Source organism: Barbus barbus (assembly GCF_936440315.1).
Source record: "Barbus barbus genome assembly, chromosome: 23".
NCBI lineage: Eukaryota > Metazoa > Chordata > Actinopteri > Cypriniformes > Cyprinidae > Barbus > Barbus barbus.
The window spans coordinates 16,163,023-16,729,458 of NC_136751.1; the positions used below are offsets into that span (position 1 = coordinate 16,163,023).

The 566,436-nt window shown below is 37.5% G+C and overlaps 24 protein-coding genes and 1 long non-coding RNA gene across 38 annotated transcripts in view; 10 read left to right on the forward strand and 15 right to left on the reverse strand.

The window, feature by feature from the left end:
* The window catches only part of LOC306843178 (tumor protein p53-inducible protein 11-like), a 60,397-nt gene extending 59,551 nt beyond the window's left edge, over positions 1-846 (reverse strand). Inside the window, exon 1 of one of the 2 annotated variants that reach the window (XM_079374480.1) lies at positions 701-846. The gene's annotated coding sequence lies outside the window, so the exon portion shown is untranslated. The remainder of the gene's footprint in view (positions 1-700) is intronic. The other variant, XM_079374481.1, reaches the window with a different exon arrangement.
* A 14,813-nt stretch (positions 847-15,659) lies between these two features.
* On the reverse strand, positions 15,660-22,878 carry LOC306842984 (tripartite motif-containing protein 14-like). Of its 4 annotated transcripts, none has more exons than XM_079374235.1 (8): positions 22,590-22,878; positions 20,371-21,224; positions 19,848-19,943; positions 18,652-18,900; positions 18,498-18,520; positions 18,273-18,421; positions 17,597-17,708; positions 15,662-16,609 (listed from the first exon to the last, which is right to left on the reverse strand). In XM_079374235.1, the coding sequence occupies exons 1-8, from the start codon at positions 22,813-22,815 to the stop codon at positions 16,546-16,548; spliced, it is 1,773 nt and encodes a 590-aa protein (XP_079230361.1). In that variant the 5' UTR covers positions 22,816-22,878; the 3' UTR covers positions 15,662-16,545. The 4 variants fall into 4 exon arrangements, with proteins under 4 accessions (XP_079230359.1, XP_079230358.1, XP_079230361.1 ...); XM_079374234.1 differs by having other exon boundaries at positions 20,371-21,227; positions 22,590-22,864; XM_079374233.1 differs by having other exon boundaries at positions 15,660-17,708.
* A 902-nt stretch (positions 22,879-23,780) lies between these two features.
* Positions 23,781-37,604, reverse strand: LOC306843360 (CD81 antigen-like). 2 transcript variants are annotated; one of them, XM_079374804.1, is made up of 8 exons: positions 37,464-37,604; positions 35,891-36,005; positions 31,435-31,532; positions 30,400-30,474; positions 30,197-30,310; positions 30,003-30,104; positions 24,560-24,643; positions 23,781-24,476 (listed from the first exon to the last, which is right to left on the reverse strand). In XM_079374804.1, exons 1-8 carry the CDS (start codon positions 37,527-37,529, stop codon positions 24,414-24,416), a joined length of 717 nt encoding a protein of 238 aa, XP_079230930.1. In that variant the 5' UTR covers positions 37,530-37,604; the 3' UTR covers positions 23,781-24,413. The 2 variants fall into 2 exon arrangements, with proteins under 2 accessions (XP_079230930.1, XP_079230929.1); XM_079374803.1 differs by having other exon boundaries at positions 23,794-24,476; positions 29,994-30,104.
* Positions 37,605-38,224: 620 nt separating this feature from the next.
* LOC306842847 (small acidic protein-like) lies at positions 38,225-41,060 on the forward strand. Its single transcript, XM_079373987.1, has 5 exons — positions 38,225-38,368; positions 38,711-38,794; positions 38,900-38,960; positions 39,644-39,753; positions 39,902-41,060. Exons 1-5 carry the CDS (start codon positions 38,312-38,314, stop codon positions 40,103-40,105), a joined length of 516 nt encoding a protein of 171 aa, XP_079230113.1. The 5' UTR covers positions 38,225-38,311; the 3' UTR covers positions 40,106-41,060.
* Positions 40,703-142,772, reverse strand: LOC306842846 (pleckstrin homology domain-containing family A member 7-like). 4 transcript variants are annotated; one of them, XM_079373984.1, is made up of 28 exons: positions 142,618-142,772; positions 142,435-142,511; positions 142,261-142,318; positions 90,078-90,161; positions 81,484-81,601; positions 79,914-80,018; positions 78,806-78,878; positions 76,387-76,487; positions 68,769-68,944; positions 61,004-61,471; positions 59,375-59,906; positions 58,581-58,664; positions 58,187-58,294; positions 51,724-51,777; positions 49,529-49,597; positions 49,356-49,436; positions 49,129-49,278; positions 48,895-48,996; positions 48,518-48,626; positions 48,242-48,405; positions 47,924-48,109; positions 47,523-47,613; positions 47,299-47,384; positions 46,198-46,416; positions 42,384-42,551; positions 41,484-41,617; positions 41,283-41,404; positions 40,703-41,178 (listed from the first exon to the last, which is right to left on the reverse strand). In XM_079373984.1, the coding sequence occupies exons 1-28, from the start codon at positions 142,698-142,700 to the stop codon at positions 41,156-41,158; spliced, it is 3,825 nt and encodes a 1,274-aa protein (XP_079230110.1). In that variant the 5' UTR covers positions 142,701-142,772; the 3' UTR covers positions 40,703-41,155. The 4 variants fall into 4 exon arrangements, 3 of the variants coding, with proteins under 3 accessions (XP_079230110.1, XP_079230112.1, XP_079230111.1); XM_079373986.1 differs by lacking the exon at positions 58,187-58,294 and having other exon boundaries at positions 68,769-68,884; XM_079373985.1 differs by lacking the exon at positions 58,187-58,294.
* On the forward strand, positions 76,676-80,643 carry LOC306842849. The gene is made up of 3 exons (XR_013781789.1): positions 76,676-76,849; positions 78,861-79,025; positions 79,924-80,643. It is a non-coding gene; the product is annotated as an uncharacterized lncRNA (long non-coding RNA).
* A 7,404-nt stretch (positions 142,773-150,176) lies between the features above and the next one.
* Positions 150,177-154,492, reverse strand: LOC306842805 (protein phosphatase 1 regulatory subunit 15B-like). Its single transcript, XM_079373880.1, has 3 exons — positions 154,105-154,492; positions 152,167-153,272; positions 150,177-151,561 (listed from the first exon to the last, which is right to left on the reverse strand). The coding sequence occupies exons 1-3, from the start codon at positions 154,235-154,237 to the stop codon at positions 151,352-151,354; spliced, it is 1,449 nt and encodes a 482-aa protein (XP_079230006.1). The 5' UTR covers positions 154,238-154,492; the 3' UTR covers positions 150,177-151,351.
* A 2,652-nt stretch (positions 154,493-157,144) lies between these two features.
* LOC306842656 (phosphatidylinositol 4-phosphate 3-kinase C2 domain-containing subunit alpha-like) lies at positions 157,145-191,274 on the reverse strand. Of its 2 annotated transcripts, none has more exons than XM_079373623.1 (33): positions 191,202-191,274; positions 185,837-186,988; positions 181,017-181,117; positions 180,386-180,546; positions 177,966-178,086; positions 176,393-176,504; positions 176,193-176,272; positions 176,004-176,067; positions 175,749-175,895; positions 175,105-175,144; positions 174,775-174,994; positions 173,285-173,407; positions 172,994-173,161; positions 172,336-172,441; positions 171,465-171,607; positions 167,774-167,962; positions 167,459-167,552; positions 167,062-167,156; positions 166,584-166,764; positions 164,252-164,356; positions 163,772-163,864; positions 163,281-163,410; positions 162,452-162,588; positions 162,189-162,358; positions 161,951-162,107; positions 161,608-161,717; positions 161,306-161,513; positions 158,895-159,019; positions 158,704-158,821; positions 158,108-158,189; positions 157,887-157,996; positions 157,676-157,801; positions 157,145-157,596 (listed from the first exon to the last, which is right to left on the reverse strand). In XM_079373623.1, exons 2-33 carry the CDS (start codon positions 186,917-186,919, stop codon positions 157,414-157,416), a joined length of 5,082 nt encoding a protein of 1,693 aa, XP_079229749.1. In that variant the 5' UTR covers positions 186,920-186,988; positions 191,202-191,274; the 3' UTR covers positions 157,145-157,413. The 2 variants fall into 2 exon arrangements, with proteins under 2 accessions (XP_079229749.1, XP_079229750.1); XM_079373624.1 differs by lacking the exon at positions 191,202-191,274 and adding an exon at positions 188,305-188,409.
* Positions 191,275-194,881: 3,607 nt separating this feature from the next.
* On the forward strand, positions 194,882-196,208 carry LOC306843006 (reticulocalbin-2-like; the record flags this gene model as incomplete). The annotated part of the gene is made up of 4 exons (XM_079374252.1): positions 194,882-194,977; positions 195,059-195,152; positions 195,830-195,972; positions 196,062-196,208. The coding sequence occupies 4 exons, from the start codon at positions 194,882-194,884 to the stop codon at positions 196,206-196,208; spliced, it is 480 nt and encodes a 159-aa protein (XP_079230378.1).
* Positions 196,209-197,343: 1,135 nt separating this feature from the next.
* On the forward strand, positions 197,344-209,682 carry LOC306842542 (proline-serine-threonine phosphatase-interacting protein 1-like). Of its 2 annotated transcripts, none has more exons than XM_079373473.1 (15): positions 197,344-197,515; positions 198,503-198,603; positions 198,717-198,791; positions 198,913-198,947; positions 199,100-199,206; positions 199,570-199,632; positions 200,836-200,940; positions 202,132-202,177; positions 202,371-202,450; positions 202,852-202,950; positions 204,880-204,976; positions 205,164-205,251; positions 205,562-205,644; positions 206,394-206,506; positions 206,827-209,682. In XM_079373473.1, exons 1-15 carry the CDS (start codon positions 197,483-197,485, stop codon positions 206,956-206,958), a joined length of 1,257 nt encoding a protein of 418 aa, XP_079229599.1. In that variant the 5' UTR covers positions 197,344-197,482; the 3' UTR covers positions 206,959-209,682. The 2 variants fall into 2 exon arrangements, with proteins under 2 accessions (XP_079229599.1, XP_079229600.1); XM_079373474.1 differs by having other exon boundaries at positions 197,457-197,515; positions 198,913-199,014; positions 206,827-207,506.
* Positions 209,683-210,019: 337 nt separating this feature from the next.
* LOC306842544 (tetraspanin-3-like) lies at positions 210,020-217,173 on the reverse strand. Of its 2 annotated transcripts, XR_013781774.1 has the most exons (8): positions 216,956-217,115; positions 214,934-215,125; positions 214,577-214,651; positions 213,698-213,799; positions 213,463-213,615; positions 213,290-213,373; positions 210,772-211,050; positions 210,020-210,379 (listed from the first exon to the last, which is right to left on the reverse strand). XR_013781774.1 is itself a non-coding variant. In XM_079373476.1 (7 exons), the coding sequence occupies exons 1-7, from the start codon at positions 217,019-217,021 to the stop codon at positions 210,958-210,960; spliced, it is 765 nt and encodes a 254-aa protein (XP_079229602.1). In that variant the 5' UTR covers positions 217,022-217,173; the 3' UTR covers positions 210,020-210,957. The 2 variants fall into 2 exon arrangements, 1 of the variants encoding a protein (XP_079229602.1); XM_079373476.1 differs by having other exon boundaries at positions 210,020-211,050; positions 216,956-217,173.
* A 1,252-nt stretch (positions 217,174-218,425) lies between these two features.
* LOC306843007 (cholesterol 25-hydroxylase-like protein 1, member 2) lies at positions 218,426-219,256 on the reverse strand (the record flags this gene model as incomplete). The annotated part of the gene is made up of 1 exon (XM_079374253.1): positions 218,426-219,256. One exon carries the CDS (start codon positions 219,254-219,256, stop codon positions 218,426-218,428), a length of 831 nt encoding a protein of 276 aa, XP_079230379.1.
* A 454-nt stretch (positions 219,257-219,710) lies between these two features.
* Positions 219,711-231,126, forward strand: LOC306843354 (uncharacterized protein). The gene is made up of 12 exons (XM_079374796.1): positions 219,711-220,640; positions 223,625-224,332; positions 226,763-226,822; positions 226,902-226,954; positions 227,039-227,183; positions 227,324-227,688; positions 227,819-228,047; positions 228,248-228,365; positions 228,817-228,928; positions 229,078-229,189; positions 229,974-230,086; positions 230,399-231,126. Exons 1-12 carry the CDS (start codon positions 220,611-220,613, stop codon positions 230,469-230,471), a joined length of 2,118 nt encoding a protein of 705 aa, XP_079230922.1. The 5' UTR covers positions 219,711-220,610; the 3' UTR covers positions 230,472-231,126.
* Positions 231,127-232,254: 1,128 nt separating this feature from the next.
* Positions 232,255-233,094, forward strand: LOC306843008 (cholesterol 25-hydroxylase-like protein 1, member 1; the record flags this gene model as incomplete). The annotated part of the gene is made up of 1 exon (XM_079374254.1): positions 232,255-233,094. The coding sequence occupies one exon, from the start codon at positions 232,255-232,257 to the stop codon at positions 233,092-233,094; it is 840 nt and encodes a 279-aa protein (XP_079230380.1).
* Positions 233,095-235,767: 2,673 nt separating this feature from the next.
* LOC306842937 (protein KTI12 homolog) lies at positions 235,768-240,861 on the reverse strand. Its single transcript, XM_079374153.1, has 9 exons — positions 240,615-240,861; positions 240,266-240,317; positions 239,611-239,663; positions 239,306-239,361; positions 239,141-239,220; positions 237,942-238,101; positions 237,775-237,837; positions 237,544-237,612; positions 235,768-236,203 (listed from the first exon to the last, which is right to left on the reverse strand). Exons 1-9 carry the CDS (start codon positions 240,763-240,765, stop codon positions 236,060-236,062), a joined length of 828 nt encoding a protein of 275 aa, XP_079230279.1. The 5' UTR covers positions 240,766-240,861; the 3' UTR covers positions 235,768-236,059.
* Positions 240,862-243,407: 2,546 nt separating this feature from the next.
* On the reverse strand, positions 243,408-246,756 carry LOC306843057 (signal peptidase complex catalytic subunit SEC11A). The gene is made up of 6 exons (XM_079374292.1): positions 246,338-246,756; positions 245,837-245,946; positions 244,835-244,984; positions 244,345-244,464; positions 243,873-243,930; positions 243,408-243,792 (listed from the first exon to the last, which is right to left on the reverse strand). The coding sequence occupies exons 1-6, from the start codon at positions 246,386-246,388 to the stop codon at positions 243,742-243,744; spliced, it is 540 nt and encodes a 179-aa protein (XP_079230418.1). The 5' UTR covers positions 246,389-246,756; the 3' UTR covers positions 243,408-243,741.
* A 166-nt stretch (positions 246,757-246,922) lies between these two features.
* Positions 246,923-255,579, reverse strand: LOC306843058 (zinc finger protein 592-like). Its single transcript, XM_079374293.1, has 9 exons — positions 254,711-255,579; positions 252,355-254,554; positions 251,553-251,731; positions 251,257-251,430; positions 251,016-251,160; positions 248,896-249,171; positions 248,703-248,815; positions 248,451-248,592; positions 246,923-248,368 (listed from the first exon to the last, which is right to left on the reverse strand). The coding sequence occupies exons 2-9, from the start codon at positions 254,533-254,535 to the stop codon at positions 247,895-247,897; spliced, it is 3,684 nt and encodes a 1,227-aa protein (XP_079230419.1). The 5' UTR covers positions 254,536-254,554; positions 254,711-255,579; the 3' UTR covers positions 246,923-247,894.
* A 2,610-nt stretch (positions 255,580-258,189) lies between these two features.
* On the forward strand, positions 258,190-278,931 carry LOC306843352 (sodium/nucleoside cotransporter 2-like). The gene is made up of 18 exons (XM_079374794.1): positions 258,190-258,242; positions 258,482-258,558; positions 259,900-259,973; positions 260,195-260,286; positions 260,404-260,593; positions 272,499-272,640; positions 272,860-272,973; positions 273,254-273,328; positions 273,407-273,487; positions 273,588-273,668; positions 273,868-273,993; positions 274,112-274,242; positions 274,338-274,506; positions 275,150-275,344; positions 275,458-275,539; positions 275,693-275,791; positions 276,103-276,208; positions 276,916-278,931. The coding sequence occupies exons 1-18, from the start codon at positions 258,239-258,241 to the stop codon at positions 277,025-277,027; spliced, it is 1,950 nt and encodes a 649-aa protein (XP_079230920.1). The 5' UTR covers positions 258,190-258,238; the 3' UTR covers positions 277,028-278,931.
* LOC306843351 (alpha-protein kinase 3-like) lies at positions 277,509-293,850 on the reverse strand. Its single transcript, XM_079374793.1, has 15 exons — positions 293,520-293,850; positions 292,945-293,224; positions 292,283-292,321; positions 291,699-291,820; positions 291,309-291,426; positions 289,792-291,181; positions 282,892-285,367; positions 282,264-282,411; positions 281,027-281,154; positions 280,899-280,934; positions 280,519-280,793; positions 279,995-280,083; positions 279,657-279,874; positions 279,492-279,540; positions 277,509-279,381 (listed from the first exon to the last, which is right to left on the reverse strand). Exons 2-15 carry the CDS (start codon positions 293,079-293,081, stop codon positions 279,039-279,041), a joined length of 5,568 nt encoding a protein of 1,855 aa, XP_079230919.1. The 5' UTR covers positions 293,082-293,224; positions 293,520-293,850; the 3' UTR covers positions 277,509-279,038.
* A 3,488-nt stretch (positions 293,851-297,338) lies between these two features.
* On the forward strand, positions 297,339-313,497 carry LOC306842578 (mucosa-associated lymphoid tissue lymphoma translocation protein 1-like; the record flags this gene model as incomplete). The annotated part of the gene is given in 16 exon segments (XM_079373523.1): positions 297,339-297,377; positions 297,379-297,405; positions 297,407-297,422; positions 297,541-297,665; positions 297,791-297,923; positions 298,113-298,288; positions 298,486-298,582; positions 299,500-299,535; positions 300,094-300,297; positions 302,134-302,311; positions 302,454-302,528; positions 302,623-302,750; positions 309,321-309,470; positions 311,002-311,159; positions 311,915-312,031; positions 312,372-313,497. Coding segments are annotated over 16 exon segments (1,995 nt in total). The 3' UTR covers positions 312,708-313,497.
* A 389-nt stretch (positions 313,498-313,886) lies between these two features.
* LOC306843175 (FERM domain-containing protein 5) lies at positions 313,887-423,354 on the forward strand. Of its 2 annotated transcripts, XM_079374477.1 has the most exons (15): positions 313,906-314,239; positions 391,565-391,669; positions 393,390-393,432; positions 393,812-393,852; positions 394,678-394,756; positions 398,292-398,389; positions 399,124-399,247; positions 401,141-401,228; positions 401,815-401,903; positions 408,029-408,092; positions 408,247-408,338; positions 410,754-410,828; positions 411,952-412,020; positions 412,193-412,299; positions 421,297-423,354. In XM_079374477.1, exons 5-15 carry the CDS (start codon positions 394,695-394,697, stop codon positions 421,887-421,889), a joined length of 1,461 nt encoding a protein of 486 aa, XP_079230603.1. In that variant the 5' UTR covers positions 313,906-314,239; positions 391,565-391,669; positions 393,390-393,432; positions 393,812-393,852; positions 394,678-394,694; the 3' UTR covers positions 421,890-423,354. The 2 variants fall into 2 exon arrangements, with proteins under 2 accessions (XP_079230602.1, XP_079230603.1); XM_079374476.1 differs by lacking the exon at positions 393,812-393,852 and having other exon boundaries at positions 313,887-314,239.
* Positions 423,355-425,926: 2,572 nt separating this feature from the next.
* On the reverse strand, positions 425,927-435,847 carry LOC306843179 (recQ-like DNA helicase BLM). Of its 2 annotated transcripts, XM_079374483.1 has the most exons (22): positions 435,394-435,847; positions 435,141-435,201; positions 434,462-435,050; positions 434,189-434,327; positions 433,991-434,091; positions 433,777-433,897; positions 432,684-433,414; positions 432,397-432,573; positions 431,272-431,390; positions 431,077-431,190; positions 430,891-430,989; positions 430,571-430,719; positions 430,082-430,188; positions 429,829-429,989; positions 429,511-429,706; positions 429,074-429,264; positions 428,697-428,841; positions 428,354-428,553; positions 428,061-428,256; positions 427,496-427,618; positions 426,678-426,879; positions 425,936-426,581 (listed from the first exon to the last, which is right to left on the reverse strand). In XM_079374483.1, the coding sequence occupies exons 1-22, from the start codon at positions 435,486-435,488 to the stop codon at positions 426,389-426,391; spliced, it is 4,209 nt and encodes a 1,402-aa protein (XP_079230609.1). In that variant the 5' UTR covers positions 435,489-435,847; the 3' UTR covers positions 425,936-426,388. The 2 variants fall into 2 exon arrangements, with proteins under 2 accessions (XP_079230608.1, XP_079230609.1); XM_079374482.1 differs by having other exon boundaries at positions 425,927-426,581; positions 434,462-435,201; positions 435,394-435,829.
* Positions 435,848-436,355: 508 nt separating this feature from the next.
* LOC306842933 (pro-cathepsin H-like) lies at positions 436,356-439,100 on the reverse strand. Its single transcript, XM_079374147.1, has 12 exons — positions 438,959-439,100; positions 438,637-438,668; positions 438,417-438,522; positions 438,236-438,306; positions 438,051-438,155; positions 437,873-437,959; positions 437,590-437,645; positions 437,392-437,473; positions 437,239-437,307; positions 437,059-437,165; positions 436,840-436,965; positions 436,356-436,707 (listed from the first exon to the last, which is right to left on the reverse strand). The coding sequence occupies exons 1-12, from the start codon at positions 439,029-439,031 to the stop codon at positions 436,632-436,634; spliced, it is 990 nt and encodes a 329-aa protein (XP_079230273.1). The 5' UTR covers positions 439,032-439,100; the 3' UTR covers positions 436,356-436,631.
* A 1,325-nt stretch (positions 439,101-440,425) lies between these two features.
* LOC306842890 (ras-specific guanine nucleotide-releasing factor 1) lies at positions 440,426-483,453 on the reverse strand. The gene is made up of 27 exons (XM_079374055.1): positions 482,796-483,453; positions 467,090-467,196; positions 464,758-464,905; positions 462,083-462,175; positions 461,214-461,467; positions 459,596-459,675; positions 459,260-459,453; positions 458,743-458,852; positions 457,397-457,515; positions 456,696-456,856; positions 455,541-455,604; positions 455,182-455,324; positions 454,955-455,037; positions 454,623-454,871; positions 449,059-449,429; positions 447,786-447,905; positions 445,320-445,490; positions 445,119-445,225; positions 444,879-444,991; positions 444,651-444,711; positions 443,887-443,990; positions 443,505-443,589; positions 443,180-443,377; positions 442,891-442,970; positions 442,600-442,717; positions 442,442-442,510; positions 440,426-441,628 (listed from the first exon to the last, which is right to left on the reverse strand). Exons 1-27 carry the CDS (start codon positions 483,069-483,071, stop codon positions 441,536-441,538), a joined length of 3,771 nt encoding a protein of 1,256 aa, XP_079230181.1. The 5' UTR covers positions 483,072-483,453; the 3' UTR covers positions 440,426-441,535.
* Positions 483,454-559,675: 76,222 nt separating this feature from the next.
* LOC306843189 (ankyrin repeat domain-containing protein 34C-like) lies at positions 559,676-561,268 on the forward strand (the record flags this gene model as incomplete). The annotated part of the gene is made up of 1 exon (XM_079374504.1): positions 559,676-561,268. The coding sequence occupies one exon, from the start codon at positions 559,676-559,678 to the stop codon at positions 561,266-561,268; it is 1,593 nt and encodes a 530-aa protein (XP_079230630.1).
* Between the last annotated feature and the right edge of the window lie 5,168 nt (positions 561,269-566,436).

Here is a 566,436-nt window from a genome sequence, read left to right on the forward strand (position 1 = left end):
GATTATTATTAAAAACTGATCAAAACACATCTGGTCTAAACTATATCCCAACATAGTTTTTCCCCCCATTTAGTTTGACACGGTCGCTACTTCCTAAAATCTTTAAAGTCACCGTTTCAGCACGAAAAAGATACTTGTTTCGCAGAAAGACCGACCGTAAAGAGAAAAAACATTATTAAAAGCTGTGCGCACTGACAAACTGTGAGGGAATCTCTCACCAACCTCCAGAGCCGCACCGGTAGGTAAGAATGGCAATTATTTATTAACGTTAAATATGTGATTCAAGCCACTCAGTAAGTGGGATATTGCACAACACAAATCTTGCCAATCCAATCTTACGTTTTAAAGGAGGTGCCTCTTAAACAAACGTTTATAGCTGTCAAACCAGTGTGTGTTTTGTGAAACAGTAAGTTGTCGCGTGCTCCAGCGCGTACCCTCAATACTCAAGCTGCTTATTACTTTATAAAACACATGCTGAGCAGCATCAAGCGTGGTCTGCTCAAGAGTGAATTAAAATAAACTTCCTAAAGCAGAAAAGCTCACTCTTTACCATGCCTGCAACACCGCGTCCGATTCACTGTTTAAGTCAAATGAGAATAGCCAGTGCTCCTGTGTATAACTATGTGAGGTTGATAGGTGTAGCGACCGCACAAAGATAATTAATCTCTAATAAGAATCCAAAAATTAATATTTTTCTCACCAGTGTGGTTGAAAGAAGCTTCTGAGGTTTTCTGCGTTTCTGCTGCGGTATTTTCGGTATGCAGTCCGATTATTCTCTTGATAAATTTACATTGCAGTGCTCTTTGGGTTTGCAAACAACCAAGACTCCGACGGATCTATAAATGTACCGTAATGTCACACACACACAATATCAGCGCAGCTCTGTCTACCGTAATAGACACAGCGCGCTCGTGTACACGTGACAGAGATTCACAGAAATACGAATGAATAGAGCCTCTGCTGCTGTAAGACAGTGGCTGAACAGAATACTAGCATTCTATTATTTTTTCTGAAATATATTATATATAATAATAATATAGCAGAAAGAAGATTGTTGTTGACTTTCAAACAAGGATGGTTGAGGGGAAACAAATATTGAAGGATTAAATCATTTAAAACACATTGGTCAACCAGCAATCACAATATTTAGAGGGGAAAGTGTCCCTTTTGATGTCTATAGTAGTTGTAGCACTGCTTCCAAATGCATTTCAGACACCTTCCATATTATGGTACAGAAGTCAAACGTTTAGGCAACAAATAGCTTGCCTACAGCTATTAGAGAGGCAATCATGCAAGCAAAATTGTTTCTTCAAAAATGGCAAAGAGGTGAATGTGGTTAATCTGTACATTTTGATCTGAAGAGAACTGGTTTCAAGTGGTGAGGAGTAGCCTAGGTACCATAAATGATCTGTTCATCTAAATAACCTAAAATACATCAGTCTGATAGCTTACTTGCTATTTGCAAATAAACAAATATGCACATGAGAATTGCTTCAGCTGTTACTCCGTAGTAAGAAAATCTTCCACGGGGGAGTGAAAGCATACATTGCTGTATAGTTTGGACATGAAAGCAGCCCACATAGAATTCTGAAGTAATCTCATGAGACACCAACCCACACACTCTTTAAACAGAAATGTCTTGCCAACATAATGTTTAATATTTAAACGTCAGTAGCAAAAAGGGTACTCACACTCAGGTTTCAATGTCCTCGTTTTCCCAGTGAGGCATGAACTTGAATAATATTATATAAGCATGGCTCTGTCATTGTGAGTTCTGCTGATAAGCATTTGTAAGTTTTTTACCCAAGAATTCTCAGTAGCCCCTCACTGCAGAACAAAGATCCAGGGGGCGGGGTTGGATCCACATCCAAGGGGTGGAGATGGTAGGTTTAGGGGTGGGGATGGGTAGGTTTAGGTATATGTAAGGTGGGAGGAGTTGGATCTAGATCCAACCACACCCCCTGGATCTTGTGTTCTGCAGTGAGGATCATCTCAGAATTCTTGTAAAAATATACTGTTTGCTAGCAAGAGCATGTTGAAAAAAAAAATTATGATATGAAAATAGATATAGTTTACTTAACGGTAAAACGCATTTCCTCCAACTGACCCTAGTGTTTAACTTTTGAATCTATTTAAGGGAAGGAATGAAATGTCCCGCAGCTCATTATTGAAAAAATGTGATCAAAATGCCAAAATCTGTCCTGTGTCTGTCCTGTTTGTAATAAGTGGTCGGCTACATGTTACCCAGTCTCTCTTGGTTTTGATTTCTGTCATAACTAGGGTTTCCGGTCTGTATTGACTCATTCATTACTCAGGGCAATTAAAATGATTATAAGGATCGTAAGACTTTAATGAGAACAGTAATTTGCACATTCAGTTCAGTGTTGTACTTCTTCCCAAGAGCTGGATTACTAAATAGTGCAATGTTGAGGGCCATTACATTTAAATGCCTATTGTTTTGTATTGTGAAAAAAAATGCAGAGACAATTATGAAGTAATTTATTAGACGCCTAAAGGAAGAACATTTTATCAATCTGAGTTGCGAATTTCATGTCAGGATGAATTTTTGCAGCTTTGAGACTAATAAAAGTATTCAGTTTTCAGCCTGCTACTCGAAACAACCGCTTTTTTTTTTTTTTTTTTTACAAAGTACAGTTTAATTTATTTTGTATTTTGATTGACCCATTGAATTTTGCACCAATGTAAATCACGACATTCAGTTTCTAGTCTACTATACTGGAAACCAGACCTTATTTTCATGAAGTACAGTTGAGTTTCTATGATTGTCCTTAAGGCTTATAAAAGCTATGCAAATAGATGTAGCATTCATATACTAATTAAATATGATTCATCAGACCTCTAATAGCAATTTCAAGGCTTTTCACTTCATGCAATTCAACTTTGGGTATACAGTAGTTAATCAGATTGTCAAGATGTCTGTCAGATGGAAAAGAATCAGACATTTTACAGACAGCATATAATTCCACATAATTTTGCAATAGTCTTGGAAAAAAAGGCCTTTGTAAGAAATTATATCAATAGATTCCTTTGATGAAAACTGCTCCAACTAGCTCTGAAAAACTGAAAAAGAGGACAAGTGTTAAATGTGTCGATACTGCGGTTGTTAAAAAGGCACATTACAAATCTGAGTGAAAATAAACAATATTCATTACTCATGCAAAATCTTTGCATCTCTCTATGGATAGAGGCATTTATAAATGTCAGACGCAGGCTTTTGAGAATAAGAGGATGTGAATATCAATGCATTCTCACAGCCCTTCATCACATCTTTGCTGTGTAGCTGCTCCGATGTTGTTTTTTCAAGAGCACTGCATTGCAGCGATTAAATCCTGACTGTTTTATTCTAGCATGCACTGCAATATTCATTCACAATGTTTTATAGTTATAGTTATTCTGTGTGTAAATGGAAAGTACAGAGAGTTGAGTCTTACATTTTTCTGCACACAAAAAACAGGTGAATTTTAGCTTGTGCATGAACAAGAGCTCGTGCACGAAAGGAAAGGAAAACAGAATGATTCGACAGCACTAACAAGACTGCAGAATGCAAACGTTTAATTCTACCACCTACACACATCTGTATGGATTACCCATAGATCTGAGCTCAGAGATGCCAGTTAGATCTATCAGAACATGTTGAGATTGGAGCTTTGTTCATTTTGTTGCTCTGCTTTTAAGGATAGCATTGATCTGAGAGCAGTCATTAGAGGGGAGGGTGTTCCTTTACATTGACTAAACCTGAAAGGGGCTGTGAGATCCCTATATAGCCTCATGGCTTACAAACTTAGTCAACCCAGTCCAAAATTGAACAAACATGACCTAATCATGATCAAATCAATGACACTGGCTGTTATTGTGCACTCTGCTGACCTCCTTTTAAACCCCTTTCAGTTCTCCACTCATCTGGAACTGACTGACTTACAGTAATTCAATATTAACCAGGCCTGAGATGGGCTAATGTTAGCTTTGAGCTTGGTAATAACATTATAAACATTACAAGACCACACTGGGAAAAAAAATAAAAAAAAATCTACTTTTATGAAAGTGAGTAAATGAGTGTTACAGAAGTAGGACTCAGACAGAAAGTTGTACTGAGAACAGGTTTATTTCACAGATAATGGCAGAATGGAAGATGCAGGTAAGTGAAAAGGATAGGAGACTTCAGGAGGGATGGTGACAATATATCTTTTCCCAAATAGGAGACACGGAGCTGGAGTTGCGGCACACCTCACCAATCTTGGGAATGTGGACGAGACTCGAGAACTGGACAGACTTGGGAAGGAACACAACAGGTAATTAATCAAGCTGGTAAGTATCATGCACAGATGTGTGATAGCTGTAGTAATCCTCCGGACACTGGAGTGTTGTGAGGTGTGCGTATATGAGGAGTGCTGGATGATTGCCATGATGACGTGCAGGTGCAGATGATTAGAATTCAGGTGACGGCGTGCGCTGTGATTGACTGGTGATTGAGCCTGGCCGGTCTGTGACAATGAGTAAATTGATAAATGCAATTCCCTGTTTTGTGTTTTGCCGTATGGTTTGATTTTAATTAGTGTATTGAAAATGTAGACAGCCACATTCAAGCTGTGCGAAACTAAGCCATTTATAAACTTGCTTTTAAACTCTGCTCTCCACAAAATTGCTGAGTAAAGCCACTAATGAATTCTTTCTGTCTCCCAGTCAAAAGAAAAAAAAACCTGGTTTGTTATCATAAATTATGACAGTATTATGACAGCACCAGGGCTTTAAAGAAAATTTGTACAGCCTTCATTGTGACAGAAATCATGTTTAAATATTGAAAGAACTTCAAATAGTCTTTGAACAGCATTAGTAGTTTTTCGGGTTCACAAGTGAAAATGAAAAGCTCTAAAGCTTATTGACTACATAACTCAAGATCAAATGGTACAATAAAAAGCACTGAAAGCATTGTGGCAATAAATCAACTTTCGATAAGTCATGAGAGTGCAGCTACTCTCTGCTCCTTCATGCAGTATGTTTAACTCCATGGACTCTTAGGAGTTAAAACTTAAAACCTTTAAGGAATTGTACCTTTAGAAGCACAACAGCTTTTCACTGGGCCAGAGCCATAGATAAGCTAAGATACAGTATTTCTACTCTAATATTATTAAAGTTCATGCCTCACTGGGAAAACGAGAACATTGAAAGCTAAGTGTTTTCCCCCCTTTTATTGACTTTTAAATATTAAACACTATGTTGGCAAGACATTTCTGTTTAAAAAGTGTGTGGGTTGGTGTCTCATGAGATTACTTCAGAATTCGTAGACTGCTTTCATGTCCAAACTATACGCCCAATGCTTTATTCTCCCTTGGAAGATTTTCATACTACAGAGTCAATTGCCTCAGGGTTCTGCCTCAGTGACAAGCTGTTATACCCCAAAGGTACAATGTTTGCACATTTTTTCTGATAGTGTACCAGGTTACATGCAAATACCATGACATTGGCATTTAAATTCCTTTAAGTGTTGTAGGATTTACCTCCTACATCAGTTCATTATTCAGGTCAACCTTGCCAGACAATTATTTTTTACAGTTTGCAAATGCACTGAAGACTTGGGTCAAGGATAAAACTCATTGACATTTCGAGGTGACTAACTGCAGCTATAATAAGGTTGTATTTGAGCATATGCGGTCTCTTTTCTTTGCTAAACTTACACACAATTTATTTTATAATATTGCAGAATTAAATCATTAAACAATTGCGAAGATGGTATTTTAACACAAAATTCTGCATCTTATTTGCTAGCAGAAAAATTGTGCAGAACTGTATTCAAATGAATTCACTGTCAATCTTTTCAGCACAAACACAGCTAATTTATTATGTAAATTTATTTATGTAAATTTAACAGATTACAGTCTGCACCTTAGTCACCAAAATCAGAACTATTTGTCCAGTACAATTAATGTTGTGCTTTTGCCAGCCATGGGAAAGATACATTTAAAATATCAGTGAAAGTAGAGAGATCTCTTTTTTTTGTTTTTGTTTTTTTGTATTATAATGAGTAAAACAAAAAAAACAAAAAAGTAGTTTGTTGATCGGATAGAGACAAATCTGAATATGAGGTTGTAGTCGATGGTAAGTAAGAGGTGGACTTTAAGCAGACGAAATGATTGGAGAAGCCACTGGAAAGAAGATTGTCATTTAACCAGAAGATTGAGTAATGACATTTTTATTAAAAAGTATGAGCTCAAAAAATAAATAAATAAATAAATAATTAAATATATACATGGATGAATTGCTCACAATAAAAAATGCAGACTTTAAAATCTTTTGTGTATTTTGTGTATTATTTATTGATTATGACAGCAGTAATCAATCAAATAATGAGCACAGGATGGAGAAGAATGTTAAAACTGGGCAAATGTCCCATATTTGGGCAATTTTGAAACTAAAAGCAGTAAAAACTTAAAAGAATATTGGTGTGATTTAGCAATGAGGTTTAAAAGGTTTGAAGACATGTGACACTCTCTCCATGCTGTCACTCTTGGATGCAGATACGAAGTCTCACATTAGCCTGAGGGTTAAAATGCCCTGGTGCTCCCGCTCTGTCGAGACGTCCTTACATCTTAATACTCAGGTCACAAATTCATTCAGTCCAAGAAATGTCAGGTTTTTACTGGAAGCCTTTAACACCTGACATTTTTATTGCAGGTAAAAAAGATTCCTCTTAGGCCAGCGTTGAAAAAATCTCTGAAAGCAAACTCAAAAAGGCTAAGAGTGTCAGAGCACAGTGGGGGATACTGAATGTCATTGTCTGCCAGAATCGTCTTGTCCATCAAGTTCTGATGGAACTCAAGCATCATATATTCATTGCTACAGGAATCACTGTCACTTATTACATAGTCGTGATGGTGTTTGACTTTTACAACTTACTTTTGCTCAAAGTTCAATTTATCCGGTTCTGCATTTAGATTGGTGACCCTACAGGCCTGTGAGTGTGTGTACACGTTTATGCTTAAAACTTCTCTACGTTTTCTTTTTAAGTCTAGTAGGATGAAACCAAAGAAATTTACACTGCACACAGGGATAGTTCACCCAAAAATGAACATTTTTGTCATCATTTACTCACCCTCATGTCATTCCAAACCTGTATGAGTTTCTTTCTTATGTAGAACATAAAAGAAGATATTTTGAAGAATGCAGTTGATGCACATTGACTTCCACAGTATATCTTTCCTTACTATGGAAGTCAATGAGGACCTACAAAATTCTTCAAAATATTTTATTTTGTGTTCAAAATAAGAAAGAAACTTATACAGGTTTGGAATGACATGAGGGTGAGTAAATGATGACAGAATTGAAATTTTTGGGTGAATTAAAAATTTAATCACCCCCCCACCACCACCACCATAGGATCCAAAAATTAAAAACGTAGTTGCAACTTTTTATCTTACAAGTTCTTACAAGTTTTTTCTGAACTGTGAGATATAAGGTCGAATATTTCAAAGCTACTGTATCTCACAGACAATTTTTTTATTTTACGAGGTGGCTAATTCGTACAAATTTATTCAACCTCACTCGTATAATTTTGTACGATTTGGGTGAGGGGTAGGTTTAGGGATGGGGTTAGGGGTTGTCATTCATACAAATTCCTACAAATTTGCTAGTTCGTAAAATACGTACAGTTTTTCACAAATCGTACAAATTCATACAAATAAGCCATCTCATCAGAAATGTGCGAATTGCTGTTAGATTGGGTTAAAGTTTTTGAGATTGGAAACAATTGGAAGGAAAAAAAAGTCTGAATTGTGATTAAAAGTAGCAAAAAAGTTGGCAAAATCTGAGTTGTGAGATGTGAGCTCAATGTTCTCTGAAAATAAGTCAGACGTGCGAAATTAAACTCAAAGCTGAGATATATAAACTCAGAATGCAGGAAAGAAAGTCTGAGTTAAGATCCTTTTGCCTGGAGTTTAGAATGACCCAGGATGAGTGAAAGAACTAAAGTGAAATATGAAGATTCAACCCCAAAAAAAGGGGTTGTCGGTCTTCATGACTGAACCCTCCTCTGGTTTAATTGTTCTCATAAATTACGACTGGGATAAAAGTTCCAATTAGAGGGCAATTAAATCAGTAGGTAGTGTGATCTGTGGTGACAAATTGCATTTAGCCCTTGTGCTTCGGTCTAGCAGGTGGCTTCAGTGAGCAGAGTTGTCAGCTCTAATGAGAAACGCTGGATAGATTGGAGGTTTTAAAAATCATCGACCGTGGCGATGCTGCACACAACAGCAGGGGCGCAGGGCTTGCTAGCCATAGCCCCAGGCTCCCTTTCAATACAAAAAGCACTGAGACGTGTGGGAGGAAGAAGGAACAGGAGTGGGAGTATTAACTTTAGACAACAGGGAAAATGAGGACAGCTCTGAAGAGAAGAAGGACAGGAGGAGGGAAAGAGCGAGAGCGAAATTGTAGCTTTCAGGCTGAAACGTACAGTTAATGTTTTGTTCTGCTAAATGAGGCTGAAATTAAAGCAGCCTCTGATGCCAGTTAGAGTGAATGGAAGTATGAATGAGAGAGATCTGTGCAGAGAAAAACAGTCTGGCATGCAACACAACAGCTTAAGATGTACAAATGGAGATGTGGTGGCCAACATGTAATAGATGGAGAGGTAAACACAGCTGACAGGTTGATGTATTAAACCACAGCACAGCTTTTAACTCCTGAACAACAGAGATGTAACTCACCATTACTCAAACAGCCATCATGTGTCCATAACTTAAATCATGTCTTAATTTGTATGCCTCAATTCATTAACAAAACAAATAGCTCACCAAAAAAACATTACATTTTGTCATCATTTACTCATGTCATCCCAAACCTGTATAACTTTCTTTAATCTGTCGATCCAATGGAAGACATTGCACGGAACAGAAAAAAATAATAACTAAATAAATAACGCAACAGAAAAAAATAATAACTAAATAAATAACGCAACAATATTTGGGGTCGGAAAGATAGATCAGATCCATGTCTAGAATAAATCAGGGGCAAAAGGCAAGGTAAAATGAAGCGATGTTGCGTGACACAGGCATTCAGAGCTGCATTTGTGTGGGCATTTGTGTCAGTCGGTTCTGTATGAGACAGGCAAGGTGTATATATATATATATATATATATATATATATATATATATATATATATATATATATATATATATAGAAATACATGTATAGGAGGTACAAAGAATTCTGTGACATCAATTACAAGATGTTTCATTTCATGCAATGGATTGACACATAAAGGAAGGTGACAAAAGTTACTGTTATAAAATCCCTTTGAACAGCAGCAGCAAGACACATGAAAATTATTGTGCTTTTGTTGAGGCTGAATCTCAAAAGAAAGACCTCATGAAATGTCTTGACAAGTGCCTGTATTTGTTATTCAGTCATAATTTTTCTTCTATTGAATCACGTTTTTAGCCTTTTTTAGACTTTTTTTACATAACAGTAGTGAAACTATAAAGAAAAGGAAATTCATGTTCAAGAAAGCATTTGTAAGCACCTAGGAAAATAAAAGAATCAATATTCTCAGTCTGTTTTATCATCTTTTATGATGACATGTTGATGGCTACCTGCTAAAAGACATGGATTAAAAGCCACATCAAATTTCATGAGGCCTGTAAAAAGAAAACGCATTAGGACAGAAGATTTTTCTAAAACTACAAACGTTCATTGCTCTTGAAGGGATAGTTCGCCTAAAAATGAATTTTCTCTCATTATTTACTCACCTCATGTCATTTTAAACTTGTATGATTTTCATTCTTCTGCGAAACGCAAAGGAAAATAAAGTTCCCTTTAATAAGATCTTCACTCCAGTATCTTTTTTGCGTATATTGTTTGCAACACAGTTGGAAAATATTCACCCACACATCATTATAGTGACCTATGTTTAATCATGAGGTGTTTAAACAATTACACGCTCAAGGAAAAACCTCTAGAGCGTGCTTAAGAAGTCATAACCCAGACTCTCAACAACAATTGCTTTGAGACTCCTAGATAATAATAATAATAATAATTTGTTACATTTATATAGCGCTTTTCTGGGTACTCAAAGTGCTGGTGGAGAGGAGACAGAGTGATGAAGTCAATCAATGTATGGGGATGATTAGGAGGCCATGATGGTCAGAGGCCAATGGGGAAATTTGGCCAGGATGCTGGGGTTACACCCCTACTCTTACTAGATCACTAGATGTGAAGCCTCTAATGTGACAGCAATAACGTGATGACGTCACCCAGAGCAAGATTAAGTGGCCAGAGAAAGCTAGCCTGCAGCAGGGAAAAAGTGCACTACCACAAGTCTTTGAAACAGAGTCATATTCCCTTACTGGGAGTTAAATGTCAGTGATGAGCAACACGTTTTCTCAATGCTCCCTTGTCTCTGGGGTAGACGATGACCATGTGATCTTGCAGTGTCGAGCATTTCCCAACAGCCTCAAAGTCTCCAAAGAAATGACACGAATGAGATCAAACTGGATTCTCATGGCAAGTGACTTTTTGGGAGTCACAGAGGATTTATGGGATGAATGCACAGACAGAGATACTTTTTTAGCTGCTTATGCCTCAAGCACCTAATAATGACTATAAATGTGATAATGACTACTACATGGCTACTCGCCCCAAAATAAATATGTGGACATGAAATCATAATGTGACTATTTATAATTTTATAATTTTACCTGTATATATAGTCTTAACCCCCTGGTATTGTTCATTTCCAGTGGCGGTCATTTTTTTGACCACGAACAGTACAAGTGTGACTTTTTATTAAAGACCATTTAGCCTTTCAGTTTCATAACATTCCATTGATGTGAAACATTTTAAAATTGTAATGTTTTTTTTTTGGGGGGGGGCTAAAATGACCAAACAGTATCAAACTGTTAATGCTTCTGCTATATAGAAAAATAGAAAGGCAAGATTAGAGTTTGCAAAAAAGCACAAAGGTGAGCCAGAAGAGTTTTGGACCTGTGTTTATGGACCAATGAGACAAAGATGAACCTTTATCTAAGTGATGGGAAAGCAAAAATGTGGAGAAAAAAGGGAACTGCAAATGATCCCAAGCATACAGCCTCGTCTGTAAAGCATGGTGGAGGTGGTGTCATGGAATGGGCATGCATGGCTGCCTCTGGAAGAGGCCCTCTCTATTTTACTGATGACTTAATGTATGATGACAGTAGCAGAATGAATTCGGAAGGGTACAAAGCCATCTTGCCACCAGATTCACTGGGAAGTGCTTCATATTGCATCAGGACAATGACCCAAAACACCCTGCCAGTTCAGCCAAGGAATTTATAAGGGCAAAGAAATGGAAAGTCTTGGATTGCCCAAGTCAGTCTCCAGATTTAAATCCGATTGAACATGAATTTCTCCAGCTGGAGAGGAGAGTAAAGGCAGAAACTCCCCGAAACAAGCAACAAGTGGAATTGGCTGCATTAAATGCTGGGAAAGTATTTCAAAGGATGAGACCAAGAGTCTGGAGATGTCTATGGGTCACAGACTCACTGCTGTGATTGTGCGCAAGAGATCTGCAACTAAATAATAGCTTTTAATCTTTTATATCTGCCTTATGTTCAACTGTCCCAATAATTATGCTCACATCAATGAGTGGGATGGACTCTAAAAGTGCTGTTCTTTTTATTTGGTAAAACATTTATGTGTTGAAACGGCTAATAATAAAATGTGACATGCTGTAGTTTTGTCTCATATTCATCTTTTAATCATATTTGCAAATGTATTGACTCCACAGCCAATAAAGTAATTTTGTCTTTACTGTTCCAATACTTATGGAGGGCACTGTATATATATATATATATATATATAGTTTATATAGCTGTAGCAATTATATACATATTTTGAATAAATGTTGTTTGTGTGTACGTAGCATAACTCTTAACTAATAGTTGCAGACAGATTTTCTCACAAGTAAGGTGAATTTTAATTGTAAGTGAACATCACTATGAAAAACAAATGGACTTGTGTTTGAATAGACTGCTAATGTCAGTTGACAAAGCTGTGTAAAAAGCTCAGAAAATATTTCCATCTTACTGCCGTCTCAGTAAAACTCCTGCAAGCATCAAACATGCTTAGGAGCTTGTGCTGTATGTAAATTTGTTTTGAGTAGCTGGTTATGTCTATTTCGATTACAATACCCAGAATGTCAGTCTCAACTGAGAGATCTGTTCCATCCATCCTTATTGTGGTCTCACTGAGTGACAGCTTAATTAAAGGACTGACATACTCTGTCAAACCCGTTTAATGAAAATTATGAGGATGAGAGAGGAAACAACATTGTTGTTAGTATGCTTTATATGTTGAATGTGAGTGAATTCCCTCAAGTGAATATTTCAGCTGAAATTAATTTGCTGCCAATGGGAGCTGGTTATGTCACTTTTCATTTTAAGATGGAATTCTTAGACTGAAATTCTTCACGAATCTCAAGTTAAATATACAAGTGTCAGTCATATGAGGTTGATGTCAAAAGTCCTTTGAGTGGTCATACTGAATGCTTTATATTGTATGTAATGTCACTGAATTTACCACCAAATCGCCTTCATCGATGTTTTCATTTTGACCAATTTCTTTTCAGAATTGCCATTTTAACCTTAGAAGTTAAAGGGGTAACACTGATCCAACAGGGTGTGGTTTTTATTTTATTTATTTTATTATTTATTTTTAGTCAATGTTTCTATTTCTGACTGTCAAGCTCATATTTTGTGTTAAAAAAAAAAAAATATATATATATATATATATATCATTTTTTTTTTTTTTACACAAAATATGAGCTTGACAAAAAAATCTCCAATAATTTAGTCGACTTAAACTCTGGCAGTTTCCTTCAAGGTTGCATTCAGATTTGACACTATACAATTAATAACCAAAGGATAAACCAAGTCTCCATCCTACTTTTTTCCCCCTTCAAAAATCAGTTTAATTTGAATGCTTTTTATGTGATGCATTCTAGGGTCAAGTAGGTGGAAAGGCGTTTTAAATACAGTATACACAGTGTTCCGAGTGTCAAGTCACATTGAGGACAGTGTCAAAAGCTTTGTCCTCTGAGAGAGCTCTTTGAATATGTACATTAGCCAGCTGGTCATGTCCTCTGTCCCTGGCCATCTGTGCTAAAGGCTGAAATGAACATCCTCATGGGAGCAACGATAATAAGTGAAGAAAATGATGAGGCAATGTACCCAGAGAATTCAAAGTCAAATCACCAGAAAATAAGATCTGCCTTAATGGCACAGAAAGTCCCAGACAAAAGCTCCTTGCACTCCGGATTGTCGTTAGGTATAATAGTATATTCCGGAATGTTGTTGCCAGGGGAATCATCTATAGATAGTATATAAGGAGATGTTGTATACACACATGATCAACAAAGGGCTTCTTTAGGGTTAAGGAACAGGTCACCAAATATGAATACTTATTGCTGAAAATTATTCACCCTCAGGCCAACTGAGATGTAGTTGAGTTTATTTCTTCATTGGAACAGATTTGGAGAAATTTAGCACTGTAAAAAAATTCAAGCTGCTTCAGCTAATTATTATTTAGTAACTAGTTCCACAGAAATTTTACGTTCAGTCAATTTCTCTCTTCAAGTGTTATCTGAATTGTTATTTTTTAGTTTGCTCAACCTTTACTGAACTAGTTTTATAGTCCATTCAGCCAAAATGTTTTAATTGGTTAAACATTTAGAAAACTACAGCAAGTTACGTCAATTCAAATTTAACCATTTACTTCATGTGTTTTATATGTTACCTCAACTAATATTTGGGCATCATAAGAACTTGCTGTGGAACTATTACATTTTATAGTTTAACAAAATTATTAAACATTATTAACTGGTGTCTTTCAATCATTGAAAACACAATTACAAAACATAATATCCTTTATTTAATAACAATCTGCGTTTATAACATTTTTCATACAGACTAAGCATTACATCACTTGCTCACTAATGGTTCCTCTGCAGTAAATGGGTGCCGTCAGAATGAGAGTGCAAACAGCTGATAACAACATCACAATAATCCACAAGTAATCTATGTGACTCCAGTCCATCAAAAAAAAAAATTAATTAAAAGCTGCATGTTTGTAAGAAACAAATCCATAATTAAGATGTTTTAACGTCGATTCTGGCCAAAATACAAGTTCATAAGACACAAGCATTATTCCGTTAGTGAAAAGGTCCATTTACTTCAAGACGTTAAACGTGATGGTTTGGAGTCATGTGGATTGGTGTGTTTTTATCAGATGTTTGAACTCTCATTCTGACGGCACCCATTCACTTCAGAGGATCGATTGGTGAGCAAGCATAATCAAATTTCTCCAGATCTGTTCCAATGAAGAAGCAACCTCATTGCTTGGATGGCCCATGGGAGTACATTTTCAGCAATTTTTTATGTTGGGGCAAACTATTGCTTAATTAAAGTGCTCTTAAAGACATTACAAGTGAGTGAGATTGTAATGAGTTATCTACATTGCGCTTATTGCATATCCTTATTGAAAGGAAAAAACTTACATTCAGATGCTTTAAACTAATGGGAAAAACATATGTTGCCATGACTTATTGATCATATTTTTTTACAGTGAACCAATTCAGAACATTAAAGTGATTTCTCCAGAGAGAAAGACAAAAGTGCAAATAAGGTCATCCAATACAGCTTTGCTTGTTTCTTACCACCACTTCATAACGATGTGACAAGGTCTATATATAAAAAAGTGTTGATTCTGAATATTGGAATATCAAAAATAATACACATCCAGCATCAAGTGTAGGAAAAAGCCAAGACAAATGAATTTCTCCAGTAAATTAGTTTTATCTCAGCAGGACTGGGTGTCCTCTTCATGTCTCAGCTGCTTTGAACTGTATAAAATCACACTGGGATAGTTACAACAGAGTGACAGAGCGCCTCTGCACCTGTTTTTCAGGCAGCTGGGAGTCAAATGACCCCTGACTAAATGTCTGTACCACTGCGATAGAGCCTGGCTTAGGGCACAGGTTTGTTGCCATGGCAGTGTACCTAGTTTGCCTGAAGAGATGTTCTACCAAAAAAATGTGGAGGTGGAACTTCAGAGTAAATGTTTCAAAAGTGAAATGGAAAGGTTATATTATACCTCTCAAAACCGAAAGAGGTTATATTTCACATCAAAAACGGAAAGAAATCATTTCAGTATTGTGAGATTGTAAGATTTTTAATTGAATATTAGATGACTGAGTATTTAACATTTCAGATAATCGAATGAATTGGATTTACTTGTGATCTAAAAAAATGTGCACTATAAACAAATGAATAATTATCAGCATGGCAGAAGTCGTTTGAATCTGTCAATACAGACATGTATTGACTTGCCAAAAGGGTCTTATCACATCTTCACCATATGTTTTCTTCGCTTTTTATTTGTCTTTATTAACCGGGCAATTTGTATTGATTTGAGATTAATTGAATTGTGTGAGGGTACAGAGAGATCTTGGAACAGATGACTCACTTTGTCTTGCACCTGATGGACTACTCCCACAAATGGCTCGAATGAAAATAAAAGGGCACATCGTTATTTACAAAACACACATAAAAAAGAGAAAAGCTTTTCTGACAATACAGTGCAGTACAGTACAGAAAAAAAGAATAATCAGTCCATTTTTAAGAATTGTCTGCATTTAATCATTAAGCATTGCAGCACAGTTCAAACTTTCTGTTTGATTTCCTCAGTATTGAACAATAATGCCACCTAGAGTTGAAATGGAAGTCATAATATAAACAGGCTGAAATATTACTTTGCCAACAGTAGTTCAACAAAACCTATAAAAAAAGATAACATAGATATGGTAGTTAACATTTCAGAACCATCAGAAAATTGATTGAGATACTAGTAAAAAAATATATACATATACAAATAAACCTGGATAATGAATGTAAATGTAATAATAAAAGTGTTTATTATTACATTTATTCTAGATTGAAATAAGACTATGAGGCTTCAAAAAGTCACTCAGAAAATCTCTGAGCTTCATCTGGAATGTTGAATGGTTGTTGTCTTCAGATTTTACAAATATTTCTCCTGGCCTTCGTTTGATTTCAATGTTTACATGTAAATACAGTGCAATTTTATATTATAAGTTCAATAAAAAAAGTAAAAAGGCTGTGCAAGATTGTTTTGATAAAACACCATTTCCAAATGACATATAAATGGATATATAAAACATATTTGGAATGGAATTAGAGCTTTAAAAGGTCAGATATGTAAATCCTACCCATTAAAAATCAGCAAATACCACCATCATTTAGAAAAAAATAGGCCATTGTTTTCAAGACCTCTTACACTCTTGGGTTCAGCAGTTGCGACCTGGAAATGTTTTGTGGAATGTAAAAGTGATTTGTATTGCTTAAAGGAATAGTTCAATAGTAAATAAAAAAAGCTGTTTATTTACTCACCTTTACTAAACTTTACTAAAGCCATCCAAGGTGACTTTTTTCTCCAGTAGAACATTAAAGATGATTTCTAGCTAAACCCATGGTCTTTGGTGATTCATATAAGCCACTTTGAGAGGAAAAAACTCAATACAAAAACACAAAATGAATCCCAGTGACTCCTGATGATATTTTGAGGTCTTAAGAAGTGAAACGATTAGTCTGTGTAAGAAACTAAACATTATTTTGAACATTATTACCTGTAATTCATAGCCTCAGATAAATGGTCCCGCATTCTCCCTCTTTCTCTCATATGATGTTTGCATGGATGTGAACAGACAATAGCATTATATCTATACTTGTATTGTTCGAAATGGTTCTTTCATTTGATCCTGTTGTAAACCACAATGGCTAATTTCACATCCGGAAAAAATTTAAATAATTTTCAGTTCCTTGCACAGACCGATCGTTTACCTTCATAAGACCTCAATATATCATCAGGAGCCACATGGGTTTATTTTTTATTTTATCTACTTTTTTTTTACTCTCAAAATGATGCTACCTCTTCTTGACTAGCATTTTATAAATCACAAAGGATGATGGGCTCAGCTAAAAATCTGCTACTGTTATATTGGAGAAAGAAAGTCACCTACATCTTGGATGGCCTAAGGGTGAGTAAATTAACAAAACAAAATAAAACCTTTCATAAAAGCACAAACATAGTCTAGTCTGTAGTGGTCTTGGTAAATATATCACAGATGCTGAGCTGCGTTTTAGAAACCGCCAGTGCTGGATAAAGTGGCTCAGTGAAGGTATGCTCAAAACTGTAGAGCAAAGAAAGAGATCCCTCCCTGGCCACGCTATAAAAAGACAAGCGACCCTCACTAAAATTCAGCAGCACCCCGATCTTCCAGAGTTCAGCGGAACACACAGGTGAAGCTACCTTATCGTGTAGGGCTTCCACTTTTCCCTTCTCATAAATTAAACACCAAGAATTAGGGTAGAAACCAATACGGCAGATGTCCTTTTGCCCCTTTCTGCCTATCTGTCCATCACAGACTCCCACCTTCCAGCGGCCCTCATCTAGAGAGACCTCCACTTCCCAGTAGCAGGAGCCTCCGTCTATGGCGTGAGAGCCCAGCACCTGAGGGAAAATGTTGAAGCGTGACTCCTGCTCGGGGTAGTCCTGCTGGGTCTCACTGTACTGCACCGTCCTGTTCTCATTTGACAGCAGCAACTTCGGATGGACAGTATCAGGATCTAGAGTTGGGCTTATCCCATCTGCAGACAGAAACATCAGCTGTCAAACATTATATTTGCATCTGCCAATCAAGTCTTCCTGTGGCCCCAATTACTATAATAGTGTATAATAGTGTTCCTAATAGTGTAATGGAGATATATATACCCTACTCTATGTAGTAGGGTGATTGAGGGCAATTATAATATTTTATGAATTTTCTTTCATAACTCAGAGACTACTAGAAATCCACATTTCATCTTTTGATACTTAAAAAGCCCTGAAAAGCTTCTTATGCTCAGTTCTTATGCTCAACAGTGCTGCATTTATTTGGTAAAAAATAAAAGTAACAAAAAATAATATTGTGAAACATGATTACAATTTAATATATTTTAATAATGTAACTTATTCCTGTGATTTTCAGGAGTCATTAATCAGTGTCACATGATCTTTCAGAAATCATTCTAATATGCTGATTTTGTGCTCAAAAACATCACTGTTGAAAATAGTTAGGACATTTTGAAAATTTGATCTTTTCAAAAAGTAATTTTATATGTTATTCCAGTATGATAGTATGATTTATACTGTGAAGTGTGTAAAAGACTCACACAGAAGTCTAAAAGGGTCTCGATGAGGCAGTGATATTAGCACAGTCTCCAGTCTCCTCTCGGTCCAGTCATTAAGACAGTCCAGCCGGTTATGGTTTATCTCTTCGGGTGTCTCAAGATTTTGGACAGGATCAGACAATTCAGTCAGTCTGGAGGAGGACATCAGTTTTACTTAATACACATAATTATATAATAATCAACAAATATTTGAACCATATTACTTACTGTCCTGCCATCTTGCTGTATTCCTGAAATAAACAGTAAAAATTGCATTACACATTAGCATTTGTAATTGCATTACTAAAATAAAAGCAAAAACAATAATGACATTTTCTATTGAATATTTAGATCAGTTTAAGATCACAGCTGCTTGTCATACCATGATGAAGGCCTGATCCTGGTACTTAGACGCCCTTTCAGCATTGGTCATTCCCTGCAGGGTGTTTAATATACTCTGGCTAGATATCAAGGCAACCTGTAATGTGTCCAGCTGCTTTTCAATCCTTCCCAGCACTCTGTCCTCTTCCTGGGTCACACAGAGTAAAGCCTGCTCCTCCTCTTGCTTCAGAGCTTCCCACAGGGCCTGATACTGCTGTACTACGGCTGCCCGCACGTCCTCCAGCCCTTCCTGCAAGAATCACAAAACGTGAGGGAAGCAAAAATCTCCTGTGCACAGAATTAGCATTTTATTTGATGCTATTGTATGTTAATTTATTACTTTTATTTATAAAGCTTTTAGTACTTCAATAGTACTTTTAGTAGTCATTTTAGACCTTAAACATGTTTTTTTTTTCAGTTACTTGACAGGACAACATTTAAAAAAAAAATTAAGCTCTTTAAGCTTATGTTATTATCTAATACTGATATTTTTTTAAATTTTATTTCAGCTTTATTTCAATTTAAAAAATGACTTTAAATAGTTTTAGTTAATAACAACATTGGACAAAGAGATCATAAACCCATGAACAACTTAAAGGGATAGTTCACCTAAAAATTAAACTTCTGTCATTAATTACTCACCCTCATGTCGTTCCAAACCTGTAAGACCTTCGTTCATCTTCAAAACACAAATTAAGATATTTTCCATGAAATCTGAGAGCTTTCTGACCTTCCATAGGCAGCAATGCAACTGAAACTCTCGTGAATAGCAGCGGAGACTGATAGGGAACAGAAGAAATTGTTGAATAAAGTTGTTGTTTGTTTGTTTTTGTGTGAACAAAACGTATTCTCGTAGCTTCATAAAATTACAGTTGAACCACTGATGTTACATGGACTATTTTAACAATGTCCTTACTACCTTTCTGGGCCTTGAACGTGGTAGTTGCATTGCTGTCTATGCAGGGCCAGAAAGCTCTCGGATTTCATCAGAAATATCTTAATTTGTGTTCTGAAGATGAACGTGGATCTTATGGGTTTGGAACGACATGAGGGTGAGTAATTAATGACATAAGTTTCATTTTTGAATGAACTAACCCATTAAGAAACATTTTAATAACAATAAAAAATAAATAACTTAAACAATAAAAACCTCTGTAAACTGCATCAATTAAATCAACAAAACATTCTCGCACTTACCTGGACACCACGTTTTTTATCACTGAGCTCAGAGAGTTTTTCCTGAATGGACTTTTCCATTTTTTGTATTTTTTGCATCTCATCCTTCAGTGAGCCCTGAGAAATTAATATAGATAAACCAATGAGCAACAACTTTTTTGAAAGAAAGAAATTAATACTCCTATTCAGCAAGTACGCATTAATCAATAGTAAGAGTACAGACATTTATAAAGCTACGAAATATTTCTATTTCAAATAAATGTTGTTCTTCATGTGAACTGCAATTTAAAATTATTTTAAACAGAAGACAGTTAATTTGAATTGTAATATTTCACAATATTACTGTTTTTACTGTATTTAAAAAAAAAATTACTTCAAAAATATTAAATGAATTTTACCAACATTTGACCAATAGTATACTACTATAGATCATATGCCTAAAAACTACAGGTTTAACCAGAATATTGAGCCACATATTAAATCACCAATTAAAAACTATTTTGAAAGGGGAAATGGTGTTTAAAAATGTCCAATAGTCTCTCACCCTGAGCTCCTGTTCTGCCTCTCGGATGCTGATGCACTCGTGCCCCTTGTGCGACCCGACCAGGGAACACACAGTACAAACACACACTGCACATGATCGACAGTAGATCCGGTTCATCTCCTGGTGCTCCTGGCACCTCCACAGAGACACATCCTCCACAGCATTCACCAGCGGGTGGTTCTGGAAAACTGGCTTTTCCAGGTGTGCCCGCAGGTGCTCGGAGCACATGGAGGCCCCACAAACCAGGCAGGTCTTTACCGCCACCTTCTGTTCTGAACTGGGACAGTAATGGCAAGGCACAGAACTGCTCCTGGAAAGTCTGTCTGATGATGATGATGCTGAGATACTGAGGGGCTCTCCTCTGTTAAAATCTGTTTCCTGCCTTCCAGGTGTATGAGAGGTGGCACTGACTGCTGGTGAGGGGGTTTTCTCTCTCTGGGGTGTGTTGCTCGTCCTGGGTGAGCCAGTGTCACTGCAGGACGCCACAGCATGCTGGTCTTGCTGAGGGGAACTTGTGTTCCTCTCAGGAGATAATTCTACATGAGGAGACATCATCTCATCTGTGTCTGGAGGTGTGCGTTGTGAGGATGTGTCATTTGTAGAGGTGGTCCCCCAAACCATTGATGGAGACTGGCTTCCAGAGGTGCATTCTTCTGCTGTGGCCTTTCTTTTCCGTGGTATTGATGTGTCTTCATCAGAGTCAATGATTCTGATTACATCATAGTCACTGACGGTGTTATTAGAAGGGGCTGAGCCCAGTCTGTGTCCACCACTGTGGAATGCTGAACTGAACTTCCTCTTCCCGTGCCATTTCTTCAAGTGCCGGCCATGCAGCTTCTTTCCAAATGGCCAATCTACTTGAAAAGCATAGTATTGCATTAATGTTTTTAATGCGATTTTATGGTGTCTTTGTTACAGTGTAATAGACCTTAGTCAGGTTAGATTTCATATTTAAGATGAATTAAAACTAGGCTGTGAGGGAAAGGCATGCACTGCATGAAAGTTCTAGTTCTAGTGCTATAATCTTCACAATTTAACAATTTTCAAAACTGTCATGTAATTACTGAGTAATATAAATTAACAACACTTATTACTACTTACATACTATAGAGGTTGGATTAGGGTTAGTTACATGTAATAATGCGTATTTTACTGTTATTACTAAAATAAGTACATGTAACAGGGACACTGTAAAATAAAGTTTTACAAGGTTTTCATCAGCTTTGGGCAATTTTAGGTTTTTTTTAGTGGTCGACAGATTTCAACTTTTTATTTTTGCTACATGAATAACAGATTAAAACTGTCTTGGAAACATTTTACCATGCTTTTATTATTCAAGATTTACAATTGCAATAATTTCATAATTTTATTTTTTAAATGGATTTTACTTAGGGTTGTTTTACCCCGTCCTAGACCCTTTCTTCTTCATACTATGAAAATTAAATGTACAATTTTTAAAAACTCTTTGACAATGATTTTGCTCAGTACATTTTTCCAAAATGCAATCTCTCAGTTGTGGCATAATTTCCATCACAAGAAACTATTTTATCCCAAATAATTTTTTATTCAGAACTTGTTTATCAAAGTAACTTTTTGTGAAGAGCTTGAGTTGAATTATCTACTGTATGGTCACGGTAAATATCACTAAATATTATAGCGCAGCAACTGTGCAATTTTGCACAAAGTGTAATATATAAATATATATATATATATATATATATATATATATATATATATATATATATATATATATATCATTCATTAATGTGTTTTAATATACATTCAATAATAGTTATGAAATTAGAAACCAGATATTGTATTGGCATTGTGGTGTAAATAGTCATGCCTGAAAGAACAAAAAGACACAAACACCATAATTCTCCCAACATGTACAGTATGTTGGATATTGTTACCAGACAAATTAAATAAACAAGTAATGTGACTGAGAACCGTTGGTTTTGTTTTGTTTCTCTATGACTTTTAAGACCCATACATGCAGCATCCTATTGACTATTTAAAGCTTAATGCTTGTGACCTGATCGGAGACAGACAACTTATGTAACGTTACTACAACAGATCAATACACAGGAGTAGTTGTGGCCTACTAGGTTACGAGCATAGACTGTGGTCACTAGTACTTACACATGTGCAAAATAATAATAACATACACGTGTTCAAGGTCAACAAAGTCAACATTTATTTTGTGTGAATGAACGTACGTGTGTTTGGTGTGGCTGCAGATGTTGACGCTCCGTCTGTATTGTCCGGTAGATGCTGGTACTCGTACCTACACTCGGGGCAGTAATACGGTCCGGTCTGAGATCCGCTCCACAGCTCTCTGATACAAACCCGACAGAAGCTGTGAGTGCAGGCCAGCGTCACTTGCTCCCGACACTCCTCATAACACAGAGGACATTTCAGAGGTTTGCCATTAGATGCGCCCATCTTTAAAGCGATATTTACAGCAGACGCCACACGATCGAAGAAACGAAACTGACGTAACACAGCGTGGGCGGAGCCTCGCCTTTTGAATCATGCTAACACACTATTTACTCCGCTGCTCTTAAAGCGACAGTGCACAATATTTTCTGTACATGATGGCATCATTTTATCATCTATCTATCTATCTATCTATCTATCTATCTATCTATCTATCTATCTATCTATCTATCTATCTATCTATCTATCTATCTATCTATCTATCTATCTATCTATCTATCTATCTATCTACTCTTAAAGTGACAGTGCACAATATTATATCTTAGTAACACAATATTTACTCCGCTGCTCTTAAAGCGACAGTGCACAATATTTTCTGTACATAATGGCATCATTTTATCTTCTATCTATCTATCTATCTATCTATCTATCTATCTATCTATCTATCTATCTATCTATCTATCTATCTATCTATCTATCTATCTATTCTTAAAGTGACAGTGCACAATATGATATCTTAGTAACACAATATTTACTCCGCTGCTCTTAAAGCGACAGTGCACAATATTTTCTGTACATAATGGCATCATTTTATCATCTATCTATCTATCTATCTATCTATCTATCTATCTATCTATCTATCTATCTATCTATCTATCTATCTATCTATCTATCTATCTATCTATCTATCTACTCTTAAAGTCACAGTGCACAATATTATATCTTAGTAACACAATATTTACTCCGCTGCTCTTAAAGTGACAGTGCACAATATTTTCTGTGCATGATGGCATCATTTTGTCTCTCTCTATCTACTCTTAAAGTGACAGTGCACAATATTATATCTTAGTAACATCCTGTTTCTACAGAATAAAAGTGCATTAATTTGTGTCCTAGACTTTATGCAAATATGCTTCAAATAAGGTAAGATTCAATACATTACTAACACAATATTCATAACACAATAATTTGGCAGATTTGTTTAATTAGAAGGTTTATTAGAAATAAACTGAATGCCCACAAAATAAAAATGCCACAGGCTCATTGGGTAAAGTTTGATTTGTTTCATGTGGGTTATCATTGGATTATCATGACATCATCATTACAGGCTGGTAAAGTCTAATGTACGATATGCATTCTCAGAAGACACAAATTGACTTATTGCATAATGGATTCATAGGTTACGGTTTATCTCTCTATAAACATTACAATGATTTACTTCACAAACAAGCACGCACACATGCTTAAAGAGTATGTTGAAGCACTTTTAATACTAAAAGTTGAACAATAGACCATAAGAGCAAATTTAATAAAACGATTAAATAAAAGTAAAACAATACAACATAAAAGCAAAGTTATCCATATTATTGTCAATCACATTCTTCCTCCTCCCTGATATCGGTTACTGGTTTATTTATAATAGCCCTTGATGTTGTATTCTGATGTATTCACATATAGGAAGTCCTCTCTACAAACACAGGGATCAATGTTCAGTGTGTGGACACTTGAAATTGAAAAGAGAGGAAAGGCAGAAGTGAAATGGCCTCCTGCCCATCACTACCAAAATCAAACATTGTTGATCAGGCTGGTCATCATCCAGCAACTCAATATGCAGGAGCATTGCGGATTGCACAGCAGAGAACCATGGTGAAGATCATCTCAAAAACCTAGACACACAGCAGAGAGAAATTACACACACAGCTGTCTTTAGTTATTCCTAGCACAAATCTGTAATTGTGCATGTTCTCACCATAATGACAGCAATCACTAGGGCGGCCAATCCAATGATATGGAGTTTCTCAGTGAACAGGTCCCTTAGCTTTGTGTGGCAACTCTGAAGCACACAAAAGTATTTTTACTTCATGTGTCATTCAGACGACCTGCCCTCGTTATGTAACTTCAGCTATTATTGAGAAGTTTAAGACTCTATATTCTGAATCTGGTGTTTCTGGTGATCTTGATGGCTCTTGTGATGTAAATACGGCTTTTGATTTATTTAATTCTACATGTTCCTCTAAACGCTATAGCCCGTTAAGGGCTAAGGGTGGCAAGACAAAAGTCGATCCTTGGTTGAATGAGGATACACGAGAGTTGAGACGAGCTTGTAGGAGAGCAGAGCGTAGGTGGAAAAAGGATAAATTACAGGTGTCATTAAAAAATTTTACAGGATGCTTTAATTATCTATCAGAATACTGTAAAAGTGGCTAAAATGAATTATTTTGCTGGAGTAATCTCGAGGTATATTGGGAATTCAAAGGTGTTGTTTAACACGATAAATTCTGCATTAAATCCTTCAGCCACCTGTTCTGCTCTTCCTACTACGGCTTGCGATGATCTCTTAAATTTTTTTGCCCATAAAGTCATCGATATTAGAATGCAGATTGTGCCTGGTCCTCTTACTTTTTCATTTACTAGTTGCATATCTGCGTCATCAATTTTCTCCTCTTTCTCTTCAGTCTTTATCTAAGATAATTGGCCAGTTGAAACCTACAAATTGCTGCCATGATATTATCCCATCAAAAATTATTAAACAGACTTTTGAGGTTATTGGCCCAAGTCTATTGATTTTAGTAAATAAAAGTCTGCAATCAGGGGAATTTCCTGCTAGTTTTAAACATGCTATTGTAGAGCCCCTTTTGAAAAAAACTACTTTAGATCCCAATGTTTTATCAAATTATCGCCCCATTTCTAAATGCCCTTTTATATCTAAGGTCTTAGAAAGGGCTGTTTTAAATCAATTACAGGCCTTTCTGGTCCAAAATGATATATGAAAAGTTTCAATCCGGATTTAAAGTAAATCATAGCACAGAGATGGCCCTGTTAAAAGTATCAAATTATATTTTATCTTCAATCGTGATTTTGATTTTATTGGATCTAAGTGCAGCCTTCGATACTATTGATCACAATATTTTAATCACTCGCTTGGAAAAGATTATGGGTATCCGAGGCACTGCTCTTGAGGGGTTCCGGTCTTTTCTTTCTAACAGATCTTTTTCGATTAATATTAGTCAATCTTATTCTAAATCTGCTCCATTGTACTGTGGTGTTCCCCAAGGTTCAATCCTTGGTCCAATTTTGTTCATATTGTATATGTTGCCCTTGGGTTCTATTTTTAAAAGACATGGAGTTTTTTTTCACTGTTTTGCAGACGATACTCAGGTATACTTTCCTTTGCGGAAGCACGATAAGAGTTCAATTAGTTCGCTACTAAACTTCTTGCATGAAGTCAAATTATGGATGTCAGCAAACATTTTAAGTTTAAATGAAACTAAGACTGAGGTAATCTGGTTCGGAAACTCCGAGTCCCAAGTCTTTTCTGATTTGGGAAACTTGGCTCCTTTCCAGAAATCAGTGGTTAAGAATCTGGGAGTTCAGTTTGATGTCTCTCTGACATTTGATAAACAGATCAAGTCAGTGGTTAAGTCCTGCTTTTTTCACTTAAAATTACTAGCCAAGGTAAAACCGTTTCTGTCACCCAGCAATTTTGAAAAGCTTATTCAAGCTTTTATTTTTGTTAGACTGGATTATTGTAACTCTTTATATGCAGGTGTGAGCAAATCATTGATATCTCGCTTACAGCTAGTGCAGAATGCTGCTGCTAGATTAATGATGGATGTAAAGTAAAAGTCGTGACGTATTGTCAAGTATGGTGACCCATACTCGAAATTGGTGGTCTGCGTTTAACCCATCCAAGTGCACACACACAGCAGTGAGTAGTGAACAAATGCACACACACACACACACACACACCGTGAACACACACCCGGAGCAGTGGGCAGCCATGCTGCGGCGCCCGGGGAGCAATTGGGGGTTCGGTGCTTGCTCAAGGGCACCTCAGTCGTGGTATTGAGGGTGGAGAGAGCGCTGTACATTCACTCCCCCCACCTACAATCCCTGCCGGCCGGGGACTCGAACCCGCAACCTTTCGATTACGAGTCCGACTCTCTAACCATTAGGCCACGACTTCCCCGTAACTCTCTAACCATTAGGCCACGACTTCCCCGATGTCCGTAAACATCAGCATATAACACCTATTTTAGCCACTTTACATTGGTTGCCGGTCCACCACAGGGTCAATTTTAAATTAATTGTTTTAGTATACAAAGTCCTACACAATCTGGCACCCTCTTATTTAACAGATCTCATACTTGTTCATAAACCTCAAAGGAATCTAAGGTTATCTAATCAGATGATCTTGGTTATCCCCAGGTCAAGGTTAAAGCTGTGTGGTGATCAGGCATTCTCAGTGGTGGCTCCAAAGCTTTGGAATAGTTTGCCATTACGTCTTAGACTCCTACCTACAAACCTGATTCCAAAAAAGTTGGGACACTGTACAAATTACGAATAAAAAAGGAATGCAATAATTTACAAATCTCATAAACTTATATATTATTCACAATAAAATATAGATAACCAAATATTCCTCATGCCAAATATTGGCTCATTTTGGATTTCATGAGAGATACACATTCCAAAAAAGTTGGGACAGGTAGCAATAAGAGGCCGGAAAAGTTAAATGTACATATAAGGAACAGCTGGAGGACCAATTTGCAACTTATTAGGTCAATTGGCAACATGATTGGGTATAAAAAGAGCCTCTCAGAGTGGCAGTGTCTCTCAGAAGTCAAGCTGGCAAGAGGATCACCAATTCCCCCAATACTGCGGCGAAAAATAGTGGAGCAATATCAGAAAGGAGTTTCTCAGAGAAAAATTGCAAAGAGTTTGAAGTTATCATCATCTACAGTGCATAATATCATCCAAAGATTCAGAGAATCTGGAACAATCTCTGTGCGTAAGGGTCAAGGCCGGAAAACTATACTGGATGCCCGTGATCTTCGGGCCCTTAGACGGCACTGCATCACATACAGGAATGCTACTGTAATGGAAATCCCAACATGGGCTCAGGAATACTTCCAGAAAACATTGTCGGTGAACACAATCCACCGTGCCATTCGCCGTTACCGGCTAAAACTCTATAGGTCAAAAAAGAAGCCATATCTAAACATGATCCAGAAGCGCAGGCGTTTTCTCTGGGCCAAGGCTTATTTAAAATGGACTGTGGCAAAGTAGAAAACTGTTCTGTGGTCAGACGAATCAAAATTTGAAGTTCTTTTTGGAAAATTGGGACGCCATGTCATCTGGACTAAAGAGGACAAGGACAACCCAAGTTGTTATCAGCGCTCAGTTCAGAAGCCTGCATCTCTGATGGTATGGGGTTGCATGAGTGCGTGTGGCATGGGCAGCTTACACATCTGGAAAGGCACCATCAATGCTGAAAGGTATATCCAAGTTCTAGAACAACATATGCTCCCATCCAGACATTGCCTCTTTCAGGGAAGACCTTGCATTTTCCAACATGACAATGCCAGACCACATACTGCATCAATTACAACATCATGGCTGCGTAGAAGGAGGATCCGGGTACTGAAATGGCCAGCCTGCAGTCCAGATCTTTCACCCATAGAAAACATTTGGCACATCATAAAGAGGAAGATACGACAAAGAAGACCTAAGACAGTTGAGCAACTAGAAGCCTGTATTAGACAAGAATGGGACATTCCTATTCCTAAACTTGAGCAACTTGTCTCCTCAGTCCCCAGACGTTTGCAGACTGTTATAAAAAGAAGAGGGGATGCCACACAGTGGTAAACATGGCCTTGTCCCAACTTTTTTGAGATGTGTTGATGCCATGAAATTTAAAATAAACTTATTTTTCCCTTAAAATTATACATTTTCTCAGTTTAAACATTTGATATGTCATCTATGTTGTATTCTGAATAAAATATTGAAATTGAAACTTCCACATCATTGCATTCTGTTTTTATTCACAATTTGTACAGTGTCCCAACTTTTTTGGAATCGGGTTTGTACATTGGGGTCTTTTAAGAGACATTTGAAACTGTATTTATTAGAACTAGCTTTTGGCTGATCACACTGAGCTTTCAATATTGGGGTTCGTTATTTTATGATGTTTGTTTTACCTGTTTATTTTATTTATTTATTTATTTTTTCTTTTGTCCTATTTGTCTTTCTGTGATATGGTCCTCTTTTTAGTAGTTGTTATTGTACAGCACATTGGTCAACCTTGTGTTGTTTTAATTGTGCTATATAAATAAATAAATAAAACAAACAAACAAACAAAATCAATACATTAGTCTATTTACAATCAAATAGATTGACAGCTGTCAAAATATCCCTTTTTATAAGATTGTTTGTTTTGGTTATAATTTGGTGTAATTCCAACTAAACGCAAACAACATTTAGGCCTAATTTTACATTTATGTATATGAATTACATTAAAAATTTCTATGCATTTGGATTACACAGTTTTAAAATAAACAAACTATAAACTTGTCATGCATACATAAATGAAACTGGTAAGATTTTTGCACTCTTATTATTAACTATTTGCATCTGTTTGACTTCATTTATAGTGTATATTTACAAAATGCATTAAAGGGTTAATTCACTCAAAAATTAAAATTCTGTAATTAATTCTAACATGTCGCTCCAAACCCGTAAGACCTTCGTTCATCTTCAGAACACAAATGAAAATGTTTTTGATGAAATCCGAAAGCTTTCTTTTTTCTTTGTGCACAAAAAGTATTTTTGTAGATTTTTAACGAACTCCTTACAACCTTTCTGCGCCTTGAACGTGGTAGTTCTGTTGCTGTCTATGCAGGGTCAGAAAGCGCTCGGATTTCATAAAAAATATCTTAATTTGTGTTCTGAAGATGAACGAAGGTCTTACGGGTTTGGAACGACATGAGGGTGAGTAATTAATGACAGAATTTTCATTTTTGGGTGAACTATCCCTTTAAGGTTTAAATTGCTTAGAATCACAGTAAATCTGTTAATTGTGAAAACTATTAAGCAAGTGAAAAAAAAAAATAGAAAATTGACAAAATTATATATAAACAACAAAATAAAAACAACATTTACAAAAGATTATTTTAAGACTAAATTTGGCCTTACTTCACTAAGAATCTTTTCATAAGAATCAACTGAAAAGTGAAGAGTACTAGAGGAGTTAAAACCATAACAGTCCTTCAAAATATGCTTTAGAGAAGCTGGAGTCTTTCATAGAAATACAGTATATTGGTTATGTGTTTACATTCTTGCCTCCAGATCAGGCTGAATTGAAATGAGTTCAATTCTATCATGGTCTTAAACAGTAAACATACAGAAGATACCTGGGAGATGAGCGGGTCAAGTGGGAACGTCTTTTTGGGACACAGAGAGGCCTGGACAACTGTGAAAAGTTGATTTTCATCCCCTTTACCACAGCAATCCAGCTAGATATTGAGAGAGAAAAAAATAAGTGATAGGGATTATTAACTGTCCAAAATGAAGGATTTTGATGAAGGAATAGACTTTGGCAACTCACTGATTCATGGAAGACCTCCAGAACTTTGGAAGCTGCCTGTCTGGATGTTGTGTCCACAGGATCCACAGCTTTAATGTATGCAGCATCATAGAAGTTAATGAGCTCAGTGGATATCTGGACAGACAGAAAGTGAGAGACTGACAGTCTTAAAATTACGTCTTAAAGATTTTCTGAGTGTACATGTACAGTATGTTTAGCCTTACCGTGTCCCTGTTAATAAAGCCCCATATTCCTGCTGCCACTTCACAGGCGAAGAGGATCACTAAACATGTGAAGAACTGAGGAAGAAAACATGAAACATCTCTTCAAAAAATCTTTTTACGTTAAACACAGACCTCAGTTTTTATTTTTTAATGGATATTAACTTTAGCGAATTAGCCTTCTGGATTGGACTATAAATTGACATTGTGAGTACCCTTGTGAAAAAAGTGTTCTTATTTGTGTTGAATGTGCAGTTTTAGTGTACTTTAAATCTTTAAAGTAAGTTTTTTTTAAAAGTACTTGCAGATAGTATAATATTAATGAAATAAAAATCCACTTTGAAAGTTAATATACTATTTATAAGTTCAGAAATGTAGAACTTTATCATTGCAAACACAATTTAATACTTGACATACAAGTTTCAATAGAAATTGTAATAAAGTATATTAATACTATTAGTAAAGTATATAGTGTTTACCATAAATACTTCTCAGTACATTCGGCAGTACACTTTAACCATATTTTAAAAACAATTAAAGTGCTTATAAAAAATGTATATAATAATGTACTTAAGTCCTACTTAAGTGGGTCAAAAAAAGAACACATTTTTATTTAATTGCAATTAAAAAGCAGCTAAGTGCCCACATTTAGTTAACAGTTAATTATATTCTTTTAAAGTAAATAATTTCTGTAATAAATGCTTAAAATTATGCTAAAATGTACTTCTTTTTCACAAGGGTATTGCCATCTACTAAGAGAATCTAATGAAATTATTGAACAATTAATGCATAAATCAATGGTTATTCATTGGATGAATTTTAACTTCTGAGGAAATAATACATGCCCGTTTTTAAATAATACATGCCATTATAGTCAAAAACTGCATCATCATCATCATCATCAAATGCTACTGGCTAAAGTAAAACTACACCTTTAATCACAAATAAAGTGTAGTGTAGTTCTTGTAAAGCTCTTTTTAAGTTGAATTGTAAATCTCTTAAAGGCATGCAGCATGAATAGTGTGAGTAAAAACCCACCGTTCCTAAGAGACACTGAGATTCTTGAATAGCTCCGTAACAACCAAGGAACCCCACAAACATCATTATAGCCCCAATCGCTATGAGAACATACACACCTGAAAAAGCAACAGAAACAAATGCATGTATGAGCTTAACATCATAATCAGAAATTCATATTAATTTCCCATGTTCATGCAGTTTCTATAGCACTCATTCCTCATTTTTATGAGCAACTGTTGAGATTTGTAGAAATAACTTACTGTAAGTAACCGCAGTTATTGCAGCATGTTGCCACTAGATGGCATGTGTGCAGCAGTGTTAAACATTATCACACATTTCGAACCCTCTCAGTATATGTTTGTGTATCTGAAACTGCAGTCATCAATCAGTCAAAATGATACATTATTGATAAATGAAATATTGCACTGAATAAATTAGAAATAACTGCTATTTTTTATTTTTTTTTGTTGTTGGCAGTGAAATTCAGACAATACAAATGGGAAAAAGCGAATGTGGGTTTTCCTGTTTGATTTACCATAGCTTTAATTGCTGCAAGAGTCAAAGAGAGAGAGAGAGAGAGAGAGAGAGAGAGAGAGAGAGAGAGAGAGAGCGAGAGAGAGTCTCAGGCTTTAGGTAAAAGAGCACTTCACCATACAAACTATAAACAGGCATGGGAAGATCTAGTCTAAACAGGAACCCTCTACATAACAGAGCCAGATTTGCTCTCTGTTCTCCATCAGACTCCCACAAAAGCATCTGAAAACAAACCCATCTCTAAACACCATCTGCTTTACAGATTCCCTGTAAATGTATTATTATTGTTCATACTAAAGGGTATTTTGTTGTTGTTGTTTGTTAGATTTCTCTAAACCCATAAAGAATCAACTTCGGTTTGTGCTGCAAACATAGTGACTGATAATACTGTATATGCACAAAAAATACCATAAACTTACATTAAGAGAACTGGCTGTTTTTGAACTTCATTCACCCACAACACCCTAGTAACAACTCAGCAGCCACTCTGAACACCCTAACAACCATATAGCAATGCACTAAAATAACAAGTTCTAAAAGAATATTCTAGTAGCTGCACAGCAACACGCATTGGTAACATCCATCCAGACCACTGTTTATAGTTCAAAAGAACACATTTCTGATTTTTAAAAGTACTTATATTATAAACTTTAAAAAAATATGCTGAGGTGCATACTCAATGTAATATTTTCAGACACTTAACTGCAATTTAATGGATATTTATTATAGTTTAAATGTATATTAGGTAGGACTTAAAAGTATAGCTCACCCAAAAATGAAAATTCTGTCATTATTTACTCACCGTCCACTTGTACCAAACCTATTTTCTTCTGATGAACACAAAAGAAGATATTTTTTGAAGAATGGTGGTTGACGGCAGCCATTGACTTCCACAGTAGTTTTTCCATACTATGGAAGTCAATGGTTACTGTCAACTGTCTGGCTACCAACATTTTTTAAAATACCTAATTTTTGTGAGAACTGTTCCTTTAAGATTATTAACTAAAATATATGTCACAGTGACATTTCTATTGAAACTTGTATGTCATGTATTTATATATATATTTTTGTAATTAACTACACATTTGTAATGAAGTTGCAATTAAGTCTATTGAAAATATATTAAATTGAAATGCAAGTGTGCATTCATTGTTTTGCATGGGTTGTGCCAAACTTACTGATGCAACTATGGGGTTACATAAGACAAAGAAATTTAAGTATATAATGTATATACGTGTATCATATATCCTCAAGTATATGATGTATATCCTCTTTCAGATATATGTCTCCTTGCGCAAAATACAGAGCTACCCCTGCTGCACAAGCTCCATTCTCTGTTCAAAACTTATATTTAGGAATCTGTAAGTATTCTTCAGCCAGATTCATCTCTAAGCTATAATGATTTGCTGCAGCGGCCGGGCTTGAACGTATTTTTAGGGTTGTCTAACCAGCACTTGAGCGAGCCCAAGCACTGCTCATTCTAATTTGTGGTGTAACGGGCACATGAGCAGGGCTTTTTCAATTACACGGATGTTCAGTAGTAGTGGGAGGAGAACGCTTCATCTCTCTCTTTTTTCTCTGGGTGGGCCAGACCAACAACCCTAACTTCTTTAATCAGAAAAGGTTGTTGCTGCTATAAAAAGAAACAGGCGGAGCTCTGGTTCCTCCATGTACTTATACCGAGTGGAGAGAGACAACCCAATGCTTTCTACAAAAATGAATGGGCGCTAACTCTACACTATGCCCACAACATGCTGACCTTCTGCCACTGAACTCTCTGCGTACAAGTGTGTAAACCTGAGTGTGTGTGTGTGTGTGCGCACATATGGGTGGAGTATGAACACGCCCTGTGGTAACTTTTAGTCTTTCTCTGGTTCTTTTAAAACACCCTGTGGGAGTGTCTGGAGAATCACTGACTTCATGTGAAAGCTGCAGAATGCAGTGTTATTAAAGAAAATACAAGAACGACAACATGACTCCATCTGACTACTTGACAAACAGGATCAAAGCTCTTATGCAATGATATTGTGCTGCTGCCATCATAGTTGTTTAAATATACTTGTACACACACATATGTTAGGTTTCCATATTTTATGGAGACATTCCATAGGTGTAATGGTTTTTATACTGTACAAACTTTTCTATTTTCTATCCCCTTACTCTAAACCTACCCCTCTGTTTTCCTCATGGGGACCAAAAATCCCCACAATGTACGAAATACCAGGTACACATAAACACACACACACACACACACACACACACACACACACACACACTGGTTTACTGGTACTTGCTATCTAAATGGGGACTCTCCATAGGTGTAATGGTTTTTATACTGTACAAACTGTATATTCGATCGCCCTACAACAACCCTACATCTAAACCTAACCCCATACAGAAAACGTTCTGCATTTTTACAATTTAAAAAAAATTATTCCAGTTTTACAAATGAGAACATCCCCAAAGGGACACACACACACACACACACACACACACAGTGATTTAGTGGCCCTCTCAGAGCCCAGCTTAAACCCAGTTTCCTATTTCCATCTTTTGAGGAGACATTCTCCTCTATTTTAAGAGTAATTGTTTCTCAAAGCTCACTGTGCAAAGGCTTCTTGAGCATGCATATTAACAAACTATTATAACAGCAACAGCATCTAGTACAATATTTTTGCCAATCATTTAGTTTGTTGTTGTTTATTGTTTAAATTATTAGAAAGAATGGGAAAAAAGAAAGAAAAAGAAAATTCTAAATAAAAATCACCACCACCATCACTACTACGAATTATTATTATTAACAATAATAATAATAATAATAAATATAACTAAATGTCTTAATTAATTAATGTGCTAAATTTAATTTAAAAATAAATTAATTCCCTTAAATGTAAGTATTAAATAATAGCAATAATAATAAGACATTGTTATTATTATTTATGCATAAATGTCACAATTTATATATTACATTCAGCATAAAGGTCTTATGTAAATCATTTATGTAAATAACCTGTTCAAGTTAAATTATGAATTATGTATGCTGTATGTCATTCGATTATTCTCTATTTCTCTTTTATAATTTTTTGTAAGCAGAAGTAAAAATACATAATAATTTATAATAATAATAATTAAAAAAAATGTGACCCTGGACCACAAAATCAGTCTTAGCATGGGTAGCAATAGCAATAGCAATAGCCAAATAGCCAAAATACAATGTATGGGTCACAATTGTACATTTTTCTTTTATGCCAAAAAACATTAGGATATTAAGTAAAGATCATGTTCCATTAAGATATTTTGTAATAGTTGTATCTATCAAATATTGTCCTATCCTAACAATCAATGGAAAGCTTATTTATTCAGCTTTCAGGCGATGTATTAATCTCAATTTCAAAAAAATTGACCCTTATGACTGGTTTTGTGGTCCAGGGTCACAAATAATAATTCAAATATTTTTCATTAACAATTTAAAATATTATGCTCATTACTTGAAACAACATCGTACACGATTACATATAATAAAACATACATGAGCAAAGTGTTAAATAAGCCCCAACATGATGACGAACAACTTCCTAAATCTGAAATATTACAATGCACAGTCCAAAGTATCTAAATTATACTTTAAGAGTATATAATTAACAACATCGGGCATAAGTGAGCATTTAGGTTGGAAATGAATGGGTTCGATCATTTTCAGAGGGTTATGATAGTAGGGTTTGGGTGGCTAGTTTAAATAACAAGGTTGGATAATTGGAACTAAAGTAGCTAAAATTTTAAATCTGAACCTATTTGAGGGATGAAGCAGCTGTTGGTTCCATTCTTAAAACTGTTATTATTGAACTTAATATTAATCTTTATACTGAATATATAGAGACCAACTTTGTGATCAGTGGTTTAGTGTTTAGCCCCCTTTAGATTGTGAGTGGCAGTCACTTACTGATATGAAAGGTTCCTGGTGCTTGATTCCCCTCAAACTGCTGCATTAGGAGGTTACTGGTTTGACTGTCATGGCGAAGCCATAAAGCTACACCCAAAATCACACCACCAGCCAGCTAAAAATAAGAGAAGATGAAAAGAAACCCCCCCCCAGAATGTTTACTAGCACTTTTCAGCATAGATACACCATTTAAATACTTTTACTAATTAAGGAGCTGGAATTTAAAATCCCTCAACAGATGTCATCACCTAGAAATGTTTGTTTCAATTCTTTTTCCTGAGGATATTCCAGAGGTCATTTCTTCCTGCATTTGGGGAAGAAACTTCTGACAGGCTTAGTGTTATTCACACACAAAAAAAGGGTGGGGGGTCCACTTCAGCTCTGAGATACCTTTTGTTTATTTATTTTTTTGTAAATCGCAGAACAGGAAGCGGCAGCTTAAGTCACAGAATTGTGGAAGCCAGGCCAATATATTTTTGTGTTGGCAGCGTGTAAAGTACAATGACAGGAAACGATACGTATATCAAGAGGGGTTGGGATTGGCGCTGTGGATATATCACACAACATCATTCTCATGCAAGTTAAAGGCCTTGAATGAAAACACAAATTTAAATTTGTAGGCTTTTATTAAAATGAGTCTGAAAAATGACATGACTTTTATTTTTAGCACTCTGAATTGGTGTAAACATTATTTATTTTCAGTAATGAATGTTATTCCACAATGTGTGTCTTGCTGCTAAATGCTAATTAGACATTCCTCGAAACTCATGATTAGTTTTACTCTGCGCCGTCATTGTTTGAACATCATGTGATGTTTTAGTCAAAATAAGCTCTGGAGAATGGAAAACATTTTATAAAGTGATTGCAGGAGTAATCTTTAATATCTAATTTTACTAAATTTACTCTAACTTTTAAACAACTTGTCCACATGTGATTCTCTCTCTCTGGTCTTTTATGGTGTATTGATGTTATGGTGTCCCTACAGCACATGGACATAATTATAGAGAGTGTAAAAATACAGCAAAGTCACAGCTAACCCTCACTCTATAGGAGGCTCTCTGGAGCCTGAGACACATTTTCTTCATGTCTAGGAATACATTGACAAGAAAAACACTGATTACCATTTAGCTGACTGCGAGACTCAAAAGAAACTTATTGTATGCTTCACTAAATACTTTGCACAGAAACCTCCAATTATCTCTGACATGACATGCTTTTATTCCAGTTCATGTATAGACTGTGTTCTAAATATCCTTAAACTCTAGCTTAACTACATAAACAAATTTTTTTTTTTTTTTTTTTTTTTTTTTTTTTTTTTAAACTTTGAAAAGTATGGTGAGAAAAAATCTGGGGAAAAGCACATCTAACCACTTCAAATGGGACGATTGTTTAAATAGACTCACATAAAGAACTTTCACACTTTTTGTTTCCTGCTCTGAGAACTTCTTTGAATTAAGTCAGGACATTGAGATTCATTTAATTAAAACAATAAAGCATTGCCTCAGAAATTTTCAATTGTAGTACAAGAAACAGTAATTAAATTAAAATAATATTGGTAAAGAAACAAACTCACCCAGAAAATGAAGTTTAAGATGAAGAGCATATATTTGATGCATTGAGAGCAGCCGGTAACAGCCATGGTTTGAGATCGTCAAAGGTGCTGAAATTAGGCTGGTCTGAAGGAAGAAGTCTCCGTTTCCCAGTCCGGTTCTCTGAGAGACTGCCCACGACCTCATGGGTTTATATAAACGCACTGAGCCAGAAAAAGAGAGGGAGAGAGATGTCTGTGTTCTGTGCCAAGCTCTGCCCCACATTTACATTTGGAAAACTTTGTTTGAATTGATTAAACTGCAATGCATGACGAATCTAAATTCACATCAGTCAGTAAAAGACTGCCTCTTTTGTATATAATTTGTTATATTATCATTTAATTTGTTTTTATATAATTCTACTGTTTACAGTTTATAATATCTAGGCTATTCTTCCTAAAAGAAATAGGCTTAGATCATGTTTTGAACGTTTACCACCTATTTCTAAAAACAGTAAAGTTAATTGACTCGTTGACTCAAAATAAGTCAAGCGCACATTTTGAAAACCAAAATCCAGATTTCAATAGTTTTTCTTAAGAATAGGCTAGTTCCAAAAACTGCTGTAGAACAGAACAAAGTGGTTTCTGCCTTTATGTAGGCTATGTAAAATTGCATATATGTATGTAATAGTTTGTTAGCAAAATAAGAAGATTAATTAAAAATATTTTCTGTTGTTAAAAAAGGTTAAAAGTAGAGGAAACTCGATTTCGCGTCGTTGTAACTACAACTCCCATGATGCACCGCGTGGGTCAAGCTAGCTGCTAAGCAAACGTTGGGAGCAGACAGGCGCAAGCGATGTTTATTTGACCATTGTTCAGAATTTTGGAAAATCATGAGTTCTTCAGACGAAACGTGTAAAGGCACGAAACGACCCGCATCTCCAGATAAAGTATGGGGTTTCCATCACCATGCATTTTTATTTAATTTAGCTACTATAACGTTAGCTGATCTGACATTTTGGCGAAGCAGCAGTGCTAGCAGATTGTTAGCAATATGTTGTAACTATTTTTTAAATGCTATTAGTGTGACGAAGATTTGATAATGTATGTTATTAGTGTACTAACTGTCTGTTTGCTACTGTATTGCGTTTTCTGCAATAATAATGTTGCATAATAACTACTGTAACGTTACCAGACAATTCAGTTCCAGGTTATGTCTGTTAAATTTTTTTCTGCATTCCTTTATATATATAATATATATATATATATGTATGTTTTGACCTGTTATGCAGAAAGGAGCCACACAATGGGGAACAGCAGATTTAGGGACAGATGAAAGGAAGCAGAAGTTTTTGAGGCTGATGGGTGCAGGAAAGGTACATTGCTTTCTGTTAAGCCATTTCTTTGTTTCAGACAATTATGTAATTTGAACGTAACAATTATCACCCATTCTTGCTTCAATTGTTTCCATGCACTGACAGAAAGAGCACACTGGACGCCTTGTTATTGGGGATCACAAGTCAACGGCCCATTTTCGCAGCGGTGAGTCTCTAGGGTGGAAGTGAAGGGTTGCTGGATTTGAATGCTTGACAATTTCCTATTGTGTTGGATGAGACACTTCCAAATCCCCGGTTATGTGGACCATCAGATGACATCCTGGACACCACATATCCTTTTCCCTACAGCGATCACTGATCAAAGAATACATGCTCTGACCTTTAAAGCAACCACTGGTAATGTCCTGTGGTTTATTGTGCACGCAGGACCAGGTTACAATGCATTCTACACTTGTAAAATATAAAACAACTACCTTAATCTAGTTTCATACTGATATACAACCATCAGGGAGACATTTTATTGTTATGTGATATTTTGAATGTCTAACGATGCTATATCAGCAACATTGGGATGTTGAAAATGCTGATGGCCTGTAATGATTATCAAGAAAGTGAGGTACAGGAATTTGCAGACAAAATGTCAACTGTGTGTGTATTAAAAGGTGTGGGAAAATATCAATAAAGAGTAAAAATGTTGTGTTTGTGAACATAAAAATCTTTAAAACTTTCCATATATGTATTTTTCTGTTTTCCCCCAAATAAGATTTCATAAAGAAAAATGAAAAGCAGTCAATGTTATACTAGGAAACATGCACTGCATGTCTACAGATATGAAAAGACAATATGCAAATTTAATAATGGTATATCTGGTGTATTGTGTGTCTGTAGGATCAGAGGATCGGAAGATTAATGCTGAGCTTGAGCACCAGTATCAACAGGGTATGGATGGGAAGTTATCTGGAAGGAACAGGAGACACTGTGGCCTGGGCTTTAGTGAGGTCAGAGCTCTCTCTTATAAGCTACGAGTTGACATAATGTTGATAAATTGTTACTAACATACTGTGAAGTACTCCTGGTAAGCTTTGACTGAGATGTGATCAAGTCTCTTGTTGATTTGTGGTGAACTGCTGTGCTTCCTCTTCACAGCCTGACCCACCTGCTGAGAGTGTGAGCGCCGCCGTGCCCGAGGAGTCCGACAGTTCAGAAAAGGCCCCTGAACCACCATCAGAACCACACAAGGACGAGAAAACACATTCATCCGACACAGAGCTCAAGAAACAGGAACTGCACACAGACTCGGAGGAGGACAAGAAAAAGACTTTCAAAATGTCATTTGTAAAATCCAAATAAATGGCATTGTTTTTGTTGTAATTTCTTGATGATCTAAAATGTTCCAGTGAGGTATTGAGAGTGAGAGCACATTTTTATTTCCATTAAAATGGAAAAATTGTGGGTTTCAATTTTAAATGTAATTATGTCTGTCGTCAAGTTATTCGGACTTGCCTGGTCTTGTTGAGAATGGTTTATGCTCTATAAATTAAAGGCATGGTTCATACAAGAAATGAAGATCCGGTCTCCGTACTCAGCCCTTATGATTTCATATAAACATGAGGTTGTGTAGATGACAATTTTTATAGAATTATCAAGAAAGTGAGGTACAGGAATATGCAGACAAAATGTCAACTGTGTGTATTAAAAGGTGTGGGAAAATATCAATAAAGAGTAAAAATTCTGTTTGTGAACATAAAAATCTTTAAAACTTTCCATATATGTATTTTTATCTTTTTCCCCCCAAAAAAAGATTTCATAAAGAAAAATGAAAAGCAGTCAATGTTATACTAGGAAACATGCACTGCATGTCTACAGATATGAAAAGACAATGTGCAAATTTATTAATGGTATATCTGGAACCTCTGTTATGTTTTAATAAGAAGGAAAGAACTTTATATGTAATAACTTTGTGCAAACAAACTTTATTTAGAGTTTGAGCTCTATGTATGTCAATGTATGAAAATTGTGAATTTTTAATGATCAATCTAACAATATGATGACAGTTTTAGTTTTGCTGAAATGAAATGTATTTCAAAATAAAATTTTATATTTTTATACATAATACACAACACTGCAAAAGAATATGTACCTTAATTCACGATTACATGGTGATAAAAAATAATGTCATGCAAAATTACAAAACTCAACTATGTCAGAATTGTAAAACTGAAAGTTTAACAAGTGCTCACCAGTAAAATTAATAAAAACAATCTCGCATATAAAAAGTTCTAAATAAAAGAGAACCTGAATGATTGAATGTGAATTATAAATACGTATTAGATACAAAAAACACACACAAAACAACTTTTGGGAAATCCTTGATCTTTGGGTTTCCCTTCTCAACACGTTTTAGCACCCAGACATGGCTTTGGCTGCAAAACAAAACATTAAAATTCACTTATAAATATCAGGATGACAATGTGTATGATAAAATACTATATTATAATGTTCCCAGAGATGCTGGATAATGTCTCACCTGTGACCTGCTTCCTCTTGATGGAGGCCTCTGTGGCGAGAGCTCGATGAATGCTCATGATTCTCTCCTGCTCTTCATCCAGCTCGCTGAAATCTATCTGCTCTGCATCCATAGACTTCCCACTGAAATATCACAACAGAAGACTCAACATCTAAGTACATCATCCATTTACATCTGTTTAAGTCTTATTTTCCACCATACCTCGACTTAGACAGTAGGCTTTTTATTTTTGCTACGGTGCGAGAACGAGTCTCCTTCTCTTCTGGACTCAGGTCTTCATCTGACTCCACATCCATGAGTCGCTCTGGGATGGACACTTTCTGTGGCGCACACAGCTGACAACAGAGGAATCCCACAATACACTGAATTTAACTCAAATAATACAGAGATCTGTAATAATTGACTATACCTTAACCCTAAAAAGCCAGCTGTGTCGTTCGTGATTTTATTCAAAACCGTCAGAAGTTATCAACATAATCAAAAATCTTTCTTGAAAAATCTGTTGTACATAATCTACTACATACTTTCTGTCATCTGATTGATAGTTTTATATTTCTCAGCAACTGATTCAGGTAATGGTACACGTTTTTGTGGTGAACTACTGATTTTTATAAAGTAAATGTAAGAGGAAGTTTTATATTTATAGAATTTCAAGTTGAACATGTGCTGGACCGAAACAGCTTGGCTTTATTTAATTATCCATACATTACATGACTGATATTTACATGCATTTTTAGTCTGCTATGCTGTTATATATTTACATTATAAGCTATCAGAATTTCATCTTACGTTTTGGTCATGAATACCAGCAACTGCACCAGATTTTATATTTTTGCTTAGTTTGGGCCTCTTGAGTAAATTTTTCCCCTTCTTGAGTATGAGCTCCATATTCTCCTATATAGTACGATATGGGCCATTGAAAGTCATATCAAATATGATACTTGCACAAACTTTTTTCATATTTTGTCTAAAGGTTTTTTAACTTTTAACAAAGTTTATTTTTTGAATATTATTTCATACTTCAGGGTTACAACCTAACTGGTTAGGACTGAATCAGGTGATTTTGGTTTGTAAGCAAATGTCACAAAAATTTGACTTTACCTCTCTGGTAAGATTAAACTCAAAGTTCACAGGCTCCAGCACCGGCTCCAGCTCCTGTGCATTCACTGGCCGGGCCTCAACAGTCAGCCATTCATCTGATCCCGGCCGCTGTGATTCGTCATACAAGGCCTGATTTGGTCGCTCCAAATCAATGACTTTTTCCCATCCCTACTAGGGCGAAGACAACAATATACAGCATTTATGCAACACACACTCCAATTCATCTGGAAATGAGCCTTGATCTTGGATTTGAAACCTCATGGATCAGACACACAATATCTTTGACTGATCTTTAGTCAAGTAACTAAGTCAGCTGTTTTTATGCTTTTGTAATTTCTCCTGCACTTAAAGAAATAGTTCACCAAAAAAAAACAAAAAACAATTTATCTCACCCTCAGACCATCCAAGACTAGTTAATTTGGAGAAATGTATCATTACATCACTTGCTCGCCAATGGATCCTCTGGAGTGAACAGGTGCAGTCAGAATGAGAGTCCAACCAGCTAATAAAAACATCACAATAATTCACTAGGAATCCACATGACTATAATCTTCTACAATAACCAAATGATGCAGCTTTTCACTTCACAAGACATTAACTGATGAAGTTGTGTAAATCGTGTGGCTTACTTGTGGATTATAGTGATGTTTTTATCAGCTGTTTGGACTCTCATTCTGACGGCACCCATTCAACCATTCAGGTTCAGTTTATGAATAAGTGATGCAATAGATATAACAGAAACATACTCATCTACATCTTGGATGGCCTGAGAGTAAGTTTTGAGCAAATCTTAATTTTTGGGTGAACTACTCCTTTAAATTTAAGCCTGGTTTTGTTGACAAATTGGTGAAGAGACAGAAAAAAGTAGAAAAAATACAGACATTAGGCAATCGTGTCACAATTACAAATCACACCCATCACCAAATTACAACATGCTATAGAATTTTGTAGTTAAACACATCTAACCATGCAAAACAGCTTACAATCAGCTTTAACAATTAAAGAACCATGCAAACCTATCCATTCATTCACCCACTCATAGGCATGTATTACTCAGTTGTCAGAGATACATCTACAAGTACAGTCACACTGCAATGAACAAAAGTATTTAGAGAATTCTATTTATTTGTGCCTTTAGTGCAAACCTCAACATTAGAAAATGAAGATAATACAAGGTGACTCGAGTTCAGAGGTTGGTGTATTGATGTACACGACGATATTATATTTGTCTCACAGCTAGTCTGCTATCACAGTTTTGTTAATTAATTATGGTTCTTTTTGTCACTGTATACAGTTCATATAACAATATACAACATCACTGCCTACTGATAAACAGTTTAACAGTGATAAAGGTGCTGGTGTGGTTAAAGACCCCATGAAATGCCTTGACGACTGCGTTTTATTTTTATTTTTTTGTCCTGTGTTGATCTACAGTACTTCTCTTCCAAAATTTCAGGTCAGGAATTTTTTATTTTATTTAAAGACATTTATACTTTTACTCAGCAAGGACACATTCTCAATTGATCAAAAGTGACAGTAAAGACATTTATAATGTTACAAAACAGTAATGGCTACTGAATTTTCCCATCACAGGAACAAATCAAATTTTAAATGACATTTTAAGTTATTTTAAATTGTACTAATATCACTATTTTTACAGTATTTTTGATCAAATAAATGGAGCCTTGGTGAGCATTAGAGACTTCCTTTGCCTAAACTATTCCCTTTTATTTCATGTGAATTGATTTTCTTCTTGCTATTGCTAGTCAGGTGGTACAGTATTAGGTTTGAGGAATATTCTCCCTATAAAGAGAATTTTTTTATATAAAAATCACTAATATAAAACCAGTCATTAATATTTTTGGTCTGTTTTTCCAGAAGTGAAAGTCTATAAATTGTACATTTGACCTGAAAGACAATTTTAAAAGCACGCCAGCATACAGATGGCCTCAAAGCTAACAAACAATTGTAATTCATGGGGTCTTTTGGCCAAAATAGCAGTTAAGAGGAACGTTTGTATCAATTGATAATGATGTCAAGTTTGTCAAATGTTATACCCCTCTGATTGGCAGCTGTTAGTGAAACAACAATAAACCATCAACATGATATTTAGAGAAGTATAAGTGAACTTTTTCAGTTTTCACTGAGTGAGCCAAGCTGATATTGGTGTTAGTAGATTGAATAGATATTTTCCTTAAGATAACTCAAACTAAATTACTGTGAGTAATGTAGTTTTTAACTGCTGTAATGTGAAAATCATTTGCTATTTTTTGCTTTTTTTAGACAGCTGATAGCAGTTATGACTTTCTGATAAAGAATTTACATCTGAGTGGTGTTAATAATCCCATGAATCAAAACAATGGGCAGCATGATTCTGAACTTAGTATTGCATGGGTTTCCAATTGATTTAAGTGCTTGATTGGAAATGTAAGTGCTTGATTGCTAAATGCAATCCTCAACATTGATGTAACCAGTCATTAACTGAGAAGTCAGTGAAAGATGTTCGAGCAAGTGAGCAACACAAGTATCGTTGAGTGCAGCATAATAAAAAAAAAAGACAAAGGCGATTTTAAGCAAAGAAAACCCAAATATCAGGCAGCTCCTGCTGATTACTCTGATTGCAGTAAATTGAAAGGTGGTTAAGGGTTTGATTGGGCCAAACGCTCTTCTTAACCCACCGACTCAGAAATAATGCTTGCTAATCAAGAAACAATGGTCCTGCTCAAATGGTTATTTCCTACCATTAGCAATTGTTTAACAAAGCGATTGTCTAAATGAGCGCAAAGCTCTCGTGGCCACATTAAATGGGCAATAGAGTGCAACAGCTGGGTTCCAAAGTAACAATCCCATTCATTTTCTCCATAAAATAATTGATTTTTAACTATAATTTACAAAGACAGACCTATTGTGATCTAGGGGTTGTTAATCAATGGAATATGCTTTTGTTGAAACCATTTATTTCAACATATTTTTAAATAATCCACATTAACTGCAGAATAATCACCACCATTCAGAGAATTGTGTTATGAGAATGTGTGTATATATATATATATATATATATATATATATATATATATATATATATATATATATATATATATATATATATTGTATATGCATACAATCACTATTGGAAAAATTCATGGTAAAACTACGTCCGGAACCAAAGCTGGTGCACTCCACAGTTTAATTTGAAATCATTCTCAGAGTATTTGAGCTGAAGCAGGATGTTCTGACACTGATGTTCAGGTTAGAATGAAGAGGCACTTCTATAAGAGATGAAGATTAAGAATGATTGCACACAGAAATACCTTCATGCCCAGTTAATTACCAACAATAATTAATTTGTTGTTAATACGAGGCAATAATTTCCACCATATTATGTTCATACAAAATATAGCTTTACAAATTATTTCAGAATATATATATATAGATTATAATAAATAATTTAGTGAATTAACATTTGAGAAAACAGGCATAAAAAAAATGGTTCAAATCCATTGTGAGAGATCAGAAAGGCAGTCAGAGATAGTGTTATCCGTTTCTCTTCACATTCGAATATATTCACAAGTCTGTGCAGGAGAAGCCTGGAGTCCAGTTCAGGACTCTAACTCTCCATGTGTCTGTCCACATTCTGGCCAATCCTTAAACACACCCACAGCACGGCCCTGTCCCACCCATGGCCTGTTAATGTAAAGCTGTGCTTTGTTCATGGGGTAAAAACGGTGTTAGCATGTTAGCTTTGTGTTTTGTGGCTTTATGGTGGAGGGCCATAGCGAGGGTCCCTGTGTTTATTTGGAAGGGAGTAACGTACTGATCCTGGGTCAGAGCTGACGGGTCGAGTGGAGGTGCGGGAGCCCATGGGCTGTCGCTCACCCTGACCCAAGTTACGTTTGCGCTCACGCACTAGAGCTCTCTGGTGCCTTTTCATTCTCTCCAGCTGCTCCTCCACACTCATCCTCCCTCTCTGCAGCGGGTGATCAGGCTGAGACTCTCCTGAGCACAGCCGCTCCAAGGCACTCTTTGGTCTCTCCTACATGGGACAGAAAAAGGATTCAAGATTTTACATGTACTTATTGATGGCTGAAGAATTTCAGCTTTTTAAAAAATATATATTTTTTAAATTTCCACAATGCACAAGGATAACTGTTACACTGTTTACAGGACGACTAAAAATAATTAAATAAAAAAAACTACAATTAAATAAACAGATACGTAGTATAGCATCTATTTATACTTTTATTATGACATAATTTTGAAAATAACAATGATAATATAACATAAATTATAAATGTATAACATTTTAAAATAAAATACATAAAATCTAATATATATATATATATATATATATATATATATATATATATATATATAATAAGAAATAATACATGCTTAATAAAATAGTAAAAAAGCATGATAATATAAAATAATATAAATATATATATATATTACTGTCAAACGATTAATCGTGATTAATCGCATCCAAAAAATAAGTATTTGTTTACATAATATATGTGTGTGTACTGTGTATATTTATTATGTATACATAAATACACACACATGCATGTATATATTTAAGAAAAATTTTAAGTTTATACATTTAAAATGTTCATATATAATATCAATTATATGAATATAAATATATACATGGAAATACATGGAAATAATCTCAAAATATATACTGTATGTGTGTGTATTTTACACTAACTTTACACAAAGTTACACAATTTGTACATAATTTACATAATTTGTGTGTGTATATACACACACACACACACACACACACACACATACATATATATATTCTATATTAATAAATTAAATTTTGTATTAAATGATTGTATAAATTATAAATATATTATCAATTAATAAATAGTTCAATTAAGTGTCAGTTCTACAGTAATCAGGTGCTCACTGTTGGCGATAACGCTGAATCTCCTCTCCCTAGTGAACAGGAAGTCACACCGTACTGGTTTATTCTGGATGAGGAGCCTGACAGACCTAGGTGATCACAAAATTGTTTGTTTTCTTTTTTTTAGGTATACTGGTATTACAACTTGTTAAAAGGCATTTTACCACTAAAAGCATCATGTGTCTTAAAGATAACCTGTATGATCAAAAGCTGTAATAATATTTCACCTCTTCTTTGAAGAGTCAGGTAGCCTGGGTCTACCTGATCTGTTCCGGCTCCAGGAAGCTCTGGTTCACTCAGGTAGGACCGCAGTTCCACCTAAAGCCCAAACATTTTATTTCATCCTAACTGCAGAGTAATCAATCACAATGCAAAGACTAAAATGTTATGGTTACACGGATGGTGTTAAAACTATTATAAATAAATATGTATAATATAATATAAATATTTTATATAAATTAATATAACTATTTATTAAATATATTTATTTTATTTCAGCATTATTTAAAGTACTGAAAAAAATTGTAATAGTTTTAATTTCAGTTAACAATAACAACACTGATATTAACAGTAAAGTTTATTGTTAACTTTACAATATCAATGACCTTCCAGAATGAGTTCAAATTACCCTGTAATCTCCATTCACGTAGCTGCTTTCTCTGTCACGTTTCCTCTCATCAGATTGTCGTTTGAGGCCACGGACAGAAGTGTGTCTGATGACTGACGTTTCTTTAGGTAGGGGCGGGACAACAGGGGGTGTGTCCTCATCATAGAGGAGGGGCAAAGGTGGTCTGGGTGGAGCATCATCCTCTTCCTAAAACCCAATATTATGCACTTAAGTAAAGCATTAAATATTGTTAATTAGTTGTCTTTAGCAAGTGTCTTTTGTATAAAGTACCTTACAGTACAATAATTTTTGGAACAGCACCAGCCAAGTAACACATACCCATTTTGGCACATAGTGAGGATGCTGAAGATCTTCATTGTACATGGGCAGTGATAACGGACTGGACGTAAGACTACATTGGGGTGACCGCACCTCGACCACGGATGGGGTCATGCACCGAGAAGGCACTGTCGACTCGATCCCTGAAGACACAAGTTTTCTCTCTGGACACAAACATTCAGAAGCACAAAAGCAAGAATTATATAGCAATGTTATATTGAAAAGAATAAACTCTGTAGTAGGTTCATTAACCCTATCTAACTATTCCATACTTACCTGGGTTCTTCACTGAGTCTATGGTGATTTTGAAGGTTTCTTTGGATGAGCTGAGTCCTGTCATCACGTCCTCTATCCTCCAGAGCTCCCTCCTCAACTGATTTTTCTCCTGAAAAAAACCCCACACCTATTCAAAAGTCTACATATCGTATTTTTTTTCTTGCCAGGATTATTATAACTAAAACCATATAAAACATTTTCATTACTTGAAATAAAATAAAGGCCTGTTCACACCAAGGACGATCACTACAACGATAAAGATATAGTTTTAAAAATCGATTTAAATTTAAAAGAATAGTGGAGTTCACACCACAACTAACCACTAGTGGCACTTAAAAAAAAAAAAAAACGGATTAAGAAATGGAGAGAAAAAAGACCTGAGGTGATGTGCAGAGATTCATCTGAGTTTGCAGGACGTCCCTCAGCTGTTCCACTGACTGCTCCAGCCTGCTGTAGTCCTCCCACGCTCTCTCCATCTCCTGAACAATACAAATATATGAACAATTAAAGCTTTTTTTACACCAAGTATATTATATTTTGGAAGTATATTATATTATATGGTTGAATGGATATAGGATGCACTGTAGGTCTACATCACATAATATACTCACCGTCGACACTCGAGAAATGTCAGCTCGAATATGCACCAGGTCCTCTTGAAGAAGTCGCTGCTGGTAGGCGATCTTCTCAGCGTGAGCCGGCTGATCCTTATACAGCTCCATCTGCTGGTGGGACACATCCAGAACAGACTCAAGCTTGTCCTAGAAAGAAAGAACAAAGATGCTAACACTGACATACCCAAACAACAAGATCAAAATAAACGTAAAATTTCCCTCACCTTATCATCCTTAAGTCCGCTGAGTCTGAACTCAAGCTCTTGCAGTATTTTGTCTTGTTCACACAATCGACTCAGTGTCACCTGCAGTAGGAAATGGAGCATTTCAGTTCAGACCAGGAAATTGAGCTAAATAAAATAATAAATAAAGACACTGATTTGTCCTCTATACTCACATCTACATCACTTTCCGCCACCTTCACTGGCTTTGCCGGCCATCCTTTCAGAGTTTCTGTCCCACTCACCTATTAGACAGTTCACAGAAAAAGCCTCCTTGTCTTAGTGCTCCAGAGACCGAAACACATCTATTCAACACAAGCGAAGCAAGACCAGCACTATACAATGGCCACTGTACTGAAAGTCACAGTGAGAAGCTTTGAGACAGTATTCTTCATTTCTAACGCACACATGCACAAGCTTTCAGGAAGCACAATGGCAGGATGGTGTCTCACTTGATCTTCATGCCAACAGAATACAGCTGTGGGACATAAATGCAATGTCTAAAATAAAGCCTCCACAGAAAACGCTGCATGGTAAACTCATAAAAGAAACCCAAGCTCTGGACAACGATGAACTAGACAGTGTGGGGAGGAACTAACTAAAAATAGCAAAGCTACAACTTAGCTGGTTTCAAAACAGTGTACTTTTTATTTTCACATTATTTCACACACAGCCTTGGAACCAAGCGAGAAGAGTCAAACTTAAATGTTTCTTTCTATCAAACAGTAACTGGTAGGCCAATTTGAATAATCTGGATGATTCATTTAAATCAAATGACAAAAACAGATTTACAGATGCATATTTAAATAACTTAAATCAGCATTTTATGTCTTCTTTTTGTAGTGATATGCAGTTCCATATTTTTTAGCAATAAAAGGCAAATACCAAAATTTTTGCACTGTTTTTGATTTAGTTACGCTGCTTTTCAAAAGTTTGGAGTCAGTACAAATCTTTTTTTGTTTTATGTTTTTTTATGCTCACAAAGACTGCGTTTATTTGATTAAAATGTAGCCTAATAAAACAGTAATACTGTTAAATATTATTACAATTTATCATTTCATTTAAAAATGTAAATTTACAATTTAAAACTTATTTTTACTTAAAGCTAAATTTTCAGCAGCTATTACTCCAGTTTCACATGATCCTTCAGAAATCATTGTAATATGCTGATTTCTTATTATTTACAATGCTGCAAACATTTCTGCTACTTAATATCTTTGACAGATTTTATTTTTAAAATTCTCAGGATTATTTGATGAATAGAAAATTCAAAAGTAGAGCACTAAGTTGAAATAGAAATCATTTGCAAACACTATAAATGTTTTTACTGTCACTTTTGCACTTTTTACATCTTACTGACCCAAAACTTTTGAATGATAGTGTACAGAAATTACATTGTTGTTTTAAATTAAGTTGGATGCTGTTAGCCTAATTTATATTATTTATTATACTATTATATTACTTATTGATTTTGTGCCAGATTACTCTTGTTCTTTTTAATTATTTCATATTATCTGATAATTATATAATTGAAAACTGCCTCCATCAATGTAGTTAGCTACTTTTTGTTAGCAGTTTGTAGTGAAGCTAGTAAGCTTTCTGAATAATTGTTTCATGAGAAATTAAGAATTTAAGAAGTACTTTCCCCAACACTGATACTGGAGGCCGTAAGGGAACATTCCGAGGAATATTCTACTGCAGATCATCTAGAAAGCTACACATAATTACTAGATATCATATTGATGAGATAAATAGTTTGATAAAGAAAGAAACAGAATGCACTGGAGAATCAGCTGGCTAAATGTGGATCATTCCCTGCACATGCACTGAGCTTGCCCGTCCCATCCAGACCTGCCGTCTCATTGACCCAATCACACATACCCACAGCACAACATTTCACTCACAAAAGGCAGGGAGGATAGGCGTGCAGGTGCCAGGCTTGTGCCAACACAAATCTATGTGCACCGTGTAAAGCAATGGGAATGCAGACACTCTGGATGTCGACAGTGCTTACGTTCCAGAGTGATCTCAAACCCCCCGCAGTGCAGGTTTGTAACACACTGTGAACCATGAGGATCAATGGCTCTAAACTTTTCATCTGTGGCAAACGGATATAGACAGTTACAGTCAAAGGAGGCCCAGCCTTAAATACGCTTCGACTGGATCATTACTATTACCATTAGCATTCTATAATTCCTGATTATGCCACAAAGTTAACATACTAAATATAATCAATTTCTGAAATAAAGCAAATTCTTGATTCCTCGCCCCAAGTGAGCTTTCTGTGCTGTGTTAGTGTGTTAATACAGAAGGTTTAAGAAGGAGGTAAGACAGGAATAAGAAAGAGGAATAAGAAATGGAGAGGTCCCACCTTCAGATCTAAATATTCCAGGTCCTTCTTCAAGTCCATGTATGGGTCATCAGCCTGTAATGGGAAACATTAGCAGGAAACATTTCAACTGACACTCCGCTACTCTTTTTGAGTTAACACTAATGAGTTGTTCTATCTATCCAAAACACACTTCAGTGCAACACTGCACTAGCTTTGAAGCAATAGCTGGCTATGCACCTGGTGTGCCAGCTTTGGGACAAACATCACACTACTGGCTTGATACCACAGACTCCTTTGTTGAACATCGTTAGCATTTACATGCATGTGACAGCTATACACACTACCGCTCAAAAGACTGGGGTTGGTAAGATTTCTTAAATATCAAAATACAGCAAAAACACTAATCATGTGAAATGTTCTTTTTTCAAATTAAAATAACTGAATTTCAAATTAAAAGCAGAATTTTCAGCAGTCACGACTCCAATCATCAGTACCACATGAGCCTTCAGAAATCATTTTAATATGCTGATTCTGTGATTAATTAATTAGTTAATTAATTATTTAGTTTTTAGAAAGCTCAAAACAAAAGTGTTTATTTCTTTTGGAACATTATAAATGTCTATACTCTCACTTTTGATCAATGTAATTAATTTCTTCATCAGCCCCATGCTTTTGAACAGTAGTGTAAATTTACTTGAGAATCAATGCTTTGTAAGATAGTAAGAGAAAACACTGTATATTTCATAGAACATATTTTTAAATAAGCTTTCTCCCTTTGGCAGCAAATAGTGTTTGTTTTAAGCATAAACCTAAAAATAGGTTTTAACCTTTAACCTAAGCATGAAGCAAAGTAAGTCTTAATTAATGTATTATGTAATTTCACTTCTCAAGTAAATTTATGTTTGTTTTAGGGATGTTTATAATTTTTTTACAGGAAAACAAAACAAAAGTATAGATTAAGAAAATAATTTGTTACAGTGTGTGTTACATTGACATTAGGTTGAAAACAAAAGAATATTTGGTAATATTTTACAACAAGGTTTCATTTGTTAACATTAGTTAACCACATTAGATAACATGAACTAACAACAATGAAAATTTTGTCATTAATTACTCACCCTCATGTCATTCCAAATCTGTAAGACCTTCGTTCACCTTCGGAACACACATTAAGATATTTTTGATGAAATCCGAGAGCTTTCTGACCCTGCATAGACAGCAATGCAACTGAAATGTTCAAGGCCCAGAAAGGTAGTAAGGACATTGTTAAAATAATCAATTGCTGGAGGTGGGCCAGTAATATTATGAAGCTACAAGAATACTTTTTGTGCGCAAAGAAAACTAAAATAATGACTTAATTTAACAGTTGCTGTCTATGCAGGGTCAGAAAAAATATCTTAATTTGTCTTGCGAAGATAAACAAAGGTCTTTAGAAGTTTAGAACAACATGAGGGTGAGTATAAATGTGACCCTGGACCACAAAACCAGTCATAAGTGTAAATTTTTCGAAATTTAGATTTCTACATCATCTTAAAGCTGAATAAATACGTTTTCATTGATGTATGGTTTGTTAGGATAGGACAATATTTGGCCGAGATACAACTATTTGAAAATCTGGAATTTCGAGTCTATGCATGCGCTGATTTGTGACTGCGTTTTTTGAGTTTGAGCTCCATCAAATTGATTCTTTATTGTCTATTTTCTATCTTAAAAACAGTTTTATACACTATCATTTTCGTTTCTATAACGTGTGAATATATCCCCTATAGCAATCTAAAACAAAACCAATCAGAGCGCCTTGTTATCACTAGTTTTATTTAGATTTCTCGAGTCTGCTATTAGCTTATAGCCCGTTAGCATCGGCAACGTGGCTGCCGCTAATCTCGCTTGGATTGCTAATACTCTATTCACACACATTACCATTGCTTCACTGTTACTTGCTTAAATGGCGGATTTGTGTCTACCTTTGAGTGCAGGTGAGGACACATTCGAGCTGCATTCGGTGCAGCTGTTGCCGGAGGCCGTGGGGAAGCAGATCCGCGACCTGGTGGAGAAGCAGGCTCAGCTGAGAGAGCGGAGAGCCACGCTGGAAACATCCCGCGCTGACGCTCACAAGTCCGGGGTAAGTATACAGCACGCTGCTAACACTCCCACCACCTCTACTCCGTGTGTTTCTCTGCACAGACCCTGTGCACCCAGGACGCGATCTTCCCAGATGTCCTTCACTCTGGCGCCGGGACGCCACGGACCCTGGGTGCACCAGCAGCGGAAGACGCGAGCCAGGCCCCAGGTAACGGCCTCTCGCCCTCTGCAGCCTCCGGCCCCTCCACGAGACAGAACGCAACGCTGTGATCGCCTGAGACTCCATCGTCCGGCACGTCTGTGCTACTTTAGCTGAAGGTAAAGTGCACACTCACTGTTCGTGTTCGTGTTCTCAATGTTTCCTGCATCGGTGCTGTCGTGCTGCACGCGGGGGTTAACGACACCAAGCTGCAGCAGACGGAGACACTGAAGAAGGACTTCAGGAGCCTGATCGAGACAGTACGCAGCACATCGCCCGCGACGACGATCATTGTGTCAGGACCGTGTAACTCAAATAACTGCTATGATGACTTTTGTTCTACTCACTTAAAAGATAGAAGTACTTGCATTGTCCAGTCTATACAGACTGTGTCTGTTCCCCGAATAGCGAGGTCAAAATATAAATTTAATGCAGGAACTAGAAAAAGTTTGATCATGATTAAACCAGAAAAACGCAAAATAAATGAACAAAAACTATTTTTAAAGCTTGGGCTCCTAAACATTAGATCACTCGCACCCAAAGCAGTTATTGTAAATGAAATGATCACAGATAATAATTTTGATGTACTCTGCCTGACTGAAACCTGTCTTAAACCAAATGAATATTTTGGTCTAAATGAGTCTACTCCACCAAGCTACTGTTATAAACATGAGCCCCGTCAGACTGGTCGTGGCGTCGGTGTTGCAAGAATATATAGTGATATTCTCAATGTTACTCAGAAAACAGGATACAGGAGGTTTAACTCATTCAAAATACTTCTGCTTAATGTTACACTGTTAGATATGCAAAAGAAATCTCTCTTATCTCTTGCTCTGTCTACTGTGTATAGACCGCCAGGGCCATATACAGATTTCCTTAAAGAATTTGCAGATTTCCTCTCAGATATATTGGTCAATGTTGATAAAGTGCTAATTGTCTGAGATTTTAACATTCACGTTGATAATACAAATGATGCGTTAGGACTTGCGTTTACTGACCTAATAAACTCTTTTGGAGTCAAGCAAAACGTCACCGGGCTCACTCATCGTTTTAATCATACGCTAGATTTAATTATAATGGAATTGATCTTACCGATATAGATATCGTACCTCAAAGTGATGGTGTTACTGATCATTTCCTTGTATCGTGCATGCTGCGTATTACTGATATTAGTTATATGGCTCCGCGTTATCGTCCGGGCAGAACTATTGTTCCAGCCACCAAAGACAGATTCACAAATAACATGCCTGATTTATCTCAACTGCTCTGTGTACCCATAAATAAACATGAACTAGACGAAATGACTAGCAACATGGGCACTATCTTCTCTAATACATTAGAAGCTGTTGCCCCCCTCAAATTGAAAAAGGTTAGAGAAAAACGTACTGCGCCATGGTACAACAGTTATACCCATTCTCTCAAGAAAGAAACTTGTAATCTTGCGCACAAATGGAGAAAAACTAACTTGGAAGTTTTTAGAATTGCGTGGAAAAACAGTTTGTCCAGCTATAGACAGGCTCTAAAAGCTGCCAGGGCAGAGCATATCCGCAAACTCATAGATAATGACCAAAACAATCCAAGGTTCTCGTCCTTCTTGCAAAAAAATGATCTCTATGAAGAATTTCAGCCAGGTTTCAGGCCTCACCATAGCACAGAAACTGCACTTGTTAAAATTACAAATGACTTGCTTCTTGCTTCAGACCAAGGCTGCATCTCATTGCTAGTATTACTTGATCTTAGTACTGCGTTCGACACTATTGACCATGACACACTCATAGATCGATTACAAAACTATACTGGTATTCAAGGGCAGGCTTTAAGATTAGGTTTAGATCCTACCTGTCTGATCGCTACCACTTTGTTCATTTAAATGGGGAGTCATCTCAATTGTCACCAGTAAAGTATGGAGTACCACAAGGATCTGTCTTAGGTCCTCTGCTATTTTAAATATACATGTTGCCCCTTGGTAATATTATTAGAAAATATGGGATTAGTTTTCATTGTTATGCTGATGATACTCAACTATGTATCTCAACAAGACCAGATGAAACTTCTAAACTAAGCTAATAGATTGTGTAAAAATGTAAAAGATTGGATGACCAATAATTTCCTCCTATTAAATTCAGATAAGACATAAATATTACATATTGGACCAAAAACAGTACACAACATCTCTTGGATTACAATTTGCAACTAGATGGATGTACTGTTACGTCCTCTAAAGTAAAAAATCTGGGTGTTATATTAGACAGCAACTTGTCCTTTGAAAATCATATTTCCCATGTTACAAAAACAGCATTCTTCCATCTTAGAAACATTGCCAAGCTTCGAAACATGCTACCTGTTTCTGATGCAAAAAAGCTAGTTCATGCATTCATGACCTCTAGACTGGACTATTGTAATGCACTGCTAGGTGGTTGTCCTGCATCTTCAATAAACAAGCTACAGATAGTCCAAAATGCAGCGGCTAGAGTTCTTACCAGGTCAAGAAAATATGATCATATTACCCCAATTTTACAGTCTCTGCACTGGCTACCTATTAAGTTCCGTATCATTTACAAAATATTATTACTTGCCTATAAGGCCCTAAATGGTTTAGCTCCTGCGTACCTAACTTGTCTTCTACCACGCTACAATCCAACCCGCTCCCTAAGGTCGCAAAACTCTTTTTCACATTTGGCTCCCAAACTCTGGAATAGCCTTCCTGATAATGTTCGGGGTTCAGACACACTCTCTCTGTTTAAATCTAGATTAAAGACACATCTCTTTAGCCAAGCATTCACATAATGCATCTTATAATCTTGTACTGCAGTTATATCTGATCAAATGTACATTATTAGTATTCTTTAGCTTGGGTTGAACAAATCATTTTTGCTTAGATGGAACAGCAGCTACGCTAATTATGTCTCTACTTGTTTCTCTGTTTCTGTCACGGGATTAACATCCCATGGTAACTAGGAATTACAGAAGCTTCAGTCTGGATCCAACCCTTAAATGATCTGAGATGACCGAACACCTGAGAAAAGATGATGCCAACCCCTCAGAGGACCTCAGAGGATGCCAATGCTCAGACAACATACAGAATTACCAAATTTTGCCATAATTTAAATATATTAAGGTTCTGCAATATATAAATATATTGTGGAAACTTAATTTCCTGTAGAGCTGCTTTGCAACGATTTGTATCGTAAAAAGCGCTATACAAATAAACTTGAACTTGAACTTACAAAAAAATCTAAATACTGAGAAAATCGGCTTTAAAGTTGTCTAAATGAAGTTCTTAGCTATGCATATTACTGATCAAAAATTAAGTTTTGATATATTTACAGTAGGAAATTCACTAAATATCTTCACGGAACATGATCTTTTCTTAATATCCTAATGATTTTTGGCATAAAAGAAAAATAGATAATTTTGACCCATACAATGTATTTTTGGCTACTGCTATAAAGATACACCAGCGACTTAAGACTGGTTTTGTGCTCTAGGGTCACAAATGTTCTATAGCATTTATTAATCTTTATTAATGTTAATCTCAACATTTACTAATGATCAAATGTTCTATCTGTTAACATTAGTGAATGCACTGTGAACTAACATGAACATTAACATTTTTATGAACTAACACTTCAAAAGGTTAATAAATGCTGTAAAAATATATTGCTCATTGTTAGTTCATGTTACTTAATGCAGTAACAAATAAGACCTTATTGTAAAGTGTTACTGAATATTCATTTAACTTTACCTCAGTTCTTGATGCCAAAGCATTCAGTACAAACCAAAGTAATTACACTTAGAGCAACATACTTCTGCACACATATTATTACTACCAACAACAAAGCAGGTTTATTATGACTTTACTGTTGAAATAAGCTACTCATATCCTACAACCAGATCAAATCAGAACTTCAGATAAAGTTTCATGGGTACACCTACTTTATGCATGCAAACATTTTTGATCTTTGCATTTTCAAACTTTGGAGCAACAGCAAAGCATACTCATGTATGCACAATGCCTCAGACCAGTTGCATATACAATTCATGCCGATGGTGGGACAGCCAGATACAGCCCCTAAGCATGACATGCCATGCTACGCTACAATACAAAGAAGCATCATGTAACAAAGCCAAGGGAGCTATACAGAGAGCCAGGCGGGTAAATAACAGCAGCAGAGGCACGCTAGTAATGAGAGGTGCTAGCTAGGCAGGCCGAGCCCTGACCTTCACCCGAGACAACTGCTGGAGATGGGCCAGCGCATTGTTGCGCACACCTGCCATCATGGCTTGGTGTCTCCGTAACTGGATGAGGAGAAGGGTGAGCTCCTCCGGCTGGACCGCAGGTTGTGAGGGTACGATCAAGGCAGAGAAAGAGTTGTGTGATCAGATTATTTACACAAGTACATGCCCATTAGACCCATGAAAAGACGAGGACTGGCTCCACCAGCATAGGTTTTTTGGGTGTCATTCATTTTATGCCACTTTGATTGCTGATATCTTACAGACTCGTTAATAGCAGCACAAAAGAGATGAACTAAACTGAAAAATGTAATGTAAAAGTATTTGTAATTTCTTAATATTTTTCCAAAGTTGTGTGGGAAAAAAAAAGATGTCTTACTGTTTTTCCATGCAGGCTGGGTGCACTGACTGTATGTGTGATGTAGCTGGATGGAAGCATTGAGCGTCTTTCTATTGTGGCTGACTGCAGAATCAAAGAGATCAACACATTTAAATATACTTAATTAAAAAAAAGAAGTGCTCGTCAACATAGAACACTATAATAATACTATCTACACTACAAAAGTTTGGGGTTGTCTGCATTTATTTATTCAGTAAAGCACAGTAAAAACAGTAATATATTATTAGAATTTAAAATAACTGTTTTCTATTTTAATATATTTTCAAATGTAATTCTGTCCTATGATGGAAATAAATTATACATTTACATTTATTCATTTAGCTGACGCTTTTATCCAAAGCGACTTACAATTGCTATATATGTCAGAGGTCGCACGCCTCTGGAGCAACTAGGGGTTAATTGTCTTGCTCAGGGACACATTGGTGTCTCACAGTGGATTCGAACCCGGGTCTCTCACACCAAAGGCATGTGTCTTATCCACTGCGCCATCACCAAATTATATTTTAGTATGTATTAAAATGAAAAATGATTTAAATTGTAATCATTTTTAACAATATTTTTGCTCTTACTGTAAGTTTGAAAATCAAATACAATCTTTGTGAGCGTAAGATACTTTTTTTTTTAAATACTAAAAATCTTACCGACCCCAAACTTTTGAATAGTACAGTGTACTTAAAAATCCTCCATAATCCCACAGACTTTTTTGTAACTACTACTACTGTGGATTGTGATGTTATGGATAAACAGGGTGGTTGTTCTAGTCACTTACTGACCTTATGGGAGCGTAGACGGTGAGGAGAGTTTGATGGTGGTACCTCCACGGTGGACCTGTCCTCCAGAGGTTTGACTGTAACCCGTTCTGCAGGAGTGTGGAGTCTGCGTGGAGACAGCAGTCTGGGTCCAGGAGGCCCCGGTGGAGGGATGTCTGCCAGGGTCGGAGGTACAGAAATGGAGCGAGCAACATCTGAGTTGACTCTGGTGGAGGATACGGCGGTGGAGTAGTCTGGAGCAGGAGTGTACACAGGGGCGGTGGGGCTGCCGTGGCGATATTGCTGTCTCTGTTGCCATTCGAAGAGCTGCCACACAGTGTTGTCGTGCATCGCAGGGCGCTGGCTGTGGCCGTGGGTCATCTGGAAGTGATTAAGCCGGTCATGGGAATATTTGTACTCACTGGACAACTGATGGTGAGCACTTGGTGGGCTTTGTTGCACGGTCTTTGGTAAAGACTGGTATTTGTCTATTGTGCCGTACTTCGGATGAATGGGAGGGGTCCGACGTGGGATTGTGCCATCAGTAGAAACAAACCTGTGATAACCAAATTATTTGTTATTTTAAAAAAAAATTTAAATGTTTTATTTGGACAAAAAGGATGGATATTCAGGGTCACTAAAGTCGATTTCAAAATTAAAGTGAAATTAAATGAATAAAAATTTAAACATAAATTGAATTTATGCTATGTTTATTATATATATACTATGTACACTACCGTTCAAAAGTTTGGGATTTTTATTCAATGAAGTCTAGTATGCTCACAAAGGCTACAGTTTGTGATTAAAAATACAGTAATAATAGTAAAACTAGAATATTACTACAATTTAAAATAACTGTCTTTTAATTTTAATATATTAAAATAGAAGTGAAAATTAAATGTAATTTATTCCTGTGGTGGCAAAGATAAATTTTTAAACAGCCATTACACCAGTCTTCAGTATCTTTCAACATATAAATAAATAAATCTATCTATCTATCTATCTATCTATCTATCTATCTATCTATCTATCTATCTATCTATCTATCTATCTATCTATCTATCTATCTATCTATCTATCTATCTATGTATCTATCTATCTATCTATCTATCTATCTATCTATCTGACCCATAACTTTTAAATTGCAATGTATTTATTTTATTAAACAATCCTAGTCTTACTGATGGATTGGTTTATTTTATTCTAAAGAACATAAAATGTCTTGTTTCACCAAATGTTTTTTTCCAACTTTCACAATTTTCACAACTCAAGCACATCCTGATGCTTAAAATAAACAAAGTGCAAGACTTGTCTTGAAATTTGATCATAAGTATTTCACATTAGAAAAGTAAAATGAATTGTGAAGGGCATTTCATGTATACTTGAAAAAATGAATATTTGGGTGCTGTTTTCTGTCATGATGAGTTATTAAGATTTCAACCACTTGGGGGCGATACATCCCATGACTCTTCACAGTAACATCTGACTCCTAACTACTCTCTGTACAGTGTGTCTGTGACTGAAGTCGGAGAAGCATACCACCATACTACTATAACTACTTCTGCTATATCATTACATGGCACAAACAGTAAGAAAAATATAATCATTTGAATTTCGCCCGTATAAAAATATGAAACTGATGTAACTACTCACCCCTGGCGTTCTTCCTTCTGTACTTTGACCCAGTTCTCCACCTTCTCCAGTGCACTCCTCCTCTGTACCTGAACAGGAGTTTGAGAAGACGGTGTAGGCCCCCTTTGATACCCAGGCATGCCATTCTGTTCTATGGGCGTACCGTTCCTCAGCACTGGCGGGGTCGAAACGGCCCTGGAAGGAGCTCGAGAGGGAACTTGGGATGCTGGTGTCGGCCCTGGAGCTAAAACCTCCACCTCCACTATCCTGCCTGCTGGAGATTTACCCCTTGCTGGCTCCATCTCTCTTGGAGCAACCTGAATCTCCACTTCTCCAGCAAATCCTTCCTGCTTCTCCTCTAGCAGCCCGTCACTTTGGATGACCTCGGGTTCTGGAATGATGTAGCTGTTGATGTGGTTGGTCTGAGGAACAGCCTGCTGCTTGAGTTTCTCAGAAATGTTCACTTGGTCTGGATGATCCGACTCGTCTCTGTGCGGCAAAAACATGACATGTGCAAAGGTCAGTGAGGTTTTATGAGTCTATTATATGGTGCTGTTATCATGCTGCCAGATCACATGTCAGGTCTGTTAAATTAACACCATTCCACAGCATGGAGTCTGGATCATACAGTAACCCAGCCTTTACACGTGAGGGAATCTGCTCATTAAACTAAAGATATCAATCACTGTAGCAGAAAAAGGCACAGCTTGACCAACCCCACAGTAGTGTTCATTTTGTTAACGAAAACTATGACGAAAAATATTTGTTGATGAGCTTTTTTCCCCCATGGCTAAAACGAGATGACAATAAGGTCAATAAACGATAACTATGACTACATCAACATGCAAAATCGTTGACGATAAAAGACAAGACTACAATGCATTTTTAAAAATAAAACTATGCAAAAATCTCTATTTTCATCAAAAAAAAAAAAAAAAAACGAGACAAAATATTATTATTAAGCACATACAGCAGTATTACACATACTGCTGTATGTGCTTACTATGTGAGCTTTCATGTGTGCAGTTGCCAGATAACAAGATACATTTTCCCTGTGTTTTGCTTAATTTTTGCAATCTGGCAACCATGTGCACGCATTCACTCTTCATCGCAGAAGCACTGACTATGATCTGAAAACACCAAAAAAAAAATATATATATATTAAATAAAACTCAACTGTTGTTTTAATAGAGAAACATGATTGCAATTAGGAATTATTGGAATTACTATTAGGAATATAATATTTTTTGTTCCTTTTAACCAGTTTTTATAATGTAGACAGAGAGAGTGTATATCCAAGCCTTTGATATTAATTTCTATATTAATTAGCCTATAATAAATACACTAGATGAGGTCAAATAAACCATGTGTATAAGTTCACATTCTGTTGGTTTGTGCTTATTGGTGAAAGCAAAATACCTGAAATGTAAAAATAAATATTTCAAATGACAACAATCATTACGATAATAATTTTGAGCAAAAATAATTTTGTATCAGTTTAACCATTATACAGCATGATGAACATGTGACTAAGTTTTCATTGACTAAAACTAGACTAAACAAAAACAGGACAAGGTTGACTAAATATGATAATAGCTAAAAAGTAACACCCTGGCAAGAGCCTACAAGAATATAGCACTGCAGAAGTGAAGTTTGCACAAGCACCACTCACATTTAATGGTTAAATATCAGTTATAAGCAAAGTCTTTCCACTACAATGAGCACTACATAGTCTGTTGAACTTTTCAAATACTAAATGCTTGGTTTCTTCTAACAAGAACTGTGAAATGAAAAATGATTCAGTATCACCAAGTGAAATTAATTCCAGCTTCAAATTGTCCGTATATAGCAGTCTAAACATGACATGATTAAATCAGGCCCTCAGTGAATCTACATTTGGAGAAGACATGGCCGCTGGGAGCTTGGCTATCTACTGGAGCTCACTCTACAGTCAGACTAATAATATCCAAGCTGCACAGACTAAAAAGAAATAGCCTCTAGTGGCTCTTTGCATTCAGACACACTCAAAATCTACAACAGACTCCATCTGCATTTTTACATGAACAGCTGTTCCTTTAGGCCTGATAATATCTACGGTACTTAAGAGATGTAATTGTTTGTTTGTGTACTGATTGAGAAGAGATGCATTTATTCTAATATTTAGATAACATTCAGTCCCTTGTGAGAAAGAAGTATACTTTCCCTAGTGAAAAATACATATGTATATGAAATACATTTACTTCATTCCAAGTATACTACAAATACATTTACATAAATATGTACTTAATAAAAATACCCTGCGATTGTACTTTTACTATACTAAACTGGCATATTTAAAGTCTGCTAAAATGGAACAACTAATTGAATACTTATGCACTTTAATTGTGGGGAAGTAGTGCTGAAGTCCAACTAAAGATATACTGAAAACATGGAACTACTGCAAGTATATTTCAGGTACAATTTAAATATCTTGCATTTAAAGAACGATATTATTCAAAGATCATACAATCCTGATCAATAATGACATTAAAACACATTTCAGGCTAAATATTAAGAGATGTGCATTATGCTCCAACTAAAGTTTAATTATAATTTTTATATCAGCACCCTAGTGAAAAAAAGTATACTATATTGTATTGGTAATATATTCCCTGTTTTAATAATACATTGCAAATATACTAACAAAAAATGTACTCTTTAAATATATAAAAAGTATATTAGCATCATGCTTTTGCCTATTTTCACAATACAACTTTTAACACACTTTAAAATAATTGTAATTTAGTATATTTTCTAAAAACTATGTTTTACAAAAATATACTTGAATTGAAAGTTGTTTATTTTTTATAAGCATATTTATTTGCACTTTCCTTAAATATATTTTATGAATTTTTTTTAACTGTATGCTGTTCTTAACAAAGCACTGAAAGTATACTTTTAAAGTATATTATTAAATAACCTGAAGTTGTAGTTTGGAATTCACTTCATTACTTGCTTTCAGAAAGTAATAAAACAAATAAATAAAGCAAATAAATAGTGAATGCATTATAAAGTGCACAGTCTATACTGCATGGCCAAAAACTGAAGTTCACTCACTCTGCATTAATATTATATCACTGCATTATTATAATATATCATTATAAATTTTATGGAGAAATAAAGCTGAAAAACAACAATTGGCATTGATATCTGTATAACGCTGCAGAAGTCGTTCCCCAAGAGTTTTTGGTCTCTTTCAATATTGCTTGGATTCGGAAGTGGAATGACATACAGTTTGTCCTTAGACCTAATAATTACACATTTCCATTTGAGTGATTGTCGATGGACAGCAAATACATAATGAGACACTATGTAAATGTTCAGGATATATTTACCTCCACGCACTTTAGCTAAAATACAGAATCTGTTTGTGGTGGATGCAGAAGATGCCCCATCCTCACACCTGAAAGCCACCAGGGTCATAATTTTAACAGATTTGTTTCTCTCTTTAAGAGTCATGTTATTACAGGAATTATAAAGGAACACTGCTCACAAAAAAAAAAAAAAAAAGATTTTTGATGCTGTTTACTTTATTTAAACAATTGCTTTTGATTTAACACCATATATCAGGTTTCCTGTTCAAACATGACTGCATTGAACAGACTGGAAACAACCTTTTTCTTTTCTTTTAAATAATGTTTTTGGACAAAATATGTTTATAGAGTATAGGTTATTATAACTATTTAAAAGCTAATCAAATAAATACATAAATAATAGTAAATATAGCCTATTTAATATTTATATATTTATTAATATTTACTATATTTCACTGGGAAAATTATTAACTGGATTTACTACTTTTTTTAAGGTGGTTGCAATCAGTTTATTTTAGCGACATTTAAATAAACTAATTTAGTTGACTCATTTTCAACACTTTGTTATTTAAATGTAGCTAAAATAAATAGTTTGCAACCACTTACCTTAAATTTTTTTTTGTTTTTTTTTCAGTGTACATAAATCTTTCATATTTCGCCTACATTAAGCCTTTTTTAATGTAATAAATGTAATAAATTTTAATGTAATAACGTTTACTTAGGCTATGGCAATATATATATTTTTAGTGAGTTTCCTAAAAAGATTCAAAAACCGCGGCCGTTTTCTAGTCAGTCGCGTGACTTCAGCCCGTCCAATCACAGCTGAGCTGAGCTCACTCAAACTCAAAGAGTCATGAAACAGAAAAGGTAAGCATTTCAAGCTTCTTTATTCCTATTTAAAGCATTTTTGAATGCTTATGATTTATTTTCGTATCCTATTATTTTAACCAGCTCAAACAAGTCCGGTGATCTTTTAAACCAGGAAGACGGCTGACAGATCTAACGTAACCGACACTCGCGCCACTGAAACTAAAGCAACAGGTAAGACAAACCCACAACATTCACTATATTACAGTCAGTTTCATCTAGCATATCCATGTGATGCTAATTAAGTTCGCTAATTAAGTTCACTAAGTAAACAAAGTGGCTCGAGGAGCATTTATGATGGCTGTTTTGCTAACGTTATTTACTATTTCAGACTGATATTTGCTCCTCACATTTTTGAATTGACTAAACTCATAACGTTACTTGCATGTGTTTTTGAAATCAATCTTTTCAGAGCAAAGGCAGCGTGGAGTGCTGGGATATCAAAGTCTTCAGGATAGCTGCAATACTACGGGCCTAAAGTGAAGTAAGTAGAATACACATTGATTTAATTGATGGGTTTTAGTGTTATGCGAGATGTTAACCATCACTTTCTGAAAGTTTTTTTTTAAGTATATTTATTCATTTTTGGATGATTTGCTATTCTTGCAAATGTAGCAGCACAAATGGGTCTTCTGAAGCAGTACACTATTTTAAACTGAAATTTAAATCATTGATCAACTCATGCATACACAGCCCAGACAAACACTGGTTCTTTCACACCACATGAAGGACATCATGATATGCAAGGATCAAGGATGTTAGATGCAATATAGTGTGCCACCATTTTTGATTCAGACTGTATTGGCAGAATGAATAACATTACTGTTATATGTCTGGACTTAGTTTTGTACTTTTCTGGGTTTTCTGTCTGTTCCTGAGTTTCCTTATTTGGTTTTAGTTCCCAGCTTGTTTAATCAGTTACCTCATCAAATCATTATTAGTTAATCCCCGTCACTTACAGCCTATTTAAAGTCCCCATTTGGTTCAGTCGATGTCGGTTATTATTTATGTTACAAGTTCCTAGTTCTATGTTATTAAACCTGTCGTTTTTGATAATCCTGTCTACCCGTGTCTTGTTCTGCCTGCCTGGAGGAAACGTAACAATTACATTTCAGTTTGCCATTTATTCAGAGTCATTATGCTTCACAAGAATAGAGTTGGGTCTTGAAAGTTCTAGTTCTAGTAGGCTTTCTTAATATGGATTACAAAAAAGGTATTGCGTGTTATATTTCCACTTGTACTTATCTTAAAGTTGCTTTGGGTTTGTATAAAGGTGTGTTAATGGAAATAATAAATGTATGTACTTAAGACACACAGTTGCATGTTAATTGCAATTACATGATAATGTATTATAGTTTAAATTTATATTAAATGCAATAAGCTGAACTTTAGAGTGCTTTTAGCCCACTAAAGTAGTACTTAATTACATCTTCTTATTGGACAATTAATTCTATTGTCTTCGAAATATGGTGAAAGTGTACTGGCGAATATGCCAACAAGCATATTTAATTTGACTAAGTACAATACTTTTATAGGTTACACTTTATTTTAAGGTGTCCTTGTTACAGTGTAATTATACATTTAGGTACTGAGTCATATTAATGAACTACATGTACTTAATATATGGTTAGGGTTTGGCTTAGGGTTACTTTCATGTAATTATGCATACTTTATTGTTATTATAATAGTAAGTACATGTAACGTGTAACAAAAACACCTTCAAATATAGTGTTACCCATTTATAAAGTGTGTGAAATTATATTCTGTAAGTACAGTTAAGTGGCCTTTAATTTAATATTACATTATCTAGCAGTACAATATTTTTAAATATACTTCTAAGATTTAAAGTACTGTACAAGTACCCATTTACTTCTACAATTTTAAACTGTTCAGCTATGATTTACCCAAATAAAGGGTACTAAAAGGTTTGTGCAATTGAACAACGTGGGCGTATTGCAGATAATTTACTCAGAGTATTCGCACAAATATGTGCAAATAAGCTGGACCAAAACAAAGCCTACAGAGATATCAGAAAACATGAAACCCACATTCCTACAGTCGGACATGAAACAGCAAGGCGTAAGCATGGCAAAGGAGAAAGGAGAAAGGGAAAACACAAACATAAAGGCATCTATGAGAATGAAAAGCCACTCTATGAGTCTCTACATGAAGTTATGAAAAGAAATGACTCAGAATGGCGTTTTTATCCTGGACTAATTTTCTGCCTCGCTGACTGCCAGCTCAAGCTGATACTAGTCTCATTAGTGTTGGGCTGCTATGACAACTCAAAGTTCCTGCCGTGATCCCAATTTGCTGCCTTGGTTAACGACATCACCAGTGGTGACTATTCAATCTTTTATGGCTGAAATTGGGTGACATGCATGTCAAAGGAGAGTATTGATGGTCTAAATCATACATGTTTATACAGCCTGCATTCACGCTGTATTTAAAAACAGTGTGACTCCAGATTTTTCCTATTTATGTTTATAGTATCTGAACTAAGGATGAGTATTTTGTCATTTTGATTGTTTGAGTACTCAGCCCACATCTGAGCTGAGTTTGGGCCCTGTGACTTTCTCAAGGAAGTGAGGCCGGCCCAGACAACAGAGAGACAGAAAGCTGAGTCACTACTCAGTACCCGTCTAGTTTTCTGTACTGGCAGAGCAAGACACACTGCAGCATCGCTGTCAATCAACAAGACTGACGCCCGGCAAACACTTACAGACTCACAACGTCCCTTGACACAGACTTGTCAAACTGCATTTGACAGTGCATTTTAAACACAAACACACACTTCAGAAAACAGCTGCAAACTAACATTAAATCACACAAAATTCATATTTTTAGCGTAAAATAGATAGAAATTAAGAAAATATTATACCTAAATCAGAACTTTTTGATTTCACTTTGTTTTGACTAGAAGCTATTTTTCTTGTCGGTCATACATAAATGAAACAAGTATGAGTTCTGCACTCAAAAACATCATGGCACAGTTTATTACTATTTGCAACTCTGATTCTATTTATATAATAATTTTTTGGCTTAGAATCAGCATTCAGCATAAATCTGTTCATTGTGAAAACAACTCCAGTTATTCAGTTAAAAGGTATGAACATGGTTAAAATATGGCTAGATGTGGAACAAGCAATCTTCAGTTGTTAGTTCAAATGTATGAGACTGTAACAAACTGGATTTATTGATTATAAATATATAAACCTGATGTGTAATGTAAGTTTTGCAGAAGAGTTTTCCCATACTATTGCAGAAATTGTACCAATTTCAGTTATCTATGCCTAACAAATATGAATCACTTCTAGTTTATTAGATTGTCAAAACTGTGTAATCCACATGGATGGAGATTTTATGTGCAATTCACGTTCATAAATCTTAAATTTAGCTCTAAATGTTATGATGTTATGAGTTATGTTTAAAATATATCTTGGTACAAGACAAATGCTAAAGATACATTCTGTGAAACAATCTGAAGTAAATTCTTGTTTTAATGATGTTTAGATATTTTTCTGGCCTTAAGAAAATGTTTTGGTAAAGTTTTGTGACTCACTGACCTCTTCACTGTATGGGTTTGCATCAGTGCAGCCTGGTTCATGGCCCTGACCCAGCCATTCATGTCCTCCTGTGTGTCCGCACTGAAATAGTACGTCCTCATCCCAGTGTGCTCCGCCTGCGAGCCAATCACAGAGCTCTGTTTGTAAATGTAGGAGCGCATCCCTGTGTGTGTAGCCTGCAAGAGAGAAAGCACTAAAATCAGTCCACCCGGGGAAAAGAAGAAACACTGCATCAGCAGAGAAGTACTGGCCAGAGGAGCATCTGAGATTTCAGCATGATAATTAGAGGCGTGGATGAATGCAACACAGCAGACACACTGATGAGATACAGGAGGAAGTCAGAATGAATAAAGCAGTAAATGCTGATCAAGCCAAAGCCACACTCTGATAAGAAACACATATACACACCGATTAAACATAACTTTTCAGCTATGTAATCAAGGATACAGGAAAAACTATATGGATCAGGACAGACGAAAAGACTAAAGGTCAGATCTGTTACAATAAGCACCACACCACCCAATAAAAGTAAACCAAAGACAGTACACATTTAAGTCAGGTAAAAGTCATACAGTATTAGCAGAGACAAGTTTATTTATATAAAGATTACTGCTGTTATGTTTATATTATCACAGTGTCTGTGTTGCGCAAATTATGTTACTAAAATAAATTGTTAATATAATAAAATATATAATAATACATGGTAAAAATAAAACATATAATAAATAATACATTTTACCCCCATATTTCTTTTAAAGTATATACAATAAAAAGACAACTACTATGAATAAGTTATAATATATATATATATATAAAATATCAGTGTTGCACAAATTGCATGTTATTAAAATGCATTGCTAAAAAAAACTACCATTGCTATATATATTATAATAATTACTAATTACTAATATTATAATATAATATAGGCTCAAGACGCTATATCCCTGTGACCCTACATAGGATAAGCGGTTTGGAAAAAGGACGGATATTATGCTATAATTGAGTAAAAATAAAAAATATAATGATTAAAATCATTATACAATTATCCAATTGTATAATAATTCTACTATATAACTATTATATAATAGTATTATGTAATAGTAATAATAAATATAACACTTATATATATATATATATATATATATATATATATATATATATTATATTATATATTTTGTATTTTTATATTTTTACTTATAACTAAAATAAAATACTCAGGCAAACTGCTGTACAACAAAACAGCACAGACACTGTTGTAATTAACATGAACTCAGCCTGCAATTTCCTCATTAAACATAGATTCAGAGAGAGTAACTTATGCTGCATTCAACTACTGTACATAAAATGAGACAACTATGGTTCATTAAAGACATCCAATCTCATTTCTTCACTAATTAATTTCTTTTCTCTCAAAGTGTGAGCAGAAAGCACAACACAAAATACACAGCGCCGTGAAGACACGCGTGTTTACATGACTAGCTCATTAAAGGCAAGCAGTGAGGTGCTAAGCTGCTGCCTGTGTTTTAATTGTCCACTGAGAGAAAGCTCTGCAATGAGGCTTTAAAACACAGACAGATGGCTGACCGGTTTGAATCATGCAGGGGACCACTACAGATGACTAGATGATAAATACCCAGCCAAAACATCCACTCAAGTAACCCCTATCTAATTTCTTCAGACAAATGAGACACATGTCTCTTCATAGCGTCTTTAGTTATTCCTCTTCATGCCGTTTCAAACCAGTGACTGTCGTTCTTCCACAGAACACACAAAGTGATATTCTGATGCATGTGCTTGCTGCTCTTTTCCTTACAATGGAAGTATACAGTGACCAGGGGCTGTAAAGTACCATAAAGAACATAAATGCACAATAAAACTAGTCCATTCCATGCCTTCTAAAGTCAACAGCTTTATGTGACAAACGGACAGAAATGTACGTTTAAAAAAATCCTGTCATAGCACTCATATTTAATTTATACTTCCATGTATTCAAACTTGCTTACAAGACATGCAATAATCAAATGGCATCTTATGCCATTCACATAGCCAAGGGCAGTTTTCAGTGGATAATTACTTCTTTTCTTTTCCCCAATAACTTCTGAAGACTTGAACTACAGTGCACGTCAAATGGCATATGACAAACTTTATAATGACATTTAGCTTTACAGACTCTAAACATTGTGATTTCACTACATGACAAAGAGCTGTGTGAATAATTATTGAAAACACTTCAATTTGTCTTTCATGAAAGCAATGAGTAAGGTTTGGCCTGATGATGGAAAAGCAGCTAAACTATTTAAGACTGTTTATTGCAAGCAACTTGAAAGTAAACAATAAATATGTGTACATAAATATATGTACAGGATACTTGGAATTTAACTAAGTTTAGTGTGCCAATATTCTATTTTCCATTTATTTCCATGACTTTTCCTGGTCTAATATGCAAATGAATAAGACTCCTCAAATATACTCAAATGGTTATCGTTTTCTGAATAGAATAATTTCACACATCACATCTCAAAAAGAGTAAATAATATCAGTGAGAAAGGTCACAAACATTCCCAAGGAGTTTGCACATGCCAGAGGTTAAGTTAGAGAAACTGTAGAGTTAAAAGTGTACCTATTTATGGATGATGCTGAATGCGTCTCAGAGCCTTTCTGGACTGTCAGTCACTCATCACAGGCAGGAAGCCCACCAATGGGAACAGAAGAAGGACATAGTTCAGCAAATAAAGGACAATGACTGGTCACCTGAACCAACACCTACAAGCTTTTCCTGTTTAGGATATATACTGGGAAATTGTCAGTATAATTTAAGGACTGTCAGCACCATCAAGATAAGAAGGTGACAGAAACAAACAGCAGGAGGGAGGGAAGAGCACAAAACAACACGCCAGACCACAAAACAGCCCGCAACACAAAGCACAAATGCCCAGAGTTAGAAGCCATAACAGAAATACAAAAGCCGAAGTTTGCTGAGCTCAGTAGCCTGGGTCTTTCCCACCTTCGTACCGATATCTAGAAGCTCATCGCAGAATCAGTGAAAAGCGCTCTGACGCTCGGCCGTGTCTTTCTACCAGCATATGGGGTGAGTTTGCTGGCTGAGCATAATTTACCGCGGTAAACTTTCTTTTACATATAGGATTAGTACAGATTACAGACACTCGGCCGCCCATCTGAGTCACTCAATACCAAAAATCTACATCCAGATACCAAAGTAAACATTCTCTCTTGTGTGAGGCTTACGGTAAATGATCCGTAACCCTCTAAAGAGTGTGTGATACAACTACTAGTTTAGTAAGGCACTCCAGGAGAATGATGTGACACCGTAGGCTGTGTAAAACTATCCGTTAAGGAAGGAAAGTGAAAGAGGAGTGCTGCAAAGTGCAAACTGAGATCTACGTGCACTTTAAACCATTAAGATATTCTTCTTGAAAACTGGAATGTTGTCGTCTTCTGCTCCCACGTTGAAAATCTCTCTCCAGCTTTGAGAACAGGGGCAGGAAGGAGTTGAGCAGAGAGAGGTAGACTGGTTATGTAACCTTGCTGCCCTCAGGATAAGCACAGACCCATACATTCACTCTGTGTTATGAACCCCATGAGGACAACAATGAACCACACAAGCTGCAGGGGATAAAAACGCATGAACTAGTCTTCGTCTTCAAAAACACTCGCGCATAGATAAGCACCAAAAAAGAAGAGCTGTATATGTATAAAAACAGTTTGTGTAATTGGTTATATAGAATACAAATTGATGGCCTTTATGGGGAAAATGTATTCCAAATGGTACGAAATTGTTGATAGTGCACTAAATGGTAAATTTCTGTATGCATTCTATTCACAGAGCTGAAGCCATGCAAGACAATGAAGCATGCATATTCATAAGTGCAGGGAGTGACTCAAAGTGACTTTAAAATCAGCAACTGCACATGACAGAACAGAAAGACAAAGCTGGCTGGGGAAGAGGAAGCAGCTAGTGCAAGGAAAATTAGATGAATAAGCATTTACAGTATTTACAGACCGCGGGTAATTAGCACAATATAAATTGTGACAGGGAGTTTAGGACCTGTATTACCCTTAAGGGGTTTATATCTTGATAATTACATACTGTGGTTAATCGGTTGACTAATTATAGAGTCACCTATGAAAATTAAAATCCTGTCATCATTTACTCACACTTATGTTGTTCCCAACTTATACTGATTTTTTCCCATATAAAGAAGAAAAAATGGTTTTGGAGAGAATAGTCAGTTTGTGATCAAATGTCATAAAAAGTACTTTATTCCAAATCCTCATGAGATAATCAATTTTACTCATTTTATTTTTAATTAGTTGCCAAAGCAACATTTTCTAAGTTGTTTTTGTCAGGGTTCTGTCACTTCGATCTAGTTTATTCGTGGTTTTGTGACGGAGCCCTGACACTCCCTTCTTGTCTTGTTTTCTGATGAGCGCGCGGCTTCAAGTGTGCTCGAGCTGCGCGCTCTCTTGTCTGCGTGCTCTGTTTCATGTTGGTACGTGGTGTTCGGATCCCGGCACTCCTGTCTTGTTCAGACTCTGTTCTGGTTTCGTGTCGGGGTTCGGACACTCAGGCTCCAGGTTTGTTCTTGCTGGGGAGCGTGCGATTACGAGTTCGCTCGGGCCGTGCGCTCCTCTGTGTGTGTGTGTTTTGTTCGGCACGCAGTTCGGTTTTGGCCGCGTGCTTTTTCTTGTTTTGTTTTGCTCCGTGTTGCACGCAGCTGGTGTTTTTTCACTGGCTGCGTGCGAGCAAATGCAATGAGTTTGCTTCCTTCTTTTCTGAGAAGATCAATAATATCAGAAAGGAGATTGGCACATCCTCAAGTTATGCAGAGGTCACACAGATTCGACCGCAATTTCAAAAAGAAGTGACTATGTGTGTTTTTAAAAAAATTGATAACAAAATTTTGGAAGAAATAGTACAGCACCTTAAATCTTCAACCTGCTATCTTGACACACTTCCCACATCCTTTTTCAAAAATGTGCTTAACTGTTTAGAAGCTGATCTCTTAGAAGTGGTGAACGCCTCACTTCTTTCTGGGACTTTTCCAAACTCCCTCAAAACTGCAGTTGTTAAGCCCTTTCTGAAAAAGCGCAATCTTGATAACACCATGTTGAGCAACTATAGACCCATATCAAATCTTCCTTTCATAGGTAAGATTATTGAAAAGGTAGTTTTTAATCAGCTGAACAACTACTTAAAGTCAAATGGATACCTGGACAATTTTCAATCTGGTTTCCGAGCACATCACAGCACAGAGACAGCACTCATTAAGATAATAAATGATATTCGCCTCAATTCTGATTCTGGCAAAATATCAGTGCTGGTACTACTAGATCTTAGTGCTGCGTTTGACACTGTCGATCATAACATACTCTTAGAGAGACTGGAAAACTGGGTCGGGGTTTCTGGGATGGCACTCAAATGGTTCAGATCATACTTAGAAGGGAGAGGTTATTATGTGAGTATAGGAGAGCATAAGTCTAAGTGGACGGCCATGACATGTGGAGTCCCACAAGGCTCAATTCTTGCACCGCTCTTGTTTAGCCTATATATGCTCCCACTAAGTCAGATAATGATGAAGAACCCAATTGCCTATCACAGCTATGCTGATGATACCCAGATTTACCTAGCCTTATCTCCAAATGACTATAGCCCCATTGACACCCTCCGCCAATGCATTGATGAAATTAACAGCTGGATGTGCCAGAACTTTCTTCAGTTAAACAAGGAGAAAACTGAAGTCATTGCATTTGGAAACAAAGATGAAGTTCTCAAGGTGAATGCATACCTTGACTCTAGGGGTCAAACAACTAAAAATCAAGTCAGAAATCTTGGGGTGATTCTGGAGACAGACCTTAGTTTCAGTAGTCATGTCAAAGCAGTAACTAAATCAGCATACTATCATCTCAAAAACATTGCAAGAATTAGATGTTTTGTTTCCAGTCAAGACTTGGAGAAACTTGTTCATGCCTTTATCACCAGCAGGGTGGATTACTGTAATGGTCTCCTCACCGGCCTTCCCAAGAAGACCATTAGACAACTGCAGCTCATCCAGAATGCTGCTGCCAGGATTCTGACTAGAACCAGAAAATCTGAGCATATCACACCAGTCCTCAGGTCCTTACACTGGCTTCCAGTTACATTTAGGATTGATTTTAAAGTACTTTTACTTGTTTATAAGTCACTCAATGGCCCAGGACCTAAATATATTGCTGATATGCTCACTGAATATAAACCGAACAGACCACTCAGATCATTAGGATCGAGTCAGTTAGAAATACCAAGGGTTCACACAAAACAAGGGGAGTCTGCTTTTAGCTATTATGCAGCCTGCAGTTGGAACCAGCTTCCAGAAGAGATCAGATGTGCTAAAACATTAGCCACATTTAAATCAAGACTCAAAACTCATCTGTTTAACTGTGCATTTGTTGAATGAGCACTGTGCTATATGTCCGAACTGACTGCAATGAATTTTATGTATAATCATTTTCTTTAAATTCATTTTAAATCAATTTCTATATCATCTTAAATTTCCTTGTTTTTATTATTTTTATTTCCATGTTTTTATTGATTTTTAATGTCTATTTCACTTTCTTTTATGTAAAGCACTTTGAATTACCACTGTGTATGAAATGTGCTATATAAATAAACTTGCCTTGCCTTGCATGTTTGTTTTTTGTGAACACGCGGCTTATGAGTCTTCTCATTAGCTGCGTGTTCCTGTTCTGTTTTGCACATGGCTAGTGATTTGTTTTGCTGGCCATGTGCTTGTGTTTTTGTTTTGTTTGAGCACATGGCTGGTCTTGTTTGGTTCGATGTGCCATGTGCTCTCATGTCAATTGTCTTGACCCCACCCACCTTGTTTCCTGATTATTGGTTAATTTGCCCCACCTGTTACCACATTACCCTCCTCATTTGCTCCCCTTATAATCTCCTTGTGTTTGCAGTCCTGGGCCAGTTCATCGTCAACCTAACCCTTGTGAAGTCCTGTCCCTGTCCCTGTCCCTGTCCCTGTCCCTGTCCCTGTCCCTGTCCCTGTCCCTGTCCCGTCCTGTCCTGTCCTGTCAGTGTGTTTTCCCCTACGGGGTAGTTTTTGTTTGTTTATTTTATAATTAATAAAGCCCCATTTTCCTCCAGCAATTGAGTCCTCGCTCTATCCCTTCACCCACACCTGACAGTTTTTATCTAACATTTATATTGTATTTATTTTAAAGATAACAGATTTAAGAAATGTAGTTTTAGTTAAAACAAGTTTAGTTAATAACAAAGTTGAACAGTTTGTTTTACATCCCAAGCTATCACATGACTACAGAAAAGTCTGGCTACAGTGTGTAAAGAGTCATTTGACCACTTTCATGATTCTTGTATCTTTTAAGAAGCTCCAGTCCTCATTCACTGTAGTTGTATTTAAACAAATGACCACTACAGTAGATTGCTTAAAAATTCTCCTTTAATGATTAAATAATGAAAGAATGTAAATTTTTGGGTGAACTGTCCCTTTAAGTTATACTTCTTAAGTAAACATTGTTGCATAGCATACGGTGTTGCAAATTTAAGGTGGTGAAGTGTGTCGCTATCTGTGTCAAAATGAGATCTTACCTTGAAGGCATATTTCCGGCTAATGTGATCTTCAGGTCCCACAGGAGCGATAGTGTAGCTGGGCAGAGGAATGCTACCCAGCACCGACTCTTCACGACTGTCTGCGGGGTAAAAACAAGCCAATTGAGCAACCAGTCTGGTTTTGACTTTGTGTCTCTCTCTCTCTCTCTCTTCCTTCCTGGCATGCGATACTCTCTGACCTGTGTTTCTCACAACACTATGACAACATCATCACATTTCACACATTTAAGTTTAGCCTTGCTCTGCCTCCTTGTTCCACCCTGACCGCTTCTTTCTAGTGGAACGCTGGTGAGTGAGTGTGTGGGAGTGAGAGTGTGTTTATGTGTGGGTGTGTCTGAAACAGAGATTGAGTGGTGGGTTGACAAGTGATAAGGGTGGCTGGATTAGGACGTAATGGGGTAAAAATACTTCTAGGTTGTTTGAAGGAGAGATTCCAATCCAGGTAGGTCACTCTTTCATTTGTGTGGGCAGAGAGCTAAAGTATAATATATAATTAAAGTATAATATATAACGCTAAGTACACTAAGTATGGTCTTTCTCTGTTATTCCATCCTTTCGCCAACGCCAAAAATGTGCTTGTTTTAGGAAGTTCTCCAGCATATGTTCTAGATGCTGATCTGATAAACGTACACTTTCAAGTTTAGAGTAACAAGTCAACCTTGGGGTGGAATAGTTTAAGGTAAATAATACATGGGTGGAACTGAACTCGATCTTTTTTGTACACAGTGCTATTAACCCACACAGAAAACAGTTCATAGTGTACTAATATACTAAAAAGTGAACTAAAAGTACAGTACTCAGCATAAATGAGCACACCCCCTCTGAAACTTACTTAGAAACTTAGAAGACTTATTAGGGTTTTTAGGAAATATAATGTTGCAGAAAGTCTGTCTGATCAATTACTAAAGAAGCATGTCAAAATTATTTAGGAAAATAAGACTTTTGTATCAAAGTGATTTCTTATCAAAATGTTAAGTGCACCCTCCTAAAAATGACAAAATATAACCGAATAAAAATGTTCTGGTGCAAGTTAAAGGTGTTACATAAAGCTGGCAGCAATGGGAAAACTTTGAAGAGAGCTGTCAGGAGACTTATTCCTTTGCACAAAGTGGACAGTGATACAAGAGGAATACCAAATGATGGTTTTAAAAGAAATTCAAAAATAACGCACTTGTGACAAGGTCCCTGTAATAATCAGGCCTTTACTTTAAGATTTCTTTACATGCTGAGTGTTTTACCAAGCATACCAAGCAAATGTCTCAGAGCCAGAGAAAACTCTAATAAGAGTACACAGTTTGACAACATGGTAAGATGCAACAGCAAAAGTGAAATGCATTGTTGTTTATCCATGCCAAACTACCTACTGTAGCCAAAGCAAAATAAACTCATTTAGCCTTTTCGAAGGCCTGTGGGAAACAATACTCTGGTCTCATGATACCAAGTCAATATAATAACAATTACTTAAACTGATTTAAAATCTTCATAAAAACACAAACAAGGTTTAAGGTTTAAGTCTGAAATAGCAAGTTAGTGTGATCCAAGAAACTGCATAAATATGAGATAGAGCAACCCAAAAACATCTTATTAGTTCGCCTGAGTAAACTACTTTTATAATAATAATAATAATTAATTACATTTATATAGCGCTTTTCTGCTTGTCTAAACACTCTCATTGTGAGGGGTGGTGTCTCCTCGTCCACCACCAGTGTTCAGCATCCACCTGGATGATGCGACGGCAGCCATAGTGCGCCAGAACGCCCACTACACACCAGCTTACTGGTGGAGAGGAGACAGAGTGATGAAGCCAATCAATGTAAGGGGATGATTAGGAGGCCATGATGGTCAGAGACCAATGTGGGGAAATTTGGCCAGGATGCCGAAGTCATACCTCTACTCTTTTCAAAAGACATCCTGGGATTTTTTTTTTTAATGACCACAGAGAGTCAGGACCTCGGTTTAACGTCTCATCCGAAAGACGGTGCTTTTTGACAGTATAGTGTCCCCGTCACTATACTGGGGCGTTAGGACCCACACAGACTGCAGGGTGAGCACCCCATGCTGGCCTCACTAACACCTCTTCCAACAGCAACCTAGTTTTCCCAGGAGGTCTCTCATCCAGGTACTGACCAGGCTCAACTCTGCTTAGCTTCAGTGGGCAACCAGTCTTGGGCTACAGGGTGATATGGCTGTGGCAATTTATAGTTTGGTAAATGTGTCATGTTAGACTCTGGGGACAGTACATAGCTAAAAGACTGAAAGTACAATTAGTAAAAGTAGGACTTAGTGACCAACATGCTATTACAAATCAAATATTGCAAATAATCTTAAAAAGTTAACAGGTACTATAAGTGTCCATGTATAAATGTGATTCTGTTAGATGTTTGGTAGAGCAACCCACCTTTGTAGTAGAAGAGGCAATAATCAGCTAGAACAAACCATTTTCTCTTCCACAGCCGCATCCCTGAGCTGTCCTGAAAGTACAAAGCAACACAAACACTGATGGGAAAACACACACCCTCAGGCAGCTGAAGACATCTGATGGGGAAAGACAGCACTTCAAACAGACTTCAAACAGACAATTCACAGCACTTCCCCTTGACAGCACAACTTCACTTCAAGTTAAAGAGTTTTTTCAGTCTATTATAAAAACTATCCATGTAAATACACTCCTGATGTTTTCACACCATGAAAGACCCATGTGTGTGTCTGAATAACTGACTGGCTGGCTCTCAAAAAGAAAAGCCAAATGAGCTGCCTACCTAGACAGCTTTTAAGCGTTTGAATGCTCAAAATATGCATTTCAGCTGTTCAAAAGTGCCTGTGATTTCCAAAAATGCTGTTGCAAGGCTTTTGCTGTTTAGGGAGACACATTTCCCTTAATATTCAGATCTGTGGTAAGAATTGGTATCAAACTTTTTGGTCCTGCCAAATTAAATGATTTGGTCTAGAATAAAATTCTCAATTAGAATGTCCATAAATGTCCCTGAAGAACCTCCAGGGTATCCGAGGACAAGACATAAAATTGCTTTTTCTTTCTCATTTCTAACTATATCCTTCTAACTGACAAGTCTCTTTTGTGCATCAAGCCTGCAAAAATACAGTAAAAATAGTATTGTGAATTATTATTACAATTGAAATTTATCTTGTTGTTTATAAAATTTAATTTATTGTTGTGATAGCAAAAATGACTCCAGTCTTCAGTGTCACATAATCCTTTAGCAATCTTTCTAATAAGCTGATTTGGTGCTAAAGAAACATTTATTATTACCAATGTTGAAATGGTTGAAATGGAAACCGTGACTTCTTAGTAACAGAATTTGTTTTTTTACTTTTGACCAGTTTAATGCATTCTTGCTGAATAAAGTTATACTGAGACAATCTGGCTTTCTAAACTAAAAGTCTCTGTGTTCATGGGTCTATAAAGGCTGAAAACCTGTCATGTAAAGTATCATTTGAAAGAAAATGTTTGGTTAATCAATAAACAAGCACTGGTCAAATTCTCTTACCTGTTTGTAGATCCATCCACGGACCACCACAGGAACACTGGGATTCCGCTTTATGGCATGATCCCGTTTGCCAAAGCTATGAACCCTTCCACTGGCCTTGGATCCCTATATCACACACCAACACACACACACACACACACACACACACACATTAACTGAAGATGACCAGGGGGATTGAAAGCTCATTCATCAACTATTAGTCTGGACCATCTGCCAGGAGTGCACAGCTGATCTTACACACCATCCACTGGCATTCTGTGGGCAAAGCAACGTAAGCCTACATGCTGCCCACCATTCACACATGCCAGAGCACTCATACAGCTAATACATCACCATCACTGCCAACGACAAGACCTACAAGAACTCATTCGTCTAGAATAGTCCAAACGCAGGCAGGAGATGACACAGGCAGCGTTCCTGCTGCTGCATTCCTCCGCATCTCTTTAATCAAACTATGGCAGTCGGCCGTCACAACATTGCAGTTACTTTTGCACATGCATTCTGAGAGGTAACGTAATGATAAATTATAGTGTTATCAAGACCCCTGTTATAAAACAATAAGTCAGCATCATACAGCTGCTGTTTTTGTATAGAAAAGGTCTAGATACAAGATTGACAAGTTGTTATTCTGTAATTATTCAATCCCTCTCATGCTCTTTCACATCTGTAATGCCCCCTCACATCTGTAATGCTCCAAAAATAAAAACTAAATCATATCCTAAAAAGTATCATAAAGATGGTCCATGTTTTGATTGAGGAACAAGCTAAAATTTAAGTCATTATTCAATTTTAATTCTTCATTTCAATTTATGCTTGTGTATGTGTTGCATTTACAAAAAACACTTTTTTCAAAGCTTGACAGATGTCACTATGATCTGTATGAAAAGTTGTGTAAATATTCTTAAAAAATGTCTACTTTCCACTAAAATTTTCAAATATGGGTTAGGGTTAGGGTAAAAAAAGTTCAGCTAATTCCATTTAATAGAAATATAAACTATAATACATTTTTATTTAATTGTAAATCAAATGCAGTTGAGTGTCTGAAAATATTATATTCAGTTTGCACTTGAGTGTTTTATTTTAAAGTAAATTATTTCCATAATAAGCACTCTTTTTTTTCTTTTACACAAGTTCGGAACTGTCCTTAAAATTATGAATTTGCACTTATTGGGTGGATTATTCTTTTAAATATCTAGGGAAAAAGCATGTTATTTAGCTCATGTGCATCCCAAACAATGCATCCTTACACAGATATGTGCCAAATCACTCACAATAGGAATCACAATCCGTTTCATTGGTCGTCTGTGTCTGCTCAGAGATGGCAGTCAAGGGCTCTGATCACTCTGTGTTTGTCACCAGCACTTGGGAATTGACGCCTCAGCACAGAAGAATAAACACTCTAATTACCAGGACAGATGCTAACCAAGCATAGAGAATGTTTTGCATAAGGAGTCTTGTCAAGCTAGCTTGATCGTCTCCTTCTATATAGTGTCTTCTACTTCTATCTCTAGGTCTATTTTCTTACCATTTGACTAGTTTTGTTGTCCAACAGGATCAGGCTGTTACTGACCTTTGAGCCTGAAGTGGTGTCCAGAGTAGAAGAAGTGACGGCAGTCGAGGCCTCACTAATGGTGCTGGAGGGCCGTGTGGTCAACTGTGGCTGCTGCTTCAGCATGTGTCGGCCAGTCCTGCAGAGGAGAACACGGTGATGGCTTTGTTATACATGGCTCTACATTCATCAAATTTCATTAAAGCTGTGCAACTTAAATCAGAATAAAACTGAAATCCTGATATTGCTTAGTGCGAGTAAAGGCTGCAATTGAATGAAATATTTTTGCTGCATGTTTCAGAATGAAGCGCAGCACTGGGTCTTTTTACACGCGAGCAGCTTATGATTCATTGTTTTCAGTGTCTCAGAGCAGTAACTGTTGCTCCACACGGACAAATATCTCCATCTGCTCTGAGTTTGGAACGCTCCAACCATCTTCACAAACTGGCAAGAAAAAGTGTTTATAAAGAGGTTGTTGTCAACTAGGGATGCACCGATACCGATACTGGTATCGGGTATCGGGTCGATACTGAGCTCATGTACTCGTACTCGTATTCGTTAAAATACCCCGATACTAAACGCCGATACCACGCATGTGATCAGTGCCATATTCAGACAAAGAAACACCAACAACAGAAAAACAGACAGCAGAATGTAGTTATTAGAGATTAAGGATATCTAAAAATGTACATGCAATGAATATAATGTTAAACATTCAGTATTAATGCCTGTATAGCTGATGTGAGCAAGCTGATAAGCAAAACACGCTGAGTGGATCCAGCGCGCGGCGGCGCAGATGCGCGAGCTTGTCGAGTGAATATCCCTTTCTCACAGATATCACTGGAAAGTTTGTACTTCGGTCGGAAATGTCAAAAACGAGTAAGTAAAACAATGCACAAGTTACTTAACAGTAGGAAGAGAGAGATAGAGAGAGCGCGCGCGCACTTCTGTGGTGTGATCTTTATTGATGTTCGCTCAGCACGCATCATTTGAATTAAAACTAAATCGTAAATATATGACAACATATAGGGGCATTCATTCACTTTAAACATCATTTATTTTAACCTTAAGCATTGAACACGAGTGAAACACAAGTGAAACTATCAGCCTGTGTGAAATGCGCTAGGCTGTTCTGTACTTGTCCCTGTCATCTGCTCCGGTACACATAAGTGCGTGCGCTGTGCGTGTTTTCCTTGCTTCATGCGTGTTTCTGCAATTATATGGCTTTGAAATCTAAATCGCAGCATGTTTCAGATGGAAAAAAAAAATTCTATATCTGAAAATGATTGATTTATAACGAGTGGTTCCCTGCATAATTACAGAAAAAAGCGTGGTTACATCAATTTAGCCGCTGCAATGGAGCAGCTCTAATGCCATTTAAGATGATGTACCATAGAGCAAATAAATAAATAAATAAATTAAAAATTAACATTGAAAGTAACAAAAAATTGTAAATTACATTTTAATGGGCATAATTAAGTGTGAAAAATAACCGAAGAATATACAGTCAAACCAAAAATTAACCAGATATAATTTTAGATTTTTTTTTACTAGTGGGTGCAGGACACTATAGTTCATTTAAGTAACTGAGGATAGCAAAATAAAGTAAACTGTGACAAATTATACCCAAAAATTCTTCATAGAGTGGACTACCAGTAAAATTGATACAAAAGTGAGACCAAAAATTATTCAGACCAAGTAATGGAAAAAATTGAAATTCAGGCTTTCATGAACCTGGTTGACAGCATGCCCAGGAGACTACAGGCTGCCATTAAGGCTAAGGATGGCCCGACAAAGTATTGATAGTTGTGTAAATATTGTCATACCAACAGCTGTCTGAATAATTTTGATTGATTGATAGAAAGGTATTATCAAGCTAAATTTGTTCTGACACAGTTTACCTTGGAGTTCTTGTAATATTTTATTAGCATTTTATAGCGAATAAACGATATTAATAATTAATAAACTATTATAGCGAATAAACTATATAAGTATTAATAAACTATTAACTATAGCGAATAAAATGTGAGAAATGTTGAAGGTGTCTGAATAAATTTTGGTTTGACAGTATCCATTTGATAAATGAAGTTAATCAACTAACATTTTACATACTCATTTGTTTTCTTTACCCAATATTTAAAAAATGTACAAATACAATAAAAATATCGGTATCGGTACTCGGTATCGGCAAGTATCAAAAATTAAAGTATCGGTATCGGGTGAGTACTGGGAAAAGTGGTATCGGTGCATCCCTATTGTCAACAATGAATACGTTTTGTTTTTTTTATTAAAATAAAAGAATGGTTTTAGTTTACTATGTAGAGTATAATTTTTTTTAAATCATTTCATATTTCAGAATTCATGAAAAAAACATGAAACCCATTTATTATCATTATTTATGCAATTTTGAATCTAAATATTTCTTTCTAAAGCAATTTGTTTCTGTTTTTTTGTCTATTCAATCATGTTCTCAATTACAACCTGAATTCTGGAAATGTAGGGACGGTTTTTTAAATTTGAATAAAATGAAAACCCTCATGTTGTTCCATCTGTATGACTTTATTATGTAGACCATAAAATAAGATATTTTGAGAAATGTTTTTGTGGTCAACGGTAACCAAAATGTTTGCTTAGAAACATACAAAAAAAATAAAAATAACGGCATGTTGGTGAAGTATGATGACAGAGTTTTCAATTATGTGTCAACTATCCCTTTAAGTCTGCTTTACAAAGTGCTATTAGTGTGCAGCTGCCGATGCAGAACATTTCAAATAAGTCACTTATGAGGTTCCATGACTGTTAGAAATCAGCTGACTATGTAGGCAGTAGGAGTTATAATTTATGTAAAGCTAATGGCTATAGACGGTATATGAAAACAAGCTCCTACCAAAATTGACAACCAGGCACATAGCATTCTAATGCAGTACTGCTCTGCATCTGCTCTGTTCATTACTAATTCACACTAGAGATACATAGTACCTGTTTTTTTTTAATATCACAGTTTCACTTCAAAAAGCTTTTAGTAAATTGCAGTTGCTGTGATGTGTCAAGTATAATTCCCAATGATTAGACAGAGAATGAACTTTCCCTTAAGCGCTCACTGACCTGGATGACAAATGAATTCCCTCAGGCCGTCAACAGGTAGGTTGTATAACTTATGCAAACTGACAAACACCTTTTAAAACATATTTGTGATCAAAATTTAATATTCTCCTTTTTGTCCAATCAGTTAATCAAATCACCTTCTTAAACCAACCTCAAAAAGAAAAGAAACATGGCACAGTTTTGCGTAAAGCTTCAGCATCTTAACAGTAAGGAATACACTAACATTAAAAGTTTGGAATAGGTAAAAAAAAAAATTTCTACATTTTCAGTAGTCTTTACTCCAGTCTTCAGTGTCACATGATCCTTCAGAAATCATTCTCATGTGCTGATTTGGTGCTCAAACATTTCTTATTATAATCGATGTTGAAAACAGTTGTGCTGCTTAATATTTTGTGGAAACCATGATGACCTTTTCCAGGACTCTTTGATAAACAGAAAGTTCAAAAGATCAGCATTTATTTGAAATAAATAAATATTTGCATTTTCTGACACTTTTAATGCATCCTTGCTGAATAAAAGTATACATTTCTTTCCAAAAACATTTTTTTTCCAACTATCAAAACTAAGAAAGAAACTAAGTAAGAAACGCAGAGAGCAAACTAGGACAGAACCACTGGTTTTGGCTCCTCTTGAGTCAGAGAGGAACCAAAAGTGTCCTCTATGAGTGTCAATATTAAAATAATCAGAGCTGACTGAATTTACTGCTGTTAATTTATCTTAAGGCTGGAATACTCTACACAAGATTTGTTCAGGTTTCTGCCTGATTTTCAGTCTGGACAAGTTGACACTAGTTGCCGGAGCCAGTTTGCAGAACTGAGCAGACAGATTTAATAGAAATTTGCTGAAATAGTGCATGATGGTCACAGACTTTTTAGCTTAAGACTATGATTCCATCCAGTCAGAAGACAGAGGAAATCAAACATATTTGATATTTGTGCATGATCCTCAGTCAATTAGTGTGTGATGCCCATTTTTTTCCACTGCAACGGTTTACAAAGTCAAAAAGTGCATGCTGCCTAGTGTTTTAAAATCTGTTCAGATTTTAAAAGTGGTGTAGTGTATTCCAGATTTTAGTCAGCATGTTAAATCGGTTCTCTCTCTTTCTATCCTTTATCACAAAAGCACTGCCCGACTAAAAACTATACACACATTGCAGCTTTTCCTGAGTGTTTATAGATAAAGTGTCTCATCTGATTCCAGCTGGCATAATTACAAAGGAAACTGTCTAGGACCACAACATTTAGTAATTACAATCTACTGCCTACACAACAATACAAGTTGTGCTTTCATTACACTTGAGCACTATGTCAAATCATAAGAACAATATGACAAAATATGCTATTTCTGTCCTCTTCAAACTATTCATATACTATACTCCGTAAACCTCACTACCATAAAATGCCATTATATTCTAGTTAGCCAACCATAAATCAAACCATAAACATAAACCTGTATAGCATATGCTTGTTTTTAATTTTAATCAGATTCTCCTTATATAAGAGGTAGAGTCAGCAGGGAGATGGTTGAGGAAACCTCACAGCACGACCCTCACACTTAGATTCTTAGAACAGATGGCCAGATATACAAAGAGCCAACATACAAAAGCAGCGAATCTGTGGGCTTTGGGCACTCAATCCTCTCTAGCACCTTTTATTCAGTGGCTCTTAGTAAAGGTGTGGAAAGAACCAGCATGGTATAGCAGCATGGCGCAGCACTGACATGAAAGAATCAATATTTCTAAAAGCATTGCTTTTGAACTTTAGAAACCTTTTAGATATGAAAATATTGATGGTTAAAGCTAGCCTAAAATGAGACTAATCTCATGACGAAAACGTACCTGTGGGAACGTTTTTGTAAGATGTGAAATACGTAGCGCCATGTACCTTTCGTGACATATTCGATGTGAAATGTCCACTGAGTGAAGCTAAAAGAGTGTTTGGATTTTTCCCAACATACATATGGTACGTTTTATTTGACGTTGGTTTTGTCACTGCAGTTTTGAATTGTAATGTGCTATAACTCTAATGCTCCGTGACATTTTAAAATAACATACCATCTGCACTACTCCTAAACCTACCCGATAGTACAAACAAAAGTGAATGTGAATGCCGTTTTAGCTTGTTTTTCAATCTCTCATTGTAACAAAGTTCGTAGATTCGGGAAGAAGGAGGCGGGAACCGGCAAACATTTAACGATTTAATAACAACAATAAACAAATGTAAAAGTACAGCGGCAGCCCCTCACGGACGACTGCCGCACACAAAACACAAAATAAAATCCAGGCCTGGTCCTCTCTCGTCTTCCACTGTCGTCACTCCTCCTCTTATCCTTCCGGAGCTCCTCCGTGGGACTCGAGACCGGTGAGTGTCGCAGGTGTCGCTCATTATCATTAACTCCACCGGCCTCGCTCCGTTCCCACGGCTCTCGGCCCCGCCCCACTCACCACACTCATCTTTCAGCTCTTTCATCGCGAGTGTCGTTTTTCACAGGATTGGTACCCAAGGATTCCACATCCCAAGTCCAATTCCAGGCCGGCTGAGCTACCGAGCAAGCTTGTTATAACCGGAAAGCAAAATATATGGAGCTGTAATCATAACGGTGTACAAAATCGATTAAAAGCGCTCAATGTTTGACCGCCTCTAGTGTTCATTTCTGTTGGAAACTGCAGTGATATGTACTTCCCATCCATACCTGAAGATCAGGTTGCCTAAAATATAACTGATGCAATCTGACTGTGACTGAGTCTCTGGCAGTTATGTTATTTTTAATTAAAACTAAAACTATTAATTGTTTTCTGTAATTGAAATAAAGCTGATGTAAAATAAATATAAATATTAGATTTAAAAAAAAATAATTTGAAATGTTGAATTGCCAGAAATAGCCTCAGCAGCTAACTGAAATAAGTAAGTTTAAGCACCAAAATAACCAAAACTGAAATAAAAATATATTAGCTGGAAATAAAAAAAATAAAAAATAAAAATGACATAAGCATATAATAAAATTACTAAAACGTACACTACTAACATAAAAACAGAAAATAAAAAAATAAATGCTAATTCAAAATATTAACTAATACAATACTAGTTCATAACACCAAAATAAAACTGGGATATTCTGATGCTCAGATATGTCAAGGGGCCTCTGGGGCCCCATACAGGGCCTGTGTACCGTCCCAAGCCAAATGAGCCCTCTCCATGTCGCTATGATATATTAGATATGGCTAGGGTCACTAGAGTCTGAACAGTCTGTCAATATAAGAAGTTATTGCATGTTTTCTACCAGAAAACTGCATGATTTCTTAGAAAAGTAATAGCATTCTGTATGTTTGTAGTAAAAATACTGCAAAATGAGTTCTGTTTCCAAAGTCTGTTCACCAAAAAGTTATACCAAAGTTTTAAACTGGATTCAGAATTATAAAATGTGTATAATAAAATGTCAAAAGATTCAAAAGTTCTTCCAGAACAATCTGTCCTCATATTCTGCATATTGTATAGTAGTTTGGTTATCGTATGATCCCTACCGCACATATTAGATCTTTCCAGCATGTGCCTGGTCTGCTTACATACATTAAGAGCCAATGACACATTACTTGCGGTTCTCAGAAAGCCTCATGCACCCACACAGCTGTTAATGAGATGCATCCATTAGGACGTGGAAGCCTCCCTCTCGCAGACAGACGCTAAGAGCAGCCCAGTCTTTGTAATATGAACACTAATATGAGCTGCTTTTAGAGAGATCCAGGTTAAATAAGAGCAGTGGGTAGCTGTTGAAACAATGCTCTAATGGCAGATCCTTCTCTGACTAGAGCTGTTGGATTGTGTAACATTATTATTAGGTTCCCTAACATAACCTGAACGATATTGCTGTATCTCTTAACAACATTTAATGACAGGCCAAAATTTAAGTTTGTCTTTGATAAGGAATACGACTGAATGAATCTCTTGATGAAGAGCATAACAACCCAAGTGCCCTGTGTGCATGTTTGAGAAAACAGACAGCTGTAATATAAGTTACAACTTGACAGCACCAAGAGCGGATCTGAATGAGTGAGACTATTGACAAATGCCAGTGGAGACATGTGATACTTAAGTCAGCTGTATCCTTCCAGCTCTGCATCTGCCAACATATAGATCATGAACATGATATATCATAACCGTATGATAGTACTGATTTTTTAAAATGCCTGAAAAGTATTTTAAGCTCACCAAGTCTGCATTTACTTGATTAAAATATAGTAAAAACAATAATATTGTAAAATGGATTTATTTACTATTTAAGTTGGTTAACTGTTTTCTATTTTAATATTCAGTAGTCAACATTTGAATTAATCAAAGTTGTCCTAAGACAAGAATGCATTTTGGTTTTGATCCACTTCAATGTTGACTAATAGATTTTAAATTATAATCTACTTCCGTGAATTATCAGCAGCCATTACACTTCTCACATGATCATTTAGAGATCATTTTATGCTGATTTGATGTCTAAGAATTGTTGATAACAGTTATGCTAATTAATGAAAAACATGATAGGTTTTATCCAGAAATCTTTGATGAATATAAAGTTAAAAAATAAAAAATTTTGTAACAATGTAAACAATCCTTACTGTCATGTTTGATCAATTTAATGCAGTCCTTGACCCTGACCCCTAGTATTTGAATGTTAGTGTATCAAAATAGGAAATACTCCTAGTTAATTAACAGTGTTGGGGAAAGCAACTTTTAAAAGTAATGCATTACAATATTACGTTACTCCCTAAGTTACAAGTAATGTGTTACGTTACTTCTGCATTACTTTTTCCTCATCTGTGCTGGGCTTACTTTTTTGTTTTTAACATAAAAAGTTATATTTTTGGCAAATGCCCTTTCAGACCAAAAGTGAAGTTAATAAAGCCTCCGTCTGTACAGTAGTGGATTCAGCTTGAACAAACCATTCAGCTGTGCTGCCAGTCAATAAATGGGAAAACAAAGTAACTGGCATTACTTATTTGAAAAAGTAACTTATTTGAAATTTTCTTGTGAATGAATAAGTAATGCATGACTTGTTACTTAAAAAAGTAATCTGATTAACATGGGTTACTTGTAATGCATTACCCCCAACACTGTTAATTACTGATAAACGTCTATTAACTAAATAAGCCAATTATGCAGCATATATTATCAGCTTTTAAATTAATTAATAGTTGGTAATGTTACCATTTAAACCCTCATCAGGTCAAATTTGACAAATGTACCCTGTGATTTATTATTTATAACCATTACAGGGATGCATTTAATCTTTAAACACAGTTTTGAGAGAAAATGCTGCTGGAATTATTTTGGTCCCATATGCAATTCACTAATGCTTAATAAAAGCCCTTATTGAGCATGAGACATGTAGCCTGAGCTTTTCAGCGTATGAAGTCTCATTATTTCATCTAGAAACCAAACTCAAGAACTAGGCTGCTAGTTGAGACAGAACATAAATATAACCAAACAAGAAATGGCCTAGACATGTCAAAAGACAATACTTACTGGTCCTGAAGTCTGAAATCAGAATTCTCTGCAGAGATCTGGCCTGTCACTGGATGTATGAATGTAGTCGTCCTCTGGTTATGGCTACAGATAAGACAAAAACAAAGCGCATTAGCATGACGATTATTACGCTTCCCTGCAGCAAAAACGCAAATCACCCTCTGAACATCGGCATAATCAATGCCTTAGATTTTCTCAGACATGTCCATCACAAAACAAATCACACACACCAGTGATAATCACTGGTGTTTGACTTTTTAATCATGTTGTTTACACAGTAACCAGTGATTAATGCAAAGATACAGTACAGTATATAAGCTAATGTCATCTATAATAATACAAATAGTAAGAAAGAAACGTATAACTAGAAAAGATTTATACTCTAAGTGTAACATAGTCTGAGGTTTGACAACATGTCAGCATGACATGTATTTCCAACATGCCTATTTTAGGAAACTGCATCAACATCAAGAGTGGTCTGTTACATTTGAGGGGGACATGACTGCACAGCAGAAATACGCTGTGCACCATATCAACCGAGGCATTAAAGTGCTTCATGAAATGAACAATAAGAGACTAAATAACTGTGCTTGCATATGTAATCAAAGTTAGGCTACAATCTATGTCTGAGCTGATAAAAAGCACCTTTCAAATTGGTTTAATGGCTGCAGAGTGTTGACGAAAGATGTTGTAACCAGGAACCAGTGACTCTGAACACCGGATGTCTTGTTTAGTCACTGACAGAAAAATTATGCCCTGCTTTATTTCTGACATACCTGATGCAGTTGCGCTACTTCCGACAACAGGACAAATGGATTCAGAACATTAAGTGTAGATAGGCTCAATCTGCTGCCACTTGGCACAGCACAACATGACAACGGTCATACCCGGTGTGGTACACACATACACATATAAGTAGCATTCTGCAAACTCAAACTGTGTGTAACTTCTCAACACACGTCTCAGAACACTAACTGCTTCTATGGCAACTACAATGACTTTAGATGGCCATATGGGTGCAATAGTGCCCGTCCACTTTTTCTACAACTTTGGTTCCTTGGATCTTAGCATTTATCCTAATATTTTTCCTATTAATTAAAAAAAAAGTGTCTCTTATAGAGTTATAAGCAGTGAACGACACCAACCAGCTACGAGGTGAAGCAGAACTGGAATCTATAGTAGACGGAAGCTAAAGCATTCTTTTGATGCAATTTGATTGTCTCGATTCTCTGATTGGTGGAGGTTTATCTGCAGAATCATGGGTAATGTAGTTTTTAACGAGAATTCTCACAGTTAAACATGATTTTTTTTAAAAAAGACAAGAAAAAATAACAGATGAAATAATGCATCTGGTGGCTTCAACAAAAGCATATACCATTTATTAATAACCTTGTTACACTAACCTTGTAGCTCTTTAAAGGTTTCAAAATCAATTCTCCTAAGGAGAAAATTAATGGGATTTTTACTTCCGGAAACACAATGTTTCTTGTATATATAAAATGATATACAGTAAGATTATGAAGGAGCACTGTTCTGTTGTAATAAAGAGCCAAGAAAAATTCAGCCTTGGATATTGTAGTAGTATTTAACATAGCACAGGAAACTCACTGGTCTCTGAGCGATAAAGCATGTGGTGTCAGACATGACTCCACCACCATCAACTCCCACACTATGTCCTGAACGTTTGGCAGACAAACCATGCAGAACAGCAATAGTAAGAGCTCTGAAATTATAATAAATAGCTCACAAAATCAATTAATAAATAAAAATCAAATTTAAATCAAGTACAAGACATGAAATGTAGTTTCTTGGCATTATAAAAATGGGTGTTGATTTATTTTTTTCCCTCAAAATACAAGCTATTTTTTAAATGGATACAAACTGACCTCAAAGCCATGAATGTAATACACTTCCAATCTGAACAGGAATGCTTTGAAGTCATGAGGCATCATTTCAACTGCAGAACACACTGGTGTGCATCTAGAGTGTAAACATGTGAACTTAACACACTTTTACACTTCCACTGAGGCAGAGAGAGGTAAAGGTGATGTCAGAGCGCATTGTTTCCTTTCCAGTCACTCCTATATATTTAAAGACCATAATTCACTGCATGGAAATGCCACACAGGTTGCAGCGACTATACAAGCTTTACGGTTGTTTGTAATGGAGCTCTTTACAATTCTGGTTGATAGCCTGCGGTAAGTAAAGGATTTGTGTGCACAAACATGGTGTGCATCCTTGACAGGAGCCCCCCGGATCTCTATAATCACCACACCTGTTTAGATTCATGTGATCATGTAGAAATACTCGCTATGTCTTGCTGCAAAGCTACATTAGTAGTTCCATCTTATCTTATACATTTAGGTAGGGCTACTCCATTATGCAACCATTATGCTCCATTAACAAACTAAAACTAAATAATTATCCAAACGAAAAGGCTGCGATTTAATTAAATATATGTATGTGCTGCAAGTTTCACTATGAAGTGCAGCTCTATGTTCTTTTACAATTTTTTTATTTTTTTTTATTTTACAGTGAAATATTTTATTTAAATATGATAGTAATCATTTCCTCCAAATTAGATTTTTCCTCAGATTGTGCACATCTACATTTAGGTTTGGTCTCGATATATGTATGATGTTTCATTAACAAGGTTCGGGAGAAGCACGATCAGATAATCAGTCTGGCCCAGGTGGAGCTTGTCAACTAATCACCTTAACAAGCACATCAGGTGTATATATACAGCCAACTCACCTCTGAGACCCTCAAGCAAACTTGGCACAACACAAGCTAAACTGCAAGAGAAAGACAAGGACTATAAATACAAATGCATTAATTTATCTAAGGATGCAAGGCTATATCCAGCTAAGTAGTGCACGTCAGATGACTGCGTAAATGTGAAACAAATTGTTAAAAGGCACCAATCTCTCAACTGAACAGACAACTCGGCCCAAAGTGAAGGATTTATCTATATGTTGCTTGGCACAAGCCAGCTGGTATGTTTTACAGCTGCGAAATGAATTGCCTTGAACCATTATTTGTTCACTGGGTGTGTAAAGGTGGTGTCTATTTAAAAATGTTCAGATGAGCTATGTTTAAACACCGGAAGCAGGTTGAAAAGCATTTTAAATGGCTCTCTCATTGGGACAAGGTCATTCCCATTCACATCACACAGAATGAGGGAGAGAGATGAAATTTACAGAAAGCTCAGATACAAATTTCATCTTCTGACATTTAATGCAGGTCCCCTGATTACAATGAATCACCATATAATCAGTTAGAAATCCCACACACTGACCCAGGGTCAGCATGCAATTTATGCTATATAGTGCAGCCAAAACTGTTTCATATGAAAGCCATTTAATAGAATGTTACAGGCTGATTTATTGAGTAGTTTCATTATTGCATTTGACTAATATTATTAGTGACATTAAAAGCTTTGTTAAACTTAAACTCACATTTCTCAGAAGCACATTAACAGTAAATTAGCTGAAATTAAAATTTAACTAAAGCAAGCCTGAACTCCACACCCTGCAAACCACCTTTAGAAAACATGTTAGTGCAGCTTGTTTACCAGTAAGCTAAAACTGTACTTAAGAGACCCCATTACTCCACTGAGAGCATTTTCACAATGGTGAACATGACCTGGTCTCCACTTACAATCAATAAGCGTCCCTCTGATGCTATATACAGTGTTACAGAACAGCAGCAGGCTTTTGTTTACCTGTCTCTTCACGTCTTAGGCTTCAGCGCTCTGTCTCTGTTGCCGGGGCTTTAAAGTGTCTAGCTCTCTCGTATAGTTGGGAGGGTAAAATGTCAGCGGTGTAGTGGTGTCTTGTGTCAGTGTCAAGGCACTGAGAGAGACGACCCCTGAAAGGAGCCGCTAGAGCTTGCAAAGACTGGGAGGTAATGACCCTTCTGCATGTGTTATTGGTCAAACCTTCATACTTGGAACATACACTAATACCACTCAAAAGATTGGGGTCTGTAAGATTTTTTAAAAACTCTCTTATGCTCACCAATGTTGCACTTATATGATTAAAAAATACAGTAAAAACTGTAATACTGTGAAATATTATTGCAATTTAAAATTACACTTTTCTGTTTTATCATACATTATAATGTAATTTATTTTTGTGATGGCTACACAACAGCCAGTCTGCAGTGTCACATGATCCTTATTATTATTATTATCAATGTAAACAGTTGCTGCTTAATATTTTTGTGGAAACCATAATACCTTTTTTTCAGAATTCTTTGATGAATAAATGTTCAAAAGAACAGCATTCATTTAAAACAGTTCAAGTTTTTTGGGAAAATTATAAATGCTTATTAGCATGCATATGACTAGCATATTGACTATTTATTAGTAGTTACAAAGAACATATTAACGACTTTATACAACAATTTCTTCCCTTCCATGTCAGTCGTCGCAGCATGTTCATGAGTGAAAGGTCTTATGCTTTGGAACGACACGAGGCTGAGTAATTAAAGACAAAATTTTCATTTTTGGGTAAACTATCCCTTTAACAACTACCTTACTATTAATCAGCAATAATCAGGAGTTTATTGGGGCAAAAGTTGTAGTTAATAGTTAGTTAATAGTAAGGGCTGGGCCTTAAAATAAACTGTGACCAAAAAGACTTCGTCTGAACAATAGTCTGTGTATATTAGAGTTTTCTACAGAATACAAAAATGCAAGAATTTCATACTAACTGAGCTTTAATGATAAGAATTTCTCTCAAGCAGAGAGTGCAAAATAGTTTTTAAAAAAAGATAAGATGAAACCTTAAATTTGTCAAATGTGTTTCTTGTTATTGTCTTTATTTCTGGGGATTTTGTTGAAGTGTTGCTACTAGAAAAACAGCCTTATATTTCAGTCCATTTATTTTAGACAGTCTTGTTCATCTGACAACTTAAATGCCTCTAACAACATAATGACAAGCATTGCCACATAAAAAACACAATGAATAATACAACGCATGCATTTGCATGTTGAATGCTCAGTGGCAATGTTTGCCAATGGTTTGCAGTGTTGTGATGGCTTGCTCTCAGTGTTTTCCAAAAATGGGTTTCCTAAAGCACCCGACCACTGTATTCAAAACATGCCAAAACAGTGGTCAATGCAGCAGCAATTCATCGACATATTGAATTTATTCAATGCAGTTAGTACCAAAATGTACCAGTATTTACCAGCAAAATGGTTTGTACACATTTGTTTTTTATGGGAAAATGTCTATTAGGAAATGTAACGTCAAGCTGAACCGTATCTTTTTGTCTAAACTGTTCATCATAACCATAAACCATTCAGTGCCAGCTGTTGCATACCAACTGTTTTATCCCTCAAGAGCAAATTCTCACCAACAGATTACTCATTAAATCTGTCATTGGAAAGGTAATGAAAATGTTGCTGTCAGCACTGTGTATGTAGTAACGGGGGCGAGTGAGAAGAGGCTCTATGAAATGGGACGCCACATTTAGCATCATAATTCTACAACTGTCTTAGATACACTAGACAGCAATCATGTATTTACTAATTGAGTCTAGTCAGGGAAAGGACACAGAAGAGCTACTTAACACTAGAACCGCCACGGGGTAGATTTTACCCGTGGCTGTTTTTCCAATGTACATAACAGATTTTCAACAAAACATTAAAGTCTCCCATTCATTGACTTTTACTAAAATTATGTAATTTACAATCCAACGTTGTTAAAAATGATCTAGATTTAACCAGATCAAAAAACGGAGCATTTATACCTATCACCGCCGTGCGGGTCAAATTTCCCCGATATATAATGCATGTATTTTCGTGCTGTCATTTTCTTGGCACTTATGCTTTAACATTGTACATTTCTAGGCAACACCTTTCACTCACTGATTTAGCAGTTATCAGTTTCAGAAATAAAGTCAAAACGACTAAAAGAGGGCAATTTATGGAAGGTAGGTATTAGAAACACTAAATGCCATGAGTGATGGAGAGTCTGATGGTTATGCGTCCTGGGTCGGCTTAGCATCTGACGGCTCATCTGACAGTGATCCAGACATCATATTTACATGTTTTAGCCTAACGTTACTCATAATTGGTCAAACTTTGGTTTTATTATTTAATTTTTGTCTTGACATATCGTTTATTGTTTGCTACTGTGTTGTTATTTATTCTAGTCTGACCGTTTCTTGAAGAAAAAAAATAACAAATCCGATCTATGATGTAATGAATAAAAAAAAAAAAAATTTATTGATTACCCGAAGTTTATTGGTGTTGTTCTCTTACTCAAATTATAAATGATATAACTAAACAAATTAATAATTGGGCCACCAATTAATAATTGGGTGAAGCTGTGTGCTTTAATTTGTCATAGCATCATCCTATACAGCGTGGTGAATTATAATTGCTCATTATTGTCTATTTTAGTCATTTAAATAACATGGGTTATCCTAATATATTGATCAATGACATTGTATTATAATATTACAACACCCTAATATTTACTACCTTCTAATTTTCGTTGTCAGTGCAGGCTTTTATATTTAAGCTCACTGACCATATGGATTAGTGTAGGCTGCATTAAAAAGTCTTGAACATAAAACAACAGGATAAAAATATAGTTGACAACTAGACATAATCATTTCATGACTCTAGACACTTCTTTGTGAAGACAGTGGCATAATACAGTGAAATAATATGTTCTTTAGCCATATAAAAACAGTTGCCATGTGTGTGGGTAAAATGTACCCGCTGACGCTTTTAGGTATACAGCGACCTCTGGCGGTTCTAGTGTTAAGGTGTGTTGGTAAGGCAGGAGATTTGGTCTATGACCTTACTGACCTTTAGTCTGGTTGGACGATGTAGCTAAACATGTCTTGATATTTTCTTGATACTTGTCATTAATTACGCATGTCATTGCAAACCTGTCAGACCTTAGTTCATCTTCAGAACACAAATTAAGATGTTTGATGAAATCCGAGAGATTTCTGACATTCCATAGACAGCAATGCAACTACCACGTTCAAGGCCCAGAAAGGTAGTAAGATATTGACAGACTATTGAAAATAGTTCATGTGACATCAGTGGTTCAACCATAATTTTATATACTTTAATACTTTCTGTGCACAAAGAAAATAAAAATAACTTTTTTTTAAACAATTTCTTCTCTTCCCTGTCAGTCTTCGACACGCGTTCAGGAGAGTACCACGACGCATGCGTGTGATTCTGCAGATGCAGGAACCGGTGTTTTGATGCAAAGAGAGGGATGTTGAATAAAGTCCTTATTTTTGTTTTCTTTGCGCACAAATTTGAGTGGCATTATTGGAAAGTGGAAGCGTTTAGGAACAGCAACAACACGGAAGACCAGTGTAGCATCTGCTTATGATCCTTGATGGTCATTGTGGCTTTATGTCTTAAGAGACCCCTTTTAGCCTTGGACATTGGCTAAATAATTCACAGACCTGGCCCCACATTCTACATTTATATGGCTGCTTAATTGCCAGTGGTTGTAGAATTGACTATCTGTTCTCTCCATCAGACTTCAAACACATTCCAAGAGAACTAAATGACCCTTGGTACCAGGCCTGGCTGACCAGTGGAATACCTCCACGAGTACAACACACACACAACACACACGCATAGAGAGATTTCCTTTACTTAGACCATAATTATTCAGTTACAAAGGTATCTGGTATAGGCATGTGTTGTTTGTATGTTTCCTTATTATATTAGCCTAGTGACCACTCGTTATTTGTATTAGTAAGCTGTAAACACTAATTTTCAAGTGTATGAATGGATCTCTGGTTTAATATATGTTAAATGTCTCTTTCTTGATATCAGAATGACTATTTAGACGCGCTTCTAGGCTTCGACCCCTTTTGATTAAGGTGATGTAATTCTTTGATGGTTCTAACAGGTTGTGTTTAGCTGATGTGCAAGTCCTGCTATTATGCTCTCTCTCTTGCGCACGAGCGCGCGCTCTCCATGCCTTCCTTGCATTGGCATCTAGGAAGGTATCTTAATGTGTGTATGTTTGTGTTTAGTTCAATGTTACATGTTCCCCTTGTAGTGTAGTTTAATAAACATCCATATGTATTCACACTTGGTTGTCTGTGTCTGCGGCTCACAGAACGAGGTCACTTTAACATTCCGGTTTTGTTACATGCTAATGAGCGATGTACTAATAAGGAAATAATTTTTCGTGACCAGAGAAATAATTTTCCTTAGAGTCAATAGACGATTTAAACTGTCCGTACTGCGGACAAGCAAATCATTTTATTGTACTATTAATGCTACAGTTAATTCCTGAAATTAATATATAATGGATAACAACCCGTTATGATAAATTATGTTCATCTCACTTTGAGCTAATTTGCTACACCAGGTAAAGTTACAGAGCGGAGTCACTGAGTGCTAAGGGGCATGGTGTGTAAAAGTCACCAACGCTCTGCTGATTCCATAGCTTCCACTGACATTAATATCAGCACAAAAACTGTGCTGCAGGAGCTTCATGGAATGGGTTTCCCTGTGTGTAAAGTGGTGTAAAGCACACCACCACTGGACTCTGGAGCAGTGGAAACATGTTCTGTTAAGTGATGAATCGCACTTCTCTGATTGGCAGTCTGATGGGCGAGTCTGGGCTTGGAGGATGGAATCATTTAAAAAGGTGATTATTTTTGCCCCCCCCATGAAAAAGGCATGATCTAATTAGAACAGCTACTTGCTTACTACAAAATCAACTGGGGTTGTCACTAATGATTATTTTGGCAATCTAGTAATCGGCCGATTATTCTGACGATTAATCAAGTAATCTTTTTGTAGTAATAAAAACAGACCCAAGCGAATAACAGATTTTAAAATGATTTAAAATACATATAGCAATGGGGTAATACAATTTTTTTCAAATAAAATATCAAAAGCAAGTAATCATATGGTTTTATTGAACAATAGAGTTAAAATACATAATGATCAACAATCTAATCATAATCGTAATTGAGGCCCCGTCCACACGGAGACCCATTTAGCTGTATACGCAAAAATTTTGTATCGGATTGGCGTTTCGTCCGGAAGGATCCAGCATTTTGGGAGGCTGAAACCTCTATTTTTTGAAACCGGGTCCTAAAGTGGATGAATCTGAAAACTACACTCTTGCATTTCCATGTGTCCAGCCAATACATATATTTTGTGAAACGATGATGTCATCACCCCACGTCTCGCCCCTAGTCAGACACCGCTACGTCACGTAACAGCAACAAAAACATGAACAAACACTGAACGATTGTCTTTTTAATAACTATCATTAACACAGATTACTAAATGTATTGTTTCATGTTCGTTTGTATACCGCGCGCAAGGTTTATGCTCATAGTCCAAGTCTTCTTCTCCATTTTTAGTGCATCTCTGTGGCAGAATTACAGCGCCACATACTGGTCTGGCATGTATACTACATCGTTTTGTGTCGGTTTTGTGGTTTTGTGTATACACAGATGTATTTCTTGAGACGAGGGGAAAAAAAGATTGGATAGGGAAAGCTCTGGCTTCGTGTGGAAGTAGCCTTATGTACATTAAGTATTATATCAATATACAATACAACCAATAGCCTGACGATTGTTTTTACACTTTACAGTGCGATCTAATCCTTGTTTCATATTGACTAAAAAAACATTCAAATATCCACTTAATCTTTATTATTTGGCCAATTCTTTTATGACAGAAATGCTACAGCCACTGTCATTACCGGACATCAAAACATGAAAACTCCGAGCGAGGGTTTAAACATTTATTGTGAAGTCACAATGAACAATTAGCATATTTAGAGAGATAATAATGCATCATGTGTTGGCGTAGTTTTATAAATGTACCTTAGAAATCTGATAGAATGGTGCACAATGTTCCTAGATCAACGTTATATGGAGATGGTTCGTGCATGCAAATGATAACTGAATGTGTTGAGTAGCATTTACTGTGAACGGAGCCACTCTGAGCTTCACATAACCTAGACTACACACATATAAATGGAGTGCATATTAAACCTGTAGAGAATATATTTATTTTATTTAATGACAGTCTTTGTGAATTCACAAAAGCACTATACTTTATTATGACTTTAAATGGTTTTAATATTTCATGCAGCCTTAGAAAACAGTCTAAAAATGCTTTTCATGGATTCTTGTACATGGAATGCGCCACTTCCGGTATTTTGCCGATTAATCGACACAGGCAAAGTGCATTCAAGGGTTAAAAAAATAAAAAAATAAAAATTAAATCAAGGAATTTTAACAGCACTAAAATCACTCATCTAGTGACCACTTACTGTTTTTACCAAAAGAACAAAAGTAACATTTAAAATCATTTATTTAAATGTACCAATATAAACATGACTTCAAAATGATACAAAAAATCCAATCTACCTACAAAAAGTTGAGGTAGTTTCAACAACAAAGGGAGTTCTTTAAAGAATAAAGAAACGCATATAGAAGAAATGGCAGGTCTATTGGTTTTAATTTTAGCCAATGCATTATCCCATCCATTGCTATGGTTATCACTGTCAATTATTGCATTTTTGGATTCAACCCCGCATATAATTACTGTATGTTTGCCAATCCAAAAACTCTGCAATGTAGTTAGGAGCATGAAAACTTTAACTTTTATTGAACTTGTTAATGGGTTACATAGAAAGAGAACCAAGAGCATTCCCTTTACAATCACTGAAGCTGTAACGCAATTGCAGAGCAAGCTCACAGAGTTCTGTGCTTTCCCAAAAACTTTACTTCTAATTAAAGTTGCTGTCTACACTGCAAAATAAATCTCTTATTTACATTGTGTCAACACTTTGATTATAATTAAAGGGTTTGTGATTATGTAGAACTGAGAATACCGCTAGAAACGCAGGAGTTTCACTGACTTGAGTAACTTACCCACCACTGATTGGTCGTTGCGTTCTTGTGTTCAACAGACATGTCTGTGATTGACTACAATGTTTAACACTGCAAAGCACATTATCACAATATTCACGATACTCTCTAATTTAATATCGTCAGCATAATTAACATGCTAATATTCAATGTATCACCCAGCTCTAATTACGTCCAGGCCTAGATTTATACAGTCCCGCTTAAATGTGGCAACATTCAAAATGATGGCAGTCATTAGCATGTGTTGGCGGCTAACACTTCCTCAAATCACAAAATCAGTTTATCAGTCAATTGCCCTAAAGACGACATGGAAAAGCCACTTCAACCATCAGGCCAATGACCTCTCCGAGAGGTATGAGATGAAAAATGTCTCCACCTGTCTTTGAAGACAGATAAAGAGCAATCTGTTCAGTATCTGAAAAAGACAAGTCTTTGAAAACACATCATGAATATGATGACAATCTGAGTGGCTATATGGCACAAATTTATATCTTGACTGGTCAACCCATGACACTTATCTCAGTTAATGTCTACTTTAAATCCTGCCATTTGATACAGAGGCATCACAAACCACTGTCATGAAATGAGCTCATTCATGGATAAATATAGATGGCAATTTGACGTAGTCCATCATGCAACTTGGAGATTTTTTGGCAGCGTGCAATGAGACTTTGAAGGCTGCTTATCTCCGAAATCGATTGCGACAGTCAAAGAGGCAGGACGCTGGAGAGAGAAAAATGCAAGAGGGACCAAAAAGAAGATCAATCAGGCAGGATGAACACAGCTGGAATAAGAAGTCACTTTCACATGCTGTTATTTATGACCTTCTGCTTTAATACTGTGGTCTCATTTAACAACTAGGTATAAGATCAGCTACTTATAAGCCAAAATGAAAGCCAATAATGTATATTAGTGGTACACTCGCCGCTGGTGCGCTCCGCTGTGCGTGCGCTTTGGTCGGCGCAGCAACTAACCGCCCTCGCGCAGCGCAAGCCATTGAAATGAATGGGTTTCATAGCGCAGCGCATGCCGCGTCCTGTGTGAAAGGGCCTTGAAAGGGCCTTTACGCCGTACGAGTCGACGTCCACCAGTGAGTTCTTAAAAATAAAACTACACTTTCCAAATTTTTTTGTATTATGATGTTTTTATTTTTCTGAGAAATTCTTGGTTTTCACCGAACCCGTAGTCATATCGTATCGTATCGATATCGAGATATCTGGCATGAAAATCGAGATATGAAATTTTGTCCATATCGTTCAGCCCTATTAAAGGGGTCATCGGATGCACATTTTACACAAGTTGATATGATTCTTTAGGGTCTTAATGAAAAGTCTAACATACTTTGGGTAAAAATTTCTTAATGGAAGTGTAAAAAAACTTCTCAGAACGCTGATCTAGTCCATGTCGCTTTAAATGCTAGTGAGCTCTGCTGACTCCGCCCCTCTCTTCCGTGGAGTGACGAGCAGACCATAGATATGTGTAGATTCCCTATTCGACTGATCCAGATACGTTGATGCGTCAGCCATCTCGCATTCACCATAATAATCAATGAATATTCAAAGATATACAAGCGTATAAATTGCTGTTGTAGACGCACACAGTTAATGCGCTCAAATATTCATAGACCGTTCCAAAAATGGTGGATGCTTACGTATCACCGGCAAGGGATAGAAGTATCGCTTTTTATTTTAGTTCTTTCATTTATATGTTTATTATTGAAATGTTGTTATATGCATGTGTCAATTTAATTTAATTTATTTATTTTCTTAAATATGTGGGTATATAGTATAAACTTTTAGTTTTAGTTACTTTTTCTTATTTGTAAGTCACTTTGGACAAAAGTGTCTGCTAAATGACAAAAGTAAAGTAAAGTAAGTAAAGTATCGCGGCTCATAGAAACAGTCCATAATGAGGCATCTAGGTATATACACTGAACAAAATTATAAACGCAGCACTTTTGTTTTTGTCCCCATTTTTCATGAGCTGAACTCAAAGATCTAAGACTTTCTATGTACACGAAAGGCCTATTTCTCTCAAATATTGTTCACAAATCTGTCTAAATCTGTGTTAGTGTACACTTCTCCTTTGCCGAGATAATCCATCCACCTCACAGGTGTGGCATATCAAGATGCTGATTAGACAGCATGATTAGTAGGGGGTGTAACCCCGGTGTCCTGGCCAAATTCCCTCTACTGGCCCTTATCAATCATGGCCTCCTAGTAATCCCCATCCACTTGATTGACTCACTCTCTCCTCTCCACCTGTAACTGATGTGTGGTGAGCGCACTGGCGCCGTTGTACTGCGGCTGCCGTCGCATCATCCAAGTGGATGCTGCACACTGGTGGTGGTTGAGGAGAGACCCCCACATGATTGTAAAGTGCTTTGGGTGTACGGCAATACACAATAAAAGCACTATATAAATGCATCATTCATTCATTGCATAGGTGTGCCTTAGGCTGGCCACAATAAAATGTGCAGTTTTACTGTATTGTGGGGGGTTCCGGGGGGGTCCGAAAACCAGTCAGTATCCGATGTGACCACCATTGTCCTTTGATCAAAAGCAAATGAAACAAGCAGATCTTTAAAAGTCCTCCCACTTACAGGTGCATCTCAATAAATCAGAATGTCATGGAAAAGTTAATTTATTTCAGTAATTCAACTCAAATTGTGAAACTTGTGTATTAAATAAATTCAATGCACACAGACTGAAGTAGTTTAAGTCTTTGGTTCTTTTAATTGTGATGATTTAGGCTCACATTTAACAAAAACCCACCAATTCACTCAACAAATTAGAATACTTCATAAGACCAATAATAAAAAAAAAATGTTAATTGTTGGCCTTCTGGAAAGTATGTTCATTTACTGTATATGTACTCAATACTTGGTAGGGGCTCCTTTTGCTTTAATTACTGCCTCAATTCGGCGTGGCATGGAGTTGATCAGTTTGTGGCACTGCTGAGGTGGTATGGAAGCCCAGGTTGCTTTGATAGCGGCCTTCAGGTCATCTGCATTGTTGGGTCTGGTGTCTCTCATCTTCCTCTTGACAAAACCCCGTAGATTCTCTATTTAGTTCAGGTCAGGCGAGTTTGCTGACCAATCAAGCACAGTAACACCATGGTCATTGAACCAGCTTTTGGTACCTTTGGCAGTGTGGGCTGTTGCCAAGTCCTGCTGGAAAATGAAATCAGCATCTCCATAAAGCTTGTAAGCAGAAGGAAGCATGAAGTGCTCTAAACTTTCCTGGTAGATGCGTTGACTGTGGACTTCAGAAAACACAGTGGACCAACACCAGCAGATGACATGGCAGCCCAAATCATCACTGACTGTGGAAACTTCACACTGGACTTCAAGCAACATGGATTTTGTGCCTCTCCACTCTTCCTCCAGACTCTGGGACCTTGATTTCCAAATGAAATGCCAAATTTACTTTCATCTAAAAAGAGGACTTTGGACCACTGGACCCATAGTCCAGTTCTTTTTCTCCACAGCCCAAGTAAGACGCTTCTGACGTTGTCTCTGGTTCAGAAGTGGCTTGGTAGCCCTTTTCCTGAAGACGTTGGAGCTGGGTGACTCTTGATGCACTGACTCCGGCTTCGGTCCACTCCTTGTGAAGCTCTCACAAGTGTTTGAATCAGCTTTGCTTGACAGTATTCTCAAGCTTGCAGTCATCCCTGTTGCTTGTGCACCTTTTCCAACGCAAATTCTTCCTTCCAGTCAACTTTTCATTTAATATGCTTTGATACAGCACTCTGTAAACAGCCACACCTTTCAGTAATGACACTCTGTGACTTACCCTCTTTGTGAAGGGTGTCAATGTTCGTCTTCTGGATCATTGCCAAGTCAGCAGTCTTCTCCATTATTGTGGTTTCAAAGAACAAGAGATACCCAGAATTTATACTGTAGGGATGGTCATTAATTGAAACTCAAATGTAAATATTCTAATATTTTGAGATACCGATTTTTGACTTTCATCAGCTGTAAGCTCTAATCATCAAAATTAAAACAAAAAAACTTTTGAAATGTTTTACTTTACATGCAATGAATCGAAAATATATGAAAGTTTCATTTTTGAAATAACTTACAAGGAAAAAATGAACTTTTTCACGACATTCTAATTTATTGAGATGCACCTGTATATCCACAAAGGTAGAAAAAGATTTCTTTCAATTAGTTTTCCTTTGTAGGATTCCAGCACATGATATCGAATAGAGAGTAAAATAAGGCTCCCGTGGATGAAACAAGGTTCAAAAGGTCTTTTCAATTAACTTTCTAACCCCTCTGTTAAACAAACCGCTGTCTCTCCCTGTCTATAATGTCAAGGATAATAAGACGTATAAGAAGTAATTCACTAGCCTATTTCACCTCAGAACATCAGCAGAAGAGAAACGTCAAGGAATTCAATAGCTCAGATGTCTGGAAAAATGAGATTAACCCACGAGTCCTCTCACGCATCAACAGTGAGCAAAGTGAGCCTTGAAAGTTATTAGAAGAGAAAGTATAAAGATAATCCTTTGTCAATACTTCCGAGAGCAGAATGTCTTGAAAACGATCAGAGACATATAGACTGTATAAATAAATGACTCACTTCAGAATCAGCCAAACAATGCAGCCAAATTCTCACCAATTTTTATCATTAATATACAGTATGCCCTGATGTCACTTTACAGATATGTAGGTGGAACAATGTTAACTAACAAAAAATGACAAGAAAACGACACCATTTATATTGTTACAATAGAGAACATTGGCCATAGGTGCAAAGATGATTGACTTTGGGTGTAAAAAGACAATACCCAATGCCCTTGTCATATTTCTAGTGTGGGAATATCCCTTTCTCTGTCTTTCACTCTAATAGCCTATCAAATTTCTGTGAACCTGACAAGTCATGGGAACATTAAAATATGACCGAAGAGCGGTTGAGTGTAAACAGAACTGCTCTGAAGACACAGTATTCAAATGACATGTAAAGCAACTTTACTCTAACTGAAATGTCTCCCAACTGGACAAACTGGAATGACATGTTACGCTGGTTAACAGATTAAAAAGGATGTTAGTTCTCTTCTGGAACAACGTTTCACCTGTTGTCAATAATTGTTAATACATCTAAACAAAACTCTTATATTTAGTATAGTAATATGTGAATAACTCTATGGGGAAAAAAAACTGTTATCAGAAGGAAAAACTCTAAACATAGATCACATACCTGTCTGCAATTTCTGGGCCAATTTCTAAATTAATTTCTAAGCCAAACTCTATTCCAGAATCTCATTCTCAGCAGTCCATCATCATTTTAAAAATACTGAAATATCTGTCTTGATTGGATATTGCCATTTTCAATCATAATAATGTATGTGACGTGACATCTTCAGAATGAGAAAATAAACTAGATTTTTATATTTTCTGAAGAAAATGTGCCACTTGCAGAGACATACAGTAACTACTGGATTGTTTTGCCCATAAGACATTAGCAAAATTTTGTTTGTCAAAAAATGTCCATTATTCATTGTCAGTAGCGTAGCAATGTATGAAACACAGCTCAGTCGCAGCTTTCTGTTGGTCAATGCAGATAATTCACATGATCACTTGAACCCTATGCAAAATCTGTGTTGGGAAATCTTTTGCCCTCGAGTGAAATTCACGACCCATCGATTTTGACCATAAAAATTCACAAAACAAAGTAAATGTGACCGGAAAGATGATTTTTCCAATGTGTAGCCTCAGAGCAAGCATATGCAAAACAGTGTTTGAAACTTATTAGCATTTATCTCAGAAAAAAAAAAAAACAGTTGGCACTTGTGGCTGCAGATTTGTTAAACCCTGATAAGGAGCCCAGAAGGCGTGAACAGAGTAAAAAAGAAAAAACATACCACATCTAATTGAGCAGCTTTGAGTCTGTTCATATTCCTCTGTGCTTTACTGACGCTGTTGAGCTGCATAAAACTGATACTTGATGTCTGAAGTAAAAGCAGAGGCGGAGGTCCACTGAGACCAGAAGAAACATGGATCTCAGTTTAAAACAGTCTCCAGCTGCCCGAGGCCCAGCGGTGTGGCCCTTCCTCTCTGTGAGAGATGTTGTTTTGTCATTGTGGAGGATGTAAAAAGAATCAAGAGTGCTGCTGCCGTGGCCTACAGAAGGTAAAATGAGGCAGGAAACAGGTAATACGGCTCTTTGATCCATGCCTTTTCCATCTGACCATTTGTTCTGCTAAAATCTATTGTTCCCTCTTGATTCAATCTGCTGCCTGTATGAGTCACTGCACTCATGCCCACACACACACACACACACACACACAAAAATACATGCACCGAGAGAGACATATATACACACACACACACACACACACACACACAGAGGAAGGGCAGATTATGTTCACCCAATGATGTGTGGTATTGTAATATCCCTAATCATTGAATGTTTGTTTACATGATGAGTCATGCAGACCTGACTCTAGGTTTGACTTGCCTAAATTTAGCTTCCCAAAATAGCTTAAAATTCAGGCTGGTTTGAGACTGAAGGTCACAGGTTATTTTTAAGTATTTGTTGGGAAATAATGAGGTCAAAGGTCAAAACTAAAGTATAAACCCAGTAAATCAAGTAAGGTTGGGTGATTTAAATATTTATTTTCGTCAATAAATTTAAATCTGTAAAAAAAACAACTTGATATTTTTCAGGTTTTTGATGCTACAGTATATTACAAATAGACCACTTGCTCGGAGGAAGCATCATGAGTAAAATACAATAAAAACCTAGCTGAATATAATCATGTTTAATAAAAGAACACAAAAATTATATTTAATAAGTTTTACATTTATATGCATAAGGATGTTTAGGGTCAGTAAGATTTCTTTTTTAATGTCTTTTGAAAGTTGCCTATATTTGATCAAAAATAGTTCAAATGTAAAATATTGTGAAAAATTAGCCATTCAGTGTCTTTAATGTCACATGATTTTTCGGAAATCATTCTAATATGTTGATTTGGTGCTCAAGAAATATTTTTTATTATTATCAATGTTGAAAACAGGTGTAATGCTTAATATTGCTTAATAATGCTTATATAATATATGGTGATACATTTTTTTTCAGGATTGTTTAATAAACAGAAAGTTCAAGCATTTATCTTAACAAAATGTTTTTGTTTTTTTTTGTCACTTTTGATCAGTTTATTGAATCCTTGCTGAACAAACGTATCTATTTATTTCCAAAATAAAATAAAAAAAATTGTACTGAATCTAAATTCTGAATGGTACTATATATTTTATATATCTAAAAAAAATAATAATAAAAAATAAATAAATATATAAATACAAATATATTTATATATATAAAAAAAAATTATATATATATATATATATACACACACACACACACACACACACACACACATACATATATACACACACACACACACACACTCTAAAAAATGGAGCTATATAGCACTAAATGTGGCTCTTTGGCTCGTAATCATAGGGGAACCACTTTTGGTGCTGTATAGCACCAAATCTTGGTGCTTCAGTGGTTCTTCAGCGGTTCTATAAGGTGTGATTAAGGTGCTATATAGCACCACTGCTGTACAAAGAACCTGTTAAGCCCCTTTAAAGGTTCTTTACAAGCCAAAGAACCATTGTCGGTGCTGTTTAGCACCATTTTTGTAAATATGTGCAATATGGCACCTCTTATGGTTCTAAATAGCACCATTTGACAAAGGTACCTTTAAAGATATGGTGCTATATAGCACCAAAAGTGGTTCCCCTATGATTACGAGCCAAGAAACTCTTTTAGTGCTATATAGCACCTTTTTTTTTAGAGTGTATATATTACATTTAATACAATAGGCCTACAGTTTCTGAGTAATAACAAATTAACAAATTAAAATTATGAAGTCAAAATTGAAAAGAACAGCTTGAAACATTAAACATTTATATCACAAGTAATGCCCAGCCTCCTGTTGACTAAGATATAAATGAGTGTTAAAAAAAGCTGCACTGATTTTAGTTATCTAATTGTCTCTGCAATAGCTAGTTCAATGATGTGCATAATGAAATTATACAAACACTTTACTGGACAGAGAATGAATTGCTAGGATTATTTTATTTTTATTAAAATACAGGCTTTGAAATATCATATTATTCTGATTAATTCAAGCAAGCAATGGTTTGGTCTGTGTGGGACATATTTTCCCAATCCAGTACCCACCTGCTCCCTCAAGTTTCATTCCCTTCTCCAACAGAATTTTATTCCTGTTCCACCTGCTGCCGACTTGCACACCTAATGATTTTAATAATGTTAGGCCTCGTTCCAGCAATCCAGAATTTGTGAATCTGTTTAAAATCAGATTATTTTTTTTTATCCGTTTAAAAGAAACTGATTTGCAAAAATGTATCAGACTTGCCAATGCTACAGGGAACCGAGAAATGTGCTTCCCAGATGAATTATTTAGAAAAAATAACAAAATAACAGACAGCCTGCTCCAGCCAACAACTTAGTTATACTGCCTGCCCACAACTAAAACATTTTCCTCACACCACAACAAATGTAATCAGGTGTGACCTGAGGAAATTCAGAACTCTAGTGCCATTTCCACAGCAGACCTCAATAACAAGTTCAAGAAAATACCATGGCGGTTCACAGAAAGTCTCCAACAACATAAAGCAACATTATTCTCAAATATACTCTGGAATTTTCACCACCCACCATGACATCTGAAATTATTCAAGACATTTACAACAAGCTCTCCCCCTCCATTTCTCTTGGTCTTCATGAGAGCCCTGTCTTTGTCTGTTTATATTTTCTCTTGAGCATTATATTTGTATTTAGGCAATTCAAGTAGGAGTCTCATCCATGTTCTTGTATATGGCAGAAAGACATTAATTAAAAGACATTAAAGAAATATATTATATCAGCCCCTGAACCCAAACACCTGGTGCTGATCCACACACACACACACACACACACACACACACACACTCTCACACCAATGTTATTTTTAGACCTCTCTCATCCTACAAAGACAGATGATGCTCATTTCATTATTCTGCACAGCTCAATTCACATCAGTGTCAATTGAACTGCTGCTGGCCTTGACTTTTACAATGCCAGATTTACATTCTGTGATTTCGCACAAAGCTAAGAGAGATTATAATGGATCTCTCAATTAAAGATAGAAACATTCCTCAGCTGCAATGAGAGACCTTCATAAACGGCTAACATGAATTAATAATAAAGGTCTTATGCACATACGGTACACACATTGACAGACGGGGCATGTTAGCAAGACCTATGCTGCTGCCCAAGTCCCTTGTTGAAAAGCGACATTTAAATGTCACTTGAGCTGTTTAGACTAAGGCGTGAGAAATTTAGAAAATGAGGAGGTATTTATTTCAGTAAAAATATTTAAACATCCTTAAAGCAAGATCAGTTTACTACCATTCAAAGGTTTGCGGCTGGTAGGATTTTTCAAATGTTTTTGATGTTTTTGAAGATTCTTGTGCTCACCAAGGCTGCATTTCCCATCCCAAGATGGTGAATTAAGAGATCTCTTATGTGACTGTGGATTTTCTAATTTAGCTTTGTAATAGGAGATGTTAGATTAGCAATTTGTACATTTTAAATATTGGTCTATTTTGTTTTAATTGTTTAACTATACACAACAACAGTGTATAGTTCTGGTGTATAGTACCTATACCAGTGTATAGTACCAGTGTATAGTATCTGGTGTATAGACTACTTTTTTCATTGAAAATATATTTTTAATTAACGTTAAGCTAAAATAATAATAACATTATTATTATTAATAATAATAATAATAATAATAATAATCAATAAAAATCCAGGACAAATACTTGCCAGTTGGTAAAGAAAAATGCATTTAAAATAGGGCTGTCAAATCGATTAATCGTGATTAATCGCATGCAACATAAAAGTTAGTGTTTACGCAATATATGGGTGTGTGCTGTACATAAATATATATATGTATGTGTGTGTATTTATATATATACATAAAAATATATACAGTACACACAAACTATTATGTTGGATGCGATTAATCACGATTAATCGTTTGACAGCCCTAATTAAAAATAAACTAATTGAAGAAATAAACTTAGAAATAAAGTGTCCTAATAAAGTATTTTATGTAATTTTGCTTTTTGAGTAAATGTATATTTTTTAATGCTTTGATATTACTGGACAGAACACAAGACAGACATACAGAATGGTGCAGTGCATGCATCTTCCGGTCATGTGATACATGACGTTGCTGCTAAAGTTCCCAATAGGCACATTTCAAACATTAAAACACTCATTTAGTCCTACCTTACATGGTGGTTCAGTCCCAAGCAGTACCGGAAACAGTTGCTTAGCATTTTTTACCCCTTAGTGGATTCAAGACAAAACAAATCCCTTGCTGTAGCATCTAGGGTCCTCACATAGAAATAAAAATGTTCCAGTTCACTGGCTGGATGTCCACTCATCACAGAGAAAGAGACACGAATGAGTCTGAGGCTCTCACAAATCACATATCCACACATCTGGATCATCCCTCTGATCTTTGATCCTCTCAATCTTCTGACAGCGCTGGATAAATCACGGAGCCACGTCAGAACGTAAATTACAAGGCAGGATCCAGCTCAGATGAGCGTGGGACTTTTTTTAGCCCTCTTTTGGGGTCTCAGCGTGGCCTCTCTGGGACCCATGCTGAAATGTGATTGGTTCGTGCCGAGCCTAGAGAAGCAGATGCGCTCCAAGTGCAAATTCTGCTTTTTTGTAAATGGCACAGATAATCACAAAAAGGACACTGCTGTAAGTTTTGTCTCAGATTCAAGATCTTTTCGTGAAGAGCTGCATTTATAATCAGCTCTGATATTACACTGCATAATAGAGGCCTCTGTGTACTGCACGATGAAAATCAAAGAGCAGTCTAGTACACTTAACAGACGGCCTGATTGATTATAAGTGAACGTGTTGGTGTGGTGTGAGGCAAGCAACTAATGAAACTGTCAATCAATTAAAACGTACAGGTAAGTTATGAATCAGGACTTGAATCCAGACAATCTGCTCTTTCACTCTCACCTGCTGTGTGAGCCAATCCAGTCACTGCAATACAGAATAATCACAAGTGCTGCATACATCCATACATGCAAGGATGCATGTGCACTACACATTAAAAATATTACAAGAGCACCTTTTGAAAATCAGGATTTGACTGACATCACACACTACCTTGCATATAGAAAGATAATATGTAAAGCTGTAATTGTCCTGTTTATTATATGGATACTTACCAAAACAATAAATAAATTTTCGTGAAATATTAGTAACACTTTACAATAAGGTACCATTAATTAATGCATTACTAACTGTATTTATTAATCTTTGTTAACTTTAATAAAAATACAATGATCACACTTTTTTAAAGTCCAATTCTTGCTATTTTGCCCCAATAAACTCCCAGTTACTACTTATTAAGGTAGTTGTTAAGTTTAGGTATTGGGTAGGACTAGTAGAATATGGTCCTGCAGAATTCTGAAGTACTAATAAATAGCCAATATGCTCGTAATATGCAAGCTGATATGCAACTATTTAATAGTATGAATTGGTCCTATACTAAAGTGTTACCAATACCGCCTTTCGTTGTTAGTTCATTTTATCCATTAAATAATATTAACAGATACAACTTTTGGTTTTATAATGTATTAGTAAAGGTTAAAATTAGCATTAACATTAACTAAGATTAATAAATGCTTTGGAACTATTTTTCATTGTTAGTTTATGTTAATTAATGTGGTTAACTAATGTTAAGTGTTACCTGAATATTGGGGATAATATTGAGTTAAAATGATTTTATTAAGTTGGGGGGGGACAGACCATGGAGGTTTAAAAGACATGAAATGGAAGACATTGCTTGCCTGGGAAAATGGCCAGTTAAAGGGATAGTTCACCCAAAAATGAAAATTTGATGTTTATCTGCTTACCCACAGGGCATCCAAGATGTAGGTGACTTTGTTTCTTCAGTAGAACACAAACGAAGATTTTTAACAGTATTTATATAATTTTTTACCTTTGATCAGCCGGCTGTTGTGAACGCACTCAGGATAGTTGGACATTGCGGTGGATCAGAGGTAAAAAATTATATAAATACTGTACAGTTTCTTGCACAGACCGATTGTTTCATGTCTTAAGAGCTCAATGTATCGTCACGGGCCGCAGGGTTTAATGTGGTTTTGTCTTTGTGGGTTTTTTTTTTACTCTTGAAGCCGTGGGTCCCATTGACTGCCATTATATGACTGACAGACTGTAACGATTTGAGTTAAAAAGTCACCTACATCTTGGATGCCCTGGGGGTAAGCAGATAAACATTAAAAAAATATATATTTTTGGGTGAACTATCCCTTTAAACAGTTTAGCCACAATTACGCTAAATTAGCTATTCACAGATTTATGCAATTAACCAATCAGAATAAGTATTCCAGTGAAATAATTAATAGCAACAACTGATAATTATTGTTTTTCACATTACAAAGTTTTATCTGCTAAGCCCAGCTAACCTTACCAAAAATCAACTAACTAAAACTCAAACAAATAAAAATAAATTAAACACACAGTGGCTGAATAAGTGGTCATGGTCAGTTCTGGCCTTGTACAGACAGTGGAACCATATGTGGAGCAGATTAAAACACTGTTTATGTATAATCCAGATGATTCAATAACTCCACAACAACATCAAGGTTGACTGAGTGTCCACCTTCCATTGTTGAAGTCAGGCCCAATTCAAAAATGGACAATATTCAAAAATTGAATTTTAAATTGCATGTTGAAGGGAAAACCATGCAATAAAAACTTTATTCCAAGGCCATCCACATCCATTCATTCTCCAAACTGCTTGTCCAGGGATGCTGGAGCCTAAAAGCCTAGAAATACCACTTAACAGAGCAGATCATTATGATATTGATTTTATGAGATTATAAACATAATGCAAACCAAACACAATAATGGATAGTGCATAATGTGTAGCATATTGTTATTCTATTGTTAACTGAGATACATTGCCATTGAGACAAGTCTCATTTTACAATATATCTGCAATTTCAAGCTAGCTAAAATTCACCCATTTTTGAACAGCAAGAATGCATTACAATGTTTTACATGGAAGCCTATTGAGTACAATCACTCAACCAAACGTCACTTTTACCAAGTAGACAGTAAAATTTAACAGATTATTGTGAGAATGAACCGTTACTCAACATCATCACATTTATTAGCTGAATCAAAAGCAGGCCACTCTCATATGTTGGTTTAACAAACGCTAAAGAAGTAGGTCTTAATAGGATTCAGCTTTATAACAGCAAATATAGTTATAGAGTTTTCCAGTAAACAGACAGGGAAAGAAAAAGGAAAACACATGGGCGGTTATTAGAGAAGCAACTCATAATAATGGGTTTGGTATAATTACCTCAATGCAGGAATAATCATAAAACAGACTATAATAAAGCAACCCCTGCTGCGCCTCAGAAAGGACACTAAAATACAAACAAATTAGAGGTAGTATTTCCATTGATTCATGAGAAATGCATCCGAGCCAAGGGCCTGCAATGAGTAAATAATGAAAGAACAATATCTGTCCTTTCTGAGCTATTAGGAAACACTAAGTTATGAGAAAAGTAAACACACTTGCAGAAGTATTTGGCTTCAAGATAGGAATGCTGCAGCTGGTATTCAAGAAATACAAAATCTTCAGTCAGGAGGACAATGAAATATGGAGGCATGCTGTCTGACTGTGAAGCACACTATACAACTTCACACAGAGATAGAAGGAAACTAAAGCAACAGCGAGTGAAGTATTTATGACATGTTTTCATGCATTGCATCTTCACTTCCACAGAACTCGCTCGACTGGCGAGTTCAACAGGACCTGTTGGAATTCCTCAATGTCTTGACATAAATAAAGCAGTAAATTCATTCTCATCTCAACGTAATCCCTGCCACAGACGCACGTGGTTTAGATTTAATCTAGTATTATCCAACGAAAACCTGCCAAACGGTTTCAGCATCAACAGTCAGGCAGATCCATCCTGAAATGACCCCTCGGCAACATTCTGTGGACCTTTCCCCTTTACAGGATGCAAAATCTGTAAACATGGTTTCCAAAATCCTAGCTTCGCAAACTTTATCGTTAACCTCTATTGTGATCTAAAATAAAACAGGAAGGCCAACCCACCTGCAGGACACATGGTAAAAGGGGTGAGCGGGATGAGGTTGGTAATGGTTGGAATATCCTGACTGGCTCCACATGTTTGATCCAAACAGCTCCAAGTGTCAAACTTCCAACTGAATTACTGACACTTACTGAAAGTCCAGTTCTGCTTTCATTTTAATAGATTCTGAGAGGAAAACACTGCAGGAAAGGGAACGAATCAGTCTGAGTAAAAGGAAAGAGTCCCGAAAAGAGCCCTAATGGGATAGTTCCAGAATCTAAATCTCATCCGTTTCTCAAGAGAGAGCAGAGCTCCATGGCCGTCAAAACGCAGAACAGGTACAACCAACGCGTTTCGCCGTTGAAGCGGGCAAAGGCGTAAGCATCGTGATTTTGCTGTCTGTGTGGAGTCTCCTATCTCCGACGCTCCTGTTTCCTCACCGCCTCACACAGTCACCAGCGTACACACACACGCGCGCACACACACACACATACACACCACTCTTCTGCTCTGACGTACCGCTGCACACACTCACAGGGAGGAGGGAGAGAGGAAGGGAGGGGTGAAGAGAGCGAACCTACTCTTTTTGAATCTCTGCCTGCCTCTGTCATAGACAGGATGTGCAGTGTTTTTGGGAGACTAAGCACAAATAGGCTATATCTTATGAATGAGACAAAAATCAAGAGAATGATCTGTAAATTTCATTAATCAGCAAATAAATAAATTGTACAGGTGTTCTTAAAGTCTACTTTAGAGATAAATCCCAGCATTCCAGTCTGAAACTGAAATTGCTTACTTCACAGACAAGATGCTGTTCACTTTGCATTCTGCTTCGCTGCTTTTCCATTTATTTTCCTATGTAAACATACTCTGTCATTTTATCAAAATGTCATAAATCAATCTTGTGGTGAAGCAACAGACAGTATACAACCAAGTCCACTCAATTTTTTTAATAATCTATTTTACTCAGATTTATTTCGAAATGCAAAAATCTTTCACTACCTCCTTTACATTGAGACTTAAAAGGTTTTAATTATAGGAAAAGAAAAGAAAATTATCAGTTAATGAAGCGCGAGGGGCATTGTAATCACAGTTTCAATCTTTATGAGCTCCATGCTGGCACTAGAAAATGATCTCATTTAGGCTTTCACTGGAGTTGAATGTGAATTTAAGTGAATTATGTGAAAACTAAAACTTTGGCTCCACAAAGCAGTGATTAAAATAGGAGAAGACAAGTCATAGTCCGTCTTCTCCAAAGATACGCTTTGTTTTTAGTTGGAGTCAGCACAAAGAAAGCATTAAAATAACTCCACATATTCATTCCTGCTTAGTCTAGTTTTTTAGTTGTCTTAAAGTCACCCTATCCATTCTATAAATGCCTATTAAAAATTGTACTATGAAAGATTCATCCATGTATGTTTCATATTTTACACTTCTTTGACTTTGTAACGTTGAATTAAAATCTCATAACTTTCACCAAATTCGCAAAAAGATATGAAAACCCTGTCACTCAACCAATGTTGTATTCCTAGAATACAAATGCAGATGTTTTGAATACCTTCTTTAAAGAGAGGAGATCACCCTCTTTTCCATGTGCAATTACATGGAAATCCCAGCTTGGGGCATTGAAGGGCTGACAGAGCTTTATTTAAATCAGTGAGTAAGAGTTAGAGTAATGAGCTACATTAAATAAGCCACAGAGGTTAAGCTGGCTAGCCAGTGACTGGCACAATCCTCGATCACTACTGACCAGAGCTGAATATCAGCAAACACCTACACTGTGGTTCAGTAAATATGCAATGCCTCATGATTCAATATATTATGATGCATCATAATATAATTGTAAATGAACCTGGACTACTGTATGTCACGGCTTCTCCTTAAAGCTTTGCACATGTTACTAACAGTTGTGAGATTTTCACGGTCATGAGATTTGAATGTGTGGTCTGGTCAATGTTATCTGCTAAAGGGAAGTGTGTGATTAGTGACGTACATACAGCTTATCAGCAGCACACAGCAGTCTGCAGCACATACAGTCATCAAAGTCATGGGGACATCTTCCCTGATGTTTAAGGATTTGCCCTATAAATCTTACCACCATCCTCTTTCTCTGTATGCCAACACAGAAACCCAAGCTCACAGAGTTATGACCTTGTGTAGACTATTCTGGTACACGGAACGAGTTCAGACTTGCAGGAGATTAATAAAGGGAAGCAATATGCTTGAATAATTCACAAAAATCCCAATTTAAGAGACTTATATACAAAACCAATGCTAGAGAAAAAAGCATTTGTCTATTTGGACCGTTGACTCAAAACCTTGCAACTACTGATACCTTGTGACAATTTCTCCTTACTCACAATAAAAACAATACCACAGGAAGCTGCAAACATAGGCCAACACTAATATTCAAATGTTTTGAGTTGGTAATACCTTTTTAAACCAAGACGCAATAAATTAATAAAATAAGAAAATTAAAGGGGTCATATGATGCTTTTTTAAAGATCATTATTTTGTGTATTTGGTGTAACAGAATATGCTGACATGTTTTATTGTTCAAAAAGCATTATTTTTCAAATACTATACATTATTGTAGGTCCTCTATGCCCCGCCTCTCTCAAACGCTTAATTTTCTACAAAGTTCCTCCTTCCGACAAGTGCAGGCTGCTCTGATAGGCCAGCTGACACGGTGCATTGTGATTAGTCGAACTCTACAAGTTGCGTCGGAAATGTAGCGCCCCTTTCCATAATCGCAAGCTTCAGCTTTCAAAATTATAGTAAAGAAAGACAGTAAATATTGTCCTTAGTTTTACCATCAGCTCAAGCCCGAGAGGGGAACAGAGTCGCATGACAGACACAGTGATGGTCGTAATTGTGTGACCGTTTCTCCCTCTCTCTCACACACACACACACACACACACACACAAACGATGCTGCGCTGTGACTCTCTCTCTCTGTCACACACGCACGATGCACTAAATTCCACATTTAAACAGTCAATAACAAATACTTAAACTTACAACAAAACATAGTCGCTGAATCAGAAGCGCCAGATTGTCATAGCAAAGTCAGAATAATCTCCTCTCCTAGGTTCGTTACCGTTATGTTGCTGTTCTGTTGTAAGTAATCTTAATGATTCCTAAATGTATCTACTTTCGGAAGGCCAAATAAAGTGCTTTTGCTTTCGCACAGAAACACACAGCTTCTCCCTGACATGGCTTCATCAACACTACTGCGGTTACTGAAACCACGCCTTCTTTCTTTGCGTGAACATTTGGGCTACATTATGCAAATATTTCCACATCTTGACGTCAAGATGTGGAGGCGTGTTTGAACGAGCCATTTTAGGGGGGCGTGGCAGAGTCTTAACTTTGATAAAAAAATATCTCTTTGGTTTTGAGATTTTAGTCTTTGCAACTTCAGGGATTTTATCTATGCACAATCAGCTTGTAACACTCCAAAGAGAAAGGAAAACTTGAAATCGCATCATATGACCCCTTTAAGATATTTGTAAAAATAAATTAGATAGATATTTTTAATTTTCTTCAGTGTCACATGATCCTTTAGAAATCTTTCTAATATGCCGATTTGATTCACAAGAAACATTTGTTATCATTGTGAATGTTGAAAAATTATGCTGCACAGCTGTTCTAATCTATGCTTTACTGTATGTATCTTGCTACTGCCATCTCAAGAGCATCTATGAACCAGATATTTTATTCCAGATCTCAGCAGACTCACAGAACTTACTATTAATACATCCAACTACAACATAGCCTGCAGGTCTTAACAACACTATTCCAAAACCAGTAATGTTCGTCAATAGTATAAGACAGAGATTTTATTGGACAGGAATATCAATACCAATAGCAATTTGGAATAAGCTTACAGCTGAGACAAAATGCAAATAAATTAAACAGGTCTTGGTTAATGTATTACAGCAAGTAACAGACATTGAATTTCAAAATCATAATAAGTGAATGAATAATGACTAAGTTTGTAATGTAAATCAAATGTAAATCTACAATTCTTTAAGGAATAGGCCTATATGCAACAGATCAAGACTGCTGTTTCAGAATCAAATGAAGGGCAAGTCTTCAATATTTGAAAACATTCCTTTTGAAAAAAAAACCTTATGATGCTTATGTTTACCCAGTATGGTGCTCAAGACTTGCACCCACAGTGTAAAAGAATGACTCAAGACTAGTTTGTTGGAATGAATATTTTCTTTTGCAGTGCATTCAGAATGCAATATCAGTCAGTGTGTGTGTGCATGTGTGTGTATGCAACGGAGTCAAAGTTTTTCACAATGGCCATGAAAATGGGCCATGAACCAGTCAATCATCTTCTTTCATTAAAGCTCTATTAACTTCCATTACCTCCTTTAACAAACACTCACTGACCTAGTTAAATAAAAGACTTGATATTTCAGTGTAATGGAGGGTCCAGTCAAAACATCAAAGGTTAAATTTGAACCTAAATATGGATGCACTAAATCAAAGTTTTCACAGAGCAGATAAATCCTCCTTTCACAGGCCATGGGCTTCACTGAAAAGCTGAAATTGGGATAATCTCTCCCTTTGAAAGGTGTCTGTGGGGAAGATTTTCTTTTAGTGTGTGATGTAAACAGACCAAATTTCTGCAGGTCACACTTTGGAAAGAAAACAGACATTTGATTCCTAAGCAAAAGAGAGTAAACAACCTTTCAAAACCAATTTATTGGAAGCAGAGCTCAACAAAAAGGACTGCTCAATAGCCCATGTCTAGCAATTAAAGACATTCTGGACAGTGGACAGAACTGGATTTGATGTAAACAGATGAGAAAGAAATCAGATGTTTATCATTATATTGAATTTGTGCATTAGGTCTTAAAGTGACTGCAGTCTAATATAAAATAACTGCTGCTCTCTCTGCCATTTATGTTAATCAAACAATAAATATGTTTACTGTTAGCTGCTCTCACAGCAGCAAAAAAATTGCTAGTCAACCAATGCAATCCTCCTCACACAATGGACAGACGAAACTGGACTGTGTATTTGTTGGACATTATCTGGATGGAACTCTCAACTTCTCGTATACATGGATCTAATGTGAAAACGTACTCGGTTACTGTCGTAACCTCAGTTCCCTGAGATACGGAACGAGTACTGCATCTTGTTAAAGACGCTATGGGAAAAAGCCTTTTTTTCTCCTGAACTGAAGTCTTATTCAATCACGCAGTGAAACTGCACGCCTATTGGTTCGTGCAGTGTGTATAAAACGAACCAATGGTCGGCAGCGGAGCTGCACGAGCCTATGGTGACGAAGCCCGCCAGAATGGGCGGAGCTATCTGGCTATATAAGCGGCTGTTTCGCCATAGGATCCTCAGGTTACTTCGACTGAAGGGACGACTGAGTCGTGCAGCTACCTGGCACGGCAAAGTACGCAATACTCGTTCCGTATCTCAGGGAACTGAGGTTACGACAGTAACGGAGTACGTTCCCTATCGATACTCCACTCGTACTGCGTCTTGTTAAAGATGCTATGGGAACACAATTCAATCATGCCGTGCTAAGGTAGATGTACGACTGTAAATATACCTCCATAAGCATTTAATGCTCATAGGGAAGCACTATAGTGTACTCCGGGCTAAAGCGAGCTAAACTCATAGAGGTCATGCTCGGCCTGGGTGATCGTTCCATGTAACCCTTGCATACTCAGTACATATAGGACCGAAGTATGTAAGGAACCCACCAGAGAGCTTGAGTGCTTTGCACTCAAGAGTTCTTCGTCAGGGTTGTTCCCACACGTATAAGTCATGCTCATCTAAGCAGAGAGGACGTCCAGTTTATAAAACCTTGCTAATGTGGACGGCGAGGCCCAGCCGGCCGCCGCACAAATGTCTGTAATGGACACACCGCTAGACCAGGCCCATGACGAGGCGATGCCTCTAGTCGAATGGGCTCGTACTCCAATGGGGCATTGAAGGCCCAAAGAAGAGTACGCCGTCATAACAGCATCCACTATCCACTTAGAGAGTCTCTGCTTCGTGACCGGGTGCCCTTTGGCGCGGTTACCGAAGCTAACAAAGAGCTGTTCTGTACACCTGAAGGAGGCGGAACGCTCAAAGTAGATCCTCAAAGCTCTAACAGGGCATAACAAAAATAACTCTCGGTCCACCTCAGAGGGAGGGAGCGCGGAGAGTGTAATGACCTGAGCTCTAAACGGAGTCTAAATTACCTTAGCTATGTACCCGTGCCTTGGTTTTAGGACGACCTTGGAGTCGTTAGGCCCAAATTCCAGGCAGGCAGGGCTCACAGAGAGCGCTTGTAGGTCTCCTACTCGCTTGACCGACGCCAGTGCTAATAGCAGAGCAGTCTTCAGCGACAGTGATCGAAGGTTCATGGACTGTAGCGGCTTAAAAGGAGTGGGTAGGTCCCATGTAGGGACGGTAGGGGGCCGAGGCGGATTCAGCCTCCTGGCTCCCCTTAGCCAGGACGCTCGTGATGGAAGGAAGAGGAAATTTACTCGCTTTTCGAGAATGTTTGTGTTTAATTTTGTCCGCTATAACAGCGGATGGTTGCAAGGGCGCTTGGGCCCTGTGTTTGCAAAAGACACAATGTCCTCTGCACCCGGCAATGAACGGGGTGGGAAGAGGCTCAAGAGAGGCTGTTTGGCAGGCGGTCCGGCCGTGGCGGGACTCAGCCCTCTCCTCTTCCTGCCCTGCAGATCAGGAAGACGCCGGAGGCGCAGGGTCCAACACTATCCTGGGTCGGAGGCCCTGGCGCTTCGGAAAGGGGTGGCATCTGGCGGAGCGGGAACGCCCTCGCGTCTGCTGAGTCTTGGCAGGTTGAGGGGCGGAAACAGGAGGTGAAGGCTTCGCAGGCTGCTGAGTCGGCGCAGGTTTAGGGCGACTAACAGCAGCAGTAGAGCTCGAACGCTTGGGCAAGAAGTGTCGCATGGCTTGTGACGCCTTCTGTGCCTCCGTGAAGCGCTCAGCGAATCCTTCTACCGCAGGGCCAAAGAGGCCGATGGGGGAAATCGGGGCATCAAGGAAGGAACCTTGTCTGCATCCTTGATCTCCGTTAACATGAGCCACAGGTGGCGCTCGAGCAACACTAGGCTGGCCATGGACCGTCCTATCACCTGGGCGGTGGTCTTGGTGGCGCACAGAGCCAGGTCTGTTGCACTTCTCAGTTCCCTGAGAGTCGCAGGATCAGGTTCAGACTCGTCCATAGCAGCGAGGAGTTTGGCCTGATAGACCTGTAAAACCACCATAGAGTGAAGCGCCGAAGCCGCCTGTCCAGCTGAAGCGTAGGAGCGTCCAGCGAGCGCTGAAGTGGTCCTGCATGGCTTGGACGGGTGGGCGGCTTTTGCCTTCCAGCCGATGGCAGTGGGTGGGCAGAGGTGCGCAGCCACTGACTCATCCAATGGAGGCATCTTGTCGTACCCTTTTTCTTCAGCGCCGTCAAATGTAGTGAGGGCGGATGAAGCGGAAGTACGAAGGCGGGCGGAGTAGGGGGCGCGCCATGATTTCGTCAGCTCGTCGTGAACTTCAGGGAAGAACGGCGAGGGTCGCTGGCGAGGGGCCTGACGGCGCCCCGGCAGGAACCATTCGTCAAGACGGCTGCGAGAAGGCTCCTCTGGTGGAGACCAATCCAGTCCCAGCTCCTTGACCGCTCTTGAGAGGACACCCGAAGCTGCCAATGACATGCAGTCATCGGCCAGCTCTTCATCACTTCATCACTCTTCATTCAAACCTCTCTCTGTGGCGAGGGCGAGGCACGCGGGACCTGAGCCAGCGTGAGCTCGCGCTCAACCGGCCACTGAGATCCTCTGCCCCGCTGTTTTTTCTTCACAGGTCCCTGCGAGGAAGAAAACAGGAGGGCGCGAGGGGCGGAGTCGCTCTCTGAAAAGAAAGCGATCCGTGAGCGCAGAGAGGCAAGACTGATGTTCTCGCAGTGAGAACAGTCAGAGTCAACGAGCGTGGCATCCGTGTGGGATTTCCCAAGCAGGAAACGCACTCGCTGTGGCCGCCATTGGCGTGCAGGGGAGCCCTGCACGAGCCGCAATAACGGCGAGGCATTTGAAACAACGCCCCAATTTGCTCTTTTAGAGAAGCGTGAGATATCGCCGGATGGCGGCACCGAACGAAACCAGGCTTCTGCGGTGCTGGAGCGCGAGGAAAAGGCGGCGTCAGCTTGCAGGTGAGGTCGCTTGTTCAGCTGCGAGGCGTGTTCAACGGCGAGCAGGCTTCCGGGATCAGCGAGACGAAGTCGTCGTCGCTGAAGCAGAAGAAATCTGAGGATCCTATGGCAAAACGGCCCCTTATATAGCCAGATAGCCCCGCCCATTCTGGCGGGATCTGGCGGGCTTCATCGCCATAGGCTAGTGCAGCTCCGCTGCTGACCATTGGTTCGTTTTATACACACTGCACGAACCAACAGGCATGCAGTTTCACTGTGTGATTGAATAAGACTTCAGGAGAAAAAGGCTTTTTCCCAAAGCGTCTTTAACAAGACGCAGTACGAGTGGAGTATCGATAGGGAACTGTAAATTTATGGCATTCAGCTTTTAATGTTGTGTCATCTTCTCTAAAAATCTTTGTAAACATTATTTTATTGGTATTTATTTAATATTAATTTATTTTTATTATTATTATTATTTTTATTTATTTTTTAAGTCTACCAGGGGTATTGGATCTTATTTGTATCTTTATTCGGTTGTATTTATTAGTGATATTGCTTAGCATTGGTTTATTTGTTCTTATTTTATTACTGACTGTTCACTTATCATCAATAACTTTACATTAGTTAGGCTAGTAGTTTTTTCTGTGGTATCAAGAATTGAGGTAACGAGAATTGTGAAACGTTAATGGTATCTAAAATTTTGGTGTCATAAGCTTATTTTTAGAATACAATGTTAGATGGGTCAAAAGCAATGAAATAACTATTTTAACAATAAAAATAACTATTTGATTGATTGATTGATTGATTGATTGATTGAGGGACAGTAGAAATTTTGCAGGGCAAGAAAAACATTTTAACCACTGTCCAGACTGGGTGAGTAGAAAAAATCCCAGCATTGAGCCCTGGGAAGTGACTTTAATTAATGGGCATGATCTATGCGAACAAACTAAATGGTGTTTTCAGAGCTTCAATTACATAAACATTGAAAGCCCTTTAATTTACCTTTTCAAAAAGTTTGAAAGAGGTTTGTCTGCAGTGGAAACAGGTTGAATTCAATTTAACAGTCTTGCATGCTATAACAATTCACAACATCTCTTACAAATGCCATAAATGGACTTTGACAAAGGCCCTTAAACAAAATCTATCAGAGTCTACAAATATGTAACAATAACATTTATTACACAGACCTGAATGTAAATTTTTAAGGAAAATTATTTAATTGTCAAGTGACCCTGATTTTGACATACTAATAGAAAATACGGATACCTCAAAATTCTGACACCACCTGTTTTCTTCTGCTGCTGCGAGTTTTTAAATCCAGTATTTTTCTGTAGTTTCAATACTTTGCCCTATTATCTGGATCAGTACTGCATACTACCCACCAAGACAGGATTTAATGAATCAGAAACAATGAAACAGCCTGGGCGCTATCAAAGAGACTTCAAACAGAAATCATTATGAATAATTCAAAATGCAGAAAGAACAGACCCCATTTTAGGTTGGATATTCTTCCAGTAGTTTGGTCTTCATACAAAACCTCCCTGTACATGCGCAGATTATACATCCCATGGCAATATTAATGTGCAGTATTTCTACGCTTTACACAACCCTGCTTTCTCAAAGCAAATGTGAACATAACACCAAGAACCAGCAGGCCTCCTTCTGTCCTTATTAATGAGATTTGAGATTTGCAAACAGGACAACAAAATTAGTAAGATCTTTGGCCTCATATTGCTTGATGTTCTAGAAATTATGTACAGATTAATTATAAAAGATGAATTGCAAATTAGTCTTCATTCCTACAACTTTTGCTGTTTTAATTGAATTGTAGCGGTTAATTGGAATAATATAATTCCTACGGCTTTGGAATTACTAAACCTCATTACTACACTGTTTTTACAATCTAAAGAACTGGTACTTTGTCAGCAAGTTGATACCAAAATAAAAAAGTAACAATACCATGTCTTAGTACTGTGTATATTTGTAGAAACTAAGTGACTAAAGGTCTTTTCACATCAAGAATGGCAACTATAAAAATAACTATAGCGCTAACTATATTAGCATCCACACCAACACATTTTAACTGTTTATTATGAGCGCACACTGCAGTTATGCCTGAAATGCTCAAGGTCTTTAAAGTCAGGTGGATTCTGATTGGTTAATATTCTGTGTTGTTATCATTGTAGCTGTGGTGTGGACTTCCCTATTGTCACTAAATTAGAATGACAATTAAATTTTTATGGTTATACCATGCTTGGTGTGAACGGACCATAAATTTGGTACCTGTCACCAGTGTTGGGCAAGTTACTTCCAAAATATATTACTAGTCACTGTCATTTGAAAGTAATTAGTTACATTGCAATATTACTGTCTCTGAATTGTAAGGCATTACATTACTTTTGTGTTACTTTTGAGTTACCGTCACAAAAAAAAAAATATCTAGCAAAAGAAAATAGCTAGATATTAAACTTACACTATGTTTCAATGGGCTAAATTATATTTAGATACCAGTCTATAGGTCTACATTAATGTTACACTGCAGATTTGCTGTTTGTAATAACACGCTAGATAGCATAGTCATGGCCTGGTAATCTATACTGTATATGATTATAGCAATGTTAGTTTGCCTAGTCATTGCTGGTGTTGACAGGGATTTTACTGAGAAGCTTGAAGCCTGTTGACAGAGGCTGCATATCTTCCACAATGTTCTCAGCCAAGAGTCTTTTCACTTCTCAGGGTTCAAGCAGCATGGCAGACCAAGAGAAACTTAATTTCTGTTGCTTTGTCTTGCCTGCGCTCTTGTCCGCCACATTCTTTCTGCAGCTCTCTCTATCTTGGGGTGCTTTCTCACCTGCCTCATTTAGTTCGGTTGAATCGCACTAGAATTCGTTTTCCCTCTTGGTGCGGTTCGTTTGGGCAGGTGAGAAAGCAGCAATCGCACTCGGGTGCGCACCAAAAGCGGACCAAACAAGCGTACCGAGACCTCCTTGAAGAGGTGGTCTCGGCACGCTTTCAAACGAACCCTGGAGCGGTTCGTTTGTGGTGAGAACGCGGTCCAACCTTAAACAGACCCAACTGCAAAAAGAACTGCACATTTTTGGACTAAACCAGCTGCTGTAGTCAGCTGCGCTGTGCATTATAGGATGAGGAAGTGTTTGTTGACAGTTTGCAGTTTAGCATGGTAGGTCGCGGACAAACTTGGAGTTGTGAGGAGGAGCGGAGCCTCAAACTAGCAGTGTGCTGTCTGCTGCACATTACTCCTGAGTCTTTGTTTACTTCCGGGTAGTGTTGTCACGATACTGGAATTTCTAACTTCGATACGATACCTTGAAAAATATCGATATTCGATACCATTTTCGATACCACGGAGAAAAAAACTGCCACAATATTAAGGGAGTAATTTTTTTAATTTAAAGATAAATGTAACAAGTCGAGAACATGCGGTATATTTTACATGAACAAAAAAATGTCTTGAGGTACTGCATTTGTTGATTTATTAATCTTTTATTAATCTTAGTTAAATGTTAATTGAAACTAACGTTTACTAATACATGTACTAATTAAAATCCAAAGTTCTATTTGTTGATATTCTCATTTGCTTCATAACCAAAATATTTCCAGATATAGGGCCCTATGAAATCCCTTTTATTTTTCCCCAAATTCAGTTTTATTTTTTTCTACATTCAATTTTTTCCATTTTATTTTTTCTGGATTCGTTTTTTTTCCGTTAGAATTTTTCTGGACTTTTTAATGGTCAAATTAAATGCTATTAATCTAAAAGCATGTCTAATTCATTAAAATCATGAAAATTATACAATTTAACATTTAATTTATTAAAAGTGTAACAAAAATGACACGTTTAGGGCCGTATGAAATGTTTTATTTTTTTCTCACCTTATGTTTTATTGTTACCAAATTCTGTGTTTTAGCATGTCTATTAGGCTATTTGAATGCATACAAACAATTTTTAGTTATTCTTACAGTAGCGTTATGAAATGTGTTTTCCCCTCAGAAATTCTGTGTTGTGTCTTTAAATTTTACTGGATATCAGATGAAGGCATAAAACAATTTTAATTAATTTTATTTTGACGGGTTGCCGTGAATACTTCTAAAGTTCTGTGTGTGTTTGATATGATGCTAGTTTTACTCAAATTAAATGGTAAAATGCTCGTAAAGTGCCTTTCAGATCAGTTCTGGAGATATTGTTGATGTATTTATGTCCTCATTGAGACGGCAGACGGCAGCCACATTAGTAAACACCCGCACGTGCAGCACATTCACACAGAGACGCGCAGAACATGCAGGATTCATATTTAAATCCACTTTTGCAGCTTAATATTTACAGATACTAGTCCATATCGCGATTTGATTTAAGTGCAATGACCTACTTTTGATTAATTCATCCAAACTTTGACAAATTCCGTGACATTCCACGTTAAACTGTAAATTCCGTGTTTATGACTGGATTCCGTGCGCGTTCTCTGCATCGCGGAGATCATAGATCCCTACAGATAGCGCTCCTGTTGTGTTCTTTGACAACCAGAGCAGTCATCTTTCTATTCACTTCACTTTTGCTATTTAACCAGAGCAAAGGAGACGAGTGCGGTCACGTGTGGTGCTTGTCCACGCGCCTTTGGAGAGAAGTGAAAGTGACAGCTCGCCTAGTATCGGTGTATCGATACTTCGGGAAATTAATATTGGTACCGTTCAGATATTTCAGTATCGATATTTATCGAAATATCGATATTTTTGACAACACTACTTCCGGGAGCACCGTTGGAATTTCCCCGCACACTCTTTCTGACCAATCGAAAAGCAGTTTAGGGAATGCGTTCAAAGACACATCTAGCCAACAAGTGAAGCGGATGTTGTCACGTGACTGCATTTTGGTTCGTTTCAGCTGGTTCGGACCAGAGCAAACAGTGTGGTGTGAAAAGGAACCAAAACGGCTAAAAATAGCTACAATGTATAATTTTTTGCCTTTGGTCCGGACCAAATGAACCGAACTACAGATGTGAAAGCACCCTTAGTGTTAGCATGACACCGACAGGTCCAGGGGTTTCTTCAAGTTACTCATGCTATTTCTCGATGTACAGGGTTCTCTCGGTGTCACACATAGATCGTACTTATTACGCTCCTTTTCTCTGACGAATTAAAAATATTGGGAGTATGTCCATCTCACAAAAGTAGAATCTGTCTCTGCAGTCATCTTAACCATCAAATTCCAGCAACAGGAAATAGACATATTATTTTATCTTTTTTTTTTCTCTGGTGCTGGAATGTCTTGCAGTGTTGGTAAATTCTTAAAAAAAAAAACATACCACATAATTTCAGGTTAAAATGCCTTATTGCCTTATGCGTTATTGAGATTGTAACAGGTAAATTATTACCAAAAAGTTATTAGCAATGCATTATATATGACTACGTTACACCAAAAAGTAATGTATTACTGTAATTGTTACTTTTGTAATGTGCTACTACTCCCAACACTGCCTGTCACATATGGATTTGTTTGCAGTGATGTGTCTGCGCACGTTCAAAATGCTGTTTTGATTAGTTATTATAATGTAAGCACAGGCAGTTTGTTTACTTGAATTCTCGTTAGATACCTGAAAAGCTACTTAAGTTTTTGTATCTGTGTATTGCTGTTTTTTATTCTTTTTATATTTTTAATATTACTTATATATTTCTTCTATTGATTGCATTGAATAATTGCATTTTTCTTTTTTTTAATTCTTAATCAGTCTTTAGTTATACAAATTTTTACATTATATTTGAATGTATATTTTACTACTACTACAACTACTGAAATTTTGGAACTGTAAGAACCATTTTACAATCAAATTTGTGCATGTTAATTTTTTTCTCAAATACCATTGCATTCAACAGTGGAATTCAGTTGTAATATCCAAACAAAACAAGACATCCATCAATATTCACTTATCTGTGTGCACCTGTGACCAGTCATCTCTCTTAACAGCATTTATTAGACGTTGTCCAATCCTGTTTGCCTCCCTAAAAAGTAACTGTAAACAGAATCAGCAGGCTGCAATCCAGCAACCAGTTCACTTCACTAGCACACAGAACCAGATACTGCAAGAACAGTGTTGGTTGTGCTTAAACTTTTTGTATACACAGAATGCAATACTATAGCTTTAAATGATAAACATGAGTGCCAAGCTGCACCTCATCTCCAAAACAGATCAGAACAGTGTTGCAAACAAGTACCTGTCTATCCCCAAGATGACTCTGTCCGTCTTCGGACATGCAAACTTCTGTCTGACCAGCACTGTCTCATGACCAGAGTCCCCTTCACAACCACAGCAGTTCCCCATTCCCGACCCCGTCTCTGTCCGCACTATCTCCTCTCTCTGCCTGTCTTAGTCTGCCAGGACAGGAGACGCGATCTGATGCTGCACTAGGGGTTCAGGAAGCCAACGCCTCCTGTTTTCACAAAGCATGCCTTTAGCTATAGCCTCATCTGCCTCTCAATTTCTCCTTTGTCCCGCCACCTCCAGCTAGTGCTCTGTCCTGCAGATACCACCGCACAGCCCACAGCCACTGATATCCATCACAAGCAGACATGACAGAGAACACTGTTCCATATGAATGCATGCATGCTGTGAGACAAAGACAAACATCAAATCTCAAGTGCATAACAAGCGATACATCACATTTACTCTGACCATGAAAAGAAGGGTTTTTTTGGGGGGGGGGTTTCTCACTGTCTGTCATATTGCACTGCCAAAAGAGAGCCTTTTGTGAAGGTTTTCAATTCAGAAATCACCATCTGTGGTCTGGAAGATAGGGATTCAGGTAAAAGAGAGCAGCATCCTGTGGTGCAGTTTGTGAGTCTGATAATCCAGAGAAGGTGACCTGCTAGATGGTGGTGGAGTGCCCTCTACCAGCATCAGATATGGGACAAGGTTGAAAAGATGAAAAAAAAAAAATCTTCTAATCAGACCCTCTCTCTTTCTTTTTGTGGGTCATTTTAATTGACTTGTCTTGCACAGCTATGTTAGCAGCAAAGAAATTACAATGCAATCAGACAGTCTGGGGGCAATTCTGACAGTATCTTCAATCACAAACAAGCTCATGATACATATTTAGCTCAGTAGAGTTCTTTCTCTGCCCGAGAAAAAAAGATGTCTCTGCGATGCTATCTTTTTGTGGTGTGGAAGTGATTTTTTTGGGATGTCCAGTATTGTTATCTGCAGTCTAAAGTTTTTATATCTAATAAAGGTAACACTTTAGCATAGGGACTAATTCTTACTATTAACTAGTTGCTTATAGCATACATATTACTAGCACATTGGCTGTTTAATAGTTCTTATAAAGCACATATTCTGCATGATCATATTCTACATCCCTAATCCTACCCAATACCTAAACTTAACAACATTACATACTATTAATAAGCAGCAAAAGGTTTCAGGCAAAAGTCATAGTAAATGGTTTGTTAATAGTAAGAATTGGACCAAAAATTAAAGTGTGACCCTAATAAATTTACATTTACATTTAGTCGTTTGGCAGACGCTTCTATCCAAAGCGACTTACAATTGGGGAATACAAAAAGCGAATTCATCTTGAAGAGGCAATCAGACAGAGGAAGTGCTCGTAACACCAAGTCTCAGTCATTGTTCAAATAAGTACAAGCTAGTAAGGGAGGGAGAGAAAGATGGAGGGAAAGAGTGAGTTTTTTTTTTTTAGTTTAGGATGAAGTCAAGTACTGCCGAAAGAGATGAGTTTTCAGTTCTTGCTTGAAGATTGACAGGGATCCGGCATTCCGGATAGGGGTGGGAAGATTATTCCACCAGCCAGGAATGGTGAACGAGAATGTTCTGGAGAGTGATTTCGAGCCTCTCTGTGATGGTACCACAAGGCGTCGCTCACTAACAGATCTCAGACTTCTGGAGGGGATGTAGGTTCGTAATAGTGAGTGGAAGTAGGAAGGTGCTGAGCCTGTGGTAGTTCTATATGCAAGCATCAGTGTCTTGAACTTGATGCGAGCTGCCACTGGTAGCCAGTGCAAGCAGATGAAGAGAGGTGTAACATGCACTCTTTTGGGGTATGTGAAGATCAGTCATGCTGCTGCATTCTGAATCATTTGTAGAGGTTTGATTGTGTTTGATGGCAGACCAGCCAGAAGAGCATTGCAGTAGTCCAGTCTAGAAACGACAAGGGCCTGGACAAGAAGTTGTGCAGCATGCTTTGTCAGAAAGGGCCTGATCTTTCTGATGTTGTGTAGTGCAAATCTGCAGGATCAAGCAGTCTTTGCAATGTGCTCTTTGAAGGTCAGCTGGTCATCAAAGATTACACCAAGATTTCTGACCGAAGTTGATGGGGTAATCATTGATGAGCCTAACTGAATCGTGAAGTCATGCTGTAGAGTCGGAGTGGCAGGGAATACAAGAAGTTCTGTCTTTGCCAGGTGTAGGTGATGTAGGTGATGTTCTTTCAGCCTGAGATCCGTGCAGCTACCGTTGGGTCATCTGGTTGAAAAGAGAGATAGAGCTGTGTGTCATCGGTGTAGCAGTGATAGGAGAAGCCATGTGCATGTATGATGGGACCCAGCGATGTAGTGTATGTGGAGAAGAGGAGGGGTCCAAGAACCGATCCCTGAGGAACTCCAGTGACCAGTTGATGTGGTTTGGATACCTCCCCTCCCCAGGCCACCCTGAAAGATCTACCGGTGAGATAGGATTCAAACCAGCGGAATCCCAGTGATGCCCAGTGATGAGAGGGTAGACAGGAGAATCTGATGATTGACAGTGTCAAAAGCAGCAGAAAGATCCAGCAGAATGAGGACTGATGATTTGGCCTTTGCAATTCGCAGGGCTTCAGTGACAGTAGAGCAGTCTCTGTTGAATGGCCACTCCTGAAACCTGACTGTTTAGCATCCAGTTTGTTGTACTGTGAAAGAAACCGTGAGAGCTGGTTGAAGACAACTCATTTGAGTGTTTTCCCTACAAATGGAAGGAGAGAGACAGGTCTGTAGTTTTCTAAAAGAGAAGTGTTTAATGTAGGTTTTTTGATCAGTGGGGTTACCCGAGCCTGCTTGAATGCTGTGGGGAAGATGCCTGTGAGGAGAGATGTGTTGATAATGTGTGTGAGTGCCGGTAAGAATGTGGGAGAGATTGTTTGGAGAAGGTGTGAGGGGATTGGGTCGAGAGGACATGTTGTAGGATGGCTGGAGAGGAGAAGTTTGGATACGTCTGCCTCAGTGAGGGGACAGAAGGAGAAGATGGGAGTTAGAGCAGTGGATGTGGTTGATTGGAGGTCCTGTGGAGGTGAGAACTGGTTACTGATTGTTCTAGTTTTGTCTGTGAAAAAAGAGGCAAAGTCGTCAGCGGTTAACAAAGTGGTGGGAGGTGGAAGAGGGGGACAGAGGAGGGAATTAAATGTTCTGAAGAGATTACGCATGTCTGGAGCGCTGTTGATCTTGTTGTGGAAATGTGAGGATTTGGTGTGGACTTCAGTAGAGAAAGATGAAAGCAAAGACTGATACCCACTCAGGTCCGACGGATCGTTTGATTTGCGCCATTTTCTCTCTGCCACTCTGAGTTTGGTCCGATTCTCACGAAGAACATCGGATAACCAGGGGTTAGAAGGGGCAGCCCGTGCTGGCCTGGAGGAGAGAGGACAGATGTCGTCTAGACAAGAGGTTAAGGTAGAGCATAAAGTGTCAGTGGCTGCATTCACATCCAGAGAAGAGAAATGGGTAGGCGAGGGAAGAGAGGAGGATACTACAGAGGAAAGAAGGGAGGGGGAAAGGGAGCGTAGGTTGCGTCTGAAAGTAACCGGTAAGGGAGATGGTGGCACCTGGGTAGCAAAATGTAAAGCAAATGTAATGAAGAAATGGTCAGAGATATGTAGTGGTTGTACCAGAATGTTATCTGTAGAACAATTGCGTGTGTAAATTAAGTCGAGTTGGTTGCCTGATTTGTGCGTGCTAGTAGTGGTGAGACGTTTGAGATCAAATGAAGCTAGGAGTGCCTGTCTAGGTGAATGTTGAAATCGCCTAAGACTAAGAGTGGAGTGCCATCCTCCATGAAAGAGGACAGCAGTCCGTCCAGCTCATCTAGGAAGGTTGGTAGAATTTGGCCAGGGGGACGATAGATTACCACAATCTGGGGTCTTATAGGAGCTGTTACAGTAACGGCATGAGATTCAAATGAGTTGAGATTGCCTAGGGGAGAGTGGGTAGAGTATTTCCAATTGTTAGAAATGAGCAAACCAGTGCCCCCACCCCGGCCAACTTGCCTAGGGGTGTGAGAGAAAGAGAGATTGTGAGAGAGAGCAGCTGGGGTTGCCGAGTCTTCTGGACGAATCCAGGTCTCACTCAAGCCCAGGATGCGGAGTGTGGAATGTAAGGAAAAAGCAGAAATGAAGTCGGCTTTGTTGACAGCTGACTGGCAATTCCAAAGACCTACAGAGAAAGAAAGAGGTGCAGTGGAAGATGTAGAGATAGGACGCAGGTTAGCAGGGTTACGTAACCTTCTGTGTGTGTTTTTAGAGCGAGGTTGAGAGAGAACCGGAATGGTTTGGAAACACACAATAGACGTTGAAGGATAGAGGATAGGAAAGTGTGAGGGAAGATAAAAACGATACTTAAGTGTGTGCTCGGTGTCGTTGCTGAAAAGTCGTGCAGGAAAAAGTCGTCTGTCTTTACACTCGTTGGTCTTCACACGAGGAGGCTGAACGCTTCCGCTGACGCAGAAAATACAGACTAAGAAACTAGAGTGAAAACAGCTGTGACCGGCTTCTGATCAGCCCAGCCAATAAGGTAGGACTTCTAATAGCTCAAGACGAAACTAACACTTTGCACAATCACACAGGCTCGTTCTCAGCTGAGGCGCAAATTATTTTAAATGATGTTTTATTAACAAGGTTCGGGAGGAGCGCGTCAGATACTTAGCCTAATTAACACAGGAGGTTCCCACTCCAGTTAATCAATGTCCGGCTATAAATACAGCTGACATACCTCTGTTCGCTCGACGGATAATCAGCATCCCTCCTCCACCCCTTCTCCACTCGAAGGTATCACTAGAGTTCTCACCACACTATGGGGGGGTACTCTGGGTTCGGGCCATTCCTGAGCCCGGAGCCCTTCCCCAGGACAGCACGCCAACTACGCATTACTATACATGCCAAATACGCATTACCTTACTCGTGCTAAATATATGTAAGTGTGAACTCGTGAATTACCAGTAAGTGCAATCAAACATAAAACCCCAACGAAAATGCAGAATAGAAATTAGGGATGCAAATTAGGGATGTATCGGGTCGATACTGAGCTCATGTACTCGTACTCGTTAAAATGCCCCGATACTAAACGCCGATACCACGCATGTGATCAGTGCCATATTCAGACAAAGAAACACCAACAACAGAAAAACAGACAGAATAATGTAGTTATTAGAGATTAAGGATGTCTAAAAATGTACATGCAATGAATATAATGTTAAACATTCAGTATTAATGCCTGTATAGCTGATGTGAGCAAGCTGATAAGCAAAACACGCTGAGTGGATCCAGCGCGCGGCGGCGCAGATGCGCGAGCTTGTCGAGTGAATATCCTTTTCTCACAGATATCACTGGAAAGTTTGTACTTCGGTCGGAAATGTCAAAAACGAGTAAGTAAAACAATGCACAAGTTACTTAACAGTAGGGAGAGAGAGCGATAGAGAGAGCGCGCGCACGCACTTCTGTGGTGTGATCTTTATTGATGTTCGCTCAGCACGCATCATTTGAATTAAAACTAAATCGTAAATATATGACAACATATAGGGGTATTCATTCACTTTAAACATCATTTATTTTTAACCTTAAGCATTGAACACGAGTGAAACACAAGTGAAACTATCAGCCTGTGTGAAATGCGCTAGGCTGTTTTGTACTTGTCCCTGTCATCTGCTCCGGTACACATAAGTGCGCGCGCTGTGCGTGTTTTCCTTGCTTCATGCGTGTTTCTGCAATTATATGGCTTTGAAATCTAAATCGCAGCATGTTTCAGATGAAAAAAAAAATTATATATCTGAAAATGATTGATTTATAACGAGTGGTTCCCTGCATAATTACAGCAAAAAGCGTGGTTACAGCAATGAGCCGCTGCAATGGAGCAGCTCTAATGCCATTTAAGATGATGTACCATAGAGCAAATAAATAAATAAAATATTAACAGAAAGTAACAAAAAATTGTAAATTACATTTTAATGGGCATAATTAAGTGTGAAAAATAACGGAAGGATATACAGTCAAACCAAAAATTATTCAGAGACCAGATATTATTTTTTTATTTATTTTTTTACTAGTGGGTGCAGGACACTATAGTTAATTTAAGTAACTGAGGATAGCAAAATAAAGTAAACTGTGACAAATTATACCCAAAAATTCTTCATACAGTGGACTATCAGTAAAATTGATGCAAAAGTGAGACCAAAAATTATTCAGACCAAATAATGGAAAAAAAATTAAATTCAGGCTTTCATGAACCTGGTTGACAGCATGCCCAGGAGACTACAGGCTGCCATTAAGGCTAAGGGTGGCCCAACAAAGTATTGATAGTTGTGTAAATATTGTCATACCAACAGCTGTCTGAATAATTTTGATTGATTGATAGAAAGGTATTATCAAGCTAAATTTGTTCTGACACAGTTTAACTTGGAGTTCTTGTAATATTTTATTAGCATTTTCTAAACTATAGCGAATAAAATGTGAGAAATGTTGAAGGTGTCTGAATAAATTTTGGTTTGACAGTATCTATTTGATAAATGAAGTTAATCAACTAACATTTTACATACTCATTTGTTTTCTTTACCCAATATTTAAAAAATGTACAAATACAATAAAAGTATCGGTATCGGTACTCGGTATCGGCAAGTACCAAACATTTAGGTATCGTATCGGGCAAGTACTGGAAAAAGTGGTATCGGTGTATCCCTAATAGAAATAGGTAGGAAACGAACTATTCCTTCCTAGAAGCAAGTAAATAATTTAAACAACAGAACTGCAACCAAGTTATTCAAAACACTTACGCGAGCTGCCGTCTGTCTCTTCTGGTGACTAATCGGCTTTCAATTTAAACTAATATCTACTTTTCAAATATGAAATGAATATAAATAATTATGTTATAATTATAAATAAATGCATGAACATTATCAATGAAGTATTATTATGTAATTAAGTACGTGTGAGGACTGTTTATTTACTCAGATTCCCACTTTTCCCTTGCTCCCTAAAGTTCTGATGCCTGATGAATATAATATAAATGTTTTAAAATATATACATCAGGTACATCAGATTTAAAGGTTTTACATCAAAAGATGACAGACAGCAGACTTTTTTGTAGTTTGCGAGTTGGAAGTCGTGGCCTAATGGTTAGAGAGTCGGACTCGTAATCCAAAGGTTGCGGGTTCGAGTCTCGGGCCGGCAGGGATTGTAGGTGGGGGGAGTGAATGTCCAGCGCTCTCTCCACCCTCAATACCACGACTGAGGTGCCCTTGAGCAAGGCATCGAACCCCCAACTGCTCCCCGGGCGCCGCAGCATAAACGGCTGCCCACTGCTCCGGGTGTGTGTGTTCACTACTGTGTGTGTGCACGTTGGATGGGTTAAATGCAGAGCACAAATTCCGAGTATGGGTCACTATACTTGGCAGTATGTCACTTCACTATAAATACTATAAAAATATTTTGTAATATATCTATATATGTTGTTTATTTCTGTGATGGCAAAGCAAAATTTTCAGCAGCTATACAGGATCAAATCCATTAAAAATTTAAATTAATGGTAGTGTAGATAGTCTGGGGATCAGAAAGCCTATATTTTGTTTGCACACTGAGAAAATACATATTTACCAAAGAACATGTATTTACTGCATTCATCCTCAGTATTTGTGTCTGTATGGGACCTACACGTTGTCATAGCCTCAGTGATCTAATACAACAAAAGCTGCAATTTGACAATTATTTGCTTTCTGAAAGACTTTGCGGAAGTAAACACAACTGAATTATCTGAAATGTCTCATTTTCTTCAAAACCACTGAATACAGTATGCTGAATAATTCCTCATACTTATCTCTCAATATCCATCATTTCACTGCTTGCAGTCTAAAAATTCTCTTCATTAAGGTCACAACTTGTCAAACAAGTTTTGAAAAACACTAGGTCCACACAGACTTAAACACAAGTTCAGAATAATAAAAACCAAACGTAACTCTCACACTTCCTGTAGGTGCTGGAGATGTAAGTCAAGTGTAACAGTAAAGACAGGATCTGAGAATCAAGTTACAAAGACAATGTGCTCAGTGGATTTCTCCCACTCTCACAGCCTGGAGGCACATTAATATGTAATAGCTCAGGAAAGCTCACTCATCTTTATCATAAAGAGATTCATTAATATGAACCACACTGGGCCGCTTGGCTCACGCCCACTTTAGGCCAGAGAAACATCCTTGTTTCATATCCTAAGGGTCTAGGCTGTGCATGATTAATCATTTAGTTGCTATGGAGCTTAATTAAATTCAGCCACAAACAGTTCAGAAAAAAATGAAAATAAACTATGTATTTGTGGTAAGCATGTAGGGCCACTCATGGTATACTCTTATACATTTGTACAACTGAAATGGTCTGTATTATCTATAACATTAACATTATGGAGACCTGTTGAAAACCAAAAATGTGACTCATTCCCATACACACCCCCTGCTGACTGTTAGGGTAACTACAGTCCAAATGATGTGTATTGCACACTGGGTATGACTGTGAATGGGTGTTTACCAAAAGACTAAACTAAATGCTTCTGTGGAAGTTTGCAAGGTTCATAGCTTTGTTCAGAGCATTGTTTGAGAACCCTAGTAGCAAACACTTCCTTTAGCACATCTGCACTTCTTCGTAAAGCTGCGCTCCATTTCCCGCCCCTAAAATGAACTGTTGTTGGTCATGAAATGTGTAGTTTTTGGGCAAAATTACAGTGACCTTATCAGGAATTGATCTGTGCAAACTAAAAGTGAAAATGTTGTTTGATTCAAGACAGTTGGCTTTAATCAATTATTGCTTTATTGCATCTCACCCAACTGATAGAACAATGAAGACCAATCCTAATCATTTTTGCATGGAGAAAAGGAAACAGTGCAGATAATGATCATCAGGGGGAAAAAAGAAACTTGCTTTACATCACATACTACCTGATAAAACAGATCAGCGTAAACCAACACCAAGTTGAAAAAAATCAATATAATGCAAAGTAAGCAGTTTCACTGCAAAGGTTCATGTAATAGCAAGAAGGTGTTTTCACTGAATACAATCCCATAATTCTCTGTATCAGACTCTGGGGAAAAAATATAAATCCAAGATGGCAGATGCAGGGAGAGAAAGTACACTAACGTTTCAAAGTTTAGGGTCAGTAATATTCATTCATTTATTTATTTGAAAATGCTTAATTGATTGATGTCATGGAAGTGTACTTTCAGATCATATCACATGAAAGTACTTTACAAAGAAAAGCTGATTTACTAGCCAATCATGATTCTATTGCCAAGGTTTAAATGGTTTTTAAATGGTAATATTATTTCACAATATTACTGTATTTACGATATGTTTTGATTAAATAAATGCAGCTTTGGTGAGCATAAGAATCTTCTTTCAAAAATATAAAAAAAACTTAACCCCATATTTTTAAATGATTTCACCTATAGTATTGTATATTTACATACAGTACATACATATGCAATATCACATTGTAACTAGACCTTAACACACATTTAGGACTCCTATTCCCACAAAGAAAGCTACAACGCTGGATTTATGGCAGTGGTGACGAGGCACAATATGCGTCAGATGTGCTTCATCAAGTGCTGCCAGCATTTTTCACAGCCCATCTCTCAGCCACACACTCCTGCTATAAGCTAATTGGTAATATGTCAGATCCTCCATTATATCCACCTCCAACAATCATTGGTCATCATTCTTCAGCCTCTCCTTCCCTACAGGAGGGAATGGAAAGGCCAGAACAACAATAATCGGTAGATAGGCGGATCGTCAGTAAATACGTCAAACCCTGAGTAAAGACAACATTCCCTTTCAAATATTACAGCTGACTTTCAGGAACTTGTTCAAGTTAATTATTTACTTGATCCCCAGGATCACAAGTTTATTTCCTCTTTATTGCACAGGGTTTTGTTATTGCATGATTGGGCACTCCTATTTCTGGATGCCCGAATGTCATTGGTCGCCTGCATAACTAGTCATAGCTTTTGAAAATATGATCACAACGTCTCAATTATCTGCCATGAACCTGATTCAACCACTGGAATGTTTGTTAGATTAATTTCCTGTTGGGGCCATGAGAGGTTAAAAAATTTAGGATGAAGAAATACTGCCACAACAGATTCTGGTCCTTGCTTGAAAGCTGGGCTCGGGCTGCTGCTCTAGCAGATATTATTCTGTGTGAGCTACTGCCCTGAAACTCATAATAATTTAATCATACCAAATGCTTTCAAATGTTACACAGTTTCATAATTATACAGTTTCCAACCTTCTTAGAATAGATTCATACAACTTCTGAGTAGCCTCCATCTGAATGTTGTCTATCAGATGTTCTCCTATTTCCTTCAGAGATTTTGAAAAAAGAAAAGAAAAAAAAAAAAAAAAAAGGAAAAAATATTATTCAGATTTGTGAATAATATTTGAGAGAAATGGGCCTTTTGTGTACATAGAAAAAGTCTTAGATCTTTGAGTTCAGCTCATGAAAAATGGGGGCACAAACAAAAGTGTTGCGTTTATCATTTTGTTCAGTGTATTTACGGTAGGAAATTTACAAAATATCTTTATGGAACATGATCTTTACTTAATGTCCTAATGATTTTTGGCATAAAAGAAAAATCGATCATTTTGAGTACAATGTATTTTTGGCTATTGGCACAAATATACCCGTGTTCCTTAAGACTGGTTTTGTGCTCCAGGGTCACATATACTGAATGACAACCTAAACAATATATATATATATATAGCGAAAGGATAAACAAAAAATAATCACAACATTTTTTAAGCCAACAAAAATTATATTAACCCCTATAATAATGGGTCCTTGCATTATTTTCTCCAACCCCTGTAACTCTTAGTTTCATTTAGGTTTTTGTTCCCTAATCACACTTCATGTCACACTATACAGATTCAGTCAGGTGAGCTACAGTAGGAAGTCACTACTACATCCTATTTGTCTTTAATCAAACAGGCTCCACCCATGCAAGATCCTCAAACAGACTGGTGTGTGAATGTCATGTGATGCATTTTGGATTTGTCAACAAATAGGCCTATACAGTCATGCAGGTATTATCTGAGTGCCTTCTGCTCTTTCATACTCAAAATCACAGCTCTGACTGCAAGTACAGTATATGATCATCATCTTTGCATCTGTGCTGATCAACCATCTGTAGTGAGTCTAATGCCAGTTTCATCCCCAAATCAGAATTTAATGAGTTAAAAATCTAGACAGCCTGACAGTGACTCCAACTAAGTTTATTCAGAGATTTCTTCTACTCATCCTTAGACCCTGAGCCAACTCTGAGGATCTGAGAAATCACTGGGAGAGACAGAGACTCAAATGTGGGGCACTACAAGCCAGATATGAGATTAAACACACACCTCGCACAGATCCGACTAGGAGATGATACCAATGCAAACATCTTGAAGCAGAACAACAAGGCAACCCCAAAAAAGAAAAGACTATAATTCTACATTGCTATGGCCAAGTCAGTCTATAGCAGAGGTTCTAAAAACAAGCAGCACTGCCATAATTATAGCAGAAATACTGAAGAAACGATCTTACCTTCCATGAGGCGCATTTGAAAATTGTGTTGAACAGTGAGGGGAATTTTCACTGACAAAATCATGTCATTTCAATAGGAATCCACACTAGCAAGAATTCTGCATGAGGACGAAGATTTCCCAACACAAATTTTGCACCGGATTCAGTTGAATCCTAGCTGCTTGGTTTGAAAGTGACTGTGTCTGTGAATTTTTTTTTTAATTTTACTAAAGTGACTGGACCTCAAGAACCACTGATCTATAGTGTATCAGCAAATCTATTCAACTGCATCAAACAAACACCTTCCCCTGCTAAAAAAAAAAAACAATAGAAGCCCAATAGAAACCATCACAGAAATTCCAATGGTTTCCATTAAAATACCATTATAAACCATTAGCTTTTTCCAGTAAAACCATTACAAAATTCCTTTTTGTAGTGTGTTTTGGGCATTTTTCCAATAGGATTTAACATCCCACCAATAGAATCACATACCAGTAGACAACATTATAATTTCCATTAAAACCAATACAATTCCCATTATTACCATTAAATCCATTACATTTCCTATTGTGTTTTGGGCAGGGTTCTATTGTTTTTTTCAGCAAAGGAACCATTGCTGCAAATGCCTTTAGACTTGCAATAGCAGAAGGTCACAATTCTGTAATTTACATATTCATAATGTATGAACATTATAACAAAAATCTTAAATTTAAGATATTTTTAGGCAGCGCACAGGGAATGAGTATTTCAAACTTACTGTGTGTGTATAAAGCATCCTCTAAAAGCTTACAGCTTTATCTAAACAGCATTTTGGGGAATTATGGTACAGTAGTGAGACTGCCAACATGAGACATCAACTGTAAATTGAAAGGGGCGTGTACACCTGTTCTGTAGACTTTGTACTTGAATGCCAGTCTTCAAAGACAATAACTGTGCATGTACTGTAGCTTACCTTTGATACCTCTCGTGCACAATTCTTAATATTCATGTTTTGCTGATGCAGGAGAAAGACTACTAGTACAGCCATATTAAGCCCGCGTATGACCTGTAATTCACCTGACGCACTACAGGACCGCAGTATGCAGTAAGGTGTAATTACTATAAACATATCCACTTACTCAATAAAGAAACTCCCTCCTTCCTTCGTAAACCCTTCCTCCCAACCTGTGGGTAGATCTATGAGGCAAGAAAAATAGCACGTTTGCGAAACTTTTAGCATTCCATTATTCTTTACGCGTATGCAAATAACACTTAAATAAGGAAATGGAAATTAAGTCCAAAATTGCACTTACCGGATCGGATCATGTGTCCAGAATTGACAGGTTGACCGGTGCAGGGATGAAGCCAAGAAGTGTTTCTCGTCTCATCGCTGGCAGGAAAACAAACCACCTGTTAGCGATGCAATTGGCTGGGAAACACTCGAACGGTATGAGAAAGAAATTCTTTCTAATGCAATAGTAAACATATATCCTCACTCTATGAAAAAGACCCTGCCGTCCTTGCACACCCCATAAGAGTAGTTCTCAGGTAATGTGTCCCGCCGGAGCGGCGCCGCCATTATTCCCGTGTAAAGTCCTGTCTACCTCATATTCCCTCCTCGCTGTCCTCCCTTTGTAAGCGATCAGCGCTCGGGCAAAAGGCGATTAAAGGGGAGGGCTAACTTTGCACTTGGTTTTCAGTGAGCAAGGTTGGCCGACAAAAAAGATAAATTCCTTACAATACAGACTATCGTCGTGCATAGTAAGAAAAATCATTGCTCACGCTCTTGAGAAATCATATAATAATAATGTATTTTTTTTTTCAGTTTTAGTCAATTTTATCTGGATGTAGGTTATATTGCATAGTGCTTGGTGTTCCAATAAATGGAATGTATGCATGTTTTCCAAAGCATTGATTGATTGATTTGATTGTCTGCTATTTGTGTGGTCCTTTGTTGCAGACTGAGGGTTGCCAGGTCTGCCTGTGTAGCTAATATAAACGCATATAGCTTCTTTTTCATCAGTTAGGGAACTTTTATTTACACAAATGTAGGTTTGTTAAAGGTTCTGTAAATTTTGTGGCATTTAAAAAATGATTTGATAATTTATTTTAAACAGTAAAGCACTTAAGAGTGCCTTAAAACTCTTTACATAAGGCTAAAAATACAAAATATACTGATTATCTCCCTTAAAATTAATACATTATTTGTGATTTATCTTATGTCTGTGGACATACTAGTTGTAAATTCCCTTATTGTTTCCATAGAAAATAGTAGCCAGAATACCTGGTTCCACTCATCATCTGCAGCACAGACTTGGCAACCTGCCTGTTGGTATTACTCATAGTTGCTTATTACATATTTACAGTCAAATTTATTGTGCAGTTGATAGCCTAAGTTATTTCTTTTTGATCCACTTAAAATTACTTTCATTATTCTAGCTTAGCAGGTTGATTCAGTCATATTAAACATATGTTGATATATTGACCAGTTCATTTAAATTTTACCACATAAAACACACACATAAATAAAAGGGCTTTAAATTCTACTGATATAAAAAGATGCAAAACTATAGGTTCTGCTCTTTTTTAAATTATACAAATTATAAGATACATTTCTTTATTTATTTATTCATTGTCATACAGATGAGAAGACTTGTGTGTGTCCTAAAATAGCTGAATTAAGCTGAAAAAGTAAAATCTAAATAAATAGCTTCAAACACAAAATAATTATTTGGTAACACATTACAATTGAACATTTCTGAGAAAGCAGAAAAACATTTTGTCAGTGTAATAGTGAAAGTCCATAGCCATACTGACATGGACATACTGTAGATCGATTCAAATATATATAAAAAAAATCATTTATATACAGATCACGACACCACTGCTGCTTCAAACATTTCCCTTGTGATCTTCACAGTAGACACTGATCATTTGGCAGTGGCATGAAAAAAATACAAATACTATTTACAAACCCGATTCCAAAAAAGTTGGGACACTGTACAAATTACGAATAAAAAAGGAATGCAATAATTTACAAATCTCATAAACTTATATTTTATTCACAATAGAATATAGATAACATATCAAATGTTGAAAGTGAGACATTTTGAAATGTCATGCCAAATATTGGCTCATTTTGGATTTCATGAGAGCTACACATTCCAAAAAAGTTGGGACAGGTAGCAATAAGAGGCCGGAAAAGTTAAATGTACATATAGGAACAGCTGGAGGACCAATTTGCAACTTATTAGGTCAATTGGCAACATGATTGGGTATAAAAAGAGCCTCTCAGAGTGGCAGTGTCTCTCAGAAGTCAAGATGGCAAGAGGATCACCAATTCCCCCAATGCTGCGGCGAAAAATAGTGGAGCAATATCAGAAAGGAGTTTCTCAGAGAAAAATTGCAAAGAGTTTGAAGTTATCATCATCTACTGTGCATAATATCATCCAAAGATTCAGAGAATCTGGAACAATCTCTGTGCGTAAGGGTCAAGGCCGGAAAACCATACTGGATGCCCGTGATCTTCGGGCCCTTAGACGGCACTGCATCACATACAGGAATGCTACTGTAATGGAAATCCCAACATGGGCTCCGGAATACTTCCAGAAAACATTGTCGGTGAACACAATCCACCGTGCCATTCGGCGTTGCCGGCTAAAACTCTATAGGTCAAAAAAGAAGCCATATCTAAACATGATCCAGAAGCGCAGGCGTTTTCTCTGGGCCAAGGCTTATTTAAAATGGACTGTGGCAAAGTGGAAAACTGTTCTGTGGTCAGACGAATCAAAATTTGAAGTTCTTTTTGGAAAATTGGGATGCCATGTCATCCGGACTAAAGAGGACAAGGACAACCCAAGTTGTTATCAGCGCTCAGTTCAGAAGCCTGCATCTATGATGGTATGGGGTTGCATGAGTGCGTGTGGCATGGGCAGCTTACACATCTGGAAAGGCACCATCAATGCTGAAAGGTATATCCAAGTTCTAGAACAACATATGCTCCCATCCAGACATTGTCTCTTTCAGGGAAGACCTTGCATTTTCCAACATGACAATGCCAGACCACATACTGCATCAATTACAACATCATGGCTGCGTAGAAGGAGGATCCGGGTACTGAAATGGCCAGCCTGCAGTCCAGATCTTTCACCCATAGAAAACATTTGGCGCATCATAAAGAGGAAGATGCGACAAAGAAGACCTAAGACAGTTGAGCAACTAGAAGCCTGTATTAGACAAGAATGGGACATTCCTATTCCTAAACTTGAGCAACTTGTCTCCTCAGTCCCCAGACGTTTGCAGACTGTTATAAAAAGAAGAGGGGATGCCACACAGTGGTAAACATGGCCTTGTCCCAACTTTTTTGAGATGTGTTGATGCCATGAAATTTAAAATAAACTTATTTTTCCCTTAAAATTATACATTTTCTCGGTTTAAATATTTGATGTGTCATCTATGTTGTATTCTGAATAAAATATTGAAATTTGAAAATTCCACATCATTGCATTCTGTTTTTATTCACAATTTGTACAGTGTCCCAACTTTTTTGGAATCGGGTTTGTATTAGGGCTGCAGTACATAAAAGGTTCACTCGATATTCTGATATGATCGTATTGTGACACCTAGTGGCAAGTCAGTAAAAAGCAAATGTTACTGATAACAGTTCTGATTGCTGGGAGTACCACCATCAGTTCCAGTTGGTGAGGGAAATGAGATGGTGGAGAAAAAGATGATGAGGAAGGAGTGTTTTGAGAAGATGAGGACCAAGCTACTTTCAGGGGTGTTGAAATCCTTCCAGCAAACCCCTCCTGGATCAGTCAGTCCAGCTTCAGTTGATAATAACACAGTGACATTACAGTTAAGGGTGAGTTTACATCCAAAACACTGCTGTCAGTGCTTGAAATTTCATGTTAACTAAAATTATTTATCTTTTAGAAGACATCTTGAGCCGGTATGACTTCGGTGAGAGAAGGGAGACACTTGGAGGATGGCCATGAAGTATCATTATTTTACAATATTTAGCTAGCAAATAGTTGTATTTCAGGAATAAATGTTAATTGTTTAATACTACTACTACTAATAATAATAATATTTTTTATTTCACTATGGCAAATTATTTTATCGCCGTCTGTTTAAAATGTGATTGAGCAGCTTATCTCACTAATAAATAATTGTTAATAGCTAAATAGTAACAGTAATAACACTTAATTGTTTTAACTCACTATAGAAATAGTTTTATCTCAATCTCCTGAAGTGAGTGGCCATCCCTCCACACCTTGTCACAATATGCCCAGTCACCGGCCATCGACGTGGTCCCAGAAATTTCTGTGAAAGCTGTTCCAGGCCGCCCAAGAGGTTTCTGTGAAAGCTGTTCCTGCCACAGCAGTCCCAGACGTTCTTGTCTTGGCCTCTCCGTCCTTCAGTCTGGTGAGAGTGGCCTCTCCATCTCTTAGCATCTTGCAAGGATCCCAATCCCTGGTAGCATCTGGCACCTTGGCTTGAGGCACTAATATCTGTGTCTGGCAGTGTTCCTTAAATAATAAATACATTAAAAATCAATTGTTTTTGATTGCTCATATTGTTCATATTCCAATGGTTCATAAAGTTTCTTGTATTTCTTCAGAGGATGAAGTAGCTATGTTGCATATTATTGCATATTGCATATGTTCCATTTTAATAAGATTGGAGGGAAATTTACGTAATAAAATACAGAACATAGACCAACTAGGCCTCCATCCATTTGACCTCATATTTCAAGCTTCTCCATCTTAAATATTTATTTGTATTATAATGTGCAATTTGAATCATTGTCTCTGCTTATTTTTAAAAATCAGTTGCACCAAAACAACATTAGTAGCCTAATGTTAATTCATAGCACAAACCAGACACTAATGGATCATTTGTTACGTTACCATGCAACTTTTTTTTTTTTTTTACCTCATTGCCATTTCCAAATCAACACATCAACATTTCCAACATCTTAAACATCGTTGTTACCGTAACATAAAGAGTTTAGCTCGACTTTAAATCCGCCTATACGTGTATGAAACCTACACTAATGACAGGCCATATATCTACAAATAAATATATTTATTTTACATGTATTTGTTTATTTAAAAAAATAATAGTTTCATATTTTAATTCAGATTATGAAAAAAATATATAATTGTGTTACAGCCTGGAAGCAGAGGTCTTGACTGAATATACCGTAATGAGGAAGGATAGGCTACAACACATGCTCAATGGTGCCGCCATGTGATGGTTGACATGCAGCACATACAGCGAGCTAAGTATTGAAGATAGGTGAACTGTACCAGTCTTTATGGTTAAGCTGTATGCTGTCTTGCTGTGGTTACTTCATTTATGCCACATGAGTTCATGTAACAGCCTGTGTGAACCTAAAGAGCTGCTCGGAATTCGTGCTCTGCATTTAACCCATCCAACGTGCACACACACAGCAGTGAACACACACACACCGTGAACACACACCCGGAGCAGTGGGCAGCCATTTATGCTGCGGCGCCCAGGGAGCAGTTGGGTGTTCGGTGCCTTGCTCAAGGGCACCTCAGTCGTGGTATTGAGGGTGGAGAGAGCGCTGGACATTCACTCCCCCCACCTACAATTCCTGCCGGCCGGAGACTCGAACCTGCAACCTTTGGATTACAAGGCCGACTCTCTAACCATTAGGCCACGACTTCCCCATGTATGCGAGCTACACTGAATTTGCCTATATCATTCATTCTCTGGTAAAAAAATGTTTTTATTGATGAGCAGCTAAAGAATGATTCAAACCCTATTCAAACTCTTTTAACCTGTTAACCTGTGGCAAATTCAAGTGAGACCTCTCAATAAAAGGTCTAACAGATGAAAATGCATTTCAGAGCAAAAACCAAGCCCCGAGGTAAAAATAACAGCCTGTAGAGCTCAAGAGACAGGATTGTGTCAAGCCACAGATCTGGGGAGGATTTCAGAAAAAATTCTGCTCCACTGAAGTTTCACAGTAGCATGTAGTCTCCATTATCCATAATGGAAGACTTTTGGAACAATCAGAACTCTTTCTAGAGCTGGCCTACTGGTCAAGCTGAATGAAGAAGAGCTTTGGTTAGACTGGTGAGCAAGAAGCTGATGGTTAATCTAGTTGAGCTCCATGATCATATATGAAAATAGGAGAAATTTACAGAAGGACAAACATCACTGCAACACTCCACCGGTCTGAAGAACCTCAATTCCAAGCATCATGTATGGTGAAAATCAAGGACTGCTCATCACCTGCACAGTAGCATCAACAGTAAATTGTGCTGGTAGCAGCCTCATGCTATGGTAGTGTTTTTCAGCGGCAGGGACTGGGGGACTCATAAGAGTAGAAGGAAAGCTCAACACACTAAAATATTGAGATGTCCTTAATGAAAACCTAGTCCAGAGCATTCAAAACCTTAGACTGGGAAGAAGGTTCACCTTCGAGCAGGACAATGATCCTCAGCACACAGCAGGAGTGGCAATGGACAATTCTGTGAATGTCCTTGAGTGGCCCAGCCAGAGCCTTGGCATGAACCCATCAAATGTTTTTGGAGAAACCTGAAAATATCTGTTGGCCCCCATCCAAGCTGACAGAGCTTGAAAAGTGAAGAGGTGAGGAGAAGAATGGCAGATAATTGCCAAATGTAGATGTGCAAAACTTGTCGTATCATACCCCAAAAGATTTGCTGTAAAGGTGCTTCGACTAAATACTGTCTTATGGGTATGAATACTTATGCAATGTACTGATTTCAGTTTTTTTTTTTTTATAAATTTGCAAAGTTGTCACACATCTGTTTTTTGCTTTGTCAGTGTAGATTGACGTGAAAAAAGCTTTTTAAAGTAGTTTGACACAAGGCAGCAAAATAAATGGTCTCGAAAAATGATTAATTTGTTATCTCCAAAAAGGGATTCATGTTGCCTCTCACTCACATTCACAAAATGACTCTGTGAAGCTACATCATCTGATTTGAATATTCAAATATTTTTACAGTTAAGCATCACCATTTGTAATGATTCATGTTCATGCTTTTAACCGTTTAATGTACACTGACCGTGCACATTATTGACATTCAGTACTATTTAAAAATGACTATGTAATAACCAATCCAGCGTGAATTTCTCTCTGCAACATGAGATGTGTCTGACTACCTGTGCTTTTTTTTGTCTCACACACTGCGGCTGCTGACTGCTCTATTGCATCAGGCAGTCAGTGCTTTGTAATTGTGACTCCAGAGATCCCCCTTCTCAAGCTTTGGACTCTCCAGGATGAGTAATAGAGGCTGGCTGCCCTCCCACAACACACCAGCCCCTGTTGCAATCATATGCAATCCTCTCATTGCCAAATAGTGCTGTGCTTGGTTGCCTAGAGACCAAGGTCACCTGGGTGAAGGCACCTTAGGAGAGGAAGACACCATAGCAGCGCCACATGCAACTACCATGTATCAATTATGCCATGCATGAGATATCATGCATCCAGCTACCAACCCTTCCTCAAACTGCTCTCAGATCTGTTGCTTTCAAACCGGCACTGTTTCAACAAGCAAAAAGTAAAGCACAACCAGTCAGCTATCGCTAATATAGTGTTAAACACTTTCATAATAACATTTGTCCACATTTACACTATCAATAAATGTCTAAAATGCAGTCTAATTAACTCCAGGACAAAGCACCATTAAATTAGACCTGCAGTCTGTTGTCACAGCATGAAAGATTGCGTAAACGATTGCTTGTCTTTGCACCATGCAAGCTTGTGTTGCAGCTGATGTGTCGAGGGGAGATGCTAATTGATTTCTCCTCAAGGGAGAGAGTTTCATCACGCTTTGTTTTTAACCCTCTCTTACAGGGGCTGCACATGACGGTCTCGCAGGAGTTCTGTACCTCTACAATCAGAGTCTGAGACACAATGAACCAGTAAGATGAACCAAAACAAATGAGCCAGGACACAGTGTGCAAGAAGACAACTGTACATTCAACAAATGCAGGATGTGATAATAGAACATTTGAAGAGTAATAGAGTATAAAAAAGCAACCAAAAATTAGCTGTCATTTAATTTATTCTCACGTACAAACTGTTAAGTCAAAACATAGCATCTGTTTTTGTAGGACATATGGTTTAGGATGTAATTAACATATTCACTACTGCTCAAAAATTCGGAGTCTAAGATTTTTAAATGTTTTTAAAAGAAGTTTCTTATGCTCAACAAGGCTGCATTTTTTTGATCAAAATTCAGTTAAACAGTAATATTGTGAAATATTATATACTCAAGAAACATTTCTTACTATTATCATTGTTGAAAATTGTGCTTCTTAATTTTGAAGAAACTGTGCTGTTTGAATGTGTCATTGCTGAATAAAAGTATTAAAAAGTATAATAGTATGAAAAATCTTACTGACTGCAAACTTTTTAACAGTAGTGTATTTGAACAAATATATATATATATCTATATATAGAAAAATGTAAACATTGAGGTGAATTGTAACTTGGTCTTGTTACTTTTTTTTTTGTTGCTTTTTTGTCAACATGATGAATAATAATAAAAAAGCAGCCTATTTTCACACCATTTAAAACCATTGGAATAAACAAGATATAATTTACCCCAAAATGAAAATTGTTATATTTACTCTTCTTCTCATCTTTCCAAACCTGTGTGACATTGTTTCTTTTGTGAAATACAAGAGGAGATATTTTGAAGAATCATTATTAACTTTTAAAAACTATTTTTATTGAACTATTTTGTCCATACAATGAAAGTCAGTGGGTTCCAAAATAACACTGGACCCTCTGACTTTCATTGTATAGGAAAAAACACCATGCCATTTTTCAAAAAGTCTTATTTTGTGTTTCACGTGAAAAAATAATAAAGTTTTGGAATTGGCAATGGCATGAGGGTAAATGTTGGCAGAATATTTATTTTTAGATGAACTATCACTTTAAATAAAATAACACTCGTCTAGTACTCCAACATATCAACAATTTGTGTTAAAAAATAAATGTGTGTGATCAGTCATAGCAAAAAACAACAACAACAAAAAAACAAATCAGTAGCCACAGCAGTAGAAACATTGAGTAACAGTCAAGGTACAATGTGTGTTGGGACACAGCGGTGAGGTATAAATGTCCATTTAAGTCAATATAACAGTCTAGAGGCTGGCCTGGGAACTATAAGATCAATAATTACAATCAGAAACCAATTTTTGCAGATCAAGGGCTGGTTACTTCTGTACTTTGTCCTTATAGGCCCACAGCTTTTCCCTGTGTGACAAACTAAAGCAGTAGCCAATGGCCTTCTCAGTTTCATTGATTCTCTTTCGGAAACGGTCTCTGTCCCGTGCAAACTCCTCCCACGGTCCCTTGCGAGATGCTTGAAAAGCAAAGGACCAAGCTTGCATCTTGTGGACTTGTACGATAGGAGAAAATTTCACCTGTAAAAACATTAGCAACATACCGTTAGAAAGCAATGACTGACAGTTGACATAAGTGCCATAAAGGTGCAGTCAGATTAGCTCATTTTTGGCAAAATTTTGCAGGCAAAATGGTCAATAGTGGTGTGATTTATGAAGCACAGCTTCATAAAATCACTTTCAAACCAAGCAGCTTTCTGTTGGTCAGCTTGGCAAGTTTGAGTGAGCAACTTGAACCTGTTGCAAAATCTGTAGAGAAATCGAAATTCCCAATTGTGAAAATTCGCTAAACAACAGTGACCGCACCTTAAAGAGATTGTTCTCTAAAAAAATGAACATTTTTGTCATCATTTACTCACCCTCATGTTGTTCCAAACCTGTATGAGTTTCTTGCTTATGCTGAACATAAAAGACATTTTGAAGAATGCAGGTAATCAAACATTTGATGGTCCCCATTGACTTCCTTAGTAATTTTTCCCCTACTATGGAAGTCAATGGGGACCAACAATTGTTTGGTTCTTCAAAATATATTTTTTTGTTCAACAAGAACAAACGACATGAGGGTAATTAAATGATGACAAAATGTTCATTTTTTGGTTAACTTTTCTTTTAAGACCGATAATTACCTTCTTAAAATTGGGATATTTCCTTTGGTTGCCCTGAAGAGCAGCCAGACCAACATGTCTTCTCCATGGCACCACTGATAATGTCTCAACTGGTAATATGTGGCAGCAATGGCGAGCAACTTTACTTGATGGTAACAGCGGCTTTGAGCGCCTTGAAGATTTTAAGAGTCTATCCGTTTTATTTTGTGTGTTGTCACTGGGCGAATCATGTTTTGAAGGTACTGATGTAGCTGGTGAGCTTTGAAGAGGGGCTCTGAAATTCAATGGGTGATATGGGTAATCATTCTGAGAGAGGGATCTCCATAAGGTCTCTTCTTCTTCATCTTCAGAACCTGGTTTGGAAGAGTCTGAGCCTATAGATGCAGTGGACTGTGATACACTGGGACTTTCAGCCTTCAAAACCACCTGCGTTTTGCTTTTTTCAGGAACCGCACTGGACAAACATGCTGTGAAGTGTAGAGGGTGATATGGATCCGTCGAGCTGGTCAGAAGGTCCCAGAGTTTGTCATTCTCCTCTCGTTCTCCTTCAAAACAAGAGCTGTCTGTGCTTCCCCAGCTGAACTCGCTGTCTGAGAATTGACCGACTGACTGCACTTGACATGGAACTTGAACATCCTCTGTAGATGAACTACATGAATCAGGATCACTGATGGGCTTCTGATGCTTTACAAACTCTTTTGCAGAAAACCCAGACACATGTGCAGTTAACGTGCAGGTGTTCTCTCCGCATTTCCTCTCTGATCCTCCTAATATGGTCCAGTCGTATCCATGTTTCCACACGGAGTGATCTCCAATATAGAGGTCTTCAGTGTCATTGAGACACTCTGTTGCGTGGGACACAAGGTCATCCACCAAGGAGCAACAGAGTTCATCGCTGACCAGACTGGAGAGGACAGCTCTGGAGTGGGAGCTCACGTCGAATGGGTCCCTGCCAAATTTTGAAAGTGGATTGGAACCCCCGACCACTATGTTTTTGTTGTTTTCAAACAAGGATGAGAGCAGGAAACTGTCAGAAGGGTCTGCTGACCCACTTGTCATGTGCTGAATGTGTTGCCCTGTCTCGTCTGTAATTCTCAGGTGGACTTCAAACCTGAACATCTGGAAAACTGGGGAACAAACAAGAGTTACTAAAATTACCTTAGGCCATAAATAGAGATCTTTCTCATAATTAATAATAGAAATGTATATTAGGATAGATAGCTAGATAGATAGATAGATAGATAGATAGATAGATAGATAGATAGATAGATGTTTTTTTAATCAATAATACAATTTTAAAATACTGATAGAAAAATAAAATCCATATTATCCATAATATTCAATGTTATGTTTTTGTCCCTTCTCATTATAAAATAAGTAAATAATAATAATAATAAAAGGTATGCGTGTATAATAATAATAATAATAATAATAACAACAACAATGATTTAATAAATAATACAATTAAATATTAATAATAAAAATAGTATAAATATAATATAAATATATTAGCCAGGTAAAATTAAATAAATACTCATAATTATTATAAATATTCATAATTATATTATAATAAACAAAAACTCTGAATCCCTGAGTTTGGTTTAAAATGCAGTATTGTATCACTATTAATTTAGTTTTCTTTCAACTTTTATGTCACTCTTCTCTAAAGAAAATACGTTTCGTTTCGGATTAATGTAAATGAATAAATATGCAAATGTTGTATCAAGTGTGCAAATGCTAATTAATTTACCAACAGCACTTTTTTTTGCACTTTTTCATTTTCTTTTTAGTTTGCACTTGTAATATATAATAATAATAATATATCTATACAGTGATCTACATCATATTTATAACGTTAAGTGCATCTGTAAATAAGATTAGCCTATGTAAATCGGCAATGGCATAGGCTACGGATAGCAAAACATTTTAATGCAAATATATGAATAAAACCAGAATTACCCGAAATCAAAGTGCAGCAGATGACCTGGACCAGCAGTCGCAGGTGCTCCCACAGCACCGTAAGGATCTGTTTAGTCCAGGGCAGAAGCATCATGCCGCTGTCCCCAAACCGCCGCAGCGCGGTCCGCTCCATCCTCAAACAATGCCCTGTCACGTATTCTGATATTCGTCCCTTAGTTTGTCTTCTCTGTCGTAATGTATCGGCTGATTTTTGAAGTTTGCTATCCACATCTTCGCAGATATGTGAGCGTTAACTCCGAGCGAAAGCTGCTGAGGTCCACATGATCACCAAGTCCCGTTTACAGCAGCTCCGAATGATCGTGTGACTGTGTCAAACCACTCCAATTTATGAAAGCACTCCACTATAAACAAATATCTCCAGCGCTGCAACAGTACGACCTTTGATTGGATCGCTTATGTGTCAATCACACTGGCCCCGCCCTCCTTCGCAACAAACCACGCCCACATGCAGTGACGCATGGTTTGTTGTCCCATGTGAAACAGCATGAAGCAACAAGTTTACATTGCTACTATTACATCACGCAGTTACAGTAAGCTTACCATCGTGGAAATATATTTCCGACCCGTAATAATTCATTTATTTATTTTAATGATATAATAATGACTGAATAAAGGAAAAACTAGGTTTACGTCCAGACTGGATGCACCAAGCAGTGAATTCTGCTCTCATCCAAGAGGAAATTTGATATTTTTGTATTATAGAAAAAATTAATTGTGCATTAAAGATGAATTTACATCAGATTATTGCAAATAAAGCCTCACTAAACTCGCTATATATTGCTGAGACACATTTCAAACCTAGTCACTCGGCTTCTTGCGTCATATACATTACACTTTTGTTTTTGAACAATGCTCTACTAGAAGAAATACTGCAATGTCAAGACAATGTCAAGTATAATATTTCAGATGGTCATATATGAATTTAATCTGTAACAGAAGAAAATGCTATTAACCCATTACACAAAATAAAAACTGTTGCACAGATTTAAAATTTAAGTTAAAATTAATTTTTATTCATTTTCCTGTGCATTACTGTGGTACAAACAGACAAAGCGACTAAGTGTATGTATTTTGTGACAATTACAAGTCAAATACACAGAGTAAACCTCACATGCCTAAATGTGATTTTAATGTGTTATTTGAATGGAAGCAGAAATCATTATCATCTCTATCCTTTTGCATTGTTTTTCCAGCAGCCGTGTGTGACTGTCAAGGAGCAAAATCTAGTGTCCAATCATGCATACTTCTTCATCAGTAAGCTCTCACCCCGGTGACAAAGCAAATGTGTGCACTGCTGTTCTCTTTCTCTCCAGATGCTTTCTCACAGCAACAGTCGGTTTAATTAGGTGGCACAGAAACGCTGGCAGATCTTGAGGTCAGGCATTTTAGACCTTTAGAATTTTACTTCCAATGACAAAGCGCACCTGGGCCACACCACAAGAGTCCCTAAGGATCACACCAACACCTCAACAGAAATCATTAGTGTGTGAGGGTCAGAGCTTTAATGGTGTAGACCACCATATCATTTTTAACATTTTGACTTCATTTTCTTCGGTGGAACACGAAAGATATTTAAAAGAATTTTGGGAACTAAATGGATTTACTTAGTCATAGAGGTTTGGATCAACACGCCATGAGTAATTCAACATGACAACAATTAGTTGCACAACATGCCTAAATGATGCCAATTTTCTTTTTTGGGGTAACTATCCCTTTAAGATGTGTTCTTGCACATCTTTAATGGCAGCTTTAGCCACAAATCACCAGTGTTGTTATCTAGAACTATAATCATTTTAATATTTAATTGAAATTAAGCAGAAATAAAATAAGTGTTATAAGAAAAACCTAGTTAACTAAATATAATTTTAAGCTGAAGCACACAAATTACTAAAACAATTAAAAAAAGGTTGAATATAATTAATAATAAAAGCAAATAAAAGTAAAACAAAAACATAAAATTACTAAAACTAAAAAAAAAAAAAAAATTCAAAGCTAATTCAAAATATCAATAATTACTATAATAGTATATAGATGAGACTAAAATAACACTGGAGATCACAGGGCATGAAATTAACTTGTCTTCATCAATGATAATAAGAATATTAAACCTAATTACAGTATATAATAATAAAATAATAAAAGTTCACTGTATAACAATGTAAAATAATATAATTACTCACTGTATAACAAAATGAAAACAGTTTCAACCAAATCTGAAAATATGAAAGTGCAAAAGGAAACAAAACAATCTGTATGTTTCTTGCCTGCCCCCTACTGGTTCAAGTTTTAATCCTCAGAACAAAAATTATACAGAGAGGTGTTCAAAAACATTTAATTTTCCTTAAGAGAGAGACAGAATTACAGCAAACATTGATTCGGTCAGGTTAAGAAAACCAATAAATAACTGGCCATGTTAATATCCATTCAAACTGTATTTTTAACAGTTATAATACAGCGAATCAGATCATTATTTGCAAAGTGAGCGATGACAATCTTGTACATCTTTTTAAAAATGCCTCCTGGTAAACTCACATATTATGATTCAACTGAGCTCTGGCAGTAGCTTTTAGCCACAGGTGCTGTTCCCTTTTTAAAGAGGGTTCATTATACAAATTCATTGGTGGATAAAAAAAAAAAAAAACGCTTGAGCAACTCTGATCACACCATGGGAAGTACATACTACATTATCTTACAAAACAGGGCCTTTTTTTAAACCACAAACAAACGGAGAAGAGTGAAAATGAAAAGAGCGTGTGAAGGCACCCTGTTATTGTTCCCTAAAGGGACGTGGTCATGAGTTTGTTCAGTTCATTTGGCACATTATCAAAAGCACAGTGAACTCTGTGCTGTGCTTGTTTTGATAGCTGAAAACCATACAGACTTTTAAATGTTTCTTATTTGCATATGTAGAAAAGTAAAGCAGTTTTAAAAATACAAGTGTCAATCTCTCTATATATTCTATATATATATATATATATATATATATATATATATATATATATATATATATATATATATATATATATATATGTATATATATATATAAACTCTTAAGTAAGCTGTTTGGTCCTTTTAAGTTCCAAATGTACAGAACACAAATGTTGAATTCACACATCAAGTTAGGTGGATTGATTCTTTCAACAAAGACTCAACCTTGATTAGTGTCATAGAGAGAGAGAGAGAGCGAGAGAGAGAGAGGGATGCTGGGGGAATGTGAAGTGGTCCTCTAAGTCCTTGATGCAGTCACATCACCTTTTGTGGAAGACTGGTGGGGAGGAATCGTTGGATCTAAAAGTAGGGCACCGTTGTGAGCTTGTACCACTTGACAGTCTCTCTGCTCAGGTCAAAGTCTTTAAGGCTGAGGGTGATGCCACCCAAATAGCAGTTCTCTCGCAGAGACTCTGCACTGAGCACGCTCAGTTGAAGTTCCCTTTGTTTCAGGGTTTCCTTACTGTAGCCACTGTACACCAGCTACGAACAAAGAGAGAAGGAAGTTGTTTATCAGCTTTAGAATAAAGCAGGCATGGTTAAATAGGTAGGTTTCAGTTACCATTTCATTAAACGTCGGATTCCTAGTTTTCCTGGCGATCTTTGTTTTGCGTTTGGAGGTTTTGTGGGGGTCTGAGAGAAGGTATGTTTTCACATAAGGGTTTGGGTCTGCACCGTCATTTGATATCTGTGTTTGGGAGGAAAAAAAAAACGATGAGATTTTGGAATGAACAGAAACTGGGATCACTTTGAGGACAGGTGCTTTTACTTACCAGGTCTTTAATGTGCATGACCATGATGAAGAGCGTGCTGTTTCGGTAGGACACTGACAGCTTCACCTCACCCTCCACGAGGCCAGTGGTGGGACTCACTGGAGGCATATCTGCCAAACAGACACCAAATATATGAAAACAATCATGATAATGTGGTGCGTTCAACTCTAATCTTTAAAATACATAAAAAAATGATTCAATTCAAAATATATGACACATACCTGGAATTTTAGAGAGTCCTTCAACCCCCTCGATCTTGTCATCTCTCGCAATAGGGTGGAAGAAAGTGTAGATAAGATCACACTAAGAAAAAAAAATAAAAATCAGTCACATTTATTACACTACTGTTCTAAAGTTTAGGTTCAGTAAGTTTTTTCTGAAATTGATCAAAAGTGACAGCAAAGGCGTGTTATGAGAGGTTTTTATTTCAAATTAACGCTGTAAATTTTTTAATAAAAATTTTACTTTAATCTTGATAATAATGTTTCTTGAGCACCAAATCAGCATGTGAGAATGATTTCTGAAGGATCACGTGACACTGAAGACTGGAGTAATGGCTGCTGAAAATTCATTAAATCAAATAAATTACATTTCAAATACTAAAATAGAATATTATGATCAAAAATGCAGACTTGTAGAACATAAGTCTCTTCAAAAACATAAGAAATTCTGACCGTGTTACTAAAAACCAATGCATACTCATCTGAGTGACAACTGGTTGACTCGTCACTCCCGGAGATTAACGAAAAAACACTACAATTATATTTTATAATATATTAAAGCAACAATTGCGCAAGTAAAATTTCAATTCACCCACCTGGGTGACTTCTGTTGAACTCCTCATCAAATTGTGCACATAGCTGCTTAATTCCACCTTCCTTTTGGATGCCACATCCTTGATGTGTGTACGACCCAGCACCATTTTACTGGGAAATCTATAAACAGGAAAAAGACTCTTAGGAACATAGAAATTTAGAATTTGACAAATCACGAGGTGAACTCATATACCCAGGCAACTTCCACAGGGGAAAAAGGATGGTCAATTTGTTGTGCAGTTCCTGGAACTCATCAAAGGTGCGGAAGACAAACTGCGGCTCATTCTGACCTTCCCTAAGGATCCGTATAGCGTACGTCTGAAAGAGATGAAAAAAATAAATAAAAAATGGTAAAATTAGGGAAAAAAAATTCAATCAGAATCCTTGATTTTGTAATAATTTCAATGAAAATTAAACTATTTTTGTTATTACAAATTATTAATATTACATACAAAGAGGTAATTAAAGGCAACAGAATTTTTAGAGTCCATCCCACTCATTGATGTGAGCATAAGTATTGGGACAGTTGAACATAAGGCAGATATAAAAGATTAAAAGCTATTATTTAGTTGCAGATCCCTTGCGCACAATCACAGCCGTGAGTCTGTGACCCATAGACATCACCAGACTCTTGGTCTCATCCTTTGAAATACTTTTCCCAGCCTTTAATGCAGCCAATTCCACTTGTTGCTTGTTTTGAGTTTCTGCCTTTACTCTCCTCTCCAGCTGGTGAAATTCATGTTCAATCAGATTTAAATCTGGAGATTGACTTGGACAATCTAAGACTTTCCATTTCTTTGCCCTTATAAATTCCTTGACTGAACTGGCAGGGTATTTTGGGTCATTGTCCTGATGCAATATGAAGCACTTCCCAATGAATCTGGTGGCATTTTCTTGAATATTGGTAGGCAAGATGGTTTTGTACCCTTCCAAATTCATTCTGCTACTGTCATCATACATTAAGTCATCAGTAAAGTTGAGAGGGCCTGTTCCAGAGACAGCCATGCATGCCCATGCCACGACATCACCTGCACCATGCTTAACAGATGAGGCTGTATGGTTGGGATCATTTGCAGTTCCCTTTTTTCTCCATATTTTTGCTTTCCCATCAAGTCAAGTCAAGTCACCTTTATTTATATAGCGCTTTTAACAATACAGATTGTGTCAAAGCAGCTTTACAATATTAAATAATAGTGTATCAATAATGCAAAAGGACAATAGTAAATACTCAATTTTTAGTTAATGGCAGCTCATTGAATTGAATTTGAACAAAAAATTGCTATTTTATCGCTTTAGGAAATTTGACACGTTATTAAACATTTCCCCTGTTGAAATAGCAGATTTATAAACGAACAAAAACCAAGATTAAACTGTGACTCGTATTTAATCATATGTCAAAGTTACTGGGCATATTAGCTGATGAGTGGCTAAGTGTGAAAGCTAACATCCTTTCACCAAAAGCCTTTCATGAGCACGTAATCATACACTAAAATTAAAAACAGATTTACAATAATAACACTGTCCATTCGACACCCCAAATCCTTGAATACAAGTCTAAAATACTGATTTATATGCAAATTGTTAGGCTCGATAGGTGTACCGAGGCTGCCACAGTCGGTCAGGTTCTTAAAGGCGGAATGCAGTGCTTTTCCCTAACTTACCATCACTTAGATAAAGGTTTATCTTTGTCTCATCGGTCCATAAACACAGTTCCAAAACTCTTCTGGCTCACCTTTGTGCTTTTTTGCAAACCCTAATCTTGCCTTTCTATTTTTGGTGCTGGTCAGAGGTTTGCATCTTGCTGTGTAGCATCTGTAATTCTGTGTCAAAGTCTCCTGAGGACAGTAAATTGTCAGAGCATCACCCCAGCTTTCTGGAAGTTGTTAGTGATTTTACAGACATGTCACAGCTTTTATGATTTGTCTGTCATCAACTACAGTTGTTTTCTCAGCCGATCAGGTAGTTGTTGGTTGCTGGTGGTTTCCAAACTCTTGATTTCTCCATGCCCTTTGCTTTTGCTATAACTCTAATTGACTTCCTCTTTTCTTTTAGCATCCAAATTGCTTGCTTTTCTCTCAAAGTCAGCTCCCTCAGCTTCATCCTGGTTTGCGTGTGTCATCATCGAATGCAAGATTCAGAAGTAATGGATATAACTGATCCGACACATTTCCTGCTTTTAATATCTGAAGAATTAATGCAACAGGACACAGCTGATCACTTAGAAAGACCTGTGAGGCAACTGTTCCAATACTTATGCTCACATCAGATAGAGGGATGAAACTCTAAAGTGCTGATCTTCTTAGCTGGCAAAACATCTATGTGTTGAATCACCCTATAATAATTCTGATTAATAATTCCTATATATAATTCTGTAGTTTTGTCTCATATTCATCTTTTAATCATTTGTAAATGTCTTGACTCCACAGCCAACAGAGCAATTTTGTCTTTACTGATTCAAGATTCAAGAATCTTGTGGAGTCAAGACATTTACAAATATGATTAAAAGATGAATATGAGACAAAACTACAGAATTATATATAGGAATTATTAATCAGAATTATCACTGTATATATGCATATATGCACGTTATAAAATTAGTCTCACATAGTGCTTGTCTGGATTGTATCTCTTCTGAAATGAAAATACAGAGGTATCTCGAATCCTGCCATCCTGCTTCATAGTGTACGTCCGGGGAGCGAAGGAGAGGATTGGTTCGTCATTGGAGGGAAGCCCAGAGAATCGCAACTGGGCCAGATTATGGATAAAGAAATTAAACTTTGTGGCCACACTGCCCAGACTGGATTCAATCAACCTATAAGAAAAAAGGTGGAGGAAAAGAGACCGGTATTAAAAATGTTATTTAGAGAGCAAAATAAACAAATAAATAAACAAACAATACATTTTACCTTGTGAAGAAAATGGTAGCTTCTGCATCTGTAGTCTGAGGTTGAAGAGCATCATACACATATTTAAGATCTTGGACTCCAGTCAGCTCAAGTAAACCTGACTGTGTCATCTGTGTTGAACAAACAAACAAAAAACTGATCAATAAACAAGTAAACAGCAAAGCAACAAAAGTCCTAAATGAAGAAATTTATGCAAACAGCTTCCTGTTATTAGGGTTGTGCAATTAATGTCACGTATCTAATACTGGCAAAAACATTTACACAGAGCCGTTCTTGATAACACAAGATTATATGGATGACACACAAATGACTGTTTTGTTTGCAGTGCAGTGCTGTATAATACCAGAGACAGCAGGTTGAGGAAGAGGTTGGAGTGTTTGCGTATCAGATTGTAGGCTTGAGAGCAAAGGTCAACGAAAAGCTGGAAGCGGCTAGTGGGTCTCTCGCCTCCATTGATGACGTAAGCCATATCAGAAGTTAAGACAAAAGGTGCTCGGTCCCTGCAGAGAGAAAAAAACAAGTAATAAAACCACACAAAAGCACAAACTAGACAATCTTACATGGCGTCACTCATCATTCACCTTTTAAAACTCCCAATCATTTGTGCGTGACCCAAGAACTTCCCAAAGTCTATGTGGAACATGTGGCCAGTGGAGCGCAACATGATGTTATCGTTGTGACGGTCACAAATGCCTAGGATGTAAGTGGCCACACAGCATCCTGCGCAGGTGTAGATGAAATTCTCTGAGGCCTGACAAGAGACGGTTTCAATTAAGTTCAACAACCTAATGGACCACATGAACTTGGTCTTGACTAAAGCTGCTATTTATAATCATCCAGATACCTTCTCATATTCATCCTCAGCAGGGTTATACTTGCGGAGCCACTCAGCGAGAGGTTTGTCCTTGAAGGAGCCCGTCACTCCGTACTCCACCTGAATCTTCCTCAGTGTTTCAGAAGACGGAACCAATTCTACCATTCCTGTGTAAGCAAACACAAATGTTATAATAGACGCAGACTCTACTGTACACTCACAAAGTCATTTTTAATAAAGTCATATCAAGTTTTTACTGCACAAAAAAGGTCAGAATTTAGTTTTTCATGTCAATTTTCAACATTCTCTCTTATCTGTAGAATTAAATAGGCCATTTTTTTGTACCTACAATAAATAGGCTATTCATTTACTACTGTTCAAAAGTTTGAGGTCAGTAGGTTATTATTATTATTTAAAAAAAAAAAAAAAATCTAAGATTTCAAACAAATGCTGCTCCTTTGAACTTAAAGAATCCACAAAAAATATTAAGCAACAACAATGATCATAAGAAATAATAAATGTTTCTTGAGCAACAAATCAGCATATTAGAATGATTTCTGAAGAATCATGTGACACTGAAGACTGGACTAATGATGGTGAAAATTCAGCTTTTCTATCACAAAAATAAATTACATTGTAAAAGATGATAAAACAGGAAAAAAAATTCACAATATTACTGTTTTACTGTATTTCTTATCAAATAAATGCTACTCTGGTGAAAATAAGAGACCACTATGAAAAAAACTTTTGACCAGTAATGTAAATCATAAGAGTATTTAATTTTTTTTTTTACATATTTAACTACTTTATTCTAGTTGGAAAATAGTTAAATAGGTTTTAAATGTAGGGCAGAATGTACCTTTATCTTTTCCAGTAGAGATGCATTTGAAGTTGACAATACGCAGATCCAGTCCCTCCTGCAGCCAAATCCGATCCATAATTCGAATCATCTGCAGCGCCAACATGTCCTGCCTCAGATCCTCTCCAACCTGAATTACAGTTAAAACAGATAAGCTAAAAAAAAGGGGGTATCTAGAACTCTATGCTTAAATATGCAGGTACAAGACTTTTGTTCTACTACCGATTCTACCACTAGAGGGCATGTTCATGACTGAGATGAGACTTTAAATTTGGTTCTTTGTCTGTGGCACATTTAAGTGAAGTCTAGTTTCCATCAGTCATACATGTTTACAGTTTGAATTCAATGGAAGATCCCACTATTGCAATTAATATAAAAAGAAACCAACTGCTCTGTCTCTACTGTCAAACTAAGGTAATGTAAAACAATAACAAACCTCAGGATCAATACATTCTAACTATGGAGGCCACTTCACTATACTGTACACACACCTTAAACATGACGTTAATCTCGTCTCCCAGCGGGTCTGCGTTAACCAGTGCAATCTTCAGAGGTACAGCGTTGGAATTGAAGAAAGAGCAGGCCTAGTTTCAACAAAAGCAGCACCATGTTACAAAAGCAGCCTCAGGGTTTTAGTTAGATTCTCTTCTTCAACATGGCAACAAAGAGGGTCTTTGAAATGGGGGCAGATCTGACTGGAGGAGAAGAGATGGAGTTCACAACTTTGCTGAGTGTGCAAAACTCTACATCTGAAACAGGAAGAGGGGGGAGTGAGCAAGGATAAGGAAGTGAATCACATGTGAACGCTTCCCAGGAAAACGGAACAAAACCTGGCATGACATGAGAACTGAAGAGATCCGTTCCTTGTCAATGTGGTTTTTGAAGCCTGTACAAAATTGCTGATAAAATGAATTAATCAGATCGAGACTGTAGATTCAACCGGGTCAATTTTGTTGACTTTAAGCACTCACCTTGATATTGAGTTCTTTTGCCACCAGGCTAGGAGTAATAGGGAGTCGACAGCTGTTCTTCTGGAAGAAAGACTGTACCCTCTCTAGACCCTCCAGAAGCACCATCTACAAAGAACAAACATTCAACAGAATTTGACTGATACCAACTACAACCACAGTCTCACGACTTCAACACAAAACTCCTGGTGATACTTTAATATAGGGACCAATTCTCACTATTAACAAGTTGCTTATTAGCATGCCTATTATTAACATATTGGCTGTTTATTAGTACTTATAAAGCACATATTCTGCATGACCATATTCTACATCCCTAATCCTATCCAATACCTAAACTTAACAACTACCTTACCAACTATTAATACGCAGCAAATTAGGAGTTTACGGAGGCAAAAGTCATAGTAAATTGTTTGCGAATAGCGAGAATTGAACCTTAAAATAAAGTGTTACCAAACTCCTAAGCTTCCAAAAACTATTGGAAAATAAATCATTGTTTATTTAAAATCTACAAGTTGGGAAGTTTGAGTTAGAATAGTGTGCAAGTGCCGTTCAATGTCCCTGACAACCTCTGTAGTCCCATTTAGCCACTTGTTAGCAACTTATTAGCAAGACACTGGTGAATTACTCATGTATTTTATGTCGTAGAATAGAATTGCTTGTTAACCACAGACCTTATTTCAGATCTTTAAACAATGACCCATTCAAAAAACCTAATGGCTTCAGAACGATGGAATCGGAAGTACAAAAACGTTAATATGCTTCTAGGTTTTAGGACTCATTCCTGCAGCCCTCTTTTTAGCCAAGACAGATAAAGCCATAACACGATAAAATGTGTTTACAAGTAATAAAGAGCATTGCAAAGAGCTTTCCCCATCTGTATGTATACCACTTGTTCACAAGGGAGATAAAAGATGAGGCACTATATGACCAAAAGTATGTGGACACCCCTTTCTGACAGCATGTTTGGCTAGGCCCTTTAATTCCAGTGAAGACAGATATTAATGCTACAGAATATAATGACACTCTTGAGAATTGTGCGTATCCAACTTTGTGGCAACGCTTTGGGGAGGACCCTTTTCTATTCCAGTATGACAATAACCTTGAGCAAAGTAGGATCCATATAAAAATGATTTAGCCATTGATTAGCCCTTGACTGGCCTGTACAAAACCCAAATCTGACCCCACTGAACACATTTGGAATGAATTTGAACACTGAATGTGAGCCAGACATATCAATATCTGACCTCACCGATGCTATTGTGCCTAAATGGAAGTGCCAGTTTTTAAAATAAATCCTCAACAGGCACTTATGGGTGTGGTGTTTGGTTTTCCATATATTTTTGTCATATTGTGTATCAGTACAAGATAATATATCAGTATTGACTGGATGAGCTGGAGGGATCAAGGGTTCATCCAAATACAATCATCCTTTGATCCAATAATCTGTCACAGGTCATTGTACGTATGAGAAAAATAATTTTAAGTGTTTTGCTAGGATTGAAAGTCAAACAGGGCCTTTGTTCAAACCTAAAACAGAAAAAAAAAAGATTCCTGTTATGTTTATGTACCTCTTCCATTATTTGATGTTTATTCAGATCATGTTTTGAACAGTATTATTAAATTAGATTTTGGAACTGGCAGTTGAACAATTTAGAAATCCTGCACTTGTTTCCCAGAAGCCTTTGGTTTGAAGTCATAGATCCTTACTGGATAAAAGAAAATAAACCTACGACTAAAAAAGGAGCTTAAGATTCTGTTGCTGGCATAGATGTACACTATTCATTACAATAAATGCTTTTATTCAGCAAGTACGCATTAAATTGATCAAAAGTGACAAAACGCTTAAATTCTCAAAAACAAAGGAAAAAAGAAATGTTGAACTTCCTATTAATCAAAGAATTGTGAAAAAATGTAGCACCGTTTCCTCAAAATATTAAGCAGCACAACTGTTTTTAACATTGATAAGAAATGTTTTGAGCACCAAATCAGCATATTAGAATGATTTCTGAAGGATCATGTGATAATGAAAATTCAGCTGTCACAGAAATTATATTATAATATATATATAAAATATAACTGTTTTCATTGTATTTTTGATCAAATAAATACATCCATGGGGGGCATAAAGATGCTTCTTTCAATAATATTAAAAATCTTTCCAACCCCAAACTTTTGAACAGTGGCGTAGCCACATCTATAAACAATGCATGTGTAAAACTTCTAAATGAAAATTTAGATTCAAATATAAAGGAAATGTTATGCAACTTTTGGGATGCATTTTACACAGGTTAAACATCATAAAACATAACCTTTAATCTCAGCCATGGCTTACCTGTCGGGTGGAGCTGCTTGCCTGCCGCACTTTTTCGGCCAGAGCACCCAGCAGCTGCACAAGCCTGGTCTGCTTCTCAAGCTCAGCCCTCAGTCCAGTCCCACACAGACACAGCAGCGCGCCGAGGATGCGGTCATAACGTTGACCAAACGCTGGGTCCTGCACAGCATCCCTCAGCAGCCTATATTCAAACCCAGCAGACTGTATCTAAATCTTAAATTCATTTACGAATTCTACCATATTCTTAAACAGGTAAATAAATAACGACAGAAATTTCATTTTGGGGTGAATTATCCGTTTAAGAAAGAGTGTTTCGGACCTTTCTCCACCAAAGTAACACTGATAGATTGTATTTCCTTTAAAACTAATTATTACTTAAAATATTAGCAAAAATTATGAGATTAATAGAGATTAAATATTTAATGAACTGGCCGCCCTTAAAATTCATTTTGATAAAATTTTTAATAAACAACTTTACCAATAAAGATAATGTGCAATGTTGACATTTCCCAGAGCTCGAGACAGCAGAAATATCACCAAGGCATTGTTGAGGTGACACTCGAACTTCGTTGCCTGCAATTTACCACATATGCTTGTCAGTGCATCAGAGAGTACACTTGAAGCATATTTTAAAGACAACAGTTATGTAAAATACATATAAAGATGTACTTAAGTGGATCAGAAAAGTTTATACAAATAAAAGCATTTAATATAAATTTGAGCTATAATACACTTGAATTTAATTGTAAATTATGTGCAATCCAAAAACATTCTTTAGAAGTATGCAAAGTGTATAACCAAGAAAAAAGCAACAGAAAGCAAGCTGTTTATAGAGGAAAAGATGCATGCATAAACACGTGTGTGTGTGTGTGTACCTGCACCAGCTGAGGGAGATAGTCAGCCAGCTCATCATCACTGCTGCTCTCGATCCAGCTCACGGCCACTTTCCTCACCTCTGTGTCAGCAAACCTGAATATAACACACACAACATTAACCACATGCTCCGCTCCCTCTCCATAAAGCAAGTCATGAGACCAATAAAGTGGTCAAAAATTATCTAAAGTTTGAAAGCAAGACAAAGAAAAATCATAGGACCGAAGTGACACATTAAAAAGGTCATATGGTAAAAATGTGAGAAGGAAAGGAGAAAGTGGGCCATGAAACAGAGAGGGAGTGGAACAGATACATACTTTGAATCAAGGAGCTCCAGGGCTGAAACAGGCGACAGCGGGGGCCAGTGGTGCAGAAGTGAGTGGATCTCACCCATACTGCCCCAGTCCCAGCTGGGTGCACTGGCCAAGATTTTGGGCAGGCTGTATTGATAGTCCCGACAATAGTAGCGCTGGTCCCAGAGCAGCTGCTTGTCTGCTCGTGACAGCCTGGTGGAAAAGAACGCCGGGTAATGTCAAAGTAGACAAAATATTTTCCTGTACCTAACTATAAGTCTGACTGGGCCAAATTGCATTGTTGAGGGGAAAAAAACAAAAACACAGCTAAGTCCCATCGGAATACAAGTCAGAAATAATGTAAAATACAAGTCAATAAAACAAAATGTTGTAAAAATCAAAATTTTACTCTCCTCATTCCACAAAAACTCCTTCAAATTTAAAAGTATTCAGAACAGAACAGGAAAAGAGTACAAAGAAATCTAAGTATAAAACAAATTATAGTGCCCTTCATTCTAGACATTCATTATAAATGTAAAGCCTAAACTAATTTGTTTAAATGAAAGGCAGCATGTGGGAAATGTGCTGCACAAATAAACTTAGACTCAATGTCAGTGAACTCTCTCAATGGACAATTCCAAATACGTCTGCTTTGTGCAAGTTTTGCATGCTCGACGTACAAGTAGCTTTGGAATAAAAGTTGCAGCATGTTTAAGATGATAAAAAAATGCAACTTGCATATTAGAAATTATGGTACTTCCTGTGGGCTTCAAACTAACCCAAGAAGCAGACACTCTAAACCGTTAATCCATGAACCATAAAGTAAGATTTAGTTCTGATCCAGAGATAAGAGGCACAGGAAACAAGTCACACCTCTTAAATGGGTCTGCGAATGGGCAGTCAAGCTGAGAGCCCGGCAGCTGTTGGCACTTGGTGGGCATTCAGAGAGACATGCTCACAAAATGAGCATGGAAAGTTGCCCACCATCTGAGGCTGAGTGTTGTGTGGCTGTTTTAAAGCTGACTGAGCTTTCTGTTTCACATCTGAAAGATGCATTTTCAGCAGAGCATACTAAACAAGGCCTGACAACTGTCTGCTTTTCAGCTGCAATGTCTCCTTATCAATAGAGATTTATTCTGAAGTCACAGACAGTTCAAGTCTGCTTTTATTGCAGAGAATCGCTTTTGCTATCTTTACAAGAAAACCTCTAAAAAGTCATTCATATGAAAAACTAAATGGTTCTCTTAAACAGCGTGACTCACAAACTGTCCTGTACATACAGAAGACGACAGAAGCGAATCAAATAATGAGTGTTTGGAGAAATAGAAGTTAATCCCCTTCTCTAGGCTCAGACTTTAAACACATTGTTTAAGAACTTTCTGTTTTAAATTAATTATGCTCTTTTGAACTTGCATTGAAAGTGGATCATCTGTGTTTTCTACTTGAGCACCAGATTGGCATATCAGAAGAATGATTCCTGAAAGACCATGTGACACTAAAGCCTGGTTTTACTGTATCAAATAAACACAGACTTGGTGAGCATAAGAGATTTCTTCAAAAAACAACAACAAAAAACAACTGCAAACTTCTGAATAGTGCTGTATTTGTCAGCCAAACAGGACTGACTACTGTATTCTGCTGCTGTGTGAACATAATCTTAGTATTCAGTGTGTTGTGAATTGGCTTAATTATGTCCATGACTTTTTAATAGAGGCTACTATACTCTGAGAAGCTCAAAATCACTTCATTCTCAATTCTATTAAAATCCTTAAGTAAGATAAGCAAGCTGAAGGGGATTCATATAATTGGAGTAATTAGGCAGAACTGATTCAATTACATAATGCTCTCAAAGGCTCTTTTATCCTCCGTATCCGAAATCATGTTCAGTTCATATTCTACTCAGGCTTATCATGAAGCGTCTGATGCTCAAACAAGACAGAAAGCACGAGGCACTGTAAGTGTATCAAAGATTCTGATTAGAGATTTAACAAAAGCCAGAATCAAAGCCTACAAACTAATCCTACCTATAGTGCCGTGAAAAGGTTTTTGCCCCCTTGCTGTTTTTTTTTTAATCTTTTGCATATTTGACACACTTAAAAGAGTCAGATCAAACTAATTTTAATATTACCCGATAACCCAAGTAAATACAAAATGCAATTTTGAAATGATTTCATTTATTAAGGGAAAAAAGCTGTCCAAACCTGCCTGGCACTACGTGAAAAAGTAATTGCCCCTAAATCTAATAACTGGTTGTGCCACCCTTTGCAGCAACAACTGCAATCAAGCATTTTCAATAACTGTCTGTGAGTCTTTCACATCGCTGCGGAGGAATTTTGGCCCACTCGTCTTTGCAGAATTGTTTTAATTCAGCCACATTGGAGGGTTTTTCGAGCATGAATGGACTGTTTAAAGTCATGCCACAGCATCTCAATCAGATTTATGTCCAGACTTTGATTTGGCCACTCCAAAACCCTAATTTAGTTTTTTTTAGCCATTCAGAGGTGGACTTGCTGATGTGTTTGGGATCATTGTCCTGCTGCATAACCCAAGTGTGCTTGAGCTTGAGGTCACAAACTGATGGCAGGACATTCTCCTTCAGGATCCTCTGATACGAGTGCAGAATTCATGGTTCCATCAATTATGGCAACTCGTCCAGGTCCATCAGACCATCACACTACCACCACCATGTTTGACTGTTGGTATGATGTTCTTTTTATGAAATCCTGTGTTGGTTTTACGCCAGATGTAACGGGACACACACCTTCCAAAAAGTTAAACTTTTTTTGCATCAGTCCACAGAACGTTTTGGGGATAAGCAAGATATTTTTTGGCAAATGTGAGATGAGATTTTGTGTTCTTTTTGGCCAGCAATGGCTTTTACCTTGGAACTCTCCTATGGCTGCCGTTTTTGCCCAGTCTCTTTCTTATTGTTGAATCATGAACACTGACCTTAATAGAGGCAAATGAGGCCTTCAGTTCTTTAGATGTTGTTCTAGGTTCTTTTATGACCTCCAGGATGAGTCATCATTGTGCTCTTGGAGTAATTTTGGTAGGCCGCCCACTCCTGGGAAGGTTTACCACTGTTACAAGTTTTCTCCATTTGTGGATAATGGCTCTTACAGTGGTTCACTGGAGTCCCAAAGCCTTAGAAATGGCTTTATAACCCATTCCAGGCGGATACATTTCAACTATTTTGTTTCTCATCTGTTCTTGAATTTCTTTAGATCACGGCATGATGTGTTGCTCTTTAACCATGCTTCACTTTGCCAGACAGGTTCTATTTGAGTGATTTCTTGATTCAACGGGTCTGGCAGAAATCAGGCCTGGGTGTGGCTAGTGAAATTTAACTATTATTTTAGCTTTCTAAAATAATGTGATTAATCACAGTTCTTTCATGATTTAACAGGAGGGGGCAATTAATTTTTCACAGGGCCAGGTAGGTTTGGACAGCTTTTTTCCCTTAATAAATGAAATCATCATTTAAAAACTGCATTTTGTATTTACTTTCATTACCTTTGTGGAAAATTAAAATTAGTTTGATGATATGAATCTTTTAAGTGTGAAAAATATGCAAAAAATAAAAAAAAACAGGAAGGGGGCAAAAACCTTTTCACAGCAATATAAAATCTTATCACTACTCTTTAGCAAGCGCTGGTGTTTCCATTATGAAATGCAAATCTATATTATCCCATGAGGTCTTGTGATGCAAACTTACCCAAAAGTAGACGCTTGTGCACACAGCTTTTCTATATCACTTCGATCTCCTGGATCAAGTGGATCTAGAGATTGAGGGTCTGGGCAGCCGTTCTCCTGAGGACCAACATAGAGTACGTCCACCACTGGACTGGGGAAGTCAACCTGTTCATGGTCAGACAATGATATTTAAAGGGGTCATGAACTGAGAAACCAAAATTCCTTGACATATAGGAGGTCATTTTGCTATAAAAACATCCTGTAAGTTTCAAAACTAAAAAATTTCTCATTAGTATAAAAACAGCTAATATTGAAGCCAATCTGCCAAAATGACAGCTTGTCGAATGTGCCATTTTATGACGTAATAGTGTGGATATGCACCGCCTCCGCAGAAGATCAATTCCTGCTTCTACATCACTGCCTGTTTAGCCCCACCATTGATTTGTGCACATAGTAGGTAAATGACAAGATCAGGTCTTTGCAGAAACCAAACAATAAACTTTATTTGATGAATTTTATTTTTAATGAAGTGATCACTATTACTTTGTCTGTCATTACAGATCGTTTGATATGTACCGAGTATTTATACGTTTTTAACCTAAAACACAGCAGCGTCCATCTGTGAAGGATGTAATGTCAAACATACACAACTGTTAGCCAATCATAGCAGGGGGCGTATACTCCTATTCAAACAGAGTGTTCGGATGAGGGGGGTTAAAAACAGGATAGAAAATAGCCTATTAATTACTTGTGTTTTTTTTATATAAAAATCGTGATAACATAAGTGGACCTCAGAGAACGGTACAAAATAAAAAACAAAAAGGTAGTTCATGACCCCTTTAAGTGTCAATCAATGTCAGTGAAGAGATGGAAAAAAGCACAAACAAAAGAACCTGCAGTATGATCCGTTCTGAAGGATTCTTCCCCTTGCCTGCAGCTCCAGGCTGAAGGACTTGAGATGTCCACAAACTTAGCAGCTTGCTACCTCTTGACAGCACCCTAAAAAAAAAAAAAAAAAAAGTAAAAAGCAATCTATATGATGCATTATGTATATTGGTTATTAACTGCTGTCTCAAATTGATTAACTTAGCACAGGCATCCCAATATACCGTGGTCATGTTGTGCTGTCATAAAGCAATTGCTATAATTACAAGAGTCTGACAGTTACATTTTTTGTCAAACTTGTAATTATAAATAGGTTCACTCACTTTGAGAGTGAAACACAATCAAAAATGGCAGTAAATCTGTCATTTTATTATAATTAGTGTTACCTAATATGTTTTCTTTTTTCTTCAAGATTTTTCATAAAGACATAATGAAGCGATTACATACTTTTCAGTCATCAACAATGAAGCTGTTTATGGATCTATTTTAGCATTATGAGCACTGAATAACTGATTTATTACCAAATTATTACTTTTTGGAAAAAAAATTCAAAGAAAAATTGCATACACACTGAAACAAATAAGAAGCCGTCCTGAAAATTCTACAACTTACAATATACTCTCCAAGGTAAATCTATTTTATTTGAGGTATTGTTTTATGACTTGCCTTCTGAAATCAAACAGAGGCATGGACACTTTTCCCAAAAGCTCTGGACCTTTCCGTTGCTTGTTGGAATCTGGAGAGTTGTTCGCATTCTGGTTAAGAACCCCGTAGAGAGAAAGACTCAGCATGGCCTCAAGTGGTAACAGCGCCACTGAAATGGGGAAATTTATCCTAAAGAAACAGAGGCAGTCGTCACCAAAAGCAGAAACTACCAGCAATCCTGCTGATTTCCCTCTAATTCTAGAAATTGCAGGAAGTAGCATGCCAGTGTGTTTAAGGGGCATTGACACTTACAATTCGTCCCATTTGATGTGGTAGAAAAAACTCTTGTATGTTCCCACTTTTTTGGACTGGACAGGCTTGAAGAGATTCCTGTTGTTGTGGGTCAGGGCACACATCAGGTAGTATTTTTCAAAACTGAAAAACAGGAAGGACAAATTACTCTATGGCATGGACAGGGAAGAAAACATTGGCCTGTACTTATCTATTGCCAAAAGCATAATTTGACTGAATAAGATACAAGTTAATCGAGACTACCATACTGTTTGAAAACTAATTTAAAACATCTTTTCCATTTAGTTTTATGCACAATTTACACAAAATGTTTTTGTATATATTCATTCAAATATTTGTTTGAAATATGCTTCAAATGATGGCAAAGTATGCGCTTTCGTTTTTCAACAGAGCCAATCAAAGTTCAAATATTTTTAGGATTATAGATGGCACAAGGATACATATTTTGAATCTCTTTTGGTGTGGTCTAGTAAGAAGCAGTAATATTGTGCAATTTCATAATTTAAAATAGGCCTAATTGTTTTCTATTTTAATATATTTTCAGTTGTAGCATAATTTATTCCTGTGGTGGCAAAGCTGAAAGATTTCAGCAGCCATTACACCAGTCTTCAGTGTTGAATGTTCCTTCAGAAATTCTAAAAGGCTGATTTTGTGCTCTAGAAACATTTATTATTATCAATATTGAAAACAGATATGCTGCTTAATATTTTTGTGGAAACTGTGATACATGATACATATCAGGATTCTTTGATGAATATAAAGCATTTATTTGAAATATAAATATTTTGTAACATTATAAATGTCTTCATCACTTTGTCAATTTAATGCATGCTTGCTAATAAAAGTACTTGTAACTTCTGGAAAAAAAAAAAACTGACCCCAAACTTCTGAACAGAATATACACACTATATATTAAGTTTCATAAATACTGTGTCAATTGACTTGAATCCTTGTCTAATGATTAATGAGTATGAAAACAATGCTATTGGAGTTGGGCATTTTGATTCATTTTTGTGGGAAAAAAAATCAATATTATTGCAACATTTTTCATAGGTGGCCTTAAAAGTTTCAAATACAGTTATTTTTGATTGTAGTGAATGGAAATAATGTGATTCTAAGCTCTCCAAGTTGGGTTAAATGGTCCAGATATAATTTATTGAGGCTGATTGCTCAAAGAGAACACAGACCCTAAATTACTCAAATTATCTAGGAGGAAATGACAGTGTAATGAATATGGACTAAGGCAGTGCTTTGAAAATAGTAGAGAAGTTTACCTTGGCCATGGGTATGGTAAACAGTCATTATCAGTCTGAAGTGAATTAAACAGTGTTTAGCGCTTATTTAGACTGTGGGGCTCGATATGCCAAAACAGGAAGGGTAAATGGATGTCTTTTCAAATCCATTTCTTTATTATGAAAGCATTAAGCTAAAGCTTAGACCAGCTTCAGAAACACTCATGTCACAAGAACTAAAAGGGACACAGTGCTCACCTGCTGACCCAGGCAGCAGGAATGCCATGAACGGCAAACAGAGTGAACTGCAGGTGCTCCGTGGTGCCCGAGGCTTCTTTGCTGTCCCTCCAGTCCTCCATGTGTTCTTCCATCGTGCAGCCCGGAGTAGTTGGACAGAAAGACCTCAGGTAGAGCTTGACGAGCACATACACAGCATCTGTGAGTCCGGCTAAACTCTCCTCCACTGGGCTAGCATAACCTGGGGATCACAAGCAGCAGAGTACAGCATAGGTGAACAAGAAACAGCCATTGAAATGATTTTAGCCACTGAGAAACAGCCATTGAGATGATTTTAGGAGCTGAGCTTACCATTAGCTGAGCCTGTAGAAGCTGAATTGGTGGCGCCAGCCTGCAAAACAAAACAGTGCTCTTTGTATGTACTCAAAAAAAAAAAGATTCATTGAATTTACAATTTTTTTTTTATGGTAAGTGGTTGCAATCAATTTATTTTAGCTACATGTAAATAAATTTAGTTAACATTTATTTAAATGTAGCTAAAATTAATTTATTGCCACCATTTACCTTAAAAAAGTTAGTAATTTCAATTAATCATTTTTGTCAGTGCAGAAAAAAAAAGTGTGACTAAAAATTGCTGTGGTTTTGACACAATATCGGTACCATGTCGGCTATTTTTTTTATTGTTTTTTTTTTTTAACAGTAGCAGACAAATTAAAAACTACTAATAACTGAATTAAACAAGTTTAGATGTATTATTTAATGGATCTCAAAATGAACTTCCATTTTTATACCATATATTATAACATTGTGATGCCTAAACTCAATTTTACTATTTAAAGTAACTGATTTTAGTTTAGTTTAGATCAGAACTGTAATATCAGACAGTTATCAACAATCGGTTATTTTGTCATAACATTCAAATTCTTACTGGGTTATCAGTATCAGCTACAACTTTATTACAGTGCAGAAATACTTCACACTGAATGTTCTCTAACCTCTGGAGAACGTGTTCTAGGAAGGTTGACAGAGCGTTTGAGCTTCTTGATGCCATCACTGATGGCTGGTGTCTCAACTTCATCCAGAGCACAGCACAGATTTTTAACAGACTGAACCACATTGTCCACTGTTTTATACTGGGAGCTCTAATGAGAGAGAGATTGAAAGTGAGAAACACTGAAGTGTCATTTCAAACACTTTTATTTATTTTCATATATAGCATAGCTTGCTGTGTTTGAGAAATAACAAGTTACCTCATTCTGAAGGCAGAGATTGACCTGCTTATGATATCCTTCAAGGTATTCAGCAAGACCCTCTCTAGAGAAGAAAAAACATGCAAAGGAATGAGAGAAATCAACAAGCACAATCAGGGACTTCAAAGGCCACCCATAGCTTTCGTAGCCTTTAGTAGGGGCAGGAGATAAGATGGAGCACGTTCTTACCTTGTGACTGACTCTTTAAACGGCCTCTCCACTAGGCCAAGGTATTTCTCCAAGAGAATTGGGGAAATGTCATCTTCTGCCTGTTAGCATACAAAACATATATTTATCCATTAAATATATCCATTAATAACCTCTTAAGATAGTAATGCGGTGAACAACTAGTTTCTATTTATTTATTCCAGCCTTTGTAAGTGTCTTACCATTCGGGCCAGATCTCTTCTCATTGTGCTAAGAAAAAGGAGCTGTAGTTTGATCTCCGTTTCCCACTTCCTGCAGTTCTGCACGTACTCATGACTGCCCAGACTGTGTTTACTGGAAGATAATGTTAAAGATGCTTCAGACATGGGCCAGAGCCAAAAGCAACAATGAATGAATGAATCACTAAATAATGCTTACATATAACTTTATATAATAAGAATTACAATAATAACTAACATTTTAAAGTTTGGGGTTATTAAGATTTTTTAAAAGAAATTGTTACTTTTATTTAGCAAAGATGCATTCAATTAATCAAAGGTTGCAGTAAAGACATTTATAATGCTGCAAAAAAATATTTCAAATAAATGTTGCTCTTCTCAACTTTCTAATATATCACAGTTTTTACAAAAATATTAAGCAGCGTAACTCATTTCAATGTTACGGGAGTACTAGAATGAATTCTGAATAATCATGTGACTCTAAAGATAGGAGTAATGGCTGCTGAAAATTCAGCTTTACCAATACATGATTAAATTTGTTTTTTTAGTAAATCAGTTTTTCCAAGTTGTTAAAATGTTTCACAATTTTATTCGTCTTTGAATATTTTGGAAGGTGACCAATGATAACTGAATTTAACCGTCGCCTTTAAATGGTGTGGTTAAGTTGACAAAATATAGCAGTGTGTAATAATTTTATTTTTACATAATTGGGTATTTATTTATTGGTACTGGAATATTTTTATTATAAGATTATTTTTTTTTTTTCCCTGAGATGTCTATATGTGTTTTTGTACAAGTACTCGAGGTGTATATGTATTTATGTGTACTATATGTGGGTTTATTTATTCATTTATTTTTTTTCCTTCTATTTGCTGGCATGGGGGTTGGGGGATTATTTTCTAAAATGTGAAAAGCTTTAAATAAAGTATTTAAAATATATATTTCACAATTTTACTGTTTTATTGTCTATGTGATGAATAAATGAAGCCTTGGTGAGAGATATAAGAGACTTCTTTCAAAAACAATTTCTTAGCAACCCCAAACCTGCTTTATGAAAAACAAAAATAAATAACAAGTGTCATTTTTTTGAGAATGCACTCTAAGAACATTCCAGGGTAGGAGATGTGTCCTGGATGACTGTGCTTTGGAAGGCCAGAGCAGGAAAGTTTTTGATAATTACTCGTATCAACTTTCCAAGGTCAACTGAGGACCAGACAGCCAGCAGTGAAGCACAGTGAGTAACTATACCTTAGCATAAGGGAAAACTAACTAAAGGCTTTCAAAACTCTGCATTGAACACGTGAATAACATGGTAACTAAGGCAGGCTGCCTTGCATTACAGAGCTTAAAATGGTTTGTTTTTGCCCATTCCCCCGGTTCCTTATTAGGGCAGGCAAACCTTCCCCTAGAACTGTTGGTTCTGCTCTTCCAATGGTGTGGGTAAAAAGGAAACATTTCCCTAGCACAATTAAAGCAAAATAACCCTGTTTTCAGGGAATGTTGGCAGGGGACTTGTTTATGCAATATGACAGAATGCTTGCAAAAGGGAACGGGAGATGGCAAATGAAGGACTCACTTCTGTAGAACCTCCTCTTGTCCACAGACCTTGAGAACGTAGCTGCTGATGTCCACCTGGTTCAGGTCATCATGGACCCAACACAAAGCCTGAATTATGAGCAGGTCCACCGGAGAACTCACTGGGCAAAGAAACACAGAAAACATGAAGGAGTGAGAAAAGAATGAAGCTAATGAAAAAGTAAACAAGATAATAACTGCATTTTTGTCCATATAATGCAAGCCAGTGGTGTCTAATATTGCCTTGGATTCCACTGACTCTTATTGTCTTATTGACAAAAAACATTCTTCAGAAATGTCAAGGTTTGGAACGACATGAGGGTGAGTAAATGCTGAAAGAATTTTTAGGTAAACTGTCCATTTAAATGACCAGGACTATCCCGAAGGTGTTGTCTGCTTGATGTTGCACAAAAATATAAAATGATGCAGCCAGTATGATGACACACCATTTGGCCAAGCTTGGACTGATGCTGATGAACGGACTATTATCAAACTGTTCATGCGGTACAGTGTTGACTTGCTACAGCAAGGGTTGAGAGTGCCATTTGGAAGAGGACCTATGAACTATTGTGAACCTCTTTTGGTTCATTGAGATAGAAAACCTTAACAAGAAATGGATTTGTCATGAGAAGTTTCACTAGATCGGAGCAAAAATGACACCCAACATATTGTTCATGGTCGCCCCAGGCTGCAGCAATAACAGGTCCCACACCCCTCCTTGGAATGATCCTCTCTACAAGCTCCAAGCCTAGAGCTGGATTACAGTTAGTCAGCTGTGCCTGGCCTGGACTCTTCATGTCTGCCGTGTTTTTCAATCCTAAAGGTCTGATGGTCATGCCTAATTTGTGGTGGATTTGGGGTTGCTTTGAAGTGTTGTGGGATGCCAGTAAAATTCCTCTTCTGCCATCCTCTTTTTCGTGGCACTACAGCAACACACATGGTGGTGGAATGTCAGGAGATTGTGGTTGGTCTAAAATGGCTTGGAAAAAAGCTAAGAGGCAGAAAGGCTAGAGTAGAACATCAGACCATATATGCACAATCCTGAAGTTACTGCTGAATTTGAAAATAAAACTAAACTTTGTCAAATGATGTACCTACATTTGAAAAGGAGAATGGACAAGGTCTGATCCAGGGATCAGAAAACTGACACTCTTAATCTGAGTTTATCCTGGAAAAGCCTTCATATTCCAGAAATTCAAACTCCAGTCGCCTCCTCCGCTTCATTTGCCTTGTCTTTCATGCCAAGTATGTCTGGAATTACTAACTTTACTAACCTTACACACAGCTAAGCATTTTCCTCCACTTAAACAAACTAAGGAAAACCTCAAAAACCTCTTTTTCCTCTTTGAAGATTCAGACAGTCAGCAATGACATGCAAAGAGTTGGTATGTCCATTTAGCTGTATGGTGATTTTCTGCATGGATTAGGAAAGTTAAGTAACAGTAATAGCATTACTTTGTTGACATCTGTTCATGGAATGTAGGAATGTTGTCACAAACCTGACTTTTAGAAGGATCTAAAATCTCTTGATCTAAACACAACAAACAGGGTCAGTTTAAGAGGAAAAACAAGCTAGAACTGTATGAACGTGAGGAAAAGACAGCTAGAACATTACAACCATCCAGCCAGTTATAGCAGTCCCTCCTCAAATATATTAGCGGTCTGTGAAGCAACTTCGGGGCCTGATAGACACTGTACCCCCTTTTTCCTTCCTAAGACCACAGTCTTTGCTGGATTTATCCAGGACAAAAAGAGCAATGGGGCTTAGGCAGTAACAACACAGAAAAATTCTTCAACACAAAAGGCCAGGCTTGATTTCCTGCCAGGAGTGAGGTGGCCAGAGATTCGAGACCCGGCAGTCTTCAGAACACAGTCACTTCACAGGGAACTGAGCCAAGGCCATTACAGCTCAATGAAAAGGACTTTCCGTGCCTGGACCACAGACAGGTTACCCAGTAAAAAACCTTGGCAAGTGACATGCAAGCTGAAAAATGAAAAACACAGGAACCCTGGTCGAAGAATCTGTTGAGCAGACGCACCAAGACAGTTATGTAAAAAAAGAATGTGTCGCAGTGGCCAAGAAATGCTCTCTGGCGTCGTGTCATGACTTCTTCATTTGTCAGCTTCCTTCATAGCAGACATTCGGAGAAGCTTACTATTGACAAATAGTGAGTACATGATTCATCAGATGTGACATTATTAGATATTTATAAGGGATAGTTCACCAAAAAAATGGTAAATTTACTCACCCGTATGACGTTTCAAACCTGTACGACTAACTTTCTTCTGCTAAATTTAAATTTTTGGATGAACTGTTCCTTAACTGCCTTAACTGTTAGCATAACAGTTTTCATAAAACATTTTCACTGTCAAAAGCCCTTTTTATAATGACTAAATTCAGTGTGACAAAGAACTGCTTACCATCACAAGTAAAAGTTACAGGCTGTTGAGAATCAGAAATCTCAATGGATACTTTCACACTGCCCCCATTGTCCCCCCCTGCATCCCTCTGGGTGATCACAGGGCTGAGAACATAGCCAGGATTGGTAGCCAGGTCTTCATGTGGGAACTTTGACCTCAGTCTGCATAAAATAAAAGTACAACACTGTGTTTAAAATGAAGATCTAACGAAGGTAAATATGGTGTACCGCAAGGTTCAGTCTTAAGTCCTTTGTTAATATTCATACACATGCACTCACTGTGTGTTTGTTTGTGTGTGTGTGTGTGTGTGTGAGATATTAGTAGGAAACAAGGTATTAGCTCCCATTGTTACATGGGCTACACACAGCTGTAGACTTCCTGCATTTCACTTGTCAGCAGTCCTTGTCTGAGGTATAAATATGAGGTTTTAAGGCATTTCCCAAATTAGTCCTTCAGGTCCAAATTAGCTTTGCTTTCCCTATAGAATTCAAGATTACAGTGCTGATTCAGGTATCCTGGGACCTTGTGATATCAGATTAACAAGCTGTAGTAGTGGGACCTGCTTTTTTCTGAGGTATCCCTTTCAACAGTCAATTAAATAAAGCAAATAAAAATAAAAAAAACAACTCACTTTGAAATGTCTTCACAGAATGCTACAACTTCTAGATTTTGGGCTTCCTTTTCCTCTAAGATGGAGTACTTTGAGAGTACATTTGTACTTCCTTTATTGACCTGTAAAAAGACAGACATGAAACCATGGATATACTGATGAGCAGACATTTGGCCTATTATCCTATACATTCACTTTCACATGGTGTCCTACACATAGGAAATCACATGTTAGATATATGTTGTAAACAATATATTATGTACAGTCTGTATTATACACATGGGTACCAAATAGAAGAAATAGATGACATTAACATCCCAGTTCAAATGTGGAATGAGTCTCTCTATTTGGTGAGAGGATACTGAGAATGTGAAGAATGTCTGGAATGCCAAAAAAAGAGACTTCCTTCAGGAAGGAAACAGGTCAAAAAAGAACATCAACATGGAATTACAACTAGGAATTAAAGGTACTTTCAGTTCAATAAAAGAAATTAAACAAAAGGGCATTTTCTGTTTTAATTACATTTACCATGCAGACTATATGCATGCAGTCTCAAAAGTAATATTCTTGTGAAATTCTCTTAATATGGTCTCTGATGAGAACATCTGCCTCTGACAATAAAATAAAATAAAATTATTTCTCTGATGAAATAAAAGTAATAAACAATCAAGAGTATCAAATCAAACAAAAAGAGCAGGTCACATGTTTTATTGCGGGTAATACATATATGCATCAGATATGATGATTGTTTCTTTAGCTGTTTACTAGGCCAAAGCTCTAGGCCTAACCTTAGAGAAAAATGAGATGCCATGTGACACACATTCACAAATTATTCATCCGCTTTTGCTTAGAGCTACCGTTTTACAGTTCTGGCTGCCCTACATGCAATCTCTCCCGGTCCAAAGACACCTTTTCCTCAGGTTAAAAGTTTATAAGAGATCTGCCAAGAAACAATTCAAAAAACACTCAGGAATGGGAGGATGGAGGAAGCTGTCTTACATGAGCTTAGTGTTTGATTGAAAATTCATCATCTACGTTTGTGTGTAATGGAATTCACAGCAAATGCAACTTCCTCTCTACTATTGTTGCTAAGAGTACTGATATGCATTAACTGGAACTCTGTTCCCTACTGACCTGATAATACTTCCACTAAATAAATATGACTGAACTTCCGTCGGATGATTTAACATTTCACTGACGACTGAGTGCTTGTTGGTAAACTGTGACTAAGAGCTCTGTTTATGAATCTACTTACTCACATTGACATTAAACAAACTTCATTTCCGCAAGCTGACGGTCAGTTAATGTTTCACATGGAGGAGATTTTCACAGCACATTTATAATATGCACGCACAACAGAAACCACATGTTCGATGTATCAATCAAAAACATCTTATTGATGCATACGAGAGCTACTATGTGGGCTAAGTGACTGTTGTGATACACTATAACAAATGACACCACAATGTCTTTCGGCAGTAACATACTAACTCAATTCAGTGTCCAACTGATGTCTGACCAATATGTGGCTGCTTCTGAACGCTCCCAGGCATATTTGGCACACATTATGTGTGTCAGACAAGTCAAATGTATTGGATCTGTGCATTAGGCCTTACAATGCACTCCTAACAGACCTGCCACATGTCTAATATCAGTATTAATTACACAACTGTTCAAAAGATTAGGGCAAGTAAGATTTCTCTTTTAAAAAAATTTAAGCACAGGCATTTTTTAACATTGATAAGAAATGTTTCTTGAAAACCAAATCAGCATATGAGAATGATTTCTGAAGGATCATGAGACGCTTAAAACTGATTCAGAAAAATTCAGCTTTGCCATCACAGAAATAAACTAGTTTTAAATATATTAAAATAGATTAAGTTCTAATAATATTTTTACAATATTACTGTTTTTCTTGTACGCTGATCAAATAAATGCAGCCCTACTAACATTTTAAACATTTAAAAAATTGACTGACCCCAACCTATTAAACAGCAGTATTACGTGCATATATTAATAATCTACATTATCTACACTATTTACGTGCATATATTAATAATCTACATATTTGATTATTATTATTTTTTTTAACCAATAGTTTTTATTTTTTTTATTAATTGTGTGAATATTAACATAAAATTCCACCTTTGACACCAATACTTTATTTGTTGACATCAGGAGATAATGCATAATCTGGGTTTGCCTTATGAACACAGCGTGATATAAATATGCTATATAAAAAAAACTTCCTCTACTAATCCTAAACTAATCCTAAACACTTTCAACCATACTCGAAAAAGAAACCACTTTTGATAATGTGTTGTAACCCAAACCACAAGTTATGGCTACAGTGAACTTACACTTACACCAAGACTGACAACAAACAGGTCTTTTGGGATGTGAGTGGGATAAGGGCAGAAATATCCAGGGCTTGTGATAAGAGTATCTGGTGTTCCGTGTGGTGAAGCAGAGTAACTGTACACCAAAACCAAAGCTAAGATTAGTTTCGCTGCTCTTTCACACACTCCGAAAGAGAGCTGCCATGGCAACGGGGAGCTGCACGGCCCCGCTGCAGGCATGTCAGGAAAGAACCCATGGGGCAAAAACAGCTAGCTGGGGCTTGTCTGTGCTAATGAGACCAGCAGCAGTCCTCGCTATAGACACACACACAAAGACAGAATACTAGCTAGGACAGTGTTACCTTGAGTATGAACTAGACCTGATGTGTGACTCAGAAATAAAATGATAGTCCTAAAACTTGAAATGAGGAAGTGCAAAGGCTGAACCCTCTGACCCCTCTATTTTATCCTTAGATGAAAGCTGTCCCTGTTGTAGAAGTTACGGTCAGAACTTCTTCAAGTACTGTGGGAAATGTGTGACAACAGCCAATTGTCCTAGTCAGAAACAAACATAATGAAACAGGAAGTCGGATTTCTGGGGAAAAAAACTAAACATTTACACACCCTCCTCATAAGGAATCAAAGTTTTACATTCCTCTCAGGAAGGCGTTCTTTATTTTGGCAATCAGTTACAACGTTTCTAAGGAAAGACCAACGATAAAGCAAGAGGCTTGGATAAAAACGGTGGTAAAATGAAAGCGACTAAGCACCAGCAAATCTTGGCTAGAATATGATAAGAAACAAACCATGAGGAACAAACTAAAAATGAAAGATGCAAATCGCCCCTAGCAGAAAATTTTGCAAAGACATTGGTATGGTATAATAATTAGAAAACCATACGCGAACATTTTTAACTGCTACTTCCTGTCATATGACAGAGCACTGCTGCTTTCTTGTTAAAGTGCTAGAACGTATGTAAGCCTGAGAGACACTTATAAAATACTATGTTGTCGATTAGGGGCGTAGGGACTCAATTAGCGGGGTTAGTTTTTTTAAAGTTTTTATATTTTTAGCATTTTTACTAACACGCTACTTTAGTTGTTTGACTGGTAAGCCTTCTCAGAAAAGTTGAGTCTTTAAATTTTTTATTTTTAAAGCATGACCGCTACTGCCATGGTGCAGTTCACTCTGTGAACTTTCCATTACTTTTCCATTGTTCCTCTATATAAACATGTTACACGGACATCTTGGACTGCTCGCATCTCATGTAGCGTCTTGCGCATGATACAGCATACAACACCATGCTCAAATTAAAATGAGGCCAACTTTTAACAAACTTGTGTGTTTTTGCCATTCCACTGCTTTGAGTTGAGCTTCATTTGGCTGAACGGAACTTATGTTTAAAACTTATGTTTAGGGCCCTATGATTTCCGCGATGTGGAAAACATGGACGGAATCGTGGAATCCGGTCTTAAAAATGGAATTTGCTGTATAACGCAGAATGTCATGGAATTTGCCAAATTTTGGATGGATAAATCAAAGGTAGGTCAGTATAGTTAAATCAAACCAAAATATGGACTAGTGTCTGTGAATATTAAGCCGTAAAAATACTATTTAAATATGAATCCTGCATGTTCTGTGCATCTCTGTGTGAATGGCGCAGACACGCAGTATCATTATATGAGTCTCTACATATGAGCACATGAACATTATCTCTAGAACTGCTCTGAGAGTCACTTCATGAGCATTTTACCATATCTTGAGTAAAACTTGTGTCATATATACAAAAAGAAACTCTTCACTGCAACTAATTCGGTTTGGTTTAACTTGAAGAAACTGTGACAGAAATGTATTACTTAATGTAATGATAGTACTACTAATAAAATTATTATTAAAACATTATTTTTAATGGAATATTTACTAGAAAAATCATTTATTACCAGATTATTTAGCAGAAAACTGTAAATACACAATACAGTATTTCTGAAAAAAATAAATAAAATGAATGGAGGCATTTGATGAAGAATGAAGATCTCTCTTCAACATAATAAATATAATAAATTCAAAAATAAATTATTATTATTATTATAAAATCAATTAGTTAGAGATGCTTTTGATTAATAATATTAGTGCTTTTTGATTAATAAAATTTAATTTAACCATTGAAACAGTCTAGAAAAATTCAAATGGAAAAAAACTGAAGACAGAAAAATTAAAACAGAAAAAAAATGGAATTTGGAAAAAATAAATGGAATACATAGTCGATTTCGAAAATATGTATTGTTGACTACATTGGGAAATGGGATATACATTAAGTTAATCACTATGTGGGCATTAGACACAATGGGTTTGAATTTGATGATACCTGGCTGGGATAATTTCTACTTCCTCCTACAAACCCATTGCAGGTTTTTCTAACTTTACAAGAGGATGGGGTAATCACTTCTAAACAAACAGTGCTGCCAACATGTTCTGGGTCAGCAGAAAGGACGTTCCTCTTACCTGTTTGCCTGAGCTGTGATCCGTTGAGGTTGTAGGTATGTTGAGGGACTGGCTTCTTGTTACAGACGCCCCTATTGATGCTCTTCTGGGTTGGGTGGCTAAAGTCACCTTGCTCTTCATCTGTGCTGAGGGACTGCCATTATCCATGACTTCAGGTTCATCCAGAAGAACCGCATCCCATGGGTCTTTAGCAGTCCCAGACTCCTCTACAAAAGGTCCACTTGATACAGTGGGCGTCTCCTCTACCTCTACCTCCTTGCGCTTGTTGAGTGGGTCCAGGTCCAGCCACTCAAAACGGCTGATGTTGGGAGGTTCTGAGGGTTGAGGCATGGGCTCTAGGGACTTGACACTTCCCGATTCGGTTTCCATGCTGGAGGACCTGCCGTTCTTCAAGTATTCCGAAGTGCTGGCAATCTTGTCAAACAGCTTGGCCATCTCTGGGGTGACGGCAGGCTGTGGGTAGACCAGAGCAGCAGGTGGTTGGATTGGTGTAAAGGAGAGGAAGGGGGTCGGTTGGGCCGGCAGACTAATAAAGGGAGACAAAGCTGGACTAAAACCATTTTGGAAAGAGCATGGAGGCTTCGGGAAGGGAGCAGAGGGGAAGATTGGAGTCTGTGTGTGTGTTGGGGTGGGCGTCCAGTGGAAAGAAGAAGGGCTGAATACATGTCCTCCAGGATAAGACGCGCTGAGATTGCAACCTAGCAAAGAGGAAGGTCTTGTCATTTTGTTGACGCCAAAACTGTCATCCAGAAGCAGCTTTTCCAGCTCCTCCTTGGTCAGCTTCTCTAAATCGATATCCTCAAATTTATCTTTTTGTTCTTTCGTCTGCGTTTCTGATTCAGAGAACACAATGAGGTCTTTCTCTTGCCGGCTAGTGGATGTTTGCGCTGATGGATTGGGAAGGGGATTAACAGAAGGCGCTGTGGCTGGTAGTGTGTGCCTTTTCTCACGCTTGATTTTATCCAAGGCCTCTAACTCCATAAGTAAAGCCTCCTCCTTTCCCACAATCCCTTTGGGCCGGACCACCCCCGGAGAGGCTGGCCTGTCAAACTTAAACCCATTGCCACTGGATATGTGGGCCATGGTGTCAGCTTTGCCTTGTTATGTACATGGGGAGACCACTGGATTCGACAGGAACTTTACAACAGGTGCCTACAGGAGGAAATTGAGAGAATACTACATTTTAGTATCAGGAACTCGTGATTTCAAAAGATGTATTGCATGTTCACCGCCATCTATGATGCACTGGTAGTGCTATTTGTAAAGGCAGCCGTCAATATAAGTCACTCTGGGGGATTTTTAACCATCAAATTTCCTGTTCACAATGGTGTGTTTACAGATATGAGCTTCTTTCACTCACAGTAATGGATCCAGTCCATTATGCACAACACTAGCATGACATTTTTACATGAATCAAATGAATGAATCATTTTTGTTCTTATGTTCAGTATGAAAGGCCTTGCAAAACATGAAAATACGGGTGAATGCAACCCTACACCTTGCAATAGAAAATTGACTCCGCAGCAACTGAAGCCTGACAAAAGACGCACAAGGCTATCATATATTATAGAATCATGGAAAATCTTTCATATTACGATCCAACAATCAAATGTTTTGGATCTGACAAAACCATCATGAATATTTCGGATATGAGAAGTCTTTAGATTACGAAATGCTCCAAAAATTCCAGCTAGATTTAATGGGTGAATGGCAGGCTGTTACAAGCACATACCAGACATTTCCCTGTGCCTTACAGGCCCAAGACATACCAGCTTGCAATTGATACGGAACCAATTAGTTCCAAACTCAGAGTAGGGCTTCAGCTCCTCATTCACAGCTCCATTGATTAGGTGCTAAACCCCACAAAAAAGGACAGGATTTATTTTAATTTACTTAAGTGAGGATAAAACAAAGAGTAATGAAAAAAGTCAAGACAGAGAGTGTCATTTAGGGGTGTTATACACAATGCAATGCAGAGTTTAGTTGATTACAGTTAACAAGCAACTTGATGCATTAGTAAAAAGATTTAGGCCTAACTGACGTTCAGGCGCAACAACAAAAATGTAATAATTAAAAAAATTATTCTTCCAAACAATGTAGTTCTTCAGCAACATTTAGCAGAATGGTTGCTCTGCTAAATGCTGATGATGTAATTGCTGTTGTAATGAGGTCAAAAGTGTGTGTTTACGGAGTATTTTACAATGGTTTTGAGCACGGCTCATAATCTAGAATTGGAATTCATAATAAAGAATTTAACTCATGTACATTTGCAGGTATAAATTCATAGACTATTTTACAAATGCTGCTTATGCAATGAGAATTTATAGTTTGAACTATCCATTTAAAGTGCCCCTTTTACGGGTTATGAAAGGTTCATATTTTGGTTTTGGGAGTCCCAAACAACAGGTTCACATGCATGCAAGGTCAAAAAACACTTTCATTTTCTTATAATATGCATTTATTTTTACCTTATTTGCTCAATAACTTCCAAACGATTCGCTCAACGATTCATTTTTCCAAATCTCTCCTTTGCGCTAATCTGCGGTGATTGGTTGATTTCATTTAAAGCAGCGTTTGTGAGTTTTTACCGCTCCAAAAGCAGCACCTAGTGGCAAAGAATGAATTTGCATTTTCATTCAACAAAGCGAAAATCCAAGTTTTCCCAGGTCTGTGTGCATTGTGCAACACGCTAAAATTTCATGTTGACATCAACCTGAAATGGCTTGGGATTCATTTAAAAAAACTACTTGTTTTAATGATTCAGAGTCGACTCTTTCTTTTGACAGACAATAACTTTATACATGGTGCACTTTCAGATTTAAAACTGCAGGATGTTTTTATTCTTAGAGCTGTGTTACACACTGCATGAAAGGTCATTTTCAAAAATCCATAATAGGGGCAGTTTAATAATATTAATTTCATATTCATATACATTTGCATGACGTGGACGCTATATAATAACTACTGCATTTTTGCACTGTTGCCAATCTTCTTATCTTAAACTGAAAACAATTGCATGAGTGATGTAAAAAATTTACTAAAAAATAACTATCACACTGTTGTTTAATAGCTATATAAATATTTTTTGTTGAATTCCCAGCAATAATAATAAAAGCCTTATTCATATAATTACCATAATATAAAATTACTCATACAGTGATAAAAGATTGATGATACCGCCAACCTCTACCACTAATAATCCAAGAACAACACACCAAGATATGTTGGGAAATGGTTATACAATTTGATTTAGTTTTACAAAGGCAACAATGCTGCCAAGTCTGGCCATCAACACTCCACCAAGGCCATTGTGTACAGTGAGGAATCTAGCATGCAATACAGAGGGGTCCGTCTCTTCTGACCAATGTTCACAGAAGAGACCAAGCATGTCTTATCAGTAAAGCATCAATTGTGCAAAAAGATGATGCTTAAATATTCAATATCCTATATTACGAAATCATGAAGATCTGTGAGCTCAAAACTGCCGAGACTTTGCACTTGTTCTATAAAAAATATATTACACACATATAAAATTTTACATTTTATAGTGTTAAACCTTCTATAAACACAATATTTTGTTGACTTACAACCCAAAAGATCTTTGTTATTCTTGAAGATCTGTTTTTGGTTCAAAATATTCTATGTAAAATGATTGTACAGGGCAAATGGTTAAAACATGTGGAGTGCAACATAGTTACGGTTTCTCCTTATCTTATGCCAGGAGTATAAAAGCAGGTGGCATATTCTGTGCTCTCGAAGTTATCAAATCTTTGCAGCTCAAACCTCCTGGGAACGGTTCTCACCCCTCAGGGTGCATGCCTGACTGCACTGTTTTAAAAATGACAAACATCACTTATTTATGCATTCGAAAAGCCACGAATGGAAAGCCTTTCAAAGGTGGTGTCAAATCATAACTGAAGTCAGCAAAAATCGTTTTGTACTTTACAATAAAATGATTATTCAAGCCTCAGTGGAGCTGTTCAAAGTACAGAAGTCACGCTCAAGACAGAAATGAATAACTAGATAATGCATATGGCTTTTAAATGACAGCGTGTCAGTTTAAGAACATCAGTTCACTTTTATGCCTCAGAAATAGACTGAACACAAAGCATGAGTTTAGTTCGAGATGCTTTTCCAAGCACTTGCAAAACATGTCAAGGGAAGACAAACAGTTCCCAAGACGGTGAGAATGTCCAGAAGGGTAAATGGATGACAGACAAAACAATACAGCATTTGTAATGTGTGAAAGCTGTCATTACACATATTCCGTTTACAGTAAACACAATATAGTGAGTTTACATGACAGAAAACAACTTCAGGACAGACAAAAAATAAGTTACATATACATATTCAGCTAGCATACCCAAGGCACATGATTCATGCATATAAATACAATGACGCAACACTGCAGGAACAGCACGATTACATGCCACCATTACAGTTGAACTTTTAAAGAAGCCATATGTGCTGAATCCACAAAATTACACAAGCCTGTTTCAATTATCCTTGGCAAAAGGAAAAAAACAAGACACAACCTGCTTCTCCAGTCAGTTACCACAATAACATTAACTCCAAGTGGCATATAAAAGAGCTGTTCTTCCTATTAGACACATTCAGAGACTATAATTAATACACATGCTATTTCAAGTCATTGGAAATGAGAAAAAATGTGGAACTGCAGTCCAAGTAAATAATGCATATTTCCTTGCATAAAAACTTATCAGCAATAAGATTTTAACTTTAAAAACAGATGAGCGAATGACAGAATTAATTTAAAATCCTATTGGATAAAGAAGTGTTCTAGGCTTTATCCTTTTAGTGAAGGAGCAGCAGACTTGAGCTCCATCACTGACCTTCATTAACATGTTCAACAAGGAATTTATTGTGTATCATGTGAAATATTGTCCAATTTAAATCATCAAAATAGAAATGCAACCACGACTTACCTGTTTGAAAGACATTTCAAAAATCAAACCCAAGTTTATAAAGTATGCAACAAAATAGATCATTAAAGAAGCCACGTTACCATAACACCAAACTGCCAATAAATGTATATTTCTAATCAAATATTGCTGTCATCCCAGTAAATATTCTGCCACGACACTGTAAAACATCTCATAAACCTGCGCATAAACACTACAACACAAGATCCCTCGTAGAAAGTTGTTTCCGAAACTTTTACGCAACGTTTGTGCAAATTTCGGCGCACTTCACGCGCCAACAAAAGTGAAAACACAAGCAGAAGAAAAACAAACAGCGCAAATACTCAGACAACATACTATACTTCCGGTAGACAGACGAATAGAGCTGGCGGGTAAACTTAAACGAACTGTAAGAGTTAGTATGAATAAAAGACGATTCCTACCTTCAGACTCTCCGATCTTTGACGCTGGACATTTTCCTCCAGCTGGAAAATTTGCTCATGTAGTCGTAGACACAAACGTCAGTTCCTGCTTGAGATCAGAGCGTAAAGATTACAGAGAAACAGCGACATCTGGAGGTCAGAAAACACCAAAACTACAAAAGCCCATCAATGCCACCTACAGAGCTGGGTAGATTACAGGGCTCTGTTTGCAAGTTAAAAGTTAGGTGCACCAGCAGCCCAAATTTAGGTGCATCCAAATGTTCATATAGGCAATATTGACTTGTAAATGATTAACTAAAAATCTGGTCAAAGTTCTTTATTTGAAGCACAATTCTACAATAAAGGTAACTTACTGAAAAAAGTGTTGGTGCTTAAAGTGCTTCACTGAGCTGAAATTTAAACTTAAAACATAAAAGAAAATCTAAATTAAGTGTTTTAAGGGCTTCAAACTGAGCATCTCATGGCTCAATGTCTTATGGACTATCCTCCATTGCAGTCACATGCCCCTCAGATGGCCAACTCCTGTAGTTTGGGTTTCTTGATCTTTGGCCTTGGCTAAACCAGCTGGCCACACTCTCTCTAGCATCAAAATCTTCCAGACTTGGCCCCTCTACACCGATTCTTATCAGCGATCCCACTGTGTCTGAATGAAGGGATGCTCTAGTGTCTGATTTGATCCTCTTCTGTGCAGAGAACCCTCTTTCACAAACTGCAGCTGAGACAGGGAGGACCAGCAGAATGTGTGCAAGGTGCAGGATGTAGCGGCAATTCGGCATTTCAGTCGTTTGTTTTTAGTTCGTTTGAGTTTTCCCTCTTAAATAGCTTGTAAATGCACCATGCGCATTTTACTTTCACTTTTAAATTAGCGGCAATTCGGCATCAATTGCTTGAATTCAATTATTATTAATTATTAACAAAACAAATAAAAATGCACCATGCTATATGCCTAATATAAAATAACAAATAACTTATACATTTTAAATAGGTAGGCCTATACAAAACTGAAATTCGGTAAAGACTGAGGAACAAATAATTATAAAACCTAGAACGTTTATTAGCGATTAAGAATGTTTGGAGGCACGGGCTGCATGTAAAATAATGGGGAAAATATCCGTTTAAATAAAATAAAAATCAGCAAATACTGCGGAACCAAATAAATGAGAAATTTCGATATCACCTTTGATTAAGGTGTGCTTCATTGAGCAGCCGCATTCCGTTTTAATTGTAATGTCTGTTCTCTAACTGAAGTAAATTATTTTAATTACTATTAAAAAAACATCTAAATGACGAGGGACATAAATGGCAAGTGACGTAACCGGTGTTGCGGCTTAAAGGAACACTCCACTTTTTTGGAAATGGGCTCATTTTACAACTTCCCAAGAGATAAACAGTTGAGTTTTACCGTTTTTGAATCCATTCAGACGATCTCCGGGTCTGGAGGTAGCACTTTTAGCTTAGTTTAGCATAGATCATTGAATCGGATTAGACCATTAGCATCTCGCCCAAAAATGACCACAGAGTTTCGATAATATTCCTATTTAAAACTTGACTCTTCTGTAGTTACATCGTGCACTAAGACCGAGGGAAAATGAAAAGTTGCGATTTTCTAGGCTGATATGGCTAGGAACTATACTCTCTTTCCGGCGTAATAATCAAGGAAATTTGCTACCGTTATGTGGGTGCAGCAGGCGCAGTGATATTACGCAGCGCCTGAAAGTAGTCCCCGGCTATATCATAACTGGTTACCTAGCTGGGGACTACTATCAGCACTGCGTGATTGAACTGTGTTCCCATAGCGTCTTTAGACAAGATGCAGTACGAAGTGGAGTATCTCAGGGAACTAAGGTTACGACAGTAACCGAGTATGGTTTCCTTTTTAGAGCTATCCAAAATCAAAGACAAAACAGGTTATATATGAGATTTATTATGGATTTTATTATATACTGAAACATCGGACAGTATCAGCATTGGCTGAGTGACACCCTGGGGCAGTGGAATATTAATCTGAATTGAGACTGGTCTGTGGAAACAGGGAGTTTCCATTTTAGAGCAACCTAAAATCAAAGACAAAACTGGTCATAAATGAGTTTTTGGAGGGCTTCAAGTTTGTAATGCAACATCAGATCGTCTTGAAACTCGTTGAGTGACACACTGGGACAGTGAGCTATTTATCTGAATTGAAACTGGTCTGTGGAAACAGGGAGTTTCCTTTTTAGAGCTACCTAAAATCAAAGACAAAACAGGTAGAATATGAGATTTTGGAGGGCTTTTATTTTGTAATGCAACATCAGATCGTCTTGAAACTCGTTGAGTGACACCCTGGGGCAGTGGACTATTAATCTGAATTGAAATTGTTCTGTGGAAACAGGGAGTTTCATTTTTAGAGCTACCTAAAATCAAAGACAAAACTGGTCATATATGTGTATTTGGAGGGCTTTAATTTTTTAATATAATAATAATAATAATAATAAGTATATCAACTTCAATCCTTTCTTTGCCGAAATGTTTTCTCGACAGTTTGACACAATGATACACTTCAATGACAACGGGACAGCATTGTTGTAATGTGGGAAACACAACTGTTATTGTTTTAAAGTGAAACACAACGTATTTTATTAGTTTTCCATTAGCCTACACAGTAAACAAAACAAAACAAAACAACAACAAAATACATAATAATGACAAAAATAATAATAACTGGGAAACGTAATTTAAATGACAAAATCAAATTTAAAAAGGATTTCAAACTTGTTTTGCACAATTGTAAAGGTAAAAAGGCTATTAGAGCCAATAACATTGGGAGCAAGCATGTTTTTGTTGCATAAAGTTGTTCCCTATTTGCTCTTGTATATTACAGACATAGCCTACTGTGTCTGTATGACATTGTTTCTATATCTGTTGTTCTCATGGCATTTTTAAAACAATATTTTAAAAAATCTGCTTCCTTATTTTACTCCACTTCCACATGAATGAGAATCGCTCAAATTGTACCTCTTCATTTTTGCTTGATCTAATATAAAAATATAAATTTTGCATTTGATATTTAAACTTTGATACTATTTTTTCAAATATTGAATTTGTTTCTTGAGAAAGGCACGAGACTCTTGCTTCTTAAACACGTATGGTGAATTCTTCTTATGGTTGCCTTAAATAAAAAGACAAAAGAGTGTTAGTTTTGAGATGAATTTGCATGTCTCGGCGTTTTGTAGTTGGTTTTTAAACTAAAAACACTTCGCGGTTAGCGACAGGCAAACTAAAATGCGTCCCACAATATTAGATAATCATCTTACCACAAAGTGAGATACTGTGTGGTATGCGTAGGTTTATTTAAACTCATTTTCTGGCTATAGACTGCAATAATTTGAACCAATTTTGTTATACTCTATCATCAAGATGCTTTGATATGGAAATTTGTAGCCCATCCCATCACAAGAGGGCACTCAAGATCTAATTTGTTTGTATTTGTGTGTTTGTTAGGTTTAGAGATTAGATACACAACTCTCCTGTTGCTGGTGGCTTGTTGTGCATCAGGAGCAATTGCAAAACAAATTGTCCAAGAGGATCATTTAGGCAAACATAACCATGAACATAATGCAAATATGCATGGAGCAGTGAGTGAATATATATATATTTTTTTTTTCAATCACACAAGACCTTTCTTTGCTGTTCCACAATATGAAATGTTAATAAATTATGCAACATACAAATCTGAGAGACTCCTCCTCGGGGTCTTCAAGAACAGCATTACTCATCCGTCTGAAGTGGACCACATGGCTGTAATTATAAAATGAAGCTGCAATAAATTAGAGGTGAAACATTCATGTTAACTGTCTGCTTTGTGGTTGCATTTACCCCAGGATTTTGCCATTGAAGGTGTGCTTTCTGAATATGACTTGGATAAAGATGGATTCATCAGCTTGAGTGAATTCATTGGATATCTCAGAGCAAATGGTATGACTATGCTGGGATAAATAACTATCATAATATACTTGTACATACAAAACTGTCTGTTGTAATATACCTGTACATACAATTGTCAATTTGTATATTGTTATTCCCTATTTACTTGTTCTATTTTTTATTCCTCTTTTATTGTCTGTGTTTTTGTTCGGTCACTGTTATTCAGTTATATTAGTGGAAGCTTCTGTCACGAAAACAAATTCCTCGTATGTGTAAACATACCTGGCAATAAGGCTCATTCTGATTCTGATAACAGTATACATTGTCATTACACTAGGGATTATAAAAAAAGTCCATTAACCAATAAATGGGTGAAATTAAATTTCTGCACTATATTGTCTGAATAGTGAAGAAAACTGAAAAATTTAAATGTAGAAATTTTAAATACAGTTGAATTTAGGCATTATAACATTTTAATGTACAGTATGAAAAGTGAATCTTCATTTTGAGATTTGCTAAACATTACATTTGGCAATTGTATTGAATTGTTAGCATTTTTGTAGAATTTAATATTTTTCGGATCTATTGTGCATCAGATATGTTTTGCATTCTTTCATCAATCGCATGCTTTACCATTAGGTTCTTTTGCTATAAAGATTTATGTATGTTAACATCTAGATATTTTCCAGGAGTGTGGTAAATTATTAGTTTGTTTGTCTGTGTTTAAGAGCAGGAAGAGCCCTCGCAGTGGGAGGTTGAGGAAACGGTGCGCTTTAAAGATCTCTACGACCAGGATAAGGATGGAAAACTCAACAGGGATGAACAGCTCCGCTGGGTCGCTCCCAACAGCTATGGCTCGGCACGAGAAGAAGTCAGTCAGTGTGGCATTCTTCTGCTGATGTATTGTTTACATCTTTAACAAGATGTTCTAAATATTTTTTATTCTTGAACGTTGAACAGGCCATTCATCTGATAAAGGAAATGGACCAAGATGGTGATGGAAGACTCTCGGAAGCGGAGATTTTAAAAAACCAAGACACTTTCATGAACAGTGAAGTGACTGATTACGGCAGACAGCTTCATGTGCCACATGATGAACTGTTATAGTTGGAACCTTTTATAAATAGTTCTTATGGCGCCACAAAGAAAGACTACTTAAGTTCATTCTTATTAGATAACGTAACTGGTACACTACTATTACAAATCCCTGCATCTTGATTTGCAAAAATGATATGATGAACTCATAATGATGCTGAGTTCAAAAATATCATAAAAACTTTCCACCATATAGTTTTTTTTTTTTCACAAAATAACATTAGTTTTAATGCACATATCAATAAAAGATCTGCTTTTAATGATAAAAGATTATTCAAAATTAATCATTAAACTTACAGTTTATAAATAAGCTTTTTTGTTTGATAAAAATCTGTAATTTTATGTCACTTCTTTGGATATAGTAAAACGCCCAGAAATGTAGCAGAAAACATCAGGGTCATGTTTGCATTTTCTTCTTTCACAAGCCAATCAGGATTAGGCATAAAACAATGTTTCCAGAATCATTCATACAAGTGAAAATTGGCTGAGAATTGAACAAATAGTTATAATCCAACTCAGAGGAAGATAGGAATCATCTATTCATGTCAGGTTATTTTGTGATTAAAGGATAAGACAATACTCCCTGCAAATGGTCGTCAAAAGCAGAAATGCTATGAAAAGCACATTTTATTAGAAAGTGTGACATGCTAGAGCAAAACAAGCACTATATTTGAAATCAGCATCCCAAAATTCGGAAGAAACACGTAGGATTGGATTTCATTGAGCTAATATGATCAGGGTGGTGGTGTCTAGTGAAATAGATTTTAACTGATGTAATATTTCCTTTTGTTTGAACTAAGCTTTTCTTTTGGCCCTCTCTATATAAAATCCGTAGCTATCACACACAGTTGCTGTGCTGTCGCTTGGAGTCAAAAGATATTCAGGTCTGCGTCTTGATTTAACTGCTACCGCCTCGTTATTTCAGCAGGTATAAAGAAATGACTCAATTGAACTCTGCTTAGATTTCGATGGCTTTGCTTGCTCAAAATCTCTTTGACAACTAAAGACTGCCTCTTTATATTTTCCAAAAGCTCACTGTTTGAGGTGTTCCATCCTATCTAGTATTCAAATGGCTGCTGAATGCATGCGTATTATCTTTCGGCCACGCTCTCTGGTTAATGACATATAGGAGAGAGCTTCCTTATATGAGTCAAACCTGAGCACCACGGGCGTACTGTGAACAGTGGTTTCCTGCGTATGGTATTGTCTGTTCTTTCTTTCATTTTTCTTAATTCCCATTTTGTTTCCTTCTGTGTGCTTGCAACATTCCTAAAACAGCCTTTGAAATGACACCGTTACAATTCAAAGATTCTTTTTGGGTAAGTACACGAGTTGAGCTATTTTGACAGATTCAATTGAATGTTGTTGTCTGTTAGGGCTGACATGCCTGAGGTTAACAATACTGCATATGGTTACATCATATGACAGCGTAGGTTATTAATGTGTCTTTAACTTCCAATAATTCACCAGCATCACAATACCCTTGGACCACTTATCAAATCTTAGTATTTTTTGTGCACTGCCATTCTCGTTCATTTGTATCAGAAATGATGGTTTCTTGAGGGCATTTCAAACTAAGAATGATTTTTTAAAGATTTTGATGTAAGATTTTTAGGAATAGGATTTTTGCCATGGCCTTTTAAATAATAGAAAACTTCTCTACATTTGAGGGTTGAGTGTTTATATTTAGACATCCTCATATTGTGTCATGGAGATGATCTGTGGGCTTCCTGTTGAGCATTTGACTGTGTTCCCGCTCTACCTTCTTTTTAGCTTTGATCTTGTATTGTCAGAGCATCTATCTACAAAGCAGCTTCTGGGTTGATTTGCCTGTCAAACCATGCTAGTGCTGTTCAGTGTTGAGGGTGCATGTAAAATATATTCTATAGTTATGTAACAATAGTACTATTATTTTCTTTCTGTTGCAAATGTAATATCGTTAAGATAAATGAAGGAGCATTCCATGTTAATATTATTAATATTGCATTAATATGTGTTAATATTCCACAGCATTCCATGTCAATAAGCACAGTAAATGATTTAACTGTTTAACCACCTCAGACAGTCTGGTATCACATATTAATTTTGCATAGATACCAACTTTTTCAAATAAGGCCTAATTTTGATTAATACAGTGCAGCAGAAAGAAACTTCCCATGGATTCTGGATTAAAACTGAGATGCACAGTAGAAATACTTCAAAGAGATTTATTGAAATGGAATCTCTTTTTTTCTTTTTCAACCTAATCATGTTATAATAAACAATCCTGTTACTGGAGAAACACAATCTAATCATCATGTTTCCAGGGCCCAGAATTCACCAGTAATACCGGATATGAGACTCTTATCCAGAGGCTATGTGATGGGCGACGAGCTTGCAAAGATATGGAGGAGCTCTTAAGAATGAGGTAACAACTGAAAATTGCGTATTAATATTTATTTCTACAAGATGCACTGTTTAGCATTGGTTAAAAAGTATTGAGCTGTATTGGATAAGATAACAATGCAGTTTTCTACTCAGAGCGATGGCAGAGGAACGGTACGGCAAGGAATTGATTATTATTGCACGCAAGACAGGAGGGCAAAGTGAAATTGGGTAAGAAAATATTATTTCATATATTTATTTAAATATAAATTGGCTTCTGGATTTCAAATTTTGCATACAAATAAAGGTTTATGTCAATTTTATCATCGTTTTTATTGCTTTGGTATTGTAGCACTTTGAAGGCATCATTTGACCAGCTAAAAGCCCGTAAGTAACACTTCAAATATATATTCGCCAAGTGATACATGGAATAAGAAATATATATGTAAAAAAAGTAAGGAATAAACAGTATCAGCTACATCCGCTAACTAAACCCATACCTTCAAGATCACTAATGAGCATGCTGTTTTCTCACCTAGAAATGGAGAGCATCGGAAATTTGCACATTCAGCTCTCTGGGATGTTACGAGAAGAGGTCAAACGAATGGAGCAGTTCAGAGAACGACAAAAGGAGCAGCGAAAAAAGGTTAAATGCCATGTGATGCTTTAATTCATCTACATTTGCAGAACCGCAAACCACTTGCTCATAGTTTATTCTGTGTTTGAGATTGGGCGAACAAAAATGGAGTGCTGTATTTGTGTTCAAACCAAGATGCTTCTTTATACACTCTTTGAAAAAAGCTGGGGGCGGCACAAAAGCTAAAAGGCACATCTTTGTAGCTTTTTTTACCCCTAAATGGTATATTAGTACATATTAGTACTTTAAACGTACATATTAGTTTACATATTAGTACCTTTTAGGTTTTGTACTGCCCCATGACACCAGTGTACCATTGCTTTAATAAAAAAGGTGCAAGCACAAGACTTGAAATTTTTTTACTTTTTACAGTTTGAAGGGGTCATGGAAAAGGTTCAGAAGACCAAAGTTTCATTATATAAGAAAACCATGGAGGTAAGTCTAATTTACTTTAACGTATTAGTCAATTCAGTTTTGTAGGCCACTCAGTTCACCCTGTATTTGCCTAACTGAAAGCAGAATATCAGGAAGAGGAAGGGTGAAAAGAGAGTGATTTAAATCATCAGTGCATACGCTAACCTCTGTGCAGCTAAGTGTGCAGGGCAGAGAGGGGGATGGGACTTTTAAAATGTTGTAACTGTCATCTCAGGAAGTCTCACTTCTACTAGAAGTATATTTCCTTCTCGCCTGCACACTTTTGTTGGCTCCCACTGACACAGCCTCTGTTTTCTCAATGTTAGGTTTTCTTTCTTCCTCATATATTCACAATATCCTGACACCAGACGACTGATGTATTGTTTCTGTTTTTCTTGGTACATCGAAACAAATTCAGAAAGCAAAGGCTGAAAATGAAGTTATCGAAAATTATCGTATAACATTCTGTTTTGATAAACAAAAGAGTTAAATGGAATCTGATCCATTCAGATCAGGAACCGTAAAGGTATTTGTGTGACTTGAGGTAAGGATGAGGGTTATGATTACTGAATGACAGGAAGTTAGTCCAAACCTCAGAACGTATGCTTTATGATCAACCACCATTGTTTATAAGCACACTGGGCCAATGGGACTGTCCCTGTAGTGAAATATATTTTAGATTATTTTAGAAAAAATTATGTAAATGTAATAAAAACTATAGTGAAGTAAATTTTTTATATTATGTTTTAAACATAGACTTAAGGGTAGACAGCATTTTTTAATTTTTCTTTAGAGTTTGTTTTTCAATAGCAAAGCTGAAAAAATAAAAATTAAACCCCAGCTAAATGTATGTATAAATACATGTATAATTAATATTACTACTAATATTTCCATTTAAATTAATGTATTAATTCATTTATTAATGTATTGATTTGGAGCAGGCTGATTGAATATGAGCGTGTTTGAGTGAGTGAAACCAGTTGGGTCAAAAAGAAACAGTTTTCAGATACATTATGAAAGTCTAATCTCACTTTTTCTGTGAATTTTCCTGAGATAAGAGAGTGTAGACTGAGGTTAGAATCAAGTTAAAAGATCAGGGGAAGTTTCGTGCATATTCATTTACATGAGATTAAATACATTTTAGTCATTTGTGGTTAATTTGGCCATCATTCAAGTCTAGGTGAGCAGTGGTATAATAATCCTGTATCTTCCTGCTTTTCCCAGTCTAAAAGGACGTATGAACAGAGGTGTAAAGAGGCGGATGAAGCTGAACTGGTTGCTGAGAGGCTCAACAGTACATCCACTGTCACCCCCAAACAATCTGAAAAGGTAAATTATGGGTAATTATGGGCAGAATTTGTGTGGTTGTCAAATATTACAAGATACACTAGAGTTCAAAGTTAGTTTGGACTTGGTCAGTAAGTTTATTGATTGATTGATTGATTGATTGCCTGGCAGAAATAAATACTTTTATTCATCAAGGATGCATTAAATTGATCAAATGTGACCATAAACATAACATAACAAAAAACATAAATATTTCAAATAAAATGCTGTTTTGCTCTTCTGAACTTTCTATAATCATCAAAGAATATTGAAAACCAGTATCACAGTTTTCACAAAAATAATAAGCAGCACAACTGTTTTTAAACTTTATAATAATAAGAAATCAGCATATGAGGATAATTTCTGAAGGATCGTTTGACACTGAAGAGTAATGACTACTGAACATTTTGCTTTGCCAGGAATGAACTGTAAATATAAAAAAGGAAAACAGTTACTTAAAATTGAAATAATATTTTACAATATTAATGTCTTTACTTGTTGAGCGTAAGAGACATCTTTCAAAAATATTTTTAAAATCCTACTGACCCCAAACTTTTGAACAGTAGTATGATTCTACATAATTTATGAATTGTTTTACATTTGACATAAAGTTTGGTAAAAATGCCAGTGTTTGATGCCATTTCTTTTTTAATTAAACTGTTTCAACTCAACCAGACATGCCTGGCTAAAAAAATTTATTTTAATTTTGAAGGAATACATAAATAAAGAAGAAAGCCAAAATATGAAATGTCATGGATGAATATTTAAATCTACTGGTTTGTAGAGGGTGGTCAAAATGACAATTCTCACCTGAATTATGGGAAGTAGAAATGACGTTAAGTGTCAGCTCTGGAATTGAACCATATACGGCCTTTAAAATGATAAGATATAATTTAAGATATCAAAAGAAAAGTTTGATAACAACCGAAATCTAAAAGGATATTAGGATATCTCTAATATTTCCGGGGGGGGGGGGGAAAAAGTACTTGATATTTTTGAAGTACTTTTTTAAGTACTTTTTTACTTAAAAATGACTTTTTTCTGTATTTGAACTGTCACCTTTGGCATATAATACAAGAAAGCTGGCTAAAGACAACTGATTTTACAAAGAGACCAATCAATTTCTGTGCAAAAATAAAATGATGATACTATCTAAATGAAATAAAATCTATTTTGTGCTCTATGCCATAACAGACACAAAACAAAGCAAAGCAATGCAGGGACGTTGTAACAGATGCAGGTAAGGATAAAAATATGCTTTGTTTTTACACGTAGCAGCGTCTGGCTGCAATGCAAAAATAGCAATCAGTACATCCGAACCAAAAAACAAAACAAAATGCAAGTAATGTTTAACATGCACAATTCAAATAGTTCCAAAAATGATTTTAAATGCTGCAGATGCTACAAGGCTGATGCTTGTTCCCGATTCACAGAGAAACAGTATATGTCAAACATAGAGCAGCTGGATAAGATTCGTCAGGAATGGGAGACCACGCACGAGTGCACGTGTGAGGTATAAAAAAACACTCGCCTATCTGTTTGCTGGCCTTCGGAAATAGCTCTATCTCTCTGCTGAAGCTGTGAACCACATAGAAATACTGAAAATAAACTTCCCTTTTTCTCTATGTTTTACCCATATGTACCACAAACCACAAACACTAAACTCAACTGCAAAAGTACATCCATAACATTAATTCTGATCATTCTATTTGGCTAAATCACCATTTACTGTATTCAGTACCTTGTATGGTGAGTTAGCTCAGCCTGTGTCATCCTACTGATTTCCTTCTGCGTCTGTCCACTGCATAAGAATTAATAATAATAATAAGTTGACTAATTCATGGGGCTTCACATTATGAGCATGTAGATATTTTTATAGCATGATGCTGAGCTGAATTCTGTGAATTTCTTCAGGTTTTCCAGCAGCAGGAAGATGATCGCATTAACATTTTGAGAAATGCTATTTGGGTCCATTGTAACCACTTTTCCATGCAGTGCGTCAAAGATGATGAGGTTAGTATTACTTAATGAAGCTTTTAATAGATCACATTGATGATAGTTATATAGCAGATTACATAGTGGAAAATATGTTGAAGCATTGTTTTTCATGCGGTGGTCAGTTTTTAGATTTTGATTGTGCTTTTTTTAACATGTCGTCTTTCAGAATAGTGGGAAAAAACATCCAAAATTCAAATTTAAGTGTTTATTTTGTTACCTGTAATCTATCAGTATATTTATTAAAAATACACAATATATATTTATAAACTTTCCAGTTATATTTTAGTATATGATAACCTTGATTTTTATATACTAAAATCAGGGTTATTTGAATTAAAACTCAATTTAAAATGAAAATGAATACCATTAGAAAACATTTCCATTATTCAAAATAAAATAAACGTCAGCTTAAAATAAAATATAAAATCCTTTTTATTTCAGCTAGCTGCTGAGGCAATATTTCTTATTTTAATTTAGTGTAACTTAATGGACTAAAAGTACATTTCTAAAAACTATATAGACCGTATGTGTATATATAACAATCAACAAAGTGACTAAAACTAACAATGAAAAACATAATAAAAGCTCAAAATACAAATAAACTATAATGGTACACCTATAATATATTATTTAACTATGATAATATCAGTGATACTTAAATTACACTGATCTGTAATCAATTAAATCTGTAAAAAGTATTCCTAAAATGCATTTTTGTTCATAATATTCAATTATTCAATTACAGTTTCTCTCAATTGTTTAAACACATTTCTTGAAACTATGCCTCGTATTCTCAAAACAGTAAACACGAATCCATAACTTCTAACTCAATTCCCCAAATGTCCTATATCCACTCAAAACAACTCAATATTGCTGAAAAACCAAACTTTGCTCTCAGACATGACACACAAACAGTCAAAAACACTGTTTTTGAGAGAAATTCAAAACAATACTACAAAACCGGTAATAAGTGTTTCTTGTGGTACTCCTCAAATGTTTTATTCCTCAATTTAATGTAGTGTAGAGTACAGTACAATACAGCAAACAACAACAATAATTATTCTGCCCCAGTATCCTATGCTTTCCAATTGAAGGTTCATGAGATGCACCTTTGAGCCATTTCAGAGAACTGGTTTGTCATTGGTTGATGACAAAAGTCAAAGCGTCTGAGAAACACTGTGAGCTGGCTTTGGCCCTTTTATCTCCATCGAAGGTTCTGATTGGTGTGTGATAAATTTTGACTCCTAGTGTTTCCACTTTGGTAATTGTGTGCTAATTGAGCTCAAACTGTGCAGACTCGAGTGAACAATATTGAATGCTAGTGCTTTCTAAATGAGCACATGGTGTAAGCACTGAGAAATGTAGAGTTTTGCAGTAACAGTTCAGCAAATCTGACTCATGTGTTAAAGCAGGGGACTAGTGTTTAAAGTTCAGCAAAATAGGTGTGCTTTTTGAAAAATGGCGTTATGGTTTTGAAATTTTGTTCAAAAGCCTGGTTATAGTGTTTTAGCAACTGAGAAAAACTGTAAAAACCTTTATCTCTAATACAGTATGTCAACTAGAATTTTGTACCTGTACATTATAATAATGCATCATTTGCATATTTAAACAGCATCTGTAGAAAAGTTGTAATGCAAATTAATTGTAATCACAAGTAAGATGATATCTGATATTTTTCTCTTAATGACTTAAAATGACATAAAATAAGTGGGAGGTGTAATTCTTTATATTAATGATATAAATGTAAGCAAACTTGTGTCATTACTCCTGTGAGCTTCGCTTGAAACTTTGATGTTCTGTGGAAAACTATCATGTTTTCCACAAATGCAATTACATTTTGGTATTAAATTATAAAAATGCAAAATAGAAGCATTTCACTTGTGGTCTCTAACTATGAAATAAAGCACTGGCCATATTGTCAAATTACTGGTCATTTTTATGCAGTGTTATGAGGAGGTGAGGAAAGTGCTAGAAATGTGTGACATCACGGAAGACGTCAACAGTTTCATCAAGACGAAAAGCACTGGCACCACTCGTGCAGGTCAGTGCATTTCTGTATTGTTTCCATTGGGTTTTATATTCAACTTTATTTATCAATAATCACAAATATGACTTATCATGCATCATGACGTGGGCTAGTTCAATAACCATATCACGTGATGATGATATTGTTTGAGAAAAGTGCTGTTGTGTCTTTGCTTAATTAAACTGTCTGTCTGTGTCTGTAGCGCCTATTGTGTTTGAAAACTATTATGATAGAGAACCCACAACAGACAGCAATGGCATCGCACGCTTTGGAGGAGGTGTGATTAAGAGGTGTGTTTTCCACTGCTTGGTCTGTATGTTCATGTATATTTGCCGTGCTGACCAGACAGAAATCAATGGAAAATGTAAGCGATACTGCTGCTTAGCAGTAGCTGTTTTAACATGTTTTCTATCAGAAATACTGCTTCATTAGTCTTAAAGGCGTTAGCAGATATATCACACAAATAGACATGCAAGCCGAGCTGTGATATTGAACTTGTGAATTTGTGACTTCATATTAAATGTCTAAAATTTCTTCAATCTTTTAATGTGCTGGTTTTTCCTCCCATTTTATACAATGATTTTTTTTTCTTTTTGGAAGGTTTTCAAATCTCTTGCAAGGCAACTGTGCTGTTGGCTCTAGGACTAATAATGAATGTGTTCAGCCATCAGCACCTCCATCAGGTACCTATTACAATAACATAAGGACCATTTTTGGCCACATCTCTTTCTTTCTTTCTTTCTTTCTTTCTTTCTTTCTTTCTTTCTTTCTTTCTTTCTTTCTTTCTTTCTTTCTTTCTTTCTTTTCTTTCTTCTGTTTTTGCCACCACCAGAGGGCACTTCAGCCCACTGTTTAACTTCATTAAATATTTTCCCTAGTGTAACCACTTAAAAAAAAAAAAAAAATGTATTTGAGTACTAGTGTTACTTTAGCATTATTTTTATACTATTACAGTATTTATTAATATTATGAATTAGCTTTTATTTTTGTTTTCTGTCATTTTTGCTTTAGTAGTGTGTTTACATTACAACTCTTTACAATAAGCTCCCTTTAGATAATGTTAAAATTAACAGAGCAATTCGTTTGTTACCATATTTATTAATCTTAATAAAAATACAGTTTATTGTTAGTTCATGTCAGCTCAGGTCCAGTATTAACAGATACAACTTTAGTTTTTAAATAATGAATTAGTAAACATCGAAAATTATAATTAAGATTGATAAAAGCTTGAGAATTATTTTTGTAAAGTGTTACCAAATATTCCTATCTAGCTTTATTTTTATTTCAGTTTTAGTCATTTTTGTACTTAAACTTATTTTATTTCAGTTAATTGCCTGGGCAAGCTTTCAAATTTTTATTTACACGTTTTAAAGTTTAGTTTAATATATATTATACAGTATATATAATATCATTGATCTATTTTTTTTTTCAGCTGACATCTCAGATGGAGTGTATGCCTCCATTCCTGGATTTCCACAAGCAACTTCAGACAGTGCTGGCTCTCAAAGCGGCACATACCAGGCTCAGTATGACTATGTGGCTCAGGTACAATAGTCTGATTAAATGAAAAAAAAGAGATGGAAATGATTATAATGACTTTACAGGAGAATACTAAGAATATGCATTCACTATAGATAACCTTAAAGATGCACATACAGAATATTTTGAAGGCCAAATTTAGTCATCCCTTTAGAACTCTATATTTTCAAGAAGATTTGCCACTGAAGTGTAAGTCAGTATTAACATGTCTATGTTTATTTAAAATGTCAATCTGGTTTTTACCGCAGCAGAAAGCTGTTTATATCCTTCTTTGGATGTTGCGCAAATGTTTAATGCAGTCTGATGAGAGACTATTGTGTGTGCAGGGCGCTGATGAGCTCTCCATTTCTGTGGGGGAAGTGCTGCTCGTGGTGGAACAGGGAGGAGACGGCTGGTGGACGGTGGAGAGGGACGGCAAGACTGGGCTGGTGCCAGGCTCATACTTGGCCAAGATATGAATCAAGAGTCTAGCGCACACTGGAAAGGCTCCCCATGTCCTTAAACGCCCTCTAATAGCAGAGTTATTAAGGGCACTCCCTATAAACGTGTCTCAGAGGAGGATTTCTGTGTGCTAAATGCATTTAAGCAGTAGCACATCCATACTGAAAATCTGTATGGAACATAGAAACAGGTTAATATGTATATTAAAAACTGATAATTATACGTGACTATCATTATTGCCGAGATAAGAGATTTATATTTATTATAAAAAATATTTATTGTGAATCAAAAACACAATGTATAACACAATGAGTAGCCACTACGGACTTGCCATGAGTTAGTTCATGTGAAGACGATGACAATGCACAGATTTTGGTGTACATATAGATATTTAAACAGAATTCCACATTTCAGCTCTGTTTACTTTTTGGAAAATTGATCAATGAGACAAAAGTAAGGTCATCTACAATTTGAAATATTATATCTATATTAGAGCTCTAGGTTCAGCATCTTTCAGCATTTATCACTTGGAGTGCATAAAATAAAAGCTGTGTAATGATCATTGCATCATGTTGCTGTTGACTGAATGTAAGGGTGTATTCACATCCATCTTGTTTGGTTCAATTGAATCGAACTCACGTTCATTTCCCCCCTAGGTGTGGATCTTATGGGCAGGTATGAATACAGCAATCACACTCAGGTGCGCACCAAACAACCATACCGAGACCCAGCTGAAGAGGTGGTCTCGGTCCGGTTCCAAACAAACTCTGGTATGGTTGAATGGATGAACCAATGAATGGATGACCTTTAACACACGTGTGGCTTTGTTTACAGTTTCTGGTTCACTTGCAAAAAGGGCAGTGTGAAAGCGAACCGCACCAAACCAAACAAATCAACATTGTATTTAGTCCGGACCAAAGCAAGTGAACTAGCGGACTTTCCTGGTGTGAATATACCCTAAGTTGGGTAATGTTTGAACACTGTGGCTGTAATACGTTTTGACTCAGGCGGTTGGTTGAGAGAAACTAACCTGGGACAAACATTTTAAAGTCTAAACAGAACGACTGGCTTTGTCTTGTCCTCACGTATCAATACATATCACGTATTAGGAAGCTTAAAATATGCTACAGTGCAATAGTTTGGAGTCCATACAATTTTTATGTTTTGATAGAAGTTTTTTTTACAATTGCTGATTCACAGTTTACAGTTTATACAAACCTAGCACGGTGAGATATAAACTCAGAATTGAGATTTAAAAGAATAGCTCACATTTTTTATTAGAATAGCTCAATTACATTTTTGTCATCATTTACGTTGAACCAAACCTGTACAAGTCTTTTTCTTATGTTGAACACACACAAAAAAAAGACATTTTGAAGAATCAAACAGTTGTTGGTCCCCATTGACTTCCATAGTAGGGAAAGAAATACTATAGAAGTCAATGGGGACCATCAGCTGTTTGATTACCAGCACTCTTCAAAATATCTTCTTTTGTGTTCAACATAAGAAAGAAACTTATACAGGTTTGGAACGAAAAGAGGGCGAGTAAATGATGACAAAATTTTCATTTTTGGGTGAGCTATCCCTTTAATATGCAATTGTGAGTTGGTAGTATAATCATAGTACTTTCTTTACAGGCATTATTTTCAGTACCTAAATCAGTCAGTAAACCAACACCCTCTGATACTTTATCAGGCATCTTGTTAAAAGGTTTCACATTGCTCTTTTGCACAGATCGTGTTTCAGCACTGTCAGGTCAGTTATAGCAAGTATAACGATAGAGGGGAAACCCACATGACAGGCTCATTAACTGCATTTCAACTTTCTACTATTAATAACCTGCCATCAGAGCTTGCAGTTGTTGTGCTGTTATTAATGGATACAAGAACACAGCGATCTAACTTCCCCCTCTAGATCATGTGTGATGGTATGTTACTAAGCATGACCAACACAGCAAGCAGATGGAACACATCCCCCTCCCTGGGAAAGGACTGGACTTTGACCCTGTTCTATGCTATCAAGTGTTTAGGCCGCCTGACTGAAGAAAGACCCCAGACAAGGCATCTTTGAGGGCCTTGTGCACTATAGAATTGCTCATTCAGTCATGAATGATATGTAACCCTGGAGCACAAAACCAGTCTTAAGTCGCTGGGGTATATTTGTAGCAATAGCCAAAAATACACTGTATGGGTTAAATTATTGATTTTTCTTTTATGCCAAAAATCATTAGGACATTAATTAAAGATCATGTTTCATGAAGATATTTTGTAAATTTCTTACTGTAAATATCAAAACTTTTACTGTATTCAAAACAATGCATATTACTAATAAAACATTTTTGATTAGTAATATGCATTGCTAAGAACTTCATTTGGACTATTTTAAAGGCGATTTTCTCAATATTTAGATTTTTTTTGCCCCCTCAGATTCCAGATTTTCAAATAGTTGTATCTCGACCAAATATTGTTGTATCCTAACAAACCATACATACATGTAAAGTTTATTTATTCTGCTTTCAGATGGTGCTCCAAGATGTTACATTACAGAGTTCCAGACAAAAATAAAAAAAACGACTTTTGTTCAGAAGCACTTCTTTCTTTAGCTTTTAACAACAATTACTGGGTTGCCGGGTGTGCTGTGATGAATGGGCATTTTAGTGTATAAAGTCTAAGGTGATGTTTATACAACTAATCAAAAGTGACAGTGAAGACTTTTTTTTTTTAAATAAATGCTGTATTTTCAACTTTTTGTTCATCTTTCTATTAAAAAAATGCATCTTGGTTTCCACAAAAATAAAGCAGCACAACGGTTTTCAACATTGATAAATAGTGTCTTGGACTGGACTAATGACTGCTAAATGGTTTATCTTTATCAACACAGTAATAAATGATAAATAAAACCTTAAAATAGGAAATAGCATTTGCATTTAAAAATATTACAGTTTTTATTTGTTACATATTACAGTTTTTTAAATACATGAAGCTTTATTTTGGATCTGGTAACCTCTTACCAGATCAAAATCTTGCTTTAAAATACCTGCATAATATAATTCACATCAAAGAAATGAAACAACAGGTGTCAACTTATGAAACATTTATTTTAAGATCGAAATTACAAGCTTGTCACCATTTTTTCTCCCCATGTACATTCCTTTAAAATAATACCCTGTTTGACATACCTACATGTTATCCAAACTAACTTTAAACTCTCTATATTACTAGACTAGTAATGGTCACACTGTAAGCAATGGAAAAAGGAGGAAAAGAAGATAAGTAAATGGTAGGTACTGCATCTAGAGCATCCCCCAAACCTCTTTACACTTAACATGTGAACCCCATTTTGAACATGTAGTTGTACGATTGGACCCACAATGCCAAGCAATCTTGTGTGGTCAATCCAGACCTGTCTCTCACACTGCCACTGTCCCTGAGCAGCGGACTGGTGATGGGTGACATCTGAGACAGCAGTAGCACGAGTCGATCCTCTCGCATCAAAGCATTTTCCCATCCCAACCATTTACCATCTTGGTATTTGTAATATATAACTAAACCGTACACACAGTGCAAACTAACAAATGAGGAAAGCATACATTCCACATATTATTCCATACAATATCTGCATCTTCCACTCCATATAATAGAGACAAGGAAGAGAAAGTGTTAACTTTTATAGTGTTAGAGTCTTCTCAACGGGATTAAAAACTGTCTGTCTGCCATTTTGCAGTCTGGCTCGACGCCTTAGAGAAAAACAAAGGTTTAAATTAAAACGCAGTCATTTTGAGTGATGTGTACTGTATAAATAAATAGTATGCACTGTGTTTCACCCATCACCAGTGCAATGTGTGAGCAAACCCTGTGTAAGGTGTGTAGAAAGAGAGATAAATTAGGGCATATCCAGTGTGCCACCTCGACCGACAGAACCCTGAGCCCAGTGTGTGTGTGTGTGTGTGTGTGTGTGTGTGTGTGTGTGTGTGTGTGTGTGTGCGTGAAAAGAGAGAGTCTGTCTGCTAGGTTTTTTCATGCATACGTCCCTCCGGTGATGAGAAGCTCGTAGGCCGGGTCTCGGCTTCTGCGACACAGCACCACACAAGCGCACAGCATTCCCAGCATCTGGAGGAAAAATAAAGTTCGACTCCATTTAAAACTCACTGATATGATATGATATGACATGTCTACACTGGTACATGTTAAGAGAATAAATACTACAATTCTGGTTGATGATGATAAATTGCTGATATTAAAATTCTACATTATTTCGGTTTAAATAAAGTAGAGAGTAAAAGTAATTTTAGGCTTTGCAACATCACAATAAATAGTATGAAGAATTGAGATTTGCTAAAGATTATATTGACTAGTGTAGTTAAAATACTAGAGTCAGATGGTTGGAAAAATTACATAAACACTACCTTTCAAAGGTTTCTTTAAAAATGCTTTTAAATTAGCACAAATGCATTGAATTAATCAAAATTGACAGTATAGACATTTATACAAAAAAATCCTATTTCAAATAAATGCATTTTTTTTTTTTACTTTCTATTAATCAAATAATCCTGAAAAAAACTATAATGGTTACCACAAAAATATTAAGCATCACAACTGTTTTAAACATTGATAATAATAAGGAATGTTTTTTGAGCATGAAATCAGCAAATTAAAATGATTTCTGAAGGATCATGTGATACAGAAGACTGGAGTAATGGTCCCTGAAAATTCACATTTGCCACAGGAATAAATTACATTTTAAAATGCATTATAAAATTGAAAACATCTATATCAGATATTATTAAATAATAATATTTAACAATATTACTGTTTTATTGTATATAAAAAAAAAAAAAAAAAAAAAAAAAAAAAAAGGAAAATCTCTCCATTTCAATATCTTCAACAGATGATTCAAAAAAGCGGACTGTGGCAGGAAATGCACATTACCGGCATATACAATAGCCGTTATTTCAAATTACCTTTGTGACAACAGTCTACAAAAGAATGAGATGAATTCTTCACACTGGCCCAGACAAATTTAATCAGTAAATTCAGACGATTAAAAAAAAAATGAAAAGAAAAGACATCTGGTGTAATGTATGCAAGTTTGCCAAGAACAACCTAACCTACTGCCCCAGTTCTTGCTTGTTAATTCAGGCAGACTGAGTCAGTAACCATGTGTAAGTCACTGGCATGTGCTGGGCTTGCCAAGACGCTGTCTTATTTGCCTTTACGCCCCAGAGGGTATTTGGAACAGTATGAATGTCAAAGTCTGTGATTCAGCAGCTACAGGGCAACAAAAGCACATACTGACGCTGCCCGAGTGCTGCAGTCCCAGAGCTCTGTCTGACGGGGACAAAAGAGACACGCTGAAGCTGCTGTACAAGCTCTGCACTGTTGATTCATAGTCTAAACAAGGGGTTCCCAAACCTTCTTGTCAGCCGAACCCCAGCCAATGTCAAATATTTACTTAAAAGTACCCCCTGAGAAGTTAAGTTAATATTTCAATAAATTAACAACACATTCTCATGGTTCTCTGATGTTGCTTAATGCTTCCATGACATGCAAGTAAACAAATAAAATATTTAATCTTTTTTTTATGAAACGTTTTAGAAACCCAATCAAATTAAATACTCATAACAACAATAACTTAAAAAAAAAAAAAAAAAAAAAAAAAGGGTATTTTAACTGCAATTACAAAAATGAATGCATACAATATATTACTGTTTTAAATTACTTTTATAAATGTAAAATAAAAGGATATTTGATCGTTTGAATACTTTTATTTTACAGTACTGATTACAATACTAATATTTATGTCTTAAACTCTTCACCTTTAAACATTCAAACCCTCAAGCTTTTAGTTAGATGGAATATTGATGAAATGCTTTAAACTTCTGTCCACAAAAATATTGTAAATTATGCAAATGTGTAAAGAAATTAAATCTGGCACACATTACATTCCCAAATACTTGTTAAATAGTGCACAGCATGCCAAGATGAAGTCAGCTGAATTTACTGGAAACCGAGAAGCACTGAGACACTGAATACTCTGGATCATGAGGTGCTCACGTGAACACAGTGCCACGCTTCCCTCTGAAGCACAGTGCAGCAGACTAAACAATTATTTCACTAAATCGTAGCCTTTTTTTCATAATAGCATTAAGCTATATCACAATTTTCACACAGCACCAGCAATAATTTTTTCATCTATCCAACTCACAAACCCCCGTTTGGGAAACCTTGATTTATTATGCATTTTCATGACTAATAACACTCCACTATGTGAATTTAAAAAAAAAGAAGAAAAAAAAAATTAATTCAGGGGCACTCTGACACTAGAAATGAAAAAATCTAAACAGCATACCTGAATTGCAGCAAACGTCAGAGCAGCCCAGATAACGTACATCATAATCTCTTTCAGCTTCTTCACAACCAGGGCTTCACATCCCTAAGATGATTCAACAGATACATTAACATCACATGCAGGTTTCCTTTGCTTCATCGGCTACATGCGCACATTTCTCAAACGTCTCTCACCTCAGGGTAGAGGTCTCCGGGACGTGAGAGGGAGCCGGTGCAGTTGTTCACGTTGGGTTTGCAGCAGCTCAGTGGCACACTGTTGTTCCTAGACTCCTTAAACCAGCGCGTGTTCTTCCAGTCTGAGTAGTTGGTGATGCCACAGCAATGGAGCTTCAAAGACATTATGGTGATTTTATTATTAGGGTTGGGATATAACAATATAACAACATTCTGTACACTTCATTAGTCTTACCTGTCTCTGCACATAGTCAATAGCGCGGCTGGGAGCATCCGTGTTGGTGCCGTTGTATTCATCATACACTTTCTGGATGGAATGATTGACCTCGTCTTCCACCTACAAACACATCCACCAGTGACACAAATTAGCATGCCATTAAGGGTCAATATTTTCCCCCGTAAATTGATATCAAAGGGCATTTTCAAAGGGCAAATTTCTTTAAAAACGTATCAAATGTATGCACTCTCTTTGAAGTCAGATTCTTATATTTAAACAAGGAATTCAACCAATTCATTCAAACAGCCGATTCACTCAAGAAACAAAAATGTTGCACTTTACGAATTAACTCATTTCTTTAAAATGTGGATTCATTCATTTGTTGCTCTGAGACATGCACCGGTTCTGCTGTAGCTTCATTTGGAACCATTTTCGTTCACGAACTATAGCAAAAACAGACAATGTTGTGCATCTAAAATGTAATTCCCTTAATATTAACTTCTTGTGTGTTGAAATATAAAATCAATATCACATTTGCAATCACATTTAGTGACATTTAAAAAAAAAAAACAAAAAAAAAAAAACAGCACTAATATTGTTTAATTGCATAATAATAGAACTCATAAAAGGACACTTTTGGTTGATATTTTGAATTTTGAGGGGCATTTTTATTCATTTTGTCCTCCATTAATTTCTGACCCTGACATCCATTCTTTATGTAGGAGGAGACATTTTTGTAGTCTAGCACAGTACAATACAAGGCAGGTATTACATTGTTCACCTTTGCACACAACTGAAAGAGCTTGAGAATGTGAGAAGAGCTTTCACATAAAAACAAAAGAGATGCAGGCACTCCAATTTCTATAAATATTGACTTCCTTTCAATGCAGGACTCACCTTGGCTCTGTAAATATAGCCAAGAACCACCACAACCACCTCAGTCACAAACACCAGCATAAGAATGATGACAAACTGCAAAAGAGAGATGCAAGGAAATGCGGTTTTTAGCAGGGCAAGATATAAGAACAATGACAAACTATCCATTTCAAGTTGTTTATTATCAATGTTGAAAACAGCTGTTCTGCTTAACATTCTTGTGGAAACCATCATACATTTTTTTCCATTTGAAATCTTTTGTAACTTTTTAAATGTCTTTACTGTCACTTTTGAGTAATTTAATGCATCCTTGGTGGATAAAAGTATTAATTTGAGGAAAACACTAAGGCAGTGTTGGAAACTTAACAGTTCACTAACCGTGGCAAGACCGCAGCGGCTCTCTCGGATAGTGGCGCAGCATCCAATGAGTCCAATAATGAACAACAGCGTTCCGACTGCGATAATAACGACGGCTGGGATCAGGGTGTACACATCCTCAAAGAAATGGTCATAGTCATCATACGTGATGAACACGTAGGCTCCAACATAACAGAGAATGCCAGCAGCGGCCTATAAGGAGATAACAGAGAGGGTTAGTTATATGAAAGCAGATATGATATGATTCTATGCCAAGAGTTATGTTAATCTCATTAATTAAATTAGATAAGATTATAAATCGGTTACTGGATTTATTTAGTGCAGTCGTTTTCACAGAAAGACAATCAAATTAGAAATTTAGGATAAAGGCAACTGAGGGTAAGTATTTGGAACCAAACACAACTTCATGTCACTTTGACTTTCAAAAGTAAGAATGACTAAGGAGGATATGGAATGCTGACCAATGAGAAAACCATCAGCCAAAATTAAAGGTCAACACACAGAAATGTGGATAATTATCCTCTTATAAGGAAACAAGACAGGAATAAAAAGTGCCCTGCAACCATAAAACCCCCTATGAATCAGTTTAGCACAGCTCTCAGGCTCTGACATGATGAACACAGATTTAATAAAGCAGCCTGATCCCTAAAAAAGAAGAGGATATTGTCATACTACCTTTATCTGTCAGGTGGAGACTTTAAACTTCATTCAGTCCCAGATTAAAGAGATTAAACAAACAAACGAAGACAGGAAAATCCAGCTGATAGGTGGAGTAGTGTTTCTACAGGTCATACAGCTCAGTTTAGGTCTTAAATGTGAAACCTTGCCACCAATGCCCCAGTTCAGTCCAACCCAATGTGCGAACCCCATTTTGTTTTTAACATTGGCTGTGGAAATGTCGCATATTTCAATTTAAACGATTGAAATATGAAAAAAGGGATTAAAAAAAAAAACAAAAAAAAACAAAAACAGCATATTGCTACTAAAATCCTACTCAAACAGACTTTTTTCCCCCTTTTGTAGATCCTCGAAGTGGTTTTTAAATTATATATTAAATATTTAATTTTATATTGTACAATATATCATTGTGATGTCTAAATTCACCTAAATACCTTAACTAATTGGCTATATTGACTTTTATAGATATTTATTTTTTAACTTTAAAGGGTTTTAATCTTTATAACACCTATAAAATCAAAATAATTATATTTATTTGATTTTAGCTAGGATTTTATGAAATCAAATTATAATTACATAAGATCCGCTTAATAAATTGAAAATACTTTTTTATTATTCTTATTTGCCTGGATATTGCCAAACCTTACCAAGTCTTTACCAAACCTTAATTATTATTACTATGATAAACTTGAATGTACTGTATTAAAACAATATTACAGGGCTATTAAAAGGAAATAATTTGTAGAAAATGTAAAATGTTTCACATCTGATCCTACTGCAAAGTCATTGTGAACTGTTTTGTTTTTTTTAAAGGCGTTCTTTGTTGTTTTGTGTAATGATGGAATCGTTTGAGGAAACTGCTATTAGTCTTTATTAGCCTTATCCTTCAGGACTGTTTCCAAAAGAAATTCCCTGAGGAGGAATAGGTTTAACATGTCAAACAATAACGTGAAAACTAAACCTGCTCTGGGGCTATAGGAAACAATGAGGGTGACTTGCCAGTTCACTCACGCATATTCAAGGCTAAAAGACATATAAATATCACTAATCTTATACTGTCAATGTTTATTAGGCTTTACAGTGATCAATGTAGAATTATTAATACTGCAGGAAATATGTAAACAAACACTGCAATACACAGCAACGAGCAGTTTTTAAAATAATGAAGTATAAACACAATAGGCATATCAAATATCGCAACATATGCATGTATTTAGCAGGTTTTATACACGTATTAGTGATTTAAAGGAGTTTGTGTAATAATGCAGCTCCTCGACACCTGACTGTGTCCATCTGACAACACTGACGCACTCCCAAATTCTGCCCCAAACACATCCAACTTACCCAAAATATCAGGTTCAGGAACACCAGAACGGTTTTAGACGACGTAATTCCACACTGACCCATCATTAAAAAATGGAAAAGGCCGTTTAAGTTGCAAATATTACAAACTGGCTGCGGATTATAAGATGGCTGTCTGTTTCCTGGCTGCCATACCACTGCTGTGTTTGATCCGGGAACAGCGCCACCCAGCGGCCAGCTCACGAACTCTCATCGGCACTGGCTCAAAAGCCTTCGATTATGAGGTTTATGTAGGAAATAACGGAGACACAGAAATTTGATGATGTTATATTTTTTATTATAGACTTTTATTAGTAGCGCTGGCTTTAACAATGCCTTAAGCATTACATGTTTTGCACCGGCACGAACCACTCACATTTTCTTCATAAAATACTAAATAATTTTGTATTTTTTTGTAACTGCAAAGAACGACATCTTTTCTTGCTATTCAACTTAGCCTATTTAATATAGAAAGTAAAGGGTTGCATGCAAGATGGGATTTAACTAAGTAATCTCTTTACTGACACCTGCTGTTACATCCTTGAATTGCATAATCACAATTAATCAGATCAATGGTAGGCCTATGCATGCACCCAACACATGGCTGAAGCTCATTAAAGACTGCATAACTATTCCATGAAACAAACAACAAATGTTTAAATATTCAAATTTAGTCTTGAAAAACAACACAAAGAATATTTACAACACAGAGATTCAAACAAGGTTTGAAATGAGAGGTTACTTAATTGCGGTCTATTTTGAGAAATCTGCTTTCCTTATAAAAAAGAAAAAGAAAAAAAACTTCCTCTTGTGAAAATTCGCTTTTGAGTTTGCCATGCTTGGTTGGCGTCTTTCTATTATGTAGGAGGAACAAAAAATTATAATTTAATTTACATATTTTCCATTCCACACCTGTTTCATAGCTTAAGAAAAAAAGATATATATAGTTCTATCTATCTATCTATCTATCTATCTATCTATCTATCTATCTATCTATCTATCTATCTATCTATCTATCTATCTATCTATCTATCCACAGTTTGGACCCAAACAAATAAATCCACAAAACCCACAAAAAATACAAATAAAATCAAAATAAATAAAAGAATACTGTAAAATTTCCTTTGAAACTATTTTCTTTAAGAAATTGCTTGTAAATTTCACAAATAATTACAAAGAAACAGCAAGTAACACTTTGAATTAAACAACATTTTTAAGAAGAACTGAAATGATATTTTCAGCAATTGACTAATTATACCTGTGCTTATGATATGTAAATTATAGCCTGTACTGTCATCTCAATGTATTGTTTTATTTTATTTTATTTATTTTTGGACCAAAATCATGCTTTTCATACTGTTCCTATACAAATAAAGTCAAAGTGAAAACTTATGTTATAAGTTCTGCATTGTTTAAGCTCTGCCTGAAGCAACCAAAACATGCAAATGTAATATTTACATATATGCATGCTCATCACTGAGTTTTAGCAAAACTAAAATCAGCATGAGTGCCGAACAGTTTATCCCAGTGACTAAAATGGGGTGCAAAGTTAGTATTAGGTTTCTGGTGGTGCACATCATGCTTGCTCGGACCTCCATAAACACCAAATGGGATCAGACGAGACGCGGACCAAGGGAAATCATATCCGCAGTGGTCTTCCACCGATACATAGACGTGGACCACCATGAACATCCAGGTGGTGAGCAGATGGCACCTCAGCAGAATGGGGTTGATCGTGGTCCAGAAGCCCACCGTCACCAACTCCCATCCACCAAGGCATTGTGTGGCCAGAGCAAATGGGGCGGAGTAATTATGGTGGATAGCATGGAAAGTCACATACAGCCAGCGGATCTTATGATGCAAAAAGTGCCAGATAAAATACTGTAAGTCAAAAAGAAGAAGGTTTCCAGTCACTCCACCAGCAAGTTCAAGCAATGTAGGTGCTTGTTCAGGAAGGGGAACAGGTGGTCTCCACATCCACTGGGCTACTGCTGCAGGAAACACCAGAAGTATGTGATTATAAAGAGTAACTCCACTGCAGTGAAGGAGCATTGCAGTTGTGGGCATTTTGCCGGGCTGGATCTTGTACCGGTTAATAGCTGGCCACTTCTTTCCCATGATGTCGCAGACTAGGTAGGGTAGGCAAAGAACAAAATACGACGCTACGGTCAGAATCACAGGAAAGAGAGGAGACCGAAGAGTTTCAGAGTGGTTGAGTCGCACGTAGTCCCACATAGGCTGCAAAACTGAGTCTTTTGACTGGAAGCTCTCCCAAATGGTCTCAAACACCTGAACTAGTGTCATTTTCAGTAACTGATTGACTATATTTCAACAAATAGAACTTAAAATAGTTTAGCTTTCTAAATCATCCTCTGTCCTGGCTGTTTCATGTGGCTCAGGTAGCCTACCTGGTATCTAATGACTTTGTACTGAAATATTTATACCTTTATTCGGTTTCTAAATTATTTAGGTGTCTGAGGGGTGTATGTAGACATTAGTTATACAATGTAACACATATATTTATTTACATTCTAGGAGTAAAAGGAGTGTTTAAGACAGTTTGGATGTGAATTTATTGCTTGTCCGGATACGCGCTGTTGTCTTTCCACTCCGTGACGCAAGAGGGCGTCGAAGACGTCTACGTCAAACGATGCGAAAAGAATCAGCAAATAGAATGTGATTGAATGGGCGTGGCTTTGGCCCATACGTTGTCTCTAATTGGTCAGGTATGATTGGTCCAAATATGCAGTTCTTTCCTGTGTATTATGAAATCAATGAATATTAAAATGTCTCACTGATATTATTCCGAAGTAAATTATTTAATAATGAGACCAGGCAGGTGTAGCAATCGTGCCGTCTCTACACTCAGAGGAGGAGATGATGCTATTACAGGATAAAGTGCCGCTTTCTTCATCAGAGAGCTGCAGGCGCAACGAAAGAGAGAGAATAGTACAGTTCACAAAGAGAAAGAAAGAAATGTGGACGGTCGCGCATCAGACCCACACAGCAGCCAGTCTGGTACAGAAGAGCATCCGGCCCCATTCTGCCGCAAAACTACTCCTGTAAAGCAAAAGAGAGCCAGGCGTTCCTGTCGCTACTTCCTGTATCGATTTTGTGCAGTGTAGGACCGCTTTTGGCATCCACAGGACCAGCCTCATAGCCCGAGAGAGAAACGCACCTTTTCCAGAACCATGCGGAAGTGTAGCGCTATTGGTGTCACGTGGTGCGTGTTACTTTCCTCCGCGCTGGTCAGGTTGGACCAATTACAGCGCATCATGATTACATCGTAAAACTTTTTTAAAAAATCATTTAGTACAGGTAGCTTGAGCAGATTTTCATTTCTCTTTTTGGCATGCCAGGTACCAGTTAATAGATTAAAACGATTACACTTTTTGGTGTAGAAATGTCTCCAGTAATGCAAGAATCGTCTTGAGATTTGAAAGCGGATGAATTAAGAATTAGACTTTAAGAGCCAGCAAAGCGCCTCCTGGAGGAAGTAAGCGTCTGGTCTCGTAACATATCTCACGTATGCCTCCCAATCTTTGAAAGGCGCATGTTTATGCTAACATAAACGCAAACGTACTGAGGCAGAGCGACAGCAATAAGTACTGAAGTACTGAACAGTTTACAGTGACTACAAGGTGTGCTATCCGATCTAATGGAGTCAGAAAGTGCGGATGTGGTGCAGGTTAGTGGCGAACGTCTGTTTGGTGACATCCACCAGCAATTTTGATCAGAGTTCTAATTCAGAACATTGTCAGGTCCAGTCCACCTAAACGCACACATAAGTAAACCAAACCAACATGTTAACGTATTTTAAACAGTCGAACTTCAGGTTTAACAGGACTTCCGGATCCCACAGTGCGTGCTAGAAATGTCGATTCGTCAATGACTTGGGAGTCGACTCTTTTCAGTGATCAGTTGGATATTGTTAATTTAAGATGATTTTATTAATAAAGCATAGTTTAAAAACCAAGGTTGTAAAGGAGTTAGTACGTATCAGAATGTACATGAGTGACGAGAGGAAATTAACTTAGACTTCTTGAAATTCTGAATCAACTGAACCAGCTGCTTCGCAAAATGATTCACTGTTTCGAAATCATTTGAGCTCGAAACACCACAGGCTGGCGGCACCTGCTGTTCAAAACGGGGAAAATTCATAAAAAGTGAAATCTATTCAAGTTAATCTACAAATAGTCTATCTGTCTGTCTGTCTGTTTGTTTGTTTGTCTACCTTCCTACCTTTCTGTCTGTCTGTCTGTCTGTCTACCTACCTACCTACCTTTCTGTCTGTCTGTCTGTCTGTCTACCTACCTGTCTGTCTGTCTGTCTGCCTACCTGTCTGTCTGTCTGTCTGCCTACCTGTCTGTCTACCTACCTGTCTGCCTGCCTGCCTACCTACCTGTCTGTCTGACTGTTTACCTACCTGTCTGTCTACCTACCTGTCTATCTGTCTGCCTGTCTACCTACCTACCTACCTGTCTGTCTGTCTGTCTACCTACCTACCTGTCTGTCTACCTACCTGTCTGTCTGCCTACCTGTCTGTCTGTCTACCTACCTACCTGTCTGCCTGCCTGCCTACCTACCTACCTACCTGTCTGTCTGACTGTCTACCTACCTGTCTACCTACCTACCTGTCTGTCTGTCTGCCTGTCTACCTACCTACCTACCTGTCTGTCTGTCTGTCTGTCTACCTACCTGTCTGTCTGACTGTCTGTCTGTCTGTCTACCTGTCTGTCTGACTACCTGTCTGTCTGTCTACCTGTCTGTCTGACTACCTGTCTGACTGTCTACCTGTCTGTCTGACTACCTGTCTGACTGTCTACCTACCTGTCTGTCTGTCTGTCTGTCTACCTACCTACCTGTCTGTCTGTCTGTCTGTCTAAAGTGCTGGGCAATGATTAATCGCATCCAAAATGAAGGTTTTTGTTTATATAATGTGTGTGTGTGTGCACTGTGTACATTTATTATGTATGTAGAAAGACACATACAGTAATATATTTTGGAAGTCTACATCAAGATTTTTTACATCAGTACAAAAAGTTGTTAAAATAAAATATTAATCTCTCACACAAAAATATTAAATTTTATTTTAAATGACAAAAAACATTTCAATTAAGATATACATCATTAAATTCAACAAGTCTGGCTGTGCTTTATGGGTACATTTTTGTACTTTTTAAGCACACCCCTGTTCCCATTAAGCTCACATCATGTTTTATTAAAATGTATTCTTTATTTTAAGGAAAATTTGAAAACAATAATTGTAAAAATGTTTTTTTTGAAGGTACAAAGTCAATCACAAAAACAGATCACTAAAATCAAGCAACAAGGCTTTCAAGTCGATCGGTTATATATTCATAGTGAAGTGTCATCTAAGTACATTGTAGCATCTAGACTAGTCCACGTTCAGCTAAGTAACACATTCAAAAATCAAATAAAACAAACCAATAAAACATTTAATTCCTGAGGATGAACACCGAAACTAGCCTCATTATGAAACCTCTTTTTAAATGAATGTAAACTTATCTAGTCTCTTAAGGCTGGAATACACTACATGATTTTTGCCCCGATTTTAGATTTACAGTCTGGAAAAGTTGATGCTAGTTGCCAAAGGTTAGAGCCAGTCTGCAGATTTGAGTTGACAGAATTCATATGAAATCGATTAATTTAACTTAAAGTGACAAGCATCAGTATATATGTAAAGTCTGTTTATGAAGTATTTACATAGACGTTCAATGTGGAAGAGCTTAAAGAGAGCACTCTGAGCTTAACTGGAGCAGCAACAATTTTTATTACATTTCATGTAACATTTATTAAAATGACAGGATTTTGCTAAATAAATAGTCTAGGTCATGTATTAAGTTCATATATATTTTAATATGAACAACTATTATTAACAATATCTATGAAATTATACTTATTGATGTCACACTGAAGCTGTGTGATTTTCATAGCCATGTACCCTTTAAGCTCACCTTAAAATAATATGAAATTACAGCACTGTAAAACCACAGACCGGCTTTATTAGGATGTTATGTTATGGTCAAATTAGCAAAAGGTTTTGGTCAGCAAAATGGTCAGTTGTCTGTTGTCAAAAGAATCACAGCTTGCACAGAAGTCACTTTCAAACCAGCAGTTTTCTGTTGGTCAACGCTGCAAATTTGCATGAACATGCACCTGATGCACCTTTAGAGAGTTTTAAAAGCTATCAAATCTGTATTGTGAAGGTTTACTGAAACAAACTGTCTAAAAGACAGACTTTTAGTCAGTAGTAGTACATGCTTGTGAGTGTGTTCAATGTTCACTTTTATGTAATAGCATGTTTACAGGGAAACCCGTGGTACTTTAAGGTACAATGTAACATTAATCATGTAAATCAGGTTTTAGGCTAATATTTTCAGCAGATTATTATAGTGGCTCTATACACAAATACACTAGTGTTTTATTGTTGAACGATTACAAAAAAAAATTGTGGGAACATGGTTTTAAGAGACAAGGGCCTCGTTAAATTATCCACAGTTAGGATTTAAACACAAAAGAAGACATTTTTGTGTGAAGTATCGCTTTTAAAAAACGCTGCATCAAACATTGAAATTGCATGTTGTTCATGTGAGGACGTTGTCTTATATAACAGTGTTATATATCAGGCTGTTTTATTTTATTTCACAGTCATTGGCTCCTGGGGATGAACCAGCCTCTTCATCCGTGTCAGCTGACACTGAAAATGACAATTTAAGCCAAAATGCTGAGATTAGCAGTAAGGACACTTCACAGAAGTCCGGTCAGGTGCAGCAATTGTGTCGCTTCTACTCTCAGGGCAGGCGATGCTACTATGGGAAAAGGTGCCGCTTTCTTCATCAAATAGCTGCAAGTGCACAGAAAGACGAAGAGAACGGTACAACTCTCAAAGTGAAAGAAGGAAATTTGGATGGTCACCCATTAAACTCACTGCAGCAGATGAGTGAAAACAGACAGTCTGGTACAGAGGAGCGTCCGCCTTCATCCAGCCACAGAACTGCACCTGTGAAGCAAGAGAGAGCCAGACGACCCTGCCGCTACTTCCTGTCTGGGTTTTGTGCAATGGAGGACCGGTGTCGCTTCTTGCATCCACAGCAATTTCCACCCGTGGAGGACCAGCCTCACGGCCCAAAAGAGAGGAGCAGCTTCAGGCCTTCTGCTCCGGCCAGACGACCAGTTAAAAGTCAAGAGCAGGTCAAACTGCCTGATCTCACTGATGAGGTTTGCAAGCAGCTGAGAGCCACTGAGATCGCTCAGCTCACGAAGAGATTTCCAAAAGACAAACTCATTGTGCAGGAGCGAGAAGATGGACAGCTGACCTACTACAGAGTCACGGTTCAATCCACAGATCCTGACTGGGTAAACACTTATTATATGGACCAGGGGTGTCCAAAGCTGTTCCTGGAGTGCCACTTTCTTGCAGAATTTCTCTCAAACCTTAATTAAACACACTCGAACCAGCAAATTAAGGTCTTCAGACTTACTAGAAAAATCCAGGCAAATGTGTTGGAGATGGTTGGAGCTAAACTCTATGAGACACTTGGCCCTCCAGGATTGGACACCCCTGGTATAGACCACACAGTGTATTAATGTACAAAGTAGCAACCAAAGACCAAACATATGCCAAATGGTAAAGTTCTTGCTAGTATTAATAGGAATTAGAGAGCACTGACATGTTTGCCAATCCTTAATACCAGTAGCATACAGCTGATTGAACAAAACTGAATGAAACATTAAGAATGGATTACTTTCATGTAATGCTTGTTTGCATAACTCATTCAAATGTACTGAATATTACGCAAGTCTGAATGGACTTCAAAGTAGATCAAAGTATATATTTTATGTTCTGTAATCATTTTTAAAGATTTTCAGTTATAAATGCTGAAGATTTTAGTGATGACTGCAAAAAAATCTAATTTGCCATCATAGTAGAAAATAAATTTTAATAATAATAATAGTAATAATACAAATGCATTTAATTTAATGGCGCCTTTCTAAACACCCAAAGTCACATTATAGCAAGCAAAATGGTAAAAAATGAGTAACATTAGACAGATCCTGCCAGCACTACAACATTCAACAGCACAACTGCATACATGCATCATAAATACAGTAGAGGCTTAATAAGAGCAAGTTATAAAAAAGCTTGGGTAAAGAGATGAATCTTAAGACAAGATTTAAAAGTATGCAGACTGTCACTGTTGTGTATATCGGGGGGAGAGAGTTGCATAAGCGAGGGGCCACATAACTAAAAGTTCTTGCTCTCATGGTGCTTAAAGCGTATATGCAGCGACACAAGAGAAATCGAGAGTGAAGACCTGAGAGTGTGTGAAGGAGTATAGATAAGGAGAAGGTCAGTAAGGTACGGTGGAGCAAGGTTGTGAAGTGCCATAAATGTGAGAAGCAAAATTTTAAAATCGATGCGATATTTCACTGGTATCCAGTGTAGACATTGGAGAACTGGAGAATTGTGCAGAATGACACACAGACTCCTGACCTACTGAGAAGGACAAATTGCATTATGATCGATATCCACTGAAAAACAATCACAGTTAGTCAGAGTAGATTTTGTACCAATGAGAAATTCACAGAATTTTAGAAAGTTGGCTAAAAGCCAGTCTTGAATTTCAGCTAAACATCTGGTCAAGAAAGGTGGAGGAAAAGAGCTAGAGGGTTTGAAAGACAGGTAGAGCTGGGTGTCATCAGCATAGCAGTGAAAATGGATACCATATTTCCTGAAAATATGGCCAAGAGTGAGTAAATAGATGATGAATAGCTGTGGATCCAAAACAGAACCCTGAGGGACACCAGTGGTAAATGTAGATGTCTTGATCGAAATTTTTAAAATTTGAATTAATTACAACCAGGACAGGAGGTGCCAGTGATGCTTATGCAAGATGGTATCAAAGGCCGCATTCAGGTCGAGAAGGACAAGTATTGTTGATAAAACAGAATCAGCTGCCAATAACAGATCATTAGTAATTTAACAATAGCAGACTCTGTACTATGGTAGGGATGAAAGCCGGATTGAAATTGCTGAAAAAAATTATTATGGAAGAGATTATTACGAACATTTTTTCCAAGATTTTAGAAATAAATTGCAAATTAGAAATTTAATTTAATAAACTTGTAATTTTCTAAATTTAATGAGTCAGCCCCCGATTTCTTATGCTATAGGGGTAATAATAGCAGTTTTAAGAAAGGAAGGTACAGAGCAAGAAGGGGGGGGGGGGGGGGGGGGGGGTAAATAGTTGTGAGAATAGTGGGAATATAGTTGTACACTTAGAAAACAGTTGTTTGAAATTATATATATATATATATATATATATATATTAGTGCTGTCAAATGATTAATTGCGATTAATCGCATCCAAAATAAAAAAAATTGTTTATATACTATATGTTTGTGTACTGTGTATATTTATTATGTATATATAAAAACACACTCATACATGTATATATTTAAGAAAAATATGCTATGTTTATATATTAAATATATTAATATATATTATAAATATATACATGTAAATATTTTCTAAATATAGACTGTATGTGTGTGTATTTATATATACACAGTACACAGAGATATATTATGTAAATAAAAAACTTTTATTTTGGATGCGATTAATCGTTTGACAGCACTAATATATATATATATTATATAAAAATGTAATTATTCCAAACTTTTGCTGGCATGCTGGATACAATTATGTTACAATTATACTGATGATGTCAACATGACATGAACTACAGTAGTTTCGTAGATATCATTGTTTTTTCTGTTTTGCAGCCATTTGATCTTAATGAAGTGGACATCATGGTCAGCTTTCCTGAGCGTTACCCTCAAGAGGTGTGTATGTTTGAAATGTTTTAAATTTGATGTTAAAACATATGCTATGTTTTTGCTAATGAAAGCTAACGTATCATAGGTTTTCACTGTGGATATCCCTGAAGACCAGGACTTGCCATCAGTCATGGGGCGGTGAGAAGAACTGTTGCTGATTATACACATGCAAATGTGAACTGAAATCAGTAAGTGTATATATTTTATGCTGTGTGAATGCAGACATGTGCAGAAGGCCTCAGAAGAATGGCTGAAGGCTAAACATGCCACTAATCAGCTGATGGGAAGAGTCGAGCTACTCTTTAGGCCATACTTGCGTTGGCTGGACCGTAGTATGGAGAAACTCTTCACTGAGGGAGCCAGGCAGGTGAGACTCACACTTACCTGAGAATATAAGTCAGCCAATCAGATTAGAGCTTGTCCAATCAAATTTGTGTAAAGTATGCATCAGATGGTCAGTGAATGGACTAGATGTAGTATCAGTTACTCTCGAATCTCTCTTCTCAGTTGAAGAAAGATGTTGACCTAGAGAAGGCTGGAATACAGTTTGTCCCCTATGAGCAAATCAAGGTCACCGTTTTTAAGAGCACATCCAGGAAATCGGAAACTCCTGAGCGTATAGTGTCACTCACTGTGGCTTCAAGGGAGGAGGGAGCGGAAGAAGAGCGAGATGAAGCTGGAGTAGAGAATAAGGAGGAAGAGGATGAGACCGCTTTCGGTAGTGATGGAGAAGAAAGCAGCCAGAAGGTGGAGAACATAAAAACAAGAGAGCGACGGAGAGGCACTGAAATCAAACTGCTGGGTCTGAAGCTGGGAGAACAAATAGCTACTGTGGCAGCTAAACAGATCTCAGTGTCCCTGAAGTGCAGCAGGTGAATTTACTAAACTAAAACTAAAACATTTCATTATGATTATTTATCATACTTATTTCTTTAGAGGACTGATTTATCATAAAATGCCCTCAGGCAAGAGTGCAAAGTAACCATGTGCCCCTCCTTGTAGGTGTAAAGTTGATTCTGACCTGACCCTGACGGGGCGTCTGACCTGTACTGCTCAGTGTGAAAATTGTCAAGCAGGGATCAGGGCTGCCTTCAGACCGAGTATGCTGCACCACTACAGTGATGTTTTGGGTTACCTGGACCTTAACGCAATTGCACCTGTTGATCTGGTACTGAAGGACTCTGTGTTCAGTGTGGGTTGCCTTAACTGCAACAAGGAGGACACAATTCAGGTCTGATGAAGATTTACTGGAGATGACAATTGGCATTATACTTCAGATATATTATGATTTAACACATTACTTTGACAGCCATACAATTTGACACTGTCAGATAACCACATCTCATCAGCAATATGTTTTTCTGGAGGATTTAAAGAATGGAAATGCTTATGATATTATTGTCAATTGTTCTCTCTCGCTTTTTTCTCTAGAATCTGACATATGGGCAAAACTGGGAGCAAAACTGCCAACATTGTCATACCAAACTCAGCATTTTTGTGGAGGCGACCCGTTTCCAGTTCATTCAGCCAGAGCCCAGAAATCAGACAGGTCTGAAACCTGTCCTATATCCTCACTGATTCTGTCCAGTTGTTAATTCTTGTGCACTGATGTCCTAGAGTTAGTCTCGCTGTGAGGGATTATTTACCGCCAGCATCAGGTCTCCCACTGAAGCTTAGCGAGGTTAAGTCTGGTCAGATGAGGATGGGAGACCCCCTGGTACAACAAAGGTTGCTGTTGTAATTACATGTTAGTACAGTCAGCAAAGTGGGGGTCCTGTTGCCCCATATAGGGAAAAAGCCACAGTTATTTAGCTTTAGATTGAAGTCCTGACTCTCTGTGGTCATTAAAAGTCCTGAGGTATCTCTCATATCTCCACAGTTATCTGGCATGTTCTGGTGCCTTGAGGTTAAGGAGATTCCCGACCCTCTCTGTAAAGTGAATTTAGTGTGAAAAGCGGCATATAAATGTAACAAATTATTGTTATTTACTGAATTTACAGGTGCATCTGCCCAATATACTCGACGCTACAGAGACCCTGCGGTTCAGCAAGGGAAACCTCTACCCGATAAAGGAGCCTGCAGGCATTTCAGACAAAGTCACCGGTGGCTAAGGTAACTACCAGGAACATTGTCTGAGTCTGTAAGAGGTTTATTTTGTAGCAGAAAGCTTTGTGTATCGCCACGTCCTCTTGTTTGACCTATAAAGTGCCCTTGGCTCATATTTAGGGCAGCCGTCTTGTATTAACTGTCTCTTCTGATAGATTTCCATGCTGTGGTCGGGTGTACCCATGTGACGTGTGCCATGATGAACATCAGGACCACCTGATGGAGCTGGCCACCAGAATGATCTGCGGCTATTGTGCCAAAGAACAGGTCAGCAGGAGAAAAGCTGTCCGGCTGACTGGATGAGGATTATTTTCACCTTAAACCCCCTTAACCCAGATATTGCATTGAAATTAGAGGCAAATTAGACTGGTTTTGTGCTTGTTTAAACCTGTGGTTTTTGGAAATATTACAACACTGTGACTGCAACAAAAAGGATTTGACCCATATTTTGCCAAGACAAACAAGAACGCAGGACATTGGTTCCCAAAACTAGGAGTCAGCAAAGGGTTTTTTCTGGTTTTGCTTCAGGATCTAGGTTTTCCATTGGACATCGAATGATGACACCGTACCAAATTAATGTACTTTTCTTAAAGTATTTAGAATCTAAAACATTTAGAATTAAATAATTTTCCTATTGAACTGAATTGAATATGAAAATATTTTTAATTCTAAATGTTTAAAAAAAAAACAAATCGCTTTGATTCTAAATATTTATAATTTCAGTGATTTCAAGAAAATAATTTACCCCATAAACAAAGTGGTTGGCACAAACTGTTTATGCTTCATGTGAACCTCCATTTGATGTAATGAGAATGAGACATATTGTGCAAACTGTCTGTTCCAAATGATTTTGCACCAAAATATTAGTGGCCTTTGACATTAACAAAAAAAAATATAGGAATGATTGCATTTTGCATTTCCATGTAGTATTGTTTTTGCAATACTTTATCTGAACACATCTTTTGGGTCTTAACTCACCAGTTGAGAACCACTGGTTTCTAATATACTTAGAACTTTTGACTTGTCTTATTGTTTTATTTTCTTCTTCTAGCCATACAACAATGGTAAACCATGCATTAGTTGTGGAGGTATGATGACAAGAGAGGCCTTCACAAGCCACTGGGAGGGCGGACAGGGCTGTAGAAACAAGATAAAGATGAGCAGGTATGTGCTGATTTCCCTATACTTTATAAACCCTGTGGCAGTGAAATATAGCGTAGTATAACATTTACCTTCTGTTATATATGTTGCAATGCCATATATTTTGTTTGATCAATACCTTATGTACAGTGTCACATTTAACCTTAAACTAATAGTTGTTGACAAGCCTAGGATATAGTAGGTTATTTTATTTTTTATTTTTTTTGCACCCATGTGTTCTAAACAAATTGGCCTGATCATGTTTTTTTTTTTTGTCTCTGAACTGTATATGAACTTATCATTTATTATTGTTAATTATCTTATTTTTCTATACAGGAACGACCGGCAAAAATACGCCAATACATGTAAAACGGTGCCAAAGAAAAATAATAAAGAAAAAAGTAATTAAAGATACCAGAGGATCTTATTTTCAGCCAATCATATGATACATGGCCAGGTACTTAAACATGTTTAAGTCATCAAATCACATTTTTAGATTTTCTTTTCAAATGATTTCACAAAAAAATTCTTGCCATGGACGATGAATTTGAAATAAAATACATTCGACAACATGCATATATTCAGCATAACATGGAAACTGTTCACACTTTTTGTACATCTCCTCTCTTTTTGTTTGCTAGTAGAAAAAAAAAACACATTACATGTGCATATATTCAATACATATTTGGTTTTAGATTGCTTACGAATACCTGAAAGGATGCTAATCAAGTCATTTAGACTTCAGAAGTTTGCTAAAGGTTACAATCATTATGATGTGAGATTTTTTTTTTTTACTTAGTCACTGGACATCATCTCTCTCTTTCATTATTATAATTTTTTTTTTCAAAATGCAACCAAGTCAAATTATGGATACTTGTATCCAAAATGTAGTAGTGCAATAACCAAAATATGGAATGCAAAATATTATGTGTATTTTCTATGATTGCAATTGAAATAAAATTGTACAAAAAAATGTTTTGTTGTTGTTATAATTAATATGGAATGGGATATGTAAAATACAGTTGTAGTCATAAGTTTACACACCCTTGAATCTTCAAAATGTTAATAAATAAAAAAAATACTGATATAACAATGTTGGTCTTGGTGGACTAGATCTGCTACAAACACTGCTGCTGCTTTGAACATGTAAGATATGTTACTGTTGTATGAATGGGCATACATAAATTCCATAGAAGATCTAGAAAGGTGGAGCTGGGGGAGGTGGAGGGTTTCAGCGGACCTCATATTGTCCAAAAGACAACATAATAAATGAGTTTACACAAATGACCCAGTTCAAAAGGTTTACTGATTCTTTGAAACAGAATGATTGGTGTAAATTGTCTTCTGGATCATAGACTGTCCTTATTAGGTTATTGTTAATAGCGCAAGTTATATTCAAGCTACTATTTATACTTGCATGATTTTTTAAAATTCATATTTATTCGGTTGTACCAAAGCTGTAGATTCAATAAAGTGGGGAGATTATATATTGTACTGCCCTGAATAAGCTATTTTCACATGAAAGATGTTTACATATACTTCACAAGACAAATTAACTGAATTTACACAATGGTCCAGTTCAAAACTTTACACACTCTTGATTCTTTGAACTGTTTTATTATTTTGTCTTCTGGGTAGTAGAAGGTCCTTGCCATGTTATTGGTAATAGGTAAAGTTACATTTGAACTATTATATAAATCTAAATGCATTTTTGGTTATTATTGGATTATTTGGTTGTATCAAAGCAGGAGAATTGGTGGAAAAAGTTATTTTTTCATCTGGATAGTTGAAGGTCCTTGCAAGGTTTTTGGTGAGTTACATGTAAACGTCTAAGTTAACCTTTTTTATTTATTATTTCTATTTGGTTGTACCAGCTGTAGATTCAGAAAAAATGGACAGAAATGATCCATTCAATAACCCAAACATTAAAGAGACTGAGAGACTTGGGTTTTTGGGAAAGCTTTTCTTTTGCACCAGGATTTGAAGGAAGTAATCCAGCATAACATTTTTTTTTTACTAGCGGTCTTGTTTCATGTCTTGGAAAGGTCGGGTTGGGGGGTATTGGCTGAGAAAACCGAAGAGAAATTGCCCTATCATGGCTTGATAGGAGGTCCAAGTCTGGCTCAGCAGTATAAATAGGGCTGGGCTATTCCAATCAGCATTCACTTGCATTTGCTCAATCTAGCAGCAGGATGTGGAACATCAGTGAAGTTGCTCTTCGGCTCCCAACCTCCACGGCTTCTGACCGTATTCTTCAGCCCCTGTGGGACTACCTGTTGTTCCGGCACTACACCCTGGTCTCGTCTCCATTCTTCCCAGTGCTGCTCGCCTTCTCCTGCTATTTCATCTTCAGCGTCCCCTTCGCCATCCTGGATGTCTTGGGAGAGAGAGCTCCTCTCTTTGAGTACAAGATCCAAAAGCAGCGCCGTCCCACTGTCGGCATGATGCTGAGGACTCTGGGAACGGCGGTGTACAATCATCTAGTGTTTGTGCTTCCAGCTGTGTTGATAACCAATGTAGTGATGCCTGTGCCTCCATTTCCAGCACTTGCTCCAACAGTATGGGAACTGATCTCCGGCACGTTGGGTGTTTTGCTCATCTTTGACACCCAGTACTTCTGCTGGCACTTGGTGCACCACAAAAACACTCACCTGTACAGATGGGTCCACGCCATCCATCACGATTACATCTCACCGTTCTCTTGGTCCACCCAGCACCTCAGCGCTGTGGAGTTGATGACGGTGGGCTTCTGGAGCAACATCAATCCCATCTTGCTCAAGTGCCATCCTCTGACCATATGGACTCTCTCTGTTTTCAGCATTTGGATGTCTGTGGAAGACCATATTGGCTATGACCTGCCTTATTCGCCTGGCCACCTGGTTCCTTTTGGGCTTCTTGGAGGAGCGATGGCCCATGATATACATCACCAGAAACCCAGCAGCAACTTTGCACCTTTCTTTAGTCACTGGGACAGACTCTTTGGCACTGCCATAACAGTGAAACCGACTAAGAAAATTGATGACAAGAAGTAGACGGCTTCTTCTGTTTTAAACCTTTAATCTGTGTAAATATAAAGCATTTCAATTATTGTATAAATATTGTATTTTTCTATTCTTGTATTATTGTCTGCATTCTATATGGTTAAATGAATAAAGAACATTTCTGTATATTTTATTGTGCATGTCTTGCAGTGAAGTTTCAGAAGATTAAATATGCAGTCCATTTTTCTTATAAAAAATAATCTGTTGCCCTATACAGTACATAAGCCACACATTTTACATTTAAACATTTTATCCAAAGCGAATTATAACAATATTGGTAATGTACAATGTCAGGTTTATTAGACAACTAGATTCGGAATCATGCTAGCAAAGAAGAGAAATGTAGAAAATAAATGTTTTTTTTTAAGCACATATAGCAAAATCTCTAAATCTGACATTTATTCCAATAACCAGCAGCCAGAAGGTGGTAGCACATAACAACCCTTGTCTTCACATTAGTTACAACCAATGGTCTTATATTTTACAGCTGTACAGTACTTATGTAAAACAACATAATATCTGGTAACTAACCCGATTACTAAGCCAGTAAGGTTTAAAGAGAAGGGCAGTTTCAATACCCCAAAATCTAGGGTTTTCCTCCAAATCACTACCAAGAGTTTAAATACAGATTAAAAGGTCAAATATTTCTCTACAGGATATGAATTTAGACAGTATTTCCTTGCAAATCTCTTTGAAATTGGGATAAATAAATAAATACAAAGTAAGACTTGTACAATGTGTAAACACTGAATTGCTTTTAGAGAAAAGTTGCTCTAACTGTGCAAGAGAGAAATTTCATGATAGAATGTTTTGTAAAGTTTCATAGCCTAATGAATCAACAGCATTTCATCAAACTGTTGATTACATAATGTTTATTTTGTTTAGTGTGGATTAATGTGCCACTAGATCTTTACAGGAAAAGAGTAAAGAAAACGTAAATATGCAAAGACTTCAAATTAGACTTAAAATTTAAATAATATGCACCATGCACCGTTCAAAAGTTTGGGGTCAGTAAGATGCTCGGCTGCATTTGATGAACAAAAATGCAACAACAACAACAAAAAAAAACTGTGAAATTGTAAAATATTATTCAAATTTAAAGTGCCCCTATTATGGGATATGAAAGGTTCATATTTTGGTTTCGGGAGTCCCCAACAACAGGCTGACATGCATGTAAGGTCAAAAAACACTTTCATTTTCATAATTTTTTTACCTTATTTGCTCAGCGACTCCCAAACGATTCGTTCAACGATTAATTTTTTCCAAATCCCTCCTTTGCATGACGCTAATCTGCGGTGATTGGTTGATTTCATTTAAAGCAGCGTTTGTGAGTTTTTACCGCTCCAAAAGCGGCACCTAGTGGCAAAGAATGAATTTGCATTTTCATTCAGACCAACGCGAAAATCCATGTTTTGCCATGTTTGCGCGCGCAACATGAAACGGCTTGGGATTCGTTTTAAAGCGACTCATTTCAATGATTTAGAATCGACTCTTTCTTTTAAGAGACAATAAATTTATACACGGTGCACTTCAGATTTAAAATTTTGCGGGATGTTTTCATTCACTTAGAGTTGTGCACACTGCATGAAAAGTAAATCCATAATAGGGACACTTTAAAACAACTATTTTTCTTTTATAATGTATTTCTCCAGCAGCTATCTATCACTCTGCAGCTCTCGCCTGGTAACAATGAGCAATTATTATTTTATGTCACATTCCTGATGGCAAAGCTGCATTTTCAGAATCATTACTTCAGTGTCACATGATCCTTCATTCTTATATGCTGATTTAGTGCTTAAGAAACATTTCTTATCAGTTTTGAAAACAGTTGTGCTGCTTAATATTTTTGAGGAAAATTGTGGGATTCTTTGGTGAATGGAATGTTCAAAAGAACTTCATTTATTTGAAATAGCTTTAGCATTATAAATGTTTTTACTCTTACTTTTGAATAATTTAATGCATCCTTGCTGAATAATAAAAAAAAATTATTACAATGAACCTTTGAACTGTTAGTTCAAGATCTCTCAACTAGACCTAGATCTCTCAACTCATATCCTACAACTAATATTTCTGTATTAGTTATTAGGTTTTTATAAAATAGCAGCTTGTTATGTGTATATAATCCCACTGAGAACACATCACAAATTCTGCCGTATAGTTTTGAGTGATGTTTTTAACCAGTAACTAACCAAATTGTGTATATTTTGAATGTGGACTCACAAAAGACTGTAGACTATATAAATCTGTATAAATCTTATATAAATAAAACGCCTGGCAATAGATGTAACCAACATGAACCTATGTTGCTATATTCACCATGCAAACAAGTCTGAGAGGTCATGACAGAAGTCATTGGAGTGCATGTTTTCTTCAAATTATCTTACATCGGATTATAATTTTGTACATAAACAGCTGGCCTGATTCACTAACGGAAGAGTCAATATGGCTCTCCAAACGTTTACATTTGCCCAGAGGCATAAACAAAAGACTTGCATGAAAAACACTAATTGTCAGCGTCTCAATGAGTTTTATGATTCATTTTATCAGCTCTTCCACATCTGAAGCATGACAACATCTGTACGTATGCAATAATGACTTCAATCAAACCTTAACGCTCATTTCAAGGTCTGTGAACCACTAAAGACAAACATCCAGACTACAGGTGAACACTTCCCAGCATGTTTATTGTGACTGAAGAAAATGAGGAGAAAAGAGAACATAACCTCTGAATAAAGTGAACTGTTTTATCTTTAGGGTTGGTAGGTGACAAGTTTTCCTCCTATTTTATCACTTCGCTAGTTGACATAAATATCAAAGATCACACACATCAAAGAATAGAAATAGAAAGACATTAAAAGATTTCACATTTTATTGCACTCAATACATTGTTAAAATGCTTGAAACTTGAAAGCAAATATGACTAAGAACTACAAAAACTAAAAAGAAACAACACCTGTTAGTGCATACTCTTATTAAGATACTGCACAAACATATTGGCAATCTGTCCAATGTTCTCTGTCGGATGCATCTTGGTGTAACTGATGAACTGACGTCTGAGTTTCCTCAACTCCACCATGTTAAGACTTCTTGTGAGTTCAATGTATTGAAGAAGTTAAGAAAACTGGGTAGGTACAATAATGCACATTGCATTAGCAGTGTGTGTGTGTGTGTGTGTGTGGGGGGGGGGGTTGTATTCAGCAAGGACACATTGAATTGAGTGACGTAAATACATTTACAATATATATATAAAAAAAAGATATTTCAAATAAAAACTGTTCTTTTGAACTTTCTAGTCACCCAAGAATCCTGAAAAAAAGTATTTGTAGTAAAAAATACCACAAAAATATTAATCTGCTTTCAACTGATAATTGAGCGTCAAATCAGCACTTTAAAATGTGACACTAAAGTAATGGCTTCTAAACATTAAACTTAGAAATTTTTAAGTTAAAAAAACTTAAAAATTACAATCCACAACTCATTACAAACTACAAAACAAAAATTGTAGTTAGTAATGTAATCTATTAGATTACATTATGTAATGTATTCTAACTACTTTTTGATTACTATACAATTCCATTCTTTGTTATCAACATGAAATGTATTAAACATTAAACTACGCCAGGGTTCTTCAAACTTGGGTTCACTAATAATTAATTACATTCAGAGCATTTTAAAATGTTACATAATCTAATTGAGCATTTAATGTTTGGAATCCAGATTACATGTAATCAGTTACTACCCCGCTCTGGCCATCACAGGACAAAATTACGTATTTATATGGAAATAAAATAAAATAAATTTCACAATATTACTGTTTTTACTGTATTTCCGATCAATTAAATGCAACCTTGGTGAGCATAATAGAATTTGTTCAAAAACAAAAATCTTACTATAACCTCTTACAAAACTTTTGAATGGTAGAATATGCTGGAAACCTAGTTGCAAGACAACAAAGAATGAGTATAAATGAATTTCTAATAATATTCCATTTGAATCATGTATTATTTCAAAGCGCCACCTGCACTGGTCCATCTCTGTACGTGTCTAAATGCTAAAGCATTTACGAACGGCCAGCAAACTGCAACTGCATCAGAAAGAAATGTCATTCTTTGATGTTTGTGTATTCATTACATTCATATATAGGTCCAACTGGACCTGTTTATTACTACAACACATCTTCATTTAACATTAAACGGATCAACTTTCTGACAGGAAGCTGCAGTCGAGCTTATTAAAATTCCAGACTTGATCATGGTTTCATGTTGTAAGCATTTCTAATGCTTTGCCTGTGTATGGCAGGACATTTCTGTGTTCTCACAGTGAGATATATATAAAATAGCCATGATGGGGGGCTCAGCAAAGCAAGACAACAACCCCCCCCCCCCCCAAAAAAAAAGAAAGAAAGAAATTCAAAGCTAAACATGCTAGAATAAAGGATATCTTCTCCGTGGCTCCAGGAATGGAAATGAGATCTCCAGGGACGCTGGTCTTCTGTGACTCAAGAACAGCCTGAGACATAAAACAACCCATATGACGACACATGCTATTGATACTGATGGTCTATGCAAATGCAAACTATAAACACTCACCTGTAGGCAATGAGACAGAAAGAATGACTTTGAATGCTTTCTATTTTTATACCAGAACACCTAAAAGTGATGGAAATCGTACCATTAGGACATCTTGAGTAACTTTGTCCAACTCGTACAGAAAGTTTGTGGATGAGAGCGGTTGCTGTAAAAAGGCAAAGAGAAACAGGTTCTAATATCCATTCAAGGACAATAAAAATACATAATGCTGCTATATACTCATGCATAATGCATTACTAGCACTCTTACGCTCTGTGTGGACTGATTAGGTGGTGGTGCTTTTCGTTTGAAAAGCGCATCGCAGATGGCTTCAAATGGAAGCGAGTCCTCTTGTTGAATAGTAAAGAGTGGACTATCCCATCTATTCCTTGAATCAGGGGCTTCAAAACGCAGTATTAGTGCATCCAGACTGTTGTTTAAAAGAACAGAAGAGATTATTCAATTTAGACATATTTAGCATATTTATTTTATAACATTTTGAACTTTTGAAAATAGACTACCATTTAAAAGTTTGGGGGCTAGTAAGATTTTTTCATTTTGTCTCGTGTGTTCAACAAGGCTGCATGTATTAGAGAAATAAGTAGTAAAAACAATTATTCATTTTTCACCTATCGTGAAATATTACAATTCAGAATAACTTTTCCATTGTAATATATTTTAAAATGTTTTTTTTTTTTTTCCTGTGATAGATAACATCAGATTTCAGCAATGGATTTGGTGAGATTTGTTCTAGAAACATTGATTATTATCAATGCTGAAAACAGTTGAGTTGCCTTTTTTCTTTCTTATACATTTGTTCAGGATTCTTTTATAAAAGTTAATTAAACAGAATTTATTTTAAATAGCAATCTTTGTAACATATCAGACACTTTTGATTAATTTAATGCAGACAAATTTTACTTTTTTTATAAAAAAAAAAATAAAAAAAACTTTGAATGGTAATGTACACTTAATATCAAAAACACACAACTAGAGGAATAGTTAACCAAAAAATTAGCTTTAAATTGACACCATCTTTCTGGATTGCTAGCACACAGGCCATCTTTCATCTAAAAAGATTTGGAGAACTTAGCATTACATCTCTTGCTCACCAATGGATCCTCTGCAGTGAATGGGTGCCGTCAGAATGAGAGTCCAAACAGCTAATAAAACATCACAATAATCCACAAGTTATCATCACAAATTCAGTCGATCAATTAATGTCTTGTGAAGCAAAATGCTGCATGTTTCTGGAAACAAATCCATCTTTATCTGCTGTTTAGACACTCATACTGACGGCACCCATTCACTGCAGATGATCCATTGGTGAGCAAGTGATGTAATGCTGAGCTTCTCCAAATCTGTTCAGATGAAGAAAAATTCCTCTACATGAGAGTGAATACATTTTCAGTAAACTGTCACTATTCCTTTAATATAACTAAACCTGAAACAAAGCAAGAAATGCTTACATATCCTGTGTGTACTGAGAATCAGCCTCTCTGCCTTTATTCCATTCTGAGCTCACGTCAGTTGATGTCAAACAGTACACCTGCATGGGTTATAGAGTTATATGAACTAGTACATATAAAAATAGTTTGAAATGTGTTCGAGATGAGTTTTAGGAGCTCACATACCAAGCAATGGGGTGTTTGTGTATGTTTGATAAGACAGAACAGCTCATATCTGTAGCCTAGAAATGAAACAAAATTAGTCCTCAATCTAATGCCAGACTGAAATCTAGAGTACAACAGCAGCTGTCAGACCAAGCTCTGTTATTATAATGCTGAAATCTGTCACTCAACACAACACTTTAAGAAATGTGTTGTACTCTTGTACAGGATCAATCACTTCTAAAGGTCAAATAAAACTAAACATATAACACTATATTAATATAAAAGGCAAAGATGTATTCATTTTAACAGAGTGAACAGTGATTTACCTTTAATATAATTCAAGGAATCAAGAATCACAACGTCGTCTTTATTTACTTTCCTATATACAAAGAGAGACTAATTATTTCAATCAAAAGTAGCTCAGTGCATAATTACAATTAGTATACAATTATAATTATACAAATGTATTATTAAAAAAATTATACACTTTTATATAACAAATCTAATCATTGGTGCACAATTAATCCCAGCAGGACCTGTAGCAACCTGTTTTGTCTTCATTTTTCTACAACACGTGGCATTTCAACTTTAGACCAAACTGTATATTTGCACATGAACCTTAATTATTTTCTTGGAATCCATAATGTTAAAAATGTAAACAAGATTAGACTTCCTTTCTTTATTACAGAGCTGGTGCTTTTTAGTGCAAAATCAAAAAATACATAATAGGAATATTTTGTTCTGGACAAATGCATTAATTCATAAATCCTAAAATGTTTCGATATTCATGACTCAAAAAAACAACAACATGAATACGTTGTACATACAATTATAAGACTTTGACACGTTTTAAGTTAGATCGTCTTTTTATTATCTTGAACATCCTTATTTGCCATTAACCATTGTCTTTCTTATGTTTGAGTCTGATTCTTTCACATCTTTAAATGACAGCAGAGATATTTTAAGAGAAATAATAATCACCTCTCCACTTCAGCTCTCAGTGCTCCTCTCAGATTCTTCTCTTGCTGTGAATCTGTAGTCAAAATATTGCACTTAGATTCAGATCAATCACAATGAACTGGAAGTATACATTTTTTAAATGTCAAATTTAAAAGTCTGACAAACCAGTTTATACTATACACAGGTGACCAGCAATCATCTTCTCAGGCAGGTTTAAGAGCTTTGGATAGCGCTCGTGCAATACTGTGTTTCAGACTAGGGATGTGTTTCTCAGTAAGATGGACCCTTGGCTTCATTATTGTCCAGACACACACATATATATCAGTGTCTTTAAACCGCGATGCATCATGAACTTCCAGCAGCTTCTCACCTGCATATACAGAGTTCTTGTCAATTCCTTGATCTTCATCTCCGACTATATGAACCTTTCTTTCAGTATTTTGCGTGAAGTATTCTTTCAGTTCATGAGCTCGTCGGGTTTTACCACTGCACGGGTAACCACTCATTACTATTAAAGGCATTTTAACACTATAGTTTGGATGACGGGTGGAAATTCATACTTTTTTCCTAAACTGCATGGGAGATTTTCTTCTTCGCGCTCATGTAGTGTGCTGTATGGTCAATGTATTGCTGCCCTCTACAGGTCAGTGGTCAGAAGGTAAAATGTTGTAATTAAACTGTTTTGAGTTTCCAAAGGTGGGTAAATCATTTAACGGAGATGGGTAAACATATGACCTGCTACTATGTTTTCAGGTTTATTATTGAACATCTAAATGCTTTATCTATTGGCTGTCTCTTTAAGAGAAAATGCTGAGATTTGCAAAATAACCTATGAAAAATACTATTTATTTGTGGGCCCATCCTACATTAGCTGAAAGGAACAATTTTATGAACTGACTTTTCGGAGATATATCAGTAAATAGCCTTGCCGTTTATTAAAACGGTACATTTTACTAGTATGTGTCTTATTTATATTTCATGAATGCAGCATCCATAAATGTACACAAACCCACACATTAAACACTCATTTTATTACAGCTATTATGACTTAAACCTCACAATTGTACATTTATTTATTTGTTGAGATTGCTTACAAGGATATCTCCCTAAATACACACACACACACACACACACACACACACACACACACAGAGTTGCTTTTTAATGTATATCCATGTTAGAAATAATTGTAATACTACTAAATTAATAATAATAAACATTTTGTTCGCAGTGTGCATGACATTTTAATTGTGCATGATGTTGATTTTAATAATATTTTACCACAAAGTGCCCATTGTACCTAACCTAACATTACTATTCAAGAACAGTTTTAAAGATGATCAAGATCTGGATGATAAAAAAAAGAGCATTTCTTACCTCAGTGTACAAATGCTCCAAAGCCCTACATGATTCGGGGAAATCTCAGTGCAAACCCAAAGGGAGGATAAGCTGCTCTCTGTGGGAGCTTTTATACCATAATTAGCATATGATCCTTCAAATGTTGTTTGTTAGTTTCTATGAGATGTCTGCTCAGTCATATATAGCTCATTTGAAAGAAAAATAATAATAAAATCTTAGGTGCAATCGGCATAATTCCAATTTAGTAAAATGAGACTGGCTTGCAGTTTCATATTTGTAAAAAAAAAAAAAAAAAAAAAAAACCTTACCTAACACATTCATTCATTCATTCATCAATCCATCCACCCATTCATTATATATTACAGCAGTTGAATGAATAATACATATTTAGTTATTTAATAAACATATCTACCAAACATTAAAAGCAGACACACATACAGATTTTCTACACAACTGTAAGGTTGTCAAAATAAAATTGTATTACAATTATATTAACAGCGTTGTCACTAGAGGTTCCTTTTTTCAATGTAGTTTTTCAAAAGCTTTACCATGAAGTCCGTATCCTGAAAAAATTAATGCATAAAATGAATAATCACAAAAGCATAAATGTACTTTTTACTTTTTAACTATGTACATTTGGTTGACCAATTCTGTAAATAGCTCTAATCACCTGATTATTAACATCTCGAGTCCTCTTTGGATCTTCAAGCTGAGCAAATCTGAGCACCTCCTGAGAGATCAGCTCCCTCAAATCCTCTGAACTGCCCGATTCTCCCAAAATATTCCTGGGAGGTTTTGAGGAGAATGGAGAGTCCTGGAACTGGCTGTTTGAAATGCTCTTCTTGCCCATGAAATGACCTGCAAGAAGACCATAAATGATGCTGGGAAACGGATTTAGTAGTTGTACTCTAACTGCATAAGCACTAAATACAAGATTAAATGAAAACATACCTGTCGCCCAGAGATTCCCACGTGGATGCACTTTAATTTTGGAAACTTTATTTCGCAGCTCTGTTAAATCGAGACTGACCGCGGTGCTTAACGATATGTTAAAAAGCATAATGAAAGCAAATAGTCTATATTTGCAATGTACATCTTCAGAACTCACAGCCATCTTCTCAAGTAACTGCAGGTGGATTCCTCTGTTCAGATTGAACTGGTCGCGAGCGCTCTTCGTTCTTCTGCAGGCGGTATTTATATTACCAGAGTGGGGTGTGTGGGGTGGGATGCCAAACGCCTTTGAGGTCAGTTTTAGTCACTGAACTCACATAACGACAGCTAACGCTTAGTCTGCATGAATGAGGATGGGAAACACTATGTGACGTGCGTTGGCTGTGCGCATGCAATTGAATTGAATTAATAAAATGGAAAAACGTTCTGAGGCGTTGCGAATTCATAAAGATTACATTTCTAGTTATAATCGCAAGTATGACTATGTCATAAACACAGGATAGTTCTGAGGAACTATATATGATTTTTAAAAAATAGAAACATCTAGTTCATATGAATCGTAGGTTAAAGATGATCTGTACTTATAATGCTTGAATAAAACATAAGCTGCATATTTATAAGAAATGTATTATGCATCTTATATTTAATCTGAATGCATTTATGATATACATCTGGCTGCAGTATGAAGACTGTATTCACTGTAAACATGATTTTGCAAAGTTGCAAATAAAACAAAGCCTACTGTTTACAATAAAATACTATTTCAGTTTTTCTACTTCAAATTTCTTCGTTATTTGTGGAATTTTATAATATAATAAAATAAAACATTTTCATAAGAAATTAAGAGAATAAACGAGAATTAATTAATTTATCAAGCAACACACTTTTAAATTTGGCTCAACATTTTTATTCAATACAAAATTTAGCCTTTAAGAAAGTTAAATCTTGACATATGGTGCAAGTACAACTGTAAAGTCAGATCAAACAAAAACTGAATTTGGTATGACATGGAAAATGAACGAACACAAATTCTTCCAGTAGTTCTTGTGTATGCACTGTCATAACAGAGCAAATGATAATTTGACCTTTGTCTATAAGAGCAAGTGCAGGATGTTTACAAAAAAAAACACCATAAAAACTGGTCACAAGAGGGATGTGTTCCCCGACGGCGTTACTCTTGAAATTCTTCATTCTCGGTGTACCAAAACAAACAGCCCGAGCAAACACAGTACAGCATACTGTCAGGGAACAAAGAACAAGTGTTAGAACAACTGCAATGTAACAACTTATCATCATTTAAACACGATACATTACATACCTTAAATTTGGGGTAGTCATTCATCAAAATTGTGACAATTCCAATGTAAGGCACAAACCTGTCATAGAGGAAGAGTGATTAGAAATACGGTGATGTGCAAAGCAAAGTATGACATGCAACAAATAGAAACTAGTACTAGAGCGCAACAATTGGCTTCTGGAAGTAAAACTACCTCCATAAGGAAATTGTTTTTTAACAATAACTTTTAAAGGCCTTTAAAGGATCATCTGTTGTGAGCTTTTTGTCCGATTTTCAAATACGTTTTTGCTAGTTGGTAATGTTGTGATTCAACTTGCAACTGCTTGGTTTGGTTCATGGCTTATAATATTTTAACAAAGACTTTTTTTAAATCTCTATGGGAAAAAATTAAAGAAAAAAACCTTCCAGATCCAACACAGCTGAAAAATTCAGGCACGAAAGCACACTTAACTAGATCAGATTTGTTTGCTTAAAGGTGACTAGGGATTCTTACCCTCTTGCTCTTCCCACCACGTCTTTCTTCTCCAACCAGTGCTGTCCCTGCTTGTAAAGGCCTCTGTCATCCACAGAATTATTGTCACCTTTCGTCAAGAACTTGATATCACCGTTTTCTCTGAAATCGTTAGGGATCGATGTTATTGGAAAGAACAAAGACAGGCAGTATGATAAGAAAATCTTACTGCTAATACATACTGCCCCAACCCTGATAATCACACCTCTATCCTGATAGCCCCGCCCCCAAATTCACAAACATGCTATATAGCACAGGCATCTCCCCTATCATAATTGGACACGCCCCTTACTGGTGATTAGCTAGAAGTGTGTTTTGATGCTCAGTCCGATCCAATTTCAACAGTGTTTCTCAGAAATTGCTTAGTGCACCTTTAATATTTTCAGCCCAAGCTATGGTGAAAATGTATTGCATGAACACTCTCTCATTCAGGAAAACGTGCATTGTGATCTTGTAAGTATACTGTACTTACTTTTCATGAATTTTTAGGACCCTGTGTACAATGGGAATTTCTCGTCCCTCGATCCTGAACACAACAATCTCTCCCACTCTGATTGGATCTTCAACACGATTTGTGAGAAAGAGAAGGTCTCCTCTGTGAAATGCAGGCTCCATGCTTCCACTACAATAATAATGACATTAATAATTAGTGCTGGGCAACAATTTATTTTATGTATACACACATACAGTATATATTTTGAAAATATGTACATGTATTTACATGTATATATTTATATTGATATAATTTATATATATATATATATATATATATATATATATATATATATATATATATATATATATATTATATAAACATTTTTTTATTAAATATAATTAAATGTGTGTGTATTTATATATACATATTTTTATGTACACAAATACTTATTTTGGATGTGCAGTATTTAAATCATATCTGTCTTTGATCATATGCCTCAATTAACTTTCAAATATCCCAGTGGGTTTTATATTTGGCTTCCTAACAAAAAGCTGGTTTTAAGAAATATATATAAAAAATAAGATTCCTAAACCAATTTCAAAATCAAAAGTCACTCACATTTTAAGCAAAGCCCATAAAAATTAGGGCCCAATGTTAAAATGATGGACGGTGTTTTATCTGTATTTTCAATTATGCATGGCATTATGTTGTATTTTAATTTAAGGAAATATCCATACATTTAACAGATAATGTCCTGGAAGCAACCAGAACTTTTTCTGTTTTCAGTGCACCAATCCATAAAACATCGTCAGGGTTTCCATAGATTTGCATTTGCTTTTCCAGTTTGTTTTGTGATTACTGGATAAGGGCGCTCGCTTCTTCATTCTGACCTGCCCAGCTTCTACAGTTAAAATGAGCTTTAATGGTTCTGTAAATAAAAGTACACTACAACAGTCCTGGAAATCACTCAAGTTAATTTAACAATGGGAACACAGCATGTAAAAGATAAAGCATGCTGCAAAAATATGACCATATTACCTGAGAACAACCACAATCGGGCTTTCACTCCCAGTTACAACCATCAAGCCTTTCCAGATCATCAAGGCTGAAGATACAATCATCCCAAAATTCAGCACCTGATAGTAAAGCTGAAAAACACGAGATGCAAAACATCAGATGGCTCAAAACATCATTTCCTTTGGCTCCCAGTTCGATTAGATTTCCTAGCGAAAGTATGTTGTTGATTGATGGATATTTAAGATCTCTTGCAGGGCAACGGCTTAAAGTGAAAGACACGTTACTGTAATATAGAAGAGCACAGAATAGCAGCTGTTGTAAAAAGCCGCCTTCCTTTTTTCACACCTACTTAACAACTAAATATGTAATCATTTACAGCATATTTAATCTCTACAACTCGCAATAAAGAGAATTAATAGAGCACTAATATGTATAAATCGTTAAAGCCACTTCCATCCAAGCTGACGTGTAGTAAGCAGAGGAAGCGTCGAGCTAACGTTAACTGGCTAAATAAACACACACCTGCCGCTTATTCATTCGCCGGACATCGTCGAGAAAGTCTAATGACAACATTTTGTCTGTCTATTGAATATGTATGACAAAAGTCAATTAGAATAATTGCAAAATTGAGATTTTGTTGAAAACGTTTCGCCGCCACTGCTGTAACGCTAGCTAGCGGATACGCGGCGACTCTTCTGGGTTCCTTACTTCCGGTAAGAAGAGGAAGAATAAACCTATGAAAGGTGATAGGTTGTCGTTTCTTTTTAAAAATTGTAAGAGCTGCGTGTATGGAATAGATGGCTCTTGTATTGTAATAATTTTGGTAATTCTGTTCAACAAACTAATTACAATATTATGACTTTTCTTGTAATAGTCGTTCCGTAAACAAGTGAACACAACAAAACATTCCCTGCTAGTGAGGCATGTTATCAGAAAAGGTCTGTCAGTGTGTTAAATGGACTGTATCTTTCCCAGGCAATTGCAGCCTTTTGTAGCCAAGATGTACCTGTACAGAAACTGACTTAAAAAATACCTATCCAGAGAAATATTCAACTAAATAAGTGTGAGGAGTTTCTCTCACTAAGAAAATCGTCTCATGGCAGATTTAAACGTATCAGACATAAAGGTTTAATCTGAAACATTATCGGTGCATAACGAAGAAATGACCAAAACAATAGTAATCTTTGTAGCTTACATTTTAAAATTCCCCAAAACATCAAACCTCTGCTGACAGCACAACTGTAAAGTTAAGTCTCTGATGTCTTTAATACGTAAATTATTTTTTCCATACAAGCATTTACAAAAGTGCTAAATTTGATTGTAAGAATGGCTCATTGAATATAAATGTAATTGAAACTAGTAATCTACATGGAATGAATATGAAAATATATTTTCTCTTTGAGTGCAGATACCTGGGTTTAAGTGACTACCTTTTAGAATAATGTAATCTCCATAGTAGCAATACGGTTACAGATGTTTAGCTTTGTGATACAAGCAGGCTACCTATACCTAATAAATATAAAATAAACATTAGACATGCCCTTCCTTCAAGACCAGCACAGCATAAGCACCACCAAAGATTGACCATCAAAAGGTACTAAATTCTTCAGCATTTTTGGTGACCCTGAAAACAGCCAAAATATTACATGGCTGTCTCACTTATGGCTACATTAAGTAACATACAAAACATTTCCTGCATTGTAATGTACCCAAGACATGTTTGATGTGGTACATGAACAAAAACATACATTTGCTCTGTAGCGAAACATTGTAACAGTGACAATGCTTTCAATCACACAGAAATAAATTATGATTATCCACATACATAGGATGGACAAATAAGCAGTAAAAAAAGTGACAATTAATTGGCTGAATTTAGCAGTTAATCATAATAAATGCAATAAAACTCTGAATGAGTGTCTGTTTTAAACATTATTTCATATATGTGATACATGAGATAGCATTTTACTGTAAGGCAACATGTTTGCAGTACCACATTTATCAGCTGCGCATATTCAGCAACCATTTGCTTGCGATTAAGTTGATTAGCAGCTTTCCATTTGGAGTCCTTTCTTCTGTTCAGGCCTTTTCTTCCTCAGATCCACTTGTTTCTGATGCCGGTGTGTTGTTGAAAACACTGTCTGTGAGCTCACTGTGGAGTTTGCTTTGCTCCTCCTCTGTGGACAGGTCAGTCTTTTTTGCTGAAAGAGGTGTGGTTTCATCGCTCATGTCTGTTGAGTGTTCTTGCCCTTTCCCTGTGTCCTCTTCGATAAAGTCCTCACGTTCCTCTGGTTCTTTGACCTTATGTACAATAATGAGGTGTCTGCTGAGTGCTAACTGAGAGGTGAAACAAAGGCCGCAGTGCTGGCACTGGGGTGCGTCGCTGTCAGTTCTGTGTTGAGGTATGTGCTCCTGAAACTGGGCCTGGTCTTCAGAGGTAAAGTCACATTTGGCGCAGCGATAAAGTTGCTTAAGTCGCTTGCCAGGGACGCTGCATGATGTTTCCCCATTTCCTGCAACTCCACGAGCCTCCTCTGCTCTTCTTTTCCGTTTCTGAAAGAGAAAAATGCAGTTGCATATGTTGTACTTGAGGTAATTTTTCTGCAAAATAAATAAAAGAAGCATTTTTGATTACCTCGCTTGTGGGTTTGACCACCTCCTGAGATGGTAGCTTTGGCATCTGGCTGAAATCTGGGTTCTTGATTCCATGCATCAAGCTGATGTGGTTCTTGAGCGTAGAGTGTTTAGTGAATGACAACTTCTCAGTTGTGCAGTACCTTCAGGATTTTTAAAGAAACAACACAAAGTTGTACTCTTAAGAAATCTTGATGAAACTTCTTCGAATATCAAATTACTTTTTTAAAATTATATAGTATAGTGATTTTACCAGCATGTGTACACTTTCTTTCTCCCATCATGGTCACTGCGAAGGTGTCGTTTAAGACTCAAGGGTGAATTGAAGGATATTTCACATAGTTGACATGGATGCCTTTTTACCAACTGCAAAACACAGGCACGTTCATGTGTGAAGATTTTGGATCACAGATACAAAATCTTACACGCACTGCAAAGGATCTCACCTTGCCATGGCCGGTCTTCATGTGATTGATGTAGGTCTCTCTGTCGGGAACCCACAGGAGGCATTCTCCACAGGTCCAACCAGCATTCTTCATACTAACTCCAGCACTTGACGTCTGTGCAGCAGAACTCTCTCTTCCCTTCATGCAGGCTTCATTAACTGGTTTGGTCAACCTTGCTTGGAGGTTTTGTGGTGACACTTTATCAGAAAAAGTTGATGTCTCCATCTTTTTGGGGCTTTTTTCTGCTTCACCTCTGAAAACTCCACCATGAACAGTCTGCAGATGAAACCATTTATTTTACTTTTTAAATATGAATCATTTTTTCAATATCTGAGTAATACAATACCACACTTGTTATTTAGGTCAGTAGAATGCAGTACAATGGCTTAGGAAATAGCGGTGGCAGATACAAAAATAAATGACCTGCTCTTTGTTTCCACAATGCAGCCACAAGAAGATGACAAAAATCTCTCCTGGCGCGTTCATTCTGCTACAGTATTATACTACAAAATTCATTTTCTATTTATTTTGTGTTTATCCTGCTCTCTAGACAGACCACATCCAATGTTAATGGACAGTTTTGTTAAAATTTATTGTGATTACTTGACAAATCAAATAGCCCCCCCCCCCCAAAAAAAAACCCCTCTAAGAACCTTGGTGTCACACTGATCAAACACCGGTCATTTGCAAGCACCCCACTGCAAGTGACATACTCTCCTCTTGACTACTACGTGTCTCTCAGCATGCTGTCAAACTCATGCAGCTCATGCAGAATGCATGATTTCAAAATATTTGGGTTAACTTAAAGAATCTAGCATGGGCTTGTTTATTTATACTAGGATTTATTGTACCGTATTTTCCCCAAAAAAAGTCACTCCTGACTATAAGTCGCAACGGGTTAATTTTGCATTGTAAAGAGGAAAAAACACGAGTATAAATCACATTTTGTTATTACATTCAAAATGTTATCAAATTCAGCTTCTGGCAGGTCACTGTCCTGCAGAAGTTAGCTCCAACCCCAATTAAACACACTTGATCCAGCTGGTGTGTTGGAATTGGCTGGAACTAAACTTTGCAGGACAGTGGCCCTCCAAGAGCTGAGTAAATTTAACAGTATTTAGATCCAAACAGGAATGAAAAATGTAAGTATAAAACATTACAGTGGTATTCATTATAAACACGATTTATAAATTTACCAGCATGTGGGAAAAATGCGCTATACAAAAACATTTGAGCTCCAAATGTGTGCTTTGCACGCTAATTGCATTATATAAGATGCTTTGAAATAAAAGTTGCAGCACATTTCAGATGATGAAAAAATGTGACTTATATTCCGGAAAATACCGTATATGTACATTATTAGATTTATCCAGACAGCACTAACTTGCTTATGTACAGGAACTAGTTAATTTAATAATGTTCTTAATTGTATGCTTACCATCTGGTGATCACAACAGTCTCATATGAAGCACTTTTTGTAAGCTGGTAAGGAACATCTGCTAAATGTCTTAAATGTAAATGACTTGTAGTGCCAGACAGAAGCATTATGGATAAAATATATATGGAATGAGCTCACACCTCCTTCTAAACATACTAAATACATTATTCAGTGAAGTTTTCCCTTAATAAGTTTACATGCAGTTATAATCTAGCTACAGAGGGTTTTTGCCGGTCTTTGTCTCTGAAGTATACATGACGACAATGCTTAATCAAATATTTGACGTAATATCACACATTACACAGCACCTTTGTCTTTTGGAGCAAGTGCACAATGCCAGGGCCAGCTGTAGTCTGATTAACATGTACATAGGCCGGACAAAGCTGAGCTACAATAGCATTCTGTAAGAATTTATGTTCTGTTCGTCTGACTTCACAGAAATCTGGCTAACAAAATTGTTTACATGACATCTTAAAAAAAGGACTAGATTTTTGCTTTAGCCCGATTGAAATCAGGATTTTAAAGTGCATGTAAACACAATTTATTAGTCTAAACTAAACTAAAGCTAAAATTACAGTTTAATAAGACTATGTTTACAATCATTTTCCCAATTACACTAGATGACAGAAAGTGTGTCAGTTACACATTGCAATGACCAACAGCACTGCTAGTGGCTACAAACCTTGAAATGTTGCACCAAAAGTAGCTTCTCTGGGAAGAACGAAGTGCACTCTGGACACTTGAACACACATATACGATGATGAAAATGTTGATACAACAACTGCTTCCTCTTAAAGACTGTTTCACAGGAACACTTGTAGATCACCCTGCAGAGAATGAACCAGAAGTAAGTCCTCAGCACAGTTCCAGGAACATTTATTAAGACTGAAATTATGGTGTAACAGATCAATAGATCCACTTACTGATGGTTAGGTTCACTGCCACCATGCTTGTTTTTTACATGCATTAGACAACCTTCAGAAGATTTGAAGGCTACAGGACAGATAGTGCACTTATAGAAGACCTCACAATGCTTCTCCTCAATGTGACTCTTCAAGAGGGACAGGGACATGAAAAGCATTTCACAATGCAGACACCTGAAAGAAATTTGAGCACATCAGAAAGAGGGAGAGGGAGAGAGCGAAAAACAACACAAAAGACATTCATGGTCTCAGAGAGGAAGTTCATTTGTCTAGAGGTCACAGTTCAAGGTACTTACGAGTACCCAATTTTACGGGCATAGTGGAGACAATTCTCTTTCACATGCTTCTGGATGTCCACTGACCGACTGAGTGCCCCACATTCAGGACAGCAATAAGGAGATTTGTGTGAGTGAATGCGCTGATGGGCCCTGTAGCTGCACTTGTTGGGTAGCAGCATTGAGCAAACCTTGCACATCTGCATTTAAAGAAAGCAAACATAAGGGTCAATGACATAGAAGAGTGCCCACAAGAAATGCAAGGAAAAGATTTCTTCATCAAAGGAAAACGTGTCACATGTTCATATAGAACACATCCCAAGTTCTTAGAAATGTACTCTTTGTATTTACATAGATTTCATAGGGTATTGAAAAACACTCACTTTCTCTATACAGTAGAACGACCCATCAAGATAATAACATTTCTTTCTGACATGTTTCATATATATATATATATATATATATATATATATATATATATATATATATATATATATATATATATATATATATATATATATACAAAAGAAATAGTAATAAAAGATTATGCCAAATTACTTTTTTTTTTTAATTCATGTGTTTTTCGCTCCATGTACCCACAAAAATATCTTAATTTAAAACAGAAATTTTAAATATCACAAGTGCCGCAGTCACTGTACATGTGAATTGCATTTTTAATGTATTTAATGTACTCAAAAAGAACATGAAAAAGAACACAACATGACTTGACATATATAAAAAAAATTATAATTTGTTACTTTTGTAATAATTTTACACGATAAATTATGCTTTATGATTCCAGTAGTTCATTGATCTGACTCACCAGACCTTCTGCCTCCACTGATCTCTGATAGTGACCCGCAAGTGCTGTGTAGTCTGACATCTGTTTATTACAGTCCAGACATTTTAATCCATGTTTAATAACTTTGTCAGGATGAAGTGGCAAGACCACTTGGTCTGACTCTGAGGTGGTGTTCCCACAATGTATCTGATTTACAGACTGCTTAGGCTTGGTGGGTGCCAACATCTGGTCAACAGCAATGGGCTTCATAAACAACTGAGTGCACTGCATCACCATGCCTTTGTTTTTGTGATCTCGAGCGTGTGCCAGGAGAGCACATTTGTTAAAAAACACCAACGTTTTGGAGCAGTGGGTACATGCGACTTCAATATGCACACTCCTACGGCTGTAATGGTAAGCAAGACTCTTTTCCAGGCCGAACGAGTCTCCGCATTCTAGGCAGCAATAGCCTTGTGGCGGGAGCTTGATATTGGTGCCTGGTGGTGGATTCAGGTCAGGAACATATGTTGGCACTGGGTTTGAGTAATTCAACAGTCTGTTTAAGGTTCCAGCTGCAGTATTTGGAACAACAGCTCGTGTGTTTGGAGAGACTTTTTTAACTTGATGCACCAATGGTACAGAACTGCACACCATTGACGATGATAACTGAGAAGGCTCCTGTCTATTAGTGGAAGACCTTGCTGTAACCGAGGCAGCTACGCTATGTGGCACAAGATTTAAGTTTGCTAAGTGTAATGCCTTCGGTAGGTAGTTTGTATTAGCAAAAGAACCAATCTGAGCAGAAGCAGCCTTCTTTTGCTTGCTGCCCCCATGCATTGTCTTTAGGGCATGACCATTATTTTGAGTTTGAAGTTTCTTTGAGTTCCTCACTGATTTCATGCTGGATTTGCTCCCCAGTAAAGGTGTCTTTGAGGCTTCCTGCTTTCCATCTCCAAAAATGGCCTCTGAAATAGTATCATTTGAACGATATGAAGGCAATGTTTTTGAGAAGACATCTTCAACTGAGGACTGCGATGGCGATGACCCAAACGGTGATGTAAGATCTTCTGTTTCAGAGTCTGGCAATATGCTTGTGACGGTGCGTTTGATTTCTCCAGATGAGGTTTTGATTGTCTTTATTCTGACTCGTGGGATGGCTGGAGGCGAGCCAGTAGCGACAGCTGGAGATGCTTTACCACTGCTGTCACTGCATATACTCATTGGGCTGTCAGGCTGTTTCGCGAAACGTTTCACCACCTCCAGAGGACTTCTTGGACTCCTTGGCGATATTGGTATTTTTGGACTAATTTTCATGGTCTCTTTTGGGGTAACTGGGAAGTCCTTTGAATTAGTTTGCCCACCTGGATCCTTTTTAGCATTCAGGGCTGCTAATGCATCAAGGCAAGATGACAACCTGGAGCTGTGAGCTTTGATGCATTGGTGGGAAGAAGAAATGTTCATCTCAGGAGTTGGATACGCATTTGTTCCACAATCTTGTATGCTGTCACTTTTAGTCTCAGAAATTTGTTCAACTGTATCATCTTTGAAAGATGAGCCATCACACCCAAGATCATCCAAACCTTTTGAACCAGGATGTCTTTCATTGCACGCCAAGCTGGATGTGTCTGGTTTTCCATGATTGTCTAAAACAGGAAGTGGCGAAGATGTAAAGAGTGAATCAGATGAGAAGTACGAGGCCTCTGCAGATTTTGGACGGTCATCGATTCCATTGCTATGAATGTCTTCAGATTCTGGGCTGGATATAGGGCTAAACTGAGGCATAGACGCTGATAGAGAGGAAACTTTTTCATTTTTGTTGAGGACAGGATTATTTTCCATGGACCGCCTTGAGCAGTCTCCGTTAACAGAACAGCTATCCAGCCTTGGATAGCTGGAGGGATGTGTCTCCACTGAGCCTGCTGAACTCTTGAACCCATTTTGTAAAAGGTGCCCCAAATGAAAACTCTCCTTCTCCACAAGATTTTCATAGGAGTTTTGGCGGCTAGTGTTCTTTACAATAACACTGACAGCAGGGACATCGGTTGTAGGCACTGGGTGAGGGATCAAAACCGTGGAATCCATACACATCCCCGGGTGTTTAAGGTGACCCTCTCCCTCATCTTGATTCCCGTGAATGGTCTCTTTGGCATCCAGACTGGTTGCATCAGGGATGTCAAAGGCAGCCAAGAGATCATCAAAATCAGGGGTCTTCATATCACCCATGATTGGAGGCTTTCAAAACCTGAAGCAATATGTACAGAGAAACGAGTCTAAATATATGCAGGCAACATATACGTAAAAATAATAACTTAATACAAGTATTAACAGGCATAAAACTACATCACAGCTTAAGTTAGCATTCGGGTTCAACAACAACAACAAAATAAATTGTAATCACCATTTGATTCCTGGTTAATTCATCTCAGCAGTTTTTGGTATCCAACAGTTTTTCTGCTGTGCTCCTTCATCTGCATTGCACTGACATTTCCAGGAACTTCCATAGTACTGGTCCAGCCAGCTCAAAGATTTGTTTATGGAAACACTGACTCCATTCTAAGCTTTTTAACATTACAATACTGTATATGGCAACTAAACTCCTGTTTTATTTTTTAGCCAGTCAAATTTACCTTAGTAAAGTTAAGATAGCCTGTCACCCTCGCCTAAATTAGCTTAACATGAAAATTCTCGGAGAATTTGTTTTAGACCGATAGAACACCTTTTTAAAGGCGTTACGTAAAAAAAAAAAAAAAAACATTTATCAAAAGTTATGAGCTTTTTCGTACGAGGATGTTAAAATAGCTAGCGTTAGCTTAAATGCTAACAGATAAAACAAACCTTCGCCAAGCTAACAAACCGCTCTAAAAACATTTCTCACGGTTAAATTAGTACTGCTTCACCCCGTTACACATGACCTGTCATTTTATATAGGTTTTATAATGTTAATACAGATGAGAGTATTTATAAAGAAAGAAAAGCGGTTCGTATTGACAGAAGCATTAGCTGTACAGTCGGGAGCGCGCTTCTCTAGCTGCTGTAAATAACGCAAACCTGCGGTAATAATAGAGCAGTCGGCGGGTATACAGCCAAACGCGGTTTTAAATCATCCTTTCAAAAGCCATGCAAATGGATGAGCAAGTCAACGTAAGGCATGATTGATTTGTGAGGTTTATAAAAGTGAGTTGTTTACAGTTGCCTGCTGTCTGCTAGCTAACAGCTCTCTCCCCTTCCTGTGTGCGAGAGGACCCCACTCAACGCCACACACGGGCCGTGGCTCAAATCCTGAGAAGCTGCCTATATAGACAGCAGCTCGGACGGCATCCCCGACCGTTTAGAAGACGCAGAAGCGCCTACGATGCGCAAAAATGCTGTATAGGCTCAACCACAGACAAATAGAGATGTCTCTTCAAACAACAATAAAAGAACAACTATATTTATATAGCGTGCTATTAAGGGTGTTCGTTTATACCTATTGTATGGAACAACAAACTACATTCTGGAAAAGAGTTTTTTTTATTAGCCTGCAAAGTAAGCCTTTTTAAATTATGCTCTGAAAAAATAGCCAATAGCTAGCTTAGAAAGAAACCAAATAGGACCCTTAGATTATTTAGCCTACCATTGAGATCGTGTCAATAAAGGTTTTGTTTGTTTAAATTGTTACTCAATATTAGCAATCTTAAACTTGAATTTCTGAAGAAACTGCCAAGATAAAGGTAGGTAGGATTGGGGTTAACTTGTGCTGATAACACGTGTAGCCTATTTATTATATCGCCTAATCACTGGAATTATCAAACACCCCTATGAATTCCCTTGCCTTTGAAATAGTAGAAACATAGGTCAAATGATAATAAATTATGATGATTTTTTTAATACACTAACTTCATATTATTTACATTTAGTTATTTAGCAGACACTTTTATCCAAAGCAACTTACAAATGAGGACATACATATATTATAACTATATACAAATATAAATTACATTTTAAAGTTTCCAAAAAGGGGTTTTCTAAAACTTTTTTTTTTTTTTTTTTTTACGTTTAAGATCATCTGAAGAATCTTTTGGACGTTGGAAAGTTAATTGAACCATAGATGCCAATAAAAAACCTTTACTTTGATGAGAATGATTATGCACAAAATTAAAAAACAATACATTCAATTTGTGAAGAGGACACATAAAATGTTCTGAAAGGCTTGGTTGATATTAGTGAATTATGACTGCTTGCTGTAACAAAGCACATAAAATGTCTTAATGAATATCTGTTAATGTGTTTTGTACACACTAGACCTTCAATAAAATGCAGTGATGCTGCGAGTCTGCGTCATCTTGTGTTAACTAAATGGTATTTGGCACCATTTAATTTTATGAGTTTCCATGAAAACAGTCATAGATTCCACATATTGGTTGCATTCAATTCAATAATTCTGCAAGCATTCTAAGGAGATACCATCATAAAACTTCAGTTTAGGGTCAGACAAGCTCAACATTTTACATCATTTTGAAAATCAAATCAAATCCAGTTGATCTAAAGCTGGACATTGTGCAATGACAACCTTATACAGACCATAACTTACAGTCAAATCATGCATTTGAGTAAATGTACTAGAGAGTTTTGAAAAAAAAGAAAGGTTAATAGGAGTAATAGAAATTAATAATTGGAGAATAATAACTCTCCATATATTAATAGGAGTAGCATATGCTGAAATTGCTGTCAGTGTGTTTTATTAATGATGTGTTCTCAATTTAGGAAATAACCGAATCATACTCTAGTCTACAATGTGCAACAGTGGCATCTAGTGTCCTAACTGTGTAAGGATGGAAGTTTTCGTGCACTAATTTTGTTTTAAATTATGTATTTAGAGTTAAATTATATATGTAACTCTGCTTTTTTTTTTTTTTTTTGGTGACCAGGTGTCATTAAAGGCTTCTATGATATACTGTAGATATTTATAAGAACCAGGAGAGGGCCCACTGATAAAAATTGTGTCCATGACCCTATTGGTGCCTGCATTATACTAGACCTACTAATTATGGGAAATCTGAAAATTCTTTTAAAGGACAGGTCTATATGTAACCCTGGACCACAAAACCAGTCATAAGTAGCATGAGTATATTTTGTAGCAATAGCCAACAATACATTGTGTGGGTCAAAATTATAGACTTTTCTTTTATGCCAAAAATCATTAAGATAATATGTAAAGATTATGTTCCATGAAGATATTTTGTAAATTTCCTATTGTAAATATATCAAAACTTAATTTTTGATTAGTAATATGCATAGCTAAGAACTTCATTTGGACAACTTTAAAGGTATTTTCTCAATATTTAGATTTTTTAGCACCCTCAGATTCCAGATTTTCAAATAGTGGTATCTCGGCCAAATATTGTCCTATCCTATCCTGATGTATAAATCTCAATTTCAAAAAATTGACCCTGATGACTGGTTTTGTGGTCCAGAGTCACACATTGTGTTTTTATATCAGCTATCAGGGTTTAATTGGTCATCAGGCTCGATTTGGGCTAGTTTTGTTTGGTCATTGAGCTCTCATTGTCTTATATGGATAGTATGAATGATAATATTGGCTCCTCTCAGGCACCTGTTCAGCATGTGACTCTGCCTCTGGGACGGCCATAGAATTGCAGGCCCTTCATCACGTTTCAATTTTTATTCCTGATAGCTTGTTTTCTTCTACACGTATCTTGTTGTCTCTGGAAATAAGGAGGAGCTTCATTGCAATAAATGATAAAAAGATGCTGTTTCATGACTACTCGGTGTAGTCATCCCTGACTAGCAATCTGATAGCAACGTGCAAGTGTCTTAAATAAAAACACATTAGTATATAGTTAATTAATGATAAGATTTCCAAGTGGGCAGAGTAAATATCCCAGCTCAAGGTTCAAGACCCAGCAGTTGTCACAGAGAACTCAGAATGAGTAAGTCATTTATTTACCTCTCCATTCTTTAGATTTATTCAAACTTCTTTTTGAACAAGTGTTCTTTTTTGCCATGGTTTAAATAAAGGAGGTGTTGGTTTCGTATTTGTGGGTAGTAGTTAATAATTGTTTGGATGAAATGTGGAAACGGACGTGTTTTGAAACCTGCAGCTCCTAAGGAATTGTTGGATCAAGGTTCATTAGAGCTGGTAAAAAGTTTTCTGATATTTTCTTTACAGCGGACAAAGAAGATTTACAGTTGACAACCGTCTCATATGGGAATGAACAAGGTGTGGACAATCCAGCATTTGTGAAGGTAGGCTTGAGGAAGTCCCTTGTGAAAAAGAAGTGCACTTAAGTATACTTTTATACTTATCGCAGAAATAGCATATTTTAAAAGAACACATATAAGTACAAAATGTTATTTTCGACGCTTAAATACAGAGTTTGTAATTAACTTCAAATATATCACATTTTAAAGTGATATTAAATGCAATAAGTTGAACTTTTGAGTGCTTTTTTTAAACCACTTAAGTGGTACTTTTTAGTACATCTTTACATGTACTTTCATAATTGTTTCTAGTGTCTTTAAAATACGGTTAAAATGTACTACCAATGTACTAACAAGCAATTAATGTTAACTAAAATATACTTTAATGTCAGTTAACAATACCCTTAAGCATGAATTAAATGTAATATTTTCGACCACCTAAATGCATGTTATTTGTAATTGATTGCAAATATATTACAGTTTAAAATGACATTAAATGCAATTAGTTTAACTTTTGAGTGATATTTTTGAACCACTTAAGTGGGACTTTAGTATATCTTATATGTACTTTGAAACATGGTAAATATGTACTTCTCAATAAGCAATTAATGTGAACTAAAATATACTTAAATGTACTTTAATGTTATGTATCTCTGGCAATGAAGTTGAAATTTAGTATAGGCTATTTAAAATTTAATTTGAAAAATCTCTTAATGACCTAGTTACAATCAACACAAACACAAAATGAAATCCCACTATATTTATTGACAAAACAATCTCTAAAACAAATACACAAAAATGTGTTTTGCTGATGCACAAGAAAAACCCAAAACTACACACAGTGTCAGTCCTCTGTCGTGCGTGTCATGTGTACACTTTAACTCACTTATTAGAGTCTGGAGAACAATGCAAAATCACTTATATACTTACATACGAAAGTACCTATTTATAGACTAAATACATTTAAAATACATAAACAAATGTAATTTTGAAGAACACACTTAAGTTGTGCTTTAGTATATTGATGAATATATCGAAATAAGTGTACTTATTTAAAACACAATAAAATCATAATTATGTAAAATGTATGTTTAAGTAATACTTAATTAGACATTATTATAAAGTGCATTTTTAAAAAGTGCACTTAAGTATGTTAAGACTTATTGTCATTAAAGTGTACTTTCTTTAAGTACACTTAAGTAGCCTTTAATTTAGATTATATTATCTGCAAGTGCACTTTTTAAAAAGTATACTTTTAATAATTGAAGTACACAAAAAGTGCACTTTTACTGCAATTAAGCACGCTTCTTTTTTCACAAGGGGTGTGAGGAAGTGCTCTATAAAATGTTAATAAGATTAAAATCTTTTTTTTTTTTCTGTTCTTAGGAGGATAAATTAACAGATGACCTGAGTGACAGTGACAAAGAGGAGTCAGAGAAGGAGTCAAAATCATGCCTAAGGTGTGGTTGTGAATCTAATCTGTAATTACAACGTCATTCAGATTTCATTATAACATTATTTGGAAATGAGATTCCTTTGAAATTACATAATGTCATTCTAATTAAGAAATATAGACAAAAATGTAAATGTTTAGATTCTGTTAATCTCAATTCTGTCAATCATGTGCTGTAGGACTTCACATGTGCAATCTTTAGCTATATGTATTCATTGTTCACCACAGCAAAGCATGCATACCCATCACGGCCACAGAGACCTTCTGTAAGACACACTCCAAAATAATCAAATACATTGCTTTGGGAATACTTGCTGCTGGTAACATATTTTCGTCTTCCCAGTTTTATATCTATAATTGTTTTTAATTTAACATGTTGATATGGTGAGTCGCTTCTCAAGTAAAGAATGTTCATATTTTTGTGTTTTAAATTGTAGGTTATGTGGCATACTTCATTGCTGCATGCTATTTAAACTTCCAGAGGGCAATTGCTTTGGTTGTCCTCACTTGTCTGGGAGTGTTTATCATCGTGTGTGAGCTGGTGAATAAGTACAAGGGTGACACCATAAGGAGGTTCTTGAAGCCTGTGCAAAGGTGTTTCAAATCCAATATCAGATGGATAAAGTGGTGAGTTTGACACTTTAATATACTACTGTTCTAGGATTCATGATCTATTTTTAAAGTTTTTGCAAGACATCTCTTATGGACAGCAAAGCTGCACTTTATTTGATCAAAAATACAGTGCTGTAAAAACAGCAATATTGTGTTGTGCTGTGAAATTGGAATATTTTGTAACATTCTAAATGTCACTACTATCATTTTGATCAATGTAGTGCACCCTTGCTATATAAGGAATTATTTTAAAAAAGCCCTACTGACCCCAAATTTTTGAACTGTAGTGTATATAATTAGTTAGTTGGAATGGCTTGGAGGTGACTAAAAAGATCTGTTCAGAAGAGAACTATTCCCTCTGGTATTTTAGAAGAGTGTTTTTGTTAGCCTAGTTGCTACTGTACATCATGGTTACATCATGGTTACAATTAGCACAGCAATGTGAGCTATGTACATAAATAGCTACTTGTTAGCCACCTAAGTTTTTAAAGGTCACAAAACTCATGTTTGATGTTTTGACTGTATGCACTTGTTGTAGAACAAAACAGCAAAATCAGTCTTTGCCTTAGACCTTTCCCCCCTCAGAATTAAAATCATTATTCTAAAAACCCTCAGGAAATTCCTGAGTGATCCCATAGTGAATTAGCCTTCCTGCAAATTGATGTTGTGACTCTAAAACAGTGGTTCTCATCCAGGAGGCTGGAGGACCCGCTAGACAACCCCAGCAAACTTCCAAGTTGGTCTCAAAATTACTAAAAAGTATTTACATAAAAAATACTATTAGTATATTAAAAGAATAAAAATATAATTAATAAATTAAAATGATAAAATATGTAAAGTCAAGCTGTAACATAAAAACTAATTCTAGTAATTATTTCTATAACATAATAAAATAAAAGATGTATTTTTCTCTTCAGGAAATGCTTTTAATTGAAGAACAGTTCTTAAATTCAGAAAAACATTAATTGTGTTTAATTAATTTAAGTTTCTGTTAATAAGAAAGTTTGAAGAAGAAAAAAAGAAATAGCTTTGTCATAATTACAACAGAAATATTGAAAATAACTTATCGGTGAGCCTTTGAGTATTGTGTTGGACAACAGGGGGTCTTCGAAAAGGTCGAGAACCACAGCTCTAAATATAATAAAACTGTTACGGGGCTGACGAGACGTGAGACGTGCGGATCCATATGCAAGGCTTTATTATAGAACATGGTCAGAAACAGGCAGGGTCAGACAGTGGCAAACAGGTATGGCAGAGGCAAGACAGAGCAATCCGGGGCGCAAGCGTGGGTCGATGATCGGCGAACAGTATCCAAAGGGGCAAGGCATAGAGATAATCCAGAGACGAGAGCAATAATCCAAACAGGGAGCGAACAGAGTCCAAACGGCAGAGGCAAAGGGTAAATCCAGGAAACACGGGCAGGGTCAGACACGGCAGGAAAACAAGGCAAGACTAGGACTAGAATAATGGCTCTGTAGAGTTGCTATCGCTGGGTTAGTGATAAACGCTAACAATACTCGGCCCTGAGCAAGAGCAAGTCCCAGGATTATATGGTGTGTGGTGGTGATTGTGAAATGAGCATCAGGTGTGTGATGTGTGAATGGTGACAGCTGTGATCTGTGCAATGCATAGTGGGAAATGGAGTCCAATGTGTTGTGTAGTGTGAAAAGTCCATGTGGTGAACGGGTGACCTCTGGTGGTGAATGAGTGGAAGTGCATGGCCAGGATTCGTGACATAGCCCCCCCCCAAGGAGCGGCTTCCAGACGCTCCTAAACAATCCAGGAGGGCGGTGGCGCGGAGGCGGAGCAGGGGGAGGGACGGAGGGCCAGGTCCCTGAGGAAGAACCGGCAGAGCAGGAAACCAGGGCGGAGCCAGAGGCCAGGTCAGGACCGACAGAGCAGAGGCCCACCAGGGCGGAGCAGACGGCACGGGAGCCCACCAGGGCGGAGCAGACGGGACCGGAGCCCACCAGGGCGGAGCAGACGGGACCGGAGCCCACCAGGGCGGAGCAGACGGGACCGGAGCCCACCAGGGCGGAGCAGACGGGACCAGAGCCCACCAGGGCGGAGCAGACGACCACCAGACCCGAGCAGAAGACCACCACGGCAGGGCAGACGACCACCAGACCCGGGCAGAAGACCCCCATGACGGAGCAGACGACCACCAGACCCGAGCAGAAGACCACCACGGCGGAGCAGACGACCACCAGACCCGAGCAGAAGACCACCACGGCGGAGCAGACGACCACGAGACCCGAGCAGAAGACCACCACGGCAGGGCAGATGACCACCAGACCCGAGCAGAAGACCCTAGCCAGGAAGCAGACTGGGCAGGAAACCATGGCAGAGTCTGAGATCTGGGGGAAACAGAGACAGACAACACAGGGAGAGCAGAGACCGACAACACTGGGAGAGTCTTCGTTGCAGGGCAGGACGGGACCAGAGCCCACCAGTGTGGCGTAGACAGGGCAGAGTATCTCCACGGCAGAGCGGACTGGTCAGGAAGCCATGACAGGATCAGGGATCTGGGGAGAACAGAGACAGACACCACAGAGAGAGTCCCCATGGTCACAGGAGCCGTGACCGAGCAGGTCGAGAGTTCATGGACGGTCTCTATGGCTGTGGCAGGACAGGGCGAGAGCTCACGGACAGCCTCTTTAGCCGTGACAGGACAGGGCGAGAGCTCACAGACGGCCTCTTTAGCCGTGACAGGACAGGGTGAGAGCTCACAGACGGCCTCTTTAGCCGTGACAGGACAGGGCGAGAGCTCACAGACGGCCTCTTTAGCCGTGACAGGACAGGGCGAGAGCTCACAGACGGACTCTTTAGCCGTGACAGGGCAGGGCGAGGATTCGCAGACGGCCTCTTTAGCCGTGACAGGACAGGGCGAGAGCTCACAGACGGCCTCTTTAGCCGTGACAGGACAGGGCGAGGGTTCACAGACGGCCTCTTTAGCCGTGACAGGACAGGGCGTGAGCTCACAGACGGCCTCTTTAGCCGTGACAGGACAGGGCGTGAGCTCACAGACGGCCTCTTTAGCCGTGACAGGACAGGGCGCGAGCTCACAGACGGCCTCTTTGGCCGTGACAGGACAGACAGTGAGTTCAGGGACGGCCTCCATGGCCGTGACAGGGTAGACAGTGAGTTCAGGAACGGCCTCCATGGCCGTGACAGGCCAGACAGTGAGTTCAGGAACGGCCTCCGTGGCCGTGACAGGGCAGACCGTGAGTTCAGGAACGCCCTCCATGGCCGTGACAGGGCAGACAGTGAGTTCAGGAACGGCCTCCATGGCCGTGACAGGGCAGACAGTGAGTTCAGGAACGGCCTCCATGGCCGTGACAGGGCAGACCGTAAGTTCAGGAACGGCCTCCATGGCCGTGACAGGGCAGACCATGAGGTCAGGAACGGCCTCCATGGCCGTGACAAGGCAGACCGTGAGTTCAGGAACAGCCTCCGTGGCCGTGACAGGGTAGACAGTGACGTCAGGAACGGCCTCCATGGCCGTGACAGGGCAGACAGCGAGTTCAGGGACGGGTGCCACCACTTCGGGAGGTTCTGCAGCAGAAGCCGCCACCTCTGGAGGCACTGGAGCAGACTCGTGGACAGGAGAGGCCTCAGGAGCACAGTGTGCAGCCCACACACTCAAAATGGCAACCGCCATAACGGGAAGCACTGAGGTCAGGGGAACAGTCTCTGGAATAGCCAAGGTTGAGGCCCTGGGAATGCCAGCTACTCGCACCGACATCAGTGGTGGGTCCATCACACTGGATATAAGAACTCGAAGGACCGACCTTGAATCCTTGGGTGTGACAGACTCTGGCTGGAGCACTGTGACGTGGTGTGACTCTGGCTTGACAGCGGAGACGTGGTGTGACTCTGGCTTGACAGCGGCGACGTGAGCAGACTCTGGCTTGACAGCGGCGACGTGAGCAGACTCTGGCTTGACAGCGACGACGTGAGCAGACTCTGGCTTGACAGCGACGACGTGAGCAGACTCTGGCTTGACAGCGACGACGTGAGCAGACTCTGGCTTGACAGCGACGACGTGAGCAGACTCTGGCTTGACAGCGACGACGTGAGCAGACTCTGGCTTGACAGCGACGACGTGAGCAGACTCTGGCTTGACAGCGACGACGTGAGCAGACCCTGGCTTGACAGCGACGACGTGAGCAGACCCTGGCTTGACAGCGACGACGTGAGCAGACCCTGGCTTGACAGCGACGACGTGAGCAGACTCTGGCTTGGCAGGCATGACGTGAGCAGACTCTGGCTTGGCAGGAATGACGTGAGGGGGTGCTGTTGCTGCCGCCATTTTGTGAGTGAGTGCGGTGCCGTGTTCCTCCGCGACACCCACAGTGAACGGAGAGCCCACACACAGCAAAGCATAGTCCATAAATTTACTGAGAGATGAACGGGGACCCTCGCGGATTAACTGAGACTTGAGCGGCTGATTAATGCCCTCACAAAAAAAGTCTATTAGTGCATAGTCTGGCAGATCAGAAAAATAGGCGAGGTCTAAGTACTCCTGTATGTATTCCTCGAGCGGTCTCAAACCCTGCTCGAGGGTTAACAACAGTCGTGCAGTGTCCATACCTGGCCAATGTCCTCTGGAAAAGCTGCTGGATCCTTGTGTGGCCGAGTATTCTGTTACGGGGCTGACGAGACGTGAGACGTGCGGATCCATATGCAAGGCTTTATTATAGAACATGGTCAGAAACAGGCAGGGTCAGACAGTGGCAAACAGGTATGGCAGAGGCAAGACAGAGCAATCCGGGGCGCAAGCGTGGGTCGATGATCGGCGAACAGTATCCAAAGGGGCAAGGCATAGAGATAATCCAGAGACGAGAGCAATAATCCAAACAGGGAGCGAACAGAGTCCAAACGGCAGAGGCAAAGGGTAAATCCAGGAAACACGGGCAGGGTCAGACACGGCAGGAAAACAAGGCAAGACTAGGACTAGAATAATGGCTCTGTAGAGTTGCTATCGCTGGGTTAGTGATAAACGCTAACAATACTCGGCCCTGAGCAAGAGCAAGTCCCAGGATTATATGGTGTGTGGTGGTGATTGTGAAATGAGCATCAGGTGTGTGATGTGTGAATGGTGACAGCTGTGATCTGTGCAATGCATAGTGGGAAATGGAGTCCAATGTGTTGTGTAGTGTGAAAAGTCCATGTGGTGAACGGGTGACCTCTGGTGGTGAATGAGTGGAAGTGCATGGCCAGGATTCGTGACAAAAACAGACAATATGTGCTTTTAAAAACATGAACCATAAATGTACACATGTGTCAAGTGTGAAAACTTGAAGTCAAAAAAGGTGAACCCAAATGCAGATAACCAAATCACAGTTCTGGGGGAATATATTAATATCTGTAATTTGATGAAAACGCAAGTCCCAAAACTCCTTAAGATAAATCCAGAAAGTCAGCACAAAATGTTCCAATAGTGCAAAACTGTTTGACGACAGTTCCAAAAAGCAAATCCCAACAGTCCACAAAGTTATTCCAGAAGGCATACAAGAAGTTCACATGAATCCATTCAAAAACAAAAGAAATGTCAATGCTTCCAAAAAGTAAAACCCATAGGTCCACAAAGTAAATCCATAAGGCATTCAAAAAGTTCTCAGGAGTCCATTCAAAAACAAAAGAAATGTCAATGCTTCCAAAAAGTAATTACCATAGGTCCACAAAGTAAATCCAAACGGCATTTAAAAAACAAAAAAAACAAAGAAAATCTGTGAGTGATTTCAAACAATTTCAAAGAGCACGTCAAAAAAACAAAAAAACAAGGAACTATACCAGATACACAAAGTTGTTTAAGGATAAATCCATTAAGCAGGACACGAGACTGACCTAGACTTGGTCATGGCACTGCAAAAATGGAGCAAAGTACTCAGGAGAAGGGTGGCTTAAATACACAACCAGAAACAAGGCACAGGTGACAACTATTAGACATAATGACAGAGACTGAAACCCAACAAAAAGGCAGAGGGGGCCTCTAGTGGCCAGAAATAAGCCCACAACCCTGACAGGACCCCCAATGCAGGGTCAAGGATCTCCATACATGACGAGAGTTCAGTATCCAGTGGACCGTGTAAGCAGGCTGGCCCCCAATGATCTGAGAAGGAAGGAGAGGTCTGACTGGAAAGGAGAAGATACAGCAGGTTTTAGTAAAGACACATGGAAGGTTTGATTAATTTTTAGTGATGTAGACAAGAATAATCTGTTGGTAACTGGATTTACTTTCCTTGAAATATGGAAAGGACTGCTTGTAGGACTCCACATGCAGGCAGATTCTTAGTAGAGAGCCACACCCATTGGCCAGGAAATAAGGCAGGAACAGTTAAACGATGATGATTGGCCTGGCGTTGATACTGCTAAGAGGCCTGCAGAAGCTTGAGCCTAGCCTTCCTCCATTTTAGGAATCAGCATCGAACAAAGCATAGAGCTGATGGAACCCCAACCTCTGCCTCTTGGTCAGGTAACAATGGGACCCAAACTGGCACTCAAAGGGAGACATGCTGATCACGTGACGCTTTCATGAGCCAAACATTAGCTGAGCTCCGTGTATATAACCGTCTTTTACTGTTGTTTGTCTTCTTTTCTTACATTTGGGGTAGTTTTTTTCGTTTGTCATTGGTCTGGAGATGTCACACAGTCAGAAACTCGTTTATCTTTCACCATCATCCTCGCCAAGTAAGAAGAAGACAAACCAGCGGCCGCGGCGGGCCGAGACATGGAAGAATATGGCGGTCACTATAAAGCGATTTGAGGACATTTTGAAGGCTGAATTAGCAGCAATGCACACCGAATTCGCCTCTCACATGACTACAATCCAGAATATATGCTCTAAAGTTGACTTTTTAATAGGGGATCAGAGAGAGCAGAAAAAAGTGATCGGCGAACACACTGGCCATCTGGATGCCCTCGAGCAGCAGGTGACTGATTTACAAGACCGCAGCAGACGCAGTAATCTCCGCCTACTGGGACTACCTGAAGGGGCCGAGAAGGATGACCCGATTGTCTTTCTGAAATGGTCACTGCCGATCTGGATCCCATCACTTGCGGGCAAAAATATCGAGATCGAACGTGCGCATTGAGTTTACTCCAGAGCTTCAATTGATCACTCCAAACCGCGAGTGATTCTATTCAAACTGTTACGTTACAACGACAGGAATTTGATTCTTAATGAAGCAAGACGCCGTGGTCCTGTAAAAGTGTGTGACAGTGCGATGTTGAGCTTTTTCCCCAACTTCTCTCCTGCGACGGCAAAGAAGCGGACTTCCTTCAATACAATACGGAAGGAATTGAAAGAGGCAGGTCTGCAGACCTTTCTTCTGTATCCAGCTACTTTGAAGATCGTCATGAAACACGGTGAGACCAAACTAATGCACTCACTGGATGAAGCACGTCAATTCCTGAGCTCCATTCCTGCTCCTCATTCTCCCGGGATGGATGTGGCATAAAGGTTTGATAATACAGAGTGACTCGAATTCTGATTTACTGATCTAGAACTTCATGTGACAATCGGCTACTGGTAGTTCTTCATGTAAGCTAGGAAACTTGGTATCACTAATGTACAGTTTTCAGTGTACATGATGCAATTATTTATGTTTGTTTCCTCGTTATGGAAAGTATACAGTAAAGTATAAAGTTTTTTTTACCCCACTTTATTACTCGTGTAAATCCGAAGTTATTCTGTTCTCTTATGATAGGGCTAACGGCGGTGTTCTAAAGAATGGTACTGGCTGTCATGTTACTGTCATTGATTAAGACAGGGGAGGGCGGCAGCCTGGGGTTTTCACCCCAGTCTGTAAAAGTTTTATGGGGTGGGTTTTCTTTATGTTAATGGGTTTTTAAAGGCAGTTAATTAATTTGCAGTGGTATAACTTTCTCTCATTTGTTCAGTTCACTTATTTGTTTGATAGTAATGACTGAAATGAATATAATAAGTTGTAATGTCAATGGTTTAAACGGCCCGCGTAAACGTACAAGTTTTTTAGAACTACTGCGATGAAGATTGACATTGCTTTGATCCAGAAAGCTCATTTGTGGAAGGATGATGTTCATAGATGCAATAATAAATATTATGAGGCAGTCTCTTTTGCTGCGACTGACAATAAAACTAAAGGTGCTTTTAATAATTGTTTGAAGAAATTTCAATATTTCCATTTTAGACAGAAATAGTGATAAGGCTGACAGAATAGCCTGTACACCCCTTGTGGAAAGTAATTATCCCCACTGATAATTCTGTTGTTTCTGCTTCAGTTGTTTGCTCTTTTCTCCTCGAACAATCATGCAGACCATTGTCCATAACTAATCTGGTATAAGGATATCAGTGGTGACTTTGTTTTCTGATCGGATTTGGGAGAATCTCATCATCCTCGAAGAGCCCAGATCATCGGATGATCCATTTGTGTGCATTCATCGCCTTTCACAAATTGCAGTTCATGTCCACGGGATGCACTCGGTGCAGATTATATTATTGTTATTATTATAATTTTTTTTTAGTCGTTTGGTTTCTTCTTTTTTATGTGTAGTTTTTGTATCACTGTATGTTTTACATTTTATTTTTCGTGTGTTTGAGTTTGCCTTTAAATAAAATAAAAAATAATTGTTCACAAAAAAGGGAGACATGCTGATTGCTGAGGAATGCAGAGTGTTATGAGCATACTCTGCCCAAATGACAAAAGATGCAAAGGATATTGGGCTGTTAGCTGTCATGAACCTCAGAGTGGTTTCTAGGTCCTGGTTTAGTCTCTCAGAAAGTGCTTGGGACAAATAGACAATTAGCTGGCCCCCCTCCAGGGTCAGGTTCAGGTTCTTGAACTTGGGCCCTCCTCACTGTGGCTTCAATTTCCCATCTAACTGGAGCCAGCACCTTGTTTGTTTGTTTGTGTTTAACACCAATCCAGCTTCTGTGGCTATTTTCATGGCGAGAAATATTATGGCTGTATTATATAATGTTTTAAAATTTATTTTTGCTAAAAACTCCAAAACTATATTTGGCTTAACTCTGTTAAAAATCCCTTCAAAAGAGTTAACTGAATAAAAAAAAAAAAGTTCTCAAAGATTAAAACCAGCATAATCTAATAAAACATGCTTAATGGATAAAGGTATTCAGCAAAGAGAACGTGTTGGAGGATCTTCCCCAAGTATTAAAAACTTGTGTGGAGCCACCACTTTAGTGCTAGGAATGATGAGATCTACTGGCTCCTTTTGACCAGTGGGTGAGAAAACGCGAGACAGGGAGTCTGGTTTCAAATTCTTGGATCCTGGATGATAGGACAGAGTGAAATAAATGGTTGAAAAACAGTGACCATCGAGCCTGGCGAGGATTGAGTTGCTTAGCCTGTTGGATGTATTCCAAATTCTTGTGATCTGTGAGGACTAAGAACTGGTGTTGTGACCCTTCAAGCAGTGCTTCCAAACTTTGACCACCAATAGTTCTCAATCCCCCACATCATAATTTATTTCAGCAGGTGTTAATCGATGTGACAGAAAGGCGCAAAGGTGATGCTTGTTGTCCACCCCTCGCTGTGAGAGAATGGCTCCCTCTCCCACATCCGAGGCATCAACTTTAACTACAAACGGCTTAGGATCAGGGAGAGTCAGAATAGGAACAGTGGTGAAATGGCGCTTTAGTTCCTTGAAGGCCTCCTTGGGGTCAGAGCTCCACAGGAATTTAGAGGTTTACCCTTTGGTGAGGCTGAGAGAGGAGCTGCTACTGCACTGAAGCTCCATACAAACTTGTGATAAAAATTTGCAAATCCCAAAAAACGTTGAACCTCCTTCACATTTGTGGGGGTAGACCAATTGGTGACAGCCTGGATTTTTCTTGGATCCATCTAGATGTTACCTGGGGTAATAATGAATCCCAGGAACTGCACCTCAGATACATGGAATTCACATTTCTCTGGCTTAATGTACAAGTGGTTATCCAGGAGGGGACAGATAACTTTTTGAACATGCTTTGTGTGTTCTTGCAAGGATCCTAAGAAAATCAGAATGCCATCTAGACAGAAAAACACAAACTGGTTTAACATGGCACGAAGGACATAATTGATTAGGGCCTGAAAAACAGCTGGAGAATTAGTGAGTCCAAAGGGCATAACTTGATACTCAGGGGTGTTGAATGCCGCTTTCCACTCATCCCTTTGCCTTATGTGCACCAGATGATATGCGTTGCGCATGTCAAGCTTGGTAAAAACTGAGGCTCCTTGAAGCAACTCAAAGGCAGAGGACATGAGGGGCGGAGGGTAGCGGTTTTGAACAATGATTTTGTTTAGGCCTCTGTAGTAAATGCATGGGCGAAGGCCACTGTCATTTTGGACCACAAAGAAAAACCCTGCCCCAACAGGGGATGTTGAGGGCCGGATGAACCCTGTAGCGAGGGTTTTCTCAATATAACTATCCATAGCTGCCCACTCTAGAGGAGACAATGAAAAAATACTGCCTCTTGGGGGAATAGTGCCTGGATGCAGATCGATGGCACAATCATATGGCCAATGAGGTGGTATTGTGGTGGCCTTGCGCTTGATGAAGGCCTCCTGATAAGGATGATACAAGGGGGGCACTCGAGAGTGGTCGAGGAGAAGCCATGGGAAGCCCAAGATTACTGGGAATGCAGGAGACTGGATGAGATGGAAAGATATCTCCTCTTGTTGTTGAAGAATGGTGAAATGTAGTGGAAGTGTTTGGTGAATGATTTGTCCATGGCCCAAAGGTCTCATATTGGGCTAAGGTGGCCTCCTGATGAGCAACTGCCCCACGAAGGTCCTGGGCAGTGGGCATGGGTCCAATCTGCTGGGTCTATGTCTGGAAATGTGTGGACAGGACTAATGTGAAAATCATGAAAACAATCAAAAGAGGTGAACCCAAATGCAGATAACCAGATCACAGTTCTGAAGGAATGTTTTTATATCTTTAATTTGATGAAAATGCAAGTCCAAAAACTCCACAAGATAAATCCAGAAAGTCAGTTCAAATGTAGTAGTGCCAGTAGTGCAAAAAGGTTTGACAGCAGCTTCAAAAAGTAAATCCCAAGAGTCCACAAAGTTAATCCAGAAGACATACAAAAAGTTCTCAGGAGTCCATTCAAAATCAAAAGAAATGTCAATACTTCCAAAAAGTAATTTCCATAGGTTCACAAAGTAAATCCAAAAGGCATTTAAAAAGTTCACAAAGAAAATCTGTAAGTGACTCCAAACAGTTTCAAAGAGCATTAAAAAATTAAAAACAGAAACTATACCAGATTCAAAAAGTTGTTTAAGGATAAATCCATTAAGCAGAGCTCAATCGGCATCTCTGTGATTTGTCTTATATCAATTTTCAAGGTTTTTGTTTCCTGTGCACCTTTTTATCCATCTTTCACAAAGAATGGAGCTGCGTTGGAGTGTTTGATAGTATTTTGGGTGCTGTCATATCGCTACACCATACAATTTGCAGAAAGAGAAAGCTGAAAAGGTTTAATGTGTTACAAATAAATAAAGCATAAAGCTTGAGATAGTATTTTAACCTGGTGAAATGTAAATGACACGGGGCACAAAACTATATTAGTTTTTTTTTTTTTTTAAATCCATCTAATTGGACCATAGAATGGGACTCTCAAACCTTGACATCTTGGTATCCGGGAGATAAGTCAGTAATTTCGAGTAAAGTCACAGGCTTCGCTTATCCCGTGCGAATGCACCACACGAAATTCAGATGTGGGGGGGTAATTTCAAAATCACACATGGTCCCCAGATAATACTAATCCTGTGTGAATAGGGCTTTAAATACACAACCAGAAACAAGGTACAGGTGACAACTATTAGACATAATAATGACAGAGACTAAAACCCAACAAAAAGGCAGAGGGGGCCTCTTGTGACCAGAAATAAGTCCACAACCCTGACAATGCATCTCTGTATGTATGTTGCAGGGTGTTCATAGTAATTGTGGTGGGACTGCTGGTGGCATGGCTGGCAATCGACACACGAAAGCGCCCAGAGCAGCTCATCTCTTTTGGCGGTGTCTGTCTATTCGTTATTGCCATATTTCTCTTCTCTGCACACAGAACTGCAGTGAGTAATAAAACACACATTCCTGCACACGTTTTATTGAATGTGCTTATCTCAAAATATATATTTTTTAGACTTTGGATTTCCTACAAACCTTATCAGATTGTTGAGGTTACACCTACCTGTATCATTTCCCAAGAATGAGATGTAGATGCTAAAGGAACATTGTTTAAAGTAGTGTGGTTGTTAAAGAAAATGTTGTTTGCATTGAATTCTGATTAGGTGATCTGGAGGACAGTCTTCTGGGGACTCGGTTTACAGTTTGCCATTGGCCTGTTTATCATTAGGACAGAGCCTGGTCTTGTAGCTTTCGAATGGCTTGGAAAGCAAGTTCAGGTATAATATAAAACATCATTATTAAGATTTTTATTAAATTAGAAAAATGCAAAACAGGAGCATTTTCACAGAGATTTGAACACCTCTGGATTGTGTAAAATAATACAATGTCCATCATACTTGAAAGATATCTCTCTAAATGAAGTTAATGTGTTATAATCTATTTTTAACTTATTACGACAAAACAATAATGATTGATTATTTAAAATGCAGGAGAGAAAGAAAAACAGAATTTGATATGGCTACCATGTTCTAAATCATGTCTTTCTTTCTTTTTTAGATATTTCTGGACTACACAAAATATGGTTCATCCTTTGTGTTTGGAGACCTCATTGAGAACATATTTGCTTTCCAGGTTAGTAATGGCACATACTTGACATGAAAAGCATGGATGGGTTTATTTTTACTAGTGAATGTTGCTGAATGCTCACAGGCTCTGCCTATAGTGGTGTTCTTCAGCAGTGTAATGTCAGTGCTGTACTACCTGGGTGTGATGCAATGGATCATCACAAAGGTAAAAGTGAAATGTTCAGTCTTGTATTTATTTAACCCATGAGACTTTCACGATATGTTCTTCAAATGGATGTATTAATAATGTATTTTTCTATGCCAAGATTTCCTGGGTAATGCAAGTAACGATGGGAACCTCCTCTACAGAGACTCTCAGTGTGGCAGGGAACATATTTGTTGGTCAGGTAGTCATCATTCCTATAATGCACAGAATTATTAAAAAATCAAATGTCTTAAAGCATTTCATGACAAATTTATATGTGCATCAGTTTCTTGAAGGACAAGCTACTTTAACACAATTTTGGGACAAAGCATTTATGATTATAGCATTATTCATTGTAGCTCATTTCTGTCATAATTTTGTAATGTTCTGATTTTTTCAAGACCGAGGCGCCGCTCTTGATTCGTCCTTATTTGAAGGACATGACCAAATCTGAGATTCATGCTGTCATGACTGGAGGATTTGCCACCATTGCAGGAAGTGTTATGGGTGCATTCATCTCATTTGGGGTACGACAACATGTACTTCTTTTTATTATGAAATTCTTCTATGAAAAGCTGGAATGTTTAGTTCTTTAGTTTGCAGTTTGTTCATTTCTCTAAGGGATAATAAATCTCCTCTACACAGATTGATGCCTCGTCTCTGATTTCCGCATCAGTGATGGCTGCTCCATGTGCTTTAGCCATCTCCAAATTGTCCTACCCTGAAACTGAAAAGAGCAAGTTCACATCTACAAGTCAGATTAAAGTTGATGGCGGGTGGGTTCTCCTATTGAATATGAACTTTAGGTTTCTAAATATTGTATGTTGCATGTTAAATTTTTTTATTTTTTTTTCTATGTGTGTGTGTTCAGTGGTGAACAGAATGTCTTGGAAGCTGTCAGCAGTGGTGCATCTGCATCAATAGGACTTGTGGCGAACATCGCTGCTAACTTGATTGCTTTCCTTGCTATTTTGGGCTTCATAAATGCTACTCTGGGATGGTTCGGAGGCATGGTGGGATACCCAGATGTCACTTTTGAGGTGTGTATTGCCCAATCCTGTGTGGCTTTTTTGATGTTCAAGATCATTTATATAAATGTAAATATATACATGTGTGTGTGTGTTTGTGTGTGTGTATTACAGTTCAGAAAAGGTTGGGGTCAGTAAGACTTTTTATTGTTTTTGTCTCTTGTGCTTAGTGGGGCTGCATTTATTTGATCAAAAATAGAGTAAAATCAGTAATTTTCTGAAATATTGTTATAATTTAAAATAAATGCTTTCTATTTTAATTTATTTTAAAAAGTCATTTATTCATGTGATGGCAAATCTGAATTTTCAGCAGGCATTACTTCAGTCTTCACAAAACATTGATATTTTTGTGGAATTCGTAATACATTACTTCAGGATTCTTTGATAAATAGAAAGCTAAAAAGAACAGCATTTATTTGAAATATACATATTTTGTAACATCATAAATGTCTTCACTGTCACCTTTGTTTGAATGAATGCATCCTTGCTCGATAAAAATAAATATCTTCAAAAAAAACAAAAAAACCTACTGCCTCAAACCTTTGAATGGTAATGTACTTACATGTTCCATCAAAAGGAAAGAGTCATAATCATCATCCTATAAATCTTTCTATACAAAAGTGTTTTAAAAGTGTTGTTACCTTCAACTCCTCAGTTGATCTGCTCCTACGTGTTTATGCCGGTGGCCTTCATGATGGGAATTCCATACGATGAGTCTTTTACAGTGGCTGAACTTATTGGCACTAAACTCTTCCTCAATGAGTTTGTAGCCTATGAGAAGCTGTCAGAGCTTAAAAACAACAGACTTAATGGCATTTTAGAAGATGGTGTAGATAAAAAATGGATCTCAGTAAGTATTTATGTAATATCTCATCAAATTGTGTATAAATACGCAGTTAATAAACATAATAATAAATAGTCAAATGCATAATCTGAAATGTATGTTGTCCAAACTACTTGCAGGTTCGATCAGAAATCATCTGCACCTATGCACTGTGTGGCTTTGCTAATTTCAGCTCTCTTGGTATTGTGATTGGAGGCCTGTGTGAGTATCAATTCAAAACACTTGTTTGAAGTGTGCTTAAATGATTTTAGTGGTCATAATGTGCCTTATGACTTCTTATCACCATTGTTCAGTATCTCAAATTTTTTATAACATATCATTTACTGATTTTTTTATTTTATTATTATTCCACAGCCTCTATTTGTCCACCAAAGAAGAGTGTCATATCTACTTTAGTGCTCAGAGCCTTGTTCACAGGCACATGTGTTTCCCTGATCAATGCCTGTATTGCTGGTAAGCAATCTGTAATTATTAAAATCTGTTTTAACGTTTTACCAACATCACAGCTTCATCACCACACACATTAGGTTATTTTAGCAGACATTTTTAGTCAAAGCAGCTTACATTGCACATTAAATAGATTGTCTCTATGAGGCCTTGCTCAAAAACAGAACATTGACGGTTTATGAATTTCCGTTTGCCAGGTTCAAACCTTTAACCTAATATCAGTAACCAGCACAGATTAACTACTATGCCACAGCCCCCATCTGGTGGTTTTGATTGAGTACAATCTGATATTGAGTTTTGCATTGTTCTGCCTGTAGGTATACTTTTCATCCCTCCGTTGGACTGTGTGGATCTGCTTCAAAATGCAGACTTCAATACCTCTACAGCTAACATTGACACTTGCTGTTATGATCTTTTCAAAAGGTAAGGAAAGAGAATATCGTTGCATTAATTGTAGTGATCTGAAAGCACTCTGGATTGAAATGTTTAAAGGAATAGTTTACCCAAAAATGAAAATTTGCTGAAAATATACTCATCCTTAGGCCATCCAAGATGTAGATGAGTTTGCTTCTTCATCAGAACAGATTTTGAGGAATTTTAGCATCATAACACTTGCTCATCAATGGACCCTTTGCAGTGAATGGGTGCCGTCAGAATGAGAATCCAAACAGCTAATAAAAACATCACAATAATCCACAAGTAATCAACATGGCTCCAGTCCATCTATTAACATCAGAAGTGAAAAGCTGTGATAACAAATCACATCAAGGCGTTTTAACTTTAAACTGTTGCTTCATACTAAAATACGAGTCCTCTATCATAATATTGCTTTCCTCAGTGAAAAAGTTGTATTGTTTTATTCAGAAGAGAAATATCATCAAGCACTGTTTACACGAGAAAACGGTTCTAAACTAATATGTTGTTGGATTTTGGACCGGAGTCTTGTGGATTACTTGCAGATTATTGTGATGTTTTTATGAGCTATGTACTCTCATTTTGACGGCACCCATTCACTGGCCTAAGGATGAGTACATTTTCAGCAAATTTTCAGTTTTGAGTGAACTTTTCCTTTAATATGGGAAACATTTATTTAGACAGACATCAATATAAATATGTTTGTTTGTCTGCAGCACTGTCAACAATGGAACAATTTCTTTCGAGGGGTCCTGGAGTGGAGTGAAAAATGCAACAATTTATTTTGCAAACTGTTGTGGTCTCTATCAGGAACCTGTTTGCCTGTAGTTTGGCCAACAGATAACACAACAACGCAGAAAACACCTCTGAACTAAATATAATGACATTGTTTATTAAATTCACACATTTTGAAATATATTTTAAGTTAATGTATGTGCAAAGTATGTTCGATTTTATTTGGCCATTTAGCTATTCATACATAATTTCTTTATTGTTGAAAAAAAAAATGTGTTGGCACTATGCATGTGCAAATATTTTTATGTTCTGTAAATGCTGTAAATTTAATTCAATTTGTGTTGTTCTGTCTTATGTAAATGTTATAAGCATTTTTGTAGTTTACACATCTAGTGACATGATTGATCTCAAGACATTGTCCTATTCAGTATTTTATTCTGACAGTTATGCTGTGAAAATTTGCATTACAGGAGTAAAGCATAACCAGTGAGGGCCTAAGGGCAAACAGTTTTTAAGATAAGACGCAATGGACTCTGCCTTTGGGTGCTAAAATAAATCAAAGAAGTTGCTATTTAGACATCTGCTGCTATTTACACATTTATTTTACAAAAACAAATAACACAACCAAAACACATAAAATGCTTATCCCTACAAACATACTGTATATCACCAATCTTCTCTCTCTAATACACTACAATCCATAGTTTTTAACATGTAAACCCTACAACAGACCACAGTACGCCCTATCATATCACGTCTGACCACTATACCAATACTCCATGGACATTAGCATGAGCCTTTTTTGCTAAATAACGATTACTAAATCTTGTGAATGAGGTAAATGTTTAGATAGCTACATTTATTTATCTATTTATTTAGGTTATTTTCAACGATCATACATTTCAAAATATCATAACCTGTAAATATTGAGCATTCAAAGGTTTGGGGTAAGTCAGATTTTTGAATGTTTTTGAAAGTAGTATCTTATGCTCACAAAGGCTTTATTTATTCAAAAATACAGTAAAAACAGTAATATTGTGAAAGAAATAGTTAAAATAACTGTTTTAATGTATTTTAAAATGTATTCCTAGGATGGTAAAGCTGAAGTTTCATCTTGTGCTTCTTAATATTTTTGCGTAATCATTTCATAATCATTGCGTGGTCATTTTTATCAGACTTTTTTGATAAACAGAAAGTTCAAAAGTACAGCATTATCTTTTATAACATTATAAATACCTTTACTGTCACTCTTGGTCGATTTAATGTATCCTTACTAAATAAAACTATTAATATCTGACCCCACACTTTTGAATGTTAGTATAAAATATATACAGTCCATTTGTGTGAAGTTGGAGGGTTCCAGAGATAGATGACGCATGAACAGTCTGAAAGGTCAGTACTAAATGGCTTTACTGTGACAAAGCACATGATTTTCCCTCTTCTAGGAGACACATTTAAGATAAAAACACATCTGCATTGATTATGACACTAATCCTTTGCCCATATACAACCAATATTGGTGCACTGGTGTTGCAGATTAACAGCCATTTCCTTAAAAGCAGAACAATCCACTATAAATAGCACCTCAGCGACAGCTACAGGGAAACAAAAGCTGCATTTCTACACAGCTGAGACACATACATCACAGATGTTTGAGGAATTCTTGAACAGTCCCTCTTTCACGGTTCCTCAGTCATATAAACTTGGCATAGGAAAATTTGAATAAATCATAAAGTTTCTCTGAGTCTATCTGAAAACATTGTTCATCCATCTACAGGCAGCCGGGTTTAGTATTTTCTTCAGTCTTAAAAAGGGGATATCCTTAATTCAGCTCTTAAAAATAAAATTAAGGTTCTCTCAGGAGGTATTGGTGGTGACTTATAGCTGCAAAGCAGTTCACAGTAATATTACAATTGGCCAAACACCTCTGGTCATTCACCCTGTTACCATCCTTGTATCTATATTGCCATTCATATTTGTTGCATTTTAAACACTATGTGCAAAGACAATAGACAGCATCCATTTACAGGAAGCCATTTTTCCTGTACAACAGTAGCTATAGACATTTCTTTGATGTTGTTTCCAAGAGCTCTAATCCTTCTTTCTACCTCATCCTGACAGTTTTTGGGATCTCCACAGCTTTGTGTTTAGTGGTGGAATTGCTCTCTCCAGCTTCACCTGTCTTTTTAACCACTTTGGGGCTAGACGTGCCTTTCCTGGTGGACTGTGGGCTAGTTCCTTTCTTCTGAAGCTGAGGGCTGGATGAGCCTGTTACGCCCCTCCGGGCCAGTAGAGGGCTCCTGGAGGTCTTTATTTTAGGTTGTTGTAGAGACTCTATTGGCTTTAAGGGTCTTAGGCCCAAAAGTCCACAGTAGTAATTACACTGATGTTGAGTAATGAACTGATCGATTATCTTTGGAGATCCTTTATCTGTGAGGCCTTGATACCTGCAGGAGACATGAAATTATTAGTCTGTCCAAGAAAAAAAAACTGAAGAAGAAGTGGAAATATCAGAAAAACGAGTAAACATTATAATCTCATAGTAAAATATACCAACCCTTTAGATTTAGTAACAATTTCAATTCTTGTAATCTTTGTATCGACACCTGAAACACATAAGAGTTTATTTTATACTATTATATTTATATATATTTTGGAATACTTTAAAATATAATACTTAGGAACTTACTCAAAAGTACATGTGAAGTAAATATCTCTTTACCTTCTAACCGGGTAACCAGGATGTTTCCATTGGTCCATTGATGGATCCAGTGCTGGAAAGTGCAACACTTCAGTTCCACCTCAGAGGTGGCTCTGGCTATCAGTCTTCCTGTGCTGTCCATCAGACAGTATTTCACATACACACCATTCAGATCAGTCTCTACTGTTGCATATGGAATTGTATTGGCAGGTCGATACATCAGATGAAGGGGGATGACTCTGAATTTATTCAGAGAAGCAAAGAAGACTGAAATTAGATCATTTTGATATTATCTCTTATTTGTAGCCAAATGCATTAGATAGAAATGCCTTTTAGTCAATATTACTTCATAGACCTACTCTAATGAGAATCCAAAGTTCTCGATCACTCTGGCCTCAGCTGCAAATATTTTGCAGTACTCCCGAACGGTGTTTTGGATTTTACAGTCCTGAGGACAAGAAGAAAAATAAACTTTTACTTGAAATATAAACTGAAAATCACTGTGGTAAAAATACCTGAGTTTCTCTTTTTCCATACAATTATACTACATGATCCAAAAAGACCTTAAAAAACAAGCGCATCAAGAAAATGTATGTATGACTTGTGTGGTAATGATTGAATAATTCAATTATTATTCACAATTAAAGTCAAATCTCATCGGTTCTTGCCACATCATGATCAATCATGTAACGTACAAGTTTAAAAAATAGAAATACGGTTTAGAACTTGACCACCTTTGTACTGACCAATTTTATAATACTTCTTGTGGTCCTTTTTTGGAGCTTGGCAGTATAAATAACCATTTTCCCCAGTGTTTCCTTAGTTTTTTCTGTGTCAGTATAAATTGAATATAATGTAAACTGTGATCCACTAAGACTCTAACCTGTTTGGTGATCTCTAGATTTCTCTCGGCCAGGTTGCTGTCCTCCTTGGCCCCATATGCGATGGGATTTCGTATTTTAGTGATGCATGTGCTGCCTGACTCAAAGACAGGGTCCAAACCATAGATGACCTTTGCCCTGCAGGCCTTGTGTATGCATCCCTCTCCAATCTGAACCTCTGCTGTCATGATGCGACCAAAGAATTTATCACCCCAGTAACCCGAGTCTGCTAGGCCTTTGGTGAACATCATTGGTGTCATCTCAATCTCTTCTCCAACTGAGATGATGGGAATAAAGCATAGAAAATTCAACGTAGGTAAACATCAAAAATCTTGAAGTATAATTTGCAATTGGCACGTTTGATTTCCTCCAGAAGTCTTACCTTCTAAATCCTCCTTTAAGAAAAATTCTGCCAGGACTGCCCAAAAAAGAAACAATAACAAAGCGAATATAATAAATAATACATTAGCAGATTTCTGTTTATTAATGGACCAATGAGTTATTTATTACTGTCTGCGCTGAGTAAGTAATCTGTGACGTCAGTTCCATATTCATTCTTGATTGAGCAGCCATATACTCCACAGTCTCTGCTGGAAGCCTGGACTATGGCCAGGGTCACTGGACTCTCATCCCCAGCACTGAGAGAGAGAGGAAGAGATGTAAATTAAATGTAATCAAAGGCACGTCACAATTATTCAAAATACACTGATATCCTAATACACTTTAAAGCATTAGAGTAAATTACAGAGTAAAAGCATAGTAAATGGACCAAGCATACAAAGTTGAAGTTATTAGTCAAATATACTTATACACATATGTGCATACATATATACATACTGTACACTTTTTTCCAACCCTATTTTATGCTTTATTAATGGAAAGTGGCACAAATTTACAGCCACTTGAGGGCAGTGTGTTACAAACACAAGCACAGATGACGCATTTCAGGGTCTCTGCATGCAAGTACAGTGTCATTGTGCTGATACAGCACTGTGTGAAACAAATTTAGATTTTAATATCCCCTGATGGTGCAATTGAGCAGTGTTGGGTTACATACTCACTGACTAGAGCCTCACCAGTAACAGCTGTGGTGTTCATGCTCAAATACAAATAAGTTGAATGACAAGTCCACAAAGCAGTTAATAATATTGCTAATAACTTTTCAGGTTTACAGCATTAAACACCTTTTATGGTATAATATGCAGTCAAATATGCACACTGTCATAGCGAAATATTTGTTATATATCAACATTTCGGGCATTTGTTGAAATATGTAGAAAAATAACTGTAAGGTACCATATCAATAAACTTTTTCAAGTTGTGTTGGTCTTTTTGTGGGGAAGTGGGGAAGTTGTGTGGGGAAGTCGTGGCCGTGGGGAAGTCGTGGCCTAATGGTTAGAGAATTGGACTCGTAATCGAAAGGTTGCGGGTTCGAGTCCCCGGCCGGCATGGAGTGTGTGTGTGTGTGTGTGTGTGTGTGTGTGTGCATTTGTTCACTACTCACTGCTGTGTGTGTGTGCACTTGGATGGGTTAAACGCAGAGCACCAATTTCGAGTATGGGTCACCATACTTGACAATACGTCACGACTTACTTTACTTTACTTTTTATGTTTTTTCCATATACTGCATTAGCATTTTTCTATCAACAGTTACTTTTACCCGGAAATCTCACTGTCTTTTTTACCCTGTTGTTTTAAGCTTGGTTTAGGTTTTTTGTCTGTGTTGAAAGATTGCAGGGGAATTTACCGTCTTTCCATCTCTACAATTTCCTCTTCGTCTCTGTACCACTTGATGATGGAGTCACTAAGAATGTTAAAAAACTGGCACCACAGTTTCAAGTGGCCTGAGGCATCTGAGAAGGGCTCTCCCCTAATCTTGCGGATAACCTGAGGAGCTGAATGGAAAGAGGATCAGGCGTAATTGACAGAGGCAACAAGGTAAAGTGTAGTGTTTATATGTAGTGTTTACTCTTCACCCATATCAGATGTCCCCCTACGTCTTGGTGTCAATATGATAATGTCTGAACAGTGCAAAATTAGAACACTTGCTTAGAAAGTAGGAGAATAACCAAGGCCTAAATACAAACCAATGTCATGCATACAGATATATACAAATATTTTATTGGCTTCTTATGTTGGTGTCAAACTTCAATAGTGTCAAAAATTGGGGGCTTGTCCGGGATATGAACCTGTCACCTCAGACATATTCGATGTTTTGATATTATCAGTATTGGTCAATAAATATTGGCCAGTTAACAGAAGTGTTAGTTATTTCTTGTGCAGGTTTGACACTCTTTTTAATAGATATGAAATGATCCTGCTGGACAAACTGCAATCAACAACAATCAACCAGTATAAAAATACACATGTGTTACCTTTGAAGGGGTCCAGCTTCTCCTTTTCTACTGGTTTGCTTTCTGTCTTTGTGATGTCTGTCACCTCTGTCATCTCCTCCTTAGCTTTCGGTACCTCCAGCGTGGCCTTGCGTCGGGCCATCAATGGCGAACGTCTTTCTGTGGGTGGTGTTTGCTGCCCACTTTGAAGTTGCAGGAAAGCCGCCCTGCGAGCCTGACTGGGCGACATATACGGACTATCCCTCTTACCCTGAGTGTCAGATCCCTCATCCTCAGACTTGGTTTTGGCGAGGTAGATTTTGCGGCGAGCACCAGAAGCCAGCTCCTCGGGGGTGGCTGAGGGTATTAGGGTTAGACTGTCTCGTCGCTTCATCTTTGGGCTACTCTCACAGGACAAAGTGGATGTGGGTGTACTTCCTCCACTCTCGTCCCCTTTCTTCTCACTTCCATCCACTGATGCAGCTGAGATGGACCCCTGATTCTCTAAGTTTGGGTTATTCTTTGCCATTAGCCGTCGCAAACTGGCAGGACTTAGTGGAGGGAGTGTAGGTCCCACAGGGGTTGTTAGGCTAAGTTTCTCTATGGAAGGTTTGTCTTTTTGAAGTCTGTCAGATTCAGATTCTACTTTTGTGTCTTTCGGCTGGGGAACCTTATCTGGGTCTTGGTTAGTAATACTAGGCAGAGTTTTTGTAGACATATCAGGACTCAGGAGCTGGGACATGAGCTGCTCTCTTGGTTTCTCAGAAGTAGCAACTGGACCATGTTGATTGCTTTCACTTTTCAGCATAGAAACTAAAGTTTCAGAGTAATAATTTTTGTTATCGGTGTGCCTTTCTGCATTTGTGACAGAAATGGGAGGAATATTTTGAGGGATACCTTGTGAGATTACTATGCCAGGAAGTGAGGGGTGGCCGTGAGTTTGCTCTTGTTCAAGAGTGGTTGTGTTGTCATCAGCACATGCTATGTTGATTATAGGGATATTACTGTCATCTTCCCTGCCCCGCCCAGTGTTGATACTTCCTTGTTCATTTCCACTTCTGACTCTCGCTTCTAGATTTTGTGGTTTAATTTCCTGTGTTCTCTCCACAGAAGGTGATGATTGAGTGTTCCTTGCCACACCCAAAAGACCTGGAATAACCAAGGCGCTGTTGGAGGTTGATTCACCTGATGCTCTAGTGACATCATCCATTTGTCTTTCCTTTTCTCGAAATATCTGTGCCACCTCTTGTGTTAAAGGTTGCATAACTCTCTCAGGCTCTAATTTCAGAATTTCACTTCTAGGTGCAATAACAGGTTCTTCACGTTTGACTCTTTCTGGCAATGTGACCTTGATTTCAGGGATGAGTGGCGTAGATCTCTTTTTTGCCACATTCTTGATGACAGTTTCTCTTGTATCAGGGAGTATTATGATTGGTTGGACTGCTGGTTGGTCCTTCTCGGTCAAACGTCTCTCTGCTTGTGCTTTTGTAAGGAGTTTTGGTTTATCTGCTTTGTTTGGCCTTGGTTGAGTTTCTATAACCTCAGTTTCACCTCGTCTTGGACTTTTGGGGATCTCCATCTCTGGAATTAAAACAGATGCTTCTGTCTCTGGAACAGCATTGTTTTGTTTATTGCTTCTCTTAACATCATCTTTCTTTGGTTGACTGGAATAATCCTTTAGTTTTTCAGCATTAACATTGTCTTTTCCCTCAGTGCTTTCCTCAGTCTTTTCTTCACCACTATCTTTTCCCTTTTCTTCAGCACTCCTACCCTGACTTGGAATGCTTTTATTATCCTCCATATTAAAATCATTCACTGTAGCAGAGTCAGCTGCAGCTTCTTTATTCTCTGTTAAACTAACATTTAGGGCTGGTATCGATTTTTCTTCTGGTTTAAAAACAATTTCCATTGCACTCTCAGACACAAGAGCGACAGAATCCCCTTCTTGACTTAGCCCCAAAGCTGGCAACAATGAATTTTGATCATTCATTTCATATTCTGTTTCATTCATTACAACTACAGGAAGGACTGACTCTTTTATGACAAAGTCACTCACCGACTCATTTCCCCGTGCAGTGTAAGATTTCCCTACTATTGCACCATTCATCTCCTCTGTATTTTTCCCTGACAGGGAACCTCCCTCTAGCGTTTTCATAACACTTTCCTCCTCCATATGAGGAATTACTTTCTCATTTGGCTCTTTACTCTCTTCTACCCTCAGCTCCACTGACTGGGACTCAGTGTGCACTTCGGTAGGGACAAAGTCGGCAAGCTGTGAAAGCTGAGACTCTGGCTGGCTCTCACAACACTGCGTGCTTTCCAGGTCTGCCATGATGAGGTCTGTCAGGGGAGCAGCTGAGCCCCCCTGTTCCTCTAAAATATGCATTTCCTCAGCACCTCCCATGACCTCATCCACAGGATAGGTAAATTCCAGCCTTTCAGTCTCTAATGGAGGATTGGCCAAGCCCACAGAGCCAGGAACATCCGTGTCACTAGGTTTAGTATGGTCACCTGTAGCCTTAAGACATAAACAGTTGCTTGTTAATAACATGTTGGCTTCACAACACTGAATTCACTGCACAGATTGTACAGTTATAGATTGTCCGCTTGGCATGCACTGGATCTTAATGTTTATAGAATAGGATATTAATTATGTGATAGTAATAAAAAAGTCAATAAAAAAAGCGTAATTAATCACTTTTATGCTTGGATTGATTTGCTCATAAAATCATAAAATCAATAACTGAGGCAGAAGTTTTTATAAATCTTAGATTTCCTCTGAATTTTGATCATTGATGTATAGTATGTCATGTTTTTTTAAATACAATGTTATATTTATTGAATAAGCATACACCTAACAACTATTTGTTTGTCATTTGGTTTGTTTACTTGTTTTTAAGCTGTTATATTTGAAACTATATATAAATTTGTACACTCAGACTACCTATCTTGTGCAACTTTCCATGTATGTAGAAGGAAAACAACATAGTATGCTGTCAGGTCAACTTGACAACACCCCTGTATGACTAGTGACATATGATATAACTAACACTACGAAACCACATTAGTAAAACACTTAATATTACTGAAGTTTAAGTTAATGATCATTATACACCTAATGCCAATGTTTTGAATTTTCTAATAATATGGGTAACATTCTAGCTTATGAAAAAATTGTGATTTTGCCACGATTCTTTGTTTCATTGTGGGAAGTGATACAGTTGGGCAAAAAAGTATTTAGTCAGCCACCAATTGTGCAAGTTCTCCCACTTAAAAAGATGAGAGAGGCCTGTAATTTTCATCATAGGTACACTTCAACTATGAGAGACAGAATGGGGGGAAAGAATCCAGGAAATCACATTGTAGGATTTTTAAAGAATTTATTTGCAAATTATGGTGGAAGATAAGTATTTGGTCATTAACAAAAGTTAATCTCAATACTTTGTTATATACCCTTTGTTGGCAATGAATGACAGAGGTAAAATGTTTTCTGTAAGTCTTCACAAGGTTTTCACACACTGTTGCTGGTATTTTGGCCCATTCCTCCATGCAGATCTCCTCTAGAGCAGTGATGTTTTGGGGCTGTCGCTGGGCAACACGGACTTTCAACTCCCTCCTAAGATTTTCTATGGGGTTGAGATCTGGAGACTGACTAGGCCACTCCAGGACCATGAAATGCTTCTTACGAAGCCACTCCTTCGTTGCCTGGGTGGTGTGTTTGGGATCATTGTCATGCTGCCACGTTTCATCTTCAATGCCCTTTCTGATGGAAGGAAATTTTCACTCAAAATCTCACGATACATGGCCTCATTCATTCTTTCCTTTACACGGATCAGTCGTCCTGGTCCCTTTGCAGAAAAACAGCCCCAAAGCATGATGTTTCCACCCCCATGCTTCACAGTAGGTATGGTGTTCTTTGGATGTAACTCATCATTCTTTCTCCTCCAAACACGACGAGTTGAGTTTTTACCAAAAAGTTCTATTTTGGTTTCATCTGACCATATGACATTCTCCCAATCCTCTTCTGGATCATCCAAATGCTCTCTAGCAAACTTCAGACTGGCTTAAGCAGGGGGACACGTCTGGCACTGCAGGATTGAGTCCCTGGCGGCGTAGTGTGTTACTGATGGTAGCCTTGAGATCTTGCGTGGAGCCCCAGATCGAGGGAGATTATCAGTGGTCTTGTATGTCTTCCATTTTCTAATAATTGCTCCCACAGTTGATTTCTTCACACCAAGCTGCTTGCCTATTGCAGATTCAGTCTTCCCAGCCTGGTGCAGGTCTACAATTTTGTTTCTGGTGTCCTTGGACACCTCTTTGGTCTTGGCCATAGTGGAGTTTGGAGTGTGACTGTTTGAGGTTGTGGACAGGTGTCTTTTATACTGATAACGAGTTCAAACAGGTGCCATTAATACAGGTAACGAGTGGAGGACAGAGGAGCCTCTTAAAGAAGTTACAGGTCTGTGAGAGCCAGAAATCTTGCTTGTTTGTAGGTGACCAAATACTTATTTTACCGAGGAATTTACCAATTAATTCATTAAAAATCCTACAATGTGATTTCCTGGATTCTTTCCCCCCATTCTGTCTCTCATAGTTGAAGTGTACCTATGATGAAAATTACAGGCCTCTCTCATCTTTTTAAGTGGGAGAACTTGCACAATTGGTGGCTGACTAAATACGTTTTTGCCCAACTGTATGTACTATAGCGGACGTGAATTGTTTACAATATTTTGAAAACATTGTGAATTTTCATTTCATGACAACTATATATATAGTTATAACTATATAAATAACTTTAAACTATATACATGGCACTTTCACTTCACTTTTATAAACATATTACATATTACAACATAATCAGTTTACAGTGTTATAATGTTATGATTATTGAAACATCTAAATGTAAAAAAAAAAAAAAAAAAATGAAAATGGAGTGGCATTTCAGTAGTGACAGAAGTAGCTTGTCACATTTATAGACCGTTCCTACGAGCGTTTTCTTTTAACAGAAGTTCCTCTGTTATGATTCAACAAGCAGAGTTCAGATGAATGTGCAGGGTTCCTCTAACTGACACACCACAACAACTAACATTAACTTCCCACGAGACGCTAGGGTGGTTGCACTTCCACATTACATAGGAAAAAAACAGCTGAATGTGTTACATGCCAGGTGCAACGCTATCACATGTTTGTCCTGTCTGAGACTGTAGAGCACATGTGAATCAATTAAAGGTGACATTCACCATGTTGGCTAACAAACATGAATTCATTATTAGTATTTAGCCGTGTCTGGTTTTAAGCGATGATGCAATCACTGCGGTTCCACACGCCTTTCTAACAGCCTCATTTCTCTCTAATCTTCAGCCATGGCATTTTAAAAATCATGTGAGGGCTAACAGAACCTCTGCCATGTGCACATTCTTGCCAAGAAAGAAGCTCAACTACTGTCTACAGTTGCATGCACAGTAAGTAAACATGTTTGTAATAAAATCTAAAAAATAATAATAAAAAAAATTGAAGAAGAATACGGCATCTTGGGCACTTAGTCATCCATTATACATAGAGAGGCAAAGCTTTTACATGCAAGTGGAAAATCTTCAGCTGACTTTGGCTTCTCTGACATAATGTATGCAAGTTTAGCAGTCAGTGAACTCTCTTTGTATGGTATGGCTTCCCTCTGCACAGATTAGAAACAGGTTTATTTTAAGACACGCGGAACCAAAGAATCTGGAAAATGTGAAGAGGTTTTGTCTTCTTGTCTTAGTGTCCAGCAACTGTCCTTCATCATGTCCTGACCTGCACTATCATTGAAACATTTAAAGTCAACACAAATATGACAATGGATACTAAATTCCCTTTCAGGTTGAATACTAGTTGGTCCCAATGAGTAAATACAATTTCTTCAAAGTGAATTTGTCATGTTTCCTTGTGGCATTCTGTTGTTCTTAAGGTCTGCTGACGTATGAAAACACATTCTCTAACTATTCTAGATAAGATAAAAAAATCCAGCTAGTCTGACTCATGCTCACTCTACCCATTATTGATTGTCTTTTTAAAGGGCCAGTGGCCCTTATTCAAAGTCCTGGAAGAGAGCCGTAAATAAGACAAAAGCAGAGCACAGAAAAAATTTGTGTTATGAGAACTGAAAAGTTAGGTCAGCAAGATTTTTATTTTTACTTTTTAAAGAAATACTTTTAATAAGCATGGTTTAATAAGCATCTCACACTGAAGAAGGAGTAGCGAATTCAGATTTGCCATGACAGGAATAAATATATATATAATAAATATAATAAACATTATTAATTCTGTAATAATATTTCACAGTATTACTGTTTTTATTGTATTTTTTATCAAATAAATGCTGCCTTGGTGAGCATGAGAGACTTCTTTCAAAAACATAAAAAAAATATTTTTAATTGTAGTCTTCATGCAGTGGAGTCCAATATTTTAAGACAACATTGAAAATTTAAATGTAGAATTTAAGTTAAATTGTAAAATTTGTAAATAATAAGTTAAAATTGTAGAATTTAAGTAAAAAAAAACATCATGGCACACACACACACACAGATTTTTCTTAAACTGTTATGCTTATAATATAATATTGTACAATATTGTAATTAAAATGGTAAATAATTAGAAAAAACAAAAACAAAATAGAAACATTTTAACGTGGTTTTGCCAAGAAAATAGTCTATAAGAACAACGCTGACACCTTCAATCCTTACATGAGAAGTCAAAGACCAAATAATCTCAAAGCTGCCTACTGTGTTCTCTTGGGTGTAGTTAGTGTCATCATCTTGGCTATGGACTGGTGTAATTAAACTCAAGTCTTGTCGCACAAATGTGCTGTCTATAAATAACTGCCATGTGCTGTGGTGCAGGAAGCCCTGCACTACAGATGGACAAAACCGGCAGGTTGTAAAGTGAGAAGTGTGATGAATTTACCTTGAGAAGCAGGAATTGATCAATCTGCGGGACTTCCTTTGGACTACTCTCGTCCCTTGGCATCTCATTCTCCCCTACAGAGAGTCTAAGTGTTGCTCCAATGCTCTCAACATGCTCTCTTTCAGGGGTGGGAGACACATCCTCAAGTTTGTTTGCATGACATTCAAAAATATGTTCAGCTGAATTGGAGTTTATGATATCATTAGGGACGATTGAGTCTTGTGTTTGTGGTAAAGGCTTTGTTTTCACTTCCAAATCCACCATTTGAGATGATTCCTGGACCAGCTTTGGTGCCTCAAGCTCGGAGGCCTCACTATAGACCAAAGACTCTTGAGGAGGTGTTTGTGAGGGAGGAAGGTGTTGTGGAATTTCTTTTTCTATGATATCTTCACTAGTTCTCTTTGTGGTTTCTGCTGTCTCTGACTTCTTGCTTTTGCCAAAGAATATGTCCTTTAGGGAGTGAAAAACTGAGGTTAGAGCTGACTTGTGTTGAGGTTCTGGCTCTTTGTGTGATGCAGTTTTGGTTGAAGGCCCAGATGTAGCTCTTTGTTCTTGTTCTGTTTGCCTAATTTTCTCTCGTTCTCTCTCTTTGGATCTCTCTCGTTCCTTCTCCCGCTCAATTTCTCGTGAACGGTTCCTCTCTTCTTTTAATCTTTCCCTTTCTATCTCCAGCTCTCGTTCTTTTTCTTGGACAGGTCTAGCATCGACCTCCATGATCTCCTGTGACTTTGCAGAACTCTGATATTCCTCAGCAGCTTGTGACTGCACTGACTCAGCTAAGTATTTTGCCAGGCTCATTCCTTCATTAGCATCATCTTGTTTTCTGTTGCTCTGGGTGGTTTTAATAACACCCACCTCATCAAATCCATTGGTAATACGCATCTTCTTTTCACCCGGTTTCTCTTTGGCAGACTGCTTTGTGGAGACCACCTCCATTGGATCGAAGATACGGTTGAGTTTCTCATTACCATTCTCTGTTTTCATCTCTGTTATTCCTACAGAAGCCTGTACAGTGATATTATCAGACTTATCATTTATGATTGCAGACTGCTCTTCATCTGTCCCTTGGGAGCTCACGTTCTCCTCTCCATCCTGGGTTGTGGGAGAAGAGCTCAGTGTGTCGTTCCCAGCAGGAATCCTACGCTTCCTTAGTAAGCGTTCCTGGTTAATCACATTTAATTGTTCCTTCTTGATGTTCTCCTTACCCCGACGTCGACTTTCTTCCAGCTCTCGCCGCTTGTTCTCAGCCTTCTGTTTCAATTTGGCGAAGAACCTTTGGTGAATCAGGTACTCGCTCATGGTGCCCACCTCCAGCACCCCAGAACAAGAGACGATACCCTTACTGTTCCTCGCTGAGGCCTGATAAATGGCTGCATCATCTTCTGTACAGCTGCCAAATTAAGAAATGTAGTTAATGGTCATTGTGCAAACAATAAAAGCATTGATCTGGATGTGAATTTATGAAATGTATTTCTTTAGAAATGTGAAGACATGTAGAATAAGCAGTCAGGTCATACTTGTAGATGTGGAGTGTGTGAATTTTTCCATTGCGAAATATTTCATATTTGGGAAGACCACAATATCGATCTAACTCCATGTCATCTTTGTACCAGGTCAACTCAGGAGCCGGGTAACCTGGTGAAAATGTGAGTAAAATTAAGGAAGTTTGCTCTTATTAAATGGAAAAAGTAATGGTATTGTAATACTGAACATTAATTCAACCTAGAAAATCATGATTGTATATTTCGGGGAACAAAACAACATACACACAGACTTTACACACCAAATATGATTATACGTTGTGTATTTTTACAATATTGAAATGTTACAGAACATATATCTATATAGTATGTTTTAAACTTGCGTTCAGTATTTTCATTTATTTTCATAATCATAAAGCAACTTACCTGTGACCACACAAGAGAACTTGACATTGCATGATTCTGACACTGCCTTCGATTTTATGGTGGTCTCAAAACATGGCTGGGTGTCTTCAGTCAATTGAGCCATGACCGTACATAATGTACTCCTGAAAATGGGCGATACAAATTTGACAACTCATTAATCCCCATTTCAGGAAAGCTACATTATTATATAAATCAATAAATTAAAAATCGAAAGCAACAGTTTGCACAGACACGAAAGTGTAGTATTAATATAAGTAGCAAAACGTAAAATTATAATTATTGTTGTCATTGGGAGGAAAGGCTGCAAGGTATTAACAGGGTGAGAGGATATTATTTTAGCCTTATAATATTAACATGTAAAAGCTTGTTTTGGTATCATTTATAGTGTACTTTTTCACATACAATATACAGTGGTTATTTGGGTGGGTCACATATTGATCACGTTGCAATCAAATGCAATCGGCTTTAATTGGGTATTTCTGAAATTGTAAAACAAACCAAGGCAGAAAGGGATTTTGGGGAATAGAAATTGTTATTTGAAGTGTTGTTAGTTTGGGATTGACCTTTTGGGAAGCTTTTATTACCTCGACGGCCTGTAGTTTGAATACCTGTGAGTTGAAAAGCTATTTAGAAAAGAGGCAAATCAAAGGGACACTTATCAGACAAGAACGTCTAAACTAGGGACTAGTCACTGCGTGACCCTGATTTTAATCACAGCCAGGAGCATCTGTAATGCATCATACAGTAAACGCTGTTGCTAATGGGGAGAATGTTGTGGTCTCTTTTGGCATAACTGTAGTTGAGCCAACACAATACCACCAATGTGTTAACCAGAGTTACTTCAGTAACAACAAAAAATCGGATTTAAGTTGATGTGTGCTAAAATGGCATCTCATTTGATAACATAAAGCTTCAGAATAGGAGAATAGGGGATTTTCTTTTTAAACATAAAAACCAATGATCATGTTCTAACCATCAAATGATAAACCATTAATATTACATATAATTTATATACATTTTTGATTATATTTATTTCAAAAATATCAATGATTAGTGAAAAACTGTAGTTGTGTATTTCCAAAACCTTTATTATAAACACAATTCATTTCTTGACCAAAAAAAACATCATAATCCTCAAAATCAACATCCAAACTGGAGGTTTGGATAACTCTGACACAAGCAGACAGGCTTTTCACACTCAAACAAGGCAGAAAAACAACCTCAATCAAATTTGACAAATTTTTACCTGTTTTCAGGCCTAACGTTGGAGAGGTAGTTGCGGCTCTCTGACCTTCCGCTTGCCGATGAAACATCCTCCCCATTTTGGCTTCCCGATCTCCCATTTCCAGAGTAAGAACGGGTCATGGGCCTCCTGGATGTCATTGTCCAAAAGGAATAACTTCAACAGTCCAAAAAACCCACCAGTCTCTGAGGTTACAGTATTTCTGCTGAATATAATTCAGGTCGGTCTCCAGGTGATTGGAACCAAAATGTAAAGTTCCACTTCGTAACTATTTGGAGAACTACTAAAAAGCAAAAAATACAAATCAATCAAACTGAGAAATAAAAACACTGAAAGTAATAACAATATTAATAATATGTAACCGAAATGTTAAAATATAGTTTAAACAGAACCATTCTGTTTTGAGGGCAGCTAGTCTCAACAAGCAAACCATTTGAACAGAGAAGTTATAAATAGGAACTGCTGTCTGCTAATTCCAGTTTGGTCAAACGCAGTAATTAGTATTTGATTTCAAACCAACACATATAGTTTGAACTTTGAATTGCTTGACAAAACAGCATAACACTTAAAGAACTCACCATTAGTATGTTTCTTTGCCTGTTCTTTGGAGCCTGCTGTCCCAGTAGCACTAGAATTGTCAATCACAGCAGAGCATGTGTTGCCAGCAGGACCCTATTTATAGCAGGCCTACAAATAGGCGCAAGAGCACATCACATTTTCCACAACTAGCCATTGCTCTGAAGCCACTTGAAAGCAGCGTCCAATGAAAGCGTCTCATGAAATCCTGTAATTCACTCTTTTACTGACTGATCATGCGGGATAGGGATACTTTAACATACATATAAATGGCGCAATGTGTGTAGAAATTTAGCCAAATGCATCTAGTATGTGATGTGGTGAAAGTGATCTGATGCAAGTGGCCCTTTGATGACAGCACTCCGGACAAGCTCAAACCATGCCCAGGTTTAATTAGGACAGCCCCCTCTATGTCACTCTGTCTGTACAACCTCCCCATAACAGTCAACAACCTTTCCCACCGGTCATATGTCATTGCATCATTTTCCAATCATAAAAGGGCTCTGATTACATGCTGTCAAGCAACCACTCTCACAAACATACCGTGCAGCATTCAAACAACAGATGAAACACATGCTTACAAATAATAATAACACAGATGTAAACTTGAGTGTAACACTCGGACTCAAGTCACACGTAAGTAACAAATCATTCAATTCAAAATTGATATATAATTATTATTGTATAATAAGATTTAAGAATTGCAGAATAAGATTTGCTGAGAACACATAGAAACAGAAAATAAAGCAATTGTTTTAAATCTGTAAGATGTTGTAAAGGGTCAAGCCAGTCTAATGTTTTGAAATATTACATCAACTATATATGACCCTGGGGGCGTATTATAGAAAGTTTCTTATCTTAGGTCTTAACTTAAGATATGATATGTTAAATTGGGATTTTTCACAAATTCGTATTACAGAAGAAAATCTTAACTTGATTTGGGATTCTTATCCTATCTTACAAAATAGTATCTTTTCCCTAGTTAGAAAATCTTAAATGGCATAATCAAGCTCGACAATCCACTCTCAGGTCTGTTACCAAGCAATCAACACTGCTTAGCTGCTGATGAGGTAAACTAAATAATAGAAGCTACTTCACTTTGAAAATTGCCTTTTGCCAAAAAATGTTCCTGCAATTCCTATGCTAACTGTAATATGTTGTGCGGCAGTCTGTAATTGTAAGTGTTTTGTCATCCAAATATAACACATCTTCAGGGTCCTCCAAGAGTCTTCATTCGTTCTTCATTTTCAACTATCAATAAATGTAATACCATTGTCGGACAGCACAGTTGTAAGCGTTCTTTTCAAATAATTTTGAAGTTAGGAAAGCTGTGGGGTTGTCCTAAACTTAAGACGGTTTTTAGGGTTTTTTGTCAAATTAGGAGGTTTCTGTAATACCCCTTTCCTATCTGTAGTTAAGATAAGATAACGCACTTAGGAAATGCTGTTTGTCCTAAATGTGGTCCTACTCCTAACTGAAATTACCATGGTTTTAAAGTTAGGATCTTTCTGTAATACGCCCCCTGGAGCACAAAACCAGTCTTAAGTCGCTAATAGCCAAAAATACATTGTATGGGTCAAAATGATCGATTTTTCTTTTATGCCAAAAATCATTAGGATATTCCATGAAGATATTTTGTAAATTTCCTACCATAAATATATTAAAACTTAATTTTTGATTAGTAATATGCATTGCTAAGAACTTAATTTGGACAACTTTAAAGGCATTTTTTTGCATCCTCAGATTCCATATTTTCAAATAGTTGTTTCTCTGCCAAATATTGTCCTATCCTGACAAACCATACATCAATGGAAAGCTTATTTATTCAGGTTTCAGGTGATGTAGAAATCTCAATTTGGAAAAATTGACGCTTATGACTGGTTTGTGTCACATGTATAATCAATTTGTTCATTGCTGACAGTAAGGCAATACAAAAACAAAAAGAGGATCCATAGAATGGAGCACAACTACAAACAAACAAGAAACAGACAAACAAACAAATAAATAGTGTGACATTCAGTCTCAAGTCACACTTAATTTACAACAAATTACTTGGGAATCGACTTGAATTGGATGCCAAATTAGAAGTTGTATAAGTAATAATAATAACAAGTTTTATTATTATAATATTATTTAATAAGATTGCATTGCAAACCATTTATGTGGCATTTGTATTTTTATGTCACTTTTATAAGCAATGATAAAGTGCTGAGAGCATGGAGACAAGAAAAAAAAAATAGAGAATATTATGCATTCTTTTTGAAAAACAAAAAACTTTGAGGCAGTTTTTTTTTTACTTATGAATAAAAATAATGAAAATAACATTTACCTCAAGTAGAAATATTATTTAATATAAGCTGGTTATGCTATTTCTAGTAAACTCATATAGGCTACCTACCAATAATCAATCGTCTTTCCAGCTCAGGAATGTTAGCTTTCAATATGACTTCAGCCTGTCATTAACCTGACAAAGAAATACAAATATTTTCAGTCTACTGTACCTGCTGCAGTGTGCAGATGTTGAGGGCGCATCTACACCGAGCACAGCGGTAGTGGGAGGGCCAGTATGTCATTATTACGGGAAACCATTCACTTTTTAGCCAAACTCTCTCGCAGCATGTTGAATATCCAGACGTCGGTACAGCTGACGCTCTGTGTTTGTTTGCATGACGGGTTTTAGGAGGGGAGTGTGATATAAGTCGCAGTCAGCCGGCATTCACAGCTCACTGCACACAGCAATGAGCGCTAGGACAGGTGAGTGTAACACCCCTCTACATCTACTGTATACTTCAAGCGAACGACGCCACAAACTAGATGCTGTTACCGTCCGGGACTGGTTGACACACAGGGAAGTTGTTAAAAAGCGTTATGCCTAAGTAATAACAGTAAGGGTTTGCGGCAAAAATTCAAACCCCTAATTAATTTAGTAAATTTCTTTCATCCAAACAAAAATTTCCATATCGTATTTTTTTCTGTAGCTGCTGTGTAAACAATTGACCGCCATAAAAACCACACTGACATTCAGACAGAAACGGTTAAACTTGTGCTTTCACAATTATAAAAATATAACTAGGGGGAAGTTGTTTTAAATGTTACGGTTTGTACAGTTATTAATTACGTTATCTGTTTGCCAAATAATGGGTGCATGTTTTCACAAAAGGTCAAAAAGTCATGTGTTTTTTATGCAACATTTTTCAGTATTTTTTAGCCAATGCCGCATGTGCTTATAGTATGCAGAAATTTAATTTCCAAAATAAACCTATACTTTTTACCTATACCTACAATATACAACTTTCCCTGTCTCCTTATAGTTTACATATTGGAGAATTGCTTTATAATCTTTAAAATTCATAAACTGATATAACTGCTAATACATTATGGTATTTTATTTGATTGAAGTGGTGTGACATTTTAAAGAAAGAGATTTTTAAGTCTTCAGACTGAGAAATTTGAAATGACATTTAAAGCATAAATAGGAATGTTTAAATAAACCTATATTTGTGAAAGAGACTTCTCATTTCCTTGCAAAGTGTTGAAAATTATTTAAGGATAAACAAGATATTATGAACCCAGTCATTTCAAATTTGCTGTCGCTTTTCTATTGAATACTACTTTTGCACAAAATGACTGTACAAACACTGTTGAAATCGTGATCAATTTGCTTCTTTATCTAGCACTATCTGTGCTAACTGTTCCAAACTCTGGATTGCTTAACTTTTCTCCATGTATCATTGTTTTGATTCTGAATGCCACTTTTGTGATTATGTTATACCACTATTCATACTTCTGTTTTCTTTTTACACAGGTGGTAAAATTGTGAAATGACTGACTACCTTAAAAGTGCAGCACTATTGCGGTCTAGGCCCTTACACACTAAAGAGTAGCACTGACAGTCATGAGAACTGGTGTGTAAATTATCCTTATGCATTTTTTCCCCTTTAGAAATTTCTACCTCTATATACATGTATGTATATATAGATAGATAGATTATATAATGTTTTTTTTTTTTTTTTTTGTGGGCAGAAGTTGTTATTCTGCAGCAGCCGATGTCTGTGTGTGTACCACCAAACCATGAGGTGACTATAAGAGTTCAAGCAATAGGCACTGGTGCATTGAAGTATCAGTGGTTTGACAAACAACAGACAGAGGTTTGTAGACTTTTTATATTATATCTTTTATAGCTTAGATTTAAAAAAAAAAAAAAAGTTGATATTAATATTGTGAGGAATAAATACCCAAAAGTATCAAATAACATATTACTTAATCTTTTCAGGTGGCAGGTGGGACAGAGCCCGAGCTCACCGTCTCTCTCCAGAGATCTGGAAAATATGTTTGCCGAGTGAGCGACCTGTACTGTAACTATCAGTTCACAGAATGGGTAAAAGTGAGAATCCTAGATGAACCAGGTACTTTCCGTTGTCTTGTATTGTCATTACATTTTTATTAGCAGCTGCATTAATCATCTGGCCTAAGAGTCCATGAACCCATATTGAGACTGACATTTACTTATCAGTGATTTATTTTGCAAGCTTTTTCTCAATGTGACAGTTTTAAGACTGCAGTATCTGTTAGATAACGTGATGCTTTGTGTTTAGGTGTTTCTCACGCATGGAGAGGGGAACCCCATATAGTCATTCACCCAATAAGGCAAACCGTAAAACCAGGGGAGACTTTCACTCTTAAATGCACAGCATTAGGCAAACCTGCGCCTGCCTACCAGTGGTACAGAAATGGTCGCATCCTTCCTAAACAGACCACAGAAACACTTAGAGTAAGGCAGCTGTACCACTCCTTGTCTCTAGCTGTTTTGTTGTCGTATTGATTCATTTTAATGTGCAAGCTGGGTTCGGGTCATTGTTTTTAAGTGTGAGCGATTTGCTTTGACTGTAATGACTGACTCAGTGGTACACACTGAAGTTGGAAGCTGCCTAAAATAATCATGTTTTGTATTTGGTCTTCTTTGTTTAGATAGAAAATGCCAGTGCAGACACTGTGGGCTCATACCTATGTGCTGTGTCAAATATTTTGGAGGAGAGATGGTCAGAAGCAGCTGAGATTGAGATTGGTAAGAACCGCCAACGGCTGTTTATGTCAAGCTTTTCAAGCCTATCATTGGCCTTCAGTGCACAGCTTCCACTTTGGAGTTGATTTTTGAAGACTTTAGTGGCCGTTCATACAGAATATGTTGATTTTGTATTTTTTTCTGGAGTTGTTGTTGTTTATCAGCATCTCTGCCACATACATTTTTTACATTTTCATGTTTATTTAAACATGAAAAATATTTATCTTTTTTTTTTAATCTTTATTTTACTTTACAATTTTAAAATAGTTAAAGTTAAAGTTCACTCTAAAATGAAAATTTGCTAAAAAATTACATTCGGGCCATCCAAGATGTAGATGAGTTTGTTTCTTCATCGCAACAGATTTGGAGAAATTTAGCATTACATAATTTGCTCACCAATGGATCTTGCATTAAATTTGATAATCCTTTCTCACTTTGTTTGCCATCATGATTCAATTTGACTTGCACATTAACACTGTCAGATCTTCTTAGCAGCTTGCTATGTGATGCAAAGCAGTTTGATGAAAACATTAATAAAGGCAACCATCCAGTCTTTAGCTCTGGGCCATGAATTCTTTGTGCTCTGTGTAGTTCCAGTCTAGTTTCAAATTTCTGGTACTTTCCACAATTTGTAGGAGTTAAGAACAATCAGGAACTGAATTGTATTTTGAGTCTAAACGGGTCCTTAGATACATGAGAGTAAAACTAAAGTTAGACTGAAACCAGCTCAATGAGAACTTCCCTTTTTACTTGTCACATTGTGGAATGCAAGTAATGTTAACCTTCTGAGAGTTTTTTTTCCATAGTGAAACTAGTGGAAGTACACGAGCTATAGGCTTTGGGTGTAGCAGCCAGCAGCATGCTAACATTTCTCATTTCTCAACTTTCACCAAAACATTTTTCCTCTGGTTCCACCACAGCGCCTCCAGATCAACAACCAACGCCCACACTTATGGGTAGGTCACAGACAAAAGCTTTTTTCAGCTCATGTCAGGTTAAAAATAGACTTAGTACCTAGCTGTGGTATACTCCCACCTGAATATTTCCCCTAGAAAACAATCACTGTCATTCATGTAGGATTGTCACAGTTGTGGACAAAGCTTGAAATATCAGGAAGTTTTCAAATAATGACCATTTATTAAAAGTTTGAAAGTTCGCTGAAATGGAAGAAATCCTAGAAAGTCAAATCCTCCATTGAACTGCACTCAAAGCTCATGCAGGACGCCTTATAGAAGACATATGTGTAAAATAATTTTCAAAAACTTTGTTTGTAAATTACTTGTAATACCCAGTAATTAAATTAAATCAATTATTAAAAATATTAATTAAGTGCATTTAAAATTATGCATAAAAATAACATTTTATTTGTTTCTTTACAAAGTCTGTTTGTAAATTACCCATGCAATCAATATAACTTGTATATTTAAAAAATATATAGTAAAATAAAAATATAATTATTTAAAAAATGCCTTTAGAAACAAATTGAATAAAGGAAAACAAATTCTTTCCCTTAGCAACCGACAAAGTGGCATTACTGATTGGGAACCTGAACTACAATTACCATCCTGGTCTGATGGCCCCCACCATGGATGTTCATGAGCTGGCCAATCTTCTGCAACAGCTAGGCTTCAGAGTGGTCTCTCTGCTTGATCTCACCCTTCAGGAAATGCAGGCTGCCATTGACAAGTTCTTGCAGCTCTTGGACCGTGGAGTGTATGGTGAGTCACATGTTGTGGGTTTGCTGGAGGAGCCGGTAGGAAATGCCTGGTGTGTTTCTCATTACTGCTTTAACTAGAATTAATTCTCTCACAGGATGTAGAGTTTGCACTGAAGGCAATGGCTTGTTTGAGGTGAAAGTTTCAGGTTCTCTGACTGCAAAAAAATAGTTATAAATTAGAGTTATATTTTAAAAGATAAATTGCAGCGTGCAACAACATGCTCATTTGAAATAATCCGGATTACTCAGTTTGAAGTTGTGGCTATCAGTGCTATCCATTGTGTTTCCATAGTGTATGTTTTTTGCTGGAAATTGTTGTGACTGATGTTTTTTCCAGTGCTGGACACTACACAATCCATTTGAAATTCTCCTAAAAAATTAATTTTAGTGTTGCTCAATAAACTGGTGTGTCTCCGTGACGAGTCAGAGGAAGTTCCATTTGAGTGAAAAAAAAGTGTTGTTTTCCGGTGATACAGTATCAGTGCATGTCATGGGTCAAAAAAACCACAGCACTTTCAACCAAAGGGCTTTTTTCAGAGTAGCATTGAGGTGCTGTAGTCTGTTGATTGGCTGATAAAAGATGTGTGGGCAGTAGTGTGCCTTGCTGCTTTCATCTCCAGAATCCTATAATGTTTCTAATCAATAGATTCAATAGATTCTAATCAATAGTTGCTTAGCCAACATTGGACTTTCCTTTTTTTAAACTTGTATTGTAAACTTCCTCATAATGAAGATAATTTTGGCACATAGTTTAATCAATGGAAAGTGAAAAATGGAAAGTGTTTAGTCATTACTTTGATTGCCTGTGGGGTAATATGGGGGTAAGTGATTAATGACAAAATTTGCATTTTGGGGTGGAGTATCCCTTTAAGTTTGCTCAACTTTTTTTTTTTTTTTTTACAGTGCTGAAAAAAATCTAAAGTTGAGAATTTAAACTTTTAAGGCAAACAGCTTCAGCAGATTTTTGAGTTTTCTCAACTTTTTGTTTTAAGATTATACAACAAAAAGTTGAGAGAACTCAAAAATCTACAAAAATAAGTTGAGCTGGTTGCCTTAAAAGTTTAAGTTTGCTCAACTTTTTTTTTTACAGTGTGGTTAGTCACAGCATCAACAAAATACAAAACATTATGTAGTTTTCACGTGTTTTATCCCAAAATTACGATTCTGTCATCATTTGTTCACCCTAATGTTTTGCCAAACTTAGCAAATGTCTCTTTTCTTCCTTCTGTGGAGCACAAATTGTACAGTTAAAAATTTCAAGCTTCAAGAAGTACACAAAAGCACTGTAAAAGTCTTATAATGGCTCATGTGGTGTATTCCAAAGCCATACAATTGCTTTGTGTTGTAAACAAGCTGACATTTGAAGTTGTTATTCACTGATAAACTTTGAGTCCAATGCAACCAGATCAACTGGTTCTGGAAGCATGGTTTTGGAATCTAGTGCATGAGTCGAATGAATTACTTTGATGCTTTTATGGTTTAGATATTCTCAAAGAATTCTTCTTTTGTGTTCCTTTGAAAGAATGAATGTCATGCGGGTTTTGGAATGTCATGGGGTGAGTATATGATGACAGAATTTTAATTTTTTTTAGCTTGAGAGATTTTACAGTTACAACAGCAGTTTTCTGTTTCCTAAGATTTGAGTCTCGCTTCCTGTAAACTTTTTTGAACTTATTTTAACAATAAAAGTATGTGTTGATTTCTCTGTAATTCATTTACATTAAATATTTAAAAAAGGCAATGTTGTATATAAAAGGTACTTATCCAGAGACCTGAAACAGAAACATATTGAATATTGTAGACCATTAAAACACACTTTCTCTTTCCCCAATTTCAGCTGTTTTTTACTACGCTGGCCATGGCTATGAGCACTCTGGCAGAAATTACCTGGTGGCCATTGACGCTCCACGACCCTACCGTACAGAAAACTGTGTGTGCGTACAGAGAGTCATGCACAGTATGCAGGAGAGAAAAGCCCAGCTCAATGTCATTCTCCTGGATACCTGTAGGAAATGGTAGGCCTGCGGGAATATGATGATCTTGTGCAACTATTTGTTTGTTAAAACACATCCATTTAGAATTACAGATTCTTGAAATTGTTTGAAATTTTTTATGCTACCACACTGTTCAATGTTTTTGCAATTTTATATCCTCCAGGTACAAACAAAAAGGTCCTCCCTCTGAAATTAAGCCTTTGGCTCCTCTGGGCAACACTGTGTATGGATACGCCACGTAAGTACTGACAATTCTTCTAAGCCTCCAACAAAACTTCTTAAACAACAGTGATTGTGTTCTGTTTGTTTTATCATGGCGTTTGCTCCCACAGGAGTGAAGATGCCGAAGCTTTTGAGGTCCAGGATGGTGGCAAGAGCACAGGGATCTTTACCAAGTATCTGAACAAACATGTCTTAAAGCCAGAGAGGGTGACCCATGTCTTGGAGCAGGTCTCTGAGGGTGAGTGCTGCTACCAATACTCTTCTGTTCCAAAACTTAGAGGGCTGCCTCACTACCTATACTGCCTACAGCTTCCTTCTAAAGGTGCCGTGCTGTCACATTTTCGTGGGTGAAATACAGTCATTTCAATCGGGAATTCACGCGATTGTGAATTTCACATGAAGACAAAAGATAGAATAGAAATTTGCTTAGTTTGAAAGTGACCTCTGTGTGAGCTTTTCTTCATACACCGCTACAATATTTACAATAGACAATGGCCTTTTTGCCCACAAAATTTCATAGCAACTCTCATTTTCAGAGGTCTTAAAATCGTAGGATCTTATGATTTCTGGGATGTGGAAAATGTGGACGTAATTGCAGAATCCAGTCTTAAAAATGAAATTTACTGTATAACGTCATAGAATTTGGCATAATTTGGATGAGCGGTCCACTTAATCAAATTGAATATGGAATAATGTCTGTGAATATTAAACTGCAAAATGTGGTGCAGTTTCATCTACTCAACATACTCAAGCATGCATCTTTTTAGTCAACTGACTTATTATTTGAGGACATGAACACATGCATTTCATCTGCTCAAAGTTTACTTGCAAGATGCAAGATCTCTTGCTAATAAGTCTTTTATTTTAAATGATCTTTCTCTTTCATGAATTAAACTTCTTATTTGTAACTGAGACTTGGCTCAATGTTGGTGAAACGACTACTCTCTCTGAACTTTCTCCTCCTGGTTGAAGTTTTTTTAGTACACCCAGGTCTTTTGGCCGGGGTGGGGGTCTTGCTGTTGCTTTTAAAGACAGGTTCAAATGCAGACTTTTACCTTCTGAGTGTCACAGGGAGGAACGTGGAACACGCAGACGAGGATGTAACTCAAAATAACAGCCTTTACTTCAAAAAAAAAAAAGGCAGGGCAGGGCAAGGCATATACAGACAGGAACGCTGGGGAGTAACAAGTAGACCAGACGAAATCAAACTGAATAGAAAGGACTATAAATACACAGGATAATCATAGATAATTAGACAAACACGGCTGGACAAGAATTAACTAATGATCACATTAAACAAGGACAGGAAACAAACCAAATATGGACACAAGAGGCGGGAACACATGACACACACGACAGAGGACTGACACTCAGTGTACATTTGAAACTCAGTTAATTATGTTGAATTCTTTTAAATCTGTGTTATGTGTTTTGATTTATAGACCCCCAAACATTAATGGGGATTTTATTCAGGAGTTTTCTGAATTTTTATCTGTTATTGTCCTTTCTTTTGACAATATTTAAATTTTGGGGGATTTCAACATACATGTTTGTTGCCCTTCAAAGCTCTTGGTTAGAGAGTTTTTAAATTTATTAGTCATTTCGATTTTTTTACAGTGTGTTTCAGGTCCAACACATGAGCGTGGTCATACTCTTGACCTCATATTATCTTTGGGTTTTTCAGTTAGTAGGGTGAAAATTGAGGACACTGTTTTCTCTGAGCCGTCTTTTTTAGCCCTATTTTCCCACGTAGTACTCAGATTATGAATGTTTCTTCTTCTATTGCTTCTCGTGCTCTTACTCGTTGTACTACTAGTAAATTTTCAGTTTCTCCTTTAATTACATTGATTGAGTCTCCCTCTCCCTGTATTGGACCTGAGGAGTTGGTCAGTCAGATCAACTCTACATGTTCAGATATTTTAGATCTTGTGGCTCCTTCGGAAATTAGGAATAAAAAGGTTAAGACACAGCCCTGGTTGAACAGTAATACCCGTGCTCTTAGGCAAGAGTGCAGGAGGGCTGAACGTAAATGGCTTAAAGATAAACTACAGGTTTCTTATGAGATTTTAAAGAGTTGTTTGAGTGAATACCATAGAGCTGTTAAATTAGTTAGATCTAATTATTTTTCTGATATTATCGAAGAACTGCCATAATCCTAGAGTGCTTTTTTCTACTGTAAATACTGTACTCCATCCTGTTGTAATGCCATTACTCTCTCATTCTGTTGACACATGTGAAAAGTTTGTAAAATTTTTCATTGATAAGACTGCTCAAATTAGACTTGAATTGTGTTACGCCTGTCTCTCTTCCACGGCTCAAAGAAATAATTGCGCATATGACGCCCACTAGGTCTCCCTGTGATGTGATTCCTTCTTTTTTATTTAAAGAGGTGGTTAATTCTATTGGTACATTTGAACTATTATGAATAATAGTTTGAAATTTGGTGTTGTTCTACCTAGTTTTAAACATGCAGTTATCCAGCCCCTTCTTAAAAAATCTGGTTTAGACTCCTCCCTCTGATATGAATAATTTTTGTCCTATTTCAAAATTGCCTTTTATATCAAAGATACTGGAGAAGATTTTGTATGCACAGCTTAATGATTTTTTGGTGAAGAACAACATTTCGGATAAATTTCAGTCAGGGTTTAGAGCCGGCCATAGTACAGAGTCAGCTCTTTTGAGGGTTACTAATGATATTCTACGTGGTGCTGATTCTGGAAGTTATGTTGTTCTGTTACTTTTAGATCTTACCGCAGCATTTGACACAGTTGACCATAAGATACTCATTGATCGCCTTAGAGACCATGTTGGCATTCAGGGTTTAGCCTTAGAATGGTTTTCCTCATACTTAAAAGATAGGACTTGCTCAGTCTAGGGAATTACTCTTCATCTGTTGCCCCTCTCATGTGTGGGGTTCCTCAGGGTTCAATCCTGGGACCTCTTTTGTTCTCCCTTTATATGCTCCCTCTAGGAACAATTTTTGAAAAACATGGCATTCATTATCATTTGTATGCTGATGACTCACAAATTTATTTGCCATTGAAACGCAAGAATAATTTATCCATTCAATCTCTGTATGATTGTTTGGCTGAGGTTAAGTGTTGGTTACCTAACAATTTTCTCCAACTGAATGAGAAGTCTGAGTTTATTTTATTTGGTAAAAAGGGATGTGTGGATGATGTCACTGACTGCCTGGGCTTACTTCCTGGGAAAAATCTTTCTAGAGTGAAAAACCGTGGTGTCATTTTTGACTCTGAGCTCAAATTTTTTTGTCAAATTAATGCCGTAGTTAAAAATATTTTTTTCCATCTTCGATCTATATCTAAGTTGAAGTCTATCCTTTCTTTTGAGGATTTGGAGAAAGTTGTGCATGCTTTTGTGTCATCTCGTTTGGATTATTGCAATGCATTGTATCTGGGCGTGAGTCAGGCCTCTCTCTCTCTCTCGCCTACAGCTTGTTCAGAATTCTGCGGCTAGGCTTTTAACGGGAACCAAGAAGAGAGCGCATATTACTCCTGTGCTTATCAAATTACAATGGCTTCCTGTACGATACAGGATTCATTATAAAGTGCTATTATATGCTTTTAAAGATTTGCATGGTTTAGCACCAGAGTATATTTCTGATTTAATCAGTTTGCATCAATCCTATAGGACAGTCTTTGCGTTCTAATGATCAATTGCATCTGATGGTCCCTCGATCTCGTTTAAAATGCAAAGGTGATCAGGCCTTTTCTGTTGCTGCTCCAAGGCTTTGGAATGATCTTCCTCTGTCTGTAAAATCTTCTCCTACACTTCCTGTATTTCAGAGTGCGCTTAAAACTCATTTGTTTGCATTAGCATTTGAAAATGTTTTGTAATTTGTTCTTTGTTGTTGTTATGGTATATATTTATGATGTTTTATGCTTGTTTTTATTCTTATATTTTTATTTAGTCTTCCTGTACAGCACTTTGGTCTCCACATTGTGGTCTTGAAAGTGCTTTATAACTAAATAAAGTTGAAGTTGAAGTTACTTCATGAGCATTTTATAATTTCATTTGATAAACTTTGGGTAAAAACAAATTGGTTGAATGTACTTTTCAAAGTAATAAAAAATTAAATAATATAATATTACTTAAGGAATATTTTAAAAGATTAGTTGTATGCATTTATTTGATTACCCCCATGTTTAATAATAAACCGCATAAAAGTAATTAATAATAGCTAATAATATAAACTATTATTGTTAAAATTTGAATAAATAATTAAATGTAAAAAATTTATTAGCCTTCTTTTTTTAATATTAAACTTTAATAAACCATTAAAACAGAATTCAGTTATGGAATTTGGGAAAAAAATATTTATTTCACATATTTCCGGATTTCACAGGGCCCTAAAACAGGAGTCACAATACAGTAAAGTCAATATTAAATGTTCATATCAAAGCCTAACCAGAGCAATTTTTGAGCAATTTCAGAACAGTGCTACCTTTTAAGCACAGTAATAACAAGATATTGTCATATTACATTATACTTCACACATGTAGTAAGATGTGGTGAACAAGGTCACAGTGTCTTTCAGAGCTTTTGATCATTAGTGGAGTTATACTTGGAACACTTGTAGCACTTGCAACAACTGGTTGACATCCACTGTATGCCAGACATTGGTTTTCGTACCCTCCACGGCATGATGTGAACGTGGATTTGTGTTTTAATGGTTGAGCAAATCCCCCTCTCCCTGCAGAGAGCTTATTTGGTTGTTTGATTGGTCTCTTTGGTAACAGCACTTGGCTTTTTATATTGTTGCTGCCAAAGCATGTGACCTCATTCTCTGGCTGCTGTGCTCAGGTGGGGAAATTTGAGAGCGCTTAACCTAGGAATGGTTGCAGGGTGCCCCACTTACACCCACCCCTCCTCCTGTCTTGTATGTTTGTTGCTCAGTCTGCACCCTGTTCCACTGCCATTATCACTGTGTTTGTCATGCCCACAAGAACTATACTCATTCCTGTCTCAATAACTGTCTTTGATCATAAATCAATGCCTCAACACTGGTTACTGGTGAAGCACAACTCACTACTCAATCATTTTAGTGTGGCTTTATTCTATATTTTTGACTAGCAGTTTCTTTTTTGGAATAAGTGTTCAATTTATTAGTATTTACACTATTATTCAAGTTTGGAGTCAGTAATTAAAAAAAAAAATTTCTTAAATTCACCAAGACTGCATTTATTTGGTCAAAAATAAAGTAAAAACAGTAATATTGTGTAATATAATTACAATTTAAAATAACTGTTTTATATTTTAAAATGTAATTTATTCCTGTTTATTTATTCCAGCATCTATTACTCCAGTCTTCAGTGTCACCTGCTTCTTCAGAAATCATTATTATATGCTAATCTGGTGCTCAAGAAGCATTACTTATTATTATCAATGTTGAACAATATTTTAATATTTAACATTTTAATAATATTTTTGTGTGAAAACTGTAATGCAAATTCTTTTCAGGATTTTTTTGATGAATAGAAAGTTTGAAGAAGAGCATTTATTTGAAGCAAATCTTTTGCAGCATTATACATGTATTTATGTTCACTTTTGATCAATTTAATTCACTATTATTTAATAATGTTATATTATAAATATTATTCATTTAGCAATAAATTTTACAACTTGTACTGGAAGTAAATATATAATGAATTTAGAGGAGAAAAAAAATGTGTATATATATATATATATTGCCAAATGTATTGGGTCACCCCCTTCTAATGAACATGTTTGACTACTTTAGTAATTTCTATAAGTACAAATCTTAATGTTTAAGCATATAATGATATTCTAGGGAATTGTGTGCTTCTAATTTTCTGCCTCTGTGTATAAGGCACGGTTCAAAAAGACATGATTAATTCAGTCAGTGTGGAAGAACTTGACTGGTCTGCAGAAAGCCAAGTCCTGATCCCAGCTGAACTCCTCTGCTGTGACTTTAAATGCAGACCTTGAGCCAAAAACTCATCACCAAACACCAATGACGTGTATAGTCACTATAATACAGTGGCCGAGAGAGCTCAGCTCGCTGCAAATAGATAAAACACCTGCAAATAAAGAAAACAACTTCCTCAATTTGACAACACACATGCTGCAAATGCTCACAACACAACCAAAAAAAGCACTGCAAATACATTTTTTTTGGTTGTGTTGTGAGCATTTGCACCACCTGCTGTCAAACTGATGAAGATGTTTTCTTGATTTGCTTGTGCTTTGTCTATTTGCATGTGTTTTCTGAAGTTGCAGCGCGTTGAGCTCTCTTGGCCACTGTACTATAAGGACAAAAGTGTTGGGACACAGAGGTGTTCAGCTGGGATTAGGACTTGGCTTTCTGCAGACCAGTCAATTTCTTCCACACTGACTGAATCAATCATGTCTTTTTGAACCATGCCTTATACACAGAGGCACTATCTTTTTTTTTTTTAACAGTGCTTTCGCAATAAAATTTATATTACAATTGTAAAATCCTGTAATTTTTTGCAATGTTTCTGCACTAAAAAAGCAGCACATCTCAATTCAGTTTTTCTTATTTGAGAGCAGAACTTAATATGTGTGAATTGCTATTTTACTTTCTTTTGCAATTAGGGAAGGAACCTTATAGCATGTTCCTCAAAGGTTTTTAACTTCCCAATTATATGGACAATTTGCTGAGTCATGTTTCAGTGTCTGATAATCATGATGAACACCAATTAATCACGTTTCAGCAAAACAGTAATAGTGTAGTGTGTAGAGAACATTTTGTAATAGAGAAAATATTGTTTGGTTTATAATGAACCCTGTCGTTCTCCTTTAGATCTGGGTAAGGACGCACTGGTGCGTGGCAGGCAGGTAGTAGAGATCAGACACACTCTGACAGAGCCACGGGCTTTGACCGATCCTGTGCGAACATCTGGACACACCATGGAGCTCTGCCGGCGGGATGCTTGTTGGAAACAGGCTAATGGTATTTACACAACACCAACTTTATATGTGACCCTGGACCACAAAACCTTGCAGAATATAAGCTTTCCATTGATATATGGTTTGTTATGATAGGACTATATTTGGCCGAGATACAACTATTTGAAATCTGGAATCTGAGGGTGCAAAAAAATTGAAATATTGAGAAAATCACCTTTAAAGTTGTCCAAATGAAGTTCTTAGCAATGCATATTACTAAACAAAAATTAAGTTTTGATATATTTACGGTAGGAAATTTACAAAATATCTTCATGGAACATAATCTTTACATAATATCCTAATGATTTTTGACATAAAAGAAAAATAAATAATTTTGACCCATGCAATGTATTTTTTGCTATTGCTACAAATATACCTGTGCTACTTACGACTGGTTTTGTGCTCCCGGGTCACATATTATGTTATCAGAGGTTCCTTTCTCAAATGCATCCTGTGTAAACAAACAAACAAAAATACCTTCATTAATGGGGTTAATTTATGCCCTATATGTTCTATGTATTCTTTCCACCAGAATTGCACTTACACTACCGGTAAAAATGTGGAATAATTAATATGTTTCTGGAAAAAGTCTCTTATGCTCTTATACAGGGCTCAGGGCTGCAATTATTTAAATACAGTAAACAGCAAGAAGAAGTGTTTTCTATTTTAAAATATTTTTACATTTATTTTTTTGTGAGTAAAGGTCTCTTGTACCAAAGAAATAGAACATAACCAGTTTCATAACCAGTTTCCGTCCTTTTTGACTCTTTGACTTTGAGTTTTTACTGCTGTACTTTTAAGATCTTTATTTAATTGACCTCTTTAAATGTCCCTAACATGAGAAATAATCAGTTTGTCATTATACATTATTCTTACATTGAACTATTTCAATAGTTTTTGATTCATGATGTTTGTTATTCATGATGTTTCCCCTTTAAAATGCTAGATTCAGCATCAGTAATGAAGATGCAGATTTGAATACAGTGAAACAGAAGTCAGTGTCAGTGCCTACAGTCAAAAGTGCTCTATCACCCGTAACCATCTCACAGTTTGTGACTTCCGTTTTGGTTTCATTTGTGGGTAAGATTGTGATACATGACTCATGGTAAGAGCACTGCGGAAAGATCATTCATAAACCATGTGTCTGCTTTAAAAAGAAATGGATTTCCTCCCAAACATTGTCACTGGTGATCTGATTCAAACTGATTCCATTATTCACTTTAGACTGTGACGGGTATTATTTGTCAAGTTAAAAACTTGACCAGCTGTCATTTAAATATAAGAACAGCTTAATTTTGAGCAAACCATGTATTCTGACACCTTTAAACATGCTTGATCGTGTTTTTTTTTGATGAATGCATCAGTTATCTTACTTTTGCGCAACATCAGTAACAAATATAATGGTTATACTTATCATACTTATCAGAATCTAATACTTTATGGTTTCTGTTATGTGAGTTTCCTTTTTTCCCCATTAAGTGAGTTAATATTTTTGCACTGCTGTGTATTTATGTGTTTTCTCATGTTTTTCTCAGTTCTTCCTGGCCGAAGGTCTCTGGACTTTCCATATTGTGGTGTCAAGGTGGAGCTGAGTTTCTCAGCCTTGTTCTCCAATGTCCTAGTTGTATTTGGTACAGTGAGGAACACAAGCGCTAAGGCCCAGGACTGCACTCTGATTCTTGAGAGTGAACCAGTAAGTCACAACTTTTCATGTCCTCTTTTGCTGTCATAAACACATACAAACTGATACACAAGGGGGATATGAGAGTCAGGACGGGAGGGCCCCGAAAAGGAAAGAGGGTTGATTTCATAGTATTTTGTACTTGAATGTGCTTCTTAAAATTTTCCAAATTATGACCATAATACAGAGGAGGTTCATGCGGTGCCATTAAACATTAAAGCAAATAATAAAATGAAACAGTTTTCACTCCCTTCTGTTCAAGTCTGTTCAAGACAAAATAGGTCTAATATTTTGTATCAAGCATTGCTCAACAACTGTCTTGAGCTGTAACAGATTTTGGTAGCATATTTTGATCACAACTCAAAATCAGTGTTAATTCAGGATTATTTATATAATATTATAATATTCATTTTTAATATGAATATTTTCAGTTTTCATTTTAATTTTAGTTGTGCTTTTTGTCTTTTTTTATTGTTTTTGTTTCTTTTTATTCTTGTTTTATTTTTATTTACCTTTTTAGTACTTTTAGTACATTTATATATATTTATACACAATCAATGCACTCAAAACTCAAATATATTTGTTTTAAATAGGCAAATAATTAAAAAAAAATAGATTTTAGAAAATTGTTCCTCTGATATATTATGTATATAGCTGCATTTTTATTTTCACAATAGTTTAAACAATAATGATTTAACATAAAAAAAAAATTCACTTTACCTGTATGTTTGATGACAGTTTAAGTGGTGATATGTTTTTGTTTTTAGCAAATGCAGGACATTTTCTCAGGTTCTGGTAGATCAGAAGAAATGGACAGTCTGCTTGTGAACAGCGGTGAAACTCCTGACTGCACCCTCAGATTATGTTGCCTTCAAAGACTCCAGGTACAATGAAAAATAGTGGTATAGATCTTAAATTTTAAAACACTGAGGACTGAAATACACGTTCAATTTAAAACACTTGATTGTCAACTGGTCACAGATAATAATAGGGTTTTGGAGAGCATGTAATATGCAAAAGATAAAATTCAACTTACTAAAAATTCAAAGGGCTATGAACTTACAATATATATATATATATATATATATATATATATATATATATATATATATATAATATTTTTATTATAATATATACCACTGAACCACTGATGTAGAATAATACACTATATCTGGAATACTGTTTAAAGACATTAACTAATTGCAGTTTATTCATACTTCCTAGGGATCTCTGGTAATCAAAGTGACGCTGCACTACACCCATACACAAACTAAAGAACGTCTCACCGTGAGCAAAGAGCTGGACATAGGCAGGCCTCTCATTGCCTCCTGCAAGCTAAATCAGATGAGACCAGTGGACAGGAGACAAGAGAGTCGTGTCCATACCATGGACCACATGTCTAATATAAGATATCCTCATCATCAGAACCATCCTCGACCTGCTCGACCCTACACACGCAAGGCTGAGAACCGATTACAGAGTTCAGCCAAATCCACCTCCATGAGCAGCAATGAACCAGAGGAGAATGATGAAAATGACTCTAATGAATTCACTATGTGATGTTCCTTCCTTTTACAAACACACAGTAAGACATTGTGTTGATGCAGCAAAGGATTTTTCTTACATTAATTGTTTACTTTTTGCTTACTAATTACCAGTTGCGATACAGTAAATGTGTGTGTGTGAGAGGGAGAGAGAGAGAGAGAAAGGGCAATGAAAGGAAGAAATTCTCATGCAAATGTAGAAATATTTATACAAATTATTTGTAAATCAAATTAAGTGTAATATTCTTATATAACCAATAAAGTACTACTTCTGGAGTTTCCCTGTGTGATGAAATTTAATATTCAAATGCAGTCTTGGAATGTAGAGGTATTGATATTAAAGTCATTAAATATTAATGCATTTGTAGAACGAATATTAAAAGATGCAGTTACATTTCTATGCGTTTTTATGACAAATGTGGAAAATCAGGAGGTGTTTTGGATTAGGTCATAAAGTCATTTTTATTTTTAGTTTAACACGTCGTATTTACAAGTGTTTTAAATTGAAGTCATATCAAATTTACAGATAATTAAAATTAATGTTGCATGAAGCTGAAAACAACCATAGATTATACAAAAAAGATCTTATTTATTCAGTACCAGAAGAACACAGACAAAAGATATATACAGTAACATTAATATTATATATTAGTGTATATATAGTATATCACATATAGTCACACTGTGCGCTTTCAGTGTTTTTTGTTTTAATTTATGTGAAAAAATTATTAATGTATCCCGCACATACCAATTTTCTACCAATAGAAATTTCTAAATCATTTTAAAACAATCTTGAATAAATATTTAAAAACATTAGTAAATGTTTCATTTTCATTTATATCTTCGATACATCTTTTTGTTTAGTGAGACGAGTCTTATGCAATATTTTGTAAGACACTACTTTGATGATGTTATTGATACCAAAGACTTGGTCCTGCTGCCAAATGAAGAAAAAGAAGAAAAAAATACTGCTCCAGGAAAAGCGTCAGAGTAGAGAGTATTCCTTATAACCTTACTACTACCTTTGTCCAGCATCTTATTGGACAACAATGACCTCCAAATACGCAGCAGCACCCCAATCTTTCATTAACGCGTCCTTATTTGGAGATCTTAACCATTGGCTGGAAGGAGTGTCAATCAGCTTCTGTGGTCCCGCCCCCTTGCTCAAATATCAAGCGGTGAATGGTCAACACTCGGGCTGCTACTGTCTGCTCGTAACCACAGCGACTTAATCTGGAGCTGGATGCGTTCTGGAGGAACCTGTTCGCGATAACAGACAATAAAACACTCACCCGAGCCTCTGCAGCGTTCATGTCATCGGATAAAGATGCCGTCGGCTTCGGTTAGCTCGTTTCACCTGGGCGACCGGAGAGTTTGGTCGATGTGACATTGCTTGAGCTTTTTGTTCTGGTCCCGGACGCAGAGCAGCGATCGTGCTCTGAGAAGATGTTGAGTCGGCTGATGAGTAGCAGCGTCAGAAACCTGGAGCGAGAATTCATGTGCACGGTCAGACTGCTGGATGATACGGAGTATACCTGCACCATTCAGGTCAGTTTCACCAGCGGCACCTGTGCTGCCGAAAAACAGCCATCAGCAGAGCTTTTGTTGCAGAAGCGTGCGCAGTGGGGGTTAATAGCAGGTGCCAGCAGCCAGCATCCCCCCTAAAACCAGCTCCTTAAAAATCCTGCAACGCTCGTCTGATGTGGAAGAGTTTTAGCTTGTAAATGCTGTTCAGATTATGTTTGATTTTTGCTTTCATCATGACTATTGTTGATGTGCTGGATTCCCATCTACCAGAACTCAACACTGAAATGCTGCTATACTGGAATGTAAATGTAGTAGTTAGCATCTGGTTTGTTTATTTAAATTGTTTTACGTAGCAATTTCTTCTCTGTAAGAGCAACCTCAGTTTATTTTTATTTATTTTTTGGACACATGGGTGAGTTTGAGGTGTTTTAGGAGCATCCATAGTGATATTTTGGTGTAAAGGAACAGTGCAACCAAAAATAAACAAACCTGTATGATTGTCTTCTTTTCTGTGGAACACAAAAGGAGATGTTCTTGACCGCTTCAGGATACACTGAAAACGAATCTGAGTTAGGCTGTCGGTCACATTTCCTTTTGTGCACCACGGATGACAGATTTTTCTTTTTAGGGTGAATTATTCCTTTAACTTTTGCATAGACATCACTTGTATCACACTTGGATTGGGCGTTTGAGAGAAGTCTGTAGTAAACATGCCAGGACCTACTTCAGAGAATCAATTTATTCAATGCACGTGTCCCCTTGACAGTTTATTATCATAGTATTGGAAATGCTCCATAAGCAGGAAAGTGTTGTATGGATTCTGGCATGATGTCAACACTACACATCCATTAATAATGTATGCTTTGGTCTCCAAAACTGCCCCTTGGGCACTTGTAAATCAAGCAGTTTAGCAGAGCAGCATGGATGGCTGGCTGCTAAGCACTGGCAGTACAGGGGTGTGTGAAATCCGGCAGAATATGGGAGGTCTGTTACTCCGTGATGAAGGGAGGGTTACATCATAAACACTGGGGATGGAGAAACTGCAACCAAACCTAACTGTTTCACTCTTTTCAATTGTCTCTAGTACATTTTTCTCAATGATCCAACACTGAAAGTAATTTGTTTTTATTTAAACATTACTCACATTTATAAAGGTCGTTTTTTGATCATCCACATATAATATTTTAGGAGAAGGTTTAGTTTATTACCCTGCTTTCCCTGAGGGAAACGCTAATTGTTTTAGTTTGTTCTTTTTTTTTTTTCTTCGATGAACATTTTTGCAGTTTTTACAGGGACTTTGCACAGTTGACGTTGTGATTTGTGTGTTTTGCCATATTTGGTGGGAATATTGATTTATTCTATGTAAAATGATGTTGTATAATATCATGCATATAAGAGCTAGCTTATATTTCACACTTATTGTCTTGTTGATACTGTTTAATACAGACTAGGCCTAATTATTATATTAACTTTTTCATTGGTTGATTCGTGAATTGTTACTTTTAGGTTCGCAAAATACTTAATATGTGGTCAAGCAGTTCATAGGATGTAAACTAAAAGATATTAATTTATTTTATATTAAAAAATGTCAAGTGTAATATCATGCATAGATGAATTTGCCCCAAAACTAACCTGATCGTCTTGTTGACACTCTATAGGCTAATTATTCTATTGACTTGTACCGGTTGATGATTATTATGAATACTGCATAAGTTTTTCATTTAGCTCCCCTCAAACAGAGCAAAAATAATATATATATTTTTTATAAAAGAAAATGAACAAAGACCGACGTGATTTATTTTAATAGGAGACACAGACATGTAACCGAGTGCAGGTTGGCATTTTTTCCTGTATTCAGCTGTTTGTCTTTCTTTGAGGATGCCTTTGTTTCAGGTGTAGCTTGAAATGAAACGGGAGCCCACAGATCGCTTTCCATTACAGTCAGTCTGAGAGCATCCTATTTCTCAGCCCTCAGAAGTCTGAGAGGACTGCGGCTCCTAGATGACACGCACTCCCTCAAGGCTTTCATACAGTTTCGACACATCAAGACAATCATTGCGTGTTAGAGAGGATTATAAGAAGGAAAAAAGGAGAGGAATTTTTCAGGAGCCACCCGAGTGAAGACTTTAAACTGTCTTTATGAGGAAGGAGTGTTTGTTTTATTGCCACAATTCCACATCGTGTTGACCTGTTGATATTTAAAGGCTTGTTGAAATGATTTGACAGTGAAAGGAAAAAAGTACCATGGAAGTAGCATGGAAGAGATTATGTTTGAATGTTTTTTGTGGTGATAATGTGGAGTAATCTTATTCTCACAGTACAGAATTTATATAAGTGTCTAAAGATATATTTTCTTGACTTACAGTAAAATATCTGAAGACATCCTGTGTCTGAGACTTTATATGGGGGATCAATTGGCCCAGTACGATTTGCTCAAAATGTCCAAATATTGACAGAATAACCACACTTCATATATAGATCTGTCATTCATGACTTTAAAGCTGATATTATACTGTTGCACTGCAGAATATTTTAATAAAAACAGCACAACATCACAGAGTCCCACTGTGAAAACTGGCAGATGTAGTTTCCAGAAATTAACTAAACTACAGTGACAATTATAACAGTCTCATTAAGAGATATGATGTTAATAAACCAATCAACTTGAATTACCATAATCACATTTTTCCTTTAAAGTGTACTGATAATTCATCATAATAATGCGTGTCGTAAAACAGAAAGCCACTTGATAAATTAGATTTCACTGTAAATGGTCTGTACTGTACATAAAACATGACCACTTCTCACATAGAGATAAAAACAAAGACCAAACACCATGAGGATAACATATGTAACACTAAAACAATGCAACTAAATAACAAAAAATGTAACAAATACCCTAAGGCACATTATGATACATAAATAAGAAGATAATATTTAGTATGACAGTATTTCATATGCAATGTTAAATCATTCACTTTTTTTTTTTTTACTGTATAGCGTAAGGTAACCAGTTAACAGGTTTTTGATTTAACACACAATCTTTTCATTTTTTTTTTTTTCTCAATTGTCAATTTAACAAATTACATTTAACAGATATCTGTATAAAAAAATGAATACAACATGTTGAGTTAAAGATATGTACTTTAGATTTGCTCTCATTAAATTATATAATAAATATGTAGCTCATCATTAGTGACTGGATCAAGGAGATATTCTTATGGCAGAAATGTACAGAGAAAATCATCCAGTTAGTTAATGACATGTATTCTTACAGCAATGTATTAACAGCAATGATTATATGCTGCGATTAAACTTTGGTAGTTTTGTGTGCTGGTTCAAGGTTGCCATAATCTGAGGCCCTCGAGAGGGTTGGCATCATCTCTTCTTAGGACATCTCAGATCTTCATAAGGGCTGGATCCAGGCTGAAGTTAACTTGGGATTCCCGTCCCGTGGCAGAAAGAGAGAAGCAAAATAGAAAGCTCAATTCATTATTGTGCTTTCTAGAAATTATTATCAGCATTAGCACTGCTCTAAAGTACATAAAAGTTATTCTGTGGTATTTGTAAGTGCTAATTGTAGCCGGGCTGTGCGTGTCTGTAGAGAGTGCCAGGCTGGGAGGTGAGCAGCAGGGCTGATATGGAGCTGGAGTCGGTCCAGTGCAGCCAGCAGCAGGTGTGCCGTGTGCAGCAGTGCTGTGTTGTTTGGCACGGTGACGTAATGGAGGAGAGACTGTGACTCTCTCTCTCTCTGGCCAGGGAATTATCCAAACTAACTAGCTTGGGCAGCAGAGGTTGAGAGTGCACAGTCATTGTTTAACATCCCTTCTGCCCTCCGCTGGTCCTTATATACTGGTTTGAGGCCTGCCAGCTCGGCCTCGGGGTTCCAGGACACCTAGTCCGGGGAAGGAGCAAGTGAAAGGCGGAACTAGGTCACCCTTTTATTCTCTCCCTCACTCCCTCCCTCTTTACCCCAAATATCTTGTTCCCACTATGCTGAGATTCAGTCCCTCCAGGAAGTGCTTTCATCACCAGCAGATAGTTTCCTTTAAAGCTCCCCAGTGGCTTCAGACCTGCTTGTGAATTGGCCTAGCTTGTGTGTTTCGTTTGACAATCAGAAAACACACTTTTGTGTGTCGTCGCAGCTCAGTGGAAAATTAGTTCACATAATATGTCACTAATGTGCTTTCAAAACGCAACTCATGTTTCGATACCGGGATGACTGTGAAATTGAAGGTGTGATGTGTGGAAATCTGTATGACACAGTTAAATGTGTTGAGTGTAGCACGTTGCTGCTAATGTGAAACTCAGAATTGCTGACTAAACAAACTTTGTAATGTTTATTTGTGTTATACATTCGCTTAACTCGAGCTACATTTAAAGGGATAGTTCACCTGAAAATGAATGAAATTCTTCCTCATTTCTCTCCGAAAAAGTATGAAGCATCAAGTTCATCAGAATATTTCCATGCAGTGAAAATGAACAGTGACAAAACACCATAAACTAACAATAATCCATATGACTCTTGCACTATGTTCCATGTAAGAGAATAATTTTGAAACCGAAACTGCATATTTGTCTGTGATCTATACAGTATATGAAAAATACAGGCATTTTCACCAGATGACTTAAATAGCTATATTTAGAAATAATAATTATCAGAAAAGAAAAAAAAATGAGTATGACCAACTCAAACATTTTTCAATAAACAGAATTTTTATATGCCTCATTTCCACTGTTTTTGACTTGTTAAATATGACTATAAAATTGTAATGAGTTTTATTTTGATTATTATTAAATAAAAATATTAAAATGAAAAATCTATTGCAATTTTGGAAATAAAAGCATTAGATAAAAATATTTGCTTCTTATTTCATAGTATAACTGCAAAAAAAAAAATACTAATATTTACATTAGTTTCTTTATTTTCAAACCGTTTAGCTGGATTCCATCAAACCTTGACATCAAAAAATGGGATTTATTCAGGGTTGATACCATATATTTCATTTTTTCACAAATGATAATAAGGATGTGAGGGATAAAATCTGTTTGTATTGTTGTGTACTGTCCGTGTTTATCATTCAGCTGTTGCAAAACTGAAAAAAGTTACAAATTTAAATTTACATTTAAAAGAATTCCTGATAACAAAAAAGTTCACTGTGAAAATTAAGCGTATATAAATGACTTTGTCCTTTTTTTAATTTGGGAAGAAATAAATATTACGTCTACCATGAATAAAGTCCATTTCTAATACTTTTATCAGTCATGTCAAGTTCAAGTTGAGCTTTATTGTCATTCTGCTACATGTGTGGACATGTCGTGTCTCGCAGGACCACGGTGCTACATACTAGTTAAACATAAGATAAACATACAACAATGCAAGTATAAGAAAAAAAAAGAGCATCTGACTATAGACAAAAATAGACCATCTGACTATACATATACTATTACTATAAATACTATAACTACTATAGTTGCCTAGACATACACAAACTGAGACCGTACAAGAACTTTACATATATACTGTACATGAAATTGTGCAAAAAAGAAAATTGTGTATATATTTCGTACATTAAATTGTTGTGCAGATTAAAGAGAGATTTTGTGGGAAGCAGCGCATAGTGCAGAAAGATTTGTAGTGCAATGCTCAAGTAAACATTTTTTTATTGAGTCTTTGTAGCAGGGAGTGTTCATAGAAAGTGTCTATATTCTACGATTAATTGTGATAGATGAGATTTGTGATGCTGTCAATCACTTAAATCTTTAGATATTCTCAATGGAATAAAAATCAAAGCAGACCTGCATCAGTCTTTTACTTAAAGTTTGCGATGACTAGCATGACCCTAGAAGTTCAGCTGGTATGAATTATGTATGGTCTCTCTATATCTGAGGGGAGAGTGAGCTCTCATCATAAGATGCCCTTGCAGAGGCAATTAGAATTTTTCTGAGGCTGCAGCACTTTGTGTCCCTCTCCCTCGCTGTTGTTCTCCGTGATTGCAGGCAATTTACAAGCTTCTCACATCTACAGGTCACAGTGAAAAGCACACAGACAACTGCGGCTAGGCTGCTGTTAACAGTGAGAACATGAGTGTGTTTGTATGAGTGGGCTGAGAGGGAACGAGAGAGAAAGAGAATGGCAAATCAGCACACACATCACAATTGTCCTCTAAACACAAACACAAATAATGGAGTATTTGCGATAAAGAAGGATATGGTCTTCTTTGGTGTTATTCAATTGCTTCCTCGGTGGACTTTCCGGCTTCATATTCCTGTGAGGACATGCGGGCATCTCTGCTTATCACTTCTTGTGTTTTGTACCCCGGAACTCTAATTAGCACTAATTGCAAGTGCACTCAACCATGCTGAAGATGCATCTCTCAAACCCATTGCCATATTGCTCTTTCTAAGCATGAAATGTGTTGAGGAAATGTTTTCGAGATGCGTTCTTGCGTTTTAGAGGGAAAAGAATTGTGTCAGCCATTTGCGGCAGAACATGCTGTGTTTATTTCTAGGTGAATGATCCCACGGTGTAAAACATGAGTGTGTTTGTGACGCAAACAGCAAGTACTCTCCTCTAGAATCACTCCAGCACAATTAGAGACATTTTACAGGGCCCGTGAAGAAAATCAAGGGACCGTCTCTGATCCCAAATGCAATTCTATGTATGGAGGTTTTTTTTCTACATTGTTTTGTTCCCTATTGAATGTAAAAAAAAAATTGTTCTCTGGCATTATATTATATTATATTATATTATATTATACAAAATTATGCAGTCAGTAAAATCTTTTGTTTAAGAAGTTGACTTAAAGCAGAAAAATAAAGCAGAACTGTTTTCAGCTATTATAATATATTATTATATTATAATATTACTGAATAGTTTACATATTTACTGTATGTAGTACTTTTAAAAAGGTTTTATTTAAAATGTAAAAAAAACTTGTATGTAATTACAATATAATATAACAACAATATTTGAACATAAAATAATAAAAAATCATAATGAAGTTTTTTTGTAAAAAATAAGCCATTGCATATATTATATACAAAATTATGTATATATGTGTGTGTATATATATATATATATATATATATATATATATATATATATATATATATATATATATATATATATATATATATATATATAAAACACAGAACTGTTTTCAGCTATTATATTATATTAATACTGAATATTTTACATATTTACTGTATGCATTACTTTTCATTTAAAACTGTTTTAATAAAAAAAAAGTAAAGAACTTTTGTAATTACAATATAATACATGAAAAATGATCAATAATAATAATAATAAAAAAAGTTTAGTTTTTATAATAAAAATAATAAACTAAGCCACGTCACTCATGTGGTCACAAAAGAATTTTCTGCTCTATTTCATACAGCAAATTGCACAATGATCACTGACTGTCAAGTTCACTTGGCTTTTTTATGTTTATTTTTTTGCGGTGTTATGCTTGGTAGCCCTGTCCATATGAAATCTGTTTGTTCTAAAATCCCGCTTCCCACAACACAACATCAAATATGTTTAGAAAGCTGTAATTGTGTTGAAACACATCTAAACATTCACAAAGACAAATGATGGGGAAACTTATTTCAACACGCCTTGTTAGGACACCAGGAGTAAAGTTTAACTAGCCCAAATGATGTAATAAGACAGGTCAACATATCACACACTCTGATCAAAACACACACTCTCTTTAAATCCACCAATTTGTTCTGCCTTCGAGTAAATAAGCAGACACCACAGAGCCCTTTATCAGCAATTCATGCCGTATTTTTGTGCTTTCAAGCAGCAACTGCTTCTGATGATTGTGATCATGTTTCTAAAATGGGTTTGAGCCCTTATTTACCGCCGCTGGCTCTGCTCGCTTTGGCCTCCTCCTCCTCCACGTCGGAAATCATCTTATGAGAGGATGATGAATGAAATTAATGGCTTTATAATCTCTTGGTGTTTTGAAAAACAGCGTGTGTGAGTATGTGTGTCGGCTGGTTTAATGATTCGAGCCTGCCATGGCAGTAGCATGTGTGTGTGTGTGTGTGTGTGTGTGTGTGAAGCGTATATTTCTGCACATGTGGGAGGTTGAAGAGGACTTGAGTAAAGAAATCTCACTCATAATAATCCCTGGCCCTTTAAGGAGCTTTATTTTGAACAGATCAGGCTAAAAGTGGGATGTGTCTTCCTCGTCATTACTTTCTACCTCTCAGCCCCAGTAGCGAAGCCCTTGCGTTGGTGAAAGACGTCTCCTTATAATTATGTTGCTACTTATAGAAAAAAATTAAAGTTGATAATCCTCAAAGTGAAGGTGTCCGATTTGAACCCTAAGACTGCTGTCATGGATTTAAAAGGAGTTTGAAAAGCTTGAGGATGCTGTCTTGTGTAGACGCTCTATATAATATTATAAGTCAAAATGTCACAGACCTCCCACATGGCCTTCTTAACAAATGTTCATATGAATACTAATAAATGTTCCTTTTTGAAATATACAGTGAGATCCAAATGACTTAGAGAAAATGTCGAAAATGTATCGACAATTATTGTTACAATAATTAAAGTTACAATTATTTTTATTAAATCTCAAAATGAATATCCATTTTTTTATACTGTATTTACAATATTGTGATGCCTAAACTCCCTTGTAGCATTTATAGGGAATGATTTTAGTGTGTTATTTTTCATTTATTAGTATTTAGCAAGTTATAAAATGAGCGTTTAGTGCAGCATGTAAGTATATTTAGTAAGTTTGCAAACAGAAGGAGTTATTGGAATTCAGTAAGTAGGGGGAGGAGACGCTTCCTAAAGTTAATTCAACAGCAAGGGGCTGAGTGCTCAAATACGCATGGTATCAGGGGTCTTCACAGTTGCTAGGGTGACTCCCCCTGGACTAATGTGTTGGCTAATAGTGTGGATGGCCCTTTGCACACACTGTAAAAATAGACAAATGGTCCTTACACTGCAAATAAATAGATGGAATCTTGTTGTTCTCACACTGACCTTTCCCAACAGTTGCTTGTAATGGAAACCTGCCAATAATGTGGATGAAAGTGACGTTGTACAAAGACCTCAAGCTCTCTGTCTTCCCCTTGTACCTGACCTCATTCTCTCTTTCCCACGCCGGCTGCTCTTCAGCCCTGCTGATGCTTCTGTTACACCCCTCTGAGAATTTCTATCGAAACTGTTTGGTCTGTAACTGTTTACAGTATTTAGGTGCAGTATACTGTCTAGTGTGGCAGTCTTATGGCCTATTCAGTTTCTTTCTAATATTGTTTGAAAGGAATCTGTCCAGGTTACTATGACCTGAAATTCTTTTAATTAAATGCTGGTGATTTCATTGGTAAGCTTTTTCTTTTGGGGAATGCTGGACTCGTTTCATTGGCTGGCTTTCAGAGCAGACCATATAGAGTCTTTAATTGTATTGGTTAATGTGCTCCTTTAGTGCTTGTCTGTAAAGTCTTATTTCGTCATGAGCTCTAATAGCTGTCTTTCACCATGAGTCTTTTTTGCTCGTCACTAGGAAGGGGTCAGTGCCTGGATTCTGACTAACCCTGCAGTCTTATGTGCTACCGTATACTAATCTTGAAAAAAATGCTGTGCAGCTTGTTCATAAATGCCAGTTAGTGAAGGATTGAATTTCAGGTGTGTTCATTTGAATCTGTGTAACAAGTGCAGCCCTTACATGAACCATAAATAGATTAATAAAATGTCATTGTTTCATGTAATGACATCAAGTTCAGGGCTCAACAAAAAGTTTTGGTCCACGAACTTTATTATTTTTCTATTGTTGATTATGAACATGTGGTTTATGCATTCCAAAAAATATATAAATGTTTTAAAATGTTTTTAAAAGAAGGCTCATGCTCAACAAGGCTGCGTTTGTGTGTTAAAAATACAGTAAAACTGTAACATAATACCAATAAAACATTCTAATAACCTAATTCCACGTTCAAGAAATATGTTTTGTTATTAGCAATGCTGGGAACATTTTTGTTTTCTGCTTAACATTTTTGTGAAAACAGTGTGATACACTACCATTCAAATGGTTTGTGGTAGATTTTTTTTGTTTTTGTTTTTTTCATTAAAAAAAGAAATGAATACCTTTTATTCAGCAAATTGGTTTAAAATGAGAGTAAAGACATTTATGATGTTACAAAAGATTTATTTTTCAATTAAATAGTTAAATGAAATTTCTAGTCAAAGAATCCTGAAAAACACTGTTTCAGCATTGATAACAATAAGAACCATCATTCATAATTGAGCACCAATAACTGGTAATAATTGAGCAGCAAATCGGCATATTAGAATGATTTCTGAAGGATCATGTGACACTAAAGACTTGAGTAATGGATGTTAAAACTTCAGCTTTATCAACATAGGAATACTTCACAATATTGCTGCTTTTACTGTATTTTATTTATTTATTTATTTATTCCAAAAAAATGCAGCCTTGGTGAGACTTTTTCAAAAGAAGCCATTAAACAAATATTAACTTGTAGAAGTGTGTATGTATATACAGTTTATACCTTATAGTACTTTAAAGATAAGCAATATTTTTTGACACTTAGCAAATATCTTGCTAAAAATATATTTTATTTCTATATATTTTTAATGCATTTTTATTATGTCAGAGAACTACTGGCACTACTGACAAAGCATAACATTGTTTATTGTTGAGTCCTGAAGTTCAGTCCACCAGTAAGTAAATTGTAGTTAAGAGACAAGGTTGGATAAAAGAGACAGCCTGTCCCAGAAGCACAGCAGTGCAGTTTGTTCCCAGACACAGTATTGCGCTGTCATCACTGCACCAGTGCAGCTAAAGACACAGTATTGCGCTGTCATCACTGCACCAGTGCAGCTAAAGACACATCGGGCATATGCTTCAGCGGTTCTTTCTCTGCTCATTTATTAGTGCCACTGTAAATGCTGCACAGCATGGAGTTCAAGCATGTGAGTGTGTGCTGTCATGCATGTGTGTTTGTTTGTGGATATGTATGCGAGACTAGCTGCTGTCACACACAGTGTGTGCTCACAGATTATTCCACACTGTTGCTACGGTCGGGATATTAAAGATTAAAATGTGTGCTAGGCCTGAATGTTTCATGAAGAGCAACCTCACTAGAGCGTGGCTGGTGTTTACCCATGTCATGATGCAGGGATGATGCTATTGGTTGGAGTAGAGAAGACGTCAGGGCTGAACTAGAGGATTACATCAGCGGGATACAGAGAGAGAGAGAGAGTGAGATATTAATATTTACTCCTATATCCAGAAATGTATCTATGCTTCTGCCTGACTTGTTTTGGAAATGAATTGTCTGGCAGCTGTGAGTAGATGCATTTTAACCGAGAAACAAAGTGACAAAGGCGGCACAGAAGCTACTCCTGAAGTGATATACTACATTTATATAAGAAGTGGTGCACACAGTTTTATTGCTGAACAAAGGCAGAAATATGTTGTGAAATGTTTTAAATATGAAATTATGTAATTAGATCAATTAATAATGACAGCTGGATGGAACTCAACAGAATGGAACAGATCTCACGGGTCTCGAGACCGGACTTGACTGCTGCTTAAAAAGGTGGTGCTCATGGAGTGAGACGCAGTGGCCAAATACATCAGTATGCATGTGTACATACACTACTGTTCAAAAGTTTGGGGTTGGGAAGGTGTTTTTGAAAAGTCTCTTATGCTCTTCCAGCCTGCATTTATTTGATTAAAAATGCAGTAAAAACAATAATATTGTCAAATATCTTTACAATTTAAAATATATATATTTTTTTATTTTAATATTTTTTAAATGTAATTTATTCCTGTGATGGCTAAGCTGATTGTTTAGCAGTATTACTCCAGTCATTCTAATATGTTGATTTGGTGCTCAAAAATAATTTATTATTATTCATTTTGAAAACTTTTTTTCCAGGATTCTTTGATTACTAGAAAATTCAAAAGAAACATTTTATAACAATGTAAAATGTAATGCATCCTTTATGAATAGAAGTATTTAAAAAATCTTTGAACAGTAGTGTAGACCACCAGTTTAAAATATTGACAGGATAAGCCAATCTGGGTTTAAAATATATCATGTAATTAATTTGATTAAAATATTGGGCGCAATGAAATGGCCTTAAATAACCATTTCATAATTTTAAAAAATTGTGTAATGTGCATACATGTTGCGTACATGTTCATTGTAAAGAATGTACAATGCTTTTGAATTACTTGCATTTAATTATCATTTATAGCTACCACTAATTGCAAACCAAAGCCTAATTCTAATGCCTAATCTTAACCCTTAAGGTCATTGCACACTGAGTCCGAAATTTTCGCATGCGTTTTTCCGTTTTTTTTTCGTATCCCCAATCCTTTCCTATCAAAATGTATGCTACGGATGCGAAAACGCAGAAAATCGAACCCGATCCAAATTTTTTTTTGACGGACGAAAGTTTCGGAGACAGTGTGCAAACGTGATTGACAACGTGAGGTCGTGTTTATTTTTTTAACGTGTGAAAATTTCGGACTCAGTGTGCAGAGACCTTTACTCCTAAACCTAACCTTACCTCAAATACATTAGCATTAAATGTGAGAATATTCCGAACATTATGCATTTTACAAAATAAATCCAGTCGTGTACTTATGTAATGCTAGTACATAAAGTAGTAGTTAAGGTCCCCGATATAAAGTATAACCAAAATTGTCATAAATTGACTGTCCTGAAAATTAGAAATGGCAAAATATGTGCTCTGTAATGATAGCGACAGGTTAAATCTGCATTGTGTGCTGTCTTTTTTTTAGCTGAGGTGGGTTAGAGCTCTATGCTATTGCATCTATTAGCGTCATGGGTATTCATCAGCACAGTTGACTTATAATATTTATAGTCTGATTAAGATTATTGTCACCAGTTTCAGTGTTGAGTTATTACTGCCAGACATTTTAATAGGTGCTGCCAGCAGCAACATATTGCCATATCCACTGCAGATGACTTTGAACTTTGTCAGTTCAGGTCACAATTCAATTAAACAGAACAGGCCCACACATCTAGACTGACATTTCCACCTCAATATTTGCAAAAATTTGATTCTATGGACTGTACCAAGCAAAATGAAACTCATGTTTCAGGTTTCAGATATCATAACTGTGTATGGGCATAGAAATGCACTTTATGCTGTTTGGTGGCTGCACTATAGCACAGTACAGGCAAACGTGACATTTTAGTCTTATTTTGCTAAAGAAGGATGTTCAATACTCATAACACCCCCTTCGTTTGAGTGGTAGAAGACTGCCGTTTGCTTACTGACAGACCCTGGAGTGCATAAGACAGCATGTTCAAAACCTGACACTGATTTTACTTTTATTCAAGCAGTGCATATTCATCCATTGTTGCAAAATGTATGTATGTCTCAGTAGGAGATGGAGCTTAAATATTGGATCTGGGCCAATTTGTGTTTAAAATCTCAAATGCAATTATATTTACAGCATATTCTGTGCATCACTGAAAATAATACCAAATTATGTTACTTAAATGTAAAGTGTGTAGTTTCTGCATCACCTAATGCAATTGCAAAAATAATTCCTGAATATTCTCCTGTCTTCCATGAAAACAGATAGCCCTAAGAGCATATCAATAATGTTGTATGCCATCTTTAATGGGAAAATTGACTTTTTCCACTAAGGCTAAGACATATTTGATTAGCAGCAATAATGCTGTTAAATAAAAATACAGTTGTATGGCTATACATATACATGTATGCTGTAACATCAGCAGATTGTTTTTATCGCTGGTCTCCATGGGGAGAGTTGTGTTTCAGGCTTGTTTGTGTTCAAGTGCGATTGTGCGTTGTTGCACTATTGGTAACTGTTTGTATAATGAGCTTTCATCGTGCTGTGTAGGCAGTGTAGCTGTGTGAGAAAAATCAGTATGAATGGCCTATATTTGTAGTACACAGAAAAGAGAAAGGCTTTTACTTTAAGGACGGAGCGAAGATTTTTTTAAAATCAACATTATTCACTGGACTGTGTACTTTAAGACATTACGATTCCACTACATTTTCATGATGGTTGGATGTACTGTACTTTATTAAGTGCACATGCTGATAGATGGATGTAGATATTGAGATGGAGAGATGTAGAAACACATAGATTCTACCATACGTTTACTTACATTGGCATTAAAACATACATTACAAATTTGTTATGTTCAGATTCATGCTTGATGGATGGATGGATGGAAGGATGGAAAAAGGAAAATATGAATTTATTCTCAGAGAGCATGTGTCCTCGTTCTGTAGCTGGTGGAGGGAAATAGGCTCTTCTGAAGTAAACAATTTCACATGGTTTGTTGGTTGTATTTATGTGCTTGATTGGCACCTCACGAGGTGCTTGGAGACCTGGAGGGGGCAGCTCAAAGCGGACGCAAGTTTCTCCTGTGGGGGGTGAGATTAGCTGTTGCTGATTGGGCATGCAAAAAGCATGGTGAGCGGAACTCGCCGTTTCAAGTCAACAAAGGTAGATTATTATCTCCAGCTGCTTTGCTGAAGTAGCACACACTCAGAACCCTGATTCAGATTCTTCACGATGTCTATATATAACTTACCTCTATAATGAGGTATAATCTACAGTTTATTGCTTCAGTAAATATCAACTTCATCTCAGTTGATTTTTCTTACTTTACTTTACTTTTACTTTTGTCATTTAGCAGACGCTTTTGTCCAAAGCGACTTACAAATAAGAAAAAGTAACTAAAACTAAAAAGTTACAACTCTATAAATACTATCTACCCACATATTTAAGAAAATAAAGAAATTAAATAAAATTAACACATGCATATAACAACAACATTTCAATAATAAACATATCAATGAAAAAATTAAATAAAAAGCTACTACTATCCCTTGCCGGTGTCCCTGCCCGGTGGAGTCGCACGGTAGAGTCGATGGTCTTTACACTCTTTACTTTTTTACTTTTGTCATTTAGCAGACGCTTTTGTCCAAAGCGACTTACAAATAAGAAAAAGTAACTAAAACTAAAAAGTTACAACTCTATAAATACTATCTACCCACATATTTAAGAAAATAAAGAAATTAAATAAAATTAACACATGCATATAACAACAACATTTCAATAATAAACATATCAATGAAAAAATTAAATAAAAAGCTACTACTATCCCTTGCCGGTGTCCCTGCCCGGTGGAGTCGCACGGTAGAGTAGATGGTCTTTACACTCTTTGGTCTTCACACTAAGAGGGCTTCACACGACGACTGCCGCGACCGCTGCCGCGGTATAATAACCTTCATTATACCAATCTAACAAATGTTCATTTCAATTCAGCTGGACCCACTTTCCTGTTTATCAACTACAAATGGCCAAGCAAGTGCACACACTGACAAGATACAGGATACAGTACGAGACCAAACGCGATTTCAGCAACTCTCATCCTAGTAAACAAAATAAGCGTTTCCTAGCAACGGCAAATGCGCTAAACACTGAGACAAGTAAATACACTTACGAGCTGATTTTAAACTTCCGCTGATAGACTGCTTCTCTTAAAGACCACTTCATTACACTGCCTTCTGCTGGCGCTTGAACCCACTTTCCTGTTTATCAACTACAAATGGCCAAGCAAGTGCACACACTGACAAGATACACGATACAGTACGAGACCAAACGCGATTTCAGCAACTCTCATCCTAGTTTTTCTAAAACTCCTTATGAGAAATAGAACAAACAAGATGGTACAATACTGATACAAGTGTAAAGTTAATGTGGTTAGATTAGCTTGGATAATTTGGTTTGGTGAGTTCATATTGTAGTGTCTGACTTTTGTTGGAAAATGTGATTTCCATGATGTGGAAGGAATCATGGAATGCAGACGTAAAAATGGAATTTAAAATGGAATGTCACAGTTTGGCCAATTTTGGATGAATAAATCAAAAGTAGTGCTGTACAATTAATCAAGTTGCGACAAGGACTAATATCTGTGAAACTGTAAACAGAATGCTATTTAAATATGAAGTCTGAATGTCTCTGTGTGAATAAACAGTGCAGTTTAATGTACTACACAAATTCAAATGTGTGATGTTTGTGGCTTTTTTCCAGCATCTGCCATCTCACTATATGAGGACACACTTCATCTTCAGAGCTGTTTTGAGAATTCACTTATTGAGCTTTTCACAATTTAATTTGATAAAATCTTTTGTCAAATAAGAAACTATCCTCACACAGAAACTTTCTCTACAACCCAAAACAAAAGTTGCTTGAAGTTTTGCTTGAAGAAATTATGACAGAAATATGTTGCATTTGAACATTATAATGTTTTTTTTTAATGATTGCATTTTAAAAGATTAATTAAATTGTTAAAGTTTATGCATTCATTTGATTACCACCATTTTTGATAAGAAATTTGCATTCAATAAAAAAAAAAAAAAATCCGAAAATGTAAAAACAACAGAACTTCTATAAAGATAAAACGCGTCATAAGGTAATTTATTTATAAATTAATACATTTTCTTACAATTTTATGAATTCACTTTAGACATGTAATTTAAATTAAATAAAAAAAATCTACTTTATTAAACCATCTAAAAAAAATTCAATAGAAAACACAGAATTTGTTCTTATATGGCATTAGATAATTGAAGAGTAAGATGTTGATAACCCAGCCATTCAGAGTGTAACTTGGATAAGCTCTTACCATTTTTGTGTGTAATAAGCATCAGCCGGTCAGTGAACGGGGGGGTGGGCGTTCTGTTTGAGGCTGATGAAGTCATCTGTGTCCTCCTCACTCCTCTCCCTCTTCCTTCTCATTCAATCAGATCAAGGCTTGATTTGTCCTCAGATCACTCTGGCGGTTTAGCGCTGCTCTTCAGTCTAACCAGACAACAGAACAACACTGTAAACCGCCTCCTTCACATGTACCCACATCAACATATTTGTTTTTGCATCCATCCATCAGCTCTCACACTATAGCTACATTTCCCTGTCTTATGGACCTGTCCTAGTAAAGATCTTTTGCTTTTAGTGGTTTAAAATGATCCAGAGAGGTTTGCCTGTGCTTTTTGATCACTGCAGTGCTTTTCGAATATCTATCTGCAGAAGTCTAGTGAGTGCTTGTCTGTTGCTTTTTGATGCCTTGGATGCCAAACCATACTAAAAATATCGGATTTTTGCTTTAAATTGGAAAAATAAGAAGTTATAATGAAAAATAAAGATTTCAGGTTTTGCGCTATTTCACAAACTGATCAATTTGTTACATTGATCATGTGACTCTTTTATATAGGTTCTTCCATTGAAGCTTAAGATGCTCTTTAGATCATCCCAAATCATTTTGGACAACATGATCACGTGATTGACACAAGCTTTAGTTCACGCAGCTTGAGGCCTGCTGTCATTTAAATCAAATGAGAGACAAACCAAAGACAATCTGAACTTGTGTAAAAAAAACTTGGTACAATGCTACATTCCATTTTTCATTGCTAATACAACATTTCTACTTTTCATTTAACATTTTTTATTCAATATTTCTATTTTCTTTTATTGTAGCTTTATAATTCTCAAAAACAAATTTGACTAGTTTTAGTTAACAGTAGTAATACTGTTGCATGAGGTTAAGCAGCTTTGTTTACCTGAGTTGCTCCTGAGAGCAGAGCAGCGCTCACACTATACCATGCTGCAGAGACCCGTTGCGTCTCCTGAGGCACCGCCCAGATGTCTCACGGTCCACTGTGTGTCTCTCTCTCCTTCTGTCTGTGTGTTTTTCCTCTCTCTTTCATTCCCCCTCTTGCAGTGTTCTTCTAGAGGTTCGTGGCCATCTCTGCAGGATTCTTCAGTCAATGATTGGCCCTGTGTTGCATTGGCTCTCTCATTTATCTCAGAGTTCACGTTCTCTTTACTCCTCTAAGAATCCTTTTATACTTCAGCTTTTTTTTCGAAAGCAGTATCTCAGCGAGTGTGCAAGAATAAAACCCCATTAAAACTAAAAACTGTGTAGAACCGGTGGAATTCTCAGGTGTGGTGTGCTGCTGATAGAAGTGGAAATCTTATTTTTTCGGTACTGACAGATTCCTCAATCGATTGACCATCAGCAAATGGATTTGGAATTTGACTTGCATGGTTAATGAGTTGGTACATTCAAATTTCTAGTTGTTTTTATAATGAGCTGATTTTTTTAAAAACTTGTCCCTTACTGTTTTTTTTTCCTTTGATGCTGTGTGAGGTTATAGGGAAAAAGTGTAACAAGTAAATAATGAGTGGTTGTTTATTTATCAGTCTGATTTATGAAGTCTTTCTTGGTAATATTAAATATCTCTATATCTAAATGTAAAATAGAAAAAAAATATAGTCCATGCTGAACATGTGCTGATAAAGGCGTCTTTATTTGCTAAGTGGGCTAAATCTGAAATGTATTTCGGGGAGTAAGCACTTTACCTATAAGCACTAATGTTTTTTTTTCCCACTTCCTTTCTCACTTTATTTTATATATAGATTTTATATTCTAACCTGTGAAGTGAGTGTATGAAAATATGAAAAAAGTTATTATTTTGTCATTATTTGGAGGTGATGTTTCCTGAAGAGGACACTGTTCTTCTGTGCTCTTGTGAAATATTATGTTTCAGGTGAGGGTAAATATGCTGACACATGAAGGTGAATAGACGGACATAAATATCATAATCCATTTTGTTCTCAGTTATAGTGTGGGTCAGCGGATGTACTCCACCTTTGTGATTTAGTGTGGCTAAATTTCTTTCACGGGGAAAATTATACAAGATTCTGCTGTCACACAATGAAAGCCCTGGCCTTTTGCCACAAAAAAATCCTCTATTTCTTTCTTTCTTTTACACTCATTCTGTACTTTCTTCTGAACATGCTATTTTTCTTTGGGACTTTTTATATTCCAGCAAATGAATGCAGTGAAGGCTTCTTCCATTATGGATGTCTATCAGTAGTGAGGGAGAGATAGAGCTGGATCTCCTGCAGTGTTCACAGGATGGGTGCAGTAAAAATGAGCACGAGTGAGAGGGGAAAAATAGAGGAAGTGTTCTTCTGTGCTGTTTAGGGTATCATGTTTGTTCTCTTGATATTGCATCTTTTCATCTTTCATCCACTGAAAGGAGTGACAGCGCTATGTTTCTCAGCTGTATCTGATGAGAGCTTTAGAGAGATGATCAGAACAAGATCAGCTCATGTCAATGAAATGATGTCAAAGATCTCCACAAGTTTCCACAGTTGTTCTCGGAGGGAGTTTTCTGATTGGGGTCTGAATATATATTTGTTGAATATATACATACTGTATGTTCACTCTGTAGCACTCTGCTATAGAAATGATATACATTTTAAAGCTAAGAAGAACACAGATGAGTTTTTTTCTAAGAACTGGTGTGCAGTTCATGAGAGGTTATGCTTTTATCCCTCTAGTCTCTTGAAAAAGACATGGGAAAAAAACGTGTGTTCTGAATACATGTTGCCGTGGGTGTTAGTAGTGTGTAGGAGAAGGTGATATTAAAGGTAAGCGACTTCTTTAAAATACCACACATAAATTGTCCCTACTACTTGACAGATATCACTGAAATAGGAGCCCTGAGAAATTACACCTGTCTCTGTGACAGCCATACTCTCTGTAAACAGTAAAAAAAAGAAAGAAAAAAAAGAATCGTAGAGTAGAAAACTAGCCAAATGGGGAACAGGCTGTCTCTCTGCTTTTATATGTTTGCTTTGGTGACATCAGGTTGATATGTCTTTGGAGAAGTGTTATTGTCCTGGGCCCTGTGATGGGCAGCTCTCTGAAGTCATATAGGTATAGGCTATGGTCACACTGCAAGACTTAGTGCTTAGATCTGATTTTTTTTTTATAGTATTTATAGGTGAAGTAACTTATTTGGTGTGATATTTGGATAATCCGAGAGCTTTTTGATCCTGCATAGACAGCAACGCAGCTGACACGTTCCAGGCCCAGAAAGGTAGGCTCCTGCACCGGCAGCACCACATGCATGTGTCATGGTACTCTCGTGAATGTGTGGCAAAGATTGACAAGGAAGAGAAGAAATTGTTGAATAAAGTCTTTATTTTTGTCTTGCGGGTTTGGAACGACATGAGGATGATTCTTTGGGTGAGCTGTCCCTTTAACAGCTGCCAAAACAAAGATGAAATGAAAACAATGATAATACTAATACTATTAATAATTATTTTTATTAATAATAAAATATTACAACATTTACATATAAAAACACAAACATATTATTTCATAAAGCAGAAATACAAAATGTACTTAAAAGCTCTTAAGCATATTGCTTCTTATACTCTTAAACATTATGATAATTTAGTTTAATTTTTAGTGATATGTGGTATTAGATTTGTGAGGGTGGCCCTGCACACACCGATTCAGCCTGATTTCACCAATAAGCCCCTTTTGTCTCCTCTAGTTCATTTGTACTTTGTTGATGGTGAAGTGCTGTTGAGGAAATCACAAGCGGCCTCTCTGTCTGGGCTGCACCGCTGAGCAGTTCAGAGAACTAAAGGGCTCTGCAAAAAAAAAGCAAAATACACTGATTACGTTTCTTCGTTAATTTCATTCGCTGCACTGCCTTCCCTAATGATGATGAGATAATGTGCCGGAGAACACAATGAGCTGTCACAGTGGGCACTGCATGTACAAAAGACCCCAACCGACTGAACTGCTAAAAACTGAGAGCAAGAACAGTTGAATGGTAAAGCAGTGCTTTAACAGAATAAACTTATCAGAAAAATGCACAAGGAGTCATGAGGAATGAAGAAAGTCAAGCTTGTGTGCCATTTTTGGTTCAGCGGGGCTGTTTGTGTGTGTGTGTGTGTGTGTGTGGTAGTTCCGCTGTGGCAGAGTCAGGCCTAAAAGTGGTAGATGATGTGTTGTGAAAATGCATAATTTGGGTAATGCATCTAATACGTGGCTCCCTTGAGGTGCATTAAGTCCAGGGTCTTTGATACTCTGGCTGCAGCCAAAAAACTATTTCTTTTTTATAAAAATTCATAAGCTCATAATTGTTTCTCTCATGCTTAGCGTTCTTTGCTGACATATACTTTATTACAGTGCCTCTAATCTTAGTCTTCATCCATCTACAGGAACTCCTCTGGTATTCATTCAACAATAGTTTGCACACATATACACTGTAAGAAAAGAATTCTGTACAAAAAAAAGGATTATGTCCTTGCAGAAAATGATCCTTACATGTTATGTTTACAGATTCCCGCAACCCTAAAACACAACATCAATGCAATGCATAATTCAATATACAAATAAAACACCTGTTAGAATCAATACGAACAATTTCTTTATATTAACACCACGGTACAACGGACTGTATTTTTTACAGACTTTTCCTAATGTGCAGTGTCTTGAAACTTGCGGAGTTTGTGCATTTCAAAATAATTGTTAATTGCCATTAAAAATAAGTCAAATTATCTGATATTTAAACTAAATGTTAAAGGAGGGTCAGTTTATGTTATAAAATATTATGTGGTGCAACTACCTAAAATGTAAACATATTTATGAATGAATCAGAGTAACAGTTTTCATGAAAATATTAAGCAGCAAAACTGTTTTCAACATTTATCATATGAAATGTCTCTTAAACAATAGATCAGCATATGAGAATGATTTCTGAAGGACTGGAGTGTGGCTGAAATAAGTTTATACATATATTTAAATAGAAAGCATTTATTTTAAATTGTAATAATATTTCAAAATTTTTTTTTTAGGGAAATACAGCTGTGGTGAGCATAAGAGACTTATTTCAATAACATTAAAAAAATCTTACTGACTCAAAACGTTTGAACCGTAGTGTACAAAACTTGAGACATTAAACTGAAACTTTATTACAAATGGTAGAAATGTTTTTCAAAAGCATATGAATACAAAGAGTGTGTTTTTAAGATCTTGGCACGTTTTAATCTTTTTTTTTTTTTTCTCCTGTGGAATTGGCAAACCTGTCATTTGTAAAATTCTACTCTTCCCCATGCACCCTTGTATATTTTCTGGCTAATTTGATAATGCTTTCAGCTGCCAAATAAATAACACATTTAAATTCATTCTGAACAATTCCACAGATTAATTCTTTAAAATCAGCATACAAAATTGTGAAAAAATAAAACAAAACAAAATAAAAAACCTGCAGAGTGTTCTCTGTTTTTACTGAAAGCCCTTTTTGTTCACAGAATCCCTTCTGAAATCCACAGCAGGTTTTCTCTAGAGTAGCATCCTGATGAGTGGAGTAGAATGCTCCAGGCTTCCAGTGAATGAAGCCAGTCACATGTCTTTCCTGAGTTGGTAGTGCTTTGTGTGTTAAGGAGGAGCAGAGGTGTGCCATATGGCTGGAGAATGGCAGTCTGCAGGGGATTGTTTCAACAGTGGCTAAAATGCTATTGCCCCGGCATGGCACTCTCAATAATGCTCTCCAGGGCTGTAGTAGAGCACCGCTGGGGAGAAGAAAAGTCTGTTTCCACAGACAGACAGACACACCGCCAATCTCTTCTGCCCCTTCATTTAGGGCAGAAAAAGAATGATGGACAACCTCAGGCTTTCTGTTCATGCTTCATAAAGCACGAAAGGTTATTCAGCAGAGCGAATCAGATGGAAATGCACCTTTCCTGCTTTTAGAAAGTTGGAAATAGTGGCCATTTTGTTTCCACACCTCTTTTTTTCATTCAGAAAACAATTTCACCCACATTTTGCTTTTTCAAGTCTGCAGGGAATGAGTCATAGAATACAGACTGTGGATTTTCATTTTATAATTTCACCTGGTTAGATGACAACATTTCCATACCTCAGTATAGTTTTCGACATTCACCAATCTTCCTCTCGTTGTAAATCATGTCTAACGTGGAGGCGGCAGCACAAAGCACATTACATTCCCCACAAGGCACAGCATGCCAGACAAGCTCTTTCTGTTCACAAACAGTGTTAAACAATGATCCACAAGGTGGTGCTAAATTGAAATTCAATAACAGTAGATCATTCCGTTTAGGTTAGCGGGTCGATACCTATTGTTAATGCGATGTCAGGCCCTAATACCAGTCCTGGTCTTAGACTCTTTCCTTATATTTTATAAGCATCCAAAAACATGCAGGGTCTTGTATTCCAAAGGTTTATAATGCAGTTAATGTCAAGCATGCATTTTTGTTTTAGTTAGTATTTTACATTATTTCTGAATGTAATAATAAATGTGACTTATACACAGATGCAATGTTTTATTTATTCATTTATTGGACCCGAAATATGGTAATTTTTTTTAAAACTCTGCCATTATGTTATCTGTCACATAGTCTTGACTATACCCAGTGAAACCATTACTCTCAGCAGCTCTTCTTTTGGTCTATTTGTGGTGGCTAAGCTGCTGTTTTTGGTCTGGATGCCTGAGGGCAGGACAGACAGGTGAGGTGCAGACTGGCTGTTGTCTTCTGACAAATACCGCAAGAGGATATGGCGGGGATCGGGGGGTTATGGCAGTTAAACTACAGAGAGAGATTGGCAGTGAACGTATGACTCACAATCACCTGCTTCTCTCTTAGTCATTGACTCACACTCCTTTTTATTGATGGAATACTAGCACAGATTGATCTGTTCTTACTCATATATCAGTGTTTTTGCAGTATTTCACACATGATATTCAGAAAGAGGCAGATTTTTGTCTAAGCTTTGTTGGTTTAAAGGTGAAGTGTGTAATTTCGGCATCAGTCACTAACAACATCAAACTGCAGTGCAAATTAAACCATTTAGAAGAGATTTGGGATATTTGATGGGATATTTGATACGTTGTCACCTCTTTTTCTACTCTTTAGTAAAAGAAAGATGCTGCTAATTGTAAATTAGTGCTGATTTTACTAATTTACGTAGGACTATTACATATGAAATGTTTGAACTAAATATAACAGTAAAACAGTAATATTGTGAATAATTACGACAATTTGAAACAACTGTTTTCTTAAATTGTAATTTTGACATTGTGATGGCAAAGCTTAATTTTCATCTGCCATTACTCCAGTCTTCAGTGTCACATGCTTTTTCAGAAATCATTGGGATTTGTTGCTCAAGAAATATATATATTTTTTTATTATTATCAATGGTGAAAATGGTTGTGCTGCTTAATATTTCTGTGGAAACCATGCTAAAAAAAATGCAAGATTCTGTGATGAATTGAAAATTCAAATGAACAGCATTTATGTGAAATAAATAATTTGTAAGAAAGAATACAAAGTCTTTATTGTAATTTTTTATGAATTTAATTTCTTAAAGACTCTACATTTATTTATATAATTTAAACATTGTGGACGATATTATTGTCTAAAATGTTATTATATTAAGTAAGGAGCATATGTATTTCCATATGTGTATGTATGCGTGCACTGTGTATTTAATTTTTAAAAAGTTGTCTGTTCTAGTGAATAAACCACCCATTTCATACCCGGATAATATCACTATCAACTTCTCTATAGCAGTATATCATAGTACTTCACCCTGATATATAAGTCATGCACAACTTAATATCTTACTGGTTGTGCCGTTCTGCATGATTGTGCTGCACTTTTCTCCTTGACCACCAGTTTCCTCTCTGGCTCCCAGGGGCTCCACCCATAGAGTGCTCCTTCACTCCAGGCATTAACTGCCCTCCATTATTAATGAGCATGTCATACCGTGGTGCTCCTGCTCTGATCTGAGCACAGTCCACGGGACTATTGTCAACAGGTTGAGTATGTCCTCTTCCACCTTCAGCCTACCAGAGGTCTCATAAAAGATTTAATGACTCGGTCATTATGTAATTGTGTGGATGAACTAGTTTTGATAAGGGCAGTTGGGCACATAAGGTAATTTTGTAATAATGGAGTTTTATGCTAAAAAGAGAGAAGAAGGTGTTTTTTCAGACCACCTTAGATGGAGCAGATGTGCAGGTCTGTACTAATTCCATCATGACGTATGTATTCTCTCATATAGTGCCATATCACTTTTTTATGAATAAGTTACAGATGAAAACATCATGAATTCTTTATGGAATCTGACATGAATGAGATCTTCTCACAGCGATGTATATTGCTCCTCAAAACTATAATGATCTTACTTGAAAATGTCCTGTGATCTGCGTAACTTCATGCTGTTTGTAGCATATGAGAGTTATCCTCTGTAACCCAAAACCAGCGGGAGATCCTTGATATTAAAGAATATCCAAACCAGCTCTCATCTCTGTTTTTTAACACTCAGTCCTGCTATGCGAAGGACTTCAAGAAGACTTTTTTTAAGTCCAATATTTGCCTTAATATTTGAAAGGATAAAACTTTTGTCTGAAGTACAGTCATCAGTTTGCAATAGTGAAAAACATATACAGGGTCGTGACAGTGTACTTTTTTCCCACAACAATCAGGAGCTGGGACAAATAAATTGTATATGTAACCAATATCCCATGTGTAAGCTGATTTGTATTCTTGATTTATTTTTGCAATAACTCTAAAAGCTGTAATTGCTCACGGAAGGGTGTAATGGAGCGATCCATGAAGTCAATTAGCAACAACCCAGCAGCATTACCTGTCTGTTAACCTATGTGTGTGAGTGATGCTGAATGAATGCGATCCTGAGCTCTGTGTGATGGAGCACTCTTGTAATGGCCTATGGCATTCAGACAGAGACTTTTCCTTATTCCTCTTTTCCAGGTCACAGAGTGAAAACAATTGTACAATTGGTACAATTGTGCATTGTGCAAATTGGGGTTCTTGTATGCTGGAATAGCATACAATGGGATGTGGTAAAATGCGTTAGATAGACCATTAAATTGATTTATATTGTAGACAGTCCATGTATTTTGATGTGAATGAGCCATTAATGGGTTTTTTACTGCCACATAATAACCATTATGCATCTTAGGTTTTGCTTCACTAACGTATCTAAGTGATTAATCTGGACAACCATGGTGAAATGGTGAAAAATAAGAAAATATAAAAGAGTTAAGTATAGGACAGTCTAGGCTCCTTGCAATGCATCCATTGCGATATGAATTCCAGTGGCATTTGGACACGTTGTAGAGCTAATTCTTGAGGAACGTCTTGTTTTAGATTGTAAATGTTGATGTCGATTGTCCTTGGACTGTTACAGTGAGGACAGGAATCATTCAGCTAATGGAGAGGAAGCTGATGTATCCAGTTGAGCAAGCTTTGTTTAGGTCTTTCATTCATGAAGGTCATTGCAGGTGTGCATGGGACAACGGTCTGTTTGCCTGGCTGTGAGAGTGAGCTGAAGAGGTTTTGTTGTCTCTTTGCTGAGGAAGCTGTTGGGAGCTTTTCCAGAATGCTGATAGCCATGAAATAAAGATTTGCCGTTATCTGCAGATGCTTGTGTTTGTGAAGCTAGTCCGTGAAATGCTGTTATTTAGGGTCTCTGTTTTTACAACAAGATGTTAATCTACTTGGCAATGACACCTGATCCAGCTTTCTTTGTTTCTTCCCAATGAACAAACCTGTTATATCAGCTGTTAAGTTGTGATGAAAATTGAAGAAATGAACAAAGGAGTTTTTATTATATGTTTCGTCTGCTATTATTAGTTCTATTAGTTTTAATGTAATTTGTAATTTAATAAAAAAAACACATAATATTAATGGCACTTAAGTAGATCCAATCAGCAAAAAATAAGAAAGATAATATAAATATAAGACCGTTCAGGCTCCTTGCAATACTTTTGCAGAACAAAACAAACCTAAAAATAAATAAACATAACCTTATTGTATATATTGGAAGGATCAAATGTAATCATTTGAAACTCAATGATTGGAAACCCCCATAAAGGTTGACAGGGTAATCAAAATACCGGTTCAGTTATATTTATAAACCGCAGCTTTTTCAAAAAACTGTTACCTTTATGAAAATGTTGTATAAAACCCCATAATTACATTTTCTTAAACATGTTTTCCATTAGAATTCTTTGAAAAGGTTAATAAACTTGATTTACAGTCCCTCACCCCTCACAAACGCACACGCATTGTTGTGTGAGATTGATTTAGGTACATCTGATAACATTTTTCCGGCCTTGAATGTCTGTGATTCTGGCTACACAGTCTCCATGGCAACGGGGCCCGTCAGCATCATCGCCCAGCTATGCAGTGTCATGCATGCCCAGACTCTCAAAGCCTCGTACTGCTTGAGTGATGCTCCTGTGCAGTGCATTCTTCCTCCAGCTCATGTCGTTCATCAGAGTCGGTCTCTGCCTTTAGTGTGGGCAAAATATATATAAAAAAATAACCTTAAAGTGTAAAACGCTTTGATTGTAAAATGCTTCAGTGACTAAATGCTTCATAGATTTGAGAGTTTCTGTTCTACTGACTGTGAACTCCATTAAAGAATGTCTCATGAGACCTTTATCAGATTACCATGTGGTGTGGGCAGGTGTGAAGCCATCAAAGGCTTCAGGCTCTCACAAACAGCGGCAAGTCTTTTCTCCAAGTCATTGCCATATCATGAGTCTGTTTACAATCAACTATGGCTTTGTCGTCAGTATCAAAAAATAGAAATGGTAATATGCGGCTTTAATTCCTTGTATCCTGGGTTTCTTTTGCATAAGAGAGTTGAATCAAGGTGCTTCAAGTCTTTTTTAAGGTGTCTGGCATGGATGAGTCATTTCCTGCTGCAGAGAGGAAAGATAATAAATCGCAGGTATATGCTCACTAGAAGATATCACAATAAGTGGCCATTAGCCAGACAAATATATATATATATATATATACAGTTTTTTTTTTTTTTTTTTTTTTTTTTTTCAGATGCTGGAAGAGTCCAGCGGTTTGCATAATTTCTTTACTGTTAGAAGGTCCATGAGCATTGTAGCTGTGAGCAAACAAAATGCAATCAAAGTGCAATCGTCATTATTTTTTACCCCCCCCCCCCCCCAATAAACTGTTTTTATTTCATAACTAATTTATGAATGAATAACTGAATTGCAAGACAGATGCTTTAAAACTATATCCATTATTTCATATAAGTTACTTTAAACGGATTCAAGTAATTTCAAATAATTACAATGTAATACTTGAAATAAAAGATAGATCTATGAATAAAGGCAATGTAAAAGAGAAATATAGCAAGTAAAGTGGTTTGTATTATTAGATGTTTTATCATATTTGACACAATAATAATAATAATAATAATAATATATATTTATTATTATTATTTTTTACTAAAAACATTAAGTACTAAATAAAGTACCATTTCTGTTATCAGGTGATTTGTGTTTCTTAGACTAAGTGATGGTAGGCAGATTTGCAGACGTTTGTAAGTTATAAAGTTGCTTTGGATAAAATTGTCTGCTAAATGAATAAGTGTAGATATAAAGGAAAATGAAAAATGTTACACTGCCCCTGGTCTCAGATTTCTGTTTCTGTAAACCTTTAAAAAGAGTTGAAAAATGTATGAACGGTGTATGTGTCAGCCTGAGAGATCTTTAACTTCTTCTGGATTGTAGTGTTTTTGAAGAATAAATGCCCGAAATGTTAACTTTTTTGTTAGCTTTCAGTATGTTCTGTATTAAACCAAATCTGGGTTGCAATTATACTTCCACCAAAGTTTTTTTGAGTGACACAAATGCTAACATTGTTGTAGAATCAATGAAGTGCCAGTAATTCTACCACAAAGATGTTCAATTAAACTCCCCTTTTCATATGAAATGAAATGTCATGGGAAATATAGTTTTGTTTCTCAGACGCTATTTAATAGAAATGGCAAAAAAAAAAAATCCTGCCTTACCATTGTTCTGTTCTGTGCATTTATTTATGTGCGCTATTAGGCTGCTATGTGAAAAGTACAGGACTGGAAATGTAGATGCATTTAGCCTAGTTTGACTTGCACCCTGGGGGAAGGTTAGGTCTGTAACGATCAGCCGTTTAATCACTGTCTATATGATGCTTGGTCTTCCTCCTTGTGGACTAGGCTCTTATGCCAAGGTCCTTTTGAGGTTTGCATGTGTGCGTATTGTGTTAATATCTGTACAGTATGTGTTAGTATGTTGACTGGAATGGTCCTTGTAATTGTGTTTTGCCGTTTGGTTTTCATCTGTTCGTAGTGCCTCCATTCACTGCAGTAGTCCTTGTAAATGAAGCAATATCACTCAAACCTAAAACACAGGATCCTAAAGCCCAATAAAAAAATGAGTTAATATTGAGTAACTTGCTCTTTAGACACACTGTTCTCCGTAAATTTGTCTGTTTTGGCCTGTCAGTGAAAATACAGCAGTTCCAAACAAAGACACAGCAGATTTAAAGGAATAGTTCACCTAAAAGTGACAATTAGCTGAAATGTGTTTCTTCATCAGAGTGGAATTATCTGAGAAATTAGCATTACATCACTTGCTCACCAATGGATCCTCTTAAGTGAATGGGTGCCGTCAGAATGAATGTTCAAGCATCTATAAACATCGCAATAATTAGCGATCGACTTGACTCCAGTCAATCAATTAACATTCTTGTGCATTTTAATTTTAAACATAGTAGAGGTGTTTCATTCCTGAATGAACAAATCTGTTAAATTAGTCATTTACATAGACATTGATTTGATTAGTTCATGAATGAAATCAGCGTTTTGGATGAATCTATTAAATTAACGATTGTCCCTGTGTAATTTGTGTTCTCTCTACCCTAAATCCAGCCTAAATTCAAGATTAATAATCTAAAATGCTGACATTGGATCAATTGAGTGACTTGGTCATAAATACAACCACTTGATTGGTTTCAGCATTTTTGAACCAAATGGTTGAATGAATGATTCAGTGACTCACTCAAAGACGGTCTCGTGTCGCCACCTATTGGCGTCATGATGTAATGTCCAGAAAGAGTCATTAAAAACCTCAGTGCAGACAAGCAGAGTGATACTAAAGGTTAAAACTCCCAGTCAGATTTGAGAAGTGACTATTGTATAGCAATGGTGCCTGTAAAATAGCATTGTTTTTCTTTTGTAGTTTCTCCTTAGCAAAAGAAATAATCACAGAAAGGTTGATAATACTCCGCTGAACTCACTTGTAAGAATGATTCATAAAAACCTCCCTGATCCTCATTCACCCCACAGCAGAGATTAAGACTCAAGCATGAGTGTTTGTCAATTAATGTTATAATGGAGAAGTTAAATGGAAGCATGAGGCTCATTTGGATGTATTTAATCAGATTTAATACCTGTTAGTATGCCTTGTGTTTCTGCAGGGGAAGGGAAGGCCCAAGGCTCCCTCTGATTGGCTGAAAGACAGCAATGTCAGTCCCTCATTGGATGGCTAGCCTGTCATGTTTTTTCTTGTTGCTATGTTTAGTAGGGGAATAAGGGCGGTGCAAAGGACAAGGCTGGTCACATTCTCATCACCTTGAGGTGGTCGAATGGCCTTGCTGATGTCATCTGTCATTTGCCATTTATGCATATGTCAAGATGTCGTTACTCCACGCTGTGGGAGGACTTTAGGGAACACTAAAGGAAATGAAAAGAGGGAGACAATGAGCAACACCGATAAGACCTCACAGGCACTGATGCTGGTCTGAGAGATAGTGACAGAGTCCGGATGCCCCAGGAGATCGGACCGCTTTTCCCCACCCCCCGCTTGCATAAGTCCAAATCTGTTGCCTTTGCAGAAGCTAAAATAGCATCAGCCATGTCAGCAGGCAAGGGTGCTTGCGGCATTAAAAGGTATGAAAATTAAAAATTTAAAAATTGACAGAGGAATGAGACTGACTTCAAGCTTCTGTCTCACCTCATCCTCTCTTCGTCCATTTCTGGCTTGTACTTTCTCTGTTTTTTGGGCTGCAATGGAGATGCTCAGGAAGGAAACACACCTCAGAGGTTTGATTTGACAGGAAGAGTTGTTTTTGTTTATATTGTGACAGATGTTACATTCCCTACTGATTTATTACTGTCAGACAGAGCGGAAGGAATTTATGGGAAAAAATTGTTTCTCTCATAAACAGAATGAAAGAGTCTCTAAAGTATGTCCTCATTTAACTGTAGGCCCACTGGGATACCGAAGCCAACATTTGTGCCTGATTTGTCTACAGACTTCTGAACACAGATTCTACTAAATAGATTGTATCATGTTTCTGTGTAATGCATGGGATAACTTACACAAAGTGAATTAAAGTCAGCATGAATTACATTCGAATTACATTTTTTTTTTTTTTTTTTTGTGTGTGACATGCTTCCATGAGAAAAAAATGTAGAGCAGGAGATAATGGAATCAGGCAAAAAGAAAATTAGCTATTTACTGTAGCTATTGGCCTTTTACTAATGTAGTCAGAATCGGGTTATTAGTTATAACTAATAATAGTTAATAGTTAAAAGTAAAATCATTTAAAAAAATTGTTTTGAAAATGAAAATTTGAAATTCGTGTTAACTGAAATGCATATAAAATAACATTAAAAAATAATTTCTGGTAGTTTCCAAATCAACATTTCTTATTTTCATTTAGTTTAACCCGATGTACTGAAATAACTCCATTAAATCAAGTAAAATAATAATTAAAACTGGGCATAAATGACTAATAAAAATGACAAAAACAAAATTACTAAAACTTCAGCGATTTAAAAAAAAAAAAAAAAACAGAAAATATAAAGATTTATTCAAAATATTAATACAAATTATAATATCTCAATATGAAAATAACACTGGTCCGCAGACAAGGAAAGTCATTTCAGATAAAAAAAAAGTTACATAACATACATGATGTTAGTTTTTTTTCTTTAGAATAACATACAAAGTCATTCTCTGTGACCAGATATGTGCATTAATAATCCAAATAGAAACAAAATAGTAAGTAAAAATAAAATAGCACTCATTTTTGTCTTAATTTAAAAACTAGATTAATACATAAAATTTGTTTAAAACCCATCTTGAGCATGTTTTTAGATTCTGAATGGTGATTTTAATTGCTACTAATTTTTATAGGGCATGAAGCCATTATTATTTTTTTAATAGGACACTACTTTTATATATCATTGACCCAGTCAAGCATCAAAAGATTTCTATACTGAGCCAACTCAATTCTTTCTCACAAAGGACAAGTGTTTTCACCCTAAACCACTCCATTAGCCCCCGTATATGCCTGTCAATAACATTCAGTCACTATGATCTAATATCTCTGCCTGACATTTCTGCACCTGCCTGTTTAGCTTTACAGAGTTCTCATTCAAGTACCTAACATATCCGTAATTGCATCTTGTAATTTAGCGGTTTTTGTTTTTTCAGGCTGTTGTGTAAGCCACAATCCAAATACATGTACCTCAATCACTGTCCTTTCCTCACCACAACATCCAGATAGTGGAGCCTAAATGTGACACAAAGACTTGTCATTTACACCTCCGTTTTGACGTTTCTCCTCTCCAGTGCCGTACTGACTGGACTAAGCTCTGACTTGTTTAGCAGGCAACAGAGTCTCTGACAGGATTGAGAAAGACTCGGGAACAGTCCAGGGATTTACTGAGTGTCAGCCAGCCCATTCAAATTGTCTTGTTTCCACGGCACTCAAAGGCATCACTCACTCTGTACCTTTCGCAGGGTTGGCTATTAATAGAACAGAGTATGGGTAAAATCGCCCTGTCTCATACACCCGGTCTCAAAGCTCCAGAGAAGCCAGAGTTGGCCTGTGGTGTGCGCAGATAAGGTGCTTGAAAGAACATTCTCAACAGCAAGTAATTGCTTTTCATTGTAAGGCTGTATCTGATATGGTGTACGGAAATGAATCGGCTTCTTAGTCCTTTATGTTGAACATTTTTAGATGTAAAAACGACATTTATAACTCTGCAATGGGTACCTTGCATTTTAATGATATGGTTTTAAGGAGATTCATCAAAATTCGATTTGCATCTCCTGAATGAAATGCCACTTGCAGAGCAGCAGAAGAATCGAGGTGAAGCTCGGTTGATCTTTAAATGTGTTAAAATCTCCATTAACATCTCATCAACTTAATTTTCGATTATTTCCTGACCCGTAGAAGTGCTGGCAAAGCTGATCTCAGTGGTCACGGAGCGTAAACATGATGCAGCACAGTATTTAAGTGGACCAAATCTCTATTTTTATGTCTGTGCAACAGAGAAGAGTAAATTCAGATTGGAGTTGTTCACTCCCCACAGGATGTACAGTTGAATATTACACTACCTGTCAAAAGTTTGAAGTTGATTAGATTAAGTAATGTCTCTTATGCTAATACAATACATATACACTATTTTAATTAATCTTATTTCTGTGATGGGAAAGCTGTTTTATTTTTTCAATGTCACATGATCCTTCAGCAAGACTAATATGCTGATTTGGTTTTATGATTTTCAGTGATATGATATGATTTCTTGCAGCTTAATATTTTTATTAGAATTATTTGATAAATAGAAATTCAATATAACAGCATTTATATGTAACACCTTTTGTAACAATGTAAATGTCTTTTACTGTCACTTCGGATCACAATAATGCAAATGTCTTTCTTTAGAATGGAGAAATATGGATTGATAGATGGATAGATCATATTGATTTAGCAATAATTATAATTATTATAATAATATTAATAGTGTAATAAAATAGCAATATATATTTACTTGTTTATAATTAGTAATATTAAACTAAATTGAATGCTTTAAAACATTTAATTATATGCTTTGTATTTTTTAAAATAAAATCATACATTTTTTAATAACAATATATTTCTGAAAAAAGCATTGTTTGCATGTTTGAGTAATCCATAATGAAAAATAAAATATATTATCAGTATTTCCAGTTTCTGTATACTGAACATTCTTAAATCAAGATACATTTACCTCAGAAGCAAAATGATGAAGATTATTTAAAAACAAAAGAAAAAAATTCATGCTCATGCTTTTAAAAAAATTGGCAAATGGGTTAAGAAAAATAAATTTGTTTATTTTTCTTACCCACTGGCAGACATTTTTCATATTTTAAGCATTAACTCACTTAATTTTGATAAATTATTCAGAAAACAAGACATAATATCTTATTTTTTTTCAATAAGATATTAGGCTTCAAGTAAATGCATCTTGATTTAAGAATGTTTAGATAATTGTCCCATTATTTATAATTGAGAATTGAATTGAAATACACATTTTGAAATGTTTAATTCAATTCTGAAGGGTGATGTGGACTAAAACACCGTAGCAGCACAAATACGCACGCGCACACGCACGCACGCACACACACACACACACACACACACACACACAGGTCCAATGCTTTCCCAGTCTGGCCACACACAGCTCTGGTGTGCTTCTTGACCTGCCCAACTCCATCATGTAATCTCCTCTTTTTCAGCCCACTCATCCTCCATTCCATGCGCTGAGCACAGGCATCTGTTCCTCTAGGGTGATTCTGTGTGAAGTGACCTGTCGGCTCAGATGTGTGCCACCATACAGCTGCACCCTACAATGGTTGACCAGATGCACTGATGTCTTCTCCTTGATTACTTGAAGTGAGCGCTAGTCAAACTATTAATGCAACAGCGATGCCAGTCCAGTGCTATGATAGGCTATGATTCATGTGCTGTATTTATGTGGTCCAAATACACCAATAAGAAGTTTTTTTTTTTTTCCCCACTACAAATCTGTACAGCACCTACGTAACCTTCAGCATCTTGCTCAATGCCACAATCGGCACGTGACATCATGCAGTATTTCTTCTGATCTCAGCATGACTCCAGTGACCTGATTCAATCACTGCTCACTCCACATGATTTGTGATTCTTCGATTCACAGTCACATTTCAACTTCATCCTACAATAATCCACTTATATTCATAGTGTAATCTACTTGAATGTAAATATCCTGTGCTATGATATAAATCATGACTTATTAGGATCCTGAATGAGGCCTGACTTTACAGTATATACAATAATTAAAATTGTGTTGAGTGAATTCACACTAGTTTCATTTGAAATGTCATCATGATGCATTGACTGCTTAGTCAGGATGTGATCGGTGGGCTTTATGAAATGGGGAGAAAAAAACCCTTATCTAGTCTATATGTAGCAGAGATCAAAATTGGAGAACATCTATAAATTTTATTTTTTCCGAAATATTTATTTTTTCCATCGCGATTTGAAGGAATATTAGCTTGTGACTATACCACTATTCTACTAACATGTTTGACAAATATTCGAGGCATTTTAACGAAAACCTTTATTTTGTGGGAAACATTAAAACTAAAATTTAGAAGGGTCGCAGCCGTCAGAAATTAGTATGAAGTGTAGAGGCCCTTGATTTGAATGACTTCAGCACATTTTTGCAGGCTGATTGGGGAGATACCAGGAACCGCTGAATGTTGCTGAAAGAGGTTCTCATAATATTGGCATTCACTGTGCCATGTAGCTGTATAAGAGGCCCAACTCCTGCGCTAGAAAACATCCCCCAAACTATGACACTTCCTCCTCCACCTTTCACTGACTTCTTTATGCACCTGGGTTTCAGTCTTTCTTTCCTTAGTTTGATGCCGAACAAAATGTTTCCCCTCAGACCCAAATAAATTAAACTCGCTCTCATCTCTACAGTGAACTTTGGACCAGTTTTCCTCTCTCCACACAACATGTCCCTTAGCAAAGGTGAGCGTAGCCTTTTGATTCTTTCTGTTGACGAGAGGCTTCGTCACTGCAGAGTGCGTTTTCTGTCCGACGTCTCTTAAACAGGCAAAGACAGATCTTTACATTGTTCAACACTGAACTGGCAAGCAATTCCAGCTGCAGTGTTGAACCAATTCCCCATTGTGAGTCTCTGCATTATCCTGTCTTCTCGTGCATTTGCCTTATGTGGATGACCAGCCTTTTTGGAGGACTTGAATGAACTTGTCATTGCAAACCTGCAATATTCAAGAAATCACAGATTAGGAGACCAGCTTCTCTAGCAGTGGCTGAAAGGTCATGGCCTTCATCTGGACAACCTCCTGTCACAGGGTTTCAGTCACCTTAGATCGGCCTGCCATCTTGCAATCTCACTGAAAGTTTAAGGAATGCTGTCAGTTAAATAGGGTTTGTCATATAATTAAGGAAATTAGCACCAGGTGCCAGATTAACACCAATTGCTTTGAGGTATTCTCTAATTTTGATGAGTTCTTTTTCAAATATCTCATTTAAGTTTTATATTTTAGAATTAGAAATTCGAAATTTTTTCTAAATTTAGTCGTTCAAATCAAGGGCCTCTACAATTCTAAATATTTTAGAATTAGAAATTTATCATAAAATTCTGTTTAATCAAATTTTACGTCTGTAATACTCTTAAAAGTATTTTGAGGTTTGTTTCATAGTGTCTTGTTTTTTGGTATACTGAACATTCGTAAATTAAGATGAAGCAAAATGGTGAGTTTGTATGGATTTTATCCATCATGAATTGAGTGGATTGTAAAATGTGGGTGTTTTTCATGTTGATTTATCCGTTATACATTTCATTGAATATTAAATTACAAACCTGACAGGTTGTGTATCTAGCCGAATAAATACAGCAAGCAAGATGAAGGTTGTGCATCATAAGTCTTTTGGGTTGTGTCTGTTTATTGCATGACATTCTGAGCTCCTTCCTTAATATTCGTTGCTGTGGTGGCACCTTGAAAATCTCATCATTCAGTTTATTTATCTCTTTCCTCTTCCTCCGTAGAGGAAGACAAGAGTTGACACTCTGTGACTCAATTTTAGGTTTCATTTAAGGACTGTTGTTTGAGGTGCTCTCGAAGATAAATAAGCTAATCGAAAGAGTATTTTTGTGTTCAGAGAAGATGTTGCACTGTCAGACACCAAGGATGTAGAGGCACTCCAGCTGTGGGAGGAATGCTGAAGCTAGTGCACTGAACGCTTATGAGATTGTGCATATGAATAAAGAGGTTTTGCTTACAAACCAGGGTCGAAACTGAATTATGCTGCTTTTAATGCCTTGTGCTGTAACTGCTATATTGATTTAATCTTTAATGCAATTGTCTGCATGTCTGTTTTTGAATCTGAGAGATGGATCGGAAAGCATACTGTTCAATCCTGAGTAATGGAAGGGAAGACAAGTGATTGTTTAAGTGCATCCATGCAAATATGAGCCAATCAATTACGTAGCATTCAAACCACTTTTGCTAATAGTCTTTACAATGAAGACATTCAGCTCAAATCTTATTTTACTATGCATTACAGTTTTATGTTCTTAAGCCTATTTAGAGGATGAATAAACAGCTGTGGTTTGGGATGTGGTTAATGTAAATTAAGTATCTCATTACTGATTTGTATCTCCTTGCAAATAGGTGTAATAGGAAAAATTTCATATTCTCTTGCTGCCATTCTTATTTTAAAATGGGCTGCTTTTTTATTTTTCCTACCAAATAACAAATGTATGACTTAATATGAGAGTGAATCTGTTCAGTTATTTAGATATATAGAAAGTGTAAAGAAATAAATTATTTGTGGAAGTGCTGGATCCAGTGGAAGTGCTGGATTCACATATTTTGAACTATAAATAAAGGATAAAGGTTTAGAGGCTAGAGTGGTCAATCAATGCATTATGTAAGTGGGATGTAAGATGTTGTGTAGTGCTCGAGTAGCTTATATGCTTAGCTTGAGTGCTGAATACAGGATTGATTCCTTCAGTCAAAGCAAAGATTTGCTCTATAGACAGCATGAGATCTATTTAATTGAAATGTATTGTGAGACTTAGTTTTATCCATTGAGATCTGATTGGATTGGATTTTCTCTCACATGAGTATACGTGAGTGGGAAAAGTCTTTTAGTCTTAAAAATAATAATTAATAAATATGCTGTAAGACCAAGGACATTCATTAGGAAAGTGAAGAGGGTAAATTTGGACTTGTTGTCTTTTAAGGTGCAAATGTTCCCAGATGCCTTTTGGTTTTGTACTTTGAAGATAACTGAAGATTCTACTGATTTGAAAAAAAATAGTTTGTAGAGGATCAGTGGTGGAAATGACTGAAAGGCTGAGGTTTTGTGAGAATATTATTCAGTAAGAATTGATAGATCAGGACGTGATCAAGCTAAACACAGTGAGTCAGCACTTTGTGTGTCTTCTCTCCACCTGCTCTGTGCCCTCACATCACATTCCACTGGTTTTTATTGCAACCTTACTACTGTAGACAAATAAACAGCTCTGATGCATTGAGGCATGGACTGCACAAGACCTCTAAACATGTGAGAATGAGAATGAGCTTTATTGGCCAAGTATGTTTACACATACAAGGAATTTGTTGTAGTGACAGAAGCTCCACAGTGCAACAGAAAGACAGTAACAGGACAGGACACAGGTAATAAAAACAAAATAACAAGAAATAGCCAATAACCAATGTACAAAGCAGCAAAAAAAACCACAATATATATTATATAATATAGACGGAAGTCGTGGCCTAATGGTTAGAGAGTTGGACTCGTGATCCAAAGGTTGCGGGTTCGAGTCTCCGGCCGGCAGGAATTGTAGGTGGGGGGAGTGAATGTCCAGTGCTCTCTCCACCCTCAATACCACGACTGAGGTGCCCTTGACCGAACCCCCAACTGCTCCCCGAGCGCTGCAGCATAAAATGGCTGCCCACTGCTCCGGGTGTGTGTTCACGGTGTGTGTGTGTTCACTGCTGTGTGTGTGCACGTTGGATGGGTTAAATGCAGAGCACGAATTCCGAGTATGGGTCATCATACTTGGCTGAATGTCACTTCACAACTATGTATATACAGGTCAAGTATGTGCAAATTAGAAAAATAGAAAAATAAGTGAGTGTGGTGAATGGATAATGTATTAGTTGTGTGTTCCACGTTTATTATTGAGTGTTCATGAGATGTATTGACTGAGGGAAGAAACTGTTTCTGTGTCTGGTCGTTCTGGTGCACAGAGCTCTGTAGCGTCGACCAGACGGTAACAGTTCAAAGAGGTTGTGTGCTGGATGTGAGGGGTCCAGAGTGATTTTGCCAGCCCTTTTGCTCACTCTGGATAAGTACAGTTCTTGGAGAGTGGGGAGGGTTGTACCAATGATTCGCTCAGCAGTCCGGACTACCCTCCGTAGTCTTCTGAGGTCAGATTTGGTAGCTGAGCTGAACCAGACAGTTATTGAGGTGCAGAGGATGGATTCGATGATGGCAGAGTAGAACTGTTTCAGTAAGTCCTGTGGCAGGTTGAACTTCCTCAGCTGGCAAAGAAAGTACAACCTCTGCTGGGCCTTCCTGACAATGGAGTCAATGGCCACGTACACACTGCAGTTAAATTCGGTTGTCAGTTCACCTTTTACTCCTTAATCGCGTTCTGTACACACACAGTTCACTAAAATACGGGAGTGACAACCGCATTCCACAACCGCATTAACTCCCGAAAAATACGGGTAGTGACAACCGTATTTACAGAAATTCTACGCAGTGTGTACAGAACCGAACTGGACAACTAGTTGTTAATGACGTATTTTGAACATGCATCATTGTATTCGCCTGTATGTGAGATGCAAAAAAACAGTGAAAGAAGTCTTAGCACGGGGCTAGATGCGCTCTTGAACCGTGCGGTAAAGTGACAGTGTTGCCAGATCTTCATAGAAAAACAAACAAACAAACAAACGAACAAGGACAAGCACAAAAAAAACACAAACTAAAACCCAAATGCTTTATGTTTTATAACACACACACACACAAAAATCATATATCTCATATCCGTGACACAAAACTTTATGAACTTCATAAAGTGACTTTATGAGCGAAGATCAAACAACATGCCTGAAAGCACTTCTAAATGTGAGGACATGGCAACATTGCAAGACAGCGATCTCTAAAGCGCTCTCTAAAGCAGCCTCCTGAGCATAAACAACACACAGCACGTCTATCAGCGGTAAGTTTAGTTAAAATCGACGGACAAAAAGCGTCTTTAGTCAAAAAATGGCACATAACAAACGGCTAAACTTTTATTCACTCCTGCAAGACGACAGAATGTTGCTACGGTTACAAATGCGGGAGTGACTGCCGTTCTGTACACACATGGAACGATAATTTACATGACTCACTCCCGCATTTAAATGCGGTTGTCACTCCTGAAACTTGTAGTGTGTACGTGGCCTATGCGAATGTCCCACTTCAGGTCCTGAGAGATGGTGGTGCCCAGGAATCTGAATGACTCCACTGCAGTCACAGTGCTGTTCATGATGGTGAGTGGGGGGAGTGCAGGGGGGTTTCTCCTGAAGTCCACAATCATCTCCACAGTTTTGAGCGTGTTAAGCTCCAGGTTGTTGAGACTGCACCAGACAGTCAGCTCCTTAACCTCCTGTCTGTAAGCAGACTCGTCACCGTCCTGGATGAGGCCGATCAGTGTGGTGTCGTCTGCAAACTTCAGGAGCTTGACAGAGGGGTCTTTAGATGTGCAGTCGTTGGTGTAGAGGGAGAAGAGCAGTGGGGAGAGAACGCAGCCCTGAGGAGCTCCAGTGCTGATGGTACGAGTGCTGGATGTGAATTTACCAAGCTTTACTAACTGCTGTCTGTCTGTCAGGAAGCTGTTGATCCACTGGCAGACGGAGGTGGGGACGGAGAGCTGAGTTAGTTTATTTTGAAGGGTTTCCGTGATAATGGTGTTAAAAGCGGAGCTGAAGTCCACAAACAGGATCCTCACATAAGTCCCTGGTCTGTCCAGATGCTGCAGGATGAAGTGCAGTCCCATGCTGACTGCATCATCCACAGACCTGTTTGCTCTGTAGGCAAACTGCAGGGGGTCCAGTAAGGGTCCAGTGATGTCCTTCAGATAAGCCAAAACCAGTCTTTCAAATGATTTCATGGCTACAGACGTTAGGGCCACAGGTCTGTAGTCATTAAGTCCAGTAATTTTGGGTTTCTTTGGGACGGGGATGATGGTGGAGCGTTTGAAGCATGAGGGGACTTCACACAGCTCCAGTGATCTATTGAAGATCTGTGTGAAGATGGGGGCCAGCTGATCAGCACAGATTTTTAGGCAGGCTGGTGACACACCGTCTGGACCAGGTGCTTTCCTTCTTTTGTTCTTCCTGAAGACCTGGCACACATCATCTTCACTGATTTGAATTGTAGGTGTGGGGGAGAGAGGGGTTGCTGGAGGTGTGAAAGGTTGTGTGAAGAGGTGTTCTGGGCGGGTGTGGGGTGATCGTTCAAAACGTCAAAAGAACTTGTTTAAGTCGTCTGCCAGGTGTTGATTCTCCAGAGTGCTGGGGGATGGTGTCTTGTAGCTGGTGATGTCCTTCATTCCTATCCACACTGAAGCAGGATCACTGGAAGAGAATTTGTTCCTGAGCTTGTCAGAATAATTCCTCCAGAATAATGTCCTGTGGTATCTGGCACCAAGACATTAGCAGCAGATCCTTTAAATCCAGCAAGTTGTAAGGCGGGGCCTCCATGATTTGGATTTGTTGGTCCAGCACATTGGAGGCCAAAGCAACACTCTGAACTCTTTAGGCGCTTTCGCACCGGAGGAACCTTTTCATAGTTCCTAGAACTTTTAGCAGAAGTTTCCGCTTTTTGACGTGTTCACACCGCAGGAACGTATTTAGTTCTAAGAGCTCAATTTGGGGGAACTAATTTAGCTCCTACTTCAAAGTAGGGTCTAAAACAGTTCTATAAGGACTACCAGTGACGTTAGTTTTCGCTGGTTGGCCAAACGCATACGAAACACCAGATACCAGACATTTTTAAAAAGCCATGTAAAAATATTTACTACACGAACATGGAAAACAGGGATAAAGGCATTTACCTGTTGTCTGCAGCATTGTGTTCTTTTCTCAGCCTCGATGATAACACTACAGGTTTTCATAGGAGATTTAGTCAGACTTTCATGGTCTTTCAATTGCGTAAACTCTTATCACGAAACCCACGACACACAACAAAAACCGCACTGAACACGGCATCCTTTTTTCACCGGTTGTTGATATTTGTAAATGCCCTGAATAAAAACGTTGCAGTCGGTCACTTCAGAGTTCCTGCTGGTGCTAATGCAACCAGGAAAACGGCTAGAAGGAGAAATTGGTTCTCTAGGATTGACCCTGCTTCATAGTTCCTAGAACTACATAGTGCGAAAGTACTTTTGTGATGTTCCTCAAACCATTCCTGAACAATTAAAGGGATAGTTCACCCCAAAAAAAAAAATTCTTTCTTTCCAAACCTGTAAGACCTTTGTTCATCTTCGGAACACAAATTAAGATTTGTTTTGATGAAATCCAAGAACTTTCTGACCCTGCATAGACAGCAACTGCCACGAAACGTAGTAAGGACATCATTAAAATAGTCCTTGTGACATCAGTGGTGCAACCATCATTTTTGAAGCTATGAGAATATTTTTTTGTGCAAAAAAAAAAAAAAAAAAACTTAATTCAACAGTTCTTTTCTCCCGTGTCAGTACCACGACATGTGTGTGGATTCCTCTGCTTGTAAACAAGCCACAGCAAATCCATGTTCTACGTCAGAATGCCGGCTGCTGTGACAGCAGCATCACACACATGCGTCTGACACCTTTCTGTCATGACCAGTATTAAATATGAAGTTTTTCAGCAGTTTGAGCTACAGTAGTTCTTCTGTGTGATCTGACCATGTGTGTGTGTTATGCTAATGTATAGGAAAACAAGGTTAAACTATTTGCATTCGTCCAGATTATTCTCAAGTCTCTCATTGATTTTGTCCTTGCCACAGAAGCAAACCACCTCAATGCTGGGAAAATTCTTCCTCACGGGAATCGGATTCATCTTCTGTGCTCTCCTGAGGAGACTTAGTCAGATTGTTCCAGAAATAAATTAAAAAGCTCAGATTCATTTTCAGAAAAAAAGACCTTAACAAAGACCTATTTTTACTGACCTTTGTGGTTCTATTTTAAGAGTTTTAATAAGTTATTAGGTTTTATACCAGATACGGTTTTGGATTACAGACTAATTAATTAAGCAGCAGTCTGCAAAAACTGTTCATTCCTGCAAGAGGGAAAATAAAATTACACCGGCAGTTCTTCAGTCCATGCAGATATTTATCAAACACATCCTGTTCCATCATGGGTATTATGCTCGGCCAGTTGTAGCAATGGGAATTAAAGCGTTAAAATTAATTTTATATTGTGTTATATAAAGCAAAATTGCCAAAGGCTAGCTATATTATTGTGAAGTGATTATCAGAGAGAAACTTCCCCACTATAGGTGTATGGAGGCTTTTACACAGTTGAAGCAGTTTTATATATTTTCAACATATACCGGCCATAAAATTGTGACTGTAGGTTCATACTGGCCATTATAGTTCGTTAGGAATCAAAATCTATAACTGAACTGGAGTCAAAAAGAAACTTTAAATCATAATTTTCTTGCAGAAACTAGCAATACTTTCATTGCTCACTCTCTAATACAATGCACAGGTACATATACAAGGACCACACAGAATGATTTGAAGCATTAAATTTGTATATGATTTGCAGACAAGATGGATTTTGAAGTGCCACTGCTTGTGTTAGAGGCGTCTGTTCCTCTCCTGACCAGCATTTTTTTTTTTTCAAGATTTGTTTGACCGGTGACAACAACAACAAAAAAAAAAAAAACATGTGAGTATGTTGTATTGAGGCAGGTTCCTCCCCATGTAGAATTCCAAGTTTTGAAAATGATTCATTGTGGAAGCTTAATTGACCGTTCGGAAATAGCTTAATTGACAGGCGATCTGACCAATCAGAACGCGGATATTATGTGCCGCCGCCGCTATCCGCCATCTTGCCCAACAGCTACGTCAGGTCTCCATAGAAATACATGTTAAAACGGGGTAAAAAAGATTGACTGAATTGAAACTTTTTCGATATAACTAAATATAAAAATGTGCGGATTAAGATGTGCTGTTGTTGGTTGCCATGGAAACGGTAACAATCTAAGGTATTCCTTTAAAGTACTTGTTTTGTGTGCCAGAAAATCTATCATGTCCAGCACTGTATTCATGGCTTGCAGCGCTTAAATTAAATACGGAGTGTTAAATAATAAAATAATGTTAAAATGTGTGCTCTTATGATTCTGTGGACAAAATCCTGTGAACTTCGCCCCGTTCGGGAGCTGTATATGCGCTCATGACATGTCAATGCAGCTCTCCTCGCGTCACTTCATGTCATATTCCCACTCATTAAACTATGACAGGTTCTTTACTGCAAAAAGACGGTCATTGTGCCACGCTGTGATGAAACTATGGCGCTATTTGCTTTTTAAAACCATTTTCATAGGTTTCACATTATGTCGGCTCGGAAAATATGTAAATGCGCATGCCCAGTAGACGCAGCTGTATCCCTTCTAGCCTTAACTACAAATCAGACAGGAGAGTAGATAACGGCGGTGGACTTAAACTTGAAAAATGGTGTGTTCCGCGGTTGAAATAAAACACTTTCTGATGTTTATTCATGTTCATTACGTGCTTTAAAGGGGTCATCGGATGCCCATTTTGCACAAGTTGATTATGATTCTTTAGAGTCTTAATTAAAAGTCTATAACATACTTTGGTTAAAATTTCTCAATGGTAGTGTAAAAAAACATATTTTTTTCCCGTCAAAATCAGCTCTGTTTTCAGCGAGCCATTTTTTAGTCCATTTTGCAGCTGGATCACGAATGATTCACGGGAACATAGATGCATTTATGCAGATCAGGGATCGGCGCATTCACTTCAAAAACGAAAGTAAATTTAATCCTCTGCGTCTTCAGTGGCTCAGATGTCGGGAGTAACTGACGACTGCTTATATTCATTATTACATCCAACAACAAAACCCCTCAGTCGCTTAATCTGAGACATTGTGTCTTCTCCTGCACCGGAGTCACACGATGGTGGTCGAACTGTTTACAGCTCACTTAGCTCATTTAGGGGCGGGTCTAAGGTAAGACGGGCTTGTCAATCAACTATCGTGGGAGGGGCCTGTACAGAACTACGTCATTCTGACAGGAATCAGCCTGATTTGAGAAAGGGGATTTTAAAATAGGGATTTAAAAAAAAACAAAAAAAACACTGATGGATTTTTATAATTATAGGATGGATGTGTACACACACCTCCAACACACGTTTATGCTCAAACAACTTGAAAAGTGAATTTTGCATCTGTTGACCCCTTTAAGTAAATATGAAAAGATGGATCGGTTCACGTGTTTGAAATGAGGCAATACAGTGATCTGTCACGACACATTGAAGAGCCACAAAACGGTATTTATTGTTTGAATTTTTTTAAAAATTACTCAATTTAAAAGCTGAGGGTCCTGAGAATTTATTTCATATTCTCTGTCAGTGTGTTGTAAATTTCCTCTTTGCTCTGCGATGTATTTTTCACTGCGTGAGAACATGTGTAGTGTGAGAGCGGCATTGTTTGTCGGTCATGGCAACAGTAACTAAGGGTGGGCGGGTTTTGTGAACGGTCAGTTGAGAACAGAAACAGTCATCCATTACCTCAACTGCTCACAGCATGTGAGATGTGAATGCAGTAAATAACTCTATTGAGACTGCTAACCAACACTGCCACTAAAAATAGGCTTTTAACCAAATTTCTTACTGTTATTGAGCTCCAGAAAACTATGTCTTGATTTATGTTCTAATGTTATACCTCTATGGTGTCTGAAACTGATGATTAATCTAAGATCTAGACTACTGTATATTTAGAGGAAAATATACAATAATAGCAATCACTGTTCTTTTTTTGTTCTTACAAGTAATTTTTTTCGATCTCATCCCTCTATCTCTAATAATAATAATTATGATTACTATTATTATTTTCCCATAGTGAGAGGATCATGGATCAGATTTATGTTATGTTGAATTAACAACAAAAACATTCAAAAACTGGTGAGATTTGAGTTGCAGCAAACTGCAAACTGTGAGAGCGCGTCCACAATTTCGATTCATGCCATATGGAAAAAGCCTGAGCTAATTTTTTATGCTGTTTTTTTCATGTAAGTTCACAACACAGAATTTCTTAGTGTCATTGCATTAATTGACATTTTTTGCATTGATTATGTCATGTTCTACAAATGCAGACTAAAGCAACAACAGATAGTTTCCTGGCCATTCCACCAGTTTGTCATTGGTCGGACAAACAAATAGTTCCTCTCGCCTAAACTAACACCATTAGTTGAGCCAAAGTCAGGACTCTTATTCAACCATGCATGCACACAAATGTGTGTAAAATCTGTATACAAATGTTTTCACAAACAAACCATGATGTTCCTATAAATTTAATGCCAAAATGTATTCGAACTGTATTTAAAAAGGTAGGAACAACTGAATATGCAAAAATCACACACTCTGGGTGGCTTTATAAATGGATTTAGATTAAATTTTATACATGGATATTTCATCTTTATTCAATGTATTTCATCATATACAATAAAAAAAACAGAGCTGTGATGTTCCTCTTTATAAAAATGCAAATACTTCTCTGTAGCTACTGCTACCGAATGAAAGGTCTGTATAAAAGGGGTTTTTGTGTCTGAACTGGTTTTGAGAATGACACACTTGGCATTGCTCGAGCATCTTGCTGCATGTGCTTTTATAGTGTCGTATGTTTTTTGAGAGTGATGAAAGGCTGTAAAGGAAAGTTTGAGCATATCGAGCCCATATATGGAGTTGTTTGGGCACGTTTTATGCAAATGACTAACCTCAGGCATGCGGTCACTTATTTAGAATACTCCAAATTCATTAACATTAGAATGAGGTTAAGAACAAATTAAAGTGCATATGCATTTCTTGGGAATTAGGTTCACCTGTAGCCTATAAATACAAATAATCCACACAATTATTAGTGAATGTGACCCAAAGAATTTAGAAAGCTGCTGTGTTTACACTCCTCAGAGAAACCAGTCATTGAGCGAGGATAAGAAAGAGTGTTTTAACATAAAATTGCTTTAAGAAGCAACCCTTCCTGGAGCTAAAACCATAAATAAATCAATGTTTTTGATAAATGATGTTTATATATCATTATGTATCGTGTATCTTATCAGTGTGTGCACTTGCTTGGCCATTTGTAGTTGATAAACAGGAAAGTGGGATCAAGCGCCAGCAGAAGGCAGTGTAATGAAGTGGTCTTTAAGAGAAGCAGTCTATCAGCGGAAGTTTAAAATCAGCTCGTAAGTGTATTTACTTGTCTCAGTGTTTAGCGCATTTGCCGTTGCTAGGAAACGCGTATTTTGTTTACTGGGATGAGAGTTGCTGAAATCACGTTTGGTCTCGTACTGTATCGTGTATCTTGTCAGTGTGTGCACTTGCTTGGCCATTTGTAGTTGATAAACAGGAAAGTGGGTCCAGCTGAATTGAAATGATCATTTGTTGGATTGGTATAATAAAGGTTATTATACCGCGGCAGCGGTTGCGGCAGTCGTCGTGTGAAGCCCTCTTAGTGTGAAGACCAAAGAGTGTAAAGACCATCGACTCTACCGTGCGACTCCACCGGGCAGGGACACCGGCAAGGGATAGTAGTATCGCTTTTTATTTAATTTTTTCATTGATATGTTTATTATTGAAATGTTGTTATATGCATGTGTCAATTTGATTTAATTTCTTTATTTTCTTAAATATGTGGGTAGATAGTATTTATAGAGTTGTAACTTTTTAGTTTTAGTTACTTTTTCTTATTTGTAAGTCGCTTTGGACAAAAGCGTCTGCTAAATGACAAAAGTAAGTAAAGTAAAGTAAAGTAAAGTATATAGAGTTTCAGCATTCTCTCTCAGCTTTCTCTGATGTTTTGGACCGTTCGCTCCGGCAGGCCTGTTAGTGTACTCTTTGGCTGTTGTCTGCAGCAGTCACATTGTATGTTAAGCTGACCAGACTGGTGATTCGGGGAGGCCTAATGTTATGAAGCAGATGACAAATCGTGTTGCGTTTTCACTGGGCCATCCTGTCTCTTATGATTTAATGACTCTTTACAATGTCCCTTGGTAGTTATCATTTAAGAGGACACTGTTTTAGAGGACACTGGAAGAAAGGGGGGAATGAAGCCCGAGAAACACCCTTTTGTGTCGCAGAGCCAAATCGCTTTGCATGTGACAAATACGATTATTACTCAATGACCTTCTTTAGTAGAAATGAACAACCATGAAAATCAAATGTGAATTCTCAAGAGAGTAATATTGCACTAAAAGGGCACCTTGATTTCAAATGTTTAACCCTGAAAGGAGACGCTGCTTTGACAGAATGGCCAACAAGCTTTACAGTAGTCAGCATGATATTGCTGTATGATTTCACATATTGCCTCAGATTAGGTTTCCTAACTTGTAAATCACACTCTTGTGTTTATTTCTCCTCTGATGGGACACTGTTGTGGCTTCAAGTCTGAGATGTAATAGGATCGGGAGGCGGTTTGTTGTGCGGTTGTGTGTTGACAGACACAGCTAGAATGCCCTTTACACGGATGCCTCTCTGGCCCTGCGAGTATGAGCCAGCCCACTAATCAAATGCTTGGCTAGATGAACTACACACAAACTGTGTTTGTGCCCTCGCTTTGCCTTCCTTTTCCTCACTTATTTCACCCATTCTACCCTTTTTTGACTTTTCCACTTTTTTCATTTTTAGTGATAATAATAAATCACCATTTACAACAGCAACTGTATTCCCATCACTGGGATTTTAGTCACATTTGTAGATTTTAACAGGGATTCCAGAGCTGTAAAAAATCTAGAATATTTAAAATATAAAAATTAAAAATAATGAAAAACAATTCTAAAAAGACAGAAAAGTAATGAAAGTATCTTTACTGGATACTTTTTTTTGGTCTTGTTGGAGTAAGTAAAAATAATTTAAAGATTTTTTTTAATGAAAATCATAAAACATGCATTAAAATATTTTTCATTTTAATTTTTTTGTCTGTCCATTGAAAGTCTGTGCATTAAATAATGTACAGAAACAGAAAGTAATTCACATGAATTGAGTGGTTTCATCTACTGTAAGTCTTTTGAAGAGACGCAGTCACTTTTATATGATTTAGGCTTTGGTTAATACTTCATAATAATCATATATCAACTCAGATGCATGCAGTAGAGCACATCAAATATGCTAAACAGCAGCTCTTGCAATAACATTAAAACAAACTTCATTGGTTTTCTGACATTAAATAAGTACAGTAAGTTTTCATTTGGTCAGTGTTTACATGTGACAGTGGACCACAAAACCAGTCATAAGGGTAAAATTTGTAAAATTGGGATTTATCCATCATCTGAATGCTGAATAAATACGCTTTCCATTGATGTATGGTTTGTTATGATAAGACTATATTTGGCCAAGATACAACTATTTGAAAATCTGGAATCTGATGGTGCGAAAAAAAATCTAATTATTGAGAAAATGGCCTTTAAAGTCGTCGAAATTAAGTTCTTAGCAATGCATATTACTAATCAAAAATTAAGTTTCACACATATTTATGGTAGGAAATTTACAAAATATCTTCATGGAACATGATGTTTACTTAATATCCTAATGATTTTTGGCATAAAAGAAAAATCGATGTATTGTTGGCAATTGCTATAAATATACCTGTGCGGCTTATGACTGGTTTTGTGGTCCAGGGTCACATATGCGAATATAGGTCTAGATTAAGTCTGTTCAATATACAGTATAAAGCCGTTGCGTCTCTTTAGAAGACTTGATTAAGCTTTTTGATTTATATGGACTAGTATTACAATGTCTGAATAAACTTTAATACGTTTCGATGGAGTGCATGAACAAAAGTCTTATGGGGTCTTATGTAACAGCAGGAGAGTAAATGATGACAGTTTTTTTTTTTTTTTTTTTCTGAATGAACTAAGGTGAAGAGTTTAATTTTTGACCTCTAATGGCACCAAACTGGTTTGCAAAAATTATAATTGTGGTCACACAAATTTCAAACACTCCCCTCATCTTCTATTGGTTGGCAAAACTGTTATTGCCACCACAAACTCACACCATTAACAATGTCACCATAAAAAATGATAACAGAAAAGCTTTATTAAATTATTTTTTATAATTCCTCATCTTCACTTTTTTTGTAAAAAATTCAAATGCTTGCTCTAAAGGTGTGGGGACCTTGATTTTAGTTTAATTAATGCACCCTGGCTGTAATCACTGACAGAGCTTTGTGTGTGTTTCAGAGCAGACACCTGCTTTCACCATGACCCTTAAGCATTTTGTAACGCCTCTTTAACCTGACACATTTACACCAATCCCGATCGTCACCTCTGTCTCTCGCTTCATTCTGCCCATGACTGGAGGAAAGGTGAAATGAGTGTTGCTATGACATCCTCTTTAGGCCTGATGGGCAAATCCTTTTAATGAGAGGACATTCTGTCGGGGTGGTTGGCTTTTTTTCTGGATGAGTGCTGTGCTGGAGGAGTTTAGACATGAGAGCTGCTCTCATCCTTCGCGCAGGATAAGCAGCGGTGGATGGCATGCGCGGCTCTGGCTGGGCCGTAAGCCAAGCTCCACTAGCTGGACACACAAACTGCTGTGTCTCTCCTCTCTTGCTGTTTCTTTCTGTCTCTCTCTTTTAATTTCAGTAATCCATGAGGTTTAAATCTGTCAGCGTTCACTGGTTTTCATTTTCAAGAGTGCACAGTTACGACAGGGAAACTTTGTGATAAAGGCATACAAAAGAGAAGAAATTATAGGAATATTTTGGCATGAGGATTCGGGTAAAATGACACTATTAGTAATATGAAAAACTGCATTTAAAACAGTAGGAAGTAAAAGTAGGCATCACAACACAGTACAGTGTGTAAAATGTTATTCACTTTGAGATTTGTTTTTCTAAGATTCCATTTAACTGTGTTATTTAATTATTTGTTTATTTAATTAGTCCACACATAAATGAAAATTTACTAAAAATGTACTCAGGCCATCCAAGATATTCCTCTTCATTGAAACAGATTTGGAGAAATTCAGCATTACAGTGGTGGATCCTCTGCAGTGAATGGGTGCCGTCAGAATGAGTGTTCAAACAGCCGATAAAACATCATAATAATCCGCAGATAATCCACATGGCTCCAGACAAATTCATTATTAAGGCATTTGATCTGAGCATATTTCTCTTCTAATTCAGACAAAACAACTTTTTCATTGAAGAAAGCAATATGGATATAGGATTTATATTTTAGCTGGAAGCAAGGGTTTGAAGAAAAAAAAAAAACATCTTGATGGATTTGTTTAATAATTTTTTTGGCAACACGTTAATTGATAGGCTGTCATGTTGATTACTTACGGATTATTGTTTTTATCAAATGTTTCTACTCTTATTCTGACGGCACCCATTCATTGCAGAGGATCCATTGATGAGAAATTTGTTCTGATGGAGAAACAACCTTTCAGTGTTAGATGACAGCAAACAATCTAAGCTTTAAAAATAGAGGAACTGATCATGCTGAAGAAAAAATTCCCATGTTGTTTTTCATATAGGTTTTGTTCAATGTTTTTTTTCTACATGAACATGACTCAGGAGTCTTGGAATACAATTGTGATTCTTCTGCCACCAGTACTGTATTAACTTTCCTCCCAATCTCTGGACAAAGCATTGTGGGAGGGAGCAGACAATGGTTAATAGATTACAAAAGCTAGCATTGTGAGAGCTGCTGGCAAAAAGAAACCAATTTCTGTGCAAAAATACTCACATCATCATCCGAGTCATTCCTACAGCACTCAAAATCTTTCTTAGCATGCAGGTCATGGCGAATATATATCCCAAATTATCAGCTTGTCAATTAGTTTATCAGTTAGTTCAGCAATTAACCAACCAGATCAATGAAATGCACAATCTAGCTTTATTGCATGCATTCAGATTTTTGGGGAAAATATTGTCACTTGTCATACTCAGTCAGTGACAGCCTGGCAGCTTATTTTTTATTTTTTTGCAGCGCTCACTTGCTTGCAGTGCTGAGCGCAGTCAGTTTGATTCAAAGCCTTGAAGGCTTGTCTTTCACTGCTTGTCAAGCTGGCTCTCTCTTAACACCACTGGCAGTAAAGTGAACAGCAGTGCGCATGCTGCGTGTCTCGTGTGTGTGTGGGCTGTTTTGAATGAAATGTTTGTTTTATGTATTCATGGAGAGATAGCTATTCTTTGTTGTTCACTGTAATTTGTCTATTATATATCAATGACTCCCTAATAAACTAATATTGAATCTCACAATACTTGAAGTTCATTAAATGCATGAACACCTTAAATAAGCAAACAAACAAACAAATAAATAAAATTATGAACACAAATAGAAATATTATTAAATAAAAATAAACAAACAAATTATTATGAGTACATATAAATAAAAATATTATTGAAAATAAATAAATGAATAATGAATACATGTAAATGAAAAAAAAAATATTATTAAATAATAAATAAATAAATAAAATTATGAATACATAAAATAGGAATATTATTAAGTCTTAGTAAGTATGAGTACATATAAATTAATATTATTATTTAAATGAATGAATGAATGAATGAATGAACGAATGATCAACTGGGGGAATTGTTCATGAGGGAATTGTCCTCCCCCTCAGGCCTGTCTATTCTAAATGCTTTCTTAAATTGGTTGTGTGGGTATCAGTGGCTAATGAAGCATTTGTGTTATAAATAATAGAAAAAGCCCTTCCATCAGCGAGGACATGCTGCGTAATATTGCTGCTCTTCATGTTTAATGTAGGAATTAAGTTATATTAATCATGTTAAGTTGTTGCATTATTTGTGTTGTGTTTGCACCTGGCATTTACATGTCTAAAGATAGTGATGCAGATGTAGTGATATATATCTATACAAGGTATATAAGGTATATTTAGAGCTATCTGTGAGAGTAATGAAATGGAAAATCCCATTACATATTACCATTCACACCTTAGCCAAATGTGTTAAAAATCTGACTTTATGATCTCCAAATGTTTCAGTGATCTGTTTTCTTTTGTTTGTGTGTTTGTTCGTTCGATCAGGTCTGAGTCTCTCTAGTGCAAGTTCAACTGGTTTGTGTAGTAAAGTGATACTGATAGAGATCGGATCACTGAAAACATACACAAGAGGCCTCAGATATAGATTCAAGATATTTGGATATGTTAGTTTTAAAGGGGTTTTTATACATGCTAAGGTATGTGTTTAAGAGACAATTACATGTACACCAGAATGACTGGGAAATTTAAGTGATGACTTACACTATTAAATATAGTTCCACGAGTAATGTGCAGTATGTTTGCTGACTGTTATAGCAGTGCTGGTAGCTGTGTATACGGGAAGAATCATCCAGTTCTGTCTCTATAGAGAGGTCTTGGACAGCTGTTGTCTGTGAGGGGAAATGTGGGTCTTTGTCCCACTCACTCTGCGATGCATTTGTTTGGGTCTTTGCTACGCCATGGCATTGTAAGTACATTTTTTGCTCAATGAAAAGTGTACCAAATGCCTCAGAACAGAATGCAGGCCACACAATAGAGCACACTGAAGCTTTGCATATTGACAATGTGTAATGTGGAGTGTCTGCTTACTGCAGATGCATCAGTGTGAGCTCACACTGTCAAACTCCTCAGCGATGACTCAGAGAAAAGATCACCCTCGCTGACCTCAGGGCCAAACATTTAATGTGCGTAATGTTAGCTGATGTTTATTTGTTTACCTCTTGCACAGTCACTAGTGAAAATGCTTTGATTTTTGCAATGGTTTTGCTGGTTATAGGATTTGGTTTAAAAGTTTAAAACTGACAAATTAACACAAATTTTCTTATTTTTATCGTATTATCATTATTATTATTATTTGATATATTTTGATAATTTATAATTTGTCAAATTCAACTCAGTTTTTTTTTTTTGCGATTCTTGGTCTCTGACTATACAAACATTTATTTTATTTTTGTATTTCTATTTATTTTCAAAACTTTGGGGTCAGTGATATTTTTTTATTCCGCTCGACGCATTCAGTTGATATAAATAAGTGACAGTAAACATATTTGTAATGTTAAATAATTGCATCGTTATATTCTTAAAAGGAAAGTTCATCCAAAAATTTAAATTCTGTCATCATTTAGCCTAAAGTTGATCCAAACCTGTATGAATTTCTTTGTTCTTCTGAACACAGAAGAAGATATTTTGAAGAATGTGGGTAACCAAACAGTTGGCGGTAGCCATTGACTTGGCAAAATTACTATGGCAATCAATGGCTGCCGTCAACTGTTTGGTTACCCACTTTCTTCAAAATATCTACTCTTATGTTAAGCAGAAGAAAGAAATTCATAAAGGTTTGGAACAGCTTGAGGGTGAGTAAATGATGACACAATTTTAATTTTTGGGTGAACTATCCCTTTAAATAATCAAAGAGTCCTGTATTACTGTTTCCACAAAAAATATAAAAGCACAACTGTTTTTAACATTGTTAATAATAATAAGAAGAATAAGAAATGTTTCTAAAGAGACCAAATCAGCATATTGGAATGATTTCTGAAAGATCATGTAATGACTGCTAAATTACATTTAAAAATATATTAAAATAGGAAGGAAACAGTTATTTTTAAAAAAAATATTACTAAAAGGCTAATGAAAGTGAGTTTGCACTCGCAAGCTGTGGTCTGTTGAGACCACCTGGGCTTATGCAAACAATAGCTAAAGCACGGTACAGTCATTAGCCGTCCCCCTCCCCACCCAGTTCAGCTGCTGCCCACTCACTGGAGAGAGACCCTCTTCCCCGGCCCTTTGACTGTGGCCTTTTATTTGTAATATATGCACAGACACCCACTGTGCCTAATTGTCCTGGTTCCATTCCAGTTCATATTTGCATAATTGCCACTCATAAGGAGCGGATAATGTGATAACCTCCATACTTGCCTTGTCACACCCAGCCTTTTCTGTTTCACTTGCCCCCTCTGTCCTTTGTACAGAGACCCGCTTTGCTGCGATCGGTGGATTGTTATTGGCTTCTTTCACACTGCAGTAACCAAGTTTATACTCTTGATTTAGTCTGTTAAAACTGTCAATTGTGGTGGAACTTCTAAAAACATGCTGCAAATGTAACAGATGGTGAAAGGCAAGTCTCTTTCAATAAACCTGAGCAGTCGTATCCAAAAATAGAAGAGATATTTCAAACACAGCAAAGGAAAAATAGGCTCTCAGTGTGCTAATGGTTTCCTTTTAAATTGTCAAGCAAAATCACCATATACCGTATGTTGAAGGTTACTCTCTCAGAAGAGAAAGAGTGCATATTTATATCAAGGTGCATTTTTCATCACATATCAACATCACAAGTAATCTCTGGATTCTGATTGGTCAATCACAGGTGGTCCAGTATTTTTGTATAATGACCACTAAAGTGTATATCTTTTGCTTGCTTCATTTCCCACCTAGAACTCTTTAATCTCACACAATAAAATAATTTACAATGATTTTATTCTACTTACTTAATAACTAGTTAATATCTTATCGCAAAAAAGATGCTTCTCCTTAGTGATCACTCTATCAGAGTTTCTTTTTTGCAATAGCAACAAGTTGATTGTATACTTGCATAAACGGTCATGTCTTTGCCAGTGTTTTTCTTTTCTGCAGCAGCTCTCGTTGTAGTTATGAGGTTGTATCTCCACAGAATTTGCTTGAATGTATTCCTTCTTTAGTGTGTTTTATTATGGAGAGAGGAAAAGATAATAGACTTAGCATGCACGACGACTGAGTTGGCGTAGTCATTTCCACAGGCTAACAAGACAACATCGCAAACCAGATTTTTATATCTTCTAAGGAAAATGTGTGCAGTGCAAAACTTTTAAAACGCGCTAGAGTATTTTTGGAGTGCTAGGGTGTTTCTCGGTGGTTGTTAAGGGTGTTCTGGTTGCTAGGTGGTTTTCTACTTCTCTAAGGTGCACTATGTAATATTGACTAGTGGTTGAAATGGGTACTGCAGCTCAAATTCAAAATATTGGAGAGAGTTGTTTATCCCGCTTCCTCCTCCTCGGACTCGACAGTCATGTGGGTTACCAGATTAAGGACACACAATGGGAATGAGCACAATTGATAATGGAAGGCAACAAGCCTACTTATATTGTAAGTTGATTAGTTGATTTTTCATTGATCATAGGACTTTTTAGGTGGATGCTGAGGCTTTTTAGGTCAGGTAGAATCTGCAATCTCTTAGTTCGTTTGCTGGCGTCCATGGCTGCAATAAGCGGCATTTACCAACTGGCAACCTGGGGTGTGGAAATACTAATGTGTAAACTGGTAGTGGGAGGAATCACACAAACCAAAACAAAAACAGACATTCCGACATGGAAAACACATTTAAAAAGTAGAATAAAGCTGTAGCATTGTTTTTCGGAAAAAAAAAACAAGTATGTGAACATGTTTCCTAAATATCTGCAAACATATTATGGTGTTTTTATGCTTCAGTACAGTGAAAAAAAAAATTTACACACTACACCTTTAAGTCCCTATGAAATGGCTTTATGACACCTTTTTGCAAGTCTATGGAATTTTAAACTATAATATCATCAGCCATGTGAAGATTTTACATGTAATTACCTAGAAATTTGAGATATAAATCATGTCTGTAGCACAAATGATGAACAAAGGGTTATGCACTGAATTTTAATGCTTAGGATTGGGAAAAAAAAGTTTTTTGAAAAATTGTAGTGATGCTTAGTGATTAGTCAGTACTGCTTTCCTAGCCAACACCACTGATGAGGTTTGGACGAAACATGGCATTAAAAATGTATAGTGCTTGTCAGCATTTTCCCCCCCTTTTTTACAACAGATTTATGAAGAAGTTCAAGAAGGGACTTCTGCATCCTGACAGCTATGGACTTGTTTAGATCAGCTTTAAAAGAGATTCATATGTTGTTGAAACAATCTTCATACAGGAATTGTACAGTTTTAAAATTTTACAGGAAGTGCTTTAAATGGTTTCCTCTAATCTAGAGATATAACTTTCTATAGATATAATGTCCTTTTTGGTGCCATTGAAGAGCTGTTTTTTTTTTAGACTTGAAATCCCCCCTTAGATTTTCCATTTCATTTCTTTCTGATGTTGGTTAAAGGTCACATGACAAGTAACCAGATTAAATACATAATCATTTTAGAAAGTGTTTTGATTTGTTTTTATTTAAATATATATCCCAGCAGTAGAAATATGAGACATACACTATTCATATGACACAATTTTGTGAAATTAATCATAAAATTTGTGCAGCCCACACAAGGAACACAGATTTACTGATAATGAAAATAGTTACTTTTAAGGTTCACACTTGGGTTCAGTCTTTACAAGAACCAACTAACACAACGAGTTTCAATACAAATACAATCTTTAATTACAAAAGTTCAAACCCTTGAGCTTTTGAGATGTCCGATCCTATTTTGGTGGAATATTTGTGAAATCTGTACAGAAAACAACAGAATCAAGTATGAAAAGCTACATGTGTAAATACAGTGGTACTCTTCAACATGTTGGGGCAACAGGCTGTACTTTGACTGCATCACAGTTTATTGTGATTTGATAAGGTACAGTATATAGTTATATTTTATTTTGATTAATTGTGCAGTCCCAAATTGTTTAATGTTACATCGTATTTAAATAATTCTTTGATTTTCATCAGTTCACAAACCCCTGCAGTTCCCCATTGGAGAAACCCCGTTGAAGAGAATATCAGAAAGCTTTGATCAAACTTCATTGCTGATGTGTATACGTCAGAATGTCTGAGAGAGTGAATATATGGAAGAGAAGAAGAGAAACAGAGAGAAAGACTGCTTATTACTTCTTGTGTGTTTGCACATAGTGCTGTGCTGATAAGTAAGGTCGGTCGATGAAGCCATCAGCTAGAGTTTGGTTTTCTCTGATAGACGTGCCCTTGGGTCCTTCCTGGATTGTGTTCTCAGGGAACCCTGACTCTGTCATCAAGAGTTACTTAACGCAGTCTTAACATGCGGCCACCTCATCCAAAATAGAGCTGCCCTGAACCAAGGCCCAGCGCAAGGGAGGGAAGTGATGAGGACTGCATTTGACAAAAAGCTTCAGCCAAGCGTGACAGACACAAGAAATACCAAAAGTTGCAATTTTGGCATGTACAGTTGTAAAACAAAGCTTTTTTGAGAGATTTCATTCTGATAATTCATTGCTGATTTTACATTTCATTCTGTCAGTTTCATTAAAGATGAGGTAATGCACATGGCCTTTCATTTAGTTTTTCTTCATGGAACAGCTTACAGTAAATGCATAGTTTTTATAATTTACAAATGCAGAAAAATTGCAGTACAAAGGCTCATTGCTTTCTAAAGAGGAAAGCAAGCAGAAAATCCTCTCTGTCAATTATTTAGCCGTCCTCTCTGAGGTCAGTGTGGCTGTTTCTCGCTTTTATTTTAGAGTGATGAAGATCTTTAAAGTCCATTTGCAAGTTTCCAGGATGACGGCAGACGAAGCTACTTCACTATAGTTCGTTTTGGTCAAACAGTCTGGGCTTTGCGTGCCTCTGTGTGTGTGTTAGATCAATGCAGTGAGCGTGGGCAGTCCTAATGGGAGCTGTCGCTATGTGATGGATGAGAAGTCGTGTCACCAGTCTCTGTTCCCTGCTGTGGCTCAAGCAGGAGGCCCACTCTTCCTTCTGCATAATTAAGAGCTCTTGAGCAGCCATGGCTATTTTAATACCAGTGTTCCTGCTAGGCCAGAGCCAGCTATGATGTGCAGAATTTCAATATTCATTCATATGCAGTAGGTTACAAAAAATGGAAATGCATCAATGCTGCATCACTGTTGTAATCATCATTTATATTCAGACAGCAAGTACCATATGCAATAAACCAGGGCGTTCAAACTGGGTTTGCAAAAAAAAATACAAAATTAGAGAAAATAATAAAGTTAAAATGTACTTTCATGAATTTCATGAAACACAGTTATTTGATTCTATTAACAGCCATATTCGCTTGAAAAGAACAAATACAGTATCAACTTGAATTTACAACATACAAAAATTAGTTAAAATTTTTATTTACATTTTATATAAAATATCAGAATCCGAATTAGAATGAGCTTTATTGCCAGGTATGTTTTTTTTTCGTGACAGAATGACAGTGACAAGACAAAACAGATAATAAAATAATAAAACTAGAATAAATTAATAGTGAATAACAATATACAAATTGACAATATTGTATTAGAATAGACCATATTTTATGTAAAATATTCTAAAATTTATTTCCAGTTTATAATTTCCACATATTTTAATAATGTTTTTCACAGTATATTAGGTCAATACATTAATTTGTTTGTATAGTATTTATTAATATTTTGAATTGACTTATTTTTATGTTTTGAGTTTTTAAGCTTTTTGGTTCCTTTTTAATTTAATTTTGGTGTGTGCTTTTGTCTTGGTAGTAGTGTGTGTTTTTTGTTTTTTTTATAAAAAAACTAGTTGCCAAGTCAATAGTACTAATTTAAGTTTTTAAAATAATATTTAAATTTTATTTCAGCTTTATTTCACTTAAAGGGATAGTTCACCCAAAAATGAAAATTGTCATCATTTACTCACCCTCATGTCTTTCCAAACCTGTAAGAGTTTCTTTCTTATTTTGAACATAAAAGAAGATATTTTGAAGAATGCTGGTAATCAAACAGTTGATGCACATTGACTTCCATAGTATTTCTTTCCTTACTCTTTGGTTCTTCAAAATATCTTATTTCGTGTTTTCGTTCACATAAGAATGAAACTTATACAGCTTTGGAATGACATGAGGGTCAATGTAAATAATGACAAAATTTAAATTTTTGGGTGAGCTTTAGAGTTAACAATAACACTGTTTTATTTTTTCAGAAGTTGAGCCCTGGCAAGGGTATTATTTTATTTGTGGACCTTTAGTGTCAGAAAACTTTGAAAATCCCTTCAATAAACAATGCCTCATGTAGGAAAACAATTTTGATAGTTGACTCATTTTAACAGTTGACTCATCCTGTGAGGAAATGCAGGAAATGTGTTCTATCTAGTATCCATCTACACTTCTTATCCTTACAAACGCACAATAAGGAGCTCTCCTTCCCACGCATTATAACCTTCCCATAGCTTTATAACACCCACTGAAACATCCTCATTTACTTGTTGGCACTCGTGAGCAAAATACTATAGCCTAGAATTGAAAAAGAGTACGTATTATCAAATGACTTAGCTCAACAAACTCAATGTAAAGCATTTTGACTTTGACTAGAAACCGAAATTGGAGTATTATCCTTTAAGAAATGAAATGTAAACTGCCTTGATAACATAAGTTGAGTCTTTGCATATTTAGTATTATACATGTGACATGATTTGTGTAAACGTACTATAACTTTCTGAACCCTATACAGGCTGAGGTTTGATATGAGAGAAACCAAACAATGAAGACTGAAATATAGTAACTGAAAGAAGTCAACCACAAATGTATAAATGGCCATGCGTGATTTAAGTGCCCTTATAAATGTCTAACAAAGGCCTTGTGCATTGTCTCCAGTGTGCGGTAAGGTTACCGTTTATGCTAGCAAAGGAAAAGTGCAGTGAGCTCCGTGTCCATCTGTGGAGCCAGCAGCAGCATTTCTGAAGTGAGTGGGCAGGTTGTGTGATTTCTCTGTACTCTGACTGAAGTCACTCCCACTCAGCAGGAGCCCCTCAGCCCTTGTGCTCTCCTCTATGTTAATGTGCAGTCAGGTCAGTGGGAGGGAACAGAGAGAAATAGCCCATTACCTTTAGTATGTCGCTGTGGGTGCGATGCTGTCACCTGGACATGTCGTGTGGTGTTTCTTTGAAAGATGTTATGGGGGTTATCGACTGCTCGTAGTTCAAGGCTCTTGTTGTTGCTGACGTGGCTTTGAGTTTTCATTCTGTGGCCTTAAACTGAGGGTGAAAACCTCTTATTGATTTTTTTTAAGTGTTGTATGAATCTGCCAGGCTTCAAGGCCTTTGTCTGCTGTCTGGACGTGCAGTAAGTGTCCTTCTCTGAAGTTCACTGTAATAAGTTTACTTATCTTCTCCTCATCAAGGCCAAATGCATCCACATGCAATGCATTAATATTAATTATATATTTGAGTTGTGGTCTTAAAATCCTGCGCATTTTAAAGAAAAACTCTTGAGTTTAATACGAGTTAAGCGTATTCAGCAACATAAGTTGTGGTGTAATGCTGATTGCCATACAATCATTTTGACTTGTTCTTGGTTTTCTAAAGAAAAAATAGATATTGTGGTATTTCCCATGATTTATTAATTTGTGACCACATTTTACTAATTCTTTCCCTCATTTTAGTTAAACCATTGCCACATTTGTTACCTTAATTGAACCCGTTGTGAAATCTGCATGGGGAAATCTCATGGATTCCTAGTGAAATGATTGGATTTGCCTGTGAAACTTTGCTGAACAATGGTAAGTGTGATCACACCTTCAATTAAAGGCCATTAAATTGTGGCCACGTCTTTCCCAGTATCAATTTAGTTAAATTGTGGCCATGATTTGCCACGTCTGGGGCTTTGTGGTTTTCTTTAAAACAAAAATAGGCAAAAATTGAGGTTGCAGAGAACCACTTACAATGGAAGTAAATGGGGACAATTTTTTGAAGGGTTTCAATGAAAAAAAGCTTTTGATTCAAAAAATGTGCAATTATTTAATCTGTACAGCTGTCCTTGACAAGTTTATGTTGCTATGATAACAAAGTTGTAAAATAAGATGTAACTTTACCCAGAAAAGGTTAGTAAGCGACTACTTTCCACAGAAGCATCCAGAGCATCGGTTCAGGACAGCAGCAAACCTAGAACTTGACACTGACACAACCTAAGTGTTACTTCAACCTTATTCAGGATGATTCATGAAGGGGTGTAAAATACGACAGTGATGCTGTACTATACCGCTGTCATTGTTTCTCAGCCCTAGGGGAGATCACTTACCACTAGTGAATTCAGCCATAAAAATGCAGAGAGCTATTTGGCCCCTGAGACTGGCTCCCTGCGCAGGCAGGCGTAAGAGGAGCAGTACTGTGCAGCGTGTCAGAGCTTTAATGGAGGCCCCAGGGATCCACAATCTAGTCCATAAATGATTCACAGAGTCATGGAAAGCAGTCTTTCATGAAAGTTAATGCCTTTTCACTGGACATGTCTACCGAAATCTGTCTCTGATGGCGAAGTACATCATATCTGGACTTTTGAAGAAATCTCTGCAAGATTGAGCGAGAAGAACCCTGAAATGTTCTTTGAACTGTTGTTGAAGCCTGGACAATTGAGTTTTGGTGATAAAAATTGCTTTATAATGGGATCTTTTTATAATTATGGATAAATAAAATATGATTTTTTAGGTTTTGAAAGAAGAAATGCAATATTACTGTATTTTTTATTAGAAATACAGTAATATTGTGAAATGTAACTACAATTCAAAATACTGTAACTGTTGTTTATTTTGGTATACTTTTTATAATGTTAATGTTTTTTTCAGCAGCTTTTACCACAGTTTTTATATATGTATATATGCCATTCAAACATTTACGGTCATTAAGTTTTTTTTACGGTTATCCTCTTTTGTTTTCTTTTTTTTTGGAAAGAAATTAATGAAATTGAATTTTTTTTTTCAGAAAAAATGCCTTCAATTTATTTAAAGTTTGGAATAGATGTTCATAATGTTAGAAGATTTGGATTTTTAATAAATGTGGATCTTCTGAACCTTTTTTTGATAAAAAAAACCTGGAAAAAATATCACAGTTTCCACAAAAATATTAAGCAGCACAAATGTTTTCTGAGCATCAAATTAGCATATTAGAATGATTTCTGAAGGATCACGTCACATCAAAAACTAGAGTAAAGACTGCTGAAATTTCAGCTTGGCCATCACAGGAATAAACAACAGTTTAATATTTATTAAAATAGAAATGTCAATAATATTTGTAATGATATTTCAGTGATATTTCAAATTTTCTTGTTTCGGTTTGGAGATATTGCTTGATTTATAATTGCATTATGAATCAGAAACACCAGTTAAGTTATTTACAGTGTGATTATTTCATGTGATTAAACATGACACGATTGACCTGATTAATAACTGCTTTTAGCTTATGATACAACATGTAAGTGTGTGTTACAGGATCTTTTTGATGTGTTAAGCACAGTCCTGGTTCCCTCTCTGTTGTTATGTCTGTATCTCAGAATCTCTTTTCTTGTGTTTTCTTCTAGGGCAAATGCGTCCTCTTTCCCCTCCTTGCCTCTCCCACCCGCCCCACTGTGTTTTGATGGCCCAGTTTGGGTATGCTTAGTCTGCTTTCTTTCACACCATGACAGTGGGAATCCTCCTGCTGCTTTTGGGAGTTGTAGCACTGAGCAAAGCACTTTGTGAAATGAGAATCCTCTGTCAATGTTTAGTGACTCGGTATTACAACTTAGGCTGATGATACATGGGGCAACTTTTTGAGCAATTTTGGCAGGCAACTTTTTTTAAACAATGTTGCTTGGGCACTTTCCCATTGAGAATGGGTAACAAATTTCTATCTGGATAATTTAGATTGGCCGTGGGCCCTGTGTCACAACTGGTTGCCCGTTGATGGTAACATTGCCCAAAGTTGCCCAGCAACATTGCTCAAAAAGTTGCCTAGTGTATCATCAGCCTTAGGATGCTGGAATAGTTCTCAGTATCTGACACAGCATTCAGCTACACAACAAATACAAAGAAAATGTTAAAACGGTCCCAGTTTCAAGTGAATTAGACTGCCCTATATTGCTTATGTTTGTGTCTAATTTGATATGGAGCTGTGAGGAAGTGGTCTATGGTCTGATTAGCCCTGAATGGTATTGTGCTCGGGGCCGTGTGGACCCTCGGGTGTATGCAGATGGTCGTCTGGCTGTCTATCACAGGATCAGTGCACTTGAGGAACTGGAGTGTTGCATATCGGCAATTCAAGAACTCACCGGGGGTTGTGGCTTTTTCACTCAGCTGCCCTGCACTTTCTGAGCTCTAATGAAAGCTGCATCTCTCTTCAGAAGCCCATATTGCATTAGCGTGTTGCAGGAACCGCAGTCTATAGAGGTTTTGTGTTTATTGTTTTCAGCGGTTTGTGTTATTGACACTATATTGTGAGATTGAGGAGGTGTTCTCTTGTTTTAGTTCTCAGGTTTTTGTACCTGCTTTTACGACGTTATAACACTTCACTGTGTTCATTTTAGGATACATTTTAAAAACACTTTACAGTACTTTATCTGTTTATTAGTAATACCGCTTCTCACCTTCTGCTTAACTTGTGTGGGTGTAGCTGCGCTTTCATAAATTGTGGCATTGTAAAACAGTCATCAATGTAAGCCAGAGCTTCTTTTACTTTTAATATGATTTAAAAACTAGCTGTAACTCATTTTTGATACTTTTATGCTAAAACTGAGCTTGTGCTATCTTGTGCTACAGTATGCCAGTTGGCTTGCTGTTTTATTATCTAATTAGAGGTCGACCGATACGTGTTTTTCAGGGCCGATGCCGACAGATTATTACAGATCAAGTAGACAGATAACCGATATTTTAAACTGATATGTCTGGTATAAAATTTTTAATCAATGTCAGAATTAGGAATAACAAGGGCTCAGACAAAAACTTTTTAAAAATTCTTTTAAATTATATAATCGGAAAATCAGTTTTGAAAATGGTCGATACCGATAACCATAATAATGCTTAATATCGGCATCGATAAACAGCCAGGCCGATAATTGGTTAACCCCTATATCTAATGCAATGAAACGTTTATAAAATTTAGTAGTTTTTAAGGGTCCAAACATCTTTGGGGCCACAGTACAGAAGCAAACACATACTTAAAAAAAATAAAGCCTCTTTATTGCCGTCTATGGTTCCTTTTCCATTGCACAAAAGGTTTTTTATCTTCAAAATGAATGTTCTTTACACTAAGGAAAATTTGTTCTTTTTAAAAACAGTTCCCTATCAGTCAGTCACGTTCGACGTAACGTCAGTGTGACTGACTAATGGGAACTCGCTCGAGAGCCCAATCATCTTCGAGTGTTAACAAAACAAGCCAATGACAGTTGGCGTGCGTGTTTCGCCACGCGCACCCCGCCCCGCAGTGCGGGTATAAAAGGAGAGCGCGTGCAAACGCACATCAGCTTTTCGCTTCGGAGCCGAGCCTTTCAGCGAATCTCCGAGAGTGTGCTACAAGACAGCATTTGACGAGTGTTGGTGTTACGGCGCGTCAGCGGAGGTTGCGGTCCAGTGCTGCTGCTTCATCTCGGCGTGCTGCAGCTCTCATTCTGCGGTCGCGCTGCGACCTCTCCTGGGCGCTTCAACACTTTTTTTTCTGAAAGAGAATTTCTTTTCAAAAAAGAGCAAATTCTGAAAGAGCTCCACGAGCGACGGGCGTCTTTTTAAAGATGGCTTCCCGCTCGTGTGTTTCTGGATGTGGCCGTTTCCTGGCTTCATCTGATGGTCACGATCGCTGTGTCTCGTGCTTGGGCTTTCAGCACGCTGAGGCAGCGCTCGTGGATGACTCATGTTCTCTGTGTGGGAACATGACCATCGCGATGCTGCGCTCCAGATACCTCCTCGTCAAGCGGGGGGTATCCCCCTTGCCATGCCCCGTTCTAGTTCCTCCGGTTCTCGGAGGGCTACTTCGGCTCATGGTCAGGGTGACTTGAGGATCACAGTGAGAGCTTCCCCGTCGAGTGCGTCTCCGCAGGCCTCTCACTCCTCTAGCGCATCGCACCGTCTGGGGTTTCCGGACGAGTTTGTGGAGTCCTCGGACAGGGCGGGGCCCAGCATCTCGTTCGGAGCTCCAGCAGATGACAGGATGTCGGTCACTGCATCGGGGGATGAGCTAGGTTCTGGAGATGATGATTCGGCTGCGCTGCCTCCATCAGGAAGAGTGGCGTTGACCGAGTCAGATCCAGAACTGACTGCTATGCTTTCCCGGGCCGCTGAGAGCATCGGGCTGCACTGGAGGCCTCCTCCTTCCCTCGAACGCTCAAGGCTGGACGATTGGTTCCTGGGGGCGCAGGCCGATCGCAGGCAACCGCCTCCGGTTCCATTCTTCCCGGAAGTGCATGAGGAGGTGACTAGGTCTTGGAGGGCACCTTTTTCTGCCCGAAACAGACCTAGTGCCTCCTCCGTCCTCACCACCCTCGACGGTGGGGCGGCCCAAGGGTATGTGGAGATCCCCCCAGTTGAGCGCGCCATTGCAATGCAGCTCTGCCCGCAGGGCGCTGCCGCCTGGAGGGGTAATCCACGCCTTCCATCCAGGGCCTGTAAGTTCTCGTCCGCTCTGACGGCCAAGGCTTACAGTGCTGCTGGACAGGCCGCTTCCGCCCTGCACGCCATGGCCCTCCTGCAAGTCCACCAGGCCAAGGTGTTAAAGCAGTTGCACGAGGGTGGTGCTGACCCAGCCGGATTGCAGGAACTGCGCACAGTGACGGACCTTGCCCTATGGGCGACGAAAGTCACGGCGCGGGCCCTGGGTCAGACGATGTCCACGTTGGTGGTCCAGGAGCGCCACTTATGGCTGACCTTGGCGGATATGAGGGAGTCTGACAAACACCGTTTCTTAGACGCCCCGATCTCCCAGGCCGGCCTATTCGGCGAAGCGGTGGAGGGCTTTGCCCAACAGTTCTCCGCCGCACAGCAGCAGACAGAGGCGTTTCGACACATCCTGCCCCGGCGGTCCGCTGCTGTCTCCACCCCACCGCCGGCTGCAGCCCCTCCGTCTGCTCGTCGCCGAGGGCGCCCTCCTGCGGCCTCCACCTCCGCTCCAGCTCGGCCCCAGCAGCAGCCTTCACAACGGCCGCAGCGTGGAGCTGGCCGCAGGAAAGCGGCGCAGACCGTCTCTGCCCCTGCCAAATCTGCGAAGCGCCAGGGCAAGCGGCGGCCCTGAGACGGGCGACCCGGAGTCTCTGGATCCTGCTCTTCAGGAGATGGTGACTGCACCACTCCTTCCCCCGGAGGAGGGCCGGGTGGAGAATCTTTTGTTCCCTTTTTATTCTGTTCCGCCACTGGCTCTCCAGCCAGTGGTACCCAAAACCTCAAAAAAAGAGCAGTTTCCTTTTTCTCCGGGTCCCAAGAGGGCGAGGATGGCAGTGCACGAGACCCCGTCTCCACACTCCCGTCCCCCTCTCCTTTCGCCTATGAGCAGCAGGGTCCGGTCCGAGGACGCGATGCCTTCTCCCGCGCCCCCTGCTCAGCCTTGGAGCCAGGTAAGTGTCGCACTGCACACTCAGACCCCACTTCGGAACACACTCCCTTCCGAGTCGGGCCCCTGTGCTCCACTTCGCTGCCCCGCCGCGGGTACGTCCGTGGCTCCCTTGGTCCCGCTTGCACGGTTTCTGGGGTCCTGGCTAGCGCTCCCCAGGCCGTCTCGCTGGCTCATGAGAACCATCAGACTTGGCTACGCGATTCAGTTCGCCCGTCGTCCCCCCAAGTTCAGGGGCGTTCGGTTCACCTCTGTGTTGAGCAAGGATGCCCCTCTCTTGCGTGCGGAAGTCGCGGTCCTGCTGGCGAAGGACGCGATAGAGCCGGTCCCTCCAGCCGAGATGAAGTCGGGGTTTTACAGCCCGTACTTCATTGTACCCAAGAAAGGCGGTGGGTTACGACCAATCTTGGACCTGCGCGTCCTGAACCGGGCCCTTCACAAGCTCCCGTTCAGGATGTTGACGCAAAGACGCATTTTTCAATGCATCCGTCCGTTCGATTGGTTCGCAGCGATCGACCTGAAGGACGCGTACTTTCATGTCTCAATCCTGCCTCGACACAGACCGTTTCTCCGCTTTGCGTTCGAAGGACGAGCATATCACTACAAAGTCCTCCCCTTCGGGCTATCCCTGTCGCCTCGTGTCTTCACCAAGGTCGTGGAGGCAGCCCTTGTTCCATTAAGGGAAGCAGGCATTCGCGTTCTCAACTACCTCGACGACTGGCTCATACTGGCCCAGTCTCGAGCACTGTTGTGCGATCACAGGGACACGGTGCTTGGCCACCTCAGCCGGTTGGGGCTTCGGGTCAACTGGGAAAAGAGCAAACTCTCCCCTGTGCAGAGGATCTCTTTTCTCGGTATGGAGTTGGACTCGGTCAACCTCACAGCACGTCTCTCAGTAGAGCGTGCTCAGTCGATGCTGAACTGCCTGGAGTCTTTCCAGCGCAAGACAGCGGTTCCACTGAAACACTTTCAGAGGCTCCTGGGGCATATGGCATCTGCAGCCGCTGTCACGCCGCTCGGGTTGCTTCATATGAGACCGCTTCAGCATTGGCTTCACGACCGGGTCCCGAGATGGGCATGGCGACGCTGCACTTACCGGGTCTCAGTTACCCCGTCCTGCCGTCAGACCTTCGGCCCGTGGTCGGATCTTGCTTTTCTTCGGGCAGGAGTTCCCCTAGTGCAAGTATCCAGGCACATTGTTGTCTCAACAGATGCCTCTGCCATGGGCTGGGGAGCCATGTGCAACGGGCGTGCAGCTGCAGGGCTCTGGACAGGGTCCCGGTTGCAGTGGCATGTCAATTGCCTCGAGTTGCTAGCAGTATGGCTTGCGCTGCGCCGCTTCAAAGGGCTGCTACACGACAAGCATGTACTGGTCCGTACGGACAACACTGCGACCGTTGCGTACATCAACCACCAGGGTGGTCTACGCTCCCGTCGCCTGTCGCAACTCGCTCGCCATCTTCTCCTTTGGAGTCAGAAGCATCTGAGGTCGCTTCGCGCCGTTCATATCCCTGGCGAGCTCAATCGTGCAGCCGACGAGCTCTCACGTCAGCCCGCCCTTCCGGGAGAATGGCGACTCCACCCCGAGGTAGTCCAGCTGATTTGGAGACACTTCGGGGACGCTCAGGTAGACCTGTTTGCCTCCCCGGACACGTCCCACTGCCAAATGTTTTACTCCCTGTCCGAGGGTACCCTCGGCACGGACGCGCTGGCACACAGCTGGCCTCGGGGCCTACGCAAATATGCGTTTCCCCCAGTGAGCCTTCTCGCGCAGACCCTGTGCAAAGTCAGGGAGGACGAGGAGCAGGTCCTCTTGGTGGCGCCGTACTGGCCCAGTCGGACTTGGTTCCCAGAACTCATGCTCCTCGCGACAGCCCCTCCTTGGCAAATTCCTCTGAGGAGGGATCTCCTTTCTCAGAGAGGGGGCACCCTCTGGCACCCGCGTCCAGACTTGTGGAATCTCCACGTATGGTCCTTGGACGGGACGCGGAGGTTCTAGGTGGGCTACCTCCATCGGTAGTAAACCCCATCACTTCAGCTAGAGCCCCGTCTACAAGACACGCTTACAGGCTGAAGTAGAACCTGTTCGTCGATTGGTGTTCTTCCCGCCGGGAAGACCCCCGGGGATGCCCGATCGCGGTCGTGCTTTCTTTCCTGCAAGATGGGTTGGAGCGAAGGCTGTCTCCCTCCACCCTCAAAGTGTATGTCGCCGCTATTGTCGCACATCACGATGCAGTAGACGGTAAGTCTGTGGGGAAGCACGACTTGGTCGTCAGGTTCCTCAGAGGGGCGAGGAGGTTAAATCCTCCGCGCCCTCATCTGGTACCCTCTTGGGATCTCCCCTTGGTCCTGTTGGCCTTGAGGGAGGAGCCCTTTGAGCCTCTGCAGTTAGTAGAGCTTAAGTTTCTGTCATTGAAGACAGCGCTCCTCACTGCATTGGCCTCGGTCAAGAGGGTTGGGGACCTGCAGGCATTTTCGGTCGACGATTCGTGCCTAGAATTCGGGCCGGATGACTCTCACGTTGTCCTGAGACCCCGGCCTGGTTATGTGCCCAAAGTTCCCACCACACCCTTCAGGGATCAGGTGGTGAACTTGCAAGCGCTGCCCCGGGAGGAGGCAGACCCAGCCATTGCCCTGCTTTGTCCCGTCCGCGCTTTGCGCACTTACGTGGACCGCACGCAGAGCTTCAGGACCTCAGACCAGCTCTTCGTCTGCTTCGGGGGACAGCAGAAGGGGAAGGCTGTCTCCAAACAAAGACTTGCCCACTGGATAGTCGAGGCTATAGTCTTGGCCTATCAGGCCCGGCGCTTACCGTGGCCCCTCGGTGTGAGAGCACACTCTACAAGAGCCATTGCTTCCTCTTGGGCGTTGGCGCGGGGCGCCTCGATAGCAGACATTTGTAGAGCTGCCGGCTGGACGGCACCTAACACATTTGTGAGATTTTATAATCTCCGTGTAGAGCCCGTGTCCTCCCGTGTACTTGGCTCAGACGGCCAGTAGCACTGGGACACTGCTCTGTGTCAATCCCGCTTGCTGCGCCATTCCCCTCTACGGACCGGATACGTGCGCTTTGTTGCTTCTCAGTTCAGTTCCCCATGGCGAACCCTGTTGAAGTTCCTCCCGCACCCTCGGCAGTCAGGCGTGGCGGAACGCCAGACGCCAGGTCCAGCACTCGTGTGTTTGCCCAAGGTCAGCCCTTGTGCTGGGCTAGGTGCCCGTGTGTAGTGATTCCCCTTCGGGTGATCCCACATGTGTATTCTTCCACGGTACGGTTCCCCTCACGGTGAGCCCGTGTCTTTCCCTGGCAGAGACCTTCTGCCATCTCTGCTGTGTTATCTCACCCCAGGCTGGCTGAGTCTACCTCAGAGACTTCCATATGTAGTACTGCCCTTGGTCAGTCCATATGTGTAATTTCCACGTGGTACCTCCTTACACAGGATGTGGCTTCCGTAGCGTTCCCCTACTTGTGGTACGCTTTCCCAGTGTTATCCATACCCACTGTACGGAACAGCAGTGGCTGTCATCTCTGCCTAAGCCCTGTCCTATCTTCCACCCCAACTGGTGTGGGGGGACTTGCCGGCTTCCGCAGGGCACTGGAGGGGGTCAGCAATAGTGGCGTTTTCCAAGGGATCCCATTAGTCAGTCACACTGACGTTACGTCGAACGTGACTGACTGATAGGGAACGTCTCGGTTACGTATGTAACCCTCATTCCCTGAAGGAGGGAACGGAGACCTAACGTCCCGTCGCCATAGTTGCTGTACCACCGCTGTACGGCCGGGGCACACAGTCTCGGCTCCTCAGCGAAAAACTGATGTGCGTTTGCACGCGCTCTCCTTTTATACCCGCACTGCGTGGCGGGGTGCGCGTGGCGAAACACGCACGCCAACTGTCATTGGCTTGTTTTGTTAACACTCGAAGATGATTGGGCTCTCGAGCGAGTTCCCATTAGTCAGTCACACTGACGTTACGTCTCCGTTCCCTCCTTCAGGGAACGAGGGTTACATACGTAACCGAGACGTTTTTTGGGGAAGCCAAAGCGGTTCTTTTATGACATTGCCTCGAATTGCTATGAGTATCAGTTATCCGCTGACTGAGGTTTTATACCTTGACTTGTCTTAATGGACCAGGGCGACTGCTTAAATTGTAAGGAACCCTCAAACTTGGTCAACAGAATTACAGAGAGAAAGGGGGAATGAATCACTGGTAATGCATTTAGCTTGAAATGGCTAATCTGAAGCTTTGATTTGCCACTGTTATGCAAAGCTATAGTGCCCTGGAGACCTTGAGATCAATACATACTGTGCTAACTGCCTGAAATGTGCTGGCTGCTTAACTTTGTATTTATCAACAAATAATGACTTTTCATGCTCTGTACCTTTTTATTAAGTGACTAACTTACTGTGACTAACTTACTGTTCTTTCTTTCTTTCTTTCTTTCTTTCTTTCTCAGTTCATTAATTTATCTTAGTGATTCACACACATAAGCGTACAATGGTTTAGCAGTTTTATATTGTGCCACGATGCTATAAAACAACATTTTATCCTTCAAAGTCTCAGAGATCAACTGAAAGATTACTGTAATCTGGAGTGCTAACCAGTGATATACAATGATATTAAACTGTATTCTATCATGCCATTGATTCCTGATTTACTTTTTTTTTTTTTTTTCATTAAAAATTATATAACTGTATCTAGATAATGATATCTAATTATTTTCCTGACAGTTGCACTGAGCTGGACTTTTCTTGCTAATGATGTCAAGCACAGTATGTGGAGAAATAAAAATGATTATGGCTGTCAGTAAAGAGGAAGTTTTATGGTGTTATGATTATAAGAGAAATGCCGATGTGCACTAATGTTGTTTGCTTACTAATGATTCTCTAAAGATGAGTCTCTTCGATTATTGCTGCAAGTCTAGGATTTATTACATGTGATAGAGTTAATGAAATTAAACATACAGGAACAGCAGGGACCTTTGAGCGCTCTGCATATGTGGATGTTTGGTCTATCTCTCTCAACAGAGTTAAGATACAACATCAGGTTTAATCAGCAAAAGTTTCCTATTCCCCTTTATTAAGATTTGTTTCCTCTGTCTCATGATACCACAGATCCTGCAGTTACAGTGTTTGCAGGAAACAGCCCGTGGACGCTGGGGAGAGAGAAAAAGTTTATGAAGAGACACTGATGAAGGAATTATCTTGTAGTAGCATAAATGATACACACAAACACTAACACACTAACGTTCAAAAGTTTCTCATCAGTAAATTAAATTGACTGTAAAGACAATTATAATGTTATAAAAGATTTTGTGAAGGATCGTGAAAAAATAGTTTTACTGTTTCCATTTGAAAAACTTCACTATGTTAGTGAACATCATTTGACATTGGTTTGCAACGGAAGTTGTATTCAATATTGTAATAATTTTGGCAATAGATAAACCATTAAATGGGTGATTCATGAGTCCCTGTAGTCCAATTTGACTCATATCCCAATATTAATATATATTTCTGAACTTGAAAGGTGATTTGAAAGGTTTATTTTCAAATGTAGTTTCATCACATCTTAGTTGTTTAAAGGATTAATGGCAATTACCAATTAACGTTTTTTTAAAAGGTTGTTTAATTTTCCAATGAAAGATAAGCCTTTACATAATTTGTTACTTTTAATGACGCCTGAGCAGATTTTGACTCTTCAAATTGTTTTGGAAAAAGTCTCTTATGTGGCCTGGCCACTGAGTAACCATGACCAAATTGAAATAAAAAGGAATGCTTGAAATTAAAATGCTTTGATTTAATGCTTTTAGTTGTTATGCGGTCTACATTGCTTCCCTCATCTGTTCTTTGTAGGGGTGAAGGTGCGATCTTTCATTGACAAAGAGCACTGTTATTTCCAATACGGTCTTCTCATTAACCAAGATAAATGATTTTGCCTTTGTGTTATCTCTGGCTAAGTGGCTGCTTACACATTCAGCCTGATGAACAATGAGTGTTGTCCAGCCATCTCTGTTAGATGATGAATGGGATCCACAAATATTTGTGTTCTGCTCTCTCCTGCGTGTAAAAACATGGGCTGGGATGGTGTGTGTTTCAGTCTGCTGTAGTTTGTGTGCTGGGGAAGTGCAATTTTTTCAAAGCGTCTTTAGTGGCTAAATTGGGAGGCAGTGTAAGTGAAAAGGAGAACATAAATCTCTCATAACAATTGATGAGTAATGCTCAATCATAGTCGCCATAGCTTTACGCATTGTTCGAAACAAGCGTGTATGTGTGTTATGGGCTTGAGTGTCTTTGCCTGTTTTAGCCTTAGTCTAGTAAGCAGGCATGCCATAATGGATTATAGGCCTTCAGTTAGGAACCTGCTTAGAAGTGACAGGGGTTAGCGCGCTCCCATAATCCTTTGGGCCTTTGTCTGACTGCTGACATGTAACTCACCCTGAGCTATGTGAACGTTACTGTCCGCAGTTATATATACATACATACTGTCTTTACCACTTCACCACCTAATGCAGTGTCTGATTAACCCTTTGCAAAGACCCGCCCCCGTTCGTTACTCTTGCTATGACCCATAAACCACGCCACACATTATGTTTTCACACAGTGAAAAATACATCTCGGAGCAAAGAGAACCTTTGGAGAACTTAGGCATACAACATTAAAAATAAAAAAAAAGATTTTAATGTGCAGATCCTGATCATACAACAACAACAACAACAATAATAATTATTTAACTGGATTTTTTTAAATATAATAAATGTTATATAATAATACATATGTAGTAGTAGTAGAAATAATAATAGTAATATGTATTATTGCTTTTTTATGAATGTTTGTTATTATAAAATCTAAGAATGTACTATATAATTGTCACGGTGCACACAGCAGGGAGGAACGAGGAACACGCAGACGAGGATATAAACTCAAAATACAATCTTTAATGACGACATCAAGGCAGGGCAAGACAAGGCAAGGCTGACACAGACAGGAACACCGGGGAGTAATGAGTAGACCAGACGAAATCAAAGTGAACAGACAGGACTATAAATACACAGGATAATCATAGATAACGAGACAAACACAGCTGGACAAGGATTAACTAATGATTACATTTAACAAGGACAGGAAACAAACCAAATATGGAAACATGAGGCGGGAACACATGACACACGACAGAGGACTGACAATAATATAATAATAATATTAATTAATATCATTGCTTTTATTTTTTATGAATGTGTGATTTTATTATAAAGTCTATGAAGGTGCTATAATAATAATAATAATAATAATAATTCAATTGGATTTCTTAAATATAATAAATGTTATAATAATAGTAGCAGTAGTAGTAGTAACATTAGGCTTTTATTTTAGCTTTTTATAAATGTTTGTTATTAGTCTAAGAAGGTACTATATTATTATTATTATTATTATTATTATTATTATAATAATATGATTTATTATTATTATTAATGCACACATTGATGATGATAATAATAATGATTCACCTTATCTGCTTGCTGAGATTTGTACATCTCTGCAGGGGTCGTCTGACCTGTTTGCAAATAGGGCACCTCTTTCTCCTGTTTTGTCCCCTTTGGCAGTGTTGTTGGGTTCCAGCAGTCTTGCGTGAAGGCTGTGTGTTATACAGCTATCCAGCCGTCTCTAGACACCCACAGAATGTTCTATTTGGCATCAGCCAGACGCATGCGCTCATGGTCCACTGCCCTCCATCTGCTCATTTACCCGAAATAGAACCATAAAAGTTTTCTACTGAAAGATTTTCATAATTGTTACAGAGAGAACTTGAGATGAGAACTGGAATGTGTCTCTTTTTACCATTTTTGTGGGATGCGGAATATGATAGCAGGCTCTGTATGTATATGTGTGTCTATGGATGTGTGTGTGTGTGTGTGTAAGACACTCTTAAGTGCTGGGTGTCTCACAGTGCACACAGCCAGATGGTCACTCCACTCAGGCATCACTACAGAATGACCCTTCCCATGTCCGTTGCTCCTTCTAAAACACTAAAAATTATTTCCAAGAGTAAACAAACCAGCGTGAGTCTCTTCTGCCCTTCTCCTTGCCTTACATTAGTAAGGTCAGATGCTTGATTATGTCAGAAATGGCTCCTCCATAGCAGCATTTAAGAACAGAAATGGCTTTCAAAGCTGTTTGCACTGATAAAATGCTGTATTTTGTGTTTGACCTTTTATATTTTCCCCTTTTTATACTCCACACAAGGGTCTGAAAAAATTTGACTGAATGTGTTGCTTGTCTGCTGGCTGACCTCACTATGTGAGCATCATTAAAGGCTTTCCAGAGGTTTTGTGATTGAGAGGTACATCACACATCGTGCTTGCTGGAGAAGCTGCGGAGTGACCGTTCACCTCTGTTTTCTCAGTTCAATTTTATGCTGACGGAAACGAGACTGTGTGGGGTAAATGTACAGTTTTTAGAATGGCCTGCACTGTATAAGGTCTAGAATCGTGTAATCATGTAATTTTTACGACTCACAACTTTCAAAACTGGTTTGTGGAGTTTGTGTCTACTGAAAGTTATTTTGGGAAAGATGTTTTGTCAGATGAATAATGCATTGGAATGCACTGTACCTTTATCCCTCACAGCTGTTTTCATTCCTGTCAGAAATTAAATATGGTGCTATCCTGACTAAACTCTATTACTGACTGTGCTTATGTACAGATTCTCATCAACCTGAATAAATGTATTATTTTAAAGGGATAGTTCACCCAAAAATGAAAATTCTGTCATTAATTACTCACCCTCATCTTGTTCCAACCCCGTAAGACCTTTGTTCATCTTTGGAACACAAATTAAGATGTTTTTGATGAAATCCGAGAGCTTTCTGACCCTCTATAGACAGCAACACAACTACCACGTTCAAGGTCCAGAAACATAGCAAGGACATTGTTAAAATAGTCCATGCAACATCAGTGGTTCAACCATAATTTTATGAAGCTACATGGGAATACTTTTTGTGTGCAAAGAAAAGAAAAATAATTGCTTTTTTCAACAATTCTTTTGGGAGAACTATCTCTTTAACAGATTCTGCAAGATCTACACCACCATTCGGATCCATATCATTCAGATTACGCTAACAGTCAAATTATTAACATATTATTGGGTTGCATATAAGCAATGATTCACAGGGGCAACTATTGAGTTAAAAGAGCAATCTGAAATTTCAAAGAAATGCAAATTTGACTTTTGACTGCAAAGTAATTCCTGTGATACTGTCCTAAACTCAGTGATTTGTCTGAGTTGTCTTGGATGCATATGGCTTGCCAAGTCCTTACAATAAGTCTAAAACCAGAATAAATCACTCATGCCTGAAGACTTGCTACTGAGGGTGAATTGTTTTGGTTGGCAATTGAAACTCTGATCGCATACAATTCCAGAAAGAAAGAAAAAAATACTGCAAAAGCTGTGATTATTGTTAGTTTGAGGGAAAATGGATTCCGAATGCAAATGAGTGTGGTATTAGAGGTGGGCTGAGAAAGAAAAAGTGGCTTCAGGTTTATGGAATCTTATTTCTTTCTCCCAACTCATTTTCTCTAGGTATGAAGAGTTGAACTGTTAAACAGATATGGAGTAGTTTAGACTGCAGCCTAGACTTATTCAGTGGGACTATTAAAGAACAAAGAACATTGTATAGAATTTGTGTCCCTGTGCAAACAACCTATTAAGTGTAACAAAATAATGATGAAATAGTAGTACATGGAGACTCTACCATTTGATCTCACATACAAACTTGTCAACTATCGACTTCATCTATTTCTCCTCCTTGTGCATTTATTTGGACAGACTCTCAGGTTTCTACAGTCATGTGTGATTTCTAAGCTTGGAAAAGTCAACGAAATGGGTGATACATTTAAAAATTCATGGACATTTCTATAGGGAATTGAAATGTTTTTAGTTCTGCTCTGCTTTAAAATATTTAATTGGCTAGATGAGGCTTTTTGTAGAGTAAAACATGCTGAACATCACCTTGATAAAATAAGTCTGTTTGATGTGGGTTTTATTGCAGACATGTACACTAAACACTAATATCGACTTGCAGGACTCTCTGCATTAATATTGGATATACAGAATCTCTTCATAGGAATCAAAGGAATTATCAGAGTTATAGTAATTAAAATCCTATGCTTTCCTCCTCAGACCCAGAACACTAAATTTTAGTTCTGTTTGGCTGGTCTTCTTCAGTTCTTCCACATTTTTCTTTGGTCCAAAAATAAACAACGTACCCAAACGAATAATAAACTTGTGCCCTATTGATCATTTGTTCTTCTCGTTTGTCTTTCAGAGGGATGCCAAAGGCCAGTATTTGTTTGACCTCATTTGCCACCATCTAAACCTGCTGGAGAAGGACTATTTTGGCATTAGATATGTCGATCCGGATAAGCAACGGGTGAGTGTCCCACCATGTGGCTTGCCTCGAACAGTCCAAGGTCAACGGTAATGCAGAGCACCAATTCATCATCTCAGCATTCGTGTCCACAGCCTTTTATTAGGAGAAAGCTGCATCTGTCAGAATATTCAAAGTGCCTTTCATTTCTTAGAGCTTATTGGTTGTGATGCCTAATAAGTGATGAATTAATGGGTGTTATGGGTGGGCTGTGTTTGTATTGATCCTGCAGCAGTCAGACTGACTTTGAGGGTCATTCTGGAGTAATCAGGGAGTGTCACTGAAAGAGATAGAACTGACGATTGATGGAATGAACCTTCTAGAAGGACAGGTTTGAAAACTGTAAATCATTTGAGGGCAGACCTTCAGACCATTATGTGGCTCCGATTAATAGAGTTTGCTTTAAAGGGCCAGTTCACACAAAAATAAAAAAATCTGTCATTATTTATCTGCAATAAGGAAAAGGAGAGCATGTTCTCCATGTTAATTTTAGTGCAGTGACGTTATAATGAGGAACAGACTAGCATTCCAGTGGCCCTATACTGTAAGAAAATGGCATTCATGTTTCATGCAATCAATATATCAGTATGTGTAAACATACAGAATTGCCATTTTGCTTCCAAAATGCAAATATGAAATGAATCTAATTTATGTAATCTAATCTAATTATCTAATAACAACACTGCTTCAAATGTTAAAACATGAGATTTATATAAAAAAAATCTTTTTAGCCTAATATTTTTTTATTTTAGTTTTAGTTATAGCAATTTTAGTACTTCAACTTATTTTATATCCGTTAGGTGCCAAGGCAACATTTCTAATTTCTACTTTTCTAATTTAGGTTTACGTTTTTCATGTTATATTTGTTTATTTCATCAATATTAATATAATCTAATATTTTAGGTTACAACACATTTTCAAATGTTAAAAATACATTTTATACGAACAAATTATTAAATGTGTAAATATTTGTAAATTTTAAATATATATTTTAAATTTGAATTAAAAAAAAGATTCAAATGACATAAAACATTTAAAGATTCTAAATGAACATTCTGTATAGCTCCTGTAAGGAACACATACGCTTCATATCTGTCCTTTTGACTGACCCCCTTTGGGAACTTTTCGCATTGAGTGACATAAATAATAATGAGGGCATCTAACTGATGGTAGACGACACACTGGGACAACCTTAGTGTCTACAGAGTGCCCACAATTCCCTTTAGTATGTTCCCAGTTGGCAAAATATGGCTAAGATTAGCTGACAGTCCAGAATATGATCATGTGCCAGGGAAAATTTTGACCAAAAAGCTTTCAGATCACTATAATCTGAAATCGAATCTAGCCTGATGCTATTTCTAGACATTAGCCTACTGGCACTAAGACCCAAATATTTTTTCTCAAATCCAATGGTGCAGTTTGGCTGATTTGGCTTATCTGATGCTGCACACAATAGCAGTGATAGAATCTCAGCATGACGTCGAAGATGTGCTAATGTTTCGCTCCGGAGAAGAAAGAAAATAGATGAAATTATTAATATATCTACCCTGCCCCCATCTCACACTCATACTGATATCAAATCTCTGTACATCTACCCACACTGACCACCTGCTCCTGTGTAATTATGTGTTAGATGAAATATAGATGTAATATGTGTGTACATGTGCTCTGTCAGTATACGTGTGTGAGTGTGGAAATAAAACTCTCTCCTCTGTTGTTTTAGCACTGGTTGGAGTACACCAAGTCAATTTCTAAGCAGATGAAATGTAAGTATCATCAGTCAGATCTTATTTATAGTGCGTAGCTGCCATAATGGAGAAATTACAAACAACACCACTATGGTGACTGTAATGAAGCATGCTAATGGGATTCATGGGTACTATACATTTAGAAATGGTGCAATCTCAAATAGGAGCTGTCATTTGATGAAGTGATGTTGTTGTTCTGACATGCAGTGGGTCTGGAAACCTTGTGTTAAACTTTTATATTAGCATCCAGACCAACACACAGTTTTATAGTTATGATTATAGCTGTTGTCTTTGGTATGAACAGGCCTTTACTCAACACTCACTTTGTATGGTTCTGATCTCAAACAAACTACTGCAAAAACAACTTTCTTAAGGATTGTTTTTTCCATCCTTGAAGCAAGATACATCTACCTGAGAAGCAAAACTGCCTAAGATAAGGTTTGTTTTCACATAATTGTAGAATGTACAGAGAAATTAAAAAAGTAAAATAAAATGTCCACATTTAATTGTATTTGCTACTTAAAAGTAAAAAACAAAAAACAAAATTTCTTAGCCTTAGACAGTTGAAATTATGAAACAATAGAATGAAAGTTACTTTCATTATAAACAAGCACTCTGTTTAATCATATTTTATCTGACTTCACAAGATGTGAAACTGTAGTCTGTTGAAAGTTGTTGAATGTTAAATTCAGCAGCAGCAGATTTTAGGATTGTTTGACCTGCATAATTTGTACTTTGGGGTCCAATTGAAACTAAAAGGCATAAACAGTGAGAATTCAGTAGTATTAATTCTCCAAAATAATATTTGATTATAGTATTGAAACACAGTTACAAATTACTGTATAAAAAGTGCAATATATCTTAAATTTTATTTTTCTTATCCCACTGGCAGATTGTTCCCTGATATTTTAGTTATGAACCTCTCAATATTGTGTATAAAACTATTTTAATTATAAACATCTCAAAATTGTGTTAGATCTATGTTTAAACACCAGGAAAAAATTGTCAGTGGGATAAGAAATATAAACTTAATTCAGGATATATTCTCTGAATACAAGTATATTGCATATTCATACATATTGCAAAATAGCGTAAAGTGTGATGCAATCTTGCTTCTCAAGTAAACTTGTTTTTAAAGATGTTTTGATTAAGGCATTACAGTACACAGTGTGTATATGTATTATATTAAGGCAGCAAGTACTAAATCAGATTAAGTTTACTGATTGAGACAGTGGTTCTCAACCTTGTTAATTTTCTCCACAGCACAACCTCCATTCACCATGTGTCTGCGGGTAAAGTTCTACCCACCAGATCCTGCTGCTCTAAAGGAGGAGATCACCAGGTATGAGCTGCCACAGTGAAAGGATTCTGCTTTTTGCATTCAGTACCTAAATCACATGATTAAATGGTACCTGATTACATAGCTGGCTTAGTTTCTCGCATAAAAGGATAGGATTCCTTGAAGCATAGACCTAAAGCTCTGCTTTGATTAAGCATTACAAACCAAACGGCAACAGATGTTTGGCAGCACCAGAAAGCCATTCAACTTTGCTTTATACTGGCTTTGAAACATTGTGCTTCATTTGCCCAATATGGCCAGTTTGCTATAGAGTGCTGCATTGATGATGTACTTTTGTTGGCCAACCCATAAATTAATGTCACACTAATTACCTTGCCCAAAAATCCAAAAGATTTTTCCACTGGTTTTTGGATTATTAGAAAATAAGCTCTGTGATTGTTAGATCTAAGTCTCTAAGCCAGAAATACTACATCCAGCCCCAGACACCAGATCCTGTCAGAAAATAGACATTTTTTTCCGATATCCTAACAATTAGTCAGAACATATTAAGTGGACTATTTGGACTATCCAAGCTTTCTGCATAGACCTGTGTTTGCCTCTCTCGTTATTTACACTACATGCTCAAATCGGTGGGTGGAGCTAAACAAGCAGTGATGTAGAAGCAGGCGTTGATCATCTTCTGCGGAGGTGGTGCTTATCCACACTATTACATCATAGAGTTGTACATTCCACAAGCTGTCATTTTGTCAGATTGGCTTCAGTATAAGCTGTTTTTAGACTAATGAGAAAGTTTTGAGTTCTGAAACAAAAGATCAAGGGAATTTTGATTTCTCAGTTCATGACCCCTTTACAACACTCTAAATGTATACAAGTGCCTATATGACTCTAATCTTGCTGTTAATCTCAAGATTCAAAGCTGTTTCTCACTCACCGCTAAGGAAAGATGTATGGTCAGTGACTCCTAACAGATTCCTCTGAATGATACATGATTAGCCTCTAGCAAGCAAAGTCTTGGCCGGCATCACAGTGTCTCTCTCCACCTCTTTCATCCCCTCTCGATCAGTCTGCAATGAGGTCACCCAGAAATTCACACACTCAACCTGAAACGAGATCTTATGATACTTATGATGCTTCTTATAACCTAATGAGAGGTCACATTAATGACAGTGTGTGCATATACTGTAAGTAGCAGACATTAAATACTTTGACATGTGGGCACTTCGCAGTGTGTTCAGGTATAGATTGATGTGTGGAGTAGGGGGAGATGCTAGTGTTTACTGTACTGTGAAATGAAATGCTTGTGTGGAACACAAAGTAATAACTCACGCTGAAATGAGAGGAGAAGCTGGAAAGAGACATGAAACAAGAGGATGACCATAGAGTTGAAGACAGGAAATTAGATGAGAGAGAGGCAGGTAGACAGAAGGAGCAGAAAGACTAGCGAGGGATATGGCTGAGAAATCGAGGGATTATCTGAAAGAAAAGGACATCATTTGGAGTGAATGGAAGAATTGGCATAGTCCCTGTAGGAGAAAGAAATGTATCCACCTCAAGCAAGGGTGTCGCAGCTGTTGGGATATGTGAGAGAAAAGTGATTCTGTCTCTCTGCGCTTTCTTCTGCCACTCATATTTCCACAGTAAATCCATGCTGATTTTTTCCGTGAATGGAAATTCTCAGGTTTTAAGAAGAGATTATTGCTCAACACCATGCACAAATTTGTCATTAGCTTAATGTCCATGGCAAACAAGTCACTCATGCCCAAACTGCATCTTAGCAACATAGCAAAGCAGCACGATCCATTCATTCTTTAACATCACATCATGCATTGCAAGTTGTCATATTATGTCTAAATGATGGCTAATGATATGCTATATTTTTAACATTTCAACATCTTTCATCATACTGCATAAAAGTTCGTTAAACTTATTTTCATAAATATGTCTTAGTGAATTAATACCATTTAAGGATCTCAGGCAGCAACAGATAAAGCTGAAATTATATGATATTCAACTTTTTGAAGTCTTTATTTAAATCTTTAGTGTAAATCAACTTTTTTGTTGTTGTAAAATTACAAATTTCTAATCGTTTTAGGAATGGATATCTATTTTGTTTTAAATTATATTGTTATAGTTTCTTCAAACGAAATATTTTTTTTTTCTAAATTTAATTTAATTTTGAATATATACTTTTTATGTACTGTAGTGATATTTAATATTTATATCATGTTTTACCCTTTTCTTTACATTTTAAACTTACAAGCATAAAAATGACACTTAGTAATAACATCTCCCTATAATGAGATGATTTAGTATTATTATGTTCTTGTTAGTAATATGTATCCAGTTTCTGTGATTGTGGATTATTGGAAAATAACTTGAGTAGAGTGCATATTCCACAGAGCAAAGACAAGCATCTCAGCCCAATACTTTGCCTTTTAGCTGTTCCTTTATTTGGCCTGTCCTTCTCCAGAACCAAATGACACTGACACAGAGTGTGTTTTCATAAATGTCAGGTTACAGCTAAAGAAGGAAGCCGATATGTAGGCCAGGAATTGACTGGTGGCTACAGAAATTGCCATTTTAGCTGCTGTCACCTAGAGAGAATTCAGGGAACATAATTGCATTTTTAGCTCCTATGGCCTCTTAAGTGAAAAGCTATTAGCTCTAGCTGGGCTGGCCTACTTTGAGAAGTTAAAGACAAGCATGTCGCTCTTTACTCATGGGACATCTGTTGCACTGAAGGTGAGAAGAGCCAAATACCAGATTGGGACTGGATTGATTTATGAATAGAAAATGTGACACTGGTGCATGAGGAAGCTCTTGTCTTTATATAACAGTGCCAAAAATAAGTTTTTCATCACATAAAGCAACGGTATATAAATATGTTTTGAATTTACTCTTTCCATTCCATTGAAATCTAATCTATGAGCTCTAAATCCATAATTACAAAAAGTAGCATCTGTTTATAACATTATATCGCTGTGAGACAGATGTTAGGTCCAGGGACAAAGATGTTTGGGTTTTGAAGTGTTTTTGACTCCTGAAGACTCTTTTCCCCAACTTGACAGCTTTTGACACAGCAATCTGCTTTAGGGCGTCTCTTCCCAAAACAACAATCCTGTTCTCAATTCATTCAGAGAGCTCATTTTAATCAAATCAAAGAGAAATATTCAGCATGTTTTGAGAGAGAGTTGAATCCACATACAGTTTTTTCTCCTACTGTGAAATTTCACATTGCACCTCTTTGTCCGTCATTATCAACCCTCATCATTACAGACAAATAGCTTAACATTTAACATTTTATTTACATAGTCCAAAACAAATGTGAAGGATAATGCACTGTAAAAAAAAAAAAAAAAAAAGTTCAGCCAACTTAAAATGAAGGCAACCAGCTTCAGCAGATTTTTGAGTTTTCTCAACTTGTTTTAAAAAGTTGAGAATCTCCTACAAAAATAAGTTGAGAGAACTCAAAAATCTGCTGAAGCTATAGTTGCCTTAATTTTAAGTTGGCTGAACTTTTTTTTTTTTACAGTGTGGAATGCATGAGGTATTTTTTCACTCTGTACCCTGGTTGCAGGTATCTCGTCTTCCTGCAGATCAAAAGAGATCTGTACCACGGTCGTCTCCTCTGCAAAACGTCTGATGCTGCCATGTTGGCAGCTTACATCTTACAAGGTAACGTAGAATGAACTGTGACCCTAAAATATCTAATATAAAATCTGCATGATGACTACCATTCAGAAGTTTGGGATCAGTAAGATTATTTTATTCAATAAGGATGAAACTTCTATTCTTCAAGTTGTCCTGATGAACAGAAATGTATCATCGTTTTCACAGAAATATTATGCAATACAACTGTTTTCAACATTGGTAATAAGAAGAAACATTTGTAGAGCCACAAATCAGCATATTTTGTACACTTTTTTTTTTCTTGAAGTTCCAACAAGTCTACAGAGATGTTTGAGATTCAGTCACATGAGAAGGGAATATAGTGGCTCTAAGGGTAGGATGCACAGTAATGTTCTTTGACAGGTTGGTCAGGGGCATGATTTGGATGACACTTTTGAATTAAAGATGCACTGTTCCATCACCTCAGAGCACAGAGCATTGGTCAGGACTCATGGGTACCGAGTGCAGAAGCAAATGGCATATTGAAAATGCTATTACTTGTATGCTAATCCACAAAACCCCACATCCTGCCTACTAAGAGAACATATGGCTCCCAACACTTCCTCTCAGAGAGGATGTTCATTAAGACAACACGTTAACATGCCCACATGTCAACTAAAATGCGTCTGAGTAACACGGTTGAACGATGAAAGATTGATTTATGTGTCTGCTTTACTGCTGAGTTTGGACTCTATGAATGGTAGCATGGTGAAAGATTGATTTTTATGACTACTTTGCAGCTGAGATTGGAGACTATGACCCAGGAAAGCATCCAGAGGGCTACAGCTCCAAGTTCCAGTTCTTTCCCAAGCACTCGGAGAAGCTGGAAAGAAGGATTGCAGAGATTCACAAGACCGAGTTAATGTATGTGTTAACCTTTCCTCTCCTTTTTTCTTTATGTATGGCTCAGGAATTATGGAAATGTCCTTTTTTTGTATATTTCTGTACATTTCTGTTATCTGCTATCAGATTTACTTGGTGTGCGTGTCCTAATGTAAATAATTTAGTTATTTCATTTAACATTTTTTCTTGTCTTTATTCTGACTTTTTTTTCCAAGTTTTCAGTGACACTTAATTTTTGTAACATTAAGGCATTGGGTGTCATGAACTACAATGAAAAACATTTTTTTTTTTTTATATAAATGTGCTATTGTCCATTATTAATTGATGCTCATAATTAATACATTAATGTCAATTTAAACAACTAAAAATGTTGAAAATTTATTAATATACACTACCATTCAAAAGTTTGGGGTCTGTTCGATTTTTCTGTAAGGTTTGTCATGTTCTCTAAAACTGCTTTTATTACAAAAATGTGGTAAACAGTAATATTTAAAATTAATAAATGTTGTATTTGGATATATATTTTAAAAAGCATTTCATTCCTGTGATGGCAAAGCTGAATTTTCAGCATCATTACTCTAGTCTTCAGTGTCTCATGATCCTTCAGAAATCATTCTAATATGCTGACTTGCTGTGCAAGAAACATTACTTACTATCAGTGTTAAAAACGGCCAAAATATCATTGTTTTTGTGGAAACAATGATATTTTTTTCATATTGATATCTATTTAAAAAAATTACTGACCCCAATATTTTAAGGTGTATTGTGCGTAGAAATTAACATATTTAACCATAAATATTTAACATATTATTGTAAAATTTTACCACAAAGTTTGATTTTGTTTTAATGCCTTCGTCCTTTGCTAGACTGTATGTACAAGTTAACTAGACATAAAGATGGTTTAGTTGACCTTGTGCACTCTTTTGAGGTGCTGAAATGATCTTTTTATCTCTTTGTTTATTTCTCTCAAATTTACACACTGGATCACACAATGTGTCATTAGTGTGAAGACTTGGACCTCAGTATTGTAGGTCAGATCTGATGTCATTTTATGGCACAAATCCGTAGGCCATCATTGACCAAGCAGCACTTTCTTTCCAAGTTTACATGAGCAAGTCCAACTATAATAGCTCAACGAATGATAAACTGTTAAACTGCCAAACAATCATGGGTTTAGTGTTGGTTTTAGTCTATTAATTACTTGCAGGATTGTAATTTGTCTTTAGAAGCAGTTGACTATTCTTATATGGATGGCACATGAAACTAAGACGTTGTAACATCTACACTTTGGAATTTATGGTCACACCAAACTAGATGATCCACCAAACAGGAGCATGATTACTGCTGCCCTCTGGTGGTGTGACCATTCTATGACCAGAGCTGGCCCATCTGTCCAGTTATGGAAACTATGTTGGGAATGTAGAGTGATGCTCCAAAATGATCCAGTAAATCAGTCCTTGAGTCTGTAAGCAATCGCTTTCTCAGTGTTAAGGGTCGCTTTTCTTCTTTGATTTGCATTGAAATACAAGCCAGGCTGTCTTGTTACATTTAAGGTCTTGAATGTTAAATGGCCAGTGCTGAATAAAACATGAACTGGTAAGAGTTTTCCTGGAGTGAGGATATTTGAACCGTCTGGCTGGTTTGGTTTGGCTTTCTATTCAAGTGTAAAGTGTCAAAATAGATGCATTTGTTCATATTCAAATTGGCATTTTGTTTCAGATGCCTTTTTTAAAATTATTGCAAATTTCCACTTTGCAGGATATGTTGACTACAAAACCACTAGAATGTGGATTCAGTCCAATACAATGGCACCAGTGTATCAGTTCTGAAATGTAATTGGTGACTGCTGTGCTGTTGCTGTGGTTGTTCCACCATTGAATGACACAGATGCTGTTTTAATGTGTTGTTTTGCAGAGGTCAATCTCCAGAAACAGCTGAGCTGAAGTTCCTGCAGAAAGCACAAATGCTTGAAACATACGGTGTGGATCCTCATCCGTGCAAGGTTAGATGACTCTATCTGACGCATTTACAGCTTGCATCCAAAAGCTATTGTGTACTGTGTAGAAGTTTCTGAAACGTTTATGAACCAAGTGCCCTTTTATAATGTCAGAATGTTGAGCTTGAGACTTTAAAAATCCTACCACTACAAACTTTTGACCATCAGTGCAACAGACTTAATTTAGTTCATGAACTTAGTCAGTAGTTTTATATATTGTCATGTATAAAACCACTGATATATGTTTCGCTGTTGTTGTTTTCTTTACATCTTTGTATATATTCTGCAGATTTATGGAAAATGAATAGGGAAATTGCAGCTTGAACCAAGGCCATTAAAATAGTGTACTAAGAAACTCAGTTCTTTCAGTGAGCGTTTTTTGTCTCCAGTTTGTGAAATATCTATTGTCAGTAATCTCAACAGTAAAAGCCCAAAACTGCCCATTTTGCTGCTGAACATTAGATTAAGCAACCCTGAAAACAAAACAAAAGTGTGAAGGTTTGATTGTTAAGATCATTGAGTCTTCCTGCTCAGTGTCTGCTTGTTGAGAAATGAAGGTGATGTGGTCCTCCTCTGTCGTTGTTCATCACAGGATGTATCTGGTAACCCGGCTTTCCTCGCTTTCACCCCGTTCGGTTTTGTCGTGCTTCAGGGGAACAAAAGAGTCCATTTCCTCAAGTGGTGAGTGACTAATACTTGTCTCTTTTCCCTACTGAACTTCTATTGACGTCTTCGGGGCTGAGTAAACACAGACATGCATACACGCATGCATCGTGAAGCTGAAAATAATGAGTCATTCTCGCCTAGCGACGAGCTCTGGGTATACAAGTCACAGCTGGTTTTATTATGTTGTATTATACATTTCCAGCCAAAAGGGCCTGACCATCTGCCTCTTCCTGAACCGTTAGAGCAGACAGGTGTCCAATTATCCTTCACCAGCTCTCCATCCAGAGGGCATGTTTAAAGTCATCTGGACACAACAAGTCTGTGAGGTCTGGTCATACAAAGAAAAGAGAAATGCATAAAATACTGAACCATTGTGCTGCCTGTTTTTGTTTCAGTGTCTCAGGGTTTTGTTATAAGTGGTTCAATCTGTAGTGCAGTATGTTTGAAACACACTTAAAGTAAGAGTAAAGAAAGAGTGAAGAAAGAGTGCAGTTGTGCAATCTATGTGTTTATTTGTAAAACAGAATATGGCAATTTATAGTTTTTCGTGACACTGAAAAAAATGGCTTGTTCATTGTCATTAATTAAAATGAGCTCATGTAATTCAGTTTGTAAACATTTTGTCAACTAATTTGTTTGATTTAATACATTTGTAATAAGACCATGAATAATACATAATTATGTCATTTTCTTCTGTGACATCTTTGTGTGTGTGTGTGTGTGTGCATGTATTATTGAGTGTGTGTGTGTGCATGTATTATTGAGTGTGTGTGTGTGTGTGCGTGTGTATATATACATATACATATACATACATACATACATACATATATATATATATATATATATATATATATATATATATATATATATATATATATATATATATATATATATATATATATATATATATATATATATATATGTATATATGTATATACACAGTGCCCTCCATAAGAATTGGAACAGTAAAGACAAAATGAGAATGACTACAGAATGTCACATTTTATTATTAGCCGTTTCAACACATAAATGTTTTACCAAATAAAAAGAACAGCAGTTTTAGAGTTCATCCCACTCATTGATGTGAGCATAAGTATTGGGACAGTTGAACATAAGGCAGATATAAAAGATTAAAAGCTATTATTTAGTTGCAGATCCCTTGCGCACAATCACAGCAGTGAGTCTGTGACCCATAGACATCACCAGACTCTTGGTCTCATCCTTTGAAATACTTTTCCCAGCCTTTAATGCAGCCAATTCCACTTGTTGCTTGTTTTGGGGAGTTTCTGCCTTTACTCTCCTCTTCAGCTGGTGAAATTCATGTTCAATCGGATTTAAATCTGGAGATTGACTTGGGCAATCTAAGACTTTCCATTTCTTTGCCCTTATAAATTCCTTGACTGAACTGGCAGGGTGTTTTGGGTCATTGTCCTGATGCAATATTAAGCACTTCCCAATGAATCTGGTGGCATTTTCTTGAATATTGGTAGGCAAGATGGTTTTGTACCCTTCCAAATTATTCTGCTACTGTCATCATACATTAAGTCATCAGTAAAGTTGAGAGGGCCTGTTCCAGAGGCAGCCATGCATGCCCATGCCATGACATCACCTGCACCATGCTTAACAGATGAGGCTGTATGGTTGGGATCATTTGCAGTTTCCTTTTTTTCTCCACATCTTTGCTTTCCCATCATTTAGATAAAGGTTCATCTTTGTCTCATCGGTCCATAAACACAGTTCCAAAACTCTTCTGGCTCACCTTTGTGCTTTTTTGCAAACTCTAATCTTGCCTTTCTATTTTTGGTGCTGGTCAGAGGTTTGCATCTTGCTGTGTAGCATCTGTAATTCTGTGTCAAAGTCTCCTGAGGACAGTAAATTGTCAGAGCATCACCCCAGCTTTCTGGAAGTTGTTAGTGATTTTTGAGACACGTCTTTTAGGATTCATTTTCACAGCTTTTATGATTTGTCTGTCATCAACTACTGTTGTTTTCTCAGCCGATCAGGTAGTTGTTGGTTGCTGGTGGTTTCCAAACTCTTGATTTCTCCATGCCCTTTGTTTTTGCTATAGCTCTAATTGACTTCCTCTTTTCTTTTAGCATCCAAATTGCTTGTTTTTCTCTCAAAGTCAGCTCCCTCATCTTCATCCTGGTTTGTGTGTCATCATTGAATGCAGGATTCAGAATACAGAAGTAATGGATATAACTGATACGACACATTTCCTGCTTTTAATATCTGAAGAATTAATGCAACAGGACACAGCTGATCACTTAGAAAGACCTGTGAGGAAACTGTTCCAATACTTATGCTCACATCAGATAGAGGGATGAAACTCTAAAAGTGCTGAACTTCTTAGATGGTAAAACATCTATGTGTTGAATCACCCAATAATAAAATGTGACATTCTGTAGTTTTGTCTCATATTCATCTTTTACTCATATTTGTAAATGTCTTTACTACACAGCCAACAGAGCAATTTTGTCTTTACTGTTCCAATACTTTTCGAGGGCACATATACATATATATATTAGGGCTGTCATCGTTAACACGTTAACGCATGTGATTAATCTAAACATTTTAACGCGTTAATATGTTTTTAACGAAAATTTAATCGTTTGATAGGGTTTGACCCCAACTTCTTGCCGTCATCGCAGCACGGATTCAGGAAATCATTGCCTGCGTCCCAATGTGCACACTATCCATCCTAAATTCTATGTGATATTAGTAATTTTCAATACTATTTAGGGCAGATAGGGTGTATAGTATGCACATTGGGACGCAGGGATTGTGTGATTATAAGGCACCAGGCTCGACAAAAGTGAAGCGAACGCGGAGAGAGAGAGTATCCGAGAGAGAGAGAGAGTATCCGAGAGAGAGAGAGAGAGAGATCAGATCAAACAAAGTCTGCAAACTTATGAAAACATAATTAAAAATAATCAAAACCCTCTCGACTTCCCAATTACACATGAAGAATTGATGATAAACTCAAACGCCAAAAATGTAAAAAATCTTGTGGCCCTGACAACATTCTGGGTGAAATACTGAAACACAGCACACCTGAGCTTCAGACAGCTGTGCTCATATTATTCAACCTTGTACTTAGTTCAGGCTGTTTTCCTGACATCTGGAGCCAAGGACGTATTACCCCTATTCACAAGAGTGGAGACAAATTGGACCCTAATAATTTCAGAGGCATTTGTGTGAGCAGTAATCTGGGGAAGTTATTTAGCAGTATTTTAAACAATAGAATAGTAAACTTCCTTAATGAACACAGTGTCCTGAGTCCTAGTCAGATTGGCTTTCTTCCTAATTATAGAACTACTGACCACATTTACACCCTACGCACCCTAATCAATAAACACGTAAAACAGATTAAACATGGAAAAATATTTGCATGCTTTGTCGATTAAAAAAAATAAAGCATTTGATTCTATTTGGCACGACGGATTATATTACAAACTTTTACAAAGTGTATTCAAGCAACAAACATGCAATACGAATTAGCATGAATTAGCGGTGCAGTTGGAACAGTCTACAGCCCCTGGACTCACTCTACAAGACAAAAACATCAAGCTTTTGCTGTACGCAGATGATCTAGTGCTGCTGTCATCCACCCCACAGGGACTACAGAAGCACCTAGACCTGCTGGAGAACTACTGCCAGAACTGGGCCCTGGCAGTAAACCTCAAAAAGACCAACATTACGGTCTTTCAGAAAAAGCCCAGATGTCAGGAACACAGATACCAGTTCAGTCTAGGCAGCACCGCCCTAGAACACACGATGCAGTACACTTACCTCGGCCTGATCATCACTGCATCGGGGAGTTTCAGTATGGCAGTGAATGCTCTCAAAGATAAAGCTCGAAGAGCTCTATACGCAATCAAGAAAAAATTCCAAAATATTGAAATACCGCTTCCAATTTGGTGTAAAATCTTTGATAGTGTAATTCAGCCCATAGCGCTGTATGGAAGTGAGGTTTGGGGTCCACTCAGTGATCGGAGCTACACTAGATGGGACACACATCCAACGGAAGCCCTACACATAGAATTCTGCAAAATGATTCTAAAATTACAAAGGAGAACACCCAATAATGCATGTAGGGCAGAATTAGGCCGTTTCCCATTGATTATAAATATACAAAAAAGATTGCTCAAATTCTGGATGCATCTAAAATCAAGTCCCACAGAATCGCTACATTTTAAAGCACTACGAACCCAAGAACTGAACCCTGAAAAGAGTCCACTCAGTTAACTGGTTCTGAGACTTACTAACCTGACTAACTCTACTAACACTAACCAGTCTCAGACCAGCACTGCTTCTCACCCAAACATCAAAATAAATCAAATTATCAAACAATCTAAAAATATATATCTGGAACATTGGGATCAAGAAACCAAAACACAAAGTATATTACAACTCTATCGAACTATAAAATTAAAATATAAATGAGAAGAATATCTCCAGAGTGTCAAAGACACAAAGCAGAGACAGATCCTGACCAAGTACAGGCTCAGTGAGCACAGACTAGCCATCGAGACCGGCAGACACCGAAAGAGCTGGTTACCCAGAGAGCAAAGAGTGTGTGCTCACTGAGACAGGAGAGATCGAGACAGAGACACACTTCCTACTTCACTGTTACCAATTTAAATCAATCAGAGACATATACATCAACAAATTCACAAACATCATAAAGAACTTTACAGCCATGACTGAAGAGGAACAAATAAAGATAATACTAGGAGAGGGACAGACAGCAGCACTGGCTGCGAGATACGTGTGGATGTGCCACAGCCTGAGAGACAGCAGGTGAACGTGTGTAATGTGTGTAATATATGTATTATGTCTGACCTCTGTCTACCACAGTGACCCTCAGCCTGTGTGTGTTTATATGTTAAACACTGTGGTATGAAATGTTCACACAAGTTCTTATTTGTTACACTGTTTATTTAAGTTTATATTGTTATAATGTTTTTGTTCTATTATTTTGATATTTTCATTGTTATTATATTTCTCTATATATATTTCAAGCTTTGGCAATATTGTATTTTTTTACAGTCATGCGAATAAAGCCATATTGAATTGAATTGAAGCGGGATTAAATTGGGATTGAAGCTTGGTAAAGGTTTTATTGTCAGTATAATGGCTGAATTAAAACAAAAGAATAATAAGGACAATGTCTCATACCTGGCAGAGATGTGAAAGGTTCTGTTTCCTTAAACTAGTTTGTCATGCATTCCTTTATTTCAACACATTTACAGGTAATCCTAGTGTTGGAAACTTTTTCCTTCGTCAAAGCAGAGACCAGGAGACTTTGGGATAAGTTACTCTTTATTGAGAACTCGCAGTAGTCGCTGTAGTCATCCAAGTCTGACTCAAACAGTATACATTGTAGTTTTATATACATTTCAAGGGGGAGGGATTTACATAGAGGTGGATACACTCGGAACAAAGCATGTAAATGAAGTATACAGGTTTAGGAACCTACAGGTTTAGGAACCCGCCCCAGACTCTAGAGTGTTACCAGTCCTAATTCAATCAGCATAACTATTCAACTGTATAAATGCTAATCCAATCAGCCTAACTATTCAACGACTGGGGCTGGGGCTCAGGCTCCAAAAGCCATTAAGGACAAAAGGTGAGAGTCTCCGTAATATGACTCATTTAACTTACAATGGAGAAAACCGGTCTGGCAGGAATCTCTTGCTGGAAACTCAGTAATTATCATTTATACTTCAAATGCTAAAATTCAGTCTACTAAACTTTCTCAGTTTATATACTATTGTATTGGAACCTAAATTAAACATTTAATAAATTTGTAATCCCACACTAGTAAATCAAATAATACATATAAAACAGGTTTAGATCCATCCATCCATCCATACATAGACAGATAGATAGATAGATAGAACAACATGGACAATGATGTTGCATTAAAAATAAAAAAATTTCATGTGTTATTCATGTAGTCTCTCTCTATACATAATCATTTATTTCTTTATTTATATACAATTAGGTACATACAGTTTACTACATATGTATGAGCTACATATAATATTAACTTTTTGTATCATTTGTGTGTACATATTCTAAATTTATACACATTATAATATCTTAATATATCCATTCTTCTTCCACTTGAACAGGAACGAGGTGACCAAACTTAAGTTTGAGGGAAAGACATTCCATATATATGCAAATCAGAAGGAGGTGAGAACACTAAATATGCCAACATTGGTGAAGTGAAAGATAATTACAATATACCAAATTGCCTTATGATTATGACACAATCTGTGAAACTTGAATTCCCTTCAACGACAGTGCCGCATTTAATACACCTTTAATGACTTCTTGTTATGCACAGGACAAAAAGATCATCTTGACATACTTTGCACCAACTCCAGAGGCCTGCAAGCACCTTTGGAAATGCGGTGTTGAAAATCAAGCCTTCTACAAGTGAGTTTTTGCACTGCTCCTTCCTTCGAGATGAATATATTTGTTTGGTTAGACAGGTGTGATGCTTCTGAAAGGGCAACTGCACAATAAACAAGTTCCAGAAATAATTAGTCCCTTTTTGGCTCTTCCTAATTGCAAACACTGTCACTCCAGAGTATGATATTTAAGACTGGTAAATAAGCTGACATAACTAATAATGCAAGGCATTTCTGCAAGTGTCTGGGCACCTACATCTAGATGCGTTACTGCTTTTACCTCGTGGGGGTCATCTAATGGAACAGCCACGTGTTGAGAATGACCTTTACCGTGAGAGCAATGAGAGATGTGTTCTGCTAGCTCTTCTGGAGGGATGTCTGTGCGCATTTCAGTCATGGTTGATTGTACCTGTCCTTGGCCACGTCATGGGAAGTGTTTAAAGTGACGTGCAGCTCGAGGCAGACCGCAGTGTTTCAGGTTTCTAAAAGGAGAGCCCAGTTTCATAACACGGCGAGCCACCTCTGGCTTTTGTCTCTGTTTTATGATGAACGATTTTGGCTGACTGAGGTGACATCTTTGGAACGAGAGTCTGTTTCAGCGCTCATCATGAAGTGTGGGAAAGCTCAATTTAGGTGAAGGGAATGGTGTAATCACTGATTTGGCAAGGTGTCTTATCAAAACTGAATGTACATGCTATTCCAACTCTGACTGAATTCATTCCGCTGGGGCAAAGAGAAATTTGTAGCTGTAGTTAAAGTCCCCTAGAGAAGGGGAATTTGTGGCAGGTGAAGGCAGATGATAATTAAAAAGTGGGTTTTATGATTCATATAAAGGCCGTCTTTGGGGAAGGAGATTCCACACCTGGTGATTAAAAGCCTGAATCAAATGTTCACCAGAGACCATCTGAATCAGAACACTCAAGCTCAGCCTAAGGTTTCAGTCACTAAGAGGGTTAGATAGAAAATATGTACAAGCTTTAGAAACCAAACATTTTGAGCATGTCAGTGGGGTAGGTGATATGACAAAATCTGACTTAACAACATTATATCTTTAGCATGGTAATGTAACGGTGTTAATGTGTTTGGTCTTGGCGGAACAGATTTACTATGCTGCTGAGGCAGAGCAAGTACCGAGATTTGCTCATCCACAACATGCTGCTGTGAGCATGTAAGAAATACTGCTGCTGCACATATAATATGTATGAAATAACCCCCATATGAAGCATACATGAATCACCCTGTAGCAGATCTACACAGGTGGAGCTGGGGAAGGTGGAGGGTTTCTGAAGCACGCTGCAACTGCTGCAGCAAGCACTAGCCAAGTATTTGAATGTTGAGCAGCAAACTCATTGACTGCTGATACATAAAGAACCAATCAGCTGCGCCATGTGATAATTATGTCATATTGAGTTAGACCTATCGTACTGCGCCATCTAGAGTTTCATGACAGAACTTTGGATATGTATTTAATAAATAATTTTAAGTAAATAATGTATTAAGTATTTCTGAATTAAATTAATTAAATTCAATTTAAAAGTAGTTAATCACATTTAGGTAATTTCCTTTTTTATTTTGGAAGTTTATGAATGCAAACTAAGAAATATGATTATTCATAACAGTCGATAAATGTAAAGCAGTTTTTTTTGCACAAATGCCTGACAGATTCATGTAATTTTTGAGCTAAAAACAAAAGATTGTAAAATTTATACTGGAAGTTTAAAAGAAATTCTGAATTATGATCGGATGAGTGGTATTTGAAGTCATACATTGTAGCTACTGTAATATACACAAACCTGTGTCCACACATCAATTAAATGTTATGTTAATTTAATTTTACATTTGCAAATAAAATGTAAACATTTCTTACATAAATAACTAATATAGCAAATACTGTAATATTATACCATAGCATAGAATATTTTTACTTTGGGAAAGTTTTACTTTACTACGTTTTATAATCTAACATCATAGTTCATAATTTCACCATGCAATAGCAATGTCTGATTTGTGAACTAGCTGATTATTTTCAATAAGCCTGTCGAATTGGTCCAGTACTTTAACTTGTAATACTCAGACACATTAATTACCAAGTACTTTTGTTATTTTTACTCAAATAACATTGAAAAGTGCTATGTATACTTTTACCAGAGTGATTTTTTAGGGTGTCTTGTTTGTGTATATCGTCCACCACTGCATAGAACTCTAAATACAATATAAATACAAATATAAATACAATATAAAAATACTAAAGCATCTTAGAAAGTTTCAACATATTTGATAACAGCAATGTCATATTTTTGCTTAAAAGAGAAACGATTCTTAATTCAGACTATTTGAAATAGAGTTGTGTTTGTTGTTTGACTTCTAGTTTCATACGAATGTGTAAATGTGTTTGTTGTGCATGTTCAGAGCTTAATCTTTCCTCTCTGTCCCTCGTCAGGCTAGAGAAGTCGAGCCAGGTTCGTACGGTGTCCAGCAGTAACCTGTTCTTCAAGGGGAGTCGTTTCCGCTACAGGTAAGTGTGGACAGACAGAAAGACAAGGCACGGGTCACTGCCGATGGACCGCCACAGCCTCAGGGGTCCCTGCTCCAAAAACAGCCTGCTGTCCTCATCACGGTCACATAGAGGTGACTGCTTTGGAGCCAATGCACCACAACCTGCTGCGGATGGAGCTGTTCACACAGGCCACCTTTTAGACACAGACGTTTACTTAATAACTGCAATTGTAACAGATGAATGGAGCCATCGGGGCAATTAAACAAACAGCACAATCAATTATTATAGTGGGCTCTCAGGCTCAAACACCTCATTAGGAAATTGATAACAGTTATTTTCTCACTCCTATGTAAGGAGACAGGCAGGATTTTAAGGCATTAAAGGACTCCGCTGAGAGTTTTTGTTTAAAGAGAAGTAATTCAGTCACAGCCTGAGAGGCAAAGATTGAGTTAAGAGAGGGGACTCAATAAGGTTAATCTATTTCCTGAGCTTCATGGACTCTAGTAGCAGCGGTCACCATTCCTCACAGTCACAGGGATCACAATTCCCACCAAAATGCCAGCGGTTTGAACGTGGCTAGAAAGCGTAGCTGTTTTATCCTCATTGGTTGAGCTGTTTTCTTTTGGTATATACGGTGTGCAGGTATTTTATAATATAGTGTAATGTAATGTAATATAATATATTTTAGTTTTTGGTTACACTATAAATACAAGGAGAATTTTATATATTTGTTTTAAATATATTTTAGATATTTCTGATATAATATAATATATTTTATTTTGTGGTTACAGTATAAATGCAAGGAGAATTTTAGATATTTGTTTGAGATATATTTTAGATATTTCCAATTATAATATTTTCATTTTTGGTTTCAGTGTAAATGCAAGCAGAATTTTAGATATTTGTTTTATATATATTTCTGATATAATAAAAAATATAATATAATACATAAATTGTAGTTTTTGGTTACAAATAAAGAACAAGGTTTGCTTTGGTCCACTTAAAGAGGCTTTTATGTATCTTAGGTTTTTATTTTAGTTACATATTTATGGGTATTTCATTTGATAAGGGAAATTATGCCAAAATTTTCCACTCTAGCAGGGGGAACTGGGCACGTCAGTTGTTTTTTGTTTAATTTCAGTGGAAGAGTAGCCAAAGAGGTAATGGAGCAGAGTGCAAAAATTAAACGGGAGCCTCCAGAAATACACAGGTATGCATGAGTGTGGATCTGTTAACTTTATAATTGATCACACTGGGTCACATTCTTTTGGTTTTGTTTTGTATGCATGCATGCATGTCCAGTAAGACTGATGTCTGTAGTCATAGGACGTACTGTAATGTGATGAATGGGTGTGTTGATACAGTACTGTATGTGGTCACAGGGCTGGCTTGGTGCCCAGCAGAAGCTGTCCATCCATCACACATGGGCCCCGGCTGAGCAGTGTCCCGCGGACCCGCCGGAGAGCCGTACACATATCCATCATGGAAGGTCAGAGTTCAGTTCAACCCATTAACCTGAGTTCAGCTCTATGCTGAAACCCTGAAACCACAGGCAAAGCACTGAATGGTTTGTAATATCATCAAAATGCTGTAGAAAACAGCCAACTTATAATACAGCAACATATAATTTATAAAAAGAGGGAAATTTATGCCAAGACGACAATATAATATAAAGGCACTCAAGAAGTCAAGAAAACTGTAATACTTCCAATAAAAGTTATTGTTGGGAATATTTTAGCATGTTTTTGTAACTTATGTTTTAGATATTTGTTGCAACCAATTTTTCTTTTTTTTTACTATGCATATATGTATGTGTGTGTGTGTGGGTACATGTGTGTGTATTGTTGTGTAGTAACATGTTTTATTTCAGTTTTAAAAAATTAATAGTTTCATTCAATTCATTTTTATATAAAAATAATGAATTTTTGCCTTTTGTGTATTTTTGAAAGTATACAGTGCGTGCATAATTATTATTGTTAAGTTGATATTCTGATCATATTTTTTCCAAGCACATTCTTACCAATTCCAAACCACATCAATCTTAATAACTACTAATAATTTTCTATTTAATCATTTATAAGTGATATATAATTGTCCATGAAGGCTGGAAGTGAAAAACTCCTTATATTCAGGTGTGCATAATTATTAGGCAGGTTTTCTTTATAGATAAAATGAGCCAAAAAGAGATAAACCTCAGACTGAAAAGTCAAAAATAATTAAATGCCCATGAGGAATTGGTAAAATGTGCTTGGAAAAAAATATGCTCAGAAAATCAACTCGCATAATAATTATGCACACACTGTATATGTTATGTAAAAGGTATAATATATTAAGTAAAAAAGTATTGATCAATATAATTAAAAAAATAAGTTGATATAATTGTTTTCATATATACATATATATGTATGTGTGTGTATATATATATATATATATATATATATATATATATATATATATATATATATATATATATATATATATGTGTGTATATATATACGTGTATGTGTGTGTGTGTGTGTAATTAAAATAGTATTTTAATATAATTAAAAATAAATAAATGAATATAATTTTTATTTCCTAAAAATATTTTACTTTAACATTTAATATATATATATATATATATATATATATATATATATATATATATATATATGTATATATATGTATATATATATATATATATATATATATATATATATATATATATATATGTATGTATGTATATGTGTATATATATATATATATATATGTATATGTGTATATATGTGTATATATATATATATATATATATGTATATGTGTATATATATATATATATATATATATATATATATATATATATATATATATATATATATATATGTGTGTATATATATATATATATATATATATATATACAGAGAGAGAGAAATCTTTTTTTTATTTTTTTACGCACACACACCCTAACCAAAGTTCACAAGTTGACCGCATGCAGTAATATGAGGCTGAACCGGCCGTCACATAGAGGAGTGGAGATGCAGGTGCTCCTGTCAGTCACACCACTCTATTTCTGTGCCAGCTGTGTACAGTTATTACTAACACTTCCCTGTGGCACCAGCTGTGCCATCCTGTTCCACCCATCCAAGGCTTACCGGTGTCCTCTGCCCACCCCTTCATTGTGGGTCTCATCTAATGAGCCCGACTGTTAGACTAGCATCACAACAGAGCACTGCCCTCTCTCAATATGAGTACACTCTACATAGACAGCGTAGTTAAATCTCTGGTCACTCTGTGATACAACACAGAAAAGACCATCTTAAAGATGTTGTGAAGAGCTCTTGTCTGTAGTGCGATCTGCTCGGAGAGCTGGGGAGGATAAAGTCAACTATCTTGCATGTGCTGACTGAGAGTCTTCAAGGAGTATTAATACCCTCCTCTGAAAATAGACAGGACCTTTCTCACCATTTAAGTCACTGGCTGTAGAAGGGAGGAGGAGGTAAGAGGCCTGGGTGGGGTAGGATTGGCCACCGCTGTCTTGGGTGCCTACTTTGCCGTTTACCAGCACAGCCAAGCCTTTACCCAGCAGCCCACGGTGGAAATAGGGCAACCGCTAAAGTCTAGCAGCTGCAGACGTTCGCTTTTTGGAGATAAAAATGGTGAAGTGCCTAATCCGCATCACCACCCGGGTGAACGTCCACCTGCGCATGATCAACCACTGCTATCGGGATGTAAAGGTTCGGGTGCTGAGTTTGGGGCCTCGTATGCTGGGAAAGGCCCTGGGCGTGCTGCCCCTTTACCCATCCCTCACTGGGCAGCAGGACCAGCTGCGGGCATCACCTTTGCCCATGACTTCGCCATCTTATGCAGTGCCCTCCACAGCTTTAGGTAAAGTCTGATGTTGTGTGTGTTTGTGTTGCACCAGATTGAGTTTTTTTATTATTATTAGAATTTACTGAAGGTCAGTAAGATGTATTTTATTTCTGCTTTGGTTTGATGAAATCTGATTAGGTGGGTTAGAATAGAAAGAGGCAGGTAATGGAATTTCTGTTGGTGTTGCTGCGGTGGTGTTTGTTGTCAGTTAAAAAAGCTCTTTGAAGTGTGAAGTGCTTTAATTCTAAAGAATGTGCATTGCCGCTCAAACGTTTTGGTTCAGTAAGATTTTCCTTTTCTTTTTAAACAAATGGATGCTTTTATTGTGCAAGGATGCATTAAACTGATCAAAAGTGACAGTGAAGACATTTGAGCTTTCTGTTCATAAAAGAAAAATATTAAGTAGCAAAAGTGTTTTCAACAGTGACAAGAAATGTTTCATGAGTATAAAATCAGCATATTAGAATGATTTTTGATCATTGGAATTGCCTGCATTTTTATGTATAGATAATGCATATAAACACAATCATAGTGTTGTTTGGATTGTGAACCTAAAGGCTAATGTTTTCTTTAAAGAGCAATTGGAGTCGATCAATGAGATGCGTGGATTGAAGATACTCTACCTCACTAAGAAACGTTTGGTTATTGACAGAATAAAAGGTTCTTCATATGTCTTGATCATAATTAACAGTGCATTTTAGAAGCTTGAAAGCTAAAGAACCATTTTTGGCAAGGGAGGCAGTGCCTCCTCAAAATATAACATTGAAAAGTGTATAAATCACTCGTTTTTCTAAAGAAACATTGTCCAACACAATGCCTCCAATGTGATATGATTGGATATGACTGTTTATGATCGGCTGTGATTGGTTCATGCAAAAAATCCCTCCTCTTGTGTTCGTGAATCAGTCTGAATGAACAATATAATGGCATTAATAGGAAGACTAATATAAAAAAGTAAACAACTCACACACTTAGATATAACCGCTTTGTAACGTCAAATTAAGACTTGAAATGGCATGAAAACATGATCTGTGGTAGTTTTTAGTGCGTAATTGGCTTAAATTTAAAGTAAATCTCAGTCTCTGTGACCAATATTTCACCAAGCTTTGATGACTGATGACTAATTCAAAAATAGTTAAGTTAACTATTGAAAAGAACAAGTTCACAAATAAAATCTATTGTTTAAATTGTTACTGCCTTGAGTTATTATTTTGGAATAAATGTAAAATGCTAACATTTTGAGATTCATACTTTGTATTAAAAAATAGAAAATTGATTACATTAATGTAAAAATATAAAATAGAATTGTTTTTTGTTTGTTTTTATTCTTCTGATAGTGTAAGTAATGCTTGTTAACCAAGAAAATGTGATTGGCACGTAAATTTACATTTGATTAAAAAATAAACTTTGATTTTGCCTCTGCATTTTAGAACACTGCACACCACTGATTCCTGGGTATTCATTAATCCACAATCTGCAAGTGTAAGACATACAGTGCTGTTGCTAATCTTTCAAGGAGTTGCCATCCTGCAAACATCACATCAAGAAGAAATGCAGCTGAAATAAGAACTGCAGAAGTTGCAGAAATGCGCAGCGCAATGTTTGAAGGACTGCAGCCTGAAACTAAAACCTGATTCCAGCTGTGAAGCATGGTGGGAGAAGGATGATAATATCAGGGTAGCTGTTCATCACCTGAAGCTCGTGATACAAGAAGACGCAGATTCAATACAGAAGTAATTGACCAGTGGAACTGCTTTCACAGAAGAAATTGTGCTCTCAGTCCAGACATCAATTCTATGGATGCACTATGCTGTGACATGAGCAGAAGAGTGCGTTTAACACAAAGAACAGATATATGAATTGAAGAGTTAAAGAAACCGTTCAAATAGTTAAACTATTTTATAGGGATTTCCAAACTACAGTACTAATAGATGGAAGTTATTACTGCTAAAGAAGATTTAACAGTCAGTTAATGTTCACATTTCAAGGTTCATTTTACTGTCTGGTCTGTAAATGTTTAAACAGCGTTTTCAGTATTGGGCAATACAAGTAGATTACTTTGTTATTTTAACTTGGTTGGAGAGCAGTGCACATTTTTTATGAATTATTAATGCAGAAGTACAGGTAAATACAAAGGCTTCGCAAGCTTTTTCTTACAACCGTATGCTTATATTTCAAGTAAAACCTGAGCTGTTAAATTCCAGGGTTCTTTAAACTCCGATAAATGAGAGCTGAGTTCAGCTTTATGCACTAAAGCAGATGTGCTTTTATATGTGACCATTTTTCTCTTTGGCAGGATGTTTAATATTGTGAATGAGAGCCCTTTGGTTGAGCAGTAAAATGTCACATCGTCAAAAGATGAAATCCTAATCCCTGCACATCAGAATAGAGATGTAACATATCTGCAATGACGCGCTCAAGAATCTAATGCTCAGCAAAACTCGTATGCTTCTCTGCTTTGGATTCCTTGAGGAAAAGGGTATGCGAGAACTGAAGCACAAGGGTTTATGCGAGATTTGCAGCATCCTCACTTTGTGGCTTCTGTGGTCACTTACTGTGACGAATCCTCTTAACATCATGGTGTTAAAGTTATGTTTAAGAACATAAATATACATCCCCTCTCAGATGGATTCTGTATATCATGTAACTTCTGTACTGCTTTATAATAGACTGGTATCACAAAACTTATTTAATGCCTTTCTAAGTTAGTAGCTATTTATGATTATGTGCTATATATACACATTCCCCTCCAAAAGTATTGGAACAGTAAAGACAAAATTGCTCTGTTGGCTGTGGAGTCAAGACATTTGCAAATATGATTAAAAGATGAATATGAGACAAAACTACAGAATGTCACATTTTATTATTAGCCATTTCAACACATAAATGTTTTACCAAATAAAAAGAACAGCAGTTTTAGAGTCCATCCCACTCATTGATGTGAGCATAAGTATTGGGACAGTTGAACATAAGGCAGATATAAAATATTAAAAGCTATTATTTAGTTGCAGATCCCTTGCACACAATCACAGCCGTGAGTCTGTGACCCATAGACATCACCAGACTCTTGGTCTCATCCTTTAAAATACTTTTCCCAGCCTTTAATGCAGACAATTCCACTTGTTGCTTGTTTCGGGGAGTTTCTGCCTTTACTCTCCTCTTCAGCTGGTGAAATTCATGTTCAATCAGATTTAAATCTGGAGATTGACTTGGGCAATCTAAGACTTTCCATTTCTTTGCCCTTATAAATTCCTTGACTGAACTGGCAGGGTGTTTTGGGTCATTGTCCTGATGCAATATGAAGCACTTCCCAATGAATCTGGTGGCATTTTTCTTGAATATTGGTAGGCAAGATGGTTTTGTACCCTTCCAAATTCATTCTGCTACTGTCATCATACATTAAGTCATCAGTAAAGTTGAGAGGGCCTGTTCCATAGGCAGCCATGCATGCCCATGCCATGACACCACCTCCACCATACTTTACAGATGAGGCTGTATGCTTGGGATCATTTGCAGTTCCCTTTTTTTCTCCACATCTTTGCTTTCCCATCACTTAGATAAAGGTTCATCTTTGTCTCATCGGTCCATAAACACAGTTCCAAAACTCTTCTGGCTCACCTTTGTGCTTTTTTGCAAACTCTAATCTTGCCTTTCTATTTTTGGTGCTGGTCAGAGGTTTGCATCTTGCTGTGTAGCATCTGTAATTCTGTGTCAAAGTCTCCTGAGGACAGTAAATTGTCAGAGCATCACCCCAGCTTTCTGGAAGTTGTTGGTGATTTTACAGACACGTCTTTTAGGATTCATTTTCACAGCTTTTATGATTTGTCTGTCATCAACTACTGTTGTTTTCTCAGCCGATCAGGTAGTTGTTGGTTGCTGGTGGATTCCAAACTCTTGATTTCTCCATGCCCTTTGTTTTTGCTATAACTCTAATTGACTTCCTCTTTTCTTTTAGCATCCAAATTGCTTGATTTTCTCTCGAAGTCAGCTCCCTCATCTTCATCCTGGTTTGTGTGTGTCATCATCGAATGCAAGATTCAGAATGCAGAAGTAATGGATATAACTGATACGACACATTTCCTGCTTTTAATTCTTGAAGAATTAATGCAGCAGGACACAGCTGATCACTTAGAAAGACCTGTGAGGCAACTGTTCCAATACTTATGCTCACATCAGATAGAGGGATGAAACTCTAAAAGTGCTGATCTTCTTAGCTGGCAAAACATCTGTGTGTTGAATCACCCAATAATGAAATGTGACAGTTTTGTCTCATTCACCTTTTAATCATATTTGTAAATGTCTTGACTCCACAGCCAACAGAGTAATTTTGTCTTTACTGTTCCAATACTTTTGGAGGGCACTGTACATGTGCATGTTGTATAGTGAGGTCTAGTCCTTTGGATTGACCATGCGCTGCTAATTGTTACAAAACCTCAGCAAGTTGGCTGTTTGCCTGTCGATACGTGTGATTCCCAGGCCTGTAGGGGCTTGAAGTACAGTGTCTATCAGAGCAAACAAGCTGGGAAATCTCTTTTCACATTAGCGCTCTGATCTGCTTTTCTGCGAACACATTACTGCACTCCAGGCCTGTGATTCAGTATTTTGGTCTGTCACCTTCATGAGACCCTTCTAATATTGCCCCTCAAGCACGGTGCACACCTTGTCGTTTTTTCTGTCCTTTGCGATTGCTACTTATCATATTGCATAAGGTCTTTGAGGTCTTGAGCCTTTGAGGCCAGAATAAGACGCTGACACTGGACATGATTGACTGGATGTTCTTACATCTTTGACAAGAAAAATTTAAAAAGTAAGTGCTAATGGCTGATATTTTGTTCATCTGCCTCCATTTTTGAGTGCAACACTCAAATTTCAAAATCATATCAGCAACCGATGCATATAATCAAGTCTTCGGCCCTACATTTTTATTTTTTTTTTATTTAAAAAATTCTTTGCACTAGAATATACATCTGAATACAGAAAAGATCTGCCATTTGGTCAACTCAATCACGTAGTCACCTGTCAAGGAAGAGTCAAACCCCTCGTTTTAAAACGGCGTTTTAGAATGAAAGCGATCAACGTTTACACTGGCGTTTCCGCTGCATTTCAGAAACGATCTCCGTTTACACTACACAACCGAAAATGCATGTCACATGACCACTCATGCAGGTATAACCATAGATATGTATAGGTAGATTCCCTATTATTTAGATGGCGGATGCGTCTGCGTGCTTGGAGTGGGCAAATGGGGACTCTACCTACAGATATTCTATGAGTTCAACAATGAGCATGATGTTATTGTTTACATGGTCGTCAAAGATACTCCGAGTGAATGTGGGCAGCCACGCCATCGTTTTCAAAAGTCTCCGTTTTGGTCCGTTTACACTGAAATGCAACCCTGGAGTTTTCAAACTAAAATGGGCTCTGCAGCGTTTTCAAGTCTCCATTTTCGACCTTGAAAACGCCGGAGTAGTGTAAACGATAGGTGTAACCGTAGCAAAAGTTATGCGTTTTAAAACGAAACGCCCTAGTGTAAACTGAGCCGGAGACTGTTTAGGCTGTTTGGGGATTAAAAACAAGGAGTGAATGGATTTTTTCATTGTAGGGTGGTGTAACACACTGCTAAAACACATTTATATACAAACAGCATGTAAAAGTGAATTTTTCATCCGATGTCCCTTTTAAAAAACATTTACATTTGAATAAAGACATTACATATTACAGTACTGGTCAAATTATTGTACCAAAGAAGCTATTGACATTTTAAAGACAAACTTATGCGGAGTTCACACTGCACGATTTTCAAAGTCATTGGATCACCGTTATTTTCACACTGCACGACTATCTGGGGTAGCATTCAGTTGCTGCTGTGTTCACATTGCACAATGAATCGGCGACAGGAGGTTACACACTGCTTGACTTCACAATATCGTCAACAACTCTGTCTGGTCCGCAAACTACTTTCACAACCAAATGCACGCGAGAAGTGATAAAGAAATAACACAAGATAAGAGTTGTCGCACGAGACTGGAAATGTTATTAAAAATGGTAGCAGTAAGAAGTTTGCGATACGAAAGGTCAGTGCGCTGATTTGCAGCAAAAGGGCAAAAAAGAAAAAAAAAAAAGATTATGGAGGAGGAAATAGTTGGGGAGACACGGGAGCAAGGATTGTTGATATTGTGGTCTATAACTCCTCCCCGAACCTGCCCTGTATCTTGCTCTCTCATTAGCTGTAGGTCATTCAGAACTCATTTCACACAGCAGAATTCTGAATCGCCTGAATCCAGATATTTTGCATGCCAAATATTTCACGGGCTGATTCTGATCTGATTCTCTCAGATCGCGTCTTTGATAATTCACACTGTGTGATTGTCACTCATGTGAACGAGCGCCCATTTGGCTCCGATTTCGGGCATTTGTTGGCATTTTTCGCAAAACCTGCCGGCTAGTGAAAATCAGGGCTAAAACCGTGCAGTGTGAACTCTGCATTAGACACAATGGTAACCTAGAAAAGCCCTGAATGTTTAACCCATGATTAAACTTGAGCAAAATCATTGTAAGCAATCACCCAAAATGTTATATATTATAATTCATTAAATTGTCTTTGTCTCTCTTTTATCCTTCCTGTTGCATCCATCCAGGTCTGGAATCCTTGCGGGACAGCGCCCACTCCACTCCCGTGCGGTCCGTGTCCCATGGTGACTCCTTCATCCCACGTTCGCGGAGCCAGGTGACGGACTCCAGCGATGGGACGGCGGTCATCTCTGATGAGACCTACAGTCCATCCAACAGCATGCTGCCCACACCGGTGGCCGAGCACAGCCTGGAGCTGGCGGCCTCGCGCCAGATCAACGGCGCCCCCTGCAGCATCGAGGAGGAGAAAGAGTCGGAGGCAGGCACGCCCACTGTGGGCGACATGTCCGAGTTAGGAGCGGACAGTAGGGCGGCAGGCCCCATGCAGAGCGCAGGCGGGGAGGCCGCGCTCAGCGAGACGGAACAGGTGAATAAGTTTGTTTTAAGTGTACTCCGTCTGCTCCTTGTGACCATTGGACTCCTCTTTGTCTTGCTCCTCCTCCTCATCATCCTCACTGAGTCTGATCTTGACATTGCATTTTTACGTGATATCCGCCAGACCCCCGAGTTTGAGCAGTTCCATTACGAATACTTTTGTCCCCTCAGACGGTGGTTTGCCTGCAAGCTCCGCTGGGTGGGCGGGCTGCTAATTAACAAGTGAAAATGAGGCACTAAAGCTCTTAAAGCCTCCCTTGTTGGGGTCGAGAAGACACTAAACACGTGGAGAGAGAGAGAGAGAGAGACGGAGGGCATCGACCTGTCCCATGAACCCAGCTTCTTTCATGACACTCCTGCTGACACACGGTGGACCACCAAGCCCACAGCTCCTCTTCTCTTCCACTTTTAGTTTTTTCTCCCCCGTCCATTTTTACACCTTTATTTTTGTCGTCTTTTGTTTTTTTACAAAGACAATTTTTTTCTTTGGTTTCCTTATTTTGGATTTCAGGTCATTTCAGGTATTTTATTTTTACAAAAAAATAAGAAAAAAACACATAAAACTTAATTCAAAGACTTGAAGAATATATCGTTCCTTAAATAGGGAATATTTTGTTGCAACGAGAATGTTGCCTTCATTTATATTTATTACTTATTAAAGAATGTGGTGCATTAAGTCAAGTTGGTACGGTATAGTGGGTTTGGAAAGCACAAGAAAGTTGAAAAACCAATGCTTTTCTGAGTTTATGCATAATTCATATCCATCCGTCGTGTAACTCTTAGTAAATTCTGAAGGCTGCTATAATTTACCACAACGATCAGATCAGCAGAGGGTCACATGTAAGGTAAGAATGTGGAAGTTATTTTGGAAGCGAGAGCTGAGGAAAGACTGGAAATTGTTATTTGAATAAAATTGATGGGTGCATTTGAGTTCTGTATTTGGTGGCTTGAGTTTTAGGGTGTCAAATACGTTTTAGGAATATAATTGTTTAGGCAGTAGCAAGCTGTGAAGTAGAATTATTTTTTAAAAGGTTCTAATGGATACAGAAACATTAATTGGTATAAATTGTGTTCTGTCATGTGACCCAATAGTGTCTATTAAAGTTAACATGATTGATTTAAAAGCAACTAGCACCCATAGATCCAATCTAGCTACAGTAGATGTGCAATACTGTAAGGGTTTGGGTTTTAAGAAATAAGTACATACATTTTTTTTCATGAATGTGTATTTGCTTTGTTATAATTATTTTTTTAATTTTCCATTCTCTCTCAATAGAAAGAAATCCCATTGTATAATCATTTTTTTTATTCTATATCGACCTTGGTTTTAAATTTGTATTCTGTGGATATCATGCTATGATTATTCTTAATTACAATAACAATGCTGTACTTTTTGTACAAAAAGTAGTTAGTTTCCTAATATATCGACAGTTTTTCCATGTATATTTTAACAGAAACTGAAATGTTATTTTGTTATTGAAAATTAAATTATACCTTTTTTAGCTCTGTGTTCCAGATGAGGTCTAGAATCTATGGCGTTTCTGTCAAGGGAGACACGGAAAAGATTTTAATCCAGATCTACAATCCATTTCCAATTCATTAACTTAATCAGTAATAAGAAAACCGTCCCTGTGCTTTGTATATTGGCCCTCCATTTGAACAATACTGATGACTTAATACACAGTTTAGCCAAAAGAATGTGTGTGTGTGTGTATGCTCATATTTTAAATAATTGCTGTTTTTGGCAATATGTACTAGAAGGCCAGGTTTAGTCTTTAGTACACTACGTCCTGAATCTGATTAGCCTATATTATTTATTTGAAGACAGAAGATTCTTCCAGTGGCATGCAAGTTGGACAGGGGTTTTATTTTACCATACATGATCTATTTAATGCCTGCCCCTTTGAAACTGCTACTGATGTAATTGTTTTTGTATTTGAGAAAGCGAAAAATAGAGGAAGTGAATGCAAAATGCAGAAGGAGCGGACTTATTTTTGAGTACAGTGAAAAAGAGTCCACTCCAGGGTTGAGAGATAAGTAACAGCTAGTGGTAATTAGGGGATGTTTTAGATCTTACACTGGTACTCACAATAATTGCAGCTTTTAGCATTAGTTTGTGGCAGCTCCCAAGCTTGGCTTTACTAGTAGTTATTTTAAATGAACATGCTTCAATCACCAATCACAATCTGCTGTTGTGTTTGAGGCCAGAATCACTATGGTGCTAGTGAATAAACGATGGCTGATATGTGTTTTAGGAAGCAGTTGACTGTAACAGTAATGGGTTTTACTAGCTGAATTGTGCAGTCAGGTCACATGCCTTTATAACCATTTGGTAGAACCGCTGTCTTCCACCAATCACAGAAGCTGAAACTGATTTTTGCTACGATGGACAAATATGAGGCGCATGGAAAACCGTAGCAGAAACTGATGAAACACATTGAAAAGAGAGAGGACCATTGGAGTTATGCATGTCTCTTACCTTGACAAGTATCCATGCATGCATTTATAACATCTCTGATGAGCCAAATTATAACAGCGTTGTGGTGGCATAAATCCATTTATATTTTTGTAGAATCTGATCAAAGTTATTTTCACAGTACAATAATACAACGGTGTTGCTCTGAGTACTTGCATGCCATTGATGATGGGGTTTGATTCAGAATATCAATAAATGGATTTTGAGCTGAGAAAAAAAATAAACACTTGGAAGACCAGTAAAGGGTTTGAAAAATAATAGAATTGAAGTGGATCGAATTTTACTCATTGACAGCATTATGTAGCCTCAGTGGTCAGTCCTGCATGGCAGCACCATTCAATAAGCAATAACCTGAATTATAGAATCATACTGATTAATCATTTTTATGGTTTTTGTGCTGTTGTGTAGCAAGTCAGACTACCTGATGTTTTGGAATTAATCCATTTCCTTTTAAGTTAGACACAAAATTGCATTTTAACTAAAAGGCTCATTTTATATGACGATTATTGCCAAAATTTGCTACATTTTATACTCATTGTGAGCAATTATCTTGCTTGGATCCTGAACAGTCAGCGTCCTGTTGTTCTGAAGTTTTACGCTTCTCTTCATCCTTGAAATCCTATTGCACAAGTTTAAACTGGTGTGCTGCTTCCTAGACTAGTAGATCAAGGGCAATTGCTACCACTGTCCTTGTGGGCTTCTACTTCATACTTTTGTCTCTAGACAGTTTTCTTGTACTGTACGGAATGGCCAGGTTTGACTGTGATGAATGCAAGGGTCCTGTAAAGGACAATTGTCAGCTAAATTGGATCATTTCTGTAATTATCTAACTGGGTTATTTCACAAGGTCCCTCTGTGAACTTTGTACAGAAGTATTTTTATGCTTCTTAGTATGCAAGTGTAAGTATAATGGAAGTTAAACACTTGCCATGACACTTATAAAAAGTAGACTTTCAGGAGTATTACTGTACACTGCAGATAAAACACTTCACTGGCTTCAAATATACCTTGACAGCATGAACAAAATGTTACAGCTTCAAGCAAACCTATTAAAGATGGTGATTTTAATGTTCAAGAACTGGTATTGGTGGCTACAGCTGTTAGATTCTGTTGTGAAATCATATTGAGTGGCTGCTGATCTTAAGAGATTTGGACCGCATTCCAAGATGTCCTCCATGTTTATAAAAGAGATTCCTTGAGGTAATTCAATGAACCACTCGCATTAGACAGCAGCTGCATGACGTCTCAGATCAACTTGGTTAAGTTCTGATAATTATTCTATCAGGGACTTTAAATTTCATCATCATTAGAATGAACTGCTCCTTACATGCTTGCATACAAATTCCCAAATTATTTGGTAACATCTGACTTCACCTGAACCATAGCTTTAAGATTCACTATGGCGCCGAGATCCTGTAAAGATCAGTGGTGGCAACATTTCATTTACTGTACTGTGCTTTTGTCACTTTGCCAGCCCCCACAGTCCCCTCAACAGATATGCATATACATGCACATTTGTTTATGCATAGATGTCTGTCTGTGGGCGTTTTTCTGTAATCTGCATCTTTTCTATTCGGGACTAAAGGTTGCTGTTTAGTTCCCTAATATGAATATTGAACTGTATACAAAATTTATGTGCCAAATGCAGTTCCCGTTAAGTCAGATTCATTCCAAAATCATCTTTGTACTGTAGGAAACCTTCCATGAAAATGGTATAAAGAAATTGTTTCACTGATAGTCCCTTGTAACTGGTGCCATGGAAATATTCAAACTTGAAATAAACATTCAAAAGAGTTTGAGATATCTTGTGGTTTATAGTTCACAGTGCAAAAATGCTGTATGTAGGAATTAATCAGATGGTTCTCTAATTAGCTAATTCAAGAAATTAGACTAATAACCATTTCCTTTATAATCAAAAGGCATCACTGATTCACTGTGGCATTTCCCCAAAAATATTTTTGAAAACTTACAGCAAACTATACTGGCCTCTTAAAGATGATATAGCAACCTATAAGAAATGGGATGATAGCACTTTTTTTTTTTTTTCTTCTTTAAGAAAAAAACTGTAGCAAAAAAAACAAACAAAAAATATTACACCCTTGTGCTTCAATGTTACATATATCAAACATTTAAACTAATATACACCACAAAATTATATTTATTAAAAATCAGTGTATAAAATGTCTTTACAAATTACAGATATTCACAAAGTCATATTAATTGACATTACCAGTAGAAGTATTCTGATTCTAGAGGTGAGAGAATGTTGGTTTGAGGAACGGACGAGCAGCAGTCTGTGGTGTGGGCAAAGCCATAAAGCCGGGCCTCTTCACTGCTGGGACTGATGGAGCCGGCCTGGAACCTCTCCCTGCACTTCGATTACCACCCCTGTATCCTCCTCTTCCTCCTCCTCTTGATGAAGACCAGTTATTGCTGTATCCACTACAATAAGGGTGGAGAGGGAGAGTTCATTTGGTTTCATATAGCCAATATGAAAGTCAGCACAATCCAACAATGCTTCTGCTGTAATATACTGACCCTTTAGAGGAAGAGTTTTGGCTGCTGGCACCTTTTCTTCTTTTGGATTTCCTGGAGTAAGACCCTTGCTTTCTCTTTGCTCCTCGTCCAGAGGTGCTTTTGAAATAGGTTGATGTGGTGTCCCCTTCATCATCGTCATCTTCCTCGTTTTGATAGCCTCTTGTTGTGTCAATCCATCCTGAACTCTCTGTCTGTGCCGCAGCTGCAGAGGCAGTGTGAGAACATTATATCTCTTAAGCTACTTCATTTCAGGAGCTTTATAGGTTGCTCTTTTGAGCTAGCTGAAATATGATCGATTTTAAAGTTTATAGGTAGAGCAAGCCAAATCACAACTGTAATAGTTTCTTATTATATTAGGCATTTTGAATTTATCTTGGACTAAGGGAAATTACACTGATTAAATATGTATGAGGGAGCGGAAGCTTTAAACTAATAGTAATCTCAGCTAGTAAAATTGGAGGATCTCTGTAGTATTTTAGAGATATTGTAACTTTATACACCCTAAACTTGCAATCACATTAGCGATATTTCATAGGCAAAAAAAGTCCTTTGCCAATAATATAGCAATGTATGAAGCACAGCTCAGAAAATCATCACTTTTAAACCAAGCAGCTTTCTGTTGGTCAAAGAGCTGAATTTGCATGACCAAGTGGATTTTGTCTGCAATAAATGTGACCACATCTTATAGATGCGTATTTGCATTTCTAGACTAACAAGGTTGAAGCTAGAAAGGGTTACTGTAACATAGGATTATTTATTGTGTCATGGAAAGCGTTTATCTTGAGGGCAATCTATATGGTGTACGGTCAAACCCTCACCAGGCAGCTGCCACTCTGAGTACTTCTGCAGAAGTTCAATAACCTCAGCTCCATACTTCTCCAGCTTGTCTTCGGTCACACCATCAATCTGCAGCAGAACCTCCGGATCAGACGAGAGAGTTTCTGCACAGAAATGCATCACAATACATTTAACACAGAGCACATGGGGCTATGAAAAAGAAAGGGAATTAATTGCTTTAACTTAAGGCGTTTCATCCTCGTAACACATTATGTAAAGCTGCTTGGGGAAGAAAAAAAAAAAAAAAAAAGACTTAAGTAACTTCTGTTAAATCGGCACATTTCATATACTAAATGACAGCATAATGTAGCCTAAATTAAATGATTCATTTACTCCTTCCCTCCACAATTTATCTTTTTTAAAAATATAAATACATAGGCTTTCAGAAACATTTACAAGTGATATAATTTTTTGCTTAAATAGTTTACACACAAACACATACATGTGTTATATACACTCATACATGTGTGTGTGTGTGTGTGGGGGGTGCGCGCTTGCATATTATATGTAATGTGTGCATATTATATGTTATGAAAATTTACTAACCAGCGATCTTTTTGAGTGTGGCAGTGGAGAAAATGTTGTAGTAATGAATGCCGAAGACTTTGCCCAACTTCTTGCACAGATCATTGAGTTCCTGTAGACATTTTTTAACCATCTCCTCTCTCTTAGAAACGTTCTCAATCACAGAGGCTTTGTGCTTTCTGATGCTGGACGCACTCTCTGTCTCAACAAACTCAACCTGCAATGGGGTATGGTCATTAATAGAGCATACAACATCGGTATTGACCATAAAATAAGTTTCACAGGAGAGAATAACATAATATTAATGGTCTCACCTGCATGCAGCCACTCTGTACACTCATGGCTTTAGGCCCAGCAGAGATATAGGCTACTGCCTGCATATTGTTAGTGATGTAGAGGTCCTCCATCAGAACACTATCCAGCACCAGTTTCTTAAAAAGCCTCTCAGCATTGTGTTTGGAATATGCTGCTCCTACCCCGAACATTCCGGACTGGATCCGAGCACTTTTGGAGCCTGCCGCACAGAGATATTCTTATTGAGGACTCTAGCATCCATCCTGACAGGCATTAAATCTCAAGCACTGGATGAGGCAAAGGATATTCATAGTAATATTCACACTATCATTTATGACAGTCAAATCCCGCTAGGCTTCTTACCCAGAAATATGTCGACCAGCATGTTGAGAGTGAGCCTGTTCTGCTGGGCGGATTTGCCGTATCTGTTTCCAACCTTCTCACAGTTCTCCTGCACAAACCTCACAATCTTCTTCACATCATCGGTGACATTTCTTGACTTATATTTCTGGAGACAAGCATTAAGATGTATGAATTTGTATCTGTAATTAACATAAAATGGGACTATATTCAAAATGCCAGCAAACAATTAGTCAATGCAAGTAACAATTAAATTGTTTGGCAAGCAAACTATATCCAATTTCAACCAACGGCTGTGTACAATTATACAGTTTATTATTATGCATGTCATTTGCATAATGTACACTGTAAAGTATGAAATGATTCAATGATGGTCTTACATGTGGTCTGGCACAATTGTCACAGATGACCTCAGGATGCTCTTTACAGAAGCTTGTATTGAATGTGTGCTCGCCGAAGTAAGCCAGCAACTGGATTCTCCTGCACTCGGCCACGTTCTCACAGAAATGCACCATGCTGTGCAGGTTGTTGATGTGGGTGGCTTTGGATTGCTGGTTGCCATCTTTATCCACTGCAATTATATTAACCGTTATGTAGGCCACGCTCACACAGACAGGTTAACTATGACTGCATAATAGTGTCTGGATTTTAAATCCCAAATCCATGTTCCTGCAGAGCATGTCATTTAACTGAATAACAAATGCAACATTTAAAGTTCTCGGTTATATCTTGCTCAGTTTTATTAAGGGATAGTTTACAGTTAACATACCAATATATCCTAGCTTCATTACAACAAACAAAAACCTGCAGGACATACTAGCAATGAGTCTCTTGATGCGGATAACATCACTGTAGGCATAGAAGAGGACGCAGTGGGAAATCTCTCCATCTCGACCAGCTCTGCCTGACTCCTGGTAATAACCCTCCACTGACTTGGGCAAACTGGCATGGATCACATAACGCACATCTGGCTTATCGATTCCCATGCCAAACGCAATGGTGGCACACATAACCTAAAAATTAAAGATGAATGGTTAAAAATAAAAAGCGGTATTTCTGGGAAGCTGGGAAAATGCCCGGTCAATAGCACTGGTCCATGTTTTATAGTAATTAAAAAAAAAACTGAGTGCCTCACCTGGCAGCCATCCTGGTTGATCCATTTATTCTGGACATATTCCCTGTCGCTGTCACTCAGGCCAGCGTGATAGGCCAGCGCTGCGATCCCAGACCTCTGAAGACTGTCAGCCAGATTGTCGCAGTCATTACGAGACAAGCAGTACACAATCCCCGAGTCACCTACACACACGGTCAACATGATTTATAACGTCTCCATGCTGTGGTGAGAAATTATAATTGCTAAAGACTGATTCAATCTGGACAGCACTCACGTGGGTAATATTTCTTGATCCACTGAATGCATTCCTCATCAACTTTCTTGGGCTTTTTTGGCAAAACTGAATATTTGAGATTGTGCCTGTTGAAGCTCATAGTGAATCTATGAAAACATTATAATTTTAATATGACTAACACAAGTACATGATATCTGTAGATTTCATGGCTGAGTATCAAAGAAAATATAAAAAGGTAAGATTTGGGTTGGTAAGATTTTTAAACAGCATCTGCTTTAAATAGAAATCTTTTGTGACATTATAAATGTATTTAATGTCACTTTTGATCAATTTAATGCATCCTCCCTCTACTAGAACAATCATATAAACATTTATTTAAAATGTAAAAATGTTACTCTGTATTTTGAAGGAAGGTGAGGTTTAAAATAATCCTGCATCCATATTATAATCAGTGTGAGAGTGCCATTAATCAGAATGTCATGCTTTTTAGAAAAACATGAATCAGCAATTGCTTGCAGGAAAACTTACACCTGAGGACGGGTCATTGCCAGCTGGTTAAGAATGTCTTTCTGAACTCTAGGAGTGGCTGTGGCCGTCAGTGCCATTATAGGAACATTGGGAAACATCCGCCTGAGCTCATGTAAGCGCTTGAAGTCTGGCCTGAAGTCATGGCCCCACTGAGGAAGAAAGCGATCTATTTATTTTACAATGTTTTTGCTATGTTGCTTTTAACAGTGCCAATATTTTCTGTTTTTGTAAAACACGGTCTTGTCTTCACTACTTTCTTGTCTTAAATCACATATATTTGACTGTTCTTGTTACACTATACAATTTTCAGTCGAGTTTACCTGACTGACACAATGGGCCTCGTCAATGACCAAGCGAGTCAGCAGACCCCTTTCATACAGATTCTGAAGAGCACTGATCATCCGTCCACTTGCACACACCTGAGAAAAAAAAAAAAAATACAAATATCAATACAGTTATAGATATGCATGCAAACTTGCAATACACTTGTCTGATTTGAATCCCACCTTCTCAGGAGTGGCATAAAGCAGTTTGATGGGGGGATCCTTCCTAGACAGCTGCATATAGATCTTTGCAGCCTCACTATCTTTTTTGTCCCCAGATAAACTAGTTGCACAGATCTGAAACACAAAATTTCACAGTAAGCAACGGTTTTGATCATATTAAGACAATTACTGTGCATAAGGAAAAGACAAACTTACTTCTAATGTGGTAAGCTTTTGGACCTGGTCAACTATGAGAGACCGTAGAGGAGAAATGACAATAGTCACTCCAGCAGAGACACAAGCAGGAAGCTGATAGCAGAGACTTTTACCACCACCTGTAAAGGAGTTGTCACATTGTAACATATCATTAGGAAACACTTAAAAAAAATTGCTGGTATCTTAACACAGAGAAAGAAAACACAAACAAAAGGAAGAGAGAAAAATACACAGCTTTAATGCTAAAAAAATTGAGACTGCCTCAATTTCATGTCATACTACAGGTCTTTTAGTTTTTTTGCTGTGACAATTATTTTTAGAAAGTAAATGTAAGAATAACTTCATATTTCAAGATGGACACTTACTAGACTGAACTTAGTTTTACTTTATCAAAAGCGCTTATACATTTAAAAAAAAAAGTACATTCAAATGATATATTTGCTATTTTAAGATTAGGGGCATTGACCAAAGTCTACTTAAAGATTTGTGAATAAATTATTTATTTTCAAATATTACATAAAACTATTTTTAAATATAAAATAAATGGTAACACTTTACAATAAGGTTCATTAGTTAACAACATTAGTAAACGAACTAAGAATGAACAATACTTCTACAGCATTTATTAAACTTAATGCTAATTTCAGTATTTACTAATACATTATTAAAATCACAAGTTATGTATAACATTAGTTAATGCACTGTGAACTAACATGAATAAACAATGAACAACTGTATTTTCATTAACTAACATTAACGAAGATGAATAAATAATGTAATAAATGCATTGTTCATGTTAGTTAATACATTAACTAATGTTAACAAATGACACCTTATTGTAAAGTGTTACCAAATAAATTTGTGCAAATCTCAACTGATTTGCACCATTGGCCATAAATATCTTTAAATATAGTAAAACCACTGAAAAAAATGACACTGGCTGTCTGACCACTAGTTCATGAACACTATATCTATACATGCATATTAAACATGAAAAAAATGATGCAGCCAGACATGCTGCAAGTGAAGACAAGACACAGTGTGCTGGGATGTCTAGTTTAACATCAAAATAAACAAGAAATATGAGTCATAATGACTCATGTTGCTATAGCATTTCTAACAAACCTGTAGGCATCAGTATAAACGTATCTTCTCCTAATAGTGTGGCATTAATAGCCTCCAGCTGATTGAAGCGAAACTGATGCAGCCCAAACTTCTTATGGAAGATCTTCATCATCTCTGGGCTGTGAGGAAAGCTGAAGCCTCTAAAGCGGTCATGAGCTGGGTTTCTGTACACAGGTTCTGCAGATCATGGCATAAACGGTTACCAGATAACTGCTCATCATGCCATTTCATGGGTTCTTTAATTATACAAACTAAACTGTAAGGGATATTACATTACTTAAACCTACCAGGGTCGGATGTTTTGTTAGGTTTTAGTGCTGGCGGTGTTACTGTCTTTCTCTCTAAAGGTTTTGAAGGCCCTCCCTCCCGCACCGACAGCGTTTTTGCACCAAAGCGGTCTCTTGATGCCAAGACACTTGGAGATTCTTCAAAATAATCTGGAACATCAGTCTCATCAAAATCATCAATATCAAAGTCATCCATTAGGAAGTCATCAAGTGGCTCTGTATCTGTTCGAGAACAGTTGGGTACTTCCATGTTGGTTTCAACACTGCTCTCATCATTTCTCTTTCCTGAATCTACTCTTTTGGGGGAATAAAACAAGTCAACCTGATCTCCACCCACAGTCTGATTGTTTGACTCATTGAAGGACAACCTTGAGTAGCACTTATCGGTTTTTGTCTCAGATTTGCTTGAAGGGGGACTTGACCTGTTTGAGATGTCCCTACTAGTTGCTGTTTTTGCGGTGCTGTTAGGATTCCAGGAACCACCAGGGGTCTCAACCCCACTGATGATGCAGTCAGAATCCTCAAACACACTGTCATTTTCCAAAGACAAGACGGAGGCAATGGACTTGCGAAACGGAAAGCCTGTTTTGACAGCCTCTGGGGTCATAGATGATGTTAGACTAGAGGGTGTGACTCCAAACCCTTGTCTGTTTAGCAGACTAGAATATGGATATGCTGCTGGGTCTAACTGAAATGTTCTAGATGGTGCACCATTAGCAAGAATCCTTTTCCTGTGGTAAAGACAGACACACAGTATAACAGAGAGGTATTAGTTATACTGAAACAAGCAGTAATGTCATCAAACACTAATAGTAATAGAAAACAAAAATTAATAAAGCTTTCATAACTGGAACATTTCCTCGCTAATGAGTAATAAGGTGAATTTTACAAAAAGGCCATCTGACAAAAATAAAAAAAAATGATGTCAATGCCAAATTTTTTCAAGGGTTAGAACAGCCTTTATTTTTAAAAGCTGACTTTATGCAGAATATTTCATATTTAAAAGCATAGTTTATGCAAAAAAAGTAGTAGAAGACTATTCAAAATATACATTTTTAATTTACCCAGTGAAAGTGCTCCTTTGTTGCTTTACCTGTGTGCTCTCTGCAGTAACAGCTCTGTGCCGCAGGTCAGTCCTATGAGCTCATGCTCTGGAATAGTGTCCACTAGACGACAAATAGACTCCATGACAGTAAAGAGAGCATCATCAGGTCCTAAAACAAATGCATGCACATTAGACACATTACATAATTAAATTTATTGCAAATGGTTGAATACCAAAAAGGTAAATCCTGCATTAATGATACCTTTTAATTCTTGAGCAGGCTCATTCAAGGGTGCTGACTGGTTTGAGGCAGACCCATGAGGTGGAACATTTTTGTCAGCATGTGTAACAGGGTCAGATGAACTATAAAAGAAAAAAAGAAAAAAAGAGTTTTAGAGCAAACTTAAAACAAAAAGAAACTGTACTTATTTTCTGCAATATTTCATTTTTTTCACGTTACCTTTTCTCCTTTTCTGAGTCAACGGGACTCGTCTCCTCAGGAACAGGGGATGGGGGGATGAAATCCTCATAAAAGTTGTCGGTCTCAGTCTCATCAATGTCTATGATGTTGGTCTGAGCCCACTGCACTTCTTCAGCAGCTGCAATTCAAATACTGTGTATTATTTTGTTGCGAGCTTTATATTAAATGTCTAAACACACCAACCTTTTCTTTAACATGTGAAAAATTGACAAATTAGGGGTAAACCCACTGAAGAAATTGAGGTGCACTAACTTGTCACACACTTGATGTCCTTTTCATTTTTATCTGGTGTAATACAGTCAATGATCTCCTCATCTTCCGTGTCACTCAGTAACGTCTTTTGCTGGAATGATTTCTTATGCCTTTTGGATTTTTTAATGGGCGAGTCCTCTGGCTCTCTCTCAGCAGGTTCTATGCAGACTCTATTAGCAGCTGACAGGACATCCTTTGGGGCAGTTATGGTTTCTGTAACCTGTGAACCTCTATTTAACGTAGTCTCATCACTTATAGTACAAGAGGAATTTAGGGACGTGCTCTGGTCCGATACACTTAGCTTTGTTGTAGAGGTCTCTGTAACTGGGGACGCTACTCTTGTCTTGACTGGAGTTTCAAAATCATCCAAGTCATCCCATTCGTTGAAGGAGAGTTGGGAGATGTCGTGCTTAGGTTCACCCACAGTTTGATGCTTGGGTAAGGCTGCAGATTTTGGCAAATCCTTAATGGTAGATTGGACAGAAGGTGCTTTGTTCACAGCAAACGGGTTGACTAATGGATTAACAGTATTTGTCTTCGGTCTGCTGGGTGCAGCAAAGAAGCTGACTTTCGGAGCTGCTCTCTCAGGCTTTTGCGAAAACGTCACAGGAGTTTTGGTTACTTCACAGCTGCGGGGAATATTGACACTCCTGTTTGCTAAGACATTTGCACCAGTTACCTTTTGGGGAACTTCCACTTTGGAGATACCTGATGAAGACTTCTTTTTGAAACAAAACCCCCTAAACAGAGAAATTTCAGAGGTTAGGCTACACGTTTGAAATGCTGACATGGTCAATTCACTTTGAAAGGCTGTATCTATCTGTTGTGTCGAATTGTTTTTACTCTGTAAGGTTACTTTAATCTATTTAACCATTTTTTTTAAACTCTGTAGCTAAATCTATCTATCGCAAAATATATACTAATGTTCTTACCCAGGCTTTAGTTTCAGCAGTGACAACTTGCTCTGTGCCGCATTATTGTGTCGTTCCAGTTGCTCCTTTAGGTTGTTTTGAGGAAGACTCGGCATTGTGTGTGAATTTATAGTAAATATGAATCCTCAATATTCATGTATATGGCATTTAATCCACCCCACAAACAAATACACACGCACAAAAAAAACGGCCATGCAGTGTTAGAATTAATGCGACATTACAACACTTGACTTAGCACAAAAACAAAGTTTTACTCTCTTTTTGCCATCGTCTAAACATTAAAACACCAAAAAAAGAAAGCCACACAAAATGCCTTTGCAATTACCGCCACCGAACACAAAAATGTGATATTCAGATATAACATACGCGCGCCATACAACATCACCACAACACCGCTGAAAGCTCGCGCTTACCGCGTATTCGTAGCTCGCTCTCTGATTGGACAGCTGCCAGTAACGTCACTTCCGTTAAGCGCCTGTTCGTTTGCAACATAAATATTTGTCGCGTTTTCAGTTGTACCTCAGCAGCAGCTTTTCCCCGTTTCTTCACCCTCTTTTTGTTGAGTGGATTTTTAATCATGTCTCAGCCTAGACTAATAAGTACATAAATAACTACTTTCTCTCTAGCGCACACTGTTGTAGCTGAAGCATTAGATGTGGGTTTAGGTTGCCACATACTGGTTTGCTGTGGAATTACACATTCTATTTCAGCAAGGAAGTACAGTCTCACTGTATTTAATTAAGAAGCATCAGAAACAAATTAACTTAAAAATTCATTTTAAGTTAATTTTAATACAGTAAATTTTAAACATAAGTTCTCCAGCAATGTCTGCAGTGTCTTTTGTAGTTTTTACTTTTTAAAAGTCTTTAAAGACTTTAAACTTAATGGATGAACACCATTAATCTGATGGAAAGTGATCCATAAAAAGACAGGACACACACACACACACACACACACACTAATCCCTGAGAATATATTTATTTCAGTACACTAATTTTGGTTGCAAACATGAATATGACAAATTCTTATTTTTAACAAAGTAGACAACTTCAACATTAAGCATATTAATAGAAATGAAGTGTCATTGAATATTTTTAACGAATGTAAATCATTCTTATTCTCATACTGACAGCTAGACTAGACTATAATGGCTCATTGTGCAGAAAATGATTTTGTGTGAGAGTAAATGTAATAACTTGTCTCCCTTTTCATGGTGTAAGAAAATACTTTTCAGTCATTTACACCAAAGGTAAAGGATAGGATGAACATGCAGCAAGTCCACACATGTTCTTTCCCCTCTCGATGTAGAAATATCTGTATGGGAAATAACAAGACATCACATTTACTGTTATTAACTTGCTCAAATGGTCAAGTTTCATATAGAATCACTACTATATTTTTTAACCTTACAGCAGCACAACATTTGAGTAAATCATGTAAACAGACCCGTTAATTCCCCAGCTGGCTCCCCAGGAGTTCTTCACTATCCAGTACGGGGTTCCGCTCTGCTCAGCATAGCCCACAGCAAGCACTGCATGGTTCACCATGTCAGTAGTGTTGTGACACACGGTGCTATAAAATACAGTCATAACATTACAGAAATTCCCATGAACTGTCAGAAATGAATCCAGTATAAATGCAAATGTACATATATTTCATCCTAACCTGCTGTATATTCCATCTCTGTAGTGCATGAAATCAGATGTCACTTCATATGCAAAGCTGACAGGGTTCAACCTGGCCACAGCATCCACCATGCCCATTTCATCATACTAATAACAGGGATTTACAGTTAGCGTGAAGACATGAAGTTTTAATAATATTTGTACACAGACCATCACTTACCTTTGTAATGTTTACAACATCCTTCACAAAGGCAGCAGCCAACTCCGGTTTGAATCTACAGTCACCTTGCTACAAGCAAATACAGTATGAATAAATGTCAGCACTTTATAAATTAACTCTTGAAAACAATAGTTAAAATGGTAAAATACTTACTATAGCCTTGTAGGGGTAATCTTGTTCTGTCATAAGACCTTTGTTGTACATGATGTACTCAAAGGCATGACTTGGGAGGCCACTAAAAAGCATGTGACGTGAATAAAATGTTGTTTAGACCATTTTACAGTTAAGACTTTACTCTTAAAACCATAGAATAAGCCAAGATGAATTCATTAATCATTTTGTCTAACTCACCCATTGCATCCATGATTGTCGAACGCACCTGCACAATCAACAAGCTGCTGCTCTGCCTGTAAAACAATGCAAGAAGAGGTTAGACAAAATACCCTGATGTTTTATATATCTCAGTTATGTTTTGTTACTAATGTGCTGTTTTGGGGTTTGTTTGAACTTGCCAAAGGGCAGAAAATTTGAATATTCATTACAATGTTGATACTAAATTGAATAATAATACATTATTAATATCTAATGATGAATGTTCACAGTCATTGTTAAATGAAAAGCAACATTTACATACTAGTTGTAGGAGTTTCCCTGTGGCAATAGCAGTGACAGACTCCAGACAGCCTGTGGTGGAAAAAGTCCAGCAGCTACCACAACCCCCCTGAAATAGTGTCATCGATTAAGCATGAGCACTATTTACTAATAAACTGTAAGTACAATAGAGGATTATTAGAGCAAGATAAGCAAGCTACCTGGTTCTTGACATCAGTTACATAGTGTCCTTTCGTTCTCCAGTCAATCATATCAGGATAAGGCCCATTACTGCTCATATGATTCCCTCTAGTGGCGGAGCAGTTCTGTCAGGTTGTAAAATATTCATGAATTGTGGTACTTTCCTATTTCCTCATTGATCACGAGAGGCTGTTAAAAATAATACCTGAGGTTCTGTCAGGAGGTAGGACTTTTTAAATTCAGCAAAGGTCATATCTGAAAACTGATTCAGTCCCACTGTAAAGTGCAGAGAAATGTTATTTGTGTGTGTTTTTTTAACACCATTTACATAACACTGCTTTAAAACAAAGACTTCAGAAAGTTAGATTATAGGCTATCTGTCATACTTGAAAACTTGTGGTTTCCTGCATTATGTCGCTCAATCTTCTTCTTGTTCTCCAGGAATGTCTGTAGCCGCTGGTAATATTCATTTATCTCATAGTTTTTGTTATACTGCAAAATAATAAATAAAGTTACTCTCCTTCCTCTTTCTAATTTTCACTTCTTTCCTAGTGTCGCCATAAATTTCCTTGTGTTGCGACATGAACTTAATTAACTTATTCTTACCTGAGACATCCATGATTTGAAAAGATACTCATCTGTAACAAATAAACATTTACGTTTTCATTTTTAATGCACACAACAATTCTCCAAAGTTCCTTTGTGAAGTTTAAATTAATGAATCATTTGCATTTTAGTACATAAAATATATTTTAAATATTTAACTATAGCCTATAAGTCTATAAAACATAAGGCTAAGTGGTCGTAAACTTGTTATGCATTTGTATTGAAGACTAAGCGCCAAAGCCAAAAGCGAAAGTAATACGCAACGGCGCACGTACGTGGAAGAAAAAAACGCTCAAAGTCAAAAGCTGGTTTGAAAATTTACCTTCAGTGTGCAGTGGAGATGTATGCACCTGATAGAGAACGGCAAACAGAACCGGTAAAATCAGCCTGTTCATCTTCAACCCTGCGAGCAGCACAACAGCACTACAATATATGAGATCTCATCACATGAGCTTTAGCACTCCTCCTACACGAGGGAGGGCTTTCATTGTCCTCTGCTCTTTGGGTTAAAGGTGCACTCAATATTCTTTTGATAATTCAAACGGTATAAACAAAGAAATGAGCAGCATTTTTTTAGATATATCAGTAAAACATGCACTCAGATAAAGCTGTTTTATTTTACATAGAGCGGGTCGCCTCCTCAGGAGCTGCAATGTTGATGTGTTACTTTAAGTTTAAATTTAGCTTACAGTAGCACTTGCTTTTAGCCAGTCTTCAAGACAAACTGGGTTTTGGTTTACACCCAATATTTTTCCTGAACACAACTATATACTATGTACATAAAAGTGTCATAAAGATATGATAAAACTCTATTATTTTACAACAAAAATTGATTGCATTGGTGTAAATAATCCACGTGCAAGCTATTTATAAAGTCTTACAATTATGTAATGGATAATTTTGTATATAAGGCAGCATAATATCAGAGCAAACAAACACTGTTTACTTAATTGCATAAATGTAAATACTAAAAACCTGCCTTTTTAAAAATAAACGAGGCCTGTATACATAATACACTTATGGCCCAATTTTTAAGAGAACCAAATGATGTGAGCATGACAAAAACACATACAAGGAAGCAATATCCCCCTGAGATAGAATAGATTTATTAGCAAGAGGTAATCAGGAAACATACAGTTTATTTAATTTTCTTTCTTTTTCTTTTCTGTTCATTTATTTTTTCTATTTTGTACAAAAACTGGAAATATTTCCCGAGCCGTGGAAATAAACTTAAGGGTTGAAAGATAATTCTCATACCACTGGGTATTGCTAACTGCAAAATGTTTGTTTGTATGTTTATATATCATTTATAAGAGTATGTGCACATAGATGTGTATACAGTATGTATATATGTATATATATATATATATATATATATATATATATTGTCCTTTTTAAAGTTTCTGGCTGATAGTGTTGCATGCCTGCCACATGAGCGTTTAGTGTGTTTCCAGACTGTACATAGTAAAAATACATACAAATATTCACAGAATAAGCACTACATTACTATATTCCTGCTAAGATAATGATTATAGACAGGATTACAGTATATGCAAAAACACTTTAAAGTCCTCTACCTCTAGATCATGGTTTCAAAATCACAAATCATATAGCATTGAGTGTAAGCAAAGGATACAACGCTTTAAAGAGGTGTGCTTTAAACTAGTATGTTAAGAAATACATAGGGCTGCATGTACAAAATATACAGAATACTTTTCTGTGTGGCGAGTTGACAATGTTTGTACAAAAATGTTTCTACGGTTGTTTTTTTTTTTCTTTCTTTCTTTTTAGGTAAGGATGCAGAACCCTACGCCTTTATTCTAGGACTACAAAAATACCTTTTGTATGCTGCAAGCGGGAAGGTCATTCACTTTTGATCATACTCTTAAACGACAATGCATTTTACAAAGTGATATTCAGTCACGTTCCACAATCACTGGAACAGGAAGAAGGACATAGATTGTCTGTAAATGTACAATAGCTGGATACTCTGGCGTAGAAGGATAGTGTTTTCCCAAAATGCTAAAAAATGTGGCTGTGAGCAACGAAAACATTACATGGGTAAACAATCACGAAAATAAAATGCAGTTCTTGCTTCTTTTTATGAAGAAATAGTCAATTTTTTTGAGGTGAGGAAATCAAAAAAAAAAAAGAAAAAAAAGAAAAAGATTTCTGCAAAATAAACTTTGCATGCAAGAATCAAAATCCTTATTGGCCAATAGGAGACATATTCTAAGTTTTTTTAATGTAATATAATTACCAAGCTCTTCACTGTCAGCTTTATTAAGTCATGCCAAAATTGTTAAAAAATGTCATGGCAGTTTAGGCATTTCCAACCAACCCTTTGAAAAATCAAGGGATGGATGTTAATTATCGCAACAAATAGATGTAAAATGCTGGAGTTAATTCTGCTAAGTACAGTGACATGGAATATAGTAGTATAACAGTATAAGTGTTTTTATATGCTTGGTTGTATACAGTAATATATCAGCTTTCCACATTGCTACATTGTATGCATATACTGTAAATTAGTTACATGCATCTATTAAAATCTCAAAATGCTCCTGCCGGCTTTTCATATTTGATTAAAATGATGTGGATGAGCCTTATCAATTAAAGAGACAACCACACCTTGAACTAGGATTATATCCTGTATTAAGTACTGTTTAAAGCATACTTTGGATTTGGAAAAAAATGTGATTCCCTAAAGAACAAAGGCTGAAATCAACAGGTAAGTTCTCAGTGAAAGATCTGAAACAATTAGGCAACATTTGGTTACGACTAAAAAACAAGGAAACACATCCAGGAGTAATAATCATGTTACATAACAGAACACATGGATGTATACTGTAGAGAGCGTGGTGTCTGTACATTGTGTCGACGTTAGGCAGAGCCTCTTTCAGTTGGGCACTTTAGGCTCAATTCTGAGAGAGGCTTCATACAGGCCTTCTTCATCCATTACTGAGCTTCTGTCCAGTAAATACAGTGCTGCCTGAAAAGACAAACAGGGTGTCAGTTTTGTATCGAAGATGATTCTTCAATACAACCATGGCTCAATTCTCAGTTCGAGTTTCCTACATTCTAGATTCCAAAGCAATGCCACAGAAGAACCACAAAGGTTCCACAAATAACCTCTCAGTGCTTTAAAAAACACTTTTTTAGTGTGAAAAACTTTCTTTTTTTCCCACTAGAAAATAACCTTTTTGTCCAATGGGAAGTTTCTTCATGGAACCATCCATTCAAATTAAGAACAAATTAAATTAAGATTTTAAGAGTGCAGAAAAGAGAATATTCTCATAAACAATTATGAGACAATTTCAAACACAAATTTGATTTTAACTTTCGAAAGGTGAATTAATGTGAGTGAAGGTTAGTTTTTATGAAGATTTTGTGATTAAATGGTTTTGTAGAGCTACCGTAATGTGTTTCTGCATTCTGTTGGGCTTAAAGGTCTTTGCACACTGAGTCCAAAATTCTCGTCCGAACTTTTCGCACGTTAAAAAATAAATATGACTTCATGTTCAAGTTTACACACTGCCTTCGAAACTTTCATCTGTCATAAAAAAATTCGGACCAGGTTTCGCGTCTGTAGCAATCATTTTGATAGGAAAGGATGACGAATACGAAAAAAAAATGGAAAAATGTATGCGAAAATTTCGGATCTTTACAGTTCGAACTGTTTTTAATCTTAATATAATTATGTACAGAACAAAACATAGCAAACCTGGCAACCACAAATTTTACTAGTGAATGTTGATCATGAAACCCTATATTTTGTCAGTACAAACCAACATCAGTTCAATACCTTTGGCTGGTAATCAATCTTGTATGCCGTTTGCTGAAACTGCCTGATTTCTCGGATGATGTGGGAGATCTGTAAAATGAAGAAAATATGAAAACAAAATTATACCTATAACTCTTTCCCACACATGCATTAAAGAAATGCATCTAAAAAACACCTACCATTCTCATTTTGGAAAAATTGACTAGGTTGTCCTCTGTGTAGTTGGGCGTCCCCTCCTCAATAAAGGCCAAGTCAGTGAGGTACATTCCCAAATATGGTACACAGGGAGGGTCACAACTAGCAGAAATATTAGGAAAAAAATGCACTGTTAGCCATGCCAGTTTCTAAATAGCCGTATCACATTATCATAACCAAAATAAAATAAAATAACCCATTTGCTCAAATACAAAAGTCTGACTTAAATTACAGCAACAAGTACTGACTTACTACAGGTGTTTAAAAAAACTTACTTTTTTAAGGCCTCTCTGAGGTTCTTGAATCTTCCTTCAGATGAGACCAACTTCTGCAGCTTGTCAATGACTGTTTTAGTCTTTGATTTAAATGGAATGATAGTGTGTTAAATGTTTTCAGTTGTCACATACTTTCAGATCTAACAACATCAAATAACAGTTCATCAATACTGAATCAACAGGAGGAGTCCAGTAAATATTCTTTATTGTCTTAAATTCCACTGTTGTTACTTTAAATCTAAAGTCTATTCATTTAATTTTGATTAGGTTTTATCAGGTAGTTCCCCACCTGTTTGGACACTTTGAGCCAGGTCTTCTTCAGACGGAAGATGGAGCTGCGATTTAGGGATGAGGTGATTTCCAGCACGGCATTGTAGTTATGGAGACAGCGGCAGATATCGGCCACCGCCACCCACTTCTCCATCACTGCTACCCGTACATTCACATCCTCACTTTGCAGGATCTCTGTAGCGATCAGGTTACTGATCTTTAAAAGAGACAGAGGTATATCAACATTGTGTTCATTATGCTTTATTTGAAACAATGCAACAACAAACACATTGCAACAACTTTGCACTTAACTAGGACCAGATGTTTTCACACTGAACACTTACATCATTGAAGTGTTTTGTCGTTTTCATGATGTAAGGTGTCTTCTCATTTTTATCGTTCTTCATCCATCCTTGACCAAAAAACTCCCTGTTCATGACAAACACATTTAAGAGAAAACAATTACTGTAGGGATTATGGCATGTTCATAAATAGGTTATAATATCCTTCACATTTCTTCACAGATCTTTGAGTATTAAGTTGAATTTAATCAAACGATGTCATTAAGTTTTTCTTGTAAAATCCATAGTTCACCCAAAATGAAAAATGTAATCATTCATGTAAAAGTTGTATGTTGTATGCACATTAATAACATAATTTTAATTGTCATCAGTTTACTCTCTAGTTATCTAAAGAATGAATAAAACGAAACATAATCACACTTACTCATATGGTATGACTTTGAAAACAAGGTGGTCCAGCAGGGTGAGCTGTTCTGCGATCTCCAGAGCCGAATGATTCTCGAAAGGCTCTGACTTTCCTCCTTCCGCCTATGTAACAAAACAGTTAGATAAGACACTGAATAATGAATTTCAGCACAGTTTACACACTTTTATAAATAGTGAAATATACTATACACTTTGTAATACAATTTGACAGAGAAGAGGAGTTCTGGATATACACTACAAGCCGAAAGTTTTGGGTCAGTAAAATGGATTAAACTGATCAAAAGTAACAGAGACTTTTATAATTTAACAAAACAGTTATTTTCCAGAAAACACCCAAATCAACAACAAGAACCTATTGATTCTTTCTACACATCAAAGAATCATGAATAAATACCACAGATTACACAAAAACTATTGAGAAGCACAACTATTTTTTAACATTGATAATAAAAATAAATGTTTCTGGATAAAATCAGCATATTAGAATGATTTCTGAAAGATCATGTGCCACCAGAGTAACAGCTGCTAAAAATTCAACTTTGCCATTACAGAATAGATAAAAGAATATAAATGAATGTATTACAAAAATAGAAAACATTTGTCACAAGATTGCATTTTGAGAATATAAGTGAGGGAGGAAAGCGACAATGTCTTCTTTCAAAAACATTAAATGATCTTACTGACCCCAAACTTGAAGTTCTGATTATTTTAGCACTGAAATGTTGAGTAATTTGGAGGATGACCCAGAATCTCCCCACTCACCATCTGCAGCACCTCCTCCAGAGAGATCTGATTGTCACCAGGATCCTCCTGTGTCAATGTCCTGTCCAAAAAGATAGAAAAAACAAGCAAAACTACTGATTTAATCACACGAATAAGCGTTTATCAGATTACAGAAATCTGAAATATTGCAGGACATGGTAATCCAGCTATTGCAACACACTACATGTGAGCATTGATTCTGTCAGGGTGTAAACAGACTCCACTCACCTTATGATGTTGGCAGCAGCTTTCCTTTCTTGGGTCAGAAGTTCAGGGTCATGCATCACTTCCTCCAGGAAACTAATCACTTTCATTTTGAGCTCAGTATTGGTTTCAAAGTCCTACAAACATACACATTTTAAGAACTGATTGCTGAAAGGTTCTTTGGGAACCCAAAAATTGATCTTCGATGGTGCTGCTACAAAACCCTTTTATTTTTAAAAGTGTATAATGTTTACTTCCTCTCACCTGCGAGTGTTTGGACACCCAGTGCCTGAGGACATTGAGAACTCTGTTAGTTGCTGCTCGACGAATCACAAACTCCTTATCTCCGTTCCTCTGATCCGTGGGGAACCCTGATAACCAATTGAAATTCACATTAATCCTTCTTCTGCCAGGCAACAAATATCCACAGCCTATGAGAGATTGAAACAGATTGCTGAATCCTACCTGTGCTTGCCAGAGACATGCGGCGGTACTTCTCCTTGGTTGGCGTGCCCTCGTTGGCACCAGCAGTGGCAATGGCGAAGGCAGAAGCGGCAGACAAGGCGCTACGGTTGTTATCCAGCTCCCGACAGGACGACATCACCATGCCATTATTGTATGAGAACAGAGAGAATTCTGCCCAGAGAGAAAGACAAACAGAACACATGATTGTTAAATGCATGTATGGAGGTTAATACCATGTTAATATAGCTTTCATTTCAAAATTAGTCAGTTACTCAATACCAATTAAGAGATTTAAACAAATAAATATAATTTTTGTATACTTCAAGTGATAGAAAGTACCGGCATTTTAAAAAAAGGAAAGAAAAAACAAAAAAAGAAGAAAAAAAACAAGCATAGTTCAGTGTGCAAATATTAGGATGATTCTATCACTGTCAGTTACATTTTTGTGAACATTTAATTAATTGTAAGCCAAAGCAATAAACCAGTAAAGAGTCAAATTTATTATTGATAATACTACTATAAGATAAAATGATGGTAACAACAAGAATATAATATTAATTACATTTTAATTAATATTGATTACAGTGTTAAGCTGTTTATGGTTACAAAGTAATTTAACAATTCGATTAACAGTCAGTTTGCAGCACCATTGGACAATCAGAAATCTAAGAGCTATTTTATAAGAAAGATTTTCAAACATTAATATGAAATATTTTAAGATTTTATATTTTATTAAATATTTTATTCATAAAAATGTACAAAAATTAAAAAGTAATACGAGTAAACAGCACAACTAAGCCTTAAGTAATAATCTACAAACAAAGTTTAAATCTGTACACTAAGATATTCAAGCTGAATTAATAATATAATATTACTGAAATTTTAACAAACCAGTAATATAAATCACTGTACTAGTGCTGTTTGTGACTGCAAAATATTTTACCAGCACACTTTTTGCAACAGTTTTGAATGTGGCTCATTCAATACAATTCTAATAAAGAGCATTTGTAATATAACAATTGAAGTAATATAACAATTTTCCTATGATTTTGCAGTCGGGCAATTAGAAATCTAAGAACTATCTAAAATGATCTACAGTACAAAGTTTGAATCTGTACACTAAGAGATTTGAGCTGAATTAAGAAGAATATCGGTGTACCTAAAACTTGTAGTTACCTAAAACTGCTGGTAGCCCAAAAACTAAAAAGTCCAGATAAAATATAAGTAAATGTGAATTCACTGTGTTTCAGAGTGCTTCCTCTTTAAGGGTACAGCAGGTGTGAAATAAGACAAGATAGACTCGTGCAGAAATAATGGAGGCAGTGACATTATCTCCACTATGGATAAGCCTCCGATGATGACATATGAAAATGTCACAAATATCTACTGCACCCAACGACTGTTAAACAAAAACCACAACCCAGATTGTCTGCGACTGTCAGCAAGACCAAAATAAGCACATATTTCCATACTGTTAGTTTTGTACTTGCAAGCACTTTCCACAGGCTAATGCATCATGTTATCATATGAAAAATGTATTTTTGGAGCATAAGAATGATGATGCGGCATTGATGTAGAGCATCTATGCATCCAGTAGGTGGCGGTACGAAACATAAAATCACAGACTGCGTCTTCATCAAGACAATAGGCAGGGCTCTGGTTCTCAAGATGGTTGAGACTAAAAATAGCTCATCATTTCACTAAGATGTATGTCTCAAATACACTCTCAGAAAATAACAAAAGCAGCGAGTTTGTTGTTGCATGCTTCAGGTAAGGTTTAGACCCCCCCCCCCCCAAGGGTAACCTAAACATGCTTTATTCTTCTACAGCCTTCTAAAGCTTAATGGCAATACTGTGTCACACATATGAAACAACAGGGTGATCGTTGACCTTTGAACCCCCATTTAATTTAGTTTCGAAAGCAAGGAGACAGTACTGTTGCAATGCATCGACCGCACTCAAACAAACCCAGTAACCAGGGTGGCAGAGAGAATACATGCTAATGGTTGCTATGGCACAAGTTTTCCAAACACCTACTCACGCCTCCTTTGGCATTTCCCTGAGCTTTTTTTTTTTTTTTTTAAACCTACAGAATTAATGAGATTTTGCATGAATCGTGTCTTGCGAGGCTTCCATCTACGTCCTCAGGATCACTTCAGACGTTTACAGATACAGCGTGTACTTTAAAACATGAGCGACACGTGGGAACAAAAAACGAGCAGTATGTAGCGACATCTCAAATGCTAAGGAACTTGAAGTTTTTACATCTAGCTAAATTCGCAAACCTTACTGGACTTTTGAATTAAACACTCAGCGAGTCTGCCATTTTGAGCCACTGATAAATGCAACATTTGGCTGGTCTGAAGGGTGCAGGTGGCTTGTCAGCGTGAGATGCAGGTGCTCTGGTATTCATGTCAGTGAGCGATAACAACATGGCAGGGAAGTCTAGGACAGAGTGTCTTCTACCTGAGGAGTTTTTGCATTTGACGTTTTTGGGAGTGGTGGGTGATTTGGTGGGCGACACTTCAGCCTCTGCCTCGTCACTCTGGATCTGGTCGTTGTCACTTTCCTCCCTCACTGAAATGTCTAGAGAAAATCAGTCATAGGTATTACAGTTATCCATATGCATAACATCGAACACATGAAACAACACAATCCCACCATGTTATGACAGTTTGTAGTCTGCATTTAAAAAGTACTGGTATGATTAAAAAGGATTTGTATCCTCAACTCAAAATAAAACTAAAACCATAAAAAAATTAAATTTTTAAACCTGAAATAAAATAAACATTAACTGATATAAAATATATAAAAATGTATTTTATTTCAGTCTGGGAACATTTTTTTATTTTGTTTAGTTAAGGTGAAGAAAGGTACTACATTGACTAAAACTAAAAGCTAAAACCTAATAGAATACAAAAAAAAAGACAAAAACTAATAAAAATAATAGACACAACAAAATTACTATTAGAATGAAAACAGCAAATCTGAACCTTTCCCAATCCCGTGCCCCCTCTCTCTCTCCAACTTTGCTTCCTGTCTAAACACTGTCCTATCAAAATAAAGGCTAAAAAAAGCCAAAAATAAATCTTTAATAAAACAAAAACAAATACTATAATAGTATATCAATGTCTGTCTGACTATACTTGAAGGTACAAGCCATTGCTGAGTTTGTTAAATTATAACAATATCTATAAATACACACACAGACATGTGTGTATTCAAATATTCAGCAATATAAAACTAAAAATTTATATTTTTAAAAATTATATTCATAATATTTACTAACAATATAAAATATTTTGGTAACACTTTACTTAAAGCCTACGGATAATGCATTATAAAATGTTAGTAAAGGTTATAATGCATAATAATTATTCATAATGTGCATTGTAATACATCGTATCTTGTTGTAAATAATTATAACCAAATTTAAAATGCACAGTGTAACAATACATTTATAAAGTTATAATGTAATGTTAACTGTGGTTACTATTATTCATTAATTTGTACAATGCATTATAAGGCGCACTACAAGGCATAATGTTTTATAACTACTTTTATAATGCATTATATATACATAAAGACTTTAAGTGTTACCATTTGTACTAATAAATATTATGAATATAATTTTAAAAAAATAAAGCGCTGTGTTATTATGTTTATGCTGTGGTCGAGAAACAAAAATGATTCTAGTACTACTGAAATTTTGGTGTACTTATTTGCAGTATGATCTCACCCTGTTTGCACAGTGAAGCCTCATCAGCCTTGTCCGTCTTGCCTTCGCCCTCGTCAGGAATCTTGCTGGTGACGGGGCTGGACACGTAGAGCTTGTTGATGTCCAGCGTGGTCTTGCTGAAAGGGGACATGGAGGAATACATGCTTGCATAGCCATTGGAGGAACAGCTAAGGGCAGCCAGGTCCAGAGCCTTCCCACCAGTGATGATGGGGATGTTGAGGGATAGTTTGCGGCGGCGGTTGGGGGACGAGGTCTTGGTGATGGCCAGCGGGGGTGGGGAGGAGAACTTGCGGCTGGCACGGGGCGACTTCGGTGGCTCTCCGTAGAGGAGCTTGTTGTTCTGGCTGCTTGCAAAAAACAGCTCCAGGGATCTATGTGTTGAAAAGAGCAGGAGGGAGGGCTCATTTAATGACCATGTTGTCTTGATTTAAACCTCCTGAGGCTGTCAAATATGGACATGCAATTTCAGAAAAGGAATTGAAAATTTCAATGACTTTCAAATTAAATTTAAATATAGTACCATTTAAAAGTTTTTTTTTTTTTTTTTAAATAATATTTTTTAAAGAATGTAATACTTGTATTTGGCAAGGGTGCATTAAATTAATAAAATGTGACAGTAATAATGTTTATTTATTTATTTTTTTAAATAAATGTTGTTCCTTTGAACTTTATAGTCATTAAAGAAACCTGAAAGAAATCACAATTTCCACAAAAAACAACTGTTTTCAACTTTGACAATAATAAGAAATGTTTCTTGAGCACCAAATGAGCTTTTTAGAAAGATTTCTGAAGGATCACGTGACACTGAAGTGTCACTGATGACACTGCTGAAAATTCAGCTTTGCCATCACAGCAATACATTACATTTTAACATAAATTAAATAAAAAACTGTTATTTTAAATTGTAATAATTGTTCACGTTATTACTGTTTTTTAATCATATTTTTGATCAAATAAATGCAACCTTTCTGAGCTTAAGAGACGTGTTAGTGAGCATAAGAGATCTTACAGATCCCCAACTTTTGAATGGGACTGTAAATATTTTTTTTCCAATGTTTTTTCAATACTTTCTGTCATTCCAGCTTAATATATAGATACAACAAGATAAGGAAGCCATTCAAATGATCTCCCTGAAATAAATTAACAATAAAGAGTTTAAGATCAATATGAAGCTAACACTCCAACCAATGGGAACCTGTCTGAAAAAAAAACTAATTTTTTTCAGTTCAGTGTCACTAGTACTACAGACACCAAATGACACGCTTCACCTTTAAATGAGTCCAGATTTAGAAAACCACCGTCAGCGCACCACTAACCTATAAAAGGACAACAATTATGTATTTGCCTCTCATTGCAGCTCATGATTTAGCCCATAATGGCTTCCCAACGCCGCGCAGTGTGCTCAGGGTATATGCGCTGACAGAGAAAAGCGCCTCTGCGGAGCATAAACAGCCTACTCTTCACATCTCTCTATAAGGTTGGAGAGCGTTGCAGAGAAGCTTTCCCACACATCGAGCCACCCCTACACGTCATGCCTGCACAGAAATAGCCCCTCTTATGACAGTCTGGGTGACCGTTGGAGCTGAGGCAGGGCAGCTGAGCGGGGGAGGTCTGGGGAGGCATCACAGCCATGCAGTCTGCCCAGGGGAGAGTGGGTGCTACAGGCTGTGGGTGTGTGGGAGGTCCCCGGCTCTTACCGATTTGCCTGGATCTCCGTCTCCGGAGCCAACCGGAGGAGGAGACGCAGAAAGCGAGACGAAAATACAGCGTGCATGCGATAGAGAGAGAGCGAGTGAGAGAGGCTGCTCTGGCTGCAAAACGTGCACACTAAATATTTCATCTCGCAGATGCGACACGGGCGGAGGGTGGGGTCCTGCAGCAGAGTGGCCGGTTGCTAAGGTGATGGCGACAGAGCCCCGCTGAGATGCATCAGTCAGGCAGGCACACAGGCGATGTTGCAGGGCCCAATTACAGCTGTTTCCAGCAGAACACACACATACATAGAGCAGGGCGACATGCATTAGTGTGACCTCTCGCAAGCCTTTAGCAACTCCAGCACATCTCACTCCCTTCCCCTTTGGCTTTCTTTCTATTTCACTCTCTTTTCTCTCCTTTTATCCCGTACGCACGCAGACGCTCGCTTGTTCTCACTATAGGGTGACAAACACTGGTGTGACCTCTCTCCTATCACACTGAATAGCTTTTTCATTCTCTCTCACTCCAGAACACAACTCCAGCAAAGCAAAGACCTGCTGCTCATGAAGAGCTGCATGTGCATTTATATATCTGTGCCAAGATACAAGTCCATCAAACGGCATAAAAAATGCTGAGAATTAGAGATGGATAATGATAGGTCCTCCAACAACCAACTAAACAGGTCGACTACTTTTTTTAGACTTTTCTTATATTTACAATACATTCAAATTCTGGGTTTAAAAGGATTTTACTTTTTTTCCTGGAAATTAATAATTAATTAAACAAGAATGCATTAAATTGATCAAGAGTAACAGTAAATATGTAACTGTTTTTAACTTTCTATTCATCAAAGGATCTTGATAAAATGTATCATGGTTTCCGCAAAAATATTAAGCAGCACAACTGTTATCAATTGTGATAATAAGAAATGTTTCTTGAGCAGCAAATCAGCATATTAGAATTATTTCTGAAGGATGATATGACACTGAAGACAGTAAAGATTACAGCTACTAAAAATTCAGTTTTGCCATCATAGGAATAAACTGTATTTTAAAATCTATTATAATAGAAAACAGTTATTTTAAATTGTAATAATGTTAATATATACACTGCTGTTCAAAAGTTTGGGATCAGCGATAAGATTTTTTTTTAATGTTTTTTAAAGAAGTATCTTTTGTTCATCAAGGCGGCAATTATTTGATCAAATATAAAGAAAAAAAAACAGCAATATTGTGAAATATTATTACAATTTAAAACAACAGTTTTCTATTTTATTATACTTTAAAATATAATTTATTCCTGTGATGAAAAGCTGAATTTTCATCAGCCATTACTCCAGTATTCAGTGTCACATGATCCTTCAGAAATCATTTTGATTTATTATCATTATATGTTCAAAACAGTTGTGCTGCTTTAAAGGGGTCATATGACGTTGCTAAAAAGAACATTATTTTGTGTATTTGGTGTAATGCAATGTGTTTATGTTGTTTAAGGTTCAAAAAACACATTATTTTCCATATACTGTACATTATTGTTGCTCCTCTATGCTCCGCCTTTCTGAAATGCGTCGATTTTTACAAAGCTCATCGTTCTGGGCAGTCATGGCCTAATGGATAGAGAGTTGGACTTGTAACCCGGAGGTCGTGGGTTCGAGTCTCAGGTCCAGCAGGGATTGTAGGTGGGGGAGTGAATACCCAACACTCTCTCCACCCTCAATACCACGACTGAGGTGAGACCCTTGAGCAAGGCACCGAACCCCCAACTGCTCCCCGGGCGCCGCACCATTGGCTGCCCACTGCTCCGGGTGTATGTTCACTACTGTGTGTACACTTGGATGGGTTAAATGCAGAGCACAAATTCCGAGTATGGGTCATCATACTTGGGCACACACCACTTCCCTTTCCCCTTTCTCCTTCTGAGAAGCGAGGTGTGCTCTGATTGGCCAGCTGTCCGGTGCATTGTGATTGGCCAAATACCTTAAGAACGTGATGGAAATGTTACACCCCTGACCTATTGTGATGGCGTGTCCCAGTGTGGCGAAAACAATAAAAACCATTATAAACGAGGCATTTGTTGCATACAGTGGGGACATAATCTGATTATAGTGAGTTATACTGTCTTTTTATACGTAAACATTAAAATGTCTGCATATGTGATCGGACAAAACGACAAACAACAAGGGCTACTCTACACAGCTCAAAACTCGCGTTTGAATGGTCAGTGGCAAATTCTTTAAATATGAAAACATACTTACAGGCTGTGAGTCAGAAGCGCCAGACTGTCCTTGCAAAGTTGGAATTGCCCCACTTTATAGAAACAGCCTTTGTGCACAGCTGGCATTGTAGGCTACTCTCCCAGGTTCAGGAAATAGTCCTCTGTAAAATGCGCTGCACACACTCTAATACTTGCATTGTACTGCTCTGGAACAGTGTTGTAAATTCAACTTAACCACTGATTTCTAGTTGTGTCCTGTTTTGGAAGGCCAAACAAAGTACTTTCGCTTTCACGACGAAACACAGCGTCTCCAGGACATAACGCCCTGACGGCAGCAAAGAGAATATAAATCCCGCCCTCTTTCTTTGCGTATACATTTGGGCGGTGTTATGCAAATTGTCCCACACAGTGACATGTGGTGGCGTGTTTAAATGAGGCATTTTAGGAGGGCGTGGACATCTCTTTGGTTTTGAGACTTTAATCTTTGCAACTTTAGGGATCTTAACTATGCATGAACGGCTTGTAACACTCTAAAGAGAAAGGAAAACTTGAAATCGCATCATATGACCCCTTCAATATTTATTTATTTATTTATTTTTGGAACCTGTGATACTTTTTTCAGGATTCTTTGATAAATAAGAAATTAACAGCATATTCAAAATAGAAATATTTTCTAACAATATGTCTTTACTATCACTTATTTTTAAAATCAATTAACACATTCTTGCTGAATAAAAGCGTTAATTTCTTTAAATTCTTTAAAACAAATTACTCATTATAAACTTTTGAACGGCAGTGTATTTTAAAAAAAAATATATAATATTTCAGCCTTTTTAAGGAGTAAACAAATTATTAAGAGCAACTTTAAGAAGCTATGTCAGGTTAATATAGTCATACTTTTAAAACCTGCCTTTCATTCTTGCTCTATTCAGCTGTTTTTGAGCAGAAACATGCCATAAATATTAGCTAAACATAACCAAAATCAGCCTTGTCATGAAGGGCTTCCTTAAGACTGATTAATCGACTACCAAACACCATGCTGCTTTAGTCAGTCGGCTTTATTCTAACATCAAGTTATTAAACTCATCAGTATTATACACCGCAGCCTGTGCTGAATACAACTCTTGTTTAGTGATAGTTGTTCATGAGTTCCTTGTTGGTCCTGAAGAGTTAAACTGTCTGCTGTTCTTCAAAAAAATCCTTCAGGTCCCACAATTTCTTTGGTTTTCCAGCATTTTTGTGTATTTTAACCCTTTCCAACAATGACTTTATGAATTTTGAGATCCATCTTTTCACAATGACAACAACTGAAGGACTCATATGCAAGGTGTAGATCATTCAGGTAACGACACAGTATTAAGAATCAAGGGGGTGCAATCTTTTGAATGGGGTAATTTTTATAAATTCAACTATTTCCTCTTGTGAACTATATGTAAACATCTTTTATGTCAAATATCTTATTCAGGTCAGTACTAAATAATAACATGCATTTTGTATGATCCCGATTCTTTTGGTAAAATAATTAACATTTTGCAGATTCTGAAAGGGGGATGTAAATTTTTGACCTCAACTATATGTACATGAGAGCCGTCTACAGTCAACATCTCTATGCATCCCATGTGATCACATCTTCTGTGCGTTTCCAATTGGCTCACCGGGCTGGTATGGCGCTGATAGGCCTCTTGTATATGGTGATGAGTTTGTCAAGGACTACGTCTGCGCTGGTGAACACGCGGTAGGAGTGCAGGAAGGTGTTGAGGAAGTCGATGGAGAGGAAGCGCAGGTCGGTCAACCTCTCCAGCAGGCGTTCCACGCTGGCATAGCGGATCTGCAACACCTTGCAGGAGTTCATCATCTTACTGAAGCGGATATCAACGTCATCACAGTACAAACTGGCATCAGACCTAAACGTGTGACACAGATTGTTAGGAGTGATTTGCATATTTACAAAAGCATAGTGACTTCTAGTGTGAGAAGAAGTGCTTACTTGATCATCTGGGGCACAGTGACTTTAGAGTTCTCCTCAAAGGCGTTCATCATCAGCCCATTACAGCGAATATTATCTATGCACTGCAGTAAAGAGTGAAAGAGAGAAAGATAGGGGAGAAAAAGAGCGTGAGAACAGTATTTGAACCACAGGATGTGAGTAAAAGGCGAAGGTCTTGCTCAGGGCTGCGTGGATCACTCAGTGCTATCTGATGTGAGCAGACGTGCCTGGCTGATGTCACTGGTCCAGGCTGACTTCTCTTGCCGTGAGGAGGCCACCAGGATGATGGTGAAGGACTGGCTGTCTTTGGGTTCCACCACAATCTTAAAATCCAGGTGCTCCATGTCCTGACCGCTCTTGTCTGACTTGGCTGAAGAGAAAAAAAGAAAGCGTAGTGATCCTCTGGAATAAATCTAGTGGAGGTCTATTGTGATTAGATTTGTGGTTGGATCTACTTCCACAACACGTCAATATCAGTGCGGGTAAGTACATAGGTCTCTTATCAGTGTCAGAATGTAAGCTTTCTTTTGTTATTGGAGATATTTTATGATAGATTTAAGATTAAATCAAGAGTTTTGATACGTACACTCTTCATCGGTGCCCTCTGGTTCCTCTATCAGTGTGCAGTCAATGAGAGACACCACTCCATTCTGCCATTCGGAGACAAGCAACAGTCAGACATGCTCTGAGAATCTATCAAATAATCAATAGCAGCCATACTAAAAGAATCTCCTTCTTGAATTTCCCCACAGACCAAGAGCAATAGTGGCTTATTGAATGTGGTAAAATTACAGTCTGCTGAAGGTGGTAATCACCCTTTTCTGGGCACAACATAAAATTTCACTGGTTTAACAAGGAACCTGATACACTCAAATATCATCCTCTGAGAAATTAAGAAACGATGTAAATCAGAAAACAAACAAGCAAAAAACAGCTTCCCCCGCCCAAAAAATATTTATCTGAATTATATGCCTCAGATTTCAAGTGTTTTTTTTTATATTACAATGGATAATTCTGTTGTGACAGCACAATTTTAATATGATACCATAAAGCACTGCACTACATGGTATATACATTAAAAAAAAGTTAAAATAGGTTTAAAAAAGATTGACAAATATTATGAAAAAGTCGATAATATGCTGATCATTCATCAAAACATGACTAATATTGTTGTTGTTATTTAATTAATTGATTAATTAGATAATTCTGTTCTATTCTATTATTTATTATTTGATTTCCAAGAAGCAATGCATATTATTTATTATTATTATTATTATTATTGTTGCTGTCTATTATTTTCAGTTTATATTATATTTATTTTTATTATATTTCCATGTGGCAAAGTGAATTAAAATCTTATAAAATCATATAAAAGTTACTTAATCTCAAAACTTTGAACTATGAATACTTTTAAATATGTGATAATTTGTTGGGCATTCATTAAAAACAATTATTACTAAAAATTATTAATACTACTACTGCTACTACTAATAGATTATTTAATATTTTATTTTATTCTATTATTTTTAGATTATTTTATTACATTTTAATGGCAATGTTTATTTTTACAAGTTCATTGAAAAGCTAACAAATCTAAGAAAAGTTCCTTCATCTCCTAAAAATGAATGGTATGTGGAAAAATATGTGCTGAAACAGCTTTAAAACTGTCCAATATCTTCTTCATACCACCCCTAGTATGTACTTTTTTTAAGACTGCGTAGCGAAGTGCATGAGGTTTCACCTTGGTGAGGTGTAGTTTTCCTCCAGAGCCTCTAGTGCAGATGATCAGATGTTTGGAGAAGAGGAAACACTGCCTCTCTCCCTCCTTCTTCAGAGACAGAGAGCCCAGTCGGCCACGGGTGATCTTGCCCTTCTCACTCATGGGCACTTGTATCAGAGATCCTGAAAAACATGCATAGAGGCGCAGGATGCGTTAGCCCTGCAGGTAAAGTTGGGAAACGCAGAGCAGACAAATACTATGCCAGCAAATGGGGAAATACTGGACTGACATATGTTCTTATCAGACTCTTATCAGTTTCCTTGTGTCTTCGTACCCTGCAGCGCATCAGTGACATTTCCGATCTCAGGTTCAACACCAGGTTTGACTGGTAAAAATGTGATTACACTTGGAAATGAAAGAGTTGGTCTGGTCTTTGAACACACTGTGCTCTACGGAGACTAGCAGGATTAGGGTGCTCAATCCTTTGAGTTAATGCTCCGCTTTGTGCTTGCAGGGAAAAGAGGGCAGCCTAGAAAAGCCTTGGAGTGGGAAGGGGAGAAGAGGGAGGTGGGGGTCTTGACAATAAGAGGTGACAAGAGTGACAGTTTGCAGAAAAGAACAGAAGGAAAGGAGAATCCAAATCCAAACTTATCAGGGATCTGTGGCCCCTTTCAGCAGAGCGCTCAGGAGGATTTGTGTGTGTGTGTGTGTTAGGAGTTCACCTTGTCTGACAAAGGTCTGGCTGGTGTCTAGGAGAATCTCACAGCCCTCCACGATCATACGCTCGATAGCGAGGTTCTTCCTAATGTTCTCCGTCTCGCTAACCTCATCGTGCATGATTCTGTGGAGGTACATCATTTTAGCACTCACAGTTGTTATTTTTGTCACATACAGATTTTTGAATGTTTTTTTTTTAAACTAATATTATTCTTAACAGAAAAAAAAAAACTAAATGGAAAAGAAATTAACTGAAATACTCAACGAAAGTGAAAACATTTTTAGTTTCACTGAAATTATATTTTAGTTAGCTTTTGAGTTACGAAATATAGTTTAATTATATTTATATAACTAAAATATAACTCTATAACTTTTTGTATATGGCATATTTTAATATATATTTATAAAACATATTGTAGATATACATTTCATGCTACATTTTCATGATTCCAAAACTAAATAAAATAAAATATAATGGCCATATATTAATTTGATCAATTTATATATTGCATACTTTATGTATTTAAAAATATAGTATATTAATATATTTGTTTAAAAAAATCATGATAAAAAATGTCCAAAGTACATAAAATCAAATAAAAATGGCCACAAAGGTATTTTATTATTTGCATATTACATATTTTAATAAATATATTAAAACATATTATATTAATATATTTAAAATGGCATTTCCATGTTTCCAAAAATAACTCAAAATCAAACAAAAATGATTAGAATTTTAGTTTTAGACTCGTCTTCATTAAACATGAAAATGCCACTAGATAATACTAGCAATAACACTAGATAGTAAGTTTTAATAATAAATTTAAATGATGTAACTTAAGCCACTAAGTTAGCATTAAAATGCTAAAAAACGAAATAAACTAAAGCTATAAAATACCGTGAAAACAAATTATCACAGAATGAATATTAAGAATATTAAGAATAGCATGAAAATTAAATTGACATAGTAAACTATAAATAAAATATATTAAAAATGTGATTCACATACTTAAAAGTATGCACTTTCTGTGGCATTATCAAACCGTTAGACAGTCCTTATATATAATATATAATAGTCCTTCCTCTGGCACCATGCTATTATGTTCAGTCCAGTCGGGTTGCACAGTCAGACTGCAGTACCATTTGGTGCCAATAGTGGTGAGGAAATTACACTCTTATAGCATTTAGCAATTGATTTGTTTTGATGATCTTTTTTCAGGAACGAATTACAGCTTCATTCAGCTTCTTTTTCATGAATAAGGCCCATAACCTGTGAGTAGTGAGAAATGATATAGCAATGTTGACACATGGTCATGGATGGGTGTGCTGGAGGCACATTTTGATGTACCTGGAAAGCTCCTCCAGCTTTGACTTGGCATAATCCAAGCTGTTTCTCTCCACATGCTCATGCGGTGTATGTGCTAACAGCTCATGGAGGGTCAGTATGTAACGAGGAATCTGCCAGACAAGAAGCACACGTCATAATGTCAGACAGGAGGTTGTTTTTTTTGCCTTCTGCAACAAACACACTCATCATATCCACACTTAGTCATGTGCATGCATGGAAATCCAAACACAACTTTGCTAACAGTGTTCACTGTATTCTTGCAAAGGAGGCTTAGCGGGGAGCTCTATCACTCATCAGCACATTTATTACCAACGCTGCAAAGCCCAAAGTAGACCTTGCTAGACTAGATCACATGGAAACTGCTTACTCTACAAGAAAAAAGCCATTATGGACCAGAATACACTACAAAATCCTACTTTAAGGAACTAAAAAAGCACATGAGGACCTGCCATGTGCTGCCAGCCAGCTTGTGATTCATAGCATGGTAATGAGAGCCTGAATGAAAGATTATGGTCACCTGGAACATGGGGTAAGTGAGGAACGTCTCCAGTGTGCGCTCCTCACAGTCAGGCTTGGCTTCATACTGTTTAAGCAGCTTGTCAAAGTCGCGGTTCTGCTTGCAGTGGGCCAAGATCTGCAAACTGTACTGGTGGTTGCGTACAAACTCCTGGTAGATGTTCAGCATGGGCAACAGGATGTCAAATAGGTCGGCTGAAGGACAGGAAGGAAGATCAGAGTCGGTGTGACTGGGCCTCAGATCTGTGGCACCTTTTAAAAAAGCTAGCTTGCAATTTGAAGAGTCTACAGAATGTTCTTTGCTGTTGGTTGCCAAATGCTCTGGCAGTGCACTCACCCAAGACTAATGTTGGCCAGCTTGCTATTCGAGCTTTCAACCCTTGGTAGAATATCTGATGCAGAAACATTATGGTTTCGCTGCAGATACAAACAGCACATGTAAACAACAACGCAAGTGTTTCATTATTCCTGATAATCTTTTTAACATGTTTTACTGTATGCTCACCAGGGCAGCATTTATATGAACAAACATACAGTAAAAACAGTTATATTGCAAAATATTATTAGAATTTAAAATAACTGTTTTCTAATTTGATATATTTTAAAATGTAATTTACTCCTGTGATTGCAAACATTACTCTCTCAGTCTTCAGTGTCACATGACCAGTGTTGGTGAATAACTAGTTATATGTAACATAATTACATTATTTAATTACAAAATAAATGTATCTGTAACCTGTTCATTTTTTTTTTAATTAAATTACAGATACTTACTGTATGAAAAAGTTAAATATTACAAGGGGGGTTTCATCTGAATATTTTCACACACATATAGATTTGATTGACTTCTTTCCCAAATTGCATTGACTGCTTTAAAATATGAGACACCAATGTTTCGGGTGTTTGGGACACAGAATAGGACACATGCTTATTTAATAACTGATTTATTTCCTATTTAGTTTTATACATATGCTTTATTTTTTAAGATTAACTGATTTTTTTTTCCAAAGCATTGTTAGATTCTAGTGTTTCCTGTCATGCAAAGATTTAATTTCAAATCTATTAAACTATCTTCTGATTCTAAATCTGTATTTAAGCTCAGAACAATCTCAAAGTAAAAAGAGGTGCTAAAGTCTGAAAGTCTGACAATAATCGGTGTTGAGTCCTACTGTAAGGTTAATCCTACCTGCTTTAAAGGTTTAAAAATGATTAACAGTTGAAAACATTCATTATGCATTTTGAAAAGTAATCAAAAAGTAATCAAATGTAATCAGTAACATTACTTTAATAAAGTAATCTAAATATTTACACTACTTATTACATTTTAAATAGGGTAACTTGTAATTTGTAACCTATTACAATTCCAAAGTAACCTTTCCAACACTGCACATGACCCTTCAGGAATCATTCTAATATGCTAAATTAGAATTTTTAGGATTTAGAATTTCAGGATTCTTTAATGAATAGAAAAAAATCTTTTTTTAATAGAAATCTTTGGTTACATGTCTTTACTGTTTAATCTGTCCTTAGCTTAATTTCTTTTAAAAATGTTATTGACCCAAACTTTTGTGCAATAGTCTCAGATGATTTGTGTAAAGTCGATTGGAAGAAATAAAAATAACCATAAATAAGGCAATTGTTGGTAAAGCAAGAGTACAGAGCCATAAAATGAATGAGGATCACCAAGGTTCAGATAACTTGATCTTGGAAGAATTGGAATTTGCTTTAGAGTTTGATAATTGACAAATCTAAGGTCAGTGTGAGACATTCCCAAGAACTCTTCTACTTCACCAGAGAAGACACATAGACAAGATCAAAGAAGAAACATCTGAGAAGCAGGAGACATCTAATCTCACTGCTGTTGAGGAGAAACAATTGAGATTTTAAAGTGAACTCATTTGAAATGTTTCTCCTGCTAAGCGTGCAGGTTTTTTCTAGCTGAAACTGGTGCTTACCTGTTGAGGAATATGCTGCTGACATCATCATGAGTTATGGGTGGTTTCTTGGAACTGGCAGCCATGCGAAGCGGTCTCAAGAAGTTGTTGACAAGGATATGGAGCTGTTGGACGTATTCAGCCTCTGCTTCCAGCATGCTAAAAACGACTTGGTTCCTCTTCCTCATGCTCTCTGCATGTGGCGAACGGATGTAGTCTTGAATGATGGTCTTCCACTTTCGCCGACACATCCAGCCCCTCAGGAAGCTTTGCACCTGGAGCAGCAGCATTAATTAACAACAATCAATCAATAGAATCACATCAAACTCATCAAAACAATACCTTGACCAATTATGAAACATACGACACTTGCTCTGCTCCAAAACCAAGCTGCATTTCAAGTAATCATAGTTGCTTTCAGCATGCAACTTTTTTTTTAAACATATAGGAAACATTTTTTTTTAGCATTGCAATGAGCTCAGTGAAAAAAAGCAAGATGGATGAAAAGGTGAGTGGTTAGAAATATTTATTTTAAATATATAAATAGTTCACTTATATTTTATTCAGTATTTAAGATTATCCATAGAAATATTTGATGATTTAATCTAATATACAGTTGTGGTCATAAGTTTACAAAGAGTACAACATACAGAATCTGAATAATTTAATAATGTAATAATGTAATAAAATAAATAATATATAAAATAAATAATAAAATGTTTTAATTCAGTACTGCCACAACTACGCAATTTCACATAGAAATTGTTTATATAGTCCACAAAACAATCTGACAGTTATGGGTGCTACCTAATGTAAGCAGCTCACTAGGATTGGACTAGAACTGTGTGATTCAAAGCCATACTTTGAAAAGCCATACAAAAAAGTCTTACTTTCTTGATTTTCTTAATTTCTGAATCATCATCACTAGGTGCAGTGGTGGGATTCGACTGAATCTTCTCGTTGTCTTTGAGCTTTGCTGCGATCTGCAACAAAACAGTGATAAAAATGGCAGAGTCAACACTTCCTTTGCAAAAAAGTTCCTTCCCTCACTACTTCCCAGCATGCTGACAAAGTGATTGAGTCAGGCCAAATCAGTGCCAGCACAGTGTGGCACAAAAAGCTCTCAGATGCCACTCAGCTGATTTCCAATGCTTAGGGTACACAAACTTTCAAATTATTACATGGCCCTGCAATTTGAAAGGGAAACGTTGGGGACACAAAAGAGACGGGAGCTGGCTAGCACAGTCTGAAGGTGAGTGCTCCATTTATTGGGCGCCGACTGAAAGAGTTTATTATGCTGCGGACCAAGGATGCAACGCACACAATACATCTGGGGTCATGCATATTCAGCACACCATTTCATACAGCCAGCTCCATTTGCACTTTAAAGTAAAATGACTATTTGATCTGGCTGATGAAGAATACAGCAGGGATCATAGTTCTCCTGGAGAGCCGTTTTTTTATGAGCAGAGATGCAAAGTGAAGTGCAAAGTAGTCTGGAGAAAGCTCTTGAAAACCAAATGCTTCTCACACCACTTTTCATTCTCTCTACTATTTTCCTTTTCAGAAAAGAAATGAGCATGTAATATGGGTCACGATGATTGACTAGTCATCCAACAACGGACTAGTAGATAAGAGGGGCAGACTAGTTTTTTTGTGTGCATATGCTGTAATATTAGTTTCTATATATATATAAGTACTGGCCATGTGTTTGTTTTTTTACAGGCCATTTACAGTGAACTCTGATTCATCACACATTTTTTTATTGTTCCACCTGTATTATTATAGTGGTTATCAGTTTATTTTAAAGGTCCCATGACATGCTGTTTTTTGGATGCTTTTATATAGGCCTAAGTGGTCCCTAGTACTGTATCTGAAGTCTCGTTCCTGAAATTCAGGCTTGGTGCAGAATTTCAGCCACTGCGAGCCAGTCCCAAAATGAGCTTTCCTTAGGACAAGCCATTTCTGTGTCTGTAGCTTTAAATGCTAATGAGGAGGAGAGAGGCGGCGCAAAGTGGAGGGTGGGTGTGTGTCCTGCAGCTTGCGGCCACGGTACCATGCGCTAATGTTGACAGTGGATGTATCGCAAGGGCTCGTAGACACGCAGTCGTTCAAGCTTTTCAGTTTGACCCAGAATCTGATCCGGATGGAGAAGCACCGGATGAAGAAGTTGCAACTCAACGGCTACAGCAGGACGTCTCCGAATGGTTAGTTTAAAATATTGTGTCTGGATACGGTCAGTGTTTCCCACACATAGACTTTACCTGGGCGGGCCGCAACAATATCCACCGCTCGCTGCCATCAGCTCCCGTGTCTCACACACACGAGCGCGACTTTAGCACAATATTTAGTAACTTTCAGACCCTTTAGGCAGCTTTTTTTCCCATAACGATATACATACATACTAACAAACCTAGCGACTTGTCTCCAGTACTGCCCCGCGAGCGCGAGGTCTCTCTCCCGGCGCAGTGTCGCCTCTCTCGGCGTCTGTTCTGAGCAGCGAGCGGCAGAGAAGCAACACTTTCAGTTTGCCTTAAAGCAGCAGACTCATCAATAAATCATTTAAAAAACAGCGTTTCCAAGCACTTGTTGCTTACTGACTGTTTGGAGTTTCAAATATGAACATAATTTGTCTGTTAATATGCGCAGTTTATTACTCGCAAAACAGTGCTTCGCTCGTTTGCAGGCCATGATGTCTCTCGCTCGCCTCGCACGGTCGTAGCTCATTTTCTCATGGGCGGGCAAAGCAGAGAAAGGGGAGGTAACCTTTCCCCGTATGACGACATAAAGGGAAGATTCCAGATCGGGCCATCTGAGCTTTCATTTTCTCAAAGGCGAAGCAGGATACCCAGGGCTCGGTTTACACCTATCGCCATTTCTAGCCACTGGGGGACCATAGTTAGGCTAGGGGAACTCATATTAATGTTAAAAAACCTCATAAAGTGAAATTTTCATGCCGTGGGACCTTTAAAGTAAAAAGCAGATTTTTACAGAAATAGATTGGTATATTAATATTATGTCACTTCATGAAATTTATGGTTGTAAAATATACAGGCACCAATATGCCATCCAGCAATTCCTAAAATACCTTGTAAGCATTTATTTTTTAGTGAGTTTCTGGCAACCAGCTGCTGTTTTTTTTTTTTTTTTTTACAGTGCATGATAAACCTTTATCAGGTGAAAAACAAGTACACTTCCATAATGCACTTAAATTGCTCTATTTTCGCGCACTAATTTTGTACTTAATATACTAAAAATGATCCTTTAGTACTTCATAAGATAAACTTAATATCATCTAAGTGTACTCAACTGTGTTATTTTGAGACACCATGAATATGAACTAAAATGCACTTTTAGCATACTATCTTTGTATTTAAAAAAATTATTTAGCTACCACTTGTAGTACACTTGAGTGTACTAGTGTATGAAAGATGGGTTCAAGTGTACTACAAGTGGTAGCTAAATACATTTTTTAAATACAAAGATAGTGGATATGATCGACTGGATTTTGGCATGTTCACTATAGATAAACAATCCCTACTGCACTTTGAATTACAAATTTTACCTCTGATTTTAGACGTTCAATCTCAATCTCCCCATCTTCTATCTGTTGTCGAAGTTGCTTAGCAACTGTTTTCTCGGTCTCCACGATTTGGAGTAGATGGAGGTACTTCTGCATGAGTGTTTCATGCTCGGTGGCCAGGTTTCTGTAGCTGCACACAGAACATACACACACACACACACACACACACACACATCCATCCACAAAGGCATAAAGGACACAAACACAAACATGAGTGCGCGCACACACGCTCCACACAATGAGGAACATCACGTTATACTAGAAATAAAGCTCATTAGCAGAGACACAGTGTTAACACGTAACCCCATAAGCACACACTTTATCAGAGCAAACTGTGAATGCTCAAATTCAACAATTAAACAGAATTGTTGGAGCAGCGCTTATCTCAAAACAGCAAGCAAATTCAGACGCCTTCATGTTTATGCACACAGATTTAGAACTGCTGCAGGGCATCCAGAGATAAACAGCCAAAATAGTCCTCCAGTACAGATTGAGAACAGAACAGAGCACCATCCACCCTCATCACAAACACAGACCCGCTCTACAGAACCACTTCTCCTTAAAAATAAACTAGACCTTCTGATTATGAAAGAGTATCTTCTGAGTGTGTATTATTTAATACCTGCAAAACTGGAATTAAATTACTTAATTGGTGAAATAATTAAATGCAAGAACCACACATACAGTCCAAACATACACTACTGTTCAAAAACCGTGCAAGGCTGCATTTATTTGATCAAAAATACAGTAAAAAAGCACTAGTATTTTGAAATATTATTACACTTTGAAATAACACTTTTCTATTTTAATATATTTTAAAATGTAATTTATTCCTGTGTTGGCAAAGCTAAAATTTCAGCGTCATTACTCCAGTCTTCAGTGTCACATGATCCTTCAAAAATCGTTCAAATATGCTGATTAGGTGGTCAAAAATATTGTATTATCATCAATGTTGAAAACAGTTGTGCTGCTTAACATTTTTGTGGAAACCTGATACATTTTAAGTATTCTTTCATCAATACAAAGTTCAAAAGAACAGCATTTATTTGAAATAAAACTCTTTTGTGACGGGAAATGTCTTTTTTGTCACTTGTGATGAAATGAACACATGCTTGTTAAATAAAAATATTATTTTCTTTACAAAAAAACATTGAACAGCAGTGTATAGTGTCTTAGAAGTGACGATAGGAATAAGTGATGTAAATTAGTCAAAGAAGTGACAAAAGTTACTAATAATATAATAGCAATTTAATATTTCTTTCTCTTTTTTATAAAAAGACAGCAAGCTTTTTAAGTGCTAGTACATTAAAATAAAGAGCAAATCATCATTGTTAGTTGTTTTTTAAAAACTGACACAAAGGATGATGGGAAATGCAGTTTTGTAACAAACTTCATTAACTGAAACGTTTAGTGTATTTTATCAAGCTTTTTTGCTATTATATAAAATGTTAATGTTTACATATTAAATTGCATAGTAAACAATCAGAATTACATCCTATTATGCTAATGCAATATGCTATTATTTGCTTCCACTATGATTCTCAGAACTCAGAAAGTCTTGGTTCAAAGAAAACCCTGACATGGTCGTGTCAATTCATAAAACAAGGCTCACACAAAAAGACTAAAAAACCTTTTAAACTATTAATCACAGTAATAAACCAACAAGTCAAAACCATTTAATCTGATTATCCGTTACATTTCAATGCAAAAATGCACAATTCTTTCACATTATAAAACAATTGGATATATTTTTGAAACAGTATATTGGATATAAACAAGGTTAACCCTTCATGCATAAACTCTTACACAGTGAACAGACTGAAAACATATCAGAATTCACATTTGTCTTTGCCTGCATTACGGCTCTTTGTTATTAAAGGCACAACATGTTGTGCTTTGTTTGTTAGTTCCCAACAGAGAATTCAAATTCGAAGTTCATTACTAAAAATAAACAATATTCCCTACAGAACCTCTGCAACATCCAAGACTGCTTAAACAAGCTTCAGGCTAATTATAGATAATGAGACATGGGATCTGTCCACTTCACAAAATATCCTCCTCTTTATTTATTTTCCCCCTTCACATTTAAGCTGTGTGAATGGATCAGTATATGGAGCATAAACTAAAGCAGAGAATCTTGCCATTATGAGAAGGCCGTCTTCTTTTCTCTGCAGGTAAGTTCTTACCTAAATCAACTTATCCTTAAGCTACAGTAGCAACAAACATGCCAATTTAATCCCTTTTCCTTCCTGTCCACTGAAGTAGACAACAGTATATGTGATCTTTTCAAATTTCACTGAAAGACTTTACTTACCTGGCATGTGATATTGCTGCCACCCATTCATCGCAGTCCTTAACATCTTCTGTACGAAGCTCCAGAGCCTTCTGATTCTCATGGTTGAAGCTGACTGTGAAATAATACTGTAAAACAGAGAGAATAAAAATGCATGTTAACTACAATGCTACACAAAGAATCTCATTTACTACACTTGTGGATGAAATAAGAGTCAGTCAGAGTTTATCTTAATTACCAATAAATAAAAAAGAAAAAAAAAAGAAACGGAAACAAAAGATAGTGTGTAAATATATATCTAATTTCTAATTTAATATATTTTAAAATGTAATTTATTCCTGTGATGGCAAAGCTTTTCAGCATCATTACTCCAGTCTTCAGTGTAACATTATCCTTCAGAAGTCATTCTAATATGCTGATTTTGTGCTCAATACATATTTTTCATTATCGATGTTAAAAAAGCTTAACGTTTTTATTGAAAACTTGATACATTTTTTATTCATTTTTGATATAGAAAAAAAACAGCATTTATTTAAAATTTTATATGCATGATACAAGACCACCTGTCTGAGTTTATATCTTGATAATGACAGCTAATTTTATATTATCCATTAATAGAGGTAAAAAAAAAAAAAAAAACACTATGTGTCTCATTTGGGCTGAATTGCCCAAGAAACTGATGACAATTGGCACAAATAAATAAAAACCATGTATAAATATAAACAACAAGTCTCTGTGCAATGAACATCATTTTTGAATGTGTCATTTTAATGAATCTTCTAGTAAAAAGATCAGCAGCCCAACATCTCAGATTGGTACAACATCAAATATGAACAGGAAAACCCTTTGCATATTGTACAGGATACAGTATTCCATGCATAACCTCACCAAGAACACCAGAAATAAGGAACTGCATGCTTCCACCTCCCTGATTTTTCGGACTGATGACTGAGAGTGCATGAAGAGTTCAGAGAACACAGAAAGCATCTGCTGGGTCTGAATGGATGTGCTAAGGGAAACTTCGATGTGCCTGAGATAGCTCCAGTTCTCCAGAGGAATACCATACAACATGTAAACTGGGAGCATGGCGCATTGCATAACTGTATGCTACCTGTTACCTAGCAACTCCTCTGTGCACTAGTGGCTATGGCTCTGTATGTGCTACCCATTTCTCTCCATTTCAGAAATCCAGGCCTTAGCACTGAATCCCCAACAACCTCCATTTCTGCTGCACAGCAGACCTTCAAGATGCCTTAGCATTGCTAAATTACATCACAGCCATTTGTCTCATGCAGTGGAGACCCACTGACAGCAGGAAACAAGAGATTGAGGGAGCAAACGCACAGATCGCTATATTATATATTTGGCAAACAGTCCTGAAAGAACTTATTATTCAAATAAGAGAATTAAAGCTTCTCAAAGTGTTGTTTCAACACATTTGACCATACTTCAATTAATTCTTCAGATTTCTGCAGATTTTTCCACACTATCATAAAATTCTAGAGGGTCTAGTGGGTCTGTTCATTATTTAAAAACCCAAGTCACAAAACAACTTGTAAGATCTGAACTGACTTAAAGTAACCATTTTAGCTAAGATATATAAATACAGTATATCAGATTTAAGAGATCATATAAAATTCTAAATTGTATTTGTCAGCGTCATCCAGTTTTCTTCCACAGTGCCATGAACAAAACCTCCACAAAGCTTCAACGTAACAACTTTACTACTGTTGCTGTCTGCCACAGAAAACAAAACCTGGTTTTATTTGGATAGTTTTAAAAGATTTTTATCAAAATTTGTCAAACATACTGTAAAATTAACATGTATAACACTAATAAGCACCAATTAACTTAAAGGTTAATAAAATAAATAGAATATGTATATACATACAGTATATATATATATATATAAATATAACAGTTCTAAAATATAAATTATATATATATATATATATATATATATATAACAGTTATTTCTGGTCCTTGAATCTGATTGGCTGATAAGAGTGTCGATATTAGAGTTCAACAGAACTCCAACAGCTGTTTCACTGTTTGTATCACGTTGCTTGCCGAAGTTGCCATATTTCTCACAGCGAGTGTCACAGTGGACGCCAAAATCCACTATAATTTAAAAAAATAATACTGTTTTGTGTCACAGAATGCAGTTCCTCTTCAGGAACTGGAGTTGCGTCGACGACGCTTTGGGGAACGCCTACAGCGTAACAGGCTCTGAATACCAATCAAATCTGTCCAGAAAATGGGAAGGGACGTCACGGGCGAGGTGACGTAATGACCAGCTGGTATAAAAGCACGTGCGGTGAAACCGGCATCAGCTTTCTGTCATTCAGCTAAGCGCTCTGTGTCTTGTGAGTCCTATTTACCGTTGTCTGTCTGTTTGTAAACATGTCAAAGCGAAGTGGGAAGAAGAGTGAGGCGCAATACAGGCGATGTGTTCCTCCGTGCAAACGTTATTTGTGTGCGTAGGATACACACAACCAAACCACAGTCTGTGTGTGCTTTGCTTGGGAGCGAGGCATGCGGAGGCAGCCCTCGAGGGGGCTGACTGTCCGCATTGCGAGGGTTTTCCTCTGCGTGTGCTTCGCTCCCGAAAGGCTCTCTTCTCCGGAGAGGGCTCTTTCACTAGCGTTCCCCGCGGCACTGGACCCGCTTCCGCTGAGGCGGAGTGGAGACGGCGTTCGTGGGATTCGCAATGGGATCTGGCAGAGGGATCGGAGATGAGCGAGTCTCTTTCTCCATCCTCACCTGCCGGATCCCGCGACCGCTCCCCGAGTCCGGAAGCACGCGTGGCGGTTTCTTCCCCTCGGGCAGCGGCCAATGCGCTTCTCTTGTCTTCCTCTGAGGAGGTTGACATGGGGAGCACCGAACATGTCGCACCCCCTCTTTCACCCCAGTACGAGGAGCTTGTGGAGGTGATCACTCGGGCTGTAGCCAAGTTTCCTACAGTTCCAGACCTCACCTGCACACTGGAGCCTTCCCTTTTTTCCCGACCTCCACACCGAGGTGTCGAGGTCGTGGGGAAAATCCTTCTCGGCCCGCCTCTTCGCCCCCTCACATGGTTATTGCGGCCGTGTGATGGGGGCGGGGGAGCGTGGCTACGGGGCCATGCCGTGTGTGGAGCAGACCCTTGCGAGCTATCTGTCTCCTGACGCGGCATCGTCCCTGAAGGCTCCGACCTTGCCCACCAAGCCGCTGCGTACATCATCGGCGCTGGTGGGCAAGGGGTGCGCGGCAGCGGGTCTGGCTGGTTCATGTCTGCACACCATGGCGGTGTTGCAGGCATACCAGGCGGACCTGCTCAAAGATCTGGATGAGGGCGAGGAAATTTCTGCGGAGGACGTTCGCGAACTCTGCAGAACCGCTGATTTGTCTCTCCGCGCCACCAAGGAGACCGCCCGTGCCATTTGGGCGGTCTATGGCAGCCCTGGTGGCGGCGGAGAGGCACCTGTGGTTGACCCTGTCGGACATTAAAGAACGTGACAGGGTCTTCCTCCTGGACGCCCCGCTGTCGCCTTCTGGCCTGTTTGGTGACGTTGTTGACTCGGTTGTCAGCAGGCACCAGGAGGCCAGGAGGCAGGCGGCGGCGTTCCAGCGGTTTCTCCCTCGCCGCTCTCCAGCTCTCGGGGCTGCTGGGCGAGAGCAGCCACTGCCGCGTGCTGGCTCCTCACATAGGGAGGAGCAGAAGGAGATCGTGGCCACCCGTGCGCCTCCTCCTAAGCGGGGTGGAAAGAAGGGTGCGCGGCCGAAGACCTCTCAGCCTAAGCAGGATCTGAGGACCATACTTCAGGCAAGAGGCCCTGATGGTGGTGGACCAGGGCTTATGAGGGTAGCCCCCGCTGGGGTGGAGCAACGATCGCTGCAACACAGCGATCGTCGCCCCCCAGCGCCCTCAGGAGATCGTTCTGCCAACCCTGCCACCTATGGTGCTTCAGGGTGCAGCGGTCTCCAGCGAGCGCTTATTTCAGTTTCTTCCACCCGGGACCGTAGCGGAGCTGAGATGCTCGCCACCCCTTCGGGGGTCTCTGGAGCTGCTAGTTCGGTCGTTCCCTGCCGGTTCGCCGCTTCAGGGCACCAGAGGCCAGTCTCGAGAGACTGGTTCCCTTAGTAGACTATTTCGCAGAGTGGAAACTACTGCCAAATGTGTCTCGATGGGTCCTGCGTACTGTAGAAAGAGGCTACAGAATCCAGTTTGGTTCTCGTCCGCCTCAATTTCACGGGGTGATTTCCACGTCAGTGGCAGAGCAGGCTCTGGTAATGGAACAGGAGGTACATACTCTCTTAAGAAAGGAGGCCATCGAGGTGGTTCCTCCTCTCGAGAGGGAGTCCGGGTTCTACAGCCAGTACTTCATAGTTCCAAAGAAGGATGGAGGGTTGCGTCCAATTTTAGATCTGAGGCATCTGAACCGCTCAGTCAGCAGACTGAGGTTCAAGATGCTCACACTCAGGCAGGTCGCGTCTCAAATCGAGTCTGAGGACTGGTTTGTCGCGATCGATCTAAAGGACGCATACTTCCACGTCTCCATTCTTCCCTCTCACAGGAGGTTCCTGAGGTTTGCTTTCGGGGGGCGAAGCTTACCAGTATCAGGTACTTCCTTTCGGCCTAGCACTCTCACCCCGCACTTTCACGAAGTGTGTGGACGCCGCGTTAGCTCCGTTGAGACTGCGGGGCGTCCGCATACTCAATTACATCGACGATTGGTTGATTCTCGCTCAGTCAGAGCGGAGGGCGGTTCAGCATCGAGATGCTGTTCTCGCCAACATGAAAGTGTTGGGGTTAAGACTAAACGCCAAGAAAAGTGTTCTTTCTCCAATACAGAGAACCACTTATCTTGGGGTGGTGTGGGATTCGACCATGATGCAGGCACGTATGTCTCCTGCTCGGACCGAGTCGATCCTCACAGAAGTCGGGAGAGTGAGAGAAGGCCAGTCACTCACTGTAAAGCAGTTTCAGAGACTGCTGGGTCTGATGGCGGCTGCGTCCAACGTTTTACCTATTGGCCTGCTGTACATGAGACCCCTACAGTGGTGGCTCAAGACCAAGGGGTTCTCCCCGAGGGGAAACCCGCTTCGCATGATCAAGGTCACGCGGCGGTGCCTACGTGCCTTGGACATGTGGAGACAACCTTGGTTCTTGTCCCAGGGCCTGGTGTTGGGAGCTCCTTGTCACCGCGTAACGCTAGCGACGGACGCATCCCTCACTGGTTGGGGAGCGGTCACGAGTGGCCACCCTGCCCACAGTCGGTGGAGAGGTCGTCATCTCGTCTGGCACATCAACAGGCTCGAGATGTTGGCCGTGTTTCAGGCTCTGAAACACTTTCTCCCAGACCTGAGAGGTCACCATGTGTTAGTTCGCACCGACAACACATCAGTGGTCTCTTACATCAATCACCAAGGAGGTCTGCGGTCGCGCCCCCTGTACAGGTTGGCACACCAGATTCTTGTGTGGGCCCAGGGCAAACTCCTCTCATTGATAGCTGTTTACATCCCTGGGCATCTCAATGTGGGAGCAGACACCCTGTCGAGGCAGGGGCTGTTATCCGGGGAATGGATGATTCACACCGAGGTGGTGGAGCAGATTTGGAGAGTGTTTGACTGTCCGCATTGCGAGGGTTTTCCTCTGCGTGTGCTTCGCTTCTCCGGAGAGGGCTCTTTCACTAGCGTTCCCCGCGGCACTGGACCCGCTTCCGCTGAGGCGGAGCGGAGACGGCGTTCGTGGGATTCGCAATGGGATCTGGCAGAGGGATCGGAGATGAGCGAGTCTCTTTCTCCATCCATTTCTCCATACTCTCTACTTCATCCAGCTCCCCTGGGGCTGCATGCCATGGTACAGACGTGGCCGAGGCTGCGTCTGTACGCCTTTCCCCCGATCGCTCTGCTCCCCGGAGTTCTGGAGAGAGTGCGCCGGGACGGACACCGGCTGCTTTTGGTACGCATACGTCCACAGAGCTGCCATGTGGAGAAGGACGGACCAGTTGCTAGTGTGCTACGGTCCTCCTCCTCGGTCGGTGGATTGTGGATGCCATTCACATGGCTTATGAGTCTTCTGACCTCTCCTCGCCGTTGGGAGTCAGGGCTCATTCCACTAGGAGTGTGGCGGCCTCCAAGGCCTTTCTCGCAGGTGTCCCTATTCAGGACATCTGTAACGCTGCGGGTTGGTCCACGCCTCTGACCTTCGTCAGATTCTATGGCCTGGACATGCACTTCTCTTGCCCTAGCTGTGCTCCTCTTTGGACACACAGGGCAGGGGTGCGGAAGTCTGGTGCCGTTGGTATCTCGTTCCCCAAAGCGTCGTCGACGCAGCTCGAGTTCCTGAAGAGGAACGTCTTAGGTTACTTATGTAACCCCAGTTCCTCGAGGGAACGAGACGCTGCGTCACGGGGCCACACTTCCGGCATCCCTGCCAGCGCTTGCTTCATTCTAGAAGCTGATGCCGGTTTCACCGCACGTGCTTTTATACCAGCTGGTCATTACGTCACCTCACCCGTGACGTCCCTTCCCATTTTCTGGACAGATTTGATTGGTATTCAGAGCCGGTTACGCTATACGGCGTTCCCCAAAGCGTCCTCGACGCAGCGTCTCGTTCCCTCGAGGAACTGGGGTTACATAAGTAACCTAAGACGTTTTAAGAGCATTTTAGGTGAGAATGTACTTGTTTGGACTTCAAATATGTGGTTTGTTAAAGGGTTACAACACCCCAAAATGAAAATTTTGTCATTAATCACTTACTCCCATGTCGTTCCAAATCTGTAAAAGCTTTGTTTGTCTTCGGAAAACAATTTCATACTTTTCTGGGCCTTGACAGTGATAATTACTTGGCAGTCAATGAGACAGTCACAAGCCTTCAGGGTTTAATCTAAAATATCTTAATTTGTGTTCTGAAGACAAACAAAGCTTTTACGGGCTTAGAACGACATTCCTTCGTTACTAGTTCTAAAGTGACATTTTGGAATTAGTAACGGAGGCTTGAGCTCAGCTGTTAAACTGTCAACTTTAGATTTGAATCCATGGTGGAAGGAAGTAGTTCACAGAAGAGGGCTTCACAGAAGAGTAGTTTCACAAAAGATACTCCGTTGTTATTGTTTTATGTATTAACACATTCGTGCCATCGAACTGTTGTATTAACTCAATATCACACCTGTAGATATTGACACAATATCACACTTGTACTCATGTCATATTGCACATATATATATATATATATTATATAGCCTACACACACACTACCAGTCAAAAGTTTTTGAACAGTAAGTTTTTTAAAGAATTCTCTTTTGCTCACCAAGCCTGAATTTATTTAATCCAAAGTACAGCAAAAGCTAGGGGTGACCCCGAATAGTCGATGATTCGATGCTTCGATAGGAGGAGCCTGATTCAACTCCCAGTCGAATATTCGTGGGGTGTTATAATTGTGCCATTTTGGCTATATGGGGGTGCTCAAATGTCTAATTTCACATAGAACTACCGTTTTTTCCCCAATAAGTTCATATACAGCCTATTAAGATAATGCTGTAAATAAGAATCTGGAAATAAATAAGCTTTAAATATAAAATAAAATTAAATATAAATAAGATAAATATTTTAATGTGCGAGAATAAAGCCAACCACCCCTATAGATTTAAGTTTCACTTTCCATAATCCGTGACAGACAGAGGAGGATCTTGGCAGCAGGGATTTAAATCTTTAACAAGACTCAAATTGACACAGGTAGAGTGAAAGACTGGATTTTTTCAATCAGGTAGGGTACAAGTGATTTCAAAACATTTCAGCCGGGTTATATATATATATATATATATATATATATATCATGTATATTATTAATCTAGTATAAGATGCATTTGGTTGAGTTTCGGTAAAGCGCTTCATTGTAGTACTATGGTGATGATCTCTTCAGCGTGCAGCGTGAGCAGGACAAACAGCAATGCAGAGTATTAATATTAATATAATATTCTATGACTATAACTAACTATGTTAATATACTAACTATGTTAATATATTATATTTATTATGACTATGAGTGGGACTGTCATATACATAACATTATAACGAGAACACTATTATAATAAGACGCTGTGAATTTTTAGTGTTTAGTTGCCGTGTTTCTGCACGTTGTTGCATGAAGAATGCGTCTACAAAAAGAGTTAATTCAGATCCGCACAGACACGTTCATGCATTCAGGGCATTTTGTGCAGATAGCCTATAAGTTGTAATATTAATGTTATATAAATAAAGAAGCGTATTCTATATGAGATTAATGATAAGTTAAATCCCATTGATTAAAAACCTGCTATCAAATGCTTGATTCTACTGGTCATCTTTAGTGCGTGCAGCTCAAAACAGAAATGCAGAACATTAATAACTGTCATGTACATAACGTTATAATGAGAGTACTATTGTAAAAAATTTTGTGAATTCTTAGGGTTTCGCAGACGTTTAATGTTAACTATCTTTTAATCAAAACATAAAACATTATTTTGTATCTTCGAGGCGTCCTTTACACATTTTCCCTGTGTGTTAACTGTTAACGTCAGTAATTATGACTGTCAAATGTCCGACTTGACTCTTGCATTTCCCCCCCGCCCCCAAAAATAGGATTTGACTATCAGTCGACTATTGACAAGATTTGAAAATTCCGATTCGACTATGAAAATCCTTAGTCGGGGACAACCCAGGCAAAAGCAGTATAATTGTGAAATATTTATACTATTTAAAGGGGTCATTGGATGCAAAATTCACTTTTACATGTTGTTTGAACATAAATGTGTGTTGTCAGTGTGTGTACACATTCACCCTATAATGATAAAAATTAACCCAGTGCTTTTTTATTTTTAAATCCCCAATAATAATGAACACTTTCTCAGATCAGGCTGCTCTGAGATTTCTGGCAGAGTGATGTAGTTTTGCACAGGCCCCTCCCACAACTATTGACTGACACGGCTGTTTTAACGTAGACCCGCCCTGAGTGAGTTGGAAACAATCCACTATTGTTTCGACGCCGGAGCAGACAAGACTGTCTCCTAAGCGATTGAGGTGTATTGTTGTTGGATGTAATCATGAACATAGCAGTCGTCATTTACTCCAGACATCTGAGCCCCTGAAGATGCAGTGGATTATGTTTATTTTTGAAGGCAATGAGGCCCTCGATCTAACTTAATGCATTCCTGTTTGTGAGAGTCATTTGTGATCCAGCTTCACCTACAGAAGAAGTGAGTATAAGGTTTTTTATGAATATTTGCAAATCGTCTTTCCTAACAATGTGCTAGTTAGCAGCTAAATGTGGCTAAAGTTTACAGTGAGAACGGCTCATCACCCCACGAAAGAGAGGGGTGATGAGCAGAGCTCATTAGCATTTAGCCTGTTAACTGTCACCCGTTCACTCCGTGGTACGCTAAATTTACTTCACTATTTTACAATTAAATCCTAATCTAATCATGACAAACTATATATCATTGGAAAGGTCTAAGAATCCTAAATAGATATTTTAACACTTTTTTTGTTAAAAAATTATGTAGGAAAATTAATAGAGTAATTTATGACCTGAAAAAAAAGAGTGCACCTGAAAATCTACATCATAACAGGAGTTCTGACCTTTGTCACAGACATTCTTCTTAGTTGCCTTTTTACAAGATAAACCAAACCAAATGTGCTTCAAACCTACAAATGAGAAAAACGATTACAAAATCAGATAATGGAGCATAAGTTGCTTCAAATAATGTATATGACATTCAAAAATGATTGCTCTCATCTTCAAGCACAGTCTGCATAAACGAAACAAAGGAACTGTAAATTACACATTATGAAAGTTGCTGTATAATGTATGCGTTCAGATAGGTCCTTTCATATTCTTTCATCAGACACCCATATATCCCTATCTGCAACCTGTTACCTGTCACGTCAGCCTTTGCTAAATGAAATGAACCACGGCTTTGGGAAAGGAAATGGCCTGTAAAGGAATAAAAGTGTACCACCATGACTGTTACAAGTCAAATCCATAATGCACACCCTTAGTAAGATGTATACTCTATTTTTTGCATCGCTCTTCGTGTTCCCACACCTCTGTAAAGGACAAAATTTATTATGTCAGTCTTGAGCACTAATGCAAGTGCAATCTGCAAGCAGACCAAAATAGCATGCATCAGTAAGTCTACATGCACAGGCTCATTCTGTTGAGCTGCAAAAATGCAGCTGTTCCCAAAAGAGAGATGAGTGTTTTGCTATAAATGGGCCCTGACCCGTCAGAGGTACTGAACAGAACAAATTTAGCCCAAACAGTGTTAGCATTAATGAAGGAGGCGCAACGCACTACTACATGCTCCCGCAACACACACACACACCATCCCTCCAACCACTCTTTTTCTCATGCAAATAGGAGTTGCCATAGGAACCATGGGCTAAAATGCAGATATATTAAAGTAGGGCCAATAAATGAATGGTAGAGCAGAGTGATTGGTATGTAAATACAATGACAATGAAAGGAAAGGTAGCGGGATGGTTTTCAATAAAACACAAATTTGTGCATATGCACATTGCCTAAAAGCACCTTTGTGCCGAGTAAGAGCTTTTTTAGATTAATGAATAACATCTAGGAACACTGCAATCCAAAAAACAAAAACAAAACAACAACTAAATTTGATTAGAAATTAAAATGGTTGTGGGGACCGGTCTGCAAATTATAATGTGTGCATCCCACACTGAATTGGGCTGATTTTATTTCTAAAAAGGAAGTCAATATTACACCTGTGTAGCACCAAACTCTAGATTAAATAGAGCGTCCCACTTTTTCGCTCCTGTTTCTTTGAGTTGGCACACCTGGAGAAAGAGAAGAACTGTATAATGCTAAATATGAATATGGAACAAACACTACATCAAGATCATAAGAGGTTACAAGAACCTCATTAGGTCCACAAACTTTAGGTAAGATCTAATGAAGGATCTGGAATAAACAGCAGGGATGTAGGGATTTAACATGCTTTAATCCATGACCATGGATCTTTTTTCTTGAAACAAAAAAGTACAGCTTTTTATTTGACAATTGCAGCTCCAAAGACTAAAGTACAATAAACTAAAAAAGATAAATGTATAACTAATGATCATTGCATGTTTTCCGCAATGTAAAGAAGTAGCAACAGATATTTTATTCTGCATTATGACATATATCTGAGTGAAAAAGATTACTGAAAAAGGAAAGAAATGTAGGGCAGGACTAAAAGAATCACTCACAATAAGATCAATAACATAGATTTAGACAACAGATTTTATTTAAAAAAAAAAAAAGATGAAAGTCTTTATTTTTGGGTAAACCTTTCCCTTTAAGACACTGACATTTTTTAAATTATGAAGTTAGTGAAATCATCGAAATCACATGAAAAAAAAGAAGTGTGCTTACTCAAGACACATGAATTGTGATAGACATTACTATGTAATTCACTATCTGCTCCATTAAATAAATAAATAAGTGGAAGTGGAAGAAAGCATCTATATTGGCTGCTCTGCTCAAGGCAAGTATTAGCAGTAAAGCAGGCATCTTACATTATTTCCATTTTGGTGAAAACCCAAAGCTTGCCAGTGCAAAATTATTTATGCAAATGAGTTACACTGAATGAGGTTACAGTGTGCATGCCTAATATAAAGGGTGAAGTGTGCGTGACTCTGTCAAACACTGAGTCGTTGATTGTTAGGTAACGTCGCTCTAACTACGTTCTGTTCTTTAGAGGATGACAGACATGCACAGCATCAAACTCCATGCTGCATCCTGCTTTGTCAGCACAGGGAGAGCTGTTCACAGGAAGGTCTTAGACTCTTGTTGAATTGCGGTCCTTACACACAGAGATGAGCACTGCAGGCTGAAGACACAGCCATGCAGGTTTAACCAAGGTGAAACATCTTCAGCTATGTCAGTTTCCATCACTGGCTAGTAGTAGTAGTCATGCTTGTAAAACAAAGAAGAACTGATGCAGCTTTCCTTATATTTTCTTTCAGGATCACCTGATAAACCATCCTAACTACTGTACGCTTCGGATTGCCATGTTGTTGCAGTGATTAAGTGGCTGCTGCTGAATATTAACGGTGCGCTCATTAAGTTTTTGTTTACATTTTACTGGATTTTATACTGACACCTATAGGATCACACTGTTTTTGCTCCTTTTTGTCAATATTTATCATTTATTTCATGCACACATCTATAAAGTCCACATTCTTGGACTCCATCCCAACAAATTTTGTGCGTTGTTAGGGGTTCGTGCTGGTGCGCAGTATATCGCGAGTTCGCTCTCTATAATGCAGTGCTGCTGTCTTAGAATGAGACATTTGGTGGTGTGCTGGCCATGGCCAACACTTGACGTCCTGCCGTTTGTCCTCACTCTGTAGAGCTGTGGGTCATCACTTCAACACGGACTGCTTGAGTGGACATTTTATTTTTCCACTCGTACTGATTCTTTTTGGACTGTCTAGTGGATCACGGACATGCTTGTCACCATGAACTTAAATGTTTATAGTTTATAAACACAAAAGTGTTTTAAAAAATAAAATGATTAATATTAATATAGTACTATTATTGTTATTATTAGTATCCCGTCCAATAGAGTTCAACAGTTGTGTTCCTGAAGCAAAACAACACATTTGTTTTCTCCATTGGGGCATTGATTTAATGATAACTTATAAACCTTTGAAGACAGATCAACTGTGAGCTAAGAGGCTGTTGATTATTTTTTATAAGCTATTAGCCCACATTACATATAACTACATTACCCATGATTCTCCAAAAAATACAAACAAACAAAAAATGACCAATCAGAGAATCACAACAAGCAGGACATAATTAAGTCTTTTCCCCATACTCTCAAACAACTTAGATATTTGTAATATTTATCAACATCTTTTTATCAGTGGTTTTATATGTATTTATTGTTTTGATATACGTCACTTGCAATGCTTCATGGAACTGTACTTCCTTCCTTCATTAAAGCCATTAAGTTCACAGTTTTGTACGTTTGTCTTTTTGTCTGACTTTTGCTTCAAATTACGTTTTTTTGTGAGCCGGCTGGTCAGGTTTAAGGCTTTTAACAAATACTTTTTAAAAATCCCTATCCGGAAAAGAAAAAAAAGTGGGCTGGCACTGTTGGATTCTATTGCATGACACTTGGCTGTTAGATTATGACATTTTTGGAATCAAGTCTGATTACGATTCCTGGTTCTGGAATAGATGGGATTTGAGTCCAAGAATCGATTCCTCACTGTTGTTTTTTTTCCGATTCTTGTTTTTTAGATCGAAGGAATCTATTCTCGCCATGACTGCAGGATAAAAAGGTTGTAGAAAGAAGCCTTCTCATAATATGAAACTTTATTTGTAAAAATTATGATACATTTCTATAGCTCTGATTGATTTTGAATTGTAATTTTGTCTGCATTGCCTGTGAAATTAGTCATAGCTCACAGCTCAGCGGGGACATGCATTTATCGCATGAATGAAACAATATATTCAGTATCTAAAATAAATGTGCACAGTTCAGCTGAATGGTGAAGTTTACTTTAACTGTTTGCTTTGCACAAAATGAACAAACTGTACACTAAACAAAATAACCAGAACATAACAACAACACTGATGTAAGAGCTCGTGGTTTATCTGTTAATCAGATGCGTTCTCGGCCACTGATCTATAATCGCAATGTTTTCTTTCAGAATTATCATTGGCTAATAGAAATGCTTTAAAAATAACATGTTATTTAAGATGGAAATAAGATCAAGACCTTCGATCACGTCATAATCTATTCTGTCGTGCAGCGCTCAAAATTGTGGAAAACAGCCAGTTCCACCGTAAAATAACCTCTGAATAGTTTTTTTTGGAACTGGTTCATTAAAACTATCTATCCACAAGAACCTTTTCATGGAAACAAATCAGATTTCTAATCACTATTAGCGAGCATTGAGGCAAATTAATGGGTGCTTTTCAAACGGAGGGCTGCATCCTCAACTCGTTTTCTTTCAGTTTATTTTCATGATTTAAATGCGTGCAGCTTTCGTAGGATGGAGCCTTACATTTGAGAGACATAAGATTTGTTGAACTGAAAAAGGATCTGAATGAGGAGTAGATTGATGGGACCGATTCCAACTTTTCGAATCGACTCTCGATTCCCAACGCCTCAGAATCGATTATTTTTGGAATTGACTCCCAGCCCTATTTTACATTGTTGGTCATGTGACCTCAACATGGTGGCCTCCATTAGAAGACCATCCGATCCACGTACAATAAAGCAGCTTTCCTTATGTAAGTGGTGACAAATAACCTTTTAAACATATTTGTCAGAAACTTGTTTTATTCTCTCTAACACATTTTAAGAAGTAAAAACAAAACAAAACTAAGTGCACCTTTAATTTAGGCTACGTCATCTAGGCTACACATTTTTATAGGAGCATAAGTTATTGGTCAAAATAATAATACATATTCACTCTGAACTCAAACAAGGTTGGCACACACCACATAACATTGTTATAATAACTATGTTTCAGTAACAACAAATAGACAAACTACTTTGAAATGTCTGAAAAAAAGGATAATATGACATCTTTGAAGGAGTCACAAGGTTTAGCCTAATCAGCAGCATCTCTGTGTTGGATCACAATAACACGAGTGAAGAACAAATGTTGCACAACACCTTTTCAGACGCCCAAACAGTGTCTTGTGAACATAAAGTTCAGTTTTGGGAACGATTTGTTATTAAACACGTTGTGAAGACGCAGTTGCCTAGGTAGGATGCTATTAATATCAGTGCAGGAATTAAATCAATACGCCAAACAGACTGCGATTCTACGCCAGTTTTCCGCATAATGGCGACTCTGAGGTTTATAAAGTGCTTCTCGAGCGTCGTTTTCTCTCTTGTGTGAGGCAGAGAGCGGAACAGTCGAAACTTAAATGTCTCTGAGGAGAAACGCTGATAAATAACATCCTTTTTCCTGGAAAGCTGAACGGATATCAAACGATGAAAGACACTGAACTTAAACTGTTGACTGCCGTTGATACTGCAAACAAGTTTCTGCATAAACCGCTGTGGAACTGAAATAATTATGTCATTCCTTCTCCTTCGTGTCGTTATATATTCTGTGATAGACGGGATATGCTTTGGCGTAATGTTAGGGACTCGCAGCATACGTCTCCATTCCCTTTCATTGCATCTTGTTTCATAAAATGAAAGTGAATGGTGACTGAAGCTGTCGTTCTTTTTGAGTTCCACAGACGACAAAGTCATACAGGTTTGAAACAACATGAGGCTGAGTACATGACAGCATTTTGCTTGTTTGGATGAACTATACTGTAATGACAAAGAACATAAACACATAGCTATTTGTAATTAATTCCTAATTTTTGTAACCACAAGGAATCTATCTACTAATAAGTATACGCATATTATGTAACCTATCAGATGGTTTTAAACACAGTTTTATCATCTCGCAGAAAAATAGATGCTAATTTCCAAGGAAAAAAGTACACATGATAAACCCTTTTAAACAAACACACGGAATATCAGGTGCAAAAATCTCCAAGCACTGAGCAAAGCAGCAGATGCCTGGTGGTAAAATTGTTGGTTGTCTCGACGAGCGCATGCTCATCATCTTTACGCATAAAACAAACCCCCAGTCGCTGCTGCTGGAAACACAATGACCGTTTTTAGTTGCTTTACCCCAAAAGTAACTCTATTTTGTCGTTCCGTTTGTTTCGTACCTGTTTTTCTAAGCACTCCTTGGCTGACTGTGAAGGTTTGGGTGAGGGCGACCTGTCACACACACATCCCTCCAACAGGTATAATCCCGAGGGTCGCGAACTGGACTCGCTCTCAAAATAAAAAAGCATATTTTGCAACAGAGCAAACCACTTGGTGTGCCATTTTGTGTTGTCGGAGCTCTTTTTGCTTAAGCAGCCTCGCCTCGTGCCATCTTTCTTTGCCAAAAGACCCAGGTAGGTGACATGACCATCATTAAGTCGAATTCCCTTCTGCATTTTTGTGAAGAAGATGCTGGTTTTGGGGGGAAAGGCTTGTGTCGGTCCTTACATCTTCTTAGCGCCAGATCCCCGAGCAGACGGGCACTTTCTGGATTAGAAACGAAGCCTGGCACGTTCTGCCCATCCACTGCAATCACCACCTTGGCATGAAGTAGGGAAGAAGCGCAGAGAAAAACGAAGAATGCCAAACTCTACCATCGTAATGTTGTCGAATGCGTTCAGGCTTTGGAAAAAGACCCAGAAATGCCTCCCGTTACCTCTTCTGTGACGCAGTGAGCGGGGAGAATTAGGCTACAGTGTATGCGAGTGATGGTTTGTCGCGTTCTCACGTGAAATTCTCTATAAACCAGTCCGCGCGCTCACTGCTGAATGAGGCAGTGCCGTCACGTGACCAGCTTTCAGCACCTCGGACAGAGAAACACACATACTTTTACAGTCACTTGAGTTCATTATAGATCTGTTGCACAAATGATGACAGATTGCTTGATGTGAGATAAAACCATCTCGAACCTGTATTGCATTTAAATTTGTTACCAGTAAACGTATACATAGCTAATCTGCATCACAAGTGGCACATGTACCTATAAATATGAAACTATAAATATAGACACATGAATATATATATATACATAATATCAAAATGCTCCTCAAGGGTCTTTTTTCAAAAGGAAGGCTTGCGTTTCAGTAAAATCAATTGCTTTCAAAAGCATTATTGCCATTGCCATTAAGCTCACTAAACATGCTTATCACACGTTCAGAGATATTATTGTTCCTTAAGGTAGCTATGAAATTATTTCATGACTTGTCCAACCAATGCATTTATCTGTAATCAATCGTGTGAATGATCATTAGTGGTCGATTGGCAGTAAATCATACAGGACTTTGTATTTGCTCTACTAATCAAATGAGCATTTGCAATGAGCGATACACTTCCTGTCGCCCTGCAGGAAAGCTTGTTTTGCATCTCTAAGGGTTGCTGCACTTGCAGTGCTCCCTACCAAGATTTCTAAGAAAAACATTTGTCTTTGACGATTCTTGTAAAATACTGATTTTGTATCAACAGTTTACGGAAGGGCTTAAACCAGCACTTAGTGTCCACACTCAAACCTCACAATAGATGACGGCTGTGATCAGTCATTTGTGCTCAAACGCAGCAGCTCCTTGAACATCTCTGTCATTTCCTCTTCTTTATCTCCTGTGATTGTTGACACCATGCCTGTGATTCACCATAAGCAGAAAAAATAAATCTACCAAGGACATGTTCGTAATGCATCCATTCAGCCATTTCCTGCAGAGATATAGGCCTATGACTCCTGACTTCCTTATATATTAAAGGTGATGTCAGCGATTTCAACAAATACCACGCATCTACCTGACAGATCACTGAAACAGGTGAGAGAATCACTTTTTGTACACTTTTTGTGTGGTGTCTTAAGTCTAAATGAATTAAATGCATTTTCTAAATGCATCTTATTGTGAACAATTTATCCATGCATTTGTTTATTACGAGCCTGTAATTTTTAATCAAAATGTTATAACTCTATCTTTCAGTGAAATGAAACTTTTTTTCTGCAAAGTAGACTACTATGCCTAATGTGTCCAGTCATTTCTGCTGCTTAAACCTGACCCTTTCTTAAAATTTTCCTCCATGATCTAATCAACAATGGATAGAACCAAGTCTCAATGCTAATTTTTTTTCTTTTTCTTTAATCTATTTCACAATAAAGTGCTCCACTGATGATGTATTTTTGCAGGCCAACCCGGAAGTTACCATCAACATGGTTCCCTCAATAAAACCCCAGAAAATAAGCTCTGTGACCAGCAAACATATATGATCCTTACATGTTTTATTCATAATGATAGTCTTCACAAATTATTACAACTTTTATGAATTTTAAAGCATAAATATAATCGTCAGGAATAAAAAATTAAATGTAGGCTATAAATGAACTAAGCCATGGTCACATGACTTCAAACATCACTATCACTAAGCTTCCAACAACTCCAACAATGTGATTTTTTTTTTGCATTTATTTAATTATCTGTCATTTATTTACTTACCCTAGCACATTTTTTTTCTCTGTCACAAAAAAAAAAAAAAAAATTTGGGAAGATTTATACAGTTCTCGATCAGGCCTTATTTATCACTATAAACAGTTATTGCACGAAAAGAACTGCATCAAGATTTTTCCGTCATAGATTTGGAAAACTAGGCATTAATACATCCAAACCTGTGGTTCTCCATCTGCGTGCTTATTGTGTAGAATGATTCTTTCTCCATTCTAAAAAAAGATCTGAAATATTCGGTTAAGATTATCATGCAGATTCATCCAGAGTTAATGGGGGTAATTTAATTACAATCATAAAGGTTCTAATTGTAATTAAGAGGAATTTTCTCGCTGTTTGTCTGCAGAACTGGGTTGGGTGTTGGATGAAGAAAGTAAAGGTCAATGCACACTGGATCGAATTCAGGAGAATACTATAGGCATCAGACACACTGATGCACCCTGGTCCAAGTCATCCTTACCATCCACCTTCACCAATGGCTCACTGAATTAAACAGCTCGACATTTTCATTGGCAATCAATTGGGGAACCAATTATCTGGGCTTGTCAGGACCTGTGACGTGCTGTCGTGTGACGCTCCTCTTTGTCTCAGTGCTAATGTGGCTGAACAATAAAACATGTTCTAGCACACAGGCAATATGCTCCTTTAAGCACCCAATTTGTTTAAAAGGCACAGGCTTTAATCTGGCTCTGTCAGTCTGCTGGCTACTTCACGGATGAGATTCATTTATGACTTTATCCTTGTTGTTATCTGCTCTACCTCAGAACTACACACTCATAAATCCTCACGGTCCGCCGTGACAGCTATTTGAATGCATAAAGACTTGTCCCTCGATAAGATATTTAATGTGGAATTAACATTAACATGGATTACTTACCTGGTTACAGATGAAAATAAAAGCCGATATTGAGACATCATTTATATATCTCTGTGTGTGATTTTAAATAGTTGTCACTGTCATTGCTGATTGTCATCTGCTCACGTCATCTTTTGAACGCATTTGCATAGACGCACATGCAAGGAAAGTGATAACACTGAGTACTGCCCAGTTGCCTGGAACACATTCAGTACTTGTGTGTGGATTGGAGGGTCCTTGAGTTTCGAAAGCTCTGCTCTTTTCACGCATGCAGTTATGCGAACGTGTTTCATCAGGCTTTTCTCTTTTACATCGATGAAGGGAGTAAAAGCAACAGTTTTGTCTGCGGCAATCTGAATCAGCATTCTCTGGCAGCAACAGCAACTGCTGACAGTGTGGCTCAGAGACAGAAAAAATTGCATTAAAAATCCTTGTCTCCTCTGCTCACCTTTTCCCCCAGCACTTTTTCTGTCTCCCCACCACAGTACCTTTCAATGAGGAAAGGCACGTATGTAAGAGGTAGAGGTAAAACTGAACTGCAACATTACTAGACATTTTGAAAAAAATATATTTTACTTAATGTTAAGAAACAATTCACCCAAAAATGAAAATTTGCTCATTCTAAAGCCATCCAAGAGGTAAATGAGTTCATTGGAACAGATTTGGAGAAATTTAGCATTCCATCATTAGCCTACCAATGGATCCTCTACAGTGAATGGGTGCCGTCATAATGAGAGTCCAAACAGCTGATAAAAACATCACTAAAATGCATAATCAAACTGAACCTAATCCCTAAATTAACGTATTGTGAAGTGAAAAGTTGCATGTTTTGTAATAAACAAGATGTTTTATCAATAATTCTGCTTCCTCCACTGAAAAAAAATCATCTTGTCTGGACAAGGAAATGTGAACTGCACTTGTTAAAAACATTTGTAAACAAATATGTTGATGGATTTTGATATGAGATGACAACAGAGGATGGACTTCTTCATTTGATGTACTGATGTTCTGACGGCACCCATTCACTGCAGAGCAAGTGATTTAAAGCAAAATTTCTCAAAATCTGTTCTGATGAAGAAACAATTTACATACATTTTGGATGGCCTGAAGGTGAGTACATTTTGAGCAAATTATTTTTTTTGTTAACGATTCCTTTTAAGGAGAAGTGTGCCAATTTTAAGTCATTATCAGTAAAAATAATAGTAAAATATTGACTGTTGTCAGACTGGGTTTCCGAACACTCCCCTTAACTGTCATTTGCAAATTAAACAGATAGTCCCACCCCCAAGCAATCAATCAAACAGAACTTGCAAGTTTCTGAACATGGTTTATGTTTTCAAAGTGTATATACATTAAACCTTCAGCTTAGTATACTGAAAGATTCCTAATGATCATCAAAATGAACGGCTGAAGATATAGTGTCCCCTCCACCCTGTGCACTGCGTTGGAGACTGGTCTACCCCTAATTACATGATCCACTAGGCCTCTAATTCACCGTGCTCCTCTTAGACGACATTTACTAATTACTCCCTCCTTTTTTTAGCAGCAGCTCCCTCGCTCTTATCAAGCCTTCCCTTGTTTCTCATTGTCTGCTCCCTGTGCATGCTCACAAGGGCTGAAGACGCTGCCATGGGCTCCACCTATCAGAGACGAAGGAGCATGTGGGCTGTTCCGTCAAAGCCATTAGAAATACATCACACTTGTAGCTTAGCTGTTGATAATTTTGTACTAGTGAAATTAAAATGTTCCTCTCTCTCTATATATGATGTGTGTTAAGTCAGTGTAAAGGGTTTTTAATCACAATTTGGTTCTTGTTTATGTTTTAGCAACAAGAAGCAAATTAAAGAAATGAAAACTGATTGAAAAACAAAATTTAATTCTGCCATCATTTACTCACACTCACATCATTCCAAACCTGTAAGACTTTTTTCTTCTGTGGAACACATAATAAGATATTTTGAGTCAATGGTCTCCAAAACGGTTTGTTTATCAATATTATTCACTAAGTCATACAGTTTTGGAACGATGATTAAATCTCAAATGTGTTCAGGCCATTAAACATATGGCTTTATTGCATATAAAACTTAAGCCAGCAAATACCAATTCAACAAAGTGTCTGGTTCACACATAACCCTAAGTGGACAAATGCTGTTCAATTTTATGAGTGAAAATGCCTTTTGATGGCTGTCATAGAGTGGCAAATTTTTGTTGCATGAATAAAAACATGTAACCAATATTAGGCCTGCTTTAAAAACAGGGATCAAACCATGGAACATGATGCATTATCTGCCAGTTAAAAGCCTTAGTCCCAAGGTGTTTACTCTTGCTTGAAAGATGAGAACATGACTGTTTATTATCAAAGATGAACATTAGTGATATGGCGCATGCAGATATGGATAATTTCATTATGTGTTACAATGAGTGAAAGTCAACAATCTAAGCAGGGTCGTAACCACATGACACTGAGGACAAGTCCCCCTCCCCAATATTAGACATTGCACTCTGATTGTTGTTACACTGTAAAAAGCGATCAGTTGACTTTACTTCAAAAAATGAGGAAACTCCTTATTGCCTTAAAATTATTAAGTAAATAAACTTCACGCATAATGAATGAAATAAGTTAAGTGAACTTGACAAATGTGTTGTGTTCACTTTTTATTTCACGTTGGACTAACTTAAATGTATTAAATTGCAATTACTTAAGTGTAAATCTACTTAATTTAAAACTATGAAGTTAATTTGAGTTCTGTCTACTAAATTGAGGAAAAAATGAAGTAAACACAACTTAATATGTGTAATTACAATTCACTTGAGACTGATTTGATCTTATTTGATCAATTTCTTTAAATTTTAAAATTGTAGACTTAAAGAAAGTGCTCAACGATGTCAAAATAGCTGAGATGGAAATGAAAGAAAGTGGGTTTTACTGTTCAAATAATTCCAGCATGACACTCACTCAGAAAAGAGTGAGGTGAGATATAAAGTAGCTAAACATTTGACACCTACTGTTTCACAATAGAAATGTTAAATGACCAATACCAAATATCCAGTTATGAAAAATATATTTTTTTTGTTGGTTAAATTTAGCTGTATCATTCCTAATTGAACTTGACAAGACAAGAATCATTATAAGAATCATTTTCAACAAAAGATTAAGAATAAATATTGTATTGTGATTGAATTTAATGAACTTTCAACAAAATAAAAATATTAGTTGCAAATTGTTCAAATGCGAGCAAAGAGTTCTAGCTATTATAAATAAATTCTAATTCTCTTTTTTAAAACTCTTTAATTCTTTTAAATAAAAATGACAATGTTATTGTTGAAAACTCATCCCAATAACACTCAGTGTTCAGTGGTTATGGTCTTGAGTCTATTATACACTGACACAACAGATATGAACTCAGGACTAAACAGAGAACAACATGGACCAAATGATCAACTCATGTTCCAGCTTTCACAGACACAGTCAAATTATGTAAAGATGCTCATTTTTGGCATCATTGCATCAGCCAGCTTCAGAACTCCAGTTTTGAGTGGGTTTATCGACTGAAAGAGGAGGCTTTTCAGGTTAATGAAAGTTTAACCTGAAAAGGAGATATTTAATCTCAATAGAGTCCTGTCATTAATGCTTGATAAAATGGTTTGTGGGTTTTGCTATCAGCTTTAGTCGGTTAAAAATAGTAATACTGAGGAGGAAAATACACATTACTTATTCATCAGGTGGTGAAGGTCGGTGGAATACAGCTTGAATGAGACAATCATTTTAACATACCAATGTTGTTACAAATGAATCTCTTCATATTCTGACTGCATTTATAGATTATTTGTGAGTGAGTGAGTGCAGGAAGCATTCAACCTCATATTGTGGTCTACTGAATGGGTTGAGGATGCTCTTGGATTCTTCCTTGAATACAGCTTGGCATCTCTTTCTTCTGGCCTATATGGCAGGACTTGTTGCTTCCTCTTAACAGAGGCTGATTTTCCTCAGTCAAGACCCATTAGTTGGCCTGCCAGTTAAGGGGGTTTGGAGGGGGGAGTTTTCATGGACCCCAGAGAGGCTGGCCTGATGTTTCCCCTACACATGCCTGTTATCATTGGGCATGGATAATAAAGGGGCTCTGCAGTAACCTCTGTATTTCCCCCCACACTGTCAACATCATTACCAGCTTTTCCAGGACAGTTTGACTGACGCACCAGTCATGTCCAATAGATGACCAGATTGTGTGGCATGACAGCTTGTGATATTAAGTTTTGTGTCTTTCAAAGACAACACCCATTATTAGTTGCACAACATACAATGATTTTCTGTGAGTGAAGGATGCGAAACAATAAGAAAGGCTGCGGAACAGATCTTTGATGCCAAATAAAGCTTGCCTACAGTTTGGCGTTTTACCCATCAGCATGAGTGGGCCAATCAGAGAGGAAATACAGAGTGTGGTTTCATCATGGGTATGAATGCCCAACTAGGTGAACTATGTATTAAAAATTATTTTTCACTTTAAATTCACATGAATTTTATTGACATAAATGTAAAATATATTTTGGAAAAAAAAGCATATGTACAGGAAGAATTAATTAGAAAGAATTAATCCAATAATAGTAATGACTGAAAAAATATATTAATAGTAATAATAATCTTGCACATTATTATTATAATTTATAATTGTTTAGTTATTATTTCTATAATAACAACAAAAATAATGACATTCATTTTTCTTCTTCTTCTTCCTCTTATTATTATTAATAATCAACTAAAATGTTGATAATTAACAAGTAAAAATATGAATTAATCATATGAATTAATACTTGCTAATAAAGGATGACATGTATTTCTTCTTCTTTTACTTCTTATTAACAACAATTTAAAACTTGTTGTTTTATTTATAATTGTTATTATTAACTGAATAATATGAATGATGATGTTATTATTTATTTATTTATTAACCACAATTAAAAAATGGTCACTTTTAAGTATTATTACTAATTTTATTATTATTATTATTAATAGCTGTTATTGTTATTATTACTATTATTAATGATAATAATAATAAATTAAAAACAAAATGACAAAAAGAAGAATAACAATAACAACATTAAAAATGAACATATTACTAATTATTAAAGCAAAATGATAATAATAATAATAATAATAATAATGTGATAAGAAAGTACACAAACATTGACCAAAAAGAGAAATAATTTCAGGCTGTAAGCAAGTTAACAAAAGAAGGAAATTAATTTTGTTGATTGCAATAATATCTATGAGAATTAATCATCAGACAAAATTTCATGATTATGATACACCTCTAGTGAGAATCTTTCAAATACACACCAGTCATTTTAGGTGAACAAAACCATGACTGATCAGATGCTACATTACATTATGTGACACACTCACACAGTCCCAGAATCTTCACCTGTACCTGGGGGTCGATATTTGTAGTTTTCCTCTCAAGCAAAGCCCAATTCCGTTTGGTGCTTTCTATTCAGCCTGTGTTCAGGATCTAAGCGCATGCATTGATTCTATTTCAGTGAGCTTGTGGAACACTGAGTACTGTCGGAAGGGCGCTATTTTAAGAACTTAGTATGAATTATGGAGCAAAGTGCTATGCAATGTGCATCTCTGTGGCAGCGACCCTGAGAGCCCAGGCATCTGTGGAAATGGCAGTGGTCGTGAGCGTGGACCGTGCCCTGCTCCCAGTGTGTCTGGATCGTGAGACTGTGTTGTGTGTTGTGATGTAGGAAGATGGCAGTGGTCCATCTTATGGTCTTGGCCCAGGGCAGTGTGCTCAGTGCTGGGTACTGCCTGCAGGATCGCCACCTGGCCGGTGCTTTCTCCAGTTAGGAAGTGTTGCTCAGAGAGGCTGGACAGCATGACCATAATTGAATTTCACACATGCCACAGTGTACAGGACTAAACAGTACTGTGTGCATTTTACTCTGTAACATTTGAACCAAATCTTCATGTCTGGTTTTGTGAGGAAATCTGATTGTGCAAGAAACTTTAAAGGAATTGTTAACCCCAAAGTAAAAAAAAAAAAAAGAAAATGCTGAAAATGTACCCTCACGCTATCCAGCAAGTAGATGTGTTTGTTTACTCATCAGACAGATTTGGAGAATCTATCATTACATCACTTGCTCACCAACCGATCCTCTGCAGTGAATGGGTGCCGTCAGAATGAGAGTCCAAACAGCAGATAAAAACATCACAATAATCCAAACGACTCCAGTCCATCAATTAACATTGTGAAGAGGAAATCAGAATCAGAATCAGAATCAGAATCAGAATCAGAATCAGAAAGAGCTTTATTGCCAAGTGTGTTTGCACACACAAGGAATTTGTCTTGGTGTTATGAGCTTCCAGTACAGAAAGTACAAACATAGTGCAGACAACATATAACATACAAATCCATATGTTTGAAACAAATTCATCAAGGCGTTACAACTTTATAATCCATAACAATGGTTCATCAGAAAAAATAAATAGCTTGTTGTCCTATCACATCAAAATCCACCAACATATTTGTTTAGAACCGTTTTAGATGGTTTTCACTTATAAATTCCAATTATGTCATTTAATCTGTCCATATTTCCCTGCTGATTCAGATAAAACATTTTTTTTTCACTGCAGAAAGCAATATTATGGTTGAGAATTATTATTATGAGTGAGTGTTTTATCCAGAAACAAGTTAAAAACATCTTAATAATTTTTTTTTTTGTTTAGTTTTTTTTTGTTTTTACAAACAAGTATATTTTATTTCACAAGAGGTTAATTGATGGACAGGAGTCACGGATTACTTGTGGATTATGATGATGTTTTTATTAGCTCTCATTCTGATGGCACCTATTCACTACAGCAGATTCATTCGTGAGCAAGTGGTGCTAAATTTCTCCAAATCTCTTATGATGAACTAACAAACACATCTACATGAAGGTGAGTAAATGTTCATTAAATTTACATTTTTGGTGAACCATTCCTTTAAGCACAAAAGTGAAAAAACAATGGTTCTCAGGATCACATCACACTGCTAGCATCCACTAGTGTTCAAGTGAGAATTAAGTTTTTTTTTTTTTGTAACAAGTTAAGCAATAAGCAAAAGTACTTTCTCTGGGAACAAAACACTCAGTTCTGTCTAATTCATTCATTCTCTAATAGAGTGAATTATAGTCAGATAGGAAGCTTTCAATGCAGAGTCCTCGCCATTGCATCCAATGCCGAACATGTTTGCTTGAAAGGCTGTCATGTCCCTTGGCTCACATCTCATTTTGTCTGAACTGATTTATTTTGAAAGAAATGAATAAGAAAGAGCGCCTTTGCCAGCAAGGAAGGGGGAGAAACAGCCAGAAATAAAAGCCTACCATTTTTGTGAGTATTATTATATAAATGTTAGCATAGAGATCTGAGGTCTAAAGCTTATTCAAACCAAATTTGCAGATTTGAAAATGAAACAATGTCACAGTTTCAACAGAAGCAGAAGTACTGTACTATAATGATTGGACATGTAAAATAATAAAATAAAATACTTTTTTTTTTTTTTTACAAAAATAAAGATTTTATGTTAAAAAACATTTACCCTCCAACATCAGTTTAACTCAGACATTTTCATTCTCTGTTCTCTTCATTATAAATAGAAATAACATATCTTCTGAATTGTTGGGTTGGATGCATTATGTCTCTTCCTAGCGTGGCATTGTGTTGTTGTTCATATCTCTGTTGCCATAAAGCCCAATGTTAGTGTGAAAAAGGACAAACATAAAAACACAAACTGGGCCAATTATCAGTGACTAGGAAATCAAACACTAATTCAACGTGGCAGAGCCTAGGAAGAGATACGCAGGGTGTCTTCAAGCTCTGCTCCCTCCGTCAGGGCTGTAAATGTGAACTCAGAGAGGACACACACAAGGTCTCTAGTTACATAACCAAGTCCGTCTTCCTGTTTCTCTGCTTCTATTGCTCCCCTAGATCTGCCAAGAGAGAGGAAGAGGAGGTGACTATCCCTCTTCATCTTTTGCCCCAGGAAGAATAAGTCCTCTGACCATGACCATGTGACATATCATGTTGCACGTGTTGCAATCCAGACAGCCACATCTAAACATATTGGCAGAGCAATGAATTTGAAATTCTGCTTAGGGGCAAAGGTAAATTACACACACAACCTACTGACAAAAAGGCACTAACTAAACTAACTACCTAAACTCCAAACATCCTTCACAGTGTAAGGGTAACGTAATTTAAAGGGAAATAGTTTAATAAACTAATCTAACACATAAACACACACATTCACATGTTGCAGAAAGAGAGAAAGTGAGGAAAGGATTAGTTTAAGAGAATGATAATATGAAATCCCAAGTTTACAGCAATAGGTGCAATTGCATAGACTTGAACCACCAATCACTTATTTAACCCTCGCATTGAGTTTCTCAATGAGGCTAAAATTTATTTTAAATGCACCAGCTCAGCAAAAATCTGGAGTTGTACATTGCTTCTGTGTTAAGGGATTCCCTTGTGTCCTTGTCCTTGCAGAAAGGGGCTTCCCGAGGTTGCTGATTGGCTGACAGTTCAGTAGTCGTTTGTAGTGAAGTCTTGGGTGTTGGCTCTTGGCTGAATTTGTGGAGTTGTGGGCTGGTTGAAGTTTTAGACGGGCACTCGAGGTCGGACTCGGAGACACGGCGTTGGCAAACTTAACTTAGCACACGAAACTCAATGGAAAGAACAAAAATTAAAGTAAAATGATAAAAGGATGTAACGAGACTAGGTGTTATTTCTTCTCATTGTGGTGTTAAGTAGCCGCTGGCATGTAGGCCGGAGCATGCTCAAAGAGCGCTAAAACAGCGTCAAAACGTGGTGGCAAAAAGAGGTAGAAGCAGAAGAGAAGAGTTTGATGGTGTCCTGAGTTTTTAAACTCGGCTTTCAGACCCGTCCCAATGGATGTCTTGACCAATTAGAAATGATCTTAACTAGGGGTGTTGCTCTGTTTCTTCCCCATCATAAATCCTGTATCAGTCACATGGTCTGAATTTTCCCGCTCTTGTAAAGTATAATTTTGGATATGATTTCTATAACAACACTATGATACATTTGACAAAGAATTGATTGGAATAAACATTTAAAGCATGATTTTTCAAACTCATGCATACCAAACACGCATGTGAATCCTTCAGCTGTTCAATAATGATTAAAAAGACATACACAATATGTGATTAACATGATAGTCAATTGTGTGGGTTACATACATGATATGGAGTTATGCATAGAAATGATTAGCTGCTCATAAGTCCTTTTAAGATGATTTTAGGTGCATATGAAAAAGAGAGTCTCTGTGTAGTTCTGTGGAGAACAAAATACATGTTATGTGAAGACCAGGGAGAGGTTAAAAGGTCTCCTAAGGAATTTCAGTCTAAGTCTTTGTCTTGTATGTGGGGGGAGACCCGCCCAAGAGAGTCTGTAGCTTGTGATTTCTATCACAGGTTTACATGTGACGGTCATCTCTTTGACCATCAGTCTTGATTACTTGCCCCAAATTTATCAATAAGTATTCGTTTGTCTTAATGTTGCAAGCTGTTTTGGGAAAGAGGCTTGCTGGTTAGGCTTTCTTCAGACGGGCTGGGGCCTGGATCTGACAGATTTATGACGTTGTCCTGTTTTCTTGGGCCTCTGTGGAATTTCGGCTCCTCATGTTTCGATGTTCTGATCAAATCTTAATTTTGTCTGATTCAGTCTCTGATATCCTACAACAGTGACTGTTTGATGGTTTGCATTTGTCAGCTTTGTGATTATGTTTGTCATTGCATGTTTTCTGCAGGTTTTTCAGTGTACTGACTACTGCAACGAGAAGTTTAGGTGGGAAAAATTCAAACCAATTCAATTTTAATGTATATTTCTAACAACATAAATATATATAAAAAATAAGTGAACAAATTGAATTTTACTATATTTTACATGATTAAAAACTTCTTGCTGACAAATGGGTAAAACCTAGATTTTTTTAGACAAGTTTATTTGGTATATTAACTATTATTACCCTAAATTACTTGTTTTTCATTAACAGAAATGTATGATAGTCATTACGTTTTGCTAAAAAAATAAAATGAAACAGGACATATTCTATTGTAGCCAACTGAAAAACAAAACAAAATTTAAAGCTGTTGTAAACATTTATTGTTTTGATGCTTGAAAACACCTTTTCACAAACAAATCTTCACTAATATTCCACTTAGTCAGTGTTTAGTTATGCCAGCACTAATAATTGTGCAATGCCATACATCTATCATTTTGATCCTATAGGGTCTTTAAAGCCTGAAATGGGATTAAATATGTAATAAAAATTGTTATAAAAATGTGGATTGACATTTAATGACCACAAAAGGTGGAGATGACTTCAAAGACACTGATCTGTACCAATTACAATAGTCTGATTATGATCTTCCATAATCTGTAATAATGAAAGCATGTGCTTAATTCATGGAATCAGGTGTCCACATAAATTACAGGTTTTCCCAAAGATATGAATAGAAAAAGTAAAGAAAACCCTCCAAATGATTCAAGAGCAAACTGTGCTGTGTTTGTCTCTATCAGACTGCTATGCTGGCAGGATATTTTGCTAGTTCTCTCTGAGAAGGCTTTAGGAAGTCACAGAATCATGCATGGTACCCTGGGGAAAAGAGCAAAATCTGTTTGTAGAATGTCAATCTCAGGCCTGATGTCTCTATTTCCCACTTTCCTTTGCACATGCAGCACTCTAATTCTGTATGCAAGAGAACAAAACACATATGGTGGAAACAGAAAAAAATATGCTGCACAGTAAATTTCAAAGGTGGTGAAACTCCTGAGGGTTTAACTGTGTTTCTATATTGGGTAGCTACCAAAATGTTTGATGCACTTTGTTGCATATGGCTCTGGATTACAGCTCTGTTTTCAAATGAAAGTGAGATAACGTGATGGATGTACACTTCTGCAATCTGCCTTTCATCCATAAAATGTGAAATAATAAGAGGGTTTATCTTGATTAATGCTGGATTATCCAGAATCAGGCTTCATCTGTTATGAGGTTTTTGTGTGTCCCCATTCAAGTTACGGTCAAAAAAAATGTATAAACAGTAACAACTTGAATATAAAGCCTCATACAAGAATGGCACAAGGAAACTGACACAACAACAAAAAGAATGAAGTGGGTTGAAGACCAACAACACGATTATGCTAATGAACATGTGATAACGTAAAGTCAGCATAAAATATTATTCATAATCCAAACTTTATAGTATTTCCTAAATTTGTTATTATATCACTTGCTCACGGATCATCTGCAGTGAATGGGTGCCGTCAGAATGAGAGTCCAAACAGCTGATAAAAACATCCCAAATATTTCACAAGCAATCCATATGTCTCTAGCATCAATTAAAGGGGTTTTTGGATGCAAAATTCACTTTACATGTTGTTTGAACATAAATGTGTGTTGGAAGTGTGTATACACATCCATCCTATAATGATACAAATCCACCCAGAGTTTTTTTTTTAAATCCCTATTTTAAAATCCCCTTTCTCAAATCAGGCTGTTCTGAGATTCCTGTCAGAATGACGTAGTTCTGCACAGGCCGCTCCCACGATAGTTGATTGACAAGGCCGTCTTACCTTAGACCCGCCCTGAGTGAGCTGAGAGCAGTGCGCCATTGTGTCGACTCCGGTGCAGGGGAAGACAAGATGTCTCTGATTAAGGCAACTGAGGTGTTTCGTCGGTGGATGTAATAATGAACATAGCAGTCGTCATTTACTCCTGACATCTGAGCCACTGAAGACGCAGAGGATTAACATTACCTTCGTTTCTGAAGGGAATGCGTGGATCCCAATCTGCCTAAACGTGTCTATGTTTGCGCGAATCATTCGTGATCCAGCTTCATCTACAGAAGAAGGGATAAGGGTTTTTTATGAATCTTTGCAAATCGCCTTTCCTAATATGTGCTAGTTAGCAAGTTTAGTGGCTGAAGTTTAGTGTTCTTATAAACACACAGCTTTTTTTTCTCCACAGATATTCTTTGATGACTGGAGTTGCATGGATTACTTGTGGACTATTGTGATGTTTTTATCAGCTGTTTGAACTCTCATTCTGATGTCACCCATTCACTGCAGAGGATCTACTGGTTGAGCAAGTGATAATAAATTCCTCCATATCTGTTCTGATGAAGAAATCGACATCTTGGATGGCCTGAGGGTGAGGGCGATTCTTTTTATTTTCCATTCTACATTCTACATTTGTAAAACAAACCAAAACAGCTGTTCCTGCTTCTCTGCTGGCAGTCAGAAATTACTTTTAGGAAGTTCATCTTGCCAGCAGTGGGACAAAAATGATTCTTAACCAACCTCTCTTAATAACAGTGGGGATAATTAGGAGTTAAGCTTAATTTTATTGAGTCATGTGAAGCGGTGTGATTAATATTCCAAAGGCTGTTCCCACACACACACCCACACACACACACACACACTCAAAGCACATAATCTCACAGAAGAGGGACAGAATATTCCAGTCACATATAATCAACACATTCCTCATATACTCTAAATTACATCCCTGAAACAGCAAATCTCCTCTGCTAGACACAAACCTTTGGGAACAAGGAGAGAGCATAGTCCAAGCAAATGCGCCTGTGTAGCAATAAGCGGGTCAATGACTGTCCAACTGGGCCAGGACAAAGATGCAATGCATTTGAGAAGGAAACAGCGAGAGAGAGAGAGAAAGAGAGACAGGGATGTGGTTATTATCTCGCTGTCCTCTACACCACCCTATGTCGGCTAAATTAAATGTAAGGATGACAGATGCTGCCCATCAGCGGCAGGTTAGGGAGGTCAAATCAAGATCCATACGCTGACCTTTCCCTCGATCACTTCCTTCTGCACTACCCATCAGCCCTATCAGTGGGAATTAATGAGTGGTAATAGACCCTACTCCTGCAACCATCATTTTACAGATCCGGCCCTGATTTGGGCCCGCTTACGCCATCGTTGATGAGCGCTCTCAATAAAAGTGCTATTATCTGTGCCTGTGCGCAATATCAGCGCTCTAATTCACATTCTACAGCGTCGTCTATGTTCTCTCCCATGAGCCCTCCCATCCGAGCCATCGCTCTGTCATTTGTCTGCCTGACATTTAGATGGTCGGTAGGGCAGAATTTTCAAGGGTTGATTTGTACACCTTTTTTTTTTGTTCTCATAGTGTTTCAATGCCATAAATTATCCAGCCAAGGGTGTTCGTATCTGTGCTGTTTGGTGTGGTCTGAATGTAAACCACTGATCTTACAAATATCAACATTTTACTTTTACCAGTCAGCACATAAAATCTGCATGACTGAGTTGGGTTGTTTTTTTGCTAAATGTGTTTATGAATGCATATGACAGCAGGAGAAATCACATGAAAGGTCCAATTATGTTTAAAATGAAAGCTGTTAAAGGGATATTTCACCCAAAAATGAAAATTGTGTCATTAAATCCTCACCCACCCTTGTGTCTTTCCAAATCCATAAGATCATAAGGAATACAAATTACGATATTTTTGATGAAATCCGAGAGCTTTCTGTCCCTGCATAGACAGCAACACAACTGAAATGTTCAAGGCCCAGAAAGGCAGTAAGGACATCATTAAAATAGTCCATCAATGGTTCAACCTTAATTTTTTGAAGCAACGAGAATACTTTTTGTGTGTGAAAAATAATGACTTTATTCAACAATTTCCTCTCTTCTGGGTCAGTCTTCGATGGGTGTTCATGACATTACCCCAACGCATGCCTGTGCATTCCTCTGCATTCAGCTGCAGCGCATCCAGGTTCTACATCAGGATATGGCTCCTGCATCACATGCATGCATTGTGAACTGACACGGAAGAATAGAAATTGTTGAATAAAGTCTTTATTTTTGTTTTCTTCGTGCACAAAATATATTCTCGTAGCTTCATAACATTATAGTTGAACCACTGATTTCACATGGACTATTTTAACGATGTCCTTACTACCGTTCTGGGCCTTGAACATATCAGTTGTGTTGCTGTCTATGGAAGCTCAAAAAGCTCTCAGATTTCATCAAAAATATCTTAATTTGTGTTCTGAAGACAAACGAAGATCTTATGGATTTGGAATGACATGAGGGTGAATAATTAATGATAGAATTTAAATTTTTGTGTGAACTATCCCTTTAAATAACCAAATTATCATACTGTATTGTGTCCAGATTTTTATTAATGAACAAAATTTCCATAAAAATGTTTCCACAAAAAAAGCATTACATTTTAAGATATATTAAAATTATTCATTGAGATTTTTTATATTTATTTTGATGAGTTATTTAGAATTGTTATATTTCATAATATTACTGTATTTGTGATCAAATATATGCAGCCTTGCTACATAAGAGATTCCTTTCAAAATCATTTTGAAAATCTTGCCAACCCAAACGTTTGAACAAAAGTGTATTTTTGCTCTTGATGTTTTTCAAATATATATATTTTTTAAACAACTGTAATAATCATTAATTATTCTCAGTGGTAATTCTTATTAGATTATCATTACAGTACAATTTTATAGTTTAAGTTGTAAACAAAACAAACATTATTAGAGAATGTTTTACAAGAAAATAATATTTCAGTCTTTCTACTTCAAAATGTCATATTTTATTCAACATGTTACTTGCTGTTTCTTTGTAATTATCTTCTGAAATTTACCAGCAATTTCTGAGTGAAAGTTGTTTAACCATCTTTTTTTTCAGTTTAGAATACATTTTTCATTACAATAATTAGAGTAAAGCCCTTTATAACCCTGAAAATTTCTTTAATCTTTTCTTTAATCAAAATAACTTCTTTCTTTTGATTTTAGGCTGAAATATATTTTTTTGTGAGATTTGCCCATGAGTATAAATGAAGACAATAGACTTGCTCTGCCACTGCCCACATCGAGACAGAAGGCAGATGCCTCCACAACAGACATGATCTCAGGTGGAAGCCTACACCCATCTTCCCAATCCGACTGCGAACAGCAACAATGTCAGTCCCCGTTAGCGATGGATTCCTTCAGCCTCCATCACATGACTTTGTATAGGATGAATCCCCTCACTTCATGTATTTGGATAATCTACATTTGGAGATCTATTTGTGGCTGGATGTCTGTGCTGCACTGTGTCATGGCCTGAAGAGAGCATGTGCAGCGGTAGGATTAATAAGCCTCTTTCAGTCCGCTTCGGTTAGCCTCAACTCCACAGGAGAGCCGAACAGCGGCCGCCTGCAGTGCACAACATTGCGCTCCAAAACTGATAGAATTAGACAAGTCAGCGCTAGAGAGCAAGTTTTCAGGAGGAGAGGCAGGAAAAATAATTCTATTGCATCCAGTGTGTGGTAGGTTTCTTGTTACTTCAAGGGACTTTTGAAGGCTTAAATTAGCTTGACCTGCATATGAAACCAAAATGATAAGAAAGGATGCATACACTGATTGTGTGTGTATATAAACAAAGAGAAACAACTATATTAATAGAAAAGCTTAGCACAAAACAACAACAAATGGTCATGTGATGTTCACTGAAGAGAGAGGGCAGTAGCGAAAATACCATAGAAAACTTTTGACGCTGACAGATACAGTAAAGTGAAAGAGTGAGGTTGACAACATGTTATATAACATGAGAGAAATGCTATGTAGCACTTAGTTTAGCTGAAGATGACAATAAAACATCATTATTTACTCACTCTCTTGCTATTACCTAGAGCCTAGTTTTTATCTTTTAAAAACTGATGATATACTGATGGCATACATTTTAAAAACTGATGATAAATTATGGTTTGTAGTTCAGTTTTTGAAATGACATGAAGGTAATGTAAATAATAACAACACTACCATTCAAAAGTTTGGGGTCCATAAGATTTTTATTTATTATGAAATTAGTACTTTTATCCAGCAAGAATGCATTAAATTGATCAAAAGTGACATTAAAGAATTGTATTTGTTTATTTATTTATTTTTTTTGTTTACAAAAATGTATGCCAAATAAATTATTTAAAATTCAGTTGTTCTATTCATCAAAGAATCCTGAAAAAATATCAGTTTCCATAAAAATATTACGCAAAACAGAACTGTTTTCTGCCTTGATTTAAAAAAAAAAATGTTTCTTTAACATCAAATTAGGATATTTGTTTGATTTCTGAAGGATCATGTGACCATGAAGTTTTGAGTAATGGCTGTTGAAAATTCAGTTTTTCAATTACTGGAATAAATTAGCAAAGATAGCAAAGATATCTGACCCATGTTTTGTTGCATGTTGTTTTTAACATAATAGAAGAGATGTGACTGAACACATCAAGAAGACTTGAAAAAAAAAAAATGTGTGCAGAGACATTTATTTTAATGCTACTACAGGTGACGTCATGTGGACCAGTTCATTCGTCTTTACCTGAAAATGCATATGAGACTGTTGTGATTGTACATTTTAAAATATATTAAAATAGAAATAGTAATTTTAAATTGTAATAGCATTTTACAATATTAATGCTTTACTGAATTTTGATCAAATAAATGCAGCCTTGGTGACTTTCAAAACATTTTTGAACAGCAGTGTACATAATAACAGAATTCTGGGTGAACTATTCCTTCAAATAGTATAAAACGCTATATTAGAATTACACTGTCATCACTTCCTTACTACATTTAGTTTGAATGCCCTATAGGCATTATCTACATGATTGTACCATGCTGTATGGTAATTGATCATTCTCCACTACAACATAAAGCACAATTGATTTTCTGTGGTTGGAGCCTCATCTAAAGGGTACAGACTCAACAGTCCCTGACTATTCATTTTTCACCATTAAAAAAAATATATGTTATAATATGTGTTATTTTTTATGCATTATTGGAAATGGAAGTAACAGACTAGATAAGGGCAACAACAATAATGCTCATTGCTGGATTGGATCTGCATCTCTTCAGCTTGGATCTCCACAAAAGCTAAAGATGGGAAAGAAAAGGCTTCCCAGATCATTTATTTCAGTCTGGCTCTGTGTGCATTTTACACACCGCCTGTGAGCTAATTCTATTGCACAGCCCAGCGTGTCCAACGTCACTGAAGCATTAGCCAGAGGTTGTCTGGTCAGCAAGACAACTCGTGTTGCAATCGTTCAACGCAACAATGGCTAGTTACACCGGTGACTAATTGCAGCACAGATGTGAAGGTATTTACGGTTTATGCTGACTGTTGAGCTACAAGATCCAGTTCTATCGACCGAAATGAAAAATGCAGTTTCACATCTACAATTACAGATAGAGACAGAAAAGAGAGCGAGGGACGATGAGAGAGTAAGGAGAGAGATAAAAAGCAGCATAGCGTGAGGAGAGGGAAGGAGAAAACACAGTTGACTTCCTCTGTCGTTACTTACACCTGCAGTAGGATGCGATCTCCATAGCAACAAGACTTGCCAACAGCGTGCAGAGCTGATTTTGAGGTGGTGATCTTAAACACCCCCTTTCTCTCCTTTTTACTGCAGTGTTACCGTAGAAGGCGTCCATTGCTCTCCCTTTGCAGTGTTGCTGTGTCATTATTAAACGCCAAACCTCACAGATGAAAGATGTCAGTATGAATACAAAGTGCTGCTTAATGAATCATTACACAGATTTGTAAGTGTAATACCTCGACGGCATTAGTAACAGCAGCTTCACTTGATACTGAAGTTGCAATTAAAACCTGGAATAAAATGGGAGCACAACACTCAAGTTCACATCTGAACTTTATTAAATGCAAACTTCCTCATTTAAAGGCCTAAAATGGATCCACTTTAGCTGGATTGTAAGTAAACCTATTTTAGGCACAAGGATGAAATCATCTGCAGGCAGATTTAGTGTTACATACTGTAGCTGATGTCAAAGCATATGGTGCATACTGAGAATATGGCTTTATGTTTTGCATACATTTGCATTCAAATCATCATATCTCTTGCTGCTAACTAAAAATATCAATCAGTAGTTAATCTGTAACAACCAATGCAAAAGATTCGAATTAACACAAGCCCCAGATTTAGCCTACAGATTCAAGTAATGCAGGGTTCATATTGAGTGAAAATGGCCAGCTTTGAGTTCAGCATCGTTCTCTGGACCTGCTCCTTATCCCCAGTTTACTCAGCTGCCAGCTTTGCAAGCGAAGTGCAGCCTCATTATCCGCTTTGATAATGAGCCTGATGACCATGCCACACGGTCAATCACCTGCATGTGAACGCCATCTGCTGGATGGAGACAGAAATCAAGGTGCAGGAGAACTGCGTATACAACTGAATGTAGGACAGGTTAGTTTAAATTTCTCTTAATTGTATTGTTTTCATGTATTCTGCATAAACTGCAGCCTAAGATGGTTAGCTAGTCCTAGCTGGTTAGGTTAGGCCAGTCTAGTTGTTTGGGGTGCCCCCCACCTCAATGTTTTCTTAATTTGAAATCTCCTGTTAATTTGCTAAGTGGTTATGCTCTTAATTTTGTCATTTTATCTAAATATGTTAAATAGAATTATGCTGAATATCAAAGGCTTTTGTGTCTATTTGTGGACAAATTAATGCTTTTTTTATTAATTGTTAATCATCTAAATATAAAATATTTTATATATATACGTAACATTGTACATTATTCTTTATTCTTTGTGTGTGTGTGTGTGTGTATATATGTATGTATATACACTGAACAAAATTATAAACGCAACACTTTTGTTTGTGCCCCCATTTTTTATGAGCTGTACTCAAAGATCTAAGACTTTTTCTAAGTACACAAAAGACATATTTCTCTCAAATACTGTTCACAAATCTGTCTAAATCTGTGTTAGTGAGCACTTCTCCTTTGCCGAGATAATCCATCCACCTCACAGGTGTGGCATATCAAGATGCTGATTAGACTGCATGATTATTGCACAGGTGTGAATTAGGCTGGCCACAATAAAAGGCCAGCCTAAGTCAGGAATAAATGTAGCTACTTTTCAGAAATATCTCTTTCACTGTGATTCTGCTTAGCCTGTCTTCAATTATTCAACTAAAATGTCAAAACATACCTTTATGAAAAATAAATTTAGTATTTTACATTATTGACACTAATACAGTAATATTTATTCTTTTTTTTCTTATTCTTTTTTCTTCTGTTGAACACAAAATAAGTTTTATTCTAAATAAGAAGATATAGCCTACAGTTTCTGGTCCCCATTGACTTCCATAGCATTTTTTTCCAATGCAAGTCAATGGGGACCAACAAATGTTTGTATACCTATATTCTTTAAAATATATTCTGCTGTGTTCAGAACAAAGAGCCAATAAAATTTTGATATTTAATATTTAAAAACATATTTTAAATATACATAAATATATAGGTCAGTTTAGGACACTTGACAGCTAACACATCTTTCAAATAAATCTCTATACTTGCTTTCTCTTGATGAACTATCAAGGTATACTAACAATGAGGTCAGTGACACAATGTAAATCCCCATTGGCCCACAGATGTGCAAATCAAATTTAGTATATTTCCACTGGAATATACAATCATAAATTCTTACCATGACATTTGTTTTCTCTTCTGAGCATGCTGTATTTTTGTGTCCACATATAAAGCACAAACTGATTTAAAATCACAAATAAATCAGAATCATCTCACACTGAGGAGAGAGCACAAGCGCAAAGGTTAAAAGGAACAATCATTTCTGGACATTCAGAACATTTTTATGTAATCTGCACCCTTAGAGTCAACTAGCATTTCCTCTCCTCACTCAATGGAGAATAATAGCTATTGAGATGCATCTGAATTCAGCCTCTCCATGCCATTCATCATTAGTACATAGCCTCTTCATTTTATACCTCATGCAAGCCACAATTAGTGTCAGTGCGGAAAACACTGGAGCGGCATTCTGCATGCTCCGCTACACTATTAGCACACAGTTTGAACAAACAAACTCAGTGTCTGTTGCTAGTGTACAGAGTTATGGCTGATAGGCTAATAATTCATACCAATTATTAAATAAAAAGACGCAGCTCACCATCCTATCCAACAACACATTTATTAGTCATATTATGTGATTTTTAAACAAATTCATCAGTTGACCACCATAGTGACAGACACAACTTCGTAGTACACAAATATAGTATATTCTTTATGTATGTAAATGCGATATGAAACAATAAATAACTTTTTTTTTTATTATTGCACGTGCAACCTCTTCTAAAGTGAATTACCATTGTGGTCCCTTGCTGTAATAGTTGGTTTGTTGTCATGGACACAGATTAAAAAAAAAAAATAAAAACTATGATGTGTGTCCACAGCATGTGAGGGAATTTCTGTACAGCCAAAATATGGTTTGGGGGGAAAAGTCTTTAAGGCAGTACAGGCAGATATATGGGGTCCTTCCTTCACATCTCAAAAGGCACATCAACATCTAAATGTTACGAAACCGCCTCAGCGTCACAACATAAAGCTCCAAATTCTGTCTTTGGAAAGAAGTGACTGATTTACCCTTTTGAAATACAGTGGCACATCTCAGTTTGATATATGATCCTATATGATCAGACTATTCATGTGAACATATGGACTGTGCCATTAAACAGCTAGCTGCTCGTTCACCGTTCACAATGTATAAAGCTCAAGGATATTCTGTACAACCTGTAATCTCTATTATAGAGCAGAGTGCTTTGTTTAGAAATAGAAGAAGACATTCTAGAAAAGCCTCAGTATCCCTTGAGAAATAAAGTTGATGACTATTTTTAGAAAGTCAGTCATGCTGGCAAAGGCGCTGTGCTGCACTGCTGTGCTATAAAAGAGGAGGATGTGTTGCTGAGCTAGTAACAGGATTATATCACCACATTATGAGCACTAGATCAGCCAATAAACTGCTGTTTGTGAGTAAACATAGAAGATGTACAGAAAATATGCACATTTAGATGATGCTTGCAAAGCCATTGTAGTGGGTTTGATTACCTGGGAAAATACACTGTATGTGCATAAAAATGTGTGCTGAATTAATAAATATAATGTAAAAATCTGAAATGTTAAATTGAATATTAAACATAAATGAAATATGGTTTGTCTTAAAGGAATAGTTTACCAAAATAAGAAAATTTGCTGAAAATTTCTCAGGCCATCCATCCAAGATGTACGAGTTTGTTTCTTCATTGGAAGAGATTTGGAGAAATTTAACGTTACATAACTTACTCACCAGTGGATCCTCTGCAGTGAATGGGTGCCGTCAGAATGAGAGTATATAATTCACAACTACTGTAGTAATTCACAAATCCATCAAGATGTTTTTTTAACTTCAAAACATTGCTTCCAGCTAAAAAGAGTCCTCAATTCATTGCTTTCTCCGGTTGTCTCATTTGAAACAGGAGAGAAATATGCACAGATCAAGTACCATTTGCAATTGAAAACAGTCCAAAACAGTAGACAAATATGTTGATGGATTTTGATGTGAGAGGACAACAGGGGTTGGATTTCACTGGAGGAATCACTGGAGCAGTGACAGTTTAAAGTTAAAATGCCTTAAAGGTAAATTTGTTTCTACAAACATACAGCTTTTCATGTCACAATACGTTAATTGACCAACTGGAGTCGTGATGATGACTTGAGATGCTTTTATAAGCTGTTTTGACTCTCATTCTGACGGCACCCATTCAATGCAGAGGATCCATTAGTGAGGGAATTATGTAATGCTAAATTTTTTGGACCTTAGTGGCTATTCCTAGCGCTTTTTCAATTAGACCAGACTCCATTGTGGTTTGTCTGTCCGTGAGTGTTTGTTCAATCCAGAACATTATGTACAGATAAGTGTGTTTTATCTGCAGGAGAGCATGATGGTCAATTGGGAAATTGTAAAATTGCACATGAAGTGAAAGCAATGGATGTTTAGATCACACACTAGTTATCAGAAATGACATGGAAAGAGGATTTTTTTTTATAAATAGAAGAGGGCATCAATCACAACACTGTGAAGAAAAAAAAAAAAAGCTGTGGTAACACTTTATTTTAAGGTGTCCATAATACAAAGTAATTACCTAGTTAAGTACTTAGTAGTAACCATTGTACTTAAATGAAACAAAACGTACTTACCATGTAACTAAGTTATGGAACAGCCTGTACAGTTTGTAATTATATACATGTAATTGGCCGACCGAGTCTGTTACACAGCTACTTATGTAACCAAAAGATTGTTGCATATGTGTTGCAGACTTTATACAATGTAATTATAAATGTAAGTACACAGACATAAGCTCATGGAACCATAGATGCCTTTCAAAGAACCTTTATTTGTAAAAGTATAATGTATAAATTGTTGTTTTGTAGTTTTATATGTAGTATTAATCTAAATTGATCTGATTAAATGTAGTTGTACAAGCTTGTAGAGGATATATGCTTCATAAGTCAAATAAATATTGGCAATACCTTTTCCCATGGTAAAAAATAATGGTGCACACAAATTTAAAAAACTGGGGTTGTCTTACAAATTGTAACTTTTACTTTTTCCCCTTTAAGTATGACTTTTATTTACAGTTTTCAAACAAGATTTCATATACCTAGAGATAATGAAAAGTCTGACGAAACTAAAATGTTTATTTGCTGCCTTTCTCCATGTGCATCATCTTCCTCTCCTGCCTTTACAGGAACACTGACACTGAGATCCAGCTGATAATATGCCCAGTCCACCAAGACCGCACATCTCACACCTCATACTCTCATTGCTATGTCACACACACCACCCCCGCCTTCTGTGGCGCTGCCTGCGTGCTGAAGACTCCAGCAATATGACAGTGGGAATGCAGAGCCCAGCTAATCCCAGGAGAGAGCGCCGCAATGCAGTGGAGATGCTTTAGCAGATCTCCCCTCATCCGTGTGAGTGCCACTGGCAGCTGGTGTGGAGAAATAAGCCGGAACTGGATCAAGAGCAGGCCGCCCCTGTTTTCTTTAGCTCGACACTTTCACACCGGGCTGAGAGGAACTGGACTAAGATAACCAGGGTGTGCAATGCACACAGACACAGAGCAAGGGGATGCCCTCCCCCGCCCTTCTGACTTTACTATGCAGACACGTCACCATGGATCAGGATCCCAAGTTGTGGCCATGCAGAAAATCTGCACAGAGCTGGTCTTTGCAGTGTTAAGAGCAAATTAACTTCAACTCAGCTAATTTACAAAGTCTCCGAGATGTATGTGACTCCAAAACATTCCTGCACTGACTCAGGGTCAATATATGAAAGGTTTTTCAGTTTCAGACACTGATATTTAAAAGTAAAAGCATGATGTACATTTAATCAGCTAAATAATGCAGTTAAGCATTGCATTGCTACATGAACATAGTAATGATAGTATTATTATAATTAAAATAATTTGTATTTTGACATTGTATTTATGCCAAATTATTTGACAGATTTATATGACATTTTAAGCTGATAATAAACAAAAATAATTTGAATTATGGTAACATAATTACATTATAAGAGTGTGCCCTACAAACGTAATACAAGACAAATGATAGCAATAGCCACAGTTATAAATTATAGCAATATTTTCAAAAAATATTATTTTGAAATATGACTGACAAACATGGACACAACTTCAAGGCTTCTTAATAACACATTTTTTTTCAACTAAAATAATAAAAGAAAGCGAGAAAGAGACACACAGACAGACAGAGAGAGAGAGAGTAAAGACAACCCGTATACAGGCATGGCCAAAAATATCAGCACCCTTGGTAAGTATGATCAAAGAAGGCTGTGAAACTGAATCTGCATTGTTAATTCTTTTGATATTTTATTAAAAAATTCACAAAAATCTAATCTTTCATTGAACCAAAACAATTGAAAATGGGGGAGAATCTCATTATGAAATAAATGTTTTTCTCACATACACGTTTGACACAATTATTGGTACCCCTAGAAATTCTTATGAGTAAAATATCTCTGAAGTATTATCCCATTCATATTCACAATTTTGAGCACTCCAGGGTGATTATGAACATGAAATTATCCAGCCATGGCTTCCTGTTTCACAGAAATATAAATAGGAAGGAAAACAAAGCCCAAATTCCCTTAATCATCCATCACAATGAGAGAAAACCAAAGAATATATTTCTGATGTGCAGCAAAGGATAACTGAGCTATAAGAAAAGAGCTAGAGCAGTGAAAATTCCCATTTCCACCATCAGGGCAATAAATAAGAATTTCCAATCAATATAAAATGTTATGAAACTGCCTGGAAGAGGACCTGTGTCTATATCGTCCTAATGCACAATGAGAAGGAGAGTTTGAGTGGCTAAAGACTCACACAGGACCACAGCTGGAGAAAAGGGAAGAGACGGACCAGAAACACTCATTAATACTGTATGGGAAACATCTGTATCACAGACATAGTAAGATAACCTCACAGTACAACATAATATTTAAGTGGAATTCTATGTCTTGTGAAAGTGGCAAGGCAACCTAAAGCCTTCAAGCTTTTTTGGCCAACATGGTTGACTAGCTACATTATGGGGTTGTAAAACCCCACTGTTGTGATGCTCAGATTAATGTCCTAATTTAACCAATGCATCCTATGCCAGACATGCCAAGAACCCACATATCTGCTACAATACCATGTTTATACCAGTTAAAGTTACTACAGTAAATCCATGGTAAATGATGGTGATTTGTAGAATGAAAAGCCTTCTGACTGTGCAGTGTTTCCCCTGTTAGTGCTCACGTGATCGAGACTTGTCAGTGCATAAACACATCTGCTCTAGTAAGCTCAACATGCGCTGCCATTTGAACTTTGAACCTGGTGAATAAACGCTCCATGTGGCACAGTTCAAATGAGCAGCGTAGTTTCATTCTGCTTTTGGCACATAAATATTGTATCGAACTCTTTTTATTGTTTTATCCAAGAGGTTTATCATGATAATTATCGTTATTGTTTTATTGGCCAGCCCTACATAGGTCTACCTAAATTTAACAACTACCCACTTAGCATTTTGGATGAGATGTATATTTTTATTACATGCAAGCCAACATAATTAAAAGGAGGAATGTGGTTTTGAACGATCTTAAGTAGTGCTCTTTTTGGGAGACAGCCTGTCTCTTCAGGGCATGGAGATGAAGTCTAAGCTGACAGGTATGTGTGTGCTGGAATGCACAGCTGAACCACACCTGTGTGAATAGCACCTTTTCCAAACCGACTGCCTGTGCGCTCCTCTCCCACCCCATTGGCTGACGTTTTGATGAGCGACTGAAATTCGAATCTCAGTTGTGGACCAATGAGAGCTTAGAAAAAGCAGAATAGGGTCGGGCTAAGGTGACATAAAAGTCATCAATGAGGTGTGTCTAAACAACTTTCTCTGCGAGTATTTTCAGGATACTCCCCTAGTCAGCAGGTCAGAGGTTTTGTTTCTAATGGGAGTTGAGGATATCAAGATGAGCTCTTTGGACATTTTTTGACATTCTACTGCTGTGAATATACTGGATGGGGAGTTGGATGTACAGAACATACAGGGGACTCTGCCATCATGGTGAGACTTTGATTTCAGTCGACCACATCTCCTTATCACTTTTCCAGCCCAGCTATCCATTTAGTATCCGTTGGACGGAGAACTGATAAGGGCATGTGCCCGATACTCCCTGCTGGTCCATCTGGGACTTAGTCATATCTGCTGTTGTTTGATAACTTTATTAATTTTGTCCATTTGTATGAGCGTGAACATCTTTGCTGATGGCTCGAATCTCTTTGTACTTTTCGTGTATATACATCTCCAAGCTTACACAATACAGAACTGGCTTTGGATATCTGTGGGTATAATATATCCTGGAATATACTAAAGTGAATATAATATATATATATATTTTTTTGGTTGGGGATATGGAAAGACTGGATCCAAATGGATTTGAGAGATAACATGAGTACTGGTTCGTACACCTGAAAGTTTCCTGAAAGTGTAGTAACATGTATAATGCCATAACAACTGAGCAGCCGGAATATCAGGTTTTGTATCTGTTGCAGCCTCGGGGTATGTATAAGACTTTTCTTTGAACACTATTGGTTAAAAGTCTACTTATACAGAGTAATTCAAGCATGTATAATGCTTATTAATGAACTCATGAATAAAATATATGTTTGTGTGTGACTGACATAACTGTATGATATGCCAAGTTGGAACATGTTGTCCAAATAAAAACCTCTTTTTTTGCTTTTGAATTTATTTAGAATGTGTTTGTTGAGTGATTTAACTGTAAACATAGTTAACAAACAAATTCAATGTTTTTGCTAGTTATAGTACACTTTTTGTAAAAAATAGCATTCTTTTTCCCCACATCACTGAGGGGTTTTTTTTTATACAATAACAATATACAAAAAAAAAATTTCTTTTTCAATCCTTCAAGTGCTTTACAATGTAAGCTATCGATTCACAAAGCTAAACTCCATCGGTACCACCAGAGGGTATTGTCTCTCCATTTTCAAACTTCCCTTCTCAGTTTTGATCACAACAACAGAAATTATGTGGCTTGATGAGTGCATGAAATCAAAATAAGTATAGGTTTGCAGAGAGGGACAGCAGTTAAATTGTATTTTCAACAACACAAAATTATTATGTTTCATAACATTACAAGACGCCTGTGATTGACATTGTGAGCATGTGTAGAGCAGAGGAAGATTACTTGGCATTTTGGAAGCTTAAAAATAAATATGCTATATGACCTTGTGTTATCCTCGAAAAAAGACAAAAGTCATGATAATAGATTATAGATAGATAGATTTAGTTTTTTCATGTTTAATAGAAAATGCAGATAATTTTAATTGTTTGGACATCACAGAAATCATGTCATTATTTAATGCCTGTAATAGCCTTTATTTCCAAAAAAGAGAAAAAGATAGGCCTACTGCATATTTATGTACCCATGCAGAAACAATCTTATAAATCATACAGAATGATCTTTTTTGAAAATCTAAATTAGCACATAGTTTTGTGTGAGGGGTAAGTTTAGGGTAGGACATAGAAATGTATAATAAGATGTATAATAATGATTAAACAATGTATAATAAGATTAAACACTCAATTTTCAGTTAAAGGCATTTCATTATTGAATTCAGAGATGTCATTGTCTAGCTCAGTTTAGTTTAAATATTATCTGTGAAATCAAATTGACGATAATCGTTAGAAATCAATTGCAATTTCTAACAATAATAGTATTATGTAGTTAGGTATTTTATTATATTTTTAGTTATTTTGTTTTATTTTTATTTTTATTGTATTTTAAGTCAAGGTCTTCACTGGGGATATGTCCCCGGGGCTAATCTAGGTGTCCGGCCTCCGCCAACGATCAAGGCTGCAGACATCATCTCCCGGCGACGATCCACCATCTGATCCAGACACGGAATGAGAAACAGAATAAGAAAGAAACAGACAAATATTAGCATGGATGCCATTCTTCTTACGATGTAACGAGTACATTGCGTGTTATGAGGAGTGTTCCCAGTTCCGGTTTATCTAATTAATGCAGCCTAACAATCCTTAAACAGATTTGAATAATAGAAGTGTAGTAGTGTGTTATGTGTAAGCCAGGTTAAAGAAATGTGTCTTTAATCTAGATTTAAACTGACAGAGTGTGTCTGCCTCCCGAACAGTGTTAGGTAGATTGTTCCAGAGTTTGGGTGCTAAATAGGAAAAGGATCTGCCACCCGCAGTCGATTATGATATTCTAGGTATTATCAAACAGCCAGAGTTTTGAGAACGTAGCGGACGTGGGGGACTATAATGTGATAAGAGCTCGCTCAAGTACTGAGGAGCTAAGCCATTCAGGGTTTATAAATACAGTAATTAACAAGATTTTAAAATCTATACGATGTTTGATAGGAAGCCAGTGCAGTGTTGACAGAACCGGGCTAATTTGGTCATACTTCCTGGTTCTAGTAAGGACTCTAGCTGCTGCATTTTGGACCAACTGTAGTTTGTTGATTAAGCGTGCAGAACAACCACCCAGTAAAGCATTACAATAGTCTAACCTTGAGGTCATAAATGCATGAATTAGCATTTCTGCATTTGATGTTGAGAGCATAGGTCGCAATTTAGATATGTTTTTGAGATGGAAAAACGCAGTTTTACAGATGCAATTAAGAAACATGGCTTTCAAATGAAAGATTGCTATCAAACAGCATACCTAGGTTCCTAACTGAAGAAGAAGAATTGACAGAGCAGCCGTCAAGTGTTAGATGGTGTTCTAGGTTATTACATGTGGGGTTTTTAGGTCCGATAATTAACACCTCTGTTTTTTCAGAATTTAGCTGTAAGAAGTTACTCGTCATCCAGTTTTTTATATCAACTATGCATTCCATTAGTTTCTCAATTTGGTGTGTTTCACCGGGCCGCGAAGAAATATAGAGCTGAGTATCATCAGCATAACAGTGAAAACTAACACCATGTCTCCTGATAATACGTCTATGGAATGTCTCCATAAAACATAGAAACCCAACATGTGAGGACATTCTAATGCTATACTTAAATGAGTTCTGTGGGTTCAAAGCTAATGTTCGTTTTCTCTGTCATTGCAGACATAGAATTACATGTATAACATGTAGCTGGAATAACTCCCAAAATGTTGGACATTTTTGCCTTTTCTTTACTGTAACCATAGAAACAGCATTACTCATGGTGTCCTCATCATTTTAAGTTTGTTTGGTCTAACGCGCTTAATCTCCTAACCTAAAAACAAATGCTGCCCCACTCAACAACAAGCAAGAAAGTAATCATATATGAGGGGAGACACTGTTCGCTAAAGCAACTGGACACGTACAGTAATATCAGGCAATATGAATAGCTTAATCTTAATTTTCCTATGTTGAATCCCCATTTCATTTTTAATTAGACAGCTTGGTGAGTACGACATACTGTAACGACAGACGTTTTGAATGCAATTAGCTAGCAGGCTTTAGTTTACATAACAGCCAAAAGATTTGCAACTTGGTAGTTGGTTTGAGTTCAACTTTAAATTGAAATGTTTGTTGTAAAAAAATGGAAATCAATCTCATCATGTTACAGAAACTCATAAAATGTAAAGCTCTGTCAGTTGATTGTTTAATTAATCTGGAAGTTTTTTTCAAAGAAAAAGACAAAAACAAAAAACTTAAACAGAACTTTTGGGGCATTACAGTTAAGTAAGTGGAATCCACTGTTGTAAATATATCACTGTCCTGACAGCTGTACATGACGTGCATTTGTTGCTGCCGTAAAGCAATCCGCCCTTTTCGTGGAATTTCGCACCCACTCATCCAAACAGAAATTTTTTAGGGAAAGTGTGGGAAAGAAACAGATGCCAACAGATGCCATTTTCGGAATGATTCTGAAACTGATATTCCAAGGTAAAATAATTATAAAAATAATAAATATACACAGTTGCTTTATTAACATTACAAAAATAAAGCATGTTTTCAAACAAGTTTTGCAAACACTCTTTTTGCTCAACTTCAATTGAAAGCTACTTTCAATAAAAGGTCCAACATAATAGGCTACTTTTAACTTTATGTTGAACTTCCCTACTGAAAAAGCAAACAAACAAACAGCTAAAACCAGCCTAAACTGGTTGGCTGGTCATAGATGGTTTAAGCTGGAAGTAGCTGGTTTTAGCTGATCTTCCAGCCTGCCCAGGCTGGTCAAACTGGTTTTAGCTGGTTGTTCCAGCTGGTCTCCCAGCCCGACCAGCTAAGGAAGTGGTTAAAACCCCTCTAAAGCCACCCTGCTCACCAGCCTAGACCAGGCTGCATGACCAGCTAAAACCAGCCAACCAGCTTAGGCTGGTTTTAGCTGTTTTTGTCAGCAGTGTTACCTGTCGAGAAAAACTGTGCAAACACTTGGTAGCGATTAATCCCATCAAATTCCTCCATCTTCTAAAAACCCAGCCAAGCTTTACTGGTTTTACACCGTTTTCCGTCTTTGTGTATTTTGCCAAGTCTTTGAATTTTGGCTTGCACTTCTGTGACGAAATCATAACGACTTTTCTCACACCATCTAACACCCTGTGGCTACAGCAGCCACTCCACAAACTCTTGCTATTGGCTAAGTGTGCAAATACATGTTGACAAGCAGGTAGGATCCTATATGCAATAATTGGAACATTGGAACACACACACACATGTTGGTTTTTGTGGTTTATGGGGACTCTCCATAGGCGTAATGGTTTTTATACTGAACAAACTGTGTGTGCTATTGCCCTACACCAACCCTACACCTAAACTTAGCCCTCACAGGAGACTTTGTGCATTTTTAGATTTTCAAAAAAACACCATTTAGTATGTTTTGAATTACGGGGACATAGGCAGTGTCCTCATAAACCACCTTCATATTGTAATACCTCTGTCATACCCATGTCATTATACAAATTTGTGTCCTCATAAACCACATAAACATGCACACACACACACACACACACACACACACACACACACACACACACACACACACTGCCTTCCCTTTTAAGGGCTTTAAGAACTTTCTCCGGAGCCTAAACAGTCATGGACAGGTTGATTAGCGACCTCTTGTGGTGATGATGGGATAAGACTCTAGTGATAGAAACAGTAATTCACTGTCTTAATTATAGATGGAAGCATAGAGACCTGTCACCATGACAACGAAAATCTAGGATATGGTAATCAACTCCAAAAAAGTGTTGAGGGGTGGGGTAACATTATTATATACATGGGTTGAGAGAGATTATGAAATGAATGAATTAAAGATGGCTAAGAGTCGTTCGGTGGAATAAATCTGTCAGGTGCGGCTGTTCATATGAAAAAACACAGTACACAGAAGAAATACACAGCAGCATATTCAGTTTCACCTCAAATGACACAGAAGAAAGTAAAACTAATTGCATGTTCTTATTATAAATACATTTAAGCCCTTTTAATTGCTATAAATGATGTAAGTCTAGGATCAGTCGAATCTCACAGTTATCTATACACAATAAAAATATCTAGACTAGACTATCTAGACCTGGGGTCAGTTGCATAAACTTGCATAAACTAGCAGTCAGCCAATAACTAATTAGTCTTATTTTTGGATTTAACTTAGACTAATCAATGCTTTTATGAAACTGAATTAAAAAAAAGACCAGTCTTAAAGAAAAATTAGATGACTAACTTGTAAGACTATATTCTAAAACTTTTATGCAACCAGCCCCTGTTCATTTATGTGAGAATGTTACTATCTAATACTACCCATACTGCCTTGAGGTTGTGTAAGCATTTAATTTCTCAACCAGAATACATCAAAAAGGTAAATATGTACAGTATAAACCTTTTCCAAAAACTCCCCACTCCAGTCTGCTCTATAACAGGTAGATTTCTCAGGTCAAACAAGGTCACACTCGTAAACCAGCAAATAGTTCTCCTGCTGTGCCATTCACATTGATCACCGAGCCACAGAGCACGTGCCAGTAAATCTATCAGCTCATGGCTTGGGCATGTGACTAACATCAGTGTAAAACTGAATTACTTTCATTAGTACAAACTAAGTAATTTAGGCTTTAGCTTTGGGAGAAAGAGTCTGTAGAATACTATTACACTATTATATTTCAACTTCAAAAACACAATATAGTTCAGGCTCTAAATTCAGATTGGATGAGCCATGTCTGAAGCTATAAAATTACTACAAACACATCTCTGTGACTGTACATTATATATCATGTACAAAGTTGCTTTGCTTTGCCTCTACAAAGTTTTTGTGTGTTTGTAAAATTCTTTAATGATTTAAAAAAAAAAAAAAACGTCTCTTATGCTCATCAAGCCTGCATTTATTTGATCAAAAATACCTAAAAGTGATAGTTCACCCAAAAATGAAAATTCTGTCATCATTTACTCACCCTCAAGTAGTTCTAAACCTGTATGAATTTCTTTGCTCTGCCAAACACAAAGGAAGATATTTTGAAGAAAGTTTGTATCCAGGCTGTTTTGGGGCATCAAAAAAGAAAAAAGAAAAAATACTATGGAAGTCAATGGTGCCCCAGAACTGCTCTGTTTCCCACATTCTTCAGAATATCTTCCTTTGTGTTCAGCAGAACAAAGACGTTCATACAGGTGATACATTCATACATTTTTGGGTGAACTATCCCTTTAAAACAGTATTATTGTGAAATATTAGCACAATTTATCAGAACTATTTTCTGTTTTAATACATCTTAGTGTAATTTATTGCTGAAAGTAACAGTTCAAATTTCCACAGTCATTACTCCAGTCTACAGGGTCACACGATCTTTCAGAAATCATTCTTATATGATGATTTGGTGCTCAAGAAACATTTTCTTTTTAATTATTATTATCATTATCAATGTTGAACACAGTTATGCTGCTTAATACTTTGTGGAAAAACATGTTTTTTTATGAATAGAAGCCTAAATTTAAGCAACAGCATTCATTTGAAAAAAAAATGTAACAATGTAAAAGTGATTTTCACTTTAATTTTACATTAAATTGTCAATTTCAATGAATTTAATGGGTTCTTGCTAAATAAAAGCATTAATTAAAAAAAAATCTTACTCATTCCAAACTTTTGATTGGTAGTGTACAGTTTTGAACTGTAATTTCTATTTTTTTTTCTATTTTATTTTAGCATTACATTAAGCATTGGTGTCTTTTTTTATTATAGTGTTGATACCACGGTTTAAAAAAAAATATTTTGTCTAACATTTTTTTTTTCTTACTATATTGTAAATTCAAAATAATAATGAACACATATTTACTGGAAAATTATGGCTTTACTGGTCATCTTGTCATTTTCACCACATTCTTTCTGATACTTTCAATACTACGACAAGCCACTTTTATTAACTCAACAAATCTTCATCTAATGTAAGTCAGCTGAATAATATCATCTTCTTTCAAATCAGCAGAATTTACAACAACGCTATAGAATACATCACAGAAAAACAAAGATTTAAACATGTAAGGCATAAAAAAGATGTACGAGATCAGTAAACCTAAGATTTTCATGTGGCAATGCAGTACTGGCCCGTAAAGTGTGTTAAGAGCCCCAAGAACATCACTAACCTGTGCTAACATGACTGTAATACATGGCCTCTTGTGTCTTATTGCTTTATTTTCACTTTGACAATCACCTAACTCCACATGCTCTTACATTTTACTTTAGAAAGGCTCCTAAAATCTGATCTAGGTCTGCTCATTTCATAAATCACAATAGTTCCTGTGTTATCGTACCAGCGGGCACAGATATTAAACCCAATGAACCAAATCAAGCTTTGAATGAGCCTTATTGAAATGACAAAAATCAAGAAGCAGCAAGGGTTGTTTACATTTGTGCACAAACTCAGCTCAACAGGGCTGGCGTCATCCCCATACTAATGAGTCACACTCTGCCATGCTGCTTTTTCTTGCTAAACGTCCTAGCTCCTTCTGTCCCGAATCAGATCAGCTAAATGGAGAAAGAGGGGGAGGTTTATCTGAACCACAGGATGCGACACGGCCCACTTTTTCTTCTCTGCCCCCTTCCCATTTGCTCAATGAACGTTGAAAAGGGGGAGTGCAGTGCTTCTCTGATGACTGTTATTAGCTTGTTTAGTCGATTGATTGGTACAGAGTATGAGTGGCTGCTCGGCCCAAGACAGACTACAGAGTGTTTGTGACAAAAACGACAACTTCACAGTAACTTTAGAGTGAAGTTGATTGGGAATGGAAAGTCCTCGAGCCTCGGTTCGATCTTGAATCAATCGCATCCTTCTGAGTCCTAACCATGACCATTAAGAGAAACGCGACACTGGAGCAGTGGCTTCTACCAGCATCCCCCCTGAGAGAGAGCACAGACAGAGCGACACAAGAGTATTTCCTCTCTCCGGCAGACACAAAGACACAGCCGTTTCTGACCTTTTACAAGCACCAATCAATTGACGTTTAGCAGCACACTAGACATACACAAGATAAATGCAAAGCGCTAACATTCCTATTGAGACGGAACATATAGAACAGAGTTATCAGTTTCAATCGTCAACCTGTCTTTGCTTCAGCACTTATAATTATGTCTACATACCATTTATGCCCTATATACTACTGTGATAATCAGAAATGGGCCTATCAGGGCAAATCATCAGATAATATGCACTTTGCCTCTGGTCTATTATATATTAATATTGTAACAGACAAAAGCATATCATGTGAATGTCAAAGTCTATTCCCTCACTGTTCGGGATCAGTGAGCCACAGAGAGCAAAGATCAATATGAGTATTGAGAGGATTCATCATCATTTCAGACATGAAAAAAAATCAATGACAAAGCTTTTGTTCAGACATGTTGCTTCTTATGCTGAGAACAATCAAAATAGCTCTTGGTGTGTTTTTCATTTGTCTATGACATTCCATGTGGTGATGATCAAATCCATAAAAAAACAACGTTATTTTTTATTTTATTTATAGCAAATCCCAAATAAAGTTCTCTATAAAATGAGTATGACATCTTTTCTGCTACCAAGATAGCTCTAGAGAAAAAAAGGGGAAGAAGTCTACAACTTTCAATACTTCCAATGAGTTTTTGTTCTAGCTGTTCTTTTGAACTTTCCATTCTTCAAAGAATAAAAATGTATCAAGGTTTCCAAAAACATTTAATAAATAAATATACACTAAAGTTTTTGAACAGTAAGATTTTAATGTTTTTTAAAGAATTCTCTTCTGCTCACCAAGCCTGCATTTATTTGATTTATTTACAGCAAAAAAGTACAATTTTGAAATATTTTTACTATTTAAAACAAATGTTTTCTATTTGAATATATGTTAAAATGTAATTTATTCTTGTGATTTCAAAGCTGAAATTTTAGCATCATTACTCCAGTCACATGATTCTTCAGAAGTCATTCTAATATTCTGATTTGCTGCTCAAAACAAACACACAAACAAACAAACAAAAACATTTATTATTATTATTATGTTGAAAACAGCTGAGTATAATTTTTTTCAGGATTCTTTGATGAATAGAAAGTTCAGAAGAACAGCATTTATCTGAAATAAAAATCTTTTGTAACATTATAAATGTCTTTATCATCATGTTTGATCAATTTAAAGCATCCTTGCTAAATATAAGTATTAATTTCTATAATATAAAAATTTTAATAATATTACATAATATTACTGTTTTAACTATATTTTTAGATCAAATAAATGCAGCCTTTATGAGCATGAAAGACTTCTTAAAAAGTAATATTTAAAAAAAAAAAATAATTAAATAATTAAATAATTTGAATTAAGTAGATCAATTAGGACATTTAAGTGATTTTTATAAACATGCCTTAGAAAAAAAGCATTGCTGGTGTTCATCTTAACACAAAGCAAAGGCACTGACATGTTTTAAGATCAGTCAGTGCAAGTTTCTTCCAGTTGAAATGGCTCAGATTTACATTTTAGTCTAGGACTAGGCTTAAGCCTTGTCTGTGAAACAAGAAACCCAGGGTTACAGTAGTAAGTGGCATACTTAATGTGCTGAAAAGTAGTTAAATAAACCAGCAGACAATGCATTTACAGAACAGAATGTTATTTTAACAACATAAATATTAATCGAAGTTGTACTTTTATTACAAGTCATACTTTTTATAATACATATTAAACACGACATAGAGCATCTGTACATATAAAACAACAACTCTTAATTTATATCTAGCTAATTGAGGTATAATGATATTGGAATATAATAGCAAAGACACAAAATGTAGGCTGCGGTAAATAATGTTAAGTTGTTATCAGTTTATGAAACAGAAGCTTATTTTTATTATAAAAATATATACCCAGGAAAGTTATTTTTACTGATCTGACCAGGGGTGCATTTCCCAAAAGCAACTATGGTCGCTTCAGTGGAAATAAGGACCATAGTTAGCTAACAATGGTTTTGTGAAATGCACCTCTGTTTTGTGCCACAAAACCCCCATTTCACGAGTTCGCCCTTGCGTATAATGAACAGAGTTTAAGGTTTATGCGTATTTGGCGTGCTGTCCGGGGAGAGGGCTCCGAGCTCTGTGAATTACTCCCGAACCCGGGGCACTCCTCCTGTCCGGGGAGAGGGGTCCGAGCTCGGCATTTAGCCCGGACCCAGAGCGCTCCCCCCAAGATGCGATTAGCGCGGGACAGCAGCTGGAGTGGGGCGTTGATAACCCCCAAAATTTGCAAGGCTTCAGGATGGAGAGGCGCTGGACGTCGCTTGGAGTGGAAATGTTGCGGTGGCATCTGAAAGAGAATGTGGCTTCTGAGGAAGCGGCTCTGCTGCCGCATCTGGAAAGAGAATGCAACTGAAAGGGAATGTAGCTTCTGCGGAAACGGGCATTGCTGCGGCGTCTGAAAAGGAATGCGGCTTCTGCGGAAGCGGGCACTGCTGTGGCATCTGGAAGGGAATGTGGCTTTTGCGGAAGCGGGCGCTGCTGTGGCATCTGAAAGGAAAATGCAACTGGAAGAGAATGTGGCTTCTGCGGAAACGGGCACTTCTGCGGCGTCTGAAAAGGAATGCGGCTTCTGCGGAAGCGGGCGTTGCTGTGGCATCTGAAAGAGAATGTGGCTTCTGCGGAAACGGGCACTGCTGCGGCGTCTGGAAGGGAGTGTGTCTTCTGCTGAAACGGGCACTGCTGTAGCGGTATCGAATGAATAGGGCGCTACTTGTAGTATTTGAAAGAGAATGTGGCTTCTGCGGAAGCGGGCACTGCTGCGGCATTTGAAAAGAGAATGTGGCTTCTGCGGAAGCGGGCACTGCTGTGGCCTCTGAAAAGGAATGTGGCTTCTGCGGAAGCCGGCACTGCTGCGGCATCTGAAAAGGGAATGTGGCTTCTGCGGAAGCGGGCACTGCTGTGGCATCTGAAAGGGAATGTGTCTTCTGCTGAAACGGGCACTGCTGTGGCGGTATCGAATGAATAGGGCGCACCTTGCTGCATTTGAAGAGAATGTGGCTTCTGCGGAAGCAGGCGCTGCTGCGGCATGTGAAAAGAGAGTTTGGCTTCTGCGGAAACGGGCACTGCTGCGGCGTCTGAAAGGGAATGCGGCTTCTGCGGAAGCGGGCACTGCTGCGGCAGTATCGGACGAGCGGGGCACTGCTGCGGCCTTTGGAAGAATATGGCGTCTGCAGACGCGGGCACTGGTGCGGCATCGGAAAAAGAGTGTGGCTTCTGCGGAAGCAGGCACTGCTGTGGCGTCTGAAAAGGAATGTGGCTTCTGCGGAAGTGGGCACTGCTGCGGCGGTATCGAATGAGCAGGGCGCTGCTGCGGCGTCTGAAAAGAGAATGTGGCTTCTGCGGAAGCGGGCACTGCTGCGGTGGTATCGGATGAGCGGGGCACTGCTGCAGCATTTTGGGACAGAAAGTGGCTTCTGCGGAAGCGGCCACTGCTGCGGTATGTGGAAAGGGAAGGAGGCTTCTGCGGGAGCGGTTACTGCGGCGGAGCGGGAATACGCGAAGGCTCCTGTGGGAGCGGGGTGCTGCTGGGATGGTTTGGAGTGGAGGTGAGCAGCTGTGGCTGGATAAGGGGATCAGCTGATGAGGGTTTGTTGCGCTTCTCTGATGAGGAAGCGTTCTGACCGAATGTAGGTCTTGAATGCCTCTGATGTCCAACGGCCGAGTGTCTGGATCTGAGGCTGGGAGAGGCCTTTTTGGGCGGCTGTGGTAGCTGCGCCTATGCGAAAGGAGTGGCTGGAGTAGTGATCTGCTGGGATGCCGGATAGTAGTAGGACGGACTTGAGGTGTTTTTGGAACCAGAAGCGTGTGGCAGGGCGATTTGAGTTGTCGACGAAAAGCGGGTCGGATGGGAGTTTGGCCTGCGGGCTCCTGTACTGTAGGTAAGCTAAGAGGGTTTGGTATGGTTGGATTGGTGACTGGAGATTGAAGATATAAATGACGTGGCCTCTTCTCGCTTGGTCTGTCTTGCTTTGCTTGATGAGATAGGAGATTGCTTCGGTGTCTGGTGCTGATAGGTCTGAAAGGGTTGGATGGATTTTTGGATTGAAGTTGGATGTGATGGTGAGTTCCGAGCATCTGAGAAAACCGAAGAAGGCCAAGATGAACATGGCGTCGAGCGTGCGGGCGGTGTGCGTGGAGTGGTAGCCTCTGCGGAGGGTGGAAATGCATTTAGTTAAGGTTTCTAAAGTTATTGGCTGTCTAGCGTCTGGGCGGGTGGGTTGGGCTCTTTGGATGCCCTTAATGAGCATGGATGTCTGCGGGCTGGTTATTCCTGGGGAGGGTGAGCCGAGCATGAGCTTGTGGAAGAAATGGATTCCGCTGAGGTAGCCTTTGATGGAGCTGGCCTGGAGGTTTTTGGTGATGTTGAGATGGGAGATGAACGAGGTGATAGTGAGTAGGGAAAAATCGGGGAAAGGCAGGTTGTAGGTGCGGTGGAAACTTTTGAAACTATTCCAAGCAGTTAAGTACGATTGGAGGGTCCTGGGGGAGACGGCTTGGAGGGAGGCATCTAGGAGGGTTCTTAGAGGGTGATTTACGGGAATATCAGCTCTGAATATGGAGGTACTGGCGTTGGGAGTTTGTCGGCATCTGGCACCAGCAGCCTGAATTTCTGAAAAGCAAACCGAGAGAGAGAGTCAGCTATTTGATTTTTGGACCCGGGGACATGTTTTGCATTTAGAATGAACTGGCCGCATGCCGAGATCCAGATGAGACGTCTTAGAAAGGGCATTAATGCAGGGAAATGAGACCGGCCTTTATTTATGCAATGCACGACCGCTTCGTTATCGCAATGCACTACGATGCTTGCGGTGGACCATTCTTTCCCCCATAGAACCGTTGCGGCGACAAGAGGATATAACTCAAACAATGCTGAGGATGACAGGGACTGCGGTAAATCTGACAGCTGGGGGGGCCACGTGGATGCAAACCAGCGGCCTCTGTAGAATCCCCCGAAACCGCAGGAGGGGGCGGCATCCGTAAATAGTTGGATGTCGTCGGGGTGGGAAACCATGCTGTTATAGAAGAAGGATAAGCCGTTCCATTGTTTGAGGAAGTTTATCCATAGCCTGAGCTCGTTGCAACACGAGCTGGATAGGGATAGGTGATCCTCCAGCGCGTGCACGGAGGACGCGAGGGATAGTAGGTGAGAAATGAAGGGGCGGCCCTGCGGGATGATGCGCATTGCGAAGTTTAGGTGACCGAGGATAGACAACAGCTCGCGCTTGGAACAGTTTGGGTTGTCTAAGAGGGCGGAGGCGACCAGGATCGTTCTATCGATTTTCTCTTTGGGCAGGGAAGCCTGGAATTTTCTCGAGTCTAGTTTGATGCCTAAAAATTCGATGGAAGTGGTTGGGCCCGTGGTTTTGTCCTGGGCGAGCGGAATCCCGAGTTTGGAAAAGACTTCCTGGACTGTTGAGAGGTGTGCGGCTGGGATGGAGCCGGGAGGCGAGATGAACAAAAAATCGTCTAAAAGGTGGATGAGGTATGGGATTTCGTAGTTATTGGAGAGGATCCAGCAGATAGCCTCTGCCAGCATGTCGAAAATTTTTGGGCTGCTTCTGCAGCCGAAGGTTAGGCGGACGGAAAAATAAAATTTCTCGTGCCAGCGTATGCCGAATAAATGCCAAAAATCTGGATGGATGGGCATTATTTTAAAGGCGGAGGCGATGTCGACTTTGGCCAGCCAGGCGCCGCGACCCGCGTCTTTGATCAGTGTTATGGCTTGGTCGATGTCGTGGTAGTGGAGAGAAAATTCTTCGAGCGGAATGAGGCTATTAATGCTTGGGAAGGGGGAGTTATGCGGGGATGAGAGATCGATTATTAGACGTTTTTTACCAGAAAATTTTCGGGTCGCGATGCCAATCGGACTGACGTGAAAACAGGGGAAGGGAGGAACGTTGAAGGGGCCGATCATGAAGTTTGACTCGACTTCGTTTTTGATTAGAAGATCGACTGTGTCGGGTTCGGCGAGGGCTGACTGGAGGTTGGCACAAATGGTGCTTTGTTGCGGGAGGCTTTCGACGCCGGGATTAAAGCCGTGAGTGAGACCGGTCAATAAAAAATCAGTAAAGTTGATGTCGGGGTGCTGGGACAGTTCGGCAGACAGACAGTAAATTTGCACAGGAGTCGATAGGTAAGGTTTTTCATCTTTATTGGAAGATTTAAACACTGGGCATATGGTGCGGGCGTGTGCACCGCCGCAGAAGCTGCAGACGTGCATGTAGCGGCAGCGATGCCTGGAGCACCTGCTCGCGTTGAAGTTGGAGCAGACCTGGTTGTTGGAGAAGGAGGAAGGGTGGCGTCGGTGGTTTGGAAGTGGGTCGGTTGGAGTGGTTCGCTGGCGCGGGACATAGCTGGTTGATTTGCGCTGAGGCGTTTCGGCGCAAGGAGGGGTGGGCGGGGTGATGAGAGGGCATGCCGTGGTGGAATGGGCGACAGAACGGCAGACTGAGCATGTGACGTTGCGGCAGCCCAAGAAGACTCTGTTGTGGAGCTCGGTATCCAGAGCCCCCCAGTACGGGCACTGGTTCCACTGAGCTACCCTGATGGCACATTTTGCTGAAAACAGCTTGTGGTAGGTGTAGAAGTGCGTGCCTCCGTATGATAAGGCGAGCTCGGCGACTATTGAGAGATAGTCGCTGAGCTCGCGTCTCCTGTGTGGGAAAGCTGTGCAAATTACCTCGGCGTAACGGGTGAAGGCGATCGTAAATTCGGAGAATGACAGAATGCGTGACGGATTGTGCGCTGAATTTTTTAATGTGACAGAAAAATCGCCGCAATCGATTTGGCGGTCTGAAGAGGGTGGTGAAAGTGATGACAGGAGAGAAAAAAGGTCTATGTCCGCACCTGTTAGGATCTGTGCTCTGATGCTGCTGGCGACAGGAGGTGTTTCCAGGGCAGGAGCGTTCGGTGGGATGGGCGTCGGAGTGGCGGATACCAGCGTGAACGGAGGGCGAGCCTGAGGATGAGGAAGAGGAGGAAGAATGGCGGCCGTTGGAGCCGCTGGCGGAGGCAGGCTCGCGCTGGCGTCGCCTCCGGGAGCGAAGACGGAAGGGAGGAAAGGAGGGAGAGAGGAAAAGGGGGGCATTTGCGCCTGTGCCGCTGACGGAGGCAGCCTCACGCCGGCGACGGCTCCGGGAGCGAAGATGGAAGGAAGGAACGGAAGGAGAGAGGGCTCGTAAGGAGTCTGGGCTCGCGCCGCTAGCGGAGGCAGCCTCGCGCTAGGGTTTGAAGGCGGAGCCTCAGGCCATGGACCGGGGAGCGCATAGCAGGAAGGAGAGAGGAGAGGCTGTAGGTGAGCTGGAACTGCCGGCGGAGCCATGCTCACGCAGCTTGTGGCTGAGGGGGCCGGTGCGGCGCCGGGGGCGGCTGGGCGGAGAAACGGGCTAGGGCTAGCAGCGACGGAATCCGGGGCATGGCCCAGGCTTGCCGAGGGCCTGCTACGGCGGTTTGAAGACCGGAGACTCCTCCTCGCGGGCGTGGCGTTGTTTCCAGGCCGTGAGTACGGGCCGCTGCGGGCCGGACTTGGTTTGTCGGCCGTTTTTGATGGAGGAGTGGAAGTCGGCGCTGGGTTTCTTGGCTGGAGAGATGAGTAGAGGTTGTAGAGCTCCGCCTTGTTCATCCGCCGTGAGAAGTAGACGTCGGCGTTGTTCAGCGCTTGTCTTAGGCTTAAGACTGTCCACTTCTCGATAGCGGGGACGAAGGAGCTGGCTGAGGCATATGAGGATGTGGGAGAAGGTGGAAGATGCCTGGAAGGGGGAGTCGAGGGCGAGACTCGGCGTCTCGAGGATTGAGAAGCGGCTCGGGAGGGCCGACGGCCCCGCGGTGTAGCCGTGGGCTCGATTGCGGTGTCCTGGCAGGTGCTAGCGCGCTGGGCGGCGCTGGGAGACTCCAGAGGACCCTGGTTGTCGAGGGAGTTGTCGTTGGTGAACATTTCGATCTCTGACATCGTGGCGATTGGGAGTACCAATGCTGAAAACTGTAGAGAGAATGAAGGTAAGATGGCTTGGTCTATTTATAGAAGTTCTCTCTCGGCTGATGGGATAGACTGAGTGATTGCTGATGGTGAATTGGCCGTGTTAATTATCCGCGCGTGCTCCTCCCGAAATTTGTTAATAAAACATCACGTTGAATTTGTCCCCCCTCCACCCCTAAAACGTGATCGAGTTTAACCCTTTGACGGGCTGAGCTCTGAAAAAAATAAAAAGAAAGACACGCTCTGTGCTTTTCATATTTCAGAACTGTTCAGTGTTTTCAACCAAATACAGTTTATTTTAGGTTTCAGACATTTAAATACACTTCAGTTAAGTAAAAAAAAAAGACATTTAGTTTGTTAAATACGCTGATTTCTATGGAAAGCGGCAATAATAATCCTTTCAATTAATGGACAACATGTTTTTTTCCTATCAGATACACATTGTGTAGGTTACTATAAAGTTAGTCAGCCTCAGACGTCACGCCCACGTAATGTTGACTAAACGTCTGATGCATATGGCACACTTTTCTGGAAACACTTCAGGAATGTCGAAGTCCTCATCTGATTGGTTGAATTAAACCGGATTTCCGGGAGACGCGAGTGTCGCGTTTATTTTCGGTCCGCCGGGAAACAAAGATGCCGTGGCGCCAAACCCCCTCACAAAAGAAAAAATCCATTGTGTTTACAAATGTGACAACTAACGCTTATCAGGGTCAACTAAACGCTGGATTTTCAAAAGTATGTGAAATATTTAAAGTTCGCGGCATAGAATCTTTAAAATACATCCGAGAGTTTCACATGTCTGTTATTGTGGCGATATTTCCACGCCCCAAAACGTGACGCTGAACGAAACGAACTATGATTGGTTGTTTGACATGTCGGTCAAACGGCCTCATAGGCGGGCCTTGGCCAATGAAAGCAGACATATATTCCAGACCTTCTGCCGTCAGTCTGAAGGTCTGGCTACGCGAGACTACTATAAAGTTTACTCTGTTTTTCTCCCAGCTAACTGATCACTTACTTTCATGTATTTCGGGAGAAATAGGTGAATTTACGTGATGTTAAATCCGACAGATCCACATGGCAGCGTCCGGCGCATATTATCAACATGTTCATTATTGTGCCTGCATGTCACATCGCTATGGAAATAATAAAATGATATGTATAGAATATTTAATTATTTAATAATGCACTTTTGTATAATTACCACTGTCCATTGACATATATCACGAATATAATATAAAATAAAATAAACGGTCATTTCACGTAGACTACTCTTGGGGGCCCCCTGGTGGCCATGGGGCCCCTTAGTTCGCTTATGCCTTGGGCCGGTGTTCTGTCGATTTGTGCTACCCTGTCAGATTTTGCTACCTCCCATTAAAACGGTAGGTAGTAGGCTACAATTCGACAACGAAAAATGCTACCTGTCAAATTATGATTTATTAATGTCTACACCTACCACAACACTAAACCTACCCTTACAGTAATGCAAATACAGTAATTATGTGTTATATTCGCAATTGTGGATACAGCTACCGGAAACCAACAATAAATAATTTTTTCTACCTATTAGATTGAGTTTTATTAATGTCTACACCTACCCCAACCCTAAACCTACCCCTTACAGTAATGCAGATACATTAAATATTGTTGTTAAGCGTGAGAAAAAGGACGCAATATTGATGTGCGCATGCGCAGTAAGCTCTGGTAGGAAAATCTGATGGGTAGGATAAAATGTCAGGACACTGGCTCTGACTTTGATGTGTGACAAAATGAGTCTTTTCATGTCTCTTACGGATGTTCTTCTTGATACTTTTTCTGCCTTGAGAAAGGACACTTGCTGTTTGGGGAAAGACAACATTTGATTACAACACAGTGGGCTAGACATGGAAAAATGTCACTTGAGTAGCTGGGAAGATGCTAGGGTGGGCAGACTTGTTAGAAGACAGTCCTGTGTGGATGAAATTTGTGGCACAGTAGATTTTTTCATGTTTGTGACATTTGTAATCCCTTCCAACCCTTTCAACAATCATTGGTCAAGAATCCCCAGTCCTTTCTTTTCTGCTACATTTGGACATCTTTCTGAGGACATCACCTTCTCCACATTCGCTGGTTGTCTCTGTACGAGAGCAAAGGTCCTAAAAGAGAACAAAAGGCTTATAATTTTGAAAGTAAGAATGAAATTGTTAGGATAAAGCATATCGCTTTTAATGCTAAGAGAAAGAAGGTGGTTCTATGTTGCATCCAGATGACAAAGCATCAAATCATCAAAAAAAGGAGCAAAGAGGGCCCTCATCGCATAGGAAACCCAACTGTCTGTCAATCTCATTAACTTTCAAAAGACACGGACATCAAAAGCCAATAGCATCTGTAAAAAAACTCATGGCACACACTGCATCCGTCCAAAATACATAACACAATGAGTGTATTTACAAGCATACAATTTCGCTTAACGTAATGTACGGTCATGTGCTTTTTTGTTAAGAAGGAAAGGTTGCAAACTTATTAAGCAAAATAATATCGGCACGTACTGTATATATATTTTCTGTACATTAATCCAATTTTGCTGCTTTACTGACGTTCTGACAGCTTATTCAATGTGTTAAACGTTTTTTAAATGATCTGATTTTTGATAGTTATCTGCATATTTTTCTGCGTGTAAACAACGTAAATCAGCTTACGTTAACAAAGCTTGTATTGTCTAGAGCAGTGGTTCTCAATCTGGGGGTCGGGGCCCACTAGGTGGCCTCAGCAAACTTTCAAGTGTGTCGCAGGACAGTGATGGGAAGATAGGACCTTTTTACTGACTCTGTTATTCAATTTTGTTCATCAAAATGAACTAATCTTTATTCACAAGATTTATTTGAAATATTTTCAACAGCCAATTTCCCTGAACACGTCTAGTTTTGCTTATATCATTTTCATGTCATCTTGAAATGACATGAAAATGATATAAGCAAATAACAAAATCACTTAAACTAATTCAAAATATTAAAGGGGAGCCTTCAAAGGTTGAGAACCACTGATCTACAACTAATCTACAACATTTTTGATGATTCTGACAACAGGGAACAGACTTTTTTTCACTGAAGGAAGCATTATTATGGATTATTGACTCATATTTCGACTAGAAACACTGTTTCCAAGTTAAACTGCCTTATCAATGGTTTTGTGTCTTACAAACATGCAGCTTTTCACTTCACAATTAATTGATTGATGGACTGGAGTCATGTTGTGGATTATTGTGATGTTACTATCAGCTGTTTGGACTCTCATTCTGATGGCACCCATTCCCTGTAGAGGATCCATTGGTGAGCAATTAGTTAAATTTCACCAAATCTTTTCCGATGAAGAATCAACATGAGTGTGAGTACATTTTTAGCTCATTTTCATTTTGGCTGAACCTTTAACAATAAAAATAAGACACCAAATATACACATCTCATATTACTACATTAGTCATAAACCAAATGTGTAACATTAACAGTAACATTAAGCAAAAGAAAAATGCTCTCTGCTGAGCGATTCACAAATATATCACCTGACAGAAATGCCACTCTAGATATTATAAAAGTGCATCTGAACATCCAAGAAAAAGAAAATCCAACTTTGGATATAAGATCTGGTGATTATAAAGAAAGACTCATCTATGGAAAATACCTATTGCTATTTTGCAGAATAATTCTCATGATAGCTATTATATAAATCTGGCTGTTTTATTTTTTATGTTCTTCACAAGAAAGTCTAGGTAAATAATTGACTAATAGAGTGAGCTCTTGAGTTAAGAACAGTCTGTTCCTACTCCTCTTGTCAGCAAATAAGGACTTGATTGGTTGATTTGTGAGCCCCTCACAAACATCTTTAAGTGAGAGACACACAAAAGAAAGAAACTAATAAATGAAGATCGGATTTGTTCAGTTATTAGGACAACAGCATATGAATTTGAATGCGTACATGGAACGGATTTACACCTTATGCTTTCCAACACATTTAAATCATAACTGTTAACTCAAGTATGTCGAAAATTAAAACCATTCTTTTACTCGCTCTTTTCTCTACAGCAGGTGATGGTACTGTGTTGCTACAGTGCATCTCTGAAGAGAAAAGATAAATGATGACATTTGGAGACAATAACATTGCAAAATAGCTTGTCTGTGCAGAGACCCTCAACCTTTGAGCTAACATTATCATAAATGCCTGGCTCTGAACGCTACATAATAAGTTAAATATAGTATAATGAGTCTTAAACAGTGACTATTTGAATGTATTACCAGACAAGATGGCATCACCTCTACAATACAGAATCCTTTCTCAGTTTGACACGAGAGTCAGACTTTCATTTTCTAAGCTCTTCAGATTGAATTCGTGGGAAAGAAATGAAACACCTATCCCCGCTGCATTAAAATATCATCGAGACGAACTATGACGGTTCAAGAGGCATCCACTCAAAGTTAATTGAGGAACTGAGTGACATTTACCTGTGCGTCATGCGGTGATCAAATGAGACATGAAAAGCTAAAGAATTTGCTATTATTACAGCCTAGACAGGGTACAAAGGCAGGACAATAATTAAAGTTCTTTCAGCCTGGTATGAGGCAGTTTTTACCACACTTCTATTGTATAAAAAAGTAACAAATTCAGTGGAAGATTCACGTTAGTCTGGCGTATCGGTGGTTTAAATACAGAAGCGAAGCAGTGCCATGACTGCTGTTTTCTCCATCCCTGCTCAATCACATTAGCTGGCAGTAAATAGTCGGGTAGTGCTTATCTGTCAGCCTTTCATGTCGCGTTATTGAACAGACGCTCCCTGCTCAAAGCAATCTGAGGTGTCTCATCAGATTGGCTCAAAAATGATGCCCATGTAACTCAAACGGTCGTCGTCTGCAATCGTCATATTCTTTTACTTAACATGTCTAATAGATGTGCGTTCATGAGCTAGACAAGACTCATTGTGCCTCTCCTATCATTATATCAACAATATTTAATTTTGATAGCTACCTAAATCATAGCGATAAAGGACAATAAAAATTAAATATGATACGTATAAATGTTTAAATGGACAGTGGTGAAAGTGAAAATGGCCTTTGCATTGTTTGACATTCACCTCTTAGTAAAAAAAACAGGCATTTCTGTGATGCTTCATAAAAGACAGGCTCTATTAGTAGCGATTGAGGGAATATACAGTCATTATCACCATGGCAATGAAGTTATAAACCAGGCTGCTCTATGTTCATCCCTATTTATAAACTGGCATCTTCCTTTACCTCACACAGTCCCTTTGGGGATTTGTACAACTATGGTTATTGCGCTTAAGGACAAATTTAAAATTGTGCATTTCAATATTAATTGTCGTAAGAACAATACATTTTGGTGCTGTCAGTGTTGGAATTTATTATTATTTTTCATTAAAAACAGCACATAAGCTACCCTCATTAATGCTTTCATAGCCATTCTGCCTTGCCAGACTATTTGATTAGCACTGATGTTCAGATGGAACTATTACTGAAGCAGCAACAATGTAAGCCAAATTAATGAGTAAACTTTTAAAATGGACTAGTCTAGAATATCGTCACGGGCAAGACGGAATCACTTAACAGATCTGATGCAGATTACTTGTTCATTAATCAATCTGAGATGTCTCATTTGGAAGAAGCTGCAAGCAGCACGATTGACGTCATCAATCAAGGCATGTATGGAAAACTGCAACCGCAGTGCATGTGATTGCTAGAATACACAGTGCTAATGAGTTTTGTGGCGATGAGAGAATAAACGATGCGAGAACACACATATTTGGTCATCTGCATGATTCAATCTCAGAAATTATTCAATATCTTAGAAATGTGCTGTGAGCTACTTTTGTGTGAAAAATCTGAGTCATTTTAAATATCTGTAAATATGCAGCGTAAAGACAAGACATTAATTATTCAATTAACAGCTCAATTGTGTGGGGACGGGACCTAAAAAGCTGTATTCTTTCTAAATAGCAATGTAATGTAACTTTTGTTGCGTGATCTCAACAAAAGTTAAATTTGCTGAGTGGCTTAGTATTAGACGTTACATAACAAACATTGCATATTACAAATAAAATGTACATAATGTAATTCAAGGGTTAGTTCACCCAGAAATGAAAATTAGCCTGTTATTTACTCACCCTCAAGCCATCCTAGGTGTATATGACTTTCTTTCTTTCAGACAAATTCATTCGGAGTTATATTAAAAATTGTCCTGGCACTTCTAAGCTCTATCATTGCAGTGGGTAGGTATTTCTGTTCAACAGTCCAAAACATGTCAAATAAAGAGCGTGCATCCATAATAAAATGTGCCTCACACGGCTCGGGGGGTGGGGGTGAATAAAGGCCTCCTGTAGCAAATCCATGCTTTTTTATAATAAAAATATACATATTTCAAATGTAATAAACACTTCTTTCTCACTTCATCTAACTGTCATATGCGGAAGCAGTTCCGGTGGCTGACGTAGGATGTCGGCGTTGTGTGATTAGTGACGAATGCGGAGAGAGAACAAAACAAGACGCCAGTCACAAATTAGAAATACAAACCGAGGATTTGTAAAGAAAAATGTTGGAGGATTTCGATATAAGCCAAGAGGAGACTGGTTTTTACTTTGCTGAAGTAAGGAAACTTTGCTTCCTTTGCTCCTGTAAACAAACTCGCGAGACTAGCATATCTGGTGCGCGGGCGACGCATACATCCTACGTCACCCGTCCGGAAAGGCTTCCGTGTATGATAGATAGCAGAAGTGATAGAAAAGTGTTTATTACGTTTGAAATATGGATATTATGGATCGCTACAGGAGGCCTTTATTCACGCCCTCGAAGCTGTGTGGGGCACGTTTTTATTATGGATGAGTGCGCTTTATTTGATGTGTTTTGGACAGTTAAACAGAAAACACCCACCCACTGCAATGATAACGCTTGGAATAGCCAGGACAATTTTTAATATAACTCCGATTGGATTTGTCTGAAAGAAGAAAGTCATATACCCCTTAGTCTCGCGTAGCCAGACCTTCAGACTGACGGCTGAAGGTCTGGAATCTATGGCAGGTTTCATTGGCCAAGACCCGCCCATGAGGCCATTTGACCGACATGTCAAACAACCAATCATAGTTTGTTTTGTTTAGCGTCACGTTTCGGGGTGTGGAAATGTCGCCACAATAACAAATCACAGGAATAAATTACATTTTAAAATATCTGAAAATAGAAAACAGTGATTTTAAATTGTAATAATGTCACAATATTTTACTGTGTTTTTAATCAAATAAATGCAGCCTTGGTGGACATAAGAGACCCTGAACTTTTAAATAGTGTACACTATGTCTAGTATAACTCACTTATGTACCTATGTGGATGTCATCATCCATCATTATTCACTGCCTTTTCTCTCTTTTTTTAAAAATAAGTTCACTATTTGGACGACAGGGTTTAAAGAGAGAAGCCAAACCCACAGCATCAGGGACAGCATGGAGACTTTATTTATTTAGGCCACTCTTCCTTCATCTGGGGCTCCTGCTAAAGGTGTTACAGAAACAGCACATCTGCCTAGCACCACAGCACCAGCCCAGCCAGTGGATGTAAGCACGCTGTCAGCAAAAGCCCAGAATAAGGAGGATATGAGAAGGATATGGTAATGTCTTCGAGTACTGTTTGATGATGACAGGTTATGTACAAAAACGTTACTATAATAAATGGGGGGGGGGGGGGGGGGTGATAAAATCTGTGACATTCTTCTTTTTTGACATGCCATGAAGCAGGCATTTTCATAAAGATGTCATTCATGATTATTTATAAGGTATCAGATCTTAAATACTGCTCTTCAGAACATTTGCCCACCTCAATCCACAAGATAATAAAGGAATAGTTGAACAATAAATGAAAATTCTGTCATTATTTACTCACCTTCATGTCATTTCAAACCCATATGCTGTCATTATTTTCTGTGGAACACAAAAGAAGACATTTTAGAATTATTAATGACAGTTCATGTCTGTGAAGAAAACATAGCAAAAAACACCATAAAAATCATAAACGTGATCTATATGGCTTAAGCATATATTAATAATGATATATGCTTAAGCCATATATCATTATTAATATATGCTTAAGCCATATAGTTAATAATATTAATAATGATATAATATTAATATTAATTATTATATTAATAATTTTCTGATACCATTCTGACAGTTTCTTGCAAGAACAAACCAAAATTTTCACCATAATTCACAAATCTTGCCAGATTAATTTGCGTCTAAAAATAGAGCATTGCGTTTGTTAACTACATACCCATCTGATCAAAACACAGTACAAACAAGTAATATTGTACAGTTTAAAATAATTGCTTTATATCTCAATATATTGGGAAACATAATTGTTTTTTGTGATGGCAAAGCTGAATTTTCATTTCTTTAAAATAATTAAACATATTTTTACTGACCCCAAACCTTTGAACAGTAGTGCACTTACTTGCTTAAAGGAATAGTTCACCCAAAAAGGAAAATTTTGTCATAATATACTCACCCTCACGTCGTTCCAAACCTGTATAAGTTTCTTTCTCATGTTGAACACAAAAGAAGATATTAATTTTAAAGAACCAAACAGTTTTTGGTCCCCAATGACTTCCATAGTAGGGAAAGAAATACTATGGAAGTCAATGGGGACCATCAACTGTTTGATTACCAGCATTCTTTTATGTTCATGTAAACTCATACAGGTTTGGAACGACACGAGGTTGAGTAAATGATGACAAACTGTTCATTTTTAGGTGAACTATCCCTTTAAGCTTTGGTTGAGCTGAACTATTTCTTTAGTGTTCAAACACCGTTTGCCATTTTTTCAGGGCTAGGCTATATAACAAGATGGGCCATTTAAACAGGAACAGTATTTACAGAGGTGTTTTTTTCACAGTTGGTGTTACTGCTCTGAACAGATTATGATCTTTGAACAAATAGCTAATACTGGGCTTTTCTCTACTCAAAAACAGCTTTCATACAACAGGAACTGGAATTTCAAAACATAATGTCCTCATCGCACATCGAGGCATTCAGATTCACACAGAAAACAGCAAACTGTCATGACCTCCTCCGGCATTAACCTGGTTTTCCCAGAAGGGTTTGCATTCAAGTACAAACCAGGCCCAAACTTGCTTAGCTTCAGTTTTCTGCTCTACTCATTATATTCCATTAAACTAATTGCCATTAAAGAGATTATGTCTAAATCCCTCCACTTCAGTCTGAGAATCCCTCCTTTGCTTGTGGCCAACCACACACCAAATCACTGCAAAGTTGTTGCATTTGCAGAATGGATTTATGTAAATTCCTTCAGGTGGTTCTCACTCGGATATCACAGATTTGGATTCAAACGTCAGACTTCTGAAGGATCAGAGCTTGGAAATGGGCTGCATCTTTCCTTCTACATCCGTTTAGTGAATGCTTTAGAAACCAAAAATTTATATTTTAAACTTTCTTCTAGATAACACAATTAAATGGACACCTTTATTTGAATTGTAACCACGTCCATACTGTCTGTTCTGCTGTACACCTTATGTAGCATCTGAATAATCATGAATTAATTTCCCAAACATTAATATTCATAGAGTTCATCCTTTAGTTAAGAGTTGAGAGGGATCTGATGAGGTCATTGGCGTGTGTCTACGAGTGTGTGCGAGCATGTCATCCCCGGCTGTCAGGTGCAGTCATTCTATGTAATTAGATCTCAGTCGGAGACAGACGCATAACTCCAAGGAAAAGCCTGACGACATGCCAGAAATAGCACCCTTCACTTAAGACAAAAGAGGTGGGAAAAGACATCCATTGTCCATACATACCATCCTCCCTTCATAAGCAACACCTATAACATCAAATACAAGACTCTAGCTGCGTTCTAATTCAAAGGTTCCCTACGTAGTGTTCACTGCTGCTTACACACTGAGCAATATCTGTAAAAGTTCACTTCAATTTTCAGGTATGATGACACCATGTTCTTATGTAAATAAATATACTCTAAAAAAGTAATATATTTAAAATAATTTATTTCATACTACTAAGTACAGTTCAAACTTTAACAAATGTACTGACATATCACTCAAGACTTACAGATATAAATACTAGAATTAAACCTTATTTGGAGTCCTAACTGTGCACAATGTACATTTCTTAAGCCTTATATGTGTTTTAATGTCACTACTATTATATGATCTTTGAAAAATATCTGTCTTTAAATGCAAGCTATTTAAAGTGTACCTGAAGTATACTTGCAATAGTTCCACTTTAGCACAATCAAATATACTTAAGCCTATCTTTAGTTGGACTTCAGCACTATTGCACAATTAAAGTTGTTCCATTTAAAGTTGTTCCAATTTAGCAGACTTTAAGTATACCTGTTTAGTATACCAAAGGGACAATTGCAGGGTATTTTTTATGAAGTACATAAATATGTAAATATATTTGTAGTATACTTTGAATGAAATAAATGTATTTCAAATGCATTTTTAAATATTTTTTCTTTTCTGTAGGGTATCTAAATGAGCTATTAATTACATATAAATGTACACAATACACTCATGTGTACTTATATAAAATGTGTATGCTTACATAATTTGTATTTTGTGGAAACAGCAATACCCTTTTTTAGGATCCTTTGATGAACAGAAAGTTTAAAACAACAGCATTTATTTATATGAATTTTGTTTAACATTATAGAAGTCTTTACTGTCACTTTCAATCAATTTAATGCATCCTAGTGATGTTGCCCATTTATAAATAATACATTCATAAATTATATTTTATTATAAATGATCTCAAATATAAAAATTCCATAATTATATAAATATAAATTGTCAAATTAAATGCCTAAATGCAGTGATAATTGAATGTTACAATATTTAATACCAAAATAGCATTTAGGTTATAAATTAACTAAATACAGTATTAGTTTAAATGCATATGTTTCTTAACTTCTACATCAGTTACATAAATATTTATATTCATGAATAAATTCTTAAATATTTATAATAATACACTTGTTCTCAATGCCAACCTATGTTGATGATTTGATTTAGAATCTCACTTAAGTTGGATAAAAAGCATAAGTTGTAGCATAAGGGTTGGCTTTTGCATTGGAAATACTTGCACACCAGCAAACTGGCACCAAACTGTGAATTTCCTTGGAAAGCTAGATCTCTGATCGAAATAATCCACCCGTTCCTTCTGTTTTATATCCTAATCCAAAAGGCCTCAATGCAAACAAAGCTGCAAATCAAGGGCCCTTACATTAAACATATCACCTCAGGATGAGTCATTATGCATGCACTTGTAACCATTATGTCTCCTTCAGAAACATGCATTAAGTCATCCGAATGAGGTTGAGTGGAAACGACTCTCTATTTTTCCTACTACCTCTCTAGTGTCCCTATATATGCAAGTTCAAAAGGGTGCAAATCTAAATCTGAAAATCTAATTACAGTACGCTTATTGTATACAGTACGCTTATGTGTTTACATGCTCCTTTCAAATTAACAATGTACCATCTGCATTATTAACACTGAAATCATGCTCTTGGACCGCATCCACATCCATCTGTTGTGCACACCCTGGAACACAAATCACTGCAATGTAAAAGTGTTTCTGTGTCAGATGCCATGCATAAAATAGCACAAGGCATCGCAGAGAAATATGTTTCTTGTGCGTCCACTTCTACAGTTGACATGTTGACGTTATGTCACGAATCTGGTCTATGAACTTCTGTTTACTCACCACCAGAGGTCACTCCTCCATCACATTGACCTTCACACCACACAGACTGTTACATTTTACCCTGGACTGCATTTCCCATCATTCATAGCACTAAGTACACACAGCTGTCTCAATCACACACTCACACCTGAGAACTATAACACAATCACACACCCTACTTAAACGATGGAGTTTCTTTCACAGATCGCCGAGTATTGTTCTGCGTATAGCACTCCCCTAGTATTAGCTGAGATACGGAACATGGTTCTTGTTTTCTAGTTTGTGTTTCCTGGATTTACACTTGTCTCGCCATTCAGACTCTGTTTGTACCTTATCTGGACTATCGCTCATGTTCCTGAATTACTCCTGTTGTCAAACCCTCCGGATTATGTTCGCTTGCCCTTTGGATTATTCTTGTATCTCGTCTGTGCCATACCTGTTTGCTGGTGTTTTGACCCTGCTTGTGTTTTTTGACCACGTCTTTGTTAAATAAAGCTTGCAAATGGATCCACACGTCTCACGTCTCGTTCGCTCCGTTACACATTACATGTGTTGATGTTCACAACATGGCTGTCTTGCGCAATATGGTTAAATCATGCAGGTCTGTTACTAAAATGGATCAAAAAGTTTTCTAAGAACGCAGATAAGAGAAACTAAGGCATGTCATTATACTTATTCATTGTTTGTGTGTGAATCAAGCTTGTTTTGAGGAGACATCACAGGGGATATTATAATACGGATGACTCATCCTTTTGTGATATTGAGATTGCTGTATGCAGAGTGTTCCATAGCTGTATTTGCGACAAGCACACATGCTCCTCCTCCTAAAAATACGCTTCTTTCTCTATAGGCACACTGGAAGCAGAATGTGTGATACCATGATGGTGCTGCATCTATTTTCACTTTGCAATTTACTTTAGTTCTACTTCGACAGCCAGCGTCCTTAGAGAAGATTTCAAGCTTGACCTGTTAATGGATATCCAGCCTTCCATTCATCCACGGTTTCGCTGCTTTAGGATAATTAAAACATGATTAGATTTAAAGAGATCACCAGCTCACTTCTGCATCTATTTAGGAAACCAGATAAAAATAAGAAAATAAAAAGACACTCGACTTCCCTTTTGAGAAAACAGTGTTCTTAAAGTTCCAAGAAATTAACTTCAGTTTTCATTTCCTGTGTTAACATATTTTCTATTAAAACAGGAAGTTTGAGCAGGGCTTTTTCTCGCAATTTTGAGTTTAGATCTCACAAATCAGATTTTTTTTCTCTCTCAGAATTGTGAGATATAAACTCAAAATTGCAAGCTATATAAATGAGAAATGTAAGATTAAAAAGTCACAATTTCCTTTTTTTATTCCATAGTAAAAAAAAATTAAAATAAAAATAGAATTGCAAGATATAAGAAAAACTTGTGAGATGTAAACTTGGAATTGAGAGAAAAGATCAGAATTCTGAGTTTATATACTGTAATTCTGTTTATATCTAGCAATTACGATTTTTTCTGCTCAGAATTGTGAGAAACAAAGTTCAAATTGTGAGATAAAAAGTCACAATTATCTTTATTCATTCATTCATTCATTCATTCATTCAAATGGGCTTCCACTGATTTGCTCTTTTGTCAAGTGATATTCCAGAGAGCATTTGATAGGACGATTTTTTTATTAAGATTGAGTAATCATTTGTATCAATATCGAGTCTTCAGTATTTTTTGGTTTGTTTCCTGTGAGAGAAAGTTTGCACATTTAATGTGTTCATCTGCAAAAAGTGATTTTTATCAATGTTTTGAAATACAGTACAGTTCAAAATTATTTGTTGTTGTTGGAAGAAGTCTCTTATGCTTATCAAGACTGCATTTATTTGCAAAAATACAGTAAAAACAGTAAATTGTGACATTACAATTTTAATATATTTTAAAATGGTAAATAAATTGTCATTTATTTAGAAAGCATTTGAATAAGTTGATTTGCTGCTCAAGAAACATTTCATATTATCATCAGTTTTCATCAATATTTTATGAACATTGAACTTTTTTTCAGGATCTCTGATGTGCATAAAATTCAAAAGAACTGCATTTTTTAAAAATAGAAATCTTGGTTTTCTCGCTATTAACAAACCATTAACTATGACTTTTGCCTCAATAAACTCCTAATTTGTGGCTTATTAATAGCTAGTAAGGTAGTTGTTAAGTTTAGGTACTGGGTATGGCCATGCAGAATATATGCTTTATAAGTACTAATAACCAGTCAATATGTTAATGATAGGCATGCTAATAAGCAACTAGTTAAGAATTGGTCCTGAGATTGGTGTTACCGAGATCTTTTGTTACATTATACATGTCTTTACTCTCACTATCAATTAATTTAATGCATTCTTGCCAAATAAAATAATTACTTTCAGAAAAAAAAGAAATAGCTTTTTGAATAGTATGTCATCAGCCAAATACTATACCTAAAAGCCACAAAACTCTCATTTTATTTAATGAGATCTTTAAAATGTATGACTAGATTGATAAAAAAAAAAAAAAATACACAACAACATTTAATCTAAAACAGACAGCAATCGATTGCATGACAAAAGAGGGAGTAACAAAATAGCATAGTGTTGAGATATTTGACCTGACTGGATGACAATTGGACAAGAGTAAGAGCTGAACGCTTCAATCCCCTTTCGGCTCTCATGCTGCTATCTCTGATAGCAGACCTGCTTATTCCTGCTGGGCATGTCGGCAGGTGAGAATCCAACCAAACCGAATGGTGGTCCTGAGCCTTGTGGGTTAATAAAGCCCAAACCGTGCTTCTATAAAACAGTCCTTTAGGTATCTGGGTTGGATGCATTTATAAGCAGGTGAAAAGCTTTTGATGACAAGCTTCTGCATCAGCATTGAGTGTTTCAGGGGGTCTTTCAGAATCACTAAAGCACAGATGCATTCACTGATACATGCACCACGCAAATGCACCCTGTGACACGAGGAGAACCGTACTCTAAAAGGAGCGTGGGCACTGAGAGAAGGAAAGGGGCTTCTTTATGAAGTTTGGGTGCAGTCTAATGGCTCTTATTGTGTGGCTTCCACAGCACCTTACAGCTCAGGGCAACAATTACTGACTTTTCATTTGACTCTGACATGAACAAGGCCGTACTTGCTATCTTCATCCACTCCTCCAAAGATGAGTTGTTCAAACACAGTTGAAGCAAATGGTTCTACACCACGCCTTTATCTGTTTAATGCATGGCATATTAGCACTCTTGTACAAAAGCTTCACAGAGTGGTGAAGGCATGAGTTATTTTTGTAGGCCAAAACCGGAAAAGAAAAAGGCATTTTAGCACTTCTAATTCCATCGTTCCAATGACAATGGGTTTTTGGTTAAATGCCTGAAATAAGGTCTGTGGATAACACAAGCTCAAGATATTTTATTCTACGACTCAGACTCTGGAAGTGTTGGGACGTTTTTTAAATTTGAATAAAATGACATAAAAGACTTTTAAATCACATAGGCCAATATCTTATTCACAATAGAACATGAATAATATAACAAATGTTTAAACTGAAAAATTTTACAATTATATGCACAAAATGATCTTCAAATTTGAATGCCTGCTACAGATCTCAAAATAGTTGGGACAGGGGCATGTTTACCATGGTGTAGCATCTCCTCTTCTTTTCAAAACAGTTTGAAGACGCTAGAGGTTATGAGTTTCTGCAGTTTTGGTGTTGGAATTTGGTCTCATTCTTGCTTGATATAGGCTGTTGAAGAGTTTGTGGTCGTATTTGACGTATTTTTCGTTTAATGATGCTCCAAATGTTCAATATAGGTGAAAGATCTGGACTGCAGGCAGGCCAATTCAGCACCCGGACTCTTCTACTAAGAAGTTATGTTGTTGTAATAGCTGCAGTTTGTGGTTTTGCATTGTCCTGCTGAAACAGACGTTGTCTGGAGGGGAGCATACGTTGCTCTAAAACCTTTATATACCATTGAGCATTCATAGTGCCTTCCAAAACATGCCAGCTGCCCATACCGTATGCACTTATGCACCCCCATACCATCAGAGATGCTGGCTTTTGAACTGAACGCTGATGACACGCTGGAAGGTCTCTCTCCTCTTTAGCCCGGAGGCCCGGTGTCCGTGATTTCCAACAAGAATGTCAAATTTGGACTCGTCTGACCATAGAACACTTTTCCACTTTGAAACAATTTTAAATAAGCCTTGGCCTACAGGACACTATGGCGCTTTTGGACCATGTTCACATATGGCTTAATTTTTGCATGATAGAGCTTTAGTTAGCATCTGCAGATGGCACAGCGGATTGTGTTTACCTACAGTGGTTTCTGGAAATATTCCTGTGAATTTAGAAACGTCAATGACAGAATCATGCCGATGAGTGATGCAGTGTTGTCTGAGGGCCCGAAGACCAGTTCTCCCAGCTGAATCTTTTCAAAATGTCTTGCTTTTTCAGCCGTTTGTTGCCCCCGTGCCAACTTTTTTGAGACCTGTAGCAGGCATCAAATTTGAAATGAGCTCATTTAGTGGATAAAAGTGTAAAATTTCTCAGTTTAAACATCTATTATGTTTACTATGTTCTATTGTGAATACAATATTGGCTCATGTGATTTGATAGTCTTTTAGTTTTCCTTTTCCATATTCAAATTTAAAAAACATCCCAACATTTCCGGAATTCGGGTTGTACAATAGAACATACATCAGTAACATGATTTTTGTTTTAAACTGTTTTTTTTTTTGCTTTTTCTGATATCCACAGAAGTTGTAAAGTGAGCTGGATATATTAATATGATTAAAATTTGATTATCTTTTAAAATAACGAAGTGCCCGCCTTGTTGGCAGAGGTTATTTACACTAATTCTGCCCACCAGTGTGTGGTTGGGCTAGACAATATTTATGGCTGCTAAATAAGTAGGAAAACAGGTAGCAGTGAGTTCGAATCCGCCTTTTGCCGAACTTGATTTTCTCCCTTTTCAAATCAAATATCAGATTGTAAAGGCATTTATTGTCAATAAAATTAAGAAAATTTTATTGGTTAGGGTTAGGGGTAGGTGTAGGGAGGGCTTTATTGTACAGCATCTATTTAGTAATTTTAATAAAAATGATCATTTATACTCAATACGTCATTATTGCACACTGTTTTATAATGTAGTAGCTACAATACTGAGGTGCAATTATCTGCCAAAGTAGTAAAATAGCATCTAACTAATTTATTGCAAAGAAAATACTGCTATTTTTACATAGTGTAAATAGAATCTATCGCTATTTGCACTTTGTATAAATCACATCTATTGATTCTAACTTAAATTTCCAAGGAAAATTTCCTACGTTTAGTTTTTTATTTCTGTATTTAGGCTTCATGAATGAATTAATAAATTAATTAATAAATAAATTCATATGCCTAATGGTTTTTTGTTGAGGGAACCAGGTGATGCTAACTTCCAGGTTGGCCTACTAAATTACATCATCACTGCAGCAATCTATTCAGTTCAGAAGCACAACTCTTCTGGAACTATACAAAGACAAATGCCATATGAGGAAACACTTGTGAAAATGTCTTCTTGAGATGTTGTTCATCAAGTGTTAATTGAATACGAGGGTGGTACACTGTACGGAAGATGCATCATCAAAGCCACATACAGGATGTCTGTTGCAGCCTAAAACATGAAAAACAGAAGAAAAAAATGAACACTATTCACATTCCCACTCTTATCAGCAGAGGAAGTGTGTTTTAGTCAGAGAGCACTTGCGCTGCCTAAGACGTCATAGCAACAGCTAAGGGTGTAAACCAAAGGCAGTGTGATGCTCTCTAACAAGCTGTCACACACACATGTGCAACACACACAAACATGCATGCACACGCACTAACAGATTAAACAGCATCATCTTCCCTTTTGTGAAAATAGATGAAGGATACTACATTAGTCTTACACCATTTAAAAACAGCAAGCTTGTGATATATTAAAATGTAAATGACAATAATTTTAGTTAGGCCTGCTACTTACATTAAAATCTCACATTATCTCACATTACATTTCTGTCAGTAACATGACAAAATTAATTCCTGTGTTTTAGGATAAAAGTCTATAAACAGTAAATGTAACAGACCACAGCAGAAATCAAGCACTATAGTGTTGCTTCTCATTTGTTTTCTCCACAATTACTTTTTAAAATAAAAAAGTTTTTTTTTTAATCAGTTAAGAGTTTTAAGTCTTGAACAAAATCAGCCAACTCTGAGATGAATTGCAACATTACAACCTTTGATTTAAAGCAAGCAAGCAATCAATCAGTTAAAAAAAGGGGAAAAAAGAAAAAAGGGAAATACAAAGTTACAAGACTGCAAGTTAAACTATTAAAACTACTGCGCATACTAAGTGTAAAAAGAACATATTTTAAATGTATTCTATATACACACAAACTGTGTCGTTCTCCTCATGTAAGCAGGTGGTCTTCATCTTCATGGGTGCTTCTCAAATAGAAGGCTGCATCCTAGTTATGGTGTGTCCATCCTAAACCAGTCCTTCTGAGCTCTCTATAGGCTAGTCCTCTTAGGCAATAAATGCTACAATCAACTAGACAGTCTAGTAAGTCCGCATGGCTATTTCTTAAAGGTTTCTGCTTGTCACAGTACAAAAATACTTGGTTTTCTGCAATACACAGAATGATAAATGTCTCCACAATGGTTTGCATCATGGGCAGTTTAGCCATATGTGATTCATTTATAACAAAACAAAAGAAATCACTGCCTTAAAAATAATTTTTGTGTCTTGCACAAAACGAGCATTTTCGCATAATCAGATTCATTTTCCACCAAATCTTTTCTATGAATTGGAATGTGTGCAGAGGATTGTGGGTGATTGGCAGATGTGAGGGCTACCCCATTCAGCCCATTGCATCCTTCAAAATACAGTATATGAAGGACATGAAACAAAGACTGTCTTCCAAGAATCCTTCAAACTGAGGTGGCCTTCGATGATGACTGATGATGAATAAGACAAGATATGAAGCTTTCTAGGATGCGCATAGCCTTCTGTTTGAGAAGCACCTGATTTCTTTCCACGACTGGTGGCTTATGGGTAGTGTAGTTCATTATCTGAAACTACTTTAAATTATGCTTTTTAAAATTACTGCTTTATATATATATGTATATATATATATATATATATATATATATAGTGTTGGGAAGTAACTAGTTACATGTAACAGAATTACGTAATAAAAATAACTGTAATCAGTTACTGTTACTGAGAAAAAATTTAATTAAATTACAGTTACTTATGAAAATGTTAAGGATTACAAAGGGGGTTACATCTGATTTTATTTTTTTTCCCACATTCCCACATACAGATTTAATTGTTTTCTTTCATAAATTGCAGCAAGTGCTCTAAAATATGAAACAACAATGTTTCAGGAGTTTATAACATGCTTATTTGATAACTCTTTTATTTCCTATATATGGGTTTATGTAAATGCTTAATTTTTTAAAGGGGACCTATTATGCCCCTTTTTACAAGATGTAAAATAAGTCTCTGATGTCCCCAGAGCGTATATGTGAAGTTTTAGCTCAAAATACCCCACAGATAAATTTTTACAGCTTGTTAAAATTGCCACTTTTAAGGTACGAGCCAAAACGTGCTGTTTTGAGTATGTTGCTTTAATGCAAATGAGCTGTTGCTCCCGGAGAAGAGGGTGGAGCTTCAAGAGCTCGAGCTCCGTATTAACAGTGCTAGCCTTTGCAAATAAACATTTCACTATTAATACAAACCTGTTATCTTTACAGAAAACTACTCGGTTTCAAAGTCAGTCATCTGATTATACTGTGCATAATAAATTTGCGTTTATGAATTAAAAATAACAACATAGCTGGTCTCATGCTATCACAAACTTTATAAGTCCCACTTCTGATTATGAGTTTGACAACTTCAAGCGATTGACTCACATTGCTATATCATATGCAACTTTTAACTACCACATTCCTATTCACGATCATTCTGGCAGCAGTTGAAGGCAGACAATGATAGCTTTAGCAATAAGCCTTACAGAGTGCCAAGAAGCTCTTTCAGAAAGGCAATTTGCAAAACAAACACATAATACTTACTTTGTCTGGAGCTGACGTTCGTGCACGAAGCGTTGGTATTGATTCATAAACATTTAGGGGACTTTACGGATTTTTTCTGGGATATTTCCTTGGAAAATGAAATTTAACCACAGTGTCCTCGGCTCAGATGAGGGGAGATTATGGCAACTCCTATGTTTATTAGTGCATCCCAAAACACAACACTTGTAAAGCCTCTTTGGCGCTGACATTGTATATATCTCCAGTAATGGCAGACCGCATCTTCTCACTCAGGGCTGTGTTTATGCTAATGCGTCAGAGAGCTTCACAAATGGGCGGGACTTTTTCCCCTCGGTGACGTGCACAGAGGGAGAATCTGAAACCGCTTGTTTGCAGAGACTGTTTATGATTTATTGGTTTTATTAAAAAATTAGTGGGTGCATTTTTACCATTATAGGCTGGTTGTTTTCACACACTGCGGCCACACAACTGTGTTCAAACACCTTATAAAAGTGATTTTTAGATAATAGGTCCCCTTTAAAGTTAACTGTTTTTTTTTCAAAGGCATTGTTAGATTCCAGTGTTTCCTGTCATAGCTATGCAAAGATTTGATTTCAAAAACAGTATCATTGTCACGATTCGCTGTGGGAGGAACGATGGAGACGTGGAGAAACGTTAAACAGTCTTTAATACTTGAATCACAGGGAGAAATCCACAACAGGAACACGGGAAACACACAACATCCAACAAGTAGACCTGACAGGTGGGACAAGCACAGACAGGAACTTAAATGCATAGGATAACAAGGGAATTGGGAGGAACACAGGTGCACAGAATCATAATCAAACTAATTAAACTTAACGAGGACAGGAACATGACCAAATAAGGAAAAACAGGAACAGAAACATGGGCAATTCATGACACAGACAGTCCAGAATCCTGACAATCATAGCTATTAAACTATTTCTTTTTATCATTTTAAATCTGTATTAAACCTCATAATAATCTTAAAGTAAGTCTGATTTTGTGATGGCTGTGCTTCAAAGGAGACATCGGATGCCCATTTTCCACAAGTTGGTTTGATTCTTTAGGGTCTTCTTGAAATGGTCTCAGTGATTGTGTAAAACAGCACGCTTTTTACCTTGTCAAAAACAGCTCTGTTCACAGCGACTCGTTTTGGTGCATATCTGTTTACATGATATTGAGCTCTGATCACCCCGCCCCTCTCTTTCATGGAAGAGCAAAGGCTAAGCACTCAAAGCATGCTACATTGTGATTGGATATCTCCTCGTCCACCTCCAGTGTGCAGCATCCACCTGGATGATGGGACGGCAGCCATAGTGCACCAGAACCCTCCACACACCAGCTTATTGGTGGAGAGGAGACAGAGTGATTAAGACAATCAGTAGATATGGGGATGATTAGGAGGCCATGATGGTCAGAGGCCAATGGGCAAATTTGGCCAGGATGCCGAGGTCACACCTCTACTCTTTTCGAAAGACATCCTGGAATTTTTAATGACCACAGAGAGTCAGGACCTTGGTTTAACGTCTCATCCAAAGGATGGTGCTTTTTGACAGTATAGTGTCCCCATCCCTATATTGGGGCATTAGGACCCACACAGACTGTAGGGTGAGCACCCCCTGCTGGCCTCACTAGCACCTTTTCCTGCAGCAATTTAGTTTTCCCAGGTCTCCCATTCAGGTACTAACCAGGCTCAGCCCTGCTTAGCTTCAGTGAGCAACAAGTCTTGGGCTGCAGGGTGATATGGCTGCCATAAAAAAATATAAAGTGAGAGACTTACTGCTTCTGTAGGTGCAGCTGGATCACGAACAATGGGTATTGAGCCAACTTTTTAACAAAACCTGCCTTGAATTATCCCTCATTCAGACGGCAGTCTGGAGAAAAATGATTTGCACAGACATAAACAAATTTAGGTGTAGTCGATGGCGCATTACCATCAAAATCAAAAGCTAATCCACTGCGTCCTCAGTGGCTCTGATGTCTGGAGAAAATTAGGACTATTGTATTCTTCTACATCTAACAACAAAACTCATGCGTTGCTAAGAAGACATTGTTGTCGCTACAGCTGCTCGAACGCAGAGAAAATGTCGGACTTCACACAACACAACTGGCTGAGGGTGGAAATATGCTAATACGGGACAGCACATCAACGGTCGTGAATGGAGTTTTATCATTGTGGGGTGGTTGTGTCTACGCACTACTATATGCAAATGAAGATATTTTGCATCCAGTGTCTCCTTTAAAATTAAAATATTATAATCTTAATTCAAGTGATGAAGGATTTTGAAAGTCTGAAAGTAATCATTGTTCAGTAATACTGTAAGGTTAACTTTGCCTGGTTTACATGCTTGAAAATGATTAACAGTTGAAAACATTAGAAATTGAGAAAAGTAATCAAAAAGTAATCAGTTACATTACTTTAATAAAGTAATTGAAAAGTTACACTACTTATTACATTTTAAGTAGGGTAACTTGTAATCTGTAACCTATTACATTTTCAAAGTTCCAACACTTCCTTCCCAACATATATATATAGTGTATATATTTTTAACGATGAAGTCATTACTGAGTACACATTTGATGTTAATTAATTATGACAATGAAATAAATGGTAACACTTTACTTAAAGCCTTTAAGAATAATGCATTATAAATGGTCATTATAGGGTATAATACATTATAATTATTCATAGTGTGCATTAAAAATAAATAATTATAACCGAGTTGAAATGCATAGTTTAATAATGAATTGATAAGTGTTATAATGTATTAATTGTGGTAACAATTATTCATGAGATTGTACAATGCATTATAAAGTGGATTACAAGGCATAATTAATACATTAAAACTACTTTTATAATGCATTATACATAAAGGCTTTCAGTCAAGTTTTACTAAATAAACGTATTCAAAGGTATATATTTGTTTAAAGTACACACATAACATGAAAAACAAACCCTCTCTATTGCTCTACTGATGGAGCAACAGAATGAATAGGTTAAGTCTTTGAGAAGAACTCAAAAAGTAAACAGCAATTAGAATCATAGATTAGATTCATATTTACAAGCATTTTAAGTGGACAGTAGGGTCGAAGTACATGGACCTTTTTATCAGAATGAGATGTCCCACTGTAATTTTCCAATCAAAGGAAGCACTTTGTTTTCCAATGGTCGGAAATGTCTCACAATCTACACCATTCGGGCTTCCAGGTTCATTAAAAAAGGAAATTGACGTGAATCTGGAAATACAACAGAAAGACATCAAAGCACCCACTCTGCAAAATGAGCAGCAAACTCCTCATTAGATATTCACAAATCTCCTAGGATACGGCCCGCCACACAATAACCACCAAGCAAGATTGTTGCCTGTATTGTAAATGCATGCAACAGTGATGAGAGCATCAGTTTGCATAGGAAGGATCCGAATCCATCTCCAAGCTCCAGCAAAGAATCAGAATTCCTGGGAAAAAATGGCTTGAGGGCTTGATTTGAGGGCAAATACTGTACTTCAAGTACACGTGAAGATATTTTATGCATATCTCGGTATTATGTGCGAACATTGATACATTAGTAATATCAGGGAATGGTCTACATGTGGGAGACGAGACACAAGAGGAGGGCAAGAGAAGGCGACATGGTGCTGCAGTGAGGTTTGTGCCAGTTCATTGCTGTCACAGCCCACACATTCGGCTGATACAATCGCTGAGACACCAAATGCCATGAGAATGTCAGGCTTGCTTTTTAAAGAAACGCTAAACTCAGGAGCACGCAATCAAAAGCAACATCCAATATTCTACACCACAACAAAAAGGGGAAAGACCGCATGTTTCGAGCACAAGCATATTCATTTGATTATTTGGGTCTGGAGACGAGTAGAGATTAGTCACAGTGAGTTGGGGGTAAAGATGATTAAAAAAGTGAGTGATAGAACATTGCAGTCTTCACTTGCCAAGATACAATCTGTGCAAGAGAAAAAGTCAACATGTTCAATTGCTGCTTAAACCAACCTTGACTAGACTTACATAACTGGTGAAACATGTATATCATAGCAGATTTAGAATATATTTTAATTCAGAAATAATAAAAAAAAAACACCTCTTCATTTGATGCAAAAGTGACGCAAAGCAAACACATCTTTTGCAAAAGTAATTAACGAACCATTTTCGCTTTCTACAAAGGAGGTGCAAAGCATCACGAGACACCAAGCATTGTATTAACTCTTTCTCTGAACTGATTAGACTGAAATTAATTGTACGTACTGGCTGATTCATAGATCAAACATTCTCTGGATAATGTATCACTGAATACCTCATTTAATCTTTGTGATATTTGTCTTTTTTTCTCTATTCACACTAGGATTACATGTTGCCACTGGAGACAAAAATGATCTTTGATTTCCATAATTATATCTGTGGGTCCCTTTGATCATGTTCCGCCCATTGCCATTGTTCACATCACTGTGGTGAAATCAAATGCAACAGAATAGGCCAACATCTGCTACTTACACTATTCTACCAGAAAAAAACAACCCTTTTTTTTGGTTTTGGGAAAAGAAAAGCTATTTTAAAAGCTTTTTGTTCGGTAATTAATTCTTAAGCAGAATGCTTTCAGGTTTATAATGATCTAAGCCAAATAATCTTATTACCAAATGTGTTTTCATGATTTACAAAAGCAACTGGAAGATCAGTAAATATAAATGTAAGATACAAACCAAAGGCATTGTTATAGACTATAAAGTATAACTGCCAAGGTGCTGCTTTAAAAAAAATAAAAAATCACAAGATCTATTTAAGGCACTAGACAGGCTTTTCTTCACTCCGCTTGTTGCTTTCTACCATCGAGTGGTCCCCAATCAATGTTTGTCTATTTCATTTTTGTTCTAGACTCCATAGAGGAGTCTAAGCTTGCTATTAGGTACAATTCTAATTTTGACTTGAGATTTGTTTTCTAAATCACTAGGATTTTGCCACTCGGGAATATGTAAATGCAGCAAGGGCTTGGAAATTGGCACACTCTAATTGGGCTTAGCCTCAGAAAGGTGATTTAGTGAGCAGACACTCTCCCGAAATGATTAATTACTTGCAGTGACAAAACATTTGAATAGTGGCAGGAGGAGAGAACTGTTGCAAATGAAGAATCAGAGGAACACACAACAGCTAATAGAACTGATGTGTATACATTTGAAGGGTGTGAACTTGAACATCACTTACATTTGTGTAGTGCATGAAGTAAACCTAACGACATTAATACGAACGGCAATACCAGATAAACAGTGGCCATAGATTTCATCCAGCTGCACATTTGTAATAAAGAAACCCATCATTGAGGCGTTTTAACCAGAAGTCCAAAATAGAAGTCCATAGTCCATAAAAACACTTCCTCCTGTGAAAATCTCCTGTTGTCCTCTCACATCAAAAGCAGCATATTTGTTTGGAACCGTTTTTGTACCATTTTCTCTTTTACACTGTCTGTGTATTTTTTTTAACTAGACCTCTATCCATAATATTGGAATAAAAAACTTGTCTGAATCAGAAGAGATATATGCACAGATCAAGCACAGTTTACAATACAAAGTAGTCCAAAACAATTCTATACAAACATGTTGGTGAATTTTGATGAGCAAGAACAACAATGGATGGACTTTTTCAATGGAGGAAGCAGTATTATAGATTATGGACTTTTGGCACTGATACAAATAATGCTAAACTGCCTTAATGATGTATTTGTTTCTTACAAACACGCAGCTTTTCAGAAATTATTGTTTTTGGTCCCCAAAAAATGAGAATGAGTATCATTGAGGAGCTGGGCAACCATTTCCCCTCCATTTCCTCACAGGTTAGAAACCTGGGTTTTATTATAGACTCAGAATTATGTTTATCCAAACAAATTAATTCGGTCGTTAGGAACAGTTTTTATCAATTGCGGGTCATTTCCAAACTTAAATCATTTTTGTCGTTTCAAGATTTGGAGAAGGTTATTCATGCTTTTATTACCTCACGCCTAGATTACTGTAATTCTCTGTACTCAGGTCTTCCTCAGTCATCGCTTTCACGCATCCAGTTGGTACAAAATGCAGCTGCAAGGCTGCTGACTGAGGCAAAGAAATGTAACCATGTCACTCCAATTTTAGCTTCACTACACTGGCTTCCTGTCCATTTTAGAGTTCACTTTAAGATTCTACTGTTTGTCTTTAAAGCTCTTAACAATCAAGCTCCATCTTATCTTAAACTTCTTCTTATCCCTTTGTCAACTACCAGACATTTAAGATCCACTGACAGGGCTCTTTTATCTGTCCCTCGCTCCCGTTTGAAAACCAAGGGTGACAGAGCCTTTTCAGTCAATGCCCCTCGTCTATGGAACCAATTGCCTCTAGAATGCCGCCTTGCACCTTCCATTACCAGTTTTAAATCAAGATTGAAAACTTATCTTTTTTCCTTAGCATTTTAATTTAAATTTTATTGATGTTTTATTGGTTGTCTTGTTTGCTTCTTTTTTGTTTTCTTTTCTCATTTTAATTTATGTTACATTGTTAAGCACTTTGAATAGCTTTGCTATGTTTAAATGTGCTATATAAATAAAATTTACTTACTTACTTTTCGCCTCACAAGAAGTTAATTGGATTGGGAGTCGTGTTTATTACTTGTGGATTATTGTGATATTTTTATCAACTGCTTGGACTCTTATTCGGACGGCACCCCTTCACTGCAGAGGATCCATTGGGGAGCAAATAATGCTAAAACTCTCAAAAGCTGTTTAAATGAAGAAATAAACTCATCTGTAGCTTGAATGGCCTGAGGGTGAGTGAACTTTCAGGAAAAATTTGGTCATAATTAATTCACCTGCATGTTGTTCCGAACTTTAATGAATTTCTTTCTTCAGCTGAACATAAAAGAAGATTGAAGAAAGTTGATAACCAAACAGTTGCCAAGCCATTGACTTCCATAGTATGAAAAAATAAATAATAATAATATATAATATACATAAACTATATATATATATATATTATATATATATATGGGGGGGGGGGGGGGGGGGGTAAACGCTATTTTTTTCCCTTTATTAGTATAAGATAGTGTAGAAGTGACATGAAGTCGAAGAGAGAGAGAGAGAGAGGGGGGGGGGGGGGTCCTCGAGCCTTAAATGCATGTCTTATGTATGTATTTATTTGCAACAGAAAATTGCAAATACATACTTTTAAACAAGCGAAAACATTAAAATAAAAATATTTTAATGGCTAACAGAAAACTTTAAACTACAAGCTTTCTGGGCCAAATCCAGATTTAGAAACTGCAATACTTTAACACAGTGTGATTTTGCTTCTTGTGTAAAAGAAAGAGTGAGAAAAAGTGAGAAAGTTGGGGGAACAGAAAGAGAAGGGGCGAGAGAGAGAGAGAGAGAGAGAAAGAGAGAGAGAGAGAGAGAGAGAGAGAGAGAGAGAGAGAGAGCGATGGGGGTTATATTTAGACTAGGCATGTAACGGTATGAAAATTTCTAATCACGATTATAGTGACCAAAATTATCACGGTTATCAGTATTATCACGGTATTGTTAAAATGTGCTGGAGATGTTCAAAAAGTACCGAAACATAAATCACTTCACCAAGTTTCAGACTTAAAAATCAACAAACAGCAAATAAAATGACTTTTTGTTTGCATAATCACTAAAACAATAACATTACCAATGAGGTCTGGATTTTAAATTACAACTTGACTGACACCAGTTTAATAGCATGTTCAAATAAATCATGTAAATGTTCAAATAAAGCTTTGAAAAAGTTTCATATAAAGGTAATCTGAATTGTTTAAATGTGTAGAGTCCACATAAGCTTGTTTTTCATCAACCGGTTAAAATTTACAGCAGGTCATGCAAATTTGGTGCGTTTTTTGGCCAGACAGAATCTGCACACAGGCTGAATGTAAATAAGTGTCTGTAAATCCACTCTCTGGCAGCAGGTGGCGCTTTATACGGAAAAGCTGAATTACAGCTGATTCCTGTGAACTCCGCGAACAAAGCAGTATTGTGTTTAAGAACACTTCCTTTAGGTATTACATGGAGCTAAGATGAAAACAAAATGCCATCGAATCGTTTCAGAAGACAGTCAGATCCTTCAGAGGTACACTCATATAATTAATTCATTGATATATTAATTTGTATAATTCCCTCAGCACTTTTAAAACCTCCCAGCTTTTCCGCCCTGTTTTCACTCAGAACGAAACTACTGTGCTGCTGTGCGCTCGTGAGACTATTACTGAAAACTGCTTTATGCCGGACAGTATTTATTTATCGCGAGTTGTTCAAATCACGGTAATCGAATACGGTTTTAATGATAATTAAAATATGAAACGGTAATACTAACCGCGGGGAATTTTATCATGATTTATCGTCAAACCGGTAATCGTTACATCCCTAATTTAGACAGAGGCAGCGCATCAGGTGCAATGTAAGATTTCTGAAAATGGAAACAGCTCCCAAGGGGTGAGAGAACTGAATCTCAGGCGCTTTCATTATTTATTTTGTATCTAAGGCGTTGCATTGGGAAAAATCGCAGGAAGAGTGCTGACGTCCCTGTAGTTCCCATGTTAATGAACATGTCTAATCAACAGAGCCCAGGAATCTCTCTGCTCCCCAGTCATAAAGTGCATGCCTGAGGAAGCCATGCCTCGAAAGCACGCTGTGATAGGCAAACTAGCGCTCAATGCTCACATAAAACAATGCCAATTCACAGCATGGCATGTCACTTTGTAAAGTAGTTCATTTACAAAAATACCCCTTACTAACAAAATGCAGATTTATCGTCATTAACCAGCAATGTCATGCCAAAGGTGATTTTCTTATTTGCATTCTAAAAAGCATGTTAAAACCTGGTAACAGACAACAGTGGGCATTCTATTGCATCTGTTTTCCACACCACCACCCACCCTTAGGTCTGTTGCTTAACAACACTCATCACATGAGAGCTGCTTTATATGAAATGCATAGATTTTTTTCTTATTTCCCTATTATATCATGAAGATGTGACCCCCCACTGCAGATATTGAACCTCAGGTTACTGTCCACCTTTCTTTGCTCTGGAATCTTTTTGTAAAGATAAAAGAAGTGTGATCATATGGCTGGAGAGGCTCCAAACGACACCATTAGCCAGCAGGATGAACACAAACATGGTGATTGGCTAGATAACTATACTCAGTCTCAGACATGATGGTTGTGTAAATAATAATATTCTCCTAAGTGATCAGAAGTGCCATCGTCAGCAGATAAAAGTGGGGACAGTGTGTGGGAAAAGTCATTCAAAAGCCATTGTTTTGCTCCAGTGGAAAATAGGGTTCATGCGAGCAGTTTATCAGAAAGTAAATAGCCACAGGCCGTGTGTGATATTAAAAATATGAGGAAAGGAAAGACATGGGTCAATCCGAGACAAAAGTCTTCCATTTTTATGAGGCTTTATCATAAAAGCTATTTATTGTCACAATATTACTTGGAGTAAGAGTTTCATGTTTTTGCTATTTTTTTTTAATATTTATTCATAATCTGAGATCATGCTCTCAACAGCACCACAGATTCTATCGGTCTCAGTCAGAATATGATTCTGTGCTGTCTCATAGCAACCTAAAAATAGAGCTGTCCCTATTATGCTATATATGACTGAAATGGCTGGAACAAGTTATGGGTGTTTAATTGCAATGCAAACTCTCACAATAAGCTGTGGAAATGCTGTCATTGTATGTAGATAGATAGATAGATAGATAGATAGATAGATAGATAGATAGATAGATAGATAGATAGATAGATAGATAGATAGATAGATAGATAGATAGATAGATAGATAGATGATTGCCTCTACTTGCATAACAATGGACATTTGAACTGTTCCAATTAAAAGAACATGTGCGCTATTGTCAACCTAATCAGTACTATATGAGCTATTAAAATGCTGAGCATGTTACATCAAATAATTATTTTCACTTGTTCATAACACATGGCAATTTGTGTCATGAACAAGATTATAGTATGACTTAATTTAATTTCAATTTGTGCTATGCCAAAATTTGACTAATAAAGCCACACTAAAATCAACATTTGTGTATAATACAAAAACATCCAAGCCAGTAATCATTTAATGTTGCAGTCTAACTGGACGGAAATGTCTTTATCAGTATGGTCAGATGCTGAAATTAAAAACAAACAAACGCTAATATGTATTCTTTAAATGCAGTGTTTATTTTTATATGTATATATTTAGAAAATAGTTAAATTAACCACCAAACCCTAACTAAATATGCACCAGTCTGTCATACAGATTTGATTCCTATAATCTCGATGTACAAAAACGGAAAAAAATAAAAAAATAAATAATAATAATAAATTGTTTGTTTGTTTGTGCTCATCATGACAACATAAGTCAGGTTCACACCAGACCGATTTATTTTTGTATATTCTGACGTCAATCAGATTCACGTTTCATTCACTAAGTGAAAAGGGGGGGAAGTTATTTATAACCTCCACGTCTTAGTATGATTCTTGGGTGCGCAAATAGGAATGTAGCGATTGGACTGGTCTCTTGCGTTTCAGTAACAAAAGCAGTGGGGCTGGAGCATCGTTGTGGCTGCACGGTAGGACTGAACCTAAAATAGGACAGTTCTGTTGGGTCTGAACTAAATAACTACACGAGCTGTGCTGAGAAACTATGCCTCTCCATAGCTTGTAGACAATATTGGAGAGCATTATTGTGGACTTACTCTACCATGATAAACCTGTGCATCAACCAGGTAAGGAAAATTAATAACTTAATCTATTTCGGTGTCCAATTACCTTAGAAACGCATTAAACATTTGGACTAATTGTCTTAGATTTTGTCTATTAAATGATTATGATGCAATATGTTTGATAATATTACAATGTTAAACGAAATTACATTTTAGGGAACTCGTAATCATATGCACACAAATACTTTTGAGATAATAGAAAATACAGTTGAATACGGAAAGACCAACGTTCTGATTCACAAAGAGGTGGATACAACTGCATATGGAATTATAACTTATAAAATTATGAGCGAGGGGTTTATTCCCAAAGCGCACATCGCAGATGTTTACTGATCTTTCTCATGCTCTCAGGACCCTGGACAGTGTCAAATCGCTAACGTTGTGATTACTTGAAAACGCAAATAAATAAGACGAAACATTTTTATTTCATTCACACAACAAAAATGCATTATTAATCCGTTAATACCGTCATACTATTTCCGTGTTCAAAATCAGATACAATCAGCCAAGTTAAGCCTGATTAAAACCCTTCTTGCTTTTTAATAAATCCAAATAATTTTCATTTGATAACGGTTATCAAATTATAACAAAAACAGACTGATCTGAATATATTGCTTGGATCGAGAAGTGGAACAAGAAAATTGAGGACGACAATTCAAGCCAAAGCAATTGCTTTAAAAGCAGTCTATAAAATAAATCTACAGAAAAAATAATAAGAAAAAACCCTAATAAAGTTTCATTTATTTAATAACTACGTTGAATGGAAGCATATCGTATTTTTATCACTATACATTACATTCTGATAAAACATTTATAAATACTGAGAACAGTCACTGACAAAAATCAATTTAAAGATTCATATATAAGGAAATATGTTTTAATATGCAACACATTCTCAGAAATTCCAATCGCATTTAGACAAACAACACGCAAATTCAAAGTTCCATTTGCACCTGATCCACCTGTCAGTTCAGCTTCTCTTCCAATAACTCATTCCTCCTCATTCAGGCTGCCACCTGGTGGCTCTTCAGAACAAACAGCCTAGTGATTTCATGCAAGGTTTAACACATCAACATCACCTTTCCTTATTTCTGAAATTTAAAGTGATTGTGACATGGAATTGTCTCTGGGATCTGTTTGATGACTGTAGTAGCAGTCTGCTCTTGCCTTGCAGGACTGAGGCTGATTTGGGTCCAGTCTGGGTCATGGCTGACGTGCTGGAGCTCAGGACAGATGGGAACTCTCTGCTGAAAGCAGTGTGGCTTCGGCGTTTGCGCCTTACAAGGCTTCTCCTGGAAGGTGGAGCCTACATCAATGAAAGCAACGATCGTGGAGAGACACCACTCATGGTGGCCTGCATGTCCAAACACTCTGACCAGCAGAGTGTCAGCAAGGCTAAGCTCGTCAAGTACCTTCTGGAAAACAAAGCTGACCCTAATATCCAAGACAAAGCTGGAAGGACAGCCCTTATGCATGCATGCAGCCAAAGGGCAGGACATGAGGTGGTCTCACTTCTACTGACCAACGGGGCTGATCCAAGCCTGGAGGACCGTCATGGATCTTCTGCTTTAGTCTACGCTGTCAATGCAGATGATAAAGAAACCCTAAAAGTTCTCCTTGATGCCTGCAAAGCCAAAGGCAAGGAGGTCATTATCATTACCACTGACAAATCGCCATCTGGAACCAAAACAACCAAGCAGTACCTGAATGTCCCTCCTTCTCCAGAGTTGGATGAGAGGACCTCTCCAGCACCATGTGCCTCACCATCAGAGATAGATCTTCACGGATTGCCATCTCCCAGCAAAGAGGAGGAGAAAGACACTGTATTCAATTTTCAAACAAAATTTAAGTCAGCCTCAAACACAGCAGCCAAACTTCCCAATGGACTTACTTCCCCTAGTAAGAAGCCAGTGAACCCCAAGAGGGCTCGTCTACCCCAGTTGAAGCGTCTACAGTCAGAGCCTTGGGGTCTGATTGCCCCCTCCGTCTTGGCGGCAGCAAATGAAGAAAGAAAGAGAGCCAACTCAGACGAAGATGTTGTCGCAGGTGTCAACGGACTGAGTCTGTCCAAAAGAGGCACTTTGTCCCGGCATAACAGCGTGGATGGAAAAGATATCTTGTTTCCGATGGTGGGAGATCAGACCACAAAAATCTCACCAACTACATCCCTTCCGACATCTTCCAAAGCCTCCTATGAGAGATCGCTGGCACAGCACCAGCCTCTCGCACGACGTAGCACTGGGCAGGAGCAGGAGGGCTCTGGAGGAAACCTGGGGCCAGTTAGCCTCAGAGACACAGTGCACCGGAGGAGACTGGGGAACGAACACTACGACTCAGACTCCCAGCTGTACTCAGATTCCAGCATGCTAGACTCTCCTAAGGCACCTCTGGAGAGGAGGAAGCTCAATACGTCCCCTCTTGCTATGCTTACAGGCTCACGAGAGTCCTTGGACAGCAATCCCAGTACCTCTTCACCTAGCACAGCCAGATGCAGAGCACCTGGCCTACTGGAGCGGCGCGGCTCTGGAACGCTATTGCTGGACTATATATCCCACACACGCCCAGGTCACCTTCCACCGTTAAACGTCAACCCTAACCCTCCGATTCCAGATATAGGGGCAAGCAGCAAACCCTCATCCCCACTTGCAGCAGGTATCAGACCAATAGCTCCCGTAGCACCCAACTCACCAAAGAGAGGCAACCTCAGGACGAAGAAGAAGCTTGTGAGAAGACACTCTATGCAAGTGGAACAGATGAAGCAGCTTTCAAACTTTGAAGAGCTCAATCATCAATCATGAAACTCAGTCTATGTAGATGTAGCAACTGTAACATCATAAATATACGTCTGAGATGTTGGATAATGTTGACGCTTAGGCAGATGGAAAACAGGTGGTACCTGTAATAGAATTTTAGTTAGCATCGAATGTAGCCATTTAGGGCAAAGGGATATTGTATCAAGATGTTAATCTACTTGCTAGTTTCAAATAGCAAAAAGATAATTTTTGAAAAAGCAACTGCACACTAAACTCTCTAATGAAAAAAAAATCACGTCACAAATGCATAAATAGCTTATTGTCTATAAAAGGTATTTAAAGATGCAACCTAGCTGTTAAAGGTTAGTTTAGATTTAATATATTATGTAACGTTATAGTGGAAGCTTAGACAGTCACTTCCTACCATCCACAGAACTCATTTTCAAAATAAATGTTGGTGGAAATGGGATTTACAACAGTCACAAAAATACAACAAAGAAGTGTGCAATTTTCCATTCCGCAACAAAAGTAGTGTTTGTCCTCTTAAAGAGTAGGTGAGAGAGTGTGCTATTATTGTCTTGCGTATGAAGATTGAATTTGACAGCTTGACTACAGCTAGTTCTAAGCACGGCTGTTCTGCTGCAAACACAAACAGAGACAGAAATATCTGTATATCTTCAAAGTCTAGACATCTCTCCATGAGATTCATTAAGGCAGACAGGAGAGTGAATGCAAAACCAGACTGTCAAAATGGAGCAGAGAGGTCACCAGATCATACCCATTAAAAGAGAGCTTTCCATTGGCTCCTGATTATAAAGCTGGAAGTCCTGCAAGAAAGAAAATCCGGTTGAGAACTGTAGCAAGAAATAGGAGATGCAAGAGATTTTTTTCTCTTATCACAACACATACAATATGTTAGCTTTTTAATGTTGATGTTAATAATGCCTCTGTGCAGATGTATATTACATGCATATCTTATCTAGATTATGTAAGAACTACTGACCATCTGTGAGCTAATTATAGGGGAATATGTCTTTTGTAATTGATTACATCCTACATCAGTTGCAATAATACATGCAACTTTGAAAGTTTAATTATTACTTACTCCTTAAAGCAAAGATGATTCATATAGTCGTAGAGCCCTTAGTTAACCTTGCTAGGTTGGCAGTCTTTACATATATAAAGTGTCAGTTCGTTCCATGATGAGTTCAAGAGACTGAATATTTGTAGCTAATTAGTGTATAGTGCCTTTGAGGGAGAGTAAAAGGTGTTCTGTATCACAGATTACTTTTAATAAAATATTATTAAGCAGCATTTGAATCACAATATTAGAATCAGTATGCTGCAAGTAAGAATCACATGACATGAAGTATAATGATGACGACAAAAATGGCTAAGTAATACTTCGATCATAATATATTTAGATAAAGTCTGTAGCGGAACATGCCTTGTGATAAACCAATGACTATTGTACAGACAAATGTGAACGTAGGTATATCCATTTGTCAGCCAATGTTATGTGGTAGAACTAATGTGCCCATGTTACTTTTTGTGCAATTGCAAAGTGCTTCAGATTCATTGCTGCTATGTTTAAGAGCCACTTAACTGCATAAGGCAGTCAAATAATAAATGTTCTGTAGTATAGAGTTAGCTGGCTAACTCCTCACTCATTTTCCCTGAATTGAGACATTAAACATAAGCAATCAACAGATGCATTTAGACTTTTGGTCTGTGATTATTAAATACGCATATGACATAAATATATTGGTCAATAATAACTTATATTAATAATAATAACAATTTATAATTCATAACTGCTGGCACTCATGCAATTCAATAGTAAAAAAAATGAAGAAAGTTCAATTTAAATTATTAATGAGCCCCATGTGAAAAGGTTTTATCACAATTGTCTTATATTAAAACTGAGGCATACTATTTGTTGCGCTCATGTTTACATTGTTTGATGCATAGTATTTTTGTATGTAGTTTCTTGTATATTTTGAATAAATGTCTAACAATCTGTACAATCTTACTGGTCTTTCTAATCTCAAAGTCTGACATTTCAAACGACTGTGAAAGCACCTGTTGTGTTGAGCAGGACAGACCCATCGTTGCAGCATTCAGATCCCTAGTCTCTGGTCTGTGTCATTCTTCTGCCCTTAAAGGACGTACTGGTTTAGATTAGAAGTCTCTGTGGTCATAAAAAGTAAAACATGTGTAGGTGTAACGGAACGGGTCGGACACAGAAGGTAAGTGAAATCACAAGGTGTTTATTTACAGGGTGAACAGCAAACAGCAATCGTGCGGATTCTTCGGACTTGGTGAGTGTCAATTCGTGAGGTTAAAGTAATAGGAATGTCAATCACAATCAGTCTCTCTGTCTTGACAGATCCTGGAGATGTGCAGCGTCAGAGCGGCAGAGACATACGAGGATTCGACCAAGCCACCGGGGACAGACGAGGAGGATGACTGGAAGAGGACAAGGCAGAAGGTGAGTGATGACAGGTAAGTATTAACAGGTATCTATACTCAGCTTGTAGGGGAGTAGAGACGGTCCAGGTAGCAATCCTGAGATCGGAACTTTGCAGTGCTTGTCACATCACTTCAGGATCGGACGATCTAGTGAGCTGAGGGAAGTGCTTTTATGTGGCTGGTGATAATGAGGTGCAGGTGCCGGTGATGATTGGAAATAAACAGGTGATAGTGATGAGTGACGGGGAAGACGGGCCATTCTGTGACATTACCTCCCCTTCCCGGACGGCGCGTCCCGCGACGTAACAACAATAATACCGGGGAGGGGGGGTGGGCGCCCTGGAGGCTGGAGCAGAACCTGGACAGGACAGGGAAGCCTCCAGGGCGGATCAGGAGCCTTAGGAGGCCAGGGCAGGACTGGAGGCTCGGGAGACCGTGGCGGATCCGGAGACTCGGGAGGCCGGGGTGGATCAGGAGCCTCGGGGGGCCGTGGCGGATCTGGAGACTCGGGGGGCCATGGCGGATCAGGAGGCTTGGGATGCCATGGCGGGACAGGAGGCTTGGGATGCCATGGCGGGACAGGAGGCTTGGGATGCCATGGCGGGACAGGAGGCTTGGGATGCCATGGCCATATTTTTTGGGAAGCCCAAAGGGATTCATGTGGCCATGCGAAATGAGCCATAGTGGCCCTGACAAATGTCCCTAGCAAGGCCACTATGGCTACTAGGATTACAAGTATATAGCCCCCCCCCCCAAAATTTATTTGGGAATGTTCCCCATAAGGGGTCTCACCGGAGGAGCGGGCTCTGTGGGGCGCTCAGAGGGAGCGGGCTCTTGAGGGCGCTCTGGAGGAGCGGGCTCTTGAGCGGGCTCTTGAGGGCGCTCTGGAGGAGCGGGCTCTTGAGGGCGCTCTGGAGGAGCGGGCACTTGAGGGCGCTCTGGAGGAGCGGGCACTTGAGGGCGCTCTGGAGGAGCGGGCACTTGAGGGCGCTCTGGAGGAGCGGGCACTTGAGGGCGCTCTGGAGGCGCGGAGCTGGATAGAACCAGCGAAGACGCAGGAGGGCGCTCTTGCAGCGCGGACATTAGAGGGCGCACGGGAGGCACGGAGCTGGACGGGACCAGCGGGAACTCAGGTGGGCTGGACGGGACCAGCGGGAACTCAGGTGGGCTGGACGGGACCAGCAGGAACTCAAGTGGGCTGGACGGGACCAGCGGGAACTCAGGTGAGCACTTGCGAGGTGCAGGAATTGGTGGGCGCAGACGAGGAGCAGGCAATGGAAGGCACTTGCGAGGAGCTGGCACTAGAGGGCGCTTGCGAGGAGCAGGCACTGGAAGGCACTGATGAGAAGAAGACATTGGAGAAAGAACGGGAGCCGAGAACTCCGGGGGAAGAGCCTCATCCATTAGCCCCTCGTTCTGCGTTGGAGGAGCCTGAGTGTGAGTGGGCAGTGGAATCATCCCCATCTCCCACGGCGCAACGTTCATCGCCGGTTGCGGCGGATTCCTCATCGCCGCTGATGGAACATACTTCGCCGTGGGTGGAGGAAGCAGGAGGATTGGCAACGACCCTCCATTGCGGGGAACCAGAACCAGCCACCTCCTCATTTTCGGATGTGGTCCGATCTTCTGTAACGGAACGGGTCGGACACAGAAGGTAAGTGAAATCACAAGGTGTTTATTTACAGGGTGAACAGCAAACAGCAATCGTGCGGATTCTTCGGACTTGGTGAGTGTCAATTCGTGAGGTTAAAGTAATAGGAATGTCAATCACAATCAGTCTCTCTGTCTTGACAGATCCTGGAGATGTGCAGCGGCAGAGACATACGAGGATTCGACCAAGCCACCGGGGACAGACGAGGAGGATGACTGGAAGAGGACAAGGCAGAAGGTGAGTGATGACAGGTAAGTATTAACAGGTATCTATACTCAGCTTGTAGGGGAGTAGAGACGGTCCAGGTAGCAATCCTGAGATCGGAACTTTGCAGTGCTTGTCACGTCACTTCAGGATCGGACGATCTAGTGAGCTGAGGGAAGTGCTTTTATGTGGCTGGTGATAATGAGGTGCCGGTGATGATTGGAAATAAACAGGTGATAGCGATGAGTGACGGGGAAGACGGGCCATTCTGTGACAGTAGGTTAAATCTATTGTATATTTCAGGGGTGTAACAACACAGACATCTCATGAGACAAGACCCTTACCTGCACTAGTTCCTTTTTCCAGATCTAATCCACTGTAGAGTGTAAAGTCGTTGGGAATATTAATAAAGTACATTAAGGGATTGTAGAAGATCCTCTTCCAAAGGTAGGCCTATAGTTTGGGCTCTAAGTATTTGAATGATACTAGGATGCAAACTGCACACGGAAAGCCAGAATGGGTGTTGCAAAAACTAATAAAATCTGATGTCTTCCTGTCATCTTGAACCAAGACCTGTTCAGCGACAGAATTGTCACTCACTAGCTGTAAGCTCTGTTTACTCTGAGTGTTGTGTGTTAAAATCCCTGGATAACCTATGGTATTAGGTTTTTAGCATTTACTATATTTACGTTATGAGTAATTGTTGACTAGCTGCCTCCTTGGTTGTTCTTAGTGCTCCTAAAGCAGTAATTTCCTAAACATAATAACTGCTGTTTATATATTTACACTGTGATGTTCTAAACCACGATAAAGAGATGTTTGTTATGGGTGATAAAATTACTTCACTCAATACAAATAATCTAGCACAGACAACTCACAATACTGG

Excerpts from the sequence above, each read along its gene's own strand:
- LOC306843175 (XM_079374476.1), top strand. The coding sequence starts at position 314,138 with ATGTTGAGTCGGCTGATGAGTAGCAGCGTCAGAAACCTGGAGCGAGAA. Across the intron at positions 393,433-394,677 it reads AATTTCTAAGCAGATGAAAT|CACAACCTCCATTCACCATG; the intron begins GTAAGTATCATC and ends TTTTCTCCACAG. Across the intron at positions 412,021-412,192 it reads GAGCCTCCAGAAATACACAG|GGCTGGCTTGGTGCCCAGCA; the intron begins GTATGCATGAGT and ends ATGTGGTCACAG.
- LOC306843179 (XM_079374482.1), bottom strand. The coding sequence starts at position 435,488 with ATGCCGAGTCTTCCTCAAAACAACCTAAAGGAGCAACTGGAACGACAC. Across the intron at positions 430,990-431,076 it reads TTTATGCCACTCCTGAGAAG|GTGTGTGCAAGTGGACGGAT; the intron begins GTGGGATTCAAA and ends TTTTTTTCTCAG. Across the intron at positions 429,707-429,828 it reads TCAACCAGGATGGCTGCCAG|GTTATGTGTGCCACCATTGC; the intron begins GTGAGGCACTCA and ends TTTAATTTTTAG.
- LOC306842544 (XM_079373476.1), bottom strand. The coding sequence starts at position 217,021 with ATGATGGGTCAGTGTGGAATTACGTCGTCTAAAACCGTTCTGGTGTTC. Across the intron at positions 214,652-214,933 it reads GCCGCTGCGGTCTTGCCACG|TTTGTCATCATTCTTATGCT; the intron begins GTTAGTGAACTG and ends TCTCTTTTGCAG. Across the intron at positions 213,374-213,462 it reads CCGGAGACCTCTACCCTGAG|GGATGTGAAGCCCTGGTTGT; the intron begins GTGAGAGACGTT and ends GAATCATCTTAG.
- LOC306842542 (XM_079373473.1), top strand. The coding sequence starts at position 197,483 with ATGACACCGTTACAATTCAAAGATTCTTTTTGG. Across the intron at positions 198,604-198,716 it reads GAGGAGCTCTTAAGAATGAG|AGCGATGGCAGAGGAACGGT; the intron begins GTAACAACTGAA and ends TTTTCTACTCAG. Across the intron at positions 205,645-206,393 it reads GCCATCAGCACCTCCATCAG|CTGACATCTCAGATGGAGTG; the intron begins GTACCTATTACA and ends TTTTTTTTTCAG.
- LOC306843351 (XM_079374793.1), bottom strand. The coding sequence starts at position 293,081 with ATGACATCCAGGAGGCCCATGACCCGTTCTTACTCTGGAAATGGGAGA. Across the intron at positions 291,821-292,282 it reads TCAAACTACAGGCCGTCGAG|GAGTACATTATGTACGGTCA; the intron begins GTAATAAAAGCT and ends GCCCATTTTCAG. Across the intron at positions 280,935-281,026 it reads TTACTTACTCAGCGCAGACA|TCCTGGCAGAATTTTTCTTA; the intron begins GTAATAAATAAC and ends TTTTTTGGGCAG.
- LOC306843057 (XM_079374292.1), bottom strand. The coding sequence starts at position 246,388 with ATGTTGTCATTAGACTTTCTCGACGATGTCCGGCGAATGAATAAGCGG. Across the intron at positions 244,465-244,834 it reads GTCCTAAAAATTCATGAAAA|AGAAAACGGTGATATCAAGT; the intron begins GTAAGTACAGTA and ends TAACGATTTCAG. Across the intron at positions 243,931-244,344 it reads GTGGTGGGAAGAGCAAGAGG|GTTTGTGCCTTACATTGGAA; the intron begins GTAAGAATCCCT and ends CCTCTATGACAG.
- LOC306843058 (XM_079374293.1), bottom strand. The coding sequence starts at position 254,535 with ATGGGTGATATGAAGACCCCTGATTTTGATGATCTCTTGGCTGCCTTT. Across the intron at positions 251,732-252,354 it reads CAGTGGAGGCAGAAGGTCTG|ATGTGCAAGGTTTGCTCAAT; the intron begins GTGAGTCAGATC and ends CTTTAAATGCAG. Across the intron at positions 248,593-248,702 it reads AAGAAAGTGTACACATGCTG|GTACTGCACAACTGAGAAGT; the intron begins GTAAAATCACTA and ends AAAATCCTGAAG.
- LOC306842937 (XM_079374153.1), bottom strand. The coding sequence starts at position 240,765 with ATGCCTTTAATAGTAATGAGTGGTTACCCGTGCAGTGGTAAAACCCGA. Across the intron at positions 240,318-240,614 it reads CAAGAACTCTGTATATGCAG|ATTCACAGCAAGAGAAGAAT; the intron begins GTGAGAAGCTGC and ends TTTTGACTACAG. Across the intron at positions 239,664-240,265 it reads CTGAGAGCTGAAGTGGAGAG|GAAAGTAAATAAAGACGACG; the intron begins GTGATTATTATT and ends CTTTGTATATAG.
- LOC306843354 (XM_079374796.1), top strand. The coding sequence starts at position 220,611 with ATGGAGTCAGAAAGTGCGGATGTGGTGCAG. Across the intron at positions 220,641-223,624 it reads AAAGTGCGGATGTGGTGCAG|TCATTGGCTCCTGGGGATGA; the intron begins GTTAGTGGCGAA and ends TTTATTTCACAG. Across the intron at positions 228,366-228,816 it reads AGAGCCCAGAAATCAGACAG|GTGCATCTGCCCAATATACT; the intron begins GTCTGAAACCTG and ends CTGAATTTACAG.
- LOC306843360 (XM_079374803.1), bottom strand. The coding sequence starts at position 37,529 with ATGGCTGTTACCGGCTGCTCTCAATGCATCAAATATATGCTCTTCATC. Across the intron at positions 36,006-37,463 it reads TCTTAAACTTCATTTTCTGG|CTGGCTGGTGGTGTGATTTT; the intron begins GTGAGTTTGTTT and ends TCTTATTTTTAG. Across the intron at positions 30,475-31,434 it reads CTCAGTGTCTCTTAGGAACG|TTCTTCACATGTTTAGTGAT; the intron begins GTGGGTTTTTAC and ends TTTCTTCCTCAG.
- LOC306842890 (XM_079374055.1), bottom strand. The coding sequence starts at position 483,071 with ATGCAGAAGGGAATTCGACTTAATGATGGTCATGTCACCTACCTGGGT. Across the intron at positions 464,906-467,089 it reads GCAGCAATATCACATGCCAG|CTACAGAAACCTGGCCACCG; the intron begins GTAAGTAAAGTC and ends TTCTGTGTGCAG. Across the intron at positions 457,516-458,742 it reads AAGCTGGAGGAGCTTTCCAG|AATCATGCACGATGAGGTTA; the intron begins GTACATCAAAAT and ends GTACCTCCACAG.
- LOC306842805 (XM_079373880.1), bottom strand. The coding sequence starts at position 154,237 with ATGGAGCGGACCGCGCTGCGGCGGTTTGGGGACAGCGGCATGATGCTT. Across the intron at positions 153,273-154,104 it reads CTGCTGCACTTTGATTTCGG|TTTTCCAGATGTTCAGGTTT; the intron begins GTAATTCTGGTT and ends TTTGTTCCCCAG. Across the intron at positions 151,562-152,166 it reads AATATCCCAATTTTAAGAAG|GTGAAATTTTCTCCTATCGT; the intron begins GTAATTATCGGT and ends ATGTTTTTACAG.
- LOC306842984 (XM_079374232.1), bottom strand. The coding sequence starts at position 22,815 with ATGGGCGCATCTAATGGCAAACCTCTGAAATGTCCTCTGTGTTATGAG. Across the intron at positions 21,228-22,589 it reads TGCAGCCACACCAAACACAC|TAGATTGGCCATTTGGAAAG; the intron begins GTACGTTCATTC and ends ATGCTTTTCAAG. Across the intron at positions 17,709-18,272 it reads AGACCCTTTTAGACTTCTGT|ATGGGATAAGCCCAACTCTA; the intron begins GTGAGTCTTTTA and ends TTCTGTCTGCAG.
- LOC306842847 (XM_079373987.1), top strand. The coding sequence starts at position 38,312 with ATGAGTTCTTCAGACGAAACGTGTAAAGGCACGAAACGACCCGCATCT. Across the intron at positions 38,795-38,899 it reads GGCTGATGGGTGCAGGAAAG|AAAGAGCACACTGGACGCCT; the intron begins GTACATTGCTTT and ends ATGCACTGACAG. Across the intron at positions 39,754-39,901 it reads GTGGCCTGGGCTTTAGTGAG|CCTGACCCACCTGCTGAGAG; the intron begins GTCAGAGCTCTC and ends TCCTCTTCACAG.
- LOC306842656 (XM_079373623.1), bottom strand. The coding sequence starts at position 186,919 with ATGGCCCACATATCCAGTGGCAATGGGTTTAAGTTTGACAGGCCAGCC. Across the intron at positions 175,145-175,748 it reads CTAGAACACGTTCTCCAGAG|GCTGGCGCCACCAATTCAGC; the intron begins GTTAGAGAACAT and ends TTTGTTTTGCAG. Across the intron at positions 163,865-164,251 it reads CAAAAGAACTCAATATCAAG|GCCTGCTCTTTCTTCAATTC; the intron begins GTGAGTGCTTAA and ends TGTTGAAACTAG.
- LOC306843352 (XM_079374794.1), top strand. Across the intron at positions 260,594-272,498 it reads AATATCAGATGGATAAAGTG|GGTGTTCATAGTAATTGTGG; the intron begins GTGAGTTTGACA and ends TGTATGTTGCAG. Across the intron at positions 274,507-275,149 it reads ACCCAGATGTCACTTTTGAG|TTGATCTGCTCCTACGTGTT; the intron begins GTGTGTATTGCC and ends TCAACTCCTCAG.
- LOC306842933 (XM_079374147.1), bottom strand. The coding sequence starts at position 439,031 with ATGAACAGGCTGATTTTACCGGTTCTGTTTGCCGTTCTCTATCAGGTG. Across the intron at positions 437,960-438,050 it reads TAACTGATGTCAAGAACCAG|GGGGGTTGTGGTAGCTGCTG; the intron begins GTAGCTTGCTTA and ends ACACTATTTCAG. Across the intron at positions 436,966-437,058 it reads AGAGATGGAATATACAGCAG|CACCGTGTGTCACAACACTA; the intron begins GTTAGGATGAAA and ends TGTATTTTATAG.
- LOC306842846 (XM_079373984.1), bottom strand. The coding sequence starts at position 142,700 with ATGGCGGCGCCGCTCCGGCGGGACACATTACCTGAGAACTACTCTTAT. Across the intron at positions 47,614-47,923 it reads ACGTGAATGGAGATTACAGG|GTGGAACTGCGGTCCTACCT; the intron begins GTAATTTGAACT and ends TTTGGGCTTTAG. Across the intron at positions 41,179-41,282 it reads CAAGAGGAAGCAGGTCACAG|CCAAAGCCATGTCTGGGTGC; the intron begins GTGAGACATTAT and ends TTTGTTTTGCAG.